Source organism: Geotrypetes seraphini, chromosome 5, assembly GCF_902459505.1.
Source record: "Geotrypetes seraphini chromosome 5, aGeoSer1.1, whole genome shotgun sequence".
Lineage (NCBI taxonomy): Eukaryota > Metazoa > Chordata > Amphibia > Gymnophiona > Dermophiidae > Geotrypetes > Geotrypetes seraphini.
Window position 1 is genome coordinate 71,890,786 of NC_047088.1, and position 576,716 is coordinate 72,467,501.

Consider the following 576,716-nt stretch of genomic DNA (forward strand, 5'->3'; position numbering starts at 1 on the left):
CCTGGTGATTATGTGATGCCCAACACTGAGCACGCTTAATGGCATCATTTCAGTGGCATGAATGTGACAAATGCTGGTGATGTACAATGAAAAGCAAATGCTGCTAGTTTTCTGTTCAACTTCCAGCCTACATCCCCTGCAGATAACAGCAAGTTGTACATGGCATTCTTCAGCTCCTACAAGCAAAATTTAATATTATATATTACAGTACAATGAAACCATCTGGAATGGCAACAACAACCCCCCCCCCCCCCAACCCCTGTAGTTATACATACAGCAAGCAGTGATAAAGAACAATAATGGAAAATATCTTGACTTTGGGGAGTTTACTGTGAACCCAAGATGATCATAAGATGAATGAATGTGACATGAGGCTAGGGGTAAACTAATGCTTGCCTCAAATAGATTTTAGAGTCAGATAGCAAATGTGCTGATGCACCTATGGACTCCTTTTACAAAGGTGCGCGAGTAGTTTTAGCGGGCGCTAAAATGCCACGCACGCTAGCGCCTCCTTTTAAGCAGGTGGTAATTTTTTGGCTAGCGCGCCAATCTTATGCATGTGCTAAAAATGCTAGCACACCTTTGTACAAGGAGCCCTATGACTATTCAAGAGCATTATAAAAAATATTCCTCAGCAGGCACAACAAGTTTTGCTCATTGCTTACAATATCTTCTGCATTTGACAGATTCACTAGAGAAAAGATGAGTAAGGAGGCAGAGGATTTATTATTACAAATAAGCAAATGCCCATCTAAGAAGGCACAGGATGATGATGGAGCAGCAGAGATGGCTACAGTTATTGAGATGACCATCTTCGGCAATGTTATGCAATACTAATAATTTTATCAAGAAATTTCCAACTGTAAAACATGTTAAACACATAAAATGGCTATTATAACATTGGTCACAGGTAAGATATATTCAGCGAAGCATAGAACTGGCTGTAGATCTTCTCACGTGATTTATGTCATACAATGCCCCTGTCCTAAACTTTATGTGGGCCAGACAATTCATCCGATTAAGACCAGACTCGCTGAACATAAATTGAGGGTCCATACTCAGAATGAGACCGCCCCCCCTTAGCCCATCATTGGAAATTATTTAGACATACCATTCAAGATTTAAATTGGACAGTGATCGACTCTGCAAAGATTGGGTGGGAGGGAGGTAACATTGAACGGACTTTAAACTTAAAAGAGCTATGCTGGATGTTCGAGCCTCTTCTATCGAAAGGTTTTATTCTTAAGTTGAGGCATTGTTGTATATTCTAAAATGTCAATAAAGATGATTGAACTAAAAAAAAATAATTTGGGGTGTAATTAATAATCTTGAACCCTTTAGGATTTTTTTATTTTTAACTTTGAAGTATCTGGTGCTGGAGTACTTTGATTGGGTAGCCTTTGGATGACGTCAGTGGGGGTTATATCATGCTTGAAAGAAACGCCCCGGCCATTTTAATTCTTAGGCTGGGCTCTTCAACAGTGAAGTTGAGGAATGAATGCAGTTGGTAAGAAACTGAATTTTCTTGTGAATAGTCTTAGGAATTTTAGTGTTCCCCTAGCATGAAGATTTATTGTGTTATGTTTGTTACAGTTATGGCACTTCCCCCATCCTGATAAAGAAGCGAAACGCGTTGGTGGGGATTAGTGTAACACCAACATCATAAAGCTAAGTAGCTTTTTTCATTGCTATGGGAATTGAATTGAAAAGTGTAAAGTGTAAAGAACTATGAAGAGTGACTAAGGGCTCCTTTTACTAAGGTGCAGTAAGGCTTCAATGCGCGGAATAGCACATGCTACACTGCCCCGCGAGCTAGACCTTAATGCCAGCATTGAGCTGGTGTTAGTTCTAGAAGCGTAGCGTGCGGTGTAGCGTGTGGTAATTTCCTGTGTGCGCTAAAAACACTAGCACACCTTAGTAAAAGAAGCCCTAAATTAAATTGGAAATGAATAACTTAAAGAAATTACAGTTAAAGTAGAAAACAACAGTTAAAAAAAAGCAGAAAAATATAAAAAAAATCATAAAAGATAAATGATCACAAGATTGAGTGAGCCAGTGAAGAGTGCTGCCACCCTGTACTATATAAGACAGGGTGGCGTTCTAAGATTTCCCACATGTTATATGAAAAATCTTAATTTTACACATGACAATACATTACACTTCCCCCTCCCCATTCGCGGTTTCCATACTTGCGGTTTCACATATTCACAATTTTTTATTTTTTTTTGGGGGGGGAACCATAGTTTACCAAGTTCCCGCCTCTCTCCAGCCTTCCTCCCGACATCCCGGCCTTACCTGGTGGTCTAGCAGGGTTTCGTGGCAGGATCTTCCTACGCTCCTGCCCCGTGTAGATTGCCAATAGGAAATGGCTGCCGTGAGCTCCCATCGTAGTCTCGAGAGACTATGGGAACTCACGGCAGTCATTTCCTATTGGCGATCTGCATGGGGCAGAAGTGTAGGAAGATCTCTCCTGCCCTGAAAGCCTGCTAGACCACCAGGTAAGGCCGGGATGGTGGGGGGAAGGCAGGAGGGAGGCGGGGGTGGGTCAGAGCCGGACGAGAAGATATTTGCGGTTTTTCTCAATTTGCAGTCCGGCTCTGCCCCTATCCCCTGCGAATACCAAGGGAGAAGTATATTTGAATGTTTTTGAGTGTTAGAATTTGCCATCTTTGTGTTTGTTATAAAATTGAGCATGGGTATACCTGCAAAGAAAATAGAAACACCCTAAAACTGTGGCTACTTTATATGGTCTGGTTGAAGGGGAGCATAAGGTTGTAGGGATGGGAGGCCAACATTTTTCATTTTGTTTCATTTCTTGTGTCATGTGCACTATTGCACAAAGAAGGGAGACATTTTTCAATGATTCACGGATAACTGCTATGAATATAACACATCTAATTTGCATCTCATTGAATATTGCATCCTGCAGGCAATTTTTTGCAGAAAGTTCATGGTAGATTCCCTGTAGTTACTATCCTACAAACCGCCATATCCCCTAAAATTACTCGTCTGCAACTGCCTTATCCCCCAAATCTACCCTTTGCAAGTGTCCCACACTGAAAAACTACCTCACATACTGTCCTCCAAAATATTCCCTGCAAACTGCCCTACTCCAAAAAAATACCTCATCAATGGCTCCACCCCCTTTAAACTCCCACAACCCCTAAAAATTACCTCCACAATTAATTTACCACCTTGTAAACTCCTACCCCCAATTAACCCCTAAAACTATCCAACAACCGTGAAAACTACCCAGCTCCCAAAAACTACCCTACCCATAATACCCCACAAACTACACCAACTCCCAAAATTACTTCAGTCCAACTTGTTCACTCTTTCCAATAATACTAGGACAAGGGGACATGCAATGATGCTATTAAGTAATAGATTTAAAACAAACCAGAGAAAATATTTCTTCACGCAATGTTTAATTAAACTCTGGAATTTGTTTTCAGAAAATGCAGTGAAATCAGTTAGCTTAGCGGGGTTTAAAAATGGTTTGGCTACTTTCCTAAAAGAGAAATCCATGGGCCATTATTGAGATGGCTTGGGGAAATCTACTGCTAATGCCTTTTTTTAAAAAATCTTTATTAAACTTTCAATAAATGCAATACAGAATAAATTCATTTTACACTTCAAAATCACTTAATAATCTCACAAGACTCCTTCAACTCAAATATACCTCCTCTCTCCCTATCAAACAATTCTCCGCATTCTTAAACATTCTTTGACACATAGCTCCTGATTGGTGAGGCCCAACTTTAGTACAGGAAGAGGCGGTCAGAGCATACCGTGAGTGATTTCCTTCACTCGCCGGCACTCTGGCTGCCCTCTCCTGTCTCCCCTGCTAAAAACCGAATTTGCGGTTTTTCAACATTCAGAGGTTCCTGGAACGGAACCCCCACAAATATCGGGAGAATACTGTATCAAGTTTTATCAAGTTTATCAAGTTTATTAACAGAATTTGATTTATCGCCTATTGAAATCACTAAGCGATGTACATTACAATATATAGTAAGGTAAAAGAGGTTCACAAATTAACAATAAACATTTGACTAAAACAAACAAGTAGTTGGGATGGAAAAATTAAAAGTTACATATTTCATTTAAAATAGAAAAGTGGGAAAAAACAATAGGTAAGGGTACATAAAAATCTCAGCTATTAAAAAAACATAATCTGCTTTAAACATTGAAGGCATCTCTAAATAGATAAGATTTTAAAGATTTTTTAAATATTAAAACATCTTTTTCATCACGAATATATTGGGGAAGGGCATTCCACCATAGGGGACCTGTCACTGAAAAAATATCTGCCCTTCTAGTACCAATAATCTTCAAGGAAGGAACTGAGAGAAGATTTTGGTTAGAGGAACGAAGTGAACGTTGAGTATTATAGGGTATCAAGAGTCTAGATATAAATTGGGGTTCTTCACAAGCTAAAGTTTTGAAGATGAGTAACATTATTTTAAATGTGATTCTATGGCTAATAGGCAGCCAGCGAGAATCTTTCAACAACGGAGAAACATGATCGTACTTTTTTGCATTATATATTAACTTTATTGCGGTGTTTTGAATCAGTTGTAATCTCCTTTTTTCTTTTGATGATATGTTAAGGAATAGAGCGTTGCAATAATCAAGTTTAGATATTACTAAAGAATGGATCAGTATTGTAACAGATTTTGGAGTCAGAAATTTGGATATTGATCTAATACGACGTAATTTAAAAAAGCAATTTCTAACTGTTAGAGAAATATGTTCATGATAAGTGAATTTTTCGTCAATTAGAACGCCAAGAATTTTAACTGAGGAAACTAGATTGAGTGTGGAGTTATTAAGAATAAATTGATTTGACAAAGTTATATCATTTTTCCAAGTAAATAATACAGCTTTAGTTTTCTTTATGTTAAGGGATAATTTGTTTTTATTTAACCAAGAATGAATTATTTCTAATTTTTGATTGATGGATTTGATTTCGTTGTCGCATTTGGGATCTAAAGGGTGTATGAGTTGAACATCGTCTGCGTATGCAAATGGGGTAAAGCCTATGGATTGACAAATGCTTAACAAAGGAGAAAGAAAAATGTTAAACAAAAGGGGGGATAAGATAGAACCTTGAGGGATACCAAATGTAGAAGTATAAGCTTTTGATGTTTCATTTTTAAATTTAACAGAGGAGGTGCGATCTGCCAGATATGAGGTTAACCAAGTAAGGACATTATCTGTTATGCCTATTGATTCTAGTCTTTGTAACAATAAATCGTGATCTATGGTGTCGAACGCTGCTGAAATATCTAAAGAGAACAAAATGACAGATTTGTGGTGATCTAAATGATATTGAATATTGGTAGTTAGACCTATTAACGAATATTCAGTGTTATGAAATTTTCTGAACCCTGTTTGGTTTGGGTGTAATGCATTGGTACTCTCTATGAAATCAGAGAGTTGATTAAATACTAGTTTCTCCGTAAGTTTTCCCAAGAATGGTAGATTAGCTATTGGCCGATAATTAGAGGGGTCATTTATGCTGATATTATGATCTTTGATAATAGGAATGATGGTGGCGGTTTTCCACAGTGGAGGAACAGTTGCAGATATTAAACTCTTCAGTATTAGTAGATGAATGAATGGTCCAAAGTGAGAAATATGTTTTTTTAAATAGTACGGAGGGATAGTCCCGGTCCTGCAAAAATATGAGCTCCACCCTCCCTGCAGTTCGCTAGGAAAATCAACTGCTTTTACACCTAAGCAGCAGCAGGACCAGCCACCACTACCAAGAGCCCTTTGCCCCGATCCAGCCAGGCATGTGAGCTCCTCCCTCTGCAGTCCATTGGAGAGATCAATCTACCTGCTTTTAAATATCAGCAACAGTGGGAAATCAACTGCTTTTACACATCAGCAGCAGCGGAACTATCCGCAACTACCAAGAGCACACAGACCCGATCCAACCAAGAGTGTGAGCTCCACCTCCCCCTGCAGTCCACTAGGAAGATCAACTATTTTTTACACCTAAGCAGCAACAGGACCAGCCACCACTACCGAGAGCCCTTTGCCCTGATCCAGCCAAACAAGTAAGCTCTTCCCCCAGCATTCCGTTGGAAAAAATCAATATGCTTGCTTTTAAATATTATCAGAAGTAGGAGATCAACTGCTTTTACACCTAAGCAGCCTATAATAGGAGCCCTTGCCCCGATCCAACCAGGCATGTGAGCTCCTCCCCCTATATCCCGTTTAAGAGATCAATCTACCTGCTTTAAATATCAGCAGCAGTAGAAAAACAACTGCTTTTACATACAAGCAGCAGCGAGACCTACCACAACCACCAAGAGCCCACAGACCCGATCCTGCCAGGAGTGTGAACTCCTCCCCCTGCAGTCCATTGGAGAGATCAATCTGCCTGCTTTTAAATATCAGCAGCAGTGGAGATCAACTGCTTTTACACCTAAGCAGCAACGAGACCAGCCACAACCACCGAGAGCACACAGACCCGATCCTACCAAGAGTGTGAACTCTTCCCCCCATGCAATCCGCTAAGAAGATCGACTGTCGGCTCCGGGCGGCTTTCCCGCAGAGGAGAGAATCCTGCATTCACCGTGGGCCTCATCTGGGGCAGCCTCCTTGGAGCGGCTGGGGCACGGGCAGTGTGTCTGGGAGGGAATGCATGGGTGGGAGAACATCGCAGGGGAGGAGACATAGGCATCCTGGGACTGTCTGCCAAGTCTCTTCCCTGAAGAAGCCCTTTCTGGAAACGTCAATCGCTCCTCCTAATCTTACTTGCTCCACTTCATCACTGACGCTGAAACCGTGGATTGAAGACAAAGTTTTATTTTAATTTTTCTTTCCAGCTTATGATTTATCTTTAATCTTATCTATTGTTTTGCCTTTTGTCTTTGTTTTGTTCTATTTCTATCATTTAAATTTCTCCAGAATTCTACTGTTCAACGGCTCCCCCTTCTGCTTCTATTCCTTTCTCTCCTCTCTTCTACCTTCCAAAGTATTTAGATCAATGCTGTCTTGTTAAAATGTTTATTTTATTTTTATTTTTCCTCTAACTCTACTTTTCACTTCTCTATTACCCTCCAGGTACTTTAGTTAGATTGTGAGCCTTCGGGACAGTAAGGGAATTTTTCAAGTACCTTTCTTATTTCTAATCTTAATGTATATTTTCTGTAAACCGCTTAGAACCTAACGGATGTAGCGGTATATAAGAAATAAATTACATTACATTACATTACATAATCTCGGAACCCGAATTTTTTTAGATTAATTTGTTGAAACAAAGATTCTATGTCTTTAATGGAAGGGAGTTTGAATTTTGAACATTTTGCTGTTGGGACGGTTTTGATTTGATCTATGTTAGTCGTATTACTATTTATGATAGATGTGAAGGAGTTTCGGATATTGTTGATTTTTTGACTAAAAGCGTTAGAAAGATCTTGTGCTGTTAATGTAGAGTTTTGAACAGTATTTTTTATTTTATTTTTGGAATCTATTGTTTTTAGAATATTGAATAGTGAAGAAGAATTTTTAATTTTATCAATTTTGTTGGAATAATATATCTTTTTTGCATGATTGATTTTATCCTTATAAAATATAATGTTATCTTTATAATTTTTGAGATTAGAAAAAGTTTTGTTTTGTCTCCATTTACGTTCTAATGAGCGAAGTTGACGTTTTATCATGCGGAGTTCATTTGTAAACCAAGGATTTGAAAGTTTTCGGATTGAAATGATCTTTGTAGTTAAAGGGGCAATGTTATCTAAAAGAGATAGTAAGGAATGATTCCAAGTATTTAGAAGGTTTTCTATGGAGATTGAGGAGGCATTAAGAATAGATGAGTCAAGAGAAGAAGTAATGTCAATGGTATCTAATTTTGAATAATCTCGAGTGGAAATAATTTTTGTTTTGGGTGGTAATTGTGAAAATTTTAAATTATTCAGTTTGATTGAGAAAGAAATGAAATAATGGTCTGACCAAGGGACAGGAGAAATAGTTAGATCAGAGAAAATGAGATAGTGAGACTGAGGGGTAAAGATCATGTCAATTGTATGATTTGCGTTGTGGGTTGGTTCTTCTATTTTTGGGTGTACGTTGAGAGGAATTAAAGTATTAAGTAAGTCTTTAGTGTATGAATCCGAAATGTTATCAAAGTGAATATTGAAATCACCTAATATAATAGGAATAGTAGTTGATGAACAGAAGTCGATCAAAATGTCCTGTAGAAGAGCAAATTTATTTTGACCTAAGGGAGGGGGGACGTAAAGTAATAAAAAGTCAAGTTTATTGTTGGAGTTACATTTGAGGTGTAAGTATTCAATAGAGGCGTCCTTCGTGGAATGGTCATAAAGATTTAGCAGGTTATTTTGAAAGATGACTGCTAACCCACCACCTTTACGATTAAGGCGGTGGTTGAAAAGATAATCATAATTTGTGGGACAACAGTAGGACAAGTATGCTTCCTCACCTTCGGTGAGCCATGTTTCAGTTATGAAGAGGATGTGCAATTTGTGTTGGAGAATTTTATCCTTTAAAAGATGATATTTAGTTTTAATAGATCGCGCATTAATGAGTCCACATCTTAATTCATTTGGGGCATTATTGGATATGTTTGAAGATAGAGAAAGTGGAATTTCTAATAGAGAGCTATAGTCCGGGATTGTTTTTTTATTTTTTGAAGGGCGATGGCCCCAGAGGGTTGGTATTGTATTAGTGGGCAAGTTAGTTGTCATATTATTTTGAAGAGGAAAATTTGAATTAGTTATCATATTATTTTGTGATGGAAAGTTTAAGTTTAAATTTAAAAAATTGAATGCATAAAGATTTAAACAGAATAATGTTAATAATGTTATCCAAGATTTAATGATTATAGAATCTGATTTAGTAGAAAAAGAAGAGTTAGATTTAGAGAAAAAGAGGTGGCCCTCAGGATGCGCACGAAGGAGCGCACTAAGGAGCAGGTTCTGCTCCTTTTGTGCGCTCCTTCGGCGTGCGCCGCAAATGAGCTGTTTAAATATTGCATCAGCTGACCTGTGGTGGGAGGCGTCGGGCGCGCCGCCGCTATGCGGCGGCAGAGAGATTAAAGCAGGCTAAATGAAGTAAAAGCAATGACAGTTAAAACAAAGGTAAAAACAATTTGTAAAATAACTTAAAATATTTAGAGGTGCAGCAAGACTTGTGCAGAATGTGCTGAGGTGAGGCGTGCGCCGCAAATGAGCTGTTTAAATATTGCATCAGCTGACCTGTGGTGGGAGGCGTCGGGCGCAAACATTAATGACCATTTTGAAATTTTACATAAGGATATCTATGTAATGCCTATTTTATAACTGTTATACATAAAAGAGAATCACATTAAATCATTGGGTGTGATAGTATATGATCTTAAGGTGAACACAAGCAAAAAATCCAACAGAACTGCAGTGATGTATCAGACGAACAAAGGAAAAAACTGCAGGGATGATGTACAAGATGCCAAGTCTTTAATCAACAAACATAAATATGAACATAATACAGTTTATATCAAATATGGTTATAACTGGATAAAAAGCGATTTTGTGGACAAATGAACAATTTGGGTTAGCTTCTTCGCTTTCAATTTTGCACTGCTTTTTATCCAGTTGTAATCCATATGGTACCCCAGTATGTGATTTTAATACTTTATAGGACCCCTGAGGAAGAAGTGTTTCTGTCGGGTCCTGGTTAATCAACCTTCTTGGACCATATTTTGGATACAAACTGTTCATATTTATGTTTGTTGATTAAAGACTTGGCATCTTGTACATCATCCCTACAGTTTTTTTCCTATGATCTTAAGGTGACCAAACAGATTGAAAAGTTAATGGCATGAAGCTAGAAGGATACTAGAGTGCATAGGAAGCGGTATAGCCAATAGGAAAAAGGAGATATTGATGCCACTATATAAGACTCTGGTGAGACCTCATTTAGAATATTGTGTACAATTTTGGAGACCGCCCCTTTAAAAGATATAAACAGGATGGAGTCAGTCCAGAGGAAGGCTACTAAAATGATCAATGGCTTTCATCATAAGGCATATGGGGACAGACTTAAAGATCACATTATATATTGTATACTTTGGAGGAAAAGCGGGAGAGCGGAGATATGATTGAGACGTTTAAATACCTAAGTGGCATAAATGCACATGTGGTAAGTCTCTTTCATTTGAAAAGATGATCCAGAATGAGAGGGCATAGGATGAAGTTAAGAGGTGACAGGCTTAGGAGTAATCAAAGGAAATACTTTTTACAGAAAGGGTGGTAGATGCGAGGAATAGTTTCCCGGTAGAGGTAGTGGAGACAGAGACTGTGTCTGAATTCAAGAAAGCATGGGACAGGCATTTGGGATCTCTTAGAGAAAGGAGTAGATAGTGAATGCTGTGGATGGGCAGACTGGATGGGTCATTTGGCCTTTATCTGCCATCATGTTTTTATGCTTTCTTCATGTACTATAATTTTGCTTTTGGTGAACCATTGTTATTTATCGATGAAAGCAAAAACAAAAACTGTGGATACAGATGTTCTGGAGATAACTTATTAAACACTGACATATAAAACCATGAAAATTCAATTTAAAAAATACTGTGATAAAAATCCAACCGGACCCTACACGGTCTGTGTTTCGGCGAACACGCCTTCCTCAGGGTAGGGTAGGATCCGGTTAGATTTTTATCACAGTATTTTTTATCATTGTACTTTTTTAATTGAATTTTCATTGTTTTATATGTCAGTGTTTAATAAATTATCTCCAGAACATCTGTATCCACAGTTTTTGTTTTCATCGGTGGATTGTTTTCACTTTGGATCATTGGGTCTCCCCATTTTTCCATTAATATTTATCATATTATCTGTAATAATGTTTTCACCAGGTTTTTTTTTTTTTTTTTTTTTTTAGTTTTGTTTTTTTCAAAACATTTAAAAACTCTTTTGAAACTGTGCAGTGATGGGGCGGAGCTTAACCAAGATGACGGCTTGATGCTTCCACAGAGACACTGCCACGGTCTGTTTGAATTTTCCCTGCTTACCTAAAGTCAAAGACCTGAGTCTTCCCGGAGGAATCTGCTGTAGCCCAGACCGGTCCGATGGATGTTTTTGTGGAACGCTGCTCTCGACTACAGCTACCGGAGGAAAATCCCTTGGCTGGAGGGAACGCGCAAGCTGAGGCGCGCAAATTCTCGTTTGAGGGCGCTACACTATCCCCAGAGGAGCGGAGCCCGCCAATTCACCCCAAAGTGTTGGAGGAATGGTTGGACATCCTCTTGCCAATCCAGCAGGGAGCGTGGAGGAGCAGGAGGAGCTGTTTGAACTATCAATGTAGTCGGCAGGGGAACTGCAACAAACCAAAGCAATTTTGGCGATTACTGCTATGACATCAGGTACTTTGATATCTACCTCGGGCCGCAGAACTGAGTTTGTTCCCCTACAGAGGCCGAAGGTTTCCAATATGGAGTCGATTTGGGAGGCCATTTCAAGTTTACAAATCTCTCTGGGCAATCATTTGGAGCAACTTTCCACAAAGTGTACTGTGGTGCTCTCAGAAAATCTTGAATTAAAGACAAGAGTATTGACTCTGGAAAATAAATCGGATGAAGTAGAAGTTAGAGTAAAATCTTTGGAAACTCAAGCTTTGACTGTTTGACTGTTGAAAAATATTATCAGGAGGTCCAATTTGCGGATTATTAATTTCCTAAACAGTCACCTAGAACTGCAATAGTTATGTTTAAAAAATATTTGAATGAAATTCTGAAAGTACTGGAGGCCTCATATCCGCCTCTCTCTAAAATATATTATTTACCTAGAGGAATATAGTCTCAACGTCCTAACCAGCAGAATTTATCTGCTGACAGTTTGGACTTATCTAATTTCCTTGAGAGATCGGATACTGAGGCCTTGGTATCAGCTACATTATTGGTACAATTTGCTCTAGATTCCGATAGGGAATGGATGTTTAAATTGTTTTTTAAATACAAAGAGGTTCCCTTATGTAATAAGAATGTATCCAGATGTATCCCGTCCAACTCAGAAGAGAAGGAAACAGTGTCTTATTTTGAGACCTCAAGCACTTCAGTTGGGTGCAACATTTGTTCTGAGATACCCTTGTAAATGTGTTTGGGTCATTAAAGAAAACAGATATGGGCTCCTTTTACGAAGGTGCGCTAGCGTTTTTAGCGCACGCACTGGATTAGCGCACGCTAGCTGAAAAACTACTGCCTGCTCAAGAGGCGGTAGCGGCTAGCACGCACGGCATTTTAGCACTCGCTATTCTGCGCGTTAAGGCCCTAACGCGCCTTCGTAAAAGGAGCCGTATGTCTTCTAGGAGCCACAGCAGTTATCTAAATTTATTTCTGCTACAGGGCAACCTATTACCATAACATGAGTTTTGCTGCAGTTATCTAGCTCGGAAAGGAAAAGTTCGAGAGTCACCCAGCCTCATCTTTAGTTTTCCTCTTCACTTTTTATTTTTATTAAATTTTAAATTTCAGCTAAATTTCAGCTCCGTCTCTTTTTGTGATATTATCTTAAAGAACTGGAAAAATTGGGATAGATTAAATTATTCATTCTGGTGGGAATCCCTAGGTTATGTCTTTAAAATGGAAAAGTTTATGACCATTCAGAAGGGATATTATAAAAAATTTATGGAGGTTTGGGAACCATTAACTAAATATTGTAAAGATTTATTTATTTATTTAAATGAGGAAAACGTACATATCCTGGGGAGGGGGGAGGGGGATATGTTTTGGCACCATTTAAGAAGTATAGATAGGTTGTTTACAGGTAATTTTATGAATTGTTGGTCAATTGGAAAATGGGGGAGGAGGGAAATAAGTCTTATCATTATTTCTATTAAGTTTATTGTGCTATAATGTTTATATTTTATGTAAATGTATCATCTCTTGTGCACAATTGTAGTTTTAAAAATGAATAAAGAATTTTAAAAAAAGAAAAGAAATTATGGTAATAATGGAGCAATATTTCATAGTCGAATTTCTGTCAGCAAGATGTTTGCTTTTTTGACTTGTAAGATTGTCAAATGTTAAAAATTATAAATAAAGAAAATGTCTAGGTAAATAAGTGATGTTACACACATGGGGAACAATAATTCAAATGCTCTTGGTACTTTTGGATCTGTCTTTTCATATTCTTATGTGACACAGATGATGATTGTCATGTTCCTTGAATCTATTGATTGCAGTTCTGTTCTGTTTTGTTCTGTATTTTCTTATATATAAATACAATAAAAATTATTGAACTCAAAAAAAAAAAATTATAAATAAAGAAACTGTGCAGTGATTACATCTTATGGTGATGGTAGCTTTTGACTCCTTGGGCTCCTTTTACAAAGGCGTGCTAGCGATTTTAGCGCATGCTAAAATGTCGCACGCGCTAGCCGCTACCACCTCATTTTAAGCAGGTGGTAATTTTTGGGCTAGCACACGCTGAAGCACGCTATAATCTTGTGTGTGCACTAAAAACACTAGCGCTCCTTAGTAAAAGGAGCCTCTTGTGATGCTGCTGCCATCACTTGTTATGAGCATAAACAAAAAGCTTTTTTAAGATGTTTCAAATATTGTATTATATTATATATAAGGTATATATAATATTATATTATAGATAAGGTGTTGTCATATTAATATAGGGACTTTGGATCATCTGTTATATTTTTGTCCATTGATACTTAGTTTCTGGAAGTCAGTTTGGGGACAAATAAATCTTATTCTTGAGTCATCTATTCCCTTAATCTATGAAGCTGTAATTTGTGGTACGTTACTACATGTTAAGCGTACTTTAGATAAGTATAAAAGTCGCCTTTTCCATGACAGGATTAATTACACTTTTTGGTGGGTAAATGTGTGTACCACATATATAAGTATGAAAGAATGATGGCGGAACGTTTGGGGACTAGTAAGTCCTTTAATGATGTATGGAGTCCATTGACTACTTTTGTTGCTTTACAGTAAGGGTCATGTTTCTTCCCTTTTCATTAGATTTCTTTACACATCCAGGGAGGGTGGGTGGGTAGGGGGAGGGAAATGTACTTTGAGGAGTTAAATTATTTAATTATAATATTTCAATCGCATCATATGTATTATTGTATTAATAATTAAGATGAGGATGGGAGTAAATGACTGTTTAATGTAATAATTGTATATTTATTAGTGCGTTCTATGCAGTATTTTATGATTTACCAATTGTGTTGCACTATCAAAGTTTGAAAATCAATAAAGATTTAAACAGATTATTTAAATATCTGTAAGTTGGAGGAATTGTTTAAGACCTAAAAGATCAGTGTTACATGGAAAAGATAAGCCTGCCTTTTCCAATCTTCCTACCATTTCTGTGACATGTTGCTTTGCATGGCCAGTTCTGCAGTGTCAAGGCATTCTATCCTAGGAGAGGTGGATTGATGACTGAAAGCAGGGCTGCCATCAGAAATTTCTGGGCCCCTTACTGAGCAATCCTATTGGGCCCCCCACACACCCCTTCCCCCCGACCCCCCTCCCCCTTCTTCCATGGGCCGAATACACACATACTTTTCTCTGTCGCCGCACTCTTTGACCAAAAGATTTGTAAGCCTGCAACCACGTCAAGGTAGACTCTTTCAGCAGGGCCCTAACCTAATCTAAACTAATCTATACCTATCTATTCTAAACTAACATATGTCTAATACTGAACTAATAACAAACTAACAAACATCTGCATAATAAATAACTAATAAATAATAGTGCTAGTAGCTATAATTCACTTTTGAATGTAAAATCTCAGTTAAGGATTTCTTTTGACCTTTGTAGGCCAGAAGTAGATCACAATTGCACAATATTTTTTGTAACAAGTATTAAATGTGTAAGCTTAATAAATATATCAGAAAAAACTACACATCTGAGCGCATATCTAAACATACACATCTGACTGTATATGTGAGCGCATATCTAAACATACACATCTGAGTGCATATCTGAACATACACATCTGTAAGTTCCCATCCTCCTCAGCTTGCCTATAGCTGCATCATGCATGTTAAAAATGTACGATATGTTGATATGTGCACCTTCCTTCCTTCCCATCCATCCTCCTCAGCCTGTCCTTACACATCCACAGCTGCATGCTAATGATGATGTATATGTTATGATGATAAATAAGTGCATATGAGCACATCATTAACATGCAGCTATGGATGAATATATAATGATGTTATGAGTGTGCACCTCTTCCTTCCCATCCTCCTCAGCATGTCACATTACACAGACTTTGTGTAATGTAACATGCTGTATGTGATATGCTAAGGAGGATGGGAAGGAAGAGGTGCACACTCATAACATCATTATATATTCATGAATCAATCTGATAATCATCACCATCAGGCTGTGTATGTTATGGGATGGAGGAAGAAAGGTGCATGGGATGGAGGAAGAAAGGTGAATGTTTAAATTGCGCGGTGACAAAAATCCCACCCGTCCCCGCCAAAGTCCCACCCGTCCCCACCCATCCCAGTGAGGACTCCCACCCGTCCCCGCTAGGAATCCCTCCGTCCCCGTCCGTCCCCGCGAGGAATCCCCTCTGTCCCCGCCCGTCCCAATAAACTACAGAAATAGTTATTTCATTTAATTATGCTACTGAATTAAAGGCTCTGGTAGAAACCCATTTAAAAATAAGCAAAAAGACTTTATTAATTTGGAAATATTAATTGGGAAGAATACATACTTTGTAAACGGGTTTCTACCAGAGCCTCTAATGTTTATAAATTTTTATCAACCCAACTAATATACTACTTTATCCTGAAGCAAAAAAAAAAAAAAAGAATTTTTTTCCTACCTTTGTTGCCTGGTTTCTGCTTTCCTCATGTTCTCATTTAATTCCTTCCATCCACTGTCTCTCTTCTTTCTGCGTCTTCCATTTGCTCTGTTACTGTGCCTCTCCCTTTCTCCCCCCTCCCAAATTGGTCTGGCACTCATCTTCTTCCCTCCGCTCCCCCCATAGTCTGGCATCTCTGTCTTTTTTCCTGCCAGTGTCTTCTCCCCACTCTCTCTTCCCCATTTCCTTTCAGCATCCTTCTCCCCCCATCTTCCCCATGTGCTGTCAGCATCCTTCTCCCCCCTCTGTCTTCCCCATTTGCTTTCAGTGTCCTTCTCCCCCCTGTCTTCCCCATGTGCTTTCTGCGTCCTTCTCCACCCCTTTGTCTTCCCCATATCCTTTCAGGGTCCTTCTCCCCCCTCTGTCTTCCCCATGTGCTTTCAGCGTCCATCTCTCCCCCTGTCTTCCCCATGCCCTTTCAGCGTCCTTCTTCCCCCTCTGTCTTCCCCATGTGCTTTCAGCGTCCTTCTCCACCCCTTTGTCTTCCCCATATCCTTTCAGGGTCCTTCTCCCCCCTCTGTCTTCCCCATGTGCTTTCAGCGTCCATCTCTCCCCCTGTCTTCCCCATGCCCTTTCAGCGTCCTTCTCCCCCCATCTTCCCATATCATTTCAGCGTCCATCTCCATCGCTTTGTCTTCCCCATGTCCTTTCAGGGTCCTTCTCCCCCCTCTGTCTTCCCCATGTGCTTTCAGCGTCCTTCTCCCCCTCCTCCCGTCTTCCCCATGTCCTTTCAGTGTCCTTCTCCATCCCTCTGTCTTCCCCATGTCCTTTCAGCGTCCTTCTCCATCCCTTTGTCTTCACCAGTGCTTTCAGCGGCCTTCTCCCCCCTCAGTTTTACCCATTTCCCTAAAGTGTTTTTTCTTCTCCATTCCACCTTTCCTCCCTTTCTCCCTCCCTGCCCCTTACCTTTGTGGTGCTTCCCCACCCGACCGACAACAGAACAGGCCCTGTCGGACCAACCTCCCTGCCCTGTAGCCGCGAATCTAAATTACCTTCTTACAGCAGCTGGAGTATTGAAGCTGCTGTAAGAAGATAATTTAGATTCGCTGCTACAGGGCAGAGAGGTTTGTCGGCCGGGCCTGTTGTCGGTCGGTTGGGGGAAGCGCCACAAGGCTAAGGGGACCTAACCGGCTGTGCACACACCCCCCATGGCTGCACCCGGGGCGGATCGTCCCCCCCCCCTTCGAAACACGACTGCCTTTTCCCTACCTGCCCTGCTGCAAGCCGCCGACCGGAAGTCTTCCCGATGTCAGCTCTGATGTCGGAGGAAGGGAGGGCTTTGCTTAAGCCCTCCCTCCGACGTCAGCGCTGACATCGGGAAGACTTCTGTTTGGCTGTGTGCTGCGGCAGGACAGGTAAGGAGAAGGAGAGGAGATTATGCTTGCGACCCTGGGGAATCCCGGGCCCCCTGTCAGCTCCGGGCCCCTGAATGCAGGACTGGTAGTACTGCCCTGATGGCGGCCCTGACTGAAAGGACAGACATTTCTTGCATGTTGACAGATTGTTCCTCCTTGATATACAATGCTTCTGATAAGGCAATAGGAGAAAGACAAAGCATGCAAAAGTACTCCGACATTTTAGTTTGATAATTTGGGTTTCTGACATGCAAAATGCCTCTGAATCATGCTTCGTAAACATAGGATTTGAACATATTTATTAGTAAGGTCAAACTAATTTCTCTCTGCTGGAAAATTTCTAAACCCTCAGTTTGAATGAACTGAACCCGTAGAGCACAGTGGAGAATTCTACAAAGAGACTTTAGATAAGATTTTAAAAAACTGATGGCTGTTCTACTATGTTAGAATGAAATTATTGTGCAATACAGTCACTCATTTCCAATGGTAAATAATGTTTTTTTTTCCCCAGATTTAGATTATTTTCTTTCCTTAAAAGAAAAACAATAAAGTATTGGATAAATGTTATACCTTTATTAGTCTACTAAATATTTAAAGATGCAGTCTGTGAACAGGATGTCAGTTTATACTGTTTTCTATATAAATATAAAATGAAAGATAAATAAGAAATGTTTGAATCTGTATCCAGTTTCAGATACCTTTTCATCCCTTCCAGCCTTGTCCAGCCTCTCAAGATAAATCCTATCCCAGCCTTGGACTTCAACAAATAAATTATTTGTGTCCCCTTCAACCCACTATCCTGGGCAGTGACTAGACAGCTGCCTAGCCCACTTACACTATGAAGAGGGTTATACATATTCATTGAATAAAAACAGGATGTTCATGAGAAAGCTACTTGTGTTTTACAGTTTTCTGAGTTAATTCCCAAGATTGGCACTAGGCAGAGAAGATATTGGCATATGGTTGAAAGATCCATGATATCTTCTCATCAGGGGTATGGATTACCTATAAAAGGGTGACAACTTGAAGAATAAGACTGTGTGGTAAGCATTAACTGTTCCCTCTAAGCCAGTGTATCACAAACTGTGTGCCGTGGCAGGTGAGATTCTGGGGGTGCTGTGAGATGCCGGTGAGGAGATGCCGGTGAGGAGGAGAGGCACCGGTGCCAGCACACTGCTTAGGTTCCAGCAGACTGCTTACAGGACGTGCCTCTGGCGGCATGTCCCGTAGACAGTCAACCAGTGCCACTCCTCCAGCACCCTCCACCATGCTCTGCACATGCACGGATGTCGACGTGATGATATCACGCATGCGTGTGATGTCATCACTTCGATGGCCACACATTTCCGGATGCCCTCCAGCCATGGCACTGAATTTAGTGTGCTGCAGCTTTAGAAAGTTTGCGGGACACTGCTTTAAGCTAAGCAGGGGTCGTTCACCTATAGTCCTACCAGTGGAGGGTGTTGTTTCACTATCTCATTTTCAATTGTGAGGGATGGGAAAGCTCTGCAGCAATTCAGGGAACCTGCCTATCCTTAGCTATTGAAGCACTCTTCCCCCTCCTCCGCCCCTCCCCTCCTCCCCCCACCGGCAGCAATGCAGTTGGAGGACTCCTGCTCAGAGGGTACAGTGTCAACACTGCCTTTGGAGAATTCTGATGGAAGCTTTGATATGAGATATTTTGCTTGTGGCCACTGCCAGTTTTGTGCTTAATTGTTAATCACTGGGACGATTCAGAATCCTCAAACTGAATTGAAGGTATAGCATAAACAAAACACTGACCGTACTTCAACTTATAACGTACATGTTATTGTATGTCTTTGTCCCCTGCTAATATGAAGAGAGGATTAGGAGGATGGTTTGCACTCATTTTATGGAGCATCAGAGCCAGTAACAGATCATATTTTTAGATTCTCTTACAGTGGTTCAGTGTGTGATTTTGTGTTCACAAAGTTAAAATGGATGGTACTTATACAAGCTTGTCTGGATCAGTGGGGAGGTGCCAGTGTTGTTCTGCTTAATAGACTGAGGCAGAAATGGATTTTTACTTTACAGACTCTGACTCCTAATGGGATGAATTCAGGTATTGAGTGGAGTAATTATTTTTGATATATTTTGATAACTTTCCACTTTAATTCTGAGAACTATTAAGATTGATTTTGTAATACACAACATGCCAATATGATGATTTGAGACACAATACAAAGTAAAAGGGATTGTGCTGAATGCAATGATTTTCTCGGCATAGTAAGTGTATTTTAGAGTGAGAACAATTTTGTGCCAATTTGGGGATAAGCAATGTTTTCTGGGTTTTTTTTTTTTTAGGTTTCCGCAGCTGGTGTCATGATCATAGTAGCTTTCTGGGTTGTGCTACATCCGGGTAAGGGAAACTGACTCTTTGGCTATCCTGCTGTGGATTTTTGGTGTGACGTCTGCAGGGTTATCCTTCTTCAGGGTAGTCTGAGGTCTACAAGCCTTCACAGTTTTTTTCAAAATTTCTCTTGTGGAAAAGATATATAGATGACGTGTTTGCTGTTTGGTTGGACACCCAATCAGAATTAGAAAGTTTTTTAGGGTGGCTTAACCAACAAGATCCCACTTTACAATTTACTGTTCAATCTAGTATTCAGTCTCTGCCTTTTCTAGACATCAACATATCTATAGCACATGGGAGATTTAACACTTCTATATATAGGAAACCAACTGACCGTAATAACCTTCTCAGATATGATAGTTATCATCCGAGAATCTTCAGAAAAATATTCCCATGGGCCAATTTTTGAGGCTAAGGAGGTTAGTTCGTCCAGAAGTGAATTTGAATACAGAGCTGAAGAAATGAAGGAGCGGTTTAGAGAAAGGGGCTATCCTGCTTCTATTATTAAAAAAGCCTACAAAAGAGCTTTCTGGTCTAACAAAGAAGTTTTGTTATCTCCAACTGCAAAGCATAGTGATACTGATATAGTTTGTGTCCTCCCATATTCACAGCACGCGTTCAAAATTAAGCATATCATACAACAGCATTGGAGTATCTTACAATACCATGAGATTTTTGAAAATTTTCCTATATTCGCGCATTCACGGGGGTGGAATTTGAAACAGCATCTCACCAAAGCCCTATACCGTTCTGAGATAGTCAGATTCAGTGAGACAGGAGCACATTCACCATGTTCAGCATGCACTATGTGCCAATATAGTGCGAGGTTAAATGATTTGAACATTCCTGAATGGGTATTTAAACGTAGATCTTTGAAGCCCACCAATTGCAATACCAAGAGTATGGTGTATGTCGTTCAATGCCCTTGTCAGATGCTTTATGTAGGGCACACAGTTAGAAGTATACGGGTGAGAATTGGAGAACACATTAGTAGGATAGTTAAGGAAGTTCTAGAAGCTCCTCTTACATCCCATTGGCTTATGACCAAACATCCTGTGTCCTCTTTACGTTTTTCTATTTTGGATGTACCCACGCTCCCCAGGGGAGGAGATATAAAAGCCAAATTGTATGCTCTCGAACAAAGATGGATTTATAATTTAGGCACTTTGTCCCCCAGGGGGTTAAATAGCGAGGTTGAGTGGAGGGCTTTTTTGTAATAATTTCTCTGTATTAGTTTTATGCTACATCTTTCAGGCCCGATCGTCTCCCCTCTGTGTTTCTTCCTTCAGTATGTGACCAATCAGACCTTAGACTTAGTGGGGATGGGCGGATCCGCTATGCCTAAGGCCTGATTGGTCCAAGCTTCTAGAGCCTGGGCCAATCAGGCCTTAGGCTTTGGCGGGATGGGCCGGGAAGGGGCGGGCCCGCCTCATTTCGACGAGGCTTGCCTGCCGGCTGGACGTGCAAGACCCATCTCACCGTAAGAACAGGTTTGGTGGAGTGGAGGTTTGTGGGTTGTTAGCGCCGGGGGGGGGGGTGCGTCTTCAGGCAGGAGGGATTGGGCACCCTCCTGCCAGCGATCGATATTGTCTGGGGGGGTAGATCGGTAATGTCGGGGGGGGGGATGGTCGGTAGTGTCGGGGAGAGGGCGGTCGGTAGTGTCGGGAGGGTGCGTCTTCGGGCAGGAGGGATTGGGCACCCTTCCTGCCAGCGATCGGACAGGCCGCGGCCCGCTATACTTATCGTGGCAGAGAGATCCCTTGCCGCGATAAGTGTAGCGGGCCGTGTCTAATCTAACCCGATTCTCTAACCCGCGTCTGTAACATGGACGCCGGTTTACAGAATCAGGGTTTAGTTTAGGCCGATTCTGAATAGGACGCCTCTCCCGGGTGTCCTATACAGAATCAGGGCCCAAAAGTCTACCATACACAGGGGCCTATTTACCAAGGTATGGTTGGTTTATACTGTCTCACACAGATGATTTTGGTTCCATTGTCAGATTACATTCAATACCCTATATACAGGTTCCATTGTCAGATTATGTAACTCTACTCCCCCCCCCCACCATGATCCGGCACATGCCCTTTCTCCCTCCCCCTCCCCAGACATGTTCCTGCACATGCCCTTCTATTTTCCCTCTTCCCCTCCAACTACAATGCCCACTATGGGGATATGCTGCAAATCAGAACTGGGCCAATGCTCAGGTTGCTATCTGTTGCCGTCATCTGTCATAGGGGCAAACCATACAATTTACGTTTACATAGAAATTTTAAGACAAAGGTAGCTCCGAGTGCCAAAACTTAGGGCTTCAAAACCAGGAAAGCTTTTCTTATTTGTATTCTGTTGTATATTTAGTATTGTACTGTATAAAATGCAAATGAATCTTGGACAGATGCAGTGGGATCCACAGGGCAGAAGAATTTTAACAGCAAGAGACAAGGATGTAACTAGACCTTTCATTCCAAATAAGAAATGAAACAAACTACATTTGGTGCAAAAAGAAAGCCAATCCATGAATCAGATCAGCAGAAAAAGAAAAGCCAAAAATAATATGTCTTTAAGGGAACGCTATTGCCAATAAAGTAAAGCTCAACCAGGATAGTTCTTATTAAGAGTAATCCCAGAGTAATAAAAGCATAAAATGACAGGATCAGGCAAAGGAGGAACTCTAAGGCCACAGAACATTTTTTAACAGTGCCTGCTGCCATTTCTTGATGAATAACATTAAGATAAAAGCCTTCCCTTCTATTTTTACGTAGCTACCATTTCTTTAATGCTACTAGATATATACAGCATTCTGCAGTTAACCTATAAGACCGTCCCTTTCTCTGTGGAGCTGACTTAAGAGACACAGACAAGACTAATAAGAGACATCAGGCATCTAATATAATAAAACTCTAAGCTGCACATGCGCATTCCCACTGCGTGCGCCGGTTTTCCGTGAGCTGTAGGGACCCGCAAGTAGGAGTGCGCATGCGCGGCTTAGGGTTCTGTTTTTCATCCTGTTTTTCGGTCTGGCCTGCTCTCTGCTCACCTTGCCGTATTGTATTTTTTAGTTGAAAGACGCAGCGGTGGCTCCTCTCATGATCCCCGCCTGCGTCGAACTTCTGACGCAGGTGGGGATCATGAGAGGAGCCGCCGCCGCGTCTTTCAACTAAAAAATACAATACGGCAAGGCGAGCAGGGAGCAGGCCAGACCGAAACTCCGACTTGAACTGCCAGTTGGCCGGCTCCCTTGCCGGAGTTATTTTTTCCGTTTAAAGGTGCCGCCGCGGCTCCTATCACCAGCCGCACCTGCTTCAGAGAAGACTTCTAATGCAGGCGGGGATCGTTAGAGGAGCCGCCGTGGCACCTTTAAACTGAAAAATAACTCCGGCAAGGGAGTTGGCCAGATCACCACAGCAGCCACTCCCCCCCTCCCGCCCTCTCTCTTGGACTACTCTCCGGGAGCAGGCGAGTGAAGCCCGGTACTTCCGGGTAGCTAAGGGGCGGAGCACGGCGTGTGCCCAGGGTCCGGGTGGAGAAGCCGGTGCTGGAGCCGCTCGCGCACATTAGCGCTGGTTAACGCGCCCCGCAGGGCTTAGCGCGCGCAATTTCCATCTAAGGCGAATTGAAACTTTTAAGGTTGGGGGAAATAATAGAAACGAGCAAAAGAAAGGCCTGAAAGCGCCAGGGATGAGTCACCCCCAAGACAAAGATGCCAACAGAAATGGAAGTTGGAGTTTGAGCCAGTGATGTATGTGAGGCGATTGCTTTTTATGTGAAAACATAAAAAAAATGTATAGAAGTTCAAAAATGTAACTATTGCAGACTGCTTGGGGGGAAGGAAGGGAGGCCTACTGCTGGACTGGGGGAGCAGGAAGAGGTGCTGATGGATGGGGGAGGTAAAACAAAGGGAGAAGGGCTGCTGCTGGATAAGGGGGGCAGTGAAGGAGTGGTGGTGGACACAGGGGAGGTAAAAGGAAGGGAGAATGGACAGGGGGAGCATGCAAGGAGTGGTGGTGGACAGCCAAAAGAAAGACAGAAAGAAAGACAGAAATACAGAGAGCGGCTAAGGAGACAGAGAGAGAAAGAAATAAAGACAGACACACACACATATATTCTAGCACTCGTTAATGTAATGGGCTATTCAGTGAGGGTCTGGGCAGGGAGAGCGACAGAAAGAAAAAAGATAGAAAGAAAGAAATAAAGATAGACAGCGGGAGGAAGAAAGAAAGAAAGATAGACAGGGCAGGGAGAGAGACAGAAAGAAAAAAGATAGACGGGGCAGGGAGAGAGACAGAAAGAAAGGAAGAAAGAGACAGGGGGGCAGGAGAAAGACAGACAGACAGACAGACATCTATTCTAGCACTCGTTAATGTAAAGGGCTTAAACACTAATGAGTTTATATTTGATTTTGCATTTAAGAAACCGTGATTCAAAACACTAAGGGGCTCATAATCAAAACAAAAAAAAAAACATCTAAAAAGTGTATCTAAAACCAGCTTAGGCCTTTCCCCTGCCTCTAAACGCATAGAGCGAAAAGAGGCATTTTTAGAGGAGGGGAAAGGGCGGGAGGTGGGTGGACTGTTTTTCCAGGTCCCTTGAAGTCCATTATAACGAGATTATACTGTACACAGATTGCAGCTTGGCCTACCTTAGCCAGATTCTTATGCCTTATACATAAGCTATGAACAGATATGCCAAGGGTGAACCATCCCAAAGACTGGGATTTACCATCTAAGGAGTAAGATTGAAGGCCAAAGATTGACATTTTTCTGATGGCATATCCAGGGTATAAATCTAGAATGATTTGTATTGTATTACTTTGCAAATAAATCAAGGCAACATTAAGTGATATTGGCTTTTCTTTGGAGCTGCTGAAAGTAGGGTTACCAGAAGAGGGCAGGGAAGGAGTGCCACTGCCCCAGGTGCCTCTCACACTCGCTACACCACTGTGTTCCTTGTTGGGTAGGAGTTATTTTTTTGTCTGTGAGACAACAGAAGATGGGCTCCCAGGCACTGTTCCCTCTAAGCTGAGCAGGAGTCCTCCACCTGTAGTCCTGCCACTGGAAGGTGCTGTTTCACTGTCACATTTTCAATATTGAGGGACATGAAAGCTCTGTAGTACTCCAGCAAACCTGCCCATCTCTAGCTATTGAAAACACAATATTGAGGCATCACCACCCCACCCCCACCCCCATTGGCATCAATAAGGATGGAGGACTTCCGCTCAGCTTGGAGTAAGCAATGCTCCCAGGGTGGAAGACTCCCACCCAGTCTCAGAGGTGGGAAGGTTTGTTTTCCTTGTTGGGACGAATAACCCAAATCACAGTTACCAGATGCTAGGGTCCACCTTGTGAGGTTAGCACCCAAGAAAAGAATCTGAGAGTCATTGTAGACAATACAATGAAACCTTCCGCCCAATGTGCGACAACAGCCAAAAAAGCAAACAAGATTTTAGGAATTATTAATAAAAAGGATGATTAACAAGACTAATAATGTTATAATGCCTCTGTATTGCTCCATAGTACAGCTTCACCTAAAGTATATTCAATTCTGTTCTCCTTATATCAAGAAAGATATGGTGGCACTAGAAAAGGTTCAAAGAAGAGCGATCAAGATGATAAAGGGGATGGAAATCCTCTCATATGAGGAAAGACTAAAAAGGTTAGGGCTCCTCAGCTTGGAAAAGAGACAGTTAAGGGGAGATATGATTGAAGTCTACAAAATCCTGAGTGGAGTAGAATAGATACAAGTGAATCGATTTTTCACAGTCAAAAATTACAAAGACTAGGGGATACTCGATGTTATAGGGAAATACTTTTAAAACCAATAGGAGCAAATATTTTTTCACTCAGAGAATAGTTAAGCTCTGGAAAGCATTGCCAGAGCTTGTGGTAAGAGCAGATAGTGTAGCTGGTTTTAAGAAAGGTTTGGACAATTTCCTGGAGGAAAAGTCCATAGTCTGTTATTGAGAAAGAAATGGGGGAAGCCACTGCTTGCCCTGGATCAGTAGCATGGAATGTTGCTACTCTTTGGGTTTTGGCCTGGTACTGGGTAGTGACCTGGACTGGCAACCATGAGAACGGGCTACTGGGCATGATGGACCATTGGTCTGACCCAGTAAGGCTATTCTTATGTTCTTATGTATCTGGAAAAGGAGGACACTTAGCCCCTTCTCATTCCACTCCTGTTCCACTCCCAGCCTCTGCCCCACGCAAACCTCGTCTCTTCGGGCCGAGTCTGGAGTACTTCTGTGATACGCAGATTCGATTTGATGACGTGTGACGCCACCACATCACATCTGCGCAGATGCATCCCAGATTCAGCCCCCATCTCAACAGCTTTTCAAAATCCAGACAAAATGCCGGGTTTTGAAAATCCTTTCTGGATATATCTGGGTAAATCCAGACATCTGGTAACCCTATCTGAAAGAATACAAAGTGGGGAGCAATTCCACCTAGTAGTTAAAAGAATGTACATCAGTTTCAGAGCACATGTACTTGTAGTGGGAAAAGGGACAGTGCAAGAGGAAGGAATTTGTGCTCAGATTTCTTCCTACTGGTTGGACCAGGCTTCTCTCTCATGAAAGTAGTGATCAAATTCAATACACTTGTAATCAAGCTCTGATGAGTCAGAAATAGGGCTCAATTAGTGTGGGAGCAGCTTTTAAATGAGTGTGACACACTCCTAATGAGTGAGACTTGGTATTTCTGTGTGAAGACACAGGCTGCAGGGCAGCTTCTTTCTTCCCAGGGCCTCTCTGCCTGTTCTGAGCTATATGGGTTTTTATTTGTGCTTGGCCACTCCCTCCCTGCTCTGTACCTGCTGAGCCACCCTTCCCTGTTCTAAGCCTTGCCTTTTAAGGTGGCTGCTTATCTGCGAGTGAGTACCATTAAGGGGGAGAGGTAGTTTCCTATAGACTCCCTCAAGGTACACTACAAACCTCATTTTGGAACTATAGTGCTGATTTGGAACAACTGATATGTATGCATATGTTGTTGTTTTTTTCATTTTTTATGTATACACACAAATCACTGATCTGCAGGAAGGGTATAGGCGCTGTGTTCTACTGTAAGGACAGCGAGACTTTCACCCAGTCTCATTTCCAATATTCAACATCTGATAAGCAATCTGCAGTCACACCTCCAGGTTGAATAAAGCTTTCCAAAGTCTTGATCAAGAAGGAAACATTAAACAATTATTTGTTCAAATTTCTGTTTTGAAACAGAATAACAGGATGGAGAAAATCTGGTACTACTGTGACTGTGCCAGCCCTTCTGAATAATTTTCTGAGGAATGGATTGGTTTTGGCACGCTGCTGTTTCAAAGTCTTTTAGAATCCTATTTTCCTGAAGAACTGTCTTGATTTATGTTTGTAAGAATGCAATATGAAACTAAGGCTTGCTTTGACACTTGCACTGTTCATAAAATATTATAACATGGGTTTATTTTGGGGTAAAAGGATCCAGCAAAATGGGGAATTATTCACAATTGGCCCAGACTAAAGAATTTATCTAGATGGAGATCTTTTTCTCAGCATCTGTGGCTAATAAAGTTTGCACAAAATTATTCTGACATGGTATATCACTTTGAACCAGCTCAGCCATGAATATTCTCCAATTTGTGGGTGTAGGAAGGCAAAGAGTAGAATATCTTAATTCAAGGTTGTTAAACCATTCAGGGGCAGAAGGACTCAAATCGTGTGTGGAGGTTTTCTAGATGATCAAAGTCTCTCTCACTGATGTTGGTGTAGATTGAACCAGTTTTAGAAAGGTCTTCGCACCCTTTATTGAGCTCTATCCTTATCCCTGCAAATAATATAGGGCTAAAATGGTGTGTGGTCTTCGTGATAAGGCGTATAGGGACAGACTTAAAGATCTTAATCTGTATACTTTGGAGGAAAGGCAGGAGAGGGGAGATATGATAGAGACATTTAAATCAAAAATTCAAAAAATGTCACTCACCAGCAGTGGGTTGCCACAATAAAATCTAACATTAAGATATAAAACAGCTGGAGAAAAAGCCTCAAAAACTTATATCACGCAGCAATCTTTGATGATTTTCAGCTGGCATTCTCATTGTCATCGGCAAAAAACTCACACCCATATAACAATGTTAAAAGATCTAAAGAGGGAATAACCCACTACGGTGCACAGTAATCAAAATTTTTTTTTAAGTTTTCAAAACATTTTGATACTTTTTAATACTTTTTTAGCGTTTTTATCATTTTTATAAATAGTTTTATAACAGTATACAAATCATCAAGCTTCAAAGTATAACAAGCTGAAAAAAAAGCAGAAGCAAAAACTACTTAGCTATGGCGCCAGAGAACTCTGTTAAGAGGCAGCTGCCGGTCTTCAATCCATTTCTTTTTTTTCAACAGCAGTAGTCCACAGCCTCATGTAGAAAGTTCAAAAGCTCCACGACAGAGCTAAAAGACTCCAACAAGCACTCGTTTCACCAACTTTCAATTGGTTTCTTCAGGGATTCTTACAGCTTCGGACAGCAATGTGTGCACAATGGCACAGGAAGACAAACAGCCTAGAAATAGTGTTCTTGAGAGATGTTTAAATACCTACGTAATATAAATGTGCATGAGTCAAGTCTCTTTCATTTGAAAGGAAACTCTGCAGTGAGAGAGCATAGGATGAAGTTAAGAGATAGGCTCTGGAGTAATCTGAGGAAATGCTTTTTTACAGAAAGGGTGGTAGAAGCGTGGAACAGTCTCCCGGAAGAGGTGATGGAAACAGAGACTATGTCTGAATTCAAGAGTGGGATAGGCACGTGGTGGGATCTCTCAGAGAGAGCAAGAGATAATGGTTACTGTGGATGGGCAGACTAGATGAGCCATTTGGCCTTTATCTACTATCATGTGTCTATGTTTCAATTCCAGCTCTTGGTCCAGTCCCTAGTCCTGGGTCTTCTAGACTACTGCAACATCCTCTAGCTCCCCTGCCCCGCAACCACGATAAAACAACTACAAACAGTACAAAACACAGCTCTGAGACTTATCTACTCACTGAGGAAACATGACCACATCACAGCGGCTTACCTCAGTTCACAATGGCTCCCAATACAAGCAAGAATACTATTCAGATTCTACTGTCTACTATTTAAGACCATAAACAGAGACTGCCCAGCCTACTTGAACAACCGACTAATTCAAACAACCACAATCAGACATAGGAGAACCCACACTCCATTCACACGCCCTCCAATCAGAAATGTCAAATGAAAAAAAAATGTACAATGGCCTCCTGGCCACTCAAGCAGCAAAACTAGACTACCAATTCTCCAATTTACTGATCACGATCCCAGACTACAAATCCTTCAGAAAAGAAATAAAAACCCTCCTATTCAAGAAATCCTTAAAGACAAACTAACACAGCAAGAATCATCTCAATCCCCAATAGAAACCCGCTCCACTCCATAATACCACAGGAAATGTCCAGATAACTCCTTATGTATTCCTAAATGTCCAAATAACTCCTTATGAAATCCGCTTTGAACCGCAAGCTAATGGCAGAATAGAAATTACTAATGCAATGTTAAAGGTGACTATAGAGTAGACTAAACTCTTTTGCTATGGTATTATTCTCTAGGAGTGACCACAGTATGTTAAGGAAATTCTAGCTACATGTTCTTATCCTGGTTCTTTACAGAGTTCTGGGTGGAAAGAGAAGTGCAGCCTCCTGTTTCCTGGACTTGGAAGGGAGCTAGAAATGAGAATCTTAGTCTTTTGATTGTTTGGAAGCTGGAGAAGAGAGTCTACCTCCTATATCTAGTGTGTTGTAGTATAGCGTTTATCAACCCTCTGCTGGAAGAATACCTAGGAAGGCAAAGCCGATGTCACAATACAACACAAGGGATTTTATTGAAAGTTCCTATGGGAAGTCCCAACTAGGATCCTGGTTTCAGCAGAACACTGCCTTCCTCAGGGGACATACCAAACTGATAACAGGATATTACAGTGGTATCTATTTCAGGTAGTCATGAAAAGACCTTTAGGAATGTACTGAAAGAAGTACTAAACCAATGTGGAACCAATTCCTGGACTTCGAAGAGTTAAAAATGGTGAAATTTATTGATATCAAATACAAGTACAAAAAGTCACAATATAATAAAAGCCAAACACATTGCTGAGAAGTAAAATCACTTGCTGTAATCAGTTCACTGCTAGCATTGTGTTTTTATGTACAGCCCCCCGCACACGTCTCCCTTGACAGTAGCACTCATATTTAATTTTCTTCTTCCGCCAAGTGTCATTCTTTCGATTTGTAGCCAGCACGCTTGGATCATTGGAGAACCTTCCCACAGATGTTTCTGTGAAGTTGCTGCTCACATAGCTGTATTTGAGGACCCATGAAGAAGGCATATTGCCGAAACATGGCCCGTTTAGGGTCTGGTTCTGATTACAGCAAGTGATTTTACTTTTCAGCAATGTGTTTGGCTTTTATTATATTGTGACTTTTTGTACTTGCATTTGATATCAATAAATTTCACCATTTTTAACTCTTCAAAGTCCAGGAATTGGTTCCACATTGTTTGCTTTTGGACATTCGTGTTTTTGTAGTACTTAGGTCCATTGTTGTGGGTGATAGGACTGTCCTTGTGACGTTGACCACCCCACAGTGTCATCTTGTTCTGAAAGAAGTACTGACAGCCAAACTTCTAAAGAAACTTGCCAAAGAACTCACAGTGAGAACTGATAGTGTGCAATAAAAATGGCTACTGACCTTTATGTGAAGAAAATAAATGCAAACAAGAGAAAAAAAACCCTATATGGTTCTCCAAACTAGTGGCGGAGAAAATAAAGGCAAAAGAGTTGGCATTTCTGAAATATAAAAAAAATCCAAGAAGAGGAGTACAGAAAGGATTACCAGGAGAAACTGAAAGAAGCCAAGAGAGAGATACATTTGGCAAAAGTACAAGCAGAAGAGCAAATGGCTAAAAATGTAAAAAAGGGAGACAAAATTTTTTTTAGATATATTAGTGAAAGGAGGAAGATGAAAAATGGAATTGTGAAACTAAAAGATGCTATGAACCGATATGTGAAAAGTGATGAGTAAAAAGCAAACATGCTAAAGAAATACTTCTGTTCTGTGTTCACGGAAAAAAATCCTAAAGAAGGACCAAGATTGTCTGGCAAAGTTACACATGAAAATGGAGTAGATTCTGCACCGTTCACGGAGGAAAGTGTTTATGAACAACTTAAAAAAATGAAGGTGGACTAAGCGATGGGACCAGACGGGATTCAGATGCCAGAGGGTGATGGTTAATGGAATTTGCTCGGAGGAAGGAAAGGTGAGTAGTAGAGTCTCTCAGGGTTTTGTGCTGGGGCCGATCCTGTTCAATATGTTTGTGAGTGATATTGCTGAAGGGTTAGAAGGAAAGGTTGCGTTTATGCAGATGATACCATGATTTGTAACAGAGAAGACACTGAGGAGGGAGTGCAAAACATGAAAAGGATCTGCAAAAGTTAGAGGAATGGTCTAATATCTGGCTCCTAAAATTCAATGCACAGAAATGCAGAGTAATGCATTTGGGAATTAGTAATCGGAAGGAGCCATATGTGCTAGGAGGCAAGAGGCTGATATGCACAGATGGGGAGAGGGATCTTGGGGTGATAGTGTATGTATGTTACTATTTGTAAAGCCACCTAGGAATAGACAGTTGAGAAATCTTTTAAATATATAAAAACAAAGAAACAGTGTGACAAGGTGGTAGTTGTTGCCAGAAGGATGCTAGACTGTGTAAAGAGAAGTGTAACCAGTAGAAGGTGCTGATACCCATTGGTGAGGCCCCATTTGGAGTATGGTGTTCAGTTTTGGAGTCCGTATTTGGCAAAGGACATAAGAAGACTTGAAGTGATCCAGAGGAGGGTGATGAAAATGGTAGGAGGTTTGTGCCAAAAGATGTATGAGGAGAGACTGGAAGCCCTGAATATGTATACCCTAGAGCAGGGGTGTCCAACCTGCGGCCCCGTGAAGTATTTTGTGCAGCCCTGGTCGAGGGTGATGCAGTGTTTTCCTCTGCTGCCCCTGGGTGTTTACTGCCTTGCCGGTTCCCTCCTCTGTCTTGCTGCAGCGTTTGTGTGGCCCCAGAAACATTTTATAGGGCCAATGCGGCCCAGGGAAGCCAAAAGGTTGGACACCCCTGCCCTAGAAGGAAGGAGGGACAGAGGAGATATGATTCAGACATTCAAATACTTGAAAGGTATTAACATAGAACAAAATCTTTTCCAAAGAAAAGAAAATGGTAAAACCAGAGGACATGATTTGAGATTGAGGGGTGGAAGATTCAAGAGTAATGTTAGGAAATTATTTTTTACAGAGAGGGTGGTGGATGCCTGGAATACACTCCCGAGGGAGGTGGTGGAGAGGAAAACGGTGACAAAGTTCAAAAAAGTGTGGGATGAACACAGAGGATCTCAAATCAGAAAATAATTGTATATATTGAAGAACTAAGACCAGTACTGCCCAGACTTGCACAGTCTGTGTCCTTATATGGCCATTTGGCTGAGGATGGGCTGGGAATGGCTTCGACGGTTGCGATGGTTTAGAAGGGCTGGAGTGAGCTTTGACAGAGACTTCAGGAGATGGAACCTAAGCAAAGTACCAGGCAGAGCTTTGGGATCTGGCCCAGAAAGAGCTAAGAAGAAGGAAAGTTTAAATTAAATCAGAGAATTCAATGGGCTTATGTCTTGGACATAATGGAAATGTCCAGGAAAAAAATAGAAAGTTTTCTGCTAGACCTGTTTCAATAATGACTAAGGCCCAGATTATCTAAAAGATGTCATTAATGGCAGCCACAATAAAAGCGGCTACAGATCGTGTGCCAATCACGTGATGGCACCGGCAAAGGTAGGCACCGGAAATGTAAGCCAGGGTTTTCAGGGCCTACATTTCTGGTGCCTACCTTTGATGTGAATCATGCATCTGGAGGTGCTTACTAGCACCTAACACCACTTCCGATGTTTAGCCAGGTCTACCGCAACATGAGGTGTCTACCGGCACCTAGAAATTTCTTTTAAGTATCATTTTAAACAGCATTTTGGATTTCTTAGGTAAAGGTAGGGCACCTACTAGCACCTAAGTTAAAGCTCCGTTTAGACAATATGGGTCTAAGTACCAAAAAGATACCCAAACTGACCAGATGACCATTGTAGGGATATACATATGACCCCCCCTTGTCCCCAGTGGTCACTGAACCCCTCACACCACACTGAGGTGAAAGTGACAGTATATACAAGGCTCTATGACAGCTACAGATATAATGATCATTTCTTTTAGAGCAACAAGCAGGACCCTGGAGTAGCTAGTGGTCAGTGCAGTGGACTGTAGAGAACAGGACTCAGGCACATATCCCATTCTAACTGGTACACTCGTGGTAGAAAGTGTGAGCATCCCAAAAACCATAAAATATCTACTGAGCCTACATATTAGTGACACTTGCAGGTATAAGAGCTATTGTAGTGGTATGCAATTGGGTATAGTACATTTTTTTGCTATTCCTAGAGGGTCACCTTATAATATAAAGGGGTTATGATGTGATTTGTACCTGGGACCTTTTATATGAAGTTCACTGCAGTGCCCCCTAGGCTATCTCGCTACCCTGCTGGGATGTCTTTGTGGCCAGTCTAGTAAGACTGCTGGCCCCCAGATATCCCAATGGCTAGTTGTAGTGTGTTTTCCTTTTTGGGGTTGAAAATGGTCCTTAAAGAAAGATGCACTGAACACAAAAGTATTTTTGAGCCCAAAAAATGGATATTTTTCTGGTTCATAAATGACTTTTTTTTAAAAAAAAACCCAAAATTGGATTTGAAAATACCCCTTTATATATCTTAAAAAAAATAGCATCAGAAAAGTGCTGAAATATAGTTGCAAGTATAGCTCAAATATAGCTACATACAGTATATACCTGCTCCAGAATTGGTGTAAATGTATGCGACTGAAATGCACACACAGGTGTTTATTTCACAATCTATGTGATTATATTGTCATTCTTCCCATGTTGTACTCAAACTACACCTCCTAACATGCTTACACAGGGGTCATGTAAAAGTGTTGTAGCATGCATTTTTACATGCATGCCCTATGGACTAATTTAAGAGGCCTTTGATGCACATAAAGCAGTGGAGCCATTGGCGAAGCAAGAGTGAGAGGCACCTGGGGTGGTGATGCCCCTCCCCCACCCTCATCTCCACCTCCCCCTCCTTCCCTGATCTCCTCTGCTGCATGTGCGCCCCCTTTCCCTTCCTCTGTATCTCTTCAATGTGCTCCTTGCAACCTTGTCATCTCTCCCATTGACGTCACTTCTATGCACGACACCCGGAAGTGACATCAGCACGAGAGACGATGTGGCTGCAAGGTGCACATTGAAGTTGTTGCTCGCGGCAATGAACTAGAGGTCTGGGGGAAGGGGGGTGTACACGTGGCAAGGGGAAGAGTGGGGAGAAGTGAGGGCAGAGAAAAGGAGGAGTGCCAATGACCCCACCAACATGGCACCCGGGATGGATCTCCCCCTCCCCCCCGCCCTCTTACTACACCATTGAGTGGGGCTGACATTCCAGGAAGGAATGGCTCCTATGTGATTCAGTCTTGCTAACCAGATTACCACTGAATATCTTGGCAGGGCCAGGGCAGAGCAGGGTGGAGCAAGTAGAGAATGACACTTTAAAATCAGAAGTGTTCGAGGTTTGTGCAGAACAGTGCAGAGCTTGCAGCAATGGGATAGGACTTGAAGGGGTTCGTTATCAATCCCCGCTCCTGATGAAGGTGGCGAAACGGAGCTCTGTCGAGTGGTGATACTCATTTCTACAGACGGTATAAACTTCAACAAAGATTCAGCTAAGTACTTTTGTGCAATAGAGTTCTGAATTAAATTCCCCACACATTATGGAATGTTATGAATTGTTATAAGGGAACATGAACTTTACAGGGTTCAAGCAATGCTTTTGACTCTATGCATGGACTGCACGCTTATTGATCAATTCAAGTAGCGATATTTATTTCTACAGACAGCATATATTTTCACAAAGACTCAATAAGTATTTCTGTGCAGTAAAGTTTTGATTCAAAATTCCCTCCATATCAAGTGATGCTATGAATTGTTATAAGGGAATATGAACTCTATAGAGTCCAAGTATTTTGCTTGTTTCAACGTATGAATTTCAACGCATGAATTGCTTGTTTCAACGCATGAATTGCACGCTCATTGACTTCAAAAATCCTTTTTTTCTTTATCTATTTTTGTATGAACTTTGATTGTTAGCTTCATGTTTAACTTGTTTCAACATTAAGTACTTCTATTGAAACAGGAAATTTCATGAAATATTTTGAAGTATGTTATGGACTATTGCACTATTTTCTGTATGGATTTTTGGACAATATTTGCACTTGCACTTTAAAAAATTCTAAGGATTTTAAGCACTTTTACACTGTGACGTTTTGGGAGCTTTTTTATTTATTCATTCACATTTTTCTTTATTTTGTAATTTTTATTAATTTTTTCTTTGCTCCTTTTCGTCTGGTGAGAATGTTTGAAAATGAATTACACTATCTGATTATGTAAACAGGACTAAATGATGTATGAGGCAGTTCTTATTTAGACTGATGTCTGGTGCTGGTCACCAATGAGTTTCTGCCTGAGCCCATAATTTCTCGTGAATTTGACGGGCTCATACTGATGTCCATCACTTAAAGTATTGTTTTCATTTCACACATTTCCCCCCCAGGAGAATAAAAGTGTTAGCCAATTCAATTTCTGGATTATTGTACGGACAGTATTGCCAACATTAGTGTCCAAAGGTTTTTTTTATTGGAAATATTCAGTCTACCCAGATAAAGTTCAAATAGATTTTTTTTGTGTGTGTGTGTGTGTCCTAACTTTAATTGTTTGCCTATCCAGTTTCTGGTCTGATTAACACTTGTACTCAGATAAGTAGTGTTGCCTAACATATACCCGGATGTTCAATTCTGGTTACCAGCAGTCAGAGTTTTATAAAAATACTGACTGCTCTGGACTGAATACCAGGGGAGTGTGTATGTGCAAAAAATCCTTTATAAGGAACTATTTCACTTTGAACCAGTTTTCTTTTACTGAACATCCCAAGTTTTGTTTTGCCTTTCTGTGTGCATTTTTTAATTTTAGAAATTTCACCAACTCAAGGTGAATTATATATATATATTTTTAAAAAAGCACACAGCCTTTGAACTTTTTTGAGTATGTGTTGTTTTGGTGTTTTGTAAGCCAGGCTTTGGGACCTTGGGACACTCTGCCTCCCCTCACATACCAAAACACATCATCCCCTTTAAAAAAAAAAATTAACCCTAGTGGTACAGGCAAGCCCTACTTGGGTCTACAGTTTCAAAAGTAAGAAGACATAGAAACTGATGTGGTTTTCAAAAGAGGTGGCTGAAAAGGTAAGCTAAAAAGATTAGTATTCAAAATGTGCAAGGGATCTGTGACAGGCCATTGCTTGCAACCTGCTACGGACTGCTGCTAGATCCCTAGAGACATTGCATACAGCCAAGCACTGCAGTAAAGCAATGTCTTTATTCCTTCTTCCAGCCTGTTATTTCCCAGTTACAGTGTCAATCCCTTCCCTGAGACACCAGGATCAATTAAATCATGTGAAAAAGCTATTCACTTAAAGGCTGGTCTAAACCATCTATTACCACCTAAAATCCCCTCCTAAGCTGTATATTAGCAAGCTGTTAGGTCCGCATTGAAAGGCTCTCTGGTATTTATTAGAGGGGGAGTTGGGGTGGCCAAAAAAGGTGGTTTGTGTTCATTTTAAATTAACTTCTCATATTGGGGGTATTTTTTTTTTTTTGGGGGGGGTCATTCACATATTCATGTTTTATGTATATATTGGATGCATGCAAGAACTTTCGGGAAAATTCTGTAAGAAGCACCTAAATGATCAGCGCCGTTCTAGGCGTCACGCAATGTTATTCACAAAAGAGCGCCTTCTCTTTTCTGAATTGGGCTGAGCAACGCTACATGGCGCGCAGAATAAGAGTGCTCTATAGAATAAAGCCAGAAGCGGCTAATTCCAAAGCACTCTGATTCTGAGCGCGTTTTCTTGAATTGCCAATATGGGCGCTCAAACGAGCGCTGAGTGCCATCTGAGTGCATGACATGAAATGACATCAGCGCACATGGCATAAATGATGTCATCAGCACGGAGACATCATTTGCAGCATCAGGTTGGGAAAAAGACAGCCCAACTTTTCTCTGGCTGACTCCAGACTCCTGATCAGCTTCTTTATTGAAAGAGAACACCACTAGTTTGTGGTACCAGGCCACAGAAGGCCTTATCTGAGATATAGGTAAGGTATTAAACTACTTACAATTATATGATCATTGCACATGTGAAGAAATGTTTTCTATTGTAACTGTATGAATGCATAATGCATATTGTTTTCGGTATAGCAGTATAGAAATTAAGTTTTATGTCTTTTTATGTTACAGAAGAGGCGCTTTTTACAGAATTTGCCCGGATATTTTGAGGACATAAAGTCAAATATATAGTAACATAGTAACATAGTAGATGATGGCAGATAAAGACCCGAATGGTCCATCCAGTCTGCCCAACCTGATTCAATTTTAAATTTATTTTTTTTAAAATTTTTCTTCTTAGCTATTTCTGGGCGAGAATCCAAAGCTTTACCCGGTACTGTGCTTGGGTTCCAACTGCCAAAATCTCTGTTAAGACTTACTCCAGCCCATCTACACCCTCCCAGCCACTGAAGCCCTCCCCTGCCCATCCTTCACCAAACGGCCATACACAGACGCAGACCGTACAAGTCTGCCCAGTAACTGGCCTAGTTCAATCTTTAATATTATTTTCTGATTCTAAATCTTCTGTGTTCATCCCACACTTCTTTGAACTCAGTCACAGTTTTACTCTCCACCACCTCTCTCGGGAGCGCATTCCAGGCATCCACTACCCTCTCCGTAAAGTAGAATTTCCTAACATTGCCCCTGAATCTACCACCCCTCAACCTCAAATTATGTCCTCTGGTTTTACCATTTTCCTTTCTCTGGAAAAGATTTTGTTCTACGTTAATACCCTTCAAGTATTTGAACGTCTAAATCATATCTCCCCTGTCTCTCCTTTCCTCTAGGGTATACATATTCAGGGCTTCCAGTCTCTTCTCATACGTCTTCTGGCGCAAGCCTCCTATCATTTTCATCGTGGAATGCTGCTCAGTGCCTATTTCGGAGGTGCTCAACATTTAGGCCGACTTCACCCCCTACTAAATATTAAGCAGTCATACGAGCGCCTAGGACTGCTGAACGGCAGTGATTCAGTAACATGGTGCCCAACACAAAACCATGCCCCCGCCTAACACATAACGCTTATTTTTTTACAAGGGCACCATATTACTGAATCGTGTTTTCTTGCTCAGTGCCTAAGTTTCAATTATTGCCAATTAAAAGGCTTAATTGACCTTGTTTTTCAATTAAACATGGGGCCTAACTAGGCAGGCGCCTCCAAACTAGGCGCCTGCCATTAGGCGCCTTTTATAGAATTTGGGCCTTTGTGCGAAAATGTTTGTTTATTGAGAGCTTCTATACCGTTACTGGGGAGTCAGTTTATAGTGGTTTACATGAGCTTCTATAAAGGTGGGTTCATAGACAGTAACGCGGAAGACAAAGGCACGCGCCGACAACTGAGTGCAAGATGGAGGCGCGCGCCGAAGAAAAAGACTGTTTTTAGGGGCTGCGACGGGGGTTTTTGTTGGGGAGCCCCCCCCACTTTACTTAATACAGATCGCGGCGGCGTTGTGGGTGGTTTGGGGGGTTGTAACCCCCCACATTTTAGTGAAAACGTAACTTTTTCCCTAAAAACAACCCCCCAAACCCCCACAACACCCCCACAACGCGGCGCAATCTGTATAAAGTAAAGTGGGGGGTTCCCCCCCACACACACCCCGTAGTAGCCCCTAAAAACAGTCTTGTTCTTCGGCGCGCACCTCCGCGCTGCGCTCAGTTGTCTGCTCGCACCTTTGTCCCGGCGTGCTTTTGACCTGACACCATAAAGGTGTTATAATTTACAAAGAGCTTCTGCGAGGTGTTACAATACATGGCTCTATACTGAAATACACAACACTATGTGGGGGTGTTATAATGCAGAATTATTAGTACTGGCATGATTATGCCATAATTCATCGTCCTACTTATGCCACTGACACATTGATCATCCTACTTATTTGCACACATTTACCAAATCGGTCATCCTATGTTTGAAAATCACTTATATGTGTGTTAATTCACGTGTATAAGCAAACAGCATGCTTATAATATTTTTAGGTGCCATAATGAACAGAATATGCACTCATAAATGAACATCCCTAGTTTTTACCTCTTGAGCTGGAGTGGCATCAATAAATTTACCATTGTTTCCCTTCAACTGATTCTTGCTTACACACTGCAGCCTGTCTGGCAGACTTTCTCAATCCACAGCAAAAGATTCTCCAACTTTTACCCTAGGTTAGAGTGACAGCATTAAACCTACTTCCACCCAGTCCCTGGTTTTCCTCTGTGACCTTATTGACATTCTTTCCACCTCTGCTCCCTCTTGAATATCCTGACCTAATGGATGCTTGTCTATTAAGACTTTTTAGTCCTACTCAAATCATGCCCTTATTATTCCATTCAATATGTCTGAGCATTATTACTTTCTCCTTGCCTTCATGGTCAAGTTTCACTAGGACTACAATCTCCAGGAATCTTTCCATTAGATTCATGCCAGCTTTCCTGGGGTCAATATTCAAAGCGTTTTAAAAGGCCAGAAATGGCTCCTGGCTGTTTAAATCACTTGTCTGGGGTTAATTGGGTATATGAGCATTCAGCAGCACTTAACCGGATCGTGCTACTGAAAATGCCCAGTTAGCACCTACTTTATGGACATTCCAGGGGCAATGTCAGCAGGTAGTTGAATGCTGACACTAAAACCTGGATTCTATAAATGGTGCCGTTGTTGGCAGCCGCCTTAAAACTGATCGCGTGTCAATCACATGACAGCACTGTTTATAGAATTGCATCTTTGGCAAAGATAGGCACAGGAAATATAGGTCAGGGTATTCAAGGCCTACATTTCCAGCAACTACCTTTGATGTGAATGAGACCTACGGAAGCAATTTATAGCACTTAACATCACTTCTGGCATTAGCCATGCCTACAGTGACATTAGGCATCATCAAATGCCTCCGTTGATGTGATTCCAGCACCAATTTTTTAGGCGCCAAGAGGTGCTTGCATTTTTTTAAACACCGCTTTCAGTCAGTTCTAAACGGCGTTTTCAACTTAAGTTAGGCACCAGTACTGTGCCGTTTATAGAATCCGGGCCCAACTGACTAGGGCAGTGTCTCACAAATTTTTTCCGCGCCGGGGCACACTAAACCCAGTGTCCCTGGCTCGAGACACCCGGAAGTGCGCTGGCGTCGGTGTAATGACATCACACGCATGTGTGACATCAGCGAGCTGATGTCAGCGCATGCGCAAAGGCCTTTCAAATGGGCCTTGCACCGAGAGAAGGGCTGGCAGAGAGAAGAGGTGCCGGCATCGGGAGGACATGCCGGCATCTCTCCTCTTCCCCAGTGCACCGCGGCACACCTGAAATCTCAGGAGGCACACTGGTGTGCCTCAGCACACAGTTTGCGATACACTGGACTAGGGTAACCACTTAAAAGGGTCCTTTTACTAAGCACTAATGTTTGCTTGCTGCAGCAGAAAATGCCTTACCATCGGGCATCCTGCAATAATTATGGGATCGATACACACTACCCATGGGCTAAAAGTTGGGGGCAGAAAGTGGGAGGGTGGACATGTTCCATGCTAATCGATTAGTAGAGCTACATTTCCATATGCTAACTGAGTAGCACATGGTTAGCACGTGAGCTCTTGCCACTTACAAAATAGGTGGCAATAGTAATGGCAAAGTGAGAAAATTAGCACATGGCCATTAATGCTGAAAATGGAAAAATCAGCTATTGTACCCTGGTGTTATGACCCATGTAAGGGCGCACTAAGGCCAAATTTACTGCAATTTGGTAAAAGGGCCACAAACAAAACTGCATAAAACACAGTCTTATCTTTATGTGGTTCATCTTAGCCAGTTAAGCCTGGATATTCAATGCCGGTGCCTGGACATGGCCTGGCATTGAATATGCAAGAATAAAGCTGACCACTGTCTGAATATTGGGCCCTCTCTTTTTAGGGACTGATGCAATAAACTGGAATATGCTTTAGTGCAGTGGTTTGATCAACGCTATTTCAGATTTGCCTACAAATATGGCCATTTGGCTAATTTTCTACATCATGCAGGTTTCCTAGGGTAAATTTCTTTCAGTTTTTTTTCTGTTTTCATCCACCCCGGATAGACTTCTTATCAATGGAAAACATATGCCCAGCCTCATGATTTCCATGTTCTTTTGCATATTAGACTGCTGGTAATTTGAAATCGGCTGTATGCGACTTTCTTTTTGACATTGTAAATGCTCTATCAGTACTCTACAGTAAAACTTTACTTTTATTGGCTTATCTTGCTTTTTCTCCAGTCACGCAGTAGCCAGCACCCGCACTCCTGCACATACTCAGCTCAGCAGCATGAACTGAGCATGTATGGGAATGCAAAGGTGCAGGAAATGCAAAACACAGGTTATATAAGGTTGTGGGTTATATCCATATGCAGGGTATATATGCAAAAATATGGTATTTTACATCATATCAGCTAATTACACATACGTTAAAAAAAAACCAACTTTATGCATAGTGGACTTTATCAAAGGTTACCACAAACTTGCCTATTTTTGTGAATTTTATTTCACAAAAATAACTTTGTATATTAAAACTTGCAAAAACCAGCATTTTTGCGTTTGGCATGTTTGCTGATGCATTCATGCTTTTTAACACATAAGGGGAGTCTTCTACTAAATATTGGCACATATTGGGGTCCTTTTCCTGAGCTGTAGTAAGAAATAATTTTAGCAACTTACACAATGAGGGTATTTTTTCCACAGCCATGGGTTATTTTTCTTAGCATTAGAATGCAGCCATTTACAAAAATTACAGTGGGAACATTTATCGCCACCTAGTGTGGAAGCAGGAAGGTCTTCTTTGGGCTCCTTTTATCAAGCTGCGGTAGGTGGTTAACGCGCGGAATACCGCGCGTTCAACCGCCTGCCGTGCTAGTCGCTAACGCCTCCATTGATGAGGCGTTAGTTTTTTGGTGTGCCGCGGGGGTTAGCGCGTGATGAAATGTCCGACGCGCTAACCCCCATAGTGCACCTTGATAAAAGGAGCCCTTTGTTAACTGTGTGCTAACCAGTTATCAACAGTAATGTAGATAAACCAATTAGTACAGTTAGTGCATAAATGCATATTCTTTGTCCCTGACATGCCCCCCCCAAAAATTAACAAAAAATAATTACTGCAAATGACATAAGTATTGCAAAACACTTTAGATATCCTACATTAGGCTATATTTGCTGCATTAGACATGTGTTAGTGCCCAATACAGCTTAGTAAAAAGGCCCCATTATCTGCAACAGGGCACAGAGAAATAAAATGAGTCTTGTAGCAGATAACATGTGCTAATATTTAATAAAATATCCCCTGGTCCCTTTTGAGAAATATTTTCTCAGATTAGTATCTCAGAATCAGGGTCTATTAAAAACTGTGGCCATGAATCTTTTAGCTTTGTACTCCCCAACTTTTTCAGGGTCTTTTCATGCTTTAGGGTCTAAAATTGGCTATAACAAGCTGTCTATATTAAACCAAAATTCTGATTGGTTTGAGTCACTACAGTCTGCAGAAAATTTTCAACCGCTAAGACTGATGTCACAAACATTCTATTGCATTCCGCACTATTAAATTATGTCCCCTTTATTTTGCCTCATTTCAGATCTCCTCTTCTGAAATAACCAAACATCCCTACATCTGCAATTTAAATTCACTGGAGTTCAAATCAACAAAACCCATCCATTCCAATTCCCTTTTATTTCAGCTTTTCAGAGCAGATTTCAATAGGCTTTTACTCCATACATAAATGAACTAAAACTATTAAATTATTGCCAAATGAAACAAGAAAAATACATATTTCTCACATCGTCTGACTGATAATGCCTTCAGGAATTTACTAAGGCTGCTCCTACCATTTAAATCCATTTCTAACTCCAAGAATATCAAATTACATATTCCATTCTGCCAACTGTCATTTTTATTTTTCCCAGAAGGTTCTGTATAAATCTCTTAGCTGCTTAAATTTGTTTAAATTGAGGCAACGTCTCAGCTTTGAAGTATCCAGAAAATGATCCCATATTTCCTTCCATCTAAAGCAAGGTGGATTTATTCAGCCTCAATATGTTTTGGTATTAGAAAATCTATATTTTCTACATCGGGAATCCTTGTTGGCTCTTACAATGTTTAGACACACCAGGAGCTGTAATAGAATTACTGATTTTTAAAAGATTTTATATATATATTAATCTCACAACTAGATAGAGCCAATGCTGGACTCTTTAAATGAGCCCTAATTTGGATTTACAGTATAAGTGAATCAGCTCAGTTGCTATGAAAACTTACTTTTATTTTCTGCTTGTAACTGTAGCTACAGATAGCCCTGAACTGGTGATTTCTACATTCCCATCACCACCATAAAGCATATGTTTTCTTCTATAGTTCTCATCTCTCTGACTGACTCCACCCCCCCCCCCCCCTCCACATATTGAATCTGTATTCCTCTAAAATCTGAGACCCATCCCAAATCAGTATGTAGTGGTTCAGAAGAGTTATTATATCTTATGGAAACTCCATACCATCAGATCCTACTATGTTGCTACTGCCTTTACACTCTTAGTTTAGACATTACTTTTGAGTATTTTAGATTACTGTAATATTGAATATTTGACAAGTACTAAGAAAAATTTGGCTAGACTGACCTTGGTTCAAAATACAGCTGTGGCTGAAGAAGTACGATCATGTAACTCATTATCGTGAGTTGCATTGGCTCCCAGTGGAGGCCCGGGTGATTTTCAAGTTGGGATGTTTATATTATAAAGTTGCTTTTGGTGTTGCCCCATCATATCTTGTTGACAGATTTGCTATCGTGACACATGACAGGAGTAGAAAATCTCATGCCCTATTTACGTTTTCTTCAGCAAAGGGCTGTAAAAGTAAGAAACATCATGGGCATTGTCTTTCCTTATCAAGCTGCTTCCTATGACAAAGATTTTCGTCCATTACTGATTAGATCAATATCTTATAAACATTACAGAAAACTTTTGAAGACTTTTCTCCAAATTTTTGGCTAGCTAAATTTCTGTGCATCACTTTCTCTCTGCATTTTCCCATAGCATAATCTTTTGTTAACCGCATTGAACTAAAGGTTATGCAGGCTAGCAATTTGCTGTTATGTTAAAACAAAGAGGTCTGATTACGAAAGTGCATTGTGCTAAAAATCCTTTGCAAACTGCTTGACACTTTGAGGGGCAGGGGTGCGTTGGCAGAAAATGAAGAGGATACAGATGCAATTTGTGGAGGGAGGGTCAGATATGGTTGGATTTTGTGTACAGTGCCACTATTGGCAGCCACCTAAAAAGTGGATGCTGATCGTGTGTCAGTGATGGTGCCATATACAGAATCGTGCCTCTGAGCAAGAGAGGTGCCAGCAATGTAGGCCAGAGTTTTTTGGGCCTACATTTCTGGTGCCTATCTATGCCATGAATTGTGCCTACATAGGTGCTTTCTGGTGCCCAGTGCCTCTTCCGGTATTAGCCACACCCATAGTGATGTTAGGCACCAAAAAGTGGCTATGCAGGCATGAACCCAGCGCCTTTTATTTAGGCACTTGAACATCAGGAGAGAATAGAAAGGAGGAAAGAGCAAAATATTAAATCAAAAATGAATAAAAACCCTGGCAGAAAAATCAAATAGAATTGAAATAAAATAAAGACCACTTAAAAAAAAAATCATAATATCAGTTCAGTCTAGTCTCTGTTTAGTGCAAGGCCGTAGCAGTATCAGTGTAGGAAGCAGTCCCAAGCTGAGCTGCACCAGGCAAGACCATACCGGTGATCTTAGCACCCTTCATATCCAACTTCGATCCACATGCAGGCCGAGATCTGGAAACAATGACCCCAGAACAGTTCCGCTTTGGCTGCAGTCCTCCAGGAAACATGGCACAGTAGACAATACGCTGAAGCCTTCTGCCTAATATGCAGCGGCGGCCAAGAAGGCAAACAGGATGCTAGGAATTATTAGACTAAGAATGTTTTAATGTCTCTGTATCGCTCAATGGTGCAACCTCTCCTTGAGTATTGCGTTCAGTTCTGGTCTCCTTATCTCAAAAAAGATATAGCGGCACTAGAAAAGTTCAAAGAAGAGAGACCAAGATGATAAAGAAGATGGAATGCCTCTCATATGAGGAAAGACTATACGGCGACTGGCACTGAATATTCAGGGTTTTTTTAGTTAGCTGATATTTATCTGCTGACCGGCTAAGCTATAACAGCCAAAGATAAACCTGCTATTTATGTGGGTTTCTCTGACTGCTGAAATTAGTTGGCCAGCTAAAGAATATTAGCGCTAACCAGCTATGTTGCGCGACGTAGCCAGTGGCTTGGCTAGCTGTTAAGTGCTAATATTCAGTGGCCATCTCATACTAAATATTAGTGCTTAGCTGACAGCACTAGTGTAATTAAACAGTCAGGAACTGGTCCTAGCCAGTTAACTAGCACTGAATATCGGGCAGTGTAAGTTTATTATCTCTGTGCTCCTTTTCATTTCCTGTTCTCTCTCCATGCAGGTACTTTATTAATTGAATACTGTAGTATTTATGTTTTCTAACAGTTATTCCTATGAGAAAGTAAAGGCCTGGAAAGTGCCTTCATATAAGGCATTGTTAGAGAAGGAGTTTCGGCAGCGTTTAGAACAGCTCTTTGGGAAGTAGTTGTCTTGGAACAAGGTTGTAGGAGTTTTTGAGAGGGGCAGTGTAGTGTAGACCTTCTAGATCAGGGGTGTCAAAGTCCCTCCTCGAGGGCCGCAATCCTGTCGGGTTTTCAGGATTTCCCCAATGAATATGCTTGAGATCTATTGCATGCACTGCTTTCATTGTATGCTATTAGATTTCATTCATATTCATTGGGGAAATCCTGAAAACCCGACTGGATTGCGGCCCTCGATGAGGGACTTTGATACCCCTGTTCTAGATGGAGGGGTTCTCCAAACCTGACCTCTTTGATTAGAAGGCCACTTATCTTTCTAGACAGAGTGGGCCTATTGCTATGTTTTTCAACTATTTTATGAGTGGGAGAGTTTTCCATTTTCCTCATACAGGAAAGAAAGCTCAGCCCTCGGAAAATCTGTTTTGTGACTAAAGATCTCCAATAGTATACTAGAAATCCACAGCTATTAAATGAAATCTGGGGTTTTTTTTTTTATGAAGGAGAAATCTGATCTGATTTGGATTTTTGATTTTATACTCATCTTTCCTGTATCTGAGCTCATGGTGTGTTACAATCAAGTACACAAGTTGTTTTCCTGCCCAGCTGAATGCTATGCACATTTAGGGGGGAAGTTACTAAACTGTGTTACGAGGGCTTTAAGTTTCATCATTTGGCTAACGCAAATTAAAGGGTCCTAATGTAGCCCAATTTAATTTCTCAAGACAATATTTAAATCACCGCTGGTTACATTGCAATGAGATGCAGAACATGTGAATGCATGCTCTGTGTCTCATTACTATGCAAATATCCTAACACAACTTGCGGTCATAATACTACAAGTTGCATTAGGAGAAAAAAATCATGGTAAAATAACTCCTGCTTGTTGTTTGGGGTTATTTCATCACCCTTGAGCAGTGATTCCCAACCCTGTCCTGGAGGAACACCAGGCCAATCGGGTTTTCAGGCTAGCCCTAATGAATATGCATGAGAGAGATTTGCATATGATGGAAGTGAGAGGCATGCAAATTTGCTTCATGCATATTCATTAGGGCTAGCCTGAAAACCCAATTGGCCTGGTGTTCCTCCAGGACAGGGTTGGGAACCACTGCCCTTGAGCATTGGGCCTCTTATCACATCCTGATTTTTCCAGGCCAGCAGAGCAGGGCCCCCTGCCCCCTAACTCAAGTGGCCCCCTCCCCCGCTCAAGCATCGCCCATCCCACTTCCAAGGTAGACCTCACCTCCTTCTCAGCATCTGTGGTCCAAGGAGGGTGTCTTTGAGCAGGGGCAATGCCCAGTAACTCTTGTCAGTCCAGAGCCAGCCACGAAATGTTACTCCTAGTGGCAGTCTCATGAAACTATTGCTAGGGGTGTCATTTTGCACCTGACGCTGGATTGAGCATAAGTAACTGGGTATTGCTCTTGCCTAAAAAGGTAGCCCTTTGAGGGAGGGAGAGCTACTTTGGAAGTGGGGGGTTGAACATAGAGAGAGGGGGGCTTGATCCTTGGGGAGAGTAATGGGGCCAGACACTGGAAGGACTCTGATATGCCAACCCAGGAGTATAGATGCAGCTGTGTGGCCTGATGCTCTAGACCAGGGGTAGGGAACTCCGGTCCTCGAGAGCCGTATTCCAGTCAGGTTTTCAGGATTTCCCCAATGAATATTGTCACAGCCCTAGCCTTAAGGCTAGGCTTGTGACAGTTAAATCTCCTCCAAATCCTTCCCTTAGCTTGAAAAGGGCTGATCACTGCAGCAGGTTGAACTCTGATAGACAAACAGGGTCTCTGTTTCCTTTGAAACATCAGTCTACAGAATCCCAGGGAGTAGAAGAGGAGTGGGAGAACAGCCTGTTGCAGAGGGAGGGGACTTACTCAAAAGGACAGCCTAAGAGTCAGGCTCAGAGAGCAACTAATGAGCCTCTGCTGGGGCCAATTAAGGCTAAACTGAGAGGCCAGCAGAAGCAGCAAGTTGGCCCTCCCCCTTTCAGGTCAGGGCGTGGACAACTCAGAGCATTAGAGGCTGTGCTTAGGAAGAACAAATCAGTCTTCCCTGGGTCAGCCCAGGAAGCAGTCTCCAGGGACTGGGCTCCTGACTTTCCAATGAATAAGGACGTTGAAATGGCAGAGGTATCCACTGTCCCTGGGGTGAACCAGCCAGCTTGCCAGGAAGCCATGGAACCTATGGATACTACACAAGAACCAGAGGAAATACAGATGGACCAGAGCTAAGTTAAATCACCTTGATGATTGTTTGCTTTTGGAATCTTGTTTTCTCTGAGTTTGTTTTGAAGCAGTGCTGAGCTAACTGCTGCAGCTGTACCTTAGGCTGGGGACAGAGAGGAAAGTGTGGAGTTTTTGTACATTTTTTCCTTTTGTTTTTTCTTTGCCTATTTTTGGTGAATGAATGTATGGACAAGAAAGTGGTGGGGGAGAATCCACATAATATCCTCAGGGAGGGATCGTGGGGCCAATTTTTTTGGCAAGCTTTTTGCTAAAGTGGATTCAGCTACTCCCCTCCCCCACCAACTGTTTGTTAGGTTGGCTGGGGAAGGCCTGTTAAGCCAGGCTTAGGCAACACATTCATCAGAGTTTGAAAGACATTGGGAACCACCAGCAGAAACACTGGGTGTTCCGGTAGCCATATTACTTTGTGCCCTTTTTGGACTGTGAGATTGTGAGGGCAAGGCTACTATAGTACCATTTTAAACTTACCTGCCAGAAAGGTGTGTGTGGGCTTTGTTTTGCAAGCCCGAATTTTCTTTGTATTTGTTTGAAATTTAAAGACTAAAATTGTAGCAGTTGCTACTCTAGAAATAAAGTTGGACACAAGTTCAGTTAAACCTTTATTGTTCCTGACGTTTATCTTTTCTATTTTGATGAGAACCAGCAGGACCTTCAACATCTTTTGAAGGCACGGCGAGTTCGGCGGTGGGTGAGCATTGGCCGGTGGCCTGTTGCAAAACCCGGCACCGGCAAGCTCACAATATGCATTAATATATTTGCATGCACTGCGTCCAATGCATATTCATTGGGGAAATCCTGAAAACCTGACTGGAATACAGCTCTTGAGGACCGGAGTTCCCTACCCCTGCTCTAGGCTGTTGGGATTCAGCAGCCTGTGAATGGAACTGAGATACTGTAGATTGATGAATCACGCAGGAAATCAAGGAGTATAAAAGCGAATCTTTTCTGCCCTATGACAACATCCCCCCCAATTTTTGATATATAACCCAAGTTCTGTTATTAACAGCAAGCCTTTTTACTAGCATACAGAATAATTTTAGAATATGAGGAGTAAGAAAATGTGTCTATTTTTTGCCTGTGTTATAAAGGCTCATACATATAAATGTACCTTTATAAAACAGGTTCCTGGAAAAAAAAAACCATAGTAGCATATTAAGGGTCCTGCACATAGCTCCACCTCCTCTGGCACAGATGTATTTTCTATACATATTCTGGATATCAGGGCCAGCTCAAGACGTTATAGCATCCCAGACCCACTTGTGTTTTGGTGCGGCCAGGGAGCTGGACCCACTTCTGTTTTTGTGCCCTCATGCCCTGGCCCCCCCGGCCAGTTCCCCCTCCCTCCTCTGACACTGCTACCTGATCCCGACAGGATGTGGCTTTATAGGCCAGCTGCTGTGAGGAGGAAGGGCCAGTGTCAGTGTCAAGCAGCAGCATCAGGAGGGAAGTGCTGTACTTCCTTCCTCCTGCCTATGATGCTGATGTTGATGCTGGTGCTGGCCCTCCCCTCCCCCCTCCTCCCTCACGGCAATTGGACTATGAAGCCGCATCTTGTTGGGACCAGGTAGCAGCGTCAGAGGAGGGAAGAAAGTGCTCAAGCTGCATCATATAGCTTAACTCATGGCCCCAGACGTTTGGCACCCTTTAGCGCCAGCACCCTAGACCAGAGCCTCACCTGGTCCATAGGTTAAGCGACCCTGCTAGATATGCTTACATTTTATAAAGTGTGCATGTATCATGCAACTCTGCCCCATTCTATCCAAACTCTGTCCCCAGGAATGTCTACCTGCAGGCCATATAAATATATTTTTATTTATTTAGGACCCTTCTCCTAAAAGGTGTTAAACCATAATACATGCTTAGCTCATACTATGATACATGTTTAGCTGATTATTTACATTCTTTTCTAATTCCTTATTCACCATCAAGAACCTTAAGATCTATTCAAGCCAATAGATTAGTCATACCCTGTGTTCATAGAGCTAGGTGGGAGTCTATACAAAATAAAGTATTCTATTTTGCAGTTCCAAATTTATGGAATCATTTGCCGTGAGAGTTAAGGTTAGAGGCAAATTTTAAATCTTTTAAAATTATGTTAAAAAACAGGTTTTTTTAAAGAAGCATTCGGACAAAATTTGAATCAGTCTGAAATTACATCTTCTAAATGTTTTGGATCAGCAGTCTTGTGAAATCTTAATGATATTATTTTATTTAGGAGTGAATATTTTCTTGTATGCTTGCTGTTCGTATGGTGTATCCTATTTAAGAATGGAGTTCTTTATTATTATTTTATTTTTTTTTACTATTTGATTGTATTTTGTAAACCTCTTGGACCAGTAAAATGAACAAGCAGTATAACAAGATTAAGAAACCATAATAATAAACAATATGACTTCCTGAAAGACACAATAATGTACCCTTTGTGCCCACTAACCCCTGGATTCTGTATATAGCGCTGATCCAAGATGTATGCCCAACTAACCCCCTCTTTCACGAATACGTAGCGTGGGTTTTAGCGTCAGCAGTGGCGGTAACTGCTCCGACACTTATAGGACGTCGGAGCAGTTACCGCCGCTGCTGGAGCTAAAACACATGATACGTATTCGTAAAAGAGGGGGGTAAAATAGCTAACGAGCCAATAATTGGTTGTTAATTGGCACCAACCTGAATCTGCATGCACATCTTGCTATGTGTGCTAAAATTTCCCTTTATACAGCCCAAAGAGGGGCACAACCATGGGAGGTACATAGGTGGGACAAGGGCATTTCTAATATTTGCGCACAGTGTTATAGAATACTGGGGATGTGTGCCTAAGGGCTCCTTTTACAAAGCCGTGGTAGAAGTTTCTACCGCGAGTCGACGAGGTAAATGCTCTGATGCTCATCGGAATTCTATGGGTGTCAGAGAATTTACCTCACCAGCCCGCGGTAGAAACCTCTACCGCAGCTTTGTAAAAGCCAGTGTAAATCGGGCGCAGGGAATTACACCAGGTATAAGCAGGTGTAAGTCCCGATGGTCAAATTTTGGTGCCAAAATTGGCACCCAACGCTAATTCTATAAGGCATGCCCATTATAGGATAGCATTGAGCACTGAATTTGTGGGGCATTGATTTTTGAGTGCCAATAACTGAATCTAGGCCTAATTGCACATTTTCTTTTAGTGTTTTGGGATGGGTTGTGCCATGGGTGGGGAATAGGCATGAAAGCGTTCCTATATTAATTATTTTGCAAGTCCCATGTGCTAATGGAAAAATTAGCACAGAACCTGCATAAATAAAGCCTTAAATACTGCTGCATTAAATCTGGACTTGGCTCGCAGGAAACTCCCACATTAAAACGCGCTTTGCCCATGTTTTAGTAAAAAGGCCCTTTAATTTATGTATCGCCTGCTAGCATGAAAGCTATTGAAGCAGTGTGCATTCAGGTACAATCACGTATTTATCTGTCCCTGGAAGAGTCACAATTTAAGGTCCCTTTTTACAAAGCCCAACAGTGTGGACTGCCATGGTAACTGCTCCAACGCACATAGGAACTGAATAGGTGTCGGAGCATTTGCCGCGCGGCACTCACCTGTGAAACTTTGTAAAAGGGAGACTTACGGCCTCTTTTACAAAGCCGTGAGGTAACAGCCCCAAAGCCCTTTAAATCTCTATGGGCTTTGGGGCCATTAGCACAGCGCAGCCGCTAGCGTGGCTTTGTAGAAGAGGCCATTATGGCTCCTTTTACTAAGCTGCGCTAGCGGTTTTAGCACGTGCTTAGCGTGCGCTACAATGCCGCGCGCGCTAGACGCCAGCGCCTCCATTGAGCTGGCGTTAGTTTTTCCGCAGAGCGCGGGGGTTAGCGCGTGCTAATCTGCAGCGTGCGCTAAAAACGCTACCGCAGCTTAGTAAAAGGAGCCCTAAGTCTGTACTGGAGACAAAATGTATGTTTACCTGTACTTTACCTGTGCCTGCTTAGCTGTTTTTGGTCGCTCCTGCACCCTCGGATAAGAGGCAGAGACAGTTCGTACCATATTTATATATTTTGTTCTTTATCCATTGGTCACTATTAGCACATTGTGCATTAGTTATATTTATTACCACACACGGGCCAGCCCGGGGATGTTTCACAGATAGCACCCCTTTGAGTGTATATTAGTGACAGCTGGTGCATTAGGGGTTTTTCCCCACTGCGAGCTGTGTGACTGAGGGCTTCCCGTTCATCAATTATAGTTATTTTTTGGTTCGAGCTGTCTCTTCCCCTCACCCTGTTTTTTGAGGGTCTTGGGAGATTTTTCTCCTTTTGCTGTTGTAGACAGCAAACGTACTTATACATAATTGTATAGCAACCATTTTCTGCATTTAAAACATGTTTTTTACACATAGAAAATGTTTTCTAAAATGACCCCTAATTTAGTGCATAACTTACATTGCCAAGCATTAACCTGTTATTTTATGCTAGTTAGTCAGGCCCCAAGTTTGTAACCTTTCAAAGATGCTCATCTCAGGGAGATAAATGGAGCCTTCTGGGAGGCTCACTACTATAAGAGAAAATCTGGAGAAATAACAGAAGATTCCACATTGAATCTGGGAAAGTGCTGGAGGCAAGGGAGGCCCAAGGGGAAGCCTGGAATTTGCACTGCTGATATGCTTTGTGTATTTTTGAGAGTCTGTAAATTCTTGAAGAGGATTTCTTTTACATCTTGACATTTACCTACTGTTTCAGTAAACATTTTTATCTTTAGAACAACAACATCTGTGCAAAGTGAGTGATTTTGAAACCCATTTCTCCTTAAAAAATAATAAAAAAAAAATTCTGGAAGAATAACTGAGAGTGTTCCACGTTTGCTAAGTTCCTGCAGTGCCTGAAGGTGTGCCCCAACCTTAAGACGGCCCTTTTAAGGTATTAAACAAGGTAAATACTAAAGACATGTACCTCGTGCATAAGTCTTCCTGGGTCAAAGCATTATCAGAATCCACATTCCACAGACAAGATCATCTCAGTGAGGAAAAGTTAAAGCAAATTCCATGCTCACTGCTAAAGAGGGTCTTAATTCACACCGTAACAATAACTGCAAGCAGGGAAGATAGAGAAGACGAGCTATCAACATAGGAGGTGGCTACAGAAAAATATATTAATGCAGTTCTCAGCAGGGCAGATGGTAAATGAGTATTTGTTCAACAGGAAAGAGACACAACATAAGGGCATCTAGTAATCTTCCTGCCAAGAGAAGTGCTATATGCAAGCAGAAATAATGTGAAATTAGGTTGTGATGGCAAAAAGATCTACCAAGGAATCCAAAGGGTTAAGCAATGTTAAGCGAACTAGTGCATGAAGGGAGAACAGAATCCTGGATCCTTTTTCTTCCCCTCTCTGCAACTCTGGCACTTTGGAAACAAAGATCACATCCCCAACTTCCAGTTCTGATTATAAGTACTTTTTAAAGAATTTGTCACTATTTAATAGACGGCCAGACACAAAGAACCACAATGACTTTGGTTTCCTTAGGCCCAATACTCATAAGAAGCTGAGCTCCTAAATTTATACCCCATTTTCTGCTAGACTTAGGAGCACAGGCCCAGATTTTATAAATGGCGCCTGAAGTTAGGCGCCTAGGTCGGTGCACTTAGCCGATCTCAGTGCCTAACTTACTCCCGCGCTAGCGTTTTTAGTGCCGGCCGGGGTAGTAACGGCTCGGACGCTCATAGCGTGGCTTTGTAAAGGAGGGGTTAGTTTTCTTAATCGGCTTAATCAGTGCTAACAATTGAAAGTGATATAAAAAAATTAATAACAATTAATTAGCCTAACACTTTGAGGCAGACCTACCAGCAAGTAAACGTGGTTAGGGGCGGATTCAAGATGGATTTTGGACATGGTTTGACTTAGGCATTAATAGGCGCCTACTTTAGGCAAGCAGTGTCTCACTTCCGGCTCACCACACAATTGGACCCCTGAAGAAGACTTTTTGTCGAAACGCGGACTGTGTTGGGTCCTGTATCCCTAGCGGACTAGGTCCTTATGTGGATGATTTATTTTTATGTGGATGGAATTATTTTATGTGGATGATTTCAGTGTACCTTTGGAACTTTGACACTTTCAAATAAAGTCCATTTAGGAACATCGTCACTCCACAGAGTTTTTTTTTTTGTTTGTTTTCTCTGGATTTTCTTCTTTGTGGATATTTTGGGGTCAATTCCTTTTGTTTTTTGCTAAATGTGAGTGTGCCTAAGCTTTCAATGCCTACTGGCATCTAAGACCGCTTAGGCACTGCTAAGCACAATTCTACAAACAGCACCTAGCAGATGATTGACAATCACGCTCAATGGTGCCTAGCAGCTAGGCACATTTTATAGAATCAGAGCCAAATTTCTAGTTAAAAATTCATTGTAATTTAAGAGTTTAAAGTGATGGGGCTCATAATCCACCCCCCCCCAAAAAAAAGGTCCAAAAACCAGCCTAAGTTGGACAATCAAAAAGACAGGTCGTTCAAGTACCGATAATCAAAACTGGTTTTAGACGTATTTAAAACTAGCTTAGGCCTTTACCCTACCTCTGTACGCCGAGAGTAAAAAGGAGCATTTTTGAAGGAGTGGATAGGGCGGGAGGTGGGTGGGATGTGGGCTGACCTAGACTTAGTCATCCGAAAGCCATAACCCCAAAAGTTTGACAGGTTGCCAGACGGAACTTATACGTTTTGACTTAGACCAAGTCAAAACAAGTATAAGTTCTAAATTGGGCTGCTGAGCTGATCGTGGCTACCGCAATCAGTTCAGAACCCAGGCAACCCGCCCGCCCCCTGCATCCGTAATGATTGCGGCAGGAGAGATGCCCACTCTCTCCTGCCGCCACCCCCCCTTGAATCAGCATGATCTTCGCCAGCAGGAGGAATGCTCAGTCCCTCATGTGCCCCCCCCCCCGAACACACCTGCAGTGACTCCTAACACAAACCAGCATCACATAGCTATAGTTCCAGTTTCTCTTTCCCACAAGCACTACTTTGCACTTGCTCACATTAAACGTCATCTGCCATTTTGACACCCAGTCTTCCAGTCTCACAAGGTCCTCATGCAATTTTTCACAATCCTCTTGCAATTTAACAACTTTGAACAACTTTGTGTCATCAGCAAATTTAATTATCTCACTAGTTATTCCCATCTTTAGATAATTGATAAATACGTTAAAAAGCAGCAGTCCCAGCACAGACCCCCTGAGGAACCCCACTATTCACCTTTCTCCATTGAGAATATTGACCATTTAAACCCACTATCTGTTTTCTGTCTTTCAACCAGTTCTCAATCCATACAAGGAAAGGGACTGGCTAAAGATTTTGTTGAAGAGGAAGGTTTTCATTCCGCTTTAAATGTATCCAATAAAGGTTCAAGTCAAAGGTATTAGGAGAGTGAATTCCAAAGTGAAGGTCCAGTCACCGAAAAAATGCTGCAGCAAGTAGTATCATAGGTAATTTATTGTGCTTTTGGGATCACTAAGAGGTTCTGTTGCAATGAACATAAGGAGTGAGGGGAGGGGGAGGAGTATAGTGAACGAGTAAGCGATCCAGAAACAGGAGTGTGAGGTCGAATTTTAAAGAAGAGGAGCAGTAGTTTATAGGCTAGTTTGTGGGCTATAGGGAGCCAATATGATGTAACGACTTAAGGAGGGGAGTGACATGATCAAGTCGATGAAGCCTTCCACGCAATGTGTGGCGGAGGCGAAAAGGGCAAACAGAATGATAGGAATGATAAAGAAGGGGATCACGAACAGATCGGAGAAGGTTATGCCGCTGTATCGGGCCATGGTGCGCCCTCACCTGGAGTACTGTATACACCACTGGTTGCCGTACATGAAGAAGGACATGGTACCACTCGATAGGGTCTAGAGAAGAGCGACTAAGATGGTTAAGGGGTTGGAGGGGCTGCCGTACAGCGAAAGATTAGAGAAACTGGGCCTCTTCTCCTTCGAACAGAGGAAACTGAGAGGGGACATAATCAAAACATTCAAGGTACTGAAAGGGATAGGCTTAGTAGATAAGGACAGGTTGTTCACCCTCTCCAAGGTAGGGAGAACGAGAGGGGACTCTCTAAAGTTGAAAGGGGATAGATTCCGTACAAACATAAGGAAGTTCTTCTTCACCCAGAGAGTGGTAGAAAACTGGAACTCTCTTCCGGAGTCTGTCAGAGGGGAATACACCCTCCAGGGATTCAAGACAAAGTTAGACAAGTTCCTGCTGAACAAGAACGTGCACTAGTTTGGCTAGTCTCAGTTAGGGCGCTGGTCTTTGACCAGAGGGCCGTCGCATGAGTGGACTGCTGGGCATGATGGACCACTGGTCTGACCCAGCAGCGGCAATTCTTATGTGAGCATAAATCTTTTGACTATCAGGCCCCTGGTTTCTTTAACCCTCTAACCTCCTAAGGATTCTTCTGAAACTATGGGTAGGTTTTTTCCAAAGCCTTTTTTTTCACCCTGCTAATAACAGAAAAAAAAAAGCTGCAAATTTTGGCTGGCTATGGCCTTGCTAGTGAACCTTTCTTTTAAAGCTTATGGAAGCCAAGGTGCCATCTTATGTTTTTCAACAAAACTTCCCCTGGGAAATCATGTTCAGGACATAAAATCTAATTAATTCCAGAAAAGTAGATTCCTTAGCTTTTCATTCTATTATACCCTTAGTTTAACCTCCTTTATCTTCAGATAGTGACAGCATGGAGTTATAAAACATTGCCACACCAGTGTCCTTGATGGTTTGCCATTCAGATTAACCTGGTGTTCTTTGTTTGGATGGGTGCTAGCACTGACTTCCAATACAATCTAAAGTATATAAGGGATGAGCACCCAGAAAGGGTTCATTTTCTGTTTGTTTATTTTTCAAGGTGGAAACAGATGTTATTATGAGTACAAACTGTGCACACAGAGTATGTATTTTTCTTAAAGAGTACATTGTTTTTGTACATAGCTCCCCTGCCCAGATTATATTTATATCTGCTTCTGAGATGCATGATTAACTTAATTGGCTAATGAGCTGTGTTAACCATCAATAATAGGATGCTGACAACCAATGGGCACCAATTAGGATTTGCACATACATCTGACTGTGTATTATTCTAAATCCCATAGCACATAAACCAAAAGGGGATGTGGTCAGGGGAGGGTCAGGGGCATTCCCAAAAGTTGTGTGCAGTGTTATAGAATGGTGTTTCTCAACATGCGGTACGTGTACACTTCGGGGTATGCGAGCCGCTTGTTGAGGGTACACGGCACTGGCGTCGTTGAGGATATTGCCTGCTTGCAGAAGCCGCCACCGGGGATCCCTCCTTCCTGCCCTCCGTCGAAGCCGCTGCCAGCGATCCCTCCTTCCTGCCTGCCCCCTCCACCGAAGCCGACCCAGAACGTCTGAAATAATGGGCAAGATAAAGTTTTCTAGTTTTCCTGCTTGAGAGCTGAGTTGGTTTCTGTAACTGGTTGCAGTGTTATCATGGAGTTTATTTTTCTGACAAATGATGGTATCTTTTGCCCCTACCCTTATATTGATGAGGTAATAAGAACATAGGAAGTTGCCTCCGCTGGTTCAGACCAGAGGTCCATCGCGCCCAGCAGTCCGCTCCCGTGGCTGCCCATCAGGTCCATGGGAGAGTGCAGTTATATCTGAGTCTTTTTTTTTTTTCCCCCACTTTGTGAAATAATTAGTGCTCTGGTTTCAGATTATCCCTTTTTTCACTCTAAAACCTAGGCCCAAATTCTGTAACCAGTGTCTAAAGTTAGGCACCTATTTCGGAGGCGCCCAACTAGAGAGGCGCCTATCTAAATTGAAGAACAAGCTCAATTAAGCTTTTTAATCAGCACTGATTGAAACATAGGCGCCTATGAAGAAAGCGCAATTCTGTAACAAGGTGCCTCTAAAAATTTAGGCGGCCTTCAAAAAATAGGCGCTATGCATGTTAGGTGTGGGCGTGGCTACATGTTAGGCGCCTTCTTACAGAATCCCTGCTCTTAAGTGTGCTTAAGCGCTCACATGTGCGCCTAACTTTTAGTTGTGCCTAGAGCCGGCCTATTTATTGGGCGCCTCCAAAATAGGTGCCCAAATAGGTGCCGCTCAGTGTGATTCACTAAGCAGCACCCAATTTTGCTTGAATCGTGCTGCACAGTGCCTAAGTAGGCACCTAACCTTTGGGCGCTTCTTATAGAATTTGCCCTCTATTGCCTAACTTTGAATGACCTGCGGTAGGTGCTGTTTTCCTTGGCGCATATCGATTTAGGCACCATTTATCGACTCAGACCCTACCTCTCAATTAATTTGTAAACTCCAAAGCTACTACCATCTCCTGAGATTTTGAGAATTACAATCATGATCACCCTAACACTACCCCTCTCAGAGCTATCCTGCAGAATAGTAAAAATGTATAACTGGGCATCAGACTATGGGCTGTGTTGACACCCAATACTGTCTCACTTGCCATTTAGAGGTGAATTCTTACTTTCATGGCCTTTGGGGTTGTGAAGATATTCAGAGCTTTTGGGGGGCTTTGGCTTCTTTTCTTCGGGTCCTGTTGCGTGTTCCTGTCCCTATGTTGTTTGCTCATTTCTCTATGTTTTCTGTTTATACCTCTGCTGAGAAATTGTTTTTGAGCAAATGTTATATTCTGGGGGAAAAGTGTATTTTGAATTTCTGGCTGGCTGATGTTCCTCCCTCCTTCTGGTATTGGAGAAATAAATTACATGAACTTCTGAGATGGGAGGCCACCATGGCTTATTCCTCTCACTGCCAGAGCAGAAAATTTGCTCACATTTGGTCTCCTTATTTGGACAATTTGTCTCCCCAGACTTGTAGTCGCATTTTGAACAGACTGCAGTTGTATCCTACCCCGCCTGTCTGACTTCCCTTTTTTTTTCTGGATTTGGGGAAAGGGGATATGAAGGGGTTGGGGGTCTGCTTGGAGGGGTGGGAGGTCTGGGGGTTCGGTGCACCTTGTAACCTAGGAGGACATCAGAGTCCAGTCCTCTTGGGAGGGGGCCTTGTCTTATTTACTTCAATTCTTGTCTGCCATTTTGAATTTGTTGGTGTATGGTTTGTTCTTGTTAATAAAAAACAGATTTAAACATAAATTATAAATGTTAATTGTGAATGTTATCATGTAATGCCAAGAATTATACAGAAAGTGTGGCAAAACAAATATAGAAAAATAAATAAATAAATGTTTTTCCCTACTTGTCTTTATAAAATAGGTTTCACATAGGTGCCTTAAATGGTGGATTACCTAGATACCCCTTTATTAAATTCCCTCCAAAATGTTTTAAAGTTTTCTTCACTTAAAGCCTCACCCTCTTCACAACTCACAACGCAGAGACATATCTCAAATGTGGTTGACTCTACCTTTTTCCAGTTATGCTTTCTTAGAAATTTGTACCTGAGAATGAAAGACTTCTTAATAGTGGATCAAGCATTAATAACAACAAGGTTAGATTGCTGCAATTTGCTGTATAATGGCCTGACTGAGGGCCAGATGTGAAAAACTCGCCATGCGTTTAACGATCGTCGCTAAACCAGTTTTAACAGGTTTAGCAACGAAGTATTGCATCTATCGATGCACAAGATGGCATATCACGGTCTTTTTCATGGTTTGTAGCAGCCTCAGATAATCGAATGTAAATACACTACAATGAGTTCATCAATATTAATAGAAACATAGAAAATGATGGCAGAAAAGGGCCAAGGCCCATCAAGTCTGCCCACTCTATTGACCCTTCTCCTTGATTTTGCTCACCACCCCCTGCCCTTACCTCATTAGAGATCCCACATGAATATCCCATTTATTTTTGAAATCTGACACGCTGTTGGCCTCAATCACCTGCCGTGGGAGTTCATTCCAATGATCGACCACCCTCTCAGTGAAGAAATACTTTCTGGAGTCACCATGAAATTTCCTTCCCCTGATTTTCGGATAGGGGGTGTGGAAGGGTCTGGGTGGCTTGACAATGAGCACTCCGATCGATGCCCACAATGAAGCGCCATTAAACACTCTGAAATCTCCGACAGGTCTGGAGGTGCCGGTAGCGTTAAAAAAGTGCTGAACAAAAGCTTTTTAAAAAAATGGGTATAGATGTGCATGTGTTACTCGCACACATAATCTGTCTCCCCACATCACCAACAATAAAAAATTGACAGGAGGGGCCTTAGGTGCCTTGGCCAATCAGAGCATTAGGCCCCTCCTCCCAGTGCATCGTTTTGAAAGGTCCATCATTTTGAAGAGATGGGCCTGCTGGCAGGAGGGATTGGGCATCTCTCCTGCCGATCTTCACAGTAGGGATCGGGAGCGTGTGTGTGTGTGTGTGTGTGTTGGGGGGGGCGTGGTTGGTTAGCTGCTAAGATAGGAGGGAGTGGGCATCCCTCCTGCCAATATTCATGGGGCGGGGGGTTGGAGGTAAGGGGGGGGTTGGGTAGCTGCCAAGGCAGGAGGGAGTGAGCATCCCTCCTGCTGATATTAATGGGGGAAGGAATGTGGGGGAAGTCCGGGTGGCCATCGAGGCAGGAGGGAGTGGGCATCCCTCCTACCAATATTCATAGGGGGGTACCAAGGGTATGGGGGGGTCCTGGCAGCTGCCAAGGCAGGAGGGAGTAGACATCCCTCCTGCCAATATTCACGGTGGGGATAGGGGGTGTCGAAAGGTCTGGGTGGCTTGACAATTTTTTTTGGGGGAAGCATCGTTGAAAGGAGACCAGTATGACTTTTTTTTTTTTATAATGGGGATAGATATTGTTCCTATTTTTTTTAAAAAAAGAAAGTCTTCCTGTCCCGAACAGCTGAGTGACAGGAAGCTGCTTCAGGGCTTCCTCTGCTGCTCAACTCTTCGGACTTCTCCTGTCGGCTCTGCTCATGTGTCAGTCGCTTTTCCAGTGACTGATCAGATGGGATTATGGAGAATCTCTGTGAAACTCATTTGCACGTGAAATTGGTTTCATCAATCGCCATTTTGAAATCAGACAATTTGCCAGCACTACAGTGATCTGACGGATTTTACCAGCGATATTAGAGAATCTGACCCTGAGTTCCAGGGGTTTAGCCTAATTTATCCTTGCCTTGCTAGGGTTATCTGGACCTTGGTAATTAGCCTAAGTCATATCTTTTGTTGCTTTGTAATAACTTCTCAGAAAATCATAGTGCATCTACATATATGTATATTGTATGGTGTTATTTCATTTACATTTTCAGGTTTACCAGTTATTTTTACTGTATATATGCAGTTGTAATCATTAGCATATTTTTGCATTGTTTGCAACATTTTCCTAAGACATTTGTTTATTATTCTAATAAATAAGATGTATTTACACCTTGGCATGATTCTTCCAATAAGATATCAGTTTATAGGATTTCTGGAAATTATAAGGTGCGGCAATATCCCAAGCTACAAGTACAGAGCAATGGCTGTATTATCTGTGTAATATTAGCACTTGTGTCAATCCCAGCATTAAAACAGTGACATTCTCAATTCATTTGAACCTACTATTTACAATTTTTGCAATCAAAAATTCTAGAATATTTGAGAGGTTGATCAAAATATGATGGCCAAGAAACTTAAAATACAGCTATAGTTCTTCATTACAGGTGGCTGGGTAAATTGCTACAAACAACAACTAAAAAGGCCTTTTCCAATGCTGGACTGAACTACAGAGCAGCCCCTAAAGGGCTGCAGACGTGGCCTTTGTAGTGCAGTAAGAGCACAGCTGTTTTTACCTGGACAAAACTGCACCTCTCCATACCACTATATCAACTTTTTTGTCTTTTTCAATTCAGCTACTCAAGGAAATGCAGTATCTAAACGGACTGTATCTTTATGGATTGCTCATTGCATCTCTTTTTGCTATGCTAGGGCTCGCTTATCTCCTTCAGGACAGCTTGGAGCACATCAAGTACGAGCTACAGCTTCCTCGTTTGCAAACTTAAGATCAGTCCCCATTCCGGATATCTGCAGAGCAACAACTTGGTTCCTTTGTTCCTACTTTCACTAAGCACTATTGTTTGGATCACGGTTCAACACAAAATACGCAGTTTGTCTTAGTAGGGGTGCCAGCAGCAGCACAGCAGTGATATGACTTACAGGGATCCCTAAGCCCAACCAGCTGAAGATTCCTGACATCTCTCCTCTCCCCCTCCACCCCCAGCAATAATGGGTCTCTTAACTGCACCACCTCCTGGTACCTCACTGGCAGTCATTTCCAAACTTGATTACTGCAATGCCTTATTCAAAGGCTTGTCACAAAAAGAAATCCGACGTCTTCAAATAGTTCAGAACGCCGCTATTAAAATTATTCACAAAGCAAAAAAATTTGACCACGTCACACCTTTACTTAAGGAATCACATTGGCTCCCTATTGCACACCGCATTTTATATAAAATTTGCTTACTAACTTTTAAAACTCTAATATTTCAAACCCCCGCTTTTATCTTTAAAGTTTTAATTCCATACACAACTTCAAGAACACTGAGATCTCAGGACCAACATTTATTGGCCATTCCCTCATTAAGAGTCATCAATACGAGACGCCTCACTATTTTCTCAGTGACTGCTCCCCAGTCTTGGAATGATCTCCCACTTTACTTAAGAAAAGAAAAGAACCTAGACAAATTCAAGACTCAACTTAAAAGTTTCCTTTTTATCGATGCTTTTAGCGAATAAATGATCCCTTTTACTTATTATTGCTTTATTTTTAAGTCCCTCTTCCCACCTGTTTTTACCTTGTATTTTGAATTTGATATAGATTGTAACCATTAAAGAACTCTCCTATTGTTCCCATATCGTATTTAGAAATTAATATTTTATTTTGGTTGTTGTTTGTTTTTGAAATATTGTTTGTTTATGTAATTTTCTATGTTTTTAAACATTTGTACTATTTTGTACATCGCCTAGAATGTAGATTAGGCGATTAATCAAACTATTTAATAAACTTGGATAAACTTGGAAACTTGGATCCTGTTGACGAGTCCAAGAAACTACATTAGAGGGAAGGCTCAAGCTGGTGCGAGCAGCAGGTTGGAGTCCCTGTTCACTGCCAGTGAGTAAGGGAACAGCCATTTAGCCTTTCAGAAAACACTAAAACAAAAGGACATTCTGTGACATTAATGTCCAGCAAATTAAAAAGCATATTGTAGAAAGATTTTGTATCATTTAGTACACAATTAAGCTGAGAAGCACCTAACACATTGGGATTCAAAAAGGGGTTTGGATATGTTACTGGAGGTAAAAATTTTCATTAAATTATCAGCCAGGTAGACTTTTCTCTGGAAATGAGCTATAAGAAATAAATCTACTTTTTTGGATCTGGTCTGACCACTGTTGAAGGTTGCTGGCCTTCATTGATCTTGGCCTGACTTAGCATGTCTTAAAAAAAAAAAAAAAAATCATCCTTATATACCAATTTGAGGAATTTACAAAATGGCTGCTAAGCTGATAATGGAGGAGAAAGAGGTGGTGTATCATTTTACCCACTACTGTGGAGGCTTCATTGGCTTCCAGTGCATCTTCATGTAATATTCAAGGTATTGTGCATGGCATATATGGCTCTATAGAAAGTATTCCTGCAGTACTTAGCTAGTCATTAGATTACTGCATCCCATCCAGGACTCTGAGATCCTGTCTGTTATTTGACTCTCATTGTACATGAAATGGAGCCTTTCTGTTACTTGGGTCCCTGTCTTTGGAATCCCTTACTAGTCAGTAAGGTAAGAAAACCCATATATGATTTCAAAAGAAACCAAGGCCCTCTTTTACTAAGGTGTGCTAAGTGCTTTAATTCACATTTAGGGCATGCTAAATCAATGCCTGCGCTAACCACTAACGAGTTCATAGGATAACATGCACGTTAGCATTTAGCATGTGTTTAGAGCGTGCTAATATTTACCGCATGCTAAAAAGCACAGCGTACCTTAGTAAAAGAGGGGTAAATTTTGGGGTTTTTTTCAAGTAATATTTATAGTGCTAAATAGAGCAGGTTTATATTCTGGTACTATAATCTGCATTTTATCCTGAATGTTTTTTAAAATATTTTTATGAATAACTCAGTTATTATATATAATGGTTAGAATATCAAATAAATAAAATAAAGCAAAACAATTGAAATTGCAGAAAGTTCCCGGAGGGAAAGTCCATAATCTGTTATTGAGAAAGACATGGGGGAAGCCGCTGCTTGCCCTGTATCGGTAGCATGGCATATTGCTATACCTTGAGTTTTGGCCAGTAGTGACCTGGATTGTCCACCTTGAGAACGGGCTACTGGGCTTGATGGACCATTGGTTTGACCCAGTAAATATAAAAAAGCAGGGCTGTAGAGCTTAGGATTCACTAAATCCCCTGAAAGCCCTCACCCCACGCCACTGCTTATACCTGATCTAGATGTGGTACCTTCTTCTGAATGGTCTACATTCTTGCAACCATCATCAGTGCTTAATCTAAGATAGGTCCCTTTTGATCTTGGGAAACATGTAGCCAGTATGAATTATTTTCCTTCCTCTCATATTTCAGTAGTAAAATTTAGAGAATGACACGGGGACAGAATTTGTCCCCGTCCCCACGGTTATCTGCGGGAAACCATCCTTGGGTCATTCTTTAAGGAGAGAGGGAAGAATCAGAGTATGATTGGGCACAGTTATTGACCCTCAAGCCTTGCATTGAAAAATGCTGGTGTAGAAGGACTGAGGTTGAGATAGACACTAATGAATGACATGGGATGGTTTCCCATGGTTGTCCTCGGGGACAAATTCTGTTCTCATGTCATTCTGTATGGTCACCATGTTGAAATTTAGTCTGTTTATGGTACAGCAAGGTTATCATATGAAGATACTCAGACTTGGTGAAAGAAACAAACCCTATTCTCTGCACCTCAGAAATATGCAGTTATTATGAATCTTAGACATGATTACAATTAATGCTGCAGTGCTGATGCTGTGTTAGTCCACTTTAAAGGTAATAAAGAAAAAACAAAAAAAGGTAAATAAAGTGGTGCCTTTTTCTGGACTAACAATACATTTTTGACAAGTTATCAAAGACAGAACCATCTTCTGCAGGTCAGGTATGAACAAAAGAATGACCATATCAAAGTATATAAGTGAAAAAGAAAAGGTATAGTTGGGGAGAAAAGGAGTGAGAAACAGGGGAAAGGTGGTTAATGACAAAGTAGTATAATTTTATGGTTTATAATAAGATAGGAAACCCAGAACCTTGTTAAGTCTTATCATGTGGATGCTAAAATATTTCATCATCTTAACTTCAAAAGTCTTCTCTGTACATTCTTAGATTGTTGTAAAGTTACCTCTTAGTATTCTGACTCTAAGTCTTGAAAAATGCTCACCCACGGTTGTCACCAATTTAAGTTGTATCCATGCTTTCATTTTTATGCAGTTTTTGATATTGTCTGAACATTTCTTCCACAGTCTCTGCTGCCTGGTGTCTATGGGCCTGCTGGTTGACTGTTGCTGTGGTCATAGGTTGGTTATTCCTCTGCCACTAGAGCAGGGTGGGCAACTCCGGTCCTCGAGGGCTGGAATCCAGTCGGGTCTTCAGGATTTCCCCAATGAATATACATTGAAAGCAGTGCATGCAAATAGATCTCTTGCATATTTATTGGGGAAATCCTGAAAACCCGACTGGATTCTGACCCTGAAGGACCGGAGTTGCCCACCCCTGCACTAGAGGGTATATCCATAATGCAGTGATCTGCAGGATGGAAGTATCTAGAGATGGAGCCAGTATGTATAGAAGGAGGTAATCTAGCTGCAACCCCTCCCTACCTTGTTACTGTCTGCCTGTCTCTCACCACTCTCATAGGCAGGGATTAGAGGAGGAGATGGGGGAAAGTGTTGACACACAGCATCGCATTTAATTCTTGTAGGTGTCAATGTGGCAAGAAGAAGGACACAGTATTTTTCAGCTTCCAAGTTTCAACTTCCTGTCAGATGTATAGCTTTCTGTTTCCAAAAAAGTTACATGTGTAAGATGAAAAAATAACAAGGATAGTTGTGATCAAGTGCACACGGTATTTCATATAGTATGCCTAAAAAAGTCAGCAGTGTTTGTCCTTTGAGGTAAGGGCAAGAGTTGCATTTGTGTCATCAATTAAAATAGGATAACCAAATGACTTGTGCACCCTCATGCACTCACTGAAAGCTGGTTCTTCACATTACCTTGAACACCCAAAGGATAACCAGCCTATTTGATTCAGTTTCTTTTGCTGCGTGGATTGTATATATGTCTACATCATACTTTCGGCCTGTCTTGAGTGACATTTGCTTTGAAGAAATGCCAACCATGACCATGATTGAGTCCTATTCATTTTAACGTAATGTCATTCACAGCCACTGTAATTCAATCATCACACTTTCAAATTTTGGCCAAGTCGCCTTTCCCTCTCAAATGTCACTCAGATGTCCCAGTTACTTTCATCTCTGACCTATCCAGATGCAATGTGGCACTTGTAGGACTGCCCGATAGTAAGAATGTCATGAATTCAGCTGTCAGAAAATCTGAAATTAAAAAGAACAGGATTGGCCTCTGGCTAAAAATAACCCAGAATGTAAGTAGCCATCTGGTTACTCTACAGTATGGTCAGTCACTAGAAAACCAGAATACACAGCAATGCAATTATGAAAATTATCATAACTGAAGTAGAGCAATACCAATTATAACTATGATAGCAGTGTGCAGCTTCTCAGCAATGTAATAGCCTGATTAGGGTTATAAAAAATGAAATATTTTAAATTGATTTTTACAGAACTTCCCCATAATGTGAGAACTACAGCTCTCAGAATCATAGGTGAGTTAAAAATGTTTTCGTGACAAATAGAACAGCCTAGACATTACTTAGCAAGCTAACCTCATGATAAACCCATAGGCAATTTCACAGATGTCAACCTTAGTGCCCAAGGAGGCTGCAAGAGGAGCCAGATGCTACAGCTGCAAAATGGATTCCCACTGTTTGGGCATCTGTGTTAGACATACAGAAGGAGAAATGTGGCACTATGCAGAAAGGGACACATGGCAGCCCAGCAACCATTTGTTTATTCTTTTTTAATGAGCTCAGGCTCAGCTATTGAGAAACCATGGCATCGTATTGTAGATGATTGTAGCAGTGTTTGAAATGCATTTTTAAAAAATCTGTAATGTTGGTATGATTGTAAGGATTAGTTTACTATAGATTAGTGCAGTGGTTCCCAACCCTGTCCTGGAGGAACACCAGGCCTATTGGGTTTTCAGGCTAGCCCTAATGAATATGCATGAAGCAAATTTGCATGCCTATCACTTCCATCATATGCAAATCTCTCTCATGCATATTCATTAGGGCTAGCCTGAAAACCCGATTGGCCTGGTGTTCCTCCAGGACAGGGTTGGGAATCACTGGATTAGTGTATTCACAGCTTGCTAAACCACCTTTCCTTAGATACATCAAGGTGGGTCACAATCAGTTAATGAAATCAATAAACACTTATGGCTGAAAACATACAAGACTGCTCTATAACTGATTCAAAATAATTATTAGAGATATAAGTGCATGATCTAGAACAGTGGTTCTCAACCCTGTCCTGGAGAACCACCAGGCCAATCAGGTTTTCAGGCTAGCCCTAATGAGAGAGATTTGCATATAATGGAACTGACAGGCATGCAAATCTGCTCCATGCATATTCATTAGGGCTATCCTAAAAACCCGATTGGCCTAGTGGTCCTCCAGGACAGGGTTGGGAACCACTGATCTAGAAGAATACAGAAGAGGATAAAAACACATAAACACCCAGCCTGTAAGAATAGGTATCTGGCTGAAGGAAGCAAGTAAAATGCTTACCTGCTCTGATGGCCCATATAGGCCTTAGTAAAGTAGTAGGTTTATAAACTAGATTTTGAATTTTCTATGAGTCCTTAAGGAAGAAAGGTGATAAAACGTTACATAAGGAAGGTGTCAAATAGAAAAATACTGAATGGTGTATAGACTCTAGTATACGTACATGACAGATGAAGGATGATATAAATTTTCATTCTGAGATCTAGTCCACAATAAAGACAGTGAGATCATGTGATTGATTAGCTAACTAGATAGGTAGGCAGGTGAAGGATGCTTTGTGGGCCAACAAAAGAATTGTAAAGTGTACCTGATAAGCCACAGGCAGCCAGTGCTCAGAGAAGGAGGGGTTAACATGATTACATTTCTTTGCACTGTAAATTCACGTTAATAGTTTGGAACATTAAGCACAGTAGTAAGTTTAAGGCCACAGTAAAATATGATTATATAGTCCAACCAGCTGAGAACTAGAGAATGTCCTAATCTTAATGCCTTTTGGTCAAAATAAGGATGAATAGAATACATTTTTTACAAGGCTGCAAACTAGGATCTTATGACCAATAATATCTATTCGTCAAACATGAGAAGAGAGTAAAAAATGCAGCCTGGAATCTTCAAAGAGTCCATTAGCATGGTGGGAATGCTCATAAGGATTGTGGAGAGCCAGCCTATCGGGGCTACCTCCAAAACCTTACATCACTAAGGTTTTGGAGGGAGTCAATTTTAATTTATTATCAGTAACCCACTGTCCAATGACTTTCAGGCAGCCATTAAGTGGCATGATAACAGGAAACTGGAGGCCAGTATAGTAGGTTAACTGTCATTTGCAAAGTAATAATAGTCAGTGTTGTAGTAAGAGGAGGGGGGGGGGGGGGAATGGACCACTTCAGGCACCATCCTTGAAAGGGGTGCCAATGCCAGCACTTCTCCTCCTTTCTGCCCCCCACATACCTCTTTAAACGTTCGCCAGCGTAAGTAGCATCTTCCACTTGCTGCTTGCACCAACCTAGGCTTCCATCTAATGGCACTTTCTGGTCACAGGTGGACGATGCTGTTCGTGCCGGCAAACATTTTAAGAGGTACATGGAGGTGGGAGTGATCAAGTGGCAGGGAAGAGTGGGGGCACTTGGTGTGGCAATGATAGACGTCACCGCCATGAGCACCATCTCCCTCGTTACGCTACTGGTAGCAATAATAGTAATAGCATATGCAATTTTATAGCCGTACATACCTTTCTCTGTGTGAACTTTTCCAGATTTTAAAGTGTGTGTGTATTCTATTTGGAAAATTATGGCAAGAAAACTCCTTGCCATAATTAAATGAAAGCGAACTATAAAGTGACCAAGGACCAGGACACTAATAGAGGAAGTGTTTTCAGTTTTCTCAGTATATGACACATTGATGCTCAAATTTTCAAAAGTAGCACCCCATAAATACAAACTTCATTCCCTCATTCTCTTTATAAACATCTGTTCAAACAAAAAAACAAATTTGCCCATAGAGGGGACAATTATATACAGAGGGCGTCTACACTCAGGTGTCATATAGCAGGAGTCCCCAAACCCTGGTCCGCGGCCGTCTGACAGCCAGACTGTGAGAGATCCCCTTGTGCAACATCTTTCCATCCCTCCTTCCCATCCCGCACAGCAGAACCCCGCCAACCCTCCCACCGTGGGGCCAACATACCTCCATTTTGAACAGCAGTGGCGGCAGCATTGAACAGGCTGCTTCGCTACCTTCCCCGCTGGGCTCTTCCCTCTGCCGCCACATCACTGATGAGGAAAGGTGCTGCGCAGGGGGATGAGTTGGCGGGGTCATCGGGGTTCTGCTGCATATGGAGAATAGGAGGAAGAGAAGGAAAGGTGCTGCGTAGGGGGATGGGTTGGTGGGGTCATTGGGGTTCTGCTGCACGTGGGGGATGGGAGGAAGAGATGGAAAGATACCTTATGATGTCATCAGTAATGCAGCAGCAGAGAGAAGGCCCAGGAGGGGAAGGCCACGAAGCAGCCTGTTCAGTTCTGCCGCCGCTGCAGTTCAGAATGGAGGTATGTCGGCCTCATGGTGGGAGGGTTGATAGGGTTCTGCTGTGTGGGATGGGAAGAAGGGATGGAAAGATGTTGCACAAAGGGATCTCTTTCAGCCTGGCATGTCATTGTCTTCCATCATCCCCAGATGGGATCCTCTGATTGCAGAAAAACAAGCTCAGGGCTCCGATTCTGCATTATGGTAAGTTGTATAATTTCTATTACGATATTATAACTTAATAATAATAGAAATGCAATGTATATTGTGTATTAAACTGCCTACAAACCCGCCCTGAATCCTCCCCCACTGGTCCCTGGAAAAATTTGCTTTCATAACAAGCGGTCCTTGGTGTCAAACAGGTTGGGGATCATCATATAGCACATAAGTTGTAGAATACCAGTGTTTACCCACAAGTGTGCAAATATGAGAGGGTTCTGAAAAGTTCTTAGTCCAACCAAAAAGGAAATGAAGTGGAGCCATGAAACTTACAAGTTATTCCACATATTCAGCCCTAAGTTCAACACACTTGGCATATCGTGTCTGAAGTTTCTGTAACCCTTCCAAAAATACTCTGATGTCTGTTCACCAAAATACTGCTCCGTTGCTGCAATTATTTCCAAATCACTTGAAAATTGTTGCCCTTTGAAAAACTCTTTTTCAGCTTTGGAAACAGTAAATAGTCAGATAGAGCAGGCATGTCTAACTTCGAACAGGTCATGATCTGCTTTTTCTGGCCAAAAGTGCCAGTGATCTACCACCATGAAAATTAAGTTTCAAATAAAATTTTAACACAATAAAATTGGAGGATTCCTCCCCCCCCCCCCATTTTTAATGAATCTTCTGTCATTTACTTGGATGTGATCAGCTATTAGGCAAATACAAAACAGAGAGATGAAGACCCAGTAAGAACTGCAAGGGGAAATGGAAAGAATATTTTTTCTTAAAGTTTTATTGAATAATAACTTTCTTTAACTTTTATTGAATAATTTGTGTTAAATTTAGGTCAAGTATTGACCACCAAACAATCATCAAAAAACTCAAACACCTGTCCAGCAAATCACATAAAATCAAATACCGCCAAATAAGTTCAAATACCACTACACGTGATTTAATAAATTCTGCCACAGTGTAGAATCAACGCAAAGGCAAGGCAAAATAAAATTGCAGTGTAGAATAGTGCAAAGGATAGGCAAAATAAAATTGCAGAGGCAAGCAAAAGTCACAGTGGTTTGAACCAATTTGAAGGCAAGGCATAGGCAAGTTAGATCAAAATTGGAAAAGCCCGCCAAAATCGTCAAATTCTTGACACTTTGTTGTGTCTACCCAAAAACATTAAATGAAAGCGAACTATAAAGTGACCAAGGACCAGGACACTAATAGAGTAAGTGTATTCAGGTAAAGCCCGGGTGAATGGATATTGACCGGTATATAACACACTTCTAAGTGGTATTGGGGCGGGAGCAGGAATGGGTGATTCTGAGAGGCAGGAGACCAGGTATGATGCTGGGGCTGTGGCATATCATTGCGGGGCACGGGTGGCAGCCCACTGGGGTATCCATAAACTATTGGCACGAAAACAACAAGTGCCCCCAATACACCCGCAGGCAAGATTCACGCAGGCAGGGAAAAAGACAGGCAAAGAATCAGCAGCTGCAGCAAGCCCTCGGCAGACGACCTGCCGGCACGAGCTCTCTCCTAGCGATGGAGCAAGCTGCTGGAGAGATGAAGCCAAGTGGGGCTGGCGATCTACCGCTGACCCCTCTGTGATCTACCTGTTGAACATGCCTGAGATAGAGCAAGGTCTGGTGAGTAGGATGGATGGTTTATACACTGAAACCCCAACTGCGTCAAAACATCTTGCCAGCTTTGTGAGCAAGTGCATTGTCTTGCAAAAAGAAAACTCATTTCCATAGCTTCCCACTCCTTTTTTCTTTCAATGCCTCCTTTAATTGGCATAGCAAGTTACAGTAGTAGATATTATCTGTTTGGCCCTTGGAAGATCCCAAAACACTGTGGCCATGACTTTTCCAGCTGACTTTTGGGTCTTGAATTTCCTTGGCCTTGGAGTACCTGAGTGTCGCCATTGCATGGATGTTGTTTTGTCTCAGGATCATAGTGGTTTAACCATGTTTCATCAATAGAAACTAGCCTTTCCAAAATGTTGGCATCAGCTTGCTGAAAATGCTGGAAAAATCAACTTGGATGTGTTCACTCGGTGTTGTTTCTCATCAGCATTTGTCAGACAAATCTGATCGATTTCTTTGACTGGGAGACCAGAGAATTGGACAGAGGGAGTGCATTAGATGTGGTGACGTGCCAGGTCAAGAACTGGTTGAGTGGAAGGCGACAGAGGGTAGTAATCAATGGAAATCGCTCTGAGGAAAGGGATATTACCAATGGTGTGCCTCAAGATTCTGTTCTTGGGTCTGTTCTTTTTAACATTTTTATAAATGATATTGCTGCAGGGCTGTCGGGTAAGATTTGTCTCTTTGCAAATAATACCAAAATCTACAATAGAATAGACACCCAGGATGGTGTGAACAACATGAAGAAAGACCTGGTGAAGCTTGAAGAATGGTCTGAAATTTGACAGCTAAAATTTAATGCTAAGAAATGAAAGGTCATGCATTTGAGCCGTAAAAACCTGAGGGACTGGTACTTTTTAGGGGGTGAAGAACTTATGTGCATGACAGAAGAGCGGGACTTGGGTGTGATTGTATCTTAAGGTGGCCAAAGAGGTTGAAAAAGTGACGGCGAAAACTAGGATACTAGGGTGCATAGGGAGAGGTATGGCCAATAGGATAAAAGAGGTATAAGACTCTGGTGAGACCTCATTTAGAATATTGTACAATTCTGGAGGCCTCACCTTCCAAATATTTTAGCCGGTTTCCCTCTTTCTACGATCTTTTGTAGTTTATGAAAGCTAACCTCTTTTCCTTACCTTTTCAGCTACTACTTTTGAGAACCTAAGCAGCCTTCTTTTCCTCTTACTTTCCTTACAAAATGGTTTAATGCCCTTACAATAGCTTCTTTCAGTTCTGTCCACTGCTTTCCTGCTTCTTCCAAATGTTCCCATTCAGACAATTCCTTGACGTAATCTCCCATCTAAACAAAGTTAATTTTTTAAAGTCTAGAACCTTTACTTTTGAATGAGCCCTCTCTACACCTGTCTTAATATTAAGCCACACCATGCAGTGATCACTGGATACCAGATGATCACCCAACATCGGAAACACTTTCTCCATTTGCAAATACTAAGGGCTCCTTTTACGAAGCCGCGCTAGTGGCTTTATCGCACACACCTTTTTAGCGTGCGCTAACCCCTGCGCTAGCTGAAAAACTACCGCCTGCTCAAGAGGAGGCGGTAGCAGCTAGCGCGGCTGGCAAATTAGCGCGCACTATTACGCGCGTTAAACTGCTAATGCGGCTTCGTAAAAGGAGCCCTAAGTCCAGTATGGTCCCATACCACGTGGCTGGAACAGTTCTCCTTGTAGAAAATCCATGATCTTCCTATTTCTAGAAGAACCTACAACAGGGATACCCCAATCAACATCTGGCATGTTAAAATCACTTATTAGTAATACTTCCCATTTTACAACTATATTCTGAATGTCTAATATTAAATCTCTGTCCACTTCTGACTGTGAAGGAGACTTGTATATTACACCAATGTAAATACATTTTCCATTCCCTCTTTCAAGATTGACCCACAGTGCCTCTTCTTTACCCTGCAGACCCTACAATTGTGTGGCTTTAATATGATCTTTATCATATAATGCCTCACCCCCTTTCCTGAACAGATTCTAGCCCGATGTAACTATAACCCAGTCATTGTTCTCTGTGAACCATGTCTCTGTGATTGCCACTAAATCCAACTCAGCCGCTTTCAACACAGCTTCTAGATCCAGAACTTTATTTTCAATACTTTGAGCATTAATATATACTGATTTCTAGACATTGAAATCTTTTCCCATTTGTGTAGAAGTATTTAGTGATTCTTGGAGACTTTGATCACTCTGCCCCAACGATTCTAGTTAAAAGCCTTCTTCAGTAGGTTAGCCAGTCTGCTGATAAAGACACTTCTTCCCTTCTTTGGTAGATGCACACCATCCCTGCTCAGCAGCCCTTGGAAAATCACCATAATCTAGGAACCCAAAATGCTCTCGGCGACACCATCTATGCAGCCACATATTTATCTCCAGTATGCAAACTTCTTTGCCTGGACCTTTACCCTTGACTGGGAGGATTAACGAGAATGCCATCTGTGTACACGACTGTTTCACCTTCTCTCCCAGAGCCACAAAGTCATTTTTGATAAGTTCAGAGGGGTATCTAGCAGTAATTAGTGCAAAAATGGATGAGCAGCATAGGATAATAGTCATTAGGCTTGATGAGTCTCGGCATGCTCTCCATAACATCTTGGATTATGGCACCAGACACACATTATACCTCCTGAGACATCATGTCTGGGCTGCAAATAGATGCCTCTGTACCCCCAAAAAGAGAATCACCAACCACCATTACCTTACACCTCTTAGTGGTCTTCATAACTTGGATTATTTTGAAGTTTGGTCCTTCCTCTCCTTGGGATGCTCATCTCCTCCACTTCTAAGGCTGCATACCGGTTCTTCAGTTCAAGGGCAGGTGGAGTCACAATATCAGTCCTGCAGCGTCCTTTAATGCAAGTCCAGCTGTCCTCCCTCAGCACAGCCTCTTCTTCCCCACTGCTGGAAATCTTCGAAGCCTCATGAAGCATTTCATTGATGCACCTCTCATTCTCACAGATGCGTCTCATCTTGCCACCTCCTCTCTCACTTCCTTTACTTTCTTCATGAGGGATTAAATCTGAAGACAGCTTGCACATGGAACCACCCCTTCTGCTTGGGTAACATTTTTTGTCTGCACAGAGACAGAAGCTGTAACCTGAGCAACAGCTTTAGTGACACAATGTTTCCCAGCCATACTGTGGTTGTAGAAGTCCTCGCACCTGATGAAACCCCCCCCCCCCCCCCGAGAAGAGAAAGCAGAAAAAAATCCTACCAAAGCAATGTCCTGTTCCTATTTGGCTGAAAAGAGCCTATAAATCAAAAGATCAGCCGTGGGGTGGGTGGGAGGAAATTAAACACTAAACAGAGGCTTTCCTATATATTCATTGGGAAAATCCTGAAAATCTGACTGGGTTGTGGTTCTTGAGGATCAAGGCTGCCCTTCTCTGCTTTAGAGGAAAATAGGCACTTAAGTTCCTTGCTAGAGCAGGATCCTACCAGCACCTCTAGGTACCTATATCTTATCTATGCACCATTTTACAAAATTGCCCCACACACAGAAGAATGGCCCCCACACAAGTTATAGATAGACTGATTGTATATATGTTTATGTATTTGCATATCAAGCAAGTAATTTTGCAACAGTCAATTTCTGTATGTATTTTTATTTTTTTATTTTATTTATTCAATTTTCTATATTATTCTCCCAAGGGAGCTCAGAATGGTTTACATGAATTTATTCAGGTACTCAAGCATTCTCCCTCTCTGTCCTGGTGGGCTCACAATCTATCTAATGTACCTAGGGCAATGGGGGGGATTAAGTGACTTGCCCAGGGTCACTAGGAGCAGTGTTGGTTTGAACCCACAACCTCAGGGTGCTGAGGCTGTAGCTTTAATCACTGTGCCACACTCTCCCCACTGCTTTACTCATGGAAATGATTTTGACAATTATCTTCTCTATAATCTAATGTATGATGATGTTATGTGGTTTTATTTATTTACCTGTAAGTTTTATGAATTTGGACTTTAGGTATATTTGTTTTAATTTATTACATTTTGAGATTATTTGGGCTACTTATGTGTTCACTTAAAGTTGTCATTGCTGCATTTACATGTTAATTTGCACTCAATTTTGGTATTTGTTGTAGATTACTTTGAACTACTGTAGTTTGTAACCTGGAAAAGCAAAGCATAAATATTTAAAAGGAGTGCCACATAATAAAGCCTGCTAAGGAGAAAAAGTACCCATTTGAATTGCAAAGCTGCCTGTTTTGTTCTGCTAATATGTGCTATAATGTTACCTGTGATTAGTCTCTTTTGCCAAGATACCTTCCCAGTGTATACTAAGGTAGGAAGGATAATCTATCTCAGTATTAAACACAAGAGATGACTAATTTTCTGAGGCAAACACTCTTAAGGTCCCTCCCCTTTAGAACCACAGAACTCTGGAATAACCTCACATTCCCGCTCAGAGTTTCAAGTTCCCTCCAATCCTTCCGCAAACACCTGAAAACTTGGCTCTTTTCAAAAATCTAACACTTCCCGCTTTTTGGTTCCCTGTTCCTCTTTATCTTCCTAGCTCCTTTCCTATAACCCTTCATTGTAGCTCCTTTTCAACCTAACCCTGTAAACCGTGCCGAGCTCTATGCTTGTGGAGATGGCGCGGTATACAAACCTAAGGTTTAGTTTAGTAGTTTAGCAAAAAAAGTCTTAGGTTTCAAAAACCTTGGAGAGTTAGCTATAGTGTATGTAATTAGTCTCTTCTGACTTTTTGGTGGGGGTCAACTAGCACTGATGTTTTCTAAGAATTTCAGAGCCTCTTCAGATTCTTTCTAGACCTGTATTGCCAATATGTTTCCGTAAGTCAAGTTAAATGCCAATTAACTCAATCAGTTAATATAGGTTGACGAAGATCTCACATTTTTTCCCCATTCACTTAAATTGATTTGGAGCAAGAGGACTATTTTCTGGGTTTTTTTTTCAATCTATCCCTGCAATGGTCACTAGATGTCTCTCTTGTGTCTCAGAAGCAATTACAAATAGGTTTATTTTCTTCCTTCCTCCCCTCCCCCAAGCTGTATAGAAAAACTAGACGAGACGAGCTGCATTTCCTCGCTTGTTCTTTCTTTCCATTGCTAGGAACATAATAGCAGCAATATAATGGAGTCAATGTATAGAAAAACTGGTCAGTCTTGTTTCCTGCATGCTATGTTGCATTCCCTCTAAACACTGCCGAGAAGCATGGTGGAAAAATAAATATTTTCCAATTGCAACAGCTCTGGAAAAAATATATATATATTTTTTCTATCTGGTATCTACAGAGTAAAATGACAGAGTGGAACCTTTAGCTTGAGCATGACACTCTATTAGAGGCATTTTATTTTCACAAACCTTTCCACTCCTCCCACTCAATCTGTTCTTTACTTTTTTCCCTCGTTTTGTGAGCGCCACTAAATTCTGCAAGGAAATGTTAAATGAAAGAAAAAGGCTTTAATTACACACTTCGTACTTTAGGCGCACTTCTAACGGGGGTACTAGGCGAAATCTGAAAGATGACGTGATTTTATTTTCACTTGCTGTTGTAGACTACTAAAATGGAGGGGGTGGGAGAAAACGCAAAATTGAACTGGGAACTCTTTTTCAGCACCGGTCTGTCAAACGGCTAACTTTACACACACGAAAGATAGAGCTTATTTGAGGCGCCCTATCAGAGACGCCCTTGCACGCTTATTTCTTGCTCGTCCTTACACACTGCTTGCACAGGATTGCTATGGCAGTTCAATACAAAATTTCAGCACCAAAACAAGGGGAAAGGTAGGGGAGCTGGGCAAGCCGCCAGGAACTCTGGAGCTTCTCCTCACTGGGGCAAGCTTGAGAGCTCTCTGGACTCCTTAGGAAAGCCTCTCTCTGCAGTGCGATTGCAATTACAAAGGTAAATGCCATTATATATGAATTGAATTATTCTCCGCTTTAAAAGACAGCAACAGATAGACATTCTATTAGCTCTCTCAAGGGACAGGCGGGATGATGCCAGCTTATTGTTATCTGGTTCTGCACATTTTTTTTTTTTTTAAATGCCATTGCAAAGTTAGTAATTTTACCTGAGTAATTCTTTCGTTTCTAGCCACCTGGGGGGATTGATAATGGCTGAAGATTCCGTTCAGACTCTTTGCTCCAGCTCAATCAAATCATGGAGGCGCCAGTTCACTTTCATTGATCTGTGGGTTCCTGACAGGCTTTCGCCACAAGGAAACATCACCAGCCTCCGTCGCTCACCTTAAAGGGGAACTGAGCTTCGGTGTGTTTCCTGCTAAAAGCCCTTTTACGTAAAAGCATCCTAACGAATTACTGTGCTGTTCATTTCCTATTTAGGCACAGCTCTCCAATACACCCTTTGAAATATCTCTGCAAGTTCATTTTCAGAACCATGCCCAGGAGTACTTTTATTTGCAACCACTCATCCAGATTAAATTACTGTTATAAATACCAGCCGGCTAAAGACAGAAGTTTTCAAATGTATATAATTTAGCTTCTGAATAAATGTATTGTTTCTAAAGTCCGGGTTTCAAAAAGGTGTTTCCACTTTCAGGAAATAGGAAACCTAACTATATTTGCAAGAATTCCACCTATTATGATTTTATAACCTCACCAAGGTAATGGGAAACCCCGACAATAGTTCGGGAAAACACGGGGGTCTTCCTGAAGGAAAGTCCCAGGTGATAGGGCTAAGACAGGGGTAGGCAATTCCGGTCCTCGAGAGCCGGAGACAGGTCAGGTTTTCAGGATATCCACAATGAATATATATGAGATGGATTTGCATGCACTGCCTCCTTGAGATGTAAATCTATCTCATGCATATTTATTGTGGATATCCTGAAAACCTGACCTGGCTCTGGATCTCGAGGACCGGAATTGCCTACCCCTGGGCTAAGATAATTCAAAGGGTGACTGAGTACACTAGTGATGTAGCTGTGCACAGTTGCCCTAATCCAGGGGTAGGCAATTCCGGTCCCTGAGAGACAGAGCCAGGTCAGGTTTTCAGGATCTCCACAATAAATATGCATGAGATAGATTTGCATCTCAAGGAGGCAGTGCATGCAAATCCATCTCATACATATTAATGGTGGAGATCCTGGAAACCTAACCTGGCTCTGGCTCTGGAGGACCGGAATTGCCTATCCCTGCCCTAACCCAATCATACTTCAAGTATGAAATATTTCATAGCTTGATGGGCATTATTTCTTGTAGCTGAGTTGCCTCTTTTTTTTTTTCTCTGTCCTGTGCATAAGAATTCCCATACTGGGACAAACCGAAGGTCCGTCAAGCCCATTATCCGCCATAAATAAAATGGTGTATGTTTTTCTGGGGTTTTAAATGGGTATTTCTCAAATATATTCAGTGTTCTCATCCCTTTTTTTAAATTATAATTTATGAGCATTCCATTTCAGATGACATGGAAAAAAAAATAGATTAAGGATTCATTTGCATTCAGATCATAACTCCAGGGCAGAAAAATGAGTGTAATACTTAAAAGTCTTGGTTACAGATATCTTGTGACTTTGTTTTGCCTCAAGTACTGCTAGGTTTACTGCGAGCTTAGTGTCTCTCTTTTTCTGTACAAGCCACTCTGGGATGGACCTGTCATGAATCATTTGCAGTTACTGCAGCTTTGTAATAACTGATAGGAGGCTGGGCCATAGGTATTAAAGCTTTCTTCCCCTAGGCTCAACAGGGCAAAATCTCTGTCTCTTCGTACTCTATAGATAACTTTCCTACCCCTAACTACTACTACTATTTATCACTTCTATAGCACTGAAAGCGCTGTACATTTGACTAATCCAAACGTAACACTGAACTTATTATATTTAGGTTTCTATCACTAATTTTATCATCTTTGGCTATTAGAATAGCAACCAGACCAAAGCATGTGTGTGTTTTATTTCTAATTAGCATACTTATCTGTATTGTTGATATTCATTGATGTTGCAATAGCCATCTTTTGAATAATTTACATGAAAATGGTATTTGATTTGTTTTAATTGTTCTGACTTTGCACAACTAAGATACCTCAGATAACTATGGGCTAAGGTTCTTTCTTTGAACTAAGGATCCAAGAATGCCAAGACCATTAAATCCGATTTTAAACTCCCAAGCAGGAACGAATGGACCAATCTAGTGTGGCCAGCCAATATCTTTGTTTACTATTTGCATAGAAAATGCACGCTTAAATATGGAGAGGATATGATGCTAGGGTAAAATATTTCTCTCTCTGTCCCTAACCCATTGCACGGCACTGCATGATAGAAAATAGCAAAGATCTGCCTCCGATCTATACTACTGTTTGTATGGCAAGCTGGAATAGCTGATGTGATAGTCGCTCTGCTGAACAGAAAAAAAAAATGTGCTTACAGCAAAACAAAGTGCTTGAAACATACACGTTTGAAATATGACCATGTCCTAGAGATTCACTCCATTAAGCTGTGCAAAAGACAGACGGCCGAGCTTTTATTTGAGCTGCAGTTCTCCAAGGTTTACAGCACCGTCCACTGTTGTCAATAATGACTACTGCATCTGCCGTCCAATTTGGAATGCAAAACAGACGTCACAGATGAAGGATCTACTGACAAGAACAAAACTCCTCGAAAAAGCCCAGTGCAAACAACAAAAAAAATGATCTACTAAGAGATACTGGGGAATGAGGGGGAGGAGCAAAGAACTGAACCTGAACACAAAAAATAAACTTAGAAACAGCCGAACAAGGTGCTTTATAAAAAAAAAATGGAAGCGATCGAGAGAAATTGCTATAATAAGATGCAATAAATCCATGGGATAAGAGCGAGGACTCTGGCTGTACCTCGACCGCATTCTCCCTTTCTCTTGCTCACGTAAGTTTCTACTCCGTTGGAAATTTCAAGCCGACTGCCCCCCTTGGCACTTGCCCCGCCCTCTCTGCCAGTAATTCATTCCCGAGAACTCTGATTGGCTGCATCCCGACTCGCCTCCGTCCCTGGGAGCGCTCTCCCTTTCTCTCTCCAGACTTGTGGCAGGCAGTTTGCAGCAGCAGCAGCTATGTGCGAGGCGTCTGGGTGCAGAGAGATAGGGAGAACAGCTCTAGCAGTGAAAGAGCATCCTCATTCAGAACCCAGGCACCGGGATGGTGTTTGCAGAAAGAGGAAAGCTCGGGTGCATCCTCAGTCTTCCAGCAACTTTCTTCTAGGATTCTGGAGCCTTGGATTTTAATAACTTAATAAATTTATTTTTTTTTACACAAAACTTGCAAATTCCTTCACCGGGGGATATTGACACAGAGAAACAACAATTACGATAAACTTCAATGGCTTTCCTATGAAGCATGCCATCAAATTATTCTGGAAGTAAAAACTTCGTGCACAGAGAGATTAACACATTTTTCCTGGTGCTTAATTGCTAACTGGATGAATGGTTGCAAGATAATGCCTGAAAGGATTTATCAAATGCCTGGATCCTGCAAGCAGAGGGGGTGACTGGAGTGTAATCTGCACCTGCTTAGCGCCCTGACTTTCCATCCAATACCATTATTACTTTTACCGGAGCCAAACCGAGAGGTGAAAACTTGGTCATTTTCATTGGTAATAAACCGATTTCCTTTGAAACTGGCGTATGCTTTTGTGTTTGGGGACCATATGCTGGCCGTGAGACTTATCAATTGCATTCTCTAATTTGCTGTGATTTGACTCCATGTGTGGCTGGGGAGGGCCCGGCGGATGGTGTACGAGGACTCCGATTGACGCTGCATCTGCAGATTTTTCCACCCCCCCCCCTTCCCACGCTTTCTGCTGTCATGATCGGAGAAACAGCAGGGCTTTGTAGCGTTTCGCCGCCTCTCTCAGCCCTGATCGGAGATCCATTCTGAGTTAGCCATGAGGACGTGTTTAAAGTGCACATTCTAGCCACAGTCATTTCTGAGGGGATTTTTTTTCTTTCTTTTTTTTTTTAACTGTGGATTGAGAACATTTCGCCTGTCTCCAGTTACCTGCTAAGAAATCTAGAAAACCCAAGAAAAACCTGACTGCTGCCCCTCCCCTTTTTGATTTTGCAGCTATACCTGCAGATTTTTTTTCTCTCTCTTTTTATGTAAGTAATTATGTATTTTCTTAATTCTTTAACTTTATAGAGGTGAAATTGACTAGCAGGACTTTTTTCATCACCGTGTGCTGTACATGTTTCCCTCCCATACTCTCACAATCCTCTTTACCAAAAAAAAAAAGATAAAATAATTACGCGTGGGAGGTAGCTTTTCCTCTTTTTTTTTTCTTTTTTAAATGCGTGTATGCTAAGTCTCGGAAATGGATTTTCTAACAATTCTGCTGTTGCTGAGTGTGTCCTGGACTCGGACTCGAGCCCTCATCAACTTAAAATACTCGGTGGAGGAGGAGCAAAGAGCCGGCACGGTGATCGCCAACATAGCCAAGGACGCCAAGGATGCCGGCTTCGTGCTGGACCCCCGGCAGCCCGCGTTCCGAGTCGTCTCCAACTCGGCCCCCCACGTGGTGGACATTAACCCCTCGGGGATGCTGGTCACCAAGCAGAAGATAGACCGGGACCTGCTGTGCAGGCAAAGCACCAAGTGTGTCATCTCGTTAGAGGTCATGACCAACTCGATGGAGATCTGTGTCATCAAGGTGGAGATCAAGGACCTGAACGACAACGCGCCCAGCTTCCCCACCGACCAGATCGAGCTGGAGATCTCGGAGACGGCCAGCCCGGGCACCCGCATCCCGCTGGAGAGCGCCTACGACCCGGACTCGGGCAGCTACGGGGTGCAGACCTACGAGATCACCCCCAACGACCTGTTCGGCTTGGAGATCAAGACCCGGGGCGACGGCTCCCGGTTCGCCGAGCTGGTGGTGGAGAAGAGCCTGGACCGGGAGACGCAGTCCCACTACAGCTACCTGATCACGGCGCTGGACGGCGGCGAGCCCCCCAACTTCGGCACGGTGGAGCTCAACATCAAGGTCATCGACTCCAACGACAACAACCCGCTGTTCGAGGAGGCCGCCTACGCCGTGAGCGTGCCCGAGAACTCGCCCCCCGGCGCCCTGGTCATCGACCTGAACGCCACCGACCCGGACGAGGGCACCAACGGCGAGATCCTGTACGCGTTCAACAGCTACGTGTCGGACAAGACCAAGGAGCTCTTCCGGGTCGACCCCAAGAGCGGGGCGCTGTACGTCGGCGGGGCCCTGGACTACGAGGAGGCGCACGTGTACGAGGTCGACGTGCAGGCGAAGGACCTGGGCCCCAACTCCATCCCGGCGCACTGCAAGGTGACGGTCAACGTGCTGGACGTCAACGACCACGTGCCCGTCATCAACCTGCTCTCGGTCAACAGCGAGCTGGTGGAGGTGAGCGAGAACGCCTCCCCGGGCTACGTCATCGCCCTGGTCAGGGTCTCGGACAGGGACTCGGGGGCCAACGGCAGGGTCCAGTGCAAACTTCTCGGGAACGTGCCCTTCCGGCTGCAGGAGTACGAGAGTTTTTCCACCATCCTGGTGGACGGCGGGCTGGACAGAGAGCAGAGGGATCAGTACAACTTGACCATTCAGGCCAAAGATGGAGGCAGCCCCTCTTTGCAATCCACCAAATCGTTCACGGTGAAAATAACCGATGAGAATGACAATTACCCTCACTTCTTAAAGTCGTACTATCAAGTCATTGTGCAGGAAAACAACACCCCTGGGGCTTATTTACTGTCCGTCTCAGCCAGGGATCCTGATTTGGGTTTAAATGGTAGTGTCTCTTATCAAATTATCCCATCCCAAGTTAGGGACATGCCTGTTTTTACATACGTGTCCATCAACCCTAACTCTGGGGACATCTATGCCTTGAGATCTTTCAACCACGAGCAGACAAAAGCGTTTGAATTTAAAGTGCTGGCTAAAGACGGAGGCAACCCATCCCTGCAAAGTAATGCTACTGTCCGAGTCATTGTGGTGGACGTAAATGACAATACACCTGTGATAACCTCACCACCTCTGGTCAATGGGACCTCGGAGGTCTATATCCCTAGAAATGCTGGGGTGGGCTACCTAGTGACAGTGGTCAAAGCTGATGATTACGACGAGGGTGAGAATGGAAGAATTTCGTATGAAATTTCAGAAGGAGATAGAGGATTTTTTGAAATAGATCAAATCAATGGAGAGATTAGGACCACCAGAGCCTTTGGGGAGAACTCAAAGACTACCTATGAGCTGATTGTTGTGGCCCATGACCATGGAAAACCCTCTCTCTCAGCTTCTGCCTTGATTCTAATATATCTGTCCCCAGCTCTAGATGCCCAGGAGTCCATGGGATCTGTTAACTTGTCCTTGATTTTCATCATTGCCCTGGGATCTATCGCAGTTATCCTGTTTGTCACTATGATCTTTGTGGCAGTGAAATGCAAATGGGATAACAAGGAAATCAGAACCTACAACTGCAGGTAAAGCCATTTTATTTTATTGTCTCCTTTGAAATCAATTCTGACCATTTTGAACCTTGTTTGTGCATTAGATTTGTTCTTGAGTTTGAAACTATTCACACTTTAGCAACTCTTGTTTGTCATACATTATGCTTGAAAAAGGCATAGGGACCAGTTCGTTTTCAGCAAGTGCTGGCCAGTCTTAGGTCAGACTGCATTGAAATGCTAAACAAATATCCAGCAGATCCAAAAAGTACAAACAGATTTTAAAACCAAACTTAGTCATAAATCTTATTGGGGGAAAAATTGATAAATGTATGTATTTTCTAGTTTACACAACTCTTTTATAAAATTCACAACTTGGATAATAAAAAGTGCTGAGATGCTTGCTAAAATTGGTACCATGTGTTGCATCTGGGATGCTAGCCCCTATAAATCACACTTCTCCATTGAAATACCTACCTTAAGTGTATGTTGAGCTGTCGGTATGTGAGATTACAGTGTCTGGAATTGAGAGAGAAAAAATGGGAGAGTTCATGGGTGCATGTACCACTGAGACAGTTATATAACAGGGCACACAGGCAGTTGCTGTAGCTGAGGCTTTTCTGGTGGCATTGTGTAATGTTCCAGCCCCAACACCACCAGATGAGGTCATTGTGGGCACATCTACCACACGGCATGGGGGAGAAGGATGGACATTCATGAAAATCAGAAGTTGAAATAAAGCAAGAGAAATAGAATTTCTAATAGGGACCAAAAAGGTGAGCATAAACCTTAGAATATGTTCAATAAAGGGGAAGGGTTTGCTTTAAAATTCTACTTGTATAGAGAAATCGTTTATCTATGCATCATATACATGTACATTTCATAGGAAATATTTTGTAGGTTACATTCCATCCGTGAACAAAACTTGTTACCGATTAATTTCTTGAGAAACTCTCGTAGGTGCAATTATATATATCCACAATTCTTGCATTTACTGTTTTGCAGTCATTCTGCATATCCTCTTAAATCTAAACTTGATATAGTGTGTGTTGACCATTATGAACCCCCCTGCCAATGTAATAGCCATACAGTTCTTATTTTCCCATAGTGTTCCCTGGGTTACAGAAGTTTAGCAGCCAGACCCCAACCACACATGAATATCAATCAGACGCCATGAAAGAGCAGCTGCAATGGCTCTCGTAAGTGGCTTAATCCTGTTGTTGATGAAATAGCCACAGCTTTTACTGTCCTTCATCTTTGAGTTGCCTCGGAAGGAAGAAGTGGAAAATAATATTGCTTTGCCAGAGGCAGGTTTATAGTGAGAAAAAAATAGGCAATCTTTAAAATCTTATTTGTACAGCCACAGTGATTGAGAGCTCAGTTAAACACGAGGTTGTCGCAATGCAAAGTGCATTCGTTGGCCTTTCCCTTGTTGAGGAAGAAATTGTTTCTGTCCAGAAGCAGAGACTGCTTTGATCCTTGGTTTCCTTGTTGCAGTGCCTGGTGCCGACTGTGAAACGGTTCAGGTTATTGTTACCCTGGTCTGTCAAACAAACCAGAGCAGCAGCTGAATGCATAGACACAAATTTCAATTGCACACAAGCACGTTATTCCATGTACCAGTTAGTTTGGTGAGATGACAGGAGATTAATGTGGTACAATCTTAATTAAATAATTGGTCAATAAAGGGTGGCAGCAAAATAAATACTTTTGCTTTGTACATTTCAAGTAAACAGGACCCCTCAGGCTTCATCAACCTGCTGCATGCACAAATGCAAGAAGCAGAAATAACCTGAGTTCTTGCAGAATCTTACAGAGTTCTGTCCCTTAAGTCAGAACTAAAGTGATGTAAAGTGTAGTGGAGTGAAGACTTGCTAAGGCTTGGAAAACTGTATTGCAGATGCCCAAATGAAGCTTCAGAGAAGTCTTATTTAGTGTGTTATGTTGAAATGATGTTTCTATATGCCTGAAAGTCTTTTGATGTTTTCATCATATTGCTATTCTCTTGGCAATGTAAGCATAAGCTAGTTCTAGGTGAATAAATGAGATTAAAGGTGGCTATTGTCTTGTCAGTGGTAGCTAGATCACCCATCATGGACTAGAGTGCATGTGCTGGATACATAAGTGTCTGAGAAGCCTGGGAATTCACTGCATTAATTTCTTTAAGATGCATGAAAGATGAGTAGAAAGTGGTGGGCTTTGCCAACTTGACATCTCATATTATATGATTATATGCTTAAATCTAGCAGTTTAAGGAATTATATTGCTTCTAAGTATATCCATTGTTATTTATACAATCTTAAACATATGTAATTCTAAAAAGAAATGTCCTTATTTCAATGCTGGTTTTCTTTTCGTTTTCTGCAATATTCAAAAGGATGATCTTAGCTTGTTAAAAATAACTTAGGATGGCAGCGGTAATGGTTGATATCCATGTATCAATGATAAGGCAAGAGACTGTGCCTTTCAGAATCAATTCACAAATTTGATTGATGTTAATGTCAGCAGTGCATGCAATAAATACAAAAAAAGGGTTAGATTCTTTTTTTTCCCAATGATTTATCATCCAGTTGCCTCCTTTCCATGTGGGATGACATAATTGCACAATGAAAAGCAATTTCTTGCCTAGTGGTTTCTTCCTGCGCCAGGGACCGCAGGCAGACATAACACAGAAGGAGTGATCTGCAGTTCATTTCAGAGCAGGCAAAAAAATGCCTTCAGTTTAGCAAACCATCTGAAAGCCTAGAAGATCTGGTGAACTAAGACAATGTTTCCTTAAAGAGTTAATCAGGAGCTGCCCAAAAAGTGCATGGTTATGGCTGACAAAAATGATGATAAAAGCATCATGCGTTACGATAGAAATACAGTGGATCCAGGCAGGAATGTGTCAGGGGCTGTTGCAGTAAGAAACCCCCCTCCCCCATTCAAACTGGAGCTGTTTTATCCTGGTGGGGGCAGGGACAGGGAAGAGAGGGATATGCAGTCAGCACATCTTTTAGGCATCGCCCTGAAATATGACTTAACCCTTTACAAAGTCTTTCTGTTTCCCCTTTCTTTGTCTAGCTGTCCACCCGTGTCTAGTCTAGTGTTGCAAATCATGAATGATCTCTAGGTAATTAGTTATCGTTTTGGTTCCTAGCTTTGTCATATAAACTTTTTATACATCCAGGCAGATGGCATAAGTTGCAACAAAATCCAGAACATTAGCAGCATGCAGACGTGACTTAAGAAAGAGCTTGTAGCTGCATTTGAACTAAATCAGAGGTATAAAGCAAGATCATAATCACAGATCTGTACAGTACCCTTCACCCTAGCAGGATCCCAATATTAGATTTGTGTTTTTTCTTTTCTTTCCCTTTTCTTTCCTCTTTCTCATTACAGAATTGCAGAATACTCCTATGGCCACCAAAAGAAATCAAACAAGAAAAAGAAAATTAGCAAGAATGATATCCGCCTGGTGCCACGAGATGTGGAAGAGACGGACAAAATGAACGTAGTCAGCTGCTCTTCCCTCACCTCCTCGCTAAACTACTTTGACTATCACCAGCAGACCTTGCCACTGGGGTGCCGTCGATCCGAAAGCACCTTTCTTAATGTGGAGAATCAGAACACTAGAAACACAGGGTCTAATCACACTTACCAACACACCTTTAATAACCAGAGTGCACAGCAGCCGGACCTGATCATCAACGGGGTGCCACTGCCAGAGGTGAGTCTGTGCCCTTCAAGGTGTACAAATGAGGTTTGCTGCAAGGTTTACGTGCAAGGAATAGAAGCATTGACTCTGTTTAAGTAACTTATTAATATCAAAAGTGCAATTTAGTCCATTTCTGTGCTTGTCGTAAAGTACATCCCAAACCGTGAGACACATTTTGAGAACCCCCAGGTGCTCTCAGTAAAGACTAGTTGAAGCAGTAATATTAATAATTTAGCCCCTTTTACTAAGACGCTGGAGCGAGTGCTGCGCGGCAAACACTCCAACGCCCCTTCAATCCCTGTAGGCGTCGGAGCGTTTAACGCGTCGGCCCGCGCTGTCGGGCTTAGTAAAAGAGGGGGGTTCAGTTCATTGTCTTGCCTACTTCTCGGGCCTCTTGTTTCTATTTTGGTTTTATTTTATGGCTTCTTTCCCATATAGAATTGTCCTCTCTTTTTAATAGCCAGGCTTTGGTTTGAAAGATTTCTTCTACTTGAGTCCACTTGTAAGTTGCCTGTCATAAAAATCGGCACAGTGGGTGAATAGGAGATGAGTTCACCGATTTTTAAGTTCTCTGGTGTCTCAGGAATGAAGACAAAATCAGAATGGAAATGGGGTACCTGAAGGAATATATTCTGCCTTATCCATTGAAGAGTCTGAATATTTTGCTAGAACTGCTGCTTTAAATATGGAATTGGGCACCTGTTTCCCCGAACACTTGCCCACTGGCACTGTAAAAAGTGATTGTATTGATAGACCGCAAATTAATGTCTGTGCACACCACAAAGCAAGCTATAGAAAGGGGGAGGGGGTGAAAACTGGGTACATGGCCTTGGCTTCTGCTGGTTTATTGGTTTCAGTTCAGTGCATTGATTAAGGGACATGCACTGGCATCATTCATCTATCACTGTCTTGCTGTTCAGGTGTGCAAAGACTGAGTAAGCCTTGCAGTCGGACCACTTGCCCAGTATTCTAGCAAACTGCTAGATATGTTTCATGTATTTTTTTGTGTGTGCAATAGTGGGTCACAAAAGATTTGCAATTTGGTCTTAAAATTCTGTAAACCTGGACCTACAAATGTTGAACTGAAGCAGACCTTCGGTTCTTGTAAGGTGAAGGTGTTTTGGGCCGATAACATTTTTGCTTTACTGCCCGCTATAGAGAGGCAACAATTCTTTTTTACAGCAGAATAACACATGCATAGATATTAGTTTGATCGACCTTCTAGCGTCTGCTGTCACTGACTTAAAGTAAGTTTTGGAATATATTTTTAGAGGGAAACCTCAATGGTCTCTTACAAAATAGCCTCTTTGATATCTGGGTAAACATACTTTTGTGCAGCCTGTTTACATGTAAAGTGTACCAGTTGTTTGAGGAGATATGTCCAAGAGTAGACACTTTAACCCAGAAAATTTGCACCTCCTAAATATCAGATGTTAATATCTGCATACAGTTCTTCTGGATTAATTTTCATGGTGAAAATACATGCACATTTGCTGTGAAAATCTGGCAGAGTCTGCACAAACAAAATTACTTTTTATCCTTGAGTGCAGTTATAGAATTATTCCTGCAAAGCAGAGTCACTTTATGATCCTGTGTACTTTTGGTTGTAGTCCTTGAAGCATTAAGATGACTGATTGAACACAGCATGGTGCAGCAAAGTCATAAACCTCTTCTTTGTGTTAGAAAATTTGACTTGGCAGTCAGAAATGATCCAGATATACAGGAGAAAAAGAAAGGGATATGCATTTGTTCGTGCACATTCGGTTCATTAGTGCACTCTTAAAAAATGTAGGGGCCCTTTACTAAAACATATTAAGACCTGGGCTTTAATACATTTTAATGTGGGATTTTTCTGCATGTTAAACCCAGATTTTCTGTGGCAGTATTTAAAGACTTTTAAATAATTGTTTTTTGTAGGTCTCGGCCCACGCTAATTATTCAATTAGTGCATGAGACTTGCAAAAAATTTATACAGGAGCACTTGACGCTAAGTGCTTTCACGCTATCCATGTTATTCAGTTAGTGTACGCTAATCAGAACATTACAATTGGATGCCAGGGGTGGGGGATAGGCATTAAACGCTTCCATGCCTATTCCCCACCCCTGGCATGCCCTCTCCCCCCAAAATAACAAAAACTCTCCCCATGGAATTAAAGTGTGCTTTCAGGTAAATTACCACAAAATGATTTAATGCCTTTTACAGAAAGTCTCTTTTGCTGAGTGAACCATGCATTAGGGCACCCTTTAGTTAAAGGGCTCTTTGGTGTAGATAAAATCATTAACATATGCTAACCTATGAATTAATGCATGCTTAGTCAGTTTGCATGCATTACAAAATTCTAATGTTCTAAAATATTTTTATTAATGTGAGTGTGAGGAAAGAACTGGCAAAAAAGACTAAAATGGAGGAAACAAACTGAAAATGATAAACAGTGCCCCCCCTGCACATTCCTGATAAGAAAGGAGGTGCAAAGATCAGATGCCTATATACAGTTCACTTGGCTGTTTTTCTTCTTCTGTACTGAGTTGTGCTTTGTTAGTGAGGTGTTCTTTGCAAAGCACCTGTTTGGTGTTTGATTACACTAGTAATTAAAGCAGGAAGGGAAGCATATGCAGGAGAGGTTGTTTAGTGATGCATAACATAGCTGAAGGGGAAAATAAAAACTCACAAAACAGTGGCCGTTGTGGAAGATAGGAGTCTGTGTAGAAGTTTGCAACAAAATGATTTAATGGACTCAGAACTGCATTATCTCCCCCTTTTATGAAGCCATGTTAGGCTTTTTCATCGCCGGCCATGGCGGTAAAAACTTTGACACTTAAAGAATTCCTATGAGCGTCGGAGTTTTTACCGCCGCAGTCGGCTGTTAAAAAAAGCCTGGGTTTCAGAAGGGATTTTTCTCAGTTGCTTTTGGAATATTTCCTCTCTTTCTAGTCTAGAGCACGATTTGCATTTATATGCTAAAATGTAGTTTCTCTAGCACATCAGAACATTTTACAAATATAAGACTGAAGGTGACCTGAGGTAGCAGTCTATAAACTCTCCCCATTCCCCTGCCTAGGGATTAGGGTTGCCAACTGGCTCCAGATTTGACCCACAGGATTGATTCAAGCCAGGTTTTTTCCCGTTGCATACAGAGACTTTTAGTTCTGATTTCCAAAATTGGGTTTCCTAAGAAAAGCAAGACTACAAGTCCCTGCATGCAATGGTGTAAAACCAGGACTAGATCAACTCTGTTTGGCAAATCAGGATTCAGTTGACAATCCTACTAGGGATATGGACAGGGGAAATTTGGGGTTGTTTTTAGTTCATGTCACAAATTTGTATTCCTTTTAAATAAAAACAACACATTTAATGTATTCTATTTTGTGCATTAAATCAATTTAGCACAAACAAAAATTTTTAAGGCACACTAAAAAAACATGAGTGTGCGCTAATGAGCACATCCTTACTCTTGCTTTTTTGTGCTTTTCTTGCTTCACAAGTTGCTGTGGGATTATTCATGTGATTGCGATGCTGTCTTTCATCTGAGATTCAGATTATTGCTATATTTCTACTGTATTTCTGTTTATTTTTGAATTTAATATACTGCTTTTTTGGGGACAAAACAAAACAGTGTACAATCATAATAGCAGGAAATGGTACACACATATTGTAACTCATTTTTCAAAGTGCTGCCACTTCAATATTCAAAAGCACTTAAAAAATCACTTGAATGGATGATGTTGGACTTCCGGGGGCCCTTTTAAAGAGCAGTGGTACAAAGTGATCTTGCATGCCCTTACATGGGTTTCCCTGTGCACTAAGTCCATTTTTACCACTATAGTAAAAGGGCCACTATTCCTATTTTTTTTTCTATTAATGACCATGTGCCAATTTTGCTATTCTATAAAGGTTATTCCATGCAGCACTTTGTTTAGAATACTAGTGTAAGCCTGCAATTTTGCATCCAAAGAAGAAAAGATTAGCAACTGAGCCCTTACCGCCACCTATTTTGTACGTAGTAAGGGTTCACTCGCTAATCACATGCTAATTGTTTAGCATGCATCTGCCCTAACCTGATTTGTGTAGACACGCTCATTCTCTGCATTCAGACACGCCCTCTTGACAAAAAAAATTATTAAAAATTTTTTTTTATTTTGCCAGTAGCATTCACACGTGTCAAAAATACGAAGAGGCACCTGAGTGCCAGAGTCACATACTCAAAAAAAGAAGCAGGTTTCAGGACTTTCTGAAGGCAGTACCACTTCAATGTATAATTAAAAGTCTAAGTAGTGACATTCAGCCACTAAACATACGTATACTCCAAATTCTATAAACTTTGTAGCCCAAATTTAGGCATAGCCTGTAAATTTCCACATGTAATTTACAGAATAAGGTCAGTTTCATGTACAACTTAATTTAATAATTGGCTGTTAATTAGAGTTTACAGTCAATTTTTATTGGCTTTAATTGGTGCTAACTGGCACCAATTAGCAGTTCCACATGTAACTGGCCTGAATCGCTATACTAGGAGCAGTGTATGCAAATTCTGTTGTGCACAACTTCTAGGGGAGGCTGGATATAGGAGAGAGTATGGGCAGATCAGAGAAGTGCCTAGGGAGTTTGATGCAAGTTATAGAATAGTAGGAGTCGTGGGCCAAATTCTGTAAATAGCGCCGTTAGGTACCTAGATTGCGCCTAATGGTGCATTGATCAACTTTAATTGCTGCAGTAATTAAATCCGATTAAAAAACACATTAAATAAAGGCAGGCATTGGACTTGCACCTACAACATGGGTCAGAGTAGGCATGTGTAGGCATCACTAGGTGCTGTTAGGCACAATTCTCCCAAAAACGTAGGCATCGGAAATGTAGGCCTTTAAATCCCTAAGTTTTTATTTAGGCGTCGGTAGCAGCGATTCTGTTAACCGCTGATTTAGACACCATTCACAGAATCTGGGCCTAGGCGCCTGCCAGCAGTCTGGCGTGTGCACTTACGCAAAGTGTGATGTCTTAGCACCTACATTGTAGGCACCTACAAATGTATGCATTGTGAACAGCATCTGGCCCTTTGTAGACATGAATGTAGAGAAAATGAGCACTTATCACAGTAAGCACCCTAAGTGCTGTTCTATAAGGGCACTCGAAAGTGCTATAGTGTGTGATGGCATGGGGTATATACAAGGGCAGAGCATGTGTGGGACTTGGCGAAGGTTCCCAGTAATTCCCACAACTTACAGAATATTGTAAGTTATGCACATTCTAGCTGCATTAGGCAACCACAGTTGTGGCAGGTCTATGGTTGGTGTAACTGTAGGTTTATTAATGTTATGGGATAATGCTAGTTTTCTAGAATATCTTTGCGCTTAGGTGTCATTACAGAATACTGTATGCTCTTGTCACACGTTATCAGGCCCCTACCTGGAACAGGGGTGTAGCCAACCCTTTGATTCTGTGGGGACCTAGAGGTGGATTGGGGGGTGAGGGTTGCAACCTATTCCTTCCCCCCCCTCAGTGCGCTAAACATAATACCTTTGCTGGTGGCTATGCCAAAGTCCCGCCAGCCAAAGAAATTTGCTGCTGAGCCGCTTCCCTCCTCGCAATGCTGCAGTAACCCAAAAGTCGACGGGATGTCTCCAGCCAACAACTCTGGGAACTCTCCAAACATGTTCAGTTTTTGTGCGAACTGAGTAGGTGCGAGGAGTCCCGGTGTCGTCAGCTGGAGGTACCACGCTTATTTCTAGGTGACTGCAGCAGTGCGAGGAGGAGGGGATAGTCTTGGCAGTAAATTTCTTTGGCTAGAGGGGCTTTGGCATCTCCACCAGCCAGTTAATAGGTACAGTTCAGGTTTGGAGGGGACCTAAGCCCAAAAAGTGGGGTTGAGACAAAACTTATGTGTGAAAGAGGAACTGTGCCTAAACCTTGGCTGCGTTAAGGGAATACAGGGACTTATGTATCAAACCTAGTCAGTAAAAGGGCTATAATAATAAATAGGAGACTGACTATTATGGTGATAATTACCAGTGGGGAGAAAGCGGCTGACACTTTAAAACTGCTCAGAAATGTGAAACTCTGAAGAGGAGGTGAAAACCTCCTCTTAGGAAAAGAGTTTACCGTCCAGTCATTGCATTGGTACATGGAAAATCACTTTCTGACCACTGGTAAAAACGTTGAATTGTTCTTACAAGCTCAACATGAAATAATCAAAATCTCTCGTGCAAAAGATATCTCTCTGGAAAAAAAAGTTGCAATGCACTTATCTTGAGAATCTTAAGGCTCTCAGGGGTCCCCATTTTTTAAACCGACGCGGCCCCGTTTCGAGATCTGCTTCAGGAGACCCAAAAATCACTTTTTAAACCATCTGTGCAGTCATAATACTGTTCCAAGAGAAAATCATTCACTGAGTTCTGAGGTGGTTTGGAATTTTTGAACTCAGTGAATGATTTTCTCTTGGAACAGTTCTGGAGTTACCGGTAGTTGTTGTGTAACATAGTAAATGATGGCAGATAAAGACCCAAATAGTCCAACCAGTCTGCCCAAACATGCACTCGTTATAATTTAATGATTAATTTAAATTGTTCTTTTTTCTTAGATATTTCTGGGCCAGAAACCCAGAGCTCTGCCGGTACTGTACACAAGCCCCATCCACTGGAGTCTCCGTCAAAGCCCACTCCAACCCACCCTCAACTGAATGGCCATATACGGGACACAGACCGTGCAAGTCTGCCCAGTACTGGCCTTAGTTCTTCAATATATACCATTATTTTCTGACTAGTTTTTAAGCCCGTTACATTAACGGGTGCTAGAATAGATGTGTCTGTCTGTCTGTCTGTGTTTCTTTATCTCTCTCTCCTTGGCCGCTGTCTGTATCCTTCTGTCTCCCCCCCCCAAGCACAGCTGTCTGCCCCCAGGACACACCTCCCCCCCAAAGCAGCCCCCTTTCCCTCTCCCTAACTGTCTCTCCATGGCCCTCTTCTGTCTTCCCCCTCCCCCCCGAGAAAAGCTGTCTGTCCCCAGCACACCTCTCCCTATCTCTCCATGGCCCCTTCTGTCTCCCCCCAGCACACCCCTCCCCCCCAAAGCAGCCCCCTTTCCCTCTCCCTGTCTCTCCATGGCCCCTTCTGTCTCCTCCCAGAGCAAAGCTGGCCCCAGCACCCCCCCCCCAAAGCAGCCCCCTTTCCCTCTCCATGGCCCCTTCTGTCTCCCCCCCAGCCCTCAACCTCAGATTATGCTCTTTGGTTTTACCATTTTCCTTTCTCTGGAAAATATTTTGTTCTACGTTTGGAAATATTGAAAAAGCTATTGTTTTTTTAGGTGACCTCCATGATTCAGCTGAGAAGCAAAACATGAATTCAAGTATTTGAACGTCTGAATCATATCTCCCCTGTCCCTCCTTTCCTCTAGGGCAGGGTTGTCCAACCTGCAGCCTGAGGGCCACATGCGGCCCTGTGAAGTATTTTGTGCAGCCCCGGTTGACGGCGATGCAGTGTTTGCCTTTGTAGCCCCCAGGTGTTTACCGTCTTGTTGGCTCCCTCCTCTGTCTTGCTGCAGCGTTTGTGCGGCCCCAGAAACATTTTTTTGGGCCAGTGCGGCCCAGGAAAGCCAAATGGTTGGACACCCCTGCTCTAGGGTATACATTTTCAGGGCTTCCAGTCTCCTCTTACATCTTTTGGCACAAACCTCCTACCATTTTCGTTGCCTTTCTCTGGACTGCTTCAAGTTTTCTTATGTTCTTTGCCAGATACGGTCTCCAAAATTGAACACAGTACTCCAAGTGGGGCCCCACACAACATCTGTTGTTCTGAAAAAAGAAAAAAAAACAACAACCTAGCTGCCGTTCTCTTTCCCTCTGCCCAGCTGATGGTGACTCCAGAGCTTTGATCAGCTGAGAGCCAGCAGAGGGGAGAGTGGCGGCTTCTGGCTATGTTAATTTGTGGCTTCCTCTGCCGGCTCTGGAGCCACGATCAGCTGATCAGGGTTTCCCCTGCTGGCTCTGGAGCCACCATCATCTGGGCAGAAGAGAATGGCTGCTGCAGGAAGAAGGAGGAGCTGTGCCTAGCGATTGCTCTTCTGAGTAGGTGCCAGGCAGATTCTTCCACTTTTTACTAGGTCTGATCTGCTGGAGTAGCATTCATATAATTTGCATGCTATTGTGCTGAGCATTACCCACTAAAAAAAAAATTGCTTCTAACACGGTATTTAATACTGTGTTGTCGGAGTTTTGAGCATCAGGCCTATGTGCTGCATTGCTTTCAGTTTGCTTTTTGCATGTTGAGAGCATTGTATCGAAGAAATGCTTTCAGCTCCTGATCCCCCATTACAGGCAAAGTGTTGAATATAATTAGAACCCTGCATAGGCAGCTGGAAAGCAGCAGCATGTGGTGTACATAGGGCAGGACAGAGAAGAAAGATTAAGTCAGGAAGACATTTGAGCTCTGCTGAGAATGTTTACCGAGCCCTAGCCAGCATTAATTGATATACTTATTCTCCCCAACAGCTGGATTACAGTTAAGCCAAAGGTTCAGTTGGGGTGAACGCCAGCGCAACTGTCATTATTATTTCGATTAGCTTGGAACAGTGGGTATTTAGACGGGAGTGATGGAAGGTTGAAATCTCTAGTTCTCTGTTATATAGCTTGTGACTCTCTCCATTTAATCTTCACTCTGTTCTGGTCCTTTGAATATTTTTGTATTCCTGATCTTTTCTTTTTGAAATGCATGGAGCAATGCTTTTCAACCCAGTCCTCAGGGCACACCCAGCTGTTCAGGTTTTCAGGTAGCCACAATGAATACGCAGAAGAGATGTCTACGTAAATCTATGTAATTAATGTATGTAAAGTTATGTAAAGTAAGGTATTCAAAGTTTGTAAAGTAATGTAAAGTATTGTATTGTCATCGCCTGGAAATGACCAGCCATCTTCTAATGTAATCCGCTTAGAACCGCAAGGTACAAGCGGAATAGAAATCACTAATGTAATGTAATGTGCATAGCAATGCAAATCTATTCCTGATTATTTATTGTGGATATTCTGGAAACCTGACTGGCTGGGTGTGTTCCAGAGCCTGGATTGAGAAACACTGCCATGGAGAATATACAGTAAGGTTACTATAGTGAAACAATCTTTTACCTTAAGCCAATTTGTCACATACTTTTTAAGCTGCTGGCACACTAATCTCGGGGCTGTGACTAGAGGGCACCTGGAAATGCACAGATGTCGATGTGATGATGTTACGTGCATGTGTGACATCATGTCGACCGTCCACACATGCTCAGATGTCCTCTAGCTATGGTCCTCATCTGCCTATTACTGCCGGTGGGGGGTGCTGCAGAAGGAAAGGAGGAGAGGCGCTGGTGCCAGCCAACTAACTACAGGATGTGCCTCCCGCCTCCTCCTCACCGGCATCTCGAGACACACCTGGAATCCTCCAGGACACAATAGTGTGCACAGCACACAGTTTGTGGTACACTGCCTTAAACTTTTAACATTTCTGAGAAGCCAATGCTGCCCTCCATTGCCAGGGCTTCCCCAGATCTGTCCTGGTGACCCAAAGGATAGTTGGATTTGGTTTGGGGAGGGGGAGGAAATATCTGAAATAAATATGCATGAGATAAATTTGCATACACTGAGTCTTCAAGATATGCAAACTTATCTTATGCATTTTCATTGTGAATCCCCTGAAAATCCAACTTGCTCTGAGGCTACTGGAAAAGTTGAACACTGCTGTAAGTCCTTTACTTTTTGCTGGCTTCTTACCCCAGCTCATGGTCCTTTCAGGACACCTGATAAGTAGGAACCATAAATGAACTTTATTGGACACATCTTGCTTGGATTTCAAATGTGTTAGCTAATATAGTTATTATTTTCTTGTATAAGGTCAACAAAACAAAACAACTTTTGCAAGTATTCAAAAAAACTTTTAACCTTATCTTCTTGATAATAATAATAATTATTATTATTATTCTTTATTCTTATATACCGCCATACCCAGAGAGTTCTAGGCGGTTTACATCAATTAGCAAATGATCTGCATTGAATAGCAGATTTACAACAAAATTAGAAGTAGGTTTACAAAATTAGAAGCAGATTTACAGCATAATTAGAAGTATTTTTAACAGTATTTTTAACAGCAAATTGCAGGCTGAATTACGATAAATTACAGTGATTTGCCGCAGTCAGCCGTGAAATTACAGCGATTCTTAACTGTCTGCAAAGAGTGCAGGTTTACAACAATATTACAGAAATTGCAGGTTTGATCTAGCTAGGTAGGGGAGGTAGAGAGTGGGGGAGGGAGGGACTGGTGAAGGCGGAAGGGGGCAGGGGTGGGGTAAGTGTCATGTGAGGTGAATGGATTATTAAGGGTCGTGTTTGCTGAAAAGGTACGTTTTTAGTAGTTTTCTGAATGATAGGTAAGTGGGGGCCTCGAGTATCATCTGTGCTAGCCATGGGTTCGACTTGGCTGCTTGGAAGGCAAAAGTTCTATCAAGGAATCTTTTGAGAGGACAGTGTTTAGGCGAAGGGAAGGCGAACAATTGAGTTCTCCGTGATGTCCTGTTGCTGCAGTAAAGGTTAAAGTGTGTGTTTATGTAACTTGGGGAGGAGCCGTTAACCGATTTGTAGCAGAAGCATGCAAATTTAAAAAGAATTCTAGATTCAAATGGTAGCCAGTGTAGTTGGTGATAGAAAGGGGTGACATGTTCCCATTAATTTAGGCCAAAGATGAGGCGCACCGCGGTATTTTGGACTATTTTTAGTCTCCTGGTAGTTTTCTTAGTGGCGTTAAGGTAGATGATATTGCAGTAGTCGAGGATGCTGAGGATGGAGGATTGTACAAGTAGGCGGAATGCATTGTCATAGAAGTGTTTTTTTATGGTGCGAAGTTTCCAAAGTACCGAGAAGCTTTTCCTAATTATGAGGTCGGTATGGTTATCTAGAGATAAGTTTTTGTCCAGCGTGACTCCCAGAATTTTTATGGTCGGATCAAGGGGGAAGGTCTTTCCTTTTAGTTGAATTGTGGTTTCCTTAATTTTATCTTTGGGGGAGGCTAGGAAAAATTTTGTTTTGTCTGGGTTTAATTTCAGTCTGAATGAAAGCATCCAGAGTTCTATCTGGTTGAGAGTGTTTGAGATGTGGTCGAGTAGTTCTTGTGAAAAGTTGGTTAATGGGATGGTTATTGTGATATCGTCTGCGTAAATGAAGAATTTGAGATTTAGGTTGTGTAAGAGTTTACCTAGTGAGGCTAGGTATATGTTGAATAGGATGGGGGATAGGGGGGAGCCCTGTGGGACCCCGCAGGTGTTGTCCCAGCAGTATGAGAAAGAGTTATTCTTGAGTACCTTGTATGATCTATTTTGTAGGAACCCCTGAAACCAATTGAGGACCTGGTCTGAGATGCCTATGTGCGCTAGGCATTCCAGGAGAATGGTGTGGTCGACCAGGTCAAAAGCACTGCTCAGGTCGAGTTGTATGATCAGGGCACTTGAGCCCTGACTGAAGAGTGTGAGGAGGTGGTCGAGAAGGGAGGCTATGATGGTTTCAGTGCTGTGGTCCGCCCGAAATCCTGATTGGTTGTCACTTAGAATGTTGAATTTTTCAAGGTATGCGGAAAGTTCCGCTTTTACCAATCCTTCCGCTATTTTGGTAAATAGGGGGATGCTGGCGATCGGCCTATAATTAGATGGGGAGTTTGGTGGTTCTTTCTCATTTTTTAAAATTGGGGTGATCATTATTTGACCCTGCTCCGACGGGAAGTTACCTTTGGATAATAGGTAATTAACCCATGTCATCATTTTTGCTTTAAAATGGGGGGGGGGGCCGTTCTCATGATTTTTGGTGGGCATGTGTCCAGATGGCAGTAGGAGTGAGTATACTTGTTGTAGTAAGTATTGAAGGTTTGCCAATCGGTTACTGCGAATTGTTTCCAACTAAGGTCGACTTTGGCTCCCGGGTCTGGGTTTGGTGGATTCATGTCTGTGAGGATGGGGAAGAGCTCGAGGGGGTTGGGGCTGGCTGGTAGAGTTGTTCTTATTTTTTGGATCTTGGTATTGAAGAAGTCGGCAAGGGTGTTGGCGGTTAAGGTGGCTTCTTCGTGTAGGTTTGTGTAGGTTTCTATGTTGTAAAGATCGTTGACCAATCTGAAGAGGTTATTGCTATTGGTTTTAGGATTACCGATTTTGTGGGAGTAGAATTTTTTTCTTTTTTCACTAGTGAGGGTTTTGTACTGTTTTAATTTTTGTCTCCATGCCAGTCTGTGTTCTAGCGTTCCGGATTTTTGCCATGATCTTTCGGCTTTTCTGAGGTCCTTCTTGCATTGCAGCAAAACTCAGACTCAAAATGTGGCTGACACGAATTCATGTTTTGCTACTCAGCTGAATCATGGAGGTCACCTAAAAAAACAATAGCTTTTTCAATAATATTTCCAATATATCACCTACAAAAATTAAATCTAGCATAAAACATCTCAAAAGAAGATATATACCAGTGTGATAAATTACAAGCATCTCTTCCATGGTCAAATTCAAAATGGCTGCATTACATCTAGTGCACATCCTTGATCCAATTGTCTGGTCACCCAGTGAAAGAATTCAATCAGATTCATTTGGCACAATTTACCTTTAGTAAAATCATGTTACCTTGGATCTTGTAACCCATTAGATTGGTTCATAGACAAAACCGCGGAAGACAAAGGCGCGCGCCGACAACTGAGCGCAAAACAGAAACGCGCGCCAAAGAAAATGAAAGTTTTTAGGGGCTCCGACGGGGGGTTTTGTTGGGGAGCCCCCCCACTTTACTTAATACAGATCGCGGCGGTGTTGTGGGTGGTTTGGGGGTTTTTAACCCCCCTCATTATACTGTAAACTTAACTTTTTCCCTGTTTTTAGGGAAAAAGTGAAGTTTTCAGTAAAATGTGGGAGATTACAACCCCCCAAACCCCACACAACGCCCCCACAACGCGGCGCGATCTGTATCAAATAAAGTGGGGGGGGGTTCCCCTCCCCCACACCCCCATCGGAGCCCCTAAAAACAGTTATTTTCTTCGGTGTGCGCCTCCACGCTGCGCTCAGTTGTCGGCGCGTGCCTTTGTCTTCCGCGCTTTTGACCTGACACCCATTAGATTCTAGGAAATTCACTATCCTTTCCTTCAGCAATGTTTCCATTATTTTTCCAATTACTGGTTTCCTTACCGTTACCACACTAATTACTGCATTAACCGTGGTATTACTGTTGTAATAGTTACCATGTCATGCTCTATGCACTAGTCTAAATAATGCAGTTATAGTGAAAATCCACTGGTAATAATATACAACACTACATGGACAGTGCAAGCCAAGGTAAAGACAGTGAAAAACAACACAGGCACAGGTCCAAGATAATAAGCTCAAGGGAGGAAAAAAGCCTCAGAAACAAACCCAAACCTCCCCTGGAATATCTACAGGCTGTGTGCGGTGCGATAATTAAGGTAGGTAAGGAAATTGATAACTTATCTCCATGATCTTACTGTGCATGGAGACGCGTACACGTCAAAGTTTTCAATCGGGCAGATTACTACTACTATTTATTATTTCTAAAACGCTGAAAGGTGTATACAGCGCTGTACATTTTAACATACAATAGACGGTCCCTTCTCAGAAGAGCTTAGAATCTAATTTAGACAGGACATTTTGGCGTTGGGGAGATTATGGTAGAGGAAATGATACAATGGGTCTAGGTATCTAGCAGCCATGAGGGGGAGTTAGGAGGTGAAAACAGATTCAGCTTGGATTTTAACGCTGCCAGAGAGGGAGCACAACATATTGATTCAGGCAGCCTGTTCCAGGCATGTGGCGCTGCGAGAAAGAAGGGATGAAGTCTGGAGTTGACAGTAGAAGAGAAAGGTACAGATAAGAGGGGCTTGCCTGACGAACGGAGATCACAGGGAGGAGCATAGGGGAAGATAAGCGAAGAGAGATATGGGAGGGGGGCTCCAGAGCGAACGCACTTGTAAGTCAGCAAGAGGAATTAAACTGTATTCAGAGATGGGCGGGGAGCCAATGAAGCGACTTGAGGAGAGGGATAATGTGAGAATAGCAGCTCTCACGGAATATGAGTCGCGCAGCAGCATTTTGAACGGATTGAAGAGGCGAGAGGTGGGCACGCGGGAAGCCCGAGAGAAGTACTGTTGCAGTAGTCTAAGCGCAAGGTGACGAGAGCATGGACAAGGGTTTTGGTCGTGTGTTCAGAGAGAAGAGGACAGATTTTGGTAATATTATAGAGGCAACCTAGATTAACCAACCCAAGTGGTGTAGATCAGTGTTTTTCAACCGCTGTTCCGCGGCACACTAGTGTGCCGCGAGATGTTGCCTGGTGTGCCGCAGGGCCGCCGGGCCCGGAGCTGACAGGGGGGCCCGAGGCAGGGGCGCCAGTAGCTCGCCAAGGCAAAGTGAGTCGATCACCCAGGACTCACTTTGTCTTGGCGATCTAATCTATCGAGCCGATAAGTCTTCTTCTCCCCGACGTCAATTCTGCAGGCAGAGAGGAAGTTCGGGCCAGCCAATCGCTGCCTGGCTGGGCGGAACTTCCTCTCCGATTGCAGAATTGACGTCAGGGAGAGCATGCGTCGGCGTCGGCTTTGGGGCCTGTTATCCATTGGTGGGTCCTGTTCCCCGATGGCAGCGGCAGTGGCAGTGGCTTGGGGAACGGCAGGGAGAAAGAAAGAAAGGGGGCAGGCAGGGAAACAGAAGGAAAGAAGAGAAACAGAAAAAAAGAAAGAAAGGTCAGGGAGAGAGGAAGAAAAAGTTGGGGTAGGGAATGAGGTGTGGAGGAGAGAAAGCATACAGGCTGATAGAAGGGAAGAAAGATTGGATGCACAGTCAGAAGAAGAAAGTGCAACCAGAAATCACCAGACAAGGTAGGAAAAATGATTTTATTTTAAATTTAGCAAAGTGGAGGCAGTATTACCACAGTTTTCAAAGGAATTTGCCCAAATAACTTAATAGTTAACTGGGTAAATTCCCAGAGATGAAAACTTCCCTTCACTTACTATGCACAGTTCTGAATTTATATCTGCTGTCTATATTTTACAATATGGTCACCTTTTACTAAACCGCAATAGTGGTTTTTAGCGCAGGGAGCCTATGAGCATCAAGAGCAGCGCTGGGCATTCAGCGCAGCTCCCTGCGCTAAAAACTGCTATTGTGGTTTAATAAAAAGGATGGAGGAGGGTATATTTGTCTATTTTTGTATGCTATAAAAACCAAATACAGAGAGAGACTGAGAGCTGTTGACGAAGAGCTACGTGTGTGTCTTTCTTCGATTCCAGCCAGAATATCAGCTTTGTGTTCAGCCAAACAGGCTCAGGTTTCGCACTGAATAAAGTATTTTATAATTTTTCACTATTCTGTTTACTTAATATTTCATAATAAAGTAATTATAAAATACTTTCTTTGTGTTTATTTGATTCCTATTCAAGAGAATTACTTTATATATAATCAATATAGGCAGAGAGTTAAATTTTTAACATTTTCTAATGGTGGTGTGCCTCGTGATTTTTTTCATGAAACAAGTGTGCCTTTGCCCAAAAAAGATTGAAAAACACTGGTGTAGATAATCAAAATCACACTATATTTGTACTCCACTCATCTAGAAAAGTGCAGTGGAAATATATCGATTATATGCAATGTTCTATAATCACTTTTATGCAGGTAAAGGCCTCAGAAATGGAGCCTACGTACAGTCTTGATGTCATAGACTGAGTTGGTCAGCGTAGTTTTAATGCTCCTTGCTCCAGTCATTGGCCAAAAACCTGTTTTCTAGTATTTTACTTTTATCATTTTTACTTTTAACTTGTTTTTAACAATTTTGGAATTCAATTAAATTATTATAAATTCAATTCCTTAACTATTTATCATTTTTTTACCAAATTTTTATGCACTAATCCATTGGACTGAAAAGAGTGACTACTAAATTACTTATCTTGAAGCAGTGCTCCTGACATTCTTCAACTTAAAGGTATGAGGGGAGGGGGGTTGTCAGGTGGTTGGGGAACCCCAGCAGCAGGAGGGAGTGAGCATTCCTCCTGCCAAGGCATTGTGGTGTGTATAGAGGTCTGGGCAGCAGCGACCGAGGCAGGAGAGGGTGGGCATCCCTCTAGCTAATCTTGTACAGGATGTGGGGGGCTGGGCTATGCCATGCAAGGAGGGGTGTCGTCGGGAGGGGGGACTTTTCCTTTTGCTGCTCTCCTTGTTGGTCAGTCAGCTGAGCTGGCAAGACTCGGGGAGACCTGCAGCTCAGTTGATCAGGGCTGGGAGAGCAGCCTGGACAGGAAGGAGGAGCTATACCTAGTGATTACTCTTCTGAGCAAGCACCAGGCAAAGTTCCTCCTCCCCTTTAACCAGCGATTCTCTGCACAAATAGCGTGCATATAATTTGCATGCTATTATGCTGAGAATTGCCAGTAAAAGAAAAATCGCTTCCACTACAGATTTTACAGGTGTATTTAGAGAATCCAGTCCTCTGTAGCTCAGGCTTCTTATCTACCATTTAACAAGTAATCAAAGCACTTAAGTAGACTATAATGTGGAAAGTACATAGGGATGCCATGCAATGCATGCTTTCTCCTGTAGCCCCAGTTGGATGCAGTCTGGCTGCCTGTCTCATTTTGGTTAGATGAATTAGGAAGCAAGCAAGCTGTAAATCATGTAATTATATTAGCACCATGTGTCCAGCTTATTTTTAAGTATTTGAAATGAACCTCTGCAAATGACCGCCTGTCTATCAAGAAGAGTTTGGATTGTTTGATATGTAGCTGCTCTTTAATGAGACCAGCTTTTAGTTTAACAGTTGAGGAGGCTGAAAAAGTGGTCCCTCAGGAGGAGCTGCTTGCATGAAGAGATGCTCAAGATCCATTTCCTTTTTCTTTTTTAAACCGCATCTAATCCACAAATAGTGGACAATAGCTCTGTCTTGTCTATGCAGGCACCACAAAGTCAGACGTAGTTTCTTGGTATTTATGGGATGTTTTATTTATTTATTTTCAGTTATTATGTTAATGGTGTTCGATTAGTATCTCTTTTTCATCATGTATGTACACTACTTTAGGCATTTGTGGTTTAGCAGTTTTTAAATAAGATTGGACTGAAATAAGTACCATTTCGTCTTAAGGAGAAAGCTGCCTGAAATGGCACTCGTGTTCTCCGATTAGTTTTTCATAGAATATTCTAGAACTATGCCTTTGATCTGAGTACCATGCACAAGCTGCCACCCACCAGGCACATCTTTTCAGTGTGAATGACTGTTGAAGAGCTGTACAAAGCTCTGTACACCTTCCTCTGTTGCTTAATGTCCAAATTAGCAATCTGCCATCTTTCACTCTTTGCTCTAAGGCAATTCATCAATCAGTTTGTTCCATTTCATGACTTGTTGACGTTGTACTATGTTAACATCTGTTCACTTGAGCCATTATAGCCCGCCTGGTGACTTGGATGGGAAGTGCCTCACAGACGGTCTCTGTTATGATGCTTGAGCTTGGTCTTCTGCTTCCCAAGTCAGCTGGAGCTGATGATGTCACAAAAAAATCCTACATAGCATCTGAGGAGAAAGGGGTTCAGGATCATTGCTTCAATGAGATTCCTAGGGGTTGAATTAGGGGCCAGAATAACAGGGTTCTGGAAAATCCTTGGTGCTTGGGCTCCCATCTTAGGCACATCATTGCAACAATGACACTAGAGGGCCTTGTTACCAAGCTGCACTAAGATGACCTTAGCATGCTATTACTTAGGTCTTTCCCACATGCTAAGACCATTTTTACCACTGTAATATGGCTCTTTTTCAATTTTTTGAAGTAATGTTCACATGCTAATGTAACCATTAGCATGTGGCCTTTAAAAGATTAGTGTGTGAACCCTTACAAACAACTATATTGTTGGTAGTGAGGGACAGATTCTATACATGACACCTAACTTAGGGCCGGATTCTCAAAACATATCTTGCCCTTAACCTGGTCGTTAAACTGGTTCCAGGCAGTTTAGCATGACAATATTTTACTGGCTGATTATCAGAATGGCTCACCATTGTCTTTCCAAGCTTCCTAACAGTCTCTGACTCTGCCATGCAAATGTAGTACAACAAGGTCATTAATATTAAAATGACCACTCAGAATGATTTGCTAAACTTTTTTCCCACTTTTATGGGAAAAAATTTACGGCAGGTTATGAGCTGTTGTAGTCTTACTTTTCCAGTTAGTGCCTATTGTTGATTGGCTCAGGCACTGACAGGAAATCTAATGCTTGACAGCTCTATCCCCCCTCCAAATTAAAGAAAAAAAAGATCCCTGATCCTACTGACACCCCCACACCTTTAAATTGAAGGATGGCAGGAGGGATGCCTATTCCCTCCCACCTCTGAGGACCCCCCAACAATCCCTGACACTACCTTGCACTTTAAATTGAAGGATATCCAGTCCCTCTTGCTGCCGGAGGTCCCATGCCCTCCCTAACAACCCATCCAACAACCCCCTGCCCTTTAAACTGAGGGACAGTAGGAAGGATGCCCCCTCCTTCCTGCCATTGGGGGTCCTCCGCCCGCCCCCCACCCCCATGACCCTCCACATCCCACATACCTTGAAGATGAAGGCTAACAGGAGGGATGTCTACTCCCTCCGGCCGGCAGGCCCATCTCTTCAAAATGGGATGCACAGAGGAGGGGCCTAAGGTTCTGATTGGGCCAGGTTCCTAAGGCCCCTCCTGTGGAATAAGAATTCTGATGGAGAATAAGTGCATATTATGATTTTATAACCATAAATCCATAAGTTTCTAGCTATGGTCATCATTATTGTATAACTAGAGTGCAAAAAATTATCAGATCTTTTCCAGAGACAGGGAAGTGGTTGAACTAGAGGACTGAATTGAGATTGCAGGGTGATATAGGAGTGATATCAGAAAACACTTCTTCATGGAGAGGGTGATGGATGCCTGGAATGCCCTCGCAGTAGAGGGGGTGAAGACAAAAACTGTGACAGAATTCAAAAATGAATAGGATAAACACAAATGATTCCTAATAGAAAGAGGATGGAATCAAAACAAAACTTAAATGATCTCACGGCTGTTGAAGTGTTGTGATGGCCAGGAGTAGGGCTCCCCAGCAGTCGGGAAGTAAGTCCGGTGCCAGGCAGACTTCTGTGATTTGTGTCCCTCAAAGGACAAAGACAGATCTGGAAGGGCTGGAATGGGCTTCAATGACAACTCTGGTAGTTGGGGAAATAAAAGCCAGTTCTAGGTAAGGACAGATCAGGATCTGTTGTTAGGCAGACTGTAGACTGTGCAGATCTTCATTTGTCATCATTTACAATATTACTAGGTTATTATCAAAAGTATCTCATCTTTGATCTATTTGCCAGGGAGAGCAACATTAGCAATATTTTTTTTTGACAAAGTATGATAAAAACTACAGCCTCTCCCTTGAAGATGTTTCTCTGTCACCATTATCTGTTATAGTTTTTCCAGCGAGGGAGTTTCCAGCAAATTCCTGCTAGCTCTAGTCCCAATGTGAAGATATGAATGGATAGTAGAATTTTATCTAGAAAGTAACTTCCAGTGTGGAATTTTGCTACCACTGAGTCTTGTAAATTGATCTGCATGGTTCTAGTTTATACATTGTTCTAACTATTTGCCTGTCCACTTTTCAAAAACTCAGAGGCCCTTGTTCTGATCTCATATATTATGAGATCAGCATTGCCACCCTGCAAAGTTTGATCATGTGTGCTTACAACACGGTCATTGTGTGGATGGGAGGAGTGGCATGCAGTTGGAATGTGTTGGCATGTATGTTTATGGTCTGCCAAATACTAGTTTAGTCTGGTGGTTAAATTTGAAAACTCCCAAGATCTGGGTGTAGTACTTTAGTCTTCTGTGACCTTAGGCAAAGTGTATAATATTTATGTGCCTTAATTTGACAGTGATAATTCAGAGCAACTGAAACAAAATACTGTAAATCTAGAAGATATGATACAACAAATTGACAAACTAAAGAATTGCACATCACCTGGACTGGATGGTAGTTACCCTGCAAGAGCTCAAATACGAAATTGTTAAACTGTTAACAGTAATCTGAACCTGTCATTTCAAACAGCCAGAGGCCTATGTCACTTTTAAAAATGGCTTCAGGAGTGATATGGGAAACAAGACATTGAGTCAGAGGGAGCAGGATGGATCAGAGAGTGCTCCAGGGCAGGCCACAAGCAGCCTAGGAGGATCGTTGCACTTCTCTGGTTATATAGAAGCTACTTTTGAAGGTACACAGTGAGGGCAGTGGGGATTGACACTTTGAATCCATGGGCTGGCTGAGAGACAGGAGGGGAAAAGGGAGCAATTTTGAATTCCGGAGGTAAAAGGGAGGGAGAGAGATACCACAAAGCCATCAATCAGCAGATTGAAAACAAATCACCGAAAATATTTTTTCTGCAGCATACAAATAAGCTGTGGAATCTGTTGCCAGATGATGTGGCCAAAGTGATTATGGAAGAAAGGTTCAAAAAATTGGATAAATTTTTTAGAGGATATGCCCATAAAAAATTAGCCAGGTAAATTTGGGAAAGCTATCGCTTATCCCTTGAAATTAGCTATGAGAAATTCTAATCTAATCCTTTGTTTTATTTACCACATCATCCCTACAAAAGAGGGCTCGATGTGGTTTTCATTAAGACTTTGCACAGTATATTAATTAAAAGAAAAACCCTAATCCAAAATAGCAGAAAACAGGAAAGCCTTTAATATTTTTTTCAAAAGAATTGATAGGTAGTGCATGACTGCAGACTGATGGGTAATTTAATAGATAAAGTAGTAAGAAAAGAGCAAGAACGGAAGACTTGCCTGTGTGACTGGTCAACTTTAAATGATGGAAAAGACAGCTTATAAGTTCATCTTCTACAGCCACTTTGTTGTGGCAAATCTAAAGGCAATGGTACAACTGAGCCACCTAATTGTCCATTTAAAAAATATATACATATATATATATATATTCTTTATTTCCGTTTGTTACATATATAAGCAAATCACACTGTTACATAATAGAAATATTCAAAAACTCAAATTTTTCTTTAAGTTTAGTCCACATTATTGGAGCTGTCTTGTGCCTATATGGTAAGAAAAAGGCACATTTGAACTTGACTATTGACTGAATAGGAAGCCAATGTAGTGATATCAAGAAGGGTGTGACATGTTCAGTCATGGCAAACTGATGTAGATAAAATAAGGCTCGTACCAACTTCAAGTGATGTAAACTTAGAAAATATTTTCTAACTAGGGGTCCTTTACTAAGGCACGCTAACCGATTTAGCACGCACTAATCGATTTAATGCATGCTAAAGATTAGTGCGTGCTAAATGCTAAGGCGCCCATTAGTAAAAGGACCCCTAGATTATCTGTTGCCGAAAAGATAACATAAAATCTAGTGTAATACCCAATATTCTTGATAATTTTTCAATAGACAGGGCTTCTCCAGAATCAGGATGCTGGGCTCATGGACCCTGGCTTGATTCAGCATTGCTCATCTTCTGTTCTTATACTCTTAATTTGCTCACCTCTGATTGGGTAATAAGAATATCATTATTCTTCCTATTTATGAGGTGTCATGCCAGAACTAAGTGTAACCCTTGCTTGCCTGGTGAGCAGCAGGGCAGGCTTCTGTAAGCATTTTTACTGCTTGTTTGTGAGCTCAGTGGCAGGATCAGCAAGTTGTGGGGTTGAAAAGTATAGGAAATCCACTCACTCAAAGCAAGTTCTAAGCCAAAATATTTACTGGAACTTGGATGCCATAGAAACAAGGTGTCAGCTTCTTGGTGTCAACTCTATATAGTCGGTATTAAAGCAGGTGTAGTAACAAACACAGGCCCCAATGCTCAAAAGCTTTCCTTAAATGTCTCCTGTCCTATAAAAATTGTAGCTCATCCCTTTTTCCACTTGTTTCAAGTCAGTCTAGTTTAGTGAGTCCAGACATGTATGTTTTGTTTTTTTTTCGTTTTTTTTTGTGTCCCCTGCTTTTTATTGATATGCATCGCTTAGAAATATTTAATAAGCGTTTCACTCAAATTTTAAATAAAATTTGAAACTTTACTTGCAAGTATGACTGATTGCAGCCAGTCTTACTTGCGAGATAGTCAGATCCGATGCTCAAAAGGGTTTGGGGGGGGGGGGGGGCTTTAACCAATCACGGTAGCAGCCACTGAGAGCACTATGCAACAGCATTACAAGGAGCACATCAGCATTAAAATGAGAACTACTTGTAATGCATAGAAGAGAAGCCCACCTCTTACCAGGCAAAAATTTCCTGCAGGTCTGGAGCTGCAGGTAGCTTTCTTGTGCAAAAGTTGTGGGAGTGTATGTCCTTTGCCTATAGACAGACCACAGCTTCTAAGCATAGAACACACACTTGCATAACACATGCGCAATGGCTAGATCCATAAACTTACTCGCGAACTTCAATGACTGGGAACTTACTGGGCCTCAGAAGCTCTCAGGTGCTTATTTCTCATGCGCAGACACAGTTCCTCCCCCTTTCTCCAGGATACTCAGCACAAATTGCATGTTATTTGTACTGAGCATGTCCCAGAAAATCAAAATCGCACCCAACCCAGTACTGGAGATTGCTGGAGATTTTATGGATCCTTCCCACAGTTTGGTTGTCCTTGGTAGCTTAGCCTCCTTCTGACTCCCGATGCCAGAGGTGAGCTACTTCTGGAAGAATTACATATTTATGAAAGCTTGAAATGCCTCCAGTTCCACAGAATGCTGCTAAGTGGTTTACAAATAAGTATGAAAGCAGGCAGAGTGGTCTGAAATAACTGATAACTGAGGTGAGCATGGTGGAAGGGATGGAGGAAGACATGTAGGTAGGAGGTGGTCAATGGGTGCTCTGGTGCTTAAGGTGACTGAATGTAAGTTATCCGTTGTGGGTTTCTTTTTTGCATTTGAAAAAAGAGTTTCAGTCAGGCTTCTAGTGGCAGAGAGTTTCATAGGGCCAAGGTAATATAGGAAGGCTCTGGTAATCTTCAGGTGTACATTTCTTTTTTAAAAGGGTTCTGCTGGAGCAAATAATTTTTAGTCTTGCAGTTGCTGCTTAGACCCACACCTAGGTCTTCTCTCTCTTTATTCTCCAGTCAAATCTCTTTACTGCTCCTCTCATTCTCCTGGGAAGGCAGTGCTGGTGGTCACACCTGATCACACCTGGATTCAGTACAGAAGCTTTTGATGGCTGTGTTGCTGATTCGACATGCCTTCTCTTCCCCTTTGCACTGACTGTATCAGTTACAAATTCTGACCCCCCCCCCCCCCAACACTTAATTATACAGTGGCTAGGGGAGCAAAAAGCTAAAGAAAAGACTATGCTCGCTGGGCTTGATATTAATACTAACACAGTTTTCCTCCAAAGGATATCTCCTCCCACCACTGCCAATTACAGGTGGAATTGTTCTAGAAGCTAAGAAAGTCTTCCAAGTCAAAAGTTCAGCAGGTATTATTGGAAAAGTCGCTAGAGGTCTCTGCTGTGTTAATTAGAAAGCAGAACCTTCTACACAAGTCATCTTGGTTCTCAGGTGGCTCAGCACGTTCTTCCAAGGTGTTATAAATGTAAACCACATTGGGATTCTGTTTGGATGGAAAAAAACTTGATAAATTCCAGTCCTTGTTTCTTACAGAGCATGTTGGGCTGGAATATATGGCATCTTACTAATAGGGTTAGACATTAAAGCTTTCTCAGCTCCTAGCAAGCTTGCCACTTTATTCTATATGCTCAGTTGAAATGATTTTGAAGCAGGCGGAGGATGCAGGAGAAGCATGAGATGGGGTTTTCTTTGAAAGTGGTTTGTTCAACAGCGAGAATGGTGAAATGTGTCTCTGTTAATGGAGACTCCCACTGTGCAGTAAAAACACAGGCAACTGCACGTTTCACTGAAGACTGGGAGGGAACCCTTTGCCTTATTGAGTACAGTATTTCTTTTAAAAGCCATTCTGTTTCATATTGCAAGAAAATTAAATCTCCGTCGTTTCTCAATCTCATTTTTGCACTTGGCAGGTCTCTCCCTCCCCATGGCTCAGCACCTCCTCCACTCCTTCGAGTAATACCTTGAAAAGATCAGAAAATAACACATACGCATGCACACATACACACACACACACAAAAAATATATATTGAATTTATTGTGCTTGGTTTTTAAAGATCTGTTGTAAGCTGCTATAAGTCATTTTTTTTCAGTAATAGCTAGGCAATTATAAGTGGCATGCATTCTGTTAGCATAAGAACCAGTCAGGTATTCAGCTGATAATGTCTGTGTTGATATAAAAATAATACTCATTAGGTATGCTGTCATTACACAGAGAGTGGAAAATGTTTAGAAATTTCAGGCATTAGCCAAAAATGTTGAGAAGAAAGGGAATTGTTTCCTTTTTCTCATATTTTTTTTTTCTTTTTCCTTGGTTATTTTGCAACTTTTTTTTTCTTATTTTGCTCTTTGTCTATTTTGCGTCCTTTAAAAAAACCCTTTTCTTATATTTTTATTTATTTTTTTTTGTTTTCCTGTGCGTACTTTCAGGCATTATCCCCACCTCGACTGGCTTTTCCATTCCCCTCTCCTTCCTACTTATTCTCTCTCTATATATATTTTCCTTCAGGCCCTCTTTCCTTTTACTCTTCCTAAAGGGCTTAGAAACATGGGTAATTCCTGGCTACACTTTCTCAGTTGAACTACTGTTTGTGACAGAAATTCTTTGCAGGGTGACTGTGGCTTCATGGACCAGGCCTCTAGTGACAAGCACCAGTTTCTATGTATACATATTTTCAAAAAACATTTTGACCATAAAATATTGTCCTAGGTCTTCTATTAAATAGGTAAAAGAGTAAATTGTACATATGGTGATGAAAAATTGGCTCAAAAAATGCGCATTAAATAGCTATTTTATAGCCAGTGCTCCTAGTTGGGCGCCGTTTATAGAATACACTTAGCATGGGATTTGCAGCAAAGTTTTAGGTGTGAGGATTTATACCAGCAGAAACCTGCACCTAACTTAGTCACGGATCAGGCGTATTCTGTAACAGTATACGTAAATCGTTGGAATGCCCACGACCTACTCATGACCCTCCCATGACCCGCTCCCCTTTTGGATCCACTCACTAGAATTTATGCACATCACTTTATAGAATACATTTTTTAAAAATGCGCACACAAATTCTAATTAGTGCCGATAATTGCTTGTTACTGCTCAGTTATCGGCACTGATTGGTTCGTTACTCAATTAAATTTTATGCACAAATTGGACACATACCCAAGTTTGCACATACAGCTCAATCACTATACAGTGGTACCTTGGTTTACGAGCATAATTCGTTCCAGAAGCATGCTCTTAAACCAAAACACTCGTATATCAAAGCAACTTTTCCCATAAGAGTTAGTGTAAACTTGAACAATTCGTTCCACATCCCCAAAAACTTAATTACCATTAGGGACGCCTCCACCGCTGCCTCTGCCATCCACGCGGCTCCTCCAATTCTCCTCCTCTGCTGCTGTTCGCTGCCTCTCACTGCGAGTGGTGCTCGCTAAGCAAACGCCACCACCGCCGCCACAGAGTCCGACTGGACACTGTTGGCTCTGCCGCTCCCGGACGCTGCACCCCCCCCACCCCGGATGCCACTACCCCCTCTGCTTGGACTCTCAAGTGCTGGCTCACTCCTGCCGGACGCACCCCGACTCCCATGCTCCACCCGAGGCCACCGGCGCTGTTATCGCCTCTTCCCCCCCCTCCCCGACTGGCCCTGTCCTTACCCCTGCACCGCTGGTGATAAAAATGCCTGCTGCCGGTCTGCTGCTGAGCCTTGAGCATCTGCACATGCTCAGGCCTTCTGATCTCACCCTCTCCGAGATTCTCATGAGAATCGAGTTTACAAGTCAAAAGTTTGCTGAGTGTTTTGCTCGTCTTGCAAAACACTCGCAAACCGGGTTACTCGTAATTGACTGTATATGTATAATCCGGGAGAAGTATATAAACCAAAAAAAAGATCAATAGAAGATCCCCAATAAATATTTTAAAAAACCAAAAAGAAGCCATGATTAAAGGTTTATATAAATATATGTATATATTTCGATCTAATCAAGTTTAATATAAGAGTCTTCAAAACAGTGCTACTTGATTGACAAAAAAAAATGCCCAGCTCATTCTATAATTCTCCTTCCCAAATATATGTTTAGTACCTCAGCTTTTTTTGAATAAGATTTTGGGGTCTTTTTACTAACCAATGGTAAAATTTGCAGTTACCATAGCTTAATGTGGTACTTTATACAGTGGCGTATCAAGGGAGGTCAGCACCCGGGACAGTGGCACCTTGCATTGCTACACCGTGTGCCCCCAACACTCCCCCGCCACTTCAACACTTCCCCACCATTCATTCTGCTGCTTGAGCGTCCCCCTGCCCCTTGCTTACCTCTTGAAATGTTTGTCAGTGAAAGCAGCTGCTCACGTTGGCCATGGCTCCCTTCTGACATCATGTCCTGGTCCTGCGACCAGGAAGTAATATCAGAAGGGAGACGAGGCTGGTGCGAGCAGCAAGTAGAAGATTGCTGCTCGCGCCAATGAACGTTTAAGGAGGTACGTGGGGGTGGGGCAGAGAGGTGGAGAGGCACTGGTGCCCTCCGCGAAGATGGCGCCTGGGATGGTCCCCCCCGTCCCCCTTACTATGCCACTTACAATGCTTCATGCGTCTGGTAGCGCTATAGAAATGATAAGTAGTAGTGGCACTTTATCTAATCTACTGTAATGTAATCCATTATTTATAGACTGCTTTCCTTCTCCCCCAATGGGTCCACTGTGGTTTATATAAAAGAATGAACTACATTAGTTCAAAAACATAATAAAGAGGATTTTTTTCTTCATTGAAAGAGGAAGATTGTTCCATATCTCGAGAGTTTTATAAGAAAATGAAAATTCCAATATATTTTATATTGTCCTTAAAAGATGGAAAAAAGCAGCAAATAAAAGCCTCTTGACCTCCTAATTGAGGGAAATACCACTTGCACAGATAAACTTTCTGGAGGAAACCATTTAAAATTTTATGCACAAAGCAAGCCATTTTAAACAATATTTGTGCTTTGACAGGAAACTGTAGTAGTCTGCAGGAGTTGTAAAATTTTCATTAGAGCATCTGAGATCTCCAAATAAAGGAGGGGGGATAATGAATTGGAATAAACTAAGATATGATTAAAGTCTCGGCTAACACTGTAAATTGACTTTCATGAAAATAAAGGCAAACAGTGCTTAGTTCTAATTTAAAAAAAGCCAAAACAAGAAAACTCACTTCTTTTGTAAATTATTGATTAAGGCCTCATGGGAGATCATAGGAGGGGCATAGGCGGGTTAGGGGTATTCCAGAAATTTGTTCACAGTGTTAGAATTCCATGGATGCATACCTAAATTGGGTGCCAGGAACTACACCTGATTTCAGCAGGCGTAAGTCCTAGCACTCAAATTTGGGTGCAGGAACTGGTGCTTCGCACTATATAAAGGACACTCAACCCAGATTGTCATTTGCAGAATGGCACTGGGAGCTGATTTTACTTTTTTCTGTCGCCCAAATTTGGATGCCTTTTACTGTATCTGGTCCTAAGTGCTTAATGCAATTGAATAAAAGAGCCCTTTTATTTTATATTTAAAAGTCATACAGTTGTATGTGTCAAAAATATAAGTATTCTGAAACACATTAATTCCCCCAAATTAGTGCTATTTTTTGGGGTAGGAAAAAATGCTCCCTTCCATCTCACTCTCTAATCTGACATCACCCTCAAATCTGACATAGTCTCCTCCTCCTCTTCCATTAGCTCATCCCCATTGACATCTCTCCCTCCTTCTATCCCTTCTTTCTAACCCTTCCACAGAATCCAATGTCTCTCCCTTTTGCCTCCTGTTCTCCTCCCTCATACACCCACATTTACGCTCTCTCTCCTCCATACTCCTACACCTTCCACAGTCTGGCATCTTCTCCCTTCTGCCCTCCTTCCTTTTGGCTTTCCAAAAGTTGTAATCGATAGCTATTCCCAAACACTGTCTTGCCACCAGCCCGAGTCTCCTCTTTGGGCTGCGGCCTGCCTCTTTGATGTACTTGCTATTTCTTTTTTTCTCAGAGGTGGACCTTGGAAGAGAGAAGAGGATGGGCCAGCGGCAGGACAGCATTTGAGAATCGCTGCTACTGCCAACTTTTGAAATAACAAAAGTAAGGTTTAGACTCAGGGAAGAGGGTTGAGGAGGGAAGAAGGGAAATGCCAGACCATGACCTCTGGGGTGTGTAAAAGGTGCTGGGATGGTGTAGTTAGAAGTCTGTTTCCTCTGAAAGATCTACAAAATGCAGACACTATTGTCACTAAAACCCTTAAAGCTCAAAATTGCTTGGGCACCCAACACATCAAACAGTATTGGCAATGTTTTGACAATTGTGGCTGCCTGCCTCAGGAGTGTAACTTATTGATGCCACTGTCTCCATCTTGTGTGCTCAAATTGAGTGGTTTTTGTATTTTAATTTTGTTATTTTGTGGAATTACTGTTTTTTTTTAATTTGTTCCTCTTGTATGAGGAAAGACTAAAAAGGTTAGGACTCTTCAACTTGGAAAAGAGACGGCTGATGGGAAATATGATTGAAGTCTACAAAATCTTGAGTAGAGTAGAACGGGTACAAGTGGATTGATTTTTCACTCCGTCTAAAATTACAAAGACTAGGAGACACTCAATGAAGTTACAGGGAAATACTTTTAAAACCAATAGGAGGAATTTTTTTTTCACTCTGCGAATAGTTAAGCTCTGGAATGCATTGCCAGAGGTTGTGGTAAAAGCAGATAGCAGTACCTGTTTTTAAGAAAGGTTTGGACAATTTTCTGGAGTAAAAGTCCATAGTCTGTTATTGAGAAAGACATGGGGGAAACCACTGCTTGCCCTGGATCGGTAGCATGGAATGTTGCTACTCCTTGGGTTTTGGCTAGGTTCTAGGGACCTGGAGTGGCCACTGTGAGAACGGGCTGACCCAGTAAGGCTATTCTTATGTTCTTATGTTCAGTTTGCTTATATTTTTGAACTGTTCAAAACTGCCAATCAGATCTCTTTACTGCTCTTCTCTTTTTTCTCCTGGGAAGCAGTGGCTTTTCTATGCCTTTAACAATTTTTAAAATAAGTATTCATATTACAACAATAAGAATTATTGCAACAATAGGTAATAACAGAAATATTATATTACAAATACATCAAGGGAAATGTCTATTTTCTAGTTCACCCACAATTAATGATCCAAAAATACACCAAGAAAGATAAAGAAATAAAATATCAGAACACAACCATTTCAGCTGACTTCAGTGACGTTATCAAAAATTATCACATAAGAACGTGAAAACCTCAAAATAAATTTCAGTCTTGGCACATGTACCCTAGGGGGCTCATAATAATAATAATAAAAAAAATTCCAGAAAGTGGCCTAAATCGGTACTTGGATGATCAAAAAGACAGTTTGTCCAAGTACTGATAATCAAAGCTGGTTTTAGACGTATCTAAAACCAGCTTAGGCCTTTCCCCTGCCTCAGAACACCTAGAGCGAAAAGAGACATTTTTGGAGGAGGGGAAAGGGCTGGAAGTGGGCGAGAGATAGGTGGGAGGTGGGCCGACCTAGACTTAGTCATACAGCAAGTATAATCAAAAGTTTAATGAGGTTGCCCAGTTGGAACTTATACGTTTTGACTTGGACCAAGTCAAAACAGGCATAAGTTCCAACTGGGGGCCGCTGAGCTGATCTTGGCTGCCGTGATCAGCTCAGCTGCCCCCCCCCGACTCACTGCTTCAGCACAGAATATGAAGGTAAGGAGCTGTGGCATGGCATCCGTTCATGCAGCTATCTTGGATTCCCCCATGCCTTTTTCTATTTCCTTTTTTATGGATTTTAGGAATATATTATTCACTTGGCTGCTGAGGGATAGGATGTGTGAATATATGAAACAAACACTACTTTTCATGTATGGCACCTAAAAAATCAGGGCTGAAAAAAGCTCTATTCTATAAACAGTGCTTAAAGTTAGGCACAGTTTATAGAATAGCACTTATGCCTGGGTACTGGGCCTAACTAGGCATGACAATTTCCACCAATGAAAACATGGCGCAAATGCCCACGCCTAAACTCAGGAGCGGATGCCCTTGTTCTATAACTACCTGTCCTTGACGTGCCCCCTTTTTGATTGGTGTGTAAAATGTAGGCAGGGATCTGGCACCTAAATTTATACGCACAACGTAATTATAATTAGTGCTAATAATTGCTTGTTGAAATGTCAATTATTGGTGCTAAGTAGCATGTTCAATTAAATGTGTGCCCAAAATTGGATATGCACCCAAATTTTTAGTGCTTTTTATAGGATTAGGGGTTAGGGTGCTCCTGGTAGAAGTCTATTTTATAAATTAATATAGGTGCCTAAATTCCTTTATTGAATACTACTAGTGTGACAAAAAATATGTACTTATCAGTTAAGTCTGAGCAAGGGTGGACTTCCTTAATTCCAGCGATATCTATGTAACTTATATTACTATATAGGTTACACTCATAAGTGTAAGCCCTGCCCATGATCCACTTATGTGTATGCCCACCTGTAAAATATGTGTAATGTAATATGTGCCTAATTACAGAATAGCACTTAAGTGGAATTTTGGCGTATATGTGCAAATGTTCACATATAAGCATGTATATATCATTATTGTAACATTTCTATTCATAATTGATGTGGAACTGTTAGCATATTCTATATAGGCTTGCCCTGCAGGGGTGTATACCAAACTCTACCTTTGCTCTTTCCAAACTACTCTGGGAATGCCTATATGCAGTGTACACGTGCAGCCTTTTAGGTAATCATACTTATATATGCATATACGTCCGTGCACCTTTTATAAAAACCGTGTGCAACATATAAAATTGTCTTTTCACAGAAGAAAAGCTTTATAAAATTATCCCCTGTGTGCCGACCATTCAAATACATTTATTCTTTTAATTTGCCTTCAATAAGAGAAGATTAAATTAATGGATAATTGAAAAGAATAATGAATGCAACCAGGTGTAACCAACAACACAGCAAAGAGGGGGAAAAAAGCTTCCAAAATCAGAGATCGATATACAATGACTGAATAATTGAATAACTCATGCTCCTCTTCTCACCAGTACACAGCATGCATGTACATGCATCAGAGGCAGGACAACGATGAATAATCCATGAGTATGCATCAATTTGGTAGTCTTCACAAATGGGAAACAAGCAATACAAAACATATCAGAAAAAAAGCACACAAGATCCCCAAGAATTGGTGTGAGGAACAAAATTTATTAAAGGACCCATCACTGGCTGTGTTTCAGCATTACACCAGCATCAGGGGTCAAGTAGATGAAGTGTTCCAGTGCAAGTCAATGGAAATGAAAAATGCTGATCGCCACATCAATTGTAATATGCATCGATCAAATCATCATACAAGCTTTGTACTGCAGGCTGAATGTGCATGTGTGCAGGCCCCCCAATAAACCAAACAAACAAGTAAATCCAGAATATGCCAATGACAAGTTGCATTTTGAATCAATTTCACAGATAACCACTGCAGCAGACAATAATGCAAATAATATTGTACTCAGTGCCAGGATCCACCTGATGTTCTCACTACCTGTAAGTTACCTTCCTATAGAAACTGGACCACTTTGTTATCCTAATGAAGCCTGGGTGCTTGCCTGTCCTGTTTTTGGATGAAAAATACAGCAAATACTAACATTTAAGCATGTCTGCATGTTTTAACAAAAGTGTTACTTCTGATCTTATAAAAAAAATGAGGATCACTATTATAATACTGGTCTCTCTCCAATTGTCCTGGGCACTGGCTTAGCTCTTTGGGTAGGGTACCCTGACCAGGATCTGCAAAACAAGATTCTGGTTTTTGAGCTAGTGTGTAGGCCAGAGCCAGGGTTACTCTAGTAGGCACCTTTATTTATACTCTTAGCAAATAAACAGTCGGCAGTCTCAGTAATTAACTTTAACTTGCTTTAACAGGAACTTGATAAACACAATTGATAACTTATAATTTGATTAATATAGAAACAAAGAAACATTATGGCAAATAATGACCAAATGGCCCATCCAGTCAGCCCATCTGCAGCATCCACTATCTCCTCCTCTCTAACAGAAACCACGTGCCTGTCCTTTACTTTCTTGAATTCAGACAGTTTTTGTCTCCACCACCTCTACTGGGAGACTATTCCATGCATCTACCACCCTTTCTGTAAAATAAATATTTCCTTAGATTACTTCTGAACCTCTCACCTCTTAACTTCATCCTATGCCCTCTCATTCTGAACCTTCCTTTCAAATGAAAGAGACTTGCCTCGTGCGCATTTACGCCACATAGATATTTAAATGTTTCTATCATATCTCCCTTCTCCCGCCTTTCCTCCAAAGTATACATATTGAGATCTTTAAGTCTGTCCCAATATGCCTTATGATGAAGACCACCGACCATTTTAGTAGCCTTCCTCTGGACTGACTTCATCCTGTTTATATCTTTTTGAAGGTGCAATAGATATACACAATATTCTAAATAAGGTCTCACCAGTCTTATATAGGGTATTTATACCTCCTTTTTCCTACTGGCCATACCTTTCCCTATGCACCCAAGCATCTAGTTTTCACCGTCTCCTTTCCAGCCTGTTTAGCCACCTTGTGATCATCACATACTATCACATCCAAGTCCTGCTCCTCTTTCATGTACAAAATTTCTTCACCTCTTAAACAATACTGTTCCCTAGAGATTTTGCAGCCCAAATGCATGACTTTTCATTTCTTAGCATTAAATCTTAGCTGTCAAATTGCAGATTATTCTTCAAGCTTCGTCAGGTTCTTCCTCATGTTATTCACACCATCAGGGGTGTCTATTGCAGATTTTGGTATCACCCACAAAGAAGCAAATCTTACCTGTCAGCCAATCAGATCTTAGGCCCTACCACAGATGCACTGGGGAGGGGCCTAAAGCTCTGGCCCAGATGCCTAATGTCCCTCCCATAGGAGGGGCCATAAGTAACCTGGGTCAATAATCAGAGCCTTAGGCCCCTCTCTGGCGGATCCCAGGATGCACTGGGAAGGAGAAGGCCTGCTATTTTGAAGAGGTAGTCCTGTTGGTCAGAGGGAGTAGGCATCCCTCCAGCTGGCCTTTGTAAACAGGTAAGGGGGCGGGGGAGGGGTCATCAGAGGCCCAGGGAGGTGTTGGGGGGCTGTTTCTTGGTGGCAGGAGGTTGAATGGGCACTCCTCCCGCTGCCTGGGGGGAGGGGTACTTGGCGGCAGCAACATTTTCTAGCAGGTCTGAGCTGTGAAGCCTTTCCTGTCAATGCCTGAGCCAATCAGCGCTCAGACACTGACCAGAAAGTAAGGCTATGACAGCTCAGACCTGCCAGAAAATTTTGCTTGCAAATGTAGGACAGCAAGGTTAGGGAATCACCCGGCGATAATAGAGAATAGCTTGCTTGTTTAAATATTAATGACCTTGTTGTAATACATTTGATTGGCAGAGTCGGAAAGTGCTAGGAAGTTCAGAAAAGTCCACAGTAAGCTGTTTTGAGAATCCACCGCTGAAATACATGCACGTTAAATCGGCTGGAACAGGCTTAGAAACATAGAAACATAGAAATAGACGGCAGATAAGGGCCACGGCCCATCAAGTCTGCCCACTCCAGTGATCCTCGCTATCTATCTTTGCGGATAGATCCCACATGTCTATCCCATCTGGCCTTAAAATCCGCCACACTGGTGGCCTCAATAACCCGAAGTGGAAGACTATTCCAGCGATCAACCACCCTTTCAGTGAAGAAGAACTTCCTGAAAGGGTGGTTGATCGCTGGAATAGTCTTCCACTTCGGGTTATTGAGGTGGAAGACTATTCCAGCGATCAACCACCCTTTCAGGAAGTTCTTCTTAGGGACCGCATTAAAGGCAATATTAAGTTGTGAGAATCTAGGCCATAGTTTGATAATGTCTCTCCTAAGTGTATGTCTGAGGAAATGCCTATTGCTTAAACAGGAGGGTAACATGACTTGTCCAAGGTTATAAAGAGCATCATTGAGTGAAGCAGGATTTGAATAATGGCTTTCTTGGTTTTCAGCCCATTGTTCTAACCAGTAGCTTATACTCATTCACTGCATACTATGAGTCTGAAAGTGTGTCGTATTAGTGGCTTTGACCAAAGGGGGAGATGACACACAAAAATGACTCACTAAAAGAGAGTGAGATGTTGCAGTTCATGTACACATAGGGTGTGGTGTGGACTTCTTACACAGGCATTCTTGCTGAAGCATAGCTGAGTTAAGTTCTCCATATTAATCCTTCTTTTAAATAAAGACTTGGTTTACTACACCATTGTCTGGAGGTCTTTTTGGTTGTTCTTGTCTCACTACTTTGGATTTTGGTGTTTACTCTCTCCTTTTTGTCACCTGTTTTACCAAAAGAGCATGCATATCCGTGCCTCATGTATAGTTTACATGTTGGGTAGCTTGCCTGGTATGCCTTAATATCTGTGAGCGCATGTAGGCTTAGGACAGGTATAGGACAGAATTAAGGGAATGTTCCTGCTTGAAATGTGATGTTTCTGATAAGCCAATGGGGAAAATATTATTTGGAATATACATGAAAACCTCATCTGCTCCTTATTTTCGATTTCAACATACTTGTGACCATTTTTTAACTCATTTGATTGATTGATTGATCTCTAACTCATTAATATTATACAATCCAGAGCTTGGTTCAGTGCAGACTTTTTCTTCAGTGAGGTATATCTGGTTTTCCTGAGTTACTGTAGGAGGTTATTTTTGTTTGCCTTAAAGTCCCAAATTTGGACGAGTTGACCTCTTCTATCTCTGTTGTGAATTGCACTCCCTGTGACAATGCCCTTACTGGCCATTGACCTTTACAGTTCAGTCCTTCAATCAGTGTGCTTTAATTTTCTTCTTGAGTGCTGTCTGGGATTTCTCTAGGGTTTTAGCTTTTATAATGTGTGAAGAGAAGAAAGATGGAAGTAATCAGCCTCAAAAATGGGACTAAGGAAGCTGTTTGCCCTCTTCTCATTATGGATGATAGATTTAGTTGTAACCACACTGTGTCTTACTTTAATGTTAAAATCAGCACTTCACTGTAGCCAGAAATATCTGATGTTCCCATGGCTTTTTATCACCTTCTGATTGCAGTGGAAGTAGCAGAGACGACCAGAATTTCTCTAGTCAGACTCTGTGGAGGCCAGAGAGCAGGGCATCCCCAATCTGTCATGGCAGCCCTGTACTGAGACATCAGTGCAGTAAGTGGTGTCTTTGAACACTGCACTAAGCTTCAGATCATAGCATTCTAATGCACATATTAAAAATTCCCCCCTACCCCCCATTTACTTCTGATGAAGTAAAATAGTATGGTATACAGATTACATAGAAACATGATGGCAGATAAAGGCCAAAAGGCCCATCTAGTCTTCCCATCCACAGTAACCATTATATTTTCCTAACTCTAAGAAATCACACGTGTCTATCCCAGGCCTTCTTGAATTCAGACACAGTCTCTGTCTTCACCTTTCCACGCATCTACCACCCTTTCTGTAAAAAAGTATTTCCTTAGATTACTCCTGAGCAGATCGTGACTAGTACATTTCTCCATGGAAGTCACAAAACAATTATTCTGATTATTTATTTATTTAGCCTGTCCTCCCAAAGGAACCCAGAATGGGTCACAAGAGTACAGTCACAGTATAAGCAGGACAAACCTTAGTGGAAAATACAGACGTGGTGGACATAGGGAGTTTAAATCTCAGCATTTACAGTATGGTCTTAACATTGAAAATACAGACTTAAAATCACGGGCTCGTGAAAAGTAAAAAGCAGTCCAGTCACAGCCTTTTCACGTGTGCAAACACCCCTACGTGGGTGTTTGCACACGTGAAAAGCCTAAACTTTGGACAACTGCTTCCTGAAAGCATGGGAAATGTGGCAATACATTTTAAAGACAGAGGGGAGTAAAAATAAAAAGTTTCCAGCATGGAGAGCATGCGCAGACCATCTACAGGCAAAAAAGATGGTCTGCACATGCTTCAGGATCGCTCACTGGTGATCCATGTGGTCAGTGGAGAGCGTTCTTCCGATAACCCCCATATGCATGCTGACCCGTTGTGGATCAGTTGGCCTGCTGCGGATCGGCTACGGATCTAGCACGATCGGGCAGGTTAGTGAATCTAGCCCTATGTCACTCTGAATTCAAGAAAGCATGGGACAGGCATATGGGAACTCTTAGGGGAAAGAAGAGATAGTGGATGATCTGGATAGGCAGACTGGATGGGCCATATGGCCTTTATCTGCCATAATTTTCTATGTTTCTATATCATATAAAAGTAGCATTAATGTTACGATTCAAACAGCAAGAACCTTACCTAATAGAGAAGAAGGGATCCCAAACTAGAGAAAAGAAAACACAAATCCCAAAAAGTTAAACTCGGCAACACTGCAGAAACAAAAACAAATAAATTTCCTTTTGAACTGAACACAGTACATAGCCATCTGTAATGCATATTTCCCAAAGCATATTCCATATAATAAATTCAAAATAAAATACTTTTTTCTACCTGTGCGTCTAGGCATTTTATATTTCCATCACATTGGTCTGCTTCTCTTTTCTGCTTTACTGTCTTCTGCTAATTCTTTTCCAGCAGCCACTATCCATTTGTTATTTCTCCTCCTGTCTTATTCCATTCCTTCACTCCACCTTTTTCTGACCTACTGATATTTCTCTTAAAGCTCTCTCCTTTGTTTTTTTTCCCCCTTTTTCTGTCTCTGTCTACTCACATTTCACCATCTTGTTCTACTCCTTTTTATTTTTCATCATCATCTCATCTTTCCATCCTATCACATTTTCCCATCTCACTAATCTCTCAGCTTCTTGATGCCTTTTTATCTTTCATCTATTCCCTATTACCATATTTCTACCCTCTGCATGCACTACCTTCCTCTTACTCATCTCTTTAACAACACTCCCATGGCCTCTCCATCATGAATCTATCATTCCTTCCTTTACCCCTTGTTCCACCCTTGTAACCCAGCATCACCCCTTTCTGCCTCTTCCCCTGAGTCTGACATCTCTGTCCCCCTTCTGTCCTTCCCTTATGCCGCAAGTCCTTCTCCCACCCCATTTTGTTACTCTCTTTCCCTCTTCTGCTCCTCCTCCTCCCTCATATGTCCATTTTCTGCCTTCTACATCTGTCCCTCCTCCCATTTGCCTCCTCTGTCTTCCCTTAAATCTGTTTCTACCTCAATGCTTTCATCCCCCTCTGCCCTCCTGAGAACATCTCTTTCACTCCCTTTTCTGCCCCTGCACTCCTATGAGTCCATTTTTCCCTCTCCCTCTCCCTTTTCCTTCCCCTACCTCTACATCCTCCCCATCTCTCCCTGTCCCCTTCCCACCCCCTCTACCCTACTCCAAGTTAATCTCTCCCTCCCTCCCCCACCCCTCACTTCCTGTTTCCTTAGGGGCAGATGCAGTAGTAGAAGAAAGTTGCTGGGGCTGGTAGCCTAAGTGAATTGTTGCCGCTGGTAACTTCTGCAATGCAAATAAAAGTTGGTGGTGAGGGGGAGGAAGAAGTGATGCCAGCCATGAGGGAAGGAGAGATGCCTGGGGAGGGGTGCGGCAGAGGCGGCAGCTGAAGCTCTCAACTAAAGGGAGAGAGACTTGAAGGAGGGAAGTAAAAGGTAGAAAAATAGTCAGAAAAGCCAGGGTAGCTTTGCTGCTCCATGAAAAGTGTCACCTGAGGCCTCACCTCAGTTGTTCTTATTATAGGGCCACCCCTGGCACCACCTATTTTGAGCAAGCTCCCTTCATTTGTCCAAGGTGTGTTCATTTTTAATATGTTTGGTACCCCTGATCATTTTGAAATGTTACATAGAAACACGATGGCACATAAAGGTCAAACGGTCTATCTAGTCTGCCCATCCGCAGTAACCATTATCTTTTCCTCCTCTCTTAGAGATCCCACGGGCCTATCCCATGCCTTCTTCAATTCAGACACAGTCTCTGTCTCCACCACCTCTTCTGGGAGACTGTTCTATGCATCTACCACCCTTTCTGTAAAAAAGTATTTCATTAGATTACGCTGGAGCCTATCACCTCTTAACTTCATCCTATGCCCTCTCATTCCAGAGCTTCCTTTCAAATGAGACTCAACTCATGTGCATTTACACCACGTAGGTATTTAAAAAATCTCTATCATACCTAGGTATTTAAACATCTCTATCATACCTAGATTTACAGAACTGCCAGCTGCATTCAATGGACTCTTTGCTGAAGGTGTCCAGAATCGTACTTGGTATTAGAATACATTCGTTGACCTTCTCTAACGCTGAAGGCCAATATAATTGCTATAAGCAGCCCTTCTATTCTCTCCTAAGGTCAACCTAATCAAATTATACTGCTTCTAAATGCAATCACTTCAAGCTGCCAGTGTGAAAGGTTTCATCTTAATGCTTTTTAGGGCAAAGCTAAGTATTTTTGCTTGCGTTCATTAGAAGGAACTATTTCAGCCATCTTCATTTGTACTCGAGAGTTTCTTGGGATCACAGAGCCTGCCTTGTAATCACTTCATTCATTATACAAGGCTGCAAATATTCCTCTTATTAAAACAAATAAATAATGAGAGATACCGTGATAAATAAAAGACTGAAGGAATGAGGCAGTGCCAGTTGCACATTGCTTTGAAATTAATTATGCATTATTTTTGTTAGAATGCTTTTGTAGTGAAAGTCCTTATCATGGTTTTCACGGAAAGAAGATTGAATTAGATGTGCAGAAACTGGAAGGGAGAGGAGCTGGGGGAGGGCGGTATTTCTATGTAAAAACCAATATAAAAGCATTTTATCAGATTCTTATGTATCTTGGAAGGTTATGCTTGCTGTCTTAGCCACCTCTGGGAACCATTTAGAATTTGCCTGTAATCTGCATACCCTGAAAAACAAGCTGGCAAAAAAAAAAAAAAAATGCCATTTTCCCCAGACACACAATCAGCTTTGCTTGTGTAGTGAATAAAATTGTCTTAAGCGGCCGAAAAAGCCAATGAATCTAAACTTGAATGTCAGAAAAAAAAAAAGTTGTGCTGCAGAGCTAAGATAATGTTACTTTAATTTACATGGTGTCAGATTAGCGTGAAGTACGATATAATGAGAAATGCTAATGGTGCTGACTTAAAAAAAGTTATTTCTTGTATAGAGTAATTTACAAGGCCATGGCTGAAATTTTTAAGTATTAAATACATGCATGATCTGACTCAAACTTTGCTGCCATGTAGGTAAATTCCTTCTCAATGTGGGCTGGAATGTTAAGGAAATAAGCACTGAAGGCTGTGGCATTTCACCCTCTGAATATATAGAGATTTTTCTTCATTTGTACAAGGTTATTTTGTTTTAAAGGAAAAGTTCCACAATTTTTACTTGTACCAAATTTTGTTAGTATAAGACATCAATTTTGATTCTTCTACACTGGAATTTCCTTCTTGCTGTGACCCTGTTTTGGTCTGGTTTTGATTGTCTGCTGAAGGGCAATTTACTCCATTTCAGGTAGAAATGACACAAGGGAACTGATGACACCTTAGCTACATTTGCTGAGATCATTGTGTACAAGAATTGTTGAATCGGGTTCGGCAGAAGCAGTCACCTATAATAAACAGCAGCATAAAGAATCCAGTTTAAAGTATAGCTTTACTGAGCCGTGCAAATAATAGGGCCGATATTCAGACACTAGCTGGGCTGACTCCCACGGTTGGCGCTGAGCCGTTTGATGATTGGCATTGAATATTCAGTCTATATTAAAACCACTATAAACTTAGCTGGCTACGCCACCCCTCCCATTTTACAAAGCTATGCTAGCGGCTGCCACTGCGGTAATTGCCCTGAAGTCCATAAAGATTTAAAGGGCTTCGGGGCTTTTGTCGCATGACAGCCGCTAGCGCAGCTTTGTAAAAAGAGAGGGTGGGGGGGGGGGTTAAGTCAGTAATCAGTGCTGGCCGGTTAAGTTTATAGCAGCCAAAGATAGACCAGGATATTATTGTATACTAGTATTTTAGCCCATTACATTAACGAGTGCTAGAATATATGTCTGTGTGTCTTTATTTCTGTCTCTCTCTCCCTCTCGCTGTCTGTCTCTCTCCCTGGCCCCCTTTGTCTGTCTGTCTTTCTGTGTCTCTCCTTGCCCCTGTGTCTTTCTTCTTTTCTTTCTATCTATATGTCTCTCTCCCTGCCTCCTATGCAGTAGCATTTCTCTCCCACCACTTCCCTGTGCAGCAGCCACAGCAGCATTCCCTCCCCCTCCATTTCCCTCCCCCCCACACCACTTCCCTGTGCAGCAGCAACGTTTCCCCTACCCCCTATCCCTTCCCGTGGTCTGGCAGCTCCCTTAGTCCCTTACCGCCCCCCTTCCCTTCCCGCAGTCCCGACAAACTTTCCAATTCCAGCAGCATCTGCAGCACTCTACACATGCTGCTTCGGGGCCTTCTACTGCCCAGCAAATCAGGGCAGTAGAAGACCCCGAAGCAGCGTGTGTAGAGTGCTGCAGATGCTGCTTGAATCGGAAGGTTTCAGGACTCGCAGCCCTTGCCGGACCCGAAGCGAGCTCTGGGGTTTTTTGGATTTTTTTACGCAGACCCAGCCGGAGCAGGAGGAGAAGCCTGGGAGCCAGGAATTAAAGTTCGTTGGGGGAGGGGAGGAGAGCAGCTCCTCTCCCTTACAGCTCCGGTCTGGCCCCCGCTGACGTCACCCTGGCCAGTTCACACTCCGGAGACGCGGCGCTGTACGGCCTCTTCTTTCTGCTGCCGCGAGTGTGGGCCGCGTGCATGCGCACTCCTACCTGCGGGTCCCTACACCGCACGGAAAATGGGAGCACGCAGGTGGGAGTGCGCATGCGCGCTTAGGGCTTTATTATATTAGATGAACCTTTCTGTACATTAGGGCCAGATTCTCATTCTAAAAAACTTCCTTCAAACTCGATTTTTTATTTTTATCTTAATGTACAATTGGTTTGTAGATGAGTACTTAACTTTCTTGTGTTTCTTAAAGCTTACATAGAAGGCTATTGCATTGCTGAGTTCATCATTTCTGGGACTGGAATGACATGCATGCACTGAAAAGAGTTTCAATTGGGCTTTCAGAATCGAAGGTGCTGTCCTTCTTCTTGTCCATGGCATTCATACAAAGCTGATTAGCGCTTTGCAGAGAGCCATCTCTGCTTGAATTGAAACAAAAGCCTTTCACAATGGTTGTCTAAAGGCATCTGTCTCTTACATGTTTCTAAACGTGTGGTACTCAGGTCCAGATCTCAATATGAGCAACTCTAAATAGCCCAACTTTGAATTGCTAATTTGAGAGGGATTATTAAGGGAACAGGGCCCCTTCCTAGGGATAAAAAGGGAATGATAAAAAGGCCACATAGAAGGAGAGAAGCAATGTACATGTAAGCTTGTAGAGGAACAGGTGAAAATGTTAGTATGTAAATTATGCTTCTGTGCACATTTTGTAAAATACACATTTAAATCATGATTCTGCCCGTTCTCTTCCACTGATTACATGTACTACAAAGTTGCTTAAGAAATACAGTACATTCCTATTTGCGTCATCTTCATTTGTAAGTGTGAGGTTACTTTAGCAAATCTCTTTATGTATGTGAAACAGTGTCTTACAAGTGAAATTGATTTATAAATTATTTTCTCTATGGGAGGGTCCAAGATGATCCCTTGGTAATGACGCTCTGAGAAGATCTCTCTACTTGAATATCCTTCTTTAAATTTGCTTGCTTACTTATTTTGCTGAAACGCAAGGGCAAATTGCTGGGGCCCATCCACCAGCTTGGGGGGGGGGTGTCTCTCTCCAACAGACAGAAACTACAGCTTTTATTCAAGCTCAGACAGGCGTTCTGAAGAGCCCACGCTTTGGAGATGAAGCTTCACTTAGCCCAGCTGGACTCATAGTTCCCCCATATTTTGAGACCAGTGTGTGCCAGAACCACATCCACGCGTCTACCACCCTTTCTGTAAAAAAAGTATTTCCTTAGATCACTCTGGAGCCTATCACCTCTTAACTTCATCCTATGCCCTCTAATTGCAGAGTTTCCTGTCAAATTAAAGAGACTCAACTCATGTGCATTTATATTAAGTAGGTATTTAAACGTCTCTATCATATCTCCCCTCTCCTACCTTTCCTCCAAAGTATACAGATTGAGATCTTTAAGTCTATATAGCATCCCCTCCTTCAAGGGCCCTCCCCTTGCTTCTCCGAGCCCCCATCCCTACTCCTTTTTTCTCTTCCTTTTTGATTTGTCAGCTTGAGCTTGTATAGGTTTGTGTGGAAGATTAGATTAGATTAGCATTTCACTATAGGAAATACGAATAGCATAGAGCTGAATCATAGAAATCCTATCTTACATTTTTCCCTTTTAGTCTTTTCCCACTTTTTGTTTGTTCCAGTGCTCCAACTTCTACATTGGTTGCCTGCGAGAATCCCTAGATTAGAAGCAGCAGCATCTAGTTAGTAGTGTACAGTCTCTTGGCCTGTTCTCCTCCCATGTACATACACAGCCAGTGGCATAGTGAGGGGGGTGGGGGGCAGACCTCCCCAGACACCTTCATGACAGGGACACTTGCACTTCTCCTCCTCTCCGCCTCCTACCTACCTCTTTAAATGATCATTGGCAGTGAGCAGCATCTCTTACCTGCTGCTCGCGCCAGCCTCAGCTCTCCCTCTGATATCACTGCCAGGGGAGGGGCCTTAGGTTCCTGAGCCAATCGAGGCCTTGGGTCCCTCCCAGTGCATCCTGGGATGCACTGGGAAGTAAATAGTCCACCATTTTGAAGAGGCAGGCCTGCTAGCAGGAAGGAGTGGGCATCCATCCTGCCGAATTTAAAAAGAAAAATAAAGTTACATGGTGGGGGTTGTTGAGGGGCTTGGTGTGAGAGGTGGAGGGTGGGCTTGTCCCAAACCTGTGGCAGGAATGAGTGGGCATACTTTCTGCTGATTTTTTTTTTTTTTTAAAGTGTAGGGGTCTCATCATGAGGGTCCTAGCCCAATGGGGGGGGGGTCTTCAATCGCTGGGGTGGACCGGAGGCATAGAGAGAGGGGTCTTTTTTTAATTGGGGGGGGGGGTCTGAGCTGTCATAGCCTTACTTTCCTGTCAGTGCCTGAGCGCTGATTGATTCTGCCACTGACAGGAAGGTAAGGCTTGAAAGCTGAGACCCTGCTGGAAAATTTTGTCCATAAAATGTGGGAAAAAGTTCTTTAGAGCAGTGTTTTTCAACCGCTGTTCCGCGGCACACTAGTGTGCCGCGAGATGTTGCCTGGTGTGCCGTACGGTCAGGGCCGCCATCAGGGCAGTACCACCAGTCTAGGGAGAGGGGCGGTCCGCCCCACGTGGACAGGAGAGAGCTGGACGGGGGACCCGCGGAGTTCAATACATCTCGAGCCGCGAGGCTCGTCTTCTGTTTCTGCCTGCCCTGCAGCTAACATATAGCCGATCGCAAGCGTTCCCCGATGTCAGCGCTGACGTCGGAGGGAGGGCTTAAGCAAAGCCTGCCCTCCGACGTCAGCGCTGACGTCGGAGAATACTTCCGTTCGGCTATTTGTGTGCGGCAGGGCAGACAGGAAGCAGAAGACAAGCCTCGCGGCTTGAGCTTCGTTTTGCTGAGAAAGTTGCAAAGATGGGCTGGTAGGCAAACACGGAACACAAAAGGGGGGAGGGAGTGCGTTTTGGACACAAGGCATGAACTTGGGAGAGAGGAAGGGAGGGAAAGAGATGCTGAGGTGGGGGAGGGAATGGGTTTTTGGACACAGAAGGCATGGACTTGGGAGAGAGGAAGGGAGGGAAAGAGATGCTGAGGTGGGGGAGGGAATGCGTTTTTGGACACAGAAGAAATGGACTTGGGAGAGAGGAAGGGAGGGAGAGAGGAAGGGAGGGAAAGAGATGCTGAGGTGGGGGAGGGAATGCGTTTTTGGACACAGAAGAAATGGACTTGGGAGAGAGGAAGGGAGGGAAAGAGATGCTGAGGTGGGGGAGGGAATGCGTTTTTGGACACAGAAGAAATGGACTTGGGAGAGAGGAAGGGAGGGAAAGAGATGCTGAGGTGGGGGAGGGAATGAGTGTTTGGACACAGAAGGCATGGACTTTGGAGAGAGGAAGGGAGGGAAAGAGATGGTTGTGTACACGGGGAATAGAAGAAAGGAGAATTTTTGGTCATAGGGAGGGAGTGAGGTACAGATAGTGGCATACCAGGGTGGGGGGGGGGCGGTCTGCCCCACCCCGGGTTTACGTCCCAAGGGGGTGCGCAGCTGGCCACCCTCCAGTGTTGTCCCTAGGCCGGCAAACTGCGGCTCTTTAGCCACTTGAGTGCCACCGCCGCCAACGGTGTTGTTGGCGGTGGCAGCATTATAAAATACTTTCTTTGTGTTTATTTGATTCCTATTCAAGAGAATTACTTTATATATAGTCAATATAGGCACAGAGTTAAATTTTTTAACATTTTCTAATGGTGGTGTGCCTCGTGATTTTTTTCATGAAACAAGTGTGCCTTTGCCCAAAAAAGGTTGAAAAACACTGCTTTAGAGCATTACTAGTGAGCTCCTTGTAATGTATTTGCCTAGGTTTCTCAGTGGTTGCTATGACAGTTGGTAGCAGCCACACAGAACCCTTTTGAGCATCAGGAGGAGAGTTTCCTTAAAACCAGTCTTACTTGCAAGGAAACCTTTTGTGTACCTTTTGCAGGGTCTGTGTCCCATATATTGCAATTTGTTTTAGGATGGGTTAGTGAGGGCTTCGATGGGAACTATAGCAATTTGGAATCTGAGGACGGTGCTGGGCAGACTTTACAGTCTGTATCCCTCAAACAAAGAGATGGTTTGGATAGGCTGGAGTGAGCTTTGATAGGCATCTCCAGAGGAAGCTGAAACCTAAGGACAGTCACAGTACTGGACAGAAATAACTATGAAAAAAGACAATTTAAATTAATCATGAATTTATGAGTGTAAATATTGGGTAGACTGGAAGGACTGTTCAAGTTTTTGTCTGCTGTCATTTACTATGTTATAATGTTACAATCCCTGCTCAATAGAGCTTAAAATTTAATCAAAACAGACAAACAGGACAAATAGGGGGTTTGCTCTAAATAGGGTGGCCACTGACACATCTTCAGCTTACATGACCCTTGGTAAAAGCTGCACCAAATACTGCCACATTTAAAGGCTAATCCTCCTCTGCTCCCTCTCAGTCCTGGCAGATCAATGATAGTGACAATCAGTTGGCAGCTTGAGAATGCAATAAGTATGCACTTCCAGTCCTTGTGAATGCTCCTGCTTATATGTTTCCTGATTAGAAAGGAAGCACACAACTTGAGAGTATTTTTTTTTTTCGGATTTACTAGACTGCTAAAGCTGCACAAACAGAACTAAGCGGTTTACAGACTAAAAACAAAAGTGTTAAGTAAAGATGGAAAAGGAACTCCATTTCTTTGACAGGAAAGGTCAATATCCAAGGTCAATATCCAAGCGAACAACACAACAAAGTAACATTGGAAGAGAAACAAGCAAAACAGCCCACTCCCTCCTGCCACCAAATGCCTACCCCGGCCCCCCCAACACCACCCCCATACCTCTACATGAAGAAGACAGCAGGAGGCATGCCCAATACCTCCTGCTTGCAGGTCCGCCACTCCAAAATGGTTGGCCTGCCCCTTCCCGGTGCATCCTGGGATGCATGCGGAGGAGCCTAAGGCCCTGATAGGTATCTGAGCCAAAGGCATCTTCTAAGGGAGGGACCTTAGTTATCTGAGCCATTCAGTTCCTTAGGCTCCTCCCTCTATATCCCAGGATACACTGGGCAGGTGGTCTAAGTCTTGTTTGGTTCAGATGCCCCCTGGGAGGGGCCTTAACCACCTGCACCAATCTGAGTCTTATCCTAGGATACACTGGGAGGAGCCTAAGGTCCTGAATGGTTCAGATAACAAAGGCCCCTCTCCTGAATTTGTGGGAGCCAGCTCATTGCCACTCAGCGGCAGAAGAAACCAGCTGTCACTGACCGGGTTAGAAGCGGGGCAGGAGCGTGGAAAGCGTGCTCCTGCCCGCTGCACCTCTGGACCACCAGGGATAAAAGTGACAATTTTGGGGGAGGCCACAGCCCCTGTGGAACCCCTGTTCCAATGCCTATGATAGAATGAGAAGTAAACATATTCTATAAGGACACTTGCACATATAAATGTACTTAAAGAATACTAGTGTAAACTGGCATCAGCGCACCAAAATTTAGATGTGCACATTCACAACAGATGTAAGTAGGGTCACTGAAATGTTCTCAGCCCAACCAACAAAGTTGTGGCAGTCTCCATTGAAGGTTGTACACTTAAGCCCTCTTTTACTAAGCCACGGTAGAGGTTTCTACCACGGCCCGGGGTGCTAAATGCTTCGACACTCATAGAATTCCTTTGAGTGTTACAGCATTTAGCACTCCAGGCCATGGTAGAAACCTCTACCGCAGCTTTGTAAAAGGAGGGGTTAGTTCAGTGATTTTCCATTTTTTTGTTTTGTCGGAAAAAAACAGAACAAAAAAGTGGAAAATTGCACCAGGAAGGGGAAGGCTTGCCATTTTGGAGAGGAGGGCCTGCAGGCAGGAGTAACTGGGCAACCCTCATGCTGGATTTCTATGACAAGGTACAAGGGTTTTTGTGGGGATTCTGATCTGACTCCCCCCCAGACAACCAGGGCCTTCTCTTGGAGACTTAGTAGGGTGGTGGAAGGGGAGGTACCTTGGTGTTGGAGGGAGTGTTAGGGGGGGGTCTAAGTTTTGGACTGTTAGGGGTGTGAGGTGATCTGGGTGGCCAAGGCAGGAGGGAGTGGGCATCCTTCCTGCCTCTCTTTTTTTTTGGGGGGGGGCATCATTAGGAGAGAAGCTGTCATTGGGGGGGTCCGGCATGATTTTTTTTTTAATGGGGACGTGTATTGTGCATGTATAACACATGCACAACGTCTATGCTATTAAAAAAGAAAAAAGTCTTCATGCCCCGAACAGCTGAGAGGCAGAAGGTTGCTTCGGGACTTCCCCTGCTGCTCAGCTGTTCTGGCTTCCCCTGCCAGCTCTGCACATTTGTGAGAGTCGCTTTCTCAATGACCGATCGGATGGGGTTATGGCGAACCTCCGCAAAACTCATTTGCATGTAAGCTTTTTGGAACATTGATCATCGTTTTGAAATCGGACAAAAAGTCGGCCTGCAGCAAACCACACAGTCTTAACGACCACTTTTAGTGCATCCAGGCCTGAGTTTCTCAACCATTGCTCTATCCACAAATGAAAGTGTAGATTCTTGAGTGTTTGTTCTCAGGGGTTTCTGATTTTGTTTAGTTGGCAAAGATCACTTTGCAAATGAATGCAGCATTGTTATCTTGGGCTCCTGAGTCTCTTGGATTACACCATCTTTTCTAATGGCAGGTTTAGGCTACAGGGCAAGTCTATAAAAAAAAACAAAAACAATTCCTCTGGTGGTGGGATTGCATTAGCCCGCCCTAAATCAGGAATATAAAACTCCATTAAGCTTTAAGCCTCTGGCATTTTCCCAACAATGTAAGATATTTGTAGGTTATGCTAATGCAGGAGGTTTGTCATCTATTAGTGGAGCTGGTGGTTTTAAAAATAAAAGCATTTATCTTTTGGCTAGGGGGCAGCTGTGGTGTGCCAGTCACATTTTGTGTAGAAAGGTTTTACATCATGCTTCTTTGAAAGTAGGTCAGAAAAGGTTGATTAGAATACTGCTGTTCAGAGATAGATGAACTCATTTGATATATGTATTTTTTTTCCTCTTTTATTGCTGAACTAGTCTTATAGCCCTTTACATTAACGGGTGCTAGCCCCAACTTCCCTGTGCAGCAGCAGCATTTCCCTCCTCCCCCCCACTTTCCTTTGTCCCTTCGCCGACAGCCGCCTCGCCTCGATGCCCTGATCCAGGCCGTACCCGCCGGAAGCTCCTAGTGTTCGCTCCCTCCACCGACTGTGTAGTAAGCACGCATGCGCACTCTTGCCGGCCACAGCCTGACAGATCAGGGATCAGGGAAGCACGGGTGAAGAGTGCGCATGCGTGCTTAGCGTTTTATTATTATAGATATAATTTTGAAATGGCATCATGTGTTAATTGATGAAAGTGAGTTTGAGGAAACATTCAGTATTAATGTGTTAAGTTATCATGTTACATCTCATAATTTGACTTTATGAATATACCTTTTGTGAACCCCTAGTTTTCAAAACCAAAGGGCTAAAGTTGACCGAGGACAGGCAAAATGGTTTTAATATTGGTGATCTAACGGGAAAATAAAGCAGGTCTGTTTGTAAAATAATTTTGAGCAGCTTAAAAAAAGACAATTAGCTGCTGCTACTACTACTACTACTACTACTACTATTTATTATTTCTATAGCACTAGCAGACGCACCCAGCGCTGATCAAAAGAGCTTACAGTCTAATTGTGACAAACACAGTGGACAAAATGGTGAATCAATATAAGCTGCTCATGTAGGGAAATACAAAGGGTTGAATGGGTAGAGTGGGTAGAGGACTACAGCGGAATTACAAACAAATATGGTGCTTTACCAGTTGGTAGGGTTAGGACTTAGACCAGGGGTGGGCAACTCTGGTCCTCGAGGGCCGGAATCCAGTTGGGTTTTCTGGATTTTCCCAATGAATATGCATGAGATCTGTTTGCATGCACTGCTTTCAATGCATTTTCATTGGGGAAATCCTGAAAACCCGATTGGATTCCGGCCCTCGAGGACTGGAGTTGCCCACCCCTGACTTAGACGCAGCTTTGGAAAAGTGGGCTTTCAATCTGGATTTGAATACCGCCAGAGACGGAGCCTAATGTACTGTGTCAGGCCGAGGTTGTTCCAAGCATATGACTCGGCAAGGCAGAAGGGATGGAGTCGAGAGTTGGCAGTAGAGAAGAGGGATATAGACAAAAGAAACTTGCCCAGTGAAAGGAGTTCCTGGGGCAGAGTATAGGGAGAGATAAGAGAGGAGAGATACTGAGGAGCTACAAAGTGAATACACTTGTATGTCAATAAGAGAAGTTTGAACTGTATGTGGAAACGGACAGGAAGTCAATAAAGTGATTTGAGAAGGGTAATGTGAGTATAACGTCACTAGTGGAATATGAGGCATGCAGCAGAATTCTGAACAGATTGAAGGGGAGAGAGATGATTTTGCGGAAGACTTGTGAGAAGCAAGTTGCAGTGATCCAGGCGAGAGGTGATGAGAGCGTGGATGAGAGTCTTGGTAGTATGCTCAGAAAGGAAATTCCAGATTTTAGAGATGTTGTATACAATATTATCAGTTGTAAAATATGTGTATATTTGAGGTTCCCAATAAGTGTGCCTCAAAACTTTAGCAGCCTATATAAGAAGACTATGACAACTGCAGAGACTCTTTACTGACCCTCCTTCCATCTGCAGCAGGAGCAGTGAAACACCTTTATAGCTAGAGGGGCCAAACAAATCACCACCCTTCATCCAAGCTTGTGTTGGTCAAAAGATCGGTGTACGATTCCCCCAAGTGTACGATTCCATTCTGTTTCCTGTTGTCTGCAGGGGGAGTTAGGAGCATGTGAGGAACACTGCTCACTATCTCCTGTTCTGTTGGCTTTCCTGTTCATGGAAGAAGTATTCATGGGTCAGAGGGTCTTGCGGAACCCCACATGGCTCAGTCTTTAGAAGGAAACAGGCAGAGAAGGAAGCAGCTGTAGATAAAATGCGTTGCTTCATTCATTCCTATTTCCATCTAATGATCTGGGTTGAAGGGAAGATATTGATACTAAGGTATAGGATCTAAGAGAAGGTTCTTATGTCAGGGATGGGGGAAAAGGAAAGATAGTGGATGTGAGAGAAGATGCCAGTGTGAGATAGTGAAGGCGATGATGCTGGGAGTAGGAGGTGGATGGGGGGTGGGGAACGTGGAGAGTAGGGTGGTGAAGTTCCAAAGCTTAAAAAAATTGAGAGCCACTGACGTTCTTTGAAAAATCTGATATGCCATATGCATTTAAAATAGAATGTACTTTTTATTGCATTATTTTATATAAAAAGATGAAAATAAAGTATAATTTATTCTCAATAGAATAACTCTAAGGTGTAGTTAGAGATGAGATAAATTGTAGCTTTCACTTCCACAGGGGTTGAAAATACTTTAGTAAAAAAAACCTTAGCTAAAATTCATAGGAATTGGGGTATAGCAGCAATTTCTTTATAATTTTATTTGGGGTGGAAAGGGAGGCTTTCTCACTTTTTTTATATTTTAGCTATATTTTACTGGTATCTTTTTTTTGTTGACATCTTATGTTTTGCTTTTTTTTTTTTTTTTTTTTAACCTCTACTTCTCTTCTGTACCAGTGGCGAATCTGGGTTCAGGTGGTCATTTTTCCTTCTTAGCAGCCAGCACTCTTTCTGCTTTCAAATTCAGGCAAATTCTGATTCTTGTGGCCACAAGGAATACTTAACTTTGCTTCCTCTGCTTGGTGGCAGATATTAGATACTGAATTTTAGGTGCTCAAGTGACCTGGTGTATAGATGTGTGTTTTCAGTTCTAGGTACTTGGCTTCATCTATACTCACTCTGATTTAGCTTTTACCTCGCTGGCCTGCAGTAGAACCTTCTACCGAGGTTTTGTAAAAGCCAGCGATAATGACATCACACACAGAGTCTGTATTTTGTCACATAGCTTTTGAATTGACATAAAGCTTCAGCCATAGATCTGGCATAACTGAGATTCTACTATAAGTTTCACACATCCCTTCTGCATGCTCAACCAATTGGCAAAAAAATTGCTGGCCAAAAAACAAAAGTTTCCCATGTTCCTCAGACAACCTCAAATCAGCCCCTCTCCCTCCCTCTAGCACCAGAAGCAGCAGCAGTAGCCTTCCTGAAAAATCCCCCCCTCCCTCCATCCAGCTCTGAGGCAGCAGTGGCAGCCAATCCTGACAACCCCCCTCCCTCTCTTAACGAGGCAGCAGCCAGTGAACAGAAGTGCCGTAAACAGGCTGCTTCCGGCCAGCCCCGGTAGGGTCTTTCTTCTGCTGTGTTGGAAGTCCCAGAAAAACATACACGTGGGTCATGTAACAGTATGTACCTTCCCCTCATTGAACATACTTTTATGTGTGTAGCCTCTGGGGTAATTTTATAAAAAGCCCCTTTTCCTGTCACAAATTATTTATAAAATTATGCTTTAAGGGATTAATTCTCAAAAGGTCACTTAATGTTAGGTGCTGGGTGCTAAGCACCAAATCTATAACAGCTTAAGTCTAGTTAACATGCTTAAGTTTAGGTGCAGAACTATTTAATTTTAAACAGCAGTCTTTCTTTTACTCCGTATAGTGTAACACAATCAAGTAAATCATTCAAGCACTATACTCTTTACTTCTTCTATTTATATTCCTGGGATCTTGGCCTTGTGCCTCCGCCACAAACATTGCCACTAAGGGGAGTACATCAAATCTTCACTGATCCATCAGCTTTTTCAGATATTCATTTTTACTATTATATTTACTGTTTTTGCAACTTTATTCAACTTATTATCAATAGTAAATATTTAAAGTGCATAACTTAGCTTTAAATTTCAGTCGACAAGGAGGCTCACTTCGCCGACATGTCACACGTTTCACATTTGCTCTATCAAGGTAGACCCCCCTTTTTACTTAGCGTCGCCGCCACTCTCCTGCTCTATTTCTTCAAGAGCCTAACTGATAACAGGCATGAGCACTTTCACCAGTCTTTGACAAGGAGTACAATAAGTGCTCACGTCTAAGGTTAATCACGAAACTGAAGTCTTACACTATTATTCTACATTGGCTGTTCCATGTAGAACTGGCATTATAGAATTCATGAATAGCGCGCATCATTACGATGCCTAAAGTTTGGCGACCTTTTGAGAATTTACCCATAGACTGATACAAAACACCACAGTTTGTCTAATTTTTAGACTACTAAAGACAAATCATATAACCCCCTATTATAGAGAGGCGAGGGTGCTGTTTAAATTTGGATGTATATGTTATAAGGCAGTATATGGCATGTCTCCAGGGTATTTAGTTGAGCTGGTTGAATATCAGTCTCTTGCTGACTTGTAAATATCATATATACATATTTATCTATCTACTCTTTACTACTACTTATTTCTGTAGCGCTGCTAAAAGTACATAGCACTGTACATTAAAGCATACATGAGACAGTCTCTGCTCAGTACAGCTTACTATCTATTTAAACAGTCAAGACAAGTAGGGGGTGTCGTATGAACACATTGATTATGTGAAGTGGGAAGAGCAGTCAGGAAGCACATTTTTCCCCTGCTCTGCTTCTCTCACCTTCTGCTCCTGCTGCTTCCCTATAATCTCCTGCTGACAGCTATGGAGGCCCCCTTCACCCCCCCCCCCCCACCACACACATACCTTCCTGTTTGCTTTCTCCTGTGGCTGCTCTGGTTCCAGTGCTGGCATCATAGTCACAAGATTTTCACAAGCAATGTTGCACCTGGGGAAATTGGTGGCTGTTTGGATTAAGGGAGTCCTGAGGGCCTCCTGCAGCCTGTCATTGTACAGACCTAGAAATAAGACCCAAAGAGGGAGCAATAGAACTGAGAATGAAGTCAGTTGATGTTTGTTAATGTGTAGTTAGTACTGGTGCTTTGGTTTCAGTACACAGAGGGACCCAACTCTAAAATAAGAAAAAGGAAATTAAAAAAAAACAAAACAAGTACCTCTATTTCCAAGAAAACTCCAGGGAAGGCAAGTGTGACTCTTAAGGGCAGATTTGTCAAAGTTTCACTGTAATGGAAGAATCGCTTTGTTGTTCTTTGAAAATAGAGGGTGATTTTTCGCTGTAAACTTGGATCAGAATTTTTTTTCCACATCTGCCAAACAATTATATTTATTAAAAAGTGGGGACCCTGTATTCAAAACAATATAATCAGGCAGGAACTCTTAAATCAGGGGTGCCCAACGCGTCGATCGCGATCGACAGGTCGTTCGCTCAGGCGACCCCAGTCGATTGCACAGCAGGTTCCCTTCTTCCCTTCTCTTTTTTTCCCCCTCCTGACTGGCCCGCCTCTTAAAGAACGCTGGCCAATCAGAGTGCTGGAAGGGCGGGGTGAAGGTTGGTGGGGGACGGAGCTCAGCGCATCACAAGAAATAGAAGCGCCTGTAATGATTGAGGTAAGAGCGAGGCCTAATGCTGCCCGATATACAATTTTAAAAACCCCAAAATCGGCCTCCCAATCAGTGGCGTACCGAGGTGGGGCGGTCCGCCCCCGCCCCGGGTGCACGGCTTGGAGGGATGCACAGCCGTCCGGGTCCTCCTGCCCTTCCTTTCCACCGGTCTGCGCACGGGGCTCGCACCCGCCGCCCAAATGGTGCTGTTGGTTATCGCGAGACTCGCGGGAGATGACGGCACCATTCGAGCGTCGGCGCGGGACCAGGCAGGCACAAGCCCCGAGCGCGGACCGGGGGAAAAGAAAGGCAGGATGACCCGGACCTGGCCGGCTGTGCACCCCTCCAAGCCGTGCACCCGGGCGGATCGGACCCCTTCTAAATCCATTGTACTTGTCTTTTATTCAGTTCCACTAATGAGCATTGTGACAGGCAATTCTTATGGGGCAGTTCTTGGAAGTATTTCTTTGTTTTTCTGTGCCTAAGTATTCTATTAATTTAACTTCCTTATTCCTGTGGGGATCTTCAAAGGGGACGAATGGGAGACAGCCGGTGGCAGGTGGTACTTTAGCAATTCTTACAGGTTGCCATAGGCCTCAGGAGCTGTCTTCCCTCTGCCGTGGTCCTGCCCCTCCTCTAAGTCAGAGACAGGCTTGGGGCAGAGGGAAGACAGCTCCTGAGGCCTATGGCAACCTGCAAGGATCGCTAAAGTATCAGCGATCCTCTCTGCAGACTGCTCCCTGCTGGAATTAGGTAAATGGATGTGGGGAGGGTAGGCCTTCGGGGGGGGGGGGGGGGAGTGCAGTCCTTCAAGGGGTAGTGCAGGCCTTCAGGGGGGGAGTCAACCTTTGAGGGGGAATGTGCAGACCTTCAGGGGGGGTCAGGCCTTCGGGGGAGGGGGCTGTATAATAAAAAAATATTTGAACATAAATACAAAGTACACTAGGTGTGTATATATATATATATATATATATATAAATAAATAAATAAATATATATATATGTTTAGCATTTTTATTGTTGGTAGATCATTTTGACTTGGTCATTTTAAAAGTAGCTCGCAAGCCCAAAAAGTGTGGGCACCCCTGTCTTAAATCATACTGACTGGTTGATCCCTGGATTTTCAACAACTGGATAATGCTTCTGAAAATCTGGGGAGACCACTGTGACACAATCTGGTTATTACCTGGGAAATCGAGAGGTGGGGCCAGAATTAGTGGCAATTTTCACTGCTTTAATTGAATAATTGTTTGGATAAACTTAGGACAACAAAAAGGCTGTCCTGCTTTATCCAGGCAGTTATCTGGATGCTGGTCAGAATATCATCCAGCACCTGGACAACTTCTGGTGGCAATGCATGATCCAGATATTTGACCCCCAGATTAGGTCCAGCATTGAATATCCAGATCTGATTCTGAGCATGGCTGTCTACACTGTAAGAATTGCCAACGGCTGTGGACTGATTAGCAAGCTCTAGATTTTTACAGCATCTTTTAATAAAAGTGAATCGCAGTTCGGAAGCATATGTATATTCAGCTGAGTAATCGCTGGCAGAAGGTTCCTGCTTGAAAGCTTCCATCATATTACTTATCCCATTACAACTGTGTAAACCGAGGTATGGAAAAGCAGCGCCAAAGGTAACATATAAACTTTGAAGTCGGTGGCAAATTCAGGATTTTTGCTTCTGATAATTACCGTATTTTCACGTAGATAACGTGCACCCGTGTAAAACACGCACACGGGTATAGCGCGCGAAAAACACAAATCTATGTACAGAAATTTTTATATACCGCGCACACCCGTATACCGCGCATGCTGCCCGACTCTCCCGTCGCCGCCCGACTCTCCTTTCGCCCGCCCCGACTCTCCTCTGGCCACCCCGACTCTCCTTTCGCCCGCCCCGACTCTCCTCTCCCCCTTGAAGTCTTGTCCCCACCTTGAAAGCCTGATGCCCCCCCCCGACATCCGATTCACCCCCCCCCGCAGGACCGCTCGCACCCCCACCGCGAAGGACCGCTCGCACGCACCCGCACCCGAAAGGACCGCTCGCACGCACTCCCACCCGCACCCGAACCCCCACCCTGAAGGACTGCTCGCACCCCCACAGGCTCCCGACCCCCCCCCCATCATGTAGAAGCTCCTACCGGTGTCCTGCTGCTTCCTCTTGGAGGTCCCGACTCCCCGACACGATCGGGGCAAGAGGGAGCTCAAGCCCTCTTGTCCCAGCCAACCGCGGCACCCCCGACACGATCGGGGTAAGAGGGAGCTCAAGCCCTCTTGCCCCAGCCAACAGCGGCACCCCCGACACGATCGGGGCAAGAGGGAGCTCAAGCCCTCTTGCCCCAGTCAACCACGGCACACCCGACACGATCGGGGCAAGAGGGAGCTCAAGCCCTCTTGCCCCAGCCAACCGCGGCACCCCCCGACACGATCGGGGCAAGAGGGAGCTCAAGCCCTCTTGCCCCCCCGACTCCCCGACACGATCGGGCCAAAAGGGAGCCCAAGCCCTCTTGCCCCGCCGACTCCCCAACTCCCCGACAATATTGGGCCAGGAGGGAGCCCAAGTCCTCCTGGCCCTGGCGACCCCCCCCCGCTAGTTGTTCAGGCCAGGAGGGAGCCCAAACCCTCCTGGCCACGCGACCCCCTACCCCCACCCTGCACTACATTACGGGCAGGAGGGATCCCAGGCCCTCCTGCCCTCGACGCAAACCCCCCTCCCAACGACCGCCCCTCCCCAAGAACCTCCGACCGTCCCCCCAGCCGACCCGCGCCCCCCCTGGCCGACCTCCACGACACCCCACCCCCCTTCCCTGTACCTTTGTGTAGTTGGCCGGACAGACGAGAGCCAAACCCGCCTGTCTGGCAGGCAGCCAACGACGGAATGAGGCCGGATTGGCCCATCCGTCCCAAAGCTCCGTCTACTGGTGGGGCCTAAGGCGCCTTGGGCACATGGTCGGATTAGGCCCATGTGCCTCAGGCCCCGCCCCCAGGTGGGACCTAAGGCTCCCGGGCCTATTCTGATTGGCCCAGGCACCTTAGGCCCCACCAGTAGGCGGAGCTTTGGGACGGATGGGCCAATCCGGCCTCATTCCGTCGTTGGCTGCCTGCCGGACAGGCGAGTTTGACTCCCGTCTGTCCGGCCAACTACACAAAGGTACGGTGAAGGGGGGTGGGGGTGTCGTGGGGGTCGGCCAGGGGGGTCGCGGGTCGTCTGGGGGGGGCGGTCGGAGGTTCTTGGGGGGGCGGTCGTTGGGGGGAGGGGGGTTTGCGTCGAGGGCAGGAGGGCCTGGGATCCCTCCTGCCCGTAATGTAGTGCGGGGTGGGGGTAGGGGGGTCGCCGTGGCCAGGAGGGTTTGAGCTCCCTCCTGGCCCGAACAACTAGGTGGGGGGGGGGGGTTCGCCAGGGCCAGGAGGACTTGGGCTCCCTCCTGGCCCGATATTGTCGGTGAGTTGGGGAGTCGGCGGGACAATAGGGCTTGGGCTCCCTTTTGCCCCGATCGTGTCGGGGAGTCGGGGGGGCAAGAGGGCTTGAGTTCCCTCTTGCCCCGATCGTGTCGGGGGTGCCGCGGTTGGCTGGGGCAAGAGGGCTTGAGCTCCCTCTTGCCCCGATCGTGTCGGGTGTGCCACGCCCTCTTGCCCCGATCGTATCGGGTGTCGGGACCGCCAAGAGGAAGCAGCAGGACACCGGTAGGAGCTTGTACATGATGGGGGGGGGGGTCGGGAGGCTGTGGGGGTGCGGGTGCGGGTGGGAGTGCGTGCGAGCGGTCCTTCGGGGTGGGGGTGCGAGCGGTCCTGCGAGGGGTGAATCGGACGTCGGGGGGGTACTATGTAAAAAAAATTTTGTACAACGCGCTCACGCTTATAACGTGCGAGGGTATGCGCGGTACGTAAAAACCACGTATAATGCGCGCGTTATATGCGAGAAAATACGGTACTACCAGCTTCACAGCAGAAGAGCCATTCAACCTACTTCTGCTACGCTGGCTGCAGTTTTGTGCTTTTCAGCAAATGTATCCTATAGTGCAGTGGTTCCCAACCCTGTCCTGGAGGACCACCAATCAATCGAGTTTATGGGATAGCCTTAATGAATATGCATGAGAGAGATTTGCATATAACGGAGGTGACAAGCATGCAAATCTGCCCCATGCGTATTCATTAGGGTTATCCTGAAAACCTGACTGGCTGGTGGTCCTCTAGGATAGGGTTGGAAACTACTGCTATAGTGGTTATTCTAGTTATTCTTTAAAGGCTGGGGCAAGCAACTGTTTGGCTTCTGGACAGCAATGTGGTATGGTTAGGATTACATAAGAACATAAGCATCGCCACACTGGGACAGACCAAAGGTTTATTAAGCCTAGTATCCTGTTTCCAGCGGTGGCCAATTCAGATCATAACATAACATAAAACTCTCTTGTATACCGCAAATACCATTAAGTTCTATGGCGGTTCACAAAGACTAGTAATACAAATGAATAAACATCCAATATCTAACTTCCAAAAGATTTCCTAAAAAGATACGTTTTTAAGGCACGTCGAAATTGTTGATACAAATTTTGGAATATGACTATATAAGTTAAATCCCTAGTCCATAAGGCTGCCTGAAAAGACAGCAGTCGTTCCTGAAATTTCTTATATTTATGTCCCTTTGCAGAAGGAAATGAAAATAATGAGTGAAATTTTCTTTTCTTGGACAGCTGTCTTTCTATCTGTGTGCCCTAGTGCAGCTGTAGTATCCATGGGCTTCTCACACTTGCTGTTCAGCCAGGATAATGTTGCAGATCACAGTGCAGAGAGAGAGCTGGAGCTGCAGTTTCAGAAACTTGACACAGGGCCTGGAGGTCATATTGAGACCAGGTCTTAAAGGAGCCTATTAAAAGTATCCCTTGTACTAATTCTCAAAACCATGGATTGAAGAAGTTGTGTCCCTTGTGTAGGTTGCTGAGGAGAAAGAACCTGGTAATGCAGATTTTAATAAGGCTACTTTTGCTAGACACTTTGATAGTAAAGACTAGTATTGCAGTAAGTGGTGTACCACTACGGTAGCTACATTCAGCTAATTCATTTGTAGCACTGGTTCCGCCATGCAGCCACTCCACAGACTCGGCCAGCTTATCAGGGTCGGGTCACCTGTAACCATGGTTCACAATCTTATAGTCACTCTGAGCTTGGGTGAAGGCCGGAGTAGGATAACTCTGTTAAGCTGAAGGAGATGAAATCCCGAGGTGTCAGTTACTATCCTCAGACCGGGTACTGCTTGCTTATTGAAGGAAACAGCCATATCCAAGGTGCAATTGAACAAACTGGAAATTCTTCTTTACGGAGCAGGTGGTTGATGCCTGGAATGCGTTCCCGAGGGAGGTGGTAGAGAGGAAAACGGTGACAGAGTTCAAAAAAGCATGGGATGAACACGTGGAGTGGCATAATAATAAAAAAAAATGTCTAGGTCCGTTTTGGGCCTAAGGTGCTAGTATTCCTTAGTCGGCAGCGTCCAAAGTCCATTCTCAAAAAAATAATATTTTGGATATATTTTTCAAGAATCGTCTACTTCTAGATCCAGCCATTTGATCGTCCAGACCACTAAGTCATTTATTTTTATACCCCATTCTCATCCCAAAAAATTGTCCAAGCCCAAAACAACTAGAAAAAGACCTTTTGGACATGGGAGGGGTCAGCAAAGTGATGGACTGGCCACCCAGACATGGCACCAGAGTAGTGGGGCACCTTACAGGGCACTGCTGTGAACTTCACAAAAAGGGTGTCACATAAACATGTCACCACAACTCCCTTATAGGTCATGGTGAGCCCCCTAAACACCCTCAAAATCTACTATACCCACCTGTCTACCACCCCAATAGCCCTTATGGCTGCAGGTGTCACCTGGGGGGGGTTGGGGGGTGCACATTTTTCATCATGAATGTAGTGGTTAGAGTGGCTTATGGGCCTGGGTCCTCCTCTCTATGGTTTACTAGCCTCCCCACTCAGACTACTTAAGCCATCTCTGTGCAGCCCTAATAGGCTTTCCTATGCCAGGTGCTGATGGTCTGGAGGCAGGTATGTACTTTATTCCAATTTTTAGGGCAGGGGAGGGGGTCAGTGATCACTGAGGTGTGTGTGGGGACCTGTACTTTGTGTCTACAGTGGTTATCTGGTCACTTTTGATAACTTCTGGGCACTTATACCTGTTTTTAGTTTGCCTAAGTAACAACTTATAAGCTCCGTCTAGGCGGCTTTCAATTAAACTTTCAATTATCGCTGCAGGATGTCAAGGTCAGCTCACATCCCGCCTACCTCCCACCTTAACCACTCCTCCAAAAACACTCCTTTTCACTCTGGGCGCACAGTGGCAGTGAAAAGGCCTAAGCTGCTCTTAGATACGTCTAAAACCCGTTTTGATTATTGGCACTTGGACAACCTGTCTTTTTAATCATCCAAGTGCCGATTTAGGCAGGTTTTTAGACATATTTCCATTTCAAATATGACCCTCATAGGATATCTAATAAGAAAATAATGGTATATTTTGAAGAACTATGGCCAATACTGGGCAGCCTTGCATGGTCTGTGTGCCGTATATGGATGGGCTGGGATGATTTAGATGAGCTGGAGTGAGCTTTGACGGAGACTCCAGTTGATGGAACCTAAGCAAAGTATTGGGCAGAGCTCTGAGTTTCTGGCCTGGAAATATCTAAGAAAAAGAACAATTTAAATTAAGTCATTAATTTATAGAGAGCGTATGGTTGGGCAGACTGGATGGATCATTTGGGTCCTTATCTGCTGTCATTTACTATGTTGCTACTATTTTAATTCTTTTTTTAACTTGATTATAGAAGTCACTTTCAACTATTTACATTTCCTTCAGTGTTGGCAGGTATCATAGTCAAAAGAAAAAAATCTACTAAACATAAACAGTCACTTATTCTCTTTAGATCCAAATTTCATGCACTTTACTTCTATGTCCTCTCCCTCCAGCCAGTAAGGAGTCTCCCTTGGGGCTACAGCTTTGGTGGGAGAAATAGGAATAAACCAAAGCTTGCATTTTTTTTCTGTCACACTCTCTTCAGATTATCAGCGTTTATGCTTAATCTATTATTCTCTGTCCTCTTCCAGGAACCATTTAGGAGTCTCCCTTGGTACTCAGGGCTCTGGCAGAAGATTAGGATAACCCAAATCCTTGAATTTATCCCCCCCTCCTCTTTCATACATGTCCTTCCTCCCACTAAGGAAAAGGGACCTTCTACACCTCCCAGTAGGCTTGCTAGCCATAGTCAGTGACCTCCGGAAAAATTCCATACCACTGTTTTTGTTGGCAGAGACATTTTTCAGGCGGGTCACACATATATGGATTATACAGAACAGATTGTGGTTTTAATGTTATATTGTTTTTATATGTAATGCTTGTTGATGTTTCCATGATGTGTCTAAGTCATTCTGGGGCAGCCGTTTATTGTCAGTGTCAGACAAATGTAAGTCAATAAATAATTATGTCAGATTTCAGGTAGCATGTCTAAATGTCTTTCTGAATTTTCCTACAATTCTTTGAGTCATGGGTACTTTGTGTTGAGCCAGAATAAGCATAATCTTACATGACAAAGGCATCTATTGGTCTGAAAAATTAATATACTAGTGGACTGGGGCCCACACATTTGGGGGTCAGACCCTCCCAAAATTGGATTTCCTTAGCTGTTGCTGGGAGAGGGATGATCCCTAAGCCTCACCAGCTGAAGACTTCTTCCTTAGGTGACCAGAACTTTTTCCAAGTTTGGTAGCCAGTGATAGTATCCTTGAGTCACTGCTGGCCCTCTGCTCATACTCAGTTTTTGCACCTGCAAACATGCATGAGGGCCAGCTTCAGTAGTGGCTCGGAGACACTGCTGATGGCGGCCCAGCTTGGAAAGAGTTTTGGCTGCTGGAGGAGCAGGTCTTCAGCTGATGGTCTTGGGGATCCCAACAAGTTCAGGCATTTATAGTTTGCATGAGGGAGGAAGAGATTAGGAAAGAGGTAGAAAGAAATTTTATACCCACATATTTTGAGGTAAGGCCCACCCCCAAATTGACCATCTGGCTATGTCACTGTTGCATAAAATCTTTAGCTAATTCTTAAACTATTTCAGTGAACATCCACGGGGGAGCCAGTTTTCTTCAGGAGCAATGATGAACTTCCTCAGATGGTAGTCTTGCCATTTGCACTTTTTTATGGAAGAAGAAAGCATGTCTAAGGGTTACTTGTTTTAATTACAGAAGCTCTTCCTTATTCATTCTGTTGAGTATTGGGTTTCCTTCATGCTAGTAGTTTGTGTTCTCAATCACAGAGACTAGAGTCTATTAGACTCTTTCATGTATCACAGATTAATTTCCTTTAGAGATCATTGCTTCTTTGCATTTTCTCCATCTACTTTGTAGAATATTAGATTTTCTGACACATCGTAGGTTGTTAAGAGACCTTTATTTTCAGTGATAGCATATTAGGTTCCCTTTCAATATGTAATGCAATAGTTTTTGTGTCTACATGTATTAGATTTCCTTTTACATTGTTCTACATAACCTTACTTTTTACTACACAATCACAACATGTGGTCTACAGGCTCACTGTGTGCAACATTCATTGCAGATTTTATTTCTACATTTCTGGGAACTAGCTCATGCTCTGTGCCACCTGACAATGCACAGCCTATTGCTTTGAAAGAATATAAGAATTGCCATACTGGGACAGACCGAAGGTCCATCAAGTCCAGCATTCTGTTTCCAACAGTGGCCAACCCAGGTCTCAAGCACCTAGCTAGATCCCAAATAGTAAAACAGATTTTATGCTGCTTATTCTAGGAATAAGCAGTGTGGTGCAGTGGTTAGAGCTAGAGCCTTAGCACCCTGAGATTGTGGGTTCAAATCCTGCCCTGCTCCTTGTGACCCTGGGCAAGTCACTTAATCCCCATTGCCCCAGGTACATTACAGAGAGTGGGAGCCCACCGGGACAGTTAGGGAAAAATGTTTGACTACCTGAATAATTTGTATCTGCGTAGGATATGTGGAATATAAATTATAAAAATATATATATATAATGGCCTTCTCTTTTAGGAAATTATCCAAACCCGTTTTAAACCCTGCTAAGCCAATTGATTTCATCACATTCTCCGGCAATGAATTCCAGAGTTTAATTACCCATTTAATTCCAGAGTTTAATTACACGTTGGGTGAAGAAATATTTCTTCGGTTTGTTTTAAATCTACTACTTCCTATACTAACTAGCCTCCTATACTAAAAACACCGTACATGCAGAGTGGCAAAGAACACTAACAGCATATCATGGTCTATCAAATTCACAGAGATTCCTGTCAGACCTTGTAGCTAGGAATGTCCTTTCCTTTGCAGTTACAGAATTAAGACTGACAAGAGGGTTTCATTACGGAGCAGAGCTGACTGAAATGTACTGTGCCAGCAGCTATCTGTAGTGTGCTATCCAGGAATGAGTAACACACCCTAGATTGCTAGTATTGTCTGCCAAGGTTTGCAGGGACTACAGAGTTCTAGAGGATAGCATGCTGACTCAAAAGATACAAAAACACATTTTAAGGAAAATAAATCCCAGGTAAAAAAATAATTTCTTCTGAGCTGCATTTAGGCATTTAATAATAAATACACGTGCATACATATTGGTACAAAATATATTTATATACTGTATGTGTGTGTGCTAATATGAGCTGAAAGGGTCTGTAAAACATGACAGGCAAAGAGTCTCTTTGGACATCCACTCGTAGGATGCAAAAAGCTAAGACTCCCCCTCACAGACAGTCACTCTCCCTACATTCCCTCTTTCTCTTTCTTACATAGACTCATTGATCTTCTACACCAGGGGTCTCAAAGTCCCTCCTTGAGGGCCGCAATCCAGTCGGGTTTTCAGGATTTCCTCAATGAATATGCATGAGATCTATGTGCATGCACTGCTTTCAGTGTATATTCATTGGGGAAATCCTGAAAACTCGACTGGATTGCGGCCCTCAAGGAGGGACTTTGAGATCCCTGTTCTACACAGTTGTTCTCACATACCCCTAGTTACTGTATAGGTCACCCAAATATGGGTATGCAATTGGCTAAATAGGTGATAGCAATCAATTACAGTAACCCCCCCTAAATTTGCGGTTCGCAAATTGCGGCATTTTCCAAGCGTCTCTTCCTGGTACTAAAGTCATGGTTACACCAATCAGGAGCTGCTTTGACACGCTATCTGGCGTATCAAAGCAGCTCCTGATTGGTCTAACCATGAATTTAGTACCAGGGAAGAGGCAGTCAGAAAATGTGCCCAGCTTTGTAAGTACGATTTAAGCACCTGCCGGTGCCCCAGGTGCCCTCTCCTGCCTTCGATCAGCTGTAAAACCGTATTCGCAGTTTTTTGAAATTCACGGGTGATCTTGGAACAGAACCCCTGTGAATTTCGGGGGAGTACTTTATTGGCATTAACAAGCAAACATTGCAATCATTAGAAGTTATGCATGGATCTGCCCTTCACCCTTATTTTATAACCTGTGCATCTAAAATATTTTGTGTGCATCTACAAAAGGAGTGTGGCCAGGGGAAGGGTATGGGCGGGTCAGGAGTGTTCCTAGGATTTAGGTACGCAGTTATAGAACACTTGTATTTCCACACCTAACTGACAATTATGTTACCTCTAATCTGAGCATGTGAGCTATTGCTCATACATTCTAGGAGTATCGCTCTGAGGTTTTACATGGTCGCTCACAAAAATACTTGCAAATCTGGAATATTGGTTTTTTTTATAGCTTGTTGTTCACACAAAAAAAACATTTTTTGGAACTTGTCTCTTACATATGAAAAATATTTGTACACACCTGGCCAATCCTTAGAGAGAGTATTGACTGATAGTAGTCGAATGTGAACATTCACACCAGCCTGTGGCTGGTGTGAGTGCTCACACCCAAAGTTAGGTGCAAAATTGTGCACTAAGGGCCCGGATTCTATAAACTACACTGTCAGCAGCAGCGGCCTTAAAGACGACTGCCGATCATGTGTCAATCAGGCAAAGGCGTCATTTATAAAATCACACCTTCAGGAAAGATACGCGCCAGAAATGTAGGCCAAGGTTTTCAAGGCCTACATTTCTGATGCCTACCTTTTACGTGAATTGCACCTGTGGAGGCACTTTACAACATCTAACGCCACTTCCAGCATTAGCCACGCCTACAGTGGCATTAGGCATCGTACAACACCTCCATAGGCATGATTCTGACACCGATTTTTAGGCTCCGATAGGCACCTGCATTTTTCTTTAAATGCTTTTTTTTTCTGTTAAATGAAATTTTCAACTTAAGTTAGGCTCCATATTCTGTGTATGGCATACAAAAAATTGGTGCAAACTAGAACAACACTTAACACAATTCTATAAAAGATATGCACTAGAGAATGACACGGTGACAAAATTCATCACCGTTCCCGTCCCTGCGGATAACCGCGGGAAATAATTCCATGTCATTTTCTAGTGTCTATTTCAACCTCAGTCCTTCTACACCAGCATTCTTCAAAGCAAAGCTTGCGGGTCAGTGGCTGTGGCCATTCATACTCTGATTCTTCCCTCTTTCCTTAAAGAATGACATGAAGATGGTTTCCTGCGGTTATCCGCGGGGACGGGAACGGTGATGAATTTTGTCACCGTGTCATTCTCTAGTATGCACATCTTATAGAATCGTGCTAAGCACCAGTACATAAAACAACTGTTAGGTGTGTCCATTTAGGCCAAGGAAAACCATGTGCAGGCATCGGGCGTATTCTATAAAAGTGCGCATAAATTCTAAGAATGCCCATGACCAGCTCATGCTCCTCCCAAGGCCACAGTCCCTTTTCAGATTCACGCACTAGAACTGGTACGCAGCACTTTATAGAATACGCCTACCAAATTGTGCGTGCAATTTTTTTTTCCAAAAATATTTTATTGAAATTTAAATAAATCATTACAATTTGAATCATAAAATGATAATAAAAATACTAATACATTCTAAATAATTAGATAAATAAGTTAAGGTATCAGGGTTGTTGTAACACGATAAAAACAGAAAAATTACAGACCTTTACTCCTTCATATTCAAAAGCAGTTCCAAATCTTTTTAAATTTCTTCACATTGCCACACTTACATGTATTTTCTCATATTTGCTCTACAAACGTACCATATTCCACCATATGTTATATTCCAATTTAGAGAAGTCTTTCCAATTAGATAGCAATCAAAACAATTTTATCACTATTAAATTCTTAAGTAACTGGGTTTTTTTTGTATAGCTGTTTAATATAGATTTAAGTTCATATTCTCCCAAAATAATTATTGGATAAATTAGTGGTTCTGTTATGGAGAGTAAATTTGACACTGTTAACCAAATCTTACTCTAATATGACACAACATATGGACATCTAAATAACATATGTTCTAAAGTTCCAATTCCAACAAAATTTTCCTTTAGAATTATCTATTTTAGATAGTTTAACTGGAGCCCAAAATGCCTTATGCATTAAAAAGAAGAAAGATTACATTAGATTTGCTGAGTGTAATGATGACATAGCTGATTGCCAAATTATCTTATTTTTCGCTCCATAAGACGCACCTGACCATAAGACGCATCCTAGATTTAGAGGAGGAAAACAAGAAGAAAAACATTCTGAACTAAATTCTCCCTGCCAGGCTCTGCACCCCACCCCACACTCCTTGCCAAGCTCTGCACCCTGTCCCCCCTCTGGTGGTCTAGTGGTAGGCTGGGACAGAAGACAGGGCAGGCAGGCCTAGTGGCTGGTAGGCAGGTAGGGACAGGGCAAAGGGCAATCATGGACAGGGCAGGCAGGCCTAGTGACAGTCAGGTAGGGACAGGGCACTCCTCCCCCCTCCCAGGCAGCCCCCCCAGGTAGGCAGGCAGGAGCACTCCCCCTCTCAGGTATCCCCTCCAGGTAGGCAGGCAGGAGCCCTCCCCCCTTCCAGGCCTACACCCCAGACAGGCAGGCCTACCCCCTCCCAGGTAGCCCCCCCCAGGCAGGCAAGCTTCCCCCTCCCAGTCATACCCCCCAGGCAGGCAGACCTACCCCCCTCTCAGGTAGCCCCACCCAGGCAGGCAGGCAGGCTTCCCCCCCTCCAGGCCTCCCTGCAGGCAGGTACGCCTGACCTTGCCCTCCTTATTTTGAATTCTTCCGCAGGCAGGCCCCCGCCCCCTGTACCTATTTTTAATTAGACAAGGCAGCTCCTGGCCTCCATCCCCCCTTCGTTACCTTTTTTAAATTCTGAGACCCTCCCTCGCTGGACGTGGCTGCCTGGAGCACTGACAGCTGACGCGACTTCCTCGAAGTCCTCTTACCTTGCAACAGAGCAGTGCATAAGGCTGCTGTCCTGGTCCCACGCCGCTTCCTGCGAGAACTCTCTTATTAACTCTCGCGGGCACGGGACCAGGGAGACAGCCTTGTGCGCCACTCTGCCGCAAGGGAAGCGGACTCAGAGGCAGTCGCGTCCAGTGAGGGAGGGCCTCAGAATTTACAAAACGGTAATGGGAAGGGTTTAGGTATTCACTTCACAAGATGCACCCTTATTTCCACCCCCTTTTATGAGATTCCCAAGTACCTTGAATCTCCCTAGGCAACCCACATATACCACTTAGCAGCTGCTCCTCTGCAGCTCACTAAAGAGGAGCCAAGTGATACAACATCTGGTTGTGCCTTTTAGACCTTATTTTGTGAATGAGCAGCTTTTATACAATTTAGAAGCTGAATACATCTATAATGCTGTTGATTGGGTAGCTTATATTTCTCCACCAAAACAGAAAAGGGCATCCACTCTTGTTGATGTCTCAATTGTCTAAATTGTCTGCTCTTTTCCAAATTTTCCAATCAACAGTTGATCCTTGAATTTTATATCTTGAGTTATTCCAAATTGGAGCCCATATAAAATCATTCCATTTAATATCAACAGTCCTTTCTAATTCATGAATTGCTTCCCTGGTAGCTGTTCATACAGGATTACTCATATTACCTTTAATATCAACAAATGGTAACATCCATAATGGGGTTGCAAAAGTTGCTTCTTCAGACTTAATCTAAGCCAGTGCAGGTACTTGCAACACCCATTTAGAGCTTTGTCTGAGCATGAATGCCAAATGATATTCATGAAAACTTGCAATTGTTAATTAGTGCCAATTAGCATCAATTATGAGATGTCAATTGCCAATTATCAGCACTGATTAGGCTTACTGCACAATGAAGTTATGCGCATAAATTGGCTGTGTGTACTGATTTGTGCGCATAACTCAAGGCTCGAGTAGAAAAATTGGTTAAAGACCCCTTTGATTCCCAACAAAGGGATAAGGGGATTTCAGTATGGGCTCAATTATCTCTACGAATGACCAAAAGCCCTGAGCAGGTATTCATGGGTGACAAGCATCAGACCAAAGGTCTAAATAAACCCTGCCCCGAACATCATCATTTCCCTTATTTCAGAACATTTTCTATGCCAATAAATAAATATATGAATATAAATATAAAGTACAGGTGTGCATCCAAAAAGGTAAAGAAAGGGGAATGTAGGGAGTGCTAAAGATTCCTGAAAAAATCAGTCACAAAAAAATAATTTGTAAACAGTGAAAGTCACAATTGAATGTCAAACCGCTAAGAAACAAATCAACTTAGCTGAATCTTCTCAAGTTCATAAGTTCATATCGCCACTATGTCTTCACTCAACAAGGCCCTGTTTTGGTATCTTCATCAGGAGTGGGGAATACTGGAGGGACAAAAGAACTAATCTTATAGCTGGGAGCAAATGTGCAATCAATCTCACTTCATTCTATTTCTCTCTCTCTTAATTACTGTCCACTTAACCTTCGTGTTCATCCGTTCATGATACATTCTCATTGATTTGTATGTCACCATCAACCTAGTTAGGCATACAGCGACTCATAAATATTAGATTAGATAAGATTAGACATTTAGGCCAAAAAAATCCAAGCGTAAAATGCGCCTAAAGTTAGGATGTCTATCGACGCCTAAGCCCGATTCTATAAAGCACGCCAAACTTGTATAGAATCACGTTTAAGCGCCACACTAATCACCCAAGTGTGTAAATGTTAGCATCTTTGTTTTAAAATGGCCCCCTCCCTGTCTATAACGCACTCTACAGTCTGACAGCATGCAGTAAAGAACAGAGAGAAACACAGAAGCTTGTGTACGAAACAAAAATAGTTTGGGAGGAATAGTATACCTAGATCACGGGGCCAATTTATGGATATGCTACCATAGGCGTTTCCTTCACACTATACAATCAATAAACATACACATCCACTCTGGTTCAAGAAACAGAGGGCTCAGTTTACTAATGTCGGAGAGTATAGAACACTTTATTCTCCCATTTGAGTGATGTTTTCCTGTCTTGAGTTAAAGACTTTTCTCTTTTTTTTTTGGTTTTTGTTCCACTGACCAAACATTGATTAAGGAACAGAAGCCTTTCTATGTACAACTGCAGCAGTCTTCTCCCACCATCAAAGCTCAATTTTTTTTTTTTGCCCTACTTCTAGGTTTCTAATTTTGAAGCTGCGACCCCCATATTCTAGACATTAAGGTTTGGTTTTAAACTAGCCCATTTTGCTGGTTAAGGAAGAATTATTCCTCTGCCCTCGGGTCACTGGTTTCCACAAAGAACCTCCACAATCCTCCAGTCCCACCCTCTTTTTCCAGATACAAAGCACAATGGCTCGTATTCTGTACGCTGTCTGTGAGAAGTGTCGCTCATAAATTGTTTGAAAGTTTGGCACAACCTTTTGTACAGTAGGCACTAATTATTACCACGGAAGCCCAGCAAAATAGACCGATAATTATCAGGGATTTATTTGACTGTATGGCTAGAGGAATTCTTGGCAAGTTTCTCAAAGCAGTTGCCATGACAGCCATGCAAACTTGTCTTATGAATGGGTTGATTAGAGTGACTAATAATGTTGTTCTGTTCCTTATTTTACAGATGATATAGTTTAGATACTATGACTTCATTTTCATAAGGGAATCATTTTACAGATCAGAAACATTTCATGACAGAGCATCATTTATTTGAGTGATTGTGGTTCCTTTCTTCTGTGGCAGGGGCCCCCAAATGAGGGTCTATTATCACTGATCTATAGCAAATGAAACAGAAAATAGCTAGTTATCTCGATCCCGAGCTACAGAAGAAAGTCTTATGTCAAAAATGTTACAAATTTTGGCTTTGTTTGGTTTACTGCTAAGGCATTTACTATTTAGTTCAAATGAATCTTTACCTCATTTTTTTCTTATGCAAACAGTAAATACAGAGCGTACCATTCATCATAATGCGTGATGCAATTACAATATCCATCTTCTAATAAAAATTAATGGATTAATCTGCACAACTCACAATAGAATTATTTGTTCATATTTTAATTTTCTGATTATAAAATGCTGGCCCTGTCAAATGATATAAAGTACAAGCTATAAATGGCAAGGAAGAAAGTAGGTGGCCTAATTTTTCTTTCAAAAGCAGCTAAGGTGTGGAAGAAAAGGAAAACTAGGGGGGAGGTGACTTTTTTTGGGAGGGGGAGGGGGTGATTAGACATTTCAATTAATTTTAATTCAAATTCTTTATAGATTTCTATTCCTAATTTTAAATAAGCTTCTTTGTCAGACACATGCACACATTGAGGACTGATGCAAGTGTACTAGACACCCTAGGCAAAGCTTTATCCTTGCCCCCTCCACCCTTCACTGCCCTTGTCCCTCCTCCAAATGAGACCTTGATAATTGAACTAAACCAGTGTATCGCAAACTGTGTGCCACCCGAGATTCCAGGTGTGCTGTGAGATGCTGTGGAGGAGGAGAGGTGTTGGTGCTGGCTGACTGCCTACAGATGTCATGCACATCCTTTAGGCCAGGGGTGTCAGATGTTGGTCCTCAAGGGCCGCAATCCAGTCGGGTTTTCAGGATTTCCCTAATGAATATGCATGAGATCTATTAGCATATAATGAAAGCATTGCATGCAAATAGATCTCATGCATATTCATTGGGGAAATCCTGAAAACCCGACTGGATTGCGGCCCTTGAGGACCGACATTTGACACCCCTGCTTTTAGGCAGTCAACTGGTGCCAGAGTATCTCCTTCTCTTCGCACCTCTTCCCTTCCAGCACCCCTCACTGGTGGCTCAAGGCCCCATCTGGAGGGCCTTCGCGCATGTGTGGATGTTGACATGATGGCATCACACATGCACGTGATGTCATCGCGTTGATGGCCATGCACTTCTGAATGCTTCGAGCCGTGGCCACCACGTTTAGTGTGGTGTGGCTTCGCAAAGTTTGTGAGACCCTGAACTAAATAATCAAAATTAACCCAACATCAAAGCTTACAGAATGATTTTCAAAAAATTCATGTTTGGATATTTGAACGCTTTATTTAAAGCTATTTATCCGAGTAACAGATGCTGCTTTCTGGATAAATAGTGCTGATTGTGGCATATTTGGTCACTTTTAATGACATTATCCAGATGAAGCTCCTGAAAATTATCCAGATAATGTCAGAGTGATCCAGGAGCAAAGCTGAGGTGGAGGCAGGAGTTATTTATTTATTGGGATTTATTAACCGCCTTTTTCATGAAGAGATTCACCTAACGTCAACCTACAACTTGCTCTTAGGAGACATAAACCTTCACCTTGAAGACCATACCTCCAATCAAGTCGAAAGCATACTCGCTTACCTCAAAGTACTAACCTACCAAATTCTCAATCCCCAACCCAGACACGAAAAAGGCCATCAACTAGATATTGCTGCATACATGACCCAACACCCTCACGCACCTGAAATCCACATCTCAAAAGGGACCTGGCACCCCTCCCTCTGGTCAGATCATTATAAATACACCTTCAAAATCAACTGGACACAATGCAATTATAAACATAAATCACACAAATCCCCCATCAAAACCCATCCAAAAAACGAACCAACCACATTCTGGGACAAAGCAGACACTGCAATCAAATCCATAGACCCCAAAGAATTCATACCCCAATGGCGAACACTAAGCAAAACTATCCTGAATGAACTAGCACCAATAAAATCAAAACACAAAATCTGCAGACAATCTGACAAATGGTTCGACTCCGAACTTCTCCAATTCAAAAGGCACTGCAGACAAATGGAAAGAAACTGGAAAAAAAATAACCAAGATCAATCCAAAATAGCATGGAGAAGCCTAATCAAACAATACAAGATCAAACTCAAGGAAAAAAGAAAAGCTTACTACTCCAAAGTGGTAGGCTTGGAGTGTCCAGACTCTAAAAACTATTCAATCTAGTAAAAAACCTCACTGACACCAAACCTTACCTAGCAGCTCAAGGAAAGCACCCACCTACAGCCACCCAACTCGTAGACTACTTCAAACACAAGATTACAACGATCAGGACTACATTCAATAACACACGCACCCACCTCGAAGAGATAATAACAAATCCCACAATAGGAGAAGCCATTGCAGCAGATAGGACCTGGACCGACTTTCCAGCAGTACACTGGACTGACATGAATCGACTCTACAAAAAATACAGCCAAGCCTCATGCGTCCTGAACAACTGTCCCACTTATCTGATAACAAATGCCACCCTCAAATTTAGAGCTAGCCTCATGCATTGGATCCAAATTACACTCACAGATGGCCAATTCCCACAGCACTTAGGAGAAATCATAATCACCCCAATTGTGAAAGATCACAAAGGCTTAATAGATAACCCCGCCAACTACAGACCCATCGCATCAATACCAATATATGTCAAACTAACAGAAGGACTAGTTGCACAATACCTCACTAACTACCTGGAAGACCATAATCTTCTTCACCCCTCCCAATCGGGGTTCAGATCCAACCACATCACGGAGACTCTACTAGTAACCCTACTAGACACAGCACAGTAAAGGCAAAAGGATGCTGATAATTCAACTTGACCTCTCTGCTGCATTCGATCTGGTTGACCACACCAGTCTACTAGAGATACTTGAAGTCATAGGGATCTCAGGCAGGGTTTACAACTGGTTCCAAGGATTCCTTAAATCTAGAACATATAGAGTAAAGACAAACGATCTCAAAACAGAACCCTGGTCCAACCCCTGTGGAGTTCCTCAAGGCTCACCACTCTCTTCTACTCTCTTCAACCTCTTTATATCCTCCCTTGGTACTACCTTAGATAACCTAAATGTAACTTCATTTAGTTATGCAGATGACATCACCATACTCCTACCCTTCGATTCTCCTGACCCCACTTCAACAGAAAAATTGGAAAAAACTCTACAAGCAGTGGAAAAATGGATGGTAGACCACAAATTGAAGCTGAACACGGACAAAACAAAATTTCTACTGCTTGAAAAGGACAAAAACCCTTCCATCACAGAACTAGAAATAAACACCACCAAATACCCTATACAGTCCGCCCTTCAACTCCTAGGAGTAACGATAGATAGATGCTGCACAATGGAGGTTCAAATCAACAAAACCACCCAGAAAGCATTTCTAGCCATGCACAATTTATGAAAAATTAGAAAATTCTTCGACAAAGAGCAATATAGGCTCATAGTCCAATCCATAGTCCTAGATCTATTGAACTACTGTAACATCTTCTATCTACCATGCCCTGCAACCATGATACAACATCTACAGACAGTCCAAAACACTGCACTCAGATTGATCTACTCGCTAAGCAAATTTGACCACATCACCACTGCCTACCTAGACTCACACTGGTTACCAATACAAGCACGAATTCACTTCAAATTATACTGTCTATTATTCAAAGCAATAAACGGCACAGCCCCCATTTACCTAAACAATCGCCTAAACTAAAACCTCACTACTAGACAAAGAAGAACTCAGACCCCATTTACCTACCTCCCACTCAAAGGCACTCAACGCAAGAAGATGTTTGACAACCTACTAGTGACGTAAGCAGCGAAACTTGACCATACCATCTCCAACTTTCTGATAACAATGAGCGACTTCAAATCTTTTCGAAAAGAAATCAAAACCCTGCTATTCAAAAAATTTATCCAGATGTCTTAACTCTAACCCTGGTTTTCCCCTCCATGTAATTCCCCCCCCAAACCTCTCCTCATCTCCAGTTATTCCTTCTCTTCAAAGCCTCAAGCATGTCAACTGCTTCCCAAATGGTATATTTACTGGAACTGCAATATCTCCTGTTTTATACAGCTCCTCTTGTTGTATATCTACTAGAATAGCCCAGTCATCTTTTCTGTACCCTAAACCCTAAATTGTAATTCTCCAATCTTCTTGTAAATCTCCTGGAAATGTCCAGCTGTTTCTTTTGTAATCCGCCCAGAACTGCAAGGTATGGGCGAAATAGAAGTCATTAATGTAATGTAAATCAAGTTTACAATACATTACCAGGATAGCAGCAATATTCATTGCGCTTACCAACTGTGGAAACGGGTGAGCCCTTGGGGTCATGGATCCAGCAATATTTTACCCAAGAAAACAACAACTGGAAAGTTTGGAGGTGGAGCTGCAGATTGGTTTGCTAGGTCCAAGAAGCAGTCATATATGTTGCGGCCCTGTTCATTGCTCAGACTTGGTACAAGTGCATATTCACTTCGTAGCCAGCTCACACAAAGATTTTGGATCAGCATTTACCTTCAGTCTATACAAACTATTGTTCTTTTTCTGTATGCAGTTTAATTTGATACCATGCCAACCTAGGATCCCTGATGTAGGCGTGTTAACCGAAACACGGACTGTGTCTGGTCCCTAGGTTTGTGTAATGGTGGTAACATTAACCACAATCATAAATTGATATAATAAACATAGCCTGCATCTTGTACGTTTGTCTGCAATTCTTTGTTTTTACATGTGTATATTGGACCACCTTTACCTTTACTTAGATTAGATTATCATTTATATATTGCATAACCTATTATAGTTCAATACGGTTCACAAACTTTAAGAATCTGTGACAATCTCAGGAACTACAAAATAACAAATTAATTTGTCATAATTATGTATTACTGAAATTTATCAAAGAAATAGGTTTTCAGAAGTTTCCTGAAATGTCTGTACGATGTAGCATTAGCTATTAGCCGACTAAATTCCTTGTGTCTGATCGCAGCCTGATGCAAGTAGTCTATCAAAAAAATTTTTATATCGACATTCCTTAACAGAAAGGAACGTGAAATAGGATAGAAAGCGCTGGGACCATTATGGTATTACCAATTCAAAGTGAACCTTCAAATAATTTGCCATAAGACCTTGTAACATAGTAATCCAAACCTGACTATAACCCCTGGCTTCTATTTACCCAACAAAACAACAACTGGAAAGTTTGGAGGTGGAACTGCAGATTGGTTTGCTAGGTCCAAAGGTAAAAAGGAGTTACATGATCCTATTTTTTTCAGGTTAAAAATTAACCTGACAGCTGTATTCTGAATCCATCACAATCTACGTAGATTACTTTCAAGGCCAGCATAATAAATGATGTTACAATAATCAAGAGAACTAAGAAATAAGGACCGCACCAGCAATCTAAAGGCAGAATGGTCGAAGTGTATGGAGCATCTTCCAGAGAGTTTTAGAAGCACTTCTGGACTAACTGATTAGTGTGTTCTTTCATGGATAAATTTGAATCTAATGTGATTCCTAGAATCTTAATAATTGAACTTAACATAATTCAACTTAACATAATAAACATTGGTTTTTTTCTTTTTCTGTTTTTTTAAAAGGGCTTGGCAGTTAAGATTCAGTGCAGAAAAGTATAGAATCATGTGATGCATTTAGAGTGCATAAAGCAAGGAAGGGGTGTATGCTAGGGTTTGAAAAGCTGATGTGCATCATTCAGAGGAGAGACTGTGGAGTGATAAAATCTTCACAGACTCAAGACAGCAATGAGGTGGGCAGAGAAAGAGGGATGCTGGACTGAATAAGAACATAATAGCCATACTGGGTCAGATCAGTGGTCCATCTAGCCCAGTATCCTGTTTCCAATAGTGGCCAATCGAGGTCACAAGTATTGTACCTGGCAGCACTGTTTCCTCTAAGCTCAATGACAGTCTTCCCTCTACATTGCTGCCAGTGAGTAGTGGTGTTTCAATATTGTGTTTTCAATGGTTAGAGACAGGCAAGTTCCCTGGAGTCCTGCAGAGCTTGCCTGTCCCTTACTATTGAAAATGTGATAATGAAACAGCACCACCCACTGGCAGGACTGTAGGTGGAGGACTTACCCTCAATTTAGAGGGATCAGTGCCTGGCAGAAACCCAAACAGTAGCAACATTCCATGCTATACCAATCCCAGGGCAAGCAGTGGTTTCCTCAGTGTCTATCTCAATGGCAGACTATGGACTTTTCCTCCAGGGACAAGTCCATTAATTAAATTCAGCCCACCAGGTACTATTTTGAGGTCCTCAGTATGTTTATCATAATCACAAAAGTAAAATAAAACAATTTTTGATCATATCTCTCTTTAGCTATAAATGACAATTTTATTATTAAGACTTAGCCAAAAGGAAAGATTTATAAACTATAAAGAGTTTTACCTCGTGCAAAATTGTCATTTCTTTGATAAGACATTAACTATTTTTTTTCTGAGGCTCTCCAAGTACCTACAAATCCAAAATGTAGCCCTGCAAAGGGTTTGAGTTTGAGACAACTGCCTTAGAACTTATAGTAATAAATAAATTATTCTCAACTGATAATTTATCAGCTTGAGGAGGATTCTGCAAAATCTCTAACAAATACATTTTTAAAAGTTCCAGAGGAGCCAAATGAAAACTCACTGAAAAATTCAATATTCTAAGATTTCTAGCACAAAAATAATTCTCCATGTTCTCCAGTTTGATATGTAGCAAATAGCTATCTTTTATGTTAGAAACAACAGCAAACTGAAGAGTAGTACCAGAGGAATCAGCTTTTTGTAACCATCTTTCAATATCTGACAGGTTTAAAAAAAAATTAAGAACTTGACTACACTATCCTGATAAAATTTACATAGCTGTGGTAGCATCGTCTGCATAGAATATTCAATCTGTTTCACAACCTGTTACACATCTTTCACGGCCTCTTTTACAAAGCCACGCGGCAACAATCCCGAAGCCCTTTAAATCTCTGTGGGCTTCGGGGCCATTAGCGCAGCGCAGCCGCTAGTGCGGCTTTGTAAAAGAGGCCGTCAGTGTAGCTTACTTTTCTTGTGATACAGCAGCAGGAAGAGATGCACTAGTCAACCTCTTAACCTCTGCAATTTAATCTAAATGTTGCACTTATAGGCAGGGGTGTCAAAGTCCCTCCTCGAGGGCCGGAATCCAGTCGGGTTTTCAGGATTTCCCCAATGAATATGCATTGAAAGCAGTGCATGCAAATAGATCTCATGCAGATTCATTGGGGAAATCCTGAAAACCCGACTGGATTCTGGCCCTCGAGGACCGACTTTGACACCTGTGTTATAGGGGAAATGAAAACAGCGGGATAAAGATTTGCTCCCAGATTCTGTAATTGATGCTGAAAAATGTAAGCTAAAATTTGTGTACGGATCAAAGATGCCATACAAATTAATTAGCTAATGAGCCATTAACTTGCAATAAATTGATATTAACAATTTTTGCAGTTAATTAGCAATAATTGGAATTTACATGTGCATCTCCCTGAGCGCTATTCTTTAACATTGGGTGTTCAAATGCACTAGAGTACAACTTAAAAGGGGCGTGGTCAGGGGCAGGTTAGGGATATTCCCAAAAATGATGTGCAGTGTTATAGAATAGCACCATTCCTGTGCCTGAATGCCAAGAGTTGGAAGCTGGCTTTTACACCAGGTTTCAAAAGAACCAATGGGAAAATCAGAAATACCAGTGAATATACTGTGAAACATCAAAACAAAAAAACAACTCGGCATGCAATTACTTGAAATCAACTTGTAAAATACTAAATACAAGTTGGTTTCAAATAATTGCATGCTGAGTTGTTTTTTGTTTTGATTATCTATTTTGTCGTCATCCACCATGCTAATGTAACTATTTTGCTTCTCTTCATTAAAAATAGTTCACTATATGTAAGCGTGAGTAGTGTGTGGGTATGTTTGTGTATATTCCGTCCTGAGTTCTTTGGGGAGAACGGGATAGAAAATGAATTATTAAATAAATAAATAAATTATTCCTTTCCACCAGTAATATTGTTCCTTTGTTCGGGGGACTGATTCTCCTTCAAATGGACAGCCAAGCTATTCTTGGCAAACTCATCAAAGCAGTTGCCATGACAGCCACAAGGACCTGTCTTATGAATTAGGTTAATTGGAGTAATTAATAAGTATTGTTTTGCCCTGTTTTCATGCGGCGCCTCCAAGGCAATTTAGCATCTATCAAGAATGGGCTGCGAGAAGGTATGGTATGCCAGCAAAAGCTGCTGTAATCTACTGTATCTGGAAACTAACCATTCTCTAGTAAAATCTTGGCATATAAACTTTCTGTTGGTTCAATAAAAGACTTCACAATCTACAATATGTCTTGGTTTTCCAGGAATCAGCACCACAGTAATAATCAGTGTTTCCTCTCCTGTTGAGAATATAGTAAGGAAAATAACCGTGTAGAAGTATACAGGGCAAAAATGTTTATTCTGTTTAGTTTCCTCTGTGGTTTTTAGATTTTTTTTTCATTGCGTTTTGTTGGGTTTGGTTACATTTTCATTGCTATGTGCAGAATATATACTATGAACAACATAAGGAAAGAAGTCCACAATTTCAGTTTTGAGCTAAAACAGCATGGAGGCAATGTTTATTATACCGATAAGAGAATGCAGGAAATATGCAACCTTATTACCAACCAAGGGACCCGACACGGTCCGTGTTTCGGATAACATGCCTTCCTCAGGGGTCCATGGGTCCATGGTAGATAAGGTATGAAACAAACTGCAATAAAAAGGTATCAAGCAAATGCCTTTGTGAACCAAAACCTCAAAATAAAAGTGCATCGGGTCCCTTGGCAACTTGAAACAATGTAAATTGATGAACAACAGTCACTGCACAAGCTTATCAGCAACTCTGGATATAACGGACTCTGGATATAACGGACTGTTTTTCCAGGTCCCTTGAAGTCCGTTATAACGGGATTATACTGTACATATAGGGTCTCAAAGTCCCTCCTTGAGGGCCGCAATCCAGTCGGGTTTTCAAGATTCCCCAATGAATATGCATGAAATCTATGTGCATGCACTGCTTTCAATGCATATTCATTGGGGAAATCCTGAAAACCCGACTAGATTGCGGCTCTCAAGGAGGGATTTTGAGATCCCTAACGTAGACCATACTAAACTTGTATTAAAGTCTTACCATAAAGTAAACTGGATGTGCTAAAAACAAAACAAAACATCCATGCAAAAAATAGCCTCTTGGGTTTAGAAGAACCCTGTTAAACTAAAGTGGATTTGACAAAGCTGTACAGTTCTGTGGCTAGGACAGAGCTTTAATGAGGAAATATTTTACACTGCTCCTTCAACCTAAGGGCTAATAGCCTGGAACTGGTACTTTGGCTTCTTAAGAAAGTCCAACAAACAAGCCAATTACTGACTCTGAAACATTTTACCTTTAGTTCCTTATAATAGCTATACATCCTTTTCTATGGTACATTAACTGAAGGAAGGGGGGAGAAAGGGGGTAGTTATGCCACTATTGAAATAACTAACAAACTGTTTGTCAGATCGCCAAGAATGTGGAAAAAAAGCAGTTTCTTTGTAAAATGGCCTATTAAGGGTCTTTGCTAAGATGGAAAGCAAATTCAGATCTGAATTTTTCAGCTGAAATTACCGAGTTCTTACTTTTTTGGCATTGTTTTTGTATTTGCAGAAGCTGCTAGCAGCTTCGTTGTTTATGCTGAGCTCTGCCTGGTGTGATGTTTGCGCTGTTACTTGACTGAGCTGCATAATTAAGTTATTTCGAGACTCAGCAAGCAGGAGGCACACCTGTGACATTCTTCCGCACAAGCTGACTGGTGAGAAGCCCTACTGGGAAATCTCTGGTTGCCTAATGCTGTTATCTGTGTGGGTAGCTCTGTGGTAGGCAGTACCCTAAGAAGAAGATTTTCAAAACTTACTGTGCATTTAACGATGTGCTAAACCATCGTTAAATGCATGTATTTTCCGCCCTATTATCAAAATGCTTCACCGTGGTCTTTTCCGTGCTTTCTGGCAGCCTCCGATTGTACTATGCAAATGTAGTACAATGAGGACATTAATATTAAGACCTGTTTGGAGGTTCAATAATGCATTGCTTGGTGACACAAAATTAATTGAAGAATTTCAGTTAAAAATGGATGAATTTTTTCTAATTAATTCCTCAGAGGAGATCTCATTGGAAATTTTATGGGATGCTTTCAAAGCTACCATGAGAGGTCAGATAATTTCTTATGTGGCTTACATTAATAGGAAAAATATTAAAACTGTGTTATAATATAGTATAATGAGGTCAAGATTATTAAAATGAGCTCCCCGGGTGATTCCCCAAAGGGAATACTTCCTCCATTTACATGGAATCGGGGCCGATATTTAGCAGCAGGGTCTGAGCTGTCGTAGCCTAACTGTCCCGATCCAACCACAACCGCCCCACCACACAAGCCTGATGGTCTAGTGGGCCATTCCCCCTCTGACCCCCCACCTCGATCCATTTTTTTCGAAGACGGCAGGAGAGATGCGTATTCCCTCCTGCTGGCGGGCCTGCCTATTCAAAATGGTGGGCCTTCCCCTTCCTGGTGCATCCTGGGATGCACTGTAGAGGGGCTGAAGGTTCTATTTGGCCTAGGGCCTGGATGCACCAGGAAGGGGAATGCCCGCCATTTTGAAGAGGCAGGCCTGCCGGTGGGTAGAAATAAACATTCCTCCTGCTGATCTTAAAAAAAAGGTATGGGAGGGGGGTGTCAGAGGGAGGATGGTCCACTAGATCACCAGGCTTGTGTGGTGGCGGAGTGTGTGTGTGCGTGGGGGGGGGGGGTTATGGGTTCTATTACTTTACAACAGGAGAGAATGGGTAACCCTACTGGTCTTTGAAGAAAAGGTACAAGGGGGGATCGGAGAGGAGACAGCCCACAAGACCACCCATTGTAGTACAATGGCTTGTGTGATGGGGGGCTGCATGCCGTTGGGGCGGGGAGTGTCCCTCCCACCGAACCTGTGGCAGGAAGAAGTGGGAATCCCTCCTGCTGATCACAAAAAATACCCTGTGTTAGAATTGGCCCCGTGGAGAAGAGAAGCAGGGAGATCTCGGCCTGTTTCCGATGGCGGCGGCAGCAGCAGCAGCAGCCTATTCCCTGGCGGCGGTGGCATGGGGAGGGCAGGAAGGAAGAAAGAAAGAAGGGGGGGGGGGGACAGGGGGCCAGAAACAAAGCAAAAAATGGGACACAGAATCAGAGAAAGACAGACAGGGAAAGAAAGAAAAAGTTGGGGGAGGGAATGAAGTCTGGAGGAGAGGAAGCATACAGGAGGCTGAAAGAAGGGAAAAAATATTGGATGCACAGTCAGAAGAATAAAGTGCAACCAGAGACTGATGAAATTACCAAACAAAGGTAGGAAAATGATTTTATTTTCAATTTAGTGATTGAAATGTTCCTGTTTTGAGAAAGAAAAGATATTAAACTTTAAATGTGAGTGCTGCAGAAAAAATAGAGTACTTGGTGGGCCGCAGAAAAAATAGTTAATGTCTTTATAGGTAAAACTCTTTATAGTTTATATATCTTTCCTTTTAGCTGTTAAAGGAAAGTTTTATAAACTATAAAGAGTTTAACCTTATGCAAAATTGTCATTTCTTTTAATAAGACATTAACTATTTTTTCTGCGGCCCTCCAGTACCTACAAATCCAAAATGTGGCCCCGCAAAGGGTTTGAGTTTGAGACCACTGATCTAAAGGGAAAAGAGGTATTGTTTAATATATTGGCCAATTTGATTCAAACATTAGATTTAGCTCCATTTATTTATGTTGATGACATTTAGATCTTGACTAGGATTGATCCTGCCAGCCCTCAGGATTTCTCTCTCTCAACAATAAGCTTTCTGGTCTGGGAGTGGTGCAGATGGGTACTGACTCGAATATAAGCCGAAACTCCCATTTTGGGGCCATTTTTTTAACCCCAAATCTCGGTTTATATTTGAGTATATACGGTAATATTCATAGAAAGGAACTGCATTAAAAGCAGAAAAGACCTATTCCATTCACTCTAGACCAGGGGTGCCCAAAAAAGTCGATCGTGATCAACCAGTAGATCGCAAAGGCAAGGCGAGTCAATCGCGGAGCCCATCCCGGGCTCCGTGATAGACTCACATTGCCTTTGTGTTTTCCCTACTTCCCGCCTCCATAAAAAAAGACAGCAAAAGCACCGGGCCCACCAGCCTTCCCCCCTCCCGATGTCAATTCTGATGTCGGAGAGGAAGTTCTGGGCCAGCCAATTGCTGCCTGGCTGGCCCGGAACTTCCTCTCCAATGTCAGAATTGACGTTGGAGGGAAGGCTGATGGGCCCGGCACTTCTGTTGTCCTGTTTACGGCATTGTGAAGCAGGGAGAGCTCAGAACTTGGTGGTGGTGGCTTGGGGGCCTGTTCCCCAATGGTGGTGGTTGTGGCTTGAGTGGGGCAGGGAGAAAGTAAGTCAAAGAAAGAAAGGGGGCAGGCAGGGAGACAGAAAGAAAGAAGGGAAACAGAAAGAAAGAAAGGGAGCATGGAGAGAGAAAGAAAGAAAGAAAGAAATGAGGGCTGGGAGAAAGAAAGAAAAGGGAAGGGGGCAGGGAAAGAGGAAGAAAAAGTTGGTGGAGGGATGAGATCTGGAGGAGAGGAAGCCTACAGGAAGCTGAAAGAAGGGAAGAAATATTGGATGCACAGTCAGAAGAAGAAAGTGCAACCAGAGACTCATGAAATCACCAGACAACAAATGTAGGAAAAATTATTTTATATTCAATTTAGTGATCAAAATGTGTTCGTTGTGAGAATTTATATCTGCTGTCTATATTTTGCACTATGACCCGCTTTTACTAAACCGTAATAGCGGTTTTTAGCGCAGGGAGCCTATGAGCATTGAAAGCAGTGCGGGGCATTCAGCGCAGCTCCCTGCGCTAAAAACTGCTTTCGCAGTGTAGTAAAATGGGAGGGGGTATATTTGTCTATTTTTGTATGGTTGGTACTGAGGTGACATTGCATAGAGTCATCTGCCTTGACCTCTTTGAAAAAAACCCCAGAATATAAATAATAATTAACATTTTCTCTGTGTACAGTGTGCTTTGTTTTTTATTTTTTTATTTTATTGTTGGTAGATCATTTTGACTTGGTCATTTTAAAAGTAGCTCACAAGCACAAAAAGTGTGGACACCCCTGCTCTAGACACTCTCCTCCTTCATTCATGCATCACAGCTTCTAATTTGAATTCTATGATGGGCCGCTAAAAAGTTCTCAGACCAACTAAGAAGAGAATTATGTGGAGCCATGAAACTTACAAGTTATTCCACACTTTCCTTGCCACTGTTCATTTCAATTATATGATACTTTTCAGTGGCTCCTCATAAGCTCCAAAGACATCATGCTCCATACCCAATGTCTTCCAGGGTATGGGGCAACAGCACAATCTTCCATATCAATTTATGTTCAGACACTGCAGGCCTGTTTTAAAAAAAGTGTTTTTAGTAATGCCTTAAATTTCTTATAGCCTGTCTCTGCCCTGATTTCTATTGGCAAAATGCTCCCTTGTTATAGGCCAGTGTGCTTTAGAAAAGTGTAGTGATGCTAATCTGTAATCATGAATTGACCTAAGACACCTAGCTGGTGTGTACTAGATTGTCCATTTACTCAAATATTGTGACTCCTGATCCCAGATCGCTCTGTGGACTATACAGAGTAATTTAAACTGGCACCAATATGGTATTGGCAACCAGTGATATTTCAGATATATATTGGTGTAATATGATCAAACAACTGTATAATGAATATGCATGGTTTACTAGGTCTCCCCTGTATGTAAATTTATTTCATACAGGTTTGTTGTGGACTGGCTTAGGCGTCTCCAGGAGAGCTTTGAGAAACCTTGTATTTGTTTCTATTATTTACCTATCAAAAACGGAAGATTTTATTGTGCTGCAATGTCTGACATTTGCAGTGTCTCTTGGTCCACAAGCCTGTGTCTGAGAATTATTGATCATCCTACTCCATTAAAACTGAAATCAGTACTTAAAATGTCAGAAATAAATACTGTCATCATTCTTGTGATAGAAAACTTCTTGTTTGGTCATCCTGTCTTTGAACTCCTTGCTCCCAGTGCTATGAGGGTTTTGTTATGATAATGGGTAGGGGGGCTGTTGTTTGATCAAAGACTGAGAAATTCAATGCACCATTCCATGTAACTACATAAGGGCAGTGTCTGGAAACCATTGGCTTTATTGTTTCAAAACATCTATGCCTCCCCGGTACCCAGCCCTGAGCCGCTTTGCAAAATCTTGAGTTTTGTTCTGCCTGAGAAAAGTCCACATTAGGGAGTGTGTAGCTTCAGTGTTTGCGAGGACTTGCTCTCAGCTGGAGCTACGGTCTCGCTTGCAGTGAATCTACCATTGTGTGAGACTAATTCACAGTGACTCCCCAGACCCGTTCTGCTTTGCTAATAGTTAAACTGTAGAGTCTGCGGTGTAAGCGTGGGAAGTGATGGATATGCAGGGCGACAGCCTGTCTCTGCTTCTTTCTTTTCCTTTGTAGCTTTTTTTCCTTCATTGTTTCTTTGGCTACCACTTGGCTGCTATAGGACGAACATTACAACCAAGAGATTGTTGTGTTATGGAAGCCTCTGTGCTAAAATTAGGGCTCTAGGCTGCCCAGGTGACTTCTAGCTTATGGCTACTTAACTTATCTCCTGTTGCCTCAGGTACTTGGTTGATTGCAAGCTCTTTGGGGTACAGATTAGTTACACCTAAATACTTTTCACCATTCTACAACTAATAGCACTATAAATGATAAGTAGTATTTTGTTCTGTGATAACAGCTATGAAATACATCTTGAGCTTCAGATGCCATTTTTCAAGTACAGTAACCAAATGCAATAGTAAATGAGCAGTGAGCTGAGAAAAATCAGAGCTACACCTTATTACAGCTGCCACCTAGAAGTAAACGGGAAAACTCCTTTCAATGATTCTGGTTTTTTCCCCCCAGTTTAGGGTGAGCCAGTTCTGGCTTGGCTCCATGGCATGGGTTTTCAACACATTCCTCCGGACACAGAATATCCACAATGAATACTCATGAGAGAGATTTGCATGCATCTCCTCCAGTGCATGTAATTCTCTCTCATGAATATTCATTGTGGGCATCCTGAAAACCTGACTGGCTGGGGGTTTCCCCAGGACAGGTTTTGGAACCACTGTCCTAGATCAAAACAGTAGCTTAAATCCACGCATACAAGGAAGTAAAGACATAGGGCTAGATTCACTAAGCAAACCAATCGTGTACCGATCGGTTTGCGAGCCTTTTGCGACCTGATTTACCTCCGACCCAATTCACTAACCTCTCCTCTGATCCAATCCCAATCTGTGCATGCAAATGAGGATAATCAGCATGCAAATCTGGAAAGATGTGATTCACTAAATTTATCGACTGGCTGGCCGATCAAAAAAACTAGCAACTGGTGAGGACCAGTCGCTTGTGCTAAGACCCTCAATTCTGCTGTTCTGGCCGCCCTGCTCTCTGACCTGCTTCTCTGCTCTCAGCCCTGATCTCCTGCCTGCCCCGATCTCCTGTTCTCAGCCCCGACCTGCTGCCTGCCACAATCTCCTGCTATCAGCCTCAAATCTCTCCTGCCACCCCGACTATCCTGCCCTTCTCTGCAGTGCAAGCTCGTGGTTTTAACCCGCAGGCTTAATGCGGGTTAAAACCATGGGCTTGCAAAAAAAAAAGCAAAAAAATTTCCTACTGAGAGCAGGCGCAGACCATCTACAGGCAAGGAAGATGGTCTGCGCATGCTCAAGGATTGCTCTCTAGTGATCCGTGCGGTGGGTGGGGGGGGGCGTGCCAATGATCGTCCCCATTTGTCTGCAGGCCTTTAGTGAATTGGTCGGCCTGCATGCAATCGGACATGGAAAGGAGGTTAGTGAATCTAGCCCTTAGTTGGTTGTGCATGTTGTGGAAAAGAATGCAACCATTTGACATCCTTAATTTTAAAATGAATTTTCTCAGCTTAAAATCAAGGGAGTCACCGCAGCTCTAATTTTTTTGGAATACCTAGAGCAGGTGTCACCCTGTGCTCTACTCCCTGCAGAGGTTTAATAATTTAATGAGTTTGTGAGACCATTGCTAGAAGAAGAAGGTGTACGTCTCCTGAATAATGCAAGAATGGCTGCAAGATAAATAATTTTACCTATAAAGTTTTATACAATTGAGTGACCTCTAGGGGGAGATATCACATGAAGTAGTCAGTGATGTACTGTAATGTTTTAAGTAAACTAGTTGAAGTAAATATTGTTAAGCTGTAATCTTCAGAACACTTCTACTATAGCAGTCAATATCCCGTATGATTGAAGGGGGGGGGGGGAGAGAGGGTGGCTTCTTGGACTTTAACCTATAAAGAACATTTTGGATTTTTTTGTTTGTGAGGGAGGGAAAGAAAAGTTGTTCTGATGCAAATTCTGCACCATTTTATCTTTAAAAATGTATCACAAAGCCTAAGATCTGAGACCTGTAGGATTTAAACACGTTTACCCTGGAGGGGAGGTATGTAGAAGGGGGAGAAATAATATATGAGAGGCGCATTCACATACTTCAAAAGTATAAATAATGTAGGAAAAGCCAGCATATTTTGACAAATAAATTTCTAGAACAAGGAGCCGTGATATAAGACCAGCAGGGTCAGATTTAAGATTTTGGCATCCATAGGCAATACCAGACTCTATATCCCAGAGAGTGGAGTGAGGAGAGTCAGAGATTCCCAAATACTGGAGAGCTAGGAGGAGAGCAGAGGAATGACTATAACGCCACAATTCACCCCTGTTAAGCAGCATATGTGCTGTAAACAAGAGCAGGCTTCTTTTTGGCACTTTATTGTTCAGTTGCAGACTCATGATGACAAAATTCATCACCGTTCCCGTCCCCCCCGCTGGTAACCACGGGAAACCATCCCACATGCCATTTTATAAGGAGAGGGGGAAGAATCAGAGTATGAATGGGCATAACCACTGACCCTCAAGCCTTGCATTGAAGACTGCTGGTGTAGAAGGACTGAGGTTGAGATAGACACTAAAGAATGACATGGGTTTGTTTCTCACGGTTATCCGCGGGGACAGGAATGGTGGTGAATTTTGTCACCGTGTCATTCTCTTCGCAGAAGAACATTCATTTTGATTCTCGACAGTAAGAACAGTGAGAATATGTGCATTATTATCCTAGAAATGCCCTGATTCACTGGCTTTAATTGTTCAGAGCTAATGCAGATAGAAACTGCAACTTTCTACAGAAATAAGGCAGATGTAGGTATTTGGCGCCTTCAAAATATGGCGCCCTAGGCAATTTGTTATATTTATCTATGCCAGTCTCCGAGTGAACGTGGTAGGGCAGACTGACAGCATGGAATCTTTTGTCACAAACCACAGATCAAGCTGAGTCTGCTTTATTTCTGTGTGGTTGCAGTCTCTATCTGCATTAACGCTGAACAATTAGAAGCCAGTGAATCAGGACATTTCTAGGATAATAATGCACATATTCTCACTGTTCTGGCTGCCGAAAATCAAAATGAATGTTCTTTTGAGTCTGCAACTTAACAATAAGCCATGACAGTGCTAGTTGATATGATTTTGATGGGGATAATGACACAACTAATGTGTGGTTTTTGTCACAATGACAGTATTTCTCTACAGCTTATGTACTCAGAGCTGCCAAGTTATCCAGTTCCAGGAAGGAGATTTGGGGTCAGTTCTAGTACTATGTTCTTATCGTGGGTCAGGAGAATGATGAAACTGCACGATGCTCTGCGTCATTGAAATCCTGGTTATGGGGAGCAGTGCTAACATTGACAAATTTTATTCTCTTTCCCCTGAGCTTGAGAACAGAACTCTCAGGTCTGTAGCAGGTCAGCCAGGCTTCAGAAGGCAGCATGCAGTTTGAACCTGAGTCAGAAGAAACAATATGTAATTTAATCTAGGACTTGTAGATCGCCCTATGCCTTTAAAGGTTCAAGGCGATTTACAATTATTCAAGAGCCCATACAAATATGGGGAGCTTACAGAAGAGCCGTGGTAGCAAATTGCAATGAAGAAGAGAGCTTACAAACAAGAGCCAATATGTCAAGGGGATTTTATAAAGAAGACATTGTGGTAATCAGCAGACAAAGAATGACATAAGGATTATACAGGACAGTCAATGCATTAAGTTTATGGCAATATGAGCTTGGTAGCTCTGGGAAGTCGGTAAGGATTTTCCTGCTGATAGGTGGCTTTTGTAGAGAAATGTTTTCAATTTTCTTTTGAAACTCAGGTAGTTTGATTCTAATCTAGTGTCTGTGGGGAGACTGTTCCAGTTTTTTATTGCAAGGTAGGTGAACAGTGAGTTGAATATTTGTATCTTACACCTTTTGATGAGGGTAGGATCATCTAGGTCAGGGATCTCAAAGACCCTCCTTAAGGGCCGCAATCCAGTTGGGTTTTCAGGATTTCCCCCATGAATATGCATTGAAAGCAGTGCATGCACATAGATCTCATGCATATTCATGGAGGAAATCCTGAAAACCCGACTGGATTGCAGCCCTCAAGGAGGGACTTTGAGACCCCTGATCTAGGAGGTGTTGAAAATTCTAGATGGACCATTGGAGTCTTTATCTGCCATCATCTACTATGTTACTATGTTAGTAGATGTGACTTGGAGCTCGGAGAAGAGATGTTATTACATCTGCTGAGTTTGAGTGACGTATCTGGTACAATATACAGGATGTTTTGAAGTAGATTATGGGTACTATGGGTAGCCAGTGTAGCTTGTGAGGGTGGTCAGATATTGCATCATATTTGGCTTTTGAAAAGTCCTGACCTCCTGGCAGCGACTGAAGGGCCTCTGGGCATGCAAGGATGATGTCACAGATATCCATGCATGTCCAGAGACCCTCAAGATATGACCTAGAGATCAAAAAGCAAAGAAGAGGCTTTGCAGGGGACGTGGCTAGGGGCAGAATGAGGTGGGGCTAGTGGTAGAATGGGGCAGGGCCATGTGTCCAGGTTTCTTCAGACAAAAATCTGGTAGCCCTACTCTGGACTCATTTTGAGCACCATACTAAGGACTTTGTAAGTACATAGGGTGCAAATATAGACGGGCATGAGCATTGCTTCTATCCCACCATTTTTTCTCATTGGTGGTAGTAGCAAAATAGGAAGGATGGGGAGGGGCACCAGTGGGTAAGTCATACAGAACACAACTATATCTTGGTTCAGTCCTGCGTACTCCATCCAATTTATATCCTTTTCAAGTTTTAATCTTCAAAATGTCATAGAATATTCCAAACAATCTCTCGCCTGAGTCTTATACAGATAGACACCATCACCTCCTTTTTCCTGTTGGTTATTCCTTGCCCTATATACTCAAGCATCCTTCTGTCTTCTGCTGTCATTTTTTTCTACCCGTTTGGTCACCTTTTGATTACCAGATAACACACAACTCCAGGTCTCACTCTAATTTCAAGCAAGAAACAGAGGTTTCAGGACATGCATTTGTTAAAGTGAAAATTGAGAAGGCCTGAGATCTAGAAGAGCCAATGTTTACAACAAATAGCCGCTAAAAGGTGGGCTTTTAGCTGGGACTTCCAGATGTGTATGACCAGATGAGTAGCATGATGCATCCACACAGGAAAACTATATGTGATGGCAAGGTGGACTGTGCTGAGACAGGAATGGGAGTGGAAGAGAAGGGCATAGGTAAATCCAAGTTACCCGATGAATAGAAGTCACGAGGGCAGGTAGAGGGGAAGAAAGTATGGACAATAAGCAGCTGCAGAGTGATCACACATCACTAAGTAGGGGAAGCTTGAACTGGATGCCAAAATGGATAAGTTGCTGGCCCTTAATAGGCACACCATTTTTTTTGCTTCTCTTTTCCTCTTCTGTTCTGCTCCTCTCCCCCTCTCCCCCCCCAAAAAAAAGTTAAAATTCCTTAGCTGGTGGGGATCCTAAAACCCAGTAGCTGAAAATATGCCACCCTGAGTCTGCAAAAGTGAGGCAGTCAGTAGAAGCTAACCTAAACCATTTTTTCAGTTTCAACAGAAACTGAACCTGGGACTGAATTTTTCACTCAGTTTCAGTTAAAATGGAAACTGTAAACAAACTATACTGCACCTCCTTTCTCCCTCCCTCGTCCCAATCAGGAGTAGCTCACATCCAAAGCCCGGCTAGCTCACCAACAAGGCCCGGCCCCCCCAGAACAAAAGTGGGGACTCCTTGGAACAAAAGCTCCTTCCAGACCCCTCTCCACCTCTAGGGTTGGACCCCCCCCCACCCCTGGATTTACCTTAAAAGCTTTGGTGGTGCAATGGAGGCAGAATTGATACATACTGGCCTCTGGCTCTTCTGGCTCCATTGTCAACATGTCTGCCAGAAGTCAGGACTTCAAGATGCAGTCTCATCAGGCTGCTGCCAGACATTTTGGCAGCCATGTTGAGATTGGAGCTGGCATGGAACCTGAAGCTTGAAGACCCAGCAGCCTTGTTGACAACTGAGTGTGGATCATTCCTGCCCCCACTTCACTACTAATGTAAGGAAAGCCTGAGAGTGGGTGGTCTGGTCTGGTGGAGCTTTGTTTTTGTTCTGGGGGTGTCTCGGTCCTTACACAGGAGGGAAAGAGGAAAGGGATTGGGACTTGTATACTATATTTTTGTAGTTATACAATCATACTCAAAGTGGTCACATATGGGTACTTCAAGCATTTTCCCTATCTATCTCGGTGGGCGCACAATCTAATGTACCTGAGACAGTGGAGGATTAAGTGACTTGCCCAGAGTCACAGGGAGCAACACAGGATTTGAACCCACAACTTCAGGGTGCTGCGGCTGTAGCTTTAATCTTTATGCTCCACTCACTGCTTTGGGTAGCAGGGGAGAGGGAGGGAGGGAGCAGGAGCTGCACTAGAGTTTCAGTTTGGCCGAAAATGCACTTGAATTTTTTGGTTGAAACCAAAAAAGGACCAATGTAGGAATTTGGATCACTTTTGGCACTTAAAGTGAAACTGAAATTCGGTTAGCCTAGTGGTCAGCAGCAGTATATTAACCTGCTGATGCCAGCATTGTGAGCATACTCAATTCTCATGCATGTACTGAGCATGTGTGAAAACCGAGCATGCTCATGATGCCAACATAAGTTGTTCATTCTGCAGCTATTGAATGCCACAGTTTACTTGAGGCCGTTCTTGATTTGTTCAGTTGAAGGGGTTAGTAAATCACCACTAGCTACATGATTGGTGCGCCTGGGAGCTGGGTGGGTCGGAAGAAAAAGTGGATGGATCCAGACCAGACCAAGCCTGCTGCAAAGCTCCTGGTACAGATCCCTTAAGAAACGTGCAAACTGTGTGGGTAGCTGAGCAAGGCAGGACAAAGTGACTTGCCCTAGATCAGAGTATCTCAAACTGTGTGCTGTGGCGAGATTCCAGGTATGCTGCGAGACGCCGGCGCTGGCTGACTGCCTACAGAACATTCCTCTCGCAGCAATAGGCACATCCTATATAGACAGTCAACCGGTGCCTCTCCTCCTCTCTGGTGTCTCTCCGCACCTCGCCTCCTCTTGCCCCCCCCCTTAACTGGCATAGTAATAGCAAGCTCAGGACCCCATCTGGAGGGCCTCCAATCGACGTGATGTTTGTCACACATGTGCATGACATCATCACCTCGACGTCCGCACCCTGCAGACGCAGCCCCAAGTTTAGTGTGTAGCAGCTTCCAAAAGTTTGCAAGCCACTGCCTTAGATAGTAATAAGTGCTAGTGAGAGAAGCAGGATTTGATGGACATGGACTGGCCTTAATTGAACATTCTTAAGGACCTTTAATGTCCATAGCTATGAAGAGGAAAGGGGTGGGGGCTTAGAGCTCTTCAAGGCTGACTGGCTATAAGCCATTATTACTAACTAGCTGTTAGGATTCTGAAAAGATTGCATTCTTTCTGTGATATTGCCGGTGTGCTGGGGGAGGTAACTGGAAGGAGGGAGAATGGAACAGCTTTTGAAGGCTAGAGGAGAGGGGGGAAGTTCACCAAAGGGCAGACAATTCATTAGCATGCATTCTGCAGGAGGTCTGCAGCCATATGAAAATGCTTCCAGATTCCAGCCGAGTGTGCTGTTGAATAGCTCTGCCAGGTGCGGAAGCCAGGCCTTTTCTTTTCAGCAATGGCTATTGTCTTTTGTATACACACCCATGAAAATTCTCTGATTTGTGTGCATGTGGAGAGGCAGGATCGCTGATGGAAGGGAGAAGCATGTGGCGAGAGTATCACGGAGCATCTTTTTCTGCAAGTTGCTAATTCAGCTGTCATTCATTGGTCTGAAACTCGTAAAATAGGAAGGGTTATTCAAGGTTTCAGCTGTTTTGGAGGTTGCTTTGTGTTCTGTGGATGCTGTGCACTTTTCTGTACACATTGCCAACCAAGCATCTGTATCTATCCAAGTCACAAGATTGACTGTATCCAAAAACATACATAGATTATGACTGTAGATAAAGCCTACCAGGTCAATCCAGTCGATGATCTCTGGCTATACCTTTAAGATGAATATCGGTAAATGCTATAGAGTAGGTACCCCTAATAGTGTAGATAGCATGAACAGGGATCTAGAAAAGCTTGAAGAGTGGTCTAGAATTTGGCAGTTAAGTTTTAATGCTGAAAAACTCAGGGTGATGTATCTGGACTACAGAAATCTGAGGGGGTGGTAAAGAGCAGTGGGACTGAGATTATATGAGATGATTTTAAGGTGTCCAAACAGGTAGAAAAGGTGATGGCAAAAGCTAAAAGGTTGCTTGAGTAGGATCCTGACAATTGGTCTAACCACAGGTCACCTCTATACCAGTGGTCTCAAACTCGCGGCCCGCCAGGTACTATTTTGAGGCCCTCGGTATGTTTATCATAATCACAAAAGTAAAATAAAACAGTTTCTTGATCATATATCTCTTTAGCTATAAATTACAATATTATTATTTAGATTTAGCCAAAAGGAAAGATTTATAAACTATAAAGAGTTTTACCTCATGCAAAATTGTCATTTCTTTAATAAGACATTAACTATTTTTTTTCTGAGGCCCTCCAAGTACCTACAAATCCAAAATGTGGCCCTGCAAAGGGTTTGAGTTTGAGACCACTACTCTATACCAAGCTCTGCTTGGGTACATAGAGAAGAAATAGCCAGCAGGAGAAAAGAAATGTCAGTGTCGCTGTAAGTGTCTATGGTGAGACCCCATATAGAGTACTGTGCATAATTTTGGAACCTACACCTTTAAAAAGATGTAAAAAGAATGGAGTCAGTCCAGAGGGCAACTACTAAAATGGTGAGTGGTCTTTGTCATAAAGCCTATAGGAACAGATTACAAGATAGGAGGGAGGAGGGAGATACGATAGAACTGTTTAAATAGCTCCATGGCTTAAGTACGCAGGATTTGATTTGAAAGGAGGCTCTGGATTTAACCTGTAAATTGTATGTTATGTATATTGGTATTATATCTCTAGTGTGTGTCAAGCTAGAATAATAACTTGTATTAAAAAACTTGCACTATAAGAATGACTTTGACAAACTGTAACCTGTAGTGTAAACTGTATATAAAATATATTGGTATTAGACCCCTAGTATATAACAAGTTAGGATAAAAAAAACTTTGTAAAATAAACTGTACTGTAATTATGGCAAATCATAACCAGTTAACTTTTATGTACACTTCTCCCTTCATATTTGCGGTTTCAGCATTCACAGTTTTTAGCTTGCTGGCTCCTCCCCCCCCAAATGACATCAGCTTTCATAGAGAAATCGCCGATTCCAAGCGTTTACAGAGAAAATCACCGATTCCCAGCACTTTGTTCACCGTGTTTTGCCTCTCCTTCAGAAACAGGCCAGGTCTCCCACCATGCTATTCGCGGTTTCACCATATTCACAATGGTTTTTAATAGAAAACAGCAAATAGCATATAAAAAAAAGTTATTCGCGGTTTTTTCAGTATTTGCGGTTCTGTTAATCCCCTATCACAGCGAATACGGAGGGAGACCTGTAACTTGTTCTGAGCTCTTTGGGGACAACAGGACAGAAAACTAACTAACTAAATAAATAAATAAATGAGGGGGCATAGGATGAAGGTGAAAGGGGAGTACACTTCTCCCTCTGGATTCGCGGGGGAAAGGGGCAGAGCCGGACTGCGAATGGTGAAATACCGCAAATATCTTCTGGTCTGGCTCTGACCCACCCCCGCCTCCCTCCTGCCTTCCCCTCGGCATCCCGGCCTTGCTTGGTGGTCTAGCGGGCTTTCGGGGCAGGAGCGATCTTCCTACGCTCCTGCCCCGTGCAGATCCCCAATAGGAAATGGCTGTCGTGAGTTCCCATAGTCTCTCGAGACTACGACGGGAACTCCCCACAGCCATTTCCTATTGCAGATCTACATGGGGCAGGAGCGTAGGAAGATCGCTCCTGCCCCGAAAGCCCGCTAGACCACCAGGTAAGGCTGGGACTCCAGGGGGAAGGCTAAACTGTAGGGTTTTTCTTCTTTTTTTCCCCCTTGCCAAAAAATCACGAATATGTGAAATCGCGATTGCCGAAAACCGCGAATGGGGAGAGGGAAGTGTATTCTAAAGCAATGGCGTAGTGTGTGTGGGAGAGGGGCTGCCGGGACGCCGGGGGGAAGGCTAAACTGTGGGTTGTTTTTTTTTTCCCCCCTCACCAAAAAATCGAGAATATGTGAAATTGCGATTGCCGAAACCGTGAATGGGGAGGGGGAAGTGTACTCTAAAGCAATGGTGTAGTGTATGTGGGAGAGGGGCTGTCTTCATGGGGGGCGCCTGCACTTCTCCTTCTCTCCGCTCCTCCCCTGTACCTTGTTAACTCTTCGCCACCGCGAGTCACATCTGCAACCTGTTGCTTGTGCTGGCCTTGGCTCTCTCTCTGAAATCACTTCCCAGTCGTGAGGACCAGGAAATGACATCAGCGGGCAAGCCGAGGCCGGCAGAGGCAGCAGGTTGGAGATGCTACTCATTCTGGAGAAGAGTTAACAATGTACGGGAGGAAGGGAAGGCGCTCGTGTGGTGGAGGTGGGGAAGGAGCAGGGGATGGAGAAGAGGGTGGGAGATGCTAACGCCCCGTGCGCCTCCTACCCTCACTGCACCACTGATCTAAGGAAGTACTGCTTTACGGAAAGGGTGATAGATGTTTGGAACAGTCTCCCAGTGGAGGTGGTGGGAGTCCAATGCTTTAACTGAATTCAAGAAAGCATGGGACAAAAGCATAAGATCTCTAAGGAAATGGAGAGAAACATATAATGGGTGGTATGGATAGGTCACATAGGGCTCCTTTTACTAAGGTGTGTTAGGGCCTTAACGCGTGGAATAGCGTGCGCTAGACCTTAATGCCAGCATTGAGCTGGCGTTATTCTAGAAGCGTACCGCGCGGTTTAGCGTGTGGTAATTTTGTGCTTGTGCTAAAAACGCTAGCGCACCTTAGTGAAAGGAGCCCACTATGGGCTGTAATTTTTGCCATTTCTATAGGTGCATATCACATATGTCGCTGCTATGACTTTTGTAGGAATCCCAAACTATGCGCATATCTAACCACATGGCGGTCCACCTACATGTAATTTAACCTGTGTACTGTATGTGCTGTGCTGAATAGTACCTCACCTAGATGCTGAACCCAAGTCTTCTAATGAATTTCCATAACTGTTGTGTTATGTTCTTTAGGGTTGTGGACAGCCAGAATATTTAAAGTTCATATTTGAATTTTTCTTCCAGATTTTGAGGTGTATTTTTGGTTTGAGTCACACATTTCATTTAGATACATTTTTTAATATGCATATGAAAACTTTTTAACACATGCTAATTGATTGTAAGCATGTCAATTTATACATGTATGTGTGTACTATCAAGTATTCAAATGCTAAAAAAATTTTCTGCACCCAAATGAAGTGAATGTGTAATAATATAAATGCACATCCCTGATATCCTGTTCAAATTGTGTGCAAGAGAAAGACCCCCCTCTACTTCCCCAGCTTACCGTATTTTCACGCATATAACGCGTGCGTTATACACAATTTTTACAAACCGTGCATAACCTTGCGCGTTATACGCGTGAGCGCGTTTTACAACTTTTTTTTTACATAGTTCCCCCCCAACGTCCGATTCATCCCTCCGCAGGACCGCTCGCACCCCACCCCGAAGGACCGCTCGCACGCACCCGCACCCCCACCCCGAAGGAACGCTCGCATGCACTCCCACCCGCACCTGCACCCCCACCCCGATGGACCGCTCGCACCCCTACAGCCTCCCGACCCCCCCCATCACGTAGAAGCCCTACCGTTGTCCTGCTGCTTCCTCTTGGCGGTCCCGGCCCTTCTGTGAGCCTGCGTCTGCGCTGCTTCCTCTTCCGGCGGTCCCGCCCTTTCTCTGATGTCAGAGAAAGGGCGGGACCGCCGGAAGAGGAAGCAGCGCAGACGCAGGCTCACAGAAGGGCTGGGACCGCCAAGATGAAGCAGCAGGACAACGGTAGGAGCTTCTACATGATGGGGGGGGGTCGGGAGGCTGTGGGGGTGCGAGCGGTCCTGCGGGGGGGGGTGAATTGGACGTCGGGGAGAGGCATCAGGCTTTCAGGGTGGGGACAGGACTTCAAGGGGGAGAGGAGAGTCGGGGCGGGCGAAAGGAGAGTCGGGCGGCAACGGGAGAGTCGGGGCAGCATGCGCGGTATACGGGTGTGTGCGGTATATAAAAATTTATTTACATATATTACAGTTTCCCGCGCCCTATACCCGTGTGCGCGTTTTACACGGGTGCGCGGTATATGAGTGAAAATACGGTACTTTCGCTCCTTGCTGTTATCGCTACACTTCTGTATCATTTCACATGTGGTACACAAATTAGGAAAAAAAAAAAACAACAACATCATTTCCAAACTGAAAAATATATAGACAGATGTTTTTATTTATTTTAGTTCGCAGGAGTCAAAACAGAAATAACATGAAAAAGTAACAAGGTGGTAAGAACACCATGCAGTCTTCCTCCTGGGCATTTGGAGATGTCAAAGAGTCTGGAATAGTGTAACACTGGGAACTCAGTGCTGGCACCTTTACGGGTGATGGTGAAATCTGTGAAGTATCTGTTCTCTCCCTCTGTGGCTAGAACTGAAACACTGCAGCTGTACTGCGGTTCCAGAAAAGTTTATTGGCACTTTTGTCCTTTCTATGAGAAGCTATGTTAAGGAATAGCCTCTAGTGGTTACAGCAGTGGACTTGATATCCAAAGGTACCTCCTTTTAAATCCCACCGCTACTCCTCGTGATCTTGGGAAGTCACTTAACCCACATCAACCGTAGTTATGTTTCTTGATCCTCTTTTCCCCTCTGTCCTTCTCCAGAGGTTTGCTGCCAGCTCTGCCTCTAGGGCCCCAATGCACAAAAGGTTTCCTTGCAAGTAAACTCATTGTTTCCCCATGCAAAACTTAACCACAGGGTCTGAATTGTCCTAGCCTTACTTTCCTGTCAGTGCTTGAGCATTGATTGGCTCAGGCACTGACAGGAAAGTGACAGTTTAGACCCGGCTGCAGGCTTGAATCAGGGTTTCCCCTGCCGGCTCCTGCTTTGGAGCTGGCAAGGGAATCTCCAAACAGCTCGTTTTTTAATACGTACATGAGCTGCGACTATTTTTTATTTTTATTTTTTTAAATGAACCCGCCCCCCCCCCCCATGCCCACTCCCTCCTGCTGCTGGGGTCCCCCCAACAGGCCCCTGGACCTTTTAATTGAGGACCGGCAGGAGGGATGACCATTCTCTCCTGGTCCTGGCATTGGCCTGCCCAGTTCCACCTATTCCCGCCCCTTTATGGTTCAGTCCCGCCTCTAATCCCACCCTAGCCCCTCCCCCCGAGGCCTGCACAGATACCCTGCTGCCTGACGCAATTTCGAGGAAGCTTTTCAAAACCCAGACAAAGTGCTGGGTTTTGAAAAGTCATCCGGACCCTGAACATGTCCTGAAACAGGGCAAATTTTGGGAAATTTGGATGTCTGGTAAACCTATGATCATGACTTGACAGATCTGGATGGACTAGAGTGGGGCTTTGATGGCAGCTCCAGTAACTGGTGAAGAAGGCTAGTGCTGAGCAGACTTCTGTACACTGTGTCCTGAAAATGGTAATGAGAAAGCAAGATCAAATATGAATGCTAAGAGTTAAGCTTGTTGGGCAGACTGGATGCACCATTCAGGTCTTTACCTACTACCTTCTACTATGTTAATATTAGTATGTCTAGCAGTCGTTTTGGTTCTTACAGTGAAGACATAACTAGGGTCACCAGATTTTCCCGAAAGAAAATCTGGCCCCATGGCCACTCCCCCAGGCCCGCCCAGTTCTGCCCCATTCTGCCTCCCAGCCCCGCCCCCAGACAGCATCCGCGCATGTGCCTACGCGACACAATGATGTCACGTGCGCGTGACATCACCACATTGCGTCCGCGCATGTGTAGATTCTCCTTCCCAATGTGATTTTGATGGGAAGCTTTTCAAAGCCCAGAGAAAATGCCGGGTTTTGAAAAGCCTTCTGGACCCCCTTACATGTCCGCGAAAAGCAGGACATGTGTAGGGAAATCCTGACATCTGGTAAGCCTTCCTGAAAAACAGTGCAGACCACTGATCTCTAGAACTATTACTTTAGTTTTCTTTTTCTCGAATGCCAGGTTGTCAGCTCCGTCTTCATGTCACATATTGCTACAGTGTGGTTCTTTTCAACAGAAAGAGCAAAATTATTTGTTACTCTTGTTTTTCCCCCTTCTCAATCGTAATTTTGGAGGTGAATGAAGTTTCTGAAACATTTGAAAGGAGGGCCTCTTCTGTCAGCAATGAATGCCTTTGGGAATTTCTAGGATGTTAGGTAATTTTGTGGCAATTATGTGAGAACAAACCCCCTAAATCCAGAAGACAATTGCGGCCCAGTACTGAAAGCTGGTGTAAATTGCAACATGCTGGCTTTATTAAAGAGACACAGAGATAAATTCCTCTGGCAGACTGGGTAGTTAAGGTCATCAGAGACCATTTCAGCTGTCAACACTGCAGGGTTATTTTTAGGGCGGACTCACACTTTTGAGGGCAGAACTGAATTGAAGCTCTTGAGCCTCCTCAAAACCATTGTGCATGACTATGAAAGGGGTGGGGTTTTTTTTGTTTTTTTTTTGGGGGGGGGCTCTTTTGTCCTTCCATGCATGCTCATGCCATTGTGGTTGCTTCTTTGAATCAGCCTGGAAACCAAAGATGTTCTCTTCACTAGAAAATGGCAAATTTATTAAGTTACTCCTTTCCTTTTGAGACTTAATTTGTTCTGAAGGTGAATGAAGTTTCTGATGCATTTGAAAAGAGAGGGCCTCTTCTGTCAGTTATCTGTTTAGTGTCTCTCAATAGTGGCCCTGCTTTTCTCACTCTTATTTCAAGGCTCTATTAATGAGTAAATTCCTAATGGCATTGCTAGAAAATATAGGAACATTTTTAAGACTCAGGGGTTCAGAGTTTGATACAGAGACCACACTGTTTCATCTTAAAATAAATGCTGTATTTCCCTTCTGTTATTTAACTTTCCACACCATGTTTTCTTTGGTTGCTGAGTTGACCAAAGAGGAATATTTAACACTAGGGGTGAGCAGCCACTAGAGGGCGCAGCTGCCATTTTCAGCTTGGAGCCAACAGGCAAGAGAGATGGAGGTTCATTCTTGCCTGGTCTACCAGGTATCTTAAGGTAGGCCTTGAGGATCTACAGGTGGATGGGGGTCTGCTTTTGTGGAGAGGGATTAGGGAAGGGGCATCAGGAGGGGAAAGGAAAAAATGATCAGGCTACTACCTAGAAGTTTTCTTGGTACCAGCTGATATTTAGTTCCAGCATCCAAACAGCCCAAAGATAAAACTGCTTTTAATGCGTTCCCATCTGCCTGGTTAGCTGTCTGGATAACTGCTTGCTCTGTTCAGACTCTGCCCATGGATGGCCCCAGCATTATCCAGATAGGGCTAGATTCAGTAAAAAATCGATCCAGATAGGGCTAGATTCAATGAAAAAAAATTGAAGCTCAATACTATTCTATAATGGGCATTCAAAGATGAATGCCCATTATTGAACAACATTGTGTGCTGATTTGAGGCATCAGGACTTATGCTTTCTGAAAGCAATTGTGGAGCTGGGCACCAGGAGTTCCTATGATTGTTGGGAGCAGCGCAGAACATTCAGCGTGGCTCCCTGCGCTAATAAACACTATTGTGGTTTAGTAAAAGGGACCGGGGGAGGGGGGGATAACCTCGGTTTAGCTCATTGCATGCAAGAGCTTGTAGTTCAAATTCTCTAGTTCACTTACCCTCAGTAGTGCTAGACCACAAGGGTAAATCCAGATCTGGAGGAATCTAGGGCAAGTTGATAACCCTAGTTTAGTCATGCCTGTCTGCAGGCCAAGCCTATACCTAGACCTAATGGAGTACATATATAGAAATAAATTAATTGTATTGCAAAAAATGATAACAGACAGTCTGAAGCTTCTCTATCCTCATCTCCCCATCACTCAACAACTGGAACAGACTCTAGGCTAGGGGTACCATATTTTTCTCCGGGAAGATCACTAGTAGTCTCTTAATTGGTATCTTGACATAGCATCTGTTCAGTGAGAAAATGGCAGTGTATCTGAGTTAAAAAGAAGAATGTGTTGGGGATTGATTTTTCTTTTTTCTTTTCTTTTGACCATCAAGCTGGTCATACCATGTGCGGAAAGACACTGCCTCCTTAGTCCTGCTTCAGGATAAAAGCATCCAAGTGTAAGATGGTGCAGAGAAGGAGTGAGGACGTTTTCTAAGACAGAGTCAAAAATTTCTGGGCAAAGTTTAAAATCATTTTCACTTAGAAGACCTCCGTTTCTCTCCATAATCCAGTTTCTGCCTCTGTTAAAGCCTTTTCTAAGCATATCTACTTCTGCTACTTTTTATTTCTGTAGTGCTACTAGATGTGCTCAGCGCTGTACATTAAGCATTCAAGAGACAGCCCCTGCTCAGTAGAGCTTACAGTCTAATTAAAACAGACAAACAAGGCAAGCAGAAGGTTAAGGAGTTTTTCAGATAGGGAATGATAACAGAGTCACGGGTGCTTTACAAGCAATGGAAGTTAGAAGTTAAAAATAATCTCAAAAAAGTGGTCTTTTAGCCTAGATTTGAAAACTACCAGAGAATGAGCTTTATGGGCTAGATGCACTAAAGTCAGTGATTGTCGCTAAACCAGTTTTGACTGCTTTAGCGATGATCACATTTGCTGACCCGATGCACAAAACGGCTCACCACGTGATTGCCCATTTTCCGATCTGGTCATGCAAATTAGCTATTTAATATTAAAACTCAATGCAAACTACCCAAGCAATTGATGCACTAAAATCACTTGGCGACGCACAAAATAAATGATGGGTTTTAGCAATAAAAAAAAAGCAACTGGTCAAGACCAGTCTTACCCGTAACTTATTTTTTTAATGGGCACATTTTTTTATATGTGTTACATATACACAATATCTGTCTCATTAAAAGAATAAAGCCCCCCCCACCAATAACGGTCCTCCCTGACTTCCTCTTGATGAACTGGAACCAGCACCGGGGACTGACACCCTCCTCCTGCGCCAGTGAAAATTGGCAGGAGAGAAGCCCACTCCCTCCTGCCATGCCGACCCCCACCCCCCACTGCACAAGAATAAATTAGCGAACCCCCCCCCACACACACACTCATAGCAGTGAAAATTGCAGGACGGATGCCCACTCCCTCCTGCCACCAGATGCTCCCCGCCCTGTATCTAAACTTACCTAAACTAAACTAAAACTTGAGTTTATAGACCGTGTTATCTCTATAAAAATAAAGCTCAACTCAGTTTATAGTAAATAAAATTAAAAATAAAGGGAAGAAAAAAATTTTACAGTTTGAAAAATAACCAAGTTTTTAGATATGTACGAAAGGTTTGAAGAGAACCTAGTTCTCTCAACCACAGAGGAATATTGTTCCATAATTCAGTTGTTACGAAAAATAAAGACTTCCTCAATTTACCAGTATAGGTTATGCCTTTTAGAGAAGGGAAGGATAATTTAAATTTTTGCATAGTTCTGGTCAGATCAGGTCTTTTAGAATTCCAAGACAGAGGGATTAATAAAGGACAAATGCCAAATAAGATCTTAAAGGTTATACAGGCACATTTGAAGTATATCCTGGAGATGATCGGAAGCCAATGGAGTTTAGCCCAGGAGTGGAGATACATGTTCAAATTTGTTTTTACCGAAAATTAACCTAGCCGCAGTATTTGAATCAGCTGAAGTCTCTGCGGGATACCTTTCTCAGATATTGGGAACAGGAGGGATGCTCTCTCCTCCTCTGAGGCCCGCCAGTCGAAAATGGCAGGTCTTCCTCTCCCTGATGTATCATGTGATGCACGGGGAAGTGCCTAAGGTCCTGACTGGCTAAGACGCCTAAGGTCTTTCCCAGGTTCCTTAGGCATCTGAACCAATCAGGGCCTTAGGCCCCTCCGTATGCATTCCAGGATACACTGGGAAGGGGAAGGCCCACCATTTTGTAGTGGCAGGTCTGAGGAGCAGGAGGGACTGGGCATCCAACCTGCTATAGACTAATTTCCAGGTACGGGAGGGTGGGGGTTCGGGGGCATCTGGTGGCACGAGGGAGTCAGCATCCCTTCTGATGATATTGGTTGGCATGGGAAGGGGGGTTCGCAGTTCCAGGGGATTAATTGGGGCGGGGGACGGCATGACATTTTTTTTATGGGCCAGATATTGTGTGTTACACACACATCATCATGTGTGTCCATAGAAAAAAAATGAAAAAACAGGCAGACTACCAACCCAATTCTGGTATGCAAATGTAGGGCATCGATCAGATGCCTGGTTTTAATATTAATTACGTCATTTGCATGCTAGAATTGGAAAATGTAGGACCGCATGGAAAACCACATGGTGAGCCTGTTTAGAACATCGAGTTGGCAAATACAATCGGTCGCTAAACCAGTCAAACCGGTTTATCAATGATCATTAGATGATCGAGTTGGCAAATACAATCGGTCGCTAAACTAGTTTGGTTTAGCAATGATCATTAGATGATCGGAGGCTTTAGTGCATCTAGCCCTGAGTGTCTGTTCTTAGCAAAGCTGAAAGTGTCTTAAAGGGCCCAGATGTACTCCTGAACTCATACATATTGCAAATAACTTGTATCCCACAATAGCTTTATGGAAGACTAATAAGTAGGCATGGACATCTGTTGTCAAGGCTCATTCCCACCTGCCGGAGAGATCTGAGACAGATATACTTCTCAGCATCATGAACCTTTTCTGTAATGAATTAAACCAGACGTACCATTGTGATATGAGGAACTTCAGTACATCAAGAAGAAGTAGTTTTTAATCCTCTAGTGTCAGGACAAATAGAACTTATTATTAGGGTTACCAGATGTTCCTTATTTTGGAGGGAGTTGTCCCCAAATTCAGACCCCTGTCCCTAATTCTAGTTATAGGGTTAGAGCTGTTGTGGTTTAATTTTGTCTCGTCCTGCCTGCCTCCCTTCAAGTGGTCCTGCATTTACCTCTGTTGCCACCACCCACCACCGTTGTCAGCTCCTTCCCTGAACCCGGACAAACTGCTGGGTTTTGGAAAGTCCGTCTGGGCACCCAGAAAGTCTTCTATAAAGCTCCTGGGAGACTGGGATATAAATCTAAACAAAAAAAAAAAAAATTAATTAGTCTATGAAAAAAATGTATCCTCTCTGGTTACTATTTAGAGCCTAAATGAAAGAGTATGCAACTTTAAAAAGGAAAGTGTCATATAAAAGCACAAGAACCAGGGCCAGTGTTAAACTATACTTGGAGCCCAAGGCAGAAATTTGGCAGCCAGCCAGAAGCCTGTACTTCAGTCAGCTTCAAACAGCTTTTGGTCCCTCTCTAGCATGAGGGCTCAAGGTGCACCCCCCCTGTTACAGTAGCTGATAGCATGTTCTACTATCGTGCTTATAAATGACTGAATTTTCAGTTGTTAATTTAGAAAGATGATGCAGCTGGAGGACAGTACGGCATAGTGGTTAGGGTTCATAGACAACGGCGCGAAAGACAAAAGCGCGCGCCGACAATTGAGCACAGCGCGTGCTGCCGCGCCGCTCTAAATTACAGTTTTTAGGGGCTCCGACGGGGGGTTTTGTTGGGAACCCCCCCAGTTTACTTAATAGACATCGCGCCAGCGTTATGGGGGGTTTGGGGGGTTGTAACCCTCCACATTTTACTGTAAACTGAACTTTTTCCCTAAAAACAGGGAAAAAGTGAAGTTTTCAGTAAAATGTGGGGGGTTACAACTCCCCACACCCCCCACAATGCCCCCACAATGCGGCGCGATGTCTATTAAGTAAAGTGGGGGGGTTCCCCCCCATGCCCCCCCGTCGGAGCGCTAAAAACAGTAATTTAGAATGGCGCAGCGGCGCATGCTGCGCTCAATTGTCTGGGCGCGCCTTTGTCCCGGCACGCTTTTGACCTGACACCAGTGGTTAGAGCTACAGCTTCAAAACCCTTAGGTTGTGGATTCAAACCCCATGCTACTCCTTGTCACCCTGGGCAGGTCACTTAATCTTCTACTGCCCCAGGTACATAGATTGTGAGCCTACCAGGACAGATAGGGGAAATGCTTGAAGTACCGGTATGTAAACTTTTTTGAATGTGATTCTAAAACTACAAAAAGGAGGTATACAAGTCCCTTTCCCTTCTGGGATCTCTGTGACTTGTCCATTTTGATGTGTGGATTTCTGTGTTTGAAATCGCATGTTGTAGCAAGTACAGGTAATTGAGCCAACAAACCATCACAAGTTAATGATGGAGCCCTTAGGAAGCCCACTTCCAGTGGCGGCTGGATTTTTGGTGGCAGGACAACTGCCTCTGAGAGACAACCATCTCGGCTTATTGGAAAGTCTGCCCAGATCTTGTCTGTCCATCTGGCTAGATTGCAACCTCCGAGGAAAAGAAACTGATCGGAACGGGCTGCATCTGCCTGGCAGCGTCGTGCAAGTGACAATAATAATATTTGGTGCTGGATGGGCTCCTCAGCCGTTCTTTCCTCGGGCAGGGAGGTTTGTATTCTGCTAAGGAGTTGAGCAGCTTGTCATCTGAATCCTGACTGCAGGGGTCTGGATGGTAGAACTGCAGGGAGCGGCAGTCTTTGCCGTAAATCACGCCACGAACTCTGCAGTACTAATTACTAGGTGAAAGTAATAACCGAGCTGTGTGGTGCACAACTGCTCCTACCCCCCTCTCCCGCTCCCCGGCTTCAGCAGTCCAACACGCTCCAAGCAGGGAGCCTGCAGTTTGTTAAATTAGATATTGTATTTCAGGGAAAGGTCACTTTAAACCAGCGCTGCTTCGACTTTATTATCTCGCTGCGCCAATACAATCTCCACAGGACTAGCCTGTGTGTTGACGTGAGATTAATTGCAGGACCAGTTCGGTATCCTCCACCAGCATCGCCGAATCTCCCAGCAGCAGTTGTCTTTCTCCCTTTCCCCTCAGGTTCATTGTCGTATTTATTGCCACACTAAAAATGCTAATTTTGCTTTTAAGTGGTGCCAGCTGTACAAATAAAATGCAGGAATTATTTATCTTGAAATAGGAAATTAATATGTAAAGTTGGCAATATTTTAGAGTGAGCAACCTAGAGATGGAACCAGATGTTACTGATTTATTGGAAGAGAATAAGTTGATATGCTCAGATGAGTTGTTTTTTTTTTTTTGCTGAGCTGAACACCTGTAAGGTGACATTGGTAGGTAGATATTTGCTTCTGTAAGAGTTGTTTCCAGCTCTAAAGATACACAGGGTTTCATGTACAAGGCAATTTTCTCATAGACAAGTAATGGGAGAAAATCTTGAGAGAGCAGTGATGAAAGCCTTTTTCTACAGATAAAATCTCCTTTGTGGAAATTAGGGCTTAGTGTCGTGTTGAAATGGCTGCAGGTAGACGTACACATATTGTTGATCAATCCAAGGGGTCAGATGCATTGAAGTCAGCCATCGTCGTTAGACCAGTTTTGACTGTTTAAAGATGATTGCATTTGCTGACCCGATGCAGAAAATGGCTCACCGCGTTGTTTTCTGCACGATCGCTCACTCTCCAATCCGACCATGCAAATAAGTTTATTAATATTGAAATGCCATGTAAACTAGCAGAGTGATTCATGTTCTATTATGGCATCCCGATGCACAAACAAAGGTGATCGCTTTTAGCAATCCAAAAAAAGCGACTGGTCAAGACCAGTCGCTTACCTGTCCCACCGATACCAAAATATTTATAACATGCCAAACCTTTTTTTTTTAATGGGCACAGATGCTGTTATCTGCCACATTAAAGAAAAAAACCCCACCCCCCCCAGCCAATGACGGCCTTCCCCAAAATCTGGTGGCAGGAGGGAGTGGGCAACCCTCCTGTTTTTAGGGGGGAAGGAGGAGGGGAGGGTATAGTTCAGGAGGGGGGGTCCTGGCATGGTGGTGGGGGGGCTATGTTGGCAGAAGGGAGTGAGAATACATCCTTCCAATTTTTTCTCACCTGGGTGAGTAGGGGGGGGGAGTGGGCAATGCTGGAAGGAGTGGGCATCCCTCCTGCCATTTTAGCTGCTGCTGGGGGGGGGGGTGGCTTTTGTATTTTTTAAAATGAAACCCACCCACAATATCTGTGCATAAAAGAAAAGATAGGTTTCCTGCCCCGAACAGCTGAGTGGCAAGAAACTTCCCCCACCAGCTCTGTGCATATGTGAGAGTCTCTCTCACAGCGATCAATCAGATGGGCGAGATGTGAATTACAACAAACCTCCTCACAAATTATTTGCATGCAAAGTTTTTAGTGCATCAATAGCTCTTTTAGAATCGGCCAAAAATTGGATCGAAGCAGACTCGTGCAGTGGTACTGATCTTGTTTAGTACATTTACTCCTGGGGAGCTTTGGGGGAGCAGCAATGGTGTTGAAAGAGGGTAAAGATCAGGGCAATACACAGTTTTGATTTTACAAAACTATATATGATATTTCCAAAGAAAAAAATTGCCTGTAGCAAAAGCAAGCAGAAATTTCCACATCTAACTTTTCCTTAGGCAGTACTGAAAACAAAAGATGAGAAAACAATCAGATAGAATGCTCCTTAAATCTTCAACAATATAATGCATTCAGGAAGCACATTACAATGGAGAAGGAAGTGCCTTAGGTTTAGTTTTAAAAGTGGAGAAAAGACCTCAGTGTCAAAGTGGATTTAATAAAATAAAACTCCATCCTCCGGACAAAACAGCTTCAGAAATAATTGTGAAGATGCAGACACATCTTGGTCTAGAAAAACTCCACTCTATATAATCGTTTCTTAGTTGAGTAAAAATATTGATCATATAAATAGCGTAATAACTCTAATAGCTACAAAACTCAAAGCAAAGAAAGAAACAAAAACATATCTGAAGCAGGAATTTCTTCCACAAGATGTAGATGTGTAAGCAGGGTGCAGAAAAGAGATGTTCCAAAGGGTCCGAATGTATCCAAACAGTACTCATCAACAGACCCCCTTCTGCAAACTCCTGACAGGGCCCCTGTTTCGCTATCTTAAGCTTCGTCAGGGGAATAAGCTTCAACTTTGAAGCGATTAGCTCAAGCTGAAGCTTATTCTCCTGATGAAGCTTAACAGGGGCCCTGTCCAGAGTTTGCTGAAGGGGGTCCGTTGTGTTTGGATACAATCGGACCCTTTGTGAAAATCTCTTTTCTACACCCTGCTTACACATCTTGTGGAAAAAATTCCTGCTGCATGCCCTGCTCTTGCTGCCCTGCTCTCTGCCGCCCTTCCCCACAGTGCGAGCCCGTGGTTTTAACCCGCTTTTTTAAAGCGGGGCTACACTTCAGGGAAGGCGGCAGAGAACAGGAGAGCCGGGGCGGGTTTGAACCACGGGATCGCTGAAGTTGGGGCGGCAATTGTAGGAGAGTCAAACTGCTCTTTTCGCTGGAATTTGTACATTGGCAGACCTGCACGGGACGGGGCGCCAGGCCGAATGGTGGGAAACACAACCCAGGGAAAAGAACAGTAGCGCCGAAGCAAAAAAAAAAAAAAAAAAAAGTTAAAAAAGAAAAGTTGCTACAGAGCAAATGCATGCGCAGACCATCTGCAGGCAAAGTAGATGGTCTGCGCATGCGTCGAGATCGCTACACAGTGATCCCTGTCATCGGATGGGGGCATGCCTCCGATCACCCCCATTTGAATATTCTTCCTTCCTGAATCGATCGGCCCTGCCCGGATCGGACATGGATCAGTCACGATCAGGCAGGTTAGTGAATCGGGCCCTAAGGGTTTATGTCTCAACCATCTGGGAAAAAAAAAAAGAATGGGAATGACATTTATGGGAGAGTAGCTGAAAAGAAATGTCTGGTGTCTAAAAAAGACATGGCTGCTTATCACACAGTGCTTTATAATATGAAATTAAACAATAAAATAAGAATAAAAACAATGCAAATATATAGAAATAATAATATAAATTACACCTTATACTAAAGGACATCTGATTATCCACAGGACTGCTGGAATAATGTTCTCAGGATAGATGAGCAAAACCAAACACTGCCTTCTGAAGAAAGAATCTTATTCATTGGAGCAATAGATAATAGGGGAAAACAACTAAAAATGAAAAAAGAAAAAAAAGTAAAAAGATTAACACTTTCTTCACTAAAAAACCCCTTAATAAAAGATAGAAAAAAATAGGCATTAAAAATGAAACATCAGGAACAATGGCTTTTCAGAGCACTGGACACTGCCTTCCTCAATATAGTCCATACACAGACAGTATTGGAGGTATCATAATGGAAAGCTGCTCTGCTGCATTGAGACCTAGATGCCTTGTCATCAATGATAGTCTGTCGTATATGTGAGCATCTTTAGAAAAGGCAACTAAAGTAGCAGATCCAAAATATTGAGAATAGCCAATCTTTCATGTCTTAGATCCATAAGCAGTCTGCAAAAGTTACTTGTTTGAACTTCTGTAACTTTTTTAATTCACATAAAAGGATGGGGTTTGGATGATTGCTTTACAAATTGTTTGCTATAACAGAATTCATTAAAATCTAGATGGTCACGTTTCAGAACATTCTAGAACATAAGAATTGCCATACTGGGAAAGACCAAAGGTCTATCAAGCCAGTATCCTGTTTCCAACAGTGGCCAACCAGGTCACAAGTACCTGGCAAGATCCCAAGGAGAAAAACAGATTTTATGCAGCTTATTCTAAGGATAAGCAGTGGATTTCCCCAAGCCATATTAATAATGGCTTATGGACTTCTCTTTCAGGAAATTATTTAGACCTTTTTTAAACTCTGCTAAGCTAACTGCTTTCTCCACATTCTCCGGCAACAAATTTCAGAGTGTAATTACACGTTGAGTGAAGAAATATTTTCTCCAGTTTGTTTTAAATCTACTACTTAGTAGCATCGTTGCATGCCCCTGTAGTCTTAGTATTTTTGGAAAGAGTAAACAAGAGATTCACATCTACCTTTTCCACTCCACTCAGTATTTTATAGACCTCTGTCATATCTCCCCTGAGCTGTCTCTTCTCTAGACTGAAGAGCCCTAGCCGCTTTAGCCTTTTTTCATAGTGAAGTCGTCCCATCTATTTTATAATTTTATCAATGATCTGGAACTGAAAGTGTAAGAAAATTTACTACACAGTGACTGAAGAAAAGATATGCTTGCTTGGATTGGCAAAGTCAGTGTCTAAGTGTAAACCCTTTTGAAATATTGTGGTAAAGTCTGAAGTAAGTTCTTCATGCAAAGAAGCCCTTACATTGCATGGAACTGAAACAGTTGCTTATTGAAAAATGGGCCATAATTCCTCAAAGGTGATATGAGACTAATCAACAGTTGTAGTTTATATTTTATTGAAGTTATTGCTACTCAGTCAGGTGCAAGCAGTTTCTGAATGAAGGATCACACACACATATATATTTTTTAACTCTGGATTCTTACTGTTGAATCTATTTCCAGGCTGGCATTCCCCACAGGATATATTGATGTTGTTAGGTGCCATCGACTCGTACTCAAGTCCTAGCGACTTGATGAAGGATATACTAGGAGACTGGAAATAGCCACTGCAATAAGGAAGAATAGAGCAGAGCGCAGTGCCATGATTAATCAGAGGCACTCTTGTTGTAGAGTGCAAGACACATGTTTCTTATGGTGCTGCCCGATTCAAGGAAAAATGTTTCAATTTGATTCGCTTTTCCTGCCTAATCGGGCGTTTGTTTGTTTTTTTCAAACGTCCTGGCAGTTTTCTTTTGTAGCCTTTCCATCCCCCTCTTTTCCCTCTCCAATCCCACTATGAAGCTGTGGTGTAAACAAAATAAACAAAAAGTTTTTTCCTCTCCCCACCCTCTCTTTTACAAAACCGTAGAAGTTTTTAGCGGCCGCCGTGGTGCTAACAGCTCCAATGTGCTACTGTTTTGTAAAAAAAAGGGGGGGGGGTCTGTTAGGTCCTAGCTCATGCTCACTAATACCAGCTTTAGCAGGATACACATTTCAAATCTGACATATTGTAATCATAAAGTAGAAAAAATTATTTTTTCTGCTTCCAATGACATATCCAACATTTGTCTCTTTCCCACTGTCTACCATCTATCTCTCTCTCTGCCTTATGCCCTGGGTCAAACCTCTCTATTCCCCTCCATGCAGCTTCTCTCCCTTCCTCCCCTCCATTATCATGTGCAACATTTCTTTCTCTCTTCCCATGCACCATCTCTCCCTGCCCTCTACCCTATGCCCAACATATATCGCTCTCCCAGAGTATCGTATTTTCCCATGTACAGGTTGCCCCTTTGTATAGGCTGCAGGAAATACCTATTCTCGTTTTAAAAATCCTAAATAAGCCGCGGCACTACTGGAGTCCCCTGTACCTTTTAAAATACTGTAGCTCCCTCGCTGGATGGCTGCTGATTGCCTCCTCCAATGTTGCGGCCAGCGGTACAGGGCAGGAGCGATCTATTCGGCATCCAGCCTGGCCCCGCGCTGCTTACTCAATGCCTGCCGCCAGCCACTGCATAAGTTTGTAAAACCCATGTATAAGCTGCGGCCTATACATGATATTGCATTCAATTCTGGTCTCTTTATCTCAAGAAAAATATAGCGACACTAGAAAAGGTTCAAAGAAGAGCGACCGAGATGATAAAGGGGATGGAACTCCTCTCGCATGAGGAAAGACTAAAAAGGTTAGGGCTCTTCAGCTTGGAAAAGAGATGACTGAGGGGAGATATGATTGAAGTCTACAAAATCCTGAGTGGAGTAGAACGGGTACAAGTGGATCAATTTTTTTTTACAGGGAAATACTTTTAAAACCAATAGAAGGAAATATTTTTTCACTCAGAGAATAGTTGTGTTAAGAGAGGATTACGTAGCTGGTTTTAAGAAAGGTTTGGACAATTTCCTGGAGGAAAAGTCCTTAGTCTATTATTGAGACAGACATGGGTAAAGCCTCTTGTTGCCCAGGATCAGTAGCATGGAATCTTGCTACTCTTTGGGTTTTTGCCAGGTACTAGTGACCTGGATTGGCCACCATGAGGACAGGCTACTGGGCTAGAAGGACCATTGGTCTGACCCAGTAAGGCTATTCTTATGTTCTTACCTAACTACTAATCAATGTGTTGCAAACGGGTGAATCTCTTCATGAAAAGGTGGTTGATAGAGTCCAATAAAATATATGCAAAAATATGGCTTTTTCATTTTGCTTGCAGCCTGGCAACTTTGAAGGTAGATGTGAAATTTGAACCTCCAACAGTTTACGCATCTGGGCTCATATTACAGGGTTGATGTTCCAGCTCAGATTAATTGGATGAATATTGTTTTGTACTGTATTTATTTTTCTTTCCAGCTTATGATTTATCTTTAATCTTATCTATTGTTTTGCCTTTTGTCTTTGTTTTGTTCTATTTCTATCATTTAAATTTCTCCAGAATTCTACTGTTCAACGGCTCCCCCTTCTGCTTCTATTCCTTTCTCTCCTCTCTTCTACCTTCCAAAGTATTTAGATCAATGCTGTCTTGTTAAAATGTTTATTTTATTTTTATTTTTCCTCTAACTCTACTTTTCACTTCTCTATTACCCTCCAGGTACTTTAGTTAGATTGTGAGCCTTCGGGACAGTAAGGGAATTTTTCAAGTACCTTTCTTATTTCTAATCTTAATGTATATTTTCTGTAGAACCTAACGGATGTAGCGGTATATAAGAAATAAATTACATTACAAATTACATTACATATTTTGGTGAGGTCTGATATACATGGATGAAGAAAGAAGAAAGTCCAGTGGTTAGGAGAGAAGATTGGGATATTTTAAATAAAAGACTACTTGTAGGGCTTTATTAAATAATGTAAAAAAACTGGTCACTTTTGCAGTAATGCTTCTTGTTAGCCGTCGTGTGCGCTGCAGAGCGAGAACATCTCCTCGGGATGCTGTCTAGTTTAATAACCTGCAGCAAAAGCAGAGCCTGAAATTGAAATCCGACTGCAGACAGACAGCTACCTGACTGCATTTACATATCCCTGCAATAAATATTTCAACGTGTTAATTATACTCTGATAATAAAATACCTTTCCATTTCCTGCCAGATTTGAAAAGGGTTGCACCTGGGAATTTATAAGCAATTAGTTTTGGAGCAGGCTGCGGTCACATTGTTTCTCTTTTGTAAATTGTTCTGTGGTCACCCCCGGACCAGCTATCCATTTTCAGCCTGGAGTTGCTTAGAGGAAAGCCTGTCAGTGCCCCGAGTGTTCAGCGGCCTCTGGAGACTACAGTATTTCCAAGGTTGTGCTTCACGTTGCAGTAGAGCGCCTGTATTTTTCTCTCTTGCTTTCCAGCTAATTTATTTCTGCTCAGAAAAAACAAGATCTCTGCAAATGCAGCGCTTTTGTCCCAGTGGCTTGCGTTTCCTCCATCGGTGTCACTGCTTGCCTGGATTTAAGCAGCATCAGTAGCAGCGCTAGTTACAGCTCACAAAATGCAAAGTTGTCTGTTTCTGGTTTCTTTAGTCTGAAAGGATTTTTGTTTCTTTCTAATGCTTTTTTTTTCTTATATTTTTCATTTTAGGGCAAACATCTTTGTAGGTTGTACATTTGCTTTGGGAGTGGGGGGTGGGGAGTACAACAGGTTCCGCTCTTCAGCTCCAACTGAGCCACAGGCTCTACTGTGGGCCCTCCATATGCATATGCTTCCCCCTTACAGTGTTCAATTCAAACATGTATTCTGCATCCACAGAACCACTCGGCCTCTCCCCCAACAACTGATGTAGAACTAGGACATTTCCCCTTAGAACTTGCCGTACAAAAAAAATACTTATTTCTAATATTATCTCAGCTCTGGCAATAAAAACTTTCTCAGTACCAGGCAGATGGCGAAGTAATACAAAATTGAACAAAAAAATTCACTCAGGACTTCGAGCAAAACTACTATTCCAGCATATCTTCTAAAACTTGTATATAGGGACACTACCTAGGAAAAGGCAACGCTGTAAATGGGACCTAGAACATCAGTACACCTGCTGAGAAAACCGAACACACAAAATTACTACAGATCCTTACACAGACACTCCGCGCCATCAGAATATTCATCCCTTGGTCACTCTCACACAAAATAGATAGGCCCTCATGACGTACATATTAAGGGCCACTTTTATTAAAGGGTAAGGTTACAAGATTTTTCGGTCCAAACAAAGAAGATGAGTGTTCCTGCCCCATTCCGGCCACAGCCTCGCCCTGTTCCTCCCCCAACCCTGGCCCCAAGCAAACCTCGTCTCTTTGGGGCCGCTTCTGGAGGACATCTGCACGTGCAATGATGTCACATGCATGCAACATCATCATGTTGGATGCCCTCCAGACGCGTCCCCAAGCTCCCATCAGTTTTCAAAACTCTTGACAAAACTGCTGGGTTTTGAAAACACTGTCCAGATGCCAGGACAGTCCTCTAAAAAAGAGGACATGTGTAGGTAAATCCAGATAACCCTACTAAAGTGCATTAAGCTCTTAAGGCAGCATTAGCATAGAAAAATAGGTTATCATAAAACACATTAAAGTGTTTTGAGGTATGTTGCCTGCTTCGTTACCAAGCACATGCTATTTTTTAAAGAATTTTGTTTGTTGTTTCTTGAGAGGGTGTGTCATGCCTGGAGAGTGCAAAACAGGGGAAAACAGAATCACAGATAAAATGCTAAAAAACAAGAATGGAATTGTCCAAAGATGAATGATGTGCACAAAAATAGTGTCCACAAGCTCGTCTGTAGGTGAAAAGATCTTTATTCATCCAATATCGTCATGGTACAACCAATGATTCAGTGACTCGACACGTACATGTTTCGGCCAACAGGCCTGCCTCAGGAGTGTTGAGAATCACAATATGAGCTACTGCAAAAACGCATGGACACAACCAAGAGTATACACAAAATCTGAAAAAACTGGTACGCTGAACAACTCAAACCCGACTAGGATCAGGGCGTGAGTTGTTCAGCGTACCAGTTTTTTCAGATTTTGTGTATACTCTTGGTTGTGTCCATGCGTTTTTGCAGTAGCTCATATTGTGATTCTCAACACTCCTGAGGCAGGCCTGTTGGCCGAAACATGTACGTGTCGAGTCACTGAATCATTGGTTGTACCATGACGATATTGGATGAATAAAGATCTTTTCACCTACAGACGAGCTTGTGGACACTATTTTAGTGCACATCATTCATCTTTGGACAATTCCATTCTTGTTTTTATGCCTGGAGAGTGTGCATTCCTGTGTTACCTGGCTAACATGTTATGATTAGCGCATGCTAACTGGATAATGCAAGGTTAATGGAGGAGAACCTAGCATATTCTAAATAGCTAATGAGAACATTAGCGTACAGCCTTGATAAACCCCCAAAAAATAACCCCTCCCCCCAAAAAAAAAAAGAAAGAAAGAAAAGCCCTAAATGTGCTGCATTAAAACTGGGTTTTGAACTTGGGAAAGTCCCTCATTAAAATGCACTAAGTCCAAGTTTTACCACACTTTAATAAAAGATCCTTTAAGTGACCATAAACTAATAGAAATATGTAGAGAAAAATGCAGCTGAAACCTCCAGAAAACAGATTCTTGAATGCAGCACACCACCAGAAAAACATAAATATTTTTCCCTTGTACTGTAAAAATAATGAGATACCAGATGCCAGGGTTGGCACTTGGAAAAGGGGGGGGGGGGGGCTGTTTTGCAGCTAAGGCAATTGAAGAGGTGAGTTCCAAAACCTGTCAAGTACAAAAAGCTGTTTTCTGGATAAATGTGAGTTTTTATTTCTAAAGAATTCTCTTGAACAAAAGAAATTTCTTTTCACTGAATATTCTATACTTTATGAATAAATGTATTTTAATGCAAATTTGACACATTCTATGGCTGTCTATAAAATCAGTCTGTTTCTAGTTTGAACTTTTTTTTTTTTAATGTACTTAACAGGTTTTCAAACTCAACAATTGCTTTGGACCCCTAGGCCAGAAAGAGCCATATAAGTGTGAAGCTAAAGAAGGCACAGCTTATTAATAGACTTGGGGTCCCCTCCCAACTTTCTACCCTGGGCTCCAGAAAAATTACTGGCTCTCTACATTCCCAAAACTGCTATATTCCAATCACTAAACAGAAAATAAAATTATTCTTTGTACTTTTGTTGCCTGGTCATTTTATTTTTCTGCATCCCTCTGTCTTCTCTTAATTCTCTTTCTAGGAACTATTATCCATTTGACATTTCTTCTCTTTCCATGTCCTAACATCCATCTGCTTCCTGTGCCCCTGTCCTTATCATGCCCTGTGTCCAGCGTCTCTTCTTTGTGTTCCTTTCCTTATCCTCCCCCATGTCTAGCATCTTCTCAAGTCTCTCCTTTATGTGTATCATCCCACTCTTTGTCCAGAATCTTTCCCATTCCTTCTTTTATGTCCAACATTCCTTCTCTATGTCCATATTCCCTGTCCCAATTCAGCATCTCCCTTTTTATTTCCCTATCATCCTCTGTGTCCTTATCCCCCATTCTATCCCAAGCCCTTTCCTTTCTTCCCCAGTGGTCTAGCATCTTTCCCCATACCCTTATTTTCCTCCCCATCTCTTCTCCAAATCTCCCTGTTCCTCGCTGCAACTTCCTTTCCTATGTTCCTGCTGGCCCCCTCACTGATGGCTCTGAAGACTGGAAAAAAAACAAAAGGAATTGACCCCAAAATATCCACAAAGAAGAAAATCCAGAGAAAACCAAAAAAACTCTGTGGAGTGATGATGTTCCTAAATGGACTTTATTTGAAAGTATCAAAGTTCCAAAGGTACACTAAAATCATCCACATAAAATAATTCCATCCACATAAAAGTAAATCATCCACATAAGAGCCTTAAAGGACCTAGTCCTCTAGGGATAAAGGACCTAACACGGTCCGCGTTTCGACAAAAAGTCTTCTTCAGGGGTCCCTGGGGGTCCTATAAAGGTGTGTACATGGGAAACAATTGTGTGGTGAACCGGAAGTGAGACACTGCTTGCATTTGCAATGGAATGGAATGGAAAGTATGTACCATAAATTTGAATCTTATGCATATGAGAAGAAATTGTTTTCTCGATCTTCCACAAACTTGACACGAAACAAATCACCTTGGCCATTCTTAGATTCATATGTTCGTTCTGCTCTATAGACACTTCTGCCTCTCTCTTTCTCTCTCTATATCTCTCTCTATTTCTCATTCTCTCTCTCTTCCTTTATCTTTCTCTCTCTTTCTCTTATCCCTCCTGCTTCTCTGTCTTCTTCTATTCCTTTTCTAAGCAGTTCCAGATACTCTGGATCCTTCTCATTAATCTAGTTTTATTCAAATGATTGTAGATACGAATATTTGATACATGATTTTTATTATGATCTATATGTTTGAACTGCTTTCTGTTTATAATTCCTATAATATTCAATAAAATCATTGAACTAAAAAAAAAATAAATAAATAAAAGAATCCAATATATTTTTTTAAAGCATTGATTTTTATACACCCTTCAGCAGAGCCATCAGCATGCACCTGATTAGAGGCCCCATGCTGCCTTCTAATCTTCATTTTGCTGATGAAGGTCTTCAGGTGGCCTGGTGTGAGTCACAGTGACAACAGAGGTGGTTGGAGGTTGGAAGGAATAATCCTTGAGTCCAGCTGTCAGCAGAGTACTAGCATTTACAGCAGCTAATTTTCTATTTTGATGGCCTCCAGTCTCCCTCTGTGAAAATCAGCTAGATTAGCCAAATACAGGTCAAACTGCCTGTGTATTCACATCACTTAAATGCAGAGGTGCCAAAGGGGAGAAATTCCAAAACAGTAGATTTTCATTAGATGCTCCTTCTACTGTTCCCAAGGGAAGATTCTCAATGCTTTGCGGTAAAAACCGACGGGCCGATGTCGATGCCATTCTTGTAATGATTTTAAAAAGGTGAGTCATGGGTTAAGAAGGGGAGGGTCTTTTGGTGAGGAGTTTAGGTCCTTTAGGTCTTCACGAAGGATTAACACAGAAGACCTTACTGGTTCTGCTATTGTTTGCTTATTTTGCTGTTGTGTTTTGTATATAACTCATAAAAAATTTTAATAAAAATTATTTACAAAAAAATGTAAGTCATTTTATAAAAACAGCCCATGCAAATGAGGATCAAAGGAGGGGCCTTAAGCAACATGGGTCAATCAGAGCCTTAGGCCCCTCCCCAGTGCATCCCAGGATGGACTGGGAAGGGGAAGGCCTGCCATTTTGTAAGAGGCAGGCCTGCCAGCTGGAGTGGATAGGCATTCCTCCATCTGGACTTCCTGAATAAGGTAGGGAGGGGTGAAGGGGTCGTCAGGGGGAGTTGTAGGGGAGTTGGGTGACAGCGGGAGAGAATGGGGATCTCTTCTGCCAATCTTCAATTTGGAGTTTGTTTTTTAATTTGCGTTTGTGTTTGTGGGGGGGGGGGGAGGGGGTGTCTGATTTCAAAACTTTCTTGTCAGTGCCTGAGCCAATCAGCGCTCAGACCCTGATCAGAAAGTAAAGCTATGATAGCTCAGACCTTTCAGCAAATTTTGGCCGCAAATGTGGCACAACGAGATTAGAGAATCACTCGACGATTATAGAGAATCACTCGGAGTGTTCATTTTAATATTAATGACCTCGTCGTACTACATTTGCATGGCAGTATCGGAGACTGCTAGAAAACACAGAAAAGACCACGGTAAGCCGTTTTGAATCTGTCACTAAAATGCATGCACACTAAACTGGCTGGAACCGGTTTAGCGAGAACATTAAAGGCACATTTTAGTTTTTAGAATCTTCTCCCCAGTCAGCTCCATCCCATTCCATTAATCCCATCACTGCTCTGCCTTGCCTCTCCTACCCCCCCTCCGTTTAGTCCACTCCCCCCATTCCTTTTATTTAGGCTGGTGTTTCAGGTTGGGGTATCAGACAGGAACAGATGAAATGTAGCTGCTTGCACTTCCCGCTAATGATTTCATTCATCACCAAATTAGCAGCAGGATGTACCCGACTTCCTAGGTTGGAACCTGCTTGCTTTGCTGGCTGGAGAGTGAGCAATGGTAGGACATTGCACTGGATGGAACTTTCCCTGTTTTTGTGTGTGTTGTGAGGGGAGGTGGGAGAGAAAAAGAAATGGTCAAGACTAGGTTAGGTTTGGCACCACTGTGTCTTCAGCAGAAGGTGAAGGAATATCTGTTACGCTCTGAATTCAGGATTGGTTTCTGATGCTTCACTGAGGATGATGCTTATAAGCAAATTTGGAATACAGTTCTTTGGAGGTAATTCTATAAATGGATGCCTCTGTTAAGGCACTCTGATGCTCTGGAGTGAGAGCCTATTCTATAATGCAGTGGTTCCAAACCTGGCCCTGGAGGCACCCCAGTCAGTCAGTTTTTTGGGTTTTCCACAATAAATATGCGTGAGAGAAATTTGCAAATCTCTCTCATGAATAGTCATTGTGGATAGCCTGGAAACCTGGCTGACTGGGGTGCCTCCAGGACCAGGTTTGGGAACCACTGCATGGGAACCAATGGCATCTTGGGGCAGAAGACGCCCATTATAAAAGATCAGTTATGTCAGTCACAGATCTGCTATAACTGGGGGCAATCATAACTTACAGTATTCTTTAAAGTGTGCATTATAAGATAATTACTATGGTTTCTCATCGATTAAAAGTCATTAGACATCTACATGAGTTATTAGCATTTGAAAATTTGTGTTTGGTTTTGCATCTGGGGTTTTACCTTTGTTTGATTACTGCAATGGACTGCTAGTGGGAATATCTAAAAATATTTAGGAATGCTTCAAATTGCACAGAATGCAGCAGCAAGAGTGTTAACTGGTTTGGCTAGATACGAGTTATGCATATCACTCTCTTAAAGCTCTGCATTGGTTACCTATAGAATTTAGAATCATGTTTAAACCACTCTGATCTTTAAAGCATTAAAGGGTTTGATTTCACCTATTTTGGCATCAATGTTAAAATTATACCAACCATCAAGACCTCTTAGATCAATGAACACCTTCTTAGTAGAAGTTCCCTCTTTTCACAAGATCAGATTAGAATGTTAAAGGAAAACTTTATTTCAGATTATAGGACCTATAATATGGAATGCTTTTTCTCCTGAGGTTCGGGCTATTGCAACTTTCCAACTATTTAAGAAGGAATTAAAAAACACATAGGGGTCCTTTTACTAAGGCGCTCTAGCCATTTTAGCGCACGATAAATATTAGCACGTGTTAATGGACGCATTAACATTTAGCGCGCGTGAAAACGGTTAGCACACCTTAGTAAAAGGACCCCATAGTTTTTGAGAGCGTTTGCATTGAATCAGTTGGATAATGTATTTAATTGATAACAGGAGGAAGATTACATAATGCTTAGATGAATCATGCTGATATGGTTTTGTTTCTCTGTTTGTGTTCTGTACGTCTGAGTTTTATGGATTATTTTATTATATATGTTTTATTGGAAACCGCAGAGAACTTTGGATTGTGCAGTATAGAAATATGTAAAAATAAATAAATAAGTGGCAGTCCTGCCCATGCCCCATCTCTTCACATTCCTTCTTTACATTCAGGCACCCAGATTTACAGGCCCATGCAACTTAATTGGATAATGAGCCAATCAGTGTCAGTCATTGAATGTCATCAACCAATGATTGACATTAATTAGCTCCAATTAGAATTTGCACATATCTGGTTTCACACTAGTCTCAAGTTTTCTTAAAATTTGTTATACCGCCTATAGTAACTTCTAGGCAGTTTACAATAATAAAATTATTAAAAATGGCAAATGAACATTAAGACTTACAGAACGGACAAACAGACAGAACATTGCTTGTGTCATATCCATTTGATTACAAGGGGTTAGAGGGGAGAGGAAGACATTTAAGGTAAAAACTCTAAGGAAGGGAAAATTATGTTTGTGTTGAAGAGATGGCAATAGTATGATGCTTATAAATCAAACGCATCCTTGAATAGAAAGGTCTTCAGATCCAATTTAAATCTGTCCATAGAAGATTTTTCACGGAGATGGGAAGGCATGGAATTTTGTAATTGTCGGGCTAAAACTGAAAATATGGAGGAACGTATAGTATCGTAAATAATTTGTTGAGGCGAGGGTGTTGCACCCAACTCCCATAGCATGTATCTCAGAAGGGGATGCGGCCATGGGAGGGGGTATGAGTGGATCAGAGGAGGTGTTCCTAAAAGTTGCCCAGGCTATGTTCAGCACAAATAGCATGCAAATTATATGCACACCATTTGTGCTGAGCAATCTGGTAAAAGGGAGAGGAACTACCAGAGCTCATAAGCAAATTTTTTTTACTTGTGACTTGCCCAGGATCAAACCTGCAACCTCTGGCTGCTGAGGCAGGAGCTCTAACCACTAAGCCACTTCTCCACACTGGGTAGGGTTGCACTTGAGCTCTGATAAGCAGCAGCAAAAAGGTCCAAGGCTGGAAGTTCTTTTGCTCAAGTACAGGAGGAGTGGTTACAGCTCCTACCTGAGCAACCTGAGGCTGTGGGTTTGATTCTGAGCAAAAGTTTTAGAGTGATTTGAACAAAAACATGGCTGTTGTGCGTCTGTTATGTGAGTGAATGTCCCGTGCCTAACATCTGCATTCTGCCCATAGGCATGGGACACACACTCACATGACAGATGCACAAACAGCTACCGGCATTTCCAGACCTCCGGTAAAATTTTACCCGGTAAGAGGTAGGCGTTCTTTTTTGTGCATCACAAGGAGAGCTTATTTAAATACCAATGAGCATAGGGTTCTTAGTGGTTGCTATGGCAATCGGTAAAAGCCCCCAAGAATCCTTTTGAGCAGCGGAGGATGAGCTGCTCTGCAAGTAAGACTGGCTACAAGCAGTCTTGCGTGCATGGCAGACTTTTGTGTATCAGGGCCTCAGATGTTATTCTGTAAATAGGTATGTAAGTGTGTTTTCACACAGATCTGCCATTTCTGCTCCATTTTAGCACCTTGTATTCATTAGAAAGCTTTTCTGTACTGAAAACTGTGCACAGAAGTAGTGCCTAGTGTTAGGCATCTTATATAGAATTCCCCCATGTGTAGGTTTACCATGTGGCTCCAGAAAAAGGAGGATGGATTGAGACATCTGGATTTATTTCCATTGCTTTCAATGGAAGTAAAACCCAGATGTCTCAATCAGTCCTCCTTTTTCTGGAGCCATATGGTAACCCTACAAGCTACAGTGGAGTTTTTAATGCGATTGTTTCATTGCTACTGTTCTTCCCTGCTAAGTTTTTTGTTTGCGGTTCTATTTGATACCTTATCCACCTGGGACCCATGAAGAAGGCGTGTTTACCAAAACACGGACCGTGTTAGGTCCTTTGGTTTGGTTCCAGGGGGTAACATTAACCGCATTCATAAATTCTGTTTTAATAAATTTAGCCTGCATCTTTGTACATTTGTCTGCAGTTCTCTTTGTTTTGGAACCCTACATGCGTGTGCATAATTGTAAGCATCTCAATACAGAATTGCCTCCTTTATATAGTTGTGCTTCTATGGTAGAATAAATAACCCGTTGACGTGTGGTTGGACAGAGAGCTTTGCATTTAGGAAAAAGTTAAAGACTCCCTTATTTACCGAGGAATTTGTGAAGTAAAGCAGGGATGGCTGATTTGTGAAGATGGGGATGATTGAGGCGGCCAAGAGTATGGGTGCTGTTATATAGTTTTATTCTCATGTCATCTGGATTTTTTTTAATGATTGTGCTTTGCAATAGAGAATGACACGGGGAAAAAAAATTATCACCGTTCCTGCCCCATCCCCGCGAGCTCAGTTCCCGTCCCTGCCCTGTCCCCGTGAGCTCAGTTCCCGTCCCCGCCCTGCAAACTGTCAGATCCCACCCGCACAAGCCTCGAATAGTTATGATTTTATATAGAACTTATTTTATTAAAATATAAAAAGACTATTCTGTACAATTGTCATTTTATAAACACAAATAATACAGAGCAAAACCCCTGTCTCCCCTCCCTTTCACAAATATCCCCTCCACTTTTGTGAGAACTGAACAAACCAAATTAGTACAGAATGCTACATAGAAAAAATCAAGCTAATAGAATATTTCAGTCACACATGGCAGGAATAGTATTAGGGGAGAGCAACTAGGGCAGGGGTGTCAATCGAGGGCCACAATCCAGTTGGGTTTTCAGGATTTCCCCAATGAATATGCATGAGATCTATTTGCATGCACTGCTTTCAATGCACATTCATTAGGGAAATCCTGAAAACCCAACTTGATTGTGGCCCTTGAGGAGGGACTTTGACACCCCTGAACTAGGGCAACTGTCCCCTGGTCAGAGAAGAGCCCTAAGCCAGCTGAAAGCTAAAGAAGCACAGCCTGGGCTTTGCGGTTAGCAGTTATGTCTAATATCAGCTCTAGCAGGATACATATTTCAAATCTGAAATATTCTGGTAATTTTATTCTTCAAATCACATTGGTCTCAGGCTTTGGTTTTGGGTTCCTTCTGTCTTTATCGTGATATGGCTGGCTCCTGAAGGTAAAATAGGTGCAAGAGGAGCTGGAGAGGAGATGCAGAGTCTGACACGGGTGCAATTTTTTTACCACCGGAGCAAGACTTTTCACCGCTTCCACAGGGCGGTGAAAGGTCTTGTCCCCATTCCCGCGGGTCGGTGAAAGGTCTTGTCCCCATTCTTGCGGTAAACCAGTTGCAAATGTCCCCATTCCTGCAGATTTACTGCGGTGACCACAGCTTATCGCAGTAAACGGTCCCCGTGTCATTCTCTACTTTGCAATGAGTGTATTGATTATATAATAAACAAAGAGAAATGAAAGAAGGAGATTCCCAACCAATGCCGAAGACTTATTGGAGATTTGAATTTCAAGCATTTACAGTACAAATGTTTACTCTATCACTTATGCACTTGCAATGTGGCTGGAAGAGAGTTTGAATGTTTTAGGGAAAGAGGGGTTTGTTTGTTTTGGGGGTTTTTTTTTCCAATCTGCTCATCTTATTGATGCCTGTGTTTTGAGAGAGGACAGAGGCTGCAGGACAGTAACACATACCTGTCTCCACGGTGATATTCTGATAACTACAAGAGTTGTCATGTGAAAATTCAAAGCTGTATATATACTGGAAGAGGTCACAAATCAATAGATTATGAGATTTAAAAAAACCCACAAAAAACCAGAAACAGAGCCTGAGAGAGATATTTGTGAACCCCAGGGGCATTGTTATAATTGAGCTAGGGTTACTAGACGTTCGGATTTACCTGGCCATGCACTCTTAGGTGTACATGAGCCACTTGTTGGGAGTAGGTGGCACTGCGCATGGTCAAGGTAGGGACAAGGCAGAGGAAAGGCTCCATCAGCCAGAGATGTTCTCTCTGCCACTGTAGCATTTGGAGAACCTGGTGAGCAGGTGGGTGGGAGGAAGATGCCAGATCCAGGTACAGTAGGTGTGTGGGCAGGGGGTGGAGATGCTAGACCCGGTCCTCCTGCCCAAGACCTACTGAGTCCCTGCTTCGCCACTGATGAACCTTAAGTTATGTTTTCTTTAGATTCCCCCCCAGTCTTGCACACCTCTTTTAGATGGTTTATTAAGGGACCCTGGATTGTGTATGTGTGTTTCTTTTAACATATCTTTCCTGGACGTGGCTGGGATGTATGTTGCCCTGGATTGCCTTTTCAAGGTTGGTATGCTGTTTTGGATCTAGCCCTTTGGGCTGGTGATACTGCTTATAGATTCCTCAAGGAGAGGCTTCATTATACTCGTGGTCTGTATAGCTCTCAAGTACATCAAAGAGATGTGTGTAACCTGCTCCCTTTCTCTTCTCTTTCAGACCGAAAACTATTCGTTTGATTCCAACTACGTTAACAGCAGAGCACATCTGATAAAAAGGTACATGGTTTATTGTTTCCTTCTTTATTCTTCAACTCACACAGCTTAATGAGTAATTTCATTAAGTCTTTTTTTTTTTTTTTTTTTTACATATGTGGCCACATACACACATGAGGCAAGTCAGAGGAAGGTAACAAAAATGGTAAGGGTAGGGTTACCATATTTGTGAAGACAAAAAAGAAAAGAGGACACATGACTCCGCCACACTGTACTCATTTCCTTGGTCCCCCTTCCCATCCTTTTTCTTTCTCCTTTCCAACAATCCTCTACCCCCACGGATCTTTCTTTCTCTCTCTCTCTCTCTCTCTCCCTCTCTCTCTCTCTCCTTCCAATCTTCTCTTCTGCTGTTTCTCTCTCCCCTCCTATCCTGAACTTTTCTCAATAGTACTTTCTCCTTTCCATAATGCTTCTCCAGCCCTCCCTCCCTCCATGCTGTTTTACAAACCTCCTTCCTCCCTCCATGCTGTTTCTCCAGCCATCCTTCCTCCCTCCATGCTATTTCTCCAATCCCCTCTATGCTATTTCTCCCTCCCTCCCTTCCTTCATGCTGTTTTTTCAGCCCTTTTCCCTCCCTCCTTCCATCCCTCCATGCTGTTTCTCCAACTCTCCGTCCCTCCCTTCATTTCTTCATGCTGTTTCTCAAGCCCTCCTTCATGCCATTTCTCCAGCCCCCTCCCCTCTCTGATGCTACTCGCTAGCTCCCGACTCCCCCATCTACCTCTTCCTTGGCCGACCGCCGTAATTGAATCTTCGGGCAGCTGGCAACGAGGAGAACCTCCTGCTGCTGGTCTGCCCTAGAAGCTTCCTCTCTGCATCGACTTCATTTTCCTGCATAGATGGGACTTGCAAAGAGGCGATTTCTGGGACAGACCGGCGGCAGCAGGCTCTGCTTGTTGCTGCTGCCAGCTGCCTGAAGATTAGATTACAGTGACCGGCTGGGGAGCAGGTAGATAGGACAGTTGGGAGAGCTGGCTAAACCCAGACAACCTCCCCCCTGGAAAGTCCTCGAAAAAGAGGACATGTCTGGATTTTCCCGGACGTCTGGTTTCCGTAGGTATGGAGTTTGTGCCTGACTCATATGTTTAAATATGTGAAAGGTATACATACTGTATATAAACAGATAATTATCGGAGATGGGGACACAGTAGATCTAAAGAACATGAATTGAGGTTGCAGGGTGGTAGACTTGGGAGTAATGTCAGGAAGTACTATTTTATTGAGAGAGTGGTAGATGCTTGCAACCCCTCCCCTCCCCCTCAGGAACAAGTTCAAAAATGTGTGGGATAAACACAGAAGATACCTATACATAGAATCAATTAGATGCCCTTCACATTTTAAACAGGGCATAGAGCAGGAGGTTGGTTGTCTTGTTGGGCAGACTGGATAGACCATACAGGTCTGCTATCATGGGGCTCATAACCCCCAAAATTAAAACATTCAAAAAACTGCCTAATTCAGCACTTGAATGTCCTAATTGCTGGGACATCCAAGTGCCAATGATCAAAATTCTTCTTGGACATCTAGCGAGACATTTCTTCCACTGTGCGTCGAGTTCCAGGGGGCGTACTGGTGTGTGTTGGGCTTACTTAACTTAGACGTCTTGCAGCAATAATCAAACCTTTTCCAAAACGTCCTGGACAGAACTTAGACATTCAGAGCTAGACCTGTTTTAGAAGTGTCTAAGTGCCACAAAGGGATCAAAACTGACCAGATGACCACTGGATACCTTAAGGTGTGACCCCACATACTCCTCCACTGCTTACTGGTGTGGTAGACAGGTGGTTCTAGTAGGTTTTGAGGGAGTTTCAGAGGGTTCAGCATAAATTATAAGGGGTATTTGGTGAGATGAACTTCTGGCATTCTTTATATGAAGTTCACAGCAGTGCCCTCTAAGGTGTCCTACTGCTGTTTGACATGTCTGTGAGGCCAATTCATCACAATGCTGGCCTCTCCTACATTCAAATGGTCTGGATTTGGACATTTTAAACATGGACATTTCTTTGGTTGAAAATAGGGTATAAAGTTAAACGTTCTAAGGGTTGGACATCCTGTTAGCCTAGACATCCAAGTAGACAATTAATTAATTTTTTTTTTTTTTTTGGGGGGGGGGAGATGTCTAGTAGTTCGGCTTTTGAAATTGGACATTTCTGTGCTTTCGACTTTGGACATCCTTTTTGAAAATGGCCCTCCACGTAATAGGCCTGTTATAAAATACCAACTGGCTTAAATGTATATGCCTTGTCAAGAAGGTGCGTGCTTTGTCAGTTGTCGTAGCTGGGGGTGGGGCCTCGATGAAGCATGGGCGGGATTTGCAAATATACCCATTGATTATAAAATAAGTGAACTAAGTATAAAACATAGACTGTGAGCCTACTAGGGACAGAGGAAGTACCTGTATATAAATATGTGAACTGCTTTGGTTGTATCACAGAAAGGTGGTATATCAAGTTTCAAGTTTATTAAATATTTCATATACCGCCTAATCAGACTTCTAGGTTGTATACAATATTAATTAAAATATATTGAGTATAATACAATTTTAAAATTGGTAGTCATCTTTAAAGGAAGTTAATACATCTGAGAATGCTTTAACCAAGGACAAACGAGAACATAAGGAAAAAGGTTGGAACTACAATATTATCGAGAAAGAGAGAACAATTAAAGAAAACACACTGGGAATGGTTGCTGCGGTGGGAGGGAGCATGTTTTTGCCCTTACAAGGACAGTTAGGTTTCAAAGGCATCGACAAAAAAGAATGTTTTTAACTTTGTTTTAAATTGATTTGGAGATGATTCTACACGTAAATAATTAGGAATGGAATTCCAAAGGGAGGGAGCAGACATTGTAAAAATACTCGATCTCATTGTGTTTATATCAGATGTGTTACCCTTTCCCTTATCCGGCATGTGTAAGCTGTATGAGTGAATATTTACACCTGCTCTCAAAGAAATGTAAATATCTGTGCCTGCATTCAAGACATTATTTCTGCTTATACTTTACAAAGGAACCTAGGTGCCTAAGGGCCTCATAATCGAAAGAGAAAAACGTCCAAAAACCAGCCTAAGTCAGCACTTGGACGATCATAAAAGAAAGATGTCCAAGTGCCGGGGTTTTGGACATGTTTACAAATGACCTAGGCCTTCCCAGTGCCGCTGAACAACCAGAGCTAAACGGGCATTTCAGCAGGAGTGTCGAGGGTGGGATTTGAGCAGGCCGTAGGCCGTGCTAGACTTAGTCATACTGAATGTATAACTGAAAGTTTTACAACACAGCCTAGACGGAATTTGGACGTTGTGACTAGGCCATTTAAAACATGATCTAAGTTACAAAAAACTATATAAGCCAGATAAGCACTGTAAACACATAGTACAGACACCCACACACTACCCCAGTGATCACCGACCCTCCCCCCAAAAAAAAATGATAATCACAACTTTAAATATCTGCCTCCAGAACATCAGCACCTGGCAGCCTGCCATAGGAAAGCCTAGTAGAGCTGCACAGAGGCGGCTTAAGTCGTCTTGGGGGTGGGTTAGGGACCCATAGAGAGGAAGACCCAGGCCCATAAGCCACTGTAATCACTACATTCATGGTGAAACATGTGCACTCCCCCAAAAACCCCTAAACCCTTTTGTACTGCCATATAAGTGGCTCCTGTAGCTGTAAGGGCTATTGGGGTTGTAAACAGGTGGTATAGTACGTTTTGGGGGTGTTTTGGGATGCTCACTATGACCTATAAGAGAGCTGTAGTGAGATATTTATGGGGCACCCTTTTTGTGAAGTTCACAGTAGTGCCCTGTAAGGTACCCCACTATTCAGGTGCCATGTCTGGGTGTCCAGTCCATCACTTTGCTGACCCCTCCCACGTCCAACAGGGCTTATTCTAGGCGTTTTTGACTTGGATGAATATTTGGATGAAAATGTGGTATAAAGATGGATGATTTAGCAGCTTGGACAATCAGACGGCTGGACGTATAGTTAGATGATTTTCAAAAAAATATATATATATTTTTTGAAAATGTGTCCTAAGCTGTGTCTGACTTTGGACGACTTGCGACTTAGACGAAATCGGACTTAGACGTTTCTTTCGATTATGCCCCTCCACATGTCGTGGTAAAATAGCACCTAACCATGGCTTCTTAACCTAGGTGCCCTGTTATAAAATGACCCTCTGCCTATATATCTTTTTATATCTATATATATAAAATTGGAGGTATGTATGTGTGTATGTATGTGTGTGTGTGTGTATGTGTCGCGATCACGCAAAAACGGCTTGACCGATTTGAACGAAACTTGGTATGCAGATCCCTCACTACCTGGGGTGATATGTTCTGGGGGTCTCGCGGCCCACCTGCACACGTGGGCGGAGCTACAAACAGAACATCAGATTTCACCCATTCATGTCAATGGAAAAAAATGTAAAAAGCTGCCATTCTCACAGTAATTCAAAAACGGCTTGACCGATTTGAACAAACCTTGGTATGCAGATCCCTCACTACCTGGGGTGATATGTTCTGGGGGTCTCCCGGCCCACCTGCACACGTGGGCGGAGCTACAAACAGAAAATCAGATTTCACCCATTCATGTCAATGGAAAAAATGTAAAAAGCTGCCATTCTCACAGTAATTCCAACTACCTGGGGTGATATGTTCTGGGGGTCTCTCGGCCCACCTGCACACGTGGGCGGAGCTACAAACAGAACATCAGATTTCACCCATTCATGTCAATGGAAAAAAAGTAAAAAGCTGCCATTCTCACAGTACTTCAAAAACGGCTTGACCGATTTGAACGAAACTTGGTATGCAGATCCCTCACTACCTGGGGTGATATGTTCTGGGGCTCTCGCGGCCCACCTGCACACGTGGGCGGAGCTACAAACAGAACATCAGATTTCACCCATTCATGTCAATGGAAAAAATGTAAACAGCTGCCATTCTCACAGTAAATCAAAAACGGCTTGACCGATTTGAACGAAACTTGGTATGCAGATCCCTCACTACCTGGGGTGATATGTTCTGGGGGTCTCTTCACCCAAGAATTTGTATGTTCTTGCTCCTGGAGGTGAAACTAAAAATGTTGTTTATAATCAAGTTTTGTGTTTGTTTTATTGTATTCATTTTGTCAAATATTTCACATTATAATTTGAATATTGTACTTTTTATAAAGCTGTAAAAAAATAATTTCATTCACCACTATAAAGTATCTTTATTTGAATCCATTTACAGTGTTATTGCTATATTTAAATACCCGTGCAACGCTGGGGCATCAGCTAGTCCTTATTAAAAATAAGACTGATGATGTTTTAAATGCTCTCAGCTCTCTTTAAAGATGCTAGTTTCTTGTCCTCCAGGAGACATCAAGGACTTGGTGTAAGCTTAAGAGCTTGTTACCTTGACACCTTTAATAGGCCTTGCATATTCTGTTTGAATGCTTGCAAATACAAGGATGCCCCTCTCTTTAGTAATGCTTTGTGTATTTCTGTTCTGTGTTTTGCAAAGCTATAGAGAAGAGAGACAGAGAGATCTTTTCTCACAATATTGATTAACTTGAACTGTTTTCAGATGTCGGTGCTCACCTTGTGCTCGCAGTATTGCTGGTACATATGTAGCTCAGGAACTTCCGTAATCCTTATAGAGATTTAAAAACTATGTCCAAATCTATGCATAAAACAACATATTGTTTGCTAGAATTAAGAAACCCCCTTGCCACCTTCATCAGAACCAAAGTCATTATATTTGTGGTACCTTATGGGTTTTGCATGTCAACAGTGTTCCAAAGAACATGGTGTAGCTTAGCTTTAAAACTGTCCTCTTTAGCTCTTTAAATAACCATAGACATTAGACAAGAGTGGTTTCATAGTGCTGGTTTGTGGTATGATGCAGGATGCAGGTAATTGTAATGCTCATTTCTCTGACTCCATAAAGAGTGCTTCGGTAAATGATCTCCACCCTACCACTCCCTTAAAAAGCATTCACTCGCCCATCCTGCAAGACAAAGGAAGCAGTCTAGGTTTATATAGCTTCCTTTATGCCAAGGGTATCCTTAAAAGCCTTGCAAGTTTTGATTAGCTACTGCCTTGGAGGGCTAAGGCAGAAAGGTTAATAAACCGCAGAAAGAGGTCAGGAGAGGCTGTGGATAATAAGGAAGGGGAAGACTTTTCCTTACTCATGGCCTGATGGAACAAATGATCACATTATGAGTGATACTCAATTGATTCCTCTATATCAGTTTTCAGAGAGCAATGATTCTAGACAGGCAGGCTGGCAGGTTATGTTTTCAAAATACAAATAGAATTTAAAATGGGAAGTATCTAGAAGATTTGCTCATAAGAACAAATGAATTATCCTTCACCACCCAGATACCAACATATTGCTAAAACCTGCCGCTTCTTCCTCTATATTACCAAAATCTAACCCGTCCTCACTGAACACACTACCATAACTCTTATTCAAGCCCTCATCACCTTGCGCTTAGACTACTGCAACTCGCTTCTTTCAGGCCTTCTGCTTAGCCATCTCGCTCCCCTCCAATCTGTCCAGAATTCAGCTGCACAACTCATATTCCGTGAGAGCCATTTTACTCACGTTACCCCTCTCTTAAAGTCACTTCATTGGCTTCATTTGTTTCCAAATACAATTCAAACTCCTTTTACTGACCTACAATTGCACTCACTTAGCTGCCCCTCACTATCTCTTCACTTATCTCCCCCTATGTCCCTCCCCACGCCTCCTCCGCGAGCTCTGCTCAGCTGATAAGTCCCTCCTATCTGTGCCTTTCTCTTCCTCCACCAACTTCAGATTCTGTCTCTTCTACCTTGCTGCGCCATATGCTTGGAACAAACTACCCGAATCCCTATGGTGTGCTCCGTCTCTGGCAGTGTTGAAGGCCTGGTTAAAAGCCTCCCTCTTCGAGACTGCTTTCAGTTCCTAACTCCTCTCACCTTGGGTTCTGCATCCTTAATCCTATATGTCATATCTGTCTGACCAAGTTAGATTGTAAGCTATGAGCAGGGACAGTCTATTAAATTTCAAAATGTACAGTGCCTTTCAGCACTATATAAGTGATAAATAGTAATAGTAATCCTACTGTGTTAGACTAAAGGTCATCTAGTCCAGTATCCTGTTTCCAACAGTGGCCAGTCCAGATCTATATGGTAGAGTCCCCAAATGTAGCAAGATTCCCACTTAACAATCCCAAGGATAAGCTGTGGCTTCCTCTAGGTCAGGGGTGTCAAAGTCCCTTCTCGAGGGCCGTAATCCAGTCGGGTTTTCAGGATTTCCCCAATGAATATGCATGAAATCTATTTGCATGCATTGCTTTCATTGTATGCTACTAGATCTCATGCATATTCATTGGGGAAATTCTGAAAACCCGACTGGTTTGCGGCCCTTAAGGAGGGACTTTGACACCCCTGCTCTAGGTCTACCTTAATAACTGTTTATGAACTGTAATTTCAGGAATTTGTTCAAACCTTTTTTTTTTAAACACTGATGTATTAACTGTTTTTACCACATCCTTCAGTAGCCATTCCAGAGCATAACTATGGGACCCTTTTACAAAGCCATGCTAAAAAATGGACTGCGCTATTTTTAGCACATAGGTTTCCTGCACGTTGAGGTCACTTTTTAACGGGACTCCAAAATGACTGCAATTAGTTTTTTCCCCATTAATGGCCATGTGCTAATTTCAAAATTAATGTGTGGTCATTAGCATGTGAGCTCGTACATCAACCTATTTTGTAGTCAGAAAGGACTCATGTTAACCCTGCACTAACTGGTCACCGTACACCAATGCCCATGCACTGATTAGCGCAGAGCACGTCTACTCTCCACCCTCAAACATGCAAAATACAGAGTATTTTTTAGCACGTGCTTGGTGTGCAATGAACCCAAAATTAATGTGGATTTCAAGCAGTGGTAAGTGCACATTAGTACATAATGATGTTTGGTAAAAGGGCCCCTATATTATGAGTGAAAAATATTTTTGTCCTATTTAACCCCCCTCCCCTTTTACGAAGCTGCATTAGGCTTTTTTATTGCCAGCCACGGCAGTATTAGCTCCAACGCTCATAGAATTCCTATGAATGTCAGAGCTAATACCGCCACGGCTGGCGATTTAAAAAAAAAAAAAGCCTAATGCAGCTTCGTAAAAGGGGTGGGGGAGGGGGTAAATGTAGTACCATGTAGTTTTTGCATTTTTTGAACAAATAGACAATCAATTCACATTTAACGATTCCACTCTATTCGGGATTTTATAGATCTCTATCCTATCCATATTCAACTTTTTCAGATGCAGTATCCAGAATTGCACACAATATTTAAGGTGGAGTGATTCAGAGGCATTATGGTGTTCTTTGTTTTATTACTTTCCTAATAATTCCTAATATCCTGGGTTTAAAAAAATGTTTGAACACTTTCCTAGAGAAAAAATCCATAGTCTGTTATTGAGACAGACATGGGGGAAGCCACTGCTTGTCCTGGGATCGGTAGCGTGGAATGTTGCTACTATTTGGGTTTCTGCCAGATACTTGTGACCTGGATTGACAATAGTTGAACCATTGGTTTGATTCAGTATTTCTATTCTTATGTTCATACGTATATAATTTTTTGGCCAGTGCCCCACACAGAGCATATTATCCATGGTGCCACTTAAATCCATTGCCTGGGTGGTGACTCCTAATATGCTATAATTTGGGTCATCCTTCTCAATGTGCATCACTTTTCACATTAAATTTCATTTGCTGCAATTTCTCACAATCTGCACATGATTTAAGAAATTTTGATCTCCACATCCCTCATTCCTATTTTCGGATCATGCCTGATTTAAACTCCTAACTTTCACAGCTGCTTCTTTGAGTTTTTAAAACCAGTTTCTTCATTTTATTGAACTTACCCTTCAAAAAGTTAAATGCTGACATAGTAGATTTCCTTAGAGTCTTCACTCCAGTTTTTAACTGAAATTTGATCATGTTATCATCAATATTGCTGAGTGACCCCAACACTGTTACCTTTCACACAAAGTCCTGCATTTCACTAAAGACTAGATCTGAAATAGTTATTCCCCCCCACCCCTTGTTGATTTCTGAACCAGCTGTTCCGTGAAACACAAATTTATTTTATCTAGGCATTTAACATCCCTAGCATTTCCTGATATGGCAATAATCCAGTCTATTGTAGGTAAATTAAATCACTTATTATTATAGTGCTAAATTTGCTAGCTTCCTTACTTTCTGTTACCGTTTCATCATCTGTTTCCTCATTTTGACTTGGCAGATTGTAGTATAGCCCAACCAGTATTCTCTTTTACTTCCCACATAAGTACCCCATTTAAGAGGCTGGGGGAGAGCTACAAGGACTAACTTCCTCTCCCAAATAGGAAGGGCTATCTTCCTTTCCCTGCCGCTATATCCCCAATATTGTAAACTGCAATAAAACGAAATCATGCACGAGGCCAGAGCCAGGTTTCCAAGTTTATTTTCAGTCTTGATATTCCGCCTATCGTAAAGGTACAGATTCTGTAATTGGGTGCCTAAAAAGGATTTGCCTAAAGTTAGGCACCTGTTGCACCTAAAATGCAAGCCAGGGTTTTAAAAGTCTATGTTATAGGCGCCTAAGTACTTGCATAATGACACCTAAATCTTTCTCCGCCCCTAAATATGCCTACTTTGAAGTTAGGCGCCATTATATATATAGGTGCCTATCTTATGTAGAATCATGCCTAAGAAGATAGTTGCCTATCACCCAATTAATTATTATTATTTTCAATTATGAGCATATTAAAGCTCATAATTGAAGCCAATATACTAATTAAGTTAGGTGCCTAATGTAGGTGCCTATTTGGCACCTATCTTTAGGTGCCTTTTATAAAATTTCCTTCAAATGTTTAAGTAGCTTACAATTAAAAAGAGGAAGAAAAAGAAATAAGACAAATCATGACAGTAAGGGAGAAAAAGGGAAAGAACTACAATATCAAATAGAAAAGGGGGAAGGAGGGAGACGAGCAGGTGAGCGGCGCCCAGGATGATAACACCCCTCCCCTGCCCCTTTCCCCACCCTCCCTGCTGGGCGTGCGCCCCTTCCCTATACCTTTTTAACTTCAATGCGAGCAGCCACCAACTTACTGCCCGCGTCGTCTTTGGCGCTCTCTTTGATGTCACTTCCTTGGCGCGGGTCCCGGAAGTGACGTCAGAGAGAGCCCCAAAGCTGACGCGAGCAGCAAGTTAGTGGCTGCTCACACCGAAGTTAGAAGATACGCGTGGCATGGAGAGGAATGGGAAGGGGGAGCGGAGAGAAGTATGGATGCCGGCGGACAGCCCCCCTCGCCCCCTCTTTACTACACCGCTTCCCATGATGTAACTTCCTGTTTTGGGGAGGGAGGAAAGAGAGAAGCAGAGCCAACAGTGACAAACATAGGGCTCTGCCCCCCTAGCATGATTTCAATTTTGTTGCAGCCTCTGGATGGAGTCAGGAAGACTGCGCCAGGAAGGAAAGAGAAGATCACAGACTCAGGAAATAGCAGTGTGATGGAGATATAAGTCAGTGAAAGGGTGAAAGAGAGAAAGAGATGGGACGATTATGGGGTGAGGTGATGAGATGGAACAATGGTAAGAGATGGATCTCATTGAAGGAAAGAGAGAAGGACTATGGGGGAGAGAGACATGGACAACGCGCACCAAGAATTTTAACTTGGACCACCACATCCCACATTGCCAGGCTCTAGTCCCATCTCAGGCCCACCCCACCCAGGCCCACTCCGCCCAACCTTAGCCACCCCAAGCATCTGAGTCACCGACCGCCTATGCAGTCACACATTGAATTTCTAGCCCTAAAGATTCCACTTCACAATCTGATTCCTGCTTCTTTTTTATCTTCTTTGGCTCAGTTCCCTCTAACATATAATGCCACCTCCCTCTATTCTCTCATTGCAATATAATTTGTGCCCTGGTAATGTAGTGTCTTATTCATTATAGCCAGGTTAAAATACATTTTAACTGAAAAATAAGCATTAGACTGAAGGAGAGTCTGAGTTGGTTTATCATATACTGTGGCTAGTATAGTAATGCCAGGAGCATCTATTTTGTTCCATCAGTGCGCAAAATGACAAAGCCTCCTGCTTCTCAATATGGTGAAGGTCTTTTTACATTAATGTTCTAACACAGGACAGTTGCTCTTTATAGAGCAAGAGTACCTCCTTTAGGGGGGGAGTAAGCAAGCTGTCCACTGATTTCTGCCAGGTACTGTGACCTGGATTGGCTATTGTTGTAAATAGAAAACTGGGCTAAATGGACCATTGGTCTAACCTAGTATGGCTATTCTTATGTCCTAGTCTAGATTAGGAATGGGTTGTCATTTGTAACAACATGGGAAATGTTACAACTGGTAAAAATTTGAAAATGAGCAGAAAAAACATGAAATTTCAGGGGGGAGGTTGTATGCTGATAATAGTGCAACTCTTTCAAAATCAATACAATACAACATTTATTTATATCGTAAACACCTCAACAAAGTTCATTGCGGTTTAACATTAATAAGAAGTGGAGACAATGTTGAGAGTGCACAAACAAGAACTTAGCTCCCAGGACAATAAAAAATGGCCCATGAAAACGATTGAAAATGACGTGGGACGTGACACACACACACACACACACAAAAAAAAAAAGTTTTCTGGCTGCCCATCCCTAGTCTAGATTGTCCATGTTTGATTTGCAAGAAAATATAGTGAGAAGAAAGAAAGAATGATAATATGTACCACCACCAGGGCCTTAGCAAGCTATGTGCGGGCTATGTGGCTGCCAGGATGCAAAGGAGGTAGAGGTGCCAAAATTGTGACCTGTCCATTGACTTCCCTGCTTGGCCGCGATGCAAGGGGTGGGATAGAAGCTCTAGGGGGGTATTGCAGAGGCCGCGTTTCCAGCTCTGAACAGTCCCGATCACCACCCCCCATAACTAGGGCTGCATCTATCAAGGAACAGAATCATCTGACCCAAGTTTTGCCCTGTCTTATGCCGGGGTTTATAGTTCCAACTTACCCCTTGATTTCCCTAGCAAATCTGGAACCACAAACTCAGGTGCATTATGCTAAAGCCAGGACAAGATTAGTCTGTTCCTTTTGACATGGCAATTGGCAACGCTACCTCCAGCCATCATAGAAATATGCCAGAGCCGGTATGTGGTGCATTTGGCCTTATATACAGGGTGTCAGGTCAAAAGCGTGCCGGGACAAAGGCACGAACAGACAACTGAGCGCAGTGCGGAGGCGCGCGCTGAAGAAAAAGACTTTTTAGGGGCTACGACGGGGGTATAGGGGGGAACCCCCCCACTTTATTTTATACAGATTGCGCCGCGTTGTGGGGGGTTTGGGGGGTTGTAACCCCCCACATTTTATTGAAAACTTAACTTTTTCCCTGTTTTTAGGGAAAAAGTTACGTTTTCACTAAAATGTGGGGGGTTACAACCCCCCAAACCCCCCCAATGCCGCCGCAATCTGTATTAAGTAAAGTGGGGGGGGCTCCCCAACAAAACCCCCCGTCGCAGCCCCTAAAAACAGTCTTTTTCTTCGGCGCGCGCCTCCATCTTGCGCTCAGTTGTTGGCGCGCGCCTTTGTCTTCCGTGTTACTGTCTATGTACCTTTATACAGTATGGTGTGAAGCACAGAAGATAAAGCTACAAAAGAGAAGAACAACGCCATGCCTAATAGAATAAATTTGAAAAACAAATTAAAATCATGCATGTGCATCTCCATTTTAGACAGAATGTAGAAGTCAGAATTGCAATACCCAATGTCAAGATGTGTTTATTAGTATTTATATATCGCTCTTTGTTGTAACATCTGTGCGGTGTACATCAATTAAAATGGAAAAGAATGCCAATGCCGGTAGTATTTTAGAAAAGGATCTGTTGACATAGAGCCTTTTATAAAATACATGCAGGCGTACACACGTATAAACGAGCTAAGTGTCAGTTACAGCCATTTAACAATGCTCAATGTTTAAAACATCAATAGAGGCAACTATTTACTGACCTTATACAGAGGCATGGATTAGGGGGACAAGGTCAGTATGGATTTAGTCAAGGGAAATCTTGCCTTGCCAATCTGCTACATTTCTTTGAAGGGGTGGATAAAGGTGAGCCGGTTGATATGGCTTGTCTGGATTTTCAGACTCCTGAAGAAATTAAAAAGTCTCAGGATCAGAGGCAGTGTCCTATTGTGGATTAAGAACTCGTTAAAAGATGGAAAACAAAGAGACAAATGGTCTAGTCTCAATGGAAAAGGGTAAATACCAGGGTTCCCCAGGGATCTTTGCTGGGACTTCAGCTTTTTAACACATCTCTTAGACAAGATGAATAAAGTCTCCAAAAACAAACAAAAAAAAAAAAATGAGGTTTTAATGAATTCTGTTAGAGCAAACAATTTGTAGTATAACAGTCCAAACATCATCCTTTTATGTGAAAAAGCCCCAAAACCCAGAAGTTCTAATATGTAACTTTTGTAGATTTCTTATGGACTTCTGACATGAAAAATTGGCCATTCTTAAAATTTTGGATCTGCCACTTTAGTCACAGGATTAACAAGTGAGGTGATTAAATTTGCTGATAACACAAAGTTATTTGAAGTCATTAAATCGCAAGAAGATTGTGAAAAATTTCAAGATGCCCTTGCAAGACTGGAAGACTGAGCATCCAAATGTCAGATGATTATTTAATGTGAGCAAGTGAGCAAAGTGATTCATGTTGGGAAGAGGAACCCAAACTATAGCTATGTGATGTAAGGCTCCATTTAGGAGTAACCACCTAGGAAAAAGACCTAGGACCTGGATTCTCTAATCGGCGCTGTTGTCAGCAACTGCCTTCAAAGCAGCTGCCAATCGCGTGTCAATCACGCAATGGTGCTGATTATAGAATCGTACCTCCATCAAAGGAAAGCACTGGAAATGTAAGTCAAGGTTTTCCAGGCCTACATTTCCGGCGCCTATCTTTTGATGTGAATCGCGACTCCGTAGGCACTTTAGGCTGCCTAACTCCACTTCCAGCATTAGCCACGTCAACAGTGGCATTAGGTGGCCTTAAACGTCTATGGAGCCATGATTTTTTAGGCACCTTGAAACTTGGTTAAAAAACATCATTTGAATAGCATTTTTTACTGAGCCTGGTCACCTAACAGCACCTTAAAAAACTGCGCCGTTTAGAGAATCCAGGCCAAGGTGTCATCATTGATGACATATTGAAACCCTCTGCTCAGAGTGCAGTGGTGGCTAGTAAAGCCAAAAGAATGTTAGGAATTATTAGTACAGGCATGGAGAGCATATCTCCATGGTGCAACCAATCTGCAAATAAATTGTGTGCAATTCTGGTCACTGCATCTCAAAAAAGATATAGTGGAATTACAAAAGGTACAAAATAGTATGAACAAAATGATAAAGGGGAAGGAACAACTTTTCTATCAAGAAAATCTAAAGAGGCTAGAGTTCTCCATCTTGGAAGAGAGATGGCTGAGAGGAGATATGATTGAGGTCTATATAATCATAAGCAAAGTAGCATGGGCAGTCGTGAACTAGAGAATGACACGGTGGTTGTTACCTGCGGCTAGCCGCGGGTAACCCGCCAAAACAGTGACCAAAAAAAAAGGTCACCGCGAGATCGGGGACAAGGCCATTCGCACCGTGGAGCGGTGAATGGTTAGCATGCGCGGTGAACAAGCGTTTGATCCGGCAGCCCCCACTCTCCCGCCGGCCGGCCGGCCATGCATCTCCCTCCCTCCCTCCCTCCTTTTCCCTTACCTTCTCTTGTTGAAACTGGCGATTTCTATAAGGCTATGCGCTGTTTTACAGCCAGAGCCTTGAAGTTGTGTCGCGTTGCCTGCTGGAAAAGTCTCCACTGATGCAACTTCCTGTTTCCGGTTGCATCAGAGGAGACTTTTCTAGCAGGTAACCCGACGCGACTTCAAGGCTCCGGCTGTAATACAGCGCATAGCCTTATACAAATTGCCAGTTTCGCCACAAGAGAAGGTGAGGGAAAGGGAGGTAGGGAGGGAAATGCACGGCTGGCCAGCGGGAAGGAGCTGCTGGACCGCGTGAAGGGTGCTGGGGGTGGGGGGATGGAGAGGAGAGGACGCTAAAGACGGGGACTGGGCGGTGAAAGGGACAGCGGGGGCGGTGAAGGGGACGGCGGGGATGGGGCGGTGAAGAGGATGGTGGTACGGGGACGGGGCAATGACGGAGACAGAAATTTTCTCTATCGTGAACCACTTGATTATACTTCTTCCTCCTTTTCGCAGGGGTTAGGTACAAAGCCAGACCACGAATAGGGAAAAATCGTGAATACGTTTTTGGCCTGGCTCTGACCCACTCCTGCCTCTCTCCTGCATCCCCAGACTTTACCTGGTGGTCTAGCAGTGATGCAGGTTAGGAGCAATCTTCCTACGCTCCTGCCCCATGCAGAGCCATCATCAAAATAGCTGCCCTGAGTTCCCGTTGTAGTCTTGAGACTAGAACGGGAACTCAGGGCAGCCATTTTGATGACAGCTCTATACGGGGAAGGAGCATAGGAAGATCGCTTCTGCCCCGTGTCACCGCTAGACCACCAGGTAAGGTCCAGGGAGGTGCGGGCAGCCTGTAAATAGATGAAAATTAGAAGAAACTTAGAAGCAAAAAAATTGTGAATAATCAAATTCGCAAATAGGAAAACCACGAATAGTGAGGGAGAGCTGTACTCTTTTTGAAAGTACAAGGACTAAGGGCATGTATTGAAACTACTAAATAGTATATTGAAACAAAATGGAGAAAATATGTCTTCACTCAATGAGTAATTAAGCTCTGGAATTTGTTGCCTGAGAATGTGATAAAAGCAGTTAGCATAGCAGGATTTAAAAAAAAAAAAAGATTTGGACAAGTTCCTATCAGAAAAATCCATAATCCATTATTAAGGTGGACTTGGGAAAGTCCAATGCAGCTTGAAATCTATTTTACTCTTTTGAGATCTTACCAGATTCTTAAGACCTGGACTGGCCACTGTTGAAAACAAGCTACTGGACTTGATGGACCTTTGCTCTACCCAATATGGCAATTCTTATGTACCAGTACTTATATATTTATAACTAGGAAACATACATATCTAAGTGTTGGCAATTAAATATGCAAGTTGGTATTTCAGAATTTAGATATATATATATATATTAGTGCCAACACACAGATGTGTAAGTCTGCCTTTTTGGAAACTTACATATTTAAATGCTCCCAATTAGGTACAGAGCCTTCAGTCATTCATCACAATTGATTTGAGTGTGGGGAGAGGAGGGGGAACACTGGAGCTTTAATATGGTGATCTTCCTTAAAGTGCCCAAAATGCATGCTTACTTGGGAACACCTGTAAATCACATGTTGCTAATGGTGATCTTATACCTGTGCTTCCCTTCTGAAATGCAGAATACATGTGCATTTTTGGTGTCCACCCTAGGTGTGCCCCCCTATCCTGTCCAAATCCTTCTTCTTATCATATGGATGTATTGCAAATTTACATGCGTAAATCCTGGTGTTCTAAAATTTGGTTTTCAATGTTTATTTGATATAAATGGGTGACTAGCAATATTTACTTATGTAAATTGCAAATAATTCATCTACAATAAGAAGCAATAAGGGACAGAACATTTAAATTCACAGATTCCCAAAGCCACATTATAAAAGTTCTCATTCCTATCTTTGTTGCCTTGTCTATTTTGTACTACCACTACAGCAGCAACTGTAGCACTTTGCACCGGTTCTCTGACCCCCAGATGGAGACTTGGCATTTTGGGCAGTTGCCCATATAAGAATGCATGCACTTTGCAAAGCACCACAGGTTCCTCCGGCTCTCAGTCCACTGCACTAACCTTTAAGCTACTCTTCCACTTCAGATAAAGATGAGCACATCAGCACCATGGTTTACTTGGGATTGGTAATGGTGGAAGAGGGCTGAATAAGAAATGTTTGCAATCATTGCCCTTCCCTCTAAAGATCCCATGCCTTGATGCACATGAGATGTAGAGACATCCCTAACTGCACCTTTTTTGCAGGCTTTGTAATTGAAATACTCCAGTGCAGGACAAGTCTGTTTCCATCCCAGAAAATAGGACTACAGAGTAAACAGGAAGGGTGAGGAGAACGACTTAAAATATATTGCACACATGTGTTGGCTAGAGACTGAGAAAGGAACAGGCCAGCCTCCAAATTTAGCAGGACAACAAGGAAAGAAAATCATTTTCAATTCAACACTGAAAAATATATTTCAGAGATTAGAAATAAAGGAACGTGAAGACATTTTACAGCTTTTTTTTTTATAGAATGCCTGTAGGAGGCACTAGTACTTGAACAAGGATAACTTTATTTATAAGGGAACAAATGAAAATATGTTGATCAGTATATTCTCACACTACTCTGTGGAGCAGAGAATGGTGCATAGACCCCTTGGTTGCCATGGAAATATATAAAATAGCTTTATGATAAGAAGCTGCAGTTCTGTAGCCTTGTGCTCTTCTTTGTATTTTTGATACAGAATATTAGACTATATATTGAATGATTTCAAGAGGTTTCTTTATAGATAATTATCATTGTATTTTCCCTGAGTATTATATCTTAATTAATGATATGCAAATTTGTGAGCAGTGACAGCAATCATCAAGACTTCACCCTTATATGATTTCACCCTTTTTGCATTTGTTATGTCGCTCTAATATCCCCCCTAGTCTATAATTTGATGTCTACATTTATGCACTGAGGCCCAGATTCTATAAATGGCGCCTGTGGTCATGTGAAAAAGAGAAGATGCTCCTCTAATATAGCTTCCTGGCTTCTTCTTATTGTTGCATAGGGTTGACAGTGTCTAAGGTGCTGTGTAAGCTAAACTGAAGTAACTTATAATGATACAAAAGGATGCTTTTCATAAATCTTACAGCTACCTGAGAGGCAAGAGTTTCTTGCCCCGAGTTTTTTCTGTCTCCACATAATATTGCACAGTGTTCAATAATCTAAGCTTTCTGGGCATGTTTTGTGTTTGTGCACTGGCTGGCTGCTTTGCGTCTGCTGTCAGATAGAAGAAACCAGCCTTCTGGACTCCAAGCTTTTCAGTCTTTGCCTTGTGTTTGTACACTGTTGGCTTTGTTTTTGTTAGACAGAAAGCATCTGCTGGACTTTAAAGCTTTTTAGCTGCCTCTCTGGTGTTTGTGTACTGTCTGGCTTCTGCACGTATTAGATAGCAAGCACTCAGCTGAACTCAGAGTTTAGCACCCTTTCTCAGAAATGTTTGCTGGCTGTCATATTTGCCAAAATTCTCTCCTTACTGTTGGGTTCCATATACTTTATTTATTGATTTAATTAGGTAGTCGCAGAAAAGTTTTCAAACTTAAGCCCATCAATAAAGAAGACACTTGAAAAACATCTTGTTTTATAATTCATTAGCAGTAGTAATTTAAACCCCCTTTTACAAAACCGTGAAAGCAGTTTTTAGCGCAGGCCGGCACGCTAAGTGCTCTGTGCTGCTCCCAACACTTATAGAATTCCTATGAGCATTGGGAGCAGCGCAGAGCATTCTGCACGCCGACTTGCAATAAAGACCGCTTCCACGGTTTTGTAAACAGGGGGTGGGGGGGGATAAGTTAGTTGTTTATTAAAATTTGTTATTAATTTCTATCATATTTAAATGTCTGTTCATATGATTTATAAACACAGTCTACATATTTATAAATATATTCATAGTGACATGCTGCAGATACATAATTCCCAACATTTCTACTGCCTGTATATACATTTCACACATTCATCTTTCTCTCTCTGTGTTTGTATATACAGTGCTGAGAAAAATTATGTGAATACCAAGTATAATGATGAAAATTATTATATGTACTTGGGAAAAGAAAATGGGAAAACTTACCCTGATATGCTTAATTGAAACCTTTTCTTATGCAATAAAAAGAGTATAAATTAAACCATTTTGTGTTAACTCTGGAATTTGTTACTAGAGAATGTGGTGAGAGCAGTTAGCTTATCAGGATTTAAAAAAGAATTAGGGCTCCTTTTACTAAGGTGCACTATGCTTTTTAGCGCACACTAACCACGTGTTAAAACGCTAACACGTGCATGTTAGTCTATGGATGCATTAGTGGTTAGCACGTGCATAGATTTAGCGTGCGCTAAAACTCTTAGCGTACCTTAGTAAAACAGGGGGTCAGATCATTTCCTAAAAGAAAAGTCCATAAGCCATTATTAAGATGGACTTATGAAAATCCACTGCTTATATCTAGGATAAGCAGCATAAAATCTGTTTTACTCTTTTGGAATCTTACAATAAGCAGCACAAAATCTGTTTTACTCTTTTGGAATCTTGCAATAAGCAGCACAAAATCTGTTTTACTCTTTTGGAATCTTGCAATAAGCAGCACAAAATCTGTTTTACTCTTTTGGGATATTGCCAGGTATTTGTGACCTGGATTGGCCACTGCTGGAAACAGAATACTAAGCTAGATGGACCTATAGACTATCCTAGTATGGCAGCTGTGATGTTTATATGTTCTTATATCCTGCAGAGCAAATCCAGAGGACATTTTGGTCTTTTTGTCCTATGTAAAGGTCCAAAGGTTTTGGAGTTTACTCTTCCCTAGAAACGGTTAGTGGTCTTCACTAATTTTTAAGTTAGGATCACTTTGGATCCAAATGAGTTGAAGGAAAGCCACCAGACATCTCTCCATGCAGAACTCTGACACTGCTTGCCAGAGTACGTGAATGATATCCATCCCTATCAAGCCATCTTCAAACTTTTCACCGGGGTATCCTCAAGGAGGATGCATTCTCTTCTACTGTTGAAAAATGCAAAAACAATCAATACTTTGAGCTATTGTACAGAAAATGAAAATAAGTGGAGAGTTCAACTTCTGTAAAACCAGAGGACATAATTTGAGGTTGAGGGGTGGTAGATTCAAAGGCAATATTAGGAAATTCTACTTTACGGAGAGGGTGGTGGATGCCTGGAATGCGCTCCCGAGAAAGGTGGTGGAGAGGAAAATGGTGACTGAGTTCAAAGAAGCATGGGATGAACACAGAGGATCTAGAATCAGAAAATAATATTAAAGATTGAACTAAAGCCAGTACTGGGCAGACTTGCACGGTCTGTGTCTGTGTATGGCCATTTGGTGGGGGATGGGCTGGGGAGGGCTTCAGTAGCTGGGAGGGTGTAGATGGGCTGGAGTAGGTTTTAACGGAGATTTCGGCAGTTGGAACCCAAGCACAGTACCGGGTAGAGCTTTGGATTCTTGCCCAGAAATAGCTAAGAAAAAAAAAAATTTAAAATTTCAATTGAATCAGGTTGGGCAGACTGGATGGACCATTCGGGTCTTTATCTGCTGTCATCTACTATATGTCACTATTGGAAAGCAACAAAAGAACTAGGGGGTCCTTTTATTAAGGCCCGCTAACCGATTTCTCGTGTGCTAAAGATTAGTGTGTGCTAAATGCTAAAGCATCCATTATATTCTATGGGCACCTTAGCATTTAGCGTGTGCTAAATCAATTAGAGCACCTTAATAAAAGGACCCCGAGACTTGACATAGCTGAGTTTCAGTGGGATTGCCTGCGTCAAGAGTCAGACATTGGGATGGCTGATTTTGACACAACTTTTTGTGTTGAAGCCCACTTTTGCCACGCAGCAGCTGCTAGCATGGCTTTGTAAAAGAGTGGGTATTTGAGGTACATATGAAATTACTTTGGGCTCCTTTTACTAAGGTGCGATAGTGTTTTTACCGCGCGCTGGCATTAGCGTCGAGCGCACATGCTAAAACCGCTAGCGCAGCTTAGTAAAAGGAGCCCATTATGAAAAAGAAAATATATTCCCTGAAGTTTGTTTTTTTTTCCAAGGAACTGTTAAATATCCAACCTTGATTGTTCTCTCAGAATTTGAATTTCCATTTATTTTGTCAAAATTAAATCCAAGCCCACAAACCCTGCCAAAGGATCACTTAATTTATTTTTACATCCATTTTTTTAAAAAAAAAACTTGTAATACAAGAATAATTGAACTCGAGTTCAGAGTCGGGCAGTAATTCCTTCACAGGGCTCTGATAGACTTGCACTGTATCAAATGAAAGCCTAAGTGGTTTATAAGTGCCACTGTAGTCCCAGGAAGAAGCTCTGGATCTTTCTTTCACAATGTTCACTTACATTTGAAACATGTGCTGTTTTGTTATAATTACTTAAGACTTGTTATCGCCAGATTTTACCAGGGTTGTTTAAAATACAAAATGCATATTTTGATACTTAAGTAAAAAGTATAATGAAAACAAATCAAAAATTTACTCAACTAAAAGTAAAAAAGTGCCTCAAATAATTATTTTTGAGAAAAAGTACCACAGCTGCAATGTCTTTTCATTGAGAATTGCTACCAGCTTCAGCTTCTGCTCTGCTAAATCATTTAACCAGTTCAAACACACTTTTCATAGATTCTGGATAACCCACTTTCATATATGTATTTAGGCCCTTCACTTCTCTCCGGCATGTCAGATTCAGTAAGGTATGCTTGAGCATTATTATCCTTTGTGGACACACGAGGCTCAGTTTTCAGCTGATGCAGGGCAGTGTGCTATCCACCTAACCCCAGCACTCTGTCTTGATATTCAGCGACTTGCATTGAATAATTGGAGGGTTCTTTGGCCAACTCTAAGTTAACCAACTAAGGAAATATTCAGCACTTACCAATTCAATTTGCCTGCTAAACTTAGCAGGTCAGTGCTGAATATTTGCAACATGTAGATTACAGTAGATGACACAGATTTTCCTTAAGAACTGCAATCCCGAATCTTAGTAGAAATCGATAACCACTGGCACCTATGAAGAGCCACATACGATAAATGATAAAACAATCTTTCCTTGTGATGAGAAAGCTAAGATCCATCAGAAAATACTTTGAAGCGGAGGCTTTCCAAATTTTAGTGCAATCCCTAATCCTATCTCGACTAGGCTACTGTAATATAACACTAATAATAATAATAATAATAACTTAATTTTTGTATACCGCCATACCCTGGGAGTTCTAGGCGGTTAACATCAATTAAACAAAATTTAGAAGAGTTACAATTAATAAGATTTACAAACAACGAGGTCGTTGAGGTATGCATGAAGGGGTTGTAGAAGTCATTGGAGTTCGGTTGGAAGAGAGCAATAAGAAGGAGTAGAATGAGAGTTCAGTTCTTCACTAGTTCTTTGCTCGAAAACATTGCTGTCATGTCTACAACTAACTCAAAATGCAGCAGTAAGATTCATATATGGACTATGGAAATTGGAATACCTACAACCCTAGTATATCAAACTTTATTGGCTGCCCATAACTGCAAGGCTCAAGTTTAAATTAGGCATCACTGCCTTTAAGATCCTGAGAGGAAATGCCCACGGCTACCCAAGAGTTGGCCATCCTATTCCAGGGTGCTTCCAACAGATATTCCACCAGAAATCTTTTCCTCTTAAAATTCCCAGCATGCAACAATATAAAGTCTACCAGGCAAATTACTTTATCCATTCAATATCAATTAGCAAAATATTGGAACCAACTACCACTTACACTACGATCTTGTGACCACTTTCTCAGGTTCAGAAAACTTTGAAAAGCTTTTCTGTACCAAGACAGGAAGCCAACATGGAAGTAACTGAAATGGTAATTGTAAAAGTCAATTTTTAAACTGTCCAATGCAACTCCTGGGACATAACAATAAGCCAGATTTATTTCTTCTGTTTTCTATACTGTTCTCCAAAGGGAGCTCAGAACAGTTTACATGAATTTATTCAGGTAAGCATTTTTCCCTATCTGTCCAGGGTCACAAGGAGCAACGTGGGATTGAACTCACAACTGCTGAGGCTGTAGCTTTAACCACTTCCTCCCCTCTCCTACTTAAACTTGTAACTATGTATTTGTAGCTATGACCTAAATGCATTATTAACTGTACTGAGCTACCTGTACTAGCAACTCTATTAAATGTTTATGTCAAAATGTCCATTGTAACTTCCTGGAATAGAAACCTGATTAACCTAACATTAACATATGACAATGGGGGCATGCTCAGGACATGGTTTGAGCGTGGTGTGGTCGGGTCTAGGGCAGGGCCTGAAAATACACATGCCTTACTCATTTCAAAAGGGGAACGCAGGTCTGTGTCTAACGAGATCAAGCTGGGATTCACACCTGCTTACCGGGATGTCTAGTTTTCAGAAAGTGCTGGTTTCTGGCTGGGCTTCACAGGTGGAATTAGGGGCGGTCACCCTCTTAATTCTCAGACCTCTTCTGGCCCCTGAAATCATTCTATTTTGAACGTTTGCTGACTTCTGTTTTTAATTGGCAGTGCATAGACTTGTATGTGGCATGTATGTAACCAAATTGGCACACACAAATTATCAGCACATGCATATCTAGATTCTGCAGTTCTCATATACATGTGCATGCGCTGATACAGACGTCTAGGCAGCCATGTTTCCTCCCTTGATGTTATCCACATTATTTGTGTAAAATGTATGCTTCTGCCACACAATCACACTTAACCTCCTCACTATTCCATCTTTAAAACATATTAATACCTGTGATCTAATATCTTCTCCATTACCACACCCTCCCTCTGGAACTCTACACCGAATTACTTACGAGAAGAAACAACTCTAAATCAATTCAAATCAAAATTAAAACATTCCTGTTTACCGACGCTTTTGGACTATAACTGTCCTTATAAGGACAACATGAATCCCACCTACTATGGTCCTTCCATACCTCATGTTTGTTCCTTTTTGTTTTCTTTCCTCTCATTATTGTAGTTCTATACTACTTCCCTTTTGTCAGCATTCGTCTTGTTTTAACTGCCTGTTGAATTAATACTCCCTAGTGATGTCCCTCCTTATTCATTTTGATACCTTGTTTTAATTTTAAATGTATTTTGTATAATCTTTATTATTGATGTGCACCACCTAGAAGTATGATTGGGGGGTATAAAGTTTTTTAAAAAAAATAAACTTGAAACTTGATTTTAAAACTGGCTGTACCGTACATTGACAGAACCCGTTCCAAAATACTAGTGGAATAGCACGGTGTCCAGTTCCAAATTTATTAATATTTAAAATACTGAAACCATCTGTATGCTTTACAATAATTAAAAATATAATATCTAAAAAGAAAAGGCCACCATTTTATCAAGATAGGATAGAACAAGCAACAGATTAATAGTTCTGCAATGCTGAGTACCGCCACCATTCCATAGATTGATGGAGTGAGTATATATATAACCTTACCCTCCCTTTTATGATGCCGTATTAGGCTTTTTTAAATCACCGGTAGCAGTGGTATTAGCTCCAATGCTCGTAGAATTCGTATGAGGGTCGGACCTAATACCGCTATGGCAAAAAGGGGATGGGGGTTAGTTGGGGGTGTTTTTACTAAGCTACGATAAACGCCAATGTATGCTAACCACAACAAACAAAATGCCTGGCCTAATATACCTTGCAAACTTATGTTCAAACTATGTGAAACCAGCTGAATGTTTCCTTAGAAGACTTAATCAAATGTACCTAAAATTATTTCTAATGTACTTTACAATTTTCTTTCCCAGTCCAATAACTACTTTCACAATTGTTTGAAACACTTCTTATTTTCATGAGACCTCAGAACTACCACTCCTCCATCCCACCAAGGTGTACACATGGGGAGATACAAGCAGTGAAATCCTCACCGGTCTCTATTGATTTAAATATTGTGCATTTCTTAACATATTATTGTTACTTAACTTAGCAATGGTGAAATCTCGCTTTTCATATGGACTGTGCGGTGAGACCCGACATGTTTCACTGAAGTTTCGTCAGGGGTCTATCCTAAAACAGATAAAGTTATTTGAATTAATGTCCCTCTCAAACCATTACTTTCAAGTCTAAATAAAAATCCTTCTTAACTTACCACCACTGCAGCCGTCCACCTCATATCAATCATTATTTGTGAGATGCCGGCCGTGTCTCTAGGGCTCCGTTTTATTCACTTCCTGTTACAGGACCGCCCCTAGACATAATGGGACCAGACCGGAAGGACCCGCCCCCCCTGCCTTCTGAGGTGCTAGATCTCCCCCGATACCGAAAAAATTCCATACAAATTATTATACTGTGCAAACGACCCGATTCAAAACATTGATGTCCACTCGATTTCTAAATTTAACCCATGAGGGACTACCGTTTTAATCTGTGAATCCATCTTTGCTCCTTCAGGTTCAATTCTCTTTCTATGTTGCCACCCACCCTCCCCCTCTGCTGTATGCTGTCAATTACTCTCCATTTAAGCTCAGCTACTAAATGGTTGAAATTTGCCATGTGGGATTTTGATTTGCCAGCTCGTCCTCCCTATGTAAATTAACTGACAAGGGCATATGATTGCATACACTACCCCTCTACTGTTACAGTTGGTCGTATTCTTAACTGTGATCATGGTGTGCTTCCCTGGAACTTCCCATTGGGCTCCTTCGATCGTACTCTCGCACCATTGGTAGTCTCCACATCGGATATATACACCTATAGAGGTAGTGTCCAGGCTCTAGAATTTCTTAAAATTTAAACACTGATCCAGTGTCATAGCTCTTTTATAAGATACCATAGGAAAATTGCTAAGGCTCTCATGCAGATTGACTACATGCCAATGTTTTCTCATTATTTGTATTATAAATGTGGTAGGTTCTGAAAAAGGGAACACATAGATCAATCGTTCATGATCTGATTGTTCTTTCTCCTTAACCCTAATTAATAGTTCCCTTTGAGCATATCTCGCTCTGAGGTAACCTTGTTTGATCGCTCAATCGGGGTTCCCCCTGGCCAAAAACTTATCTTGCAATATCCGTGCCTGTACTTTGAATTCTTTTAAATCAGACCAATTCCTCCTGATTCTCAAAAACTGACTAATGGGTAGCCCAAATTTTAATTTAAAGGGATGATAGCTCGTAAAATGTAATAGAGTATTACGTGCCATGGGTTTCCTGAATACTGTGGTAGAGAAGCCACCCAGGGTTCTCTCCACCTGAAGATCTAAAAATTCAATCTATTCTTGATGATATGTGCAAGTGAATTGGATCTGTCTATCCACGGAGTTCAAATACTCTACAAAATGTCCCGAGAACCTTCCCACAAAAAGAAAACATCATCCAAAAACCTGACCCACTGGGAATTTTATAAAAAAAAATACTAGTGTATACATATTGTCCTTCAAATTTTGACATGTAGAGGGTGGCCACGGAAGGAGCTACACTTGCTCCCATGGCCACCCCCTGCGTTTGCTTGAAAAAATCTTCCCGATATTGGAAGTAACTGTCCTCTATAACCCACTGGGCCAGCTGTATCAAAAAGGAAGTGGAAATTCTCTGCGGGGTACTCTGATTCCGAAGTACCTCCTCAATGATATTCATAGCTTGGCTTTGAGGGATTCTGGGTGTACAATGATGTCACGTCTAGTGTGACCATTAAAAATTCACCTGAAGGAGGTTGGACCTCCTGTAATTTTCTTAGAAAATGAGCTGTATCTTTCAAAAAAGATTTAACCTTCATTGCTTCTGGGCATAGGAACCAGTCTACAAATTTAGACAAGGGGTCAAGGATCGAATGCCGTGTATATAGCTGCATCAACATGAGTTTCAAAGCCTCTGTATCAACTTCCCATACACACACAAAAACAATTTTAGATGAATTATATAGCTGTACAGTTCGTTAGAAATATGTTTATGAGTTCTTGAAGGTTTGAGATATAATAGAAGTAGAGTTTTGGCATGTATGTGGAAATGTGCACACACATGCACATATATACTAGAATTTTAGTCATTTATATGCATATTTAACTCATAGATGTTAGCACCTTCTTTATAGAATTATCCCCTAAATATGTAGGGGGCGTTCTATAACTGGGCATCTGCATGTAAGTTCCCTGAGGTTGTGTGATAACAGCTTCCTCTATAACAGCACCAGGGGGCCCAGGTTTCATTATAAAATACTAGTCTAACCTGGTATTGGCACACCCACAGTTACACCAGTCATAAACCTAGCGTAACTGCTTATAGCTCCTGAGATGGCACCTCTTATGTAGGATATGCCATCACCTTTGCCAAGAAAGACAAACGCTTCCTAAGAAGTGACTCCCCTCCCTTATATATTTCCCTTCACCCTCGTTCCTCCCCCCATTTTTTTTTTCTAACTCAATGCATTTTTGGGGGGTTTTCCCCTCATTCCCATTGGATCCAGTATGTATACTTTTGTCTGTTTTCCCTGCTATTTATTTTCAACTTTTAATTGATACCTTTTATGTATTCCTGTAAACCTTTTAGTTATCCATTGATAGACGGTATATCAAGTGACAAATAAACTTGGAAACTTGTAGAGATGTATGCAATCTACAATATTCTGTAAAATGCATGTATGTATTGTCCTGTCATGTCATGACCTAAAATGCACTGCTCTGCTCTGCATTATGCTCTACCCTGTTATGCTTTATTATGTATGTAAACTTGTAACCCGTTCTGAGCTCTTCTGGGAGGATGGGATATAAAACCAAATAAATAAATAACTGGGATCTCCATCCATACTCCTCCCATGTGTAACCCCTCACACATTTACATATATAAGCTAGATCAGGGGTGTCCAACCTTTTGGCTTCGCTGGGCCGCATTGGCCGAAAAAAATGTTTCAGGGGCCGCACAAACACGCAAACGCTGCAGCAAGACAGAGGAAGGAGCCGGCAAGATGGTAAACACCCGGGGGGCAGCAGAGGAAAACACTGCATTGCCCTCGACCGGGGCTGCACAAAATACTTCACTGGGCCGCATGCGGCCCTTGGGCCGCAGGATGGACACCCCTCAGCTAGATGCTTCAGTAGAGAACAGTAGTGGTAAGACAGCCTGCTGGCACTTGTGCACATAAATGTAGGTGCCCTTTAAATGCACATTAAAACACACAGAATAAAATGAAACAAACAAATGACAATACACCCATAGTAGTTAGGCCCCCTTTTATGAAGCTGCATTAAGCTTTTTTATCGCCTGCCGCAGCAGTATTAGCTCTGATGCTCATAGATATGCGTCGGAGCTAATACAGTCACGGCTTGTGATTTTTAAAAAAAGCCTAAAGCGGCTTTGTAAAAGAGGGGGGAGGGAGTTACCAATTTTTTGTTTGGGTTTCTCTTTGGACATTTTAGGGTTGCGAGATTATTTCATACAAAAGCAGACCTTATTGAATGAGAATTAACCTGACAGTAACTCATCCTTTTTCCCATTTGTAAAGGTATTCCACCCAAATTGTTTTCCCTTGCACCCCAATCTCTGACTAGATACTTCCTTTTGATTCAAACCATCTTGGTTCTCTTCCATTTGCAATTTGTATCCCAGAAGTACTTTTTCTGTTCCCCTTACATCTCATACACTCATTGTATGTATCTTGTTGTAAACATCTCTTACTTCTTGTTGTAAACATCTATTTTTTGTTGTAAACATCTCTTACTCTCATTGTATGTAACTTGTTGTAAACCGCTTTTAACTTATGGTATAGCGGTATATAAGAAATAAAATTATTATTATTATTATTAAATCAATCTTTCTCCTTAACCCAGCAGTTCGACATTCAAAGACTTGGAGGGCAATAGTCTCAAGGACAGTGGACACGAGGAAAGTGACCAGACAGATAGCGAGCATGATGTCCAGCGAGGCCTGTACTGTGACACTGCCGTCAATGATGTGCTGAACACCAGTGTGACTTCCATGGGATCGCAGGTCCCTGAACAAGGTAGGTTGCTCAGCACAAATCAGATAAAGGAACGCTGCAAGAAAAAAACCTTTTACTTGAAAATCATAGACAAAGTCTAACATGACTTTTTTGTACATATGAAAGACTGTGGATTATGACTAGGCATACGTTCACTGAGTTCTGAAGGTTAAACACACATTTCGGAATGAAGGTCAAGATGATATGATTTGAGTATATGTCCACAGGCTATTCATCTTCGTCTTTTCTCTGGATGCCTGCAGGGACAAGGCTGGAAGAGGTTGCTGCTGACATGTGGGAGAAGTTCAGATTTTAAGACTCTCTCTTTAGTGTGTCAGGTTTTCCGCTTGGGGCATGATTTTGTACAAATTTCTCCCATTCCCTATAGCTCGAGTTGTGAATATCAGTCTCGGTGTCAGCTCATATTCGTGACAGATATTCACCTTCTTCGAAACTGGAGAATAAAGGAAGGAAATTGGATTATTCAAATGAGTTAGACCATTGATCAGGGTAATAGAAGCAGAGCAACCATTGAGAGGAGATTGTTCACTGCAGTCAGATCAATTAGGACTCAGATCACTCCAGGAGGATCATAGTTTATTTGATGAATTAATCAAACAAGGTTAAATATCTGAATAGAACATTTGATAAAAGTACACCTCTATGTCCATTAATGTCTACCTTGTGGCTTGCTCCCTGGTTGTGCATCGTTATCCTTCCATATATCTTGTTAGCATAAGAACATAAGAATTGCCATCTCTGAATCAGATCCTGGGTCCATCAAGTCCGGTGATCTGCACACACGGAGGCCCCGCCAGGTGTACCCTGGCATAGTTTTAGTCCCCATATCACTGTATGCTTTTCAAGGGAGATGTGCATCTAATTTACCCTTACCCGTATCACTCTATGCCATTCTTAAGGAGATGCTACTTTGTTTCTATCGTGCCAGGGAAAATATTCGATACCAGTAGCGCATTTCAAGGTTGGTTCACTCTCTGGGCCTTTATCTAACACAGTCAGATTTCTCCCTACAACTCTTAAGGAGATGTGCATCTAGTTTACCCTTAAATCCTAGAACGGTGGATTCTGCAATTACTTCCTCTGGGAGAGCATTCCAGGTGTCCACCACTCGCTGCGTCAAATAGAACTTCCTGATAATCGTCCTGGACCTGTCCCCCCTCCTTCCATATCTCTTTGGAATTTATAAACAAACTTCTGCTTTTACATCTGAGTTTGCCCAGATAGATGCCAGATCAGACACAGACAATCTGAACAGAACCCCTTCTGGTTCATTTAAGTGCAAGCTCTTATTTTTGTCTGGGCATAGATTGGTTTTTAAGGCTTTACTGATGCAAACATTCTATGCAAATATCGTATCTTTTTCAATTAAGAAGCTTGAATTCAGCTTGATGCTTAGGCTTAGTGATGCCTCGGGGTGCTTGGATCTGTCTTGAGATAAGCTGTAGCTGAGGCTCAGCTGGAAGCCCCTCTGCTGGAAGACTTCACAACGTGAAAACCAAACTCAAGTGATATGTGCATGGTTCTTTAGCTGTTAAATTCGATTTACAGTAAACAAACATCATTAAAAGTCTTTGTTGTGATTTCATAAATGAGTCAGATAGAAAAACTGGTTTCACAGTGCACATCTCTCAATATCGAATGCATTATGCATTTTAAATATCGTCATCCGGAAAATGTTGCTCCTGAATTTGGTTACCTTGGAACTTGTTAAATGGGTATTTTTAATTCCTTAAAAATCTGGACGCGTGAGGCAGCCATTTATTAGCACTGCAGTGCTGCTAATGCTAGTTGACGAGTGGTGATATGTAATGACAATGTCAGATTACCTCATTATGACTGAAGATGCAAACGTTAAATTTTAATGCATCCAAGCAGTGACAGATTGGCTGTCTGGGGGTCTCACAACATGTCACAGAATTCAGAGTGATACTCTGCACGGTAATGCAATGCAATGGATTAATTTATCACAAAACACGCACTTTCTCTTTGATTTTGAAGGATCTGTTTAATAAAATTCTCACTGAAATAAGAGATGATGCCTGGCAAAGATAATTCTAATCTACTGCCATTTTTCTACTTGTTATGTATTTCGTTGTTTTGACCTGTAATTCTCTCCTGCTACTGGCTCTTGCAGCTCACTCAAAACTAGGGTGAAAACTGCTGCCACTAAGCTTCATTCATGCTACTTGGTGATTTTCCACCCTTCCCCCTTCTTTCTTATATTTCTGTCCTCTGTTACACACACTTTTTAAAAATTGTTTGAATATCTTTATTGACAGATTAAAATGAACAATAACATGAAGTGAATCTATACACATTGAAGAAGTGAAATGGCTGGGCTGGAGGATATATATAGTTTGTAGAGCTGTACTAAATAGCATGTTTTATTATTTGGTCAAATATGAATAATGAAAAATATTATTCAGCCAAATACAAATAATGGGTATTTATCTTTAACATAACAAATAATAAAAGAAGCAATGTAGTAAGATTTAACACAGTAGAGCCCCAGATTATTTGTATTCGAATTTAAATTGATATTAGGTCGAATACAAATAGTGTGTTCAGGGCACTATTCGGGGCTAAATTGAATATAAATACTTGGTACAGCCATAGATGTTTGACTTTCCTTTTAACCTACTGACCAAGAGCCCCAATGTTGACTCTAGGCATTACTCTATGCAGTGGCTGGAAGTCCCCCTCCCCTTCCTGGGGTTGTGGATGTTGCCTTTGCAGCAGCTCTAGCCTTGGCTTATCTATGGAGTAGAATTCTTGAAGCAGGAATTAAACTGGAACCTTCTACCTCACAGCACATGCAATATGAGCCACAGGGCCAGCCCTACCACTCCTGTTACTGCTGTTAACTACTTCTGCTTTTGTTTTCACTGCTTTGTGTAATGGACAAACCTAAACAGGGGAAGCTCTACTGAGTAGGGACTGCCTCATGAATGTTTAATGTAGAGCACTGCATACATCTAGCAGTGCTATAGAAATGATAAGCAGTAATAATAGTAGGGAAGCCAAGTAAATTCTGGGATAGATTTTCTCAGATTATTATTATTATTATTATTTTATTTTTTAATATCTTCCACTTTGTTAGATGATAACTAGTTGCATGCCGTTCTTTGGAGGAAACAGCAAACGTATTTATCTTTATATATAATGGAGCACTGCAGTTTCATTTATAGAAGCTGAATTTGATGACAGATAAGGTCTGTGGCCCATCTAATCTCCCTGCTTTCATCACCATAGACACTATTTTGCTTGTTTTTATGATAACCCCTTCTAATCAAATATTTATTGTGAATAATGAAACTGTTTTTGATTAGAGTAGAATGGAGATCAAAGAGCGAAATTATAATCTGTTGCTCCATTAACAATGCACACCTAGATTATTAAATTGTTTTCCTAAATTGAAATGGTATATTTCTGCAACAATTGAGCCTCGGTTTGTTAACCTTGGACATAAGCATTACCGTATAAACTCAAATATAAGCTGAGATTTTTGGTCCAAAAGAATAGCCCAAAAATGGGGGTCTCGGCTTATATTTAGGTCAGCGCCCACCTACCCCCCTCCCAGACCTGTTGCAGGCTTCCGCCCTGTTTGCTGTAAGACCTGGTGCGCCGGGACAGGAGGGATCCCTCCTGCCTCCCCCGCATAATTTTAAAATCCATGGTGGGCTGGGACAGGAGGGATCCCAATTCCCACCTCTTATCCCGACCGACTGTGCCTTCCTTTACTTCCTCCCACCTCCTCCGCGTACCTTTTATAATCCCCGGTGGTCTAGTAGTGAACTGGAGCAGAAGCTCCTGCGCCATGGAGAGCCACTAGTGATTGGCTGCCTTGAGTTCTCATGAGGCCTGCGAGAACTCACAGCAGCAAATCACTAGTGGCTCTCCATGGGGCAGGAGCGCGGGTCAAGTAGGTTTTAGGGGCGTTTTGGAGGGCTTATCATATATTTGAAGCAGGTTATGTTGAGATGTATTTCTGGTACCCTTTATGTGAAATTCACAGCAATGCCCTCTAAGATGCCCTACTGTTCTATTAGTATGTCTGTGTGGCCAATCCATTACAATGCTGGCCCCTCACACAACCAAATGGTCTGTATTTGGACATTTTCAAATTGGACATTTTTGTGGTTGAAAATGGCAAAGTTAGGCAACTTAAGGCTGGACATCCTAATGGCCAAGACATCCAAATAGACTATTTTTGAAAAATAAATTTAGATATACAGCGGTTTTGAAAATGGCCGCTTCTCCACCTCCGATTTTGGACGTCTTGTGGAAAAGTCAAACTTGGATGCTCCATCGAAATGGCCCTCAATGGATTTTGGACTAAATTCAGTAAATGGTGCCCAAATTTGGGCACCAAAACAAATCAGTTCAGAGCACTGATCTATAACACACCATATATAGACTAGTGCTTAGAGCCAATTTCAACGCCAAACTTTGGGGACACAAGGATTTACACTATCTGAAACCTGGTGTAAATGCTAGCATGGTAGTTAGGCACAGTTTCTACTATTCTGTAATACTGTACGCATCATTAGTGAGTGCCCATTACCCACTTATGTCCCTCTCATGGCCATGCCCCCTTTGGAGTTGCATGCTAAAAAATTTGCATGTAGATCTTTGTAGAATGGAGCCTAGCATTATGTGTCAATTAGTACTAATACTTGGTTGATAGTACTCAATTAGAAACATAGAAAATGACGGCAGAAAAGGGCTACGGCCCATCAAGTCTGCCCACTCTAATGACCCACCCCCCTAACTTCTTCCCCTAAGAGATCCCACATGCCTATCCCATTTTTTCTTAAAATCTGGCACGCTGTTGGCCTCAATTACCTGCAGTGGAAGTTCATTCCAATGATCAACCACCCTTTCGGTGAAGAAATACTTCCTGGTGTCGCCATGAAATTTCCCGCCCCTGATTTTCAGCGGATGCCCTCTTGTGGCCATGGGTCCTTTAAGAAAAAAGATATCATCTTCCACCTCGATACGGCCCGTGATATATTTGAACGTCTCAATCATGTCTCCCCTCTCTCTACGTTCCTCGAGTGAGTATAGCTGCAATTTACTCAGCCTTTCCTCATATGGGAGATCCTTGAGTCCTGAGACCATCCTGGTGGCCATTCACTGAACCGATTCAGCTCTCAGCACATCATTTTGGTAATGTGGCCTCCAGAATTGTACACAATATTCCAGATGAGGTCTCACCATGGATCTGTACAACGGCATTATGACTTCGGGCTTCCGGCTGATGAAACTTCTACGGATACAACCCATCATTTGTCTAGCCTTGGATGAAGCTTTCTCCATTTGATTGGCGGTTTTCATGTCTTCACTAATGATCACTCCTAGGTCACGTTCTGCTGCAGTCCTAGCTAAGGTCTCACTATTTAGGGTGTAAGTTCTTCACAGATTTCTGCTGCCAAGGTGCATGACCTTACACTTTTTGGCATTGAAGCTTAGTTGCCAAGTCGAGGACCAATGTTCCAGTAAGAGTAGGTCCCGAGTCATACTGTCGGGTAATGTGTTTTTGCCTACTATGTTGCATAGTTTGACTTCTTAACCAATTTAGTTGTATTTGCATCTCAGTAGAGTATGCAAATTTGGGCACCATTCATAGAATCTGGGGAAATGTGTTCATCTGGTAAGTCTCTCTCATCTGTACTCTTCTCCTCCACTGCCAACTCCAGACTCCATCCCTTCTTTCTTGCCTCGCCATATGCCTGGAACAAGCTTGTCATTTTGTCATGCTCCATCTCTAGCAGGATTCAAAGCCAAGCTAATAGACCACTTTTTTGAAGCTGCTTTCAACTCCTAACTCCCACTCACCATAAGATATCTATGTCCATCCTATCATTCTCTCTGCAAGGAACTCCCCAACCCCTATATGTCCTGTCTGTCCAAATTAGATTGTCGGCTCTTCTGAGCATGGACCATCTATTGAATGTTAAATGTACAGCGCTGCTTATGCCTTTTAGTGCTATAGAAATGATAACTAGTAGTAATAAATTGTGCATGCAAGTTTATAAAAGATAGTGCTACTGATAGTGATCATAGATTACCCTGACAGCAGTAGCATAGTAAAGTGGGGGGAGGGGGGGTAAGGGCAATGGTCTGCCCTGGGTGCCGTTTTGGTGAGGGCGCTTGCACCCATCCTCCTTTATGCTTTCCTGCTCCTTTCCCGTCCCCGCTCGTGCATGCTGCTTCCCTTTCCCCATACCTCTGTAATGTTCCTGGCGTGAGCAGCAACCCTTCAACCTGCTTTTGTGCCAGTGTCAACTCTTCTCCTGATGTCACTTCCTGGACCCATGCCTAGGAAGTGATGTCAGAGGAAGAGCTGCAGCGAATGCAGCGAAGTTACATCATGAGCATGAAATAGGAGGAAACAAACAGGCGTGTAACGTAGTTATATATAACAGCAGATAGGAGCATGTCGGAAGATGTAGAGGAAATCGTTTAAGGAAGTTAAACAAATTTGTCAAATAAATGGGTTTTCATTGATCTTCTTTATGATTGGTATGAAAATGAATTAAGGAGCAAGTCACTTAGAGTATTGTTCCAGATTCCTGCTTGGAAGGAAAGTGTCTTGTCAAGGAAAGAAGGCGCTTAAGTGTGGACATGGACAGAAGATGCAAACAATTTAGAGAAGCCACTGGCGTAGCAAGGGTGGAAGGCACCCGGACAAAGCTTAAAATCTGATGAAGGAAACAGCAATAACTTTCACTGAGGTACAGGAGGTGGAAAAATTCTTAACACTCACTTTCCAGTGCTATATAAATGAGGAGAAGATGGAAAAGCATGAATTCTGTAATACTATATACATCTTTAGTGAATGCCCATACACCACTCATGCCACTCTCATGGCCATGATCCAGGGAAAGTTGATATAGAAATGGATTAAGAGGCTATGAAAGTTCTAGTGAGGGGAAAGTACAGAGAATTGGAATTAAAGATTTTAAAAAAATGAAAAAAGAGAGAAGAGATGTTCTAAAGGAACTGGAGCAAAGAAGGAATGCGTAAGATGGACCAACCAAATGAATTAACAGGACAAATTTAAACTGTTAAATTAGAGATTAATTGAAATTCTTGAAGGTCTGGTGGGATAAAGAAGGGTGTGGGGCTTATGGTTAACTTACTTTAAGTGTTGCTACTAGTCTACCCAGTTGCAGATTTTGGTTTAATGGACATTGAAGAACCAAGTCTAGCACTTGCTTCAGTCTCAGAGCTGAGCAATATTGGTATTTGGCAGCAGAAACCTTTACTTTGTAAGGGAATAGAGAAACCGTTTGGGAAATGGAAAAAGTACCTCTTAACTGGAGCACTGTTAAAGACTTGACAAGACTCAGGCTTTGATCCGTCCTTTTTATCCTCTTAAGCAAATTCTGTCAGATGAGGACTCTGGTCCTGGAGGTGGGATCCTAGTAGACTAGTCATTTAAGATTGGGGGGGGGGGGGAGTGGTGTTATTAAAGATTAAGGATTTTGTAGACAACGGGGCATTTCTTACCAGGGAAGAGGTAAGGGATAAAGGAGTAGGTACCCTACTACTCTTTGGGAGTTGTCACTGCAGGTACAGCAGTATCTTTAAAGCAAGAAAGGTTGAGCTCTATGGGATATAAATTCGATAGAAGAAATCTTTACAACTAGAAAGGTGGTAGAGCTGTTGGCTAGCTTGTGTGAAATACCTATAGTAGGTTGTAAAAGGGAAGAGGACACATACACATATCATGCACAATAAGGAAAAGATTTAGGGGTGGAGGAGGAGGGGAGGTGTTTCTGGTAAAATACTTCAAGAGTGTCAATTTGTATGAGCCATATGGACACCCAGTAATTGGTTGTATGTAACCCCAGTAAAATTGCATAAATGCACTATGAGAATTCCTGATAACTTCTGAGTTGAACCATTAGAAATAAAGATTCAGCACAATCAGAAGCTGACCTTGTTGAGTGATTCAATTTTCAGTTGTTGGTTTTGTAATATTGGGTGAATTAGAATGTCAAAAATAAAAAGGGTGTCATCTGACAGCGTCAGAGTGGATTTGATGGGAAGAGAAGATGAAAGCGTCAGAGTGGGCAGGTAGGGAAAATATGCGAGGACATGTTCGCAGTTGGTATGTAGAGCTGATGGAACATTTATTATTAGTTTATTCTATATCGATTGATATAAGCAAGCTACATTTGCAATAAAAAGAAAACTAAGAAAAGAAAGGGTTGTTAAATCTGGCTCAGTTTTCACACTGCAGCAAATCTCTTGCAAGATGTTAATAAATGAGCTCCCACATTCATTGACATGAAAGCAGTTTGCCGTTGTCTGGGAAGAAGCTGACTCACCAGTGTAATAAGAGACTTCTTTTTATTGCGTCTGATGCTTTTAGTGATGTTAATCTTCAAGCTGGTAAATAGCATAATTTTCTTATGGAATGATTCCCTGTGCTAAAACAAGAGGCAAGCTCCATAGCTACACACATTAAAAAAAAAACAAAAAAACAGGAAACCAATTTCAGTTCTCAGGAGATGACCTGGTCGACTTAGACTCTCTCTCCAGCATGTTTGGATATTCAGGACTTGAAGGGGAGTGTTAGTTAACAACAATAAGCCCTTGGATGGGCAAAGAAATGGCCCTTACAAGAGAAGGCATTTTTTCTCATTACTCTCTGGATGGTTATCTGGTAACAACAGGGAGAACAGCGATGGCAGAAATCCAGTGGTAAGATGAAGGCGTTCCTCGGTAGGTGGCCTTGTGTTTATGAGATCTGAGAGTTTTTTTCCTGGCCTCAACAAGGCACTGGGAGAATTTTTTGCTTGGAAAGGCAGGTGGTGAAAGGAGAGAAAAATGTGTTCACTTGGAAGAATTTATTGGACCTTGTAATTATATTTGGCACACTGCTATAGCCTTGAAGGATAAGACGAGGCACATGGTGAAATGTTGTTCATTTCCAGAGTGAACACAGTGAGATTTCAGCACTATATGAAGTTGCTGAAATGGGGGTGGAAGTTACATGTACAGTACATGGAAATTTTGCTTCAAAGAAAGAAATATCAAGGTCTACAGTGAAGAGCTCTTAAATTTACTACTTAGAAGCCTCATTTAGGATTTTAGACATGTGTAAACTGGCATTTGTTCTGCTCTCCTATACTCTTCTCTCTTTTCTGTCTAATATTACAGTTCTTTTCCTTTCCTTGTTATATATATTTTAATTATTTCACACTGCTTTGCATCACCTACTAAAGGCATTATATTAAAACAAACCAACTTATAAACATCTAAATTTCTTTTATTTATTTATTTATTTGGATTTATATCCCTTCCTCCCAGAAGAGCTCAGAACGGGTTACAAGTTTACATACATAATAAGGCAGAACAGGGTTTATATAATAATGTAGTACAGGTTAGAGTAATATAGAACATGACAGTAGATTTTAGGTCATGACATGATAGGACAATGCATAGAGGAGCATGATAGTAGTTAAAAAGCATGGCAATACTTAATAGGATATGACAGGACAAGACCTCATACAGCTTGGGGTGGTGATGTTTTCAGTTTGGTATGACATTGCAGTAACTAATAGAGCTTGATAGTACTTTTCGTATAATGTCTGACAGTACGAAGTGTGGTAAGGCAGTACATAACAGAGCATGGCAGTGCATTACGATGCATGACAGTACAATCTTACAAATAGTGAATGACACGGTAGCCATGGATAACCCACCAAAATGGGGGGAATGCTCACTGTGGGGACGGGGACAAGGCCATCCACCGCCCCACAATTAAGGTAGGGAACGTGTGGGCCCCTCCCTCCTTCCTATCTACCGGCCGCATCTATCTATCTCCCTCCCTCCCCCTTACCTTCAGGCGTGTTTTAACTTTACAGACTAACTTGTTCAAGCCGCCGGAGCCTGCCTGAAGTCTCGTGCATCTGTGGGCGGAAGCTTCTCCTCTTGATGCAACCGGAAGTTGTGTCAGAGGAGCAAGCTGAAGGGGGGTGGAAAGGAACAGAAGCTGAAAGGAAATGGGGAAGAGAGAGTAGGGAGAAGACGGTGAAGGGAAATGGGGAACAGAGTGGGGAGATGATGCTGAAGGGAAATGGTAATAGAGAGTAGGGAGAAGACGTTGGAAGGGAAGAAGACAGAGATGCCAAACTATGGGGAGAGTGGAGGGAAGAAGATGGGTGCCAGGCAATTGGGGATGGGGGGAGGTGTAGGGAGAGATGGAAGGGAGAGGCAAGGTAACAGAGCAAATGGAAGATGCAGAGAGAAGGCAGACAGTGGATGGAAGGAATTGAATGAGGAGTAGATGAGGAAAGCAGAAACCAGACAACAAAGGTAGAATAAAAAAAATTATATTTATTTATTTATTTTGTTGCTTTAGGATAAAGCAGTATATTAGTTGTGTTGATAAAAATTTATAAACAAAGCCCTGCCAGCTGAACATCTCTTTCTCTAGTTCAGCAGCCAGAACTTTGATTTATAAGGAAGGCATAAGCTAAATATTGCAGTACTGAGGCTTGTATGGATGCTGCAGTTGCAGGGACAGTGGTTGCAGGGATGAGGCGGTGACAGGGACGGTGGTCGCAGGGACAGGGTGGTGACAGGGACAAATTTTTTCTCCGTGTCATTCTCTACTTACAAAGCAAGGATGTTCACCTCTAAAACTATCAACATGCATAAGGCAGAGGGGGTGGGGGTGGGGGGGCATACTTTGAGTAGGATTCTGGCAGGCCTGCAAAAATAAATGTGTACTTAGGAGCCAGCTCTTTGAATGCCAGTGAGGGCTGTGTACCTCTGATACTGACCATCCTTCTTCATTATGTACAGGGAAGGGTAATTTCTATAGTGTTTGGCACTCCTAGTCTTTTTTAATGTTGGCCCCTATGGACACGTATGCTCTATTTCAAAAGGGAAATGCATGCCTATTTCTAAAAAAAAAAAAAATCAATGTTGAAATTTACACCTGCTATCTGGGATGTCAAGGTTTCAGAAAAGAGCGGTCAACCTCTTAATCTTCCAGTGGTTGATGTCCCCATCACCACCACAAAAGCAAAATTGCCAAGGAATGTGTGACAACTTTAGGAAAAATAAACATTTATGTGCCATTGTTACCCTGTTAACATTTTAGATGTTTATGATTTTAAAATGGATGTGTCTGCCTCGTATAACTGGCACATAAGCATCTATTTCACCATGTTTTTTTTAGAACAAACATGTTCTAAAATACTAGAGGAACTTGAGATGCCCTGACACCTCAATGCTGATGACTCACAGATTTATACCTCTACACCTGACATTTCCATTGCAATCCAGGCTAGAGTCTTAGCCTGCCTGTCCGACATCGCTGCCTAGATGTCTCGCTGCCATTTAAAACTAAACATGGCCAAGATTGAGCTTCTTATCTGTCTTCTTAAACCCATTTCTCCTCTTCCCCCGTTCTCTATTCCTGTGGATAACACTCTTATCCTCCCTGTCTAGTCAGCTCGCAACCTTGCGGTCATCTTTCCCTCATCTCTCTTCTTCTCTGGACAAATCCAACAGACCGCTAAAGCCTATCATTTCTTTCTGTATAATATCGCCAAAATCTGACTTTTCCTGTCTGATCGCACTACCAAAGCCATTGTCCACACTCTCATCAACTCAACAAGATTACTGCATCCTGCTTCTCATAGGTCTTCCCCTGAGCCATCTCTCTCCCCTTCAGAATTCTGCTGCATGACTTATATTCCACCACTGATACTATGATCACATTACCCTTCACCTCAAGTCACTCCATTCACTTCCTATCTACTTCCACAAACAGTTCAAACTCCTCTTGTTGACTTACAAGTGCATTTACTCTGCAGCTCCTCAGTGTTCTCTGCTCTCATCTCCTCTTATACTCTCCCCCCCAGGAATTCCACTCATATAACGCGCGCGTTATACATGATTTTACAAACCGTACATAACCGTGCGCGTTATACATGTGAGCGCGTTTTACAACTTTTTTTTTTCAATCCGATCGCCATCCCCCTGCGAACCGGCATCCTCCCCCCCGCTCGCGTCACCTCCCCCTCTGCGATCCTACATCCCCCCCAGCACCGCAAAACATCTCTTACCCGATTGGGCACCGGCACCAGCACCAATGCACAGGACGTGCCAGTGCCCGAAGATATTCCCTCGTTGGTTTGGGCTGGGCTGGGCTGGGCTGGGCGGTGCGGTACGGGAGAGATCCTCCTTCTTCCTGGGCTGGGCTGGGCGGTGCGGTACGGGAGAGATCCTCGCTCTCTCCGAGATTATCTCGGAGAGAGCGAGACCACAAGGCTTTGAGCATGCGCAAATGCTCAAAGCCTAGTCCAGCCCGGCGCAGGAAGAAGGAGGATCTCTCCCGCACCGAACCGCCCAGCCCAGCCCAAACCAACGAGGGAGGATCTTCGGGCACTGGCTCTGGCACATCCTGTGCATTGGTGCTGGTGCCGGTGCCGGTGCCCAATCGGGTAAGAGATATTTTGCGGTGCTGGGGGGGATGTAGGATCGTGGGGGAGGATGCCAGTTCGTAGGGGGGATGCCGGATCAGATTGAAAAAAAAAAAGTTGTAAAACGCGGGTAAGCGAGCGGGGGGGAGGATGCCGGTTCGGAGTAGGCGGGAGGAGGTTTTAGCTTGCGCGGTATACGCATGTGCGCGCTATATTAAATTTTTTTTTACATAAATTTATGTTCCCCGTGTGCTATACCCGTGTGTGCGGTATATGGGTGATAATACGGTAACTCCTCTACTGCCAATTCCAAACTCTGCTCCTTCTAGCTTGCTGCACCGTATGTCTGGAACAGACTGCCTGAGTTGGTACATCAAGCTCCATCTCTGGCAGTGTTCATAGTTTCAAGTTTGGTTTACACGCAATATCAAATACTTTAATGCGTATGACAATTTAAAATTAGGAGACAAAAATAAAACTATTTGCACATACACTTCCCCCTCCCCATTTGTGGTTTCTGCACTCGCGATTTCAAATAATCGCGATTTTTTTCTGGGGAGGGGGAAAGTTAAAAAAAACATATTTTTTACCTCCCTGCCGCCTTCTCGGCCTTATTTGGTGGTCTAGCGGGCTTTCGGGGCAGGAGCTATCTTCCGACGCTCCTGCCCCGTGCAGATCGCCATGAGGAAATGGCTGTAGGGAGTTCCCGTCGTAATCTCGAGAGACTACGGAACTCACAGCAGCCATTTCCTCATGGCGATCTGCACGGGGCAGGAGCGTAGGAAGATCGCTCCTGCCCCAAAAGCCCGCTAGACCACCAGGTAAGGCCGGGAAGGCGGCAGGGTGGGGGGTGGGTCATAGCCGGATAATCGCGGTTTTTCGCCATTCGCGGTCCGGCTCTGCCTGTATCCCCCGCGAATAACGAGGGAGAAGTGTAGTTCGTATCCAAGCTGTTTTAATTCCTATCTCCAACCCACTTGTAAAGTACCCATGTCTGTTTTGTCTCTCTCTCTGTAGTTCCCTACCCCAGCTGTCCTGTCTTGTCTAATAAGATTATAATCTGTCGAGCAGGGATTGTCTCTTCATGGTTAATGTAATGTTCAGCACTGCATGCATCTGGCAACATTATAGAAATGAGTAGTAGTAATAGTAGATCTGAGAGTCTCAATTCTAATGTGTATGGCCTTTCTAAAATACCACTTAGTTTGTAAAGGGGGGATTGAGTGGCCCTTTAAGCTGCATAAAAGAAAATTTTGGCATTTGTTCAGGAGTTTATGTATGTAAAAGCTTCTCTTTTTTTTGCAGAGTGAGAGTAGCAAAAAAAAGTAGTTTGTTCTGTTGAGATGCTGTGAAAGCATGGATTGTTTGTACATATCTCCCTGAGGAATTAAAGACAGCTATTATTACAGCTGACATGATTTCAAAAGTAGCACAGAAAACAAATGATGGTAGAAAATCATTTAGCAGTCTCTACAGCATAGTTTTTACCTCATTTCAACTTATTTTATCTTTTAGTTAGTATATCATTTCAGAGATGGAGACAAGAGACATTTCAGAGATGGAGATGGGGATCTGTGAAGGGCAGCTGTAACAGTATAGGGTTCTTTTACTAAGCTGTGGTACGCACTATGAGAGGGAGGCGGGACTACGGTAGTAGCTTAGACACCAACCTTCGTCCTGCTTTTCCCTGCGACCTATTGGCTGCCTAAGTAATGTCTGATCAATGATGTATTCTAAGCAACTGGTCCTGCCTATGGGCATAGCCAGAAGGGAGCAAAGGGGTGCATTTGCACCCCTGCCCCTAATTGACCCAAAATGAATGCAATGGTAAATGCTTGTGTCCAGTCATGCCAGAACCTTTTCTATGCTGCGTCACTTCTGATGCGGCAGAGGAAAGGCCCTGTTGGGGCTGGCAGCATGTACTCTACTGGTTGGCCACTGCTGCTGCTTTAGGAGGACCTGCATGTAAAAAATACCAGCTCCACATGGGGAGGGGGAGGGAGGGTTATTGGAGGACAGATCTACAAAGAACATAAGAGCATAAGAATAGCCTTACTGGATCAGACCAATGGTCCCTCAAGCCCAGTAGCCCGTTCTCACGGTGGCCAATCCAGGTCACTAGTACCTGGCCAAAACCCAAGGAGTTGCAATATTCCATACTACCCATACAGGACAAATAGTGGCTTCTCCCCTGTCTTTGTCAATAACAGACTATGGACTTTTCCTCCAGGGAGGGGTTGTCTCAGGTCAGGAACAGGAGGGCAGGTGGGTGGCTGGAAAATGAGAGAGGGCAGACCCACAGAAGGAGGGAAAAGGGGATGGTGAACCACAATTGGAGGGGGAGAGGAGGGAACATGGATGTGGACGCACAGGATGAAGGGGCTGTGTATGTTAAATGTACATCAAAAGCTGGTTCAGGAAAGAAGGATAGAAATAGAAAAGGAAGTTCTGGAAAGGTTTAGCGCAGATAGAAGAAACATTGTTTTAGTATAAGTTGATCACTAACCCCCCTCTTCTATTAAACTGCGCTAGCAGTTTTCTAGCGTGGGGAGCCGCGCTGAATGGCCCCCGCTGCTCCCAACGCTCATAGGAACTCTATGAGCATCGGGAGCAGCGCGGGCCATTCAGCGCGGCACCCCACGCTAGAAAACTGCTAGCGCTGTTTAATAGAAGAGGACCTAAGTTTAAAATAAAACCATTTTTTCAATAGCCTATTTTGTCATGTCCGCCAGCCTCCAACCTTGAGAAAAAGTATGCTTACTTAGCTTACAACCATGCTTAATTACATAAGTGCAGAGTCCATCCCAGACCACCCACAAAATAGCTGTCTTTGAGTTCAATGGTCTATGATGATATTCGGCAGCATTTACCTGTTATATGCCATTGAATATCAATGGATAGTCTCGAACAAGCGATCTAACCAGTCAGGAGCCGTTTCTGGCTGGTTAAATTGCTTTGAATATCGACCCACTTGTAAATAATAGGTAAATAAATAATAGGTATTTATTTTCTAGTTAATTAGGGATTCTTTGAGGGTGCAGAAAATTGATGTCTGTTGGCGATTTCATGCCTTAGATAGTATTGCTGGGTACTTTGGTGGAATTAAATATGTGTATTTGTGTCACTTAAGAATCATTAGCACAGGAAAAGCATAAAAACCAAATAGAGGCTTGAGAACAAGCCAGGGATAGGGTGACAGAGTACTAGGGGAAGATGTGTTTTTCCAGTGTTTATCCAATAAACATCTTATTTGATTTTTACATTTAGGGTGTTTTGTCAGTGTATATCAATTAGCATTTATAATCGGAAGCTCTATATATATCGTCCCAGATTTTATAAATGATGCCTGATGTTAGGCGCTTAGATCAGTGCACCTAGCTCATCTAGGTTCCTAACTTAACTTTCATAATTGGCGCTGATAATTGAAAGTGCCATTAAAAACCACTTAAAACCCAATTTTAAAAAAATTAATTAGCCGGTAGGGGCCTAACTCAGTAGGCACCCACCACTTTAAGTTAAGCACCTACTGATTTTGCCTGTAATTTGTTATCAAATGAGTATATTGCCAGTTTATTTTCAGGGGTCCTTTTATAAGAAATTAAATGGAATTCTCACTAAATTTATTTGGCTGGGTAAAACTGCTAGAATTGTTTTAGTATCTTTGCAAAAACCAATCGCGGCGGGTGGGATAAATTTTCCAAATTTTTATAGATACCATCAAGCTTTTATTATGCGACAGGGTATGTATTAGATCAGTGGTTCCCAAACCTGTCCTGAGGGACCCCCAGCCAGTCAGGTTTTCAAGATATCCCTAATGAATATGCATGAGAGAGATTTGCATACCTGTCACTTCCATTATATGCAAATCTCTCTCATGCATATTCATTAGGGATATCTTGAAAACCTGACTGGCTGGGGGTCCCCCAGGACAGGTTTGGGAACCACTGTATTAGATCCTTCCTGAAATCTTGGAGCATCTTCCGCATTGGCTTTACCTAGAATGGCAACTTATGTCCCCATTGAGATTGTGTCATGTTTTGAATATCAAATTACTATGTATTTATAAGGACAATAGTATTTTGCTAGCGACATAGCAAACTTTAAAATTCATCAACAACTTAACATCTGTACTGGTACAACAGTCCACGTGTCAGTTCTTATGGTTGAACTCCAAGATTCAAATTGGCGAGTCTAAGATCCTCTAGAAGCATTTAGATGATGTGTTAGAAGCATCGTTAGATGATGTGTTATCAAATGGGGAAATGCTTGATTTTTCACGACTGCAGTTGAAGCAGGCCATTCAGAAAGGGTTCCCTGATTGGCAAAATTTAAAGGATCAGTATAGCTTGCCGGGCCTATGCTTCCAGACAGATTTGCTAGGGCATCAGGCAGCCAAGTGGTATAAATTAATATCTGAATTTTTTAATAAGAAACCAAAAACTAGTCTTAAAGACATTTGGAGCATTGAGATAAAGCAGCAGATTTCTGCGTCTCAATGGCCACGAATTTGGACGTGGAGGATGAGATGTACAGCGTCAGCATCTATGAGTCAAACATGGGTTTTTTTTGTTGCATAGAAGTTTTTGGACGCCTGTTAGATTACAAAAGCTAAATAGTTCAAAATCTAATAGATGCTGGCACTGTCATCTAGACAAAGGGACACTGGATCATCTGTTGTTCTATTGTCCTTTGATACTCAATTTTTGGAAGTTTATATGGGGACATATTAATTTGATTCTGGAGAGTGCGGTTCCGCTGTCGTATGAAGCGGTAATCTGTGGGACGTTGGTATCTCCTACTCCTCCAATAGATAGACATAAGAGCAGATTACTCGGTATAATGACCAGGTTATCCATGCAAATGGTGACTGCAAATTGGAAGAATTTTGATAGATTAAAGGCTCCTTTTACTAAGGTGAGCTAGCGTTTTTAGTGCACACACAAAATTAGTGCGCGCTAGCCGAAAAATTATCACCAGCTTAAAAGAAGGCGGTAGCGGCTAGCACATGCGGCAATTTAGCGTGCGCTATTCCGTGCGTTAAGGCCCTAACGCACCTTTGTAAAAGGAGCCTTAAATTTCACCTTTTGGTGGAATTTATTATGCTTGTGTTATAAGTACGAGAAAATGAATTCTGAACAAACAGGTAATAATAAATTGTTTAAATTGACGTGGGGTCCATTGACCAAGTTTATCAATTCTAATTAAATGGTTCATTTCCCTATTTCTGGTTTGAAATGCACATCCAGGGGAGGGGGAGGGATATTAAATTAAGATTTGCTTATTGATTACAAGTATGTATTGTTGATTGGTTTTATTGAAAACATTGCAATCAGGGTGGGTGAGAGGTGGGTGAAAATGGTTTCTCATGTATTTATGGATGAATGTAAGTGCTGTTTTTCAAATTACTTATATATATTCTTTTATACACTGTTTTAGTCTAAAAAAGGAATAAAAATATTTTTTTAAAAAGGTAGACATCTACACTGAGGCACCTACGAGCAAGTAAGCATGACTAGGGGCAGATTCTGGGTGTGCTTTGACATAGGCCAATACAAGGGGGTGCTGAAAAGTTCTCAGCCCAACCAACCAACTTCCTCAATTCTGAGCGTTGTTTTGCTACTGTGGCTAAAAAGAGTGTTATCTTATTTTGTTAAGTACCCATTTGCAGAAACAAAATTCTATGTTTTGGCATTGTTTCAGATCATTGATTGATGCATAGCCATGTCATTGTCTTCTTGACTGAGTTGAGAACTTTTCAGCACCCCTCCCCCCCCATAGGCACCTAACTTAAATGACTGCGCCTAAGCTTTCAATGCCTACCAGCACCTGACTGCTGTTTATAGAACTGTGCCTAGTGGATGATTGACAATCGCGCTCAACGGCGCCTAGCAACTAGGCGCTGTTTGTAGAATCAGGGTCATCATGTGCTCAACAGCGGGTCATAATGTTATCATGTCTACTTTAAAAAGATGTGATTAGAAGGTTTATCCTGAGCTCCCCTGGGGGAAAAAAAAAAGACAGAACTGTTGCCCACACGTTTTACCTTGTGATCATTATTACTGATTATAAAATGCATTAGTTTAGAAAAGATTGCTAAATTAAACTAATATGCACCCAATTTGATGTTCATTACCAAGCTGAATTGTTTTTCTGCTCGTGTTGATTGATACAGAATGGAAAGTAATACATGGAAATCAGCATCATCTCTTTGCATCTTGTGATTGAATTAACCAAACACAATCCTGCTAATTTGTTTCTGAAGAGAAAAATCGAGGCCAGTAGCTTCCATTAGATTTGCACTGGAGATTTGCTTTTGCAAAAGAACATATTCAAATGTGTGAATGTTGACTGGTGCTGCCACTATGGCTATCAGCGTGCCAAAGAAATGTTGGATGGGAGCCATGGCACAATGAGAGCTGTGCGAGGCAAACCCAGTTAAAAAAAAAAAAAAAGACATTAGCAAAACTACTTGTGTCCCTTGAAGAGAAAAGGAGAATTAGCATTCCCCCCCTCCTCCCCTTTTATAAAATTGCACAAGAGGATTTTAGCACTGGCCGGTGTGCTGAATGCTCTGCGCTGCTCCGAAGCTCATAGGAACTCTATGATCGTCAAAGCAGCGCAGAGCATTCAGCCGCTGGCCGGCACTACAGACCTCTTGCACGGTTTTGTAAAAATAGGGGGGGGATTTTTATTTATTTATGGAAGTAGCTGTCAATGCATTATTAGAATTTCCTAACATTCCCATTCATTTTGCAGGAAAAGGGAAAAACTGCAACGTGAGATTATTTTTTTCCCTGACAGTGTGGTGTTATGTTCCATAAATGGCAGAACGAGCCAGATGTTCAAGGCGTAATTGAAAATTCCATTTTATCAGAATAGCATTTGCTGTCAAAAAGTTTTATCTTTACTTCAACAAAGAGGCTGATTAGATCCCTCAGGACCTGAATTAGCATCTTGGAAGCCATATATACGGTTTTGCAATTCATATACTTACTCCTTCTTCAGTTTTACTCTTGTTTATGCATAACCTTTTCTTCTGCTGTGGTCCTCTTCCATCAGTACTGGCTGCAGTAATGAGGTATTATACCTTAAGGTACAATATACATTGTGGGCTTGATTTTCAGTGTTATTTAGCCGGCTGGGAATGGCTCATGGCTGGCTAAACAACACCTAGCTAATTATCTGGTGATATTTAGCGGAATGGCCAGTGACTGGTTATGTTATGTCACGTGACATAGTCATTCACCACCAATATTCAGTGGCTCACCAGAGAAATCCGCCTAAAAGGATGGTATTTATTTGGCTGTTAAGACTTAGCTGACTAGTTGTTGCTGCATATTGGCCTAGCCTGTTAAGTTTTAGCTGGCAAGAAATAGAACGGAAATTTAATTCCGGTCATTGGATACAGCACCAACATTGAATTTCTGGTATTGCTGAGGACCATGAGAGATCGCTGGCTGTCTCCTGCAGTCTGAATATCACGGGTGTGTTTGTGGGTATGATTATATGCAACCAGTTCAAAAGATTCAGCGCCTCTCCATTGCCTTCAAATTAGCAGCAGTGATATTGACAAGCCTTGAAACTAACTGTACAGAGAAAGCTGTTATCAGCTTACTTTCATGAAGTCACAATTCATCAATGTTGCTGGAGTTTAGTGCTTAGAAAAAGAGTTGAAGCACTGAGTAGATCAAGGAAGAGTGCAGGCAGGTAGCATAATGTTTTTTTATCCCATCCAGCTTTGCTAGTGCACTTCAGTCCTGTTCAGAGAGCGGCGCGGGGCCAGGCAGGAGCGTAAAAAGCTCACGCCTGCCTTGTGCGTCGCTCTGCCACAAGAGATGAAGACTCGGAGGCAGCCGTCCAGCGAGGGAGGGGCAGGAATGCGGAAAGCTCCTGCCGATGCAGTACTGGACCGCCAGAATTAAAAAAAGGTACGGAGGGGGGAGGGTATTCGCTCCATAAGATGCACCTACATTTCCACCCACTTTTGGGGGGAAAAATAGTGTGTGGAGCGAAAAATACGGTATGTATTTATTGCTGTCACCCGAATAGATGCTGGATATGCGGGCAACAAGTGTTTTAAATAAATAACAGGAAATGTATTTCTACCACTAATTACTATATAGAGAGGAATTAAACACTGGGGTGGGGGGAGGGGGAAGTGGGGAAATACAGTAAATGTAAGCATTTAGGGTCATTTTCAAAAGACAAAGACATACAAAAAATGGCATAAATTGACACTTGAATGTTTTTCTCACCAATACGTCCAAGTAGTGATTTTAGAAATCATTTTTCTGGATGTCTTGTGAAGTGTCCTAGCTGCTGTGCATCAAGAACTAAACGGGGTGGGGGTGTTGTTGGCATGTTCTGGGCGGGCATTAGGTGGGCTTAGACTTTGGCGTCTTGCAGTAATAATCAACCCTTTCCCAAGATGTCCTGGACGAAACTTGAGCAATATGAGTTAGGCCTTTTTTAAAAGCGTCTAAGTGCCAAACTGACCAGTTGCCACTGATGGGATTAAATAATGACCCCCCACACTACCCCAGTGGTCACTGCCCCCCCCCCAAAAAAAAATCATCTAGTAGAGCATCATATGGGTATCTTAAGTAGCCTCGTGAGTAAGCTAATGAACCATAGAGAGGAGGACCAGTGCCATAAGCCAGTCTAACCACTACATTTATGGTGGAAAGTGTGAGCTCACCAAAATCCTACTATGCTGCCATATAGGTGCTACCCATGGCCATAAAGCCTGTTGGGATGGTAGAGAGGTGGATATAGTACGTTTGGGGAGAATTTTGGAAGGTTTACCATGCATTGGAGGGGGGTTATGGTGAGATGTACATCTGGCATCCTTTATTTGTTCACAGCAATGCCCAGTAAGGTGCCCCACTGCTCTAGTTTTGGACATTTTGTGGTGTTGCTGATTTTGAAAATGACCGTTTTCCGCCTTCGACTTTGGAAGTCTTGTGGGAAACATCCAAAGTCAGACTTAGACAACCTATTGAAAATTTCCATAGAAGTGTGATGGCAGATAAAGGCCAACTGGACCATCTAGTCTGTCCATCTGCAGTAACCATTATCTATTCCTCTTAAGAGATCCCACGTGCCTATCCCATGCTTTCTTGAATTCAGACACAGTCTCTGCCTCTACCATTTCTTCCAGGAAACTGTTCCACGCATCTACCACTCTTTCTGTAAAAAAGTATAGTGCTCCCCCACAAATTTGTGGTCTGTGATTCACGGTCCCGGTCATTCGCAGTATTTTCTGACTGTGAATGACCGGGCAGGAGAGGGCAGCCGGAACGCCGGTGAGTGAAGGAAATCACTCGCAGTATGCTCCGACTGCCTCTTCCTGTACTAAAGTCAGGCCTCACCAATCAGGAGCTGCTTTGACACGCAGCTCCTGATTGGTGAGGCCTGACTTTAGCACAGGAAGAGACGGTCGGAGCATACCGTGAGTGATTTACTTCACTCGTCGGCGCTCCAGCTGCCCTCTCCTGCCTCTCCAGCTGCCTCTCCGTATTCACGGTTTTTCAACATTCGCAGGGCTTCCTGGAATGGAACCCCGCAAATATCGGGAGAGTACTGTATTTCCTTAGATTACTCCTGAGCCAATCACCTCTTAACTTCATCCTATGTCCTCTCATTCCAGAGCTTCCTTTCAAATGAAAGAGACTTGACTCATGCACATTTATACCACATAGTTATTTAAACGTCTCTATCATATCTCCCCTCTCCTGCCTTTCCTCTAAAGTATACCTATTGAGATCTTTAAGTCTGTCCCTATGATGAAGACCACGCACCATTTTAGTAGCCTTCCTCAGGACCAACTTCATCCTTTTTATATCTTTTTGAATTTGTGTTCTCGAGAATTGTACACAATATTCTAAATGAGGTCTCACCAGAGTCTTCCACAAGAGCATCAATACCTCCTTTATCCTACTGGCCATACCTCTTCCTATGCACGCTAGCATCCTTCTAGCTTTCACCATCACCTTTTCAACCTGTTTGGCTACCTTAAGATCATCACATACAATCACACCCAAGTCCCGCTCTTCTGTCGTACACATAAGTTCTTCACCCTTAAACTGTACTATTCCTTCGGGTTTTTGCAGCCCAAATGCATGACCTTGCATTTCTTAGCATTAATTTTAGCTGACAAATTTCAGACCATTCTTCAAGTTTTTCTAGGTCTTTCTTCATGTTATTCACACCATCTGGGGTGTCTACTCTATTGCAGATTTTGGTATCATTTGCAAAGAGTCAAGACTTACCTGACAGCCTTTCAGCAATATCGCTTATAAAAATGTTAAAAAGAACAGGCCCAAAAACAGAACCTTGAGGCACACCACTGGTAACATCCCTTTCCTCAGAGCGATTTCCATTGATCACTACCCTCTGTCGTCTTCCACTTAACCAGTTCCTGACCCGGTCCGTCACTTTGGAGCCAGTTCCTGACCCAGTCCATCACTTTGGGGCCCATCCCAAGAGCACTCAGTTTATTTATTAGGCACCTGTGTGGAACACTGTCAAAGGCTTTACTAAAATCTAAATATACCACATCTAGCATACTCCCTCTGCCCAATTCTCTGGTTACCCAGTCAAAAAAATTGATCAGATTTGTCTGACAAGACCTACCTCTAGTGAATCCATGTTGCCTCTGGTCCTGTAATCCACCGAATTCCAGAAACTTCCCCATTTTCTGTTTTAAAAGCATTTCCATTAATTTGTTTACCACAGAAGTCAGATTTACTGGCCTGTAATTCCCTATTTCTTCCTTACTTCCACTTTTGTGTAGAGGAACCACATCTGCCCTTCTCTAGTTGTCTGGCACCACTCCCAACTCTAGAAAAGCATTGAAAAGGTCAGTCAGTATTGGCTTTATATAATCATATTCTGTATCTTCCCCCCCCCCCCCAATATTAAAACTGAGGAAGAAATCTGGTGATCATGCAATAAGTCATTACAGCTAGCACTCAGAACCTACCTACAGGCAAGTTGCTATATATGGCCACTCTTCCAATCCACCCAAGTTACACTGTTCCTGCATTAAGAAGCTAGTGCTGGCTTTTGTGCTGTGCTGATGGTTTTAACTCAGTAATAATTTATATAGTTATATTTTATTCAAATTTGCTATATCGCCTGGCTATCACAGGTCACGACAGTTTACAACAAACATGCAGTGTTTAAAAGAACAGTAAAAGAACACCAACTAAAAATTGGACAGCCTAAACGCTCACACAAGTATTACAGATAAAACAGCTGAAAATATCTACTGTAGATTCCCCATTTTTCAGAAACTGTCTTGTCTCTAGTACCCACTCTTATCCTCAATCTGCATGTCCAAAAGCCAAAATAAAAAAAATGAGTCTCCCATTATACCTTAAAGCACTTCAGACACTCTTTTGCTCGAAGATCGGGAATTGGTTCCAGAAAATCAATACCTTTTCAACCAACAAATTGCTGCCACCTGGATAAACATATGATGGACAGTGGATGGAGAAGGAATTACCTGTGCAAGATGTTTCATGCAGTTTAGTAAAAGAGCCCCACAGTCTGCCACAGAGGACTTGGCTTAAAAGGGATGTTAATGTTTAACAGAAACAGCTGATGGAAACCAATAGCAATCCTGGACAGGGGATCCTAAGGAGGTGAAACCAAAAGAGGGTATTAGAGGGCCCTTTTACTAAACTGTGTTAGAAAAATAGAAACATGATGACAGATAAAGGCCAAATGGCTCATCCAGCCTTCCATCCGTAACATCCACTATCTACTCCTCTCCCTAAGAGATCCCACGCACCTGTCCCTTGCTTTCTCGAATTCAGATGCAGTCTTACCTGTACTGGGAGACTATTCCATGCATCTACCACCCTTTCTGTAGAAAAAGTATTTGCTTAGATTATCACCTCTTAACTTCATCCTATGCCCACTCATTCTGGAGCTTCCTTTCAAATAAGAAGTTTCAAGTTTAATAGGATTTTATATACCGCCTATCAAGGTTATCTAAGCATTTTTTACAATCAGGTACTCAAGCATTTTCCCTCTCTGTCCCGGTGGGCTCACAATCTATCTAATGTACCTGGGGCTATGGAGGATTAAGTGACTTGCCCAGGGTCACAAGGAGCAGCGCGGGGTTTGAACCCACAACCCCAGGATGCTGAGGCTGTAGATCCAACCACTGCGCCACACACATTTATACCACGCACAGTTACACCACGTAGGTATTTAAGCTTCCTTTCAAATGAAACTCACCTGATGCACAATTTTGACACATAGATATTTAAATATCTCTATCATATCTCCCCTCTCCTGCCTAACACAGCAAAAAAAAAGGTCTAACGTGGGGTGTGCTAATGGAGTGGTCTTCGCTAATTTTTAAGAGGGGACCATTGTGGGTTCAAAAGGGCTGAAGGAGAGCTGACAAATATGAGGGTAAATCAAAAAGTAAAGGCAAAATAAAATACATGCAATGGCTTTAATAGAAGTAACTGTGAGCAATTGAACATATCACTTTTCTACCTAGTCCCCATGCAAGATTACACATTTGTTGTATCATTCAACTAGCTTCTGAATTCCTGCAGAGAAGTTTTTCAGCTGCTCCCAAAGCCAGGTGAGCACTGCTTTCTTTACTTTATCCTCAGAGGTGAATCTATGACCTCAGTGTCTCCTAAAGTGGACTGAAGCTATGATAATCACTAGGCACCAGATCCGGGCTATAAGGAGGATATGGAAGAAATTCAAGCCTAAGCTGTTGCACTGTCTCCTCTGTTGCTTCTGCTGTATGAGAGCGTGCATTGTCATGGTGCAGCAAAACTGTTTTGGACAACATTCCTTCTCTTTTGCTGCAAATTGCAGGTTCAAATTCATTTTGCAGCAATGCACAGTAATTTTTACTATTTGCCCGTGCACTGGGAAATGCACTAGAATAGGACCCTTCGTGTCCCAAAAGAAGGTTAACATGATTTTCTTGGAAGAGGGCTGATGTTTGAATTTCTTCTTCACTGGAGAAGACAGATATCTCCACTCTGTGCATTGTCTTTTGCTCTCCAGGTCATAATGATGCACCTAAGTCTCGTCGCTGGTGACAGTTCTCTCCAGATTACGTGGCTGTTATGCATACCATCTCAGGAACTGGGCCATAACCTCCACACGCTGTTGCTTGTGCAGATCAGTAAGCTGTTTGGAAATGCATCATGCACATACTTTCCTGTATCCCAAGTCATCATACATTTTGGCAAATGCAGATCCATAGCTGATATCCAAATTGAGACACTGTTATCCATCGGTCTTCTCTAATCAAGGCATCCGCCCTGTCAATGTGCTCTTGTGTGTGCGTTGCTGATGGACGGCCAGAAAGACCTTTGTCGGTTACACCTGTTCTCCCGCTTTAAAACTTTTTACCCGTTCATAAACCTTTTGTTGATTCATGGTACTGTGTCCATTCTGAGTCAATATTTGACGGTGAATTTCCAGAGGTTTCACTTCCTCTGTCCAAAGAAAGCGTATTACTGCATGTTGTACTTCGATGGTGCAATCTTGTAATGGAGCATCCATGTTTCTGACCTTGTGGCTGCCACATGACTAAATGCTGAGCGCTGCACTGTGCATGGTCGAACTATCCAACAGGCAATGTACAAGTTCATATGTTGCATTTCACTAGCTCTGTTCCGGTTATCGCATAATTTAACAATTGCCTTTAATTTTTTATTCTCCTTCGTATGTTCCTACTTTGGTCCATGACATCAGTAATGCTTCTCGATATTCATTCCTACCAGAATACCTGGTCTTGATCACTACTACTACTATTAATTATTTCTATAGTGCTACCAGACGCACACAGCGCTGCACAGACTCACAAAGAATAAGAAAACAGTCCCTGCTCGAAAGAGCTTACAATCTAAACAGGCAAGACAGACAAACAGGATGTCATGGATACAGTTAAGGGGAACGGTTAATCAGCGGGCCGGGCTGGAGGGCAGAGGAGCAGGGGCAAGGATTGAAAGCTATATAAAAAGGTAGGTTTTCAGTCTGCTTTTAAACACGGGAAGGGAAGAGGCTTGACGGACAAACTCGGGCAATTTATTCTAGGCATAGGGGGAGCTAAATGAAAGTATCGAAGTCTGGAATTGGTAGTGGAGGAGAAGGGTAACGCTAAGAGTGACTTATCTGAGGAATGGAGTTTTCTGGGAGGTGTATAAGGAGAGAGAAGTGAGGAGAGATAGTAAGGGGGCAGCAGAATTAACATACTTGTAGGTCAGCAATAAGATCTTGAACTGTATGTGATGGCAGATAGGGAGCCAGTGAAGTAACTTAAGGAGAGGGGTGACATGAGCGTAGCGAGGTTGGTAGAAGATGAGTCACACAGAACACAGATAAACCCTATGCAAATACAGGACCACAAACTAAAAGTCCTAATATACACAAACAAAACGCTAAGATGCCAGACTCTGCATGCAGTACAACACCAGAGTATATTAAGTATAGTAATATTAGATCCCTAGTATGAGTTGAGTTAGGATAACAACTTGTATGAAAAAAACTTGTACTGTAACTATGGCAAATTGTAACCTGCTAACTGTATATTATATATGTTTAACCTGTAACCCATTCTGAGCTCTTTAGGGAGAACAGGATAGAAAATGAATTAAATAAATAAATAATGCATTTCTTCCTGAACAGTGCAAAATATAGACTGCGGATGTAAATTCTCAAAACTGACATATTTCAATCACTAAATTTAAAAATAAATAATTTTTTCTACCTTTGTTGTTTTGTGATTTTATTTTTCGAATCATCTTTTCCCCGTCTCTTTTCCTTCTGTCTGTGCTCTTAACTGTGTTTTCTGGGCCTTCTTATCCAATTGCTGTTTTTCTCTCCTTCATTTTTTGCCCTATATCCATCTTTCTGTATCTGAATTCAAAAGGGCCTGAGATAAGCATGTGGGATCTCTCAGAGAGAGAAAAAGATAATGGTTACTGCGGATGGGCAGACTAGATGGGCTATTTGGCCTTTATCTGCCATCATGTTGGCATTAACTTTTAATATTCTGCTTTCTTCAATTTTTTTACTTTCTTCGCAAATATATCTACTGCTCCATTACAAAATGTTTCTGAAGATTTAGAAGCCATTGACAAAATTTTGATAAAAGTGATTGTTGATTTTGCTCTTTGGTCATACACGTCCAGGGTGGGTTGGAACATATTTTTAATTTCTTAATTTTAGTGTACTTTTTGAATATAATTATGGGGGATTGATATATCTATTTGTCATAGATTACAATTTTAATTGAATTTATGTGCTTTTATAGTGTAATATGATTGTATTATATTATATGTTCCACTTACTTATGGCTTCAAAATGAATAAAGATATATTTTTTAAAAAGGCCACATACTAGTGGTAATAGCACACTGCCATAGATGAAATAAATAGAAAATAGGGGGAGGGGGTATAGCTGTGGTAAAAATGGCTTTAGCACACAAGAAAGACTCATGTAAGGGTGTTCTAAGACCAATCTTTACCACAGCTTAGTTAAAGGACCCCTAAGGTCTTATAAAAATAAATAAATAAAACTAACAACAATTACCCTGAAAGGCTATCTCTACTTCAGGAAGCAGGTAAAAGCTTGAATCTATGACCAGGCCTTTAATGGAAAAAGTAATTATCTTTCTAGGCACACACATACAAGGAGTGATACTTGCTGCACATAATATATGACAGGCCATATTTATCCCATGAAATAATATTCAAGCACCTTTCTGACCTCATGTGCAACTTTCCTAAAATTAGTCATCTTATTTTCTGTTCCTCTGTCTTACCTAACTATGGCCCCCTTTTATCAATTTGCGTTAGGGTTTAAAAAAAAAAAAATCGCAAGCCACTGCAGTAAAAGCTCTGAATTCCTATGAGTGTTGGAGCTTTTCCTGCAGTGGCCAGTGATTTTTAAAAAAACCTAACATGGTTTGATATAAAGGGGCCTGTATGTTCCATCTTTGCTTACACTTTATGCCAGGGCTGCCCAAGTTCGGTCCTTGAGATCTACTGGCAGGCCAGGTTTTCAGGATACCCACAATGAATATGCATGAGAGAGATTTGCCTGCACTGCCTTCTTGGTATGCAAATCTCTCTCATGCATGTTCTTTGTGGATATCCTGAAAACCTGGCCTGCCAGTAGATCTCGAGGACCGGACTTGGGCAGCCCTGCTTTATGCTGTCTATTAAAGTGTTTTATTGTATATTGTGTTCACATTGTAATGTAACATGCTATGCCATATATTTTATTGCTATCTGAATTTTTTACTGCTGTAATTGTCTATTTGTTTGACTTATCCTTGCTGTATACTGTCTTGACTGAATTTCTTCAAAAGAGCACTAAATAAATCCTAATATATAAATAAATAAATAAAAATACCACAGTAGCTTACCCTGGAAAAGAAACCACAGATCTTACAAAGGGTATCACCATAAAGATATAAATCAAACACCTTCTAAAAAAATAATACTATTAGCTTGAAAACAGGTATCTAAATCACAAAGACAGTGCAAAACAAAATAAAAGGTAGCTTAGCATCCAGACACCGCACTCCTGTTTTAAGACCCCTTTTACAAAGCCGTGATAGCAATTTCCATGTGACAAATTCAAGGAAGCCCATTCATTTTCTATGGGCTTCGTTGTGTTTGCCGTGCTGGGAATCGTTACTGTGGCTTAGTAATAGGGGCCCTTAATGAACTGCTTCAACCTCGCATCAGGCAACCACCGAAAACCACTAGGAACCTCCAAAGAGGAACACTCTAGGGAACTGCTCTGCAAAATCAGCATGCATCGCTATAATTAACGGTGGCCATTAAAAATGCTGCAATAAAAATTCCTAAAGAGGGAAATAACTTCCTCAATTATTCATGCCAGAAAACTCTGCAGGCTAAATATCAGGAAGGTAAAGGACCTAAAAAAAAAAAAAATGCACCGAATCATAAAACATCTCTTTTAACTTAAAGGCTGCCAATATTGCTGACCGAAGTCCTAACAGAAGTCAAAGGAGCAAGAAATTACCTTAAAACAAGGAAAAACTGCCTTCAATACCCATAAATAGATGTGGGCATTAGCCGCATCAACAGCACAGCTGCCTTTTAAAGTCAGCATTTTCCTGCAGCTGAGTTTTGAGTGACAAGTCAATTGGGGTGTATCAGAAAAATGAAAATAAAATTCAAAATAGCTAAAGAATCCTTTAAAAAAAAGAGGGGAGGGGGATTTGTATGGAGGGAAAGGAAATGTGTGAGAGCAAAAGAGAAAGAAACTCTAATTACTTTAGCGTAATCAGCCAAAGATCAGCATTAAGCAGAATCTGTGGTGCATGACAGTGTGATGTTTTCACTGAAAAATTCATTAAGATAGTAGAATATTATTCTCTGGTATTATGCACTGTTGAATAAGGTTCTGCGGTTCACTTTAGAGCACCGGCAAAGCTCCTTTGTTCAGAGATGGCCCTGAAAAGAAGCAGGCTGCTGTAAACATATAAGCAGGGCCTGCTTCAATTTTTTTTTCTCTCTCTCTGTGTCAGGGATGATGAGACGAAATAGAGAAGGAACCAGGGCCCCAAGTATTGGCTGCCTATCCCCCCCCCCCTCAGTCACCCCCACTTGCATTATTGCAAGAATTTGAAAGCAATAAAGGATTAACCAGTGAAACTGTCATTGCCTGTAAACTCTGTTAATAAATTTACCGAGCTATCTCAAAAACTGCTTTCTGCACTTAATACTCTTGAGAATGAATGTAGGTCTTGCCCATACAAAGCTGAGTCTTAATGAAAGAGAACACTTGCACGGTGTATGTCCCCTACGTGGCTGAGGGCTGATGGGCTGAGGAGGGCTTCGATGGAAACTCCAATAATTTGGACCATTCGTGCAGCGCTGGACAGACTTTTATTGTCTGCATCCTGCAAGTGATGAGATGGTTTGGATAAGCTGGAGCAAGCTTCGACAGCAACTCTAGTAGTGGGAACCCAAGGACGGTACCGGGTGGACTTTTACGGTATATGGCCCAGAAATATCAAATAAAATAAGACAATTTAATTTTATCATGAACTTATAATGTGTGTAACTGGATGGACCAATCAGGTCTTTATCCCCTCCTCTAAACACGCCTCTTTTCGCTCTAGGCGTTTAGAGACAGGGGAAAGACCTAAGCTGGTTTTAGATACTTCTAAAACCAGCTTTTTGATCGTCCAAGTACTGATTTAGGCCACTTTTTGGACTTTTTATTATTATTATGAGCCCCATAATGTTTTCCTAAAGGTTTTCTAAATGCAAGGATAGCAGCATTTTAAGGGGTCCTTTTTACAAAGCCACAGTAGCGATTCTCCCACAGTAGTGAACCGAAGTTCATAGGAATTAAATGGACTTTGGTGCATTTGCTGTGAGTGAATCACCATCACATCTTTGTAAAAGGAGTCCTAAATTCACAGAGATTTGAAAAGCTTGTTAAAACCAGCACCAACAGTAGTACAGCTCAGTTAGATTATTTTTAAATAGGTAAGAGGCAGGTGTTCCAGGAACTATGGTGTAGCAGGACCCTTAATTTCCCTCCCCAGACTTACATCATCTCTATTCTTTCAGATAAACAGCTCCATGATGTATTAGAGCTGTCAGTAGTAAAATTTATAAAACTTGTTTGCATTTACAACCCCATTTCACCTTTCCAAACTTTCACCCATTTGCATTGCTACAGACACAGAAAATAGAATATCTGTATGCATCTATGCTCACACCCTTTCCTCCCAAAAGCCAAACATACCCACAAAGCTATATTTATGTATTCACAAGTACATATTTTATGCATCTATATAATTTTGTAATTCCGGCTCTTAGTATTTCTGAGATCTGTCCTGGAAAAAGTTTTATTTTTGCTGAGAAGCTTCTAGGCAGTTATGTGATGCATAATAAAATCTCCACCTGGCTTTGTGTATACCGCCAGCTCATAAAGGCAGGAGTGATTTATAGTTTTGCCTTAGTAAAAGTAGAGCACCGACATAAAATCCTGAAAATGTTTTCATCACAGGATGAAGCTTTAAAGTTGGTTTGGAGGAGTTTACAAGTCACACAGGACACACAAGCTGCGCTGCGTGGAGGGGCATTTTGATAGGACATCTAAACCCGATTTTGAATGTTTCCCCCAAGACATCCAAAGTCGGAGGTGGAAAAACAGCCATTTTCGAAACTGGGAAAACAGCTAGATGTCCCAATTTTATTTTACTTTTTTTAAATCACCCCCTGAGACTTCTTGGTTGCCAGGATATCTAACCATAGGACGTCCAACTTTGTTTGCCATTTTCAACCACAGAAATGTCCAAGTGTAAACCATCTAAATTCACAGGTTCCTATATTCATTAACCTTTCTGTTACTCATTTTTTAACTTTATGGAGTCTGTCAATGAAAGAGAAAGCAGTGACCCTTAGAGAAATAAAGTGCACAAACCAATGGCATCGTAAGGGGGTGGGCAGGGGGGCGGACCGCCCAGGATGCCATCTTGGTGGGGGTGCCGGCACCTTTCCTCCTCTCTGCCTCCCCTGCTTCTTCCCCGCCCTCACTGCGTGAGCGCCTTCCCTTCCCCTCATACCCCTTTAACTCTTCGCTGGCGTGAGTAGCAGCTCCAACCTGCTCCTCGCGCCGGCCTCAGCTCTCCCTCTGAAGTCACCTCTTGGTCACGGGACCAGGAAGTAACATCAGAGGAGGAGACGAGGCCGGCACGGGCAGCTGGTTGGAGTTGCTGCTCGCACGGGCAAACAGTTAAAGAGGTATGGGGGAAGGGAAGCTGCTCGTGTGGTGGGGGTGGGAAAGGAACGGGGGACTGGGGCGAGGGTTGGTGGGGGCAGTATAGTAGGCATCTCGGATGCCTTCCACCCTTGCTATGCCACTAGCACAGACTTCAAAGTGGATATAAATGCAAGCAGAAGAGCTTAGAGGGGATATGATAGAGGCTTACAAGATCATGAAGGGCATAGAGAGAGTGGAGAGGGACAGATTCTTCAAACTTTCGAAAAATAAGAGAACAAGAGGGCATTCAGAAAAGTTGAAAGGGGACAGATTCAAAACGAATGCTAGGAAGTTCTTCTTTACCCAACGTGTGGTGGACACCTGGAATGCGCATCCAGAGAGCGTAATAGGGCAGAGTACGGTACTGGGGTTCAAGAAAGGATTGGACAATTTCCTGCTGGAAAAGGGGATACAGGGGTATAGATAGAGGATTACTGAACAGGTCCTGGACCTGTTGGGCCGCCGCGTGAGCGGACTGCTGGGCACGATGAACTCAGGTCTGACCCAGTGGAGTCATTGCTTATGTTCTTAAGGCTCCAGTTGCCTCTTTATGTTTTATATTTTCAGCTACTTGAACCAAGATATGCAGTGCCTCAGTATAGAAAATAACATCACAGTTCATTTTACATTTTAAACGTAAATTCTTAGGTCTTAAGACGCATGCATTTAGATTCTGGTAAGGATTCTGAAATGAGGGCTTCCCAAACCTGTTCTGGTACCCCCCCCCCCCCCCTCAAGGTAGTCAAGTTTTCAGGACATCATAAGACAAATTTTCATCCGCTGGATACCCTTAATATGCAAAATTCACTCATTCATATACGAGGGGCCGCTAAAAAGTTATCAGCCCAACCAAGAAGTGAATGATTTGGAGCCATGAAACTTACAAGTTATTCCACACTTTTCTTGCCACTTTTCATTTCATATCACTGAAATGAAAAGTCTCAGGACCAAGACATGAGGTCAGAAGGGAGCTGAGATCACTGCAAGCAGCAGGTTGAAGATGCTGCTTGCGCCGGCAAACATTTCAAGAGGTACGTGAGGGCAGGGACACTCAAGCAGTGGGGAAGAGTGACAAAGGCGCTAAAGGGGCAGGAAAGAGAGGGGACACATGGTGCAGTAATGCTGGCTGCCACTGCCTGGGTGCCAACCTCCCTCACTGTGCCACCAAGTCCATAAGCCTTTACAGTAAAACCTTGGTTTGTGAGCATAATTCGTTCCAGAAGCATGCTTGTAATCCAAAGCACTCTAATATCAAAGCAAATTTTCCCATAGGAAACAATGGAAACTCACTACACTCCAGCATTAGAGAGAGAACCATCGGCTCAGTTGTGATGTGTGTATACTGTATGTAGTTGCATTGCAAGACATTGCTTGTATATCAAGTTAAAATTTAATAAAATGTTTTGCTTGTCTTACAAAACACTTGCAAACCAAATTACTTGCAATCCAAGGTTTTACTTTATTGAGATAACTTGGAGAAATCCACTGCTTATTCTTGGGATAAGCAGTTTAGAATCTGTTCCTTGGGATTTTGCCAGGTACTTGTGACCTGGATTGGCCTCTGTTGGAAACAGGATACTGGACTTGATGGACCTTCAGTATATCCCAGTATGTTCTTATGTGAGCCAAGTATAGGACAAATCAAGCCATTGTGACATCACTGATAAGACTGGCTCTTAGGCATTGGTGGAATGAGGCATTATGTCATCACAATCTCAGCTCTGGAATGTTGCTACTCTTTGGGTTTCTGTTAGGTACTTGGGACCTGGATTGGCCACCATTGGAAACAGGATACTGGACTTGATAGACTTTTGATCTGTCCCAATGTGGCAATTCTTAAATTCTTATGTAATTCCTAGTTTAGATTGTATGCCTAGACAGCTGCCTAGTTCTGCCCTGGGGTGCAGGAGCTGGGTACCCAATCACACTTATTGGTTGAGGAGCTAAAGCCAGGACCGGAATTACTCCAGGATGCTGAATAAGCAGTTCAGATTTTTACGGCAGGTAAAGATGCACTACTGCAGGGTGGACTCAAGTGTCCCGCAATAATGTCAATAGGCATAGCATGTGCAACCCATGCTGTTAGTGTTGAGGACATATTTTGGGGGTGGAGAGTGGGTACAGTTATGTTAATTGGTTAGCATGTGGGCATTGCTGTATGCTAACTGATTAGCGTAAGATTAGCACGTGAGCCCTTATCACCTGCAGAATATCACAGTAAGGGCCATGTGCTAAAGTGGAAATTAGTGGAAAATCTGCCTTTTACTAGCAGTGCTAAAAGTAGTCTCAGTACTCAGGAAAGACCTGCATTGGGTCTACCACATTCCACTTTTTAGCACTGCTTGGTAAAAGGGCCCCTTAGTGCAGGGCTGCCCAAGTCCGGTCCTCGAGATCTACTGGCAGGCCAGGTTTTCAGGATATCTACAATGAACATGCATGAGAGAAATTTGGATACCAAGAAGGCAGTGCAGGCAAATCTTTCTCATGCATATTCATTGAGGATATCCTGAAAACCTGGCCTTCCAGTAGCTCTCGAGGACCGGACTTGGGCAGCCCTGCCTTAGTGTCTTTAAGGCATTTCAAAAGGTAACATTGGCAAGTCTTAACATATTGCAATGCAAATTGATAACAGTAGCAAATATATACAAAGTCTCTCCACTGCTCTCTAGTAATTTTTTAATGCTTTACTCCAGGGGTGTCTAACCTGCGGCCCCGTGAAGGATTTTGTGTGGCCCCGGTCGAGGGCGATCCAGTGTTTTCCTCTGCTGCCCCTGGGTGTTTACTGTCTTGCCGGCTCCCTTCTCTGTCTTGCTGCAGCGTTTGCGCATTTGTACGGCCCCAGAAACATTTTTTTCGGCCATTGCGGCCCAGGGAAGCCAAAAGGTTGGACACCCCTGCTTTACTCTTTTCTTCTAGCTTCTTGCTATAGGGTGCAGTTTAGATATACTCTCTCTAACAAGATCAGTGCTGTTATCAGATAAGTATCCCCTATAGATTAGCAGACAGTAAGATAGAAGCACAGGCCCTGATGCTGTAAACTCACCGTGCCTTTAACGATTGATGCTAAACCAGATGTTACTACTTTAGTGTCAAAGTATTTTACCTACCGATGAACATAATGGCTCACTGTGGTCTTTTCCATACTTTGTAGCAGCCTTCGCATCTGCTATACTACCAGATTGACAAACTTAAAGGTGACAAATCCCCTGGACCTGATGGAATTTACCCGAGAGTCTTAAAAGAACTGAAGGTTGAAATCGGAGAGCTATTGCAAAAACTTGCCAACCTGTCAATTAGAACTGGTCAGATACCCGACGATTGGAGGATAGCGAACGTCATGCCAATTTTCAAAAAGGGGTCAAGAGGAGAACTGGACAACTACAGACCTGTGAGTCTTACGTCTGTCCCTGGAAAGATGGTTGAAGCACTGATTAAAGATAGCATAGTCCGGCACTTGGACACACACGGCCTGATGGGATCCAGTCAACACGGCTTCAGGGAGGGGAAATCATGTTTGACAAATTTACTCCAATTTATTGAAACCGTGAACAAACATATTGATAACGGAGAACCGGTTGACATAATATACTTGGACTTCCAAAAAGCGTTCGACAAAGTTCCACATGAAAGACTTCTCAGGAAACTACAAAGCCATGGAATAGAGGGGGATGTACTAAGATGGATAGGCAAACGCTAGAGAACAGGAAACAGAGAGTGGGCATAAATGGGAAGTTCTTGGACTGAGAGAAAGTGACTAGCGGTGTGCCCCAGGCCTCGGTACTTGGGCCCATCTTATTTAATATTTTCATAAATGACCTAGAAGAAGGAATATCCAGTGGGATCATCAAGTTTGCCGACGACACAAAGCTATGCTGGGCAATCAGATCGCAGAAGAACAGCGAGGTATTCCAGAGTGACTTGTGTCAGAGAAATGGGCGGAGAAATGGCAGATGAAGTTTAATGTGGAAAAGTGCAAAGTAATGCATTTAGGCAGTAAGAACAAGGAATACAAGTATAGAATGTCAGGTGCAACTCTGGGTAAGAGCGAACAAGAAAAGGACCTGGGTGTAATGATAGATAGGACCCTGAAACCGTCAGCACAATGCGCGGCAGCGGCAAAGCAAGCAAATAGAATGTTAGATATGATAAAGAAGGGAATCACGAGTAGATCGGAGAAAGTTATAATGCCGCTTTATAGGGCAATGGTCAGACCACACTTGGAATACTGTGTCCAACATTGGTCTCCCAACCTAAAGAAGGATATAAAAATGCTGGAAAGGGTGCAGAGACGAGCAACAAAGCTATTAAATAGTATGGAGAACTTGGAATATGAGGAATGACTCAAGAAACTGGGACTGTTCGCCCTTGAGAAGAGGAGACTGCGAGGGGACATGATTGAGACTTTCAAAATACTGAAAGGCATCGACAAAATAGAGTAGAAAAATCAATTATTTACCTTGTCAAGTGTGACATGGACAAGAGGACATGGACCGAAGCTGAGGGGGGACAAGACCAGGACAAATGTCAGGAAGTTCTGCTTCACGCAGCAAGTGGTGGACACCTGGAATGCTCTCCCAGAGGAGGTTATTACCGAATCCACCGTTCTAGGATTCAAAAGCATTAGATGCACATCTCCTTACGAGAGGCATAGAGGGATACGGGTGACTAAAACTACATCAGGTGTGCACCTGACTGGGCCTCCGCATGTGCAGATCGCCGGACTCGATGGACCATGGGTCTGATCCGGTGATGGCAGTTCTTATGTTCTTATGCTATGCAAATGTAGTACAGCAAGGTCATTAATATTAAAACAAGCACTCCAGGCACAAATTGAAATGCTGACTTTCAGTGCTCCAAAATTACCAGCTGATCCGGGGGTGCCGATACTGTTGAAAAGCACACCTCGGACACATGTGTCTGGGGCGCCTGAGGGTGGGGCTGACGATTGCCTAACTTGGAAGTTAAAAAAACAAAAAAACCCTCCAAAACCTGGCAGATGTCACCATCATTATTTCAGATGCAAATTGTATTACCAGTGGGAAACCCCCCCATCTCAAAATAGCAAATGAAAAAGCAAGCAAACTGCATCTGGAGTCATGTATTGATGCAATCATTGGGGTTGGGGCGCTATATACATATATGTGTGTGTTATAACCACATCTCAAGTGCATGTATTAAAGGCACGTTCGTTGAAAGCTGCTGATTGCATGATTTGCTAGTAGCTCTCTGCTCCCTCCCCTCCCTTCCCTTCCATCCAATTGCATCTACAATAAGGCATGCCTATGATGTAGCATTTCCTGGCGCATGCACACATTTATGCCTCTTTCTGTGGACTGTTCACTTTCTCTAATGACTAATCAGATGGAATTTCCATGGATCTCTGCGAACCTCATGTGCATGCAAGTTTCTTTGGGTATTGCTCGTCATTTTGAAATTGTTAAATTAACCGGCATTGCAGTGACCCATGGGATTTTAATAGTGATTTTAGAGCACCGGGGCCACAGTGGCTATGCAGTCAGATGTTATGGGTCTCATAATCGAAAGAGAAAAACGTCCAAAAACTGGCCTAAGTCGGCACTTGGACGAACATTTCTCAAAAACGTCCAAGCGCCGAGAATAAAACGACCTAGGCCTTCATAGTACCGCTCAACGTCCAAAGCTAAACGGGGTGTTTCAGGAGGCGAGTTGAGGGAGGGAGTTGGGTGGGACGTGGGCCGGCTTAGACTTAGTCGTACAGCATGTAAAACCGAAAGTTTAACAACAGAGCCTAGACGGAACTTGGTAAAACATGGTCTAAGTCACAAAACCCACCTAAACTCACCAGATAAGCACTGCAAACACATAACATAGACCCCCACACACTACCCCAGTGATCACCAACCCCCTCTCCACCCCCATAAAAATTTTATTCACAACTTTAAATTTCGGCCTCCAGACTATCATCACCTGGCCGCCTGGCATAGGAGAGCCTAGTCGTCCTGCCCAGAGGCAGCTTAAGTCGTCTCGGGGGTGGGTTAGGGACCCATAGAGAGGAGGACCCATGCCCATAAGCCCCTGTAATCACTGCATTGATACTGAAACATGTGCACTGCCCTATACACCCCCACAACCCTTTTTTACTGGCATATAAGTGGCTCCTGCAGCCATACGGGCTATTGGGGTGGTAGATAAGTGGGTCTAGGGGATTCTGGAGGTGGTTTGGGGGGCTCACTGTCACCTATAAAGGAGCTGTAGTGAGGAGAAGCCATGGCACCCTTTTTGTGAAGTTCACAGCAGTGCCCTACAAGGTACCCCACTATTTAGGTGGCATGTCTGGGTGTGCAGTCCATCACTTTGCAGACCCCTCCCATGTCCAACAGGGCTTGTTCTAGGCCTTTTGGACTTGGACGGAAATGTGGTATAAAGATGGACGATTTAGCGGCATGGACGATCAGATCAGCAGGTCGTATAATTAGACGATTTTCGAAAGTAAAAAAACTTGGACATATCTTTCGAAAATGTGTCTTATGCTCTTTTTAACTTTGGACTACTTGGGAGATGGACATAAACGGACTTAGACGTCCCTTTCGATTATGCCCCTCCACCTCTTTAGAGATCCTATTGTACTGAGAACTCTTTGTCAATTATGTAAAGGTGGGGGAGGGCGATAAAGGTATTATCTCTCATCTCTAGATGACCTTGGATCACAAGGATGGTAATTCAAATGCCTTAGAAATTCACAGCAAAAAGTCTAGTCTTTCTCCTTTTCTGCCTTTATTAATGGAGCAGAATAGAAGGGAAGTTGAGGGATCCTCAAACCCTCTAATTCAATGGTCCTGGCATCTGCACACTTCAAATTATCTCCTGGCACACAGTGCTAGGTTGATCAGAATGATGATACTAGTGGGCTGTGCAGCCCAGGTACTTTGCTGTCAAGGTGGCTGGAGGTATCTCCTTCTCTTTAATTGTGGCACTGATTAGAAATGACTTGCACAACTTGGTAGGCATATTCTGTAAAGTACTGCGCACCAATTCAAATGCATGAATCTGAATAGGGGGCATGGCCAGGGAAGGAACATGGGCGGATTATGGGTGTTCCTAAAATTTGTATTATAGAATATGCCCAATATGTACACAAGTTAGACCTGGTTTTCCTTGGCCTAAATAGGTGCAACAAAAGGTTTTGCCATGCACTGGCACTTAGCCAGATTCTATAAGGTATGCGTACCTTATAGAATCACACTAATCATTGTTCTATTACTACTATTAATTATTTCTTTAACGCTACCAGACATACACAGCACTATATAGAGCAGTTTCTCTCAAACTTTTTTTTAGTTCTGGCACACTAAACGGAGGAAATGTTTTTTTGCGGCACATTATAATTGAAATTATAAAATTGTAAAACCAACCAAAAATAAAATTTGAGAGTCATTTAAATAAAGTTCTTTAAGCTATGTATGGGTAATTGTGAACGGTGAAACTAAAGTAGAGTAGAATTGCTAATCAATGCAATAGATGTGCTTGGTTTTGAGTGCAAATTAACACAAAAGACGGCTCTATAGTCAAAAAGCAAACATGCTTTTCATCATCCACCATCTGCAGTCATTCCCTTTGTTTTTTTTATTTCATTTCTGTCAGAGCTGAAAATCTAAGTTTGCAAAGGTAAGATCCAAATGGTAACAAAGCCTTGATTGCTTTGTTGCTCAAGTTAGGATAATTACTGCATAAAAAATAAAAATAAAATTACTTGCCATTAGTTTTCAAGGACCAGTCATGTCAAAGAACGATGCTTGTCTGGGCGGTTGTATTCTTATGCACACAGACACTTGACAGATTCTTGCGTACATGACATACATGTCATCTATTGTAGTGTATACTTATGAAGGAAATTTTTAAAAGTAAAGTAAAATTCTGGAACTTCTTGTGGCAAGTCCGGAATCTCTTCAGGGCATACAGTGGCACACAGTTTGAGAGACATTGCTATAGAGTCACAAAGGAGACAACCCCTGCTCGAAGGAACTTTCATAAGAACATAAGCATCGCCTCTACTGAGTCAGACCACAGGTCCATCATGCCCAGCAGTCCGCTCCCGTGGCGGTCCCCCAGGTCAAATGACCTGTAAGTCATCTATTACTCTAAAGCATTCCGTATTGCATAGTACCCCTCTATTTGTACCCCTCAATCCTCTTTTCCTTCAGGAACTTGTCCAGTCCCATTTTGAAACCCACAATCACACTTTGTTCTACCACTTCCTCTGGAAGCGCATTCCAGGTGTCCACCACCCTCTGAGTGAAGAAGAACTTCCTGGCATTTGTTCTGAATCTGTCTCCCTTCAACTTTTCCGAGTGCCCTCTAGTTTTCGTTTCCCCGGCCAGTCTGAAGAATCTGTCCCTCTCTACTTTCTCTATACCCTTCATGATCTTGTAAGTTTCTAACATATCCCCTCTAAGTCTCCGCTTTTCTAGGGAGAAGAGCCCCAGCTTCTCTAATCTCTCGGCATACGAAAGATTCTCCATGCCCTTTATCATTTTTGTTGCTCTTCTCTGGACCCTCTCAATCTAAACAGAGAAAACAGACAAACAGGATGCCATGGATAGAATTAGGGTGAATGGTTAATCTGCTGGCTAGGGCTAGTCAGCACTGATTTTTTTGGCATCATATGTAGAATTTGACTGTTAGTGTACTCTATTATCTCATTCTATGAGGTTCATTTCATAAATAATGCACACTTTTTTTAAATTTACATGTTTTTTTTTTTTTTTCAAGTATTTGTTTTTACAATCGTTCAATATAGTCTCCCTGCTTTGCAATGACCAAGTCCCAACGTCCAGGAAGCTTCATTATTCCATTCAAGACACCGTTTTTGTTCAGTTGCTGAATGGCTTGAGTACTGGAAGAAGAAAGCTCTTCCAGAGATGCAAACGATGTCCACGCATAGATTGTTTCAACTTTAGAGAAAGGTCGAACTCTGGTGGACTCATGTCTGGACTGAAGGGAGCATGAGATAACACCTCCCTGCCATATTTGTGTAGTTTTTCAATGACGACATTCCCTATTTGCTGGTGAGCGTTGTCGTGAAGAATGAGTGGCCCAGCCAAGAGCAACTGAGGTCGGGTTTTGCGCATTTTTCTGCGTTTTTTTATTTTTTTTTTTTCCAAAAAATCACGATAATACACTGCTGTGACACTTCTTCCATATGGAACATTGTCTGTAATGATAATGCCTTCATGATCATAAGCAAAAATCATCATTTGTTAGACTTTTGAGCTCGTGAACATATTTTTGGCCGTGGGGAAGATGGAGCTCTCCACTTGTCATTGAAAAACTACACAAATACAGCTGGGAGGTGTTACCTCATGCTCCCTACAGTCCAGACATGAGTCCACCAGACTTCGACCTTTTTCCAAAGTTGAAACAACCTATGCGTGGACATTGTTTTGCATCCCTGGAAGAGCTTTCATCCGCCGGTACCCGAGCCATTCGGCAACTGAACAAAAACAGTATCTTGGATGGAATAATGAAGCTTCCCGGACGTTGGTTCTCGGTCATTGCAAAACAGGGAGACTATATTGAAGGATTGTAAAGAAATCCTTGGAAAAAAACTAAAACATGTAAAATTTTAAAAAAAAATTAGTGTGCATTATTTATGAAATGACCCTCATATGTAGCACAGCTGTAACACTTCTGTTAAACGCATATATATGTAAGGTCATTGCTGGTCAAATGTGATCTATGCGTTTTCATCACTATATGACCTTAACTGTGTCCTAGATTTCACACACACTACCGTTCACTCAAAGATCAAAAATTGGTTTCACTCACTTTCTACACAGCATATTCCGCATAAATGCCACATGAATTTGACAAGAATGAAACAATTTTAATGTGCTGTACATTCTGTAAACGTTGCTAGAGAATTTCTGCAGATATATTCAGTTCAGATGTATTCATTCTTTGCAAAAGCATAATTGAAAATAGTTCCAGTGTTAACTGAAAACTTGTAGGTTTGATAAAGACATTGCTTTGGGGATGATTGTCTGCAGTAGAATTAATTTGGTATCGGTTTTGTGGGCTACTGGAATAAGTTCTTTAGAAATGTGTTTGAAGTTCTGTTGCATTGCTAATAGAAAGCTTCCGCTCTGATAGAATCTGTAACGACGTATGAACTTTTTGAAAATATTAGGAATAAAGACCTGTGTCTGTGAAATGTACAGTATGTGAACAGTCTCTCTGGAAATGAAATGGAATATTTTAGTGTATTAGAGAAATAAGTGTACATTCCCCCAAATTCTATAAAGTCTGCCTAAAGTTCGGCACCTACATTGGCATACCTAGCTGATGTAGGTGCACTGCCAAAATAATATGATTAATAAGCTAAATTGGCACCAATACTTGACAATCAATACCCCAAAATTGGTGTTAATTGGACTTAATTGAAAGTTAGGCACCTAACTCTTTGCGGTAGGCAGTAGAGAATGACACGGTGACAAAATTCATCACCGTTCCCGTCCCCGCGGGAAATCATCTTCATGTCATTCTTTAAGGAGAGAGGGAAGAATCAGAGTATGAATGGCCACAACCACTGACCCACAAGCTTTGCTTTGAAGAATGCTGGTGTAGAAGGACTGAGGTTGAGATAGACACTACAGAATGACAGTCTCTGGTATCCAGAGCAGATATTGTGATGTCATAATGCCTCATTCCACCAGTGCCTAAGAGCCAATCACATCAGTGATGTCACAATGGCTTCATTATCCTTGGCTCACATAAGAATCAGAGTATGAATGGCCACAACCACTGACCCGCAAGCTTTGCTTTGAAGAATGCTGGTGTAGAAGGACCGAGGTTGAAATAGACACTAGAAAATGACATGGGATTATATCCCGCGGTTATCCACGGGGACGGGAACGGTGATAAATTTTGTCACCGTGTCATTCTCTAGTAGGCAGGGCCGGATTTAGATGAAAAGAGGCCCTAGGCTATTCCACTTATGAGGCCCTTTCACCTCCCATTTTTAAGTTTGTAAATTACATGAGAGATAATAAAATACATCATTACTGTGATATATAACAATATGTTAAATGAAACATGTTGTTATTGGTACTAACTTTTATAAAAAATGTGATACGGATAATAAATTTAAAAAAGTCGAGAACACTTATTTGGACATTTATTCTCAGCACCATATATAGTTCAGTGTTTTAGTATTCACTGTTTGTAGAATAGTGTAATTTTAATTTTGCTAACAATTTGAATGTAGGCCCCTCTTGATCTTTAGGCCCTAGGCTGAAGCCTAGTTAGCCTATAGGAAAATCCGCCCTGGCGGTAGGCGCCTAGTCCAAAGTGTCTAGTTAAAAGTGGGCGTAGTTAGGGGTCAGATTGTGGGCATTTTTTTAGTTATAATATTACCTGCTTTATACAAGTGATACTCACTAAGAACTTCCTAAAAATAGGCTATTGTTGAACCAGGAACACTAATTACAAGAAATTAAACTAGAGACTTTGGATCTCAAGTGCCCACGATTATTTAGCCAATAGAGCAAGTCTTAGCTCATAACTTTCTTGCGGGCTATCATCGGTCAATTAGCCTCTCTTATACTATTTAATTTACTTTATATAAAAGTTTTTTCTTTATGTGATTCTTTTTCTAATTCATTTTATGCAATTCTTTTTTTAAAATTTATTTTTATTAACTCATTTTTATCCTTATCTTTTATATAAAGTAAATAGTATAAGAGGCTAATGGATCGATGATAGCCCGCAAGAAAGTTATGAGTTAAGACTTGCTCTATTGGCTAAATAACCATGGGCACTTGAGATCCAAAGTCTCTAGTTTAATTTTTTGGTTAGCCACCTGCTTTTGACTTAGGCGCTGTTGTGCACACAACTTAGGTGCAAGCATTTAGACCAAGGAAACCTTGTGTGACTTGTGTCAGTTAGAGAAATGGGCGGAGAAATGGCAGATGAAGTTTAATGTGGAAAAGTGCAAAGTAATGCATTTAGGCAGAAAGAATAAGGAACACGAGTATAGACTGTCGGGTGCGACTTTGGGTAAAAGCGAACAAGAAAAGGACCTGGGTGTACTGATATATAGGACCCTGAAACCGTCGGTACAATGCGCGGCAACGGCAAAGAAAGCAAATAGAATGTTAGGCATGATAAAGAAAGGAATCACGAGTAAATCGGAGAAAGTTATAATGCCGCTTTATAGGGCAATAATCAGACCACACTTGGAATACTGTGTCCAACATTGGTCTCCCAACCTAAAGAAGGATATAAAACTGCTGGAGAGGGTGCAGAGACGAGCAACAAAGCTAATAAAAGGTATGGAGAACTTGGAATACGAGGAATGACTTAAGAGACTGGGATTGTTCTCCTTTGAGAAAAGGAGACTGCGAGGGGATATGATTGAGACTTTCAAAATACTGAAAGGAATCAACAAAATAGAGCAGGAAAAAATATTATTTACAATGTCCAATGTGACATGGTAAGAGGACATGGACTGAAGCTAAGGGGGGGACAAGTCCAGGACAAATATCAGGAAGCTCTGCTTCACGCAACGAGTGGTGGACACCTGGAATGCTCTCTCAGAGGAGGTTATTGCGGAATCCACCGTTCTAGGATTTAAAAGCAAACGATGCACATCGCCTTACGAGAGGCATAGAGAGATATGGGTGATTAAAATTATGCCAGGTGTACACCTGGCTGGACCTCCGCGTGTGTAGATCGCCGGACTTGATGGACTGAAGGTCTGATCCGGAGATGGCAATTCTTATGTTCTTATGTTCTGGCATAAATACGGTGCACCTAAAAGTTAGGAGGCCTAACGATGCTGAGCGCAATTCTGGAAAATGTGCCTAACTTGTATAGAATCGCGCTTAGCTCTGCACTGTGGTTTATGCTTTTTTTTAATTTATAACCTGCTTTATACAAAGCAAATTACAAAACACATACATAATAAAATATGCGACCATACAAACACATAATTATGTACACATACATAAAAATACAATTTAAAAATACAACACAACCACTCTATAAAAATAAGTCATTTCACTCTTCCCCATCAGTCGGCCTATAGTGAAAACACCTCACTATGCCATATTGTACAAACTGATTAAAATTGCCTATTATTTTTTCTTCTTCTTCTTTAGCACCATATTTCATTGGACAAAATAGGTGCCATTTTAGCAAGCCTTTAAACATACTTAAACTCTCTTTCTGTAGTATATAACCTGGAAGTTTGTTCCATTCCGCTGGACCTGTGCATGAGAAAACCCCAGCTTTCATGGTTTGTAATCTCACATCCTTTCTTGTTGATATAACTAAATAACCATTTCATGCAGAACGTAATTTTGGAGAGAAACAGGAAATAAAATTGCCTCTGACAAATTTTGGGAGGCCGCTTATGAATCCCTAAATAGGTTAACATCAGTAATTTGTATCCAACGCCATGCTCCCATTTTGAGTCAATACAATCTAACATAAATGATATATGATCATACTTTGCCAACCTAAACAGTGTGTGAATAATTGAGTTTTGTGTTACCTGCAAAGCATTCAGCACAGTTGAAGGGCTACCTAACTAACAGCACTATATTACAGTAATCAAGGCTTGATAATAAAACAGTTTGGAAAGACTGTGTCTGAATTCAAGAGAGCCTGGGATAGGCACGTGGGTTCTCTCGGAGAGAGAAAGAGATAATGGTTACTGCGGATGGGCAGACTGGATGGGCCATTTGGCCTTTATCTGACATCATGTTTCTGTGTTTCTATAATCACTCCAAGAGAGATACGAGTTGTTAAAGACTACTCAAAAGTCACAGCTTAAAATAGATTTTCTTTATCAACATTTGTAAATGTGTTTTAAAAGATAATTGTGAGTCAATAGTGACTCCCAAATAATGAACCTCAGAAGAAAACTACAATACAGAATCCAATATTTGAATGGGAGCCGGTAGCGTCTTGTTTGAATTTTTTGACTGAAGTAGTACTAGTTGGTATCAATTTGTTTAGGCGACATATATAGAATCTGACCCAATCTATATTTCTTAGCAGACTTAAAATATTTATTGCCATACTGGTCAAAGGACATAGAAAATGTTATGAAAATGTTTGTCCTGTGTCAGACCCCTCCATTTTTATTCATTTTTTTAGAGGGGGGGGAAGGGCAACAAGTTGCTTTAGCAGTGATTGTAACCTGTATAATCTTCATAATTCTGCAGTTCTGAGCCAGCGGTGCAGAGTGAAATCCAGCTGAACCCCATGAAATCCCTTCATTGCTAAACTGAGCCCTGTCTGACAGATTCTGTTTCTTTCATTAAGGCGGAAACAGCATTGGGGTTAGTGAGCACACTGCTCAAGTATCACAGAATATGTCCATGCAGCTAAGCAAATCAAATGACTGATGTGCAGTCTTCAGGGACCAATGAGATAAAATAGTTTCTTAGTAAAGCCGAGACCCAGAAATATATACTATAAAAAGTTAAAATAATACGGGTATCCACTGTACTGTTTAATGAAAATCTATAGTATAGAGTAATTTTATGAAGATTTTTCCTTGTTTGGAGTCAGTTTTGCATGCAGAAAATGCCTTATGCAGAGTGAAACAAACAAAAAAAAGTAACCCCTTAGAGGTTTCTGCTGTTTTCTCAACAAGCATTTGAAATTTCAACTTGAAATTTTACATCTTTATTTGTTGTTAATCTCATTCTACTTGGCACATAAATTTAGATAGTACCTTTAAATACGACGAAGTTAAAGACTTTTAGGGTGGCCACCCAGTTGTTTTTGCACATTCAATGAAGATATTGGGTGTAACACTGGACCAAAACCCGACCATGAAAGACCAGGTAGATTCCTTGATCAGAAAAATCTTTCACACCCTCTGGAAACTTCGGTCCATCAGAGCTTACTTCGACGCCTCATCATTTCGAATTCTAGTACAATCCCTGATTCTGAGTCAACTCGATTATTGTAACATTGCCTACTTGGCACTCCCCCAGAAGTGCATGCGGCGATTGCAACTAGTTCAAAATACAGTGGTTAGACCACTTTATGGACTGAAGAAGTTTGATCATGTGACACCTTCGTATCGACTTTTACACTGGCTACCGATGGAGGCATGTGTGAAATTCAAGTTTGGTTGTTTTTGCTTCAAGGTACTCTATGGTTTAGCCCCTAAATACATAACAGACCTTTTCTCTTTCTCAACCAACAGACACAAGCAAAGCTCACACCTGAACTTCGTTTCTCCACCGGTTAGAGGTTGTAAATTTAAAAGTCATCATCAACATCTTCTCGCACATCAAGCAGCATTATGGGGTAAAGATCTTGAACAATTGCTTGTGCATACTACCTATGGAGAATTCAGGAAACGCCTGAAAACACATCTATTCCTGAAATACTTAGGAAACCAACCTATTCAATCTTAGTCCTTAACAACCTGTCGCTAAATCTGTACTTTGTTTATTCATTCAATCTGTAACTTTGTTTATTCACTCAATCTGTAACATTTCTAATCATTGTAAACCGCTTAGAACTTCACGGTCCTGCGGTATATAAACTGTTATTATTATTATTATTAAAACTACCATTATTTGAAAAAAATAAAAAATGGAGGACTAGCTTACTGCTAATGATGTCACAATGATGTAGGCTTTTGTCTGGGGAGCAATGTTGGAGGCCTATCACAGGCTCTGCCCAAAGCCGCTGAACTCAAGGAAGTGCTACAGATGATCTAGGTTAGCCTGCCACAGGTATCGATCAACTGAAGGCCTTCCCTTTTCCCATTTGTGTCCCTACAGGCTTGACCCTTAAATTTAAAACCTAGAGAGAGGATGGACACTGAACATTCACAGTGACTGTGAAATTATAACACATTTTTAATTGTTTCATTTGAATGACATCATTTTACTCTGTTTTCGCTCAAAACATTTTTAACATGCAAAAGTCTTTAGGAAGTAACGTTAAAATATCAGTAACATCAACATAGCTTAAGATAATCTAATGTTATTTAATAGTAGTATATAAGCATGATGCTTAAATAAGTACATACAATTTCTCATTTAAATTCAAAGGGGTTACATTTTTTGCCTCACCCTTGTATGTACATAAGCATTCTTGGGGACATAGTTCGGATGGCATGGAAGTAGAGTTGCAGTGTACATGTATATTTTATGAAATAATCAGGTACACACATCTCCCCTTCATATTCGCAGGTTCAGAACTCACGACTTTGGTTATTTGTAGTTTTTAAAACCTGGTGGTCTAGCAGTGAAGCAGTGCAGGAGCGATCTTCCTATGCTCCTGTCCTGTGCAGAACTGGGAACAAAAATGGCTGCCATAAGTTCCCGTAGTTTTGTAGGAACTCACGGCAACCATTTTTGTTCCCGGCTCTGCACGGGGCAGGAGCGTAGGAAGCAGGAGCGTAGGAAGATCGGCCCTGCCCTGCTTCACCGCTAGACCACCAGGCTTTATAAAGTAAGTACAGTAAAGAGGTCCGGGAGGCAGGGGTGGGTCAGAGTCGGCCTTAAAGTTATTCACAGTTGGGGGTATTCGCGGGCTGGCTTTGCCCATGACCCCCGCAAATATGGAGGAGGATGTGTACACATTTACATCAACTTCCGAGCACATGTAAATGTGTGCATTGTCATTTTTCGCCCCATTGGGGATGATTCTCGTTGCCTATCTTATAAAAGCACTAGGGGGCTGATTCTATAAGTGGTGCCTGAAACAGCAGGCGCCTAGAAAAATGGTGTCTGTCGCGTGTCAATCACATTCAGGTGCCAATTATAGAATTGCGGCTACTGGTGCCTACCGACAAACTTAGGCGCTAGTAATGTAGACTAGGGTTGTAAAGGCCTACATTTCTGATGCCTAGGTTCATCGCAGAATTGCTCCTAGTGGCGTTAAGTGACATCTAAGGCCAATATCAGCCCCTAAACACGCCTACTTAGGCATGCGGCTTCACTAAGTGCCGCTAGGCACCCGGGTGTTAGCCGCTGGTCCAGGGAGGCACCTAGCAGTGCCTAAGTTTTTTTTTATTATTATTTTTTAATCAGTTTTTAAAGGCATGATCAATTATCGTGCAACTTAAAGCCAATTAAAACTAGTTTAGACACCTGAATATTCATGCCTAGCTGGCTGTGCCACACGATATAGTTGGTTAGTGGAGGGATGATGCTGTATCCTGCGATACTCAGGTCCATGGCACTCGCTGGAGCTGTCTGTGAGGCTCTTTTATATCATCGGTTAAAGTGGCCTAAACAGAATAAAAAACCAGAATAAAGTCAACGTTAAAATTTGAGGGATAAAAGATGGTAATTATTGGATATGCTTCTCTGAGCCTCAGCTTGCCGCTAAAATGGTTCATTCAGTGGCAAAGGTTGAGTACCACTGCTCTACACTGTTCAGCGTCACTAAATTAAAAAAAGGCCACAGGAACCCCAAGTGAGCCCTAGGCAAATTGCTGTAGTGTTTAAATAGCTTTGGGTAGTTTTTTAATTAACATATTGCAGGGTGTGGGTATGTGTGTGTGTGAGAGAGAGAATACAGCTTTGTGCAATCTCTGTGTAATTTGAATTTTTTTCATCGAAACACTTGAGAATTTCTGCTGTATTAAATGCAGCATGGACCGTTGTGTTCCGCACTCTGGCGTTGCAGTTAAAGCCCAGCTAATTACTGAACTGGAGCTCCGGGTTTGTTTTGGGAGAAATGTAGTGGGATCGATGTTTTCCTTTCCCTTTTTTCTTTATGAATCTACTTGCTATGTAAATACTGCCATTTGCCATTTGAATTGCGAACAGACATATTCATTAACTTGTCTATGTACTTCCTTCTTAGGTGAGGAGAGATGATGCCTATCTAGTAGTTTCCAACCACTGAACCAGTCTCATGCATCCAATAAATACTCCTTTGATTCCAGCATCTTTATTCCAGGCAGTAGATTATTCCACTCCTCATTTTAACTGTTGCACTTACTGGAAATGTGACAGCTCGCCAGCGTCCGTACCTTAGAGTTACTGCTAGCAAAGGGCAGCATCAAATATTCATTTAGACCATTTGCAGTTTCCTTTTCAGGGCTGTGCTGTCCTAGATCCTCCTGATGAAGTAGCTTAGACAAGAACTCCAGCACTCAGTCCTCTGGTGATAAGTCTTACAGAAGGGCTGATACAGTGGCTTAGTAAGGGGAAGGGGCCGAGGGGGGGGGGGTTGGACTGCCCGAGGACCGTCTTGGTGGGGGCCCTGGCACCCATCCTCCTCTATGCCCTCCCCCCACTCCTTCCGTGCCCCCCCCCCCATTGTGCACTCCTTCCCTTTCTTCGTATTTCTTTAACATTCACGGTGCGAGCAGCAACTCAAACCTGTCGCTCTCACCAGCGGCGGCTCATCCTCTGACATCACGATCTGGACCCGCACTTAGGAAGTGATGTCAGAGGAAGAGTCAAAGCTAGGGCGAGCAAGAGGTTGTAGTTGCTGCTCATGCCACAAACTTTAAAGAGATATGGGGGAAGGGGTGCATGTGTGTGGCAGGAGGGGGCGGGGCAGGAGCAGATGGGGGGCAAAAAAGAGGGCGGATGAGGGGCGCCACCGCTCTGGACGCCTCTCACTCTAAGCCATTAGGCTGATGCGAAACCTTGGGTTAAGGTTAATGCATGGCTTCGTAAGACAAGGGGAATACCAAAGTTTTGCTCCCTTAGCCAATAACCAATTAAGAATAGATTCAGTAAAGGATGGTGAAAACTGCTGCTGAAAAAAATTGGCATGGAGAGCTATTCTATAAACGGCACACAGTTGATAGAAACGCGCTTAGAACCAATTTACGTGCCAAACTCTGGCCACAAGAACATAAGAAATGCCTTCACCGGATCAGACCGAGGTTCATCTTGTCCGGTGATCCGCGCACGCGGTGGCCCATTTAGGTACTCCTTTTTGGAGACCGGGATTACCCGTATCCCTCAATATGATTTGCCAGAAGGTGTGCATCCAACTTGCGCTTGAAACTCGGAACAGTAGTCTCCGCCACAACCTCCTCCAGGAGAGCATTCCAAGCACCAACCACTCGCTGTGTGAAACAGAACTTCCTAACATTTGTCCTAAACCTGCTGCCAGGATATACACTATCTAAAACTTGGTGTCACGGATCCTTGTGCGTGTCTTTAGTGAATGCCCCTTCCATGGCCACACCCCCTTTTGAGTTGTGCGCTATAAGATTTGTATGCAGATTTTTATAGAACGTGTTGCAAGAAGCATATGCATAAATTGTTGCCAATTAATGCTAGTAATTGATTGTTAACACTAAATTATTGGCGCTAATTGGCTCGTTAGCCAATTTAGCTACACGCACAAATTTGCGTACTATTTATAGAATCCAGGGGTTCATATGAAGTAGGCCCAGGGCAACAAAGTACATTAACCTGGAAGAACACACTGAATGTGTATGTACATGGGTCTATGCTAGCAGAAGGTATACCTTGTGCACAAATTAACACCCAGAAGCATGTCCATATCTCTGCGCACAGAATGCGTTTTAGTCACAATGGACCTCCACGCGAATATGCTGAAATTTCAGCTCACAGTTGCACTACGCTTTGGAGGTCAGATGCGATAGATCCCTGAGGAAGAGTTTTGAAATGGGTTCCTCGGATACGTTGAAGTGCTCCAGCATTACATATGAGATAAGAATGTTTATATTTTACTATATGTTTTTGGCATTGGCATATATCGTCTTTTTGGGGAGAATGGTTCTTTTCTGGGGACACTGTTCTCCTTTCACCAGTGGCGAACTAAGGGGGTGGGAGGGGGAGAGGAGAACAGTCCACCCTGGGTGCTCCAAAGACTCCTACGAGGACTGGTGCCAGCGTCAAGAACTTCCCGGCAGCAGAGCAGCGTTTACAATTTACTGCTGTTGCCAGTGTCGGGCCTTCCTCTCTACTGGGTCCTTCCTTTGTAGAAACAATAAGTAGGACATGGCAGGGAGGAAGTCCCGACACCAGCAAGAGCAATGAATTGTGAACGTTGTGCTGCTGACTGGAGGGTATCAGAGGCAGGGAGGGGGAGAGAAATGCTGCACCTGATTGGGGAGAGGGAGGGATAAGGAAGACCAGGGAAGGGAGAGGAGACAAAAGAATGATGCCAGATCATGGGGAAGGAAAGGAAGGAATGAAAGGAGATGCCAGGCCACGGAGGGGGGAGGAAGAAATGCCAGGACATGGGAGGAGGAAATCGAAGGGTTTAGAGATGCCAGACCAGGGAGAAAGGAAGGAGGGAGGGAGGGAAAGGAAAGAGAGGATATACTGGAGCATTGAGGGGGAGAGAGAGATTCAAGGGAAGGAGAGGAGAGAGATGACAGGGCATGGGGGGAGAGAAGTGAAGGAGACTGAAATGCCAGACCATCGGGAAGAGAGGGAGGGAAAGGAAGCAAAGGAGATGCCAGAGCATGGAAGGAGGAGAGAGATTCCAGGGCATGGAGGAAGGGAAGCAGATTCCAGACCATGGGGTGAGTTGGGGTGGAAAGGAAAAAAGAGAGAGATGCCAGAGCATGGGGGACGGAGTGGAGACAGAAAGATAAAAATGTAAGGGGCTGGACGCAGGATGGAATGCAGAGTGAAAAGAAGATGAGGAAAGCAGAAACCAGAGATGACAAAAGGTAGAGAAAAAATTTTTATGTTGCTTTAGAATAAAGTAGTATTGTACCTGTATTGATAAACATTTATAAATAGAAAATGGAAACAAGGTAATCTTATTGGACTAGTTTTAATACATTTTTTACTAACTTTTGGAGACCAAAATTCCCTTCCTCAGGCAATGGCATACCAATGGGGGAGGGGGATCCTCCCTGGGTGCAGCTCCATTTTTATATGGGGGAGTTAAAAAATGATCTCCCGCAGGTGTCACATATCCTAGGTATGCCACTGCCTTTCATTAAAATGATTTCATTGTTTAAGCACATATATTTGGTAATAATGAGGAGCCGAAATGATGGTGACAACAGAGTCTGTTTTGGACTCATTTGTCTCAGTATTAATGCTTGGTGAACACTTTCATTCACTGATACCTCTTCCTTTACACAAAAAAAAAATGTTTTGGAGAGTCATTTTCTTGATGCTTTTTTTTTCTAGAGGAGTATTATTTTTTGTGATTTCTTGAGACTCTTCCCTTTATCCGGTTTGTTGTTTGGAATGCTAGTTTGTGCATAAAGAGCCAGATCCAGTAAATGCTTCCTAAATTTGTGTACCGGCAGAAATCAGCACCCACCAGCATTCTGTAAAGGGTGCTTCTGTTGAGCACCTTTTATAGTGCACAGCACTGATTCCCCTGTTCAAATTTGGGTACCTAGACTTGATAAAGCCAGGTGTAATTCCCAGCACACAAATTAGGCACGCATCTACTATATTCTATAATACTGTATGCAAGGTTCCAGTATGCTGCTGACCTGCCCATGTCCCTCCCATGGCCACATCTCCTTTGCATACTATGAGATTTGGGCCTGCAATTTCATAGACTAGAGCATGGCAAGATACATTTGCAAATCAACATCAGTAATTGATAACGCCCAATTACTGATGTTAATTAGCTCATTACCCAATTTAGGTGCGCGCACATCTCAAAATCGCACACAAATTTGAATCCCCTGTATAGAATTCAGGGGAAAATATGGCCCTGTGGACCTCATTCTAAACATTATTTAGAAAGCCTAACTGGCACTAATAATTGGCCATTAGCAATTCATAATTGGCTTAAATTAAAATGAATTGGGTGGTAGGTGCCTAATTCGGTACGTGCCTATGACTTTCAGCTTGGCACCTAGGCCGAGACACCTACCAGAAATTTGGTGTGGTTAAAGGCAGAACATGGGCGTGTTTTGCACGTGGTCACCTAAAGTGGACTTAGGCACTGGCATTTAGGGCAAGAAAACCCTGGAATAAATAGGGGGCACCTATGGTTTTGACACCTACCAGCACCTAAGTTCAATTTAGGTGCTGCTAGGAACAATTCTATAAACCTCACCTAACTCCTGATTGGCATGTACTATGTGTCACGTTCCTCAGGGCCTATGTGCAAATACAATTTCTTGTGCTCAGATCTATGCTCTTATGCAATTCTCAGCTGTCCAAGACTTTGCTCTTTCTTCCAGCACACCTCCCCCTCAGTTCTGTCTTTTTTGATTTTTTTCACCCATGCTCTTTATGGAAGCCAGAAAATTCATGTGGGTTTATATGCTCACAATACAGAGAAGAAACGGACATGAAATTCTCACTAAAGCTGACTAGTGAATAATTAGTTAACGTTTTACATCTCCTCAGACCTGGGGGTTAAAGCCCAAGTATTGAGTTCAGCCTTTTAGCCTTCTATGCACATCTCTGCATAAGTGTTGAATATCTAATACAGGGGTGTCCAATGTCGGTCCTCGAGGGCCGCAGTCCAGTCGGGTTTTCAGGATTTCCCCAATGAATATGCATTGAAAGCAGTGCATGCAAATAGATCACATGCATATTCATTGAGGAAATCCTGAAAACCCGACTGGACTGCGGCCCTCGAGGACCGACATTGGACACCCCTGATCTAATAGCTTCATTAGCTTGGCGTTGGTGTCTTTTCAAGGGTTTGCCCACAGTGAACTCATAAACAAAACTCATTTTTGCATTGTACGCCCACAAATTTGAACGTTAAAGCCGAGCTAACCGCACACAGTGCCTAGTACACTTTTCTGCATTGGCCCTGAGTTTTCTAAACCAGTGGTTCCCAATCCTGTCCTGGAGGGCCCTCAGCCGGTTGAGCTTTCAAGATATCCCTAATGAATATGCATGAGAGAGATTTGCATATAATGGAAGTGGCAGGCATATAAATCTTTCATATGCATATTCATTAGGGATATCTTGAAAACCCAACTGGCTGGGGGTCCCCCAGGACAGGGTTAGGAACCACTTTGCAATGGGCTTTTCCTCTGCCTCTTTTTAAATTCTGAGGAGGCAGTTAATTTAACATTAGTGAACCGGTGATTTTTAATAGCTCTACTAGTTTAATTATCAACTTGCAGCACTAGCCTGCACTCCCCCACACCCAGGCTTGGAGAATCAACATCATTCTCGATGCTTCTGGCACTCTCATCTGCCAGGAAGAATGAGCTAAAGATTAATTTAGCCTTCCTCAATGGTATGAACTTCATTTGTCTTTAGTTTTTAATTCCCGCCTCTCGCTTGTCCTTTCTGTTCCTTGGCTTCTCCTCTCGCACACAGTAACTGTATTCGGAAACTGTGTTCACCTCCTTGGGTGATCTGGTTCATCTTGCTAACACATAGTACTTTAGCATATTCCATTTTGGTTCCTTCATTTTTTTTTTCCACATTTCTTTTCATCATCTGCCCCCTCCCTCAGCTCCTTTTTATCTGCTTAACGCTTTGCTTCTTAATATCAGCCACCAAGGCCCATTTTATTTTAAGTATGTTCATTATTAGTTGGCACACACACAACCTTTCAACACAACAACTTGGCTTTGAACACACTCTTTATTCTATGTTGCTTTCTCCCAGTGTTCCACGTCATTGGATTTTACTGACTAAATTCCCATTAAGTTTTGCCTTGCAGATGTCATTTGCTTTCACCTAATGCTTCTCTCATATTTTTTTTCCCTTTTAATTTCATTCTGTGCCACGTTATGCTTGCAGTACACATACACAGGGCAGGATTAATCCATTGGTGGGCCCTAGGCAATCAACTATGCTGTTCCCCCCCACACGTGTAATATAAATACATTTTAAGTTCCTATAAATGGGACCCCATGAGGTCTGACTGCAGAGGAAAATCAGCAGAGGAGAAAACAGCAGGTAAGAAGTGCTGCTGGCTGAATCCTGCTGATTTGAGAACAATGCACAGGGTGGGGGGGGGGGGGGTATGAAGAATCTAAAATCCTCTGCAGGCAGTGGTGAGTATAGTCCCCCCAGCCATCACCATAACTATTCTTTCTACCAGCTATTGACTTACCAGGCAAATGCCTTAAGAATCATTGAATTAGCATAACTGAGAGGACCCCTTCTAAATATTTGGGTCCTAAGTACATGCCTAGTTTGCTTATGCTTTCAGCCTGCCTTGCACTTATAGAGAGCAATTCTATTACCAGGAGCCTATGGGCCCTGATAGGAGCATATTCTATAAAGGAAAGTAGGCATTTTGGCCCGGATTCTCTTTATGGTGCTGATATTGGCAGCTGCCGATTGCATGTCAATCATGCGATGGCGCCGTGGTAAAGAATTGCGTCTCTGGGAAAGATAGGTACCAGAAATGTAGGCCAGGGTTTTCCAGTCCTGCATAACCGGTGCCTATCTTTGTCATGAATCACACATATGTAGGCTTTTTACAGTGCCTAACACCACTTCCGGTGTTAGCCACGCCCATAATGGCATTAGGCACCGGTAGACACCTCTGGAGGCACTAGAGCTGTTAGGCACTTTAAATTTAAAGGTACTATACATGTGTGGTATTTAGACGTGACCACTTACATCAGCCAGCAGATACACACATACCCCTCAATATTCAAAATGATTTACTATGTTCTGTAAGGCATGAATGTAAGAGCGAGTCCCACTTACAACCACTGTTCCCTTTAAGTAAGTAGTTCCCAACCCTATCCTGGAGGATCACCAGCCAGTCAAGTTTTCAGAAGAGCCCTAATGAATATATATGGGGCAGATTTGCATGTCAGTCACCTCCATTATATGCAAATCTCACTCATGCATATTCATTAGGGCTATTCCAAAAACCCAACTGGCTGGTGGTCCTCTAAGACAGAGCTGGGAACCACTGCTCTAAGCTGAGCAGTAGTCCTCCATCTACAGTCCTGCAAGTAGGGGGTGCTGTTTAACTATCACTTTTTTAATAGTGAGGGTCAGGCAGGCTCTGCAGAAGTTCAGGGAACCTGCATTTCCCTAGTAACTGAAAACACAATATTGAAATGCCACCAGAATCAGCTCGGAACCCAAGTTTGGGTTTCAGCCAAAAATGGTAGGGCAATAGGATGTGGGGAGGGGAAGGGAGAAGTGAATGAGAGAGGGAGGAAAGGAAGAGGGTGAGAGAAGGAGTGAAGATGGAAGTAAAAAGATGGTGGTGAATGAGAGGGAGAGGAAGGGAGGGGTGAGAGAGGGAAGGAAGTGAGAGTTGGTGGAATAGAGAATGCACCACCAAACACACAGACCCAGTGGTGTAGTAAGTAGTGGGGGTGCAGTCTGCCCCGGATGCAGTCTTCCTAAGGGTGTGGTCTTCCTAAGGGCACGGCACCCCTCCTCCTTTCCGCCACCCCCCCCCCACTCCTCTCCTTGCCGCGCACCCCTTGCCTTCCCCTGTACCTTTTTTACTTCTCCAGCACGAGCAACATTGCTGCCCGCATCGGCATTGGTTCTCTCTCTGATGTCACTTCAAGGTCCCGCGCCTAGGGAATGATGTTAAAAGGTGAACCGACACCGACGCAGGCATGCTGCTCATATCGGAAAAGTTTTGAAAAGTATGAGGGAGGGATGCCAGCGTCTCTCACCCTCACTATGCCACTGAGTCCTGGAATTTCAACCACCCTATCCTGGTGCATTATGGGACATACAACACTGATTTCAATGGGCAGGATCAGGCTCTACACTGAGATGTAAATTCAAACCAAGATTATACCAAAATCTCCTGCGTTGAACTGGGTGACTTAGCATCTCTTACATTCATTAGAGAAATCCTGAAAACTTGGCAGTCCACATGGACTAGGAGTCCAGACCAGTAGAATAAGGCAGTCACACTGCCAGATACATCATTCACATCCATGTTCTTCAGTGGATTTTGCATCTGAACTATCAGAATTCACGTTACTGTGACTACTGAAAGCAGCAAAGAAAACCTCCCTCATTGATGATTCAGCAGGCTGCATGGTATTTACCATCACATATAACTAGACATGGCATTTGATAGCGTACAAGTAATTCAGTTAGTCATCTGAACTGAATCTATATTATGTCAGATTACGTTTGATGTGTATAAGCTCTCTCTTGCTTTGGATCTTTGACTCACATATCCTTCAAAACCTTTGTAATCTGAGCCTCTGCCATAATATCTAATATCTTTGTCCTTTCTGTATGTTCTGACTGCAGAAATTAGTGGGTCTGCCTGGGCACTCTCCAGATTTAACACAGTAACTCAGGGAATGTGCATAAACTGTCTTTGGATAAGGATAAGGAGGAGAAACACAGGAAAGATCTTGGCAGGAGTCTTCTGTTTTATGCTGTAGTTCAGAGATAGTCAAGGGATAAGTAGGGAAACTATTGAATAAATAGTATCGATTCACAGTCATAAGCGCGAGAGACAAACGCGCACCGACATTTGAGAGCGGACAAATGAGCGCAAGACTTCAGCGCGCCGCTCTAAAAGCTTATTTTAAAGGGCTCCGACGGGGTGTGGGGGGGACCCCCCCACACACACTTTACTTAATAGTGTTGGCGCTGCATTTGGGGATGGTTTTGGGGGGTTGTCCACTGTTCCCTCTAAGCTGAGCAGGTGTCCTCCAGCTGCATTGCTACCACTAGGGGGTGGAATATTTTCAGTCGCTAAGAACAGGTATGTTCCCTGAAGTCCTGCAGAACTTGCCTGTCCCTCACAATTGAAAATGTGACAGTAAAACAACACCCTCTATTGGTGAGACTGTGGGTGGAGGACTCCTGCTCAGCTTAGAGGGAACAGTAACCCCCCATTATACAGAAAACTTAACTTTTCCCCCCCCAAAATAGGTAAAAAGTTAAGTTTTCTATATAATGGGGGGAGGGTTACACCCCCACCCCCCACATCCCCCCCATATTGTAGCGTGAACAGTATTAAGTAAAGTGGGGGAGTTCCCCCCCACATCCCCATCGGAGCCCTTTAAAATAAGCTTTTAGAGCGGTGCGCTGAAGTCTTGCGCTCAATTGTCCGCTCTGAAATGTCAGTGCACATTTGTCTCGCGCGTTTTTATCCCATCACCATAGTATCACAAGGAATGTAGAGATCAAAAAAAGCTTAATAGCAAAATTTAAAGATCTCTAAATGGTATTCAAGTTTTAATTATACAAGTTAAAGTAGAATTCACATACACTCAGAATTGTGTAATGTGACCAGGAGCCAAAACTCCTATAGCCAAACCTACCACCCAGTCATTGTGTATTGAGACCCCAAGAGCTAAGTGAAAATCATTGGGGGGGGGGGGGGTTCTGCTTTTACTGCTAATTTCACAAGCTTCATTACACAAAGGCACGTTGTGTAAGAAAAACACATTATAATTATTCCATACACAATGACTGGGTGGTAGGTTTGGCTATAGGAGTTTTGGCTCCTGGTCACATTACACAATTCTAAGTGTAAATAGTTCAGAGGTAGATAAACCTTTTGGTGCTAAGGCCATATTGAGAGTTGTGGCCAGACTGGAGTGCCAGTGAACTCTATAGTATGAGAAGGGAGGAGGGGGTCTCTCACTACATCTGTCATAACTAGGGTTACCAGACCCAGGAAAACCTGGACATGTCCTCTTTTTAAAGGACTGTCCGGGCTCCCAGAAGGACTTTCCAAAACCCAGAATTTGTCCGGGTTTTGTAAAGCCTCAACAAGCTCCAGCCACAACTGGAGGGCCTCTGAGCATTGCGGATGGCGTCACACACATCAGCGCATGCTCCGGGCCTTCCAGATGCGACAGGAGCTTGTCCAGAAGAAAAGAGGAGGCTTTGTGGGGTCGGGGCTGGAGGCGGAACTGGGTGGGGCTAAGGTGGATCAGGGTGGGGCTGGAGGTAGAAAAGGGTGGGGTTATGTGCCCAGGGTTTCCCGTAGAAAAATATGATAATCCTAGTCATAACACCCAATGCAGTCCTTATGCTAGAAAATATGAAGCCAATAACTAAATAACTGTATAACTTCTAAGCATTACAAAGAATAGCAAACACAACAAGTATACATTACAGCAGCTCATTAGCCTTACAGTGAAACCTTTGAGATGGGAATGATGCTAATTTGTAAATGTAAGGCAGGAGCAATACTAGTCTGGCAGGGAGGTGAGGCAGGAGCAGGCTAATGATCCAGGTCCTCAGCCAACATCATCACTAAGGGGCTAATTCTATATAGATCAGTGGTATAGCTATGAGTGGGCTTGGATGGGCACAAGCGCACCCCGTGTGGCTCCTCAACTTACTTCTGGGGTGAACAGCTGACTCCCCTCACTTTCCTCTCTTCCTTCCCTGGATCCATCCACGGCCTGGTAACTCCTTTCCTGTCTACCTCACCACATTCTTGAGCAGCAGCAACAATGCACAGCCACTGCCTTCGCTGGTCTCTGCAGGCTTTCCTCTGCCACATCCTAACAAAGGACAGGAAGTGATGTCAGTGAGGGCAGGGCTTAGCAGAGGAAATCTTGCAGAGACCCTTGCAGGCAATGGATGCGAGTTTCTGCTGTCACCTGAAAATGTGGTGAGGGACATCAGGGAATGAGAGTTGCCGGGTTGCAGGTGGTGGTAAATACTGGATCTAGGGGCAGAGGAGGAGAGAGATGCATGACAGAGGGGGCTGTGTGATTCAGAGGCACTCCCAAAATAGATCAGCTAAAGTTAGGCACCGGGATGATGCGCGCTCAGCACGAAAATGGTATTGGGTTCTTTTAATATGTGCTTATAGAATACTAGCATTAAGTCTGCATTTACACACCTAACTTTAGACATGAGCACTTTTGTGAGCTCAGTGGCTGGTGTAAATGCTTGTGCCTAACTATAGGCATTCAATGATAGTATTCTATAGCCTGAAATTACTGCCTGACATGCCCCTCCTAGGTCCACACCTCCCTTGAAATTGCAAACTCTAAACTAAACTAAAGCTGCTGGCACACTAATCTCGGGGCTGCGGCTGGAGGGCGCCCGGAAATGTGTGGACATCAATGCGACAATGTCATGTGCATGCGTGATGTTATCATGTCGAAGTCTGCGCATACGCAGATGTCCTCCAGCCGCGGCCCCGAATCATCTATTACCGCCGGTGGGGGGGGGGGGAAGGAGGGTTGCTACAGAAGGAGAGGTGAGGCGAGGCACAGGCACCAGCTGACTGACTACAGGATGTGCCTCTCGCAGCGAGAGTAATGTCCTCTAAGCAGTCAACTGGCGCCGACATCTCGGAGCACACCTGGAATCCATCAGAGCGCACTAGTGTGCTGCGCACACAGTTTGCGATACGCTGCTCTAAAACTTGAGCAGAGCAGTTGTTTTCTGTTCAGCTAAATCTGTTTAGCCCTCTTCCTCCTTTCTCCTCCTGTATCAACAACAGAGTTTCCAAGTCACCCAGTTCCAAGAGTGAGATGAGGGCCAGTCCTGGATTTCTAACAACACTATCACAATGCTATAGAACAGGGGTAGGCAACCACTGTCTTCGAGGGCCACCACCCAGTCGGTTTTTCATAATTTCCACAATGCATATGCATGAGATTGATTTGCACGTACTGCTTTTGTGGTATGCAAATGGTTTGCGGCTATCGAGGCCCATGGTTGCCTACCCTTGCTATAGAGTCTTTAGCACCGATTTCAATAGGTAGAACTGGGAATTTCAAATACCACACTGCTATAGGATTACAGCTCTCCCTTCGGATTCGCAGTTTCCATATTTGCGAATTAAATTATTCACGATTTTTTTTTTTGTCTAATTTTTCTTCTATTTTTATGCTGTCTGAACCTCCCCGGACCTTACCTGGTGGTTAGCGGTGACGCGGGGCAGGAGCGATCTTTCTGCCCCGTGCAGAGCCGTCATCAAAATGGCTGCCATGAGTTCCCCTTGTGGAGACTACAAAGGGAACTCACGGCAGCCATTATGACGACAGCTCTGCACGGGGCAGGAGCATAGGAAGATCGCTCCTGCCTCGTGTCACCGCTAAACCACCAAGTAAGGGCCAGGGACGTAGAAGGGAGGCAGGGGGGGGGTGTCAGAGCCAGCCCAAAAACTTAGTCACAATTTTTTCAAAGCTGAGCTGAGAAGAAAGAAAGAAGATACCCTGGATTACAAAACCAGGAGCTACGAGTAATTTCTAGGGGTGGAGGAGGAAAGGAGAATTGTTTTATTTATATACCACTTATGTCCTAAGTGGTTTATACTAATCAGGTACTCTGAGAGTTTTTCCCTATCTACCCTGGGGGGGCTCACAGTCTAGCTATGGTGCCTGAGGCAAAGGAGGGTTAGGTGACTTGGGCAGGGTCACAGCGAACAGCACTGGGATTGAACCTAGAACCTCAGGGTGCCGAGGCAGAGGGTCTAACCATTAGGCTACTCTTCCCTTCTGGAAGGAGTAAAGAGGGGAATAATTCTAGGGCTAGGACTAAGTAAAGGAGAATGCTAGTGTAGCCCTGGTTTCCCGCACTGCCTACTCCTCCACACGGCGCAGGGGCTCTGGCCAGCTCATTGGATTGTGGGGAGGGGGGGGGAAGTGTGGTCAGCTGCCTGACACAAGGGCTCAGAAAAAGAGAAAAGTCTTGGTCTTACTTGCAGCAGCGACATGAGGGATAGTCACAGTTACTCACTGATTCACATTCGAGTTTAGGCGTAGGCCGTGGCTGGGTAACTCTGGTAGGCCGGAGGATAGGCAATTCCAGGGTTTTCACTCACTTCACTCGTGCTCCTTACTCTCCTGATGAAAAGACAGCTTGCTCCGAGGTATGACTTAACGAAATAGGAACTTTATTGAAAGTTGATCAAAACAGTCTCCAAATTATTTACAGGTAGCAAAGTGCAAGGCAGACACTAGGTTCCATACTTAAATATTCCTGTGTCACTTCCAATTGCTGTGCTGTCTCCAGTATTTACATTATAGTTGCTAGTTCCCTCCCAAACTACATTGAGAGTCACCCTTGGTCTTGGGCTTTGGCGGGAGAAGGAACAACCAAAAGCCTTCTCATTCCTATTGCTTTCCCTTTTATATAGGGTTACCAGACGTCCTGGAAAACCCGGACATGTTCTCTTTTTAGAGGACTGTCCAGGTTCCCAGACAGACTTACCAAAACCTGGTAGTTTGTCCGGGTTTTGGAAAGGCTGGAGCTCTGGCTACATCTGTCTGGAGGGCCTTCAGCAAGCATGCACGGATGATGTTGCATGTATCCGCTCATGTTGGAGGCCTTCTAGATGCGGCCTGGAGCTCAGAAAAAAGAGACGAGGCTTTATGGGGGCGTGGCTGGGGGCAGAATGGGATGGAATTGGGGGAGGAATGGGGTAGGGTCATGCATTTGGGTTTCTCCATTCTAAAATATGGTAACCCTGCTTTTTTTGAATATTTAAATTTAATTTTTATTTATTTATAATATTTTGCAAGTGATACGCTTGTTTCAGAAATACAGAACATAAAATATAAAGAAAAAGAAAATAACATCATTAGTGGTATACAAATTATTGTCTTTCTTAGACCACAAATTACCAGGGAGATCCATTAAATTTCATGGAGAAAATTAAAAGAAAACTAATAGCGGAAAGCTGACTATGCTTAACAACCCCATATTTCTTAAATCCAGCTGATCACAACTGATCTCCAGAGATCTTTTTAAGGTCCAAAAAGGCTCTCAGTTGTGATGGTAAAAAGAAAGTATACTTAGTCCCAAGGTAACAGACCAAACATTTGCAGGGGTATGCTAATAAATAAGATGCCCCCAGTTCTTTTGTTTCCTCACGCATAGAAAGAAATTCTTTTCTGCGGTCCTGTGTTATCTTGGATACATCCGTATAAATCCAGATTCTTTGTCCAGAAAAATCCTGATGCGAGTTCCGAAAGTAAAGTTTCATTATATGATTTAAGTCTTGTTCAAATACAAAGGAGACTAAAAGGGTCCCCCTTTCCTTTACATTGGAAAGGGATTCCTCCAAAATTGCAGTCAAATCTTTTTGTACCAACAAATTTCCTTCTTCATCAGCTTTAGTCATATTAGTAGTATATAGTATATTTTATTAAAAGGAGGAATAGCTTGTTGAGGAATTTTGAGAATCTCTAATAAGTATTTTTTAAAGTAGTCATAGGCATTTAAAGCTGGTGATTTTGGGAAATTTAATACCTGTAAATTTAGTCTCCTATTAAATTTCTCAAATTGTTCCAGTTTAGAATGAACATAAATTTTATCTCTGACCAGGGTTGTTTAAATCTTTTAAATCTTTAAATCTTTTACTTCAACTTTAACAAATGTTAATTGTTCATCAGAGTCATGTTTGATCAGTTCTATAGTTTTTGACAAATTATCTACTTTCCTTGAAATGCTAAGTACCTCTTCTGTCGATTCAGTTAACTTGCCATCGAGCCTCTGTAGAACCTGCCAAAATGGTCTCCAAAGTTACCACCGGTGGGGATGAAGGCAACGGCAAACTCGCTGCAAGGCCCAAAGTTGTTTGCTCGATTGTCTTCTCCATGGACGCTCCTCCCTCCAGGCTCAGCTCCAGGTCGGCGACTTCCGCCCCTAGAGCCCCTGCCAGGGCAACCCGTGCTGACATCAGACACGGCGGTGCGCTAGACAGGGAAGGGGACAGTGATATCTCATGCCCTAAGAGGCTGGATGCTGTATCGTCTGAACCTACAGCAGGGCCCTCTTCTCTGCGAGGCGGGGTTGAAAGCTAAGGAACTTCTCGAGGGTTTGTTATTGTGCCGGCATGGAGATTCTGAGTTGAGAGGGAACCAACCTCAGAAGTCCCTTCCTTTTAGTGTGCGGCATTGTAGAAGAAGAAAAACGCCGTGAAAACAAACACGGCGTTAGGAAGCAGACAAGGAATTAGCCGGCTCCACAGGAGAGGTAGGAGAGCCTGTCTAGCATTCAGCCATTTTGGAACCTCCTTCCTCCGCAGCTCTCATCAAAATATGGTAACCCTGCTTTTATAGCCCTCCCATCGAGGAAAAGGCCCTCCATCTCCTCCCTCTCCAGTATGTGCTAGTCACAGACTGAAGCTTCAGTGACCCCTTGAAAACCTCCCACTTTTCTCCTAGTGGAAGTGTTTTTCAGGGGGGTCACACTGGGGTTGTCCTTGGAGGTGGGAAGAAGAGAGAGTGGATTAGTTGAGAGGAAGGATGTACAAAGCAGAATGGTAATATGTATTTTCCCTAATCAACAGCACTCTGAAATGACCACAGTTCAAGAGTTCTCAGATATTTCTGTTGGTTAAAGTAACATTTTTGTACCGAGAACCAAAAGCTCATCTGTGCTAAAATGATACCCTATGGGTCGATATTGCTAAAATATGAAGCTGACCTTTCCAAGGCATAAATCATGTGCTTTCAAGAAGGTACCTAGAGGGAGCCATGTTAGATGCCAGCAGGTGTGTTGAGTCCAGCTGCGAGGATAGGAGCCCGAAGTGGCTGAAAATGAGTTTTTGAACTGCATGTGTTTGAAGACTGTGCCGCACTGTATTTTAGATAGAGGAATGGAACTTCTGCTGGCTGACCTTTGTCAAGATAAAATTAGATTGCTTTAAAGCAAAGTTCTGCACATGCTGGCCCCGAAAAATACAACGTTGGAATTGTCGCACCCTTATTAAATACAAGATAACAGAGCAACAAAAAAAAAATAGGGAATGTGATGGATTACTATGCTGCAATATACTCTTGGGGCTCCTTTTACGAAGCCGCGTTAGCGGTTTAATGCGCGTAATACCGCGCGCTAGTTTGCTGGCTGCACTAGCTGCTACCGCCTCCTCTTGAGCAGGCGGCAGTTTTGGGGCTAGCGCGGGGGTTAGCGCGGGCTAAAAAGGTGCGTGCGATAAAGCCACTAACGCGGCTTCGTAAAAGGAGCCCTTGGTATCGGTCCATCTAATCTGAGGGGGAAAAAGTCTTGTCAGTACTGTAACCAATCAGACTTTATTCACTAAGGGTTTGTGCAGTATGTGCAAACTGGTGGAAAACCGTCCTGAATGAGGCTTATTACAGCTAAGTGCATCTGCAACAAGCATACAGAACAAGTCAATGTAATGCCTTCTGGGTCAGTTTATTATGATTAATTCCATGCAGGTGTTGCTGTTGCTGTAACAGTGTTGGAGGTCCTGAAATGAGTGAAACAAACACTTTTGGCTCCTGCTTCACGCAGTCACTTACACTTATGCCACTGATGGCTGATGATGGGGATCTGTAAACTGTTGGGCCAGTGCCACACTGAATTTCTGTCAACTGGAGGAGACAGCACGGCTGTAGAGCTTTGGCTAGAAATGAGGCCTCATTATGCAGGCTTTTGTATCTGACACTGGAGATTCTTGCCCACCAGGATGAAGTTCACTTCCCCAGGCTTTGGCTGCAGTCCCAACAATATTTACATGAAGGACAATAGAGGGTTAGTGTTTGGAGTGCTGGCTTACAGGTCTCGACTGCAACATGCTGAGAGATTCAATTACTAGCTTTTCTTTCTTCATTGTTCAGATCCGAGGACGCTGCACTGCAGTGAAAAAAAAAACAAAAAACAAAAACAAAAACACATTCCCTTGTATGCGTTTGTTTCAACCATTACTGCTCAACTGGTCTTTCTGGGCAGCTGGCAAATAAAATAAATAGTACTTTAAATAATGTTGGCATAATTAACTGCTATCGAGCAAGCTAGAACCCTGTGCTTCTAATTACACTGAATTTGGTTAATCCAGAATCATTCTGGCAGGAAACTAAGGGGCCCTTTCATGAAAGCTTACTGCATGTGAATGGAATTAGCGTGCGATAAATGATGAAAAGTCTATAGGTATAAAATGGGCTTCTTAGCATTTACCCCCAGATGTAATATATGGCACCTTAAATTGAATGCTCAACTTTGGGCGTGCTTCTGAGATGAATAATGAGATCTGAATCATCAATAATTGGATACTAACAACCAATTGTTGATATTTATTACCACTCATTAAAATTTGCATGCACGTCTGACTGCATGCTATTCTGTAAGGCACAGCACCTAACTCCCATAGTGCAGATGACAAAAGGGGGGGCGTGTCCTTGGGCATGTCGGGGACATTCCAAAAAGTTGCGTATGAAATCACAGAATCCAAAACAACAAAATCTAACTAGCACCAAAATGTTCCACAAAGGAAATGAAGCAGCAAAACAACAAAAAAGATTGTGGAACAGAAGATTGGATGTATCATAGTAACATAGTAAATGACGGCAGATAAAGACCTGAATGGTCCATCCAGTCTGCCCATTAGTTATACCCATTAAAAATACATGATTAAATTAACTTGTCTCGTCTTTGATATTTCTGGGTCAAAGACTGTAAAGTCCACCTGGTATTGTCCTAGGTTCCAAAATGCTGAAGTTACCATCTAATCAAGCAATTGTGACATCACTGCTGAGGTTGGCTCTTAGGCATTGGTGGAATGAGGCATTATGACATCACAATCTCAGCTCTGGAATGTTGCTACTCTTTGGGTTTCTGCCAGGTAACATAGTAAATGATGGCAGACAAAGACCTGAGCGGTCCATCCAGTCTGCCCATTAGGTATACCCATTAAAAATACATGATTAAATTAACTTGTCTCGTCTTTAATATTTCTGGGTCAAAGACTGTAAAGTCCACCTGGTATTGTCCCAGGTTCCAAATGCTAAAGTTGCCATCCAAGCTCACTCCAGCCTATCCAACCATCCTGTTTGCAAGATATCTACCATAAAGTCTGGCCAGTAACATCCTCATGTTCCAAGTTAGTGGAGTTCCCATTGATGCCCTCCCCAGCCCAGTCCTACACCAAATCATCACATATGGGACACAGACCGTGCAAGTCTGTCCAGTACCGGCCTTAGCTATTTAATTTTGCATTCTTCGTTTTCTAATTAGAGGTGCTCTATGCTTATCCCACACTTTTTTTGAATTCCATCACCGTTTTCCTCTCCACCACTTCCCCAATACCTTCTATCACTTCCAAATAACTTAAAAACAATAATCATAAAAACAATCCACAAAGGGTGTCTACAGTCACAAGTGACCCACAGGATAGAAACCAAATAATGCATACAGTAAAAATGACCCAACACGGGCCGTGTTTTGGCAAAATAGAAATGCCTTCCTCAGGGGTCTTATAGGGTCTTGGCTGCCTTAAATATAAAAACATAAAAGTCACAAAAAATCTTAGTTCTGAGGCTACAAATAAACAGCACCCTACACTATATAATAGTGTGTAGCGCTGAATTTTTTCAGCACCCAGATTTGGGCACCCTGTATAGAATTTCCTCCTTAGCCTGCACTAATTCCATTAGCGCATGCTAAGATTTCATAAAAGGGCCCTATATGTGTGCAAATATCAAGGGCTCGTTAAACAGCTACTGTGAAGAAAGGAGATATATACATTTCTTACACTGAATATCTGATTCTTATTTGTCAAGGCCTGAAAAAGGTATGGGTGGGATGAATCACCATAAAATGTTCAGACTGCATCTTTACTATTCACAAACTGGCCTGCAAACAAGTACTGTACGGTGTTCATGCTAACTTTTGCATGTTTTGTTCACTTTCAGAAGTCTCAAACGTGTGTTATTATTACATGTCCAGTGAGGTCCACTGGTAGCATTCAAATACTCTAAGTAAGCAGCACCCCATGGGTATGTTCCTGATCATTTTAAAACTTTTTTTTTACACTCAGGCGAATTAGCATCATCCAAAATAACAAACTTCTTTTAATCTGTTGCTTAGCACCTAAAACAAGTCTTACAGAATCTTTACCTTATCTTAAACATAAGAATAGCCTTACTGGGTCAGACCAATGGTCCATCAAGCCCAGTAGCCCGTTCTCACGGTGGCCAATCCAGGTCACTAGTACCTGGCCAAAACCCAAAGAGTAGCAACATTCCATGCTACCGATCCAGGGCATGCAGTGGCTTCCCCCATATCTTTCTCAAAAACAGACTAAGGACTATACCTCCAGGAAATTGTCCAAACCTTTCTTAAAACCAGCTACGCTATCCGCTCTTACCACAAACTCTGGCAATGCGTTCCAGAGTGGGGAAAAAAAAATCATCCTATTGGTTTTAAAAGTATTTCCATGTAACTTCATCGAGTGTCCCCTAGTCTTTGTAATTTTTAGACGGAGTGAAAAATTGATCCACTTGTACCCGTTCTACTCCACTCAGGATTTTGTACACTTCAATCATATCTCCTTTTCCAAGCTGAAGAGCCCTAACCGTTTTAGTCTTTCCTCATACGAGAGAAGTTCCATCCATTCCCTTTACCATCTTGGTCGCTCTTCTTTGAACCTTTTCTAGGGCCACTATATTTTTCTTGAGATAAGGAGACCAGAATTGAACGCAATACTCCAGATGAGGTCGCACCATGGAGCGATACAGGGGCATTATAACATTCTTAGTCTTGTTTACCATCCCTTTTTTAATAATGCTTTTTTAGCCGCTGCCGCACGTTGAGCAGAAGGTTTCATCGTATTGTCTACGATGACACCCAAATCCTTTTCTTGGCCGCTAACCTACAAGGTGGACCCTAGCATCCAGTAACTGTGATTTGGGTTATTCTTCCCAATGTGCATCACTTTGCATTTGTCCATATTAAATTTCATCTGCCACTTGGACATCCAGTCTTCCAATTTCCTTAGGTCTGCCTGCAATTTTTCACAATCCATATGCATTTTAACAACTCTGAACTTTCAAACACCTGATAAAGTTTCCCTTGCAAAAGCCACTTTAAAAAGGGCTGGTGCTTCTTTACATGTTAGAATTTATACTGCCTATCTTTTGGAAACAACTTTAGCAGTCGCTCATACCTTGTAAATGCATATGTGGGGGAAGGGTTGAAAAGTTCTCAGCCCACCCAACCAACTTCCTAAATTCAGAGTGTTATTTTGCCACTGTAACTGAACTGAATGTTATCATTACATGCCAATTTGCAGAAACGACATTCTATGTTTTGACATTATTTCAGATCATTGATTGATGTCAGAAACAAACAAACAACTGTGAAGTCAAAAAGTGTTTACTGACTAGGGGAAAAGTCCTCATTTGCCCCGTGCCCAAAGCTTATTGCTTGATTCAAGGGCACCTCGGGGACAAAGGTTATTATCATTGGTCTAAAAAACCCTCTTGATTTAAATTAAAGTGCAAAAAGTGAATATATTTTTTTCTTTTTTCAATTAATGCTCAGTGCACCTGCTTAATAGTTGGCGGTCCAAAATTCAGAGGACCAGAATAATTTCTCTAAGAGACAACTTGTTATAAGTGTCCAATGCCAAACAAAACCGTTGAACCAGCTCTAGTCAAAAACCAGACTAAAATCAAAAACCAGCAAAATCTGAAGCAGTCACTTATCTTTTAATCCCAACGGTCAGCGCCTATGTGAAAACTAGCTAATTGGGGGATTTTTCAGGGGACAAAATCAGTACTTGACTGGTTAAGAGCCAAGGTCACCACATAAATAGGCCCACGTAAAAGTCAGTCCTATCTTTATGTGGTGTCCCATAGCTGGTTAAGTGCTGAATATCGCATAGAGAATGGCATGAGGACAAAGTAGGTCCCCATCCCCACTCCGTCCCTTCCATCCTCACCTCATCCCTACATTTATATACAATTTCATTCATACAAAAAGTGAACAATTGTCTTTTCTCAAAAATGATGGAATTAGTGGGGGTTTGAATCCAGGCCTGTCTGTCTAACATTCTGCCTGTATGTCCCACACCTCTTAAAACTGAATATGACCGAGCTACTTATCCTTCCACCTAAACATACCTCTCCTCTCCCCCCCCTCCACTCTATATCTCAGCGGATAACACTCATCCTCTCTGTCTCATCAGCTCTCAACCTCGGGGTCTTCTTTGACTCCTCTCTCTCTTTCTCTGCACAAATCCAACAGACCGCCAAAACCTGTCATTTCTTTCTCTATAATATCACCAAAATCTGACCCCTCCTTCCCGAACACACCACCAAAACCCTTATCACCTCTTCCTTAGACTACTGCGACTTGCTTCTCATAGATCTTCCACGTAACTCTCACCCCTCTTCAATCCATTCAAAATTCTGCTGCATGATGGCTTATACTTTACATATTCTGTCAGAGTCACTATCTTCACCTCCCTCCTCAAGTCACTTCATAGGCTCCCTATCCATTTCTGCATACAGTTCAAACTCCTCTTATTGACATACAAGTGCATTCACTCTGCAACTCCTAAATATCTCTCCTCTCATCTTTCCCTATACTCCTTCCCGGGAACTCCCTTCATCGGACAAGTCTCTCTTATCTGTACCCTTCTTCCCTACTGCCAGCTCCAGACTACGTTCCTTCTTTCTTGCTGTACCATATATCTAGAACAGACTGAGTCAGTATGTCGAGCTCCATCCCTAGCAGTATTCAAATCCATGGTCAAAGCCCACTTTTTCAAGGTTGCTTTTAATTCCTAACCCCAACTTGCTTATAAAGCACCCATGCCTGAGAAACTCCCTGACCCCCTACTTGTTCTATTTGATTAGATTCTAAGCTCTACTGAGTAGGGACTGTCTCTTGAATGTTTAATGTACTGTACATCGCTGAGTTTGTCTAGCAGCGCTAAAGAAATGATAAGCAGTAGTAGTTTGCAGGGACAGGGTGGGGATGAGGGTCAAAGTTTGTGGAAATGGGGTGGGGATAAGGACAGACTTTGATCCCTTGTTATTCCGTAATAACACACTTAACAAGCTATGTTTTTGTTGCTTGCATACATCCAGAAATTTAATGCTGAAGCCTGGACATGGCCCGACATTGAATTTCCAGGCATGATGTTTGTGGCAATCAGCAAAGCGCTGAGCGCTGCTGGCAAAATATTAGGTCCTATGAAACATAATGGAAAACACTAGACACAATATTTCAGAATAATTTTTCTTTCTAAATCCCTGTGGTTCTTCAGGTAAAAGGAGAAAGGGTATCAGCATGACCTATCACCTGCTTTGATGGTTGCACATGAGACATCTGTTCCTCTATTGTATCCTCCCTTCAGTACAAAAAGGTCAGTGTACAGGACAGAAAAGAGAAATGAATTAAACCTTCACAAATATTAAACTTTCATGAAATAGCCTACAGGGTTATCATATAGAAATTGTAAATATTTGTTTTCCCTTCATCTTTTTGGAAAAAAAAAAAAAAGCATGGAAAGATGACAGACAAGGATATATAGAGCTATTAGTATAGGCTAGGATGGCTTTAGTGGAGAATGATGCTTCATAGCTGTGGAGAGTTAAAATGGTCCTTCTTGAAGTGCAGTGTTGCAGAAAATGGAATGAAGGCAAATGATTTTTCCCTCTTTATATTCACTTGAATATTCCATAAGTCTTGTATAGTATTCAGTTTAACTTCCACATATGTCATTGTTTTTTACACCAAGCTCAAGATACTTCTTTGGACCATTCACTGAATTTCCCTCTGCACTGACTCCTAAGACATGGAGCATATTTAAATGAGAAAACAGGGTGAACGAAGTATGAGAGAGTCTTTTTGGCTTTAGCTCACACCTTTTCAGTAGATAGCTCAAGGTGAGTTACATTCAAGTATAGGAGGTGTTTGTCCCCAGAGAGATTACAATCTAAGGGGTTAGAGCAGGATGCATAAAGCTCCGACACCACGGTAAAAAATACCATGGTGGGAGCAATATTTTTTACTGGCGATGTCCAGCACAATAGCATGCATGTATGCTATTTGTGTGGAACATTGTCAGTAAAAGGGGGAAGAACTGTGCCTAGTGCTTGCTCAGAAGAAAAATTGGTAGCACAGCTCCACCACCTGGCGGCCCCCTCCCCCCCAAAAAAAAAAAGCAGCCTCTGGTCTCCCTACCAGCCGATTCAGCTGATTGGGGCAGGGGAATCCTTGATCAGCTGAGCCAGCTGGACTTCCAGAAGCCGCGGCATCTGAGCCAATCAGGCACTTGCGCCAATCAAGGCCTAAGCTCTTCCAGTGCATCCCAGGATGTACCAGGAAGGTGAAGGTCTGCCATTTTGAAGAGATGGGCCTGCCAGCAGGAGGGAGTAGGCATCCCTCCTGCTGAACTTCAATTTTAAGGTATGGAGAAGAGTTTGGGGGTTATCAGGAGGGTCAGGTATTCCTGTATGAGGGTGCCTGACCCTGTGGAAGGAGGGAGTAGGCATCCCTTCTATAGATTTTTATTTAATATTTCAAGGGCATCGGGGGAAAGATGTGGTGTGGTTGTGGTGTGATCCCGGCATCGAGGGAATCATGGGAGGGGGACAGGGCTATGGATGGCTGGGGGGGGTCAGAGGGAGGGAGGAATTGGTTTTTTTGGTTTGTTTTTTTTAATTGTGTGGTGTTCTGAGCTGTCAAGCCTTACTTTCCTGTCAGTACTTGAGCCTATCAGTGCTCAGGCACTGACAGGAAAGTAAGGCTGCAACAGCTGAGACCTTGCCGTTAAAGTCTGCACAAGAAACATTGCGTTTCCTTGCTGTGTTTTACACGAAGTTCTCATTAGAATACTAATGAGCTCCATGTATTCCATTAGCATAGAATTCTCGGTGGCTGCTTTGACGATTGGTTACAGCCACAGAGAACCCTTTTGTGCATCGGGAGGAGGGTTTTCCTGCCAGTAAGATTGCTTTAACGAGTCTCACTGGCACGGAAACCTTTTGAGCATCAGGGCCCAGCCCTAGAAGCCAACTTATCAGAATGATCAAGGTTGCTAAATCCATTACAAATGACCTTTTCTTGGACAAATTGAGAGCAATTGCTCAATCAATATCAGGGGTGCCCAAGCACCCTCAGAGCTGGCACCTATATACATGACAATTCTAAGCATTAAGCCAAATGTATAGCAGCCAAGACTTATACCATGTTAATGGCTGTCATAAGTATTTGTGATATTCATGCACAAACTTACAATATTCTGTAAGGTATGAATCTATCTGGAAGGCCTGCCCATTGCTGACCCAAACTCCACTCCCAAGTGTGCCCCTCTTCCTTTCCAGATATATGTTAAAAAAAAAAAATGCCTACGTATGTTACAGAATCCTGGCTAGCATTAGTGGCACATTTTACCCATATGTATATTTATTTTTATTTAAAATTATTTATAACCCACCTATCCACAAATGTAGACGAGGAACAAGATAACATACAAAATACGCTAAAAACAAACACAAATCAGCATTACAAACAAAATATAAAAAAGAAGAACTCAAACATTCTCAGAGCTAGAACCAAAAAAACACTCACACAGCAGAGTCTTCAACCCTTTTCTAAAATGGAAAAGCATAGTAGTTTGTCGCAAAGATAAAGGAAGGGCATTCCAAAGCATTGGGCCCTGGACAGAGAACATTAACTTTTGATTACTCAAAAGTCGCACCACAGCTAATGACGGAACTTCCAAACAAATTTTGTCAGAGGACCGTAACTCACGCGAAGGACGATACCACTGTAACAAACTCTCAATGGACAGATAAACTGAAGCACTTTGAAGATCAAGCAGAGAACTTTAAACTCAACCCGCATGTCGCTTGGCAACCAATGAAGCTCATGAATTATCGGTGTGATGTGATCATATTTGGAGGCATGAGCAATAAGATGTGCTGTAGCATTTTTTGCTAGTTGCAACAACCGCAAAATACATTTGGGCAAACCCAGATAAATGGAGTTACAATAATCAAGCAGAGGGCGAATCAAAAATTAAAAGGCAATTGTTGAATAATGCGATAACCGGAACAGAGCTAATGAAATGCAACATATGTACTCGTACATTGCCTGTTGGATAGTTTGTCCACGTACATTGCAGTGCTTGGCCTTTAGTCTTGTGGCAACCATGAAGTCAGAAACATGGATACTCTTTTGTAAGAGCCCCACTTGGGAGGGGCCTTAGGTGTCTGAGCCAATCAGGGCCTTAGGCCCCTCCCCGTGTAGAATTGCCTTTTAAATCTGAATCCAAGGTAATGGAAGTTTAAGTGACTTCCCAAGGTTACAAGAAGCAGCGGTAGGATTTGAACCTTGGCTGCTTGTACTGCTATGTTCCTCAGCTGATGTCATGGTGGTAGAATGTTAAATTGCTTCCATCATCCATTTCCAGATTCTGCAGCGGAGAAAGTGTGCCATGAATATTACAGTGAGAATGTGTTATGTGATTCTGAGTGGGATTTTATTATTTTTAATCACATAAATGGATGCTAATTATGTACCAGAACTTTCTCAAAATCAGGGGTGTCCAACCTGCGGCCCCGTGAAATATTTTGTGCAGCCCCGATCAAAGGCGATGCAGTGTTTCCCTCTACTACTCCCGGGTGTTTACCGTCTTGCCGGTTCCCTCCTGTGTCTTGCTGCAGTGTTTGCGCATTTGTGCGGCCCCAGAAACATTTTTTTCGGCCAATGCGGCCCAGGGAAGCCAAAAGGTTGGACACCCCTGCTCAAAATCTTGATTTGGGGTGAGTTGAATTCATTGTACCCTTTAATTATCGTAGAGGAGCACATCAGAATACAAATCTATAACATAGCAATATATTCAGACCCAGCAGCTCAGTCTCCAGCCTTAATCAGATTAAACGGTGGTGCGGCAGGCTAGATCTGGGTCTCTGTATATGCACAGTCATCTTTCTGGTGCATCCTAGGGTGTGTACATCGTTTTTTCTCCCCCCCCCCCCTTCCAGCATCCCTCACAAAGAACCCTTTGACAACACATTTCTGTAATTACACATTTAAGGAAAAAAAAATGAGCTGCCTATAACATAAGATACTCTTAGATACATTTTTTGTAAAGAGATTGCTTCTCTTGAAAGCCACTGTAATGGTATTGACTAAATATTGCATCCAGTTAGATGTAGATATAAACTGTGAATCTTTGTTCATTGTATGGCATATATTATTGTCATGGACTGCAGACCAGGGGAAAATGAACAGCAGCATAGTGTTTCACCTTTAGAGCATGAAATCTTTTTCATGTCCTGTGTTGAAAAAGCTATTTCACAGATATATAATGCTCTAAATGTTATGTGCTAAATTCAAATTCATTGCCTCAATTGTTTTCATTGCCACTTGTGGTATCATTCGTTATTTCTTTGTTTAATGCGGTTCAATTACAGTCATAGCAAAACAATAGACCATGACAGACACATAACTTAAAAAAAAAACATCAATGTATACTTTTATTGTACTTGCAGAAAGGGTGGTTAGTTTTTCATACCCATTTATCTGGGTATATATTTTTTGTAAACTGCCCTCATTATTTGTGTGCGTGTAATTTTTAAAGCGTGATGTCGAGGAGTAGGGGGAAGATTAGGGGCTTGAAAATTAATTGAGTGGGGCTGAAAGCTTACCTAGACCTGTTCCAGCCCTGCTCAAGAGCCTTGTAACCACTGCCTTAGATATCCAGTTATTTTTGTAATGAACCATAAAGTTAAACCCTATTTTACTAAACCTCATTGTTCATGTCTAATAACCCCTTTTTGTTGCACAGATTACTAGTAGGCATATTGATATTTAAAAGGAGCATGAAAATGCATACCCACGTTGTAGGCCCCATTTCCATTCTATGTACATATCCCTTCCCCAGCCTCATCTACCTTCCTCTGTCTCTCATCTCCTTATGAATGTGAGACCCTTCCCTGTCACTCAGAGCAAGAAATAGAGGCATTTCCTGTTATTTATGTTTTTTAAAAGGCAGCACAACCTGCAGAAGAGGAAGAGCAGAGTGGTGAGAACAAAAGATCTTGCTCCTGTCACTGAAGTTGTGAGCCCGTGAAGCAGGATATTTGTGTCCCTTAAGCTTAAATGCCCTGACCAGACATTCAGATTTACCCGGGCATTCCCTCTTTTTAGAGGATAGGTCTGGGCGTTCGGACGACTTTTCAAACTCCAGCATTTGTCCGGGTTTTCCCATGATGCACCACAGAGGGGAAGGCCCATTTTGGATGATGCAGGCCAGCTGGGAGGAGGAAATCCACATCCCTTAGGTCATGTGCTTAGAGGTAAGGGGGGGCATCAGAGGCAGGAGGGAGGTATTGTATGGCAGGGGTGTCACTTGGCAGCAGGAGAGAGTGAGCATCTTGCCCGCTGCAGGAGGGGCGTGTGGCTGGGTGGCAGCAGGCACTTCTTGACAGCGGGAGAGAATCGGCATATCTCCCGCTCCTGGAGGGGGGGTTGTTTGGTTGGCAGTGGGAGAGATTGAACATCTTTCCTTCTGTTGTGTTGGGGGGGGGGGGGTTTAACGTGTTTTTTCTCTGCATGCGCCCATCGCTATCACCAGCGATGGGCACATGCAAATTTAGCGAATCTTTGCTGCTATCCGCTGTCCTCATTTTCATGCACAATTTTTTGAGAATGTCTCGCTTTTTTCAGTTCGCTATGAAAACGGCTGCATTAGCAGACTGTCGCTTTTTAATGCGGTTTTTTTTGAGAATCCTGGCCTCTGTGTCTTAATTTGTATGCACAGCAGCTGCTAAACCTAAAGACCACCAGGCCCATCTATTCTGCTCATTATCCTTTCTCTAACTGTACCACAGGGTCTACTTCACATCTGGCTTTACCCTTCTTTTCCTTTTAACTGCAAACGGTCTGTGTTTTTAAGAATGTTTGTGAAAAACATGCAAGATTCTCAGCTGAAAGGATTTCTGTATCTTTGCCTACACCATTCCATTCTTGTATGGCTTTCCTTGTGACACGGAAAGACTGATTGATTCAGAATTCTTCAGACTGTTGGTAGTCAAAGGTAGTCCGACAACATGTTCCAGAGTTAACTGCCTAACTCTGACTAGCCAGTGTTGAATCTCAATTCTGACTGGCCAAAGTTTAACTGCAGCCCAGGCATGCTCCCAAGGCTGCCTCTTTTCATCTGGTTAACTTTTAATATGGGCTACTAATTGCCCAATATACTCCTTCAAATATTAAGTCTTAGACTAACAACCCTACTGTATATAGATTAATGAAGGAGCGAGCTAATCCCTTATACATTGCTTTTCACTGTTATTGTAATGCAATGCTAGGTATTTTCTATGGGGGACGAAAAGACCTCAAGCGCCCACAGCTACTTGTTATTAGAACTTGTCTTGGCAAGTTAGCTGGGCTACTAATTGCCCAGGCAAATTTTACTCACATAGGAGTCCTTTTACTAAAATGCACTAACCGATTTAGCATGCGCTAACGATTAGCACGCACTAAATCAGTTAGCACGCCTTAGTAAAAGGACCCCATAGTCTGGGAAGAGGGAAGGACAAATTAAAACAGTGATGATTGTGTGGTAAGTCCCCAAATTAGCTGGATAAAAACATTTAATATTGACCTCATATGACTACCTGGCTGCTTGCAATAAAGAGAGAAATTATTCAGTCCCAGGATTTCAAATCAAATTATAAAAACTTGTTATAAGGCAAACAATAGTGAATGAATAAAACACTTATCTTGTCTCAAAAATGTAATCTTGCTACAGATAATGATGGCACCAAATTTTTTATTCTGTTTAGATGAACAAAAAGGATCTTTAATTAGAAAACGAATGGTATAAAATGAAAAACTGAGGCCAGTACTGGACAGACTTGTATGGTCTGTGCCCATATATGGCAATTCAGTTTAGGATGGGTCAGGGAGGGCTTCCACAGGAACTCCAATAACTTGTAACGTGAGGACAATGCTGGGCAAACTTTTACGGTCCATATCCCTCAAATGATGTGATGGTTTGGTTAGGCTGGACAGTAACTCCAGTAGGTAGAACCTAAGGATGGTACCGGGTGGACTTCTAAGGTCTATGTCCCAGACATCAAAGGGAAAAAAAACACCAATTTAATCATGAATTTGTAATGCATGCAAATGTAGGGCAGACTGAATAAGACCGTTCAGGTCTTTATCTGTTGTCATTTACTATGTTGCTATGTAGATTATCTATGTCTTATATGGGATTTCTTATTTCAGGCACTATTGTCCATAATGTGAACTATTAAACAGTATACCTTATTGTTCAAATATTTGCTTCTGTTAAGAAATAATGCACATTATTAAGCGATAGTGTGCACTATTGAGAAATAGGATGCAAAAAAAAACAACAACACAGTAGATCAGAATAGAGGTCCAAAACTCCAGTGCAAAATTTATTCACCAAATAAAATCATAAATACATACAGTAAATAATTAAAAGCCTGACACAGTCATGTTTTGCCCTCCTAAGGGCTGCATCAGGAGCTATATTTTCTTGATTGTCAGTCTTTACAGTTGGAGTTAAAATCAGAAGCAATTTTGGATAGATGGAAACCGGTATAAATATATCTATTCTGACTCCAGCTTAACTCCCTACCCCCCCAGCAGCATTGTAATATATGGTAAACTTATTATTTTATATTTATGTATGAGGGCAAATCAAAAATGAAAGGCAATTGTTAAATTACACGATAACCGGAACAGAGCTAGCAAAATGCAACATTTGTGCTCTACTGCAGCCCAGAGCGCTAAATGCTCTGACACTCATATAATTCCTATGAGCGTTAGAGAAGCGTCGGAGCATTTAGCATTCCAGGCTGTGGGAGAAACCTCTACCTTGGCTTAGTAGAAGGAGATAAGCCCTGCATCCATCTTTAGCATTAACTTAACATTAAATTGTTCCATTTTTTCTTCTTTCTTTTCAAAATCTACTTTTCCATGTCTTACCTTTCCTCCCTATCTCTCTCTCCTTCCCTCCCTGTTTCCATGGTATGACATCTCTCTCCTTCTCCCCACCCCCAGTAGTCCGACATCTTTCTCCTTCCAGTAGTCTGACATCTCTCTCCTTCCTTTCTCCCCTTCCCAGTCCGGCATCTCTCTCCTCCCCTTCCCATAATCTAGCATCTCTCTCTACTACTTCTACTATTATTATTTCTATAGCACGACCAGACTCCCCTCCTTACCTTCAATTCCCTGATCTGGTATCTGTCCCTTCTTTGTGCCATCTCCCCCCCCCATGTAAGATTTCTCTCTCCCTTCCTCCTTTATGCCCCCTGAAGTCCATCTCCCCACTCTTCCTCTTTTCTGCACCCCCCCCTCCCAGTCCAACATTTCTCCCTCCTTTCCACCAATCCAACATTTCTTTCTCTCTTCCTCCTGCATGCTTCTACTCCTCTGGTTCTCCTTCCTTCCCCCAAACAACCTCTCTTTCCCTCCATCCATGAATCCAACTTTTCACTCTCTGCCCACTCCCCTTTCCCCCAGGTGTGACATTTCTCCTGCCCTCTTTTCTGTCCTCCCCATCCATCTCTTCCTCTCCATGAGTCCAACACTTTCTGCCTCCTGCATTCTTTCTCTCTCTCTCCTCGCCTCTTCCCTTGAGTGACATCCCTCCTTCCCACCCCCCAACCCAACATGCTCTCTCTCCATGCACCATTTCTCCCTATCCTCCACACCATGTCCATTTCTCCCTCTCTCATAACTCTCATTCCTCCTGCAACAATTTTCCTTTCTTCCTTCCCTCCCCCCAACCCCACTCTCACACATTTGTGTGATGTCATCACAGCGATGTCCACACACTTCAGGGTGCCTTGAGCTGTGGCCACTACCTTTAGTATGTCCTGGCTCAAGAAAGTTTGAGGGACACTGAGTTATAGAATAGCACTAAGTGTGGATTTTTTTCAGCACTAATTTTTCAGGCAACATAAATAGAATTCCCTCATACGTACTTTATAAAAATCTACATAGATATGTATAAAATAAGCTGGGAATGTCATGTGTATTAAATAGCATATATAAATGTGTGCATGTACTTTCTGTAGGGTAATTTTTCAAAAGGCATGGTATTTTCTGTCATGCATATCCATTTTGGATGTTGCAAAGCCTAAGGACTCCTTTTACAAAGCCACTGTAGAGGTTTCTACTGTGGGCGGGTGAGGTAAATGCTCCGACACTCATAGGAATTCTTTATACTACTGTATATCTCCTGAATAAAAGATTGCCTTTTGGTTTTTAGGTTGATCTAGATATGGTCACATCTTACCCTAAATGATGATAGTGATGATATGCCCAGCATGTTACTGACCATACTTTCCATCAAAGAATTCTACTACACTAGAAAAACTAACTTTTTTGTCGTAGCTCCAACTTTATGGAAGGCCATACCACCTCAACTCCGCCTTGAAAATTCACTCGACAAATTCAACTAAAAACGTTTTTATTCCAAGACGCATACCATAGCATTTAAATATTTCCTCTCCAACAGCTAGCAAAATAAATATGAACCGCTTTCAAGAAGCAATCCCCTCTCCTGATGTTATATCCTCCCCTCATCTTCTTTTTTAATTTGTTTTTAATGATATAATTATTAACTTTCCCCTTCACCCTCAAGCTCATGTTCGTATCTGTAATTTGTCCATTTAATGTTCACATTTCCCCTCCCCCTATAATAATTTATTTTAACCTTTCATTTTTAGCATTGTAAACCGGCCAGGTGCACGTCGATGGTCGTTATATTAAAATTAATTAACTTGAAACTTACCAGTGACATGCTGCTCCATGAAGGCTGGAGCAAAGCATCATCTCATAGTACAGAGTATTATGGTTGTATACAGAGCAAAACATTTTCAGCTTAGTTGATCTTTTCCCACAATTTTTGTATTATTTTGTATTTGTTTTCACACATTCATTTTAGTACATTTTTGTTAACTCATAATAGAACTTTCTAGAACATGCAAATTGACATCAAGCATGTCTATTCATAGGTTAACAATATTAAAAAAAGATATAAGGGACAATTCTATAACTTGGCACCAAGATGCTAGCAACCACAGTGAGGCATGCTCAATTCTATAACAGCCTATGCAAAATTTAGGCACACCCACCTCTGACAGGTCAACGGATGGTGTACGGTAGAGCACCTAAGAGCACCTGCAAGATCTGCAACTGACTGTATTCTACATAACTGTCTTATGTGTGTCCCAGCTGAATGTCAGTCAGGACCTGCATAAATCCATGCATCTAGCTCGTGTCCAGTCATACCCAGATATTCAGTGCCAATGCGAGACATGGCTGGGATTGAATACCTGGTTCTAATTTGGCCAATGATAATCAGTGCTTAAAAAAATTATGACCACTGCCAACTAAATATTGACTGGTAAGTTTATTAAAGAACACTAGCAAACCAAATATGTGACAACAAATGCACATTCTTATTATTTACGCATTTCTGATTTGCAACCAGTTCACTTTGACATATCGGATTGTTATGATAAATCACTTGGTCAGGAGCTGCAAGTGATTGTATTCAGATTTCATTTTAGGATACTTTGGAGACCTCTAGGTATCCCAACTTTTGCTTGAGTACCTGAATGCAAACCACTTAGGCTGTAAGTGGTATATAAATACTAGAATAAATTAATAGGCATGAGGTTCAAGAGTAGAGTTGTATCATGTTCTAGAAAAACTTAAGGTTTATGTCTATAGCCAGAGGACTGTCACTGCAATGACAAGGCTAGAACAGGAGGGTGGAACAGGAGGAAATATGTAGGGAAATCCTTAAGGGCTCTTAATGAAAGCACATGGTATTATATGGGACAGGCACTGATAGAATAGGAAGTTCCAAAGGAGCAGGAGGAAACTGTTGGGCTAAGCAAAAAAAATTTTTAAAAGTTAACCATCAGTAGCTCCAAGTACATTGCATCATAATGAAGAGCTATACATATCACCATCTTTCAGGAAAAATAGGGAAGATAAAAGGAACCTGTCTGGTTCTATTCTGGAAAGCTCTGAAGCCTTTCTTGTTTGCTAAGCATTTTGGAAACTAACCCTTTTTTAAATTTCCTGTTTTTGTTCTTCTGTATTATGTTACCATTTACTGTTAACCTAAGTCGAGTTCCATTTGGTTGATGACCCGGGCTATAAAATTAAGGTTTAGTTAGTTTAGACATCATTTTTGTTTGCCCTTTGAAAGACAAGGAAAGAAAAGTTGTCGGGCTTCCAACTGATTTACTGTTATTTGTTGTACTGTTATTTTTTCCCATTTTCTTTTGGGAAGGGATTTGTCAAACCCTGGTAGATGTCTGGGGTCATCATGGCAACAGAATGAGAAGTATACACAAGCACATCTGCATCTATCTTTGTACTCGCCCACAAACTCTTTCTTTAGCCGAGCCTACAGAAGTAATATGTCACTGAGATGAGGCTATTTTGAGAACCGGTAAGAAAGGAATTGTTTGCATTGCTGTCTTTCATGCTATTGGATTTCCATGCCTTTAACCAAAGTCTGTGTGAATCCTGCTTTTAGACTGTCCATTGAAGTGAGACACAATAAGCTGTGATAGCTCTAGAGAGAGGGGAAAAAAAACAATACAGTGAAATAAATGAGCCCTCCATAATGAAGGCATCTTATGGACAAAGGGGATCACAGTATATTCAGCTATCGCACACTTTTAAACACATCTCTAGCTGTTCTATTATGTTCCCAGCTTCTCTGTGAATTTTTCTTAAAATGATATTCCTGTGGTGTTGCCATTCTAGTCTGTGATAATACTATTTTTTTTTTTTTACTCCATCTTCATGTTTATATTTTCAGTTTAATGAAAAGTTTCAGAGTGAGAATAGAGAAAGCTTCATATCAGCTCCAAAGAGCTCTCGCCAAGCTCTAGAATGGATCAACAAAATCTAGAATGAGCAGAATATCTAATCTTTGCTTCTACATTTTCTCAGTCATTGCTGTACATGGCACTGCACATCCACATTCTTTCACTGAATGGGTTTACAATCTCAGTTTGAGGAGAGAAAGGCTACCAGTAAGCGGTGTCCATAAGGTTACAATGGAAGACTCTAACGTGGATCCCTGTTCTTACCAGTCCTGTGGACTTATTTCTAGAATATACAGCCCCTTGGAAGGAAGCTCGGAGAAAAGACCATAGGAAATGCAAAAAAAACCTCTCATTTAATCTTATACCTTTTAAAAATACGAACCTCCTTGCCATGAAGTCTTTAAAACAATCCCAGTCAGGCTTGCAGGGACCCTGAGGCAAGTTCTAAAGGCCAAAAAAAAAAGTGTTTGACTTAGCTTCAGAACTGAAACTAATTTGGTTGTGACAGCTCCTGAGAGAACTGAGCTCTTCTGTCTCTCTAACCTATTTTTCTTCTGGCAGTGTATGGTTATGAATTTAACTGCATGACATGTAATCCTGCAGTATGCTACTTACTAGAGAAAAATACCCAAACCAGATGTCAATATTATCTGCTCTAAAATGAAATAGGAAGAAAACCAAATAATTTTACTTCTGTTTTGTATAGCGAAAACTTTGCCTTTAGTTGTCAAGTGCTACTATGGTGGCGAATCGTAATGTGAACTTTCTGCTCCAAAAGGATCAATATCCATTCCTTAGCATTACAAGAGCACTGTGCATCAACACTTGATGTGCCTCATCTTCCAAAGCTTGTTGTTTCCTTTGCAACTCATATTTTATTAAGTTGTCTGCAGAAAAAGGAAACATGTCTTCTACATAATGCAAAAAGAGCCTATTATTTTCTACAGGAAGATGTCATGTTGCAAGCTTGTAAAGTGCTGATGAAGTTCTACCGGCATTTCATGCTGCAGCCTTTTAGCTTATTAGCAAATGCATTCTATATTTGTTTCAAATAGCAGTACATTCCCAAGTGTGAGCAAGAAACCTCCACAATACTGAGATGTTAGCCACCAAAGCTAAAGGCAAAATGAGCATAGCACTGGTCACACTATTCAAAAGATTTGTTCTTCTATCTTTTACAGTTATGCTCCCAAATTGGCCTTTTTGAAAATTAAGTTGGGCCGAGTACCTAAATTTATACTCAAAATTTCTCCAAACTCCTAAATTTAGGAATGCATAAAGTGCTCGGCAACAGGGTGAATTTAAGATAGAGGAAAGGGGAAGGGATTTGATATACTGCCTTTCTATGCGGTTACAATCAAAGTAGTTTACACATTTTAGACAGGTACTTATTTCGTACCTGGAGCAATGACATTTTAAGTAACGTGCCCAGAGTCACAAGGAGCTGCAGTAGGAATCAAACACACAACTTCAGGGTGCTGAGGCAGCTGATCTAACCACTAGGGTTACCAAGTTTATTTAATGTTTCTATCACGGCCTGGAATGCTAAATGCTCCACCACTGCTCCGACACGTATTCCTATGAGTATCGGAACATTTAAGGGCAGATTCTATAAATGGTGTCCCGATTATAGGCAGTGGTAGGCATCCTACCACTGTCTGACCTGCCAATTGGGAAGCATGTTTTGTAAAAAAAAAAAAAAAACCACCCTGAGGCAGGCCCCCTACACTGTAGATATCTATCGTGGTACAGGGAAATGCATCGGGACACTTAAGCTTACCCAAGGCTGGGTGTGGGTGTGGTTTCGCTTAGAAGTGGCCTTAGGCAAGGTTAAGCGGCCCTAGGCATCTCCCTAGGGTCATGAAAGGTACCTGAAATATACATTTCAAATAGACGTGGCCGCTGAGCTGATTGCAGCAAGGGAATATCCCTGTGGTGATCAGCTAAGCAGCAGTGACCGCGGCAGGGACAACCTGAGACTATCCACAGCAGGAGGGATGCCCAGCCCTCCCTGCTGCCACGGTTGGACCCCTCCCAACACTGTCCGTGACAGGAGGGATGCCCAATCCCTCCTGCCACCACCACCGAACCTCCTCCCCGACACTGTCTACAGCAGGAGAGATACCCAATCCCTCTTGTTGCCACTGCTGACCCGCCCCCTCCCCCCCTGAGACACTGACCACAGCAGGATGGATACCCAATCCCTCCTGTCCACACTACCAAAACAACCCCCCTAACCACAGTAGGCAGAAGGAATGCCCACTCCCTTCTGCCAGCAGGCTCTCCCAAACCCATGACCCCCCCAAACATGACCCACCCTGCTAGATCCATCCCCCCACCTCAAATCCCCGTACCTGATGGCAGCCTGATTCTCTAACTGGCTCCAGTTAGAGAATTGAGATGGTTAGGTGGGGTTACGCATCTGTCCATTAGGACAGACGCGATTTTGTATAGGACGTCAGTGTGCGATTCTCAGCTGCCGCTTAGGTGGCTGCTGAGACCAGCATCCTATATAGAATCTGCCCCTTAGTGCCCTGAGTCATGATAGAAACTTCTACCACAGCTTAGTAAAAGAGGGCCAAAGCTTTTTTGGATATCAGGCCCTGTATTTCTAATAAAATGCATATGCAGTATTCTGTATTCGTGCATGAAAGGCCATATAAATCACGCCTGTAAAGGCCTTAAAAGCATAGATATGTTCTAGGAGTTGGCACAGCAGGAAAAAAAGCCCCAATTGCCTTGGTTTGGCAGTGCTCTTTTGCAATGTAACCAATGCTATGACATTAATAGCAATTGTACCATTATTTCTATTCACTTTAAATTATATCTTTAAATAAACTGCCCCTGCCCACTTTGCCTTTTTGCTTTCTAATTTTATTCACTTACTTTGCAGTCCGAATGTAGTGACTTAACTAGTTAAGCACCTGCTCTGCTCAAGCTCCATCCACTGGCTGCCGCTGCATTAACTGGACAGTGCAGGGGCGGTTAGTGCTTTTATTCAGCAGTACTGTCTGATTAAATAATGCTGAATATCAGCTGATATTTAGGCATACACAGTTTAAATAGACAGGAGGCTCTCCCAACTGGTTAAATTTCTTTTGAGTATGGACTCCATTGAGATTGAACCTGTCCTAACACTTCTTTCTATTACATTTGCCTCTCTAGACTTCAGTGGCAACCTGTTTCATGTAAAGGGCTACACTATGAATATGAGAAAGTTCTGAGAGCCACCAAAAGATTTCAAACTTACATATATTTCTAATTTTGTAAGCCACCTTGATCTGCTTCTTCAGATTGAGCATTAAACATTAAAATTTAATATCAATATTGATTCTACAGCACTTCAAGAATGTATTTTAAAAACTCACTTTACTTTGGATTGTGAACTGTAGCATATTCCATGAATGAAACATCTGAGTAACACACTTGAAATTCTTTTCAGTTACTATATCAAAAGGGCAAGACTGAAATTAACACATATATAGGATTTGAAGAGCATTTCAGCCAACTGTTTGAAGGCCACAATGGAAGACTTCAGGGCCATGCATTGGAGACCACTGCCTTAAGGAAATTATTTAATAACAGTTAACTCCTAAAGATCAACAATGGAGAAATAGAAGTGGTTGACAGCTTTGTTTTCCTTGGGTCTCTCATTGATCACAGTGGTAGTTCGACAGCAGAGATCAAGGGTTGATTAGCATTGAGGCATGCAACCATGGTGAGAATGGACCAAATATGGAAGTGCAAGAATGTCTCAGTCACCATCAAACAAAGACTAATGATCACTGCCATTGTGTTCCCATTTGTGATATATGGCTAGAAGACATGGAAACTCAAGAAAGCAGATTGAAGAAAATTGACACCTTTGAGCTATGGTGCTGGAGAAGACTTCTATGAATCCTTTGGACAACTTGGATCACCAACAAAGATGTTCTTAATCATATAAACCCAGAGTTGTCATTAGAAGGCAAGACTACCAGACAGAAACTGACCTATTTTGAACATGTGCTGAGGAATAATTCACTAGAAAAGGAGGTGCTACTCAGAATGGTCTGTGGTAAAAGGAAGAATTAGTTGGACACCATCAAGAATGACATGGGAATGAACAAAGCAATTGAAAGATGCCATGGAAAACAGGGAAGCATGGTGAGGATTGGCCTACAGACTACCTAAGTCCCCTGTCCATGACCAATAGATTACAAAGAAATGTACATTGATACAAGATCCTCGGTATGTATTGCGTTAGGATAAAAACTTGTATTGAAAAATCTTGAACTGTAACTATGACAAATTAAACCTCTAAACAATCGCTCGAGGAATGGGCCGCGAATGGCAAATGAGGTTCAACATGGATAAAGGCAAGGTGATGCATGTCGGTAACCAAAAACATATGCACGAATACAGGATGTCCGGTGCTATACTCGGAGAGAGCCCCCAGGAAAGAGACTTGGGAGTACTTGTAGACAAGTCAATGAAACTGTCCGCGGCGAAAATGACAAACAGAATGCTAGGAATGATTAAGAAGGGGATCACAAACAGATCTGAAAAGGTTATCATGCCGTTATACCAGGCCATAGTATGCCCCCCACCTGGAATTCTGCATCCAACACTGGTCGCCATACATGAAAAGGACATAGTACTACTCAAAAGGGTCCAGCGAAGAGCGACAAAAATGTTTAAGGGGCTGGGGGAGTTTTCGTACGGTGAGAGGCTAGAGAAACTGGGCCTCTTCTCTGTTGAAAAGAGAAGACTGAGAGAGGACATGATCGAAACATTCAAGATATTGAAGGGAATTGACTTAGAGAGATTGTTCACCCTCTCCAAGGTGAAGTGAACAAGAGAGCACTCGCTAAAGTTAGAATGGAAAAGATTCCGTACAAATGTAAGGAAGTTCTTCTTCACTCAGAGAGTGGTGGAGTTCTGGAACGTTCTTCTGGAGGCTGTTATAGGGGAAAACACCCTTCAGGGATTCAAGACAAGATTGGATAAGTTCCTACTGGAACAGAACATATGGAAGTAATGCTAGACTCAAATAGGGCACTGGTCTTTGACCTAAGGGCCACCGTGTGAGTGGACTGCTGGGCATGATGGATCTCTAGTCTGACCAGCAGCGGCAAATCTTATGTTCTTATTAGATCCCTAGTATGTGTCAAGTTAGGATAAAAAATTGTTAACCTGTAACCCATCTTGAGCTCTTTGGGGAGGATAGGATAGAAAACAAATAAATATCCAAGGGTCGGACACGACTGAATGGATAATAGTAGTAATGCTGTCAATATACACTATATAATGTAGGACTCATATTATGCATTATGGGCTCAATTCAGTACAATTCAGTACAGCTCCTTCCCTGATCCCCCCCTGCTGCACCCCCCCCCCCTTCCCTTCTCCTGTACTTCTAGTTGTTCATCGCTGCAAGTAACAACTTCAGTGTGCTCGTCATAACCCTGGTAGCTCTCCCTCTGACATCATTTCCTATACGCGGCACCTGGACGTGACAGCGGGAGGCTCATGCGGTCACGAGGAAAACATTGAAGTTGTTGCTTGTGGCAGTGAACAACTAGAGGTATGGGGGAAAGGAAAGAGGCATGGCACACAAGTGGGAGGTGGCAGAGAGAAGGAAGGGTGCTGGTCGTCCCCTCAGGGCGGACTGCCCCTCGCCCCCCTTACTACGCCACTAATTCAGTAAATGGTGCCCAAATGTGGACACCAGAAAAAAATCAGTGTGGAGCACTATTCTGCAAGGAGAGACTTACGGATTAGTTGGGGAAAATGAGTGGCTATGCCTGATTTGCAGTGCATACAATATGCTGTGACGACTCATAGTTGGGGTTGTTGTTTTTTTTTTTTGTTTTTGCAAATGTGGCTGTGGAATGCTCTTCCAATGCCTCTGTGCTGCTGCACTTCCTTTTTTGCACTTTGTAAAGCTGTTAAAAAACACATTTGTACATAAAAGCCTTCCTATTGGTAGATTAAGCGCCTCAAGACTGAAGGAATCTATGCTAAAGATATCTTACGCTGTAAAATGAATGTGTGCCGTTCTTGTTTTTCTTTTACTATGTATGTTCATATTATATGTTGCTTAGTTGTAGGCAGGTTTTAAATGTGATAAATAAATATTCTATAAAGAGTATACCAAGTTGAATGGTCTTTTAGAGCACATTCTGGACACATCTGTATGCATGCCAGCTGGAACCTGGTGTAAATGCCAGCGCACAGCTCTTGACATTTGGGCACAGGAATAATGGCATTCTGTAACTCCGTGCTTAACTTTTATGAACACCTCTACCCCACCCCTGGCCCTACCCCCCCCCCCCCCTTTTTTTAAAAAAAATTATTTATTCATTTTCAAAACTGAAAAAAAAGCCAACCAGTATACATACATATCATATCATAAAGACACAGCACTTATGTTTGTGCATAAATGTATTAGAAAATTACTTAATCCCACCTTACCCCCTCCCATTACCCACCCCCCTCCCTGGATGTGTATAGGAGTCAGAAAACTTGAATAAAGATGCAATTTATAGTCTAACATAAACCTCTAATGGACTCCAAATGGTTTTAAATCTTTTACTAGTCCCCAATTGCTCTGATAACATCCTTTCATAGATGTAACTTTGACAAAGAGTTTCCCACCAAAACACAAGGTTTAGTCTGTCCCAATTTTTCCAGTTTTTCAATACTAGCTGCATGGCCACTCCCGTCATGACAAGAAAAAGTCTATTTTTATTTATATCTATTGGACTTTTAGGCTTTAACAATGTCCCAGAAAAGACTACATCATATGATAATGGTGGAAACGCCTAGTACCATAGTAATTTTCCCCCATATAGATTTCCAAAAATTGAGTATTAAAGGACAATATAGAACAACAGATGATCCATAAGCACATAAGCATTGCCTCTGCTGAGTCAGACCATAGGTCCATCACGCCCAGCAGTCCGCTCCCGCGGTGGCCCCCCAGGTCAATGACCTGTAGTGATCTGTAGTGATTACTCTACTACTCTATTACTTTAAAGCCTTCTGTACTGTATAGTAACCCTCTAATTGTACCCCTGGATCCCCTTTTCCTTCATGAACTCATCCAATCCCCTTTTGAACCCCAAAGTCGTACTCTGCTCTAACACCTCCTCTGGAAGTGTATTCCAGGTGTTCACCACCCTCTGCGTGAAGAAGAACTTCCTAGCATTTGTTCTGAACCTATCTCCCTTCAATTTTTTTGAGTGCCCTCTAGTTTTTGTTGCCCTTGCTAGTCTGAAGAATCTGTCCCTCTCTACCTTCACTATACCCTTCATGATCTTATGAGTTTCTATCATATCCCCTCTAAGTCTCCGCTTTTCCAGGGAAAAGAGCCCTAGCTTCTCCAGCCTCTCAGCATATGAGAGGTTTTCCCTTTATCATTTTTGTCGCTCTCCTCTGGACCCTCTCGAGAATCGCCATATCCTTCTTAAGTACGGCGACCAGTACTGTACGCAGTACTCCAGATGGTGTCCCTATTTCAAGATGGCTGTGCCAGCATCTATTAGACTTTGAACTATCTAACTTTTGCAAACAAACGGGTCCAGAAAATTTTATACAACAGAAAAAACCAAGTTTGTCTCGTAGACGCTTGTACATCTCATCCTCCAAGTCCAAATCCGTGGCCATTGAGTAGCAGAAATCTGTTGCTTTGTCTCAATGTTCCAAATGTCCCGTAGGCTTGTTTTTGGTTTCTTATTCAATTATTCCGATATTAATTTATACCACTTGGTGGCCCTATCCCCTTTTGAGTCGTGTGCTATGGGATATAGGTGTAAAGGGTTATAGAACAGGGTGCAGGAAAAAGTGGATGGGCAGACTGGATGGGTCATTTGGCCTTCATCTGCCATCATGTTTCTAAATACAGCCAATTAACTGAAATAATTGATTGCTGACATCTATTTATTGCTAGTTAATGTCTTGCTAGCTAATTAATTTGTGCATGCATCTTTGATCCATGTGCACATTTTGGTGATATATATATATATATATATACCGTATTTTCACTTAGATAACGCGCACCTGTGTAAAACGCGCACACGGGTATAGCACCCGTGGGCCTTGGGCCATGTGCCTCAGGCCCCGCCCCCAGGTGGGACCTAAGGCTCCCGGGCCTATTCTGATTGGCCCAGGCGCCTTAGGCCCCACCAGTAGGCGGAGCTTTGGGACGGATGGGCCAATTCGGCCTCATTCCGTAGTTGGCTGCCTGCCGGACAGGCGAGTTTGACTCCCGTCTGTCCGGCCAACTACACAAAGGTACGGGGAAGGGGGGTGGGGGTGTCGTGGGGGTCAGCCAGGGGGGTCGCGGGTCGGCTGGGGGGGGCGGTCGGAGGTTCTTGGGGGGGGCGGTCGTTGGGGGGAGGAGGGTTTGCGTCGAGGGCAGGAGGGCCTGGGATCCCTCCTGCCCGTAATGTAGTGCGGGGTGGGGGTAGGGGGTCGCCGTGGCCAGGAGGGTTTGGCTCCCTCCTGGCCCGAACAACTAGTGGGGGGGGTCGCCAGGGCCAGGAGGACTTGGGCTCCCTCCTGGCCCGATATTGTCGGGGAGTCGGGGGGCAAGAGGGCTTGAGCTCCCTCTTGCCCCGATCGTGTCGGGGGTGCCGCGGTTGGCTGGGGCAAGAGGGCTTGAGCTCCCTCTTGCCCCGATCGTGTCGGGTGTCGGGACCGCCAAGAGGAAGCAGCAGGACACCGGTAGGAGCTTCTACATGATGGGGGGGGTCGGGAGTCTGTGAGGGTGCGAGCGGTCCTTCAGGGTGGGGATGCGGGTGCGGGTGGGAGTGCGTGCGAGTGGTCCTTCGGGGTGGGGGTGCGGGTGCGTGCGAGCGGTCCTATGGGGTGGGGGTGCGAGCGGTCCTGCGGGGGGGGGGGGGTGAATCGGACGTCAGGGGGGGAACTATGTAAAAAAAATTTTGTACAACGCGCTCACGCGTATAACGTGCAAGGGTATGCGCGGTACGTAAAAACCACGTATAACGCGCGCGTTATATGCAAGAAAATACGGTATATATATATATATAAATCTGTGGTGGAGGGAGGGGAGGGATTATAAATAACATTCACTAATAACATAACTGTGCACTGCTTGAAATGACCCCCTGAATTTCATATAGGAAAAGTTTTCTTTCAAATCTGAAAGATCCCCAAATTAGTGAGGCTTAGAAATGAGGTTCATTACCATTACTGTATGTGCCCAACTAAGGGCCCCTTTTATCAAACTGCAGTAGGGCTTTTTACCGTGGACCAGTGAGGTAAATACTCCGATGCTCATAGGAATTGAATGGGCGTTGGAGCATTTACCTTGCTAGCTCGCGGTAACAAGCTCTACCGTGGTTTGATAAAAGGAGCCTTTTGCAGACATTGCCTGTCAAGTGAATTAGGAAAATGTGGGTCCAATGCAGAAAATCAGGTGGTAGAGCTGCGCACTGATGGCTCAGCTCATGACTTCTACCAGAAAATTAATGAAAAATATACTGCAGCTATGCAGTAATCAATGAGCATGCAAATTACTGCTGCATTTAAAAACACAGTGACTGATAGCATGACATTTAAAGAAAAAAAAAAAAGGCAAGCAGCCAGCAAAGTTTCTGCATCATCCCTGGTGATCTAATAGACTCCTTCTCCCTCTCCCCAAACATACTCCTGACATTAAAAATATCCCTGATGTTTGCGGGAGGCCATGATGACCTAGTACAATAATACGCAAACTTAGAGGTTCTGACAGGTTTAAGATTTTAGAAATAGTTTCCCATACTTTATTCCAATAACCTACTAAGTGTGCACAATAAAAAAATTTTGAACTAAAAAATATCCCTGATGTTTGACACACACAATGTTTTTGGGTTTTTTTTAAGTCTCTAGTAACTAATGCTGTTACCCACCTCCCTAATGAAACCTAACCCAACAACCCCTCCTTCCAATATAACTCCCCCCCAAAAACAAACAAACCCTGGTGTCTAGTGGAGGTGAACAGCGGCAATGGAGCTAGAATGGGATGGGAGGGTGAGGAAAGAAAGATGACCAGAGACTTGGCATGAGAAAGGAAAAAGGCCAGTTTTAGCATATGTTAGAGGAGTGGAAGAAAGGGGGAAAGGGAATGGGGCTTGCTTTCCGCTTTTTTTTTGGTCACACATTCAAAGTGGTTTACATATACAGGTGCTTCTTTTGTACCTGAGGCAATGGAGGATCAAGTGACTTGCCCAGGGTCACAAGGAGCACTGTTGGGATTTGATGCAACAACTTCTGGGTGCAAAGGCAGCAGCTAAAGGGAAATATAGCTAGATTGTGGAGAATCTAGCAAGAATGTCAGCCCCTCCAAGGTAGGGTTACCAGATGTCCAGGAAAACCCAGACATGTCCTCTTTTTAGAGGACTGTGCAGGTGCCTGGACGGACTTTCCAAAACCCGGCTGTTTGGTCTGCGTTTTGGAAAAGCTCCGAGCTCCGGCCTCACCTGGAGGGCCTCTGAGCATGCATGGATTATGTCACACACAGCCGCACATGCTCCAGGTCTTCCAGGCAAGGCCACAGCTCATCGGGGAAGAAGAGAGGAGGCTTTGTAGGGGCGGGGCTAGGGGCAGAATGGGGCAGGGCCAGATGTTGAACAGGGCAGAGCCATGTGTCCGGGGGTTTTGCGGCCCAAAATATGGTAACCCTACTCCAAGGATAGTCTTAGGATGTGCCACACATGCAATAAAAAAGGTACAGCCAATGGGTCTATAAAGATCAAATTTGCAGGGTGGCCTGAGCAGCCCACCAGGAAATGCCTGAACACGAGTCCACTGCAAGAGGTCAATTCTCCAGCATTACTGCAGCATCACAAGAAACTGAGGGTCTTGAGTATTAACGGAATTTTTTCTTTGTTTTAACAAAGACTCTCTGTGCCCTTTGTTTATGTATTGAGAGCACATGGCATAGTGAAATTTCTTGACCTACTTGCAAAGAAAGAGCTCAAAAGCATCTCTGCAATCTGAGGAGGAATAAGTGTGAAAGGCAGCTCGGTGAACCATGGCACAATTTTCTCTCTCAGCCTGGTTTACAGGTGAGAGGTTGGATGGCCCAAGTTTTTCCCATAATGAACATAAGGAAGATAAAAGTATTACTGTGGTGACTCTGCTCTCACCTGCATATGTTTCCTCTATGCAAGTGAAGAGAAACAATCCATCACCATCGGAAACACATTCAAACACTGTGACCCGGTGTGCATCCCGCTCTGCTTCACAGACGGAGGCAATTGCAAGCAGATACTCTGTGTATTGTTCTGGTGCTGCTCAGCATTCACTGAGTGACTGACTTGAGACTTAAAATGAAAATAAAATAAATAAGGTTTTTTTTATTTTTTCTTCTTCTTTTCAAAGATCAGGGCAGCTGAGCAGTGAGTTGGACTGCATATCCTAAGAACTTCAAAGAAATCCTTGCAATCCGTGCCACTTGCTGGAAAGATATGACTTTTACTTTTAGGGCAGTGGTCTCAAACTCGCGGCCCGGGGGCCACATGCGGCCCGGCAGGTACTATTTTGAGGCCCTCGGTATGTTTATCATAATCACAAAAGTAAAATAAAACAGTTTCTTGATCATATGTCTCTTTAGCTATAAATGACAATATTATTATTAAGACTTAGTCAAAAGGAAAGATTTATAAACTATAAAGAGTTTTCCCTCATGCAAAATTGTCATTTCTTTAATAAGACATTAGCTATTTTTTTTTTCTGAGGCCCTCCAAGTACCTACAAATCCAAAATGTGGCCCTGCAAAGGGTTTGAGTTTGAGACCACTGTTCTATGGGGATTCATCCAACTGCACAATGCAAAAGTCTGCACGGAGATTGGGTTGGATTGAATATATTATTTTTCAATTAGCCGCTATTAAGCGGTGTACAATAGTATAACAAAATACAGTACAGAACTTTACAATTTGAAGTATACAATATAGCTATATCATTATAAATACCTAAGATCGTCCTCTGGTGAGCCATACATAAAAACTATCTAATTTACACAGGACTATAGTAATCCAGTTGTCCATCTTTATTTTATGATCAATTAATCAGTCCATACTGCTGTTGAAATAAAGTTGTTTTAAGTAACTTCCTAAAAATAAAATAAGATAAACCGTTACAAAATGAATCGAACAATGAGTTCCAGAAAACTGGTCCAGCATATGAAATGCCCTTTTTCTTGTTAGGGTAAGTTTGACCTGTCGAAGGCCTGGTGACTGAAACTGATCCTTTTGAGAGGAGCATAAAGCTCACTGAGAAGAATACCTGGATAGCTTGTTTAACAAATACAATAGCGATTTTAAATTGCTTTGAAACTGGCAACCAATGCAAATTGTACAGTACAGGGTTGATATGATCCATTTTCTTTGAACCAGTTAAAAGTCTAGTGGCAGCAGCATCAGGCCTTTGGGGGCCCTAGGAACGGAGGCTAACATTGCAGGTATCTGGAACGAGAGACTAAAGAGAAGAGGCAGCTTTGCAGATGCTGTATCTATGAGGGATAAAGAAAGGAGGTGGCTGGTGCAGATATTAAGGGTCACAGTGACTGCCCAAGTAACTAGAATGGAGATAGTGGGGAGCTTGACAGAACCAATGAGGAGCTGGAAATAAGGGCTAGGAGAAAGAGTTGGGGGGAAGGGGGAGTGTAAAGTATTTGAGAGGGGGAAGGAGGAGAGAAAGAGAGACCTTGGGGATAGAAAGTTGAAGGGGAAAAGAGATGCAGAATGCACTGGGAAGGCCTGCCATTTTGAAGAGGTGGATCTTCCAGCAGGAGGGAAAGGGAATCTCTCCTGCCGATCCTCAATTTAAAAGTGTGGGGGGGGGGAAGGGGTCCAGGTGGCCGAGGCAGGAAGGAGTGGGCTTCCTTCCTGCCAATTCTTTTTTTTTTTTTTTTTTACAGTTTGAGGGGGTGTGGAGCCGTCATTGGTGGTGGGAGGGTCCCAGCACAACTTTTTTTTTTTTTTTAATTGGGCACATTATGCATGTGTTACACACACACATCCGTGCTCATCAAAAACAAAACAAACTACTATTTTTGCCTCGAACAGCTGAGCAGTAGGAGGCTGCTTCAGGGCTTCCCCTGCCGCTCAGCTTTTCGAGGCTTCCCCTGCTGGCTCTGCACATGTGTCAGTCGCTTTCTCCAATAACTGATCAGATGGGATTACGGCGGATCTCAATAAAACTCATTTGTATGCAAAATTGTTTCAATATCAAACACCGTTTTCAAATCGGGTAATTTACCGGCAACACAGCAACCCACAGGATTTTAATGACGATTTTAGATCATCCGGCCCAGAGACTCTATACAATCCTGAATGGAAAAGCTAAACACAGATGACGTCAGAGAAAGGGCGGGACCGCCGGAAGACGAAGCAGCGTAGACGCAGGGCTCACAGAAGAGCCGGGACCACCAAGAGGAAGCAGCAGGACACCGGTAGGGGTGCGGGGTGGGACACCGGTAGGGGTGCGGGTGCGGGTGGGAGTGCCTGCGAGCGGTCTTTCGGGGTGGGGGTGCAGGTGTGGGTGCATGCGAGAGGTCCTTCGGGGTGGGGGTGCGAGCGGTCCTGAGGGGGGTGAATCGGACGTCGGGGGGGGGGGGAACTATGTAAAAATAATTTGTAAAACACGCTCACGCGTATAATGCACAAGGTTATGCACGGTTTGTAAAAACTTTGTATAACGCGCACGTTATATGCGTGAAAATACGGTACTTGGATCTTTGGTCTGACCCAGTATAGCAACTCTTATGTGCCTTTGCTAAAACAGGGAAAGCCCCTTTAGTTGCATTGATGCAAACTGCTTTCTCAAGCTTTGCGGATTCCAGTCATAGCTCTGCCGCACATCAAGGCCTGAATCTGCTAACTTCATCCATTATGCAAAGATAGCACATGAAGCTGTGCTCTGTCTTTTATGCTTTTCTTTGAGTAGTAAATGCGAAGGCTAACAGTTTGGTGGGATTAACAAGTTGCAGCCTGTAGTATGATTTATAAACTTTCAGTTTGGTTCTCAGATTAGATTGTGAGCTCGTTCAAGCAGGGACTGTCTCCTTTGTGACTATAGACGGCTGCGTATGAATGGTAGCGCTCTAGAAATAATAGGAGGAGGAGGAGTAGACCTGCAGTCCTGTGGCTATCTTATTTGTGATTTATTTTCTTCCCATTCATCTCTTTCAAAAAATGCATGCATGAAATTACTCTGAAGATAATTTTTTTTTTTTTTTGCTTGCGTAGAACAAATAAGTGGCAGCAACAGAAACAGCTATCATCCATGACCTTTTATCACATGAGCATAAATCACACTATCAGAAGCAGGGGAAGATGTCTTTTTCTTCTTGATATTATAAAACTGTTTGCTATAAAATTGTGGCTGGCTAACTGGAATACATGCTAGGCTCTGAATTTAGGCTGAGCTTTAGAAAGCCATTCTGCCCCCCCCCCCCTCCAGGCAACCTCCCTCTGGGTGGGAACAGGGCAAGCTGGCTTTTATTAGTAATCAGATTGTCTTTCCAAAGTTCACTGCGATGTAAATATGCATTTACAGCATATCTTTGAGTATTACAGGCAAGAAGATGCCTAGCACTGACCAAGGGCTCCTTTTACAAAGCCGCACTAGTGGTTTAACGCACATAATAAGAACATAAGGGTCCATTATGCCCAGGGGTTTACAAAACTTAAGCCGTCTTATATGTTCTTATATTTATCAGCAGCAAATGCCCAAAATATGAGAAAATATGACTGCTTAAGCTTTCTGAACCCCTGACGAAGCTGGGAGGAGGGGATAGGACAGAGAGGGATATTTTGGAGGTTAGAAAGTAGTTTGGGGGTAGGGGTGGGGTTAAAAATGAAACTGTCTTATGTGGCCTCAGCTGAATATTGGCCGGGATTTGCATAGATTCTGGCAGCCAGATCCTCCAAATTTATCCCCCAATATTCAGTGCCGGCGCCCAGACTTCGCTTGACGTGGAATATTGAGTGCTAATCTAGCCAACAATAAGCATTTTTTTTAAAATGCTGATCTCCGGCAGCTGACTATCAGGGGAGTACATATAAGTTGTTTAGTACATAACTGTGAGGAAGAGGCATACTTAGCAACATGCCCGTCAAATGCGCACAGGACATTGGCGCACCGACAAATCTGCCCTGACATTTGCATGCAGGAGAAATGCACCGCCCCCTATGCTTTCCCGTTTGCACTCTGAGGGGGGGAGAACCCCCCAATACACTTGCGCTCTCATTGAGGGGGGGGGAAATGTCGGGGTGCAATTGTCCTTTGTGCTATTAACAGTGTACCATATTATCAGTTGCCCTTTGTGCCACTTTAATTTAATCGTTACTTTTTACAATTGCCCTAATAGTGCAGCTTGTGTGGGAAACTCCATACCTGCAAAAATGCTGTTTTATGTTGAAAATAAATGATAAGGTTAGTCCAGTCTGTTCTGGCTTTCATTCTGTGTTCAACTTTCTTGACATGAATGACTGGACACTTGTCCTTTAGCAAAGAAAAAAAAACAAATCAAAAGATTCTCATGTCCTCTGGCTTTATGGCCAGAGAAGCAAAGAATATGTAATTTCAGAAGCAAAAAGATGATATTGCCTGCCAGCCCAGTGCAGCTGTGAACCTCTGCACTGTTTTGTGTACTGTATGCAGCCTTTATGTTCCGAGTACCCTTGGTCAGAGCAGTGAATTGAAGGTCTTTCCTGCAGGCAGCATTACCATGCCTTGCTTTCAAAAGGATTGAGCACTTCCTATCTGAGAAAAATATCTGACATTTAAAGGCACGGTTTTGAGTTCTTGCTTTTAAGCATAAGCACTTTCTTACTCCACTGATTCAGTGTTAGCTTAAGTTGTTCGTGTCTTGGTGCATTGTGCGACGTGAGCCGCATTCTTAGCAGTCCTCCTCACGCTGGCGTGTGGCAAAAATACAAATGGATCTAGGCAGCTGAGTTTATATGCACAGATGGACAAAGCACCTGAGTGACCTGCCATCAAGTGGACAGAGGGAATCAGAGGAGAAGCTGAGAGAGCACGCTTTTATTTAGATTGGGTGCACAGACGCAACGCTAGAGCAAGCTCATTTAAATTGCATTGGAATTTTTATTGTTCAGCTCTTTCTGGGCTTTTGACTGAAACCGTAACACAGAAATGAGAAATAAATTGAAAAGGAAAAGCCAATTAAATGGGTTGTGAGTATCTAGTGGAGTGGCAGTGCTGTGTTTTAATCAAGGGAAGTGACCTCATGTTTAGGCATATTCCCCCATAAGCTGTGTGTGCAAATCAGTGCACACGGTTGATTTGCACGCACAGCCTAATTGTTTAACAAGACCAATCGGTGCCAATAATTGGCAATGAGCACCTCGTTATTGATGCTAATTGACACTAATTAGAAGTTAAGCGCACAACTCGGTGCATTCAATAAAGTGGTGCGTATCAGTTCTAGTGTGCAAATCTCAAAAGGGGGGCCTGGCCAGGGGTAGAGCCTAGGCGGATAGCGGACATTCCTAAACTTACGCGCACTGATATAGAATATGGCCAATCTGAGCACAGCTTAGGCGCAGGTATTTAGGTCTGGTTTCCCTTAGCCCAGGAGTAGGCAATTGCGGTCCTCGAGAGCCACAGGCGGGTTAGGTTTTCAGGATATCCACAATGAATATATATGAGATGGATCTGCATGCACTGCCTCCTTGAGACGCAAATCTATCTCGTGCATATTTATTGTGGCTATCCGGAAAACCTGACCTTGCTTGTAATGTAATGTAATGTAATGTAATTCATTTCTTATATACCGCTACATCCGTTAGGTTCTAAGCGGTTTACAGAAAATATACATTAAGATTAGAAATAAGAAAGGTACTTGAAAAATTCCCTTACTGTCCCGAAGGCTCACAATCTAACTAAAGTACCTGGAGGGTAATAGAGAAGTGAAAAGTAGAGTTAGAGGAAAAATAAAAATAAAATAAACATTTTAAAAAGACAGCATTGATCTAAATACTTTGGAAGGTAGAAGAGAGGAGAGAAAGGAATAGAAGCAGAATGGGTCAGCGTCAGTGATGAAGTGGAGCAAGTAAGTTTAGGAGGAGCGATTGACGTATCCAGAAAGGGCTTCTTCAGGGAAGAGACTTGGCCGACAGTGGCTTGTGGCAGAGAGGTGCTAGCGTCCCCACCAAGATGGCACCCTGAGTGGTCCGCCCCCCCCCCCCCGATTCCCCCCCCTCTTACTACACCAAAGAAAGGTAGAATAGTGGCAACTACAATACCTCCCTGCTTTGGCCATCCTTCTCTGTAGCACGCCTAGGTCTAACAGACTGGGGAGTCCAACCTGGCCATGAAAAGTGACTTTGCTGGTTTTTTAAATGAATAGTTGGTTACCTAGTCTGGAAACAAAATCAGGGTTATGGTTTTCAGCATGCTGTATCTTGCCAGTACCTATGGAGTGTTAGTATTAGATGAAGGAGAGTAACCGAGCCTGATGGACACTGGAAGGACCTAAAGCGATCGTAGCCATAACATAACATTTGTATATCGCATTGCCCTTAAGACCTATGCGGTTTAACAAAAGTAAAATACTGCTACAGCACAGAATGAAATACATTTTCAATCTTTCAAAAATATCCTAAATAAATACGTCTCTAATAGTTTCCTAAAAGTTTGATATGATGTAGATGCAAAAATAATTGATGAAAATCAGTATCCCAAGTAGCTGCTTAAAATGACAGTACTGTAGTCGATAATGATATGATATCCAGTCATACACAGGACACAAATAGCATCTAGATTCAGATAATATCTAGCTTTATTGCAGTTTGTTTTCATTGGTAATTATGTGTGTTGCATATTAATTTCTTTTTTTCTTAGTACTGGTTGCTGGACTGTTAGTGAACATGCTTAGCTCTGCCCTTTGCCTCTAGAATTAGCGATTTTATATTGTCTATCAGAATATAAAACAAAGTAGCATACATCCATTTTAAAAAGTCACCATATTCCTATAAAACGCATATTTGATTCAAAATGCATCTTATGAAATTACAGCAAAAGTGATGCAATGTATTGGTGAACGTTTTTTAAAAAAAAATTCTGTACTGTAGACTTGAACTTCCTTTCCTACTGAGGTCCTAAGTAAGATGAAATTGATGATCTCAACATAGTTCTAAATGGGAATTCATTTAAATCTCAAACTTAAAGCCCTCATTCCATTTGTAATCTTTCTTCAAGAGAAGTTTGTGATTAGAACAGCAAACAGAATGATTGGATACTGAGACCCCTCATCCTCATTAGAACTAAAATTCATTTAGGTTTTGAAAAATAAAGTTTATGTTTGCAAATAAAATTGAAATGCGTTTTATATGTTTTCCTGTTCTCTTCACAGATCAGAATGAAGGGTTCCATTGTCGGGAAGAATGTCGGATTCTTGGTCATTCTGACAGATGCTGGATGCCCAGGGTCCCTCTACCAAGTCGTACAAAATCACCTGACCACGGAAGAAATGTTATTGCACTGTCTATAGAAGCTACCGCTGTGGACACAGAGCCTTATGAAAACTGTGGCACCAAAAGAACTTTTGCGACATTTGGCAAAGATGGAAGCGATCATGTGATCGATGACAGGGCCACTTTGAAAGGGAAAAGGACAGTGGATTCTTCAGTCTGCAGCCCCAAAGTGAATGGCACAGTCCGCGAGGCTGGAAACGGTTGCGAGGTTGTGAGCCCCGTTACCTCGCCCCTCCATTTAAAGAGCCCCCTACCTACTAAGCCTTCAGTATCTTACAACACAACGCACTGCCTGGTAAACCGTGACACAGAGCAGTTTGTAAACAATGGCCCTTCTCGGCCTTTAGAAGCAGAGCCCAGGGGTGCAGACAATGAAACTGTAATGCATGAAATCAATTCACTCCTCCAAGAATGCAGAGAAAAGGACTCACCGGGAGTGAAGAGATTAAAAGATATTGTCCTTTAAGCACCACATACACAGTAAGGAAGGACAAGTGACCGCTACAGTACATAGTTTTTCAATTGCTTACCAATGGTTCACAAGTTGCTGTATTTAAAGCTTTCCATAAATGTATTGTTTATAAATGAAGCTATTGTTATGTGACAATCCCATTTGTTTGAACGGGCGGCAGGGGTGTTCAGATGAAGCAAACTAGCTTGGATTTTTTTATTATTATTATTCCTTTCATTGCTACGCTAAAATGGATATCAACACTATCACCATCAGTTGTAAGAAGTATTATGTATTAAGTATTTTGAATTTCTCTATTTTTATATATCAAAATTATAATATAAATTGCCATTATTTGTAAACAATTAAATCAAATTGTATCCCAACATCTTTAATAACTACTTGCTAACGTTTTTGTAGTCTAGACAATATATGACCATTTCTTATGTTCTCAGACAGTTGAATGAAATGAGATGTTAGCCCAACAATTGCTAATTGTCCTGTTTTGGTCTATTAAAAGTTGCTATTTTGCTTTGGACACCCCTGCGTTAAAAGTCCTTTTGCTCTCACATACTATCTGTAATATTACTGTATTTCTTATTGGGAATTCTGTGTAGTGATGGCAAAAGGCTTTCAGTGAAAACAAAAAAAACCCAAACAAAAGAAATAAACACCAGTAATCTTTGAAACTGGCTCTGAGGTGTGCAGGTCCCATTTAAACCTTGTGTGTCCTTTACTAGGAAAATAATCTGCTCCTCCTCAAATCCCCCTAAATCCCATTGTAGCTCCCCCTAAATCCCAAGGCAAGCCACTAAACCCGTAATTCTAAAAACTTTGAGCACACAATTTGATGCTTATAGAATAGTGCCAAGTAAGCACATCAGTTGTGTTAAATTAGTTGTTAATGGCTATAATTGGTGTTAATTGGTGCTTATTGGCACACATTTTCAGAATGCGTAACTGCAAGGAGCATGGGGCTAGATTCACCAACCTGCCCGATCGATCCAGGCAGGTCCGACAAATTCTGCAAACTTAGATATGCAGATGGGTGCTATTGGAGGAACGCCCCCATCTGCTTGCCCGGATCGCTGGTGTGCGATCCCCGTGCACGTGCAGACCATCTGCTTTCCCTGCAGATGGTCTGCGCATGCGTTTTGAGTCCTTTTTTTACTGGTTTTTTTCCCCGGGCCCCGACTCTCCTGCTCCTGTTATCTCCAGCGGTGGCAGCCTCTTCCCTCCTTCCCTGCAGTGCGAGCCCGCGGGTTTAAAGCGGCTTTCACTGCGGTGTGCAGCCCTGCTTTAAACCCGCAGGCTCGCACTGCAGGGAAGGCAGCAGAGATCAGTCTGGGTGGCGAGAGGAGCTATTTCAAATTGTCAGGGAGCCAACAGGCACTGCTCTCCCCCCTGCCCCAGGGCTTCTGCAGCCCCTGAAACAGTCAGCGAGACTGGGGCAGCAGAGAGCAGGGCAGAGTGCGGGGCGGCAATGGAGCAGGAGAGTCGGCAGAGAGGTGTACGACTGGTCCCCAGCAGTTGCTTCTTGAGTTGATCGGCCAGCCCAGTCGGATCGAGGATTTTGTGTTGTGAATCGCTGCCTTCCCTACTTTTGAATGTCCCTCCCCTCATTTGCATGCACGGATCAGAATCGGATCGAGAGGCAGGGGTTGCTAAGTGGTCGGGTCTTGATCGGTGGGCTTAATGAATCTAGCCCATGGACTTGGGAGAGGCAGGGCGGGTCAGGGGTGTGCCAAGCACTTCATACACAGGTCCATTAGGCACAGACATTTGCACCAGTCATTGAGCTAGCATAAATGCTCACACTTAGGGGTCCTTTTACTAAGGCTCGCTAGCCGTTTTAGCGCATGCTAAATATTAATGCGCGCTAAAACGCTAACACATCCATTTGTAAAAGAGGGGGTTAATGTTAGGCATGTAGTCTTATACCAGTATTTTATAATGTAGTTAAGTTGTATAACAATTTAATCATCTTTACAAACTAACCTCACCCATCCCCCATTTTACAAAGGCATGCTAGCAGCTGCTGCTGTGGTAACTGCCCCAAAGCTCATAGGGATTTAAAGGGCTTCAGAGCTTGCACGGCAGTCACTAGTGCTGCTTTGTAAAAAAAAAAAAGGGGGGGATAAAGGAGGAAAATATTTCAGCAAGTGCCATCTACGCAAGTTGTATCATTCAACTCATTACAGGTCTTTCTGGCATCACTATCATAAATCAGAAAAACCTACGAAAAACTTTAAAAATATTTTTATATATTTTTTATCTTTCTCAATTAAGTTCTACTAGTGCACCAAAATAAATTTTCAACCTCTATGTTGTACAAGTAATTTCAGCAAAGATAGGGAGTGATGAAAAGTTCTCAACCCAACCAAGAAGGAATTGACATGGAGCCATGAAACTTACAAGTTACTCCACATATTCACACACTTGGCAAACTGTGTCTGAAGTTTCTGTAACCTTTCCAAAAATATTCTGATGTCTGGTCACTGAAATACTGCTCCACTGCTGCAATCATCTCTGAATTACTTGAAAATTGTCACTCTTTCAAACTCTTTTTAAGGTTTGGAAACAGAAAATAGTGAGATGGAGCAAAACTGGTGAATAGGATAGATGGTCTATACATTTAAACCCCAACTACATCAAAACATCGATCGTTTTGCCAGCCTTTTGAGCAGGTACATTGTCTTCCAAAAAGAGAACTCCTTTCCACAGTTTCTCTCTCCTTTTTTCTTTCAAGGCCTCATTTAATCTGCATAGCCAGTTATATTAGTATTCTGCATTTGGTCCCTTGGAAGACAGTCAATACACCTTCCTGATTCCAAAACACTGCTGACTTTTGGGTCTTGAATTTCCTTGGCCTTGGAGAAACCTGAGTGCCACCATTGTATGGACTATTGTTTTGGCTCAGGTTCATAGTGGTATAACCATGTTTCTTCAACAGTAACTAGTTCCAAAACGTTGGCACCAGCTTGCTGATAATGCTGCAAAATCAATTCAGGAAATGTCCACTCGATATCACTTCTCATCAGCATTCAAACATTTGGACACCCACTTGGTTAACAGCTTCTGCATACCCAGCTGCTCATGGATTATATACCCAACGGGGGAGAGTGTGGCGCAGTGGTAAAAGCAACAGCCTCAGCACCCTGAGGTTGTGGGTTCAAACCCACGCTGCTCCTTGTGACCCTGGGTGAGTCACTAAATCCTCCCATTGCCCAGGTAGGGCAATGATAGATTGTGAGCCCGCTGGGACAGACAGGGAAAAATGCTTTGAGTACCTGAATAAATTCATGTAAACCGTTCTGAGCTCCCCTTGGAGAACGGTATAGAAAATTGAATAAATAAAATGTTCCCTGGATATATGTAGTGTCTCAGCAATTATTTTAGCTGATATTTATCAATCTGCTAAAATATGGACATGGACATGGTCAATAATTTCAGGAGTTGACACTGTTTGAGGCTTCCCAGACCTTGCTGTATCTTTGGTCTCAAAATCTCCATGCTGAAAGTTGGAGATCTCCATTTCTTCACTGTGGAGTATGATGGGCATCAAACAGTCATGGATTTCCTGTGGAGTTTTCTTCTGCAGGAATAGGAACTTCAAGATGGTTCAGAGTTCCAGACTTGAAAATTCCACACTTTTCATTGACATGGTCAATCAGTAATCTGAAACAATGTCAAAACATTCATTACGATTCTTCAAATTGACATGTTGCAAAATAAAACAACACTCCTTTCAGTTACGGTGACAAAATTTAGCAAGTTGATTGGGCTGAGAACGTTTCAGCACTCCTTCATAAGCAAAAGCTTCCTATTCTCAATGGCGCACCCATTTCACTCCAAGCTTTGTAAGGAGCCTGAAGCTGCCCAAAACATTATAGCATTAGAAGAGGTGATACATTATTAAAAAAACATTAACAAGGATCTTGCAAAATAAATATATTGAATCTCTCAATGACTAATAAGTAATTGTATCAAAATGGGTCTTACTGCCTCATAGAAACTTATTTCAGGACTGCTTGTTGCACCAGCTGATTATCAAAACGGTGGCAAGATTTTTAAAAGAACGATGAAAATGCAACTGTCTATTGTATTCAATGCATCAAAAAGAGGATACTCGACTCTGGTCCCGTTAGATCAAATTAACCATCAAAATATATTAAAACTTCTCTAGAAAAATGATTGTCCACTATTGGAAACAGGATACTGGGTTTGACAGACCTTCAGTCTGTCCCAGTATGGCATTCTTATATTCTTATTTTGGTAGATCTTTTTATTGTTTTTTTTTTAACAATGTATCATCTCTTCTAGTGCTATAATGCTTTGGGCAGCTTCAGGCACCTGACAAAGCTTAGAGTGAAACTGGTGCTCCTTGAGCGTAGGAAGTTAATGCCTGTATCTTCACTGAAATTACAGCTGTACAACATTGAAAATAAGCTGAAAATATATTTGGGTGCACTAGTAGAACTTAATTGAGAAAAATAAAAGATGTATTTAAATATTCAAAAAGTTTTTCGTAGGTTTTTCTTTTTTATTATGGAGATGCCAAAAAGACCCATGGTGAGTTGAATGACATTTGCTGATCTTTGCTGAAATCTTTTCCTCCCCTAGTTTGTGAAGATGATTTAATTGTTATACAACTTAACTACATGTGAATAGTGCTTTTATAATTATTTTGTTAAGTTTGCCTTATTTTTCAGAGTATAGTATTTTGTAAAGGCAACAGTTAATGTAATTGCTGATTTCGAATTTGCATTTAGGGCCCAACGACCAGTGTGGTACTAAGCGGAAATCGATAAAAGTTAGACACACTTTATAGAATCACGCCTAGTACCACATAAGTGGGCTTAAGCGTTGCTGGGCATCCTAACTTTAGGCACACCCTATTTATGTCAGGATTTTCTTGGCCTAAATGCATGCACTTAAGTCTGAAACAGACGCCTACATGCAAAACATGCTAGGCATCTACCTCAAAGTGGTAGATGCCAACCAAGTTAGGTGTCTTAACATCCAATTAAGTGCAATTTACATCAATTACAAGGTGCTAATGCTCAATTATTGGCACCAATTAAGTCTATTAAAGTTAGGTGTCTATATCAGTCAGGTGCATGTAGGTGCCTAACTTTAAGCAGACTATATAGAATTTGAAGGGCAGCGTGCATCATCCCAGCACCTAACTGTTATAGAAATCTTCATGCTTGTGGCAACTCCTTTAAATCATTTGTGTCTTGGTGCTTGTATGCAGGGGTAACTACCATACCATACTTATTCTCACACATCTCCCACTTCTACCCATTTAGCGGGGGAGTTTTATTACATTACATTATTATTTGTATACCACATAACCTTATTTTAGTTCTATGACGTTCACAGCTTAAGAAACTGAGACAATCTCAGGAGTTACAACAAAATAACAGATTGTTAAATCTTAATCTTATAAAAATTTATCGAATAGATAAGTTTTCAAGAGTTTTATGAAATGTTTATGATACAGCATTGAATATTAACCAACTAAATTCCTTATCTCTGAAACAAAAGTGACCTATCAAAGTATTTTTTTAGATCGACATTTCTTGACAGAAGGGAAAGTGAAATATGTTATAAGGCAATGAGATCGTTTTGATAAAGCCAATTCAACATGTTCCTTTAGATAATTTGCAGTGAGGCTGAACTGCACCTTTTAACAAATTTGAAAACCACCCTGGCTTCAATCAGAAGCCAGTGCAATTTCCGATAAAACGGAGTGGCGTGATCAGATTGAAAATTAACCTGACAGCTGTATTCTGAATCAATCTCAATCTACGCAAATTACTCCTAAGACCAGCATAATAGACAATATTGCAGTAGTCAAGGGAATTGAGAAGCAGGGACTGCGTCAATAATCTGAAGGCAGAATGATCAAAGTAGGAGCGTATGGAATGCAACTTCCAAACTAACTGATTAGTGTATTCTTTCATAGATAGATCTTGATCTAAAGTAATTCCTAAGATCTTGATCGTTGAACTTAACGGATACGAAATTCCATCTAACAGTACACTCTGATCAGATGTCTTTTTACAAAGAGTTGCATAAAAAAAATTTTGTCTTATCCTTATTGAGTTTTAATTTAAATTCCTGCATCCAACATTCTATAGCCAACAGTACTGCAGATATCAACTGAGATATTTGCAGCAACGTAGTTGGAACAAGGATTACTACTGTTATATCATCAGCATAACTGTAGTAACTGACATTAAGGGTAGAGAATGACATGGTGGCACTTACCCGCGGCTAGCCACAGATAACCCGCCAAAACGGTGGGGGCGAAAAAGTGCTCACTGTGGGCACGGGGACAAGGCCATCCACCGCCCCTTGGAGTGGTGAATGGCCTTGTCCCTGTAGTTAAGGAAGGGAAGGCGCACAGTCACCGATCACGCGTGGCCCCCCTCCCTACCTACCTATGGCCAAATCTATCTCCCTCCCTTCCCCTTACCTTTATGGTGCTTTAGTAAAGAAACTTACTGAAGCCGGTGAAGCCTGCCTGCCTGCAGTCGCGTGTGTGTGGGCGGAAACTTCTCCTCTGACACAACTTCTGGTTGCATCAGAGGAGAAGCTTCCGCCCACACACACGCGACTGCAAGCAGGCAGGCTTCGCCAGCTTCAGTAAGTTTCTTTGCTAAAGCGTCACAAAGATAAGGGGGAGGGAGGGAAATTCTCAGACCCCTGAAGGGTGGTGAGGTGGCGAGAGGGAAGGGTGGATGCTGCAGGGATGGGGCGGTGAAGGGGACGGCGGGGACAGGGCAGTGAATAGGACGGTGGTCCAGGGATCAGGGAAGTGATGGGGACAGATTTTTTCCTCGTGTCATTCTCTAATTAAGGGCAGACAATCTGGAACCAAGGGAACTCTAACATTAAAAAGTAAAGGAGAGAGAAGGGAGCCCTGTGGAACAACTCATCAGTTACTCCATACACCAGAATGAGTATCACTAAAACACACTTGATATGTGCATGTAGTCAAAAAAATCCTGAAACCTATTAAAGACCTTACAGAGATTCCCATCTTATCCAAACTTCTCAACAACAACAAGGTAACTAGTATAAGCATTAGCTATGGCACTTATTTTAAGTCTACCTACATTCTATAAAGAAAAGTGGGCATCTGCTTTTCTGTACAGAATATTAGCACAAATGTATTCATGTCAGAAAACATGAATACATTTAGGTGTAACCGCTTACATCAGCTTTATAGTATTCTATAATTAATACATTTACATGTGCTCCACCCAAACTCCGCCCATGGGTCTGCCCACTGGCAAATTTATGCAAAACCAATGTTGTTGGTTGGGCTGAGAACTTTTCAGCGTCCCCTCGTAGATTCTTTGTCTTTTGAGAAATACCTTGTCCTTCAAGCATGAGCTTGGATAGAGAGTTGGAGCATAACAGAAAAAAAAAGAGCCAGAATGATAATGAGGACCACTCCAGAAGTCTCCATGGACTGCCATTGGCCCTAGGACCTTGCATTGAAGGTACATGTTTAATAAGTAGAAACAGAATAGGCTGAAACTGTTAGGGCTTGAGGTACTAAATTAGCTAAACCCCATGCAAAGTAGCCAAGCGATTGATGCACTAACATTGCTTGGCTATGCAAAAAAAAAACAAACCCAGAGGTTTTAGTGATCGGAAAAAACTGACAGGTCTGCCTGGTTTTTTACATTTTTTTTTTCAATGGCACAGCTATTTTTTTTGTGTTACACATGTAAATTATCTGTCTCATAAAAGAAAAAAAGTCCCCCACTGCCGATGATGGCCTTCCATGATGACCCCAATAAATGCAGCACTGAGAATCCCTCCCCATGAGAGAAAATTGGCAGGAGAGATGCCCACTCTCTCCTGCCAACGGAGGCCCCCCAATCATCCCCTCCCTTCCCCTTTCCCCCCCCCCCAAAAGGCAGGAGGGATGTCCACTCACTCCTGCCACTGGATGCTCCCCTGAACCCAACTCCCACTACCCAACCACCCCCGTACCTTTTGCAGACGAGAGCTGGGGGAAGCATGGTCCCTACAGCTTCGAGGCCCGCCAGTCAAAAAAGATGGACCTTCCCCTCCCTGGTGCACCATGTGTTGCATGGGGAGGATCCTTAGGTCCAAGGTATGATATTTGAGCAAATAATGACCCTAACATAAGCCCCTCCCCATGCATCGCATGGGATACAGAGGGAGGAACTTTCTATTGTTTCCATGCAAGGAATTAAAGGGTCCAGTATTCAAAACCACTTATCAAGATAGTGCCATGGAATACTTAGACTTACATAGGATTATCCAGATAGTACCAAAGCAGTCCATAGGCGGAGCAATGAATTATCTAGAGAATGACAATATTTGCCACCATTTTCCAGATAACCAGCCAGATTACTTAACTCAGTACAGGACTTTTGCTGTCCTATCTAAATAATGCCACCAGTCACTGCTCTATGCAGATATTAAATGCTGGCTTCTGCCTAGATACCAATGTTGAGTATTTGGGGGGGGGGGGGATTAAACAGTGTGTCTGGTGTTAAAAAAAATACCAACCATAATATCAGTCTGAAAGTCCTTAGTTTGTTTATGTTTATTGAGAGTTTCTATACCGCTACTAATGACTGGGGAGTCAATTCAGAGCGGTTTACTTGGGCTTATGCAAAGGTGTTATGCGGCATGAGCTTCTTAAGAGATGTTACCATACAGAGTTTCAAAAGGGCTTCTGTGAGGTAATACATGAGCTCTGTACTGAAATACATGGAATTCTGTGGTGGTGTTACAATACAGAATTATTAATATTGGCATGATTATGCCATTATTACCAGATTTTGTTTTCAAGTGCTGATAAATAGGAATGTAAAAGTCTAAAGGTGCCATTCAGCATCTAAAGTCTAAGTTTGGAAAATAAAGAACCCTTTCCTCTTCTCTCTCGCCTCCACACCACATCACCCTTTGACAAATAAAAGCCTTTCAAATGTTGTCCTCACAAAGCCACTTCTCTAAGCCTACTCTAAGGAAAAGTTTTCTCCAAACCTTAGCTGAGAAAAAAAAGATTTTTAGGACTGACTTCCAAATGGTACTGATTTAGAAACAAACAACCCAAAAACAAAACATTCTCTGGTGTCAAAGGACTCTCAGAATACCTAGAGAAATACCTGCCGTGCCACAACCGCGTATGTTCCAGATGGGTAGCAGGCCTCGCTTTCAAGTGCTGAATACCTGTTTTATTGTGGCTGTATCCCTGTTGCATAAAATAGGAGGAGAATAAATGTCGAAAGTGTTGCAGGGTGATTTATCAGCATGAAACTCAAGTTTTTGTTTTCAATATGTGATAAACAAATTAGTGCCTTTTATTTCCTCTGAAGTTACTGGGTCCTTTTAACAAATTTTGATGTGGCAGAGTAGCCTAATAGAGTAGCAAGCTGAGAGCTGGAGAAAAACAAGGGGCTCATTTTTAGCCCATGGTGGGCAGCGTTTTTTTAAAACATTGACAGTTTTGGGCAGAATTAGTCCCAGGTATTCAGTGCTGGACCATGTCTGGGCACCAAAACTTATTATCTGTGCCTAATTAACATGGAAGAGGTCATTCAAGCTTATGTGCGAAGATTTTGCTAGGTTCTAGTGATCAGGATTAGCCACCATGAGGACGGGCTACTGGGATCTGTAGCATGGAATGTTGCTACTTTTTGGGGTTTTGCCAGGTGCTAGTGACCTGGATTGGCTATCATGAGGACAGGCTACTGGGCTAGATGAACCATTGGTCTGTCCCAGTAAGGTTATTCTTATTTGGATCCTGACCAATATTCATCCAGAGCCAGTATAAGACTCTTACGTGTGCTCTGGCTAAATAATGGGACCTATATAAAAGAATTGTCGTTTCCCTCTAGTGCTCACTTCCACCCTCCATAAAGTCCATAACTTCCCTCTCAGTTCACACTTGATGATATAAGATTCCCACAGATCTATACCCTCTCCCATCCCTATCCCCCATCACCAATTCAAGTTAAGCCTTCCCCCGGATCTACCTGAAAACCTTGAAGATCCAGTTAAGTGATGGGGGGCAGAAGCAAACTCCACTCACTCCTGACTCTATCAGCTGCCTGTACAAATTGACTCCCATGACCTCTACAGGAAGCCTTGTGGTACTAACGAAGTACCATGAGGCTGCTGCAAGAGGTGATGGCAGTATTTTGTAAAGGCAGCCCCCAAGAGCGAGTGGAATTTGCTCCTGCCTCCATTGCCCCACTGGTAGGCCAGGTGGGGGGCTAGCCTGAGTTTGGATGTATTGGGAGAATTGGAGGTGTATGGACCCGTAGTGGGGGCAGACTTGTTGCATCGAGGATGGGTTGGGAGTGGTAGCTAGGGACCTTGTCAGGGCGGATCAGAGGGAAATAACATTTTTTAATGCTTTTTAGTAAAAAGGCCACATAGTTTGTAAACATCCAGGAGTAGGGTATGATTACATTAGCTTACAGTACTTAAACTGTAATTTGCCTTCTGCTCAGATGTGGAAATATGAGTAGTTAAATTTAGTGATACCCTGATATAGGGCCTCACCTACACATTTCCTCCCAGAAACCTCTTTGCAATGCACCATACCCCCACTCTAACCTTTCAATTAAAGACAACAACTCCAGCTGGGAAAGAATCAAGAAGGCTAAAAACTCTTCCACCTTATATGCAATTGTCAAATCTTTAACAACAAAAAGAACAGAAATGAATAATTCCAATCTTATACCCTCAGCACAAGTCCTTGCCACTTACTTCATTGATAAAGTTCAGAAAATCAGAGACACCTTTCCGCCTAACGCTACGGCATGTCATACTGCAGATAATGTAGGTTCTCATAACTCAACTAATCTGTCCTACTCAAAATGCTCCTATTTCACCCTCCTTAGTCTGGAGGAAATACATAGATGCATCAACTTACTTAACTTAAAAGGGAATAACACAGAAGTTATCCCTCCCCCCCTTTTAAAACGATATTTTCCCATCTTCGGTCCCTACATTAAAGACCTGATTACTTCAAGTTTATCATCCGGTTCCCTACCTAAGACTTGGAAACAATCAATCACCCATCCAATCATCAAGGATCAAAACACTAGCACCCAGGATTTGTCCAACTACCATCCCATAGCAAATATACCATTTTTTGCAAAACTTACCGAAAAAATAGTTTTCCAACAAATTTCAGATTTTGTAGAGAAAACTAACGTACTTCATCCCAATCAAACAGGTTTCCGCCATCATCATTCCACAGAACTTTCCCTGCTAGGTCTTACCACTAAAATACTATACCATCTCGATCATCACCAATCAGTACTGCTTATTTCCTTAGATCTTTCCTCCACTTTCGATACCATAGACCATAGTTTACTTCTATTGCGACTCCAAGAAATCGGCATATCCGACCAGGTCATGGACTGGTTCGTTTCCTACTTTACAGATAGATCTTCAAAAGTCATCTTTAACGGCACATCTTCTGAACCCTTTTCTACTAAACACGGAATACTACAGGGATCCATTCTATCACCATTGCTTTTTAACATCTTCCTAGCGCCCCTACTGACAGTTGGCCAATCCATCGGATTCACCACGTTTGCATAAGCGGATTATGTGCAACTAATTCACCCTATCGACCTTAATAACATAGATGAGGTCGCCTCCATTAATCACAAATTAGGAATGATCAAAACTTGGTTAGACTCGAATAAATTGTCACTTAACATAAACAAATCAAAACTCATGATCTTTCCATTAAAAGAAGGAACATCACTCCAGGCTCCCCTGAAGTTTGATTCGCTCTCTATTAAAACTGTTCCAACGTTAAAATTATTAGGAGTCACCTTCGATTGTAAATTTTCTTACCACACTCACATTAGCACAGTTGTTCAGAAATGCTATTATTGCCTTAGAATGATTCGTTCTCTTGCAAAGTTGCTTGAACCGGCCTCTCTAAACACACTGATCCATTCTTTAGTAATCTCCTGTATTGACTACTGTAACACCCTTTACAAGGGCATTACAAAAAAGGAAATCAGGCGGCTTCAAATTGTGCAAAATACTGCTATTAAGATTATTTGCGGGGCAAAGAAATATGATCATGTCTCACCTCTTTTCTTCAACGCACATTGGTTACCAGTCGAACATAGAGTCAGTTATAAAATCCTACTTCTATCATTCACAACAAAATCAAATAACCAATCCAATTTCATTAACAAACTTTTAATTCCTTATAATACATCAAAACCTCTTCGTTCGACGTTACAGAATCTCTTCACTATACCCTCTTTAAAAATGATTAACACATTGCGCTCTAATAACTTTGCCGTCACAGCCCCTACTCTTTGGAACTCGATGCCTAATTATTTGCGTAGTGAACTAGACTTAAAACAATTCAAAGCAAAACTGAAAACTTTTTTGTTCCAAGACGCCTTTGGACAATAACTGTCTTTTTAAGGGCATACTTTAATGTTTTAATATTTTTTAATATTTCAAGGTCTTAATATTTCAATATTTTAATATTAGCATATTTTAAAAATTTCAAAAATCTTTGAAAATTTCAATTATAAAGTAAACTGCTATCTTACCCAAGCCTACCGTACTTTCCTTTTATTTTACCTTTTCTATAAAAACTGTAGTTCTTCCCCACTTCCCTATTGTTTGCATATGACCGTATGATTGTGTTTTCTTTTATTTGGATTTTTCCAGAACCCCTTATTTTTATTTGTTTTTATAATGATGTATGTTTTTATTTTTATGTACTATTACATTGTAAACCGCTTAGATATTTGACTAAGCAGTCTAAAAATTCTCTTAATAAACTTGAAACTTGAACAATAAAGGGTTCTCAAGCCACAACAACACCAGAACATTCAAATGCCCTGACCAGATACAAATCCAATCCATCATGTTACTAGATGGAAGGTACCCCCATGTAGCCGCATCCATCCAAATCAAAACTGCCTATGAACTCCCAGTCTCATCCTTACCATATTACTAGCAGTTCAGCACCCATCTCTCCCAGATAGTATAAGTGGTAAAAGAAACTCCCAACCACCCCCTCCAGGAGATAATAACTCAATGGAATGACCATCTTGCTTCAGTTATAACAATTGGCTTGGATAATGGCCCTCTCAAGCTGCAATTTCTTAAACACTCGAAAAAACCTCAGAAAAAATACAACAAAAGTTGGGGAAGGGAGGAAAAGAGAACAAACCCAACATGAGCCTCATCAAGCAACTCTAAGCAATTCTCTTGGTACCCTTAAAACTTTGCTGCTGGAAAAGAATTTTAGGTTGGACCGCCAGAAGAACTAACAAATTGATTCTGGAAGAGATCAAACCAGCTATGTCACTTGAAGTCCAAATGATGAAGTTACGACTGTCTTATTTTGGTCACACCATCAGAAGAGAGAGATCACTGGAGAAGGACATCATGTTTGGGAAGATCGAAGGAACCAGGCGAAGAGGGCGGCCTGCCATTCAGATGGCTAGACATGTTGAAAACAACCATGGGGATAATGCTGGAGGACCTTTCCGAACTAGCACAAAACTGATTTCTTTTTAGATCTGCAATTCATTAAGGGGCTCATAATCGAAAGAGAAAAACATCCAAAAATCGGCCTAAGTCAGCACTTGGATGAACATTTCTCAAACACGTCCAAGCGTTGATAATAAAACCTGGTTTTGGACGTACTTAAAAACGACCTAGGCCTTCATAGTACCGCTCAAAGTCCAAAGCTAAACAGGGTGTTTCGGGAGACATGTCGAGGGCGGGAGTTGGGCGGGATGTGGGCTGGCTTAGACTTAGTCGTACAGCATGTATAATCAAAAGTTATACAGCCCATGATCGATGGAACTTGGACGTTGTGACTTAGACCATGTAAAACATGGTCTAAGTCACAAAAACCCACCTAAACTCACCAGATAAGCACTGCAAATACATAACACAGACTCCCACACACTACCCCAGTGATCACCAACCCCCTCCCACTCCCATAAAAATTTTATTCACAACTTTAAATTTCAGCTTTCAGACCATCATCACCTGGCCGCCTGGCATAGGAAAGCCTAGTCGTCCAGCACAGAGGCAGCTTAAGTTGTCTTGGGTGTGGGTTAGGGACCCATAGAGAGGAGGACCCATGCCCATAAGCCCCTGTAATCACTGCATTGATACTTAAACAAGTGCACTACCCTATACACCCCCAAAACCCTTTTTTACTGGCCTATAAGTGGGGTGGTAGATAAGTGGGTCTAGGGGATTCTGGAGGTGAATTGGGGGGCTCACCGTCACCTACAAGAGAGCTACATTGAGGAGAAGCCTTGGCACCCTTTTTGTGAAGTTCACAACAGTGCCCTGTAAGGTACCCCACTATTTAGGTGGCATGTCTGGATGGGCAGTCCATCACTTTGCAGACCCCTCCCACGTCCAACAGGGCTTGTTCTAGGCGTTTTGGACTTGGACGGAAAGTTGGACGGAAATGTGGTATAAAGATGGACGATTTAGCGGCAGGACGTATAATTAGACGATTTTCAAAAGTAAAAAAAAGTTGGATGTATCTTTCGAAAATGTGTCTTAGGCTCTTTTTAACTTTGGACGACTTGCGAGATGGACGTAAATGGACTTAGACATCCCTTTCGATTATGCCCCTCCACGTCTCTAGGACTTGAGCATGAATCGATGGCACCTAACAACAACAATAACCCTTAAAACAAAACCCCATATTTCCCATGCTCCCTACCACTATGCAGTCAATCAAATGATTATGTCATTCAAACATCAATGAAACAACTCACAAATGCCCCACCTCCCACTAGCAGGCATTCCACCATATCACCCATTACATTACCTAGGGTCTAGGTAAAATAGGCCCAAACTGGGATCTTATTAAAATGGTTACTGGGATCTTGCTCAGCCACCTCAATTTATATTCTATGTAGATGCTATCACTAGAGAGGGTCCTATATGTAAAATATTGGGTTTGGTCTGTGAATGGAGTTCCCCAAGTCTATGAGTAGGAGATTAAAAGGGGGAATGGTTTGACAAATTTCCTAAAGTTGCATTTTCAAATGGTAAATTTTGAAAATGAGGACAGTTTAACTTTTAACCCTTCGAGCCCTGGTTAATTTGATGAACTCCTTTAGTTATTGGGTGCCCTAGATATTTCTGGTTCTTTGTGTTTGCTGAGAATGCCCATGATCAATACAAAAATATGACATAACATGCTAAAAGTCTCTCAATAGAAGCAGGGGCATGTTACAAAAAAACAACAACCCCTGAAGCTGTCGTTTAAACTACTATTTTTACAAAAATTTAAGAATTTTCAACATTGTTACATCACAAAGTTTAAGACATGGAAAATAAAGGAAATACAATCATATATCTATTTTCTTTTCGCAATTAAGAAATTCCATCAAGACCACTATTATGAGAGAACGTGTTCAAATACTGAAAGAAATTTTAAAGGAAAACTAGGACTATAATCCTAAAATCTCAAGCACCAAATTGAAAATATATATCCCCTAATCCAAAGTCAAAATAAGCAGATCAGATCGTATATCTCATTAATCTGAAGAAATGATTCTAGTTGTGTTGGGTCCCCAAAAAACATAATCCTTACTTTGCAAATGTAGCAGACACTTGTAGGGAAATTTAAGGAAAATGTGGCCCCTAGGCCCACTGCTCTCAGTTTCAATGCCAAAAAGGCTTTCCTCCTGAGCTGTGTGGGTCTAGCCACATCAGGAAAAATCATTATTTTATCACCACAGAATTTTACATCTTTATTTTAAAGTATTGTTTCATGACCAGAACTTTGATTCAGTTAAACAAGTTACCAATAGAGTGGACCGAGTTTGAATCACATCCTGTGAATCTTCCAAAAAATCAGTAAGATTCAAATCCACAGAGACAAGCTGGTCCACTTCCTGTTCTGTGGTCAATTTTCTCTTTTGGGGAATAATAATAATAATAATTTGAAAACAACATAGGGGTCCTTTTACTAAGGCACGCTAGCCGATTTAGCACACGCTAAATGCTAATGCGTCCATTATATTCTATTTACACTTTAGCGTTTAGCAAGCGCTAAATCGGCTAGCATGCCTTAGTAAAAGAGGGGGATAGTGTCTGCATTAGATAATCCTAATATCTCTTTAAGTTATCTCCTAAAGAGAATCTCTGGAGATATTCAATGAGTTAAAGGAAAATTAATTAAATACAGGTTCCTTGCCCTTACTTGGTTTTCCATCATTTCTAATTTAAGGTGAATATTATATGAATCCTTAATCGCAGATGCAGAAAAAGACTACAGGGTTAAGGCCTACTTTTCAACCACAATCATTTGCTTATCTAAATTTTGAATATTTGAATCCACATTTCCTAGATTATTGACCACTTCTTTAGAAAATAAATCTGAACCTGATTAGTTACAGACTTCAACATGGTCTCCATCCTTAGATTCAATTGCCACAAATCTTTTAAAGTAACTTCCTGTGGTATTTCTTCTGACTCCTCAGCCCCTTCTATAGAGCTGGAAAATAATTGCAGCATTTTCAAACAAGTAATCCCCAGGTAGGCTCAGGTTTGGGAGCTTCCAAAGAAGCCACTACAGGACCGCCTTCCAATCCTGAATCATTAGGAAGTTCTGGAAGGAGAGGGGAGGTACGATCATGAGAGCTAAGAGACGCTCTCGATATTGACTCAAGTCTATTACTCTGCAATTTCAGGAGTTTAAGAGAAGTCACATGTCAATCGATTGGGCCAGATGTTACAGAGGTCGACAATCGTGCTTTGCCCTTACATTTACCCACCTTGTTGAAACAACAGTTTTTATATTAAACAACGAACAGACTTATCTCAAGTTCCTGTAATTCCAGTGATTTCTCATGGATACAAAGGGCAAAGTGTGCTCCTTAGGGCACGGCCAATGGCATTCTTCACTCCTGAACTAAAGACCCGGTTGTTGAGTAGGTATCTTTTCAAAATGCCTGATGGCACTTTGGATAAGGAAGAGCCATCCGAAAGAGAGCAACAGTTCAGGTAATTAAATCCAGAAACAGTGCAGTGGGAACCGTCGTCCAGTGCTCACTAAGAACACTTTCAACTACTTTTAATAACATGAAAAACTGCCAGGGCTGCAGATAGCTATAAAATCTGCAATGAATTAGATAGTGCCACCCTAAACAAACATACCTTAATCTTTTCGCTCTGCTTTGAAGGTTGTCAGATCCAGTGTTTCATGTAGCAGATAATTTTCTCTAACATTTTTCATTTTGATGATGCATGCCTGCCTGCCTGTGGAAACTCAGACTCTGCTTGTCAGTGTATTATTAGAATGATAGAAGGAAACAGAACATTGGTTGCATGGAAGGAAAAACCCAAACTTAAAATACAGTAAAATTTAGAGGGAGTGGTACAAAAGAGGGACATGAGCCGAGGTAGTCTTTTATTGTCATACACCCGTGTCTATTAAAAGCTTTGTGAACATCAAGCTGGCAATAGGGAAGGGTTGTGTCAGTTCTCATGAATTATAAAGACCTTATTTATACATCAGACTGCTACTACTATTAATTATTTCTAGAGCACTACCAGACATATGCCGCACTGTACAGAGTCACAAAGGAGATAGTTCCCGTTTGAATGAGCTTACGATCTAAACAATTAAGACAGAGACAGGATGCCAGGGTAGAGGTTATAGTTATAGGGGGAAGGTTAAATTGCTGGCTAGAGTGGTGAGCAGAAGGGAGTAGGGTTATGAGTTGAAGGTTGTCTCCAAAAGGTGGGTTTTCAGCCTACATTTGAATAAGGGAAGGGAAGAAGCGGGGCAGATGGACTCAGGTTGTTTTTTTTCCAGGCTTACGAGGCAGCCTAATGGTTGTGTTAGTCATACATCTGAACTTCCCCTCCTTGTGAACATCGGATTCTCTGTAGAACACAACAGTTTTTAGGGGATAATCATAAGAATAATCAGAAGACATATTAGCACATAAGCTTTTGAGGCCACATAAGTTCCTTTTAAGCAGGGTGCACAACTTCGTCCCTCGCCAGGCCAGGTTTTCAGGCTTTCCCCAGTGAATATGCATGAAATCAATATGCATACAATGGAAGCAGTGCAGGCAAATAGATCTCATGCAAATTCACTGGGGAAATCCTGAAAACCCGACTGGATTCGGCCCTCGAGGACCGGAGTTGTGCACCCCTGCTTTTAAGTATGGTTCCCCCCACAACCATTGTACAGATGACAGCCCCATAGGAAGAGAACTGCCTTATCAGCTGTGTTATCAATCACCAGATATATCACATGGCATCAGCCTTGCAATACTAGTACAGTATAACAATCTTGTTCAATTAGATTAAAAAGTGTAAGGGACAGCAGTGAAATGAAGAAAAGAGACACATGGTTTCATATTCGTGTGTCCACAGGAAGCACCTAATTATATGGCATCAAATAATAAAAACAGGTCCATATCCCATGCTACCCACTATATTTATGGTGGAAAATGTGAACCCACCAAAACCTATTGTATTTCTGCAGGTGACACCTGCAGAAATAAGAGCTATTGGGGTGGTAGAAGGTGCATAGGTATAGTAGGTTTGGGGAGAGTTTAGGAAGGCTCACAATAAAAGAGGGTTCTAGTGAAATATGTACCTGGTACTCTTTGTGTGAAATTCACAGCAGTGCCTCACTGTCCTGTTGTCATGTCTGTTTGGCCAATCCATTAAGTTGCTGGTCCCTCCCAAGTCCAAAAGGGCTTAATTTGGATGTTTTGAATCTGGACCTTTTTGTATTTGAAAATGGGCAAAAAGTTAGACATCCTAAGGTCCAAGATGTCTAAATCGGTCTTTTCAAAAAAAAAAATAATAATAATTGGGGGGGGGGACGTCCAGCGGTTTTGAAAATGGATGTTTCCCTGACCCGTCTTTTGGACATCTAGCGGGAAACATCCAGCCAGACTTAGACACTATCGAAAATGCCTCTCCACGTCTAGTTTAGGCGTTGCTAGGCATGAATCTATAAACAGGACCTAACTTAAGATTGAAATACAATAACTGCCACATTCCTCAGCGCCTATATTTTAGGCACCGTTTATAGAATCAGGGCCGCATTGACTTACAATGTAATTTCTTTTGTCCAAAAGTGATCATTTCACCTAATCATTATCAACCTTCTATTTTCCCTCATGCACACCTTCAGTACATTTTAAACAAGCTTCTTGAAATTCATGAAATACCCAAATTTTAGGAAAGCCCTCCAGAATTATTTTCTTCTTAGCATAGGAAGTCTCTATTAGTGTACATAGGCTAGCATTTCATGGGGCTATTTTAAAATTGCTATAATATCAGTATAAAGCACAGCTAATAGGCACAGATAGCTTCAGTTTAGACTTTAATTCCCTCTCTTACCCCTGGCCTGATCTCTGATGTATAGAGACTTGAACCAATTAGAAGGCTAAAAAAGTAATTAGCTAATCTCTATTAGCTAGTAATTGGCTCTTAAGAAATAGTCTAAGAAATCCTTGGTAAACTACCAATTATAACATTACAAAATAATAAAAATTAAACATTACCATAGCCTGACATATACCTAGCAATCTTAGGGGACCTTAGTGTACATATTCCAACTCCCTTAACAACTTAACAAAGAAATCAGCAATATTAAAATGCAGGCAACAGTCCAGCAGCAAGATGGGGGCTATTCAGTCTTTTGCTCTGAGTGTCACATGTTTAATTATCTCCCAGTTGGTGAGAGGTCTTATGTGTGTGCTCAAAGCAAAGAGCTCCTAGTACTCAGGGAACAGGTCCAATTTATTGAGGCTAGAGTAGCAGACTTGGAGGAACTGAGGGAGACTGGAGGCATATACAGGAGACCTACAGGTTTGTTGTAGAGAAGTCCCACTTCCAGTCTTGAAGCCTCTGTGCTGCCTTGGAAGAAGAAGGTCTTCTCAAAGGAGAGCATCACCTTGGTGAAGTAGGAAGCAACCCTGTAGCCAGGACCTACCCAACAGGGGATGCAATTTCCTCTTGCACCAAGGATGTGTCTTCAAGGGCTTCTATCCAGGAGGGAAGGGTTAGGACGGCCGTTATAAAGGGTGATTCAATCAGGCATGTAGATAGTCTAGAGGCTGATGGACATGAGGATTGCTTGGTTACTTGACTGATGCAAAGGTGGAGGATCTCATGCATCACTAGATAAGATTTTTGACAATGCTGGGGAGAAGTCTGCTGTCTTGGTATATGTGGGTACCAGTGACAAAGGGAAATGTGATAGGGAGGTTCTGGAAGACAAATTTAGGCTCTTAGGTAGGATGTTAAAATCCAGAACCTTCAGGGTAGCATTTTTGGACGTGTGCCCTGTGCCACACACAGGACTCAAGAGACAGGCAGATCTCCAGAGTCTCAATACATGGATGAGGCAATGGTGCAAGGAGGAAGGTTTTAGACTTGTTAGGAACTGGGCGGCATACTGGGAAAGTGGGAGCCTATTCCGCAAAAGTGGGCTCCAACCTTGCCAGGATGGAACCAGACTGCTGATGTAAAAATGTAAAAAGGAGATAGATCAGCTTTTAAACTAAAAACTGTGAGAAGGCCAACAGTCACTCGAAAGAGATGGTTCGGAACAAGGTATATTTAAAATATATCTTCGTAAAAGGAAAGACAATTCATCCCGATAGTGAGATGGTAATACAGGCTACAAGTGACCAGGTTTCCTTAAATACAGAGCAGGCTGATTTTAGAGATTGCAAATTATCTATGCCAACTGCAGAGCAAATTGTAAATAGATATGACAAACATTGTTTGAAAAGTCTGCATGCACATGTTACAAGCCTAAGAAAGAAGATGGGAGAGTTAGAAAATATTACACTAAATGAAAAGATAGATATAAAAGGCATCTCTGAGATTTGATGGATGGAAGATAACCAATAAGACACTGTCATACCGCGGTACAAACTATATCACAGTGATAAGATGGATTGAATTGGTGGAGGTGTAGAGTTATATGTTAAAGAGAGCCTTGAATCAAATGGACTGACAATTCTACAGGAGGAGAAACATGCCTTGGAATCCCTATGGGTAGAAATTCCATGTGTAAAGGGGAAAAGGATAGTGATAGGCGTGTACCTGACCAGGATGAATGGACAGAGGCAGAAATATCAGAAATTAGGGAGGCTAACAAACTGGGTAACTCAAGAATAATGGATGATTTCAACTATGTATTACATAAATATTGTTTACATTCAGTTATATCAAACACTAGCTCATGAATATTTATCACTCCACCAATAAGCCATACCACACCAAATGCTGAAAAATTCCAGTATAACAAATAATAAAAAACTATACCCAACTAAAACAAAAAGTAAGAAGTGGAGATAAAGACCTCAGTTAGACTTCATGGGTCTGAAAAGGCTCCACTCCTCAAAAATTAGTAAAATATGGCTAGCATCAAGGAGAAATCTCAAAGAGCTAAGTCACCAACATCAAAAACACTTTAATGACATTAAGAATTAAAAATATTTAGCCGCATCCCAGTGAACTTCCTTCAACAATGAACAGATTCTTTAGCTGCTCATGCAAGTCCACTTCTGCATTCAGACGTGAGAATCCTTAATCCACTCCTGCAGTTTGTACTTGGGACCTGGGTTGGCCACTGTTGGAAACAGGATACTGGGCTTAATGGACCTTCGGTCTGTAGAAGTATGGTAATTTTTAACATCACTAAGGTACCCTTTTACTAAAGAACATTAAGACTTAGGGGTAAATTCTATAAATGGTGCTGAAAATTAGGCACTGATAAAAATCAGTGCTCAGTGTTATTCTATAAAGGTGCTCTGGGATGAGCACTCTTCATAGAACAGCGTTGAGAACCAAATTCCACGTTCGGCTTTGGGCGTGAGAACTTATACCAGCTGCAGACTGGTGTAGATCTTACATAAGAGCATAAGTATTGCCATACTGTGACAGTCCAAAGGTCCATCAAGCCCAGTATCCTGTTTCCAACAGTGGCCAACCCAGGTCCCAAGTACCTAGATAGATCTCAAGTAATAAAACAGATTTTATCCTGCTTATCCTAGGAATAAGCAGTGGATTTCCCCAAGCCATCTCAATAATGGCCTATGGACTTTCCTTTTAGAAATTTATCCAAACCTTTTCAGACTACACTTCTCCCTCCGTATCCACGGGGGTTAGGGGCAGAGCCGGTCCGTGAATATTTAAAAAATCGCAAATAATGTTCAGGCCAGCTCTGACCCACCCACCCCTTCCCCCCGGCATCCCTTAAGCCTTACCTGGTGGTTTATCAGGTTTTCGAGGCAGGAGCGATCTTCCTATGCTCCTACCCCGTGCAGATCACTCATAGGAAATGGCTGCTGTGAGCTCCCGTCATAGCCTCGAGAGATTACGGGAGCTCGTGGCAGCCATTTCCTATGAGTGATATGCATGGGGCAGGAGTGTAGGAAGATTGCTCCTGCCCCAAAAACCTGCTAGACCACCAGGTAAGGCTTAAGGGGGTTCTAATAGGGCTTAAAAATAGCCCGAAAAATGAAAATGGATCTAAAAAAAAATTGCGAATAACCAAATCCGCAGATGCTGAATCGGAGGGAGAAATGTATGTAGAAATAGAAAGCACTTCTTCCTGATAATGGACCCACAAACTAGCACACATATAGCTGGATTCAGTAAATGGAACCCAAGGTTAAAATCCTTTTAGATCTGTGCTAATCACCAGTTCTAGAAAGGTTGATTAGTGCTATGCGACATTTATAGAACGGTGCTTAGTTTAGAGGTCCATGCCCAACTTTAGATGTAAGGACTTATGCCTGCTGAAACATAAGAATATAAGATTTGCCATATTGGGACAGACCAAAGATCCATCATGCCCATTATCCTGTTTCCAGCAGTGGCCAACCCAGGTCCCAAGTACCTAGCTAGATCTCAAGTAGTAAAATAGATTTTATGCTGCTTATCCTAGGAATAAGCAGTGGGTTTTCCCAAGTCATCTCAGTAATGGCCTATGGACTTTCCTTTTAGGAAATTATCCAAACCTTTTTTAAACCCTGCTAAGCTAACTGATCTCACCACATTCTCTGGCAACAAATTCCAGAGTTTAATTATACCTTGTGTGAAGAAATATTTTCTCTGTGTAAGTTGTGTGCATCTTATGTAAATGCTGCTGGCCCGCCCATGCCCTTTCCATGACCATGCCCCCCTTTTGAGTTGAGTGTGATATAACTTAGGTGGCCATTGTTACAGAAGCATGCAGCCAGATCGGCACCTAAATCATAATTAGTGCCAATTAAGTGCTTGTTAACTACAGCAATTAAATCTTTAGAACCCATTAACTAATTATTTTGGACACCAATCTGGGATCTGTGCCACATTTTGGCATCCTTTATAAAATCCGTGGGTTAATGTGTAGTTAACACATGTAAACAGACTATTAACATAAATGGATTAAGGAGTTTTATGATTGAACTATGCATTAGCAAGTTTTTCAGAGAGTGAGCATGGAAGCGTTAACCATTTAGAGTGTTACACTAACCAGGCACTAACTGGTTGACGAAGAGTTAACACAGGAGCATATACTGCCTCCTAAATACCTAGGGCAGATACCATGCATAAATGTGAATGTTAACACATGACCTGCAATAAAATTTACTGGAAGCATCTGGGGACAGTGTTCGTTTTGAGCATGCCAGATGTTAAAATTCTGCATTATACCCCCTCTTCTATTAAACTGCGCTAGCAGTTTTTAGCGCAGAGAGGTGCGCTGAATGGCCCGCGCTGCTCCCGACACTCATAGGAACTCTATGAGCATCGGGAGCAGCGCAGGCCATTCAGTGCGGCTCCCCGTGCTAGAAAACTGCTAGTGCAATTTAATAGAAGAGGCCCATAGTGTGTTAAGCCCAAACCTTACTGCTTTTTAGTAGAAGAGCCTCTAGCTGAGGCACTAGGAGTAGCCTAGTGGTTAATGCAGCAGCAAGGTGAACAGGGTTCAATTCCCACTGGAGCTTCTTGTGACCTTGGGCAAGTCACTTAACCCTCCATTGCCCCAGGTACAATACTTAAATTGTGAGCCCACTATGGACAGAGAAAGTACAGTACCTGCATATAATAAATGTACACTACTTTATCCCACAGAAAGGCAGTATTTAAAATCTCATTACTTTAATTTACAGAATAAAAATATCTTCTTTTTAACTGTTTATTGGTTTTATAAAAACATCTTACAGAAAGTGCAACAAGTTATCCATCAATAACATTCCTTAAAAGCACTTATGCACTATACATGAAATACAAAATAAACAACCCCCTTCCCTCCCTCCCTCTCTGGATTTGTATGTAGAATAGGAAATCTTTCATTTGGCAGGTTCAAAAATACTATTAAAGCTGCTTAACAAAAGAATCTAACGGACTCTAGATTCCTATGAATTTTTGTGACTCATTTACTTTCTCTGCTAACATTTTCTCATATCGATAAAACATACAAAGAGTCTCCCACCAAAATGGCATATTTAACCGATACCATTGCTTCCAATTCCAATATAAATATCTTAAACTAGCAAAGATTCTTCAATATGCCCACGCAGTGAGATCTTATTCCTGGGTCTCCTTACTGTTTTATCCTACATATTTTTTTAAAAAAATAAAATGCTGTGTGTCGTCTGTAAGAAATTCTTTTATGAATCCACTCAAGCTGTTCATGCCATTAATGTGACATCTGAAAGGTTTTCTTCTGATAAAGATCAGTTCCACTGCATTTGGTTTACTGAGATTGACAGCAGAGATGCAGCTAAAGTTGAGATCATTTCACAAACAGAAATGCCTTCTCAAGAATGAAAGAAAAACATTTGGAAAAATAGGGTTCTTAATGATGACACTAGCTTTAATGTAGACGTGCTTTATTTAATTTACTTTTAAAGCTTTTTCTTCACTGTGATGGTTTAACAAGGCAATAGAAGAGAAAAGTGATCTTACAAGAGTTGTGTTGAAAAGTTCTCAGCCCCACCAAGAAGGGAATGACATGGAGCCATGAAATTTGCAAGTTATTCCACATATTCACCCCTAAGTTCAACACACTTGGCACATTATGTCTGAAGCTTCTGTAGCCCTTCCCAAAAAATACTATGATGTCTGGTCAATGAAATACTGCTCTGGTGCGGCAGTCACCTCTGAATCACTCAAAAATTGTCACCCTGTCAAATTCTTTTTAAAGGTTTGGAAACAGATAACAGTCAGATGGAGCAAGATCTAGTGAGTAGGGTGGATAGTCTATGCACTAAAACCCCAACTGCATCAAAACATCCATTATTTTGCCAATCTTGTGAGTAGAAGCATTGTCTTGAAAAAAGAGAACTCCTTTCCACAGCTTCCCTCTTCTTTTTGTTTTCAATGCCTCCTATAATTGGCACAACAAGTTACAGTAGTATTCTGCATGAACTGTTTGGCCCCTTGGAAGATATAGTCATTACAACACCTTTCTGAGCCCAAAACACTGTGGTGATTACCTTCCCTGCTGACTTTTGGGTCTTGAATTTCTTTGGCCTTGTTTATTTTGTCTCAGGAACATAGAAGTGTAACCAAGTTTTATCAACAGTACCTAGTCATTCCAAGAAGTTGGCACCAGCTCACTGAAAATGCTGTAAAATCAACTTGGAAGTGTCCACTCGACGTCATTTCTCATCAGCATTCAAACTTTTGGGCTCCCGCTTGGCTGACAACTTCTTGATACTGTGGTAGGGCCAGGGTCTGCCAACAGAGCACAGGCCCGACTCCTGCCACTAGTGCACAATCTAGCACTCCTTGGAGTACCATGAGGTAGGAATAATTAGTGGGTTATCAACCATACTTTGAGTTTAATATCAGTTCCAAAACCAGATATTTATTTTCAGTTTCCAATCTACAGGTTTGACTTTTCCATAAGTCTGGCAATTTTGGCGTCAAACAGTTACCTCAAAAACTCAATCCATAGCTGGAAAAACGATTTAAAATATTCATCATATCAATCCACATTCTTTCAGAATACCTGCTTTCAGTGTTCAGTCCAGCTGCTTCCTTTAACTCAGTTCTTGCAGCTTTCTATACATGGACCTCCTGTCCATGTTCCTCAGGCACCAGGCGAGCCAGGCAGCCACCCCACCTTCACTGCTTCCTCCTCAGTGCTTCTAAAGAAAATATACTGCTCTATTTTGCACTATTCTAGGAAACCTTCTCCTGACTTCCTAAGACACTTCCACTCTTGTCTGTAAATTGGGGTCAGTGTGGGGGAGAACCACCCTTTTATTGATATAATGGTCCATATCCCTTAGGGAATATCTTAGGGAATATCTAGGCTTTGGATTACTTAATGGCCTAATTCCCTACTACATTCAAGTGAGATTATCCACTTCCTCAGGGCTGGCTAATTCATTCTCACTACCCCCAAACCACACAGTATTCCCTTTTAACATTCACTCACACTTCCACATTACTTCCCAGTCTTTAGGACCACCTTTCAGATACAAAACATTTGACCCATTTATCACACAGGTTTATTCACTCATGCACTCCTCATATATACTTTCTTCTGCTCCTGAAGTCCAATCCATGCCATATTCCTTCTCATTCATATCAGGAAAACTTTCTATCTCCACAACATTTTCCTCTCCAGACAGCGGTTCCCTCCCCTCTAGATCTAGGGACAAACGTTTCTCTGGGGCAGCTTCTGGATAAGCTTCCTCTAATGGACTCTCAATCCAAGTTAGCTTTTGCCTGGGATTTGGGCTTCTGCTGGCTCTGTTTACTCCGGACACAGAAGTTTTTGAGGCAGTGGCTTTGAAGCTAGTACTTCTCCACAGCGTTCTACTGTTCCCCCTAAAGTTTTCCTCCCTTAGAGTTCTTGGCTTCCTCCCAATGCTTATAGCTGTATCTAATTTATCCCAATAGTGATAAGCAGTAGTAGCAGAGTTTCTGCTCTGCTTTGACTCCTGTGGCAATGGAAGTCTGTACACTGAGCACACCGACTCTCTCTGTCACACCCCTTTCTGTGTTAGGTTAATGTGAGCTTCTGCAGCCTGCTTATAAAAGGAATGATAGGGAATCATGGCAAGAATTTTAACCTTTTCTGTAGTATCCCCTATCCATTACACTTCTTGTCTGTCTCTAGCATTAACAACTGGCTTAAAGGGTCTATTCCTTTCCTTAGGAACAGAAGCAGGGGCAGGAGCAGGCTCTTCCCTGTCACAATACCTGTCACAGTTGCTTGTGGATTATATACTCCATACGTTCCCTGGATATCTGTAGTGTCTCAGCAGTTATTTTAACCGATATTCACAGATTTGCCAAAATCAGGTCATGGACATGGTCAACAATTTCAGGAGTTGACACCGTTTAGACCTCCCAGACCTTGCTGCAGCTTTGGTCTCGAATTCTCCATGCTGAAAGTTTGCACACCACTTTTTCGCTGTGGAGTATAAGGGGCATTTGTCACTGAATGTTTGCATCATACATTCATGGATTTGCATCATACATTCATGGAAGGTTTCTTCTGCAGGAATAGGAACTTTATGATGGCTCATACTTGAAAATTTCACACTTTTTGTTGACATGGTTCAATTAAAGATCTGAAGCAATGTCAAAACATAACATTACAATTCTGCAAACTGGCACTTTGCACAATAAAATAACACTCTTTTCAGCTACAGTGGTAAAATAACACTCAGGATTTAGGATGTCGGTTAGGATGGCGTCCAAATGCTAAGCAGGCCCAAAGCCTGCCCATAACATGCCTCCAGCATGTCCCCTTGAACTTTGGATGCATAGTGGCTAAGAAGTCTAGCAAGACATTCAGAAAATTGGCTTTGAAAATAGGCACTTGGATATTTTGGACAGAAAAACATCCAAGTGCTAATTTATGCCGTTTTTTCAGTCATCTTAGTGTTTTGAAAATGCTCCCCATTAGGCAGTTATCTTATAAACCATTTTCATGTGGAACATTAATTTACAACTGTAAAAAGTCCTCTTTTATAAAATTGGGCCATGCTTAAAATACATGTACTTGTAGAGTAGCATTCTCAAGGGAGGAGTTGTGGCAAGGTGTGGGCAGAGTTGTGATGTATAGATATAGGACTAGATTTTGTAAATGCACCTAAATTCAGGCACCCAAAAAATGAGTATTGAGACCTTCTGTATAAATGACACTCTGGCCCTGATTCTATAAAAGACTCTTAAAGTTAGACACCTAGATTGATGCACTCAGCCGATCTAGGCATTTCACTTAATTATTGTATTTAAAAAGCTTAATTGGCACTGATAACAAGCAATTAACACTTTATAATTGGCTTAAGTAAAAATTAATTAGGTTGTAGGCGTCTAACTCGCTGGAACAGGGGAGATGATTCAGACGTTCAAATACTTGAAGGGTATTAACGTAGAACAAAATCTTTTCCAGAGAAAGGAAAATGGTAAAACCAGAGGACATAATTTGAGGTTGAGGGGTGGTAGATTCAAGATCAATGTTAGGAAATTCTACTTTACAGAGAGGGTGGTGGATGCCTGGAATTGCTCCCAAGAGAGGTGGTGGAGAGAAAAACGGTGACTGAGTTCAAAGAAGCGTGGGATGAACACAGAGAATCTAGAATCAGAAAATAATATTAAATATTGAATTAAGGCCAGTACTGGGCAGACTTGCATGGTCTGTATATGGCCGTTTGGGGGAGGATGGGCTGGAGAGGGTGTAGATGGGCTGGAGTAGGTTTTGACGGAGATTTTGGCAGTTGGAACCCAAGCACAGTACCGGGTAGAGCTTTGGATTCTTGCCCAGAAATAGCTAAGAAGAAAAAATTTAAATTGAATCAAGTTGGGCAGACTGGATGGACCATACAGGTCTTTATCTGCCGTCATCTACTATGTTAGGCGCCTACCGCTTTTAGGTAGATGCCTAGTTCAAGGCACCTACCAGAAAATAGGCATGATTAGGGGCAGATCATAGGCATGCTTTCCATGTAGGCACCTAAAGTGGATTTAGGCACCGGTATTTAGGTCAAGAAAACCGTGGAATAAATAGAGTGTGCCAAAGGTTCACTTTAAGCACCACTAGGCGTGATTCTATAAACGGTGCCTAACTGAAGATTAACAAGGGCTATGATCCACGTTCTTCAGTGTCTATGTCTTAGGTTCCATTTATAGAACAGTGCAAAGCACCTGGTGTAAATCCTTGTGTTTAAATTAAGCACAGATCCCCTGAATTCTATAATAGTGCACACATTTTTAGTGAATTCCCCTGATCCATCTATGTTCCTCCCATGGCCATACCCTTTTTCAATTTGATACTAGAAAATTTATACATTCAACTTTATAATGTAGTGCATAGTAGGATGGATGCATAAATTGAGATTGTTGCTAATTAATGCCAATAATTCTTAGGCAGCTACTGAGACCAGCGTCCTATATAGAATTTGGCCCTTACTGCCTAAATTTGAGAGCCTGTTACTAAGGGCTCCTTTTATGGTTTTAGCGCACGCACCGGATTAGCGCATGCTAGCTGAAAATCTACCGCCTGCTCAAAAGGAGGAGGTAGCAGCTAGTGAACGTGGCAATTTAGCGCGTGCTATTCCGCGTGTTAAGGCCCTAGTGCGGCTTTGTAAAAGGAGCCCTAAATATGGCCCCTAATACTGATACCTATCTGGATAGGGTTGCAAAATATAATATATAATATAATAATATAATATAATATATAATAATATAATATAAATTAAATTACATGCCAGCATTTAATCCAGTGACCCTTCTGGCTGAAAATCTACCCCTGAATTTTTGACTTCATGATGGAGTTGAATATACAGTATATTCATTTACTAACCCCCTGTTTTACTAAGGTACACTATGCATTTTAGCGTGCGTTTAGCGTGCACTAAATCTATGCGTGCACTAACCCCTAATGCATCCATAGACTAACATGCACACGTTAGTGTTTAGCATGTGGTTAGCACGTGCTGATATTTAGCTTGCGCTAAAACGTTTAGCGCACCTTAGTAAAAGGCGCCCTAAGTTTAGTTTTAACTTGGTCCCTAAAAGCAGCTTTTTGACATTTTCAAAATCAAAGCATTACAGATAGGATCTTACTGATTACAGATATTGGCACAATCCTTTCACCCATGACGTTTCTTCACTTATGACCTGCTGCCGTGCATGTTTCTGAACACACTTAAGTTCAAATGATTCAGTAAAACATTCTACCAGGAAGAACCTGCATGGCATATATCTATGCTAAGAGTGCCCCATTAAACTTTATAGAGCTGCATATTTTGACATAATTATATTAGCCTCATTTTATAAGTTTTACAGTGTTGCTCCTCAGTGACCTATTAAAAAAAAAAAATTGAAAAGGTTGATTCAGACCAAAATTTCAAGCCAGTGATCTGTGACTCATTAATGCTGAATCAACCATTCATAAAGCAACTAGTGTGGCCGTATTATTAGTGTAGATCTAGTTAGAGGAGGTTCTGGATTCTAAATACAAATTTCCAAAAGGGATAACAAGATATAAGAACATAAGAAATGCCTGCACCGGATCAGACCTGGGGGTCCATCCAGTCCAGTGATCTGCACACGCGGCGGCTCAGCCAGGCGTACCCTGGCGAATACATTAGTCACTCGTATCCCTCAATGTGTCTTGCAAGAAGATGTGTATCCAATTTTCCCTTAACCCTTTCAGGACCAAGGGACATATTTGTCCCATAACTTTAAAATCCTATAAATTTTGATTGGGATAGTCTACAGTTCTAAATTTGATATGTACGGATTCCATATGATACTGCCTTTATGTAAACAAACTGGTTCCGACATTCATTCATTAGCGTCGTTGCCAGATTGACGAGAAGATTCACTTGCCACACTGTCCATAAGCCAGAAGTGTGATTTAAAAAAAAAAAAAAATGATATTTCACAAAAAAAAAATATTTTTTTGGCATCTGCAAGCCCTTTTTACCATAAAAATGTCGTCAAAACCACAAAAATTGGCCTACGATCCTTATGGTCCTGAAAGGGTTAAATCCTAGAATGATGGTTTTCTCCACCATCTCTTTTGAGAGAGAGTTCCAGGCGTTCACCACTCGCTGTGTGAAGCAGAACTTTCTGACATTTGTTTCAGACATTTGTTTCATCGGGTTTATTCCCTGGGGTTTCTTTTAATGTCCAACCAATGGAGTTTATCACAAATAGTACATTTTCATGCTAAGTTTTTTTGTGATTTTCCATGGACTTTTAGAAAGGATGACAAGAGATCAGCCATAGACAATTTGACAGTTGCAATTCCTATCATGGATGATAACATCTCAATGAGTGACAAATCTTCAAGCAGTGGAAAAATCACACAATTTTTTTTTTAGAAGGAAGAAACAGAAGAAGGGGGAAGAGGTACAAATTGGGGTTATGAAAAACAACAACATCCACTGACAAGAAATCAACAGAGCAATCAGTGGTGATTAATTTATCAAATAGAAAATTAAGTGACATTAAGGAAGAAATTTTAACATATTCATATCTTCCTTCAAAACCATTTGATGAATTTCAGTTTAAGATTGATTTTGAGCAATTTGTCAGGAAGCTCCAATAAAGAATATTATTTTTTAATAATAAAATGGAAGTCAGTCACAGATTGACAACACATCCCCATTCTAATTGGTGTGTTCCAGGTCCCATGGACACAATAATTAACATCTTCAGATAAAATGTATTAAAAGATCTAGAAGTCGTGGGCAAGATAGATAAAAGAAATGGATTTAACAACAAGTCTAAAATTCACTGAACAGTTTAAGAGCAGATGAAGATATAGGGGTCCTTTTACTAAGGCGTGCTGATTTAGTGCATGCTAATCAATTTAGCATTCGCTAACAATTAGCGCACGCTAAATGCTAACGCATCCATAAAATATAATGGGTGTGTTAGCATTTAGTGCACGTTAATCATTTTTGTGTGCTAAATCGATTAGCGTGCACTAAATCAATTAGTGCGTGCTAAATCGACTACCGCACTTTAGTTAAAGAGGGGGATAGCCTTTAAAAAGGCAGATAAGGGAGGAGCTATAATAGTTCAAAATAAAGACTCTTATTTGAATGAGGCCTTCTTACGTTTCGCATCTATCAGGTCCGTTTCAAAGTTGATTGTTCAGAAATTTGGTATAATCCGTCCGGTGTTCCTCAGGGTTCACCTCTGTCCCCACTGCTTTTTAATGTTTATATGTCCTCTTTGGGTGCCCAATTATCACACTTGGGGATAAAATTGTTTAGCTATGTGGATGATTTTACAATCATCATCCCATTTGCAAAATCACATTCAGAAATAATTCCCATGGCAACAAAAGCATTAGGACTAATGGAACAGTGGATGACTGAATTTAAAATAAAACTAAATTCAGAAAAAACTAAGCTCTTTGTGGCCTCTCCACACCCATATGATACTGAACCACCTTTAATGCTAAACAATCACAGCTACCCTGTTCAAACAACTATAAAGATTCTGGGTGTAATATTGGATCGGGGTTTAATTATGAAGAATCAGGTGAATTCCTTGGTTAGAAAAAAGTTTTTCCACCCTTTGGAAATTGCGATCTATTAGGGCCTATTTTGATATAGAATCAATTAGAATTTTGGTAAAGTCTTTTATGCTCAGCCAGCTCAATTACTGTAATATTGCTTATGTAGGAATATCTCAGAGAAATATACAGTGACTGTGGATGGTTCAGAATGCGGCTGTTAGATTGATCTTTGGGCTGAAGAAGTACGATTACATAACGCCATTTTACCGGAAGATGCACTGGTTGCCAGTAGAGGCACGTGTGAAGTTTAAATTTGGTTGTTTCTGTTTCAAAGTTCTGTTTGGACTTTCTCCCAAATATTTGATTGATCTCTTTACTTTTGGAAATAAGAAATGCAGGAGAAGCTCGCACCTGAACTCTGTCTTTCTGCCCATCAAAGGTTGCAAACTTAAAAAAACATCATCAGCACCTTTTGTCATATCAGGCAGCATTATGGGGCAAGGATTTGGAAAATACAATCGTGTCTTCGAGTTCTTATGTGAAATTTAGAAGAAACCTAAAGACACACTTGTTTCTTAAATATCTTGGTAATTAATTTCCATGTTTACAGACATCATACTTTAGCAATTTATTCTGTTACTTTTATTTTTTCTAAGTTACATAGTTTCCAATCTATTCAATTGTATACACTATTATAATGTTTTGTTAACCATATAGAACTTCACGGTCCTGCGGTATATAAGCTGACTGTTATGATATGTTAACTGTCAGATGAAAGTACATATAAAGAAATTAGATTGGGTTTAATTAAAAGATTATAAATGATGATCAGAAAAATAACTAAACAAGCAATGGATAATAGTTTTTTACGTGCTAGAGATTATAGATTTTTAAACATAAAATATCCTATCATTCCATTGATTTATTTCTTACCAAAAATCCATAAACGATTAAGAGATCCACCAGGGTGTCCTATAATTTCCTCTTATAATTCATTGCTAGAACCTTTGAGTTATTTTGTTGATCACTATTTGCATGAGGCAGTAGAAATAACACCTTCCTTTATTAGAGAATATAAGTGTAGATAACTTTCCTTTTTTGATGGTTACTATGGATTTGACTTCCTTATGCACCTCAATTCCACAAGATAAAGCAATAGACATCATATTCTCTAATTTAGAGTTAAGGAGCAAACCTCATCTTATTCCTTCACAGTTTTTAATTAAATTAGCCAAAATTGCATGTTCAACAGAAAACTGTACCTTCAAATTTCTGGCATTGCGATGGGGTTACATTTGCACCATCAGTAGTGAATTTGTACATGGCTGCATTTGAGAAGAATGCCTTCAATATTTAAAGAAAAAAGTTTACAGATATCATCGGTTCATTAATGACATTCTTATGTTATGGAAGGGATCAAAGCAGAGTTAGAATCTTTTATTAACTAGATTAATTACTAGAATGAAAATCTTACTTTTTCTGCTGAAAGCTCAGAAACAACCATTAGTTTTTTGGATGTGTCCATAACACAAGAAAAGAACCAACTTTTTACCAAAGTTTTCTTTAAACTTACAGATAGAAACACATTTTTAAATATGACAGCTGTCATCCCCAAAAATTAAAAGATAGTTTACCTTTCTAACAAATGCTTAAAATTAGACATAATTGTACAACTGTACAAATGTTCAAAGTTCAAGCGAAAGAGTTACAAATGAACTTGGAAGGAAGAGGATATCCCAAACATGTTATTAAAAAAGTATTTCTTTGAGCAAAATACATCAAAAGGGATCTATTGATACATAGTACAGGTCAACAAATGGTCAATGATGAGACATGTGTAATGACATTCAGCCAATAGCAATCAAGTGGCCAGAATACTGAGGGATAATTGGAAAGTGTTAACGTTAAATCCGGTTTTTAAAGATAGCAGATTAAGGATAGCTTATTCAAGAAACAAAAACTTAAAATAAATATTAATGTCCCACTATGATTTCTAAGTGAACAATAAAAACAAACACTGTGAGTTGACATTTCAGATATGGATCTTGTCACTTATGTGCAGTCACATTACAAGGAACAGAATTTATGAATCCAATAGATAGCCTTTTTCTTCTACTGCCAACTTGACATATTTTACATACTACAGAACCAAGTTCATCATATATTTATTTATTTCTATAATTTGTAGACTGCCTATAACTAAGCGATTAATAGTTATATGTGTGATTGTGTGTCCATGCATGAAGGTATATGTGGGAATGACATCTAGAGATTTAAAAACAAGAATGAGCAAACAAAAATCAAATTTAAAAAGGCAAAGAAGAAATGAACCATTAGTTGTTCATTGACTAAATCTTGACCATAAATTTGACGATTTAAAATGTGGAGTTATTGATATTGAATTAGGGTCTAACAGAGGAGGTGACAGAGTCAATTGTTTAAGAAGAGAAGCACATTGCATCAACAAATTGGGTAGACCCAAAGGTATGGTATGATAGAGTGGAATGCATTTTATTTGGTGTCCACAACAGTCTTTGACTGGTCATTATATTTAAAGAGGTTATCAGGAGCTAAACTTATTTGCTTGCATTTTTGTCTTTGATCCAAGCAGTGCAGATAATATAAAATCAATACATAATGCACAGCAAAAATTGTGGTGCATACCTGACACGGTCCGTGTTTTGGCTATAAGTGCCTTCCTCGAGGGTCTAGATAACAAACACCATAGACCTGATTATGCTTAAAAAGCATCCAAAAAGTGTATAAATATGTCACAAATAACTGGCAGCAATGATTGCTTGTGAATTGAGATGTAGTCGAAAAAAAATCAAAAATGGGTGCCAGAAAAGAATGGTGCTAAGTGCAATTCTGTAAAGAGAAAGGGATTGATATGCAGCCTTTCTGTAGTTACAATCAAAGTGGTTTACATAAGAACATAAGCATTGTCGCTGCTGGGTCCATTGTGCCCAGCAGTCCGCTCACGCGTTGGACCCCAGGTCAAAGACCAGTGCCCTGAGTCTAGCCTTACCTGTGTACGTTCTGGTTCAGCAGGAACTTGTCTAACTTTGTCTTGAACCCCTGGAGGGTGTTTTCCCCTATGACAGACTCCGGAAGAGCGTTCCAGTTTTCTACCACTCTCTGGGTGAAGAAGAACTTCCTTACATTTGTACAGAATCTATCCCCTTTCAGTTTTAGAGAGTGCCTTCTCTTTCTCTCTACCTTGGAGAGTGTGAACAACCTGTCTTTATCTACTATGTCTATTCCCTTCATTATCTTGAATGTTTCAATCATGTCCCCTCTCAGTCTCCTCCTTTCAAGGGAGAAGAGGCCCAGTTTCTCTAATCTCTCACTGTACATATTATATATGGGTACTTATTTGTACCTGGGGAAAAGGAAGGTTAAGTGTCTTGCCCACAGTCACAAGCTACAGTGTGAACTGAACCCAATTCCCCAGATTTTTAAGCCATTGCACTAACATTAGGCTACTCCTTCACTCCTAAAGTGTACATTCTCTTTATGGAATCGTGCTTAGTGCCATTTTTTTTTGCACACAATCTTTGGGCACTAGACTTACACCTGCTGAAACCTGATGAATATACTGATACCCAAGTTGGGTGTAGGACCCAGTATTCTGTAACAACATGCCCAATTTTTAGAACATCCCTACCGTCTTCATGCCCCTCCCATGGTCACATGCCCTTTTGGAATTGTGCATTCCCATTTATAAAGACCCATTTATAAAGACCCATTTATAAAGACCCATTTATTTAAAGATGCCTATGATTTTTAACATTAGTTTTTTCAACTAATTTAAAATTTGTTTATTTCATTACATTGTGCTTTGGTTTTATAAATCCCCTCCTTTTGTTTTTTCCTTTTTTAACTAATCCCAAATATTGTAACTTTTAACCCTATTCCTCAAACTCATGTCTGTATTGTTTTAAATTTTAAATTTGAATTTATTTTGTAAGTTTCTTCTATCTAAATTATAATATGTACATCGCCTAGAAATTGTAATAGGCGATTCATCAAAAATTAAATAAACTTGAAACTTGAAACTTGCATGAAGGGATTTGGGTGCCATGCATTATACAGTTGAATACCATGCAGCCAGATACATTCCCAATTCCTAATTGGTGCCAATTAACATCAATAATTGGTTGTTAGTGGCCAATTATTGTTCACTGATGGCTCATTAGCCAATTAAATTTCACACATATCTTGAGGTCATGCACAAATGCCTACAAGTAGCTGAATGTGACTCACCATGAGCTACCTATGGAAAAGGTGTGAACTGAATGCAATCCCTCTGAATCCCTTCTGAGTGTAGCTCCTGATGTTATTGTACTGATACCTACAGCTGCACAGTTTTGCTGCTCAGAATTGAAAGTATCCTCCAGGGATAATGTCAATGAGCTACTCATCCAAACCCTGAATGAAAGCTAAACCTCCTGGGCCCTACACAGCTGCACTTATCACCATTGGTAGGGCAAAGTTTGCTACCGTTTATGGCTCACATGCTGTGCAGGAGGAAATTACTTTCCAACAAGGAATAAGATGTGTGTGTGTGTGTTGGGGGGGGGGGGTTGTTTTTTTGGAGGGGAAGTTGCATTTCATTAATATGTTTGAAATTACTCATGCAGAAAAAAAGCTAATTGCAAATAGAAACACATTTCTCTGTCATGGGGAAAATTGATGATTTTGTTGTAGTTGCAGATAACAATATCTCATTCAACTTAAAAGTTGCAGTTAACCTCCAAGAAGAAACCAGCTGACATCATCAGTACCACTGGCTCAATTGATTCTGTGCTAACATCAGCTGATGTGAACTGGTATGTCAGTTTTTAATAATGCTGGGAGCAGATCCTAGGGAGGACCAGATTTCAGCAAGCAATGTCCTGCTGCATTATTCAGGAATCGAGGTTTCAATGTAGCAGCAGCAGGATTCTTGCTTGCAGAGAGTTCATGGCATCATCACTGCTCACCTGGCAAATCCAAGCTGGAATTTCAGCGGGACTCAAACTCAGTTTTGCCCTGCAGTCTCTTGTTATTAATTCTGTGATAAATTATTGTATAGGCTTATGTTAATATGATGTATGTAATGCATATTTTCTCAGCGATTGAACCCTTTAAAATAAAAGCAAAGCAAAGACTCACTATTCTGCCTGCTTAATGAAAATAATAAACAGCTTTATTAAATTAGTGCAGGGGGAAAGGGTGGATGGGATTGCATTATTATTTTACAGAAAGAAAAGTTACTGAATGAATATATGTATTAGTGTTTTTATTGATTAATCAGTGGGTGGGTTAAAATTATTGCTCAGATATGTTTGTAAGACGAATGTGCTTATCTTGTTTTGCTCTATGTTCACCTACTTGTTTATTGCACTGTTAATATTTTAAAATCAATAAAGTTTAATATAATTCTTTATTGAACATGGCACAGAGAACACATACACAAATGCCAATACAAAAAGTGTCATTACAAATCAACTGATCAACATGAAACCCCCAACTGAACAAAGTGGGAAAACAGTTCATCCAATGTGCAATGCGCCCATGACATGAGCTGTGATATTCTTATTGCATGTTCTTTTTTCTTCTTCATGTATTATGGGGCTCTTTTTATAAAAGTAAGACGTTGAAAAGACTGGCTCTTGGACGTCCTAATTGCCAGAATGTCCAACTGCCATTTTTCATAACCAACTTTCTGGACATCTTGCTAGGTTTTTTAGCTGCTGTGCATCCAAAGTTCAAGAAGGCATGTTGAAGGCATGTTATAGGCAGTCTTTGGGTGTGCATAGCACTTGGACATCTTGTGGAGATAATCAAACCTTTCCCAAGATGTCCAGAGCAGAACTTAGATATCTGGAGTGCCAAAAAGACACCCAAACTGATCAGATGACCTCTGGAGGGATTAAGTAATGACCCTCCATACTCTCCAATGGTCACTGACCCTCCTACCACCCACAAAGATCTGAATGAAAACATGCACACCTATCTCTAGAATAGCAGCACCTGCTATGGGAAAACCTAGTAGAGTAGCACACAGGTGTCTTCAGTAGATTGGTGGGTGGGCTAGTGAACCATAGAGAGGAGAACCCAGGCCTATAAGCCACTCTAACCACTACATTTATTGTGTAAAATGTGAGGGCAAGAAAACCCTACTATACTGCCATATAAGTACCATCTGGAGCTATAATGCCAATTGGGGCGGGAGATTGGTGGGTATAGTGGATTTGGGGGGAGCTTTGGAGGGGTCACCATACATTATAAGGTGAATTGTGTACCTGATACCCTTTATGTGATGTTCACTGCAATGCCTTCTAAGGTGTTCTTCTGCCATGTCTGTGTAGCCAATCCATTACAATTCTGGCCCTCCTACATCCAAATGGCTTGGGTTTAGGTGTTTTGAACTTAGAAGTTTCTGTTGGACGAAAATGCCTAAAAAAGGTTAGACATCCTAAGGTTGGGTGTCCTGGTGGCCGAGATGTCTAAGTAGGCAATTAAAAAAAAATAAAAAATTGGCGTCTAGTGTTTAAAAAATAGACATTTCTCCGCCCAAGCTTTTGGATGTCTTCGGGGAGACATCAAAAGTCGAACTTAGACATCCTATCAAAGATGGCCGTCTATATGTATTGTTATCATATTGGCAAGACAACAGAGAGCATTCAGTCAATCAATCAATTCATTGAATGTGCAGAACTAGTGCCTATTATTTTACCATAGTAACACAATAAAACACTGTAACTTCACTACAATATTCAAAAATAAGATTTTAACTAGAGAATGGAGTGAAGGAGTGGCCTAATGGTTAGTTCAGCAGACTGAGATCTTAGAGAAGTTGTTCCAATTCCTACTGCAGCTTCTTGTGACTCTTGGAAAGTCACTTAACCCTCCATTGTCCCATGTACAAAAGCATAGACTGGGAGTTAACTAGGACCGAGAAAATATCTGTACATAATGACCCTGATTCTATAAATGTCACCTATCATAGATGCCTAGATTGGGATACCTATTGATGTAGACACCTAACTTAATTTTTTTAATTGGTTTAATTGGCCCTATTAATTGAATAGCGTCTTTAAAAAACAATTTTAAAAATGACTTTTCAGGTAGGCATCTACAGCGAGATACCTACTCATACTCATACTTAAAAGTAGGCGTAGTTAGAGGCAGAGTTTGGGTGTAGGTGCCAGTAAGTACAAAGGTTAGACAGTGATAAATTAAGCCAATAAAACCCTGGCCTAATATACCGGCACCTAACATTATGACACCTATCGGTGCCTAAATTGAGTTAGGTGTTGCTAGGCATAATTCTACAAACTGAGCCTACTTGCTGATTGACAATCGCGCCAAGCATTGCCTAGCCACTAGGCACCATTTATAGAATCAGGGAAAATGTATATAGCACTGGGTACGTCTAGTAGCATTATGGAAATAGTTAGTAGTAGTAATAGAAGGACCAAACAATAATGATTTGCAGTCAGTTTCAATTATTTATTAGGCTTTATCAAGCTGTGAGTTGGGTTTATTGGATTAGGATTGGCAAAAGAGGATAGTAGCAAATAGGCATAGTGAAGATGGGAATGGGGTAGTGGCACGACTGAACCCCCAAAAGTCATTGACCCCCTAGATTCTATATAGGTTGCTCAAGTTTGAGTGCCCAGGGCAGACACACACACAAATTAATCAGATAACAAGGTGTCAGCTATCATAACTGTAGTTAATTGACATCAATTTTCATTTGGGAGTGCATCTGTCTTAGTTGCTATTCTATAGCATCTATACCTAAATTTCATAGCACAAAACTCAAAAGGAGCTTACTTATAGGAGGAGTATGGGAGGATCTGGGGATGTTCCCAGAAGTTAGGAACTGGCATTATACTAGGTTTACGTAAGAGTAAATCTCGTATCTGACATTAGTTGTGAGAATACTAGTGAAACCCCCTCTGTGTGTGTGAGTTTCTGCCAAGAAATTGGGGAGAAAATAAATCTTTGTTTACACTGGGTTTAAAAGCAGATTTCCTCTCTGTGCTGCATCAGAAAATAAAGTTTCTAACTGTCATTTGGCTGAACAACAATAGAAATACCAGTATAACCAATTCATAAATGTTACAAGTTGAGTGTGCAAAGAGGAAGGTTGGCAACAGTTTATGCAAATTATTCACTGAGGGACAAACACACAGGCAGATGGGAAGAATTTTATACATTTTAGGGAATTAATTCATGGAAGGGAATAAAGCTTGTTGATCCAATTAATGTCAGAATATAAACTGAAAAACTGCTGGATCAGAATAAGGGACATGGAAATCTACTCCCCATGAGTTTAGGGGGGAGGGAAATGGATGGGGTTTTAGCACATCATTCTCCTGAACCTGCTGGGAGCCATTACATACTGAACAAATTTAGGGAGCCTCATCATCAGATGGGAGGAATTTTGCTAACCCTACCCCTGCAAAGCTCATGGGCATCTGTGACCTCCTCTTCCCCTCCCTCCAGCCTGAAAATTTCTTGACTACTGGTGCACTTGGCGCTTCATGATCCCCTGCTCTTCATGAGCAAGGGATTTGGAGGTCAGATTCATGGGCTGGGATTTGGACACCCTCCTGAATATGATAACACTAAGCAGATAGTGATTCAATTGCGGTACACCTAGAACAGTGGTCTCAAAGTCAAACCCTATGCAGGGCCACATTTTGGATTTGTAGGTACTTGGAGAGCCTCAGAAAAAAATAGTTAATGTCTTATTAATGAAATGACAATTTTGCATGAGGTAAAACTCTATAGTTTATAAATCTTTCCTTTTGGCTAAGTCTTAATAATAATATTGTAATTTAAAGCTAAAGAGACATATGATCAAGAAACTGTTTTATTTTATTTATGTGATTAAGATAAATATACCGAGGGCCTCAAAATAGTACCTGGTGGGCCGCATGTGGCCCCCCCGGGCCATGAGTTTGAGACCACTGACCTAGAAGACACCAGATTGGAATATATTTTGTAAAGAAAAATAGATACCTGCTTCCTTTATAGATTAATATAATGTTAGATTAGATGGGCATGACTACTTATGACAGTCATAGAGCTGGTGTAAGTGCTCATGCCTAAATGATAGAGATACATACATAATTCATAGTATTCTATAAGTCATGCATATAAATTAATGCTGCCAACTGGATCCAGATTTGCTGGACAAGGTTGATCCTGTCCTGGATTTTCCCCGTACATGCTTACATTTCTTAGGGAATATAATGGGGAGCTACAAGTCCCTGCATTCAACAGGGTAAACCCAGGAATGGATCAGTCCTGTCCTGTGAATCTGGGTGCAGTTGCGAGCCTTTTACAAAGGCGCGTTAGGGCCTTAACGCGTGGAATAGCACGTGCTAGCTGCTACCGCCTCCTCTTGAGCAGGCGGTAGTTTTTCAGCTAGCGCGCGCTAATCCGGTGCGTGCACTAAAAACGCTAGCGCACCTTCGTAAAAGGTCCCTTAGTGTGAGAGTCTTGCCCATGATCTTTCAATGCATATGTCTACCTGTAAAATACGCACTATGTCAGATATGAGCATATTATAGAATAGTGCTTAGGTGGAATTTTGTCATTTGGGTATGTGCACACATACATATGCATATTATTTAGTCATTATGTAAATGTTAGCACCCCTTTTAAATAATTTCCTATAGTTAAAAGTGCCACATTAATGTGAATTTCTGAGGACACCTCCAAATGTTTCCCACCTACTGCAAGATACAGCTACCTTCTCCTGTTGCATTTGAAACTAGTGTCAAACTTCTTGTAAATGCTTCCTGTGATAGTTGATGACAATGTATTTTCCAGTGTAGAAACAGGTTTGAAACTTGTCTCCAACTTTGTAATCTATGGAAGTTAAATAAGAGACTCTATAATCACTCCCTACCTATGAGGTCATATGCTCATGAAGTGAGTGACTACATTACATGCACACAATTACTATCTTACCCAGGCAATTCTCCTCCACAGACTGCAAAGACATTGACTTCTAACAATAGAATTACCCCATTATGAACACTGAAAGGTACAATATATATCTCACTCAGGGAGTTCAGTAAACGGAGAGATGGCTGTCTGTAGAATGTAAAGGAGTTGTGCTTCCACACAGGCAGTACAGGCTGTTTAAAACTGCTGGTAATTGGTGTCCTATGATGTCCTGTAGGTTGCCCTGGAAACCCACAATGGATTCAGCTGACTTCAATGGAGTAGCAGCAGATTCTGCATATTAATGAAATGACGGGGGGATTGCTGACAGTTTTTCACGGTTTTAAATAAATGAATTTTCCAGGCATTTGTTGTTGCAAAAACTGATTGTGATGATTGATTGCCTTCGCTGGGAGCCAGAGACCCTGAAGTGACTTGGGATTCAGGAAAAAAAAAAAAGAGATATTACTGTCACTGAAGAACACACACAATAATTTCTATGAATTCATGTTTATAGTCGAGAAATTTCAGCTTTTCTACCTTCATGCAGCTCTTCTATCTGCACCGTAAAGTGCTAAAATGTTCCCTGTAGTCAAATCCTAAATGACTGCACAGTTTTACTCTTCATATTTTCAGCCATCATATGCACTGCAAGTCTAATTTCATCCTATTTTATTCAAAAATTATTTTAAAAGAAAGTAATAGGAAAAGAGGATACCAGCCATCTAAAAGAACGAATGGCAATTCCAAAGCTATTGTTCAAATGAAGCATGTGTGAGTGTGTGTGTGTGCATTATGCTGAAAATTTTGACAGCAGAGGAAAAAAAACCAAAAAAAAATGCATTGCTACCAACCTGCAGATAACATATGATGAATAACTACAGCCTTTTATGATGACTTTTAATAAGGGCTAAAAGTGCATCCAACCAGATAGGAAAACGATCTGCTGTGTACTATGGAACATTTGTTTCCCTTAGGATCTCTTTTTGTGTGTGTGTGTGTGTTTGTATGTATGCATGTGGGCTTGTGTGTGTGCTTAAGTGTTTAAGTGTCCGAGTTTTGAAACGCTTCCTCGAAATTTTATTGAGATTTTAAAGATACAACATTACAAACACAAAATACATACATTGCATAAATAAAAGAAAAAGGCATAGGGTGTCATAATAATCCAAATTAAATATAATATAACATTAGTTATTAAATTTAAATAAACAATTCCATATTTTCCTAAAATTCTCCAAATTACCACATTTAATTGTATAAACTTTCTCGTATTTACTATATAGATATAGCATACTCCAATTTAGAAAAATCCTTCTAGTTAATTAAAATAGTTCTTTAATAATTGTATCTTATAGGAACTCAATGTAGTCTTTAATCCAAATCTTGCACGGTCAGTCCTTTGAATATTTAACCTATTTGAGTTACTGACTTCAAATCGCACATCTCATTTCTGGGAGTCTTATTTGCTAAAGTTAGGTAGCTCTTTTATATATTAGGATTCATACATTTGGAACAGACTGCGTTTGAATATCAAGCACCTCTCTCAAAATAAACCCAGTGCTGTACGCTAAACATGTAAGAGACAATCCCTGCTTTTCCTGGAGGAAAAGTCCATAGTCTGTTATTGAGAAAGACACGGGGAAGCCACTGCTTGCCCTGGATCGGTAGCATGGAATATTGCTACTCTTTGGGGTTCCAGAATCTTTTATTACTCTTTGAGATTCTACAATTTTGCTATTCTTTAGGATTCTGAATGGAATGTTGCTGCTCCATGACCTGGATTGGCCTCCATGGGAATGGGCTACTGGGCTTGATGGACCATTGGTCTGACCCAGTGAGGCTATTCTTAGGTTCTTATGTTCTCAATAATCTAGTCTAATCTCATTAAAACAAACAAGACAAATAGGGATTAGGAAATTTCTTAATGACACATAGTAAGGCCCAAATTCTGTAACCAGTGCCTAAAGTTAGGCACCTATTTCGGAGGCGCCCAACTCGATAGGCGCCTATCTAAATTGAATAACAAGCTCAATTAAGCTTTTTAATCAGCACTGATTGAAACATAGGCGCCTATCGAGAAAGCGTGATTCTGTAACAAGGCGCCTCTAAAAATTTAGGCCGTCTTCAAAAATATAGGCGCTATGCATGTTAGGTGTGGACATGGCTACATGTTAGGCGCCTTGTTGCAGAATCACTGCTTATGCGCTCAGCTAGGCGCCTAATTTTTAGTTGTGCCTAGAGCTGGCCTATTTTTTGGACGCCTCCAAAATAGGTTCCGCTCAGCGTGATTCATTAAACAGCACCCTATTTTACTTGAATCGCGCTGAACAGTGCCTAATTAGGCTCCTAACTTTTGGGCTCTTCTTATAGAATTTGCCCTTAAGTGTCAGTCATAAGAGCGGAAAAAGAATCTCAGAAATCTGCTCAGAAATTTGTAACAAAAAACTGATCTGAGACTTAGGTCCAGATTTCAATCACTGATCTTAAAAAAACAAACAAACCTCTCTTATATGACTAAGAAGCACAGTGGCATAATGAGGATAAGTGTCACCCAGGGCGGTGGCATCCCTCCTTGCCCTCTTCATCTCCCCGCTCCTTCTTGACCCCTCGGCTGCATGCGCACCCCCTTTCCTTCCCCCATATCTTTTTAATTTTCCAGGCGAGAGCAAGAGCAACAGCATGAACTTGCTGCCCGCATTGTGTCGGCTATCCCTCTGACATCACTTCCTAAGTGCAGGGCCCAGAAGTGACATCAGAGAGAGGCGACACTTATGTAGGCAGCATGTTCATAATGCTGCTTGTGAGGGAAAAATGAAAGATGTACGAGGGAAGGGAAGGAGCGCACCCATGCAGAACGGGGTGGGAAGGAAGGGGGGTGGAGAGCAGGACGGGTGCCTTTACAAAGACCATGCTCGGGGTTTACCTTACTTACCATGGTAGGTTGTTTACGTATGTGTTTTTTGCACAGCATGTTGCACTTTATTTTCATGAATTTCAAATTTGTTGATTTGCACTTTGATTGGTTTTCATGCGCATTGGTCTCTTTCTTCATATTTTTTATTTTTCATCTTGTCATATCTCTTTATTTTTCATCCTGTTACATCTTTACATCTTTTTGACTTTTTATATATATATTCAGCTCTATACTCCTATACATTTTTCATTATAATTATTATAATATTTATTTCTATTTATGTATTTCACATCACATTTATTATAGTTCCATCCGATGTATTTTGTAAGATTTTAAGCACTCACATTCACTTAAGGATTACATCACTAAATTTTTATGATCACTTATTGTATATCTTAGGTTTGCCATTTATTTTCTTAGGACCCCTGAAGAAGGCGTGTTTTCTAAAACACGGACCGTGTTGGGTCTTTTGGTTTGTAAAAAGGTGGTATTAGTTACTGCATTTAACATTGGGTAAAATAAACGTAGCCTGCATCTTGTACATATTGTCTGCAGTTTTTTTGTTTCCACTTCCCCCTACCCCACACCCCTTACGACACTAGTGAAGACGTACTCTGCTGTATCACAAAATATGCATCGTTATTCTTCTTTTTACCTTTTTTCTTATATTTATATACTCCCTAGAGTGTTTTGCACTTTATACTTTTATATATCATATGTGCTAAATATACTTTTTCAAATAACCTTATTAAATCAACTTTTGATCATACTAATGAAATGCAATGACAAAGTGTCAAACATTCAGACACTACTTTGAATCACCTTTTGATCTTACTACAATACCAAACATTTAGACGCTGCTGTCTGATAAAGTTCCAAACATTCAAACACTTATCTTGAAAACAGCCCTGTCCCAATGGGACCTGTTTTGCCAGTAAAATCAGCTTCTTCCGGTGAACATTCAAATGACTGTTTACAACTATCAAATCTTGCCCATTAAAATGGCTTCCTCCACAAAATTCAAATGACTGCTTTAAGGGCTCCTTTTACGAAGCCGCGCTAGAGGTTTAACATGCATAATAGCGCGCGTTTGCCAGCTGCGCTAGCTGTTACCGCCTCCTCTTGAGCAGGCGGTAGTTTTTTTAGTAACGTGGGGGTTAGCACGCTCTAAAAAGGTGCGTGCATTAAAGCCGCTAACACGGCTTCGTAAAAGGAGCCCTAAGTTTCTATAAGTAAACATATAGACCATTATCATACCGATCAATATTGAATCATTGTATAATCAAAACTGAGGTTACAGACACTTACTATGAAATGACTGGTCAGTGGTCACAGCTCTACTCTGCACTGGTTGCTTACTAATGGTGTCTGGGATCAAAAAATGCCATGTACTGTATGTGCTATGAATAAATCCTTCAAAAAACTAAAACGCACATGTTCATTTAAAGCCCATTACTTGAAAAGTGAATTATCATGAAACTCATGTTGTATTCAAATGTTAAAATGTCTGAGAATAGATTACTGAGTACCAGGTAAGCTTTAAAAAACAATTTTAATGCATTTGTAATGAGCTGGCATAGTGATGATAACTCACGAAAAAAACCCTTTATCGTGGCAGAGACTAGATTTGAGATGAAAAGTTCAGTACAGTAAATAAAAACAACCTAGAGCTAGAGCTGGTCCTAGAGATTTGCCATGGTTGGGGGCCTGTACAGTTATGCTGGGTTATTATAGCAATTCACAAATGTTATATGGTGGGAGAAAACAACCCATTGATTGAACATGTTTTTTGTTTTTGTTTTTTATTATTTATTTATCAAATTTTTACATGTTATAAATCAAGTATCCACTTGTACAGAAAGTTGAAGAAAAGCAGGAAAATAATACTCAAAAGTAAAATACATGGTAATCAAGTAAAAATAAAATAAAAATTTTAGCTTAAATTCAGCTCAAGTCCTCAAAATTAGATCCAAGAAGGATAAGGCGGATAACAAATACTAACAACTATCAATTTAAATATTAGGAAAACAAGATCCCTTGGCTGAGGAAGGATATCATTATTCAAATGCACTTCACTTTGATTTTGATTTTCCTTCATCCAGCCGAGTTCCTACCAAAAAGGCTGTCAACTGGAATGGTTCAAAGAATACATATTTCTTCATATGGTATTGTATTACACATTTACAAGGGTGTCGAAGAAAAAAAGTCCCACCAAGAGATATAACTCCTGGTTTCAACAAAAAAAACTCTCGTCTTCTTCTCTGGGTTTCCCGTGCCAAGTCTGGAAACATTAATATTTTTTGTCCAAGAAATTGAACATGTTTTCAGGTGCTCTAACTGTTGCTTTAAGGTGAGAATTTGCACCTTTCCAGACAAGCATGCTCCGGGGCTATGAGAAATGAGGGCACTTGTGATTGACGGGTTGAGAATCTTTGCAAAGCTCATCTTTTCTGCCCTTTATTGTCTATCCTGAACAACAATATCTGTTTCATATTTATAGCATCTTGGGAATAGTAATTTTCTGTCCACTTCTCAAATTACTATGCATTCATTATTTCTACTACACTAGGGATAAGATAATTCATTATGAGTTTCTTGTCTGACATAGAACATTTCATTTTAACAGAAACCACAGAGAAAAAAAAATTAATTTCTCCTTTAATATTCAAGTGACACGTCAACATCTTGCAGCTGAAATAAGAGCTTTAGCATGTATGTTGTTTCATTTTGGCTTTTTTATTCTCTCTGTACATCCTGCTGTTCTACTTTTCAGTCAGATCATGTAGCTGATATTGGTTGCTGTGTGTAAAGCAAAGCCCTGCCCATGGCATTCTGCACCAATATCCGAAGAAAAGCCTTGCCACGGGTGAAGCAAATGCCCCACTGATAGCGTGGTGGTGGCAGCCCACTGGGTTTCCATGCCAATGCTTTTTTTTACTCTCTATCTTTTGTCGTTGCACGCTACATTTTGCCTAGCATGAAAATCATTCCAGTCAGAGAAGTACAAGTGAAAAGCACTTTGTTGAAAAGGATTTCTGTGGGCTTCATATAGTTGACAACACTCTGGAATAATATGAGGACTGCAGGTGCCTACTAGCCTCAGCCGTGGAAACACTGTTAAGAAGACAATGGAAATGAAAATATTTTGTAATTTTCCAGAGTACAGATAATGTTCTGTGAGGGAAAAAGAGTTTATTAGATCTAAATAAATCAAACTGTAAGCAAAATGCAAGTGCTGGAAGTTATTCAGCAAATATAGCAGTCCATATCTTCTGGAATAGGGTGCTTTGGGCACTTGACATTGATGCTGCAGCTGTAGAAAGCATAAATTCCAAAGTCATTTATGCTAAACCGGTTTGACTGAAACGTGGTCTCCACTGCTGAGCTAAAATACCATGCAAGTTCCTCAGTATGCCACTTTTATCCAGAGGAAAGAGGTGCCCAGTAGGTGCAAGTATGTGTGTGTGCGGGGGGGGGGGGAGTGGGGTGGAGGGGATATCTCAAATGATACATATCAGAATTGAAAGAGTTTTAGGAAAGGATGGCAAAGATGATTGAGTGGACAGGACTTTTCTCATATGTGGTGGTGGTGGTGGTGGTGGGGTGGGGTCTTGGAAGATTGGAACTCTTCAGCTTGGAGAGGAGATAATTGATGAGGTATGTGGTGAAGGCATATAGGCTTTTGAGTGGAGTGGAGCGGGTTTGTATGGGGCAATTGTTTGCTCTTTCTGTGAGTGCCAGGATGAGGGGATGCTCCTTGAGGCTGCATGGTAGTATTTTGGGGGCAAATGAGAGAGGGTGTTTTTTTGTTCAGTGAGTGGTTGACTCTAGGACTCTTTGCTGGAGGGAGTAGTGGTAGTTGGCATGTCTGGGTTTGGATGCAGTCAGATAGGTTCCTGGAGAAAGGATGAACATGGAGGGGGGGCCATTGCTTGCCCTGGGTTTGGTGGCAAGAAATCTTGCTGCATTTTGGGGCTCCGCCAGATACTTTTGACTGTTGGAAACAGGATACTGTGCTAGATGGACCATTGGTCGGATCCACTTTGGCAATTCTTATGTTCTAATACTTTAAGACAGTTTATCTAGCTACTGCAAAGTGTACAGTTTTTTTAATGCACAAATAACTTATGGGTTCTATTTTTCAATAGGATGCAACCTACATGCAGGTGTAGCATAATGGATAATGCTGTAGGCTGAGGCCCAGGGAAGCCAGGCTTCAAATCCCACTGATACTCCTTGTGATCTTGGGTAGTTACTTAATCCTCCATTGCCTCAGATACAAACTTGGGAGCCTTTTTACTAAAGTGCAGTAAGCTTCTCCACTTATCAGCCTTTAATATCACAACTTAGGGTGCGGTATGTGCAAAGGTTTGGACATAATTGCCAGGAGCATGCCCAATGTGTCCTCAGTGGTTGCCACACTGCAATGTCTTTTATTGTATGTTCAGATTTTTTCACAATTAGTGTAGATGCACTCAATGACTCCTCTTGAGGAGGCATTAAGCATACTCACATTATGGGGGCAATTCTTTAATCAGGCAGCATCATGTGTGCACCTAGATCCAGCCTGCTGGATGCTAATTCTGTAATGGCATCTGGACTCCTAGATTCCTTAAGGATGCAAAGAGTCCAGCAGGAAACAAACCCATGAAAAACAAACAGGAACAAAGAAGTGGGATGGGACAATGGGCCTTCCAGCAAGGGACCGATGCTAAAGGACCAGACCAGAATCATCAAATGTCATAAAACTGTTTATTAATTTCAAAGAGAAAAAGTCCAAAATACGCCGGCATCAGGGGTACTATGAATAAAAACAAATATGGATAAAATTGTACATAAAACATTAATAAATGTAAAACCAAAAGAAGATCTCATGAAACAAGACTGAATGACATAAAAAATACTGACATAAATAAATACATTACATTAGTGATTTTTATTCCGCTTGTACCTTGCGGTTCAAAGCGGATTACATAAGAAGAGAACTGGACATTTCCAGGAGGGTACATGACATTGGAGAATACAGATTGAGGATATAGACTTAATAACAGAATGATGGTAAAGACTTGATAACATCGGAAGATAAGTCAGGTTACATTACATTACATAGTAAGTAGTCTGATTCCATACGTTGGTGGATAGTCGATTTCGGTTAGATAATTTAGGTTTCAGTTAGCTTTATTTGCCTTTTTTTTTTTTTTTTTGTTTATTGTTTTTATTGGTTGATTGAGGGTATGGTGCCAGGGAGTGAGCAGAGCCTGGTCGGAGAAGTGGGGAGGAGGAGAGGGGGATTAGGTAGATTGTGTCCGTAAGTTTTTTTACTAAGTTGAAGAGTGTTTTTGTGTCAGAGGTGTTTGTGCCAATTAGTTTAGTGTAGTATGTTTTGCGCTTTTCCTTAAGTTTGATGTTATATAGTTTGATTTGGGTTCTCCAAGCGGATTTGGTTTGATCATTTTTCTTTTTTCTCTAAGATCTTTCAAGTTGTCAGCAATGCTTTTTTTGTAGGAGGAGTTCGGAGTCGAACCACTTGTCTGAGGGTCTGCAGGTTCTATGTTTGGTTTTTTCAGGGGCTAACTCGTTCAAGGTTGTTTCACTTAGGGTGCGCCAGTGGTTTACGAAGTCAGTAGGGTCAGTGGGGACGATTACATAGGCCAACCTGAGGATTTGGCTTCTATCAATAAAGAACAAAGCCTTGCAAGTATGTATATATACAATAATTCTAAAAGGTAAGAGAACAGAAATAATAAGAAAAATTACTACAATACTCAAAAGAAGTGATCATACAATATTTCTCATATTGAAATCTCATGCTCAGAGACAGTGGGATCAAAAATGCAATTACATGTGTCCAGAATATATAACAAATTCTTAACGGGACGTTAGTGTCAACAAGGTCACAATGGGCTCCTTTAACTAAGGTACGCTAGCGTTTTTAGCGCACGCAGGATTTTAGTGCACACTAAACCCCCACTGTGCTTCTAGAACTAATGCCAGCTCAATGCTGGCATTAAGGTCTAGCACATGAGGAAATTTAGCGTGCACTATTCCGTGCGTTAAGGTCCTAGCATCTTTATAAAAGGAGCCCAATGAGTAGATGGCTAATAGATGGAATATTTATGCCTTTTGTTTATATCTGAATGTTAAGTTCAACTCTTTAAAAAGCCTATATCTATTAGCATTATAAACTCAGTACAATGTCCCAAGGACTTTCAGCAAAATATAAAAACATACATATCATAAATATATATTTATACAGCAATAAAAAAATGCCGAGAACAAACAACCATATTAGAAATAATACAATTGAGAAGAACAAAAATTTAACTATATCCAATAGTCTTTCACTATGACATGCACCATGAGAGTGGAGCCACCAGGGTTTAACGAGTGAAAAGCCCCTTTTATGAAAGTTTGAAAGAACTCAAAAAGAGTACAAAAACAAAAATGCATAAGAAACAGGGGTCCTTTTACAAAGGCACGTTAGCCATTTTAGCGTGCGCTAAATGCTAACATGTCCATAGACATAATGGGCACATTAGCGTTTAGTGCGCACGTATATATAGTGCGTGCTAAAACACATAGCACACCTTAGTAAAAGAAGTGCAAAGTGCTTTAAAAAAACTTTTGAAAAACTTTATTGATTTACAAACTTCCAAACAAAAAAAGATGCAAAAATTCCAAAAGAGCCAGGGAATAAATTGATATTTTTTTTAAAAAAAGCATATTATTACTAGAATAAAAGTAGTCATGTCTCACAAAAATAAGACCCAAAATTCTGACTTGCTTTCTAAATAAATGCATCAAAGATGAATAGTGTTATTCCATAACAAGATGCCAATGTTATGGTATAAACGTATTAGAAATGAAGACATTTAAAATTTGGAATAACAAAACTTAGGATGGTGCTGCAAAAAGATAACAAAACGCCAAAGTCACACACAAGAAACACACTTATCACACATTGAGGCTGCTAAGTTGGTTGGGGGTGGGTCAAGTATTGTTTTTGTGCTCCTGCGGTGACAAAAAAGGCTGGTGTGGCTATCTTGGTCAATAAAAGATGTTCTGCTGTATTTGGTAATGTCCAAGCTGATCCTATGGGTAGATGGCTTCATGTAGATCTGACTTCAGGAAAAGATGCCCTGACGTTATTTAATATTTATGCTCCTAATTCAAATCAGGCTGAGTTCCTTTGTAGGCATGATGCTGCACACACAAGGCTCAGAGTGGGATGAGTCAACAATAATAGATGGTTGCTCACCCTTTTATTAAAAATCTTAGCTCCCTTAATTACTTAGCTAATGCTTTACAAGGTTATAATTTCTTCATGTATATACAGTGTGGATTATACCAAGGTAACTCCTTGTTTACATATTTAATGTGATTCTCAAAGTTACTATCTCACGTGACATCTGAATACATACATTTCTGATATGTCTAAAATCTTACTATAGCATGTGACAGTCCATAGGTTATAATGCATGCTACTTAAGCTCTCTTGATTAGCCTTAAGCTCAGGGCCTGCTTTGGCACGTAGGCATGCTGCCCATATAAGGAATACTAAACAAGATAAGGGATAAGATAAGGGTATGTGTGTGTCAAGTTAATTTGTGGCAAGAGTCTTGTGGCAAAAAGGTAGGGGGGAATGCCTCAGCATTCGGTCTCAAGGTACAAACCTTTTTTCCTTGCTTTGTCTATGTGGCAAGCGGGAATGAGAAAGGATCCATACTTCTACACAGGGCCTCAGAGCCTTACACAGGGCCTAAATCCATACACAGGGCCTAGATCAGTGTGCTGACCTGGCCTGGTTCATAACTGCCTGTGTGCTGACCTTGCCTGTGTTTTGATGCCCTGGTTCAGAACTACATCCCTTCATTCTTTAAAAAACTCCAGCAAATAATTATGTCACTGGCTATATCTAATTTAATTATAGCCGATTTCAATGCTGTCATGGATCCATTACTAGATAAGCAGCCTAGTAAGCATATGAAATTACTAGGTCTAGACAATCTTGTGCAAGCCTGTGGATTTAAGGATATATGGTGGATTCTTCATTTTAATGCTCGTGAATTTTCTTTCTGCTTACATGTTCATAAATCATTTTCAAGAATTGATTACATTTTTGTCTCAGATCATTTAATTCAACAGGTTATAAAAGCCAGCATAGACCCAATCCTTTTGACGGATCATGCTGGAATTTGGATAGAGTTCAGTTTGTTGAAAAAGATTCTGTTATACGTGTTTGGAGATTTAATAATGCATTGCTTGCAGATTCAAACTTTCTTGAGGAAATTCAAATAAAAATGAATGAGTATTTTCAGCTCAACACCTCAGAGGAAATTTATTTGGAAATTTTATGGGATGCTTTCAAGGCTACAATGAGAGGGCAAATAATTTCATATTTGGCGCACATTAGGAAACAACTAAAATTGGAATTTTCTAATTTGGAACAAAATATTTTGACTTTAGAGTCACAATTGGCCTCAAAATGGGAACAAAATACTTTGCAGGCCCTTTTGAAAGCTAAATATAGATATAACGAGATTTCCTCACAATTGGCTAGGAAAGATTTGTTTTCTCAGCAAGCTGTGTATTATGGAAACTCAAAAAAAGTGGGAAGATTATTAGTTAATTATCTCAAAGCTAAAAAATGAAAAGTAAAGATTGCTGCTATTAAAGATGAGAAAGGTAAAATTCATTCTCAAATTGGAAATATTTTAAAACAATTTTTGGATTATTACAAAGCTTGATATTCTTCTGAGCTTTATTCAAATAAAGAAATTGAGGGTTTAGAATTTTTAAAGTTAATTCAAGGAGCAAAAATTCCCGAGCATATAAAAGAAAATCTTGAAGCACCTATATCACTTATGGAACTCCAGGCAGTGTTAAAATCCCTCAGAGTAGGATCTGCTCCAGGTAGTGATGGATTCACTGTGGAGTTTTTCAAATCATTTCAAATTACACTTTTACCTTATCTTCTAAATTTATATCAATCACAACTAACTAAATGTTTTATTTCAGGTACTATGGCAGAATCTTTAACTATTGTTTTGCCAAAGCCAAATAAAAATCCCATGTTGATTTCAAACTACAGGCCTATTTCTTTAATTAATGTGGATGGAAAACTCCTGGCTAAGCTATTGGCTCTAAGATTAGCCAAGGCTCTCCCTTATATGATCGGTATGCACCAAATGGGTTTCGTTGCTCAAAGACATTCTTCAAATAATGCTAGATTGACATTTCATATGCTAAGTTTATCAACAACAATGAATGATCCGGCTTTCTCTGTGTCTTTGGATGCAGAGAAGGCCTTTGATCATGTGGAATGGACTTTCATGTATCAAGCAATGGATTGGTTTGGTATAGGATCCGGATTTATTCAAATGATTCAAACCTTGTATAGTTCCCCTTCTGCCAGATTATATATTGACATTACTTTCTCAGAGCGTTTTTGTCTGGAAAGGAGAGTTAGACAAGGATGTCACTTGTTTCCTTTGCTTTTTGATATTGCTCTGGAACCCTTGATGTTGGCTATACAGCAGGCAAAGGAGATACAGGGGATTCCTTATGCAGGTCGGGAATATAAGGTCTCTGCTTATGCAGATGATATCTTGCTGCATTTGAAAAATCCTGAATTTACCATCCTGCATTTACTGGACTTGATAGATCAATTTGGCAAATTTTCTGGATATAAAATAAATTGGAGCAAATTGGAGGTTCTTCCGTTAAATGTGCATTGTGCGAAAGGATTATTTGATTCATTCCCTTTCCTTTGGAAGGAAGAGTGTATAAAATATTTAGGTATTATGATTCAGAAAACATTTGAAGACACGATGACAGTAAATGAAAAATCTTTATTGCTGAAAGTCAAAGAAATGTTTGAACCCCTTACATCTTTCTTGGTGGGGGAGAGTCCAAACCATTAAAATGATGATTTTGCCTGTAGTTTGCTACCAAATGAGTATGCTGCTGGTTTATTTTCAAGGGTCCTTCTATAAAAAATTAAATGGTATTCTTACTAAATTTATTTGGCTGGGTAAAACGGCTAGAATTGCTTTAGTATCTTTGCAAAAACCATTTGTGGTGGGTGGGGTAAATTTTCCAAATTTCTATAGATACTATCAAGCTTTTATAATGTGGCAGGCTATGTATTGGATCCTTCCTGAAGCCTTGGAGCATCTTACGGACTAGCTAATATTAGATTGGCAACTCCTGTCTCCATTGCGTTTGTGTTATGTTTTAAGTATCAAGTTATCTTGGATTTATAAGAACAATAGATTTTTATTATCCACATGGCATACTTTAAAATACATTAATAATCTAATACCTATTCCTTATGGTTGAACTCCAAGATTCAAATTGGCGAGTCTAAGATCCTCTGGAAGCATTGGCTGCAGGCAGGCATACGCATGCTAGATGATGTGTTATCAAATGGGAAAATGCTTGATTTTCGGTATTTCGAAGTCTCAAGCATATAAGTAGTCGCAGTTGAAGAAGGCCATTCAGAAGGGGTTCCCTGAGTGGCATAATTTTTTTTTTTTATATCTTTATTCATTTTTAATACTTTCTTTAAGTGAATACAAGAAAAATACATTTTACATTTTATACATCACTTAAAATCCTTAGAATATATAATAAGATCAACACATTTTCCCATCAAAAATTATTATATAGTTATTGATGAAGTATATTCATAACCTTCCAAAAGTGCAAATGTCATATTTTCATCTTTATAAAGAAATAGTAAGCACCTATATAAATATTTAATTATTCAAAACCCAAACCAATCCAACCCACCCACCCCATCATTCAATTAAAAAAAACAAAAACCCAAAGAAAAATCCACCCCCCTCCCTCTGGAGTGGCGTAATTTAAAAAATCAGTATAGCTTGTCGGGCCTATGCTTCCAGACAGATTTGCTAGGGCATCAGGCAGCCAAGTGGTATAGATTAATATCTGAGCATCTGAATAAAAAACCTAAAACTAGTCTAAAAGACATTTGGAGCAGTGAGATAAAGCAGCAAATTTCTGCTACTCAATGGCCACAGATTTGGACTTGGAGGATGAGATGTACAGCCATCAGCATCTATAAGACAGACTTGGTTTTTTCTGTTGTATAGAATTTTCTGGACCCCTGTTCATTTGCAAAAATTAGATAGTTCTAAGTCTAATAGATGCTGGCACTGTCATCTGGATATAGGGACACTGAATCATCTGCTGTTTTATTGTCCCTTAATGCTTAAATTTTGGAGATCCATATGGAGTCAAATCAGTATGATATTGGGAGTCCCATTATCATTGTCATATAATGTAGTGTTGTTTGGAACATTATTAATCCCTAAGAGTCCAATCAATGCAAATCAGAATAGATTGCTTCTCATCATGCAGCTAATCACGAAAAACTGGAAAAATTGGGATAGCTTAAATTATAACTTTTGGTGGGGAACCTTATGACAAGTTTATAAGTTTGAATGTATGAATTTGATACTATAATAAATTCAAATAAATTTGGGTTCCATTAACAAAAATTTGTATGACTTGATCATTAGTATTTCCCTTTGATTTCTGATTTAATATTATACACATCCAGGAAGAGTGGGTGAGAGGGAGGGGGAGGGGGGTGGTATATACTTATTTTATCATTTGATTATAATGAGTGCTGTTTATTGTATCAGTTGTTTGTTTACTTGTTGCACTTTATACTGGCTTTTTAAAAAATAATAAAGAATTTAAAAAACCAAAACAAAACGGCAACGTCACAAAATAATTAAGAAAAACATAGCTTACCAGCGTGTTGAAGCCTCTAATGCTCGCTCAAAAGCCAGTGCCAGCAAGGAAGGGCAAAAAAAAAAGACCATTCCTAAATCCATGGCATAATGGGTCACATGACTGTGACGTATTCAACCAAATTGCAAACAAATATTGCAAAAAAAAACAACAAAACAACCCCTATAAAAATGTCTGTAATCAGTACAAAAGTACAAAAAACAAAAACATATTGCATGAATATTAAAGAAAGAATGAAAATGTAAAATCTCACAACAAAATAAATATAATAAAATGGATAGACATAAAATAGTTTATAGTCCGTTCTAGAGCCATGATTATTACTCCTGACAAAACGCCCACAACAAGATCAATGCACACTAGAAATGAAAATACTTAAAATATGAGAGATCAAGAATTTGAACATCATGACTTAGGAGGGCATATAAGCACCATTTGTAAGAAGGAAGATTAAAGAAAGATAAGACTTACCAACGTCTAGGGGTATAAGTTGCATGCTCAAGAATGCCAGTGAGAAAAAGGTTAGAAGAAAAATCAGCCCGCCTTAAATATCTAATGTGGCAATTGACACGAATGTGATGTACACAGCCATGAAACACAGATTATTTCCCAGGATTGCAGACACACTTAAAAAGCTATTACGGTTGGAAAGAAGAAATCCCCTCAATCCCCCAACCCCCAACCCCCAAAGCACCTGTGCAATTATTGGAAAAAACATATCCCTGGAGAAAGGGGAGAAAAATGTGTAGACCCCCCCAAAAGTATTAAATAAAATGAAGGGAAGTACTGACAGATAGTGCCGTCAAGTAAAAATATAAACATAGGTCCTCTTTTACAAAGGCGCACTAAGCGGTTTAGCACAGATTTAGAGCACGCTAAATCAACGTGTGTTGCTAACCGCTTACACGTCCATAGGATAACATGCACGCATTAGCGTTTAGCATGTGTTTAGTGCACGCTAATATTTAGCGCATGCTAAAAAGCTTAGCGCACCTTTGTAAAGGAGGGTGATACTGTATATAAGGGAAAAACCTGCCTATGTCAGAGTGAAAAGATGGGTGTTCATAAAAATGGTCTGTAGTCCATTTCCAAATTTAATCCATTTGGTGTCACTGTATTAAACTGAAAAATAAATTTTTGTTCTTCTTTACACAATGTATTATCAATATCCCTACCTCTCAGTCTAGTTCTGACAACTTTTAATACTACTGTAAATTGGCATCAATATACATTTAGGTACATCCACTTCACCATGCCATTTAATTATTTTGAAATTAGATTACTGTAACAGTATGTTCTCTGGAATTACTCAGAAGGAAATGAAACGCCTCCAAATAATTCAAAACGCTGCCATTAAACTCATATGAAAAGCTAAGAAATTTGACCATGTGACCCGTTTGTTACGTAAAGCTCATTGGTTACCAACTAAACAGAGGATTTGTTATAAAATTTCATTAATTACCTTTTAAACAATGCAAACTAAAGCTCCTCAATTAATCGAAAAATATCTGATTCCTTATGAGCCATCCTGTCTTCTAAGATTTTCAGAACGCAAATTACTCACCGTTCCCTCTCTGCGTATAATTGGCACCAAGCGGCAAGACATCTTTTCAGTAGTTGCCCCTCAGCTTTGGAACGCCCTTCCAGCTCCAGTAAGAGAAGAAACTACTCTAGATTGCTTCAAAGGCCTTCTTAAGAACCATTTATTTAAAGGCACTATTAACATCTAAATCTCTAGTTTCTTCAAGCTTTCCTTCAGAAGAAACAAATTACAGCTTGCCCCATCCTCTCGTCCTTCCCTTAATTGTTGTCTTTCCTATCTTGATTGTATTTCTTCCCCTTTCGCCTTTTGTATCATGTTAGTTCAGTCCATTTTGTAATATACAGTATATTTGATATGCCTTTTGCTTAAGTTGTTTTTATCTCCTTTTAATTTGTACTGTCACTGGCGTTTTTATTTTGCATTACCTATTATATTTTATTTGTTACTTGCTTAGAAGTTGGATAAGCGATAGAATCAAATTTTAATAAAAACTTGAAACTTGAATAGTGGGCATAAATGTGGACACCTAAATGCGGCAGTTTAGCAACGTAGCGTCCAGTATGTCCATTCGTGCTTCTCCCCTGTGAATGCCCCCTTGCATATATGCATTAAAAGAGTTGCATATGCCATTTATAAAATACCACTGAGCCTTCACCTAGTTCTTACATGTGGAAGTGTGATTTACTCACATAAGTATTAGTATTCAACAGATTAAGCATGCACATGGTGCTTAAATTTGACCTCCATTCTCCACTCAAAACTCTCTCCATTCCTGCCTTCTAACACAATATGCAGTTCATGGCTCACAGAAGCAGTTGCCATGCTTGTATGGTAACATCACATGCTAATTCATGTGTCAACTGCATATAGGGCTGGCTCAAAGGACTGTGGCATCTTAAGTCAACTTTTACTTCAGCACCCTTTCCACCGCCATTTTATCCGCAATCCAGTATAACTCCCTCCCTCCATTCTTTCCCTTCCCACCCACAATTTGGTATACATCTCTCTGCTCCCTCCCACCCCACCTCCTGCCATCCAATATCCCCCTCCATCTACATGCTCTTTTTAGAGGTTGCAACAATTCGCACATGCTGCCTGCACCTAGGGTGGCACCTTCTCTTTGCCCCCTCCCCTCTGGAAACAGGAAGTTGTGTAAAAGGTGTGGGAAGAGGCAGAGGGAAGGCTCTGGGGTGGGCACAATCAGCATGTGTGGATCATTGTTGCTGCAGGCGGCTTCTAGAGAGTGAAGGTAGATGGGGGTGGGGTTGAGAGAGAAGAGGTGATACTGGATTGCGGGCAATAAAAGGGAGAGGGAGAAATGCTAGACTGAGATTATGGTACCCTTTATCACTGGGTGCCCTAAGCCAGTGTTCATATGGTCTATAGGTTGAACCGGCCCCCTGAGTGCATAACTTACCTTAGTAAAAGGACTCCTTAGATTGTGATCCTTTCAGGGACAAGAAAATACCTTCTGTTCCTGAGTGTAACTTATTTATTTATTTGATTTTATATCCTGTCTACAAATGTAGCACGGCAAAACAGTATGCAAAGCGTGGCTAACTTAGTATGACATGACAGTATGGCACTTAACATGGTAGAACCTAGTGCGGTGGACATGGGATAGCAAATATTGTGTAGTAGATATAGCACGTGAATTTATAGCATGGTAGACATGGTATGGCATATATAATAAGAAAGATATAATGTATAGCAGAGTGGGAGAAAAAGGTGACAGTATGACAAAATGTAGCAAAGCATTGTATGACAGGGACATGATGACTTGGTAGGGTAGAGCAATATAAAGTGCAATAGTTCTTGGTATGGTGGGCAAAGCATTTGAGATTTATGATAGCAGAAGGCTGGCGCTCTTCTTTGTTAGGTTCGGGATTCGGGTAGGTGGCTTTGATCTACTGCTAAAAAAGGTGTCTGTGAGTTCAATCCATATTCCCTTCCTCTAATTTCCCCTGGTAAATTGCCTATGCTGTACACTGGCCAAAAGGGTCGATGTACATTACAAACCAGAATTGCCCCTCGTAATTCAGGCAGGTAAGGACCTGTATTTACTGCTGTAATCAACCAACCAACATTTAGAGGGACCATAAAAAAAGCCTTGAGCATTGAGCTCTGGATTCTGTGCAGAAATTTATAACATAGGACAAGTGAAATAAAAAAGCTATATTTGAGTCAACATTCTTTTTTTTGTTTTGTTTTGTTTTTTTGGGGAGAGGGTTTGAGGTGGTGGTGGTGGTGGTGGTGGTGGAGGGGGAGGGTAGAGTGAAAAAACTCCATAGCACCTATGAGTATTTTAATGTGTTGCAGTATCATACTAATAAAATGGAAGTTATTTAGCTGGATGTGTCATATGTTATTATGGTTAATAATCTTGTTTACAGTAAATACCAGATCTTAAATAAATATAAAAAGATTTTCAAATAAAACTGCCACCTCCTCAGTACTGTTATTTCTATGTAGCTGGTTGTTCTTGTCACAATTCAACACCAAACAGCCAAATTATTTTCAGGATTCTTATCTTCAGATCATCTTCACTTTCAATCAGTAATGCGGTATCAGCATAGTGAAGGTTGTTGAATCTTTCACCAATTTTCATCTCAGGTTGCTTCATAAAGTCTTGCTTTAATGAAAACTTCCTCTGCATATCAGTGGCATAGCCACGAATGGGCCTAGGTTGGCACAGGCCCACCCACTTTGAACCTCCCAGTAGTGGTACAACAGCAACACATCTGGCGGTGATCCACAAACCCTGCCCGCTGACGATTCCCAACATCTCTCCTTCTAGAAGGTTGGGGGAATCACATAACTCCACTCCTCCAACCCCATTGGTACCCTTAAATCCTTTAGGTCTTTGCTGGCAGTGAGCAGCAACACATTTCTCCTACTTGCGCCATTCGAAGTCATCCCTCTGATTGAATTTTGTCTTATTAAGTTTGGCCGGGTAGGGCAAGATTAGATTTATAATAGTGCTTTTTGTCTGGAAAGTTTCAGACAGTGGTTTCCTTTGTTCTGTTCCAGTTTCTGTTTGCCACTGATACACCTTCTTTTGTGGTGCAGTAAAGTTCCGTTTAGCACTGGTACCAACCCTGGCTGTCTTTTGTCTTCCCTGAATAGAGGCACCAAATACCTTCTGGGTTTAGGCTGAAAGCAGTGCTGGCTCAGTCTTTCAGAAACACATCTTATTTCAAACCATATTTTATACATCCCACTAAATCCCCGTGTTTTCCAAACACCTGGCCTTCCTCTTTGTTTCCAACCTTTGCCTTCTAGTCATTCAAGACTATCAGTACCTCTTTTATTTATATCTTATTTATAACCATATCTTGGTCCATAACTCCAACAAAATTAATCATATCACGCTACAGTGTCTGAGGCAATGAAGGGTTAAGTGACTTATCAATGAACAGAAGGAGCTGCAGTGGGATTTGAACTGGGCTCCTCTAGTTTTCAATCCACTGCTGCAGCTATTGGGCTCCTCTACTCCATATCTTGTTTGCTTGCTCTGTCACTTTTAGTTTTTATTTATTAATAATAATAATAATAATAATATTAATAATAACTTTATTCTTTTATACCGCTATAACCAAAAGTTCTAGGCGGTTTACACTAAAAAGAACTGGACAATCAGCGAAATACAATAATACAGTAAAAAATACAAATATTTGTAAAATAGAATTTCAATAATAAAACTCACTAAGTTTTAAATCCAAAATAAACCAGCACAGACACTAATTTATTCCAAGGCCTCTTATTGCTGTTGTCACATAAAGCCTTTTGATTTGGCTTCCTTTAAATTTGTTCAAAATACTATGACATGTATGATTATGACATGTATGTTATGATGCACTTTTTGTAAGATCTGAAAATTGAATACAGATTTATAAAAAAAATAAAAAATAAAACTCATTAAAAAATATTTTGATCCTTTATTGTTCAGACTTTTGGTGCAGGCATTAGTTTTATCTATTTTAGACTATTGTAACATCATCTATTTAGGAGCACCCAAAAGAATTTTAAGGAAATTAAGGATAATTCAGAATACAGCTGTTCGATTGATTTTTGGTTTAAAAAAGAATGACCATATTAGTCCATATTATCGTTTACTTCATTGGCTGCCTTTGGAGGCAAGAGTATTATTCAAATTTTCCTGTATGCTTTAAGCTGATATCGGGATTGTCTCTAGCTCACCTTTTTCCTCATTTTGTGTTGCCTAGACCATCAAGAGAAACTAGAAACTTCTACTTATTTGCTTATCCAAAAATTAATGGGTGTAGATATAAGACCTTCTTAGATAGGACCCTAGCATTTCAAGCTGGTAGGCAACAATCTTGGTTAGGTAAATGTATTCAGCAAGCTATGTTATCCTATTGCAGTTTTTTGAAATTAATTAAGACCACTTTGTTCGATAAGTTTATTACTTAATGAGATGGGAGTGGTGGAGGCATGTTATGGGCAGGCTTAGGTGGTCTCAAGGGCAGGTTAGAAATGGTTGTCATGCAACGATAATGAAACATTTTGCAAGATATAATGGATGGAACTTATATGTTTGGAACTAGAGCTGTTTTTATGGTAGAATGTGTGAGTCTACCCAAACCCTACTATATTGCCATATAGGTGCCACCTACAGCCATAAGTGCTACTGGGGTGGTACACAGGAGGGTATAATAGGTTTTGGGAGGGTTGGGGGGGGCTCATCCTAAATTATAAGGAGGTTACGGTGAGATATACAGCTGGCACCCTTTATGTGAAGTTCACAGCAGTGTTCTCTAAGATGTCCCATTGCTCTGTTGGGATGTCTGTGTGGCCAGTCCATTACTTTGCTGGTCCCACCCACATCCAAATCATCAGGATTAGGACGTTTTCAATCTGAATGTTTTTCTGATTTAAAAAATGTGGTATAAAGATAGACGTTCTGGTGGCATAGGTGGCCAAGATGTCTAAATAGACAATTTTTTTTTAAAGTTATATTTGGATACCTAGTAGTTTGCCATTCAAAAATGGCCATTTTTTTACCTTCAACTTTGGATGTTCGGCTGGAAATGTCCAAGTTGGACTTAGATGTTTGTTTGTTTTAAAAATGCTCCTCCACGGGTTCATCTCACGCTTTTTTTAATTCTGTCACTGTTTTAATCTCTACCACCTTCCTCGGGAGGACATTCCAGGCATCTACCACCCTCTCCATAAAAAAATAATTTCCTAACATTATTCCTAAGTCTGCCACCCTGCAACTTCAATTCATGCCCTCTAGTTACACCATTTTCCATTTGTATCTATATTAATACCTTTCAAGTATTTAAAGGTCTGTATCATATCTCCCTTGTCCCTCCTCTCCTCTAAAGTATACATATTCAGGTCTTCCATGGTGCAAACCCCATACCATTTTTGCCACTTTACTCTGGATCGCTTCAAGTCTTTTTACATTCTTAGCCAGATATGGCCTCCAAAACTGAACACAGTACTCCAGTACTCAACTTTGTCCTCTTCTATATCTGTTGTTGGTACATAAACTTGAATAATAGTTGTTCTGAGGGGTGTTCCTCATAGATTAATAGAAATTAGATCTTCACTGACTGCATTATATTGTATTACAGTGCTTTCAAGCTTCTTCTTAATTATAAAATTATAAATGCAACATCATTTCTTCTTATTTTTCAGTTAGGGCTTAGTATATCATGTGATCATCAGATTCAAAGTGTTCAATAACAGTTCATTTCAGCCACAGATACCTAAAATGATCAAGTTATGGGTATTTCCATTTTATTCTTGACCACAAAGTGATTGAATATTTGTTTATGTGTGGGAACTGTATTGGAAATTGATTAGAAAGTTATTAATAAGCTCTGGTGTGGGAGCGCTGTTATTTGGTCTCAGATATCCAACAACCCCTGATGCAGGCATTGCGTCAAAACACGGCCAAGTCGGGTTAGCCAATAAAGATCTTGTATTTTCGGCTTGTCATCCCGCCTCCATTCTTTGCCATCTCTACTTTGTGGATTTCTGCTGAAGTCTTTTCTTCTCTGTTTTGCTGCTCATTCTTGACCACATCTAGCTTTCCTTGGTTCATTCTTTGTATATTCCACATCCCAACTCCCAATATGTAAGAAGTCTTTGCAGCTTCCGACTCTTAGTTCATGCTTGGCTACATCAGCAGTCTTCACAAGGGCTTTGCTTCAATCACTTCAGAAATGTCAGTTTACTCTGAGAAGCCTTTAGTTCAGTGCCTCTCAAACTTTCTTGAGCTGGGGCACACCAAAGGTAATGGCCACGGCTCAAGGCACCCAGAAGTGTGCGGATGTCGTTGTAATGACATCACGTGCATGCTTGACATCATCACGTTGACATCCACGCATGCGCAGAGGCCCTCCAGACAGGCCCTGAAGTACCAGTAGGACGTGCCAGCAGGGAAGTTAATAAATTGCAGCTGAGTACCCCCAACCACAGACCTCCAAAGCTCCACCCTAGACCCACCCAAGCTCTTCCCCAGATCCCGCCCCCTTTACTAATTGTAATGCAATTTTTTCCCATTCAATTTTCATATACACACAATATATACATCAGATATAAATTCTCAAAACTGACACATTTCAATCACTATATTGAAAATAAAATCATTTTCCCTACCTTTGTGGTCTGGTGACTATTTTTCTGTGCTTTTAACTATGTTTCTAGTGCCTTCTAATCCATTGATTGTTTTTCCACTCCGTCTTCACTTTCTGCCTTGCATCCATCTTTGAGATGAGAAAAAAAATCACTCCATAGACCTATTCAAAGTATTATATGGATGATATAACAAAGTTCACAGGTTTGCTCAGAATCATGGAGGGGAAAACTGGGGCGAACCCCAGAAAAACCACCTCACAGCCCAATCATCGCATGAAAAGTAAACAAAATGTTATATCATTTCATATATGTTTTTGATGTGAAAAAACTACTGTTTACTGGACTTGTAGTCAAAGAACTAGACAAACTTAACTTGCAGCTTGCGAGTTCCGACATGCATGTTTTGGTCCTGCCTCAGGGAACTTGTCCCCCTCTTCACATTTGACTGGAGTTTGCATCCATCTTTGGCATTAACTTAACAATCAAGTTTTCTATTTTTCTGCTTTCTTCTCAAAATCTACTTTTCCATGTCTTACTTTCTCTCCCTATCTCTCTCCCCTTCCCTCCCTATTGCCATGGTCTGATATCTCCCTCCTTCCCCCCCCCCCCCCCGTGGCCCGAGATCTCTCTCCTTCCTTTCCCCCCTTCCCAGTCTGGCATTTTTCTCCTCTCCTTCCCATAATCTGGCATCTCTCTCTACTACTACTACTACTACTATTATTATTATTATTTCTATAGTGCTACCAGACTCCCCTCCTTCCCTTCCATTCCATAGTCTGATATCTCTCCCTTCCATTAGTCATCTCTCCTCCCCCCCTCAGTGTGACATTTCTCTTTCCCTTCCTTCTTATTGCCCCCAGCAGTCCATCTCCCTTCCCTTCCTCCTTTCTGTCCCCCCTCCCAGTCCAGCATTTCTCCCTCCTTTCCACCAGTCTAACATTTTTTTCTCTCTTCCTCATGCATACTTCTCCTCTGGTCCTCTTTCCCTCCCCAACCAACATCTCTCTCTCTCTTCCTCCATGCCTCCTGCATGCTTTCTCTTTCTATCTTTGCCTCTTCCCTTCAAGTGACATCCCTCCTTCCCATCCCCAACCCAACATGCTCTCTCCCCGTGCACCATCTCACCCTCCCCTCCAGTGTGTAGCACCTTTCTTTTCCCTTCCTTTCTGCCAGGTCCAGCAACACCTCTTTTCCCTTTTAGCTCCCCCTGTCCATAAGTACCCCTTTTTTCCTTCCCTTGTCCACCAGTACCCCTTCTCCTTTTCTTCCTCCCCCCTGTCCAGCAGTACCCCTTCTCCCTTCCTTCCTCCCCTCTGTCCAGCAGTATCTCTCCTCCCTTCTCTTTCCCTCCTCCCCTGTCCAGCAATATCTCTCCTCTCTAGCCTAGCCTGTGTGCTTTTTAACTTAGCCACAGAGCTGCTGCTAGCATTAGTTTAGCCGTGGTTTCATCAGGCAGCCTCAGGGCTTTTGCTAGGCCAACCCACCTCACATCATCAAAGTGGGCTGGCCTAGCAAAGGCTCCATGACTTCCTGATGAAACTGAGTCTAAATTAATTCTAGTGGCAGTTCTGTGTCTAAGTTAAAATCACACTGAGCTGCCGCTGCTGATGCAGGGGTGGGGAGAGAAGCTGCCAGGACTCCTGCTTTCCTTTTCTCTGATTTTAAGTGTGCCGCAGCATACAGGGCAGGAAGAGAGGTGCAGGCATCAGCTAACATGTAACTTCCTGCCTTCTGCTGAGAGATTCATTTTCCAGCAGTATATTGCAATTTGCATCATTGTAACTCCCCATCGAGTTTTCATGACAGGATACAAAAGTACACTGTCAGGCCTTTCTCCCACCCAGGTAATATCAATGTTGTTGCCACAGTCATAGAAATGCGATCCCCCCACCACCAATATTGTTCCATGCTGCAGCTGCCTCAGCTGAGACCTGTCTACCTTGGGAGACCCCGCCAATGGCATAGATCTCAACATCAGTGATACATGCAAGTTCTTGCAGCTCAACGATAGGTAGCACACCAAGCAAGGGAGGCACACAACTGCTCTTGCCAATTTCCCACCTTCCCAAGATAATCAATCAATCAATCAATGAATTATTTATTTATTAAAAAAAATTATTACCTGCTTACACCTAAGCTGCTTACAAGATACAGTCATAATATTAAGACATACATACAATAAAAAAAAAAAAAAGGTTTCACTAGTGGCCAGATCGGGAGCCCTTTCCAGCAGGGTACCTAACATCATCTACACCCCTTCCCCGTTCCAGCAGGGGAGAGAACTACATGAGGAGCAGCGCTGATGGTGTTCGGTACCAACTGCCAGCTTCACTAGTTTCCAGCAGGGGGGGCGTGGCCTGATCGCTCCGGAGACCACAAGCATGTAGTGACTGCTCCTCGCACCCGCATCTAAATCCAAGCAGAATCGTGCTTTAATATTTGTAGTTTCTGCTTCGTCGGATGTATTTCGCTGCCAGAGTCATCTTACAACCTCTGAAACTGACAGAGACTGAAAGGAAAGGAGCGACCCGTGTTCACTGGGGGGGCGTGGCCTGATCGTCGCGGAGACCGCATAAGAGTGGAGACAGCCCCTTACACCCGCACCTAAAGCCAAGCGAAATTGCACATTTATATCTTATAATTTCTGTTTCGTCGGATGTATTTCACTGCCGGATTAGTCTTATGATCTCTGAGACTGATAGGATCTGGAGGGAAGGAGCGGCCCGCATTCACTCACGCTGCTTAGCAACAAGTGGCCCGGTCATGTGATGCAGCTGATTTAAAAAAAACAAAAAACGAACGTTTGTGAGCTTTCTAACCCACAGTTTCCACACGCCTACCTAGCTAAAACATACAAACTCTTCTCAAACCATTTCTGCTCCCTCTGGTGCTTCCGCTGACCGGTGTGTGTGTGTGAAGCCTCCGGATAGTGCCTGGCATGCCGGTTAAATCGGCGAAAACGCCGAAACACAAGACTACCTGCACTGCTCTCAAAATGGCGGCGGCGCCGACTCCTGCTCCTGTCCTGACACACTGGGGTGAATGGGCCCAAGAAATTTCACGAACAGTCACTGCAGCCTTAGAAGATAGGCTTCACAAATTACAGCTGGCTATGGACTGTATTAATGAGCGTGTTGAGACACAGGCTGGCCGTATAACAACATTGGAACAGAGGGTGTCAGATGGTGAGGACGCAGTATTACAAGACCGAGAGAATGTGACTACTTTACAAGCTCAAGTGGCAACATTGACTGGACGGCTGGATGAACAGGAGAACCGTCAGTGTCGTAATAATTTAAGAGTTGTGGGGCTGCCTGAGCTTCGGGCTGACCAAGACCTCTACCAATTTTTTCAGGTTTGGCTCTCAAAACAACTTGGCCTGACGACACCAATGGATGGTTTTATATGTGAGCGAGCACATCGCATGGGCCAGCGTATGGAAGATAGCAACCGCTTGCGAGCAGCGATCGCTAGATACATTAATTGGAAAGAAAAGGATCTCATCATGCAGGCTTTTCGGAAATCTAGACGGCTGGAATATGAAGGTCAAAAATTATTATTATTCAATGACTACTCCTTACATGTATCCTCCCTCCATAAGGCGATGGCGCCGCTCTGCTCCACACTTCATCGCAGGGGAATACGGTTTGCACTCATATATCCGGCATCTCTGTGTATTTGGCGAGATGGGAAACCGAATACTTTCACAGATAAAACGTCCGCACAACAATTTATAGACTCTTTATCTGTGATAGAGACTGGAGAATCCACGGCTCAGACTCCACCACATGCTGTTAATTCTCGCATCAGCTAATTTTAAATCCAGTCTGCAGAAATTTCTTTAATGTTTCAGTATTCATTAAGATGTACCCGACGAAGATGAAAGCAACATACAATAACCACACTATTCCCTTCACTGAGCTTGAGATCCTGGCAACATTCCTAGATTTCTTACAAATATACTGATATGCACTGTTTGCTTTGTCTATTTCTCTTATGAGACTATGCAATGAAATACATATATTATGTTGTATGCTCTACTAGGTCAAGCACACTAATCTCATGTTTTCTGTTATTAAGTGGGTGTGGATTTTGCTAGTTGTTACATATGTGTAATTTCTCCGTGCTCACAAGAGCACCCTTAAATTGTTTTAAAATTTGCATGATAGTATGGTCCATTTCCTTTCTGACCATACATTATGCTGACATTACTGTTTCCTCTTCTCTTATTCTCAGATTTTCTTTATTTCTCTTTTTAGACAAGAGTGTCTACCTGGCCTCACGGCTACATCAGTTATTTTTTTCTAGACAGTAGGGATATATATTTTGCTTTATTACTGTATATCATAGACTATGGCTGATTTACATGTTCTTTCCTTTAATGTGAATGGTTTGAACCATCCCATTAAAAGAAAAAAGATAGCTAACTATGTGTCAAATAAACACCCTGATGTAATTTATTTGCAAGAAACCCACCTCCCATCCGCTGATGCCTCGAAATTCCAATTAAAGGGATTCTCCACTCATTTATACTCCCCTGCAACTCACCGAAAGAAAAATGGGGTTTCAATATTTCTCAATGATAAACTATCTCCGGTAATTCATTCTTTTAAAACAGACACGGATGGAAGATGGTGTCTAGTGGATGCTGAGGTGCACTCAGTAAATTTTGTTTTTCTTAATATATATGCCCTGGTCCAAGACCACCCAGATTTCTTCAAAGAGCTACAGTTGGCGTTGATTGAATTTGATTCTTGCCCTATGATATTAGGAGGTGATTTTAATCAAATTCAAGACTTATATATTGATAGATCATCTTCTTGCAAACCCTCCAAATCCAGGTCTTTCACAGCTCTTCATGCTTTAAATGATGCTTCTCCCTTGTGGATCCTTGGCGCTTGCTTTACCCAAAAGGCAGAGAATACACACATTTTTCACCACCACATAACACGTACTCAAGAATTGATTTTTTTCTCTTGTCCTCTTCTCTTATTCAAGATCTTACCAATTCTATTATACATCCAATTTCTCTTACAGATCACGCTGCCATTTCTTTATATATATCCATATCAGCCCCACGTAAAGAATCCCCTTCTTGGCGACTGAATAACACCTTACTCTTAGATGAGGAAATTGTTGAAAGAATCAATTCTTTTACTGTGGAGTTTTTTGAAAATAACTCTAAAGATCCTAAAATCTGTCCTTCAATTATCTGGGAAGCATGCAAAGCAACCCTCAGAGGCGAATTGATTAAAATAGCTTCTTGGAAAAAGAAACAGTCTATAAGAAAGGAAAAAGACTTAGAAAATTCTATTAAAGCCTTAGAATTACAACATATGTCTAATCATTTACACGACCCAGCTACTTTCCAACGTATCCAAAATCTTAAATATGAATACAACACTTTGGTTTCATGTACAGCCCGACGTGATATCTTCATCTCCACTTCTGGTCACTACATGGGAGATAACCTTATGGGTCGGCCTTTAGCTAGATACCTTAAAACCAAATCTAAAAGACTACATATCATAACTATTCAAGATCCATCAGGTCATTTAGTCAAAACCAGATCCTTAATTTCCTCTCAATTTGAAAACTTTTATGCTTCTCTATACCAATCCGAATTAGCTGCTTCTGAATCAGATATAGATTCCTTTCTTACCTCCTTAACTCATCTGATCATATCAGACTCTGTTAAATTGGAACTAGATTCCCCTATAACTATATCAGAAATTGAAACTGCCATATCTTCTTTACCAGCTTGGAAAGCCCCTGGCCCAGACGGTTTTACTAATGAATTCTTTAAACAATTCCGAACCCTCCTAGCTCCTTACCTTCTTACATATTATGATTTCCTCCACTCCACTCCGAACAAACAATTCAATTTCACTGAGGCCACAATTGTAGTAATCCCCAAACCTGATAGAGACGCCACCTTGGTTAAAAACTTCCGCCCTATTTCTCTCCTTAACTTAGATTATAAGATAATGGCAAAACTACTTGCATTAAGACTTACCAAAGTAATCATGTCTTTCATACATAAAGATCAAACAGGGTTCATTAAACAAAGATATATAGGAGATAACCTGCGTCTCTTTCATCATATTAACGCTTATGCTAAAACAATGTCAGACCCCGTAATTGGTCTAGCTATTGATGCCGAAAAAGCATTTGACCGGGTGGAGTGGTCTTTTCTTTTTCGTGTCCTGAAGTGGTATAACTTTGGCTCATTTTTCACGGATTGGATAGAAACGCTATATCGCCAACCCACAGCTCGTATTCTAATTAATAACTCTCTATCCAATAAATTTTCCCTTCACAGAGGTACACGACAAGGCTGCCCTCTCTCACCATTGTTATTTAATTTAGTGTTGGAGCCCTTCCTTTCAGCTATCCGACAATGCCCCTTAATCAAAGGCATTCCCTCCTCTAATAGAGACTTCAAATTAGCAGCTTATGCTGATGATGTTTTACTCTTTCTTAGGAACCCTCTAGTCTCTCTTCCTAACCTTATTCAAATTGTCACTCAATATTCTCTCCTCTCTGGTTATTCTGTTAATTGGGAGAAATCAGAGATCTTCCCTCTGAACGATAATATTCTTCCCTCAGATCTAGCTCACTTTTCCTTCTCATGGTCGCATGAAGCTGTGAAATACTTGGGGATCTTAATACATAAAGATCCGGTATATGCTCAAGATCTTAATATATCCAAAGTCAAAAATATAGTACTAAAGTACTGGTCTCCACTTTTTCTATCCTGGTGGGGTAGAATAACAGCCGTCAAAATGACTTTGGCCCCTCAAATCAATTACATTCTCTCTATGCTTCCTCTTCTATGCCGGAAGTCATTTTTTCAATGGCTAAATAGGAAGCTATCTGAATTCATTTGGAACAAGAAAAAACCTCGAATTGCTCTCGCCAAGCTGAAAGCCTCTAAGATTAATGGTGGTCTTAATTTTCCGGATTTTTATCATTATTATATTGCTTCACTAGCTAAATATGGTGCTTACTGGCTCACTGACTCCCTATTCCAAGATCCTCCTGCCTGGTTTGAAATGGAGAGCTTTTTATGCATGCCTTTACACACCTCCTGCCTACTAACAGTGTCAATACCCAGACACTTGAGAAGGTACTCTTTGCTGAGTTCAAAGCAACATGCTCTTCATCTTCTAGATATATTGGCTGAGATCTCAGTTTATGATAGTCCACTCATGTCCCTTTGGAATAACTTTAAAATTCAAAACCATGGCAAATCCCTTTCATGGAAAAGATGGCTGCGGGCGGGTCTATGGTTTGCCCATCAATTGTCTACTCCAAATCTGTCTGTTCCTTTTGATATTATTTGCTCTACATATTCGCTGCCTCCTTCTGTTTATTCACAATGGCTCTCACTCACTGAAACACTGTCTTCTATGCATATACGTTTTGACTTCATGACTTCCACTCATACTATTCGTCATTGGTCTATACTGTCTCTACTTAAAGGCAAGGCGATATCTCTTTTCTACAGTATTTTAAGAGATCATTCCTTCACTTTTACACCCCAATCTATGAAACACTGGGAAACTATACTCACTATTCCGCTTTCTGACATTGATTGGGAACTTTTCTGGTCTTCAACAAATCGCCCACTTTTATCTTCTAGAGTCTCACAATCAATGTTCTTTATTATGTGGCATGCAGTATGGACTCCATTTCGCATGTGGAAAGCCAATTTAAAACAAGACTCTGTTTGCTGGAACTGTTTAAAAGATGTAGGAACTCTCGACCACATGCTTTTTCACTGTACACAGGTCCGATCCTTTTGGACTCGCATTTGGAGCACCATACAATCTATTACTAACTGCTCGGAAGAGATCTCTATGGACATTGTAATCCTTCGCTCTCAACATCCCTGCTTTGCACAATCAAATTGTCCTCCTAAACTCATTGATACCATGTTTGTGACTGCTCTCATGCACATTCTGAAAAACTGGAAATCATCTTCGTTATTAGACTATACTTTTTGGTGGAACTCTCTGTGTATGTACCATAGATTTGAATCATATGCATATGAGAAAAATATTACCTCCAGAACCCTGACGAACTTGAAGTTTAACAAATCACCTTGGTCATTCCTAGATACCTATGTACGTTCTGCTTCGTAGACACTCCTGTCTTCCTTTTCTTTAATTTCCTTTTCTTTATTTTTCTTTCATCTTTCTCCCTTTTTTCTGTTGTTCTCCCTCACTTTTTTCTTATATTCTCTTCACATGCAGTTCTAATAGTAGGAACCTTTCTCACTGTTATGTTCCTCTATAGTTAAATATAGATTTATATGCTCTTTATACAGAAAGCTTTATTTTGACTTCATGTATTTGAACTGCTTCCTGTATTTTCTAAAAATACTCAATAAAAAACTATTGAACACACACACAAAAAAAAAGACATACATACAATAGCATGCAAGAATGTAAATCTCCATAAAATAATATTCATTCATTTAAACACCTCCACATACAATGATGCCAATGTCTCCATAAAATATTAGGCGGCATCTGTGCCAAAGAAGAGTTGGAGGACAGACAATCCCATAGATATGGGGAACAGCGGCAGCAGTACCATGGTAGCTGGCAAGCCCTAAGCTGCTTCTGGTTGCTTTAGTTACTTAAAAGGACATTGTAGGCACCAGCTGTGCTGTCCACAGCTCAGGATACAAAATGAGATAGAGGCACCATGTTTTTATTAGTTTCTCTCAGCCTGGAGTGTCTGGTAGCAGTTTCTTTCTCAAGCTGTCCACCTGCCTTCATGCGCTGTATGGGACTGAAGGCAGCAGACGTGCTTTGACAATTCACTTGCTGAAGGCACCTGCTACCCTGAAGAATGTGGTCAATATGTTCTATTCTGAACAGCAGAGGGTGGGCTGTGGAGCCAAACTTCTATCCTATCAAATTCTGGCTCTGTGTTGGGGTTATTGACCACTGCACATACACGAAAATAGCACAATACTTTTCCCAACTAAAGATCTCTCTATGTATTATTATTAATTGAAAGAAAGCTAACAAAGGAATTGGGTGGAATTGAAGAGGTGCAAAAGGTCAATTGTTTCAGTTATGTCCTCAAAACCTTTGTTGATCAGGTATTTAGGATTTTATGCTTCATGTAGTCTCCCTGTGACATAGGCTAAGCTGAGTTTGCTATTTTATGTTTATTAAGCTGGATTTGTGTACTAATTTACCCAGGATTTTTTTTTTTTTTTTTAGGGATTATTTCTGTTATTTTGAAAATAAAATACAACAAAAACAAAGTATGTGCTCAGTTCAACCTACATATATTGCTTTGACATTCTGGTCTCACACTAATGTATCATCTCAGAATCCTGACCCGCTGCAGGGTACACTAAGTAATATCAACGATTCAGCACCTACAGGGCTTTCTGAATGCTTGTAAATAATACACTGACAGTAGCTCACCGGCATGCAATAACCTTTACAGTAATTAACAGCATACTACAATGTACAGTAATTAATTAGTAAGAGAGATATAAGATATACAAAAATACATCATATAATTACATCAGTATGCCATAAAACATGCAATAGCAGGACATTATAGAAAATAATGTTTACGTTAACACAACAAACTGACACTGGCATTGTTATTGGGCCAGCCTACCCACTCTGTGTTAAATTTACAGTCTTCGGTGTGTGGACTTTGTTACCTCCTTTGATACAGGCTTTTCTGCAAGCATAGATGCGCTTTTGAGACGGAAAGGGTCCTGTTTGTAAAGGTTGTGAGCCAGTGACATACAGACGGCTAAAATGCAAGTATTGCTGTGGAGAGCTGCTTTATGTATATTGCTGAAGGGGCACAACAAGGAGGCATGCCTTTTGTGCACCCTGTCAGCGAAAGGAAGGCGGGCTGTTCGGAGGGCATATATAATGAGGAAACGTAACCATAGTAACGAAAATGCATTCACGTGACTTATATTGAAAACGCAAAGAGTCAAGGGAATCATACTGAACACGCGTTGACGTGATCACGTGTTAACGTGCTCTACGTGCGTGTGTCCTTCGTTCGCCAAGCAGCATCTAGGGGCGCGCTAAATTGTCATTGCGCTCAGTTATCTTGTGCTAAATTGTCTCGCACTCAGTTATCGCTGCGCTCAATTGTCTTGCGTGGAGATATAGTTGCGTGCAATGGTCTTTAGCGCAACAGTCTGTGAGCGTGATTGTCATTGCGCTGAGTTGTCTGTGCGTTTTTGTCCGCACACGATTGTCTTGCGCGCTTTTGACCTGTCACCCCCTGTCATGACACCCTTTGAGCGACTAGAAGTTGATCTTGATTAATTTTATTAATTTTTTTAGGCTTGATTGGGGGGAAAGATGGTTTTAGCAATAGAATATGAGATATATGAGTCTCCTGAATTACCTCTTTACATAGTGTAGGGTCAGGGACAATATGCGAGGTATGATCCTATTTTACTAGTACTGCTACATCATTTCCATAGCAGTACTTGATATGCACAGCACTGTGCATATTATATAGATATTTGGCTCTAGTAGGTTCACAATCTAAGGTGTTTATTTTTTGTACTTGGGGTAATAGAGGGTTAAGTGATTTGCCCACAGTCACAAGGAGTTGCAGTGGGAATCAAACCCAATTCCCCGGGATCTCAACTCACTGCACTAACCATTAGGCTATGCTTCTACTCTTGGATCTTGAGCTATCTCTTATCGGGTAAGTTTATCTTCCCTACCCCAAAGGCCTGTCGTTATAAGACTTTTTTGGACAGGACTTTGGCGTACCAGGCAGGGAAGATGATCTCCTGGTTAAGTCTGATGAGTGTTCAATCCTACTCTTACCTTACCATTAGGAAAACATTAAAAACCCATTTATTTGACAAACAAGAATGCTGTTTTTGATATTATAATGAGGTGTTTTGGTTCTTATTCTTTTTAATGCATGTTTTAATCTTTTAATTTTTTACTATGTAATATTAGATTGAAGTACGCAGCTAGTGCGTTTTGAAATTGTATCATGTGCTGAAATGTCTCAGCTTTTTTCCTGTTGTGAACCGTCCAGAACTACTGGTAGGGCAGTATATAAGAAAATAAATTATTATTATATCATCTAGAACCTATCTATGAAACAGAATACGAGGGTGGTTTGAAAGGTTTGGTAAAAGAGCAAGTTACACAGCATAGTCTCCATCGAGAGCAATACAGTAGATTTAGTCCAGCGAGTTTCCAGATTTTTTTTTGTATCATAGCTAAAATAGCTTAACAAAACACTGGAAACTCGCTAGACAAAGGGGTCCTTTTACTAAGGCGTGCTAAATGTTAACACATGCTAAATGCTAATGCATCCATAGACTATGGGGTCCTTTTACAAAAGCGCGGTAGCGGTTTAACGTGTGGAATATCGCGCGTTAAACCGCCTGCCGTGCTAGTACCTAACACCTCCATTGACGAGGCGTTAGGATTTTAGGCTGCCGCAGAGATTAGCGCCTGATGAAATGTCCGACGCGCTAACTCCCGTAGTGCGCCTTGATAAAAGAAGCCCTATAATCGACACGTTAGCATTTAACACACGCTAATATTTAGCACACGCTGAAACAGCTAGCGCGCCTTAGTAAAAGGACCCCTAAGTGTACTGTATAGCTCTCGATGGAGGCTCCATTTAACTTGCTTTTTTACCAAACTTTTCAAACCACCCTCATATATCTAATGCTCTTATCAATGTATGATCTACCAGGGAAATGATACTTTTAATTTTTGATTTAGTTATAATGGAGAAAATGGATCGTTCACATATTGCCAAAGATGGCTGATGGATTAGGGTGCTGTACTGTTGAATCAGTTATGTCCCCTGGAAAATATGGTGAGTCATCAATCAAGATAAAATGGCAGAGGAGGGTTGATTAATTAACGCCTGTGATGCTGTGTAGCTATGGGGATCTGATTTCTTCTTTTGTTGAAATTCAGAAGCCCTATATCTCTATTTTTTTGAATTTGTATTCTTTCTCTGCATGTGACTACTGAAATATATATATATGTTTGTGTATGTATGTATATATATGAACAGAATAGTTAGCTTGCTCTAAACTTGATTGTGCTCAACCAATTATTTAGGGGATTTTACTGTAATTTGCATATAGATTAAATATTTTCTCCTCCCTTAGCAAATGCTTTTTTATTGACAATCACATCCATGGGTTATTCCCAGGTGCTTTGAGAAGCTACCCATGAAAAAAAGTCATTTGCTTGATTTAATATCGTATCCTGTTTAGAAATTGGATGGATTGACCTCCTGGTTTGTAAGATTAAACAGTCTTATGATGAGACCATTTCTGTTTTTTATATATTCAATATTTGTGATTTTTTTCTGGGTGAGCAGATAAACCAATGAAGACTAACCCCCTGTTTTACTAAGGTGCGCTATGAATTTTAGCACGTGCTAAATATATGCACGCGCTAACCACTAAAGCGTCCATAGTCTAACATGCACGTGTTAGTGTTTAGCACGTGGTTAGCACGCGCTAAAACGCTTAGCCCACCTTTGTAAAAGGAGCCCTAAGAGTGTTTGGGAAATATTATCACACTTGACCCCATTTCAGTTGAGACTCATTGTCAATTTATGTCAGAGGCATCTGACTCTGTAAACTAGGATATTAGTCTCTCTTTGGGAAAAAAAAACACCTATGGAGGCTATGAATCATTTCAAAATTCTGGGTAGGGTTTGATAGTCTGAATGAAGCATTATACCCTGAGGTTTTTCCAAAGATCTGATAGAGAGAGTTACACAGATGGGAAAGAAAGTAATGAAAGAGGAATGATGGGTTTTTGTGGGTCTGTAAAAAAGATTTAAGAGTAAACATTAATTTCTTGAGTGAGGTTTCTAATCTGAGATTTGAGGGGAGAACATTCCATAATGAAGGTCCTGTTACAGAAAAGATGGAGGAATGTGTAGATTTGTATACTATTTGTCGAGCAGAATGGTTTTGTTGAAGAGATTGTAGCATATGGTTAGGTATGTAAGGTGTAAGGAATTGATCAAAGTAGGGTGGTGTATGAAATATCCGTGTTTTAAAAACAAGAAGGATTTTGAAAGTGATTCTGTTTTTATAGAAAATCAGTGAGCAGGTCTTAATAAAGGATTAACATGATCAAATTTCCTAGCACGGTGATAAGTTTGATTTAAGTGTTTCATATTATCTGTAAAAGGATATCTTTGTTATTGATCCCTTGGTATAGTGAGTTGCAGTAATCTAATTGACTGATGATGAGGGAGTGTGCTAATATGTTAAGAGCATGTGGATAAAAGAAGGATTTGAGTGAGTGGATTTTCTGAAGCAGGGTTGAATGATGAATGTCTAGTGTTTGAAATTAAGGTTACTGTCTAATATAATGCTTAATATCTTTATGACTGAGGAAATTGGTAATGGCGTGCCAGCAAGTAATAAAGGAGTAGATAAGTCAGGCTGAGTTGTATGAGAAAAAAAGTATTCCTTTTGATTTTGTGGAATTGAGGAACAAATATCAAATAACCATGTAGAGAAGGTGTTAAGCTTGGAGTTTATCTCATTGATCTCTGATATGCCTGAAGGGTTAAGTGGATGGAGAAGCTGGATGTCATCAGCGTAAACAAAGATAGCGAAAGTAATAAATTGTGCAAAGATTAGAAGAGGTGTAATGAAAATGTTGAATAATAAAAGGGCTAATAATGAACCTTGTGGAACTCCTCAAGGGGATGTGAAAGAGTCAGATGAAGTTGTACTGTATATGTTTGATGTTGAAGGCAGGAGCTGAACCATGATAAGGAAGTCCCAGAAATACCTATTGTTTGGAGGCAAAAAAGTAGGAGAGAGTGATCAATAGTATCAAAAGCTGCAGTGAGTTCTAAAGAGATGAGAATGGTGGGTTGGTGATGATCCAGGTGATATAAGATGTTTATTGCTAAACCTATGATGGATGTTTCTGTAAAATGATGATTTTGGAAACCTGTGTGGCTGGGGTGCCAAGAATTTGTTTTGTCTAAGAAATCTGTCAGAGAATCCTTCAAACAAAAAGGCTACAACTTCAGAAAGACTAGATCTTCATTTAAAACACCCAGGGCAAACTTATTGCAGAACAAAGAAAGAAGAACCCACTGAGGAGGCATCCCTTGTAGTAAAATATAACTCAGCTAGATAAACTGAAAAAAATAAAATAAAAAATCATAAAACGACCTGTGGCTGCTATTCTGGGAAGATGAATCACTGAAAGAAACACTGCCTGTTCCCCTAGTACTAGCTTTCCAGCAGTTCCCTAACCTGGAGCAAAAATGAGTGAAAAGTAAACTCCCAAAAAAAGCTCAAAGAGAAAAGAATGGCACGAGCCCCTGCAGAATACCAAGCTGCAAACTGTGCCAGCACATATCACAGGATCCCACAATTACTAAACAGGAAAAACATTCAGCATACGGAGACCCAATTAATCCTCTTCCCCTATGCAGAAAGTAAAAAGAGAGATGCTAACACTGGCAAAGAGAAGAATTAGCCTACAGACACAGGAGAGAGCAAAGTAACAGCTCCATGGGGGAAACACTTCAGGGCTAGGCCACTGCCGCGATGACCTTCTGAAAGGGAAATTCAGAACAATTCAAGAATAAAGACATTTGAAATGAAAATGATTGGACACTTCATTATATACATAAAAATGACTCAACGCAGACAAAGAACTTCAATTTCTTTTTAATTCAAGTTTAAAAAATAGACAGTAAAGTGGCAGTTCTATAGATTTAGGCACCCCTAATGCCATGCACTTAGTGACAATTCTATGACAGTTTCTCGGTACCGAGATTCTGTTATAAAACACTAACATAAGTTGCCATTGGTATGTCTAAAGTTAGGGATCATCGGTTATGTCAAAACAATGACTGTTGCTGACGCATAATTCTGCCCTGAAGTGTGCATAACTTATCGTATTTTTAAAGTTATATGTCTGTTCCTGAGATATACCCACAACCTACCCATACTCCATCCATTTATATGCCCCTCTTCGCACTTACATGCTAAGCAATGTTGATGAACATGTTATGGAATAGTATCTAACACTTTTGCATGTAATTGTTCATTAGTGGCATCAGAAACTGGATTGCCAGAACTTTGTGAGTTTGCTGCCTTCTGGACTGAATTACATTAATTTTTGAACACCTCTTGGTACTATCTAGCCCTAAACGCAGCCCTTGCGTGGGTGAAACACGGCCAGCGTCGGGCTTGTTTGCCAATATTTTAGACTACAAAGAATGCAAGTTTGAAGACATTATTCCTGATTCTGATCTGCTTTTTTTTCTCCTGCCATCTTGGAGTTTGCCTTGTTGTTTCCTTGGCTCAAATTCGGGGGCCAGAAAAAAAATCACCCAGCACTTCAGGATGAAAGATCTTCATAGAATAGTGCTGGGTGCAAAGATTTACACCAGCTGAAACCTGGTGTGAATCCTGGCATGCATGTTGGGTACACATGCACAGTATTCTATAAAACTGTGTACTTATCTTATAACTGGGTACATAAGTGTATTTTCTCACTGACCTGATGGTTCAGCCCTGTTTCAGCACCTTGTATATTCATTAGAACGTGTTTCGGCTTCAAAAATTGGGCACATAATTAGCATCTAATTTAGTTACCATTTATAGAATTCCTCAGTTGGTGCAATTTAAAGAATTGCTCTTCACATATTACCTAAAGGAACATGAATTTGTAAGCATGTATTTTGTTCATTAGCATGCCTTAAAAGATTATGATGCACACCAACTCTGGAATTCTATAAGTCGCATGTGTAAATTTGGGTGTGCGTTCAGTTTGCGCATGCAACTTAATTGAATAATGAGCCAATTAGCACAGATAATTGGTTTCTTAATGAACAATTATTTGTGTTCATTTATGTGTGTAAATTTAGGCCCAGGAAGAAGTCATGGGGCAATCTGACAAACTGAAGAACAGCAAATCTCCTAGATGGAATAGTATTCATTCCAGAGTACTGATAAAAGTGAAAAATGAACTTCTAGAGCTATTGTTAATAATTTGTTATTTATCTTTAAAATCCAGCATGATACTGGAAGATTGAAGGGTGACCAATGTAATGCCGATTTTTAAAAATAGTTCCAGAGATGATCCAGGAAATTATAGATTGGTGAACCTGATGTTTGAAATAGCAGGTTGAAATAGTTGAAACTATTATAGAGAACAAAATTATGGAGCATTTACATAATCGGTAGGCAAGAAGGATTTTGAAAGCCAGTGAGCTTCTTACCATATCAAGGGCTAGATTTACTAACCCTCCTATCTGTGTGCACACCCTCAACTGACTGCAGGAGAAACAGCCGAACACAAGGCAGGAGGGATGCCATCTCCTTTCTGCCATCGCAAATGCTACCGGGCTGGGCCGGGCCCACCTCCCTCCCTATAGTAGGCCAATCAGGGTCTTCCATAGACTCCTCCCTAAGGAAGTCCCTGATTGGCTGAGGTGCCCCAGGCTTTTCCCAAGGGAGAAGCCTAAGGCGCCTCAGCCATTCAGGGCCTTAGGCCCCTCCCCATGCATCAGTTGATGTATTAGGGTGTGGCCTAAGGCCAGTATTGGGATGGAGCAGCAGTAGCAGGAGGACTTTTGTCCTTCCTCCTGCTCCCAAAGACCATGGGACTCGGGAGGCCTGAGGAGCAGGAGGGACTGGGCACCCCTCCTGCTCCCATCGTTTCTAAAGGTACAGGGAGGGGGTGGCCCAGGCCCAGCTAGCCGGAAGGCCTACTACAGGGAGGGAGGTGGGCAGGGCCTGGCCTGGCCAGGTGGCGATTGCGATGGCAGGAGGGAGATGGCATCCCTCCTGCCTTGTGTTTGGCAGGGCATCGGCGAGGGGAGGGGTATTAGTGCGCGGAGGCATTGGCGCAGGGGGGCGGGTTAAAACCACAGGCTGGCAATTCCTCTTTAATGTATTCTGTACAAATTGCCAGCCCATGATTTTAAAGGGCAGGAGAGTCGACCAGGATAGAAGCGACTGGTCTTCAGCAGTCGCTTCTTTTCTGATCGGCAAGCCCAATCGGTGTTAGCTGAAGTGTTTAGTGAATCGCTGCCCTCCCAAATTTGCATACCATTTCCCTCATTTGCATGCATAGATCGGGAGAGGATCGCTAATCACTTTAGTGAATCGGGTCTGAGGGAAATCGAGTCTCATAGGGCACGCAAACCGATCGGTACACGATCGATTTGCTTAGTGAATCTAGCCCCTAATCCTCAAGCAAGATAATAATTGTGCTTAGTTGACTAACTAATCTAATAAATTTGTTATTAGATTAGTTAGTCAACTAAGCACAATTATGTGATGTTAGTCACTTATCTTGATGCAGCGGCAAACTGCTTCTTACTGCCCGTCGTCTCTGATTCTGTTTTAAATCCTCAGATGCCTCAAAAAACCTGTTTAATTTATTAGCCAAGCTTATTCAGAGAAGTCTTTTTGGATTTTTCCTTGAGGGGAAAAAGAGGGTGATCTCACCCACTCACACTTCTTTTTCCCAGGTGGAGGCACCGAGTGCTAAATGAGTGAGGGACCGATGGAGACTTCCTTTGGGGGACTCCATCCAGGTTGGGCCCTGAAGGAGGCATTATATTATTTATTTTAAAAATGTCTGAGCGAGTTATACAAGGAAGTAAGGCCCATAATTCTATAAATGGTGTTCCCTAACTTAATTGATAAAAGCCATTACAAAAAAGTAGGTGCCTACTAGCACCTAGAAAAACCTACTTTGACCTTAGAATGCCTAAGATCAAAGTAGGCGTGGCTAATGCAGGAAATGATCTTAGGCGTTCTAAAGCTCCTCCATAGACGTGATTCTTGTCAAATGTAGGTGCTGGAAATGTAGACCTTCAAAACCCTGACATACATTTTCAGCACCTACCTTTGACAAAAGCTGCAATTCTGTAAACGACACCATTGCGTGATTAACACACTATCAGTGGCCACTGATAACGGCACTGTTGACAGAATCCAGACCTAAATGACTCAAGTAATAAAAATTAAAAAGGAGCAGAAAAGAGTAATATAGTAGATGACGGCAGATAAAGACCCGAATGGTCCATCCAGTCTGCCCAACCTGATTCAATTTACATTTTTTTCTTCTTAGCTATTTCTGGGCAAGAATCCAAAGCTATGCCTGTGTTTAGGCACTGTGTTTAGGTTCCATCTAGAGAATGACATGGATATAAATTTGTACCCGTCCCTGAAGGAACTCAATTTCCCCGTCCTGTCCCCTTGAGTTTTGTCTCTGTCCCTGCCCCATTCCTGTAAGCTCTGCCTTAACTGCACAAGCCTCAGACACTTATGATTTTAAAGTGTTTGTGGCTTGTGCAGATGAGGACAGAGTTTATAGGAATGGAGCAGGGGCAGGAAAATAACTTGCCGAGACAGGACGATAAAATGAGTTCCTATGGGGGACGGAGAAAAATTTGTCCCCGTGTCATTCTCTAGTTCCATCTGCTGAGAGACATGGGCTTTCCAACTCACCATCAGATATATTCCTATTTGTCTCTTCTTTATTAGTCTGTACATTTCATTCTCATTTCCCCTCTTTCCCAACATTCCACCATTATGATGTAATCTATGATTCACTTGTACAGTCGATCATCATACCTCTTCCTTATCTCACTGAAAGGGCTGCATTTTAACTCCCCTCCACAATGTAGCTTGCAAACTGAATTTCAAAAGCAAAACAACCTTTTTGAAAATCCTGCAGATGTAAAGTAGAAACCCAATAGTATACAGATTATCTAGCATGGAAAATGGAATTTTGAGTCATAATATTCATCGTTTGCAATACATTTTGCAAAAGGCTGTCTCTGCATGAAGCCTTTTGTAAAATACATGTAACACCAAGGGAGAAAACTCTGGTGACATATATAACAGTGAACCCTCCCCCCAGTATTGATAAGTATGTGGTGGATTTTGCTACCTACACATATAAGCAGCAGATTTAGCAAAACTGTACTTCCAGTGGGAGCCAATTAGGGAGCAAAGCTCCAAAATTAAGGCTTTTTTAATTTTGCTTTGTTTTTAGCTGTTTGAGGTGCTTTAGAATACCAGGGCAATGAGAACAATTTAATCCTCAATCGATCCTCCAAATCATAATTTCAAGCAAAGCTGCTTTTATCAGTGGGCAAAAGGGACAACTGCTTCAGGCCGCTGCATAACAGGGGCCCAGGAACCCATTAGTAAATTCAGCCCTAAGCCCAAATCCTCGCTCCTCCTCTCCCGCCTGCTTACCATGGGTGCTACATCTCTCCCTCTCCCTTCCCCAGCATTGGGACATTCTCCCTGCAGGGCCCTGCCTGTGCAAAAACAGGAAGTTATGCTATAGTAGATGGAGCCCTGCAAAGAGAAGGTCTTGACACTGGCTGAATGTGGCTTGAGATAATCGCTGGGGATAAGGACGGAAGACCTTGGGGAAGGGGAAAGGAAGATAGAAGGTGAAAGAGAGATATAGAACCCATGGAAATGGGAAGTGGAGTGGGGGAAAGACTAGATAGGGAGAGATGCTGGACCAGTGTGGGAAGAGGCATGGGAGAGAGAAGAAAAGACACTGGTCCTGTGCTAGCAGGATAGTAGGAAGGAAAGAGAGAGAGGGTAGAAGTTGAATATTGGGAGAGACAAGGACAACGGAGGGCAGAGGTCTAAGGAAGCTATGCTGTTCCACAAGGGAGAGGGTGAGTGGGAGAAGGGTGCTACTAGAGTGGGGGGCAAGCTATTGAAGTTTGCCCAGGTTAAAGCAGTTCTGCTTCAATGTGAGCAGTTAACTGACAGTTTTACACAACTCTGAGGAAGTGTAAATACTGGCAGCGAAGTCTCCAAACCATCTCAATAATGGCCTATGGACTTCTCTTTTAGGAAATTATCCAAATCTTTTTAAAAGCCTGCGAAGCAAATTGATTTCACCACATTCTCTGGAAACAAATTACAGATATAATTACATGCTTTGTGAAGAAATATTTTCTCCGGTTTGCTATAAATTTACTATTTAGTAGCTTCTTCTCATGCCTCCTAGTCCTAATGTTTTTGGGAAAAGTAAACAAGCAATTCACATTTACCCCTTCCACTCCACTCATTATTTTATAGACCTCTATCATATAACCCCAAGCCATCTTTTCTCCAGTTGAAGAACCCTAGCTGCTTTAGCCTTTCCTCATAAGGAAGTCATCCCATCCCTTTTAATCATTTGAGTTGCCCTTCTCTGTACCTTTCCTAATTCCGCGATATCTTTTTTGAGATACGGTGACTAGAATTGCACACAATATTTGAGATGTGGCCATACCATAGAGTGATACAAGGGTATTATAAGATTTTCTTCTTTGTTTTCCATTCCTTTCTTGATAATTCTTAACATTCTATTTGCTTTCTTAGCCACCGACACACATTGAGCAGAAAGTTTCAACATATGGATGACACCTAGATCCTTTTCCTGGACAGTGACTCCTAACGTGGAACCTTGTATCACTTAGCTATAGTTCAGGTTCTTCTTTCCCACATGCATCACTTTGCACTTGTTCACATTAAACATCATCTAGTATTTTGATGTCCAGTCTCACAAGGTCCTCTTGCAATTTTTCACAATCCTCTTGCGATGGAGTGTTAAGTGACCTGCCCAGAGTCACATGGATCAGTATAATTTTAAAGTCTACTCAAACCATGCCCAGAACATGTGCCCTTCAGATCTATGTATGTTGCACAATTACAGAAGTAAGTTGTGCCTTTTGAAGAATTACTACCTGCATGTATTCATATGCCCTTTCATGCAGGTAAATCACCTTTTTACATGTGTGTATACCCAAGCAAGACCATGCTGGCCCGGCCCCATTTATAGACCAAGGGTGCAGGGGTGAAAGACTCATTTTTCCACAGAGAATCCTTTTAATAATTGCTCTTTTTGTGTTGACCTTATGATGGATGTTTAGTTGGTAAAAGCTAATTATGTAATGTTTTAAATTAATCCAATAAAATGTATCATTGTATGTATACTTTATTTCTAAGCATATTAGCCATAGAAATAAATTTCTATACAAGATAAAACATAAGGATAAGATACATACATGGAGCCATTTAATACCGTACTTATTGATGCAAGAGATAGATAGATAGATAGATAGATAGATAGATAGATAGATAGATAGATAGATAGATAGATAGATAGATAGATAGATATTGTGGTAATGAAGTGCTGGAGCATATGAGTAGATGAAGAAAAAAAAATCTGGTAAACAAGGAAGGGTCAGACAAAGAGTCAATGAATCTCTAAAACAGTCTTAGCCTTTATGAAGTGGGGGATGGGAACATTCTAAGGGATGGGATACTAGGAGTATTACACCGAGGTCAATTGGGAACCAATCGAGGCCAGGGAAAGGGGGGGGGGGGAAATCAGAGTAAGCTAGATGAAGAGCTCCACCCCAGATAAGGAGAAATCCCAACTCCAAACATAGAGGGAGAGCCTGAGGACATGATGGGGCTGGAGGAACCTAATGAGCAGAGGGGAGTAAAGAATAGCTCTGAAGCTATAGAGGAAAATCAAACAATAGAGATAAGTTTGTGAATGTGCATTTGAATCCTCTGTTGTCCAAATGTCAAAGACTTTATGTGTTTTTATTCTGAAGGCAGCTTTGGGCAGGCCAGTAGGCTAAAGAGTAAAAACTAAAGTTATAAAGAGGAATTAACTATATAACCTTACTAGCAAAGTCTAAAAAAATATGTGAGAGTATAGCCAGAAAACAAGCTAAGCACATTAACAATTATATCAATAGACACTTTGTATTAGTTACAAATAGTGTAGAAAAAGACCTCAGATATCTTGCTCCAACAAGGAGCTTCTCCAGTCATTGGTCAAAAAACTCCACTTTAAGTATATTACCCTATTGCAGGGTTCATAGACAAAACTGCGTAAGACAAAGGCGCACGCCAACAACTGAGCGCAAGACGGAGGCACGCGCCAAAGAAAATGACAGTTTTTAGGGGCTCCGACGGGGGGTTTTGTTGGGGAGCCCCCCACTTTACTTAATACAGATCGCGGCGGCGTTGTGGGTGGTTTGGGGGGTTGTAACCCCCCTCATTATACTGTAAACTTAACTTTTTCCCTGTTTTTAGGGAAAAAGTGAAGTTTTCAGTAAAATGTGGGGGGTTACAACCCCCCAAACCCCACACAACGCCCCCACAACGCGGCGCGATCTGATAAAGTAAAGTGGGGGGTTCCCCCCACACACCCCCTCGTCGGAGCCCCTAAAAACAGTTATTTTCTTCGGCGCGCACCTCCGCGCTGCGCTCATTTGTCAGCGCGCACCTTTGTCTTCCGCAGTTTTGACCTGACACCCTATTGCAGTCTTCAAAAAAAAAAAAATTGCAAACATGTGTCTTTAAGCACAGTTTCCAGAGATGCAATCCCATATCATTCATAGTTTACAACCAAAATGGTTGAAAAAACTCAAAGTCCAACTACATTCTTTACCTCACTTTCATATAAAAGCCCAACAGCGGTCCTGCTTCTCTTCCAGCTTTACCAAGTTTGCAACATTCATTCTCAATCAGCTGTCTTTGCATAACACAAAATTCATCACCCTCACTAAGGTATTGTACCACACGGCTCAAATATAACTCCTTAAATGTTAGCTTAAGATACATACTGTGTTGTGACTAAACTAATATATATATAGGAATACAGTCGTAAATATCTGAAAAACTTATTTGTCCCAAAACGTACTGTAGATTAGGTTTAACAGAAGGACTTCATTCATTCACATCAAAAGATACAACAGACAAAAAATATAATAACAAGATGGAGAAAAACAAACCTCATACACAGGGAGCCGGGACTACACAAGTGCCCTAAGCCACCTGTATCATCACTGGTTTTATATTGATTGCTTTCACGTTACCATTTAGAAGTGCTTACATCTATATTTATACCAGGCTGTTGCCATTACAAACAGTTTTAAACAGATTGGACTGGATTTCTTTCTTTATATATATTTTGATACTTATGACAAAATGAATTTTGAAATATAAACTTTGAAATGAATGAGAAGATATTTATATATTCATGTACGGAGTTTTTTTTCAAACCAGTAATGATACAGTTAGCTTAGGGCACTTGTGTAGTCCCGGCTGCCTGTGTATGAGGTTTGTTTTTCTCCGTCTTGTTATTATATTTTTTGTCTGTTGTATCTTTTGATGTGAATGAATAAAGTCCTTCTGTTAAACCTAATCTACAGTACATTTTTGGACAAATAAGTTTTTCAGCTTAAGATACATTACATCCAACAAGCCATTAGCATTAAGTTAAAAAAAATCATAAAACCAAATCATATATTAAAATCAGATATTATTGTATATTTCATTTAAAGAAGTATCTGAATCCAAAGACATATTGTTAAAAGGAAACCTGTCCTACTGTAGCAAATTTACATCAAAAAAGCTTTTTTTCTTTATCTAAATAAAAAGTAAACCTCATGATTGAATATCACCAAACATCAGCATTTATACCAAAGCAGGAACTCGACTTCACTCCATACTTTCCCCCCTCCCAAAATTCCACAGCCATGCAGTATGTCTGTATGTGATAAACAAATTCAAACATCGTTTCTTATACCCTGCAAATGTCAACTGGGAATCATTGCGGCTTACACAAGATTAATAAGGTTAGCAACATAGATATTATGAATCATAGCAAGACTATATGCATTTTTAGCACTTTCCTAAACTGAAGATAGGAGGAGGTCTGATGTAAGCATGGTCTTGAAACTCAAAAGTACCGTATTTTCGCGGATATAACGCGCGCGTTATACGTGATTTTACGTACCGCGCATACCCCTCGCGCGTTATATGCCTGAGCGCGATATACAAAAGTTTTTAAACATAGTTCCCACCCCGCCCGACGCCCGATTCACCCCCACCCCGAACGACCGCTCGCACGCGCTCCCACCCGCACCCGCATCCACGATCGGAGCAAGAGGGAGCCCAAGCCCTCTTGCCCGGCCGACTCCCCGACGTCCGATACATCCCCCCCCCCGGCAGGACCACTCGCACCCTTACCCCGAAGGACCGCCGACTCCCCAACAATATCGGGCCAGGAGGGAGCCCAAACCCTCCTGGCCACGGCGACCCCCTAACCCCACCCCGCACTACATTACGGGCAGGAGGGATCCCAGGCCCTCCTGCCCTCGACGTAAACCCCCCTCCCTCCAACGACCGCCCCCCCCAAGAACCTCTGACCGACCCGCGACCCCCCTGGCCGACCCCCCCACCCCCCTTCCCCGTACCTTTGGAAGTTGGCCGGACAGACGGGAGCCAAACCCGCCTGTCCGGCAGGCAGCCAACGAAGGAATGAGGCCGGATTGGCCCATCCGTCCTAAAGCTCCGCCTACTGGTGGGGCCTAAGGCGCGTGGGCCAATCAGAATAGGCCCTGGAGCCTTAGGTCCCACCTGGGGGCGCGGCCTGAGGCACATGGGCCAAACCCGACCATGTGTCTCAGGCCGCGCCCCCAGGTGGGACCTAAGGCTCCAGGGCCTATTCTGATTGGCCCACGCGCCTTAGGCCCCACCAGTAGGCGGAGCTTTAGGACGGATGGGCCAATCCGGCCTCATTCCTTCGTTGGCTGCCTGCCGGACAGGCGGGTTTGGCTCCCGTCTGTCCGGCCAACTTCCAAAGGTACGGGGAAGGGGGGTGGGGGGGTCGGCCAGGGGGGTCGCGGGTCGGTCGGAGGTTCTTGGGGGGGGGCGGTCGTTGGAGGGAGGGGGGTTTGCGTCGAGGGCAGGAGGGCCTGGGATCCCTCCTGCCCGTAATGTAGTGCGGGGTGGGGTTAGGGGGTCGCCGTGGCCAGGAGGGTTTGGGCTCCCTTCTGGCCCAACTACACAAAGTACGGGGAAGGCGGGTGGGGGTGTCGTGGGGGTCGGCCAGGGGGGTCGCGGGTCGGCTGGGGGACGGGCGGAGGTTCTTGGGGGGGGGCGGTCGTTGGGGGGAGGGGGTTTGCGTCGAGGGCAGGAGGGCCTGGGATCCCTCCTGCCCGTAATGTAGTGCGGGGTGGGGTTAGGGGGTCGCCGTGGCCAGGAGGATTTGGGCTCCCTCCTGGCCCAATATTGTCGGGGAGTCGGCGGTCCTTCAGGGTGGGGGTGCGAGTGGTCCTGCCGAGGGGGGAGAAGAATCGGACGTCGAGGGGGGGCATCAGGCTTTCAGGATGGGGACAGGACTTCAAGGGGTGACAGGCAGATCTTCAAGGGGGACAGGACTTCAAGGGGGGACAGGCAGACCTTCAAGGGGGGACAGGCAGACCTTCAAGGGGGGACAGGACTTCAAGGGGGACAGGCACGGAGAGGCGGGGCAGTGCACCGAAAGTCAGGGCGGGTGAACGGTGAGTCGGGGCAACCAGAGGAGAGTCGGGGCAGTGCACCGAAAGTCAGGGTGAGTCGGGGCAACCAGATGAGAGTCGGGGAGGGCGAAAGGAGAGTCGGGGTGGCCAGAGGAGAGTCGGGGAGAGCGAAAGGAGAGTCGGGGTGGCCAGAGGAGAGTCGGGCAGCATGCGCGTTATATGCCTGAGCGCGGTATAGAAAAGTTTTTGTACATATCATCGTGATTTCTGCGCGCTATACCCCTGTGCGCGTTTTACAATGGTGCGCGTTATATCCGCGAAAATACGGTAGATTCTAAGAGTGATTTTCTCCGATGCATTGGTCCTCAATTAAACAGCTTTGTGGAGTGTTTCTACTTATGGGTGAAGTTGGGCAGAAGTTTTAGCTTGGTCCTACTTGGTCCACATGAAGGGCCACACATAGGACCCTTAGGCATGACACTTCAGCAGGGCCCGTCAACGGTGCAGGCCCACCTGCCATGCAGCACTTTAAAGGGCTGCTTAATCAGGCCCAGGAGATAGTAGATGAGGCCTTAGTTTAGCTGATTACATAAGATTAACTGTGTAATTATAAATCAAACTTTAACTCATAAACACTACCCCAACTGAAGCCTTTTCTAGAGTGGCCTTTTCTAATCCCAACATCTAGCTGGTAATAAACTGGCCTCATCTGTTACATCAAAGCTTTAGCAAAATATCAACCTCAGTGTGATGCAAGGACATACCTCAACTCATTGTGGTATGGCACACAAGTTAACACCTTCCCTTTAGTCTTTACTTCAACATTTTCCCCTTTCCCCTATATCCCCTTTTTTCATCACAGCAAAAGCCGTGGCCCCTGCCAACATACGACCCATTTAGGGAAAAGAAAACATGCCATTGCTCTTGTTGGAGCCATACAAATCATTCCTCTCCCGTACATGTCAAGAAACCAAAAATAGGGAAAGAAGGGTGGGAACATTTCCTCACACCATATACCCAACCCGCTTCTTCTCTGTTGAATTGCCCACCTTTGAATGACCCTCAACCCACCAAAAATCACACACTAAGATTACCTCTCCCATGTGCCTTAGGCCCCTCCTGTGGGCAGGGCCTTAGGCACATTGGCCAACCCAGCCCATGTGCCTAAGGCCTCGTCCACAGGAGGGGGCCTAAGGCACTTGGGCCAATTCTGTTTGGCCCAGATGCCTAAGGCCCCTTCTATGGGCAGGGCCTTAGGTGCCTGGCCCAATCAGGCCCTAGGCCTGCCATTTGGAGCATGAAGGACCTGCCGGTCGGATGGGCTTGGGATTCCTTTATTGAATTCTCTTCTCTCACATTCTTTCCCCTCTCTCCTTCATGTATATTACTACTTTACAGATAATGCAAAGAGTGAGGTTATAACATGAACCAAAAAAAGTCCAAGCAATAATGTTTATTCCTTTATTCCACAAATATGAAGACCCACAGTATCTATAGAATCTAATTTCATGATTCATTCACCAGAACAGAGTGCTTCACTGGTGCTTTTTCTGGTAAGCACTTTGTTTTATAAAACTATTAAAATGCTTACTTATAGCAATCCGAACAGCTTTTTTAATGGTGTTGGTTTGACAATTTTCTTAACTGTCATTGACATACTTTTAATCTTTAATATCATCCCACGTGCCCTCTGTGTATTCATGGTCTTGCATCAATACTGTAATTATCTTGTCTACCTTCTTATTGATTCCCAATTTTAATCATTAATGCATAATTTTTGTTATTTTATAAAGCATCGATGTAGTGTTTTATGCTGTATTGATTTATTTGCCAATTTTAACTTGTTTTTAATTATGCTTTAGGAATTATCATTTACCATTGTTTTTAAAGCTTTTTTGATAATTGTTTAATGCTTCTCTTATTATTATGATTATTAATTTCTGCATTTATGATTTATTGTCAATTATGCTTTGTATGATTTTTGTAACGATTAGACTACTGATGCAGGCATTGTTTGTGTTGAAACAAGACTGTGCCAAGTCTTTATATTTGTACATGTTGATAAAGTGTGACCCTTCATGAAATTGTGGAGAGATTGCCTTCATACTTGTGATGAGACTTCAAATCTGTACATGTAAATACTGTAACTTCATATTTGTGGAGTAAAAAAATAAACATCATTGCTTAGACTTTTTGGGGGTTCACATCTTTGTGCTGTCCATTTGTGCTAGTCCAAAAGAAAAGGCAAGAAAAATGTCCTTCGAAAGAAACATTTTATTCTTTAAAATACATGGGACTACTTGTATTTTAAAGAATAAAATGTTTGTTTTGAAGTTATATCATATCAATAACCAATTATGTACCTAAAGTAATAACCAAAATCTTCAGGAACCTTCAGAGTGCCGACAGGGCAATGTAACTCTTATCGGGAGCAATCGTCATCGATTCCACTTTTATTGTTATGTGAATCTAAATCTTAGCTCATTTTTCTTTCATCTTTCATTAAAGTTGAACCTAAAAATTCCCACAAAAGTCCATAAGTGAATGTTTCATGCAACTTGCAAATCTTATGATGTAGCATTGTAGCCAATCTGACTACTAAACCAAACTTATCTTTGCAGCGGCATGGCACCTCTTCCGAAGTGGCACACGTTTCAGTGGCTTTCTTCAGGGATGAGATGGTATTAAAGTATAAATGTGTTCGTGGGTATAGGAGTTATCTTGCCATGCTAGTTGTTTGGAAGGACACCTCTCTTGCCTTTTCTTTTGGACTATCATTATAGTATGGCAAGATTATCTCTTTGATTGTTTGTCTGCTTGTGTTAGACATGAGGTTTTTTCCTCTGCTGCTTTGTTCTTCTTTGACTACTTTATATCAAATAACTCCACTCTCATCCCTTTCTCCCCTAGTCTCACTCACCCTCTTGCGTGAATTGGCTCAGCTGATGGTATTAGTCATCAGTTTATGGCTGATGGCACCCTTAAATTTATGAGAAACCAAGATTAACATTTGAGCCTTCCATTTGCTGTTTAAGCAATGCAAAATGTCTTCCAGTTTCTTTGAGTAGCAAGGGATAAATCATGAAAGATAGAGGCATCATGATCTCTGTATGGCTATAGCTTTTCGTTTATTACCCTGGCAAAGCTGAAATACTGTGTCCTTATCTAATGCAGTGACAAATCCAGCTTCATAGGAGGTTCAACTATCCTCTCAGATCGTATTAAGGAGACTTATTGAGATGATGGTAAAAGGTGAATCAGTTGAAGCTAGGACATTTCAAAATTTGATCACGTTTTGAGCTATGACAAAATTTATTATCAATTTATAAACATTCCTCTTTCAAAGCATTTGATCACACTACCCCTCCTCCTCTGCCAATCTGTGCCAAACGGGCAGTTTACATCTTTTTCTTTAATACTAGAAAAATCATTTTCATCCCCTTCACGCAGCCTGCCTGAGAATTCTGATATTTCTGGCTTAAAGTATAATGAAAGCTCTTCATTTCCCGCTAAAAAAATTGTTTTTCCCTCTCTGTTAAATGGAGGTTATTGTCTTGTTAGATTCCACTTGTGATGTCACTTTACAATTATTCTGCTAGGCACCAGTCACTTCTATACTGACATTGTCCAAAAAGGAGAACATGGAACCAGAGTACAGTCTTACAAAGTCACCTTTAGTTATATGGATTTATCTCATGCCTTGGCTGAGTTACATTCAGGTGTAAGAGGTATTCCCTTATCTGCAGAGGGCAATAGAATGTTAAAGAGCAAATTCTATAAGAAGCGCCCAAAAGGTAGGCGCCGATATAGGCACCATTCAGCCTATAGCGATTCAAGTCAAATTGGGTGCTGTTTAGTGAATCACGCTGAGCGGCACCTATTTTGGAGGTGCCCATTAAATAGACCAGGTCTAGGTACAGCTAAAAGTTAGGCGCCCATGCGAGCGCTTAAGCACGCTTAAAAGCAGTGATTCTGTAAGAAGGTACCTATCACATAGCCACGCCCACGCCTAACATGCATAGCGCCTATTTTTTTGAAGGCCGCCTAAATTTTTAGAGGCACCTTGTTACAGAATCGTGCTTTCTTGATAGGCGCTTGTGTTTTAATCAGTGCTGATTAAAAAGCTTAATTGAGCTTGTTATTCAATTTAGATAGGCGCATATCTAATTGGCGCCTTCGAAATAGGTGCCTAACTTTAGGCACTGGTTACAGAATTTGGGCCTAAGTGACTTAACAAGGCACAAGCACGGTTCCCTCTAAGCCAGTGGTCTTCAAAGTGCAGCCCCCAAATTCCTCCATTGTGGTCCTCAAACCTTTGGTTTAGAGTAGGGTTACTGTATTATTCTCCGGGAAACCCTGGACACATGACACCACCCCATTCTGCCTCCAGTCTCACCTCATTCTGCCCCAGCCCCTCCCAGTTCTGCCTCCAGCCCCTCCCTATCCTGCCCCCTGTCCCGCCTCCACAAAGCTTCCTCTCTTCTTCCGGACTAACTCCAGCAGGGTCTGGAGGGCCTGGATCATGCGCAGATGTGTGTGACATCATCTGGGCATGCTCAGAGGCCCTCCAGATGTTGCCGGAGCTTGTCGGGGCTTTCCAAAACATGGACAAATACCGGGTTTTGGAAAGTCTATCCAGGATCTCTAAAAAAAGAAATGTCTGGGTTTTTCCAGGCGTCTGGTAGCCCTAGTGTAGAGTCTAAGCTGATTAGTAATCCTCCATCTAAAGATCTGCCAGTGTATGTGTGTGTGTGTGTGTTTTTTGAGGGGATTGCTGTTTCACTTTCACATTTCCAGTGGTAAAGGATAGACAAACTCTCTAGGACACCAGGAAGCTTGTCTGTCCCTAGTGACTGAAAGCACAATAATGAAACATCAGCCTCCTCCCCTCCCCCTTCCCCCCCAGCAGCAATGCAGTTGAACACCTGCTTAACTTAAAGGGAACAGTGGTCACAAAGAAGCATCAATAGGATTTGAATCCTGGCCCCCCTAGTTCTTTTAGCCTGCTTTTCTAATCACTAGGCTACTCCTGCACTCTTTCATAGCTTAATTTACATCTGCATTTGCTGTACAGCAGTAAGTAGCGTTTTCTATTTCATTCAAGCATTTGTTCTTACAAAGTAAAATAATAGATGATGTCTGAAAAAGACCAAGCGCCTCATCCATTCTATCTATTTATTCCCATTCACGCTGCAAAATAGATATCCCAGCAACCAGCCATATTTGTCATCTATCCCATTTGTACTTCGTCCTCTGGGGAGCTGCAGCATGCTGAGTGAATGAAAATGCATGCTCTATTTAATTTGCAGTTAATATTAGTAAAGCCTTATAAACTGCCTATCTGATTTTAGCACTTTACAACATTTTTTTTTCAGGGATGACATGTTGCTTCTCCAATTTAAGAGCACTTGAGAGGCATTGGCGATAAAAACCCTCTTTTACAAAGGTGCGCTATGCTTTTTAGCACGCGCTAAATATTAGCGTGTGCTAAACATGCGCTAAGTGCTAATGCATGCATGTTATCCTATGGACGCATTAGTGGTTAGCACACCTTTGTAAAAGAGGGCCAAAGTAGTTAGCCTAAAGTTATGAGGATGTTAGTGGGAGAAGTGAGTTTTGAAATCTGTCTTCTCTGGTGAGCAACTTGTTACTCAAACCCAGGGATCTCAAAGTCCCTCCTTGAGGGCCGCAATCCAGTCGGGTTTTCAGGATTTCCCCAATGAATATGCATTGAAAGCAGTGCATGCACATGGATCTCATGTATATTCATTGGGGAAATCCTGAAACCCCAACTGGATTGCGGTCCTCAAGGAGGGACTTTGAGACCCCTGCTCTAACCAGTTTAGGGTGAGGAACTTATGAAAGTGCATTAGGGTCTTAAGACTTGTTATTTGCTCATTAACACAAACTAACCCCCTCTTTTACTAAGGTGCGCTATGCGTTTTAGCACGCGCTAAATTTACATGTTTGTTAACTGCTACTGTGTCCATAAACTAACATGCACGCATTAGTGTTTAGCGCGTGGTTAGTGCACGCTAATATTTAGCACGTGCTAAAATGCATAGCGCACTTTGGTAAAAGGAGCCCTAAGAATTCCTAATGCAGCTTGATTTGTCTTACCGTGGTAATATTTAGATCACTGCAGGTTACAAAATAATGTGATACACACTACACGTCACATTATGGGCAGAAAATCATGATAAAATATCCCCGGTCAAAATCTGGCGCTATTTTACTGAGCAGGTAGCATCAGGCCTCAAAGCCACAGCCTGAATCTCCTGGCCAGAGCTTAAAGGTACCATGATGCCGATTTTGAACTCCCAACCCCTTCGATTCAATTCCTACTTCCCTGATCAATGGCCCAACCCTTGTACAGAAACATGACCGTTAGTGGTAGTAGCACAAGAATACCACTAGGGGTGCCATTTTGGAGTTGGCACCGGCCAAGGAAAGAGTGACTGGGGTCACTGCTGCCCGATAACCATTTGACCACCAGAGAATCTAATGATAGGTCTTTCGGGTTTGGGGGCTTTGCTTGGGAGGTGGGAATTGGATCAGGGGATTGGGTCCTGGATTGAAGCAGTTGGAAAATTGGATCGAGGGAGAGTTAGATCTGAAAGCCCCTCTTGATGACTCCCATGATAAATTACGATGCAGTAAAAGCTTGCCTTTTACTGCAGCCTGATAACGTCCTCCCTTACTAAGTGCTTATATTCTGTACAAAAAGATGAATCTGCATTCAGGTACAGAAGCTATTTCTTTATCCTTGGAGGACTAAAAATCAAGAAGCACCAGTTGAGGAGGTGATTGAAGTAATTCTCTAATGTTTGGTCTTTTTAAAAATGCTTTCTACCCCCACAGCAAGGAGCACAATAGCCTTCTGATTCACTGGAGGATTCCTGGGTCTAGAAGCTGTAGTACTTAAAACTTGCATAAACCTCATAGGAGGTGAAAAGCCAACACAGAGGGTTTTTTTTAGTAATATATGCATACTGTATATAGTCCCATTATGAATCAAAAGTGCACACACAGTTTTTGGCCCTCTTAAGACACATCCAAACCACACCTCCTTGAAATCTCTCATCCTGGAGCCATCTAAACATGAAAATAACTTTCTGAAATTGCCATGTGCACAGGTATGCTGAATACATGTTTCCATGTATAGTTGCTTCTAAAATGAACTCCAAAATGTGTGAGGGCAGATTTCAGTGCCGTGATAGACTTGACACAATGTGTGTCCTTTTGTGGTGCCTTTACTTTGGTACTGTTATAGAACTGACCTCATAGTTAGCAGCACTGAATATAAAGGTACATACATATTAGCCACTGACTGCTGTTATCACTATCTTTTTAATTTAAGGGTGTTATTTTGCAGGCCTATGATAAGGGTATACTATCCAGATAGTACCCCTTGCAATGCAGATAGCATTGGAGCAGTGTGAGGTATTTTCACCCTGGCACTCCCTATCTAGCATATTAAAAAGGAAATTATATGTTTACTAGTTGCTGGTAAATGCATAACATCCTTTGAAAATTGCCTCCCATAGTTTCAAGTAAATCGTTTTTTTTATATTCTAGAGTACAGTACTTAATATATGCATTATGTACTAGGTCTAAGATTCATTGAGGGTGTGGAAGATGCGCGTCGACGGAGGATGTGACATTTGGGGTCTCCTATTGTAGGGTCATGAAATGTTAGGCAGATTGTTGATTGAAATACTGCTCTGGCCTACATAGCTGGAAACAGTGTACAATCTGCTGACATCATCTGCTTGAAATGTATGTCCCTGCCTTACCACATTGTAAGCTAAATAGATAAGAGTTTGAGCCATGATGTACCTTGCCTCCTAAACATGTAACAGTTAGAACTGCAAGGCTTAGATAAGTAGGTAAATGAATTAGCTTCCTATAGGACTATAAGTTGTACCCCTGAATCTATCGCAAGTGCTGGCTTAGGACCAATAATAATTGTAGAAAAGTTATAGCAGTAACAAAAGAGAAGTAACAAATGAGAAGTTGTAGATTTTGCATATATTAGTTTGTGAAAAGGGCATAAAAGTCCGTGCATTTCCTGTTTCTGGCACTCTTGTAAGCAGGCTGCTCACTGCACAAGAGTCCAGCATGCTGTAAATAAAATTCTTGTACTTTCTTCACACCTCTGACTTTTTGTGTTCAAGTGTCCTTTCATTATCATGCCGAGGGCATGGTCACTCTGCCTCAGAGACATCCCACTCCTTTGGGAGCCCTTCAGTGATCAAAGAAATCGGAGAGACTCGTCCACTGGTATTTGGTGGTGTGCTGAGGCGATGCAGGGCAGTGATGGGGAGACGAATCGGCCCTGCTAGAGGCGGCTGTCCGTTGGGCCTTACGGCTTCCCTCCTCCATTGTCAGCGATTTTGACGGCGGACTTCAATGTCGGCTCGACTCCTTCTTCTGCTAATGGCGGTTTACGGTGGATTGACAATGAGAGATCGTCTACTGCCTGCCTTACATTGAACTGAGCTAAACCGAACTTTTTTTTTTTTTTTTAGCTTTCTTTTAAATTTTTATTACATTTTGCTTTCCTTTCCATTTTTTCTTTTCTTTCATTGTGATTTTAATATCCTGCAGCATGTTATTGACTCTAACATGCGTATCTCTGTTCCTGAAAACTTTGTGCATGCATCCTTGTAATCCGTTCTGGGCTCCTGGGGAGGACGGAATATAAAAATGAATAAATAAATAAATTTGCTCTGCTAATAGTGTTAGTGGTCATTCCAGATTCAAGTAGACAGCTATCCACCAACCACATCACTGCAATGCTGATCATATATGACATCAAGATCTCACAAGGACAGAAGCTGTGAATTGAGTGGCCAGGATGAATGCTCTTCTGTAACCTCTTTCCTCTAGAAATGTCCTCGCAAGATGGCACGAGCTGGTGTTTGCACTGCTGTAGTTTATGCTGCTCATGTCTGGTAGATAAATGAGCTTCGGTTCTTACTATATCAATTTGGTCCTTTTGGTAGCCCAAGACTCAGTAAGTTAAAACGTAGCCTGTCTGAGCCTTCATCACTATTGACAAGCTCTATCCATTCTTGTTTTCACCGCTGCATCTTCAGGAATGGAGCAGACTCAGTAACAAGTGTGGAGCACAGAATTTAAATTACCTGCATGCAAGCTTTGAAACTTTTAATTCATGGTGACTTTTTATGATAAAAAATAATCTTTTCATGATGGCCCATGTTTCCAGAGGAGCATTAATCTTTGAATTTATATTACAAGATGTGCAATTTTGGTATGGACTTATAAAGGTATGATTTATATAACCAAGTTTTTATGTTTCTTGCAGGGTTGGTTTAACCTATGAACCAGGTGAGGCTCTAACCCAGGGCACCAGCGCTAAAGGGTGCCAAACCCTCAGGGATGTGACATCACCGGCCCACACATTAAGCTACCTTGGGGCTTGAACACTTCCCTCCTCTTCTCTCTTCTGATTGCTACTACTCAGTCCTCGCAGGGTGTGGCTTTATAAGCCAGCTGCTGCGAGTAGGGAGAGCCAGCATCAGGATCAGAGGAGGGAAGTGCTGATGATATTGGCTTTTGATGATACTGGCCTATGTAGCTACGTCCTGCTGGGACTGTGTAGTAACGTCAGAGGAGAGAACTGGCCAGGGGCGGGGCATGGACTGAGGTGCCATAATTTCTTGAGCTGGCCTTGGCTTCTTGTACCTGCTAGCGATGTAGTACTCTTTTACTAAACTGTGTTAGGTGCTAACACCTGTCTAACATGGCTTAAAATGGCATATTATGGGATGCACTCAGGCGTTCTGCAGTAGTTGTCAAATTAGCACATGCTAATCCAGTTGCTAAAAAAATATTTGTGTTTTTTTAGAGGGACTGTGTCGGGAGTCCTGGATAATGGGTATTCCTGTGCTAAACAGAGCACTCACAGTAGTGCTTGCTAACTGGTTAGCCAGAGGACTCCTTTTACTAAGCTGCAATAGCGGTTTTAGTGCACTTTTAGCGCGCATTAGACGGTAACGCCAGCATTGAGCTGGCGTTAGTTATAGCCGCGTAGCGCGGGTTTAGCGCGCGGGGCAATTCTGCATGCACTAAAAACACTATCGCAGCTTAGTAAAAGGAACTCAGAGTTACTGTGTGAGGCCTTACCACCTTCACAATGAGTGCTTATATGTTCATTTGTTATAAAAGCCACATGTTAATGGCAACATTGGCCCATGACCATTAATACAAAAAACTAGAAAATCAGTCATATTTTGGCTGCGGTAAAAAAATGGTCTTAGTGCATGGGAATAGCCCACTTTTTCCTGCATCTTAGTAAAGGGGTACCTTTGTTTGCCTTACAAGTATTAATGCATGCGTGCTTGTATGTACGAGGAGCTGCTGAAAAGTTCTCAGTCCAACCAACAAAGTTGGGGCACTCCAGTGATTTTCTACTTTTTTCATTCTGTCAGAAAAATACTGAACAAAAAGAGTGGAAAATCACTGAACTAAGGCCCGGTTTTACTAAGGTGCGCTAATTGATTTAGTGTGTGCTAAATGCTAATGCGTGCATGTTAGTCTATGGACACATTAGCGTTTAGCATGCACTAATCGGTTAGCACACCTTAGTAAAACAGGGTGTAAGTATATAGCTCTCGATGGAGACAGCCCCAACTTTGTTGGTTGGGCTAAGAACTTTTCAGCTGTCCCACATATATAAAGAATGTACAAAAATAAAAGAAAGATAGGCAAGTTAAAATAAATAATTTTTTTGGCCAAAAGTAGAACGCTTAATCATTGTAAAATCTTATACAGATTGAAGTCATAATATAAATATCACCATTACTGTTCTAATTTAAGTATTATTGTAAATTTTTATTCAAATGAACAGCCCAGTAAAAAACAGGAATGAAAAAAATATATATATTTCTCAGAGATAAACACTCAAGTTGCATTAAACTTTTGTAAATAGGGGCCTTTGTGGTACTTCCTCCTCTAGTGAGATGTTATTGATTAGTTGTACAGATATTTTAGTTAAAATGTTATTTTTTATGATCACATAACATTCGTATATAGTCTTTTGTTTGAATTGTTAGTGTGTGTTTTATAGAAGTATGGGCTACAAAATTAATTAAGCAAGCAAATAAATAAAAATGAGCATGGGGTCATAGGTTCAGCAGGCCTGTAGGCCTTAGGGCTAACATTTAAAATACAGATGTGAAGCAGGACCAAACCTATTCATGAAGCCACCTGGTGAGCCAATAATCTCCACAGACTATTCATTAGTTAACAATTGCCACCTGGGATAATGACAGGTGACTCAGGGGTTAGGTTTTTCATCAATGCCTCACCCGAAAAGAAAAAGGTGCGGCTGAACAAATGGCAAACAATAATAGATACCTTTTCTACTGGCAAATTACCAGAGCGAGAGCGGCATAAGATGAGCGTGTGAAATTAGTTTTACGACATGGCTCTTTTCAAGTCAGACAAAAGACAAGTTCTTCCCAACAGCCCCAGGATTCATTTTTCCAGCTGAAATGCTCCTAGGCTGCTACAAATTCGCAGTGTTCTCTGTTGGCCTACTGAGTAGCAAGTGACCATATTCAGGCTCTAGCCGCACTGAATAAGCAACTAGGCAATTCTGGCATCTCTTATAGCAGCTATAAGAGATGCCATGAATCACTTCTTCCAAGAAATAGAAAGATGTTAATGAATCATTGAAATTATAGGTTGATTCGTTTGCAATTTTTTTTAAACATCTGCAATATTATTATTAGAGGATTTTGCAAACATTAACAGTTCGTTGTTAGAACCTGGATTTTATTCATTCATTTTATTTAGATTTTGACTTGCACCTTTTGTTAGCAGAAGCGCAAGATGAGTTGCATTCCTGTACAGTAGTTTTTTGGTTTATTTTAAGCCTTTAGGGAGTAGTTCTATAACGGTGCACTCAGAACACCTCTTCTATAAAGGAAGGCACACATTTACAGTATTAGTATAATAGCTGAAATACAGGCAGTGGTGTAGTAAGGAGGAGGCTGTCCACCTCAGGCATCGTCTTAGTTGGGGTGCCGGCATCCATTCTCTGCCCCCCCTGCTCCTTCCCCGCCCCCCTCTACCATGCATGTGCCCCTTCCCTTCCCATACGCAGCAACCCTGACCTGCTGCTTATGCCAGTGTCAGCTCTCCTCTGATGTCACTTCCAGGACCCGCGCCTAGGAAGTGACATCAGAGGAAGAGCTGATGCTGGTGCGAGCAGCAGGTTAGGAACGCTGCTCATGCCCGGAACGTTAAATAGGTATGGAGGAAGTAAGGGGCGCACGTATGTGGCAGGAGGGGACAGGGAAGGAGTGGATGGGGGTGGGGGGTAGAGAAGAGGGTGGGGGGAGGGGTGCCTTTCACTCTCACTACACCATTGAATACAGGCCTTTAATTTAGTGGAGAACACTTATGCCAGCCTTAGAGTCTTACAGTATTCTGTAAGTTATGCTTGTAGATGTGAGTCATAGAAACATAGAAATAGATGGCAGATAAGGGCCACGGCCCATCTAGTCTGCCCACCCCAATGACCCTCCCCTACCTATCTCTTTGAATAGATCCCACATGTCTATCCCATTTGGCCTTAAAATCAGGCACGCTGCTGGCCTCAATGACCTGAAGTGGAAGACTATTCAAGCGATCAACCACCCTTTCAGTGAAAAAGAATTTCCTCGTGTCACCGTGCAGTTTCCCGCCCCTGAGTTTCCACGGATGTCCCCTTGTTGCCGTGGGACCCTTGAAAAAGAAGATATCTTCTTCCACCTCGATGCGGCCCGTAAGATACTTGAACGTCTCAATCATGTCTCCCCTCTCTCTGCGTTTCTCGAGTGAGTAGAGCTGTAACTTCTTTAGCCGCTCCTCATAACTTCTTTAGCCGCTTCTTTAGCCGCTTCTATAGCCGCTGCCCACTCTCTACCAGACTCTACCTACCTGTAAAATACACACTATAGAAGAAATGCATGTATTTACAAAGTTTATTTAGGTAGAATGTTGGCATTTACATCTGTATGTGTGCACATATACAGTACATGTATATCCACAATCCAAAAAAGGCTTGTAAATTTCAACCCCCCCCCCCCTCCACTTCACCCATGCTTAAAATCCAGTCTTACATAAGAGCATAAGAATTACCTTACTGGGACAGACCGAAGGTCCATTAAGCCTAGTATCTTGCTTCCAACAGTGGCCAATCCGGGTCCCAAGTACCTAGCTAGATCCCAAGTAGTAAAACAGATTTTATGCTGCTTATCCAAGGAAGAAGCAGTGGATTTCCCCAAGCCATCTCAATAATGGCCTTTGGACTTCTCTTTTAGGAAATTATCCAAACCTTTTTTAAACCCTGCTAAGCTGATTTCCACCACATTAAATTCCAAAGTTTAATTACACGTTGCATTAAAAAATATTTTCTTCAGTTTGTTTTAAATGTACTACTTAGTAGCTTCATCGCATGCTCCCTAGACCTAGTATTTTTGGAAAGAGTGAACAAGCATTTCACATCTACCCTTTTCACTCCACTCAGTATTTTATAGACCTCTCTCATATTACCCCTGAGCCGTCTTTTCTCCAAGATGAAGAGCCCTAGCTGCTTTAACCTTTCCTCATAGGGAAGACATCCCTAACCTTTTATCATTTTCATCACCCTGTTCTGTACCTTTTCTAATTCTGCTATATCTTTTTTGAGATACGGCGACCAGAATTGCACACAGTATTCAAGTTGCGGCCGTAACAAGGGCATTATACTTATAGTCAATGTAGTGTCCCCAGAGTAGTCTAGTGATTAGATCAGTGAGCTAAGAACCAGGGAAGGCAAAGTTCAAATCTCATTAATGCTCCTTGTGACCTTGGGGAAAATCACTTCACCCTGTATTGTCTTATGTGCAAAACTAGATTGTAGGCCATCTTTGGACGGAGAAATGCATACTATACCTGGATGTAATTGACCTTGATCTACCAATCAAAATATACAAACTAAATCAAAGCAAATAAACTAGTTCTTAGATGAGAGAATATAAGCATAGAATCAAAGAATAGCCAGGCTTTAAGGAACTCAGATACATATTTCCCTTGGACAGGAATCACTCTGGTCTGATTGTAAAGTGGCCATGTTTCTACTTTTATCTTTCTGACGTTCTCCTTCTAGTTTCTTTGAATAAGTTTGATCAATTCAAGTAGCATATCTGAGCATCCTGCACCTACAAGTGTTTACTCTCAACACTGAGAACAACTTACATACTCAAGAATGTAACACATTCAAAATTAAAACAAATTCACAAAGGTCTTCGTAGGGATGCTGCGTCCTTAACCATCCCTAGATATAGTAAGATTGGTAAGGCTCCACTTGAAGCCAGGCAGGATTAATTCATCGAGGGCCTCTAGGTACACAAGTCCACTGGGCCCCTGCCCCGCCCCACTTCTGCCACGGCCTCATTTATTTACCCATTTTCTTATTTACTTCTTTATTTCTTTTATTTTAAAATTCAAAACAAACAACAAAGATTACCATACCAGTGCCAGTGTACAGTTTTTCTTCTATGCAACCTCCAAACATTTATGACCAAATCCCCCCTTCCTTCCTAGAGGAAGAGATCTTCAGCTGGCAGGGCTGTGGGAAGCCCACCAATTTATATTTTGCATTTGGGTAGGAGGCATAGGGCATGGTGCAAAGAAAATTCAGTGTCTGCCATTTTATTGGACTAATGCATTTCTCAATTAGCTTTCTGAGGTTAAAACTATGCGGTTTCCATATCACATGCATAAAATATTGTTTCCCTACGATTATCATATATAACATAGACATGTCTAAACAACATCATTAATCATCCCTGTTATAAACAGGGATAAAGCACAAATTCAATCAATTCAGAAATACAATTAAATTTTAAATCATACATTAGTGTCAAAAATAAATTCTAAAAGGCGATTATCAACTGAAATATGCCTTAGCATAAGAAGGCATTGGCAAATAATTGAATTTTCAGCATTTTCTTAAAATTCATCCTCCCCATACAAAACCGCAGGATGCCAGGCAAGGCATTGCATAGTTCTACGCCAGCCACGGATATCATTGATGCTCCGATCCTAGTATGTATAGTAGACATTCTACCCTCCAAACTCAATTTCAATCCCATTTACATCTCTAAGCGCTCTATTAATAAACAATTATCAACACAGCTGCAATAATACTTTATCTTAAAGCAAAAATAAATAAATAAAACAAATATAAATTTTTTTTCTACCTTTGTTGTCTGGTTCTCTTACTTCCATCCATTGTCTGCCCTCTCCATCCAGTGTCCGCCCTTTACTTCTTCCATATGGCATCTTCCCTCTTTCTATTTCCCTTCAATAAACTGTCTATCCTGTGCCCCTTCTCTCCTTTGTGCATGATTCATCTCAGCTTCACCTCCTTCTCCATTTTTCTGGTCTGGCATCTCTCCCCCTCCCTCATGCCCTAGCATCTCTCTCCTTTCCTTCTCTTCTATCTCTACCTCTCCCTCTATGGTCTGGTATCTCCTTTCCTTCCTTCCTTCCTTTCCCTCCCTCCCATGGTCTGGCAACTCTCTTCCCCCGGGCCTCCTTTCCATCTGCTATTTCTTTTCTCACCACCTTTCTTCTTCAGTGCCAAACAGACAGACAAAAGGTGGGAATGGATCTTTCACATTCAGCTTTCTTCAATTTTTCTGCCTCCTTCTCAAATCTGGTTACCTTTCCTTCTTCCCTTTCCTTCATGTGTAGTACATCTCCCCTCTTCCTTGCTCCCTCTCTCTCCTCCCCTTCTATATGCAGACTTTCTCCCTTCCTTCCATGTGCATTTCTCCTTTCCCTGTCCTCCTATCCATATGCCAAATTTCCCCCTTCTCCCCATTTCTCTCTCTCTTTCTTTACCCCACCTAGCATCCTCCCCATCTCTTTTCCACCCTCTCCCCCGACACCCAATTTTGGGTAGCCACTGGCTGACGTCCCTCTCCCTGGGCAGTAACAGGAATCGCTTTCAATGCAACAGATGAGCATAAAACTTGCAGTCTCACCTTCTTTCTAATGGGGGGGGGGGAGGGGATTGCTTGTTAAATGAAGACAGATCCGGCAATGCGGCAGCGGCAACCCTTCCATTACAACTTGAAAGCGGTGCTGCTGCGGTTCAGCCAAGGCTGCTCTCTGATGCGATCCGCCCAGGTGGAAACAAGAAGTTGCATCAGAGAGGAAGCTATTAGCTTGCAGGAACGGTTGCCGGAACTTGCCGCCGCTGCCGGGGGAGGGGCTGGCACTGCTGATCTTCCCTGGGGGGGGGGGGGGTGCGCACTGCCAATTTTTCTGGGGAGGGGCCCGGCACTGCCGATCTTTCCCAGGTGCCAAAAAGAAAAAAAAAAACCCAGAGTCCTGTTTGTTTCTTCAGCGGGCCCCCCTGACAACTTCAGGCCCTAGGCACGTGCCTCTTGGACCTATTCATTAATCTGGCCCTGCTTGAAGCACTGTGTTCATTTTTGGAGCTTTCATCTCGCTAAGAACATAGAAAGACTTGAAGCTGTTCAGAGAAAGGCAATAAAAAAGATAAAGGACTTTTACCACAAGATGCATGAGAAGCGACTTGAAGATCAGAACAAGCTCCGAACCACATAGGGAGGAGCGATGACAAATCGGCCGAAGCCTTGGGGGCCAATCGGCTAGCTGCAGGGGGGGGGGGGGAAGGGGGGTAGGATAGATTAGGGTGAGCGGAGGGGAGGTCGCCCCTTTCGATCCGGCTTCACATGAGGTGGACGCGGCTTCCCTTCCGCTCACCCTCGACTGCACAAGCCAACAACAACAAAACAAACAAAAAAAAAAACCCAAACTTTGCCATCATCTTCGCTTACAGGGATTTGAATGGCTCTGTGCATTGGGGTGAGCGGAATACGGCCACGTCTTAGTGGCCCCAGCAGCCCAAGCGTTACCAGTAGACCTGCGGGTCACCTTACTTGGACGGCAGGGAGGCCAGGCCCTGATCTTCACAGCAACGTACTGCTGATGAGAGGACACATCCTTGAACGGGATAGGTCCAGCGAGCAGGGGAAGCTGTTACGGCAACTCACATTCGGAGAGGATGAAGAGGCATATGCTGTGCACCTGATCATGTGGTGGTCATACCTGATTGGTTATTCTGCTCAATTGATGAAAGTTGTGATGTAATAGTGCTGTTATGGCTGCGGCCTAATAAATTCCACACTAAGTGAAAACGCTTGTGTAGTGTCTTTGTTTTACGGACCAAGGGGTAGAGCACCAAGTGCTGAGTGCACGATTTGTGAATATGTTCTGTATACTTAGAGGAAAGAAGGGCCAGATGAGATACAATATGGTACAGACATTTAAATATTTGATGGGTATTCATTTGTTAACAAAACCTTTTCAAGTTTCAAGTTTATTCAATACTTGATATATCTTCTATCTTAGAAATCTAAACAGTTTACAATAAAGTTAACAATATAAAAAAATAAAAACAGCTTTGATTAAAAATAAAAGGGGGATAGACAGACTAAATGAGACTGACATGAAACCATGAGGAAAAGGGGGAAAGGGAAAAATTATACCGAGATAACAAATGAAAAAGTAAGGGATAAGGGGAGTCACAATAGGGTGGGAACCGCTTCAAGGAAAAAGTTTGTCCACCTCGGCTGGAGCATCCAATGTTAAGGTCTAAAAGCGTCTTTGAAGAGGAATGTTTTGAGTTTAGGTTTGAATTTCTCCAGAGAAGATTCCAGTCTAAGGTCGAGGGGCATAGCATTCCAAAGAGAAGGGGCCATGATTGAAAAGATTGTCTTATGGGTGGATGAATTTAAAGAAGATTTTAATAATGATACCGTTAGTTAATGTCTTCTTGTGTTTGTCTTTTTGAAACATGTTTAGCATTTCTTAAATATGTATGCATGTAATTTTGTAAACCATACAGTTATTATGCAATATATAAATTTTTAAATAAATAAATTTCACGGATGGAGGGAATCACTTATACATTTTTGATTGTTAGATCTTAGCGCCTCGAAGAGGTATAAGGGGTATGAAGTTTATCTATAAAGGCCGGTGTGTTTACAAGTCTACGTTTGAAAACAGTGACAGAATTCAACAATGTTTGGGTAAAGCCCGGAAGTTTCAAGTTTATTTATTATTTCATATCTCGCTCATGAGTAAGACCTTCTAAGTGGCTCACATAAAATTAGGGTAGACATAAGCAGGCAGAAAGAAAAGTTAACAATCGTAATAGAAGAAATAGATGGGGGTGAATGTGCTCATATTTTCAGCATGCAATCCTTTCCTTTTACTGTCAGGATTGTGCTTCAGGATATGGCAGCTAATAGCTTCATTGGCGTGACAGGGAAAAGCCATCAAGGAATAGGTTTGCCTTGAGATGGACCTTAAACTTGTCAAATCAATGTTCCAGTTATAAAGAAATTGGGAGTGCATTCCACAGCATCAGTCTGCAGATACTGAAAGTGGTATGACAAGCTGATTCTGACAGGAAGAACTTAGGGTGCATGAGGGAATATAAGGTATTAGTAACCTAAAAGGTACAAAGGGAAAGTACTGTGATATACCTTATGGACGAAAGTCACAATTCTGAAAGTAATTCTGTGGATACACTTTTCCCTCCGTATTCGCTGTGATAAGGGATTAAGAGACCCGCAAATACAGAAAAGCCATGAATAACTTTTTCATATGTTATTTGCGGTTTTCTGTTAAAAACCATCGTGAATGTGGTGAAACCACGAAAAACATGGTTGGAGACCTGGCCTGTTCCTGAAGGAGAGGCTAAACACAGTGAAGAAAGTGCTGGGAATTGGTGATTTTCTCTGTAAATGCTTGGAATCAGTAATTTCGCTATGCAAGTTGATGTAATTTGGGGGGAGGAGCCAGCAAGCTAAAAAGTGCGAATAATCGAAACCGTGAGTGCTGAAACCGCAACAATGGAGGGAGAAGTGTAATTGAAAGCCAGTGTGTCTCTTCAAGTCCCCCCCCAAATAGTTTCTCTTTTGAGCAATACTTTTTTAGTACTATTTCTTATTTCATGCCCCCCCCTTCATTCAATCCTTAAATGTGTCTCTTAACTATAAACATTGTAGCTCTTTCCCCTTTCCTTATGGTTGTTTTTTTTTTTTTTTTTGTAAGTCTATTTACGTCTATATAAGTCTGTTGTATGTATTTTAATTGTATCCCACATTATTTATTGTTGTACAATGCTTAGAAATGCAGATAAGTGTTGTAATCCTTATGTATAAAGAGGAAAGAATCAATGCAAAACTTAAATGACCTTCACACTTAAGCATAGAACACTCCATGCCTTTCTCTGAGTGATTGTTTTGAGGGACTTCTATGCCAAGGCCTTGATAGCAAACCCACCCCCATGGAGATGGAGCTTGTATGCACTGAGGAAAGAAGAGAGAGAACCAGGCCTAAATAAATGTTCCATGTTGTCCTAGGGTGTAAATCCATCAATTGATCACCCTGCAACTGGGACGGGGACGAAATGTGAGGTTATTAAATTTGCTGATGACACCAAACTCTTTGGCAGGGTTAGAACCACGGAAGACTGCGAAGACCTACAAAGGGACCTAACGAGACTGGAAGAGTGGACAAAAAAGTGGCAAATGAGTTTTAACATAGAGAAATGTAAGGTCATGCATGTAGGGAAAAAGAACCCAATGTTCAGCTACAAAATGGGGGGATAATTGTTAGGGGTGAGCAACCTTGAAAGAGACCTGGGGGTGATGGTGGACACAACATTGAAAGCATCATCACAGTGTGCGATAGCCGCAAAGAAAGCGAACAGAATGTTGGGTATCATTAAAAAGGGTATCACAACCAGGACGAAGGAAGTCATCATGCCGCTGTATCGTGCAATGGTGCGCCCGCACCTGGAGTACTGTGTCTAGTACTGGTCGCCGTACCTCAAGAAGGACATGGCAGTACTTGAGGGGGTCCAGAGAAGAGCGACTAAATTGATAAAAGGTATGGAAAACTTTTCATACGCTGACAGGTTGAAAATGCTGGGCTGTTCTCCCTAGAGAAGAGGAGACTTAGAGGAGACATGATAGAAACCTTCAAAATCCTGAAGGGCATAGAGAAGGTAGACAGGGACAGATTCTTCAAACTGTGGGGAACCACAAGTACTAGGGGTCACTCGGAGAAATTGAAAGGGGACAGGTTTAGGACAAATGCTAGGAAGTTCTTTTTTACCCAGAGAGTGGTGGACACATGGAACGCGCTTCCGGAGATTGTGATAGGCCAGTGCACAGTACGGGGCTTCAAGGAAGGTTTGGATAGGTTCCTGAAGGATAAGGGGATTGAGGGGTACAGATAGAAGCAGAGATAGGTTATATAAATGGTCAGGAACCACTTCACAGGTCATAGACCTGATGGGCCGCCACGGGAGCGGACTGCTGGGCGCAATGGACCTCTGGTCTGACCCAGTGGAAGCAACTTCTTATGTTCTTATCCCCCACCTTACAGAACAAGAGAGAGGACCAGGAGTAGATACATGCTCTGTGGGGTTCCTGGAGTACGAATGTGCTACTATTTAATTCTACTCATAAAATTTACTTGTTGGACTTTTGGTGAATGGTTACATGGATCAAGAGTCCCCTTTAGGGAACCGTGACACAGCTTTGTAACCTCAGTGGAGAGATTGTGACTAAGTTTAAAGATGTTGATCAGAAAGTTGATTTGCTGAATAAAAAGATGTTAGGTCTTGACACCCAGGCTAAGTCTCTCTAGGCAGTTAGGCCCTGATTCTATGAAGATCGCATAAAGTTTGATGATGATATTGGCGAGGAGTAGTAGACTTAATTAGAGCCAATATTAGCACACAACACTTCAAAATCGGCTTTAATTGAACTCAATTGAAAGTTAGGTGCCTAACTCAAAAAAACACGATTCTATAAAAAGGTGGCTTGGTTAGGGGCAGATCATGGCTGTGTTTCCTAATTAGGTGCCTCTTTGTGAATTAGGTGCCATTAGGCTCTGATATAAGCACCCAGCTTTAGGCAAAGAAAACTCTGGCATAAATATGGTGCACTTAAATGTTAGGATGCTGAACGCCGTCTAAGCATTCTTAGGTGGTGCTAAGCATAAATCTTTAAAACACATCTATGTTTTATAGAATCAGTGCTGATATTGGCGTCTAACTTAGGCAGACTTTTCTGGAATAAAAGTTTATTTCTTCCTTATAAAGTGGAAGCCTTGGAGAACACCAAGAAGGCCAGAACTTGTGCATTTTGAATTTTCCTATGAATTATTTGCTTGCTCCTGAGATTCTGTTAAAAATATTTCACTGACACTATTTTTCACTCTCTCTAAACCTGATGATTTTGCTATTATTACATATTTCTATGATCCAAAATATCCTTTGTGCAGTGTCAGGTGGAGGGTGAGCCAAATAGGTTTGAAGTCTCAAGTGAATTCACTCTGACTAGCTTCCTGAGGATTCACAAGATATAATTACCATGTGTGTTACACTCCTTATTACTTTCTTCACAGAAAAGTTATGCTTTGATATTGAAATCTTACTTTAAGAAGAAATAGCAAGTATGTTTTTTGTGATCAGAAAGTGTCAGTTTCTACAGATATGGAATGCAGCACTCAATTACATAGGAGGACATTCTTACAACTGAAGTCATCATTTTTGACTTTGGGATCTACCTTCTTTTTGAGTGTTCCATGTAAATGCATGGTGTTATTTTAGGAACCTGTGTCCTTCTGGGTCTAGTATCTCCAGAAACCTTTTTTTGAATAAGAAAAAAAAAGATTGAATTGTGCATTTCTTGATTTGTATATGGACTGGGTTAGAGGAATTATTTATTTGATTTACCCAGTAATAACACTATTAGGGCATAATTAAAAACTAAAATGTCAAATAATGCCTGAATCAGTACTTGGACATCCTAATCACCAGGACGTCCAAGTGCTGCAAATCAAAACTGTTTTCCTAGATGTCAAGTGAAATGTGTTACTCGCTGTGAATTCAGAGTTCCAGGGGACATGATAAGGGTTTGTTATGGGCGGGCTAGAATTGGAAGTCTTGCAGGAATAATCAAACTTCTTGCAAAACACCCTGAACGGAACATAGATATTTTGAGTTAGACCACTTTTGGAAGTGTCTTAATGCCAAAAAGTTACCCAGACTGACCAGATGACTACTAGGGGGATTAAGTAATGACCCTCCTCCTACTCCTTCCGCCCCCCCCCCACCCCCCAAATCTGAATGAAAGAGTACATACTTGTCTCTAGAATAGCATCACCTAGTATGGGACATCCTAGTAGAGCATGTGATTAGGCTAGTTAACCATAGAGAGGAGGAGCCACTCTAACCAGAACATCAATGGTGTTTAGTTTGAGCCCAGCAAAACCCTACTATACTGCCATATAGGTGCCAACTGCAGCCATAAGGGCCATTGGGGTGGTAGACAGTTGGGTATAGTAGGTTTTGGGGGAGTTTTGGAGGGCTCAGCATAAATTATAAGGGGTATATTGTGAGATGTATATCTGATACCCTTTATGTTAAGCTCAGAACTAGAACTACCTCGTAACTGCTGTTTGAGTAAAGGTGGGGGTGCTCGCAAGCATTTCTCAGGCAGCATATCAGCTGCTGCTATCATACTTGCCTGGACAAGCCCAATCAGCCATTTGACAGGCAAACATTTTGGCCCAGATTCTATAACCGGCGCTGTTGTTGTTGGCCATCTTAACAGCGGCCACTAATCATATGTCAATCATGCTATAGCACTGGGTACAGAATCACACCTCTGGCAAAGGTAGATGCCAGAAATGTATTTAGGATGAGAAGACATGTCTGTGGGTATTCAGTCTTCAATGCTTATTTCTGTGTTGCAATATGCGTACATCGAAGGATTAAAGCAAACAAGCGGCAAGCAGTAATACCCTCTTGGGATCCAGTTAGGTACCTGGGCCATTGTTGGAAACAGGATACTGGGCTTGATGGACCTTCGTTCTGTCTCAGTATGGTAATTCTTATGTTCCTATCTTCTTATGTTTTTCACCATATACAGAATAAGGGACAGCTGCTCTCTATTCCCAAAGAAAGTGTGGCTTGGCTTCTAGATTCTGCCTCTACTGCCTCTTTCCACTTTGCTCTTCACCAATCAGTCACCTTCGTTGTTTTCCTTCTGCTTTTATGACCTGTGAAGGTACATCTCCTGTGTTTTCTGCTCCTTTTCTAATTCTGCTATATATTTTTTGAGATGAGGTGACCAGAACTGCACAGTATTCATAGAGCGATATAAGGGCATTATACCTGTAGTCAATGTAGAATCCCCAGAGTAGTCTAGTGATTAGATCAGTGAGCTAAGAACCATAGAGCGATAGAAGGACATTATACATACAGTGGTGCCTCACACAACGAACTTAATTCGTTCCAGGAGCAAGTTTGTTATGCGAAAAGTTCGTTATGTGAAACGCGTTTTCCCATAACAATACATGTTAAAAAAAATAATTCGTTCTGCAGCATAAAATATGCTAAGATGACATAAAAAAAGATAAATTTTTTGTTATTATGTTTATTTAGATACATCTAAAAACATAATTGTTTTTTAAAACAACACACATTTTTTAAATTTAAAGACAGACTAAGTAGAGTCTAATTTTACAGTGAGAGAGGGCAGAGTCTCAGCGGCAAAAACTGGGACTTAACTGTTCATTTTTTAAATGCCTGCATGGTTGAAAATGTTGTCCATTTCCTTGGGCAGATCATTCTGTCTATAATACTAGTTTATACTTACAGTATTACAAAATGGTCTTAATGGATAAGCTTTTTTTTTCCTGTTTCTTTCAATATGTAAACAGATTGCCAATGGTGAGAGAGAACAAAGCTGTTATTTTTCTAGCATCGGGGAAGCGGCGAGAGTAGCTCCGCCCCCCCCAACGCATCAGCAGTAGGCGCCGGGCCCCTGCGAGCCGACGGTCCGCCACTGCACAGGGAGCCAGGCGGAGAGAGGGCAGTTAAGCACAGTGCCTGCGCAGAAGGATGCAGCTCGGGCGACTTCGTTGTGTGAAACGAAGTTCATTGTGGGAAGCAAGACCTGAAGTTCGTTGTGTGCAGCGTTCGCTGTGCGAGGCGTCCGTTATGCGAGGCACCACTGTATAGTCAAAATAGCATCCCCAGAGTAGTGTGAATCGTGCCTCCATAGGTGTTTTAGCCTGCCTAATGCCACTTCTGGCCTTAAACAAATCAAATTACTCAAAAATCAGTACTCAAACAAATTCATATACATTCGATCTTTATGGATAAATCTTTATATACTTGAAGAAGATTTCATGAACCTCAGCGGTACCTTCTGTATGTAATAAACTTTCCTTCATACAGAGTATTGGCACCTAAATTTGTCATCGGTCTCAAATTCTATATTCTTATACTTAACTCTATTTTTTATATATTTCATATAATAATACTCATCTCAATCTACGCGGGTGGGGGCAGGCACTCCGACATAGAAACTATGGGCTCCTTTTATCAAGGCGCGCGACGGGGGTTAGCGCATCAGACATTTCGTCACGCGCTAACCCCCACGGCAGCCTAAAATCCTAATGCCTCGTCAACGGAGGCGTTAGGTACTAGCGCGGCAGGCGGTTTAACACGCGGTATTCCGCACGTTAAACCGCTACCGCACCTTTGTAAAAGGACCCCTATGTTTCGCCCAAATTGGGCTTTATCAAGGAAAATCCCCCTACTTCTGGCCTTAGCCATATCCACAGTGGCCTTAGGCAGACTAAAGCACCTAAGGAGGTGCGATTCTAGTGCTGATTTTTTAGACAGCAGTAGGTGCCTTTAAATTCAGTTAAAAACATTGTTTCAACTGCATTTTTCACTGAGTTTGGACATCTACCAGCACCTATAAAATCAGCATCAGTTAGAGAATCCAGGCCTTGGTTGTTCTATGAATTTTGGTTTGATTTCTGTATGACATTGAAACCCAGAAATTCTTTCACATATGTTTGATGTAATATTTACTTATATTTGCATGTTTAATCTACATCCATATCATAATGATAGCATTATCGTCTGTTTAGTGCAAAATTATCAGCCAATTTTAAGGGAAAAACTGATTTTGGTGGTGCTTATATTCACTGGCTTTGAGCGACCCCAGAATGGGCCTAAAAATTGTACAAAAACTATTTTGTGATCAACCACATAGGAATAACTTCAATTAATAAAGTTTCTCCAACTTTAGGTTTTTCTGGACAATCCTACTGTGCATGTCGGCACACCGACAAATCCACGCACGACAATTGCGCCCCCCATCAGTTGTGCCTCGTGAAATGCGCACATTAATCTGAATCTGCCATAAGTGGATATCTGGAAGGCCCTGATTTGCTCAAACTCCTCAGGCCCATCCCAAGGGAAGGGGCCTGAGAAGTCTGAGCAAATCAGGACCTTCCAGATATCCACTTATGTAAAGGGTTCCCATAATCATCATCTAAACCTTACCCTAACACTAGATACCAAGTGAATCTTTTAAGTGTAGTGGTGGTGGGGGGGGGATACCTCACCCCCTCAAAAAAAGAGGGTTACTTTGTAACCCTCAAAAAGACAAAATAGTATCCACGGTGGATTGTGATCGGGGCAGTATAGAGCACAATTGTCATGTCACCTCTCATTCAGTGCGTGCATTTGTCATGTGTACAATTGTCATGTGTGCATTTGACGGGTCACCGTGCATGTCGCATTGTTCTAAAATGGAACCTTACTGTAGCAGCAGCAGCCTGAATGAAAACTAAAAGCTAGCATGCTGTGCACATTAGTTACTAGTCAAAGTCCTCCTAATGAACTGTCCCAAAGAGAAAGACCTTCTATGCACAGTAAAAGTTTTAACACCTCATCTGGGAAAATCTGTTAAATTTTTACCCTTTATTGAGTCTACAGGAAATAGTGGCATTGCAGCCTGGTGAAGTCTTAATTTGTAAATAATGTTCTCTCTCAGTTTCCTGGGCTGAGATTTTAATCGTTTACCCATTAACCTAGCGGGAGCCAAGGGGACCATTTTAATGTACATGCTAAGACCTTAGAGGGAAATGTTCAAAGCCATTTACACAGGTAAATGGGGACATCTGAAAATTACTCTCTTTCAGTGTAGCTAAAAGCATTCACATTGTCTTATTGCTCATGTGCTTGTAGCTGCACTGAAAAGAGGCATTCTTAGGGGCCTCTTTAAAACTGAGGAGGAAGATTATGTATAGAGATTGCATTTTCAATCTGTCCATGCTGTTTTCCATGAAAATGTACCTACGACCAAGAAGCAGGTGCAATGATGTGGGCACTTTCTATCTCTGGCACTTTTTAAACTGAAACGCATACAGACTTTCAGAACTGATGCAAAGACTGCAGGTATATACTGTACTACCCTGGGTGCTATAGCTATACAGGAGGTTTGAAAATTGCCCCTTTAGGCTTGATTTTATAATTCATTTCATTCTACAGTATTTCTCTGGTGTTGTACCATATGCAGAGTCTGGCAGCTTAGGGTTTCGTTTGTATATTAGTACTTTTAATTTGAGGCCCTGTATTTGCATAGGGGTTATATCTGTGTTCTGCGTGTGTGACCAAGGCCAGGTATTCTGGGAGGAATGAATGTCAAAAAGCATTATTAGTGTCATTGTCCCAAATAGGAAGATATTTGTTGGCTCTCCTTCAGCCTTTCTGGACCCAAAACAGCCCTCAATTAAAAATTAGTAAACACCACTGCCCTAGGGTTATGAGGGGGTGCTGAAAAGTTCTCAGTCCAACCAAGAAAGGAATGACGTGGAGTGATGAAACTTACAAGTTATTCCACATATTCACCCTTAAGTTCAACACACTTGGCACATCATGTCTGAAGATTCTGTAACCTGTTAGCAAGTTCTATCATGTGGTAAAAATTACTTAGTCTTACTTTACACAGCCTTCAAAAAGACAATAAATCCTAATAAATACTTAAAAGTATAAAACAAATTCAAAAATCTAAGGGCTCCTTTTACGAAGGTGCGCTAGCGTTTTTAGCGCACGCACCGGATTAGCGCGCGCTATAGCGCACGCTAGCCAAAAAACTACCGCCTGCTCAAGAGGAGACGGTAGTGGCTAGCTCGTGCGGCATTTTAGCGCAAGCTATTCCGTGCGTTAAGGCCCTAAGTTTCGGAAGATTAATTTGTTTAGCCAACAAAATGGTTTTTAAAGATTTTCGAAAAAGTTGAGGTGAACCGGAACTCCTTAAAAGGAGTGGGAGATCATTCCAAAGTTGAGAAAACTTAAAAATCAAAGATTGAGTGAAAATCTTGATTCCTTTTATCTTGACCTTTATCCTTTTATCTTGACTCCTTTTATCACCTTAGCACCATTGGTCATCTTCACTGTGTTTATTTTTGATCTTCATCCTGTGGAGGTGTTCATTCTTGGTGAGCTAGAGGAAATCATGAGAGTTAACCCCTGTTATTTACCTCTAATTGACTCTACAGTATAAAATCATAAAAGTTTCAGCAAAAGCAAAAAAAGTAGGGATGTGTACAAGCCAAAAATTGCCATCTTGTTTTCAGCTCATGTGGGCTTTATAGTCAATATTTAGGGCTCCTTTTACGAAGGTGCGTTAGGGCCTTAATGCGTGGATAGCTTGCGCTAAAATGCCGCAAGCGCTAGCTGCTACCGTCTCCTCTTGAGCAAGCAGGAGTTTTTCGACTAGCGTGCGCTATAGCGTGCGCTAATCCGGTACATGCACTAAAAACGCTAGTGCACCTTCATAAAAGGAGCCCTTAGTCTCATTCCTCATGGTATTTATTTGTTAAGTTAACTATTGTAAACCAAGTTGAGCTTTCTTGGACTGATGTCTCGGTATATAAAGCCAAACCTTAGATTCGATTCAATTATTATTCTGATTTAAAAAAAAAAACACTCAACATGAACATGTTTCAGCCCTATGCCATAGTTTCTTATTGTATGTTTTACTATTGAAATATTGTATTGATTTTCTGTGTCCAGTCCTCTTATTCTGTGAACTGCCTAGAACTTTTTGTGTGTTGGCGGTATAGAAAAATAAAGTTATTAGTATTATTACAAATGTAAAAAAAATGGCAATACCATATATATAGGAACATAAAAATGCAACAAAGTCTTGTCATGCAGTTTAAAAACTTGAAATTACACCTACATAAATTAACAACTATATAAAAAGATGAAAGCTCAAATAAAAGCAAAAATCTCAAATGGATACTTGTAAAAACTGTAAAGGAAGACACAAGCGATATACTGTATAACACAGACCAATAACAACAAACATTTTCTTGGTGCCTTGGATTTTTGAACTGTTTCTGGGGTTATTTGGGGCACTGATTCAGAAAATTACATTGGATAGACTGCATTAGCTCTAATTTGTTAGATATGGTCATGGGATAATAGATATGCCTTTGGGATAGTAGCGTCAAATATGAGCCTTGGGCAAAAAAGATTGGCATCCAAGGGAATATATGGTGGTTAGAGGGCAAAATGTAGTCAATGAACCTTTGGTAGTACAAGATAGAATCATACTGCCACCACTACATATAAAGCTAGGCCTGATGAAACAATTTGTAAAGGCTTTGAATAAAGATGGTTCGTGCATTAAATATGTGGAGGGGCATAATCAAAAAATACGTCTAAGTCCGTTTTGGGCCTAAGTCACTAGTCGCCCAAAGTCGGCAGTGTCTAAAGTCCATTCTCGAAAAATATGTCCAAAATATATCTTTTTTGAAAATTGTCTAATTATACATCCAGCCTTTTGATTAGCCAGACCGCTAAGTCATCTATCTTTATACCCCATTCTCGTCCAAAAAATCGTCCAAGTCAAAAACGCATAGAACAAGACCTTTTGGACATGGGAGAGGCCAGAAAAGTGATGGACTGGACACCCAGACATGGCAACAGAGTAGTGGGGCACCTTACAGGGCACTTCTGCAAACTTCACCAAAAGGGTACTATATAAACATCTCACAACTCCCTTATAGGTTATGGTGAGCCCCTCTCTCAAATACCCCCAAAATCTACTAGACCCACCTGTCTACAACCTCAATAGCCCTTATGGCTGCAGGTGACATCTATATGGCAGTACAGCAGGATTTGGGGGGTACACAGTGGTTAGAGTAGCTTTAGGGCTTGGGTCCTCCTCTCTATGGGTCACTAGCCCACCCCCCAGACTACTTAAGCCACCTTTGTGTTGCTCTACTAGGCTTTCCTATGTCAGCTACTGATGTTCTGGAGACAAATATGTTATTTTTTTATACTGGGGTTTTTTTTGGGGGGGGAGGTGGAGGGGGGGTCAGTGATCACTGGGGGAGTGTGTGGGAGTCTGTACTTTGTGTCTACAGTGGTTATCTGCTCACTTGGGAGACCTTCTGGGCACTTAGTCCTGGTTTTACATGGCCCAAGTCATAACACACAATTTCCATCTAGGCAGTCTTGTTAAACTTTCAGTTATACTTGCAGTATGACTAAGTCTAGGCCGGCCCACGTCCTGCCCAGATCCCACCCTCACCACTCCTCCTAAAATGCCACTTTTGCTCTGAGCATACAGAAGCACTGAAAGGGCCTAAGTCATACAGAAGAGGTAAGAACGTCTTCGGACGTCGACTAGCCCGCCTACTTCGAAGGGCTTTAAACTAGGTAAGTTGGGGGAGGGTATCCGTTCATTCTCTGGAGCAGTAAGTAACTATCCTGAGGAGGTGAGTCGCCACTCTGAGTCTGAGGTAAGTGCACACACTGTAAACAATACATCGGGGGTCACACTAACTCAGGCGGGAAACTCTATACAGGGACTTAGCAAACATAAGGTATGGAGAGCTATGTACGTCAATGCACACAGTTTGGGCAATAAAATTCTAGATTTAGAGACGGAAATAATGAACGCCGACCTAGACGTAGTGGCGATATCCGAAACTTGGTTCACGGACTCACACGGGTGGGATATGGTTATACCGGGTTACAACTTACTCCGTCGAGACAGGGAGGGCAAGTTAGGAGGAGGGGTAGCTCTATACACTAGAGAAGACATCAAAACTACCATAATCACAGATGTTAAGTATACCGGGGAATCCCTCTGGGTGAACCTGGCTAGAGGAAATGAAAAATGCCTGTATCTTGGTGTGATTTACAGACCTCCGAGACAACAGGTAGAAAAGGATATGGAATTAATCGAGGACATTGAAAACATCACCTTGCGTGGGGACACAGTACTGTTAGGGGATTTTAATATGCCCGATACAGATTGGAATGCACTTACCGCACAAACTAGCGGCAGTAGAAGGTTGTTAACCTCCATAAAGGGTGCACAGCTCAAACAATTGGTATTGGAGCCCACTAGGGACCAGGCGTTACTAGACCTGGTACTCACCAACGGAGACAGCGTTTCAGAAGTTTCGGTAGGTGATACGCTGGCCTCCAGCGACCATAACATGGTTTGGTTCAACCTTCGGAAGGGTTTCTCCAGATCGACCACAACAACAAAGGTCCTAAATTTTCGTGGCACTGACTTCAAACGCATGGGAGACTTCGTCCATCGGGCACTGCAAGACCATGCCGAAACCAATAATGTAGAGGCCATGTGGGCAAACCTGAAATCTACCCTACATGAAGCAATAAATCGCTATATAAAAACAACAAGCAAACGACGGAGGAATAACAGACCCCAGTGGTTCACTACAGAAATCTCGGACCTCGTTAAGAAAAAGAAAAAAGCATTTGTTTCCTACAAACATTCAGGAAGAGGAGCAGCAAAAGAAGACTATCTGGCCAAGTCCAAAGCTGTCAAAACGGCAGTCAGAGAGGCCAAGCTTCAGATAGAAGAGAATCTAGCAAAGGACATTAAGAAAAGGGATAAATCCTTTTTCAGGTACATCAATGATAGGAAAAGAAACACAAATGGGATAGTATGCCTTAGGAAAGCAGACGGGACTTATGCAGAATCAGATTCCGATAAAGCCGAACTACTAAACGAATACTTCTGCTCAGTCTTTACCTGCGAGGCGCCAGGGTCCGGTCCACAGTTGCAAGCAAAGCATAGCTCAGATGACCCGTTCTGGAATTTCGAGTTTACACCCAGCAGCGTCTACTGCGAACTATCAAGACTCAAAGTGAACAAAGCCATGGGACCGGACAATCTACACCCCAGGGTGCTTAGAGAGCTGTGTGATGTCCTGGCAGAGCCATTGTCTGTGATCTTCAATCTTTCCTTGAAGGCGGGAAAAGTCCCCTTGGACTGGAAAACAGCCAATGTAATCCCACTCCACAAAAAGGGCTGCAGGACAGAGGCTGAGAATTACAGACCGGTGATTCTCACATCCATAGTGAGTAAACTCATGGAAACACTAATTAAGCATAAATTAGATACAATCCTAGACGAGAAGAATCTACGGGATCCCCGCCAACATGGATTTACCAGAGGCAGGTCCTGCCAATCCAATCTGATTAGTTTCTTTGACTGGATAACAAGGAAACTGGATGTGGGTGAGTCCCTGGACGTCGTTTACTTGGACTTTAGTAAAGCTTTTGATAGCGTTCCGCACCGCAGACTATTGAACAAGATGAAATCAATGGGACTGGGAGAGACGTTAACTACATGGGTCGGTGATTGGCTAAACAGTAGACTTCAGAGAGTGGTGGTAAATGGTGCCCCTTCAAAAACGTCGGAGGTGATCAGTGGAGTGCCTCAGGGCTCGGTCTTGGGCCCGATCCTCTTCAACATATTTGTGGGAGATCTGACTCAGGGGCTTCAGGGTAAAATCACATTATTCGCCGATGACGCCAAACTATGCAACATAGTAAGTGAGAACACTTTACCAGACAGTATGACGCAGGACCTACTTCTATTGGAACATTGGTCCTCGACTTGGCAGCTAAACTTCAATGCTAGAAAATGTAAGGTCATGCACCTCGGCAGCAGGAATCCATGCAAAACTTACACACTAAATGGTGAAACCTTAGTTAGGACCAAGGCGGAACGTGATTTGGGGGTGATCATTAGCGAAGACATGAAGACTGCCAATCAAGTGGAGAAGGCTTCATCAAAGGCAAGACAAATGATGGGATGCATCCGAAGAAGTTTTATCAGCCGGAAGCCCGAAGTTATAATGCCATTGTACAGATCCATGGTGAGGCCTCATCTGGAGTATTGTGTACAATTCTGGAGGCCACATTACCAAAAGGATGTGCTGAGAGTTGAGTCGGTTCAAAGAATGGCCACCAAAATGGTCTCGGGACTCAAAGACCTCCCGTATGAAGAAAGGCTGAATAAATTGCAGCTATATTCACTTGAAGAACGTAGAGAGAGAGGAGACATGATAGAGACGTTTAAATATATCACCGGCCGTATTGAGGTGGAGGATGATATCTTCTTTTTTAAAGGCCCCTCTGCCACAAGAGGCCATCCGCTGAAAATCAGGGGTGGGAAATTTCATGGCGACACCAGGAAGTTCTTCTTCACCGAAAGGGTGGTCGATCGTTGGAATGAACTTCCACCTCAGGTGATTCAGGCCAGCAGCGTGAAGGATTTTAAAAGGAAATGGGATACACATGTGGGATCTCTAGGGGGGTAAATTCAAGGGGGTAGGGTTGTTGGAGTGGGCAGACTTGATGGGCTGTGGCCCTTTTCTGCCGTCATCTTCTATGTTTCTATGTTTCTATCTAAAATCCAGTTCGATTATCTTGTTTTACAGATCATCCAAGTGCCGATTTAGACATATTTCCATTTTGATTATGAGCCCCATAGCACATACGTTACCTGGACTTATCATGGAAAAACTGAAGGCAGGAATTTTCGATGGTCCACAGATCAGACAACTTATAAATGACCCATATTTCATAGCATCAATGAATGAAATTGAATCATGTGCCTGGTCTTCATTTGTTCTTGTTGTGAAAACTTTCTTGGCAACTAGAAGGCAGACAACTACACACAATTTATAGAGCAGTGATTCCCAACCCTGTCCTGGAGGAACACCAGGCCAATCGGGTTTTCAGGCTAGCCCTAATGAATATGCATGAGAGAGATTTGCATATGATGGAAGTGATAGGCATGCAAATTTGCTTCATGCATATTCATTAGGGCTAGCCTGAAAACCCAATTGGCCTGGTGTTCCTCCAGGACAGGGTTGGGAACCACTGTTATAGAGGATATGCTCTTTCATTTCAACAGGCTTGGCTGTAACATGAGTGTTAAAGTCCATTATCTGCACAGTCACTTAGATCGCTTTCCAGAGAACCATGGTGATTTAAGCGAAGAGCAAGATAAAATATTTTGCCAAGACATAAAAACAATGGAAGCCAGATATCAAGGAAAATGGGATGCACACATGATAGCGGATTATTGTTGGAATCTTATGCAGGATTGTCCTGGAAAATCCCACTTTCGGAAGTCTTACAAAAGGAGCTTCTTATGTGTCGAATGACTGGAAAGTTTTCATCATAAACTTGTGCTTTTGGTATGAAATAAGTAGATTGTTATACTTTTAATTTTTAATATGTTTCCTTCATGCTTAAAAGATATTAATTTAAACATTACATTAAAATATCCTGATTTTAATGAGCAAGCAGAGTGAAGAGTGGTATATGGCACATTTTCTGTATTTCAAAAACTAGAGATGATAGGAGAAAACTGGTGTCATTTTTGGAATCAGCAGGGCAAATATATCCAGAAACAGGTCTAACATTTGAAGCACAAAAATGAGTGTTGGCCAGAAATAAAAAAACAATAAAATATAAATATAAATATAAAATATAAACATTATTAAAAAGGCAATCTTTACCTCAGAAAAACAATAATAATTAGACAACACCATACAATAAAAAATGTACAATGAAAGTCAATAAAATATGTACCCACTATTACATAAGAATAGTCTTACTGGGTCCGACCAATGGTCCATCTAGCCAGTAACTCATCTTCACGGTGGCCAATCCAGGTCACTAGTATCTGGCAAAAACCAAAATAGTAGCAACATTCCATGCTACTGATCCAGGGAAAGCAGTGACTTCCCCCATGCCTGTCTCAATAATAGACTATGGACTTTTCCTCCTGGAAATTGTCCAAACCTTTCTTAAAACTAGCTATGTTAAACTCTCTTACCACAATTTCTGGCAATGCGTTCCAGAGCTTAACTATTTTCTGAGTGAAAAAATATTTTCTCCTATTGATTTTAAAAGTATTTCCCTGTAACTTCATTGAGTGTCCTCTAGTCTTGTACACATTCTCCACCACTCAGGATTGTATAGACTTCAATCATATCTCCCCTTAGCTATCTCTTTTCCAAGCTGAGGAGTCTTAATCTTTTTAGTCTTTCCTCATATGAGAGGAGTTCCATCTCCTTTATCATCTTTGTCGCTCTTCTTTGAACCTTTTCTAGTTATGCTATATCTTTCTTGAAATAAGTTGACTAGAATTGAACACAATACTCAAGGTGAGCTCTCACCATGGAGCGATACAGAGGCATCATAGAAACATGATGGCAGATAAAGGCCAAATGGCCCATCTAGTCTGCCCATCCGCAGTAATCATTATTTCTTCTTCTCTCTGCGCGATTCCATTTTTTGTTTTGTTAACATCTCTTTTTTAATAATTCCTATCATCTTGCTTGCTTTTGCTGTCATCGCACATTGGGCGGAAAATTTCATCGTATAGTCTACAAAGATCTTTTTCTTGTGTGCTAAGCCCCAAGGTGGACTCTAGCATCTAGTAACTATGATTTGGATTATTCTTCCCAATGTGCATCACTTTGCATTTGCCTACATTAAATTTCATCTGCCATTTGGACACCAAGTCTTCCAGTTTCCTACAGTCTGCCTGCAATTTTTTACAATCTGCATGAGTTTTAATAACCAGATTAGTGTCATCTGCAAATTTAATCACCTCACATATTCCATTTTCAAGATCATTTATAAATAAGTTAAATAGCACCAGTCCCAGTACAGATCCCTGCGGCACTCCACTATTTACCCTCTTCACTGAGAAAAATTACCATTTAATCTTACCCTCTCTTTTCTATCTGATAACCAATTCCTAATCCACAACTGAAGATTGCCACCTATCCCATGACTCTTTTATTTTCTCAGGATTTTCTCAAGAGGAACATAAAGATATTGTCTTTAATTCACATCAAAACATACCTCAATGGTAAAAGGTAAATTAATCCACACACTGTAGCTTGCAAAAGGTATCTAGAAAGTAATGACAAATCTCCTGTGAACATAAGACCACAGTGGTATGAAAAGAATGAGCTGAATAAAAGAGGAGCTTTACCTTACTGTAAAAATGTATATGTAAAGGATCTTGTACACAAACATAGGTCTGTAGAACTAAAAAAATGAATTAAACAAATACGTTAAAATATATAATATAATATAATGTTATTAAATAATAAGCTTTGTAAAGTTCAAATGACAAATCTAAAAGTTCAATGGTATATCTAAAAAGCTACTGACAAAGTAGCAGTGACAATATTTGAATAAAGAGCTGCTTAAAAGGTGGCGAGATCAATATATTTTCAAATACAGAACTCTGAGTGCTCTAGAAATGAAGCTACTACTACTACTATTTATCACATCTATAGCGCTGTAAGGTTTTGACTTTTAATAGATGGTCTTTTTGACTTTTAATAGATGGTCCCTGCTTGGAAGAGCTTACAGTCTAACTTGGACAGACAGATGATGTTTGAATGAAAAAGAGGCAAGGCTGATGTAATTTAAAAACCTGGTCCTGTCAAAAAAACAAAATTATGTTACACATTAGAAAAAAGGCCTAACTCATGACGCTATGCCATGTGTGATTCCCAGCGCTTCTTAAATGGGTTACCTCTTCATGTAGAGGTAACCCATTTAAGAAGCAATTAGTGTGGTGTGGTGTCTGATTTATTAACAATGTCATTTTCCTGCCCAGATACAAATTTAAAGAAAAATATACAGATGACCAGACAATCCTAAATGAAAACTTATGGTTTTGACAAGAGACTTTGGTGATATAAATGCAATGAAAAATCATAAAAAATTAATTTAAAAATATATGAAAAAAGGTGTAATGAGACCATGATCTGAACACAGTGGTTCAAGCATCAGAGTTCATTTGCATATAAAGCGACAACATAATGAGTGAGATGTAAAATGTCTAAGCACACACATGGTGATGATTAAATTATGTTGCAATCCAGTCTCGCATAAATAAAAAGGCACTAGTGACAGAAAAAAACCCCAATAATTCAACTTTTCTGAATTTAATGATGTGATGACCAAAATGAAAAGTGCTGAAAAGGTGAGAAAAATAGAAAAAAAAAAAAAGATGTATACTGATCACACATAGATTACTTCACCCTTTTCTTAAACACATATGAGGTTGCCAGCATCTGTAATGATGATAAGAAACCCACAAAAAGAAGTGGGGACTGACGGCAGAAATAAAAGAATATGGTGAGTGTAAAAAGTGTAATATACTAGTCAGTATTGCACATGATTCAGGCATGTAAAACATGTTAAGTCTTGGCCAAAAAGTGTAGCTCTAAATAGCTCTTCTAAAGAGAAAGAACATAAAAAGAGCAAAAAAGGAACCCCCCCCCAAAAAAAATAAAAATAAAAATGAAGAAGAGCCAAAAGGAGAAAAAAAGGAAGAGCTAAAAAGAAAGGACATCAGCAGTAAACATCAATATGCATAGACGGAGTTTAAGGACTCCTTTTATCAAGGCGCGCTACGGGGGTTAGCGCATCGGACATTTCATCACGTGCTAATCCCCGTGGCAGCCTAAAATCCTAACACCTCGTCAATGGAGGCATTAGGTACTAGCGCGGCAGGTGATTTAATGTGTGGTATTCCGAACGTTAAACTGCTACCGCGCCTTTGTAAAAGGACCCCTAAGTATCTATATAATAAAATGCTAGCCCGCGCATGCGCACTCGCGACAAGCGTGTTCCCTGATCCCTTTTCTGTCGGGATGTGGCCGCACGAGTGCGCATGCGCGCGTATTACCTCACAACAGCCTCCCTACTCTCCACCAAGGCGGCGAGCTCTGACACCAACAGCAGCGCCACTGCGATCGGGAAAGCACAGCACAGCCGGCGGCTCCCCCCTCCCGCCTTCACTCACTGCCAAAACCACCACCTCCTCCTTCTCGCCAGCTCACCCGCTTTTAAATGAAGAGAACGCTGGCTTTGCTGTCTTCTGTCCACTGCGGGCCGCCCTTTCTGACTACTTCCTCTTTCCGCTAGGGTTGGCCGCAGTGGATAGAAGACGTCGAAGCCAGCGGCTATAACCGCCGATATCCGTTCCTCCAGCGGAGGGGGGGGGGGTCTGGGAGGAGAGGGATCGCGGTCACTCAGCGCCCCCACCGATGAGCCCAGCAACTTTCCGCTGCCTGGGACCCGACTCATTTGCCGCCCCCCCCTTCCCTTACCGCGGGCCCGACTGGCGATTTAAGCAGCGTGTCCAGCAGTCTTCACACGCTGCTTCGGGCCCTTCTACTGCCCTGATTTGCTCCAGACGTGCCAGAGTAAATCAGGGCAGTAGAAGCACCCGAAGCAGCATGTGAAGACTGCTGCACATGCTGCTTGAATCGCCATGTGTAGTCGGGCCTGTGGGAAGGGAAGGGGGGAGGGCGGCAAAGGGCTCGGGCCCGCGTTTGTAGTCGCGAATGTGGGAAGGGAAAAGGGGTAGAGGAAACGCTAATGCAGGCACAGGGAACTGGTGTGGGGGGAGAGAAATGGAAGGGGGAGGGAATGCTGCTTTGGACAGACAGACAGAGGGAGGAAGGGAGACAAAGAAAAGAAGAAAGACACTGGCAGGTGCATAGGGAACTGGTGTGGGGGGAGGGAAATGGAGGGGGAGGGAATGCTGCTTTGGACAGACAGACAGAGGGAGGAAGGGAGACAGAAAGACAAGAAGAAAGACACAGGGGCAGGTGCACAGGGAACTGGTGTGGGGGGAGGGAAATGGAGGGGGAGGGAATGCTGCTTTGGACAGACAGACAGAGGGAGGAAGGGAGACAAAGAAAAGAAGAAAGACACGGGCAGGTGCACAGGGAACTGGTGTGGGGGGAGGGAAATGGAGGGGGAGGGAATGCTGCTTCGGACAGAGACAGAGGGAGGAAGGGAGAAAGAAAAGAAGACACAGGGAACTGGTGTAGGGGAAGGGAAATGGAGGGGGAGGGAATGCTGCTTCGGACAGAGAGACAGAGGGAGGAAGGGAGACAGAAAGAAAAGAAGAAAGACACAGGGGCAGGGAGATATACAGAAAGACAAACAGACAAAGGGGGCCAGGGACAGAGACAGACAGAAAGAAAGACAGCGGGAGTCATGTCAGGAGGGGTGCGGGATGCGGCAGAAGGAACTTTTCCAATGGGTACAATTGGGCGACTGTCGGGAACCTCTGATCAGGAGCAGAGCAAGGTAAGTGTATCATAGGGATAAGAAGGAGGAGGGTGGGAGAAAAAGGAAGGGACGCCTACTGCTGGACAGGGGGAGAAGGAAAGAGGTGCTGATGGACAGGGGGGAGGTAAAACAAAGGGAGAAGGGATGCTGCTGCATAAGGAGAGCAGTGAAGGGGTGGTGGTGGACACAGGGGAGGTAAAAGGAAGGGAGAATGGACAGGGCGAACAGGCAAGGGGTGGTGATGGACAGCCAAGGAAAAAGAAAGACAGAAAGAAAGAAAGCGGCTAAGGAGAGAGAGAGAAAGAAATAAAGAGAGACACACACACATATATTCTAGAACCCATTAATGTAACGGGCTATAAGACTAGTATCTAAATAAATATATATTCACTAAGTTGCATTGAATCATAAACAAGGTCTTAGATCAAATTCTGCATTGAGGCCTGAGATAAAATAGTATTGAATCCAAAAATGGTCCTCTGTACTTCCTTAAGCCGTTCTAAATCCAGAACCTCAACATTTGGTTTCTACTGCTATTGTTAAATATTAGTATGATGTAGATCATACTATAGACCATATTAAGGGCTCCTTTTACTAAGGTGCGCTAGCGGTTTTAGCGCACGCTTAGCGTACACTACATTGCCATGTGTGCTACACGCTAACGCCTCCATAGAGCTTGCGTTAGTATTTTTCATATAGCGCGTGGTTAGTGCGCGCTAAAAACGCTAGCGCACCTTAGTAAAAGGACCCCTTAATGATGCAAAACTTACCCCCTCTTTTACTAAGGTGCACTAACTAATTAGCACGCATTAATCAAATTAGCATGCACTAAACGCTAACGCGTCCACAGACTAGCATGCATGTGTTAGCGTTTAGTGCGCGCTAAATCAATTAATGCGCGCTAATCGGTTAGCGCACCTTAGTAAAAGAGGGCCTAAATCAGGTCTATAGTATGATCTACATCATACTAATATTTAACAATAGGTGCTGATTCAATGTTCCTGCTGACATAGCAAATATGCTCGATGATCCTTGCCTCGATCATCCTCTTGGTTTTACCAATGTATCAACATTGGCAAGGACAAATAATAGCATAAGTGATTGAATGTGTATTGCAATTTGTTCTGTTCCTTAATGCAATTTTCTGTTCAGTGACTGGATGTGTGAATTCTGATAATGAGATGCAGTGTCTGCACATTGTCCAGGATCCACATGGTGAATGTCCTGTGGTCTTAGTGCTATCTTTAATTACTTATGGTAGAGTTGAAGGGACAAGATATTCTCTGAGGTTCTTCGGTCTCGAGTAGGCAATGTCTCGGAAGCAGTCATGTGTTTTAAGGATATGCCAATTTCTTTTAATGATACGTTGGATATCCCTCAAGAGGTGTGAGAAACGAAGGGTCCATACTAATTCTGTTTTCTCTCTTTCTGTAGTCTTCTGAAGAAGTCGTACTCTATCTTGCGTTCTTGCTTTACGAAGACATTCTTTTACACATTCTTCTGGATAGTCTCTTTGTACAAAAGTTTGTGCCATAATGAGAGCTTGCTGATCAAATTTAGTCATATATGTACAGAACCTGCGTAATCTAAGGAACTGTGAAAAAAAAAAGATTGGATTTTAAACTTTGACTATGAAAGCTGGAATAATATAAATACATGTTTCTGTCACTTTCTTTCCTATAGATGGATGTAATCAGTCAATATGGTGTCTTTTTAATCGTGATGTCCAAAAAGGTATTTCTTTAATGTCGTATTGCATCGGAGCTGTTTCCACCGCAGTCAACACTAAAAACTGTGCTACGGTTTTGTAAAAGGGGGGAGTTGGAGTCCTTTATTTGAAACTATATCGGTCTCACCACCATTTTAGCAGCTCTTTCTTCAAATATAATTGTCTCTGCTCCTTTGTCAACAGATTTTGATATACCATTGAACCTATAGATTGGGCATTTGAACTTTACAAAAGTTATTATTTACTCGTAATAACATTATAATATATATTTTAATATATTTGTTTAATTCAGTTTTTATTTTATTGGTTCTACAGACCTATGTGTGTATGCAAGATCCTTTACACACACATTCTTACAGTAAGGTAAAGATTTTCTCTTATTCATCTCATTCTTTCTAGCTACAGCTTTTGTACTAATTTACCTTTTACTACTGAGGTATGTTTTGATATGAATTGAAATGGAAATACATCTAAAAATTGGCCTAAATAGGCACTTGGACGATCAGTAAGACAAGGTCCAAATGCCGATAATCGAACTGGGTTTTAGGCATATCTCAAAATGACTTAGGCCTCTTCAGTGTACGCCCAGAGCTAAAAGGGGCATTTTAGGAGGAGTGGTGAGGGTGAGATTTGGACGTGACGTGGGCCAACCTAGACTTAGGCCCTCTTTTATTAAGATGCGCTGTGTTTTAGCACGTGTTAAATCAACACATGCGCTAATCGCTAACACATCCATAAGGTAACATGCACGGATTAGCGTTTAGCACGTGATTAGCATGTGCTAATATTTATCGTGCTAATATTTAGTCGTACTGCAAGTATAACTGAAAGTTTAACGAGGCTGCCTAGACGGAACTTATATGTAGCAACTTATGCGATTGAAAACCTGGTCTAAGTTCCCAGAAGTTATCCAGTGACCAGATAACCACAGTAGAGGCGTGGTACAGACCCCCACACACTCCACCAATGATCACTGACCCCTCACCCCCACCGCCATAAAAATCGTAATAAAAACTTTGCATACCTGCCTCCAGAACATCAGCATCTGGCATAGGAAAACCTAGTATAGCAGCACAGAGGTGGCTTAAGTAGTCTGGGGCTATTGGGGTTGTAGACAGGTGGGTCTAGTATGTTTTGGGGGCTCACCATGACCTATAAGGCAGTTGTGGTGAGATTTTTATATGGTACATTTTTTGTGAAGTTCGCAGCAGTAAGGTGCCCCACTACTGTGTTCCAATGTCTGGGTGTCCAGTCCATCCCTTTGCTGGCCCCTCCCATGTCCAAAAGGTCTCTTTTCTAGGCGTTTTTGACTTGGACAAATGTTTGGACGAGAATGGGGTATAAAGATAGACGACTTAGCGGTCTGGCCGATCAAAATGCTGAACGTATAATTAGATGATTTTCAAAAAAAAATATTTTTGACGTATTTTTCAGGAATGGTCTTTAGACACTGATGACTTTGAAGGACTAGCGACTTAGGCCCAAAATGGACTTTGACATTTCTTTTGATTATGCCCTTCAATACCTTTATATAATAGTGGGTATATATATATTGACTTTTGTTGTACATTTTTATGATTTGTAATGTTGTTATCTAATTGTTATTGTGTTTTAGAAGTAAAGATTGCCTTTTAAAATAATTTGTATACTCCCCTTTTACTAAGCATTGTAGAGGTTTCTACCAAGGTCCGGAGCACTAAATGCTCTGATACTAATTGAATTTCTAAGAGCGTCCAAGCATTTAGAAGTCTGAGCCGTGGTATAAATTTCTACTATGGCTTAGTAAAAAGGAGGGATAATTACTTTTTTTTAATATTCGATTGTTTTTAATTATATAACACTAGTGTCCTCCTTTACAGTTCTTACAGGTGTCAAATTGAGATTTTTTATTTTATTTGCATTTTCATTTTTTTATATAGTTACTAATTTATGTAGATGTAATTTCAAGTTTTTAAACTGTAAGACAAGATTTTGTTGCATTTTTATGTTCCTATATACCATATATACTCAAATATAAGCCAACCCAAATATAAACCAAGGTAACATTTTCCCCCCAAAAAAGGAGGAAAGAAGGTTGACTCAAATATAAACCAGGGGGCTAATATTCAAAAGCCCTCCTCTGCTCTGCACCCAGCCCCCCTCCCCCATGCCTTACCAGGCTCTGTACCCAGCCCCCCTCCCTCCCTACCATGCCAGGCTCTGTACGCTGTTCCCTCTCCTACCTTCCTTGCCCTGTACTCTGTCCCCTCTCCCCACCCTTCCCTTCCGATGCCTTGCAGGCCTCTGTCGGGCCTGCCGTAAGATCTGGCTGGCCATCGGTGGACCAGGACAGGAGGGACCCCTCCCGCTTCCTGTTCCAGCCAACTGTGATAATGTCTACCTACCTTCCATCTCCCCATGTACCTTCCAGCAGTTTCCTGGTGGTCCGGTGGTGAACCGAGGTAGGAATGATCTTCCTGCGCTTCTGTCCAATGCAGATCCACTCCCTGAATGTCTGACGTGAGTTCTCACGGCGACCACAGGAACTCATGAGGTTTCCGTGAGAACTCACACCAGCCATTCAGGGAGCAGATCTGCAAGGAGCCGGAGCACAGAAAGATCATTCCTGACTCGGTTCACAGCTGGACCACTAGCGTACTGAAAGGTATGCAGGGGAGATGTTGGGAGATAAACATTGTCACAGTCGGCCAAGACAGGAGGTGGGAGGTGTCCCTCTTGTCCCAGCCCACTGATGGCCCACCAGGTCTTGTGGCAAACTTATCAGAGGCCTGCAACAGGTTCAAGAAAGGGGCAGGTGGGCGCTGACCCGAATATAAGCAAAGGCCCCCATTTTTGAGCCATTTTCTGACCCCAACATCTTGACTTTATATTTGAGTATATGTGGTATGTGGTATTGCCATTTATTTTTGCATTTGTAGGCTCCTGAAGCAGGTCATAGGGCCAAAACAAGTTCATGTAGAGTTTTTTAATATCAGAATAATAAAGCACCTTAGCATCATTGGTTATCTTCACTGTGTTTATTTTCGATCACCAAGAATGAACCCATATTCCCTGTGTACCTATCACCCAAACTTCCTCAAGGAGTATGTGCTCAGAACATTCTGCTTCAATCTTAGAGACTCACATAACACTAGACCTAATTTTCAATTAACTTCACATAGCTTTGTAGTTCATCATTTAGAGCTTTGTAGTTGTGTTTAGAGCATGGATTGACCCCTGTAATCCAAGGGTCATAAGTTCAACTCTAGAACAGTCTAGCTTCTTCTTACTAGTGTCCATTTATTGGTTGTGGTTGTGATACCAAGGTTCAAGCATGAAGGACCCTAACTTCTACAGAGCAGCAGACAGGAGGGACCTTCCAGATCTTTTTCTGCTGTCATTTACTATGTTACTATGAGGAGATCCATGATGCCAGGAATTGTTCTGCAATAGGTGCTCTCAAAACCTTCAATCACTCATGTTTCCAAACAAAAAACTGTAAGAAATGGGGATGTTAATGCTTTGTTTGACTAGTCTCATTTTATTTTGCTGATAGAGGTATGTAAACAAAAGAAATTTGATTTTGTTTTGTGTCCTTTTCATCCAGTCTATTTCTTTTTGATTATAGAAAAAAAAAAAGTAAAACAATATTTCAATTTGCAATTCAAATCAGAAAGACTCGTGATTTCATTCAGATTACATACATTCTGGAAGGGATAGCCCAAAATAAAGGTTTTGCAAGTTCTTTCTTCTTTTCAGTCAATCATCATCATCAGATGTTCAGGCAAGTATCACACTTCCATGTGAAAAATATTTAACTTTTCGGGAACAACTGATAAATTTCAAGAAGAAAGGTTTTAAAAGTTGGGGTCATGAACATATAAAGTAAGCACAAAAGAACATAGTGGAGGATAAAGTAAAAAAAAAAAAAAAGATTAGAAAGTGAAGAACATAAAAGTAACAGAGTCGATAAATGGACAAATTGATTTTTTGAGGACTTTGGATAGCAAAGCTGTTTTGAGTAAATTATTACATCCCTTCAGAAACAGCTCATTACTTAGAGACCTATTTATTTTCTAATAAAAGAACCAAAAAGTCCTTCATCATTTTGAAAACATCTTCTAAGGAGCACTAATGATTTTTGCTAGGGAATTTCATGGTGGAATTGATGACTGGATGAGGTTAAGTGCCCTGAGCTCTTCCTTAAATCCTTGATTCTCTCGACTGCTTAATCATCTCCAGTAAGTGCCTTGGGCCTGGGCTATTACCGCTGAAACATTTTCTATGCAAGATTAACTTTGTGATATAGTAATCTAGTTATGGTTGTGCTGCAGATGCCCTGTGGGAAAATGAGCAGAGACCAAACAGCAGGGACAAGCTAAACACCTAAAGGGGGAGGTCTTTTATCCCAGGGAGGAACTGGAAAGAGCATTAATTGCTACCTAACGCTTCCTCTTCTTTTTTGGATAGCTTTATATCCCCAGGAGATGGAGGATACCTTTGTTTCTCGATGAAATAGTAGAGAGCTGATTGTTAAATTAATTCATTTGGAGGGTGTAATTAAGCAATAGAAGCACAGGGGATAAAGGCAAAGTAGAATAAAGGACCATGTAGATGAAAAGGCTCTTGTGATTAAACAGTGGTTTATCTCCCTGCAATATAATGGTTCTAATCTCATTGTAGTGCTCCTCAGTAAATAAGGGCTTCCCACTGGTAGAGGGCATTAACTGCAACCGGGGCTTGAGGACTCCTGTCAACCCAAGAACTTGAGGGTCATGTTGGGCGGAGGCAAGGAAAGGAGGGTGAGATTGCAGAGTAAGAAGTGAGATAAAGAGAAGTAGGAAGGGGTATAGCTGTGAGAAAGCTAAATTATAAATTAAACTCATGCTATAAGTGAAGATTCAAATGAACATAATACAGCAAATTTTAAAGTAAAAATAAGAATCGATGAAGAGTGACGTCTTCAGAAGTTATGCTACTCGGAAGACTATCTGAGGATCCTTGTAGTAATAAATATTGTATAATTTATTAGATCTGCTAACAAGAAAATTGAGGGTTCATTTGAAAATAAATATATGTGGAATGCTTACTTATTGATTTCTATCGACTAGCCATGTATGAGATTGACTCCTCAGTAAATAAGGCATCTGGGCTCTTCTGTTGAGGAAAGTAAGAGTTTACATTCCTTTATAGCAGTGTATCACAAACTGTGTGCCACAGCTCACCAGTGTGCCTCCTGAGATTTCAGGTGTGCTGCGACACACTGGCAAGGAGGAAAGTCAGAAGAACAGACCAGGGGAAAACAAAACCACAAACACAATTACAAAAAAACCAAAATGGAATTGTCCAGATCAAAATGATGCGCACTAAAAAAGTGTCCTCCAACTCATCTGGTAATATGAAGATCTTTATTCCTCCAATATCACAATGATACATTCAACGACTCAATGACTTGACATGTACATGTTTCGGCCAACAGGCCTGCCTCAGGAGTCTTAAAAGTCACGGATGATGATATTCGAAGAATACTGCCACCCACGTAGATTTAATCAAAATTCAAAAAAGGAGTGTCATGTCTTGTGTATTCCAACTGTTGCTGACTAGTACTGAACGTGTCGCTGCTCTTTGAGCTGGCGTTAGTTCTAGCCACGTAGCGCGGGTTTATCATGCGTTAAAATCCTGCATGCGCTAAAAATGCTATCGCAGCTTATTAAAAGGAGCCCCAAGCTAATTTCCCACATCAAGATTGGTGCGACCATGTTGTCGGTTGCGGGTGTAAAGCTGTGGAATACCCCTGCCAGGAATTTTGCGTTTTTATACGGCTAGAATGAATTTTAAGAAAATGCTAAAACCCCCAACTGTTTGTGAATGCTTTTTTGAACTGAAATTTTATATCCAAACTGGATTTGAAAATTTTTTGCTGCTTCTAGATCATGTTTTTTAAGGAGTGTTGTTCTGCAATAATCGAGCTCTGTATGTTTCTTTAATATTTATGCCTGTTATTATGTAAACCGTATATAAATTTTTAAATAAATAAATAAATAACAAATACTCATCCCTAGAAAATTGCAGCGAGCACCCATCTTGGTTCAGCTTTTAGGTACAGCACCCAGATACCAAAACTAATCTCCAAAAATCCAGGCAACAGCTTGGACAAATATATCACACTTCTGTTACTCCCAAAGGGGATTTTTAAAAAAAAACTTCCATTACATAGCTGCTTCTGCTGTTATTGAGACGAACCAGCTATGCTCAGTGTGATTTATCTATACTGGCGGCACCTTGCTGATGCAGTTCATGCGGATAGCTGTAATGTGAAACCTTTCTCACTTAAGCTATTTCAGCTGAGCCACACGTCTGCTTCTGTGAAGTCTTAATGCCTGCTCCATTATATTTATTCCTTGACCTTCCTAAAGCTCTGCAATGTAGAAAGAGCCACACGGAGGTCTCCAATAAGCCATATGTAGCATTTGACAAAGCTGACACTGTCAAAGATTGAACTGAAGGAGGACATTTTAAAAGCCAGGCTGAACGGCCACATTTTTTTGTTTCTCGTATTTCTGCTTTGTCTGGTATAAAACAGGACAATCAAATGAAGCATCTGTATGAAACAAATGAAGGTAAACCATAGCCATGAAAGAGGCACATTCAGATAATAATAAAATTTTTATTTAAATTTTTATTTAAATTTTTAGCTTACCTTTTCATATAATGCACCTCGTTCTATAAATGTTCTACTGTGCTGCTTATTTAGATGTTTGTACTGTGCTGACCCTAAATCACATTTCCGTTAAACAAATGTGCTGCTATGCTGATTTCATGACAATGCATGGTATTATTGCTTGATTTTTCTATTTTGAAGGTTACCAATTGTACATTGTTTATTTATCTATTCAGTTTTCTATACTGTTCTCCAAGGGAAGCTCTGAATGGTTTACATCAGGGGTGTCCAACCTGTGGCCCGAGGGCCACATGCGGCCCCGTGAAGTATTTTGTGTGGCCCCGGTTGAGGGCGATGCAGTGTTTACTGTCTTGCCGGCTCCCTCCTCTGTCTTGCTGCAGCGTTTGCGCATTTGTGCAGTACCAGAAACAATTTTTTCGGCCAATGCGGCCCAGGGAAGCCAAAAGGTTGGACACCCCTGGTTTACATGAATTTATTTAGGTACTCAAGCATTTTTCCCTGTCTGTCCTGGTGGAATCACAATCTATTTAATCTACCTGGGGTAATGTGTGTGTGTGAGGGAGTGGGGGATTAAGGGGTCCTTTTACTAAGGTACGGTAGCTGTTTTAGCACGCACTAAAATGGCTACCGCACCTTAGTAAAAGGACCCCTAAGTGACTTGCCCAGGGTCACAAGGAGTAGCATAGGTTTGTGCCAGACGGTGGCTTTAACAACTGCACCACACTCTCCCCAGTTGCCACACTCTCCCTTAGGCATTTGGTCATTTCATACAGTCCTGTTGTTATAAGCACAGGTTTTGTACACTGCCTTGGTGAAACTCTTCAGAAATGCGGTGAATAATTCTTAATAAATAAATAAAGTGAGGAACGCATGATAACACCAAATAGTTTAGCATTGAAACTCTTCTGCCTTCTTCCCACGACCACAAAAGCAAGGCTCATTTCTGATCTCAGGAGTGAAATAATGGCTTCCATTGTCTGGCTCGTTGTTAAGCCTGGGATGAGAATGGATAAAGTCTTTGCCACTTCTCATCGTCTTTGCTAGGAAATGGAATAGCATTGGGTTATTTTCTATTCTTCCTGTAATCCCATCTTCTGGGAATGAGACATGTTGGTGCCATATAGCCTGTAAAAGACTGTGAAGCACTGAATACGTGTATAAACATTCACTTTAGCCTTTCTGTATTTTGCTTGGCTGCCCAGCTGAAATTCTTATTTCAGGTGGCTAAGGCTGTAAAAAGGGCACTAGGGCAAAAGAGCCAACAAACAATGAAAGGTCATCCAGTATAGTTTACTGCTGAGATAGGTGAAAATTCTCAAATGCTACTCCGGTGCTAACATAAACTGACAATGTAGACAATGAAGTTGAAATATTAATTTTATATTTGAAATGCATTGCACATTGGTTGTGAATATAGAACTAGGTGAGAAAAAAATCAACTGGTTATAAATTCCCTTCACAAAAAAGTTTTTCATTTTAATGAAGTTTACAGAGTCAGAAATGGTGTTGCAAGCTTAGTTTATGACCCAAAAGCTCAGTCTGGCCAGAGATGTGGGTGGTCTGAAGGGAGTCTAGGACGATTCATTAAGGCTGTTTCATCATGGTCAGTTTAGCACAGTTGTTTCAGTGTGATGAGCTGGCCAAACAAATTGTCTGATTTCAGGGTTTGGGGGTGATGCTTCCAGCCCCCCACCCAAAAAATATCAGCATTTTGAGGGACGATGCCTCCCACTCCCCCCAAAATTATACCCTCCCATTCTCCTCTCTGTTCATGATTTGGCATCTCTGTGGTGGCTGGCAGAGAGCCCAGGTCCTGGGGGAGAAGTTACCAATGGGAGGGGGTGGGGGAGGGACTGTCCTCTGCAGGTACTGTGAAGCCCAGCCTCCCCATAATGGGATGATTCATTGTGGCCATTTCATTGCAGCCATGCTGAAATGTCCATCAATGAAACAGCTGCAACAAATCATCCCATTCTGATTTAAGGGAGGAGTCAGCACATACATTATTTGGAATGGAGGAGTGGCCTAATGATAAAAGCAATTGCCTTAGCATCCTGAGGTTGTGAGTTTGATTCCCACAGCAGCTCCTTGTGACTCTGGGCAAGTCATTTAACACTTTATTGCCCCAGGTACAACAAAAAACATAAAAGAAAATCCAACAATCCACAGTAAAATTGATCCAGCGAAGAGCAAAAACAGGCTATGGATAAGAAGTTCTGAAAATGATTTATTTCTTTTCACAATAAAATCATAAAAATGCAATTACAAATATAATAGTCCAACCGGACCCTACACGGTCCGTGTTTGGGCGAACATGCCTTCCTCGGGGGTCCAGTTGATGTAAAAACACAAAAAAATATAAATAAAAAGGAGTAAAAGCAAAGAACTTGTCTTTGAGCAGATAGCCGAAAGTAACTGAAGACAAGCAGAATATCGCGTAAAAACCTGTCTAAAATATGTACAGTGGTGCCTCACACAACGGACGCCTCGCACAGCGCACGCTGCGCACAACGAACTTTATGTCTTGATTCGTACAACGAACTTCGTTTCACACAACGGACGCCTCGCACAGCGCACGCTGCGCACAACGAACTTTATGTCTTGATTCGTACAACGAACTTCGTTTACACAACGAAGTCGCCCGAGCTGCATCCTTCCGCGCAGGCACTGCGCTTAACTGCCCTCTCTCCGCCTGGCTCCCTCTTGCCCCCCCGACTCCCCGACAAGATCGGGGCAAAAAGGAGCCCAAGCCCTCTTGCCCCGCCGATTCCCCAACTCCCCGACAATATCGGGCCAGGAGGGAGCCCAAGTCCTCCTGGCCACGGCGACCCCCTAACCCACCCTGCACTACATTACGGGCAGGAGGGATCCCAGGCCCTCCTGCCCTCGACGCAAACCTCCCCTCCCCCAAACGACCGCCCCCCCCAAGAACCTCCGACCGCCCCCCCAGCCGACCCGCGACCCCCCTGGCCGACCCCCACGACACCCCCAACCCCCTTCCCCGTACCTTTCTGTAGTTGGCCGGACAGACGGGAGCCAAACCCGCCTGTCCGGCAGGCAGCCAACGACGGAATGAGGCCGGATTGGCCCATCCGTCCCAAAGCTCCGCCTACTGGTGGGGCCTAAGGCGCCTGGGCCAATCAGAATAGGCCCGGGAGCCTTAGGTCCCTCCTGGGGGTGGGGCCTGAGGCACATGGGCCCAACCCGACCATGTGCCTCAGGCCCTGCCCCCAGGAGGGACCTAAGGCTCCCGGGCCTATTCTGATTGGCCCAGGCGCCTTAGGCCCCACCAGTAGGCGGAGCTTTGGGACGGATGGGCCAATCCGGCCTCATTCCGTCGATGGCTGCCTGCCGGACAGGCGGGTTTGGCTCCCGTCTGTCCGCCCAACTACAGAAAGGTACGGGGAAGGGGGTTGGGGGTGTCGTGGGGGACGGCCAGGGGGGTCGCGGGTCGGCTGGGGGGGCGGTCGGAGGTTCCTGGGGGGGGGGCGGTCGTTGGGGGGGGGGGGGGTTTGCGTCGAGGGCAGGAGGGCCTGGGATCCCTCCTGCCCGTAATGTAGTGCAGGGGGGGGTTAGGGGGGCGCCGTGGCCAGGAGGACTTGGGCTCCCTCCTGGCCCGATATTGTCGGGGAGTTGGGGAATCGGCGGGGCAAGAGGGCTTGGGCTCCCTTTTGCCCCGATCGTGTCGGGGAGTCGGGGGGGCAAGAGGGCTTGAGCTCCCTTTTGCCCCGATCGTGTCGGGGAGTCGGGGGGGCAAGAGGGCTTGAGCTCCCTCTTGCCCCGATCGTGTCGGGGAGTCGGGGGGTCAAGAGGGCTTGAGCTCCCTCTTGCCCTGATCGTGTCGGGGAGTCGGGGGGGGCAAGAGGGCTTGAGCTCCCTCTTGCCCCGATCGTGTTGGGGGTGCCAGGGACCACACGGAGTCACCCACAGTACCACCCGATTCGGGTAAGCGCAGGTATCGGTGGGTGGCTTATTTGCGGGGGGGTGCCTTATTTTACATTTTTTTCTAAAAAGGGGGGGCTGTCTTATTTGATGGCCCTGCCTTATCATCGGGGAAACACGGTAGAAAAAAAAAAAAAATGAACAGTTAAGTCCCAGTTTTTGCCGCTGAGACTCTGCCCTCTCTCACTGTAAAATTAGACTCTACTTAGTCTGTCTTTAAATTTAAAAAATGTGTGTTGTTTTAAAAAACAATTATGTTTTTAGATGTATCTAAATAAAAATAATAACCAAAAATTTATCTTTTTTTATGTCATCTTAGCATATTTTATGCTACAGAACGAATTATTTTTTTTAACATGTATTGTTATGGGAAAACGCGTTTCACATAACGAACTTTTCGCATAACAAACTTGCTCCTGGAACGAATTAAGTTCGTTGTGTGAGGCACCACTGTAAATCATTTTGATTCTGTAACCACACAGACAATGCTATACGACGTACTTAACTCAGGTCCCCTTTTATCAAGCTATATTGTTTTATTTTTTTTTATTGCAGGTCACTGTGGTAAAAGCTCTGACATCAGTGATGCGGCAGAGGGATGGGAAGGCCCCAGCAGGGAAGGCCGTGAAGCAGCCTGTTCAATGCTGCCACCGTTGCTGTTTGGAACATAGGTATGTCAGCCTCACGGTGGGAGGGTCGGCGGGGTTCTGCTGCGTGGGATCGAAATGAGGGATTGGAAAGATGCTGCGCAAGGGGATGGGTGAGAGAGTAGGAAAGATGCTGCACATTAGAGGAGGGAGGAGAAAGCACTGCCGCCGGAAAATTGGGGAGTGTCGGGGACATTCAGGAGGTGCTTCGGGGGTCGATCCAACTAGGGCTTATTTTTAGGTTGAGGGCTTATATTAGGACCTACCCCGAAAATCATGCTAGGGCTTATTTTCGGGGTAGGTCTTATTTTTATGGAAAGACGGTAGATCCCTAGTATGTGTCGAATTAGTATAAAAACTTGTACTGAAGAAAAAATTGGACTATACCTTTGGTAAATTATAACGTGTTAACTGTATATTATGTATGTTAGCTTGTAACCCGTTCTGAGCTCTTTGGGGGAGAACAGGATAGAAAATGAATGAAATAAATAAATAGATAACTCCTCTTGGGTGTGTAGATTGGTAATATCTGGCACAAACAAATGTAAGTGATGGCAAACACATAGGTATGTTGCAAGAACGGACAGATCTCTAATTACTGGTACTTACATATATAAATCTCAGAGCAATGCTGCTCTTGAACATATTTTTTGTTAAATGGCTGTTGCTGTTGACTGTGCTGGCAAACACTGTTGACTGTGCTGTTTACAGTATATTCTGGCATCTTTATACTGTACTCCCCCAAAATTCACAGGGGTTTCATTCCAGGACCTCCACCCCCCCCCGCAAATTTTGAAAAACCGCAAATGCAGTTTTTAGGCAGGGGAGACAGGAGAGGGCAGCTGGAGAGGCAGGAGAGGGCAGCTGGAGCGCCGGCGGGTAAAGGAAATCGGTCTACTCCGACCGCCTCTTTCTGTAGTAAAGTTGGGCTACAACAATCAGGAGCTGCTTTGACACGCAGCTCCTGATTGGCGTAGCCCGACTTTACTGCAGGAAGAGGCGGTCAGGGTAGACCGTGAATGACTGGGTCCACGATTCATAAACTGCAAATTTGCGGGGGAACACTGTATATATATTTTACATAAGGCTCCATGCTCAACACAGCTTTTCATAAAATACTCAAAGAACTGGGCACAGTGTGACTTTGAAAATTCATTCTTACTCTTAAATGTACCTAGAATTGTTATTAATAAAAATGTAACGCAATACTGATGAGTAATAAAAGTACATCACTATGTACATGTTTGACTAGAGTATGCTTGTATGAGGATATCTCATGCATTCGATACATATTTTAAACAAGTACAGTACTTTGTCCCTAGTGCTCCAGCATACCAAGGGCAGGGCAGTGGTGGGTCATTTGCCCCAGGTGCAGAGAGTTGGGGGGTGATGGAGTGGTTGCAAGACTGCGGTGTGCATGCAGTTGGGTTCACCAGCCCCCACCCCTCTGACATCAACTTCCTGTTCAGGGTGGGGGGGGGATAGGAAGACCTGAGGGCTCTGTACAGATGCAGACCATGGCCCTGTGACTGGAAGAAGGGGGTGCTTTGACCAGAGGAGGGGGTGCTTTGCCCTGAATAGCCTGTAAACCAGCCAAGTATGCCACTTCCATAGTGAGCTCACAATCTAAGTTTTAACACTAGGGGCACTGGAGAAGTAAGTAACTTGGGATGATTTGTCAGCACTAATGACATATGACTGCTCACTTGTTTATGCTCAGGTTCAAAAGGGGCCGGCCTAAATTCTTAAATCCCCAAATTATGCTATTTAACGCTTTGGAAGCTGATACCAAGATGTTTAGTTTATGAGCAGTGGCTAAAATGTTGAATCTGAGATTTCAGACAGTTCTGTGCTCTTTAAAATAGATTATTAGTCTTAACGTGGTTGTATTGTTCAAGTAATTTAGTTTAAAAAAGTTAAACTGCACTGTCGCTAGTGCTTGTTGCACTTTTTTACATCGGGGCAGGCAGTCCCGCTGCTGCCCGACCCAGCCAGCTGAGAGGGTCCTTGGAGAGGAGCCTTAAAACACCGGCACAGCAGAGAGGGAGCCTGTCGCTAGTGCTTGTTGCACTTTTTTACATCGGGGCAGGCAGTCCCGCTGCTGCCCGACCCAGCCAGCTGAGAGGGTCCTTGGAAAGGAGCCTTAAAACGGGTCGCGAGCTGAAGGGGCGTTTGAGCCCCTTCGGAGCCTAAGAGGAGCAGGGAGCAGGGTTATTGAATCTTCAACATGGGTAAGAGGAAAGCTAAAGCAATACCATCCGCTGGAACAACAGGCCCGATGGATCGCCATCTTGTGGTTCCTATCTTGCCACATATTGAGGAACAGGTAACTTTTAACATTCAAGCTGTCTCCTTATCTTCTGGGGAACCAACACCACCTCCTCAACCATCATATTCCTTACGGTTAGAAGAATCTCCTTCCCCTTTTAAGGAAGGAATAATTTCTTCTTCCCCTCAATCATCTTTACTATCTGGTCTGGAGGTTTCAGGACAATCCCTGGGGCAAACTAAAGAACTAACCCCAGTACAGATGATTACTGGGCAAAGCTCGGACGCTCTCCCCAGGGATAAAGTGATCACTTTAAATGATGTTTGGCTTAGTATTAACAGAATAGAGTCATCTTTACAAAAAAACGTTTTGAACTTATGTCAATTTTCATCTGATGTGACTGTGAAAATTAAAGAACAAGATAATAAAATTGGAGAAACAGCTGTGAAGGTTGAAAAGCTAGATCAGGTAGTAGGTAATTTACAAGCTAGTGCTGTTTCTAATATAAAGGATAGTATGATGATAAATGCTAAATTAGAAAAAATGGAAAATGCTATCAGTTAAAAATCTTTGCCTGTTAAAGTTTCCAATCACATATTACCTTTCTCCAATGGAGCTCTTGAGAATGTATTTGAGGGAGATATTACATTATACTAAAGTGGAGACCTTTGAGGTTGATAACCTATATTACATCTCAAGAGACTCCAAGGAAAAGGTAGATGAAGGTGGAATGGGTAGAATAGTGTTACCTGATAGTTTGAATGTATCACAGTTTTTGGAGTCATCTAAAGACATAATTGATAAACGAGCAACTCTTCTCATGACCTTTAAGACAGAGCTTGAAAAACAAGATATTTTGAAATTATCACTCGTTGACCACAAAACATCTCTTGTTTAGACAAGAGATGTTTTGTGGTCAACGAGTGATAATTTTTCCAGATGTCTCTAGACAAACTCAGTTCAAGAGGAAACAGTTCCTTCAGCTAAAGCCAAAGGTTTTGGCAGTCGGAGCTACTTTCTTTTTGAAATTTCCATGTAAATGCTTGATTTCATATGGAAGTGATAAATATGTGTTTTTTGATCCAGTCCAGGTGGAAGATTTTATTAAAGAGAAACCTTTGCTGAAAGTTTAATTTCTAATATTGAGTTTACCTTTGGAGGATGATGTATAATATATATAAAAGCCATTTGCCTGTTCCTAGATAGTAGACAGAAATATTTGATTTGATGTTTTATTTTAAAATACTGGCGATCAGCAATAATGTGGACTAGGATATGGTTGATTAGTTTCCTTATATATTTTGTTGTTCCTTGTAGGGAATTTACATTTGCATTTTTTGTGTTCATTCATGAATGTTTGTTACTAAGGTATTGTAATGAATAATCCAATAAATAAAGATTATTAAAAAAAAAAAGTTAAACTGCTACGCTGGTCTAAGGTCAAAGAATTTGGGGGTCCTTTTACTAAGGTGCGCTAACCGATTTAGCTTGCACTAAATGCTAAGGTGCCCATAGATTATAATGGGCGCCTTAGCATTTAGCATGTGCTAATCTTTAGCCCGTGCTAAATCAGTGAGCGCACACTAAGGGCTCCTTTTGCAAAGCCATGCTAGGGCCTTAACGCGGGGAATAGCACACGCTAAATTGCCCCGCGCACTAGCTGCTACCGCCTCCTTTTGAGCAGGCGATAGATTTGGGGCTAGCATGCGCTACTCTGGTGCGTGCGCTAAAATGCTCAGCGCACTTTCGTAAAAGGAACCCTAAATTGGTTAGCGCGCCTTAGTGAAGGACCCTTTTATGTCATGACTCATTGCATTATAACACAGTATACTGAATATATGATAACAATAGTTCTCATGTGCCTATTAGTGGTATGCATCCTGAATTAAAACTATCCTACCTGAAATCTTTTGCAGGTAATTACAGGGACATTGCTAGCTGTAGCATTCAATGTCCCAGGATGTTAAGGTACGCCAAGTGCACGGTGAATGTATGCAACCTTTCCCAGAATTCTACATGTTATAATTCAATCACATCCCCACAATAACAGTTGGCAAACAGTGAATGGAAAAAGAAGGGGACTGCAAGGACAGGAAAAGACAAAGAAGGTATTGGGGGAAAAAGAGGGGAAGTAGAGCAAATCTCATTAGAAAGCTCCATTTTAAAGGGCAGAGCCTATGATTTGGGGAAAACCCCAATTTACTAGTGTCAGGGGACTTTGATCGGTGGAATGCTTTAATTTATCGGTAAAAGCTCCCAGGAATAGGGGCTGTCTATTATATAACTCTGCACATTGCTGCATATAACTGGCATGTGCCATTCAGTTGATTAATGATGGTGATGATAATAGTAATACACTAGGGAAGTGCATTTATTAGCTCACATTTGGTTTATTAGCATGCCTTACAAAATTTATGACTCAATCTTCATCCACAGCAACAAGCAGTTTTTAAACAAATGTCAGCTATAGCATTAAGCAATAACCAATAGATGCTACCAGCCTGAATTTTCCCAAGGACCCTGAGAGAACTTTGAGAAGAATAATATCTGAGATAAGTGAAATTTTTTGAATCTGAAACACAATTGTTTTATATTACTGAACAATGACATTTTTAAAAAATAAATCTTTATTGATTTTCTAAGCGTATCAAAAGTGCAAACAGTATGGGGTTCATAATAAAAAAAAACAAACACGTCTAAAAAGTGTCCTAAATGGCTACTTGGACGTTCAAAAAGCCTGATCGTCCAAGCACCCATAAACAAAGCTGGTTTTTAGACGTATCTAAAAACAGCTTAGGCCTTTCCCCTGCCTCTAAACACACAGAGAGAAAAGAGGCGTGTTTAGAGGAGGGGAAAGGGCGGGCAGTGGGCGGGAGGTGGGCCGATCTACACATAGGCGTACAACAGGTATAACCAAAACATTTACAGGTTGCCTAGTCGGCACTTAGCCTTTTTGACTTAGACATAGTCAAACCAGGTCTAAGTGCCGAAAAATGGGCCGCTGAGCTGATTGTGGCTGCTGCGATCAGCTCAGCGGCCCCAGCAACCTGCCTACCCCTCCACCACAAGCATCACGGCAGGAGAGATGCCTCATCTCCCCTACCGCGATGCCATCACTCCTCTACCTGAACTGCCGCGACCCGCGGCAGGAGAGATGCCCTATCTCTCCTGCCGCGGGTTGCGGCCGTTCGGGTAGAGGAGTGATGGCATCACGGTAGGGGAGATGAGGCATCTCTCCTGCCGCGATACATCACCCCCCCCACACACACACACACAACATTGGGGCAAGAGGGAGCTCAAGCCCTCTTGCCCCGGTGATCGTGTCGAATACTAGCAGGCCAGGAGGGAGCCCAAGCCCTCCTGGCCCCAGCAACCCCCCCTCCAACATGAATGGGCCAGGAGAGAGCCCAAGCCCTCCTGGCCCCGGCGACCCCCCCTAAGACACGAATGGGCCAGGAGAGAACCCAAGCCCTCCTGGCCCTGGTGACCCCCCCTACGACACGAACGGGCCAGGAGAGAGCCCAAGCTCTCCTGGCCCCGGCGACCCCCCCGACTGGATTGAGCCAGGAGGGAGTCCAAGCCCTCCTGGCCCCAGCGACCCCCTACCCTCACATGTCTCACATGTTATCTGTGCATATCTGAAAAATGGGCATAATGATAGGAGGGACATGGGCAGTTCAAGATCATTCCCTTAAAATATACACAGTGTTACAGAATTCAGGAGATCCAGTGGTGTAGTAAGGGGGTGGTGGTGGATTGCCCCAGGCACCGTCTCGTTGGTGGCACCGGCACTTCTTCCCCATGCCACACTTGTGCCCGCACCCTCCCTTCCACACCACCTGTACTTCTTTAAACGAGCAGAAAAGAAAAGACATGGACCAAGATGGCCGCTGAACAGACATACTGAGAGCGTTGCTCCGGACCGCTCCAGTCATCTTACTTTTTTTCTTGATTTGGCGGCTTACCGGCCCGATTTCCTGTTCGGATGCCGAAAAGAAGGGGCAGGAGCGCGGCTGATGCCTCGCCGTGCTTGGATTTGCCCTCCCTCGGCAGAATAGATGTACTTCTTTGGCGGATGCAGAGAGCAGCATCGTCCATGTCGGAGGGCAGCTCGTTGGGAGCACCCGGACAGAGCGAGGCTGGGTTTGTCTCTCCAGGGCTTGATACTACACTAAGCCCCGACCTGAGAGCCCCACCTCCGCAACTTCGGTTAATTAGCTCTCCAGGGGCAGAGGAAACCCCAGAGAAGGGGGAGGTCCTTTACCCAGAGGCAGACAATCCTATCTTGGAGATAGTGGAAGCAGTGCTCCCTGACCAGGGCGCAACTGTAGAAGAAACTGAGGCAGGACAAGCAGCCGGAGTTGGATTCCAGTCAGAATCAAGCCAGGACAGCTTTCACTCTCAGGACAGTGAGCATTTTTACACTCAGCAAAGGTTTCCTATTTTGGAGAAACCCGCACAAGTGACTCTAGATTCTTTAAGTGATTTGATAGCAAATTTTACACAAACTATAAATCCCAATTTCCAATCTATAGAAGGGAAATTGATTAAACATACTAGAGAGCTGAAAGATTCATACTAGAGAGCTGGTCTCAAAGATAACGATTCAAAAGCATGATCAAGAATTGTTAACACTCAAACATGTACAAGAGTACCTAATCAAAGACAATACTAATCTCAGGAAGAAAGTGGAAATACTTGAAAATAATTCCAGGAATAATAATTTGAGATTTATTAGTTTTCCTAGAGTAACCACTGCTACTCCTAGGGAAATGTTAAGGAGATATTTGACTGAAATATTGCCCACCATTTACTCAAGTCTATTATTTACCGAATAAAGAAGGGGCTCAATTGCAGTTGTGACAGGGATCCGGCTAGGCATAATAAAGCCAAGGGAAAAGCTCCTGTATCACTAAAGTTCCAGTGACTAAGTGGAATAAACATCTTGGGTATAGTGGAAATCCTGTGCACAATGTCAAGAGTGAGCCTGCCCCTTTAAAAGTTCACAGAGCTCAGGCAGGAACTAGGACAGGGCTCTTTAAGAATTTAGCTGACTCTGCTGTTAGGGGGCGTGGTTGCTGGCCCAGTCTCCCTTTTTCTGAGCTTCCCTTGTCAGAAGGAGAGGAGAGGCAGCTGGGACTGGAAGCTGAGGAAAAGCTGAGAAGGAAGTCAGCTGGAGCAGCTAACTTATGGCCAGCACAGGAAGGTTCTCACAAGGATTGGGAAATGGAAAATCCTGAGGTTTGTGATATGGACTGGCTGGAGAACAATGTTATGCCTCAGGGAGAAGAGCACCCCATGGAATGGGAGTAGGTTTGGGAAGCCTGAAATTTCTTTACCTTTGTGAAGGGTTTTTTTCTTTTTGGAGTTTTGTGTTTTGAAAGTATTTTTATACACTGTTTTGAACCTGGGCTGGAAGCTACAGAATTTACCTTGAGCTTAGATGATTGGAAAGAGTGGCAACACCTGTAGGAGAACCGGCCTCTCTGCTCCTGCTATTAGGGGGAGCTGCTGTTCAAGGTTACTCCAAACAGCTTTAGAGCTAGTAAAGCCTTATATTACCAGAGGCATGACCTGTTCTGTCTTACCTTGAAGGTGGCATATAGGATGAATTGGATTTTGTGTTATTATTGTTTTGAACTTATTTCTGAAAGCACAGCCGGTGCTGGGATTAGAACTTGCGTGTATGAGGAAAGAAGCAGCAGAGAAAACTGGAACGTTTGGTTTTTTTTATTGATGCCAAATTTTGACCTTTTTGTTTGGAACTTTCATTAATGTTCAATAAAAGTGTAATACTTGGACAAACCGGGCCATTCTGGTATGCAATTTATGGGAGACACTAGGCAAGCTGTGTTCCACCATCTTTATGCTCACGCCAAGATTAGGATTCTGCGGAGCTACTAGGCCTCGCCAGGATCCTTGTCCCACACAGTCTAATATATCGAAACAAAGACCACTGATTGTTTCTGAAATTTTAGAAACATCAGATAGTGAGTCAGCAGTACCTTCTACTATGGTTGTGACTTTAGCTCTTGCAATGGACAAAGTATGGTTATTGAGACTTTTCTTCAAAAACAAACAGAGAGTTTCTTGGATGCAGAGTACAAATGTTTCCTGATTTTTCAAGAGAGACTCAAAAGCGTCGTAGAGAATTTCTACTCTTGAAACCTGGAGTCACTTCATTGGGCGTGACGTTTTACTTGAGATATCCTTGCAAGTATATTATTTGTTACCGTTCAATCAAATATGTTTTTTTTAACCTTATCAGTTAACAGCTTTTCTGGCCTCATTTCGACTGGATAAAGAGGAAACAACTATAGCTCAATAGTTTATTTAAGCTGCTCCTTAATCTCAGTTTTGTCTGTAATATGTCTAATCTTTATAATTTTCATTTCCTTTGTCTCGCTTAACGTAATCTTGGATCCTCTTTTGTGGACTTGAGTTGGGTTAGTTGAAAGAATTTTCTTAAGTTTATAGTGATCTATTTTGGTAACAAGTTATATTTCACTAACCTACTTTCTGTACAAGTGAATACTTGAAATATACTATTAAAAGATGCATATTTGTTTGTATTGTGCACCCTAGGAGCCAGGGCATTGGATTTGATATTGTTTGCATCAATAAAAATTGTTTGAACCTAAACAAGCAGAGAAAATGATCAGCATGAACAACTACTTAAGCCTGCTGCTCGTGCCAGCCTGGCTCCCTCTGAAATCACTTCCGGGCCATGGAGCTAGGAAGTGACATCAGAGGGAAAGCCAGCACCAGCACAAGCAGCAGGCTGGAGAAGCTCTTTGTGCTGGCGAACATTTAAAGAAGTACGGGGTGGGAAGGGAGAGTGCGAAGAGAGTGCGAGTGTGGTGTGGGGGTGCAGAAGGAGAATAGGGTGGGGGGTTTTTTGTGGAAGGAGTGTGGGGGGGGGACTGAGAGGAGGGTGCCACCTCCCCGGGCACCTCATCCACTCACTACACCACTGAGAGGATCTATGCTCAACTTGCATGCTGGGATTTGCACCTGATTTCAGTTGGTGTAAATGCTCATGCCAAAAGATGGATGATTGCACACTATTCTATAAAGGGTGCCCGTCTCACAGCGCCTTTTATAAAATACCATTCAGTGTAAATTTTTTCAGCACAGATTTTTCAGCGCCATTTTCTGAATCTAGCCCTATTTGTAAAGAGGGTGCACTCTAGCAGAAAGACTATACATTCCTGATAGTGATTTGCACATGAGTGACAGCTCATGCAACCTTTTTATAAATAGTGTGATCTCTTTCAAAAGGGCTAGGGCTAGGGATGAATGCTGCGAATGAAGTGGTGGATGCAAATCCAAGTTCCAGTTGAGCTGGGATCCCAAAGGAATAGGAGGAAACCGATAGGCTCGTAGCCCTCCATAAAAGAAATCAAGATCCACTTCTGGAGCTGAGAGCTAACTGATTTTGGGAATGATTAAAACAACATGGGCATCGAACAGGTGGATAAATGGTTAAGAATTGAAAGCAGCCTCAGAAGGTGGGCTTTTAACTTACCCCCCTTCTTTTATGAAAATGCTCACGCTGCTCCCAACGCTCATAGGAACTCAATGAGCGTTGTGAGCAGCGCAGGCCATTCAACGCGGCTCCCCGCGCTAGAAACTGCTATCGCAGTTTCGTAAAACGTGGCTTTAGATTTGAATAGGGCTAGGGATGGAGCCGGATGCAGCAACTCGGGAAATCTATTCCAGGTGTACGGTTCAGCAAGTTGGAAGGAACAGAGGATTAGCCTAGTGCTTCATGCAGTAGACCAGGGGTGTCAAAGTCCCTCCTCGAGGGCCGCAATCCAGTCGGGTTTTCAGGATTTCCCCAATGAATATGCATGAGATCTATTTGCATGCACTGCTTTCATTGTATGCTAATAGATCTCATGCATATTCAATGGGGAAATCCTGAAAGCCCGACTGGATTGCGGCCCTTGAGGAGGGACTTTGACACCCCCCTGCAGTAGACTGAACCTTAGGAACTGGTTTGAATCCCACTGCAGCTCTTCATGACTCTGAGAAAGCCACTTAACTCTTCATTGCTCCTGGTACAAAATATATAAGCTGATTTGCTTTTAACCACCAGAAAGGCAGTATTCAAAGTCCTATCCCCTTAGGTCAGGGATAGGCAATTCCGGTCCTCGAGAGCTGGAGCCAGGCCAGGTTTTCAGGATATCCACAATAAATATGCATGAGATAGATTTGCATCTCAAGGAGGCAGTGCATGCAAATCCATCTCATACATATTCATTGTGGAGATCCTGAAAACCTGACCTCGCTCCGGTTCTCAAGGACCAGAATTGTCTAGCCCTGCCTTAGTTGGCAGTGGAGAAAGGCACAGAAACAGCAGCCATCCAACTGAGCTTGATAGGTTGCAGATCTGAAAAGATATTTCCCTTCCACCTGAAAAAAATATTCTATAACCGGTTATTGTGATTTCTCCTGACAGATTTGTTTCAAGACTCATCATGAATAAAACAAAATGAGAAACCCCATACACGTGCTAAATTTGTATTTAGGCAAAACAGCCTCCAGAGGAGAGATTGCACCTTGATTCAACTCTTTAAAGGAAATTCCGACTAAAGAATGATTGTTCCTCTATCATTTCACATTTTGCTCTGTTACAGTTACATTTACACAGCATATAAACTCCAGCTGGTATGCGCTGTCTCTTCTTTATGAATAAACAAAAAGGGTAACCTCTTTGGGGTAGGATGACAAACAGCTGTTGCTTCGTGCTGTGTGTTGTGTAATTCAAAGGAAACTAGATTTTGTTTTAAAGCATGGCATCCAACTCCATTCTCCAGGCTCAGGGCCAGGCCACACATTATCTCCAAAACATTATAGTGGTGATGAATTTGGGCTTGGCCAGATAGAAAGGAGATGGAGAATTTCAGCTGGGAAAATAGCTCTGAGGTCACTTACCCCCTCTTTTGCTAAGGTGCGCTAGTGGTTTTAGTGCACGCCTCCATAGAGCTTGCGTTAGTATTTTTCCATGTAGCGTGGGGCTAGCGCGTGCGGCATTGTAGCCCACGCTAAAAATGCTAGCGCACCTTAGTAAAAGGAGCCCTAAGTGTCTTGAGGCTCGGAATATAACAGTATGAATTAGACCATGTGACATTTTGCTGGAATCAGTTGGTAAGATCCATTAAGTCACTGATCGACCCACTGACTCCCAGGGTGGTCTCTGAACTTATGAAGAGTGGCAATATTCAGTGTGCTATGTAGATAACTTAGGACATATAAAAAAAATCTGTTCTAAGTTATCCAGATAGTAGACTGAACATTGCCACTATATGGATATGTTCTGGTACTGACTCTATTATCCAGATATTTGCAACAGACACTGGTCTGATAGTGATGCTGAATAACCAAAAACATTTTTACCATTTCAGCTGGCATTTAAAGGAAAAAAAATGGTAATCTTGGCCACTGAACATTGACCCCTGAAAATTAATGGGTTTTTTTTTTCCACCATTCCTTTTTGAAAACAGCCTGGCCAGATGTTATTTGGGTGGGCCCACAGTTATGTTGGGTGGGCCTTCCCAAACTACCACACCACATAATTTATCCTGCAACTGGCCACTCTCCTTCTGCCCTTGGATCTGGCATTTGCTACCACCTTTCCCACCCATGGCCTGGCAACTGCTCCCCCCCACCCCCCTGATGTACCTCAGTTCCTAAGTAGTGGCAGTGACATGCATCTGATACTTGCGTTGACCATGTAGGCTTCCCTCTGCCACATCCTTCCAGAGAGAATGTAGGAAGAGATATCAGTGAGGGTGAGACATGGCAGAGGGAAGTCTGTGGGGCCAGTGTAGGAAGTGAATATGCATTGGTGCTACCGTGTTTTGCTGAAAATAAAAGTGTCTTATATTCATTTGGGACCCAAAAAAGACATTAGGGGCTCCTTTTACAAAGGTGCATTAGGGCCTTAACGTGCGGAATAGCGCGCGCTAAATTGCTGTGTGTGCTAGCCACTATTATCTCCTTTTAAGCAGGTGGTAATTTTTCAGCTACCGTGCGCTATAGCACACGCTAATCTGGTGCGTGCGCTGAAAACGCTAGTGCACCTTTGTAAAAGGAGCCCTAGGTCTTATTTTCGGGTAGGGCTTATTTTTTCATGTACTTGATCATCTCTCCCTTCCTCTCCTTCACCCCAATTCTTCTTCTTTGCTTCCCCCACATGTGCAACATTTTTCCTCCCCTCTCACCCATCCTCTTGTGCCTTCCCTCTGCAGCATCTTTCTATCCCTCCATTCTTCCCATTCCCTTGTGCAGCAGAACCCTTGCCCAGCTTCCATCCTTCCCTCCCTCCCATCCCCCCTGTGCAGCAGAACCTTTCCCCAGCTTCCATCCTTCCCTCCCTCACATCCACCCCTGTGCAACAGAACCCTTTCCCCAGCTTCCATCCTTCCCTCGTGCAGCAGAACCCTTGAGCACCCGCCACACAGCCGAACCGCCGATGACCCTCCATCCTTCCCTCCCAACCGATCCCCGCCGACCGCAACCATAAATACCTTGCTGCAGAGGAGCGTCGGGCCAGCAGCACTCACAGGCTGCTTTGCAGCTTTCTCGCTGGGGCCGTCTGTGTACTGTTGACATGTGCAGGTGTCCGGATGGCTTTCCAAAATCCGGCACTTTGTTCAGGTTTTGATAAGTTTCCAGCACAGGACCGCGTCGGGAGGGCATCTGCACATGTGTGGATGCAACACAGGGATGTCGCACGCATGCGTGTGACATCATCACATCACACCTGCGCAAGCACAGATGCCCTCCTGATGCAGCTCTGAGCATGAGAACAGGTTGAGGAGGCGGTACTGGGTGGGTGAGGCTGGGGCAGAACAGTGTGTGTCATGGGCGGAGCAGGGCAAGGTTGGGTGGAACTGGACGGACCTGGGGGAGGGGCCATGGGTCCGGCTTTTATAATAGTAAAATCTCGGGTACAGCTACTACTATTATTTAACATTTCTAAAACACTAGCAGCCGTCAAATTAATCTACAACGCAAAAAAATATGATCATGTTACTCCCCTTCTTATCAGATCTCATTGGTTACCGGTAACACACCGTATTACGTTTAAACTTTTATTTTTAGTTTTTAAAACCATCACTTTCAACGAGCCACAATTCATTAATAGATGGTTAATCCCGTATAACACGACTAGTTCACTTCGCTCATCTTCTTCCAACCTTCTGTCGGTCCCCTCGTTGAAGGTGATTGGAACTAGGCGTAACGACATGTTCTCTGTTTTTGCCCCTCAGTCTTGGAATCTCTTACCGCAACACATTAGGGAATTAAAAGATTTATCCATTTTTAAAAAAACACTAAAAACATTTCTCTTTAAAGATGCATATGATTTTTAATAGTTTATCATGCTTTTTTATTTATCTATAAATTTATTTCCCCTCCCTATTTGTTTTTTCCTTTGTTATTACTCTTCCTTTCCTATCCAATTATTGTAATTTCTTCCCTATTTATCCTCACAATTCAAGTATGTCTCTATACCCTAACTAACATTTTAATATACGTATGTAATTAAGTATGTTTAATATTTAAGAAAATTTTACTTTATATTGTCAATAACATTTAATTTGCATGTGTTAAATTATCAATCTGTATGTATTAAGGCTTTGTACATCGCTTAGTGATTTAAAATAGGCGATTCATTAAGAATAAATAAACTTGAAACTTGAAACTTGAAACTCTGTGCATACTACTATACAGATACAGGTAGCCCCTCCTTGCCGAGGATGAACTTCCCTGTGTGGTTCTTTCTGTAGGACAGTGCAGTGACTTCAAACACTACAATCTAGACAGGAATAAAGATCTCAGCTATTTATTGCCAAGGTAACCTGGGTAAACATTACCCTTGCCATTGGGGTACTTTTAACCTGGTCCACATGGACACAGATAGGAATAGGTCCTCAAGTCACACACAATTTCATTTTGAAATCCCTAAACACTCTTTACAGTGCTGACTTTACTTCAGCTGGGAAACCTGTCAAAAGCACTTGGGTGCCTCATTGCACTGGCCATTTTCAAGACGGGAACACTACAGGCCTTTAAGCCACAGGAAGACTTTACAAATTGTCCCCTTGCTCTTTATGCCATCACTGAACACAGCTTTCAGGTCACCAGCTGACAAGGGCCTTAGATCTCCGAGTTATATATAGATGTTCTACCAAAGCTGCTTAAAGACATTTATGCAGATGGTTATTTTCCCAGCATGATCTTTCCTCTGAACTCTTCTCTCCAGTTATCCAGGAAAAGCACATCATCTCTCACTCATTTGCAATGCTGAAACTTATTGTAATCATAATTTGACACGGCAGCAAAAACAGTTCCAATCTAAACCATCCACTGAAGAGTGTGCATTTAGGAAAGATGCGAGGGTATGATCTCCCTCATTCTACAACAGGACAGCTAAATCTAAATGCCATTTGTGTGCTTAAAGTTAGAGAAATATAGAAGATTGACTTTCATGTGGGTAAGTGTACTCTTACATATATAAATGGCAGTTAAACTCCTAAAGATTTTGTGTTTTATTGAATAATCGTTGGATGGGTGGGTGGGAGAAAATGGTTGGTTATGAATATGTGTAAGTTGAATGTGCTTTTATTGTATTATTATATGTTACATTTTATGTATTGCACTATTGAAGTTTGGAAAATCAATAAAGAATTAAAAAAAAAAAAAATCTATATAACAGAAAAAAACAAGTTTGTCTCATAGATGCTGACGCTGTACATCTCATCCTCGAAGTCCATATCCATGGCCATTGAGTAGCAGAAATTTGCTGCCTTATCTCAATGCTCCAAATGTCCCTTAGGCTTGTTTTTGGTTTCTTATTCAAATATTAATTTATATCACTTGGTGGCCTGATGCCCTTGCAAATCTGTCTGGAAACATAGGCCCGGCAAGTTATACTGATTTTTTTAAGTTGCCCCAAAAAATGCTGGAAGATACGATGAGAGTAAATGAAAAATCCTTATTGCTATAGGTCTCAGAAATGTGTGAGCAATGGAACCCATTGCATCTATCTTGGTGGGGGAAAGTCCAAATGGTTAAAATTATGATTTTTCCTGTGGTTTGCCACCAAATGGGTTTGTTGCCAGTTTATTTTCAGGGGTTCTTTTATAAGAAATTAAATAGTATGCTTACTAAATTTATTTGCTTGGGTAAAACTGCTCGATTTGCTTTAGTAGATGGGGTAAATTTCCCAAACTTTTATAGGTGCCATCAGGCCTATATACTGCGTCAGGGTATGTATTGGATCCTTCCTGAGCTTATGGAACATCTCCCTGATTGGCTTTACTTAGAGTGGCAACTTATGTCCCCATTACAGTTGTTTCATGTGTTGAGTATCAAGTTATCCAGATATGTTAAGGACAATAGTATTTTATTTGACACCTGGAAAACCTTGAAATTTATTAACAACTTAACAGATATTCCAATAGAGAAGTCCACATGTCAATCCTTACGGCTAAACTCCAAGATTCAAATTGGCGAGTCTAAGATCTTCCGGAAGCATTGGATGCAGGGAGGTATACGTCTATTAGATGATGTTTTACCAAATTGGAAAATGCTTGATTTTTCACGACTGCAATAATCATTCAGTATTTCAAAGTCTCAAGTTTATAAATGGTTGCAGTTGAAGCAAGCCATTCAGAAGGGGTTCTCTGATTGGCAAAATCTAAAAAATCAATATAGCTTGCTGGTCCTATGCTTCCAGACAGATTTCCTAGGGCATCAGGCCGCCCAGTGGTATAAATTAATATCTGGTTATATAAATAAGAAACCAAAAACTAGTCTTAGAGACATTTGGAGCATTGAGATAAAGCAGCAGATTTCTGCGTCTCAATGGCCACAAATTTGGACTTGGAGGATGAAGTGTACAGCGTCAGCATCTATGAGACAAACCTGTTTTTTTTTGTTGCAAAGAAGTTTTTGGATCCCTGTTAGATTATAAAAATTAGATAGTTCTAAGCCAAATAAATGCTGGCACTCTCATCTCGATATAGGGACACTGGATCATCTGCTTTTCTTTTGTCCCTTGATACTTAACTTTTGGAGATCCATTTGGGGGTCAAATAAATAGCATATTGGAAGTTCCATTGGTATTTACGTATGATGTGCTGTTTGGTACGTTATTGATTGCTAAGAGTCCAATAACTTTACATAACAATAGACTGCTTTTCATCATGACAGGAGTTGCTATACAACTTATTCTGAAAAATTGGAACAGGTTAAACTATAGTTTTTGGTGGGAATCCTTGTGCCAAACTTATAAATTTGAACGTATGAGAGCAATACAATTGGGACATTATAAGAAATTTAAGGATGTTTGGGACACATTGACAAAATTTTGTAAAGATTGATTATTGGTTTCAGCCCTTTGATTATACACATCTAGGAGGGGTGGGGGGAGGGGGGATATACCTTTAAATTATTATTTGATTGTAATTAGTTGGTCTTGATCATTTGTATTACTCTTGCTTATCTTTATACTATATGAAAGGATGGGTGGGTGGGGGAAGGGATATGTATTTATTATATCATCTGATAGAATTAAGTGCTGTTTATTTTGTACATTGTTTGATAATATGTTGCATTTGATGGTTTTTTTAAATGAATAAAGATATGGAAAAAAAAAGTTGCGCAAATCGGTGAACCCTTTCTGAATGGCCTATTTCAGCTGCAACCATTTATAAGCTTGAGACTTTGATATGTCAAATGATTGTTGCAGTTGTAATAAATTTAGCATTTTCCCATTTGAGATCATATCATCTAGTATGTATGCCTGCAGCCAATGTTTCCAGAAGATTTTAGACTCACCGATTTGTATCTTGGAGTTCAACCATAGAGACTGACCCATGGATTGTTGTATTGAAGTAGATGTTAAATTATTAATAAATTTTAAAAAAAGTTGAAAAAAGAATACTATTGTCCTTATATATTCTAGGCAACTTGATACTCAAAATATGGTTAAGACGTAATTGGGACATGAGGAGACTCTCTAATATCAGCCAATCTGGTAGATTCTCCATGAGTTCAGGAAGGATCCAATACATACCCTGACGCAATATGAAGGCTTGATGATACCTATAAAAATTTGGAAAATTTATTGCCCCTTCCCCCTACCCCCCGTCGATTGTGACTTTTGTAAAGTTACTAAGGCTATTCTAACAGTTTTACCCAGCCATATAAATTTTGTAAGAATCTCATTCAATTTTTTATAAAAGGACCCTTGGAAATAAACTGGCAACATTTGGTAGCAAACTACAGGCAAAATCATCATTTTGATGGTTTGGACTCTCCCCCACCAAGAAAGATGTAATAGGTTCCAATGCTCACACATTTCTTTGACTTTCAATAATAAGGATTTTTCATTTACTGTCATCCTCTTCCATCCAAAGGAATGAGATTGGGTCACATAAACCTTTTGCACAATGCACATTTAATGGAAGAACCTCTGATTTGCTCCAATTTATTTTGTAACCAGATATTTGCCATAATTAGAACTGGGGTCCTTTAGAGAAATTTGTAAAAACTGATCACTAGTATAAGCTTTAATTTCTGAATGAGTTTCAAATTTCAAGTTTCAAGTTTTTATTTGTATTTAATAAACCGCTTATTTAGTTTGCTAAGCGATGTACAATATAATAAAAGGTCACAAATAAGTATCAGGTGCTGACGTACAAAATGACAGTGACATTGTGGTTAAACTAACGTTCAAGTTCAAGTTTATTAGATGACTTGATTAATCGCTTAATCAAACATTCTAAGCGATGTACACTATAAAATTTACAATTATTAGAGAACAATACAATACGTACAAATACTTAAATAATGGTAAATTGCTCTTAATTTTAACATTACTAAACATAGGGTAAGGAGGGATGAAATACAATTCATAAAGTAAAGATGAAACCTTGAGGGAAAATACAAAAGGGAAATAGGTAACACAGGTATAACAAAGTAAAATATAATACTCCAATAATAAAATTATATTGTAAAGGCATCTTTAAAAAGGAAGGTTTTTAACTCGGTTTTAAATTTTCCAAACTCTTTCTCCTCCTGTAAAAAAATAGGGAGGGCGTTCCAAGTCTGCGGTGCTGTACATGAAAAAATAAATTGTCTCCTCGTATTAATAATTTTTAATGAAGGAATAGATAGCAGATTTTGTTCGCTAGATCGTAGAGTTCTCTTTGCAGAATATGGAATAAGTAACCTAAATAAAAGTGCAGGGGTCTTATTATTTAGAGTTTTAAAAATAATTGTACATAACTTATAAGTGATTCTATGAATAACAGGAAGCCAATGAGCCTTTTTAAGGAGAGGTGTTACATGATCAAATTTTTTAGACTTAGTTATTAATTTTATAGCTGTACTTTGTATAATTTGTAGTCGTTTTATTTCATATAATGCAATTCCTTTGAATAAAGAATTGCAGTAATCAATTTTAGAGATCACCAAAGAGTGAATCAATATAGTAAGTGCTTTGGGACAGAGAAATTTAGAGATGGAACAAATTTTACGTAACCTATAAAAGGTAGTTTTCACAATGTTACTGATATGATCATGATAATTAAGTTTATTATCAAATATCACCCCTAAATTTTTTGTATTTTTAACTAATTGTAGGGGAGCGTTATGAATTGAAATTGGAGAAACAAGAGGAAAACTATCCTTCCAAGGAAATAGCATAACATTGGTTTTTTTAATATTGAGGGCCAGTCTGTTTTTATCTAGCCAATGATGAACTTGATCAAGTTTTCCATTAATGGCCGAAATTTCACTTATGTTATTGTTATTTAAGGGGTGCAATAATTGTATATCATCGGCATAGGCAAAAACATGAAATCCAATGGATTGGCATAATGTCATCAGTGGTGCTAGAAAAATATTAAAAAGCAAAGGTGAAAGAATAGATCCTTGTGGAACCCCATGTGAAATCTGAGAAGGTAGGGATGAAGAATTATTTTTCCCTATTTTTCCCTCACGTGAATCGTGAGGGAAAAATAGGGAAAAGTTACAATGCTTGATAAAGTAAGAAAAAAACCCAATAAAGGAATGAACAAAAGGGAGGGGAAATTTAGTGCCAAATCTGCTCCATATGTTAAAATAAAAAAAAAAAAATTAAAAAAAATAAAATAATGGAATTGTAAGTAAAAGATCGAATGCATCATTAAAAAGATCACACACATCCAGGGAGGGTAGGAGAGAGGGAAGGGGGGGGGATATGTGCTTATATTATTATTTGTTAGATATAGTTATTATACCGATTGTTTGTATATTCTATTGCACTTTGTGTTTGTTTTTTAAATTAATAAAGAATTAAAAAAGAATAAAATAAAAAGCAAAACAAACAAACCCCTAACCTTGGTTCTCGCTTAACCCTTTAATTGACAGATGGTGAAATGGCTGCATTATGTAACTTGATGTTGAACGAGAGCAACAGTGCCAAGTAACAGGCATTTGGAGATGCAGATCTCCTATAAGAGCCATGGAAGACACATGTTGCTTCTGAGCAACAATGCCAATAAAGGGTTAAAGTCAGCTTACAGTTGATAATGTCTATTCTATATAGTTGTCTAAATACCATCCATAAAATAAAAAGAGTTAGTGTATATATCTGAAGTGAGATATTGGACAATGAAAATAACTGGAAAAAAAAATTCACCGGATGATGCTCACGATGTGGAACTGTCTCATTTGGTTATAACTGCTGGCAATAGTCTTTTTTGGCAGAGTACCATAGACACTCAACATATCCTGTGGAGAGGTTAGCAGGTGGATTGCTGTTTAAGAGCCGGGGAATAGGGAACACAGCTGATCCCTTATGAAAATTCTGACTGCTCTATCTGGCATACCTCTCATGCCTGGCACATTATCTTACATGCAACTCATCTGCATTTTGTCATTCAAAGTCTCTAATGCTGGCACTATGAGCAGTTTCAGAACTTGAAGAATGGCTAAGTCTCATGAAATTAACACAACCAGCCCACAAATTTTTGAAATCCAATTATAGTCCCGGGAATTTGGGATGGAATGGTGTATACGAGGGTTTGCTGAGAAGTTCTCAGCCCAAATGAGCGTTTGGCCACTGTAACTGAAAAGATTATTTTATTTTGTTATGTGCATAGAAACAAAATTCTCAGTTTTGATATTGTTTCAGATCATTGATTTAATCATATCCATGTCCTTCTCTTCTTGGTTGGGCTGAGAACCTTTCAGCACCCCGTCGTATGCCACAGGTTGCCAATCCTCGACCGATTTTCTTTGGAGCTCCCCTGCCATATAGCAGAAGTGGCCCACCGAGTTCAAGCCAAATCTTTTATTTGTGTTTGTAGTGGCTGTGCATCAATGCTTTATATGCTGGAAAAACGACTGGTTCATAACAGTGACAGAGTTCAAAATAGAGAGTTGCGTGGGGACAGAAATCCCACCCATCCCCGCCCGTCCCCGCCAGGTTCCTCTCCGTCCCCACCCGTCCCCGCAAGGAATTACCTCCATCCCCACCCGTCCCCATAAAAAGCAGCAATTACTTCTGACAGGATCATCAATTCCACAGTTTCTTTTGTGTTTGCGCTGCTGTTTTCCTTGTGGAATCTCTTTGGTGGAACCCTTTTTTTGTTTTCTGTTCAGGTAATTAACTTATAAACCCCCTCTTTTACTAAGGCTGACGTGTCCATTATATTATATGTTCGAACCCTGCTTCCAAAGCCTTCCATCCTCGTGGGAGTCCCATGGGCCAGAGGGGGGTCCCCGTGGGAGTCCCGTGGGTTAGGGGGAATTCCCGCGCTCCCCGTTCCTGTGCAGACATCTAGTTCAAAAGCGTGGGATGAACACAAATGATCTCGAATCAGAAAATAATGGTAAGTATTGAAGGACTACGGCCAGTATCAGGCAGACTTGCTTGGTCTGTGTCCGTATATGGCCATTTGGTTGAGGATGGGGATGGGGATGAGCTTCGATGGCTGGGATGGTTTAGATGGCTTGGAGTAAGCTTTGACGGAGACTTCAGTAGATGGAATCTAAGCACAGTACCAGGCAGAGCTTTGGGTTCTGGTCCAGAAATAGCTAACATTAAGGAAAATTGAAATTTAAATCAGTAATTTAAACATAAGAACATAAGAAATGCCTCTGCTGGGTCAGACCCGAGGTCCATCGTGCCCAGCAGTCCGCTCACGCAGTGGCCCAACAGGTCCAGGACCTGTGCAGTAATCTTCTATCTATACCCCTCTAGCCCCTTTTCCAGTAGGAATTTGTCCAATCCTTTCTTGAACCCCCAGTACCGTACTCTGCTCTATTACGTCCTCTGGAAGCGCATTCTAGGTGTCCACCACATGTTGGGTAAAAAAGAACTTCCTAGTATTCGTTTTGAATCTGTCTCCTATCAACTTTTCCGAGTGCCCTCTTGTTCTTTTATTATTAGAAAGTTTGAAGAATATTTCCCTCTTTACTCTTTCTATGCCCTTCATGATCCTATAAGTCTCTATCATATCTCCTCTAAGTCTCCTCTTCTCCAGGGAAAAGAGACCCAGCTTCTCCAATCTCTCAGAATATGACAGGTTTTCCATACCTTTTATCAGAGTAAGGTTAGGCAAACTGGATGGACCATTTGGGTCTTTATCTGCCATCATCTACTATGTTACTATAAGAATACAAGAACACAAGAATAGCCATAGTGGGACAGACCAATGACCCATTTCCACAGTGGCCAATCCAGGTCACAAGTACATGGCATACACTTCTGTCAATGCTTTCTTCAGGGATTGTTCTTACTCCTGTCCTGTTCAATCTGTTTTTTAGTCTCCTTGCCATGCTGATGCAATCTCTAATTATTAATTAGTTAATTAATTAATTAGTTAGTTAATTATTAATTAATTAGTTAATTAATTAATTAATTAATGATATATGCCATTTTCCCCAAAGAGCTCAGAATGGGTTACAGGTTAACATATATAATATACAGTTAACAGGTTACAATTTGTCATAGTTACAGCACAAGTTTTTTTCAATATAAGTTTTTATCCTAACTTGACACTTATTAGTCCATTTTTATTTGCCGACACCATCCAGCTTGTCTATTACGTGGATTCTTTTGCCTTAGGTCTAACCCCACTCCGCTTTCTGTCTATCCCAGATAGCTTTAAGCTAATCAATTGGAGGTCTTTTTGCTAAGGTATGTTAGGTGGTAAAAGTGCCTAATGCAGCTTAAAATGGCACATTGCCGGATGTCACAAAAAATCCAAATCCACAAGAAGGGATGTCCAATAAATCACAAATTCACAAAAAAACACCCCTCAACAACCAGGGCTACGTCTCAGAATTTATGAAAAAAAGGAGAAAAAGACCTCAGTGTCTAACAGGGGCTATGAAAGAAGCTTCCCAAATAGACAAGCCAGTCTCAGACAGAATTTGAAACTGGCAGACACATCCTTGGTCAAAAAACTCCTTTAAACTCTATTAGTATTCAGAGTCATACATTTCTTTTAATAGATTCAGTTTCAATTTTTAAATATCTGAAAAGTCACTTTTCTGAATACATAGCTGTTTGGACGTAGTCGTGGGGTTAGAAAGCAGGAACAAAAAATGCTCCGTGGGAAGTCAGCTGAAGGCTAATTCAAGCATATCCAATACAACACTTCCATAATCATCCAACAGGGCTCCCTGTTTCGCTATAATGCTTCGTCAGGGATTTTGAGCGTCCATTCACCCGCTTCCACTCCTGTCCATTGCCGGATGTACCATGGTGCCATTTTACATCACATTAACCCACCTGCTAAAACATGTTTCCAATTTTTTGAGGAGAGGATGTGTCAGGGGAGCATTGCTGTGCTTGAGCTTTTATCATGTACTAAATGAGCAGTAATTTTTATTCATGGCTGTGCGCTAATCTTCAGTTTAAGCTTGTAAAATAGTGGAAGAGTTTTTGGGATGATATTCTGTTTGGCTGGTTACATTCGGATCAGAACCGTGTGGATTTTCTACGGTGGTTAAATACGCTGGACTCATGTACTGTATATAATTTACAGCCTCATATAGCTGGACATGTGCGAGGAGCATTCTAAGAAATTAGGCGCAATGTTATAGCATTTACAAGCTTAAGTGCGTTAGTTGCGCACCAGTGTGGAGCCCAAAGCCAAGTGCAAAAACCACGCTAAACTAGTAGTCTGTTAAGGGTGTTCCGCACAAAGGGCTCCTTTTACAAAGGCACATAATACCACGCGCTAAACTGCCCGCCGTGCTAGCCATACCGCCTCCTCTTGAGCAGGCGGTAGTTTTTAGGTCATCGTGGAGGTTAGCACGTGATGAATAGTCATGCGCATTAAAGCCGCTACCGTGGCTTCGTAAAAGGAGCCCAACGTGTCCTTTGCAGAATACTAGCTTTAGTGTGAATCTTTCCAGCACCTAATTTTGTACGCCATTTATAAAATTGCAGAGGACATGCTGAGCACACCCCCAGCAACTACCACAGAGCCTTAGCACATTTTGCAGTACTCGTTCAAACCACTATCTTGGCACAGCTGGATTACTGTAATTCCATTTATGTAATTCCATTTACACAAAGGAAATGTGAAACGGCTGCAATTGATTCAAAATGCTGCAGCTAGGCTGATTTTTGGATTGAAAAAAATGTGATCACCTGTCACTTCTGTTGAGGAAATTACATTGACTTCCGTTTCAGTTCAGAGTTCAATTTAAATGTGCCTGTATAGTCTTTAAAATTTCACATGGACTATTTGTTCCTTTGATGTCTTTATCTCTAAACACCATGAGATCTTTGGGAACAAGAACAACTCATATGTATAAGCTCTCTTTTTTATCATTAAGAGAATCAAGTCCATTATTAAAATTTCACACTCCTTTCCACACTTACTAACAAATTAGATTGTGTTTATCTCTTCAGATCTTTCCTAAACTACTTAAAAACTACTATGCTTCATCGCTTTTTAGGTTATAGCTCCAATGAATGTTAATTGATCTTTCTTTATGATCTAAATATGTAAACCAAATCAAGCTCTTATTTTTAGGAGATGATTCGGTATATATGACTATCGAATTAGATTAGATTAATGTTAGATGGTAAGGAGGACAAATGGTTTAAGTTGCTTTATAGATGAGAACTATTTGAATTGAATTTGAAAGTCAACAGGGAGTCAATGATATTAGTCAAGAAGGGAAGTGATGCGGTCTGATCTATGGGTGTGACAAAGAAAGTGAATTGCCATCATTTGTACCAATTGGAGACAGAAAGTGGAACACTTTTTTGTTTGGGGGAGGGGGGCCCAAAAGCTCTGTCCTATCTCCAGAAGGATCTTGTGGCAGGACCTCTCTCCATCTCCTGATTCCCCCACCTAACCTCTCCATTCACTATAATTTTAATTCTTCCGGCAGCCAATGCACAGCTTCAATGAGCAGACTTGCCCCTGAAGTCTTCATTCTGCAGTAATGCTGTGTAGCAGCTGCCTGAATATTGAAAATTACAGCTGATGGGAGGAGGTGGGTGGGGTAGTAGAGTCATAAATAACTCTTCAGACCGCCAATTTTTGGGGAGGCCATGGCCCCTGTGGCCTGCTCCATTTGACGCCTATGATTGGAGACATTTAATAATATCTTGTGAAAGACCTACATAGAGTGTTGCAGTAATCTAATATAGATGTAATATATTCATGAAGAAGTGTGAGTTGAACATTGACATTAAGAAAGGAACAGATTGATCTGAATTACCATCAAGTTCAAAAGCAACTATGGACTGGATGAGAAATTTGGGCGTCAAAGGAGAACTGCTGGTTTAGATAGATATCAAGATATTTTAAATATGATAGGGATAGGGACCCAGCTAAAATAGGCATGATAGTCAGACTTTGAATAATTCAAGATAAGATGGTTATCTGACACTGTTTCAGGTCAGAACCTATTACAAGATTTGCCATTTCCGGACACAGTACTACTCGAATGGGTCAAGAGAAGAGCAACTAAAATGGTTAAGGGGCTGGAGGAGTTGCCGTACAGCAAAAGATTAGAGAAACTGGGCCTCTTCTCCCTTGAAAAGAGGAGACTGAGAGGGGGCATGATCGAAACATTCAAGATACTGAAGAGAATAGACTTAGTAGAGAAAGACAGGTTGTTCACCCTCTCCAAGGTAGAGAGAACGAAAGGGCATTCTCTAAAGTTAAAAGGGAATAGATTCCGTACAAACGTAAGGAAGTTCTTCTTCACCCAGAGAGTGGTGGAAAACTAGAACGCTCTTCCGGAGGCTGTTATAGGGGAAAACACCCTCCAAGGATTCAAGATAAAGTTAGAAAAGTTCCTGCTGAACCGGAACATACGCCGGTAGGGCTGGTCTCAGTGAGGGCACTGGTCTTTGACCTAGGGGCCACCGCGGGAGCAGACTGCTGGGTACGATGGACCACTGGTCTGACCCAGCAGCAGCAATTCTTATGTTCTTATGTATTTGTGCTTATACTTGGTTATTTTACTATTATTATGCTGTTAACAAAATTGTAAGTTTAATGTTGTAAACTGCCTAGGGTGAATCTCTTCATAAATAAATCCTAATAAATAAATAAACAATACAATGTCAGTTTATACCAGAAGGAAAACTGAAAGGTTTTGTACTCATAAATCTTTGGTGCACAAATTCCATCTAATCATTGGCATAAAAATCCTTCTGGTTTGATGAAAATTAAAATCAATGTGCAAAGATATATGTATCTTAAATCATATTCAGAACAGCTGCCTCGGGGATGTCTTTGAGACTGTATATCTGAAAGAGATCAAAACAGATTGATTACTTCCCTGGGTACTGACGTTACATGTTCTGTCTGGCTAGCCTTTGTGTTGTGCTGGGGAGATCTTGTCTTTCTACGAGCTTCTTGGCAAGCCATGTCACACACATGCGACATAGCAAGGGACAGGGGTACAACATGTATTTATTCATGCCTGCCAGCTAAAACTAGTTGGCATGCGGCTCTGTTTCTCCCATGCACACAATGCCATATATAATGGAGTTAGCAGATAGCATGTACATTAGTAGGGTAGCAACCACATTCCCAGGGTACCATTCTACATTTGGGACATGTTTGAGAGTGGAATAAGTAGTCTTGAGCTACTGCTCACTTCCTAATGCATATACCCATCCAAGCCTAGTTGGTGGCAGCAATAAAGGTGCCAATCCAGCACTGTTTCATGTGGTAAATCTAATCTAATCTTCCATTTGTGTGTTGCTCATACCTATACAGGCTCTAGGCGACTTACAGAGGGAGGGGTTAGAAGAGGGCAGGAAGGACAATGGGGGACTAGAAAGGAGGGGGAGGACAGAAAGAGAAGCATGTAAGTTCTATAGTCTAAGGGAAGGGTTTTACAGTTTCTTCCAATTGCCCTATGATTGGCCACATTATTTATTTATTTGTATTTATTTACCCCCTTTTTGAAGGAATTCACTCATGTAAGAATGTCAAAAATAAGCAATAGACAATTACAGCAGTAAAAATATTCAAATTACAATACAATGTATAAATCATTTTAATAGACATCATAGGGTGTAAGCAAAGATGGAAAACAGAGTAACTGGAGTTAGAAAATAAGGGGATTAATTTGAAGTCTCTGTGAGATGCCTGCAATAATGAGCCTTATGTAACTAGCTCATGTAGCTTGTCTACAGGAGAACCACAGGCTAGAATCTTCAGGCAGCAAGAAGCACCACCACCTGAAAGCTAGCTGAAGAAACCAGCACCAGAGGAGGAGCAAGAGACACTCATGGCAAGAAAACATGGCAGCTGGAACCATAGTCCCATGGCCTTGTCTCAAACTTTCCCCACTGACGATGATAATGAGGAATTGTTGCAGAGGAGATGGTCTCCCATACCAGTTAGATGATGATGGATATGGAGACCATCAGGGAATTCATAGGCCAGCAGGCAGAGCTGCAAAGGGATCAACTGGAATTGCAGAGGACGCTAGCCCAACTGCAGAGAGAAAGAGAGTAGGCCTACCTTGATGCCAACTTAAGTTGCCCATCTGCAACAAATCACCAAATAGTTGGTCAACACAGCTTCCCTGCCTTCTGGCTGCTTCTCAGGCTATTGAATCTGCTGAATCCTTTCCTGGACATTCTGGGATGGGGGAAGGATGAGAAACATCATAGTCTGCACCACAGAGAAGAAATGCATGGAAGGGATCTGTACTGGGAAAGGGGGAAATTAGAGCACAATACACAGATCCTGCATATTTACACCTTTCTATCACCTTTAACTATAATTTCATCTTTGCACTTGAAAGGTCCATTGAATTAATATTTTCTCGGCACAAATAGTAGCAGCAGTGGGTGTTTGGCTCTGGATTGGTTGTACATCAGCAGCTGCGGGAAGACCCTGTTCAAGTCTTTATCTATCTCTTTTTCTGGGAGATCAATCCTTCTTTAGGTGGTGATACTGTGCAATATGCAACATTCTATAAATGTGCCACAATTCAAGACTGTGCAGAAGCTCACCATATGTCAAGGCACCTGAAGTAGAGGAGTAGTGGAATTGGTTGCTCCACCATGACAACTCACCCGCTCACACATCACTCATTGTTCGACAATTCCTGACTTCCAGAAACATTACAGTGATTATGCACCCTCCTTATTTGCCTGACCTTGCCCCCTGTGATTTTTTTTCCTATTCCCCATAATGAAATTATGACTGAAGTGTGCCGTTTTAACATGATTGAAGAGATCCTGGAAGAATCGCAGGAGGTCCTCAAGGTACTCACCCAAGATGACTTCCATAGATACATGTACACATGGGAAAAAACACTGGGATCGCTGTATACATTCTCAAGAGGACTACTTTGAAGAAGATGGTGGAAACTAGGAGTTTCGGTAAGCAATTTTTTTTTTTTTTTTACAATCGAATTCCCTGAACTTTTGGGTAGCACCTCATATACATTAATGCACTTGAAAAACTTTAAGGTGTGCACAAGCATCACTTTAACATACTTTAACCTGTAGATTAACATGTGTATGATAGAATTGGTAAATGTGCACAAATCTAACATGTGTTAAAATATATTAAAATCAATGCCTCAGACTTAAAATTGCTCAAAAATAAGAGGAAAAGGCCTAATGAAAGTTTTTGGCTTTGCACATCACAAAAATAGATTAAGAATCAGTGGTGAATCAATAAACTCTTCTCTTTCTCCTACTCATGTGAAAGATATATTGATCAAGGAAAAGGGAAACATTTAAAATAGCAGTACCCAAGCTTAAGAGGCAGTGTCCAAATCTTTCAAAGCCAGCTTGGAATTTTACCTAACCTATCTCCCCTTTTACTAAGGGCTCCTTTTACGAAGGTGCGCTAGTGTTTTTAGCACGCGCTACAATGCCACTTGCGCTAACCCCACGCTACACGGAAAATACTAATGCCAGCTCTGTGGAGGCATTAGCGTGTAGTGCGTGCAGCAATGTAGCGCGCACTAAAACCGCTAGCGTACCTTCGTAAAAGGAGCCCTAAGCCACAGTAAAGATTTCTACCATGACCCCGGAGTGCTAAATGCTCCGATGCTGCTCCGACGCTCATAGGATTCATATGAGCATCAGAGCCTTTAGTGCCTCAGCCTATGAAGTATTTGTCTTGCCTGTGTATCAAGTAAGAGCTGAGCTCGAAAGCTAAACTTACTCTGGTGAGTTCAATAAAAAAAGGCATCACCTTAATTCTTTCTGTTTTATTTCTTTTTATTTCTACATATTGCTTGAAGAGTGGCCTAACACAGCTATCACACCTGTTCTCTCAAGTAGAAAATAGTAAAGAAGAAAACATGAAACAAGGGTTATTTGAGAAAGGTAACCATGAAATTTTCAGTCGAACTGATAATTAACTTTAAAAGATAAGAGCAAGAGAGATCAACTCAAAGAACTGAACAGCAATTAAAGCAAGAAAGATGCTGTAGGATATTGGCGTTATCCAGGATAAGAGCTAATTGCAAAGTGGGAAAAGGGTTACAGATGGCATCAAACTGAGGGTGAGGAAATACCTTTAAAAAATATAATATGATATTTGAGTTACAAGCACAGGGAGAGTATGGTGAGGTTGTGGATTCAAACTCACACTGCTCCTTGTGAACCTGGGCAAGTCACTTAATCTCCCCATTGCCCCAGTTATATTAGATAAATTATGAGCCCACAATGACAGACAGGGAAGAAAAGCTTGAGTACCTGAGCTCCCCTTGGAGAACAATATAGAAAACAGAATAAATAAACTGAGAAGTAGTGATGAGAGAGGATGGAAATGATAAGGATTACCAGACATTTTGGTTTATGTATACGAGGGGCCATTGAAAAGTTTTCAGCCCAACTAAGAAGAGAATGTGGAGCCATGGAAATTTACAAGCCATTCCACACTTTTCTTGACTCTTTTTTGTTTTGTTTTGTTTCATTTCATCTCACTGACATGAAAAGTGTCAAGAAAAGCATGGAATAACATAGAAACATAGAAGTAGACGGCAGATAAGGGCCACGGCCCATCTAGTCTGCCCACCCCAAAGACCCTCCCCTACCTTTCTCTGTGAATAGATCCCACGTGTCTGTCCCATTTGGCCTTAAAATCAGGCACGCTGCTGGCCTCAATAACCTGAAGTGGAAGACTATTCCAGCGATCAACCACCCTTTCAGTGAAAAAGAATTTCCTGGTGTCCCGTGCAGTTTCCCGCCCCTGATTTTACACGGATGCCCCCTTGTTGCCGCTGGACCCTTGAAAAAGAAGATATCTTCTTCCACCTCGATGCGGCCCGTGAGATACTTGTTGGTTTCATGGCTCCACATCATTCTCTTCTTGGTTGGGCTGAGAACTGTTCAGCGGCTCCTTGTAATTGTAGATGACATTGAAAATTCTGTGGGAAACTTGTGGGATGGGAGGAAATATGTGAATGTCAACAGAAGAGGATGAAAACAAGGAAAGGTTTGCATGCTACAATTGTTTAGATGTTTGGAGACATCTAGCAATGAGAATTACATAGTCGTATAATAGATGAAGAGAGATAAAAAATGAAATGGCCCATCTAGTCTGCCCAGTAAGGAAGTAACTATCACCCTGTGCAGATTACCTATCCCCACCGTGTCTTACTACAGGTTACTCCCCATGTCTTGTTAGAAGCACAAAAAGCCATTTCACTGTTGCGTTCAGCTGAAGTGGTTAGGGGGTAATTCTAAACAGTGAGTACCAATATTAGTTACCAAAAATTCAGTTTACATCTTTTCATATCTACAATCCATCATCCCTATCTGTCTTGTCCAGAATTTTCTGTCTGAATAACCTTGAAGGGACAGACCTGAAAACTCTTCAGTCAGGAAGTATGGGTGTCACCTCTTTTGTAGGTTAGCAATGGCCTTCAGTAAGAAGCATTAAGGCCCAGATTCTTTATAAAGCGCCGATATTGTGGCCGCCTATAAAACGGCTGCTGTTTGTGTGTCAAACACGCGATGGCACTTTATAGTGAATCACGCCTCTGGGAAAGTTAGGGCTCAGAAATGTAGGCCAGGGTTTTCCAGGCCTACAATTCTGGCGCCTATCTTTATTGTGAATCACACCTACATAGGGGCTTTACTGTGCTTAATGCCACTTCTGGCATTAGCCACGCCCATAGTGATATTAAGTGCCGTAAAGCGCCTACATAGGCCAATTCTGGCACATATTATTTAGGTACTGGTAGGCGCTTTAACTTTCCTGGGTTTTTTGTTGGTTTTTTGTGCCATTTTAAACAGCATTTGTCAATTAATTTAGGCACTGGTAGGGTGCCTACTTGTGCCTGAGTTGAATTTCCCTCTAAATGATGGTCTCTGTACAATTTCTAACAGTGCAAAACATGGGTTTATAATTTCCTTCACCCTGTGCCCTATCTCTCTTTCTGCACCTCCCTCCACATTCAGCATCTTCCCTTTTAATGCTCTTATTCTCTTCTTTACTGGCCTCTGGTGATTTGAATGAAATATTGTAGATGGCTGTCCTCTTGAAAAGTTTTAAGGACCCCTGATATAAAGAGATGAAAACTGACCATAGGAAAATATTTAGTTGTAGACAGAAATCATAGATAAAAATTGTGGGAGCACAATTGTAGTATAGCCAATCTACAGTATTTTAGTTAGAGACGATGAAGGCAGAAATAAACCTGCTTTCTCAAAAAAAGCTAGAAAAAGAAGGTAGGAAATAAACAGGTGGAGAGTGAGAAAGACGTGAAGGATCAAGGATAGATTTTTTAATGATGGGTGACACAAACACCTATTTGAAGTTGCCAGGAATGGCACCAATTGATGGAAAAAAAGTTAAAGAGCTGACAGACGAAAGGTAGAACTGACAGGCGAGAAAGTGGAATTAATGTGGCCGGGAGAAGGTTTAGGAAGTTGTTTGAGGTTTAGCTATGAGAAAAAATATCAATAGGAATGAAAGATATAACAATGACTGATATAAGTAGCAGGCAGTAGCAGAAATAAATGTTATGCAAAGGAGAATGGACTGGATATTTTAGAAGAATGAAGCAAGAAGTTGTGGAGGAGATATAAAGGAGGGAATGTATTAGGATAATTTTGTATATTTTTGTGTGTTTGAACTTTTTGCCTATTCTAAAATGGCTCTAAGCAAGTTCAAACAGATTACCATAATGTTCAAAAATGTATAACAATAATAATATGTTTAAGTAGATAGAATACAAATAGCTCAAAATGCAACAGTATGACTCAAATACAGACTGTGGAAATCGGAACACCTACGGCCATACTCTTTGAAACTATATTGACTGCCAATAACTGCAAAGATCAAACTTAAATTAGGCTCTCTGCCTTTAAGGTCCTGAGAGTGAATGCCCCCGACTACCTAACAGAATTAATCATGTATTCCAGGGTACCTCCAACAGCTATTCCACCAGAAATCATCTCCACTTAAAGTTCCCAGCACGACTCAGCTTTATTCGCTCAATATTTCTAGACTTTTGGTTGATACTAGGGTTCACCTTGAGGCCTGGGGTGACCTCCCTCTGGCACTGATGGGCTGTCTCGCTTTAATATGCATGGTGATTTTCCTGCGTTGGCTGTATGTGTTACAAACTTTGCCACTTCGTTTGTTGAAGAGAGATCTTACACGTTTGCACAGTTTATTATCGCATTTCTGCTGAAATTTGCGTAAGCTGAAAATTCGCTTTCAATATTTGGTGGGTGGCTGGACAAAGGGGGGCCTTGGACTCCCCAATTTTGGCCTTTACAATAATCATGTTTACTCTGGCATCTGAAAGATTGGCTGCTGGGTGAACAACAGTATACTCCTTTGGATTTTGAACGTGCTTTCTACGCCCCTCATTCTTTGTCTAGCCTCTTACATTTGCCTACTAAGGAGCTTTTTGCTGAGTTCCGTGCTTGTGTTCTTTTGAAATCCTTGCGCGTGGTGTGGGGGAGCTTGATCTGTAGATTGGGAGAGGACCCACGTGTGTCAAATCAACTACCCCTTCGTGGGAACTTGGCCTTTCAGGCAGGCCGGGATAACCCTGCTTTTCTTAGCTGGGATGCTCGTGGAATTAGTCTCATGGAATATTTGTTGACTATGGAAGGTTGTTTGAAACCCCTTGCTGCTTTTGGGGATCGCTTGGGTGGGTGCTGGGGTGATACTTTTGCCTATTGTTAAGTTAAACATTATATTCTCTCTCTTCCGCAGGACCGGCTCACACAGCCAATGAGGGAGCACCTTTGGGCTTTCTTTGAAGGAGTGGCGGTTCGTTCTACTTCGGTGTCGGTGTTGTATAGGGTCCTTTTGGAGTTTAATGGCCCCAAGGATGTCTCACGGATTAAAGGGAGCTGGGGTTGTGAACTTCACAGGGATTTTAGCCATTGGAATATTCTGCATGCCCTACTGGCGGTCCCTCGCTTGATAACGGGAGCACTGTATCGAGAGTTTTATGTTAGAGTAATATATAGGGCCTACTATACTCAAGTACAATTGCATAAAATAGGAGGTATTGCCTCGCACCTCTGCCTGAAATGTGGCTGGGATCCCAATACTTTTGTTCATTCCTTTTGGGATTGTTGGACCATACAAGTTTTTTGGCAGTCTATAGTTCATTATTTCTGGGGCTTATTTTTGAGACCAATTGTGGGTACGGTGGAGCATTTGGTCCTTGACCTGCCTGGGGTTTTCCGTGGCCTTCCTAAGGGGGATCCCCTATGGTGTCGTAAGGTGTGTTTTCTTGCTCACAAATGCATTTCGCAATCCTGGACTGTTTCCAAGCCTCCCTCTTTTTGGATCTGGAGAGCTTTGGTGCATAATTTAGCCTTGTGGGAGGCCAGAGAGGCGGTTGGTCGCCCTCGTTGCCGACATCATTTTCTGCTTGTGTGGGGAGTCTATTTGGATTCCTTATCTCCTAGAGGTCGTAATCTCCTTTTGAATTATCTTGCTTAGCTTTGTTGATGTACATCCCAGGACTGTTCACTGCAAGCCTTTGTTGTTGTTGTTGGGAGGGATTCTTACTATGGCTGCCAAGGGCCACCAGAGCATGGGCCTTTGGCATATTAGAGATCTGTTGGTTGTTTTCTGTAAGCTTCTTGGGATAATCGGTACTCGTCGTACTCTCATTTTCTCAGTCACTGCCCCTTCAATTTGGAACTCTCTCCCTCTACACCTTAAAGCAGAACAAAACTTGCACAAATTTAAAAGCAACCTAAAATGCTTTCTCTTTAAAGATGCCTATAACTGAATTTTTTTTTACACAAGTACATATTCCACACTACTTAACTTTTCCCCTTTTCTATTGTATTTTCCTTTTATGTATTCTTTCTAAGAAATTGTAGTTCTTCCCTTTTTTCCCAATGTTCTCTGGCTATAAGTATATATGATAAGTTGGTATATGTCTAATTATTTAAAATGTTTGTCTAATTATTATGTACAACGCTTTGTACCTTTGGATAAGCGTTTAATGAAAATTTAAATAAACTATGAAACTACGAAGGGGGGGATTCTGTTCGGGGATTTTGCTGCTTGGGTAGGGTTCGGTGGAAGGGGCGGGGGGTTTCTACTCTTGTTCTATCAAAACAACATGACAACTTTTGTATTGTTGGATGTTCCTTCCTTTGACTTTGTTGTATTCTTTGTTGTTTTGTATACAAAATGAAACAGATTTGAACATAGAATTTCCAGCATGCAACAATATAAAGTCTATACAAAGTCAATATAAAGGGCACTCTCTAAAGTTAAAAGGGGATAGATTCCGTACAAACGTAAGGAAGTTCTTCATCACCCAGAGAGTGGTAGAATTCTGAAATGCTCTACCGGAGGCTGTTGTAGGGGAAAACACCCTCCAGGGATTCAAGACAAAGTTAGACAAGTTCCTGCTGAACCAGAACGTACACAGGTAAGGCTAGACTAAATCAGGGCACTGGTCTTTGACCTAAGGGCTACCGTGGGAGCGGTGGATCATTGGTCTGAGCCTGCTGAGGCAATTCTTATGTTCTTAAGCAAATGACTTTATCGATCCAATATCAATGAGCAAAATGCTGGAACCAACTTCCATTTACCCTATGATCTTGTGACCAATACCTCAGATCTGGAAAATTTTAAAAGCATTTCTTTATCAAGACAGGGAGCCTACCCTGAATTGTAAAAGCCCATTTCTAAACTGTCTAATGAAACTCCTGGGACAAAAAAAAAGAGCCAACAATGACTTATTTGCACTTGTAACTATGTATTTGAAACTATGACCTAACTATATCAATAATTGTACTTATCTACCTGTGCTAGCAAACTCTATTGATGTCTATGTCAGTCTATCCATTGTTATTTCCTGAGTAACAGACCCTGTCTCTTGTAATATAATCTGACTTTGAACTGAATAGGTGAAGGCAGAATAGAAAACCTGATTAATATAACATACATAAGAACATAAGAATATAGGATTAGCCAATGGTCCATCTAGCCCAGTATCCTGTCTTCACGGTAGTCAATCCAGGTCACAAGTACCTGGCAAAAACCCATACAACATAGAAATTCAGAGGGAAAGAAGCTGCCTATTCAGCATTAATATGCTGAGTAGACAAGAGTGCAAGAAAAGAGAGGAAAAGGTAAGTGAGTACAGAGGGAGCGGTGGAAGAGGAGAGAGTGTGAAGGATGTTGGAGGTTGAGGACGTGTGCAAGAGGGACAGGGGAGAATGAATGGGGAAGGGGACATAAAGATGCAGAAACACTCCCTCCCCACATGCCCAGTAGACATTTATATGCATACACATCTACTGTCTCCAGACACACCCACTAAGGTTGCCAACTTCATCCAGATTCACCTGACAGGGTTGATCCAGTCTTGGATTCAAGCCAAAGCATGCAGTCTTGCTTTTCTTAGGGAATATGATGGGTAGAGTTACCAGATTTTCCTTTTGGAAAATCTGGAATCCCGTAGCCCCGCCCCGCTGGCCCACCTAGTTACACCCTTCCCCGCCCTAATCCTGCCATAGCCCCGCTCTCCTGGCTTCCTTTTGTCAGGCAGGAAGGAAGTCCGCCCATTCGCGGACTTCTTCCCTGCCCGACACAGCTTTTCAAAACCTGGACAAAGTGCCAGGTTTTGAAAAGCCGTCCAGATCCCCGGGGAAATCCGGATGTCTGGTAACCCTAGTGATGGGGAAATCAGAACTACAAGTCCCTACAAGTACTCATATAGGGTAAAGCCAGGACTGGATTAACCCTGTTGAGCAAATCTGGATTCAGTTGGCAACCTGAATACCCACATAGCCTCTACTACGCTATTAAAATGCTCCTTACTATCTGTTTCTATTGAGTCCTGCACACAGACAAGCCTGAACTGAATGGAGGAAGTGGAAACTTTTCAATTTCATTCTGGTGTTTCCCTAAAACAATTTAATTTATGTATAATACCTCTGTAATGAATACCTCCTGTACATTTCAGACTGTAATATAAACAAAAGGAAGCCCACCATTCTAGTGCCACATTGTACAAGGACCACTTTTAATGAGGTAATTACAAGCTTTCAATTAAAGTTAAAGCCCTTTTATTTTTTCATGAGAAAATAAATGGCCTATTCAGGACTGTTACCACATACATGACAAATCATCTCATTCTGTTTTGTGAGAGATGTCTTTTCATCAGGACCATCTATTGTGTGAATTGGTTGACACCATTGAAGACAGCAATTCATAACTCACTGAAAGAACAATTTGAATGGAATTTGCCCTTGTTACTTAACAATTACATAAGTAAATTCCCCAGGTTTGAAAGTGCTCTCCTCTCAGAGGTAAAGCTTGCATACTTGGAACAAGGTAACTAAAAGCAAGTTGCGATAATGTATTCAGCTCATCATTTTGAAGCTTTTGCAGATTACAGATTTATTTCTAAACTAAACTAAACTAAACTAAACTAAACCTTAAGTTTGTATACCGCATCATCTCCATAAAGCTAGAGCTCGGCACAGTTTACAGGTAATTCAATAAATGAGGGAAGGACATAATAAGAAATTAGAGGTTATGAAGAGGATAGCTAGCTTTACATTTTAAATAGATAGCTTTACGTTTTGGAGAAAAACCAGGTTTTCAGTTGCTTTCGGAATAATTGGAATGAGCCTAGGTTCTGCAGCGGGGCAGGGAGGTTATTCCAAAGCTCAGTGAATTTGAAGAAAAGGGATTTCCCTAATTTACCTGTATACATGATGCCTTTTAACAAGGGGAAAGATAGTTTGAGTATGTGGGTGGATCTGGTAGTGACAGATCTCGAAGAATTCCAGGATAGTGGCATTAGGGGAGGAAGAATGCCATGTAGGATCTTGAAAATTAGGCAGGTACATTTAAAGTGAATCCTAGAAATCACCGGAAGCCAGTGAAGTTTTGACAGTGAAGTTCTGACAAGTTTTTCAGGCTTGATATACCGCCAATAGATACACATCTAGGTGGTTTACAATGATCATTCTAAAAAGGGGAAATGAAAAGAGTCCTCTGTGGCTGCTGTACCTCCCACCTTTTATCATCATCATTGTTGTGTCCTATCATACTTCGTGCTCTCATCAGGGCAAGCCGAAGAAAGCAGGGAGAAAAACCACCAATCATAATGTTGCCCAGTGTAGCCCAAAACACACACAGCTCACAAACACATATAATTCATGGGCTTTTAAATTTTACAATCCCAACATGCATTGCGGAACTTTCCTGCCATAATGCAAGTAACTGCCAATGAAAGTCATATGTGTCATATACACGTGTCTGTCCATACCATAGGTGGAAGGGAAGGGAGGAATGGAGAAGTACCAACAAACCATGCAAACACTTTTTTTTTCCTATACTGCTTCTGCAGCACATATATGCTGCCCCTTGATTTTTTTTCCAACTTCCACATATCATGCAATCAGCAGCTTTTAATGAGCACGCATGAGACGCTCCTTTAACACATGCACTTGAGACACGTATATACATATATGGGCCCCTGTTTGAAAAATGTGACCTGATATTTCAATTTCTAGAATCTGCAGCCCAGACTTGCCAATGTGCACTTTAACGCACATGCCCATGAGATGCGCCTTTCAAACACATGCCTTGATCATGCTTCTAACACACTATTTAGCAATTCTCCTTCCCAGTCCAATAACCAATTTAGACTGTATGTTCACAATGTTTTGAAACACTTCTTTTTTTCTATGAGACCTCAGAACTACCACTCCTTCGTCCCACCGAGGTGTAAACATGGGGAGATACAAGCGGTGAAATCCTCACCGGTCTCTATAAATTTAAATGTTATGCATTTCTTAATGTATTATATATATATGTTAAGAAATGCATAACATTTAAATTTATAGAGACCGGTGAGGATTTCACCGCTTGTATCTCCCCGTGTTTACACCTCGGTGGGACGGAGGAGTGGTGGTTCTGAGGTCTCATAGAAAAAAAGAAGTGTTTCATAACATTGTGAACATACAGTCTAAATTGGTTATTGGACTGGGAAGGAGAATTGCTAAGTACATTAGAAATAATTTAAGGTTAACTGATTTAGTTTTCTAAGTAAACATTTAGCCTTTTTCACACAAGTTCTAACATACTACTGGCATCTCCAGACCTGTCGATAATGTTGGCTCAGCCCTGAAGAAAGCATCCTGAGTCTTGCCCCACTGAAAGAGATGCAGGCTGTTTATTTATTTTATTAGGTATTTATATATTGCCTATCAAGGTTATCTAAGCGGTTTACAATCAGGTACTCAAGCAGTAATGGCCATGCACTCATGGGAAAATTAGTATGTTGCCTTTATTGCCAAATGTTTTTTATAAAATGCCATTTCCTGCTAGCGCTAAAAGTGGACTTAACAGGCGGGAAAGGCTCATGCTGGAGATAATGCAGTCTACTTTTTAGCACTGCTTAGTAAAAGGGGTGAAGAGCAGACCATCAACACCCTCCCATGTCTCTGCTTCCCCTAGTTAAGCGTATTCAAATATTAAAATGAGAAACTGTAGTGGAAAAATATACAGTAAATGGATGCAAGAAGGTTATATTACTTTATTTTTTATTTTTTTTTTTGTTTAATATTGGAGAAGAACACTAGAGGGAAGATAAACTCAAGTTTAATAGAATAAAGTACTTTTATTTTTACTGGAGTGCTTCTGTAAACTGCAGCTGGGACACAGGTATCTTATTCAGATAAGTATTGACTGATAAAGAATACATAAGTATCCCACTTCAGGACAAGGATTTCTTTTCTTAACAATGCCTTATTTTTCTTTTCAGGTTTTCATAGACATGAGTATGTTTGGAGGCTTCACATTTAAAAGGTTACCTTTGTATTCAAAGGTTTGGCTATTATATTCTGGCTCCAGCGCTCAAAGTGTGGTTAAGTGTGTGTTGCTTTTTCTCTGAGGCTCAGTTTGTTCTAATTTTGTGTGAACCCATGTGTCTCTGTAGTTTTGGTTCTCACGCTTACCTGATCACATGCGTTTGATCCCAAGAGGACAGTCTCACACTGATTCTTGGGAATCTCTTGACAACCTAAAGTTGGACCAAACTTTAAAACAAATCAGAAAGGCTGGCTTGGGATTTCTTTTCTAGATTCTCCTTAGAAACACAGTTTGTGTCTGCTGATGTGAGTGCTGACTGCATGGTTTCTCCAACTATAAATATAATACATAGAAATAAAACAAACAAAAAATTATGATACTTTTTTTATTGAACTAGCAGTACATTTTTGACCAGTTCCAAAGACAATCTGTTTTTGAAAAATACCTTTATTGGAACCAAGAGTGGGATTAAATTAACCAATTAACCAGCTTTTATTTATAAAGTTTTGATTCCTTGTACTACATCCAGATTACTGCAGTCGAATGACCAACACTTATTGGTCATTCCCTCTCTTAAAATTATCAATACACGGCGGCAATCCATTTTTTCCGTTACAGCTCCACAAACATGGAATTCCCTTCCAATTTACTTAAGAGAGGAAAAAAACTTGGAAAGATTTAAGAGCAAACTTAAGAGTTTTCTTTTTAAAGATGCATTCAATGAATAAATGAATTGCTTATAATCTTTTTGTATTTTTTATCTTACCGAAATTTTTTGTTTTTTCTTTCCCTTTCCTATTGTTTTTAACCTAATCGTTTAATTGTTTTTCTTTATAATCAGATTACCGTATTTTCACGTAGATAACACGCACCCATGTAAAACGCGCACACGGGTATAGCGCGCGGAAAACACAAATTTATGTACAGAAATTTTTATATACTGCGCACACCTGTATACCGCACATGCTGCCCGACTCTCCCGTCGCCGCCCGACTCTCCTTTCGCCCGCCCCGACTCTCCTCTGGCCACCCCGACTCTCCTTTCGCCCACCCCGACTCTCCTCTCCCCCTTGAAGTCCTGTCCCAACCCTGAAAGCCTGATGCCCCCCCCGACATCCGATTCACCCCCCCCCGCTGGACCGCTCGCATCCCCACCCCGAAGGACCGCTCGCATGCACCCGCACCCCCACCCTGAAGGACTGCTCGCACCCCCACAGCCTCTCAACCCCCCCCCATCATGTAGAAGCTCCTACCGGTGTCCTGCTGCTTCCTCTTGGCGGTCCCGCCCTTTCTCTGACGTCAAGCCCTCTTGCCCCGCCGACTCCCCGACTCCCCGACTCTCCGACACGATCGGGGCAAGAGGGAGCTCAAGCCCTCTTGCCCCAGCCAACCGCGGCACCCCCGACACGATCGGGGCAAGAGGGAGCTCAAGCCCTCTTGCCCCCCCGACTCCCCGACACGATCGGGGCAAAAGGGAGCCCAAGCCCTCTTGCCCCGCCGACTCCCCAACTCCCCAACAATATCGGGCCAGGAGGGAGCCCAAGTCCTCCTGGCTCTGGCGACCCCCCCCCCCCGCTAGTTGTTCGGGCCAGGAGGGAGCCCAAGTCCTCCTGGCCCTGGCGACCCCCCCCACTAGTTGTTCGGGCCAGGAGGGAGCCCAAACCCTCCTGGCCACGGCGATCTCCTACCCCCACCTCGCACTACATTATGGGCAGGAGGGATCCCAGGCCCTCCTGCCCTCGACGCAAACCCCCTCCCCCCAATGACCGCCCCCCCCCCAAGAACCTCCGACCGCCCCCCCAGCCGACCCGCGACCCTCCAGAAAGATGGTAGGTTGCATAGAAAGAGGTATAACCAACAGAAGAAAAGAGGGGTTGGTGAGGCCCCATTGTGTTTTGTGTTTTGGAGACTCCATCTCATTAAGATTGCAGCATTCATTTCAAATTTTATCGAAAATGTCAATGATATGCAGTTATAGAATTACTTCTATATAGGCTATCATAAGGCTATTTTTGTACTTAAAATATTGTTTATATTTGGAAATCTTGCATCAGACTACTTATAAGTTACCACTATAGAATGGGTCACTACTCCTTATTCAAGATAGTTAGTTAGTCATACTCAACTCCTTTTCATAAATGATCATAACATCTAGCCCCCTCCAGCACACCTCCTTTCTCGTATCTAACTGACAAGATGTAGGAATGGGGCAAACATTTTCTATTTTGCAATGACAATATATATATACTTTAAAATATTTGTATGTCAGCATTTATGTGCTCTGAGTCCCATGTGAGTGTTGATTTCATTCATTATGGAACCTAAGAAAAGCTGTGCTAGGTCAGACCAAGGACCATCAAGCCTAGAGTCTTGTCTCCAACATTGGCCCATCCAAGTCACAAGTACTAGCAGATCTCAAAAAGTATATACTGCATATTTCCACCTGGCTAATATATTTTGTAATGGATTTTTTTTCTCCAGAAACTTTCCAAATTTCTTTTGAATCCTGCTATGTTAGTCAACTTGACCATATCATATGATAATAGATTCATAGTAATATAGTAAATGATGGCAGAAAAAGACCTGAATGGTCCATCCAGTCTGCCCTGTAATCACATGCATTATGATTTCATGATTAGATCAAATGTCTTTTTCTTTGTTATTTCTGGGCCATAGACCTTAGAAGTCTACCCGATACTGCCCTTAGTTTTCAACTACTGGAGTTGCTGTTGAAGCTCACTCCAGCCTATCCAAACTATCTCCTTTGCAGGATTCAGACCATGAAAGTTAGCCCATTCTCTGTGTTCATCCCACTGCAGTGCATGAAAAAAACCAAATCTTTCTATAACTTCTTTCCAATCTAGGAGTGGCTATAATAGTACATTCTTGAGTGTTAGTCAAAGAAGCTAAAGAATATCCTGATCAGAGAGTTTGGAGCTGAGTAACACAGTGATAAATTGCAAGGTTGCCAGAAACTGCAGGGCAGCCAAAACCACACACACACTTCACTCCAAAATTACAACCAGGTTTTTTCTTTCATGAGACAAGAAACCAGAGGAATTGAGGCCTTCTTCTACATCTTAGGCAACCTCTGTCTTCTTTCCGTAGAAAAATAAGGTGATACCTTTTTATTGGGCTAACAATACATTTTTTGACGAGCTTTCAAGGTCATACTGTTGGGATGCTTTTCTCACTCACATTCCTTCATCAATAAGCATAGAAGCTAAGGGGCTTATAATAATTAAAAAAAAAACAACGTCTAAAAAGTGGCCTAAATGGGTACTTGGACGATCAAAAAGCCTGATTGTCCAAGTACCCATAACCAAAGCTGGTTTTAGACGTATCTAAAACCAGCTTAGGCCTTTCCCCTGCCTCTAAACACATAGAGCAAAAAGAGGCATTTTTTAGAAGAGGGGAAAGGGCGGGAGGTGGGCCGACCTACACCTAGGCGTACAGCAGGTATAACCAAACATTTTGACAGGTTGCCTGGTCAGCACTTATATATTTTGACTTAGACCAAGTCAAAGCAGGTATAAGTGCCGAAAAAGAGCCCGCTGAACTGATGACGGAAACCTACCCCCCCACTGCAACCATCACGGCAGAAGAGATGGCCCATCTCCCCTGCCACGATACGATCACCCCTCTAACCGAACTGCCATGACCCGCAGCAGGAGAGATGCCCAATCTTTCCTGCTGCGATTTGTAGCAGTTTGGGTAGAAGGGTGATTGCATCATGGCAGGGGAGATAGCTAATCTCTCCTGCCACGATGTATCACCCCCCCCCCCCCGTACAATGATCCGGGAAGGAGGGAGCCCAAGCCCTCCTGCCCTGTTGAACTGTGAACTGCGACCGCCCCAACAACATCGCGGACGGGGCCTTAGACACATGGGCTGGGTTGGGCGCTATGTTTGGAATCACTGTCTTCTTCCATTTCTCCCTCCCTTCTCCCTCCCCTCTCCCTTCTCCATGCTTTGACATTTCTCTCCTCTGCTTTCTTTCCCTTCCCTCCCTCCCCGATGTTTTGGAATCTTTCTCCTCACCCTTCCATTTTTTTTTCTGTCCCATCTCCCACCCCATAATCTGGCATCTCTGACTCATTCCATCCGTCTCATCTTTTCTGTTTCCCTTCCCTCCCTTCTCCATGGTCTGGCATCTCTCTCTCCTCTCCTCTCCCTTCCATTTCATTTCATTTCATTCTATTGTGGTCCTTTCTTCTTTGCTTCCTCCCAATTTGGCAGCTTTCTTCTTTTTCCCTCCAACCAGGTGTGACATTTCTCTAAGCTTTGGTCTGCCAGAATGAGCTCTACATACTGCCTCTTGTGGCCTTGGAAGCTTTCCCTCTGTTTCAACTTCCTGTCCCCGCAGGTCATTGCAGCACAGGGAAAGCTTCCAGGGCTACCAAAGGCAGCATGTTCAGCTCATTAACACTGCTGGTGGCCCAAAGCTTGCAGGCTGCAGCATGGAGAGACTGGATTCTGGACTGGAGCATCTTCGATGAGCTGCACCCGGAGCAGACTGCTACTTCCTCTTGATACATCATTGTTACTGATCAAGCAGCGCTACAGCATGTGAGTCTGCGAAAGACAGAGTGGCACTAAAAAGATAATGTGTAAGGTCCCAAAAATATTGGGAGTGCTCGGACACCCACAGAACCCACAGAGCTGACACCTATGTCAATAAGCCAGCAGCATACTCAGACTCCAAACAGGCAATTGTCCTGTTTGAATGGCTGTTCAAAATAAAAAGTATTTTAGAAACATGATGGCAGATAAAGGCCAGATGGCTAAACAATTCTGCCCATCCGCAGTAACCATTATCTCTTCCTCTCTCTAAGGAAGCTTTCTTGAAATCAGACACATTCTCTGTCTCTACCACCTCTTTCAGGAGACTGTTCCATGCATCTACCACCCTTTCTGTAAAAAAGTACAGTGGAACCTTGGTTTGCGAGCATAATTAGTTCCAGAAGCATGCTCGTAAACCAACATGCTCATATTTCAAAGCGAGTTTCCCCATAGAAAGTAAAGGAAACTCGCATGATTCGTTCCACATTCCAAAAAGACCCCCCCCCCCCCAGGGCCACTGGCGTGCTTCCACCCCACCCCACCACATCCCAAAAAAACCCCCGCCCCCAAGGCCACTGGCACGCTTCCACCTCACCTCTGGGAACCGGCTTTGTCCACCCCACCCCTGAGAAACAGCATGCCTCCCCCCCGCGAACCAGCATCGCCCCCCAACCCACCCGCCTGCCCACCCAAACCCTTACCGCGATCGGGCACTAGTATGCTGCATCAACCCACAGGACGTGCCGGAGCCCAAAGAGCCTGCCGCCTACCACTTGCCGCTGATTCTGCTGGGCCTTGAGCATCTGTGCATGCTCAAGGCCTGGCTCCCACTCTCTCCGAGATTCTGAGATTCTCTGTGCTTTATGCTACATATTACATAATCAACCCCTTCTTTTTAGTACATCTCCATTAACACACCTAGTATCACTCACTCTTATCAGAAACTGAGTTTGTCTCTGAAGCCACCATTACATACAGCATTGATGACAGAGCCATAACCTTGATGCTACATAAGTAAAAGGGATATTTGGTGATCCTGTCAAGTTAGATCATATCTCATTCTGTTTTCTCCCTCAGGAGAAATCTGTTGCAGATTTTAGTGTCATCTGCAAAAAGGCGACCTTTTCCTCCTAAACCTTTTCACAGTTTATAGAAAGAATGCTCCATTCACTGAGAAGGGCCTTCATATAAAAAAATAGGATAGAAGGTGAAAGGATGTGAGGGAAGGAGCAGCTTCTCAACAATTAGAAAGAAATACAGAATAAAACTTGGGCAAATTCACTTCAATCTCTAGATAGAAAACAGTAAATAAAAATTGCTGGATTTTCTTTATTCAGGCCAAAGCACTAGCTTTGCAAAATGATAGATCTGAGATGTTCTTTGTTAATGGGGGGAACATAATGTATTGTTTAGATTTTTAAATGTGGTTTTTGTTTTCTTTTATGTTTCAATTCCATCCTTGACAATTGGTGTGGGAGGCGTTTTTGATATGATGTCTAAATCCAAGTCTAGGGGCTCCTTTTACTAAGGTGTGCTAGTGTTTTTAGCACGCGCTATACCATGCACTACACGGCTAGAACTAACGCCAGCTCAATGCTGGCGTTAAGGTCTAGCGCATGCGGCAATTCAGCGTGCGCTATTCCGCGCGCTAAAGCCCTAACGCAGCTTTGTAAAAGGAGCCCCAGATGTTTTGCAGAAAATGTCCAAAAATCCAGTTGGGAAAATGACTATTTTCAAAACAAGAAAACATCTTTTCTTTTTTTAAAAATAACCATTTCCTAGATGTTTGTCCTCAGTGCATCCATCTTTTTGAACCATTTTGGGGAAAAAACCCTTCCAAATGAAAAACACACAATTCTTAGCAGATTGGCCACGCGGCCGTCCTAGCAGAGCAGTGGGGCACCCTAGAGAACACTGCAATGAACCTCACTTACAATGTCTCAGGTAGGGTTACCATATTTTCCATCAGGAAAATTCAGACCCTTAGACCGCCCCCCAGGCCCGCCCAATCCCACCTATCCCTGCCCCATCATGCCCCGATCCTGCCCCTGATCCCGTTCATGCCCCGCCTCCAACCCCACCCCATGCTGCCTGTTCTCATCGGGCAGCACATCTGAGCATGTGCAAATGAAACGCAATGACTTCATGTACACACGTGATGTCATCACATCGTAACCACGCATGCGTGGATGCCCTCTTGCACAAAGGAAAGCTTTTCAAAACCCGGACAAAGTGCCAGGTTTTGAAAAGCCGTCCGGACATATCAGGGGATATCCGGACGACTGTTAACCCTAGTCTCAGCCCTCCAAATTTCACCCCAACCTACTGTATATCATCCCAATAGTCTTTATGCCTGCAGGTATCGCTTATATGTTGGTACGGTAGGTTTAGGGCGGGTTTTGGAGGGCTCACGCTTTCCACCACAAGTGTACTAGTTAGAGTAGGATATAGACCTGGGTCCCTTTCTCTATAGTTGACTGCACTGACCACTAAGCTACTCCTGAGAACTGCTTGATGCTCTAATAGCTCTGGCTACAACATCTGCAGTTGTCATACAGGCTGGTACCGTTTCATTCCAAGTTTTATTAAAAATTTAATATACCGCCTTAAAAAAGTTGTCTAAGCGGTGTACAGGGTCATAATATAAAATTTTAAAATCATCGGGGAGACATAATTAAGACAAAACAGTCATAAACACATTGGAACAGGAGGGATAGGGGAGAAATACAATTCGCAATAGGACAGAAGAACAATAAGGGTTAATCCAGTCAGTGGGGAATATGCTCTTCCTTCTTTTGTATTGGTCTCAGGATACGGATTACATATCAAAAGCGCTCTTGGGTAGGAATATTTTTTAATTTGCTTTGAGTTGATCAGTGTGAGTCTCTTCCTGAAGGTGCAGGGGTAGAAAGTTCCAAAGTGTAGGTGGAGGGGGGGTCATTGACCACTGGGGGATTAAAGGGGGGGGGTCATGCCTTCAGTGGTCATCAGGTCAGTTTGGGTACCTTTTTGTTCCTTATTCATTATTGGAACAGGTCTAGCCTCAAACCTTCAAATTGTGTCCTGGACATTTTCTATAATATTCCATTACTGCAGAAAAAGCCCTCACAATCACAACTTTGCCTCTACATCATGTACTGATCTTCAACTATGCTGGTTCTCGTTTATGGAGTTCACTACTAACTAATATCTGATTGGAACCCTCTTACCAAAACTTTACGAAAATGGCTAAAACTTGGCTGTTTCAACAAATATAAAGTTGAGAAGATAAGAGGATGCCATACTGGGACAGACTGAAGCTCCAGTATCTTGTTTTCAACAGTTGCCAACTCAGCTCAAAAGTACCTGGCAAAATCCCAAAAAGTAAAACCGATTTTATGCTGCTTATCCTAGGAATATGTAGTGGATTTCCCCAAGCCATCTCAATAATGGCTTATGGTGCAGTGGTTAAAGCTACAGCATCCGTACCCTGAGGTTGTGGGTTCAAACCCATGCTACTCCTTGTGACTCTGGGCAAGTCATTTAATCCCCCCATTGCTCCAGGTCCATTAGATAGATTTTTGCGCCTGCCGGGACAGACAGAGAAAAATGTTTTGAGTACCTGAATAAATTCATGTAAACCAGTATACAAAATTGAATAAATAAAAAGAAATTATCCAAACCTTTTTTTAACCCTGTTAAGCTGACTTCATCACAGTTTCTGGCAACAAATTCCAGAGTTTAATTACACTGCACAACAATTTTTTGGTTAAGTCTTGATTCCTGAAAAGTTTTTGGTGATTATGACAGGTACCAACTTGGTATGCTCAAATATGGTTTTGGTTTTACTGCATCACGTAAGAACTATGAGAAATAGACATTTTTATGTTTACTGACAATAAAATATATAGTCAAGTTTACGTTTCGCACAAGCGACTAAATGAAACAGAATTAAAAGTGTTTTGCTCCCGAGTTTCTTTTATATTCAGTGTCCAACAATAGTCGGCAAGCATTGACGGATTCCAATTGCCCTGGTATCGTTTCTCCATCGTAGCTATGTCTTGATGAAACCTTTCACCGTGCTCGTCACTCACAGCACCGAGATTTGCGGGGAAGAAGTCCAAGTGTGAATGGAGGAAATGAATCTTGAGTGACATATTGCACTTCATTCTCTTGTATGCTTTGAGAAGTTTGTCTACCAGCTGAATGTAGTTTGGGGCTCTGTAATTGCCCAGAAAATTGTCAACAACGTCTTTCAAGGCTTTCCAGCCAATTTTTTCCGGCCCAACTAACAGATCTTCAAATCGCTTGTCACTCATAACATGTCTGATCTGGGGGCCAACAAAAATACCCTCTTTGATCTTGGCATCAGTTATTCTTGGGAACATCTGTCTTAAATAACGAAAACCTTCCCCTTCCTTGTTCATTGCTTTCACAAAATTCTTCATGAGTCCCAGTTTAATGTGAAGAGGAGGCAAAAATATCTTTGTCGGGTCAACAAGCGATTCATGTGCTACATTTTTCTGTCCTGGAACTAACTTTTTACGGAGTGGCCAGTTCTTTCTAGAATAGTGCGACTCTCTGTCTCGGCTGTCCCATTCGCAGATGAAACAGCAGTACTTTGTATAGCCAAGCTGCAGTCCTAGTAACAGAGCAACGACTTTGAGGTCTCCACAGATATTCCAGTTATACCTGGTATACTGGACATACTTTAGTAACATTTCCATATTCTCATATGTTTCTTTCATATGTGCTGCATAGCCAACAGGTACTGAAGGATAAACGTTGCCATTGTGCAACAGAACAGCTTTCAGGCTTAACATTGACGAATCAATGAAAAGACGCCACTCTTCCGGGTTGTGATCACAACCAAAGACCGAGAACAATCCTTCAATGTCACAACAGAAACAGAGACTGTCGACTTGTGCAAAAAATTTGGTTATATCATGATGCCGGTCTCGAAACACAGAAATTTTCGTACCTGGTGATAGCAAACACCATTCCTGCAGTCTCGAACCTAGCAGCTCAGCTTTTGCTTTTGACAGACCCAAATCTCTGACCAAATCGTTCAATTCGGACTGTGTTATCAGATGTGGATCGCCTGATGAGGATGGTTCAAAATCCGGGTCAATGTCACTGTTAGAACCCTGCACTGCAGTTTCTTCATCTGGTTCGTCTAAGGTCCAATCCTCTGGTGGTTTCGGAACTGGAAGACTGTCATCATGTGGCATGGGTCTCATTGCTGAAGGCAGATTAGGATATTCAATTGACTTCTTGTTTTTGGCAGAGAAACCAGACACATTAGTCAAACAGAAATAACAGTCCGTCACATGGTCTTTCTGTTCTCGCCATATCATCGGAACAGCAAATGGCATCGTCTTTCGAGTACCTCTGAGCCAGGCTCTCAGACTAACAGCACATGTCGCACAGCAAATGTGAGGCGCCCATTGCTTGTCTTGATCACCTATTTTGCAGCCAAAATACAGATGATAGGCTTTCTTTACAAGGGCAGTCATCGAACGTCTCTGAGGCGTAAGTGTATATTCCCCACAGATATAGCAGAATGTGTCGCGGCTGTTACGACACCGACGAGACATATTGCCCGACACCAAAACGTCTATAGCATCAAGCTTACTTACTGTTATATTGCTACAGCTACTATACTACTATACTTTACTATACTGATACTATATACACACACGGACTATCTATATTAACCAAATGAGCAGGATCGGTGTATGGAAGCCACCATTATAGCATGGTGAGACAGCGCAAGCTCGTTCAGACCTGCCCAGACATGCCCAGGATGTCATCTTCCATAAAACAGCTTCCAACCTGGCTAGATTTTATGCATGGACATACCCAGGCGGCACAAACCGTTGTTGATAAGACACTTATGGGAGAAAAAATTGTTTGCATCCAAATATAAGAAAAAATCACGACAAAATTGAAGATTTCTCTGAAATGGTACGTGATGGGTAATTTTTGATGTAATATTCATGATCAGCACCCAAAATTCTATAAGAAACACCCAGCAGTGTTCAGGAAGCAAAAACTTTGTTGTGCAGTGTTACACGTTGAGTGAAGAAATATTTTCTCTGGTTTGTTTTAAATCTACTACTTTGGGCTCCTTTTACTAAGGTGCACTAGCGTTTTTAGTGCACGCAGGATATTACCGCGCGCTACATGGCTAGAACTAACGCCAGCTCAATGCTGGCGTTAAGGTCTAGCGTGCGCGGTAATTCAGCATGCGCTGTTCCGCATGTTAATGCCCTAACACAGCTTAGTAAAAGGAGCCCTTAGTAGCTTCATTCAATGCTCCCCGGTCCTAATATTGTTGGAAAGAGTAAACTAGCAATTTGCATCTAACCTTTCCACTCCATTCGGTATTTTATAAATGCTATCATATCACTCACAAGCCATCTCCTCTCCAAGCTGAAGATCTATAGCTGCTTTAGCCTTTCCTCTTAAGGAAGTCATCCCATCCCTTTTATCATGCTTGTCACCCTTTTCTGTACCTTTCTAACTCCACTCTATTTTTTGAGATATGGTGATCAGGATTGATAACAGTATTTGAGGTGTAGCCATACCAGAGAGCAGCACAAGGCAATTATAACATTTTCATCTTTGTTTTCCATTCCTTTCCTGATACTTCCTAACATTCCATTTGCTTTCCTAGCCGCTGACGCACACTGAGCTGAGGGTTTCAACGTGTCTTCAGTGATGACACCTAGATCCTTTGCCTGGGTGATGACTCCTAACATGGAACCCTGCCTCACAAAGCTATAGTTTGAGTTCCTTTTTCCCCCATGCATCACTTTGCACTTACTCACATTAAACATCATCTGCCATTTTGATGCTCAGTCTCACTCTTTCACAATCCTCTTGCGACTTAACAACTTTGTGTCATCAGCAAATTTAATTATCTCACGAGTTATTCCTATCTCTAGATCAGTGTCTCACAAACGTTTTCCAGCCGGGGCACACTAAACCTAGTATCCCCAGCTTGAGACACCCGGAAGTGCGCTGGCGTTGGTGTGATGACATCACACGCATGTGTGATGTCAGCGTGCCAATGTCAGCACATGCGCAAAGGCCTTTCAAATGGGCCTTGTGCTGAGAGAAGGACATGCGCTTGAGAAAAGGGCTGGCAGAGAGAAGAGGTGCCGGTGTTGGGAGATTGCTTACAGGACATGCCTCTCATGTCCTGTAGACAGTCAGCTGGCACCGGCATCTCTCCTCTTCCCCAGTGTTCTGGGGCACACCTGAAATCTCAGGAGGCAAACTGGTGTGCTGTGGCACACAGTTTGTGATACGCTGTTCTAGATCATCTTTCAACCAATTCTTAATCCAAAATAGAATATGACCTCCCCGTCCCCTTTATCTCCCCCTTCCCATGTGAATTAACCAGTTCATCAATGCACTTTGTCCATCCCACATCACCCCTTTTCCTATTTTCACTTCCTTCTTTCATGCAATATCTTAATTTATAATTTGTAAACCGGATAGCAGCACTATAGTGCAATTTGTGGTATGCGTATCAGATTTCTGGAAATAAATAAAATAAATCTCTTGGAAAGTCTTTAGATCAAGTAGTACTCTCATTTAAATTATTTAGTAGGTCCTTGAAAGAACTAAAACAGAAGTTAAGACAAGCCAAGAGTTGCTGGGGGAAATTTTAAGTTGCTAGAGCATTTTGATCTATATATAGGTCAATTAGAGCTGTAGAAGAAATTTGAAGACAATTCAAGAGCTAAATATTTTCATGGGAGCTGCAGCCTTGCTTTTATCGTCCTTGGGGCTTGACAAGCAAACCAACACAGGAATCTAAACCTTCTGTCTGGGTTGACAGACGTGGATTGCAGTGCTAAAACATTCCCTTTCCTTTACTAATGCGTAGCCTGGTTTTTAGCGCCGGCAGCGGCAGTATCTGCTCCGACGCTCATAGAGGCTATTTTAAATACAAGAGAAATGGATGTATATACATCAAGTGCAGGCAACATAAACATTTATTTTTCTAAAATGGTATAAAAAATTGCAACAGTATTTACAAGTATTTCCATGTTTATCTTTGCCATTTTAGAAAAACAAAAGGTATATTATCCCAGCACTGTCACAAAGGTCAGTTTCCCTTGACAGTATAGCACTTGGGTGGGGCAAAAATCACAGGAGTTATGAGGGCATCCTTCCCTAATCCCTCCACTGAAGTGCTTATGAATACCAGCTGTTTACTAAATCCTAAATACTCATATGCTTCACAGCAGCAGTAAGATAAGAACATAAAAATAGTCTTACTGGATCAGACCAATGGTTCATCAAGCCCAGTAGCCCATTCTCACAGTGGCCAATGTAGGTCCCTAGTACCTTGCCAAAACCCAAGGAGTAGCAACATTCCACTCTACCGATTCAGGGCAAGCAGTGTCTTTGCTCCCCTTTGCTTCAGAGTCTTCATTGGTTCCCGGTTTATTTTAGAATTCAATTTAAATGCGCTTGTATTTCTTTTAAAATTCTACATGGTATCTTTAATCCTCTTATTCCTTTATTTTGGAATGTTTACCGATTCTCCTTTGCAAGAGGTATCCAACAATTTAAAGTTTTCAAGTTTCAAGTTTCAAGTTTATTTACAATTTGATTAATCGCCTATTCCAAATTCTAGGCGATGTACAAATCATCAAAATGCATAGTTAAAATAAACATAAAATAAACATACATAACTAACAAAGGGACTAAGTTTTGCAAAATATAATAAAAAACTAATTTACAGACACAATGAAACAGTAGGTAAGGCAAGGATAGAAATACAATTTATGTAATATAGTAGTCAAGAATTAGAGGTTCAGAACAACAGGAAGGGAAAGACAGAACAAAATAGAAGGTTTAAAAAATAAACAGAAGAGCAATAAGCAATTCAATTAAATAATGAATGCATCTTTAAAAAGAAAGCTCTTAAGTTTGCTCTTAAACTTTTCCAAATTCTTTTCCTCTCTTAAGTAAAGTGGGAGTGAATTCCAAGTCTGAGGCACCGTAATAGTAAAGATAAATTGCCGTCTAGTATTGATAATTTTAAGAGAGGGAATGACCAATAAATGTTGGTCATTTGATCTCAATAATCTAAAAGAATTATATGGTGTCAGTGCTTTATAAATAAAAGCTGGAGTTTTAAATAGGAGAGATTTGAATGTAAGCAAACATAATTTATATAGAATACGATGAGACACTGGAAACCAATGAGCTTCTTGAAGTAAAGGTGTCACATGATCAAACTTCTTTGCTTTCATAATTAGTTTAATGGAAGCATTCTGGATTATCTGCAAATGCCTAATTTCCTTTTGAGCCATTCCCTCTCCCTTCCTTCTAAAAAAAGGGATTAAAGGAGTCAAGATCTTCAGTCAATCTTTGGTCTTTAAATTCTCTCAATTGTGGAATGATCTCCCCTTTTTTTTTTAAGGAGTTCCAGTTCGTTTCAATTTTTCCGTAAATCTTTAAAAACTACTCTATTTGCCAAACATTTTGAAAACTAATTCCTTTGAAACTTTGATAGTATCTTCTATTTATCATTTGTAAATCATTCCCTGTTTATTTAATTGCGGTAAACCGAGTCGAGCCTTCTTAGAATGATGACTCGGTATACAAAGTTAAGCTTTCCCCATGTCTTTCTCAATAACAAATTAGAGACTTTTCCTTTAGGAAATTGTCCAAACCTTTCTTAAAACCTTAGGTATCTGAGGGGCCTTAGGCATCTGAGCCAATCAGTGCCTTAGGCCCCTCTCCAATGCATCCTAGGATGCACCGGGAAGGGGAAGGCCCACCATTTTGAAGAGGCAGACTGTTAGCCGGAGGGAGCAAGCATCCCTTCGGCCAGACTTTCTACCAAAAGGTTAGGGGGCTAGAGGTGTAGAGGTGGACTTAGGGGTGCGGGATGGGGGTATGGAGGTTTGGGAGGTGTGAGGGGATTTGATGTTTGGGGGGTTAGAGGGGTGTCAGAAGGAGGGAATGGGCATCACTCCTACTGGTCTTCAATGAGGGTATCAGGGATTCTGGGGGTGTTGGGGGTTCGGGAGGGGTGTCAGCAGAAGGAAGTGGGCAACTCTCCTGTTAGTCTTCAACAGGGGCATCGGGGGTTCTGGATAGTTGTCAGTAGGAGGGAGTGGGCATCCTTGCTGCAGATTTTGTGGTACATGTCTGGGGGAGGGGGCCACTGCCTCAGCTGGCTCAGCTGATCGCGGCAGGGGTATTTTCTCCCTGATCAGCTGAGCTGGAAGACCTCCTGAAAGTGCCAGCTCAGATATAGAAGAGATGGAAGACTTTTTTTAAAATTTAAAGCCCAAAGTTTTATAAATGATCAATCATGGGAGTGATAAATTTGTTTTTTTTTGATCCATTACATTTAGATAATTTTCTTAAAGAGAAATCTGTTCTTCAAAGTAATATTTCTTATAGTGTTGATGGTTGTTAGGAGTATAATTAAAGATTTGACTATGCTTGCTTTGTTTAAGTCCCCTTTTATCAAGCTATGTAAGGAGTTTTTTTATTGCAGACCGCTGTGGTAAAAGCTCCGACGCTCATAAGAATTCTATGAGCGTCGGAACTTTTACTGCAATGGTCTGTGTTAACAAAACCATACGTAGCTTGATAAAAGGGGGCCTTACTTAGCTATTGGTGATTTGTTATCGCTTATGATCTTCATGATGTGGATTAAGACACAATTTTCCTTTATTTTTTAATTATTTCCTAAATTTCTTATGTTATCCATTTCTGATATAATATTCTTACATTTTAAATTGCAAAAAAACCCCCCAAAACAACCCAAAACACTGCACATAAGCAAGAGTGTTCACTCTTTGTAAAGAATGTACATACCTGGAAAATTAGTGTATTCACTATTGAAAAAAATTGTGCATACTTTTGCAGAAGAGTGTCCACTATTTACATTTCCCCTGAAATAAAACAAAACAATAAAACAATTTCCATAAAAGATATGGAAAATTACACAAAATGAAAACTTTTGGATTGCACAATCCTAAGGGAGAGGCAGGGTATATCTTTTTTTTTGCACAGGACAGTTTTTAACTTAGAACCAAGGTATGTAGACATATATAAAATTTAAAATGTACAGTATTTATTGTACAATTTATCTTCATATTAAAAACACAAAAGCATGAGAAAAGCCATTCTGGATTTAAGTTCCATCGAGCCCAATATCTTGTCTGTAACAGTGGCCTGTCTGAATTTTGGTTTGCCCTCTTAGCTTTGGAACTGGAAAGTCCAAATTGTTTCTTCTTATGAAATGAGGATAATATCCCATCTTACTTTTTCCAAATTATTTCTTATCAGAGACATCTGAGGGGAGATATGATTGAAGTCTACCAAATCCTGAGTGGAGTAGAACAGGTACAAGTGGATCGATTTTTCACTCTGTCAAAAATTAGAAAGACTAGGGGACACTCGATGAAGTTACAGAGAAATACTTTTAAAACAAATTGGAGGAAGTTTTTTTTTCACTCAGAGAACAGTTAAGCTCTGGAAAGCGTTGCCAGAGAATGTAGTGAGAGTGGATAGCATAGCTGGTTTTAAGAAAGGTTTGGACAAGTTCCTGGAGGAAAAATCCATAGTCTGTTATTGAGAACGACACGGGGGAAGCCAGTGCTTGCCCTGTATTGGTAGCATAGAATATTGCTATACCTTGGGTTTTGGCCAGGTACTATTGACCTTGATTGGCCACCATGAGAACAGGCTTCTGGGCTTGATGGACCATTGGTCTGACCCAATAAGGCTATTCTTATGTTCTTAATCTTTCAGTATTTTCCCATTCTTAGCTATGCAATCTTCCATGGCAAAGAGAACAATTTCTGTTTCTGGACCATCCACTTTGAAACGATGATGGAGAGGGTAGGGCAATTATAAAAAATGAAAACTCCAGGTTCTCCATTATGAGAATAGTTAACTCATAAAATACATTTCAACACAGAGAACTCTAATTACAGGAACTGTATGTGCCACTCCCAACACACATCCAGTCCAATTATCTTAATGAACAGGAAAAGTGAGATAGAAATTCATTCTTTCCACTGACTTTCCCAGGTATCATGGTATTGGAAACTGTGCTTTGAATGGAGTCAATTATCCTGTGACTATTCATAAAGCAATACAATTTAGAATAGCCTAATGCACAGTGGGGGCATGTGTAATAGACCACAGTACCACATTATGGAAGAAAATATTTCACATTAACGTTGAATTGATGTGAAAATAACACCAAATGTGGTATAATGACCCTACTTGTGTTAGTACATAATTGATACTATAGTAATTACATAGCTAGTTGAGCTGAAAAGGAGGCTATAAAACATTAAAATGAAGGGCCCTATTTGCATTTTGAGTATAAGGAGAGCAAAAAAGTTTGTAAAGTTGGTAACTTTGTCTGCTTGCACAGATATATATATATATATATATATATATATATAATAATTATTTCATGTTTATTGAAGTTTTCAGTTTCTACAAAATAAATGTAGAAACAATCTACATTTGAAGAACTATATACAACATTAAGGAATAATTTGGTAGAGTATTAACAATCTATACCAAGTTAGAGATATAAAGCTAACGCCAAAAAGGCACCAAGATATCATGAAACAATTTAAATTGTCAACTGCCCAGATCTGATATAGGAGATTTTATTCTAGATTTTATTTTTCTGAAGCTTCAGAAAAAAGGAAAGAAACCGACAGATTTTAAAACTGGCTGCATATATGGATGCGGCCTGCATACTTGTAAACAGTGGCGATTGTTCCTCTTATGTTAAACCAGTTGCAGCACTCCACAACATGTGTAAATATACGCTTGCGTGACTGCCTGGTTAGGCCACATAGTTTTGCATTTTGCATAGACTATTTAGTAACATGCATTAACTTGTAATGTATGCTAATGCAATTTAGTGCATGATAAATAATGCAAACCTCATTATTGCCAATGGGACCCATTTAGTAATTATCCCCCAGATTTGGGCATCCAAATTTGGGTGCACATTCAAGCTGTGCGTGCAACGTAATTGACTAACAAGCTGTTCATTTGTTTGATTATAATTTGATATACCACAACTGTCTAGCAGAATGAAGGGGTTTCTTGGGGTTCCCCATCCTCCTGTGAGTTCGGTTTGACTGACTATTCTTGTAAACTGGATCTTTCTTATCATGCAAATGGAGCTCCTTTCTGTGTATTGATTTTATTTTATTAGTCTGTGAACAACTTAGGGGTCCTTTTACTAAGGCGCACTAGCCGTTTTAGCGCACGCTAAACGCTAATGTGTCCGTTATACCCCATGGATGCGTTAGTGTTTAGCGTGCGCTAAAAATGCCTAGTCAAAGAATAGCCAGTTAAACGAACTCACAGGAGGATGGGGAACCCCAAGAAACAGTTCAGAGCCTAAATAGAAAACGTGATCTCAAAGAGCCAGAAAATAACATTTCTGGAGGGATCCTTCAGCACGTAATGTGAGGAGCATTCTATTTCAGAGTTGGGGAGCTGCAAAGAAAAAGAATGCAGAATCTCAAGTGGACTCTAACTGAGCTGAGTGTGATCCAAGAAGGATCATGCGATGATCATTTAGCGTCGGGAGTAGCACGGGCCATTCAGCGTGGCTCCCCGCGCTAGAAACCGCTAGCACGGTTTCGTAGAAGAGGGGGTTAGTCTTGACCCTCCCCCCGTGTAAATTTTAAGCGCATCTGTTCATTCGTTTCAGAGTTCCAGTCTAAGCAGACAGAGAGACAAACTTTACGGATGTCAAGGAGGGTTTGTGGTTTTTTTCATCAACATCATTTTGCTGTATTGGTCCAGGCTATTGTATTAGCTTATCTGGACTATGCAAATTCTCTTTACATCAGTTTAATAAGTGTAACTTAAAGAGATTGCAGCTGATTGAGACCACGGCTACCAAATTGATTTTTGGTAAGAACAGATACGATCATGTTACTCCATTACAGAGGGTACTGCATTGGCTCCCGGTATATTGGAGGGTTCAGTTCAAGTGTGCCAATGTAGTATTTAAGAGTCTATATGGGATTTTTACCCCCATTATTTTCCCTTTCTTTCAACTCTCATTGACCTCTTTCTACTAGAGGCATACATAAATTTAAATTAGTATTCCCTTCTATTAGACTGGGGATTCAAACTTTAGGTAGATTTTCTCACTCTCTGGCATTTACCATGGTGAAAATCTGGAATGATCTCCCTTCAGAAATCAGACTTCTTTCCTCTTTGACATGTTTTAGAAAAACCCTGAAGACGTATCAGTTCAATAAATTTTTAGATGATAAATAAGAGATGGTAATAGATGAATTTTCCTGTCCAATTATTGTTCCCTAATGTTACTTTGAGTAAATTTTTGTTAACCAATCTGAGTCCCTCTGGGGAATGACCTGGTATATAAGACTAAGGATTGGATTGGATCATTGACACATAGGCACTCTTGCCATAACAAAATGCATATGAGTATAATATACTGTAGAGCAAAGCTGCTCAGTGCTGCAGATATGCATCAGTCTGAAAACATTTGAAGAGAGTCATGAAATCATCTGCAAATTTGTTTACCATTAAAAGTGGATTTAATGAAAATATATTGTGAAGGGCCTAGAGCGGCTTGTCCCAGTGACCAACAAGAGAGTCAGCCAAGAGGTTATAAGAGAAGCCAGGGACGGAGATAGTGATCCTTCTTGGAGAGCAGCACTTGCCAATGCATCTGGTCTGCGATGCTGCCAAGCACACACCACACTAGCATGGGGCCATGTGTACTGACTCCAGTGCTGAGTAGAGACAGAAGGAAGGCAAACAGGGAAAATAACAGTGCCAAGTTATTTCTGAAAGCATTTTGCTAATTTGTTTTATGGTAGATTGCTGTTTATTGAACAGAACAGGCTTCAGAAAAGCATAATCATATAGTAGAAGCTGATTCTAATTTCTGGTTTGACTGGAAATATTGGGGGCTGTCTCGGTTTCCTAATTCTAACTTCTTGTACTCATTTGTTTCTCTGTAAACATTTCTGTGAGAAGAACAGCATGCATGATATAGTTTTCATACCCTTTACTAAGGAAACCAGTTTGCTATGGGGGGTGTCTTTCCCCTCCCTGGCTACTGGGTTCTTAGAAGGTTGGTTGAGCAAATAAGAGCATAAGAAGCGCCATCTCCAGATCAGACCTTCGGTCCATCAAGTCACGCGGAGGCCCTGCCAGGTGTACACCTGGCATAATTTTTAATCATCAAGTTATATCTGAAAGGAGAAAAGACCTCAGTGTCCAATAGGGGCTCTATATACCTACCCACATAGACAAGCTGGTTTCAAACATAATTTGAAACCAGCAGACACATCCTTGGTCAAAAACTCTCAGATAACCAAGGATGACCAAGGATGTGTCTGCTGGTTTCAAATTATGTTTGAAACCAGCTTGCCTATGTGGGTAGCTATATAGAGCCCCTATTGGACACTGAGGTCTTTTCTCCTTTCAGATATAACTTGATACGTAGACCTGTGCTTTAGAGGGTGTTTTTTTTGGTTATTGATTTTTTGGACATCCTTTCTTGTTTATTTGGATTTTTGTGATATAATTTTGAATCCTAGGATGGTCGATTCCGCAATAACCTCCTCTGGGAGAGCATTCCAGGTGTCAACTACTCTCTGCGTGAAGCAGAACTTCCTGATATTTGTCCTGAACTTGTCCCCCCTTAGCTTCATTCCGTGTCCTCTTGTCCGTGTCAAATTGGACAATGTAAATAATTTTTTCTGCTCTATTTTGTTGATTCCTTTCAGTATTTTGAAGGTCTCGATCATATCCCCTCGGGATATGGAAGGGAGGTAAGTTTACTGGGAAATTTTGTTCTTTTTTTAATTTATGAAACTTTTATCATATACATTCAGAGAAATGCATGAACAGTAATATAAAATAACATGGGCGGCATAAAGGGAGAGGCTCCAGGGGTCATGGCGTCCCCAACGATTGGCGGTCTCTGGTTGGTTATGGCTCTGATGCTCTACCCATCTCCTCCTGGCACTGTACTTTTAAAACTTCAGGCAGCCACTGTTCAGCATCAATGAGCAGGCCTGCCCCAGAACTCTTTATTCTACTTCCGGGGGCAGGCCTGCTCGCTGACACTGTGTAATGGCAGCCCAAAGATTTAAAAGTAGAGAGCTGGGTGGTGAAGCCAGGATCTCATAATGCATTAGTACAGGGTTATCAGAAACCCCCAAATAGCCTAAAATCTCACTGTCTGAACTAGGTAGCTTGACAATTCTGAGAATCTCAGTATTCATCCTAAACCTCCAGTTTTGTAGCACACATCACAATTCCCAGCAATGGAGCTAGGACCATTCCCCATATGAAAATATTATTCATGTTACAAAATATAAAGAAAACAAATGTAAATCCTTGCTGTAAAACTGACAGTTTCTAGTTGCTAAACTGAAAAAAAAAAAAAACAGAATTATTTATTCTACCTGTGTTGTCTGACCATTTTATTCGTGTTTGTCATGGTCTCGAGATTTTAGACAGTGCTGGGGAGGAGCCATCTATCTTGGTACATGTGGCTATCAATCAATGGCATAGTAAGGGGGAGGGGCAGTCCGCCCAGGTACTGTCTTTGTAGGGACGCAGCACCAATCCTCTTCTCCACCCATCCTCCTCTACATCCCCCCACACTGCTGCACGTACGCACCGCTTCCGTTCCCCCTTACCTTTGTAACATTCCTGGCGTAAGCATCAACCCCCAACCTGCTGTCGCACCTGCATCAGCTCTTCTTCTGACATCACTTCCTGGTTCTGTGCATAGGAAAGGACATTAGAGGGAGAACCCATGTAGGCGTGGGGGGTTGATGCTCATGCCAGGAACATTAAAGAAGTATGTGGGATGAGAAGCAGCACGCGTATGCAGCAGTTGGGGGAGGGGGGAAGGAGCATGTAGGGGTGGGGTGGAGAAGAGGGTGGGGAAGAGCACCACCAACCCAGACGCCTCTCCCCTTCCCTACACCACTTCTACCAATGACACAGGAAAATGTGGGAGGGAAGTTCAGGAAGCCAGATTTAGGTTGTTAGATATGAAGCAATATATATTATTAATACAGCTATTTATTTGTTTAATTCTTTATGTTATATATTTGTTGGAATCTTATAAATAAAAAAAAGATATGAAGCTGAAATCCAGAACCTCTAAGATAGCATTTTCAGAACTGCTCCCTATTCTCAGACCCATGAGACATACATATCTCTGCAGTCTCAATGCATGGATGAGATTATGCAGAAAGAAGGAATTTAGATTTGGTAGGGAGTGGGCAACATTTTGGGGAAGGGGGAGCCTATTCCATAAATATGGGCTCCACCTTAAACAGGAGATAGTGCAACTTATAAATTAGAAACTGAAGGAAAGCTTACAGCAACCAAAGCATATAGATTCAGAACAAGGTATCTTTAAAATATATCACCGATATAGGAAAGAAAGGGCATCCTGATAGCAAGATTGCAATAGAGACCAAAGTAGGCCAGGTGTCTTTTTAAAAGCAGAGCAGACAGATTTTAAAGTTTGTAAATTATCACTGTCACCTGCTGATCAAGTTGTAAATAGGAACAACAAACACTGTTTGAAATGTCTGTATGCAAATGCCAGAAGCCTAGAAGAGTTTCATTTATTGCACTAAATGAAAAGAAAGATATAATAGGCATCTCTGAGATGGTGGAAGGAAGATAACCAATGGGATACTGTCATACCAGGGTGCAAATTATATTGCAGTGGATCAAATTGCTAGATACGTTAAGGAGGAACTTGAATCAAACAGATAAAAATTCTACAGGATACAAAATGGATTTTTCTAAGGACAGAAATTCCATGTATAAAGGGGAAAAGAATAGTGATAAGAATATACTATCCTCCATCTGGCTAGGATGAACAGACAGATGCAGAAATGAGCAGTGACTGTTTTCTTCTTTGTAATTCTGTACAGCACTGCGTACGTCTGGTAGCACTATAGAAATAATTAATACCGTATTTCCCCCCTGTATCGGCCACAGCCTATACATAGGTTTTACAATCTATGGCATAGGTGTGGCTTTCTTATATGGGGTGGCCTATCTAAAAACATCGTAGATAAGCCATCCCATGACGGAGTCCTCCATACCTTTAGCTTCCTCCTGGACGGCTTCTTCCTGACTCCTGCGATGTCGTGGCAGGGCAGCATCCAGCCGGCTCCATGCTGTTTCCTCAATGCCTGCGTCAGTTCTTGTGGGACTCGCATCTCACGCGACTGTTCCTTGAGATACGATTCCTGTAAGAACTGATGCAGGCATTGGTGAAGCAGCGCGGGGCCAGCTGGATGCTGGAAAGATCGCTCCTGCCCTGCACAGCTTGTCGTGACATTGCAGGAGACAGTAGGCAACTGGCGGGGGGGGGGGGGGGTGGGAAGGATGTATAAACCGCCCCATTGTACAGGCCGATTTAGGTTTTATCTCTAGTGGCTAGTAACATGGGCAGCTTATCTAAGAGTTTTAAAACTTAAATCGGCATTTCCTGCGGCCTATACATGGGGAAATACAGTAGTAGTAGTAGTAGTAGTTATCAGAAATTAGGGAGGTTAACAAACTGGATAACACAATAATAATGGGTGATTTCATTTGCACAAATCTCAAAATTTATTTTCAGTCATTCATGCAGAAACTTACATTCAAAATAACAAATTTATAACATGTGCCCAGAAACAACTGTATAATGTGGAGAAAAAAAGCCTCAAGTTTCAAGTTTATTAGGATTTTATATACCGCCTATCAAGGTTATCTAAGCGGTTTTACAATCAGAAACTCAAGCATTTTCCCTATCTGTCCCGGTGGGCTCACAATTTATCTAACGTAAGTCCAACTACAACTAGGGCCACTCACATTGTATGGAATCCTTTTACTAACCCATGGTAGAGTTTTTTATTTATTTATTTTTGTATTTACGTACCACTTATAGCCTATGTGGTTTATCCACGTTGAACCTCATTTGCCATTTCGCGGCCCAATCCTCTTCATCCAGATTACTGAGGTCTAATGACCAACATTTATTAATCATTCCCTCCCTTAAAATTATTAATACACGACAGCATTTCATCTTTTCCGTTACAGCTCCTCAAACAAGGAATTCTCTTCCAATTTACTTAAGAGAGGAAAAAAACCTGGAGAAATTTAAGAGCAAACTCAAAAGCTTTCTTTTTAAAGATGTATTTAATGACTAAAAGAACTGTCTAGGAGTTTCATTTTATCTTCATATCTTTTGAGATTCTTTGTTCTTTCCCTTCCTATTGTTTTTAACCTTAATTGTCTTTTTTTCTATTAATTAGATTGTATTTCTTTTCCCAGTCTTTCCTCATGTTTTATTATGTTTATAAAATTAGTCTTTATTATGTTTTGTAAGATTTAGTTTTTTGTTAGTTATGTTTGTCCCCCAATTTTGTAATTTTATTGATTTGTTCATCGCTTAGAATTTGGAATAAGCGATTAATCAAATTTTATAATAAACTTGAAACTTGAGCATATTTATGTGTCTTTGTAGGTCTTCGCAATCCTTCTGTGTCTTCAGTACTCTGAATAACTTTGTATCGTCCACAAATTTAATCACCTCACTCGTTGTGCCAAGTTCTAGGTGATTTATAAATATATTGAAGAGCACAGGCCAAGCACCAAACCCTGCGGCACTCCACTCGTGACGCTTATCCAGTCTGAGTATTGTCCACTCACCCACTCTCTGATTCCTATCCGCCAACCAGTTTTTAATCCACGTGAGTATATCATCCTTGATTCCATGGCTTGCAATTTTCTGAAGTAGGCATTCATGCGGAACCTTGTTGAACGCCTTCTGAAAATCTAGATATATGATGTAGACCGGGTCACCTTTGTCTATCTGCCAATTTACTCCTTTGAAGAAGTGCAGTAAGTTTGTCAAGCAAGATCTTCCTTTCCTGAAGCCGTGCTGGCTGAACCTCATCAGTCTGTGTCCATCAAGGTGATCGATGATGCGGTCCTTTATCAGTGCCCCTACCATTTTTCCCGGTATTGAAGTCAGACTCACTGGTCTGTAGTTTCCCGGATCTCCCCTCAAACCTTTCTTAAAGATCGGCGTAACATTCGCCATTTCCAGTCTTCCAGAATCTTTCCTGATTTGATCGACAGATTGGCTATTAGTTGGAGCAGTTCAGCTATAACCCCTTTCAGTTCCTTGGTTACCCTCAGGTGGATGCCGTCCGGTCCCAGGAATTTATCGTTTTTAAGCCTATCAATCTGTCTGCATACCTCTTCTAGACTGACCATTGTCCTTGTCAGCTTCCCGCCTTCATTTTCTGTGTATAGCTTGTCGGCTTCAGGTATATTGGATATATCCTCTTCGGTAAATACAGACACAAAAAATGTGTTCAATTTGTCGGCGATGTCTTTGTCCTCCTTTAGTACTCCCTTTATTCCCTGGTCATCTAATGGAGAGGGATAGTGTGGATATAGTGACATTGGCGGAGTATGAGGCATGCAGCAGAGCAGTGGTGTACCTAGCACATGTGACACCTGGGACCCATCATTTTTTTACACCCCCCATCTGTATGAAAAACATGATTTTTAGTAACAATCCACACATTACACAAAAGTGTACCTAGGAAAAGGCAGCATCTTACATACTGCAGTGAGCAGTACAACATCAATACACCCATTGTAAAACTAAACAAGCCAAACTAGTACAGATCAATCCTACACAGTCAATCCTAACAGAAAAACATGTCTTTTCGCCTAGTATGTAATCACAAACTAATCCCTCCCCCTTTTACAAAACTGTAGTGTGGTTTTTAGCCATGGTGGTAACAGCTCAGATGCCAATGCTAAAAAACGCTCTACAGTTTTGTAAATGGGGAGATAGAATAAAAATATGTAGACAAAGGTTAAACTGAAGCACCAAGAAGCCGGACTCTGCATACAATGCTACACCACAGAAACAGCGATGCATCTCCCCTAAAGCAAAAAGAAAATTAAAAAATAGATTTTTTTTTCTACCTTGTCTTCTCTGGTTTCTGCTTTCCTCATCTTCTTGTCACTCTCTTCCTTTCATCCACTGCCTACCCTCTCTCTGCTCCTTCTATATGGCATCTTCTCTCCTTCTATTCCCTTTCCAGAAACTTTATGCCTCCCCCTTCCATCTCTCCCTTCACCCCCATTGGGCTGGCATCCATCTTCTTCCCTTCCATCCTCCAATGGTCTGGTATCTCTCTCCTCTCCTTCCCTCTCCCATATCCCCATGGTCTGGCATTTTACTCTCTCCTCTCCCTTCCCACCACTTCCATCAGCATCAGCCCCTTTCTTTCCCTCCAACTCAATTCCATCCAGTCTCCTTCCCCCTTATGTCTCTTTCCCGTTTCCCTGCAATTCCATCAGCATCTGCCCCTTTCTCTCCCTCCATCATGCTTCCATACCACCCTGAACCCCATTCTCATTCTTCACCACACTTCCATACCACCCTGACCCCATTTCTCACCCTTCACCACACTGCATACCACCCTGATCCCCTTTCTCACCCTCCACACCATTCTTTACCATCCTGACCCCATTTCTCACCCTTCACCATGCTTCCATACCACCCTGATCCCTTTCTCACCCTCCACACCTTTCCATACCACCCTGACCCCCTTTTTTACCTTCCACTACCCTGCTATGCTCCTTTCCATCCAAATCAGCAAGGTCCCGCGATGACAACTTCTGCTGCCTCTGCTCCGGAAGAGGTAAGTGATGGGGGGCTGGGACGGCAGATGCAGGGATTTGCAACAAGGTCCTGCAGCTGCCGTCCACCCCCCCTCCCCCCGACGTCACTTACCTCTTCCGGAGCAGAGGTAGCAGAAGTAGTCATCACGGGACCTTGCTGCACTTCAGTGTGGCTGCCAACTCTGCTCTGAAATATGTACGGCAGCCGCGCTGAGGTGCCGTTTTCAGCAGTGCGGGAGCTTCTGGACACATCCAGCTGTGCACCCCCTTGAAGCGTTCACCCAGGGCGGACCCCCCCACCCCTCTTGATATGCCACTGCAGCAGAGTTTTGAACAGATTGAAGGGGAGCAAGAGGGTTTAGTGGAAAGCCAGTGAGAAGCAGGTTGCAGTAGTCTAGGCGAGAGGTGATGAAGGTATTGATGAGGGTCTTAGCAGTGCACTCAGAAAGGAAGGGTTGTATTTTAACGATAAAGAGAAAGAAACAAGTTTTAGCAATCTGTTGGATTTGTGAAGATAAGGAGAGAGATGAGTTAATATCACTCCAAGGTTGTGAGTCAATGAGACAGGGAGGCTAAAGGTGTTGTCCACAGAAAAGAGAATGGGGAAAGAGGAGAGGTGGGTTTAAGAGAAAAGATAAGGAGCTCAGTCTAGGCCATGTTTAGTTTTAGATGGTGGTAGGATATCCAGGTAGTGATGTCAAACAGGTAGGCTGAGATTCGGGCCTGAATGTCTGTAGAAATTTCAGATATATATAGAGAGATCTGAGAGTTGTTGACATAGAGGTGATACTGAAAGCCATGGGTGGAGATTAGAGCACCAAAGAATCAAGTGTAGATAGAAAAAAGAAGTAGTCTCAACACGGAGTCCTGAGGTACTGATAGCAGAATGGCAGTGGAGGAGGATTCACCAAATCATATGCTAAAAGTGGAGTGGGAAAGATAGGAAGAAAACCATGAGATAACAGAGACCTGAATCCCAAGTGAGGGCAGCATATCGATGAGTAGGTAGTGATCTACAATGCCAAAAGCCACAGAACAAAGAGGATAAGGACAGAGTAGAGGCTTTTGGATCTGGCCAGAACAGGTCATTGGAGAGAAGTTTCTGTAGAACAAAGAGGGTGAAAGCCCAATTGAAGTGGGTCAAGGATAGTTCAAGATGAGAGAAAATCAAGACAATGGCGGTGAACTAAATACTGTAAGTTATATGCATCTCCAATGTTTAGGTATGGACATGTACACCAGCTCTATGGTTGGCAAAAGTGTTTACTGGTGTTTTAGAAAGGAAAGTAGGCAGTTATGTTCCTTTAGGACAGTACCAAGTGCCTTTTGGGCATCTAATTATAGGCACTCTGTTATAGATTTACTTTTATGAGGTCTATTGGACAATACTATAAGTTTTCTAGAAGATTTCAATAGACACTTTAGGCTGTATTAGAAAGGATTTTTTTTTTCTTTTGCATTTTGTGTCTGTAGCAAGCAAACCTTTTTATGATCAAACCCTTTGTAATTTGGAACACAGAAAACATTCATTTCCTTTACTGTGTTTTACTTCCTACAGATAGTTCTTTAATTAATTCCATTATGTTATAGGCTCAGGTACAATGAAAGTGTAGTTTCCTAACCATTCATTCTGTTTATAATTATTCCCCTGGCAGGTTTCAACAATGATAATTAGAGAATTGCCATATTTGTAATAGCTGTCACTCACATCTACCTACAGGTAGAGAAAATATATCTGCTTCTCAGGAACCTGTCAGCTCCTCAACAATTTACAAAAAGATCTTATCATGGAATCATTGAACCAAATCTTAAGTGCCGGTCAGAATGTTCTCATTGTCCAATATCCCTGCTCCAGCCATTTCTTTTTCCTTAAGTCTTTCTTCAACCATATCAATCACTTCTATATTTGAGAAACAAAGGAAGGATGATAGGAGGAGGAGGAGGTGTGAGAAACCACTTTCTTCCTTTTTATTATTTATATTTTTAGTTGATTTATTTTTAGCATTGTTTCAGTATTCATGAGAGATCATAGCTCATACAAAGCTGGTTCGCTTTCATCCTGAGGTGGTCTTCTGGAGATGCCCTGCAGAATATTTCAAGAAGAGCCAGGAGAGTCGTCCCCACAACTGAATAACAAACGAATCAACAATGGACATGTTCAAAGATACAAGTGTACTTGTTGATTTCCAAACTCTGCTCTATTTGTGCGATGGCTTGCACAAATAAAGCAGAGTTTTGAAATAAATAATATCTTTGAACATTTCTACTGTTGTTCATCTGCAGAACATTTCTCCATAAAACTGTGTGTGTGTGGGGGGGGGGGGGGGGGAGGAAGTCTGATTGCTTCACATGTCCCCTCCCCATATAGAACTCAGGTGCTTTCCACCACTCCATCCCTTTCTTTCATATTAAAATAAAGTGAAATGGTGTGATGGCCATGTTAGTCCATTTGCCAAGGTAATATATAGAAATAAAACAAAAACATAAGGGAAATAAGGTGATACCTTTTTTATTGGACTAAATGCATTTTATGGTTAGCTTTCAAAGGTAACCCCTTCTTCGTCAGATCAGTTAGTTCCTTTATGTTTTTGTTTTATTTCTTTATATTAGCTAACAGAAAGTTCTCTATATTCCTGCTATAGATCATTGTCATGAAGTATACACTTTTGATGCTATATAAAACAAGTAGGGAAAGCATGCAAAACATGTCTCATGGAAATATTTTCATCCCCTGTGCATGTATGTATATCTTTAATTTAGAGAGAGCAGTTCATTTGGAAAGATCAATGAAATTAAACCTGTTCAGAAACTGGTAGATGTTACTAAGATTTCAAAGGATGAATTCTACTCTGGGGCCCTTGCAAGGGACCCTATTTTTTTTTTCTGAACTCCCCCTTAAAGTCTTATTCATCCTTTCCATGCCCACCTTGCAATGCAAGAAACTTTTTAAAGGGCTCCTCAACTCCCCCTCTCCCCCGCCACATACATCATCTCTCAAGAAATAGCATTAGGGAAAAGTGCCATCTACTTTATCAGTCCAGAAATATAATAGAGAAAGCTGCCAGCACTTCAAAATCTCAGAATGCTCTCTTTGTAGGGAATCATCATTAAGGGATAAAATTCTGTTAGGTCCATGGTTCAAGTAGTCTTCCTAATTGCCGCTCTTGGTTTGTTTAGCTTTCCCTAGATTGAAAGAACTCCATATTTCTATTCTAATTTTTATATTTTTTAGGCACCCAATATTTAGGTTTTCTCTCAGCCATAAGACAAAAAACTAAGTAAGAAGATGCAGATGGTCTGTATAAACTCTACTTCTTACACAACCTTTTTTCTTAAACATCTGTCAAAGATACTTATTGGTCAGGGTGATCCCCAACATGTGTACCAATTTCTCTCTCCCTCTGTTAGTAGTTATCACATGAATTACTGTTAAGATGGGCCATTTTACCACTTTGAGAGATTATTCTTGTCTTTTGAGAAGATCCACCAGTCACTCTAAATTAAAGGCTGAGTAATTTGAAAACCTCTTGATGTGAATGAGTAAGGAAAAGAAATAGAAGTAGAAAGATGGTTTTGTGATTAGAGTGGCAGAAATTTCAATACATAGGTTGTGAAATTCTACTTTTGTTGAGAGTTATTGTCTCCTTTTAAGGATGTGAGAACAAAATCTGTAGTGAACTTTCCAAATATTTTTTACTCCCGTGAATAAACAGACACTTTAAGAAACAACAAGGCTGTTCTCAGTCTAAATTTCTTTTCTTGGATTGGACCCAGGTTTTTTTTTTTCTAAAATCTTGTAGTAGTTGTAAAAGCTTGGAGTGGTTTCTGTTGCATGTAAATCTAAGCCAGTACCAGTTAAGTAACTGATTCACACCAAAGGGCTCTAGTTATTCCTAAACAGTGAAAGTTTCAGTTCAACTGATTGACTATGCCATCTGTTTGATCATGACCAACTAACCCAGGCAGGGATTAGAACCTTCAAAAAGTCTTGTAATGGATTAACTATAGACCATTATATTTTGGGGTTCTATTGTATATAATTGTTGTAGTGGTGGTATTGCATGGAATGTAGAACAATGAACAAATGAAATAAAAAATAAAGAGTGTGAAACTTATATGATCACCAAAGGCTATTAAGGTTAATTGTGAGACACGTCATCAGAGACACGGAAGAGCAAATGAAGGCAGTAGAGGAGGTGAAGTAGCGTGTTTACAGTGCTGCGGCCGCTGCTGGAGCCAAGAGGTTTGTCAATCGCGGGAAGGGAAGGGAAGGGAAGAGGGTGGCGGTGGCGGCAAGGGACTAAGGTAGCCGGCCAGACCACGAGAAGAGAAAATTGGGTGGGAGGCTCAACGGGGATTGGGGGGGAGGGGCGAAGACGACGATGAAGCTTTCCCTTGCTTTCTCCCTAGCTCCCAGTGCCCTACCGGTCTGTACACCGCGATCTGGAGAGCAGGGAGTCCAATGCTGGTGGCTGGAAAGCAATGCGGCTGAGAAGCAGTAAGGCTGGGGACTCGCGCATGCGCACTCCTGCAAAGCCACGGACATACATCTCAGGGATTTCAGATCACGCAGGTCTGAGTGCGCATGCGTGTCTAGCGTTTTATTATATTAGATTCCCTGGAAGCTCATGAAGAGCAGCTGAAATCAATTGACTACAAAAAGTCTTCATAGTCACAACCAGCCTCATATTCTTTCACTCACAAGAAAGTGGGTGAACATAAGCAGGATGTGCAATAATGTATTTTCCAAGGAAACAAACAGGCAACCAATCCACAAGATCTAGGATACAAAACAAAGGAGATCAGAAGAAGGCAAACTGCACACTATTTATTCACAACATAAAGCAATAAATACATAAAGCCCAACATGGCCATTTTTTTCCCTAACTTGCGCTGTGTCAGAGGCTACAAAACCAAATGGTGCAATTCACCATATATCACCTAAAGGTTTCTTGATATACTGTTATTTTCCAATACATGGATCAATGCGGTGTACATACACTAACAATATTAGAAATATTTAGAAAGGAACATCATAATTGACAGAAAAAGATAATGCCTTCAAACACAGAAACACTCCAGAATAAAAACACGAGGGCTAAGCATACAAACTTTCAATTCTCCCAAGGCAACAATCGGATTGAAATAGTGGACAGGGGAAAGGATCAAATGGATTATCCAGTGGGAAGGAGATTAAATGCCTTTTCAAAGAAGGATGTCTTTAACAGAGTCTTTAATATGGGAAAATTGGCTTCTAAACATATGGTAGGAGGAAGGCCAGTCCATGTTTTGGGGGCAATGAAAAAAAAGTAGATCTTATAGTTGATTCATAGTAAACTTTGCAAGGACCTGGGAGTACTAGTCAGTTTGCATCAAGGTTAGCGTAGCAATCATGAGAGAGTGCAGGGGGACAACTGATGTTGAAAGATGGAGGTTGACCAGTGTAGAGTGTCTTATGTGTTAAACATAAAAGAGGGGCCGATATTGGATAGGTAGCCAGTGAAGACCAAGAATTTATGTTTATGTTTACCCATACTAGTCAATTCAGAATTTTATAGACCCCTATCATCTCTTTTCTAAACTGAAAAGTCCTAACCTCCTTAGTCTTTCCTCTTAGGAAAGTCTTTCCATCACCTTTATTATTTTTGTCACCCTTCTCTGTACCTTTTCCAGTCCCACTATATATTTCTTTCAGATCCAATGATTAGAATTGTACACCATGAACAGATACAGAAGCTTTATTATATTCTTTGTTTTATTCTCTATTCCATTCCTAATAATTCCCAGGATTCTTTTTTTATTTGTGGGGGAGGGTGTTATGTGGTGGGAGGGGCAGAGTTCATGATCAGAAGGGCTAAAGGACACTTCCCTCTAGCCACTGATTTGCTCAAACCATCAGCAGAGCTCACATCTCTTACCCCTATGCTAGTTTCTTCCAGTACAAACCCAAATTGCTTTGACTGCAGACATGTCAGGGAAGACTGATCCATTGAATAGGTTCTGGTTTTCCTTTTGTAGCTCCCTATTAAATGGCAAAGTACAAAATGAACTGAAGAAAAATCAATATTTAACTAGTCATCTGGAGTTCTGTACATCTTTGGGGGTATACTGAAGTGGCATTTTAATGAGCTCACTTAAATTGTAATGCAAAATCTGCATTAAAGGATAATGGTGTTACCATTCCCAGAGATGTGTTAACATGCATTGATACTGCTATAAGTGCTTTAAGGGGGTAGTTTATAAGGTGCATTATGGCAATAAAGCACTTTATTTGCCCTTTAAGATGCATTAAACAACAATACTATGTATTATATTACCTTAATGCGGGTTGGTTTAGGTTACCATAACGGCCATTTTTAACCTGACACCTGCATGGACAGAAGCAACTGGGATTGCCTTGCTCTAGACCAGGGGTAGGCAATTCCGGTCCTCGAGAGCTACAGGCAGGTCAGGTTTTCAGGATATCCACAATGAATATGTATGAGATGGATTTGCATGCACTGCCTCCTTGAGATGCAAATCTATCTCATGCATATTTATTGTAGATATCCTGAAAACCTGATCTGACTGTGGCTCTCAAGGACTGGAATTGCCTACCCCTGCTCTAGACTATCAGGTATTGTTTATAGCAGTGTTTTTCAACCTTTTTTGGGCAAAGGCACACTTGTTTCATGAAAAAAATCACGAGGCACACCACCATTAGAAAATGTTAAAAAATTTAACTCTGTGCCTATATTGACTATATATAAAGTAATTCTCTTGAATAGGAATCAAATAAACACAAAGAAAGTATTTTATAATTACTTTATTATGAAATATTAAGTAAACAGAATAGTGAAAAATTATAAAATACTTTATTCAGTGCGAAACCTGGGCCTGTTTGGCTGAACACAAAGCTGATATTCTGGCTGGAATCGAAGAAAGACACACACGTAGCTCTTCGTCAACAGCTCTCAGTCTCTCTCTGTATTTGGTTTTTATAGCATACAAAAATAGACAAATATACCCTCCATCCTTTTTATTAAACCACAATAGCAGTTTTTAGCGCAGGGAGCTACGCTGAATGCCCAGCGCTGCTCTTGACGCTCATAGGCTCCCTGCGCTAAAAAACACTATTGCGGTTTAGTAAAAGGTGACCATATTGTAAAATATAGACAGCAGATATAAATTCAGAACTGTGCATAGTAAGTGAAGGGAAGTTTTCATCTCTGGGAATTTACCCAGTTAACTATTAAGTTATTTGGGCAAATTCCTTTGAAAACTGTGGTAATACTGCCTCCACTTTGCAAAATTTAAAATAAAATCATTTTTCCTACCTTGTCTGGTGATTTCTGGTTGCACTTTCTTCTTCTGACTGTGCATCCAATCTTTCTTCCCTTCTATCAGCCTGTATGCTTTCTCTCCTCCACACCTCATTCCCTCCCCCAACTTTTTCTTCCTCTCTCCCTGACCTTTCTTTCTTTTTTTCTGTTTCTCTTCTTTCCTTCTGTTTCCCTGCCTGCCCCCTTTCTTTCTTTCTCCCTGCCGTTCCCCAAGCCACTGCCACTGCCGCTGCCATTGGGGAACAGGACCCAAAGCCGACGCATGCTCTCCCTGACGTCAATTCTGCAATCAGAGAGGAAGTTCCGCTCAGCCAGGCAGCGATTGGCTGGCCCGAACTTCCTCTCCGACTGCAGAATTGACGTCGGGGAGAAGAAGACTTATCGGCTCGATAGATTAGATCGCCAAGACAAAGTGAATCCTGGGTGATCGACTCACTTTGCCTTGGCGAGCTACTGGCGCCCCTGCCTCGGGCCCCCTGTCAGCTCCGGGCCCCTGAATGCAGGACTGGTAGTACTGCCCTGATGGCGGCCCTGCGGCACACCAGGCAACATCTCGCGGCACACTAGTGTGCCGCGGAACAGCGGTTGAAAAACACTGGTTTATAGTAAGCTTGGGGGGGAGAAGGTGAATGTGAGACCCTGTTGAGGGCAGGGGAGCGAGATTTGGCTGTTGGTACTAATATGGTTTTGGAAGTTGGGAGGTTGTAGGCTTTTTTTTAGGAAGGTCAAAGGTATCTGCAAAGGGGAGTTATTGAAAGTATTTCGGGGGGGGGGAGGGGGAAGGGGGGAGAGAACTGCTGCTTGCTTTCCAGAATCAGCCCCTTTAAAATATGCTCCCAGGGAGCAGAACAATGTAACTTGTAAGGTTTATTGCAGATTATATTCTTCCCAAAACCTCGACAGTCACTAACGTGGTTTCTGAGATACTGTGGGTTATTGCCTTCCATGGTAAACTACGATGTAATAATAGGCCAGCTTTAATCAAACCTTAGTAACTACTAGTTAAATGATAAAGCAGGTCCTTTAGGATGAGCTGGACCCAAGAAATCACCCTGAGGAGTCACAGTTTTAGGATTATCTGCTCATATGGTTCATGAAGGCCTTACCAATTAGAACCATTGGATATGAGCTACTGCTTTAAAACGTATAAATGGATATAAACCACCAGTGGATTTGAGTATAGGCATAAAACTGCCTCACAGATGTGAAACCACCTGTATCTTGTAGGAGTCTCCCTCATGGGTAGAAAAGTCCCATGAGATGAGTATTAGAGAATGATATGGGGAGAAATTTTTCCCCATCCCCGCAGGAACTCCATTTCCCTGTCCCGTCCCTGTGAGTTTTGTCGCAGTCCCTGTCACTGCCCCATTCCTGTAAGTTCTACTTTAACCACACAAGCCTCGAACACTTATGATTTTAAAGTGTTTGAGGTTTGTGCAACTGAGGATGGAGCTTGCAGGAATGGGCAGGGACAGGAAAAGAACTCACAGGGATGGGATGAGATGGGAAAATGAGTTCCCGCAGGGACGGGGAAAAATGTGTCCCTATGTCATTCTCTAATGAGTAGATCTTGTGCTGAATACTGTGTAGCTAGACAATGACCACATTATCACTATTTGTCTTCTAGGATAGGCTAAATATTAATTTAAATATTCTTTTAGCAATAGAAAATGTATATTTGCCAACTAAATGTTACATTTTGAAAAGTCATACAACAAATGATCCCATTGTTTGTGCTGAACCAGCTGCATGTGGTCCAGGAGGATAAATCCAAAATGCTTCGAGAAACTGTTTTGCATGCTCAATAAATGACACAATATTTTCAGCAACTGGGCAAATATACACTGAGACATGCAAATACATTGTGTTCTGGGATTTAGTAGCATAACAAATACTGATAAGCTGTAGAATGAGAAACATACCCTGGACCACACTTTTCTTTCCATGAAAAGAACAAACAAACAAAATAAAACAACATTGTGAATTAGATGCTATGAATTACTGACAATCGCAATTCATTAAATACAAAGGTAAAAGGTTATAAACCTATTTTCAGTTACCAGAAGCTCACATGTCTTGAGCCCATGGTTATTTTACTGCAGGAAAATTTGTCTCAATGAATCTTGTAAACGTAATTTTACAGTTCGGCAGCCAGGAATAATCTAATCTAATCTTTGATTTTTTAATACCGATTCATCCCAACAGGAGAGCTTGACTCAGTTAACAAAATATTAATAATATGTGTTTCTGGCCACAACAATGGAAATATGGCAGGCCTCAAGTTGGGTCTGCAATCTCATAAAGAGCTAGGCTAGTGCATTACAAAAGATCCCCTGTTTAAAGACCTCCCTACCCCCAATTTTCTATTCAATGTTCCCCTTCCCCCCCCCCCTACATACATACTGCACCTCTTGGCATCTACCGGGGACCTCCCTGGTGGGTAGTGAAGGGGCAGAAGTAATCTTTGGATTTTCTTGCCCCAGTGGCTTCCAGCTTCAAAATGGCTACCTCATCCCCTTATTGATAGTCTCATGGTAATACGGCTAAGGGTTAGGCTACCAAATAAGAGAGTGCTCCCCTATGTAGCAATCTGACCACTATTTTCAGGTCAGGAAAAGCCAGAACAGGAGCAACCAAGGATCACTCCTACCCCTTATTTTCTATCAGGTAGATCACTGATAGACATTGTGGAGGTCTGGGTGGTAAGGTGTTCTTTTGTAATAAAATGGCCCCTTTAAGTTACTTGAAGCCATGTTTTTGTGGGCTGGTGCTCTAGGAAAGCAAGAAAATGACACCTCTTAGAAGACATTACCTTTTCACGAATGGCAATGCATGCTGTGGCAAATAAAACATGCATTAAGGGCAAATAATGCATGTTTTTGTCAATTAATGCAAATTATTTAACAAATAATACATCATTCCATTAATGTACCTTAATAGCTTTTCATATTAGCCCTTTAACAACATTAGACAATCAATCTTTATGACTGTTGAAGAGAAATCTGATTATGCTAAAAAAGGATTCCCTCATTCAGGAACAATTTGTTTATTTAGATTTCAATCCCGTCCTCCCAGCAGCTCAGAACGGGCTACAATAAGACATTCACAGTGTAAGATGAGGATACGAGATTAGAGACAGTTATCTACAAAGGACATGATCTATATAGGGATGAGAGGTTACAGACAGCAGTCTACAAAAGGAGTCAGTCCGCTCAGCATCGTTAGTGGAAAAGGAAGGTCTTCGCTGCTCTTCAGAAGGCCATCAGCGAGTCTAGTGGCCTGATCTAGTAGGAATTCTTCATTTTCAGTCATGGTTCCTACTCTTGGGAATTCTTTGCCTTTTTATCTCCGTTCAGAAAAATTATTTGCGACCTTCAAGATACAATTAAAGGCCCACTATTTCTCCTTGGCCTTCTGCTCTTTTTTTGGCAACTTTTCCCAAAAGTTGCATTCCTGGCTTTATCAAATCAGTGTGAGCAGAACCAATTCTCTGTTTCCTCCTCCACCATATTGTTCATTTCTTTCCCCAACCTTTTTGTTTGTATTGTAACCGCCAATTCCCTCCTTTCCTCATGTTTGTCAATTGTATTTTATGTTTGGTTTAATTTTTTTTGTTTCCTGCCCTATTTAATTTTTACATTGATTATTTTAAATTTTTATTGTAAACCGCTTAGATTTATCTTTGGTTTTATATATGTGGTATATTAAATAAATTGAACTTGACCTTGAACTAGGTAATTGGTTCCATAGATGAAGAAGAAGAGGCTGTAGGAGTGTTTGCTTGCTGTCTCCAGTTTGAGAGATCTTCCTGCGGGGGAGGTTGGGGGGGGGGGTTGGGAGAGAGGGGGGATGCTGAGTCATCTCTCTGAGTCAGAGCGCAGAGAGTGATTGGGAATGTATGGTTGTAGCTTGGATGCTATGTAGGCTGGGGTTTTGTGGTGGAATCTTTTATGTCAAAAATAAATATATACAAGCTGAATATCTAAAGACTACTATATATAGAACCACCAAAAAGATATTCACAAACCAAACCAAACCAGGGATTAATTAGATAAAGCTTCCTAGTAATTATAGAGAAAAGACCTCAGTATTTTCCAGGGATTATTATCACCTGGAAAAACTCTATGACTCTATGTTTCCTCTCCCGTGCGTTACAATCATAGCAACATCGGGAGACTAGTATTATAAACTGCTGAGATTTTTTTCCAACACCAGAGGAAAAAGTGTTTCTAATAAGATAAGTGCTGGTTTCTTATTTCTATAAGAAAATTAACAGTAATAAGTTTTTGAGAAACTGATAAAGAAAATTGTATTATTAAACAGAGTTTTTCTGGACCAAGGATGTTTTTTTCCTGTTGCAGATGTACAGCTGTCATAGAGTTTTTCCAGGTGATAATAATCCCTGGAAAATACTGAGGTCTTTTCTCCGTAATTACTAGGAAGCTTTATCTAATTAATCCCTGGTTTGGTTTGGTTTGTGAATATCTTTTTGATGGAATCTTTTATGTGCCATTACTAGGGCCTTAAAGGCACAGCACTTGCTGACAGTTATCCAGTGGGCCACACGGAGTGCTGGTGTGACAGGATCACAGATATTGAGGTTGTACAGGAGGCGGATTGCTGAGTTCTGTACCCGCTGAAGGGAGGTTCTAAGTTCTCCCCAGCTCCACATTAGACCCTATCCCCATTTATTTTCTTCCTGTTTTCTCACCCTACCCCACAATGGCATCCCCTCTGCCTTCCTAGTTCTTTATACTTATGTCTAGCATCTTCCCTCTTTGTTCCCTCCCCCATCTCCTCTAACCATGCCATCCACCATTTCTCTATCTCCTATGTGGGCCACCATTACCTTTGTCTCCAGATAGATAGTCTTTCTTCCCAAACACCGTGTAATCCACATTAGCTCCCTGCCAAAGCTCATCCTGCTCCTTAATTTCATCAAGCAGTAGGGTGAAGTGAAAAGACACAGCATGCAATAGCACTGGTAAGAGATTACATTCCAAAATGGGAGCAGGCCCAGATGGGTACCCAATGGGAGCCTCTTTAGCCCAGAGAATGGTAGAACCCTCCGAAGTGTCCTACCCTTCTGAGGTATACTTCCTTTCGGAATGATACACATTGCAGGGTTCTGTCACTCTCAGGGCTAGAAGAAATGCCACAGCTGACCCAGCCATGCATGTTTATTTTTGCTATCTGTACTATCTTCTCACCTTGGCCTGTTGCCCGATAAAGGTAAAGAGTAAGAAGAAATGTGGCAAGAAGGAAGAAGGGAGGTACTGGATATTACTCATTATTTTGGTGGTGCTATGACACCTGCTGCTGCCTCTATTGCAACACCTATGCATTCATTTAGGACATGAGAAGACAGTTTTTAAACAGATTGTGATACCTATAGGTCTGCAAACACATATTCAAAAAGAAACTCTCTGACTTCCCATCCACAGTGTCTGTCAGCTCTTCCCACCTTCACTTATAATTCTATCCTGACATGGGTATTTTTAATTGCAGAGGGGGAAGGCAGTTATCAGCTCCTAATTTTAACTAGAAAATTTCTTAGCTACCCAGGTAAAATCTACTGAAAAATGATATCCAATATGTTGTGGTAAACTTGTAGGCCTGTAAGAGAGAGAAAACCTGGGCAATGGTATACTAAAGCTGGTACTGAAAAGAATAGTATTAGGATTCAAGAGAGACAGAATATTTTGATAAAGCAAAATAAGAGCAAGAGTGAAAGAAACCAAATTTAAAAATAAACTGACAAAAAATAAACTTAGGGTGTGAGGAAAGGCTTGATTGAAAAATGCTAGAACAAATACAAGTGAGATACTTAACCTTAGAAAATATATTCTGACTTCAATCACACTAAAACTTTACAGCTAAAAAAAAATAAATAAAAAAGAAAGAACAGTTTATGTACAAAGCTATTGTTTTTGTCTATTACCATGTATTGTTGCTCTGGGAATATAGCAACAGATGGTCACACTACATTGCCATTTGTTGACTGAATAAGGATCCAGCTGCTAATGGTGTGGTCACTCCTTTAATGGGGAAGATGTGCTAATCCATAATGAACAGACTTCAAGAAGAAGTACCATTGGGCAGCTTAGGCAATTATTTGATTAGAAAGTGGACTCTAATTTGAAAGAAAAAAGCAAGACCAGCAGTGACTGAAAGACACTGCTGTCTAATAGTCAGTGGGTGACCTATTTGAAATGAGATGATGAGCTCAATCTGGTTCCCGGCAAGCGTCCACATCACTTAAACCGCCGTTACAATCGTTACCCTTGTTGGTAAAGAGGTGAATGGCTGAATTAGCATAGTTGATCGATCACTCTTTCTGACAGTGTTGTGGCACATTAAGAGCACAAGGGATGCTCACACTGCCGATACCCCATATTGTGTCTGTCCTCTGCATAAGAAATCTGGTTTCTTGGGCTATTAATCAAACATCGTTCACTAAGAGCTAAGGTCACCAGACGAGTGAAAAGAGCACTTCTAATACCAGGTCTAGGAGAAAACTGGAGTATCTGCAGGTTTTGATGCCTTTCAAAGGTCCTATAAAAACCAGATGCTATATAGTATATGAACTTTCAAGAATGAACAGCTCATGTGAAGAAAAGGCCTGAGCAGTCTTCAAAGCTCAAATGTAACATTTTATTGGTTGGACTTTTAATAAGTAACAAAACCAATAAAGATTCTAGAAGAAGAAGGTCATACAGGAAGAAAAACTGATCCTGTGTTACTAAAAATGACTTTCCAGTAATCACAATGTAAACCCTGTACAAATCAGTAGTGGTTCAGTTTACACTTACTATAACTTTGTTTGTTTGCTTGAGGCAACACGCTTAGCCAGAGTGAAGGATTAGAGCAGTGGGCTAAAAGACAATGTAAGCCAAGGTGAAAAACCCATTAATGCTCCTTGTGACCTGTGACCTTGTGTTTAGGGATCCTTTAACTAAGGCTAAGCTATGGTAAAAATTGGCCTTACTGTACCCTTACTCAAGTTTTTCCCGTATGCTAAGGCTATTTGTACTGTGGCCAAAAAGTCTTCTTTTTTTATTTATTTCATTAATAGTCATACACTAATGTTGGGTGGAAGCACTTACTGCCACCTATTTTGGAGGAAGTAAGGGCTCCTGCTTTATCTGTATGCTAAGTAGTTAGCGTACTATAATGTAAATGCACTAACTGGTAAGTACAGGAATGCCTACTTCACCCCTGACATGCCACCAAAAGAAAACAAACAAACATATAAAACAAATTCTGGTACATGTACATCCCAAAATGAATAGAAACACATGACGGCAGAAAAGGGCCATTGGCCCAACAAGTCTGCCCACTCTAAGGACCCTCCCCCCTAAGCACTTTCTCGAAGTGAACCCACATGCTTATTCCATTTTTTCTTAAAATCGAGCACGTTGCTTGCCTCAATTACCTGAAGTGGAAGATCGTTCCAACGATCGACCACCCTTTCAGTGAAGAAATACTTCCTAGTGTTGCTTTGAAATCTCCCATCCCTGATTTTGTGCGTATAACATTGATTGTTGAGGATGTGAAGTGGTCTTGCCTGGAGGGTCGTGCCAGATTGCCTTGGAGGCTGGAAGATTACACCACTGACGCAGCAAGAATGAAATGGAGATTTCCCCGTCGGGTGGGCTGACTGGCTCTGAAGTCTGTGCAATGGTGTTGGTTTGTGAACAAGCTTGACTGGAAGCAGCTGGGACTTCAGTTGGAGCTAAGTCATTTTTTCTTTACCTTCCTAGTTCAAGTTGCAATGCTTATGACTGTTTCTGTGTTATGCAAGAACTTTTCCACACAATGACGTGATGATATTTGTGGTGTGCTTTTGTAGGGTGTTTTTTGGGGGGCTGCTACTGTGCCTCATTTTTTCACCATGGATTTTTTGACACATCTAAGATACAAAAATGGAGGTTTTTTTGCTATGTGAAGCTTAACTGAGGCTTTTTCTCCACATTTATTTGTGTCTTGGTTTTGTTGAGTGTTTTCAGATTTTTCAGTTTGGTTGGTTGAGTGGTGTGTGTGACCTTGCAGTGTCCCGAGAGACCCCAATTGTTCCATTTGGGGGCATATTTTGAGGTGGTTGTTGAATGTTTATGCCCTTATCCATAGGTTGAGTGTAGGTTTACACATTAGTGTATCCCATGTTAGGCTTTTTGGCCCCAGTTCTATACAGTATATATCACCTAAAAGACCAGCGCCAGCTAGTGTGGTGCTAAGCACGATTCTATAAAAGTTAAGTGCAGTGTATAGAACTATGCTTAGTACCAGCTAAGCGGCATTAGGTTTGGCCAAGCATCCTAACTTTTAGGTGCTTTCTTAGCGTAAATGTGTATGCATAAGACAAAAATGGCACCTAAATCCAAAACAATCCGCCCCTAACCACATCCACTTTTAGGTAAGAGCTTGGACAAGGTGCCAAAATTTCAGAGAATCACGCCTACCAAGTTGGACATCTGTCAATAAATTCAAATTGACAACAGGAAATTGTCCAAACCTGTCTCAAAACCAGATACGTCAACCACTCTTGCCACAATCTCTGCCAAACGCGTCCCTGAGTTAACTATTCTCTGAATGAAAAAAAAAAAGATTTCCTCCTATTGGTTTTAAAAGTATTTCCCTGTAACTTCATTGAGTGTCCCTTAACCTTTGTAATTTTTGACGGAGTAAAAAATTGATCCACTTATACTCGCTTGAAAATACTATGGGGCTTTTATACTAAAGTTTAATATGTATGTCAACGTTGTTACCTATTCCGAGCTTGTTGGGGAGGACGGGATATAAAACCAATCAATTAAATAAATGGCAATTGGCTGCTCTATTAAAATTTATTGATATATATATATATAATTTTTTTAAAATAAACAATTAAGAGTTCCATGTGGCACTCAGAGTGCCCTCCAATGCCCAAAAGATAATAATAATAATAATAATAACAGCTTATATACCGCAATACCGTGAAGTTCTATGCGGTTTACAAAGATTAAGCAAAGATACAAAAAGATGCCACCTGAAAAGTAGGTGTACCGTATTTTCACGCATATAACGCGCGCGTTATACGTGTTTTTACAAACCGTGCATAACCTTGCACGGTATACGCGTGAGCGCGCTATATAAAAATTGTTTTACATAGTTCCCCCCCCAACGTCCGATTCACCCCCTCCGCAGGACCGCACGCACCTGCACCCCCACCCTGAAGGACCGCTCGCACCCCCACAGCCTCCCGACCCCCCCCATCATGTAGAAGCTCCTACCGGTGTCCTGCTGCTTCCTCTTGGCGGTCCCGGCCCTTCTGTGAGCCCTGCGCCTGCTGCTTCCTCTTCCGGCGGTTCGCCCTTTCTCTAACGTCAAGCCCTCTTGCCCCGCCGACTCCCTGACACGATGGGGGCAAGAGGGAGCTCAAGCTCTCTTGCCCCAGTCAACTGCGGCACCCCCGACATGATCGGGGCAAGAGGGAGCTCAAGCCCTCTTGCCCCTGCCAATGGCGGCACCCCCGACACGATCGGGGCAAGAGGGAGCTCAAGCCCTCTTGCCCCCCCAACATGATCGGGGCAAAAGGGAGCCCAAGCCCTCTTGCCCCGCCGACTCCCCAACTCCCCGACAATATCGGGCCAGGAGGGAGCCCAAACCCTCCTGGCCACGGCGACCCCCTACCCCCACCCCGTACTACATTACGGACAGGAGGGATCCCAGGCCCTCCTGCCCTCGACGCAAACTCCCCTCCCCCCAATGACCGCCCCCCCAAAGAACCTCCGACCACCCCCCCAGCCGACCCGCGACCCCCCTGGCTGACCCCCACGACACCCCCACCCCCCTTCCCCGTACCTTTGTGTAGTTGGCCGGACAGACGGGAGCCAAACCCGCCTGTCCGGCAGGCAGCCAACGACGGAATGAGGCCGGATTGGTCCATCCGTCCCAAAGCTGCGCCTACTGGTGGGACCTAAGGCGCCTGGGCCAATCAGAATAGGCCCTGGAGCCTTAGGTCCCTCCTGGGGGCGGGGCCTTGGGCACATGGTCAGGTTGGGCCCATGTGCCTCAGGCCCCGCCCCCAGAATGGACCTAAGGCTTCCGGGCCTATTCTGATTGGCCCAGGCGCCTTAGGCCCCACCAGTAGGCGGAACTTTGGGACGGATGGGCCAATCCGGCCTCATTCCGTCATTGGCTGCCTGCCGGACAGGCGGGTTTGGCTCCCGTCTGTCCAGCCAACTACACAAAGGTACGGGGAAGGGGGGTGGGGGTGTCGTGGGGGTCAGCCAGGGGGGTCACGGGTCAGCTGGGGGGGTGGTCGGAGGTTCTTGGGGGGGCGGTCATTGGGGGGAGGGGGGTTTGCGTCGAGGGCAGGAGGGCATGGGATCCCTCCTGCCGTAATGTAGTGCGGGGTGGGGGTAGGGGTCGCCGTGGCCAGGAGGGTTTGGGCTCCCTCCTGGCCTGATATTGTCAGGGAGTTGGGGAGTCGGCGGGGCAAGAGGGCTTGGGCTCCCTTTTGCCCCGATCGTGTCAGGGGGGGCAAGAGGGCTTGAGCTCCCTCTTGCCCCGATCATGTCGGGGGTGCCGCGTTTGGCTGGGGCAAGAGGGCTTTAGCTCCCTCTTGCCCCGATCGTGTCGGGGAGTTGGGGAGTCGGTGGGGCAAGAGGGCTTGGACTCCCTTTTTCCCCAATCGTGTCAGGGGGGAAAGAGGGCTTGAGCTCCCTCTTGCCCTGATCGTGTCGGGGGTGCCGCGTTTGGCTGGGGCAAGAGGGCTTGAGCTCCCTCTTGCCTCGATCGTGTCGGGGGTGCCACGGTTGGCTGGGGCAAGAGGGCTTGAGCTCCCTCTTGCCCCGATCGTGTCGGGGAGTCGGGGAGTTGGCGGGGCAAGAGGGATTGACGTTAGAGAAAGGGCGAACCACTGGAAGAGGAAGCAGCGCAGGCGCAGGGCTCACGGAAGGGCCGGGACCGCCAAGATAAAGCAGCAGGACACCGGTAGGAGCTTCTACATGATGGGGGGGGTCGGGAGGCTGTGGGGGTGCGAACGGTCCTTCAGGGTGGGGGTGCGGGTGCGGGTGGGAGTGTGTGTGAGCGGTCCTTCGGGGTGGGGGTGCGAGCGGTCCTGCGGGGGGGTGAATCGGATGTCTGGGGGGGGGCATCAGGCTTTCAGGGTGGGGACAGGACTTCAAGGGGGAGAGGAGAGTCGGGGTGGCCAGAGGAGAGTCGGCGGGCGAAAGGAGAGTCGGGCAGCATGCGTGGTATACGAGTGTGCGCGGTATATAAAAATTTCTGTACATAAATTTGTGTTTTCCGCGCGCTATACCCGTGTGCGCGTTTTACACGGGTGCGCGTTATCTACGTGAAAATATGGTAGTTAGGGACAAAGAATAAGTGTTAGGCACCACTAGACATCTGAGTTAGGTGCCAGTAAATTAGGCTTGGTAAAACCTGGCCTAATGTACCGGAACCTACCTCTACGGCACCTAGCAACACCTAAGCACACCTAGGAGTATCTAGGCTGAATTCTATAAGCAGCACCTAGCGATTGACTGACAACCGCATGGAGCAGCGAGTACAATGTAGATGTGCTTAAGGAGTCATTTATAAATCTGGCCCTTAGTGCCTGTTAAACTTTAATAAAAGGGCCAGATAAAGCAAACCATAAAATAAGTATCTAATATAATAAAACGGTAAGCCGCGCATGCGCACTTCCTATGCGTGCGTCCGTTTTCCGTGAGCTGTAGCACACATAGGAAGTGCGTATGCGCGGCTTACGGTCTGGCATCAAGTGACATGCGCGCCCTTCCCTGCTCTCCACCGCTGCCGGCCGCTAGCACCTCCTGCCCTCTCTGTCGCCTCCTGGCTCCAGCGGCGTAGGCAGCACTATAAACACGCTGCTTCGCGCCCTTCTCTGACGATTTCCTCTGCCGCATCTCTGATGACATCATCGGAGACAGACGCGGCAGAGGAAATCGCCAGTAGAAGGCTGCGAAGCAGCGTGTTTAAAGTGCTGCCTACGCGGCTGGAAGGTAAGAAAAGGGAAAGGGGGAGTGGGGGAAAATGCTGCTACTGCTTCTACACACTGCTCACCCATGCCTCTAAATTCCCATGCAGCTGACCATGGAATCGCACAGGGGAGCCCCGCCCCGCCCCGCTCCTCCAGGCCAACGACGCGCACGGGCCTAAGTCGGCCAGCCAAAGCACAGGATCCGACATTGCAAAAACGGCCGATCCTGAAATTAGCCCTGCATGCCGCTCCAACTCCGATAGCCCCGAGCACCTCCCATGGCACCCGATGTACAAAACCGGCCCCGGAGGGAATAGAGAGCTGGCTAGATCTTTTGCTTTGGGGAGGATAAAGAAGGGGGCCATAGAAAAAGACAAAGAAAGGCAGGCAGGCAAGGGGCCATGGAGAGATAGAAGGACAGCGGACAGGGAGAGAGACAGAAAGAAAGAAACACAGACAAACAGACAAAGAGGGAGGGAGAGAGATAGAAATAAAGAAAGAGAGACAGCGGGAAGGAGAGAGTCAGAAATAAAAAAAGAAAGAGACAGGGGCAGGGAGTAGCACAGACAGAAAGAAAGACAGACATACATATATTCTAGCACCCGTTAATGTAACGGGCTTAAACACTAGTACTGTATATTCAGCGACTAGTGCAGTCCTTGGGTTTAGTCACTTTGTGGAAAATAATCAATACTGCTCACTTTGTTGCTAACTCCATGGATATTTTGCACCTTTGGGGTTTGTACTAGTAATTAAACTAAACAGATTCCATTTAAGAAGCTCTGGCTTATTACCTAAGGAACAAATTATACCAGCAGAAATTTGTGCCTGCAAAAAAAAAAAAAATGCATCCTCTGCCCTAGCCCCACCGTCCAAACTGTGCTGGTAAATGTAACGTACACAATGCAAGTAATTCTACTCATATTGAGGATGGGCACTATTTCATGAGTACATTTCCACAAATAAAATGCTATTATGCTAGTGTAAAGGGCCCTCATTCTTTCTGTGCCTGACTTACCCACTTAGATCATAGACCGGTACAGGGGATTCACTGGACCTTCTCGTATACACATTGTATAACAGTGACTGCAATGTTAGGTACAATCTGCTCACAGGTCTCAATAAATCATGGTCCGGGAATAGAACAAACTCCCCTTTTAAAAAAAAAAACAAAAATGCATCTTCCTCGGTTTCCAATGCAATTTCCTGCAACACTTTGGATAATAGTTTTCCAAACTGCTAGAAAAGAGGGGTAAAGTAAAAAAATCACGAATGATAATTGTGAAGCATAACAGACATCAATGACATGTGAACAGATTGTACAGATTGTAGCTTTCAAATTTCATTGGCGTTTTCACAGCAGGGGCTTGGCAAAGGGCCAGTTCAGACTAAAGCCTCGGTCCAGCAGGTGCACCGCCCCCTCCCATTCTCACCAAGTAGAGGCACACACTTGATAGTTTTACTACCAGGGCAAGGTATGAAAAACTCTGGCTACAGTACAGGACTAGTACTTCAGTCTCTTGGGTCATACTTCTCTGTACACAATTCACTCACAGTAGCAGCAGCCTCTGATAGATAATAAAATTGGCATTTGCATCAGCATTGCATCAGCCCCCCTTTCTCTTCCCAAGGGAGTTTCTAGCGTACTCTTGACTGTGTAGCAAGGGGGGGGGGGTGTCCTTGTGTTGCCAGATGAGGCTATTCAGTAGCAGGAAGGTATGTGCAGCGAGGATGCTGTAGATGTCACACAAAATCTTTCTCAACAGTCCCCTAGAGCTAATTTCACATCAGACATTTTTCTTCTTGCTTTACAGGCTTGGGCTGTTTCTCCACAAGTGAAAGATTCAATCCCCAGAAAATGTTTTCTGTCATGTTGTGCTCTATCCCATTTCCTCAATTCCGAAAGCAACGCTTTAATGACTTATTGCTTTAAATGGTTTGCCCCCCTGCTTTCAAGCCTCTTAGGGACGTTTAAGACTGTAACTCTCAAAAAACAAGCAACGACACTTGGAATTTGTATTCATTCATTCAATTTACCAGGGCTAAAAGGCAAGAGATCACCTTGCAAACACGGCACAGTATACGTTCTGTTTGAAAACCGAAGGCATGGAAAACTGTCACATCAGAATATCTGCCTGGAAAGTGATTAGTATTAATCAAATAGAAACGGAGGTTAGGCAATAATATTCATTTGCAGTTTCAGCCTTTACTGGGTGTTATTTTCAGAACTAGGTTCATAGAAATATCTAGGGCTTCCAACTTAGGCAAACTCCAGAAAAAACATCTCTGTCTCTCTCTTCTTTGTTCTCTGTACATATGGTGAGAGATGATTTTATTAAAGACGGACTGAAAACCTTAGGTGCCTGTGCATATATATGTATATTTTAAAGTAGAGCACCTTAGATCTGAAGTTATTTTATCTGAAAACTCCCATGGTAAAGAAAATTATCACAGGCTTCCCAATATTGCTCAAGAACTCAAAAACAGCTCAAATCCTGTATTTAGTAGAGCCATGGGAGACAGCTCTGAAAGTGCTGTGGGTTCTTAAGCACCCCCAATATCGAGCAAACTTCTTAATTTCTGCCAGGTTTAGCACCCCCAATCATTTTGAAATTTTGGCTCTTAAGAGTGGCGCATCCATTATTTGAAAATAGGCAAATATTCCGGAAGCAATTGTAGTTTGTTTTTCTGATTTATTTTAAACTTCTGCTTGTCTTAGGGCTTCATCATATAGAGCAGTGGTCTCAAACTCGCAGCCCGGGGCCACATGCGGCCCGCCAGGTACTATTTTGAGGCCCTTGGTATGTTTATCATAATCACAAAAGTAAAATAAAACAGTTTCTTGATCATATGTCTCTTTAGCTATAAATTACAATATTATTATTAAGACTTAGCCAAAAAGAAAGATTTATAAACTATAAAGAGTTTTACCTCATACAAAATTTCCATTTCTTTAATAAGACATTAACCTTTTTTTTCTGAGGCCCTCCAAGTAATTACAAATCCAAAATGTGGCCCTGCAATGGGTTTGAGTTTGAGACCACCGATATAGAGGAACCCCGGGTTCAACTCTTGTGGATATAAAACAAGTTTTAAAGGGGCCCTCATACTAAGCTATGCTAAGAACGGGGCTTAGGGCCTGATTCTATTTAGTGCAATGAAAGCCGTGTGTGCAAATCTTTGTGCATTGCTAATTTGTGGGTACAAATAAATTGTTTAACAAGCTAATCAGCGTCAATAATACATTAGCAATTAGCAAGTAATAATTTGCATGCATAACTTTCTAAGCCTATTCTATATATTATAGTGCATAAATCTTAAAAGGGGGCATGGCCAGAGGAGGAGCATGGGTGGATCATGAGCATTTCTTAAAGTAAGGCACACTATTATAAAATATGCCCAATCTGTGCACAACTTAGGCACAGGTATTTAGGCCTAGTTTTCATTGGTCTAAATGTTAGTCATGTGTACAGGCCCTAAGCATGATTCTATAAACTGTGCATAATTACGGAAGCATTTTATATAATCACACTAAACCTCCCTTTTACAAAGCTGCGTTAGGCTTTTTTTTATCACTGACCATGACAGATTTAGCTCCAGCCCTCATAGGAATTCCTATGTGCATCAGAGCTAATATTCCCTATCCCCAAAAAGCCTCAGATCATGGTGAGTTAGTAAACCGACCCTACCTCCTCCACATCGTGGGCACAAAAAGCTTGAACAAGGCTGGCAAAGAATCTTATTATATTAAGAAAATGCAAACATGCACCATTAAAGGTTGAAATTGATCAGGCCAATGATCGTTTCGTGGACAAATACCACTTCTTCAGGGCCCACGAGCCTTCAAACACCACCGTTTCAGCAATCTTCTGCTCTGCTTACTGGTACCACAGACGACGATAAAGTCTAACGTGGCTTTGTGAAAGGGGGGAGGGGGTAAGCGCTGTCCTTCTTGGTGCCAAATTTTTAGGTGTCATATATAGACCATGGCCCTAAGTGTGTCCTTAGGTGGGACTTTCCTACATGCTAAGCCCATTTCTTGTATGGTCATAAATTTAGCTTTTTTCTATTATATCGGTTTCTGACCACGCAGTAATGTTTGCATTAAAACGTGCACCATCTTGAGAGGAGTCGGCTTTACTACCAGCAGATAATTGGAAGCAGAGAGATATTCGAGTTGGCATTTTTCCCCTGAAGTAGCCCTTGCCGGGCGAAACAGAAAGCCTTTTCTGTCGGGATCTTGAGTTGGAAGCCCTTGGTGAAAACCCTCGATTTCAGATGAGTGTATTTTTTCACGATTCCAGATATATGCTTCATATCTCTAAAAACTGCTTATACTTATTACATTCAGCTGTAGTCCTCGCCAATTAATGTGGTTAAGTTTGGGATTCGGGCCTTTTACTGCTTGACATTTATATTGAAATTATAAAAAAAGACTGTGAAAAATAACAAAAAGAAGATTTTGTATGAATGAAAGACGTGAGAATTGATTATTTATACATGTTTTGGAGTTTTTTATAGACCCGTGATGATGAGTGGATGGTTGGGTACTTGTGTAGTCCCAACTGCCCTCAATTGAGGTTTATTTTTCTCCTTTTCATCTTTTTGATTTTCAGTATGTCAGCTATATCTTTGTATTTTTGGTCTGGATGAATCCTTGCTTATAACTGAATTTGACAAAACGTATCTTTAATATATTTACTATTAGTCTCACGTTTGTGCCCCAAACAAATTATTAGTGCATTAAAACGTGGCCATTCCACAAAATTAACGCAGGGGGCATTTAAGGCCTGACTCTATAAGTGGTGCCTAACTCCTAGGTGCAACTGAACTTGGTTGTCCATCATCACTAGGCTCCATTTATAGAACGCACCTAGCAGTGCCTTTGTGGTCTTAGGCACCAAAAAGCGTTTAAAACAGGCAAAATGCCATTTAGGCCAGGGTTTTCTTGGCCTAAATAAGAGCGTCTAAGGCACCTGTCAGCACCTAAGTGAAACCTTGCCTCAAATCCGCCCTGGATCTGTCCAGAATCCACCCCTAATCACAGCTACTTGCTGGCAGGTGCCTCAATGTTGACACCTACCTCAAAGTGGTAGATGCCTATTGTGTTATGGATGTGCTAACTAGGGATCACATGGTATTCCTGCACAAAATCAGCACATGGTAATTTAGCTAATTAGAACAGGAATGCCTAATCTCCTGCCCCTGACATGTCCCCCCCAAAAATATATTTAAAAAAATTTTCATTTGCTAATTTGGTTGTTACCTCAGGACACCTGAGCACATTTCATGTATATAAAGATCCCCAATGGGAAAACATATAAATAATATTCTATGCCCAATATTTCCCACTAATATCCAACTATGAATAAGGTAATGTCAATTCTAATCTAAGAGACCACTTACACAACGCACTTTGAGCACATCTTGTTTCCTAAATAACTTGGCCCTGATGCAGTGAGCTTGAATTTTCGCCCACGAAATGTTGGCCACGTTGGCTATATCTGTGAAATACAAGTGCTGACTTAAGATGAATGCTGTCCTAAAAATGAGCCTTAAAGATAAGTAGGCTCGGATAAGCTAATGTTTGTTGAGAACTGGCTCTAGCTATGAAATATAAGTGCTGATTGATAGATCAAGTAGGCTAGTATAAGCCATTATTTAGAGAATAACGATATTTTTGAGTGATTACATAACGCTGAAGTTAAGAATTTCTTAAATACAATGATAATAAAGATAGTATAGTCTCAAACATGTGAATAAGGATGAATGTTAGGAATTGATAGGAAGTGTATGAAGATTGATCTTTTAAGGATTTATATATAAAAAACATAAAAAGAAAGAAAAAAAGATTGATAAGGATATAAATTTTAGAAATTTTGAGTAATGCAAATGAGAGTGAGGCCAATGATTGGAGATTAAAGGAGCAAGTATAGCTACGCTGAATTCCCCAGTCATTGAATGGCTACGCGTAGGCTCCATTACTGAGGCCAACTCTCTTAGATTAGAATTGACATTACCTTATTCATAGTTGGATATTAGTGGGAAATATTGGGCATAGCACATTTCATGTATGCCATTTTAAGATGGGTTAGGTGCATTCTAGCACCTAAATGTAGCTTAGTTAAAGGCCCCCATATGCTTGCTTTTCAATACAGATGTGCACAAGCAAAATAAAATAAAACAAAGCAAAAAACGGGCTCATTTTTTTCCAGAATTTCCCTGATTTTTTGGGTTCGTTTTACCCATTCATTTGTATATAAAATGTTTTACGTGCTGTAGCATTTTAGCACTAATCGACTTACTATGTGTTAATTCAAAGGTTAGCGTTTTTTAGCACAGGTCAGTGCTCTGAATGCTCTGTGATGTTCCCGATGTTCATAGGAACTCTATGAACGTCGGGAGCAGCACAGAGCATTCAGTGTGCCAGCCTGCACTAAAAAACGCTATTTCAGTTATGTAAAAGGGGGGAGGGGAGGTAATTTAACGTGGAAAATCTTTTAAGGGGCACTAGCGAACCAAACTAAACCACATTAAGAGGTCTTAACACTATACTGTGGTAAGCACTAGCATACGCTTACTGCAGCTTAAAATAATTTTCTGTGGGACACGCTCAGGCATCCTGTGGTAAATCTGGGGTAATGGATGCTGAGGATGGGCAGGCTGAATGGGTCTGCTAATACATTTTGTATTTTTCCCTTTTTGTTCTAGTTTTCTATATTGATTTTGTATTTCATCTCCCCCCCTTTCCTTGTGTATATAAGTTTGTAAAGTTAAATTTTTAATTTCGAATGTTATTATGTATTGTTCTGTAATGTATTGTTTCCCATAAATTGTAATTTTAACTTGTTCATCGCTTAGAAATATGATTAAGCGATTAATCAAAACAATTATTAAACTTGAAACTTGAATGGGCAGACTGGATGGGCCATTTGGCCTTTTATCTGTCATCATGTTTCTATGTTATCTGTATGTGCTACCCAAGTTCTAAAAATATTTTGGAAAGTTTTGAGTTGGGGGCATGTCTGCAGTAATCATTACCACGTACTAACTGATTAGTGTAGGATTACCACATGGGCCCTTACCATCTACAAAATGAGTGACGGAAAGGGCTCATACAGTAATTATTTTTAATGGCTGTGTGATAATGGCGACTGTATACAGACACTCTTTAACGGAGTTGCTACATTTACGCTTGGTCCCGGGAAGGCTTTTACTATTTGAGCTATTTGTACCAGAACATTGGATCAGCCATTTCATATTACAGGGATCACCGATAGCACACACCTGCCATCTG

At 42.0% G+C, this 576,716-nt stretch overlaps 1 protein-coding gene across 4 annotated transcripts; it reads left to right on the plus strand.

Annotated features, from left to right (window-relative positions):
- Nucleotides 1–80,418: 80,418 nt before the first annotated feature.
- Nucleotides 80,419–343,237, plus strand: PCDH19 (protocadherin 19). Of its 4 annotated transcripts, XR_004539645.1 has the most exons (6): nt 80,419–83,815; nt 87,161–87,488; nt 211,268–211,326; nt 239,937–240,109; nt 312,172–312,270; nt 342,128–342,239. XR_004539645.1 is itself a non-coding variant. In XM_033946690.1 (5 exons), exons 1-5 carry the CDS (start codon nt 81,681–81,683, stop codon nt 342,712–342,714), a joined length of 3,282 nt encoding a protein of 1,093 aa, XP_033802581.1. In that variant the 5' UTR covers nt 80,419–81,680; the 3' UTR covers nt 342,715–343,237. The 4 variants fall into 4 exon arrangements, 3 of the variants coding, with proteins under 3 accessions (XP_033802581.1, XP_033802583.1, XP_033802584.1); XM_033946690.1 differs by lacking the exon at nt 312,172–312,270 and having other exon boundaries at nt 342,128–343,237; XM_033946692.1 differs by lacking the exon at nt 312,172–312,270 and having other exon boundaries at nt 239,940–240,109; nt 342,128–343,237.
- Nucleotides 343,238–576,716: the final 233,479 nt, after the last annotated feature.

Coding starts and splice junctions, on each gene's coding strand:
- PCDH19 (XM_033946690.1), top strand. CDS start 81,681: ATGGATTTTCTAACAATTCTGCTGTTGCTGAGTGTGTCCTGGACTCGG. Junction 87,489..211,267: donor ACGGGGTGCCACTGCCAGAG/GTGAGTCTGTGC, acceptor CTTCTCTTTCAG/ACCGAAAACTATTCGTTTGA. Junction 211,327..239,936: donor AGAGCACATCTGATAAAAAG/GTACATGGTTTA, acceptor TCCTTAACCCAG/CAGTTCGACATTCAAAGACT.